Source organism: Osmerus eperlanus, chromosome 11 (assembly GCF_963692335.1).
Source record: "Osmerus eperlanus chromosome 11, fOsmEpe2.1, whole genome shotgun sequence".
NCBI classification, from domain to species: domain Eukaryota; kingdom Metazoa; phylum Chordata; class Actinopteri; order Osmeriformes; family Osmeridae; genus Osmerus; species Osmerus eperlanus.
In genome coordinates, this window is record NC_085028.1 from 13,415,172 (window position 1) to 13,889,175 (window position 474,004).

General features: G+C 43.4%; 45 protein-coding genes, 2 non-coding genes and 1 pseudogene across 104 annotated transcripts; 22 read left to right on the plus strand and 26 right to left on the minus strand.

The window, feature by feature from the left end:
• Positions 1-55,558: 55,558 nt before the first annotated feature.
• Positions 55,559-62,784, minus strand: LOC134028850 (amyloid beta precursor protein binding family B member 1-like). 4 transcript variants are annotated; one of them, XM_062472715.1, is made up of 14 exons: positions 62,627-62,784; positions 61,407-62,044; positions 61,110-61,306; positions 60,930-60,989; positions 60,686-60,765; positions 60,527-60,593; positions 60,152-60,298; positions 59,804-59,931; positions 59,007-59,121; positions 58,828-58,912; positions 58,637-58,717; positions 58,310-58,425; positions 58,004-58,180; positions 55,559-57,803 (listed from the first exon to the last, which is right to left on the minus strand). In XM_062472715.1, exons 2-14 carry the CDS (start codon positions 62,026-62,028, stop codon positions 57,648-57,650), a joined length of 2,031 nt encoding a protein of 676 aa, XP_062328699.1. In that variant the 5' UTR covers positions 62,029-62,044; positions 62,627-62,784; the 3' UTR covers positions 55,559-57,647. The 4 variants fall into 4 exon arrangements, with proteins under 4 accessions (XP_062328699.1, XP_062328697.1, XP_062328698.1 ...); XM_062472713.1 differs by having other exon boundaries at positions 58,622-58,717; XM_062472714.1 differs by having other exon boundaries at positions 59,798-59,931.
• A 707-nt stretch (positions 62,785-63,491) lies between these two features.
• On the minus strand, positions 63,492-73,941 carry LOC134029684 (integrin-linked protein kinase). 4 transcript variants are annotated; one of them, XM_062473950.1, is made up of 13 exons: positions 73,781-73,941; positions 72,703-72,908; positions 67,959-68,124; positions 67,158-67,253; positions 66,978-67,074; positions 66,758-66,841; positions 66,470-66,555; positions 66,261-66,370; positions 65,899-66,026; positions 65,665-65,786; positions 65,359-65,458; positions 65,104-65,234; positions 63,492-65,021 (listed from the first exon to the last, which is right to left on the minus strand). In XM_062473950.1, exons 2-13 carry the CDS (start codon positions 72,789-72,791, stop codon positions 64,872-64,874), a joined length of 1,359 nt encoding a protein of 452 aa, XP_062329934.1. In that variant the 5' UTR covers positions 72,792-72,908; positions 73,781-73,941; the 3' UTR covers positions 63,492-64,871. The 4 variants fall into 4 exon arrangements, with proteins under 4 accessions (XP_062329934.1, XP_062329937.1, XP_062329936.1 ...); XM_062473953.1 differs by having other exon boundaries at positions 72,703-72,940; XM_062473952.1 differs by having other exon boundaries at positions 72,703-72,973.
• A 521-nt stretch (positions 73,942-74,462) lies between these two features.
• Positions 74,463-77,536, plus strand: rrp8 (ribosomal RNA processing 8). 3 transcript variants are annotated; one of them, XM_062473947.1, is made up of 8 exons: positions 74,463-74,620; positions 74,775-74,924; positions 75,033-75,303; positions 75,426-76,299; positions 76,434-76,563; positions 76,704-76,810; positions 76,915-77,011; positions 77,112-77,536. In XM_062473947.1, exons 2-8 carry the CDS (start codon positions 74,826-74,828, stop codon positions 77,220-77,222), a joined length of 1,689 nt encoding a protein of 562 aa, XP_062329931.1. In that variant the 5' UTR covers positions 74,463-74,620; positions 74,775-74,825; the 3' UTR covers positions 77,223-77,536. The 3 variants fall into 3 exon arrangements, with proteins under 3 accessions (XP_062329931.1, XP_062329933.1, XP_062329932.1); XM_062473949.1 differs by having other exon boundaries at positions 74,478-74,620; positions 74,825-74,924; XM_062473948.1 differs by having other exon boundaries at positions 74,488-74,620; positions 74,778-74,924.
• LOC134029391 (dynein heavy chain domain-containing protein 1) lies at positions 77,306-97,382 on the minus strand. Its single transcript, XM_062473488.1, has 42 exons — positions 96,885-97,382; positions 96,593-96,787; positions 96,273-96,476; positions 96,068-96,178; positions 95,806-95,962; positions 95,416-95,667; positions 95,120-95,296; positions 94,478-94,610; positions 94,134-94,360; positions 93,702-93,945; positions 93,442-93,599; positions 93,189-93,302; positions 92,617-92,893; positions 92,402-92,529; positions 92,083-92,281; positions 91,892-91,983; positions 91,560-91,788; positions 91,312-91,437; positions 90,981-91,078; positions 87,566-90,866; positions 87,342-87,471; positions 87,074-87,266; positions 86,670-86,952; positions 84,703-86,539; positions 84,377-84,588; positions 84,104-84,293; positions 83,918-84,020; positions 83,605-83,754; positions 83,315-83,506; positions 82,804-83,235; positions 82,197-82,620; positions 82,008-82,118; positions 81,744-81,920; positions 81,277-81,455; positions 80,131-81,174; positions 79,865-80,042; positions 79,600-79,725; positions 79,244-79,469; positions 79,042-79,133; positions 78,779-78,928; positions 78,045-78,658; positions 77,306-77,967 (listed from the first exon to the last, which is right to left on the minus strand). Exons 1-42 carry the CDS (start codon positions 97,262-97,264, stop codon positions 77,593-77,595), a joined length of 14,220 nt encoding a protein of 4,739 aa, XP_062329472.1. The 5' UTR covers positions 97,265-97,382; the 3' UTR covers positions 77,306-77,592.
• Positions 97,383-97,977: 595 nt separating this feature from the next.
• si:ch211-149e23.4 (uncharacterized) lies at positions 97,978-107,303 on the minus strand. Of its 2 annotated transcripts, none has more exons than XM_062472791.1 (14): positions 107,183-107,303; positions 104,652-104,975; positions 104,261-104,548; positions 103,758-104,051; positions 103,381-103,537; positions 102,865-103,034; positions 102,035-102,322; positions 101,624-101,929; positions 101,191-101,478; positions 100,875-101,037; positions 100,053-100,213; positions 99,858-99,933; positions 98,559-98,592; positions 97,978-98,377 (listed from the first exon to the last, which is right to left on the minus strand). In XM_062472791.1, exons 1-14 carry the CDS (start codon positions 107,289-107,291, stop codon positions 98,228-98,230), a joined length of 2,808 nt encoding a protein of 935 aa, XP_062328775.1. In that variant the 5' UTR covers positions 107,292-107,303; the 3' UTR covers positions 97,978-98,227. The 2 variants fall into 2 exon arrangements, with proteins under 2 accessions (XP_062328775.1, XP_062328773.1); XM_062472789.1 differs by having other exon boundaries at positions 101,191-101,481.
• A 13,204-nt stretch (positions 107,304-120,507) lies between these two features.
• On the minus strand, positions 120,508-144,437 carry nectin3a (nectin cell adhesion molecule 3a). Its single transcript, XM_062473157.1, has 6 exons — positions 144,035-144,437; positions 130,718-131,065; positions 127,346-127,645; positions 126,016-126,133; positions 125,752-125,903; positions 120,508-123,615 (listed from the first exon to the last, which is right to left on the minus strand). Exons 1-6 carry the CDS (start codon positions 144,123-144,125, stop codon positions 122,966-122,968), a joined length of 1,659 nt encoding a protein of 552 aa, XP_062329141.1. The 5' UTR covers positions 144,126-144,437; the 3' UTR covers positions 120,508-122,965.
• Positions 144,438-148,080: 3,643 nt separating this feature from the next.
• Positions 148,081-150,743, minus strand: diabloa (diablo, IAP-binding mitochondrial protein a). Of its 2 annotated transcripts, none has more exons than XM_062473580.1 (6): positions 150,376-150,743; positions 150,128-150,257; positions 149,862-149,984; positions 149,641-149,751; positions 149,330-149,426; positions 148,081-148,806 (listed from the first exon to the last, which is right to left on the minus strand). In XM_062473580.1, the coding sequence occupies exons 1-6, from the start codon at positions 150,501-150,503 to the stop codon at positions 148,604-148,606; spliced, it is 792 nt and encodes a 263-aa protein (XP_062329564.1). In that variant the 5' UTR covers positions 150,504-150,743; the 3' UTR covers positions 148,081-148,603. The 2 variants fall into 2 exon arrangements, with proteins under 2 accessions (XP_062329564.1, XP_062329563.1); XM_062473579.1 differs by having other exon boundaries at positions 148,082-148,806; positions 149,862-149,987; positions 150,376-150,742.
• A 2,740-nt stretch (positions 150,744-153,483) lies between these two features.
• Positions 153,484-154,425, plus strand: LOC134029392 (odorant receptor 131-2-like). Its single transcript, XM_062473489.1, has one exon. The coding sequence runs from the start codon at positions 153,484-153,486 to the stop codon at positions 154,423-154,425; it is 942 nt and encodes a 313-aa protein (XP_062329473.1).
• Positions 154,426-155,337: 912 nt separating this feature from the next.
• Positions 155,338-156,276, plus strand: LOC134029393 (odorant receptor 131-2-like). The gene has a single exon (XM_062473490.1). It carries the CDS (start codon positions 155,338-155,340, stop codon positions 156,274-156,276), a length of 939 nt encoding a protein of 312 aa, XP_062329474.1.
• A 1,147-nt stretch (positions 156,277-157,423) lies between these two features.
• LOC134029394 (odorant receptor 131-2-like) lies at positions 157,424-158,372 on the plus strand (annotated as a pseudogene).
• Positions 158,373-167,011: 8,639 nt separating this feature from the next.
• Positions 167,012-168,053, plus strand: LOC134028901 (odorant receptor 131-2-like). The gene has a single exon (XM_062472796.1). The coding sequence runs from the start codon at positions 167,075-167,077 to the stop codon at positions 168,017-168,019; it is 945 nt and encodes a 314-aa protein (XP_062328780.1). The 5' UTR covers positions 167,012-167,074; the 3' UTR covers positions 168,020-168,053.
• Positions 168,054-171,483: 3,430 nt separating this feature from the next.
• On the plus strand, positions 171,484-172,552 carry or95a1 (odorant receptor, family 95, subfamily A, member 1). Its single transcript, XM_062472795.1, has one exon. It carries the CDS (start codon positions 171,516-171,518, stop codon positions 172,461-172,463), a length of 948 nt encoding a protein of 315 aa, XP_062328779.1. The 5' UTR covers positions 171,484-171,515; the 3' UTR covers positions 172,464-172,552.
• An 830-nt stretch (positions 172,553-173,382) lies between these two features.
• p4ha3 (prolyl 4-hydroxylase, alpha polypeptide III) lies at positions 173,383-181,205 on the plus strand. Of its 6 annotated transcripts, XR_009931585.1 has the most exons (15): positions 173,383-173,878; positions 174,197-174,351; positions 174,499-174,722; positions 176,096-176,245; positions 176,349-176,400; positions 176,793-176,956; positions 177,113-177,175; positions 177,256-177,432; positions 178,714-178,778; positions 179,149-179,308; positions 179,479-179,541; positions 179,775-179,843; positions 179,994-180,116; positions 180,284-180,380; positions 180,942-180,973. XR_009931585.1 is itself a non-coding variant. In XM_062472792.1 (14 exons), exons 1-14 carry the CDS (start codon positions 173,658-173,660, stop codon positions 181,010-181,012), a joined length of 1,731 nt encoding a protein of 576 aa, XP_062328776.1. In that variant the 5' UTR covers positions 173,385-173,657; the 3' UTR covers positions 181,013-181,204. The 6 variants fall into 6 exon arrangements, 3 of the variants coding, with proteins under 3 accessions (XP_062328776.1, XP_062328777.1, XP_062328778.1); XM_062472792.1 differs by lacking the exon at positions 179,994-180,116 and having other exon boundaries at positions 173,385-173,878; positions 180,942-181,204; XM_062472794.1 differs by lacking the exons at positions 173,383-173,878; positions 179,994-180,116 and adding an exon at positions 173,905-173,967 and having other exon boundaries at positions 180,942-181,205.
• Positions 181,206-182,707: 1,502 nt separating this feature from the next.
• On the plus strand, positions 182,708-196,205 carry c2cd3 (C2 domain containing 3 centriole elongation regulator). Its single transcript, XM_062473119.1, has 32 exons — positions 182,708-182,991; positions 183,511-183,780; positions 183,925-184,082; positions 184,167-184,372; positions 184,561-184,727; positions 184,831-184,963; positions 185,048-185,206; positions 185,332-185,479; positions 185,578-185,687; positions 185,796-185,987; positions 186,108-186,217; positions 186,299-186,417; positions 186,525-186,656; positions 186,838-187,469; positions 187,590-187,833; positions 187,917-188,100; positions 188,258-188,441; positions 188,602-188,774; positions 189,602-189,737; positions 190,073-190,341; positions 190,507-190,593; positions 190,689-191,315; positions 191,451-191,792; positions 191,884-192,022; positions 192,115-192,179; positions 192,283-192,488; positions 192,715-192,848; positions 192,948-193,091; positions 193,227-193,420; positions 193,801-194,704; positions 194,838-194,928; positions 195,908-196,205. The coding sequence occupies exons 1-32, from the start codon at positions 182,940-182,942 to the stop codon at positions 196,046-196,048; spliced, it is 6,852 nt and encodes a 2,283-aa protein (XP_062329103.1). The 5' UTR covers positions 182,708-182,939; the 3' UTR covers positions 196,049-196,205.
• Positions 196,206-196,819: 614 nt separating this feature from the next.
• Positions 196,820-199,638, plus strand: LOC134029512 (mitochondrial uncoupling protein 2-like). Of its 2 annotated transcripts, none has more exons than XM_062473643.1 (8): positions 196,820-196,921; positions 197,072-197,148; positions 197,256-197,477; positions 197,622-197,829; positions 197,931-198,134; positions 198,225-198,326; positions 198,416-198,596; positions 198,718-199,638. In XM_062473643.1, exons 3-8 carry the CDS (start codon positions 197,352-197,354, stop codon positions 198,830-198,832), a joined length of 936 nt encoding a protein of 311 aa, XP_062329627.1. In that variant the 5' UTR covers positions 196,820-196,921; positions 197,072-197,148; positions 197,256-197,351; the 3' UTR covers positions 198,833-199,638. The 2 variants fall into 2 exon arrangements, with proteins under 2 accessions (XP_062329627.1, XP_062329628.1); XM_062473644.1 differs by having other exon boundaries at positions 196,854-196,921; positions 197,076-197,148.
• Positions 199,639-200,766: 1,128 nt separating this feature from the next.
• Positions 200,767-201,793, minus strand: LOC134028629 (uncharacterized). The gene is made up of 3 exons (XM_062472269.1): positions 201,669-201,793; positions 201,433-201,515; positions 200,767-201,262 (listed from the first exon to the last, which is right to left on the minus strand). Exons 1-3 carry the CDS (start codon positions 201,712-201,714, stop codon positions 200,777-200,779), a joined length of 615 nt encoding a protein of 204 aa, XP_062328253.1. The 5' UTR covers positions 201,715-201,793; the 3' UTR covers positions 200,767-200,776.
• A 988-nt stretch (positions 201,794-202,781) lies between these two features.
• camkk1b (calcium/calmodulin-dependent protein kinase kinase 1, alpha b) lies at positions 202,782-209,058 on the plus strand. Its single transcript, XM_062472782.1, has 18 exons — positions 202,782-203,221; positions 203,315-203,374; positions 203,705-204,037; positions 204,172-204,219; positions 204,313-204,366; positions 204,529-204,580; positions 204,686-204,819; positions 204,954-204,990; positions 205,109-205,130; positions 205,277-205,365; positions 205,573-205,772; positions 205,967-206,020; positions 206,208-206,281; positions 206,423-206,510; positions 206,643-206,771; positions 206,937-207,037; positions 208,044-208,091; positions 208,881-209,058. The coding sequence occupies exons 3-18, from the start codon at positions 203,789-203,791 to the stop codon at positions 208,963-208,965; spliced, it is 1,464 nt and encodes a 487-aa protein (XP_062328766.1). The 5' UTR covers positions 202,782-203,221; positions 203,315-203,374; positions 203,705-203,788; the 3' UTR covers positions 208,966-209,058.
• A 4,057-nt stretch (positions 209,059-213,115) lies between these two features.
• LOC134028868 (heat shock protein beta-1-like) lies at positions 213,116-214,528 on the plus strand. Its single transcript, XM_062472747.1, has 3 exons — positions 213,116-213,541; positions 213,651-213,714; positions 213,927-214,528. The coding sequence occupies exons 1-3, from the start codon at positions 213,172-213,174 to the stop codon at positions 214,054-214,056; spliced, it is 564 nt and encodes a 187-aa protein (XP_062328731.1). The 5' UTR covers positions 213,116-213,171; the 3' UTR covers positions 214,057-214,528.
• A 3,567-nt stretch (positions 214,529-218,095) lies between these two features.
• On the minus strand, positions 218,096-223,161 carry ywhag2 (3-monooxygenase/tryptophan 5-monooxygenase activation protein, gamma polypeptide 2). The gene is made up of 2 exons (XM_062472804.1): positions 222,914-223,161; positions 218,096-220,176 (listed from the first exon to the last, which is right to left on the minus strand). Exons 1-2 carry the CDS (start codon positions 222,998-223,000, stop codon positions 219,520-219,522), a joined length of 744 nt encoding a protein of 247 aa, XP_062328788.1. The 5' UTR covers positions 223,001-223,161; the 3' UTR covers positions 218,096-219,519.
• A 1,553-nt stretch (positions 223,162-224,714) lies between these two features.
• Positions 224,715-227,089, plus strand: si:ch211-105f12.2 (RIMS-binding protein 2-like). 2 transcript variants are annotated; one of them, XM_062472806.1, is made up of 5 exons: positions 224,715-225,022; positions 225,627-225,783; positions 226,009-226,112; positions 226,242-226,313; positions 226,400-227,089. In XM_062472806.1, exons 1-5 carry the CDS (start codon positions 224,801-224,803, stop codon positions 226,463-226,465), a joined length of 621 nt encoding a protein of 206 aa, XP_062328790.1. In that variant the 5' UTR covers positions 224,715-224,800; the 3' UTR covers positions 226,466-227,089. The 2 variants fall into 2 exon arrangements, with proteins under 2 accessions (XP_062328790.1, XP_062328789.1); XM_062472805.1 differs by having other exon boundaries at positions 224,716-225,022; positions 225,991-226,112.
• Positions 227,090-229,918: 2,829 nt separating this feature from the next.
• On the minus strand, positions 229,919-232,115 carry ca4b (carbonic anhydrase IV b). Its single transcript, XM_062473088.1, has 8 exons — positions 232,030-232,115; positions 231,712-231,756; positions 231,429-231,593; positions 231,159-231,304; positions 230,964-231,056; positions 230,780-230,846; positions 230,365-230,528; positions 229,919-230,222 (listed from the first exon to the last, which is right to left on the minus strand). Exons 1-8 carry the CDS (start codon positions 232,112-232,114, stop codon positions 230,040-230,042), a joined length of 948 nt encoding a protein of 315 aa, XP_062329072.1. The 5' UTR covers position 232,115; the 3' UTR covers positions 229,919-230,039.
• A 657-nt stretch (positions 232,116-232,772) lies between these two features.
• LOC134028985 (dehydrogenase/reductase SDR family member 11-like) lies at positions 232,773-234,938 on the plus strand. The gene is made up of 7 exons (XM_062472930.1): positions 232,773-233,063; positions 233,461-233,670; positions 233,744-233,838; positions 234,027-234,156; positions 234,350-234,442; positions 234,549-234,614; positions 234,766-234,938. Exons 1-7 carry the CDS (start codon positions 232,872-232,874, stop codon positions 234,805-234,807), a joined length of 828 nt encoding a protein of 275 aa, XP_062328914.1. The 5' UTR covers positions 232,773-232,871; the 3' UTR covers positions 234,808-234,938.
• A 160-nt stretch (positions 234,939-235,098) lies between these two features.
• Positions 235,099-247,444, plus strand: LOC134028984 (transcription elongation factor SPT6-like). Its single transcript, XM_062472929.1, has 37 exons — positions 235,099-235,274; positions 235,868-235,983; positions 236,119-236,283; positions 236,390-236,460; positions 236,581-236,773; positions 236,874-236,958; positions 237,109-237,364; positions 237,504-237,605; positions 237,835-237,948; positions 238,128-238,217; positions 238,307-238,449; positions 238,651-238,796; positions 238,892-239,008; positions 239,130-239,259; positions 239,380-239,530; positions 239,709-239,863; positions 239,951-240,143; positions 240,363-240,505; positions 240,597-240,714; positions 240,818-240,894; positions 240,998-241,133; positions 241,236-241,373; positions 241,534-241,701; positions 241,872-241,999; positions 242,174-242,381; positions 242,487-242,634; positions 242,748-242,890; positions 243,072-243,212; positions 243,339-243,534; positions 243,720-243,958; positions 244,056-244,169; positions 244,339-244,463; positions 245,186-245,298; positions 245,409-245,486; positions 245,606-245,787; positions 245,872-246,068; positions 246,184-247,444. The coding sequence occupies exons 2-37, from the start codon at positions 235,878-235,880 to the stop codon at positions 246,368-246,370; spliced, it is 5,196 nt and encodes a 1,731-aa protein (XP_062328913.1). The 5' UTR covers positions 235,099-235,274; positions 235,868-235,877; the 3' UTR covers positions 246,371-247,444.
• Positions 247,445-248,119: 675 nt separating this feature from the next.
• On the minus strand, positions 248,120-251,529 carry proca1 (protein interacting with cyclin A1). The gene is made up of 4 exons (XM_062472663.1): positions 250,898-251,529; positions 250,645-250,777; positions 250,372-250,506; positions 248,120-250,242 (listed from the first exon to the last, which is right to left on the minus strand). The coding sequence occupies exons 1-4, from the start codon at positions 251,436-251,438 to the stop codon at positions 248,358-248,360; spliced, it is 2,694 nt and encodes an 897-aa protein (XP_062328647.1). The 5' UTR covers positions 251,439-251,529; the 3' UTR covers positions 248,120-248,357.
• Positions 251,530-252,855: 1,326 nt separating this feature from the next.
• Positions 252,856-255,265, plus strand: zgc:174895 (uncharacterized protein LOC100126024 homolog). Of its 2 annotated transcripts, XM_062472668.1 has the most exons (5): positions 252,869-253,576; positions 253,793-253,886; positions 254,131-254,277; positions 254,799-254,894; positions 255,071-255,265. In XM_062472668.1, exons 1-5 carry the CDS (start codon positions 253,454-253,456, stop codon positions 255,211-255,213), a joined length of 603 nt encoding a protein of 200 aa, XP_062328652.1. In that variant the 5' UTR covers positions 252,869-253,453; the 3' UTR covers positions 255,214-255,265. The 2 variants fall into 2 exon arrangements, with proteins under 2 accessions (XP_062328653.1, XP_062328652.1); XM_062472669.1 differs by lacking the exon at positions 254,799-254,894 and having other exon boundaries at positions 252,856-253,576.
• Positions 255,266-255,530: 265 nt separating this feature from the next.
• On the minus strand, positions 255,531-258,976 carry rab34a (RAB34, member RAS oncogene family a). Of its 4 annotated transcripts, none has more exons than XM_062472665.1 (11): positions 258,869-258,976; positions 258,104-258,235; positions 257,888-257,979; positions 257,579-257,671; positions 257,350-257,451; positions 257,173-257,237; positions 257,012-257,063; positions 256,783-256,864; positions 256,601-256,691; positions 256,374-256,481; positions 255,531-256,259 (listed from the first exon to the last, which is right to left on the minus strand). In XM_062472665.1, exons 2-11 carry the CDS (start codon positions 258,176-258,178, stop codon positions 256,192-256,194), a joined length of 828 nt encoding a protein of 275 aa, XP_062328649.1. In that variant the 5' UTR covers positions 258,179-258,235; positions 258,869-258,976; the 3' UTR covers positions 255,531-256,191. The 4 variants fall into 4 exon arrangements, with proteins under 4 accessions (XP_062328649.1, XP_062328648.1, XP_062328651.1 ...); XM_062472664.1 differs by having other exon boundaries at positions 258,615-258,952; XM_062472667.1 differs by having other exon boundaries at positions 257,579-257,644; positions 258,615-258,951.
• A 741-nt stretch (positions 258,977-259,717) lies between these two features.
• tlcd1 (TLC domain containing 1) lies at positions 259,718-264,619 on the minus strand. The gene is made up of 4 exons (XM_062473102.1): positions 263,991-264,619; positions 262,950-263,032; positions 261,478-261,560; positions 259,718-261,361 (listed from the first exon to the last, which is right to left on the minus strand). Exons 1-4 carry the CDS (start codon positions 264,194-264,196, stop codon positions 260,957-260,959), a joined length of 777 nt encoding a protein of 258 aa, XP_062329086.1. The 5' UTR covers positions 264,197-264,619; the 3' UTR covers positions 259,718-260,956.
• Positions 264,620-265,306: 687 nt separating this feature from the next.
• On the plus strand, positions 265,307-272,003 carry LOC134029118 (autism susceptibility gene 2 protein homolog). Of its 8 annotated transcripts, none has more exons than XM_062473109.1 (11): positions 265,307-265,521; positions 265,659-265,739; positions 265,881-266,031; positions 269,098-269,174; positions 269,268-269,461; positions 269,567-269,611; positions 269,711-269,809; positions 270,002-270,037; positions 270,146-270,217; positions 270,384-270,486; positions 270,594-272,003. In XM_062473109.1, exons 2-11 carry the CDS (start codon positions 265,733-265,735, stop codon positions 271,688-271,690), a joined length of 1,881 nt encoding a protein of 626 aa, XP_062329093.1. In that variant the 5' UTR covers positions 265,307-265,521; positions 265,659-265,732; the 3' UTR covers positions 271,691-272,003. The 8 variants fall into 8 exon arrangements, with proteins under 8 accessions (XP_062329093.1, XP_062329099.1, XP_062329095.1 ...); XM_062473115.1 differs by lacking the exon at positions 265,659-265,739 and adding an exon at positions 268,745-268,900 and having other exon boundaries at positions 265,309-265,521; positions 265,969-266,031; XM_062473111.1 differs by lacking the exon at positions 265,659-265,739 and having other exon boundaries at positions 265,309-265,521; positions 265,969-266,031.
• On the minus strand, positions 271,734-275,893 carry zgc:112083 (uncharacterized protein LOC550461 homolog). The gene is made up of 10 exons (XM_062473118.1): positions 275,796-275,893; positions 275,113-275,307; positions 274,727-274,953; positions 274,498-274,609; positions 274,185-274,337; positions 273,979-274,053; positions 273,750-273,870; positions 273,270-273,408; positions 273,053-273,177; positions 271,734-272,954 (listed from the first exon to the last, which is right to left on the minus strand). Exons 2-10 carry the CDS (start codon positions 275,264-275,266, stop codon positions 272,528-272,530), a joined length of 1,533 nt encoding a protein of 510 aa, XP_062329102.1. The 5' UTR covers positions 275,267-275,307; positions 275,796-275,893; the 3' UTR covers positions 271,734-272,527.
• A 1,363-nt stretch (positions 275,894-277,256) lies between these two features.
• map6b (microtubule-associated protein 6b) lies at positions 277,257-283,110 on the minus strand. Of its 2 annotated transcripts, XM_062472736.1 has the most exons (4): positions 281,458-283,110; positions 280,442-280,658; positions 279,984-280,032; positions 279,001-279,041 (listed from the first exon to the last, which is right to left on the minus strand). In XM_062472736.1, exons 1-3 carry the CDS (start codon positions 282,183-282,185, stop codon positions 279,988-279,990), a joined length of 990 nt encoding a protein of 329 aa, XP_062328720.1. In that variant the 5' UTR covers positions 282,186-283,110; the 3' UTR covers positions 279,001-279,041; positions 279,984-279,987. The 2 variants fall into 2 exon arrangements, with proteins under 2 accessions (XP_062328719.1, XP_062328720.1); XM_062472735.1 differs by lacking the exon at positions 279,984-280,032 and having other exon boundaries at positions 277,257-279,041; positions 281,458-283,102.
• Positions 283,111-283,615: 505 nt separating this feature from the next.
• thap12b (THAP domain containing 12b) lies at positions 283,616-287,083 on the minus strand. Its single transcript, XM_062472734.1, has 5 exons — positions 286,866-287,083; positions 286,316-286,436; positions 286,118-286,225; positions 285,928-285,964; positions 283,616-285,820 (listed from the first exon to the last, which is right to left on the minus strand). Exons 1-5 carry the CDS (start codon positions 286,952-286,954, stop codon positions 283,863-283,865), a joined length of 2,313 nt encoding a protein of 770 aa, XP_062328718.1. The 5' UTR covers positions 286,955-287,083; the 3' UTR covers positions 283,616-283,862.
• A 219-nt stretch (positions 287,084-287,302) lies between these two features.
• Positions 287,303-287,374, plus strand: trnap-agg (transfer RNA proline (anticodon AGG)). Its single transcript has one exon. It is a non-coding gene; the product is annotated as a tRNA-Pro (tRNA).
• A 239-nt stretch (positions 287,375-287,613) lies between these two features.
• On the minus strand, positions 287,614-287,685 carry trnap-cgg (transfer RNA proline (anticodon CGG)). Its single transcript has one exon. It is a non-coding gene; the product is annotated as a tRNA-Pro (tRNA).
• Positions 287,686-287,952: 267 nt separating this feature from the next.
• Positions 287,953-299,263, minus strand: dyrk1ab (dual-specificity tyrosine-(Y)-phosphorylation regulated kinase 1A, b). Of its 6 annotated transcripts, none has more exons than XM_062472256.1 (12): positions 299,001-299,263; positions 296,597-296,666; positions 294,750-294,946; positions 294,470-294,562; positions 294,156-294,344; positions 293,767-293,914; positions 293,208-293,494; positions 292,877-293,023; positions 292,631-292,771; positions 292,089-292,392; positions 291,792-291,916; positions 287,953-291,610 (listed from the first exon to the last, which is right to left on the minus strand). In XM_062472256.1, exons 2-12 carry the CDS (start codon positions 296,604-296,606, stop codon positions 291,023-291,025), a joined length of 2,229 nt encoding a protein of 742 aa, XP_062328240.1. In that variant the 5' UTR covers positions 296,607-296,666; positions 299,001-299,263; the 3' UTR covers positions 287,953-291,022. The 6 variants fall into 6 exon arrangements, with proteins under 6 accessions (XP_062328240.1, XP_062328239.1, XP_062328241.1 ...); XM_062472255.1 differs by having other exon boundaries at positions 298,350-299,263; XM_062472257.1 differs by lacking the exon at positions 299,001-299,263 and adding an exon at positions 297,642-298,120.
• A 1,356-nt stretch (positions 299,264-300,619) lies between these two features.
• Positions 300,620-323,512, minus strand: LOC134029192 (CD166 antigen homolog). Of its 3 annotated transcripts, none has more exons than XM_062473220.1 (16): positions 323,252-323,512; positions 309,002-309,108; positions 308,425-308,641; positions 308,211-308,275; positions 307,553-307,640; positions 307,100-307,273; positions 306,354-306,478; positions 306,001-306,133; positions 305,460-305,572; positions 305,242-305,368; positions 305,008-305,129; positions 303,550-303,682; positions 302,981-303,010; positions 302,324-302,435; positions 302,103-302,199; positions 300,620-301,925 (listed from the first exon to the last, which is right to left on the minus strand). In XM_062473220.1, exons 1-16 carry the CDS (start codon positions 323,400-323,402, stop codon positions 301,923-301,925), a joined length of 1,797 nt encoding a protein of 598 aa, XP_062329204.1. In that variant the 5' UTR covers positions 323,403-323,512; the 3' UTR covers positions 300,620-301,922. The 3 variants fall into 3 exon arrangements, with proteins under 3 accessions (XP_062329204.1, XP_062329203.1, XP_062329205.1); XM_062473219.1 differs by having other exon boundaries at positions 302,081-302,199; XM_062473221.1 differs by lacking the exon at positions 302,981-303,010 and having other exon boundaries at positions 302,081-302,199.
• Positions 323,513-339,045: 15,533 nt separating this feature from the next.
• On the minus strand, positions 339,046-343,133 carry si:ch211-229d2.5 (zona pellucida-like domain-containing protein 1). The gene is made up of 10 exons (XM_062473125.1): positions 343,002-343,133; positions 342,516-342,736; positions 342,021-342,205; positions 341,767-341,839; positions 341,456-341,553; positions 341,032-341,112; positions 340,543-340,711; positions 340,249-340,348; positions 340,055-340,075; positions 339,046-339,925 (listed from the first exon to the last, which is right to left on the minus strand). The coding sequence occupies exons 1-10, from the start codon at positions 343,096-343,098 to the stop codon at positions 339,789-339,791; spliced, it is 1,182 nt and encodes a 393-aa protein (XP_062329109.1). The 5' UTR covers positions 343,099-343,133; the 3' UTR covers positions 339,046-339,788.
• A 2,159-nt stretch (positions 343,134-345,292) lies between these two features.
• Positions 345,293-350,878, minus strand: zpld1b (zona pellucida-like domain containing 1b). The gene is made up of 10 exons (XM_062472899.1): positions 349,632-350,878; positions 349,208-349,428; positions 348,881-349,062; positions 348,693-348,765; positions 348,457-348,554; positions 348,054-348,134; positions 347,655-347,826; positions 346,639-346,741; positions 346,501-346,530; positions 345,293-346,402 (listed from the first exon to the last, which is right to left on the minus strand). The coding sequence occupies exons 1-10, from the start codon at positions 349,735-349,737 to the stop codon at positions 346,227-346,229; spliced, it is 1,242 nt and encodes a 413-aa protein (XP_062328883.1). The 5' UTR covers positions 349,738-350,878; the 3' UTR covers positions 345,293-346,226.
• A 3,717-nt stretch (positions 350,879-354,595) lies between these two features.
• picalmb (phosphatidylinositol binding clathrin assembly protein b) lies at positions 354,596-368,135 on the plus strand. Of its 15 annotated transcripts, none has more exons than XM_062472479.1 (24): positions 354,597-355,189; positions 358,217-358,359; positions 358,552-358,627; positions 358,780-358,882; positions 359,154-359,247; positions 359,478-359,589; positions 359,745-359,851; positions 359,999-360,040; positions 360,709-360,720; positions 361,321-361,406; positions 361,546-361,669; positions 361,866-361,999; positions 362,136-362,236; positions 362,433-362,585; positions 363,126-363,209; positions 363,566-363,658; positions 363,839-363,949; positions 364,062-364,184; positions 364,414-364,444; positions 364,580-364,679; positions 364,854-364,913; positions 365,066-365,170; positions 366,043-366,148; positions 366,674-368,135. In XM_062472479.1, the coding sequence occupies exons 1-23, from the start codon at positions 355,060-355,062 to the stop codon at positions 366,133-366,135; spliced, it is 2,217 nt and encodes a 738-aa protein (XP_062328463.1). In that variant the 5' UTR covers positions 354,597-355,059; the 3' UTR covers positions 366,136-366,148; positions 366,674-368,135. The 15 variants fall into 15 exon arrangements, with proteins under 15 accessions (XP_062328474.1, XP_062328463.1, XP_062328459.1 ...); XM_062472475.1 differs by having other exon boundaries at positions 354,598-355,189; positions 364,062-364,202; XM_062472476.1 differs by lacking the exon at positions 360,709-360,720 and having other exon boundaries at positions 354,598-355,189; positions 359,999-360,047; positions 361,316-361,406; positions 364,062-364,202.
• Positions 368,136-368,738: 603 nt separating this feature from the next.
• On the plus strand, positions 368,739-380,912 carry sytl2b (synaptotagmin-like 2b). The gene is made up of 19 exons (XM_062472891.1): positions 368,739-368,817; positions 369,929-370,107; positions 371,646-371,800; positions 371,956-372,064; positions 372,834-372,900; positions 373,062-373,170; positions 373,385-374,224; positions 374,370-377,126; positions 377,769-377,882; positions 378,002-378,052; positions 378,228-378,322; positions 378,407-378,523; positions 378,744-378,913; positions 379,087-379,189; positions 379,308-379,469; positions 379,675-379,753; positions 379,879-379,984; positions 380,099-380,304; positions 380,593-380,912. Exons 2-19 carry the CDS (start codon positions 370,007-370,009, stop codon positions 380,739-380,741), a joined length of 5,490 nt encoding a protein of 1,829 aa, XP_062328875.1. The 5' UTR covers positions 368,739-368,817; positions 369,929-370,006; the 3' UTR covers positions 380,742-380,912.
• A 382-nt stretch (positions 380,913-381,294) lies between these two features.
• Positions 381,295-384,704, minus strand: si:dkey-4p15.5 (zona pellucida-like domain-containing protein 1). The gene is made up of 10 exons (XM_062472892.1): positions 384,676-384,704; positions 383,977-384,080; positions 383,606-383,832; positions 383,320-383,504; positions 383,141-383,213; positions 382,922-383,019; positions 382,704-382,787; positions 382,397-382,568; positions 382,113-382,243; positions 381,295-381,826 (listed from the first exon to the last, which is right to left on the minus strand). Exons 1-10 carry the CDS (start codon positions 384,687-384,689, stop codon positions 381,685-381,687), a joined length of 1,230 nt encoding a protein of 409 aa, XP_062328876.1. The 5' UTR covers positions 384,690-384,704; the 3' UTR covers positions 381,295-381,684.
• A 1,725-nt stretch (positions 384,705-386,429) lies between these two features.
• On the plus strand, positions 386,430-390,828 carry hspa8b (heat shock protein family A (Hsp70) member 8b). Of its 3 annotated transcripts, none has more exons than XM_062473754.1 (9): positions 386,430-386,583; positions 387,671-387,893; positions 387,982-388,187; positions 388,327-388,479; positions 388,596-389,151; positions 389,277-389,479; positions 389,621-389,819; positions 389,959-390,191; positions 390,301-390,828. In XM_062473754.1, exons 2-9 carry the CDS (start codon positions 387,689-387,691, stop codon positions 390,532-390,534), a joined length of 1,989 nt encoding a protein of 662 aa, XP_062329738.1. In that variant the 5' UTR covers positions 386,430-386,583; positions 387,671-387,688; the 3' UTR covers positions 390,535-390,828. The 3 variants fall into 3 exon arrangements, with proteins under 3 accessions (XP_062329738.1, XP_062329736.1, XP_062329739.1); XM_062473752.1 differs by having other exon boundaries at positions 386,432-386,571; positions 387,659-387,893; XM_062473755.1 differs by having other exon boundaries at positions 386,441-386,584; positions 387,684-387,893.
• Positions 390,829-390,898: 70 nt separating this feature from the next.
• On the minus strand, positions 390,899-392,460 carry lim2.3 (lens intrinsic membrane protein 2.3). Its single transcript, XM_062473756.1, has 5 exons — positions 392,305-392,460; positions 391,930-392,117; positions 391,468-391,617; positions 391,243-391,377; positions 390,899-391,096 (listed from the first exon to the last, which is right to left on the minus strand). The coding sequence occupies exons 2-5, from the start codon at positions 392,102-392,104 to the stop codon at positions 391,035-391,037; spliced, it is 522 nt and encodes a 173-aa protein (XP_062329740.1). The 5' UTR covers positions 392,105-392,117; positions 392,305-392,460; the 3' UTR covers positions 390,899-391,034.
• A 1,846-nt stretch (positions 392,461-394,306) lies between these two features.
• LOC134029264 (roundabout homolog 2-like) lies at positions 394,307-422,793 on the minus strand. 3 transcript variants are annotated; one of them, XM_062473332.1, is made up of 26 exons: positions 422,278-422,793; positions 416,650-416,976; positions 409,876-410,033; positions 409,446-409,566; positions 409,175-409,313; positions 408,721-408,848; positions 406,752-406,876; positions 405,557-405,728; positions 405,240-405,445; positions 403,811-403,892; positions 403,451-403,619; positions 402,436-402,602; positions 402,212-402,333; positions 401,691-401,907; positions 401,419-401,537; positions 400,727-400,904; positions 400,309-400,527; positions 399,462-399,504; positions 399,220-399,359; positions 398,724-399,011; positions 398,400-398,532; positions 397,128-397,492; positions 396,744-396,851; positions 396,465-396,647; positions 395,683-395,822; positions 394,307-394,973 (listed from the first exon to the last, which is right to left on the minus strand). In XM_062473332.1, the coding sequence occupies exons 1-26, from the start codon at positions 422,333-422,335 to the stop codon at positions 394,962-394,964; spliced, it is 4,119 nt and encodes a 1,372-aa protein (XP_062329316.1). In that variant the 5' UTR covers positions 422,336-422,793; the 3' UTR covers positions 394,307-394,961. The 3 variants fall into 3 exon arrangements, with proteins under 3 accessions (XP_062329316.1, XP_062329315.1, XP_062329314.1); XM_062473331.1 differs by having other exon boundaries at positions 398,724-399,014; XM_062473330.1 differs by having other exon boundaries at positions 398,724-399,014; positions 399,208-399,359.
• Positions 422,794-429,844: 7,051 nt separating this feature from the next.
• esamb (endothelial cell adhesion molecule b) lies at positions 429,845-456,402 on the plus strand. Of its 2 annotated transcripts, XM_062473914.1 has the most exons (8): positions 429,845-430,298; positions 449,834-449,979; positions 451,016-451,217; positions 451,638-451,793; positions 452,683-452,727; positions 455,106-455,228; positions 455,329-455,458; positions 455,874-456,402. In XM_062473914.1, the coding sequence occupies exons 1-8, from the start codon at positions 430,244-430,246 to the stop codon at positions 456,346-456,348; spliced, it is 1,332 nt and encodes a 443-aa protein (XP_062329898.1). In that variant the 5' UTR covers positions 429,845-430,243; the 3' UTR covers positions 456,349-456,402. The 2 variants fall into 2 exon arrangements, with proteins under 2 accessions (XP_062329898.1, XP_062329899.1); XM_062473915.1 differs by lacking the exon at positions 452,683-452,727 and having other exon boundaries at positions 455,874-456,401.
• A 1,820-nt stretch (positions 456,403-458,222) lies between these two features.
• Positions 458,223-462,241, minus strand: acad8 (acyl-CoA dehydrogenase family, member 8). 2 transcript variants are annotated; one of them, XM_062473917.1, is made up of 11 exons: positions 461,896-462,240; positions 461,328-461,428; positions 461,027-461,196; positions 460,732-460,841; positions 460,524-460,600; positions 460,272-460,409; positions 460,005-460,140; positions 459,774-459,871; positions 459,531-459,683; positions 459,064-459,166; positions 458,223-458,908 (listed from the first exon to the last, which is right to left on the minus strand). In XM_062473917.1, exons 1-11 carry the CDS (start codon positions 462,008-462,010, stop codon positions 458,853-458,855), a joined length of 1,257 nt encoding a protein of 418 aa, XP_062329901.1. In that variant the 5' UTR covers positions 462,011-462,240; the 3' UTR covers positions 458,223-458,852. The 2 variants fall into 2 exon arrangements, with proteins under 2 accessions (XP_062329901.1, XP_062329900.1); XM_062473916.1 differs by lacking the exon at positions 458,223-458,908 and having other exon boundaries at positions 458,966-459,166; positions 461,896-462,241.
• Positions 462,242-462,318: 77 nt separating this feature from the next.
• Positions 462,319-464,030, plus strand: thyn1 (thymocyte nuclear protein 1). Of its 2 annotated transcripts, none has more exons than XM_062473921.1 (7): positions 462,319-462,510; positions 462,610-462,821; positions 462,903-462,971; positions 463,124-463,216; positions 463,298-463,393; positions 463,487-463,637; positions 463,714-464,030. In XM_062473921.1, the coding sequence occupies exons 1-7, from the start codon at positions 462,456-462,458 to the stop codon at positions 463,758-463,760; spliced, it is 723 nt and encodes a 240-aa protein (XP_062329905.1). In that variant the 5' UTR covers positions 462,319-462,455; the 3' UTR covers positions 463,761-464,030. The 2 variants fall into 2 exon arrangements, with proteins under 2 accessions (XP_062329905.1, XP_062329906.1); XM_062473922.1 differs by having other exon boundaries at positions 462,346-462,510; positions 462,591-462,821.
• Positions 463,969-467,425, minus strand: vps26b (VPS26, retromer complex component B). The gene is made up of 6 exons (XM_062473918.1): positions 466,654-467,425; positions 466,320-466,476; positions 465,876-466,040; positions 465,582-465,757; positions 465,339-465,481; positions 463,969-465,161 (listed from the first exon to the last, which is right to left on the minus strand). The coding sequence occupies exons 1-6, from the start codon at positions 466,874-466,876 to the stop codon at positions 465,024-465,026; spliced, it is 1,002 nt and encodes a 333-aa protein (XP_062329902.1). The 5' UTR covers positions 466,877-467,425; the 3' UTR covers positions 463,969-465,023.
• A 63-nt stretch (positions 467,426-467,488) lies between these two features.
• Positions 467,489-473,275, minus strand: jam3a (junctional adhesion molecule 3a). Its single transcript, XM_062473919.1, has 9 exons — positions 473,110-473,275; positions 470,393-470,461; positions 470,194-470,307; positions 469,958-470,110; positions 469,634-469,836; positions 469,373-469,472; positions 468,999-469,128; positions 468,781-468,832; positions 467,489-468,665 (listed from the first exon to the last, which is right to left on the minus strand). Exons 1-9 carry the CDS (start codon positions 473,156-473,158, stop codon positions 468,630-468,632), a joined length of 906 nt encoding a protein of 301 aa, XP_062329903.1. The 5' UTR covers positions 473,159-473,275; the 3' UTR covers positions 467,489-468,629.
• Between the last annotated feature and the right edge of the window lie 729 nt (positions 473,276-474,004).

A 474,004-nucleotide genomic window follows, 5' to 3' on the forward strand; every position in this document is an offset into this window, starting at 1 on the left:
AGAGTTAGAGAGTGAGTGAGTGAGTGAGAGAGAGAGAGAGAGAGAGTGAGTGAGTGAGAGAGTTAGAGAGTGAGTGAGAGAGTGAGAGAGTGAGTGAGAGAGAGTGAGAGAGTGAGTGAGAGAGTGAGTCAGGGACTGAGTCAGAGAGAGAGAGTGAGAGAGAGTGAGAGAGACAGGGCTGGGTTCCTTCACACCCCCCAAGCTGAAGATATGATCAAGTACATCTCACAGGACGGGTTAGCTGTTAAAACATTTATTCTCACTTTCAATTAAGTCTTTTTTTTCCTTAGAGAGAAAAACATCCATGTTTCATAGCACTGAGAGATATGGAGATAAATAGAGCAATGTGATATTTCTGGGGAAATAATCCACATTTGACATTGGAAGATGTTTTTCCTACACAAGTTATATCACATGTCAGGAGCCAAATGATGGAATGTGGGACCACAGGTATGGTCTCCATATACCTGAGGAGGGGGGAGGGGGATGAGTGTGTCAGAATAGTATCACTATTGTAATTGCAACATACTGTATAAAAGTTTGCCTCTGTCACTGCCTGGTATGTTTAGAAATTATGTTCTCATTTGTTAAATATTTCTCATGTTGCTTTGGCAATGTTTACAAGAGAAATTCAATAAAGCTATTTGAATTTGAAAGATAGAGGGGGAGATGGTCCCTGGGACTGGTCCTTGGGGAGTTCAGTCCCCAGACATCTCCAGATATCGATCTGTCAGAGGACAAGCAGGAGAATATAAGTGTTTAACTGATTGTCAATAAGCCTCTGTGGGACTGCTATCCCAGGTGCTAGAAGGAGATGTTTCAATCAAAGTCTCACACTTGGCCACAGGTTGCACAAACACAACATATAAGCCTGCCTGCTTATGCTTGACTACAGGGGTTTCTGAGCATACATCATAAACAGAGTATTCTGATGATGATCAGTGATAAGCTACCTTCTCAAGAGCAGCTTTGAGGGGATCTGACCACGGCTGTCCCTCAGCTCACTTCACTATCCATGCATCACTTGCATCATGAGAAGACATTTCTCTAAGACGGGCCCATTATGAAACCTGATCACAAACAGCCCCCCTGAGCAAACCCAACCTTGAGTTCAACAGCAGTGCCATGTCAACTCCACTGTGAAGGTCACCAGCCCTCCTTCTTTTCTCCCGCCTCCACACATATCCCTCACTTAAAACAGAGAGGGGAGGGGTGCAGGCAGTCTCACGCATACTAACAGGAGCCCCGGTGGAGAAGGTGGGGGCAAGGGGGGGTGGAGAGGGTGGGAGGTGGGTGGGGGGGTTTAGGGGGATAAAGAGGAAGGTGTGGGGGTGTGTGGGGGTGTGTGGGGGGGGGGGTTCATTATGGCAACCGAAAAATGCACAGCTTGTTAAGTAAATACGACCTAATGAACATGGCAACAGGAGAGTTTGCTACCAGCACTCTTGTCCTAATGGAGGTTGTTTCTCCCAGCTCTTTCGGGAGTTTAAACATTAAAACGGGCTAATGAGGCCATTTGGTTAGACTTTTAAACAAGAATACATTAGCAATCAATGGTTCTGCAAACATTCCATCTGTCCTTAACACTCCCTCTCTCTATATCTCTCCCTTTATCTGGGATGTCTCTGACTCTGCTTATTCCTCTGTCTTTTCCAATAAGAAACCAATGTTGATTCTATCTCCCCCTGATCCTCTACGTAAATAACCAGGGTACTTTCAGCTGCCTCCCATTTGCATTCTCACAACCTTTCCTTGCTCAGGGCAACACAACCACACAGCGTGGTGTTGAAGGCTCGTCAGGTGAAGTGAATCCTGAGGACCAGGGGTGGACAGCAGACAGGGGGATGAAATGGGACTTGGCAGGGGCTGAACAGGTGGTTATCTGTGGCAGAATCACACACGAAAAGAAGCTTTTGCCCTTTGATAAAGAGCAGATAAAGGGTGAGGATAAGAACCCGTTATTGATCGGCGCTCACTTTATCTTCTGCGACCCTGACGAACAGACGACGCAATCAAGCTTGTTTGAAAGGGCCAAGGGTGCAAACGGCTTTTTAGAGCACTCTCATTTTTTTTCTTCTTTCATTTATACATCTTACATAATCCCTACTTTGTTATCCTCGGTTTCTAAATCCTCGGTAGGTCTGTCTGCTCCTACCCTTCCTTCCCATGTGCTGAGTGTTGCCTTTGAGGGTTCCTGCACTCGAAAGTAGCTCTCCATCAAAAATCCATCCTCCCAAATCTGGTGAAGCGCAGCAGACTGGACAAGCCCCCCAGATATTGATGGTCATTGATGAGTCCCAAATCAATGTTACAGGTCTTTTGTTATATATTTGGATTGCACTGGATCAATGCATTTTAAATCACATGTCCTGGGTTCCGAGACTAGAACAAAACCATTCCACATGTTATCAGGCGAAACCAAAAGCCAGTTAAATGAGTTGTTTTATATCAATGTTACACATGGGGGATGTACGATTTCATGTCTGCAGCATAAGACTGCAACCAAACACGTGCAGTATATAGCCTCCACTCATCTATGGCATGTAAATGTGCTTCCATGAAGAGGATTCCATATGCATCCCATAATATTCCACTAATATTCCATATTCAGTCAACAGAGAGAACAACCATCAGGGGAGAGGTGCTGCTCATGTAATGAAGAGTCACACCACTGTTCCTCTACAGTCCCCAAGCTCACATGAAATAACACACACACAAACACACAAATGATTCCATGCATGCTCGCATGCACACACACCCCAATAGTCTCTAGCCCACACATACATGTACATGCACACAAACCCAAACCACCTTGTATGTAAACTCATTCTGTCACTCATACACAACAGCGCAACACACATACACGCACATAAATCGATAAGAGAGTTTCGTATAAAATGGCATTACCCCAGTCTCCCAGCTCTGGCAGCAAAGATCATTTTGGGAATACTGATGGTGTATGGACCCCATGTGTCCTGAGGTGGATATCAATTAAAATGATGTATGGGCCCAGCGGTTTCTAATTGGGACATGGCAATGTATTTAATAACACACATTAAAACCCTAATTAGAAGTAAATTGAGCTGCACACTATTGTCTTCGAATCAACAGTCGATAAATACCCTGAGCAGGAAAGGCACAAAGGGTTCTAAAAACATTTTACTTTAATAGAAAGATGTTTGTTTTCGCTCTCCTAGCTCAGAGTTATTGTAATTATTATGGTAAATCTACTGGGTGTTGAAGCTAAATTAAATGCAGCACTGCTGATAACATTCAATGAAGCGTACCGAGGATCTCCTCATACCCAGTATGACTGACTTTTCCAACCTCATGATGGTCATCACAATGTTTTTAACCCTTGTGCTGCCTTCGGGTCACATGACCCAAAGGTTCATAACGAACCATCGTTGTGTTTACCCAATTTTACCCAATACAAAAACAAATAAAAATCTTTTTCTTTTAACCTTCGCAATGTGGAGGGTCTGAGACAGCCTGACGGTTAAAAGAAAATGCTTCACTTTGTTTTTGTATGCGGTAAAGTTGTCACAATACAACGGTGGGTAACAATGACTGATGGGTCAGAATGACCCGAAGAGAACACAAGGGTTAAGGAGCATGCCTTTAAAAACGTCCCCCAAACATCATAATCCTATCCCTAATCCTCTCTGTTTGTATTTTAAGTGTTAAGCAGTCTCTTCACCAGGAAGGGAGAGGAATATTTAATCACACCAGTGGGACTAATTGGATAGTTTGTGAGAATGGATGTCCAGTAGAAAAAAAGAGACCTTCATCCCTGTTTTACTCAACAAAAATGGAAATGTATTGCCTTGTTGTCAGAGAAGCACAAAGAACATGCATACCATGTGACATGACATAGCATTGTCACTCCTACTATAGCTGAACAAGCAAAAACTATTCAAACTGGGCGACAGTATTTCCAACATTAAATATGCATCCAATGCTTTACTATGAAATGTATATGCTATTATATACCATCAGAAAATTATAATATCTGCAATATGTTTCCCAACTCATATTGAGAGGTCTGTTTATTTTAACGCAAATTAACCTCTTTGTTCATATTTAATGGGTCAGTGTAACATTTGACAAGCTCCAAGAAATCATTCCTGTGTATATAAAGAATTAGGTGTTCTACAGAGCCCAGCAGTGGATCAGTCCCTATAAACACGCACTACGTTTTTACCCAAAGGCAGCAAAAGAAAGGTTATCCAATCACACTGTAGAAAGTGCCTCTCAAGATGACAAACAGCACCAGCCAATCCAGCGAAGTCACAGATCACACAGAAAGATGACAGTTACTGCAGTACTTCTTTGGCCTCTGTTGTTTTTACGCTAAAAAGACACACACAACCTGCTTCACCCTACTGTTTAGGGATACAAACAAACACACAAAAAAAATGCCTGTGCTCTTCCATACCAGCGTACAGAATATCTCTGCTTGTTTCAGTCTTCTTATCAACACATGATCACACACACACACATATTGATCATGTATTCCCCTAGTATATTGCTAGTCATTTATATGGTAATATCGGAATGCATGTCTCTTTTTCGTGTTTCATCATTCTCTGTCTTCTCATTACAGCAGACCTGGAAATATACGTTGGTTACATAAAAAATAAATAAAAAGGCTGTCTAAATGTATTCTCCAGAACCTGCTGGGGGCTTATCTGAAAACGCACCTGCTTCAAAGTAACACATCATATCAGCTCTTCAGTCACAATCTTGATTATGACTAATCACACCCAGCCTAAAGTCAAAATCCTTTAAATGTTTTCTGTGGTCATTTGATTGCACTTGCCTTTCCAACTAGACTCAAAACACATTACAAGTACAATACAATTGTCAAAGTCGAATTTTAATTTGGTCAAAATAAGATAATTTAGTCATTCCAGTTCTGACAAAACTCTTCCATGCTGAGTGTCAGAGCAGTGGGTCTTTGTGCTGCGTACACCGTGCTGCTCCTGCAGGGAAGCCTGGTCTTTGTGCTGGACATCATGGCAGCCTCCAGAGAGCAGGCTTCTGAAGGAGCCCCCCTGCAAACTGCAGTCTAATCACAGCTGGGGCGTTTCCTGACCGCTGCCACATTGATCCCTGTTCAGACGGTGCTCGATCTCTCCCCCTCTCCCCCTCCCCCCCCCCCTCTCTCTCTTTCTTTCTCTCCCTCTCCGTTTCTCTCTCTCTCTCTTTTGCTTCTTTCTCCCTGGCTGGATTCAATAACTCCTCATGCCACCAAATCCCCACTGGTACCTTCTGAATGGGCTGGAGGCTCACCTCGTCACCTTGTGATTAGTCAGAGTATTTACACAAAACACTTGTTCAGAGTATTATCACAGTATTTATACAAAACACATTTTCATGAAAGGGCAGATCGATTTTTTAAATACCCCGTCAAATCCCAAACCCCTTCCCCAAAAGGCAAAGAGATCAGTTATGTGTATTCTGGTCGTTTATACTGTAGGGAGTCAGGTGGCTGAGCGGTGAGGGAATTGGGCTAGTAATCCGAAGGTTGCCAATTCGATTCCCGGTCATGCCAACTGACATTGTGTCCTTGGGCAAGGCACTTCACCCTGCTTGCCTCGGGGGAATGTCCCTGTACTTACTGTAAGTCGCTCTGGATAAGAGCGTCTGCTAAATGACTAAATGTTATACTAAACGTATAATAAAAAACAATTGTGGATGTAGTACAACATCCTTAATCCAACACTGCACATGTAACTGTCTTCATATCACACTCATACAGTCACACACACAATCCCTCACATATTCAGGTGGACACTCACACACTGCAGAGAAGACGATGTAAAAGCAATGCCACGACTGAGGTGTGAAACCGCCATACAATGCTGCAGGTCCAGCACTAGCAGCAGTAAATACAGCTGATTCCATCCTCTGCTCCACGGCCTCTCTATGTAAAGTTAGCCAGTCACAGACACAGCCACGTTGCACCCAGCCAGGGGGTAAAGCAGCTAGCTTGAGCAGAATCACTCTCAGCACACCGGATTGCAGCAGAGAGGGGGAATTCATTCCACGAGTGTCTCAAACCATTGTCCCGATAGGCAGTGTGAATTTAAGTCCAGAATTTTTTTTGAAACCTTTTTCGGTAAGCGATCGAGGGCACCGCCAGATTATGTGTAGAGTTGGATGCAGCTGGAGTGCCATCTCTGGAAGGAGTTAGAGGAAGGTGTTATCTAACTGGAGCTCCTCCGAACGTCACACCACAAACTGAGCTTCTCTCTTAATCGTTCCTTCTAGGAGCAACGAAGGCTTTGGCAGCTCTGACGAGAAGTCTCTTCACGAAACACCGCAGCAACTTCTAGATATATTCGAATGAAACTCTAATGAAGGTATTGCTGACACTCATCATAGGACAGTGGCATGAAAAAAGGTCAGGTGGATCTTAGTTACAGATTATGTTCTGTGTCTGAAATCCACAGATTCACTTTCCACTGGAATGAACCCAACACAGATCACACCTGGCTTTGCAGCAAACCTATGGTCTACCCACTAGCCAAGCCAACAATCTATACAGAATGTAAGCATTTGTAAGAGTGCATGTTCAAATGATTCCTACAAATCTGAAACATATTATTTTTCATCCTTCATGAGTTGACATTAACCCATTAATCACATTACAAGAGTGATCTAATTATATTTGGCGGAGGGACTAGAAATCTATAATGCCTGTGGCCTGGAGCTGTGTGTATGTAAAGGTCAGTTGTAAGCCCACTGCCTCCAGACATAGAACACTGTATGCTGACACAGATGCCTATTAGAGGCAATGAGAGCTGTCTGGCCACTCATAGTCCACAGCCTGTTAATACCAATACGTTTGACAAGACAGAACGTATGGGCTCAAAGTGTCATCGATTGAAACAAGAACACACGCAGACAGAGACGAGCCCACAGTTGAAAAAGGCACAGGAGAGACACAGGAGCCTGACTGACGGACGCGAACGCCAGGGTTTAATGAGCAAATAAAGCCAGTAAAAAATAATTAACGGGCACATTTGCACTCATTGTGAGAAAACATCTCCAACTCAGCCACCCTCCGACACCTTCACCCACCCCTCCTCCAACAGCCGATTCACATTCCAGACACACGCACACGGCTCCCAGCTCTACGTATCCCTCCCATTCTTTCTTCTCATTTTCCCCCTCAGTCGGCTGCGCTCCCTATGGAAAGTGGAGGTCACGGGAGGCAGGGGAGGCAGGGGAGGCAGGGGAGGCAGGGGAGGCAGGGGAGGCAGGGGAGGGAGGGGAGGCAGGGGCCGGATGGCAGAGAGAGAGAGAGCTGGATGTGAATACACCCGGGGAGAGAATGTGGGGAGGCAGGTTGTGACCCCTGTGAATCTCATCTCGACTCCTATTTCACTCGTTCCTCCACTCCTCGCCCCCTTTCACGTCGTCCCACACGCCCCAAAGAAGACCACTGAAGTATCCACACCTCTCATTTAGGTGTCTCTCTGCCTCTCTCTCTTTCTCTTTTCCTTCCGTATATTCTTCGCTTCTTGCATTCCATATCCGAATGCTGCATTCAATCCTTCACTGTAGAGGTATAATATTGTTCATTCAGATTGCAAAGGAAGTACGTAATGAACCTCATCAGAGCTGCGTGTCTGTGTCATGCAGCATTCCCATCATGAAGCTTACTGTTTACGTTAAGCTTCAGCAAATCCAAACCTGGCTCCCCTGCTATGTGTACACCTCCCCTGTTCCCTTCTTCACTCTATCACGCTCATCTCTCCAAACAGCCACGGTGGACCCGGCCTCATCTTCACTGGGATCGTCTTGGCAGAGAGAGAAATCACATTCATAGAACACCTGAGTGAAGGGTGGACTGGGGTCCCAGGTGGACCAATTCCAATAGCATTCAATTCTGGCACGGCGAACACACACACACACACACACACACACAAACAACACAAAGGTTGGGCTCAAACAATCCCTGCGCTCACGGGTCACACATACAAACACACGGCGCTACATGCCAGAGCCCTGCCCCCTATCCATATCCCCTCTGCTGCACCTTCCATCCATTCCCTCTATCTCTCTATCTATCTTCCTTTCCACGCTATTGAGGGGCAGTGATTGACAGCTCGGTACTCTCCCCAGTGGAATCACACCGAAGCAGAGGATTTGCATTTGTATTTCCCGCATGTTTCCTTCAGACAGGAGATCATTGGCTTTACATGGGGGGGAGGAAATAACAATGGCCGAGAGTAGAGCGCTGGACTCACGCATGTTTAAGACATTCATCGCTCATCGCCTTGGTTTTTTTTTCATTTAGAAGATGCCTTCTACCTGTATCTCTCCAGGGAAGGTGTGGGGACGACTCAGACGTGCGTACACACATTATTGGATTTATAATAAGCACCCCCCTAGCACCCTACACCAATCTCATCATGACCTTACACACTGCCAGGTTACACACACAAGGTCACACTAACTATTCACAGTCAGCTGGGACTGGTATTAAAAAACAAACATTAGACGCACACGTTGTGGACACACATAGACACACTCACAAAAACATGAATAAAACACGGCCGACGGGATCAACAATGTAAATGTGAACAATGCCTTGTCCTACGTTATTGGAGATCTTTTCTTACGTAGCAAAAAGTTGTTGGGAGCGGTTCCTGGCGGATCGATGAGGAGGAGAAGGTGTGGCACATTGGCTGAATGTATGTGAGACTGAAGGAAGGGTGGGGGGGTGTGCAGGCAGGTAGACAGACAGACAGACAGACAGACAGGCAGGCAGGCAGGCAGGCAGGCAGGCAGACACTCCAAAAAGAACCAGTCAGAGAAGCAGCTGAGGAGGTGCAGGATGCTCACAGTGCTGCCTGCTCTTTAATGTCTTCACTTGGCTCCTATCTTTCAATCTAACTCCTCTTCTCGTCTTCTCTTACCCTCTGCCTATTTCTCCCTCCCTCCTTCTCTCTGATTATCTCTTCATGAACATATCTCCCTTACTGAATATATCACACATTCCTTCTAAAATATCTTGATCTATAAACAGTACTATGTTTTTGTAAGTGTGAGTGGCCGATTTTCAGGTTCTCCTGATACAGTCGGAGTGCATGTAGTAGTTTTTCTCTGGTTACTGTGGCAACAGCAGTACGACGATTAAAGCCCAGCTGGCTACTACTGGAGAGTTTCACAGGAAATAATGTTACTCCAACGTAATACTATCACTTCATCTGGTTTGGGACAGGCTCCCCAGCTGTCCAAGTGTCAATTTAAATTCATATCCATTGTAACAAGAAAAACAATTTACCCATTTCATAGACTTGTCAGAATGAACTGAACAGTTCATTATGTTCTTATCTGAATAACTATGCTCATGTTCTAGGCAAAAAGCCAAATTAGTTCACTTCAGAACATTTTACTGGAACACTGCAGGTGCTTGTAGAAGCGAAAAGGCTACATTCCATGTCGAAATGTTCATTCATGGCTTAGAAACCCAGTGTTGATAGCGCACAATTAGACCATAACCTAAGCTAATGGCTTTGAAGAGCCCAATCAGACACTGGGGCCTCTCCACACCCTTGCAACCGAAGGTCAAAGTTGACAGCATAAAAACACAGTCTGCACATAGTGCACTTGTTTGTAATTGGTAACATGTTTGCCATTTCAGTTGATATATGAAGTTCTGATTTAGAGAACATCGCACCATCTTTGAGCCTGGGAAATATTCAATTCTAAGGGAAATGATTGGTGAGACTCCATAAATAAATACATGTTTTCCTTTTTATTTGTTTGTGCTGAACTGTATACGACATAAATCATTTTTGATTCAATAGAGAAGTTATTTATCTCAGTAAGTGTTACTAAACAGAGACTAGAAAGTGTTTAAGATTAAAAGAAAATCTGCCATCTGTTGAGAGAGCGCCACATTGCCAGAGGGTCTAAACTTGAAATAGCTTATAAACTTTACGCTCCTTTGAATAAACACAGAACAGATTGCTCTTTCCTGCTACTGTGAAACAAGCATTCCCTATCTATTTCTGCAGATTAGCAGTGTAATACATTCGGTGGAGAGAAGCTGTGATTCAGTCCACAGTCTGAAACGCATCCTTTTGTAATCACCCTTCATACTGAGACAAGTCTCAATAAACAGCAAATCTATATCACGGCAACGCATAATTGCAGAAAGCAAAGGCGTGAGGAATCAATTGTGTGGCACGACCACAGAGCAAAAGATTAAGTCTGCTTGTTAATGAAAGAAACTCATGTTAATCCTAGATCACTTTTGTTTGAATTCCTGTGTACTAATTGGATTGGTTAAATAAATAGCATACAGTCTTGGAGGCCACCAGACTATTCTTTCACAGCTCCAGTGGAACATTATTGACCGACTCATCACATACCTGTGATTCAGCAGTCTTAGAATGTTTTATACAAGCACAGTGGATTACACAGTTTTTTTTCCCCACCAAAAATGTTGTTAAACATAATAATTCAGGACAATTGAAGCTGACAGTGTTCTATAATGTCAACAGAGGACATGAGGCAATGTTAAACAGAAACAGGCAGAACATCTACTGTGACATCATCACAAGATGGTATAACTTCTTAACATCTCCAACAAGACTCACACACGCACAACAAAAGGTCTCACTAAGCAACCTCTCGTCATCAAGATAATATTGTTGACTGAAGGAAACGTCTGAGTGTGATAGTATGTGTGTTTTCTGTAATGAGACTGTAGACTGGGGTCTTGGAGCATGCTGAATTGCTTGCTGTCAGGTTGGAGCCACAGTGGGTCCACCCACTGACCTGTTGGGTTAGCTGTAATTACCAGCTGAAGCTCTGCTATGTTAGAGGTAATTGATGCTTATTTCCAAAGGAAGGGTTGAAATCTGTATTGATTGTCAACTTAAGCAGGCCAAGTTTATCACCAGACAGCCCCCCCCCCCCCCTTTACCCCTCTTCCCCCCTTCAGAATCAATATTAATTTCACCAAACAACCTCCAGCCCACCGCCAGCTTTTCTAGGAACTAAGGCGTCCTTTGTGCCTATCAGCTCTCAAAGGCACAATGCCTTCACCATGCTACCGTGGCTAAAGCCAGGTTTAGATTCTCTCACAGGGAAATCTAATTACAGCTCCACACTCTAATCTGGAAATGAATTAACCTTTGATTGAAGTTGGTTGGTTGATCAAGGCTGGGAGATGAGAACAGCACCTCAACACCATTGTCCTCTGGCATGTTGGAGTTGTGTGCTATATCTGAAAGGTTAAAGCTTGTGAGTTGCCTTAGTTACATACAGTGCGGGAGGTAAACCCTGTATCTCAAGAATACATCTGGCAGAATGTTCTCTTGCACCAGACGCCTCTTAACTCCATCTAAAGAGGTTCACCCGGTGTCACCGTCTCTTCTGCAGCTAAACAGCTTGTTTCTGTCCTCTAAGTGACTGATAGTGACAGAGATACAGTCTAGCACGTGGAGAATGAGGCCGGCCACATCCCCCCCCCCCCCCCCCCCCACTGTGCTGCTCCTCCTGTAACCACCGCTGACACCACTATCTGCCTCTGCCTCCAGGGAGCACAGCTGGCGCTGGACTGTAATGGTGTCCGCTGAGGCACAACACCAGGCGTCCCTCTTTGTCTTGGGAATGCAGGGGGGCTAAATGACATGACCAGGAGGTCAGGCTATAAAAGGTGACAGTCACCTGGTTGGTGCTGTAAGTGAACAACACGAGATGTTTAGGCCTCCTGTTCCGAGGCGGCATCTCTCACTGTTTAAGGGTCTGTTCAGGGTGCCGGCCTGTTTTCAATCCAATGCATGGGTTTTAGGAAGCACACTGTGTAGAATGCATAACATAGTGATATACATATCACAGAGACAGGTCTTTCCCATGAGGTATACAGGCAGTGGCAGAGATATTGAATCTGGAAATGTGGTGGAAGACAATCCATTACCTCGGTGAACAAGGCAGGCTTCGTCAGCTTTATATAGTAACAAGGTGTTGTGTTCAAATCACTAAATAGTTGAATGTGCAGTGTATACAATAAATATTCTGTTTTATACATAATGATAGATAAATTACTGTGGGGTAGGAACAGGAGATTCAAAGTCAATGGGTGTTCGGAAAAACATTGAACCACTTTAGATGTAATGGACGTTAATGACTCCATTCAGCCTGAATATTTTTGCCAGCCACTAAATAAAACACAAACTATAGGTCAGAGATTTGAGTAAAGGAGAAATGGCCATATTACTAGCCAAGAGACAATGACAAAGTCACACTCTCGAGAAGAATGGTTGAGGACAATAAATAAGACATTAAGCAATTGTGAAATACAGTATGTATGCTAAATACTATTACTAAATTCTGATATGAAATAATATGGTTCATATGGAGAAGAATGATGAAAGCATTTTGAAACACAGCATAGAGTAGCAATCTCACAGTCGTTGGTGTGTGGGGCTGGGAAGAGAATGGATGTTTCAGCACAGCGTTTCAGGAGGAAGATGAAAGCGTGGATGCAAGCTCACGTAGGTCACACCATTCCTATTTGGCCTGAAGTGCATTTCTATTTTTCATCCCCCCAAACAAAGACAAAAATGTGAAACCCTCCTTCTCACATGTCCTGAGTAAGAGAGTCAGAGGGAAAGACAAAAACACTTCCTGTCTGCTTTCTAGCAGAGGTAGCATGACCAGGGGAGGGAACAAAGAAAGGGTCAGAGTTCACGTTTAGAGTAGTGGTAGAGTTTCTAGACCTTAACAAGAAAGCAGCAGGAATCCAAGAATAACTGTTGGGGTGTAGAATGACTGAGCCGACTGCAATGTCTGATGTGATGTATTAGTTTGGCTGAAAACAGCCAAAGAAACACATACTGAAAACTGATACTGTACGTGGGCCAAGGTTTGGTACAACAGAAAATCTTTGGGATTTTCTCATAAAGATGCTAAGCCAGTAAGAAGTCAAACCTTCCACCTACACAAGGGATTTCAACAAGGTTGAGTGCTTGAGTACTTTTTACACCCAGTGACAGATCCTTGAATCAGGGTAACCTCACAACTTAACTCCCCTCCTGGTGATTAAACACAAGGAAAGGAAGAGACTGTCGGAGACTGAGCTGTGCAGACACCCTCTGCATCCTAATGACTTAGCAGAGACAGTGAAACTACACACCTGTCTTTGCCTGCACTTTTCTCAGCTCCAGATATCGATCTCCCTCTATAGCAGCTGTAGAGCTGCAGCATTGTCTATACTGAGATTTCACCCATGCTTATTCAAAATGTTTGTATTCAGTAAATGTGAAATAAACATTTGAGTCTTGGTGGAGGCTGAGTGGATGAGGGGCTCTCTGGCTGTGTCTCTCTTTGTCGGTAATGAGGCTGGGGGACCAGGGACCGGGAGCTGGGAGAAGGGGCGGCCCGCTGTGCAGGGGAGGGATGGTGGGCAGGCACCCTTTGATGGCTGCTGATGAGTGGGGAGCATCTCCAGCCACTGGGGTGAGAGTTGGCTGGATTCGGGTCTGTCCAGATGGGGCATCATCTGGCCCTGCCCCCCCCCCCCCCCCCAGCACACCCACCCTCTACTCCTCAGACACTTCTCTGCTACACACTAGAGGACAGAGCTGCTCTGGTAAACCATGCCCAAATTGCCCCAAATGAAGATGAGAGGTGTCTGGTACATCAAAAGCTGACAGGATTGTCAAGCGTCGCAGAGAGAGAGATCCAACACTGACATTTAAGGGCTGAAGTGCCGGCCAGATGGTGGAAAGGTTATATTATATGTAGGGGGGTTTGGACAAAGTACAGAACCTTTTCAGAGGGGAATATCAGAGTTAAAGGAGAGAGGAAGAGAGATGAGGAACGAAAAAGATACAACTGAACAAAAGAATACAAGGTGGTTCAGATGTGTTGTTTAGTGTTGTGCAGTGTTAAAGGACTAGAGCTAGTCTCTCCTACCTGAAATGCTAATAGTTACCTCTCTTGCCTGTGAGCTGAACATTTCAAACCCTCTTCTTTATCGATGCTGTTTAAATCCCCTAGCAGGGGGAGGGGCTTAGGGGCTAGGGCTCCTTAAATTCCATAACCACTTAGCCAGAGGCAACCTATTCTCACAAGCTGATTGGAGAACAATAACCTCTAAATGGAAAAACACCTTACTGTTCGCTTTCTCCTCCTTTCTAAACCTCTACTCAGATTTATTTTCCATTTCTCTGAGATAGCAATCACAAAGCTACAGACCACGCAGACGGCTCATCAAATCGTGTTTTATGAAAAACCTGCCCCTGGACAATTTCATCGAGTTTAAATAGATAGAGAAAAAAGCAATTATTGATATTACTAGGCTCGGTAATTTAAATCTCATTCCTCAACATCCAGCTACATTGTTCTGTTTCTTAATGTACAGTATTACATAGATTAATGTAAAAAGGTTTGAAATGAAAATGACCGGTGTGGCAGGCAAAAGCCTCTTTCTAATAGACAGAATGAGCAGTATGACATTTGGTAAGGGGCCACTGCAATCTTCTTAATAGGGATTGTCCTTTCCAGCTCCATGCTTGGTAATTGTCCTGATGAAAGGAAAGGCATCTGTCCAAGAATGAAACCTTATTTAAAGAGCAGAATGTTGGGGGATCAGTATCGTACATCACCCTTGCTAGAATAACAAAGTATGTCAACACAGGGATGGGGATTAGAACACAAAGGACTGTTTACATTAGTAAAGTATAGTCTAGTATTACCAATAATAAATAAAGACCCACGCACACAGTGAGATCGAACACACTGCACAATGATAGTGCAGTGGTAGGACACAGGGCACTACAAGAGCTCAATACAGCTGTACTCAGCTAGGATCTTCTCCAAAGGGAGATCCAGACAGCAAAGATTTCCGATGCATGGCCGATTTCTGCGTCGGAGCTCCTTTGAAATCTCTCCCTGATTGGCCCTCCCAGTGCAGGCTCAGCTAAGCCGGGCTCCCCCTGGGCCTGGTCCAGCAGCAGGGAGGTTACGGCTGTGCTCCCTGGCCCAGAGGTGGGAGTCAATCGATGCAAATCACTTTGAACCTCAGAGGAGAGCTGGAACAATGTCCTCAGCAAGGTGACCAGCACACCACATCCACCTCCATAGACATCCCATAATCGTCATGCTACAACCTGCCGGATCACCGCGCCATCACAGAGAGAAAAACTATTAAAATATCAATAATGCTGCAATTCATGTCAACAAGGCAGAAGTGCCACATCCGATGCAGAAGTAAAAAAAAAAAAAAAAAAGCATTGAATAAAATCTCAAATGTGCCAAAACAAGCATACAAAAGCACAGCAGCGTTCACATGAAACATTCTCTAGTCGTGACACATAATACACATCATAACAGCATAGAGCTTCCATTATTGAAATAGCCAGAAACAAGAAGTCATCAATTAATAAAAAATGCATTATGTTGCCTCAGGGCCTTTCCAACTCAAAATTGGTCATATTATAAAACATAACATCATAATAAAACAACAGCATCATGAAAAGTAACATCATCAATGCGGCAAGTATTAAAAGTTCTAAAAGCTTCCAGTACTGGCATATGGATTACTGTTAAGTACACAATCAACGACATATATATATATATAAATAACTTAATTACAACAATAAAGTGTGTGTGTGTGTTGGGAGGACAGGAGCCAAAATGATGGCAATCACGGGGAAGTAAATATGCTAGATTAGAACAAAGCCTCTGTATCAGTGTAATGATGCCATAAAGCCGACCATGGTGAAAGGACTACCCCCTGCAAAATGTGGGAGACAAATTGACTGCTCATCACCCATAGCATTGATCATTCCACGCTTTAGTCTACCCACATAATGAAAACTAAACAGCATATTAAGCCTGTGGTTGGCCTCCCAGCCATCTGGTAATGTTGCTGCTGGTGAGGTTGTGATTTAAACAGAGCTGCGTGGAAGACTGCTTGTGTGTGTTTGTGTGTGTGTGTGGGGGGGGGGGTGTTTGTGTGTGTGTGTGTGTGTCTGTTGTCTCATCTTCTTGTCATGAGGATGGGGGAGGGTCACAGTCTCTCGTCTCATCACTGTCATCATGGCATTTAAATGAAGCGTGTCTGTTTGTAAGTGTGTTTGTATGAGTGTGAGTTGTTTGTTTTTTGTTTTTCGAGGAGGGGGGGGGGGGGGGGAGTTGCTTAGCAGAGGGGGTGTAGAGGTATTTTGAAGAGTGATGACGGGAGTGGGCGGATCACTAAGATGTGAAGTGGTTCATCTTTGCCTCAGTGAGTTATGGAGAGAGTTCAGCCTAACAGGTGGACTGGCTCTGCATCTTACCACCACCACAGTGGACATGACACTACAGGGGTGGGCATGCTCTGGGAGAACATCGCCTCTCTCCAGCTTCTTATGCTTGTTAGTTGGTAGTAATCTCCTTAAAACCACAGAGGACCAGCATAATAATATTATATACATTATATATATATTATTATTTTTTTGCATCCCATCAGTGCTGTACTGGACATGTACAGAGGATCTTCACAGACAAACAATGGAATGTTCAGTGTTGCAGGTCTGCATGCTATTGGTTGAAGGTGAGATTTGAGTCAGATGTGCTGTAACTGTTATAACCACAAAGTCACAGTGAGGTTTTCTACATGAGAGAGATGTGTTTTCTCTCACACACACAGTAATCTCCTGCCCTCTTTAATTAGCAGCCAGTCAGACACTGCTACCCCCTGAAGCATTTCTCATGTCAATCATGATTTCCTTTTAAATCCACAGGCAATTTGAAGTGGCAGCAATAATTGGGAAGACAGCTCTTGAAAATAAATGAATATATATAGTTATGAACTGTCTTTTTTAAATCTGTGGGTGACACTGTTAGGAAAAGTCAAAGAGGCTTGCCTATTATCACTATGAAAACATTCTGGTCCATCACCCATACTTTCCTATAGGTCAAAGCCAATCTTGGAGTGCCCATGTAACCGTTAAATCTTCTGCCAAAGTTAAATTCTAATAAGGCAACAAAAATTCCTTTTACATGAACTTCAATATATTGACATATGCATTGGCTTCAAAACAGTATGTTTATCATCAATGGTACCGTAGTGTTAAGAACTTATTCTAAAGACGTTTTTTTTTTATCAGTATTAAAACTAGTGACAGTCACATATTGTGATGGTGTCACTGCCTGGCATCTCTCTAGAAGGTAAGGACCACATGTCTCAGAAGGATAAAGGTCCCTAAAATATCAATACCTCCTTCAGACACTCCAGTCAGTATTAAGCTGATGTTATCTGCGTGAAGTCTAGACAGGTGACAAGTGAAGACAAGCTCTACCTGTGGTGTCTGGAGGACAAAGAACCTGCAGCACAGCAGCCACGATGCATACACACACTAACACCAAGACGCATACACACACTAACACCAAGACGCATACACACACTAACACCAAGACGCATACACACACTAACACCAAGACGCATACACACACTAACACCAAGACGCATACACACACTAACACCAAGACGCATACACACAGTAACACCAAGACGCATACACACACTAACACCAAGACGCATACACACACTAACACCAAGACGCATACACACACTAACACCAAGACGCATACACACACTAACACCAAGACGCATACACACACTAACACCAAGACGCATACACACACTAACACCAAGACGCATACACACACTAACACCAAGACGCATACACACACTAACACCAAGACGCATACACACACTAACACCAAGACGCATACACACACTAACACCAAGACGCATACACACACTAACACCAAGACGCATACACACACTAACACCAAGACGCATACACACACTAACACCAAGACGCATACACACACTAACACCAAGACGCATACACACACTAACACCAAGACGCATACACACACTAACACCAAGACGCATACACACATAAACACCAAGTCAGCAGCACTCCCTGAGGGCAAAGATGCAGATGACACACACACACACATACACAGTCAAGCCGACCCGGTCAAGGTCACTGGCCTTATCTTTTCTGAGTCGCGGCTGTTCGTCGAAGCCCAGCTGTGACTCTGTTTGTCAATCGCTTACTGCTCTTTATGTAACACTGATCTCATGTATTTATTTTTCACCCCCAGCCCCCTGTTCCCCTGCCCCTTCCACACTCACACATTGCCCCAGGGATCCTGAAGATCTCAGCCTTCTGCTGCTCACTGTTAAAAGGATTCAGAATCCACGGGGCCATTTCAGGCTATTGATGGGCTACTCAGAATGCTTGGCTGACGGCTCAAGACATTTGTAGAATTTAAGACGCAGTCCTCAGAACAGCCTTCTTTGTTTTGAGAACTGAGACATTTTTGACCTGAGTTCTGCTTTGTATTCAAAGCTCCTCCACGCTTCTGACACTTGTGTTTGCCCATGTCTCTACAAACTCCTAAAAAAGAAAATGTAATTGCCCCCTCTCAAAAATAATGTGGAAAAACAAATGAATGGGCTCAGGAGGGACATGAGGAGAATGGAGGTGTGACAATCCGGCAGGGCAGAGCAGGACCTCTGACAGGGGAATTAATTCAGGTGATCTGTCAGACAGACCAGACCCATTCGGGGGCCCAGGCAGGGGCCCAGGCAGGGGGCCAGGCAGGGGGCCAGGCAGGGGGCCAGGCAGGTGGCCAGGCAGGGGGCCAGCAGAGAGTGCAGATCATGTCTAAGTCCACCAAGGGATTTTCACAAATAGAAAAGTGCTGTCAGCGCTGACATGAGGAGGCTGCTGGGCAGGCCTGGAACCATAGGGACCTCGTTACACACAAGACTCATTAGGGCTGGGGTTGGGGGGGGGGGGCTGGGGTTGAGGGGGGGGCTGGGGTTGAGGGGGGGAGCGTCCTGACGAAGGGCAGGGGGACAGGACAGCCAGACCTCCTGGACTCACAGGCCGACAGCAGCTCTACAGCACGCTGAGATGGAAGCAGCCGTCATCAGAACTGCGATAGCACTCCAGTAATATAGGAACAATAACCAAAAACACGCTCTTATTTGCAGGCATTTAATGATTTCTACATGCCTCTGACTTTTATTAATGCACATCCATGCTTGTGTGCTTCCTGCGATGACAAAGCCATCAGAACAGCCTAGGTTGGATGATATGCTAACATGGATACAGATATCTGCTATTTGTCAAATCTTAATAACCTCCTCACTGACCTTTTCAATGCAGCTCTCCACTCCTCTCTGCTGCAATTGATCAATAAAGTGTCATATTGCTTATTCTAAAAGCAGTTGAAACACCTTTTCATTTACACACAGTGAAAAACTCACAAGACACTGAATATATGTGAGTGGAGTAAGTCTTGAAAGATTTAAAACCAGGAGTTTATTTATTCTTTTTGAGTTTGGGAAGGCAGATTAGATTAGAGATTCTGGAGTATAGAACTAAATAAATGATGGATCTCTGCATTGTACATATTTCATAAAACAAGTGATAATCAATCATGGACGACTCCAGTGGGTTGAGTTATACAAAGTCAGTTTTCCCCTAAAAGAAGATATCAAATCCCACTCTTCTACATCAAAACAGAGGGAGAGCAGAGCATCTTGAAACTGTAACATGAAAGCACAACCTCCGAACCTCAAACAAGCTTTTATTTCATACATACTGCTGGTTTACAGCTTCAGTCTTCCTTCAGATCAGGATCAACATAGAACATCTGAATCATTTAGTCATTTAGCAGACGCTCTTATCCAGAGGGACTTACAGTAAGTCGCTAAGCAGAATCGCAAGCTTTGACAAAAAAAATCCACTGTAACCAAAACAAAGCATGTAAATATTAATGTCACCTTCACCATTAACAGAATACCACATATCTGATTAAAGACTCACTACATATTACTGAGAGCTAATGAACAGATTAGACCTCATAAACTAAAAGCTATCGTTATAATCGAAGGTTTTATGAGCTAATTGGTATCAAGTTGGGTGAAGTGACTTTATAAAGTTGTGGGGGTGTGGTAATGTGAGGATGTTTCTCTTTACAAGGTTAATTTAACTCCCTTAAAACTACGAGGGATCATTAAGTCTGAGTTCAGGGCCGTAGCCATTAAGCCAATGAGAGCCATTAAAGTGGAGCGAGGCCCTTTTTCAGGCCCTCCTCCACGTCCTGGTCTCCTCCCCCTGCAGCACGACCAGCTCTGCATGAAGGGAGAACTTAGCTTCATCAAGGCAGCAAGTGCAGCACCATGCATCCTCGCCTCCTACAGAGCGTCCATGGGAAACCACCTCGATTAACTTTAATAGCCAATCATATCAGTTAATGCTTTTCACTCTATTCTCTGTATCCAGTCGTCTGCATCCTCCATCCATATGGCCATCCGCACCCCGGCCTCATATCCAGAACACCCATGGCCACACCCTGTCTTATTCCCTGCCCTCTCCATTCTTTAGGACTGGCGTGGCGATGATTTAAACGGATTGCTCGTCCAGCCAGTTAACCTTCCCATCCCATAAAAAGTGTAATTGGTTTACTCTAGAAAGGGACGGATTCCATGTTGGGGATAATCCTTTGGCTTGATTATTGCTTCTCTAATCAATTGGTGTCTGGAAGTCCCGCCTCTTCAGACACATCCTGTGAAAGGGAACAGCTGGCCTTTTCAAAGGTCACAGAGAGGGGGGGCACCCGAGGTCAGGGAGGGTGATGGATCAACCAGGGGGTGTCAAACCACTTAAACATATTAGCAAAAACCCCTGACCAGTCTCAACGAGTGGCCAACAGGATCTGAAACCCTGGTCGCTTTGTCTACATGTTTGAAAGTGTGTGTTTGTCTATGTGTGGGTGTGTGTGAGGTGGGGGGGATAGAGAAAGAAAGAAACAAAGAATCAAAGAGAAGGTGATTGGAAAAAAAAAAACTTTCTTTTTAAGACAAACAAATACCAGCACAGACACATTCAATCACATTGCCTTCGGTATAGGACAGGTGACTCACTCAGTGGCACCACTAAGAATATATAAATATATCTATTTCACTAGGTAGAGATCCCCAGGTGTCTAGCTGTAGTCATTACTTCCTCTAACAGGAGGGTTATCAGCCTCCCAGCTAGAGGTGTGCGTGGTGCTGTGCTTTGCTCAGGACACATTTAAATAAGATGGAGAATAGAGAAACATCATGCTGGGTGTATGAATACCAATGGCACCAGGGATTTAGCTGGATGACAGACACGAATACAGACAAATATCAATTCATGGTAAGTTCAGGCTATGGCCAAGATATAATACACCAGGGCACCCACCAATGTTATGAAAGCAAAAGAAAATGTTTATCAAGGCTTCCAACCATATACAGGACAGTACGTTTCTGATCTCAGAGATGTCTGGGGAAAAGGAAGGATAGTTCTCTGCTCTAAAAGCTATGTATAATCAATGTGTTCTTCAGATGCACATCAATAGACAGCCATCTTAAGAGAGATGTTTCCACTGGGGTGCCAAACAGTCATGATGAATTCCAATGTGGAGGCCATACATCAGTATTCAAAGTGGACATTCAAATGAGCCACAATCTATAAATGTCACAAGTCACACAGACCGAAGATGTGCATGTTGCTGCTCCATCAGTGGTTGCATTGACTCCACCACACCTCGACGGTGTCTAAGGAGCAGCACAAGCTCTCTGAGTCAGTTCAGACGCGTATGTAAAACGGGCGAAGGAACATTAATCTCAGTGCAGTGTTGATCCTCGCGCTAATGACCCCCGACTGCAGATATGATCTACGGGGGCAGTGATGAACGACCTTACTACGCGTTTATTACAGACGCCTCGCAAGTATCCGTTACCCGGCCCTTCTCTCTCTCGCTCAACTTTGTTCAGGGTGTCATGGCTGATGGGCTCGTGATTTAGCTGAACTTGTAAACAACAGCAGCCATCTGTCTCCTTCGCCTTTAATATCACCCCAATGCTGACTTGGTTATTTATAACAATGGGATGGGAAGGTAGGCAGATGCTGGTGTTGGCTTAGGGGGGGAGGGGGAGACCACCTGTGTTAGTATGCACATACATGAATGTCCTACACACGGATCCCTGCTACAACCCCGCAGTCAGAGGGGAGGGGGGGAGGTGACGGGGTTAGAGAGGAAGAAAGAGTCAGAGAGAGAGAGACAGAGGGGGAAATGGAGGGGAGCGGGTGGGCCAGAAATCTGAAATAAACGATTCAGAGTACGCTTTCTCCGACATCCGTGATTTGGACCTCTCCCGCCAAATGCACACAAACAAGCCCTGCCACACAGGGCCTGTGTAATTAGAGCTCGGCACAGTTGGCAGAATGCATATTTCACACACCCTCACACGAGTAAGGAGCTGCAATTGATTTGTAATGGATCTGGAGCGGCCAGCGATCCCTTCCTTCGCTGTGTTGTTTTATTATTAATGCTGCTCAGCCGGTCGAGCTGCTGAATATGCACCGAGTGACCTGCCCTTCTCTCTTCTCATTCTAATCGTCATTGACATTTCCTACACACAGCACACCCTTCCTGCGCATCAAGAAGGCCGCGCTGCAATGGACCAGAAAACTGCAGCACATTAACGACAGTAATGGCCTCACATCCTGCAATAACCCACCTGCAGTCAAGGCAGTGCTGACAAACCCCTGACTGAGGTTCTATCCTGACCATACAGCAGGCTTTGTTGGGACGTCGACATCTCTCATCTATCCTTCGGTCCCACCACATCCATCCATCCGACGACAGCCAGAAACCAGAGATCTGTGATTTCAGCTGGAAACTACCATCCACTAAGAGCAACCGTCCACAACACACACCTCTGCTTCTTATCTCTGGACATACAACTTAGTACAGCACATAAACCATAGATGCTGATAGTAGACAGTGTATTCCCTGACCTACCTTGTAAAAACTGTTTAATTCACAATCCAAACAGTGGGATCAATAACTGGACTGAGATAGAATAACAGCCAAGCTAATTGGATTTCCAGGCTCCAATACAAGCCAATTAACCTTACAATGAAACAATTAAAAGTGAATTGAGTGGTTCAATATCACAGGAGGGAGCATCCAGAAGTTGTTCCTGGACTAGTCCATCTCTGTCAGGAGGGCCCAGAGAAAAAGACAAGTGGTCTGAGCTGATCTCCTACAGACACCACCAGTAAGTACAACCGTTTCAGGGCCCCAGAGTTATCCTTCTTGCAGGGGTGAGACACGGGTGAGAGGCATCTTTTAATGACGATTCATTCACGACATTACTGTGAATGTCAATGCTGGTTTTCTCCTGGAGAGTGGGTGTCTTCGGGAGCGGTGAGGGGGTGGTTTTCTCCTGGAGAGTGGGTGTCTTCGGGAGCGGTGAGGGGGTGGTTTTCTCCTGGAGAGTGGGTGTCTTCGGGAGCGGTGAGGGGGTGGTTTTCTCCTGGAGAGTGGGTGTCTTCGGGAGCGGTGAGGGGGTGGTTTTCTCCTGGAGAGTGGGTGTCTTCGGGAGCGGTGAGGGGGTGAGGACAGAGACCAGCGCAGGTTTTAAAGAGCCTTCCCCGGGGAGGCCCAGCAGTGATAAACACATGATTAGAAAGACAAATGATATTAGGACCCGCCATTTCCTGCCCACTGCAGTCATTAAAAGACCACACAGCAACAATAGATCAGTACTAATTGGATGCGGAATATGACCATTACAACACATCACAGCCACAGAGAAGTCGTCTTTGAGGAGCACTTGAGCTGACCCCCGTGATTCATTCCGGTGTTTACTTGGACGCAGTTTTTTTTGCAAGATGTTTTGCTAAAGTGTAGACTCTCTGAGCTGCTTCCTAAGCAACATACTACTGACCTGTGACCTCCGCCTGACCCCAAGATCTGTTAAAATGTAGGAGGGCAATGGTCTTGGAGCAGAGTCTTGGTCGATGTCTTTATCAGTTACGGGTAGGCCCCATTCACATATCAGCCAGCTTTGTACACTATTGACATACAGGAGTTCAATAGAAACACTATGATGATGATGCTGGAGGGTCTCTGCCATAAAAGTGACAGCCAGTAGAGGAAAATCCTATATAGGTTGCATCAAAGACTGAACTGTTGTAATGGTATAACAATACAAGTTCAGAGGTTACAGAACAAGCCACATTGCCAGGATAGAGTTATTAGAAACAAGTCAAGACAAGACAGCTTCGGGTGATTGATTAAGCTGACCACAGACCAACACTATGATTGTAATGAGGTGGATATATTGATCACAGACAATGTTCCCCATTCAGCCTAAATAACCAAATTTAAAGAATGATGTCAAATCAAACACTGCATAGAGAGGCAAAGAAGAAAAGAAAAAAGGTGATTATCCAGCAATGAAAATAACAAATAGCAAACAAGTAAATCAACAATATTAACAATCATTCATACAGTGGAGATAATGATCTAGCGGGAATTAATCTTAGAGGTGAGGAACTCGGTGAGCATTAACACTGATTTCCATGGTGCATTATAGTTTTGCACCTAAGACAATAAATGCAGGACCCAAATCAAAGTTCAAACTTTCTGAACATTTCTAGAGGAGATCGAAGGTGTTTGGACTGCCAGAAACTAAGATCAGACTGACTGAAAGGACAAGTAAAGGTAAAGAGAGGAATTTGAGTGGAAGAGCCTGCCGTGGAAGCAGTGTCCGAAGGTCTTCTGCATCCCCAGCTTGATCTTAGTCTATTAGAGGAGAAACCTCCTGACACAGACTGACACAGACACACTGACTGACAATCTCCTTGGTTACCAGTTGAGAGGGAAATGTTCACATGCCTTTCTGGGGGCGCGATCCAGGTAAAGGTATAGGACTTTAAAGCAGATTTACATGCCCAGTTAAACTGATAGTACACCAGGGGAACTGTACCACATGCTTTATGACCCTGTCAAAAAGGCAGAGCCGGGGGGATACCAAGAGCAGATGAAGGACAGTCCAGACGTTTCTGATGTTTTCTGAATTTAGTCAAAACAGAGTCCAACGACCATGACACCTTTAGTGTCACTGTGAAGGTTTGTAACCCGTCATTGAAAAACTAGTATGTCCTTTAAAAACTACAGCCAACCATCCAAAGGTAAAGCAAACACTGCAGTCCAATGATATACAATGCTTTAGTGCCCTTCATAAAACAGTACTTTCTCCTCTGTGCCTCTTTTTGAAACCTCTCTGTTTCTCTGGGACATAATGGGCCTCGTTGGAGCTTCTAATTGGCAGTCACTGTGCCCACTGTCCTTTGAGCCACGGTTGCTATGGGGGACTGGAACATTCAAACAGGCTTTGAAGTCCTTGGAAGAGAGAGTTCTCTTTGCTGCTGTGGCAGGGAAAGGCCCCACCATGTCCAGGAAAGCTGGATTGTAATTGAATGGTAGAGGTAGAAAAGGAGCCCCCACCCACCCACCTGCCCACCCATTCCTCCCCCTAACATTGGAAGCACTTCAGTAACTCATTGAGCGAACTGCGCCATGGGTCCATAGGAGCTCTCATTATTGACAGAGCAAACAGAGGCTAACTACCTCGCAATTATATGCAGGTGGACCAGCCCCCACATTCCTCCCATCCTCTGGTCCTCCCGGACCTTCGTGTCTTTGTGTGTTGAAGAGACAGCACTCGTAACATAAGAAACTATTCATATCCTCCTCCCCCTCCTTCTCCTCCGTCTCCTTCTACCTCACTCAAGCCTCGACTAATGACTTCTTTTTCCATCTCCACCAGACCACCTTCATATCATACTCTCCTTGACCCCGGACTCAGCTGTGTCACACAGCTGCCTGTCTCTCCACAGACCCACACACACACAGAGGAGACCGCTGAAACGTGACAAAACACGGCTCCGCATGACTGTAAACACTGACACTGCTGCTATGGTTCACACAGGTCCTTCCTCTGTTTTTAGTCTTCTTTTGCCATTTCCTTTTACCCATGTGTCTTATTGTGTTCCGACAGACGTGACCATGCAGATGAGCATTGCTGTAATGGAGCATGTATGATGAGTAATTAGATTCTTGGACCCACACCAGAACTCATGATGCTGTACAAAATGGTGCTCTTCATGTGGTACGTGTCCAGCAGAGTCTTGCATCTGTTTGGATATCTCTCCTCAAACTGACTGCTTCTGCTGCCAGATTACCCCTAACATCACAGAGAAACAGCTTCTATAACTGTGCAGTCTAGGAAAATGCATCACTATATTTGAAATGTAAATAAGTGCAATGTAGAATACATCTTACCTCAGGAACGGCAACAAATATTAATAGATATAATAGATATGATTATTAATAGATGAATATATGTTAAAGTATTAATAACAGATCACATTGTGTCAGGAACGTTCCATTCTGGTTTGTGACTAACTAATGATTTTATCAGCTGGACAAGAGGTTCAGTATGAAAACAAAGGAGGCAATGAAAAATCTTGATTGTTATTGCGCGAGTAGTGAATTGCACAGTACATTGGAATTTGGATTGTTCTGAAGGATATTAAATGACTTAGTATTGGTACTGTAGAGAAGTACAAAACACAGTATCCAAATACTCAATATACCCACCTCAATGCAGACACAGCTCTCATCCTCCCCTACAGTATTCTTTGTATTGACCTTTCTCCCAAGGCTTCGGCAGAAGAAGGGCTTAGAGTCTGGGAACACAAGCTGAGCCAGAGGCTGGGGGTGCAGCCGGCAGGATTAGGGTGTAAGTCTTCAAAGAGCTTCCCTCATCTGACAGTATTCAGCTCATAATGCTGTCTGTAGCCCTTTTCTTCTACTCGCAGAGAACGTTGTTGAGTTACGACATCATCCTTTATATACACACTGTGCTGGCCGTGAACAGGCTGCTACATATGAGATGGTAGTTGAAGGTAGCTCGTATGAGATGAAGGCTATGTAGTAGGTAGCTCACATGAGTAGATAAGGAGAGATGTGGTTGGAGGTATCTCATCGGAGATGAAGGAGAGATGTGGTGGAGGTAACTCTTTACAGTGGGTGTTTGGACAGGCCGATCTAAAGCAGCATCTCAGCCTAGGGCAAGGCCAAAGGACCACCCCACTTCAGCTATTGAACTGCTCTTTTCAGAATGTAATCAACACTCCCTTTTTCTTCTACGGTAATGCGTGGACACACACAGACACATGCACACACAAACACACACATGCTCCTGAGGCAAACGTTTAATCAAAACTGTCTGTACTGTCATTGTCTGTCCAGCCCATTACAGTGTGTTTGGGGAGTCTGTCGTTTACTAATTTACTGTGCCCTCTATTCCAGAAAGTCATTTAATGAACTGCTGCTAAAATATCATTAAAAGGCTTGCAGGTTTGCTAGTGAGTTTTACTTACAGTAGGTATCATACAAAGTGTGTATTCTGTCAGTCAGGCATTCAGCCAGTCAGTCAGTCAGTCAGGAGGCAGGCAGGCAGGTACTATAAAGTAGAGGAACAGCCTTTTAAAGTGAGTTCATAGAGTTTTCAAGCATAAAATGTTTTATCGCCAGTGGAGTGACAAGCAATTAATATCAATTACAGCTGATCTGTGTGTGAATGTGACTTCACCACTGGGGTGACTACACTGTCCCATTTGACTGTGTGCAGCCCTGAACGCCACACGGCCAACCAGCAAATGGAATCCATATATAATCAAGTGTGGGGCTGTGTATTTCACACTCCACTAAAGGTGCTTAACAGCAGGATTTAGAGTCCTATAGCCAAGGGTGCCATGCAGCACACAAAGCCATCACATAGTACTCGTGGCCTGGGCTCCAGTCATAATTGCGGTGGTGGACTCTCCTTCTCCAAGGCCATGGTGAATGGTGAACCCATTGGCTGTGTGCTCACAATCTGATGAAGGCAACAAAGAGGTGCACTGGAGTGAGCAGGGCAGCGTTGTGTAATCAATATGTCCACTCTCTCAGAACAGAGAGGCGTGCCAAGCTGTTGACGGAAGAATTGTTTACATAGACCTTTTTTCTCTTTTCTTTCTCTGTTTCGAAGAAATAGAGGGGTCATAAAGTAAAACGAAGAAAAGCACTTCCTCCCCATATCTGAGTGGGAAGTATAAGCTATAGAAAGCCCAAGCTGATTGAAGGCATCTTAGACAGTGGTAAGGGCAGTGACCCTCGTCCCAACTGAACAAGGTCAACGCAAAGTTGCTTATCTCTGTAAATTAAACCTGTCGGACCGAACAATGGATGGATGGTTTCAATTAAACTGTGTTGTGTTTGTACAACGTTTCTAGAACATAGATAACTGCTTCGTTGCTTCAAAATAATTCCACAGAGTGACTAAAAAGCCTTGTCGTGGTCGAGGGGTGGCCTGATGTCTTCTGGGTAAAAACAAAAGCTGAGTCATTGGGGTTGTCCCTCTTTGATCATCTTTCTAATTAATTTGAATCAAAACAGGTTCTGCATATGAATATGTATCCAGAAGCAATTGTTTTTTGTATAGAAGAGGGAATGACACTGATAAAAACCAACCCAGGCCAGGAAACAATAAGATCTTTGTTGTATAACAGCTATAACAGCTAGTGATTTCACTTGCAGAACAGAAGTGAAAACGTCTGCTGTAATAGAGCTGGTGGAGGGCTTGTCTTTGTCTTCAGCAGTGGAAGCACTTACACTCGTTACATTCCAGTGAATGGGAGAGAGAAGAAAGCATGTTTAACAGGTGTGTAGAATAGAAATAGGAAGTATGGTTGTTCTTTGAGACTCTTTCCTATGTCTCATAGATACTTTGAAATGTACCATGCAGGCCAGGTAACCCTGTGTAGGTAAAGGCTTGGATTATTGCTGCTGATTTAACTTTGCTGAGATCTAATGCTATGGTCTGATTGATTGACCTTTCTTCAGAAAGCAGCAGCTGTCATTCTGTCCATCCGTCACCAACGCTGTGACCTTCAAAACCAGCCTTTACTCTTTTAACATGACCTCTCCTTAGTATTCTACCGCCCTGTGAAATCAATGTTGCAAATGCATGACATGTATATATAAGTTATTCACTTCCTCAAAAAATTCCCCCATCGTTGGGTCTCAGAATCCTGAAGAAAGAACCTGCATACACGCACACGACCGTGTCAAGGTTTTTGTCATCGCCATAAGGGTCCAGTGTATTGGGAGACCCCAGTGGATTGTCAGCTAGTCTAATTAAAGTGATTTCATGGCTGCCGCACATTTCAGGATTTTAATCTGAAATGCACCACTGTGTTTATGCAAAAACTCAAAATTAAAAGCATATCCCTTAAAATTAGCTTCATTTGATTTTCCCTCCAAAGTTTGAAAGCCTTGCCTTAGGTAAACCGATGTGTCACCCTCTAGTGAAGCCGAACTTCAGCATTTATTCTTCATAATCACGTTTGAGTAAAACCTAATTGGCAGAAAGACAAGGAGGAATAAATTGAGAGGTTAGCCTACATACTGAATAGGAAACAGCAAACATAAACAAGCAGAGCACATATGGAATAGTAATCCTTATGTCGCTGTAAAACATAGCTACTACTGATGAGCAGAACGTGGGAGAGCGACAAAAACCCAGAGCATCAGTCTGAGGATGGAGATAGAGAAGCTCCGGGGGAGGAGGAGCAGCCGGAGCTTCTCTTGTTATGAGGGCCCAAAGTAATTAAAGAAGAGAACTCACTGTGGGAACAAATGCAATGTTCTGTCAAGACACAATTCCTGTGAGCCACTGTGCCCGAGCCCCTGTCTCCCTCATCGTAATTAGAGAGCAGTGCATCAGTTAACCTCCATGCATATTCATGCAGCGTCATGTGGCACATCCTTGTCTTGCTGCCGCACTCTGCAGTCCTGGTGCATCATGGGTAATGGGAGGATGAGTGGTAGAGGGAGGAGAGAGGAAATCGGACATAACACCCCTAAGCCCTGCTCTCAAAGGCCTCATACTATGGGGGGGGGGGGGGGAAGGGAGAAGGGGAAAAGGGGTGGTTGGGTTAGTGCAGGCCAAGTCCATTAGAGATGGCACAGCCCTCTGATGAATGTCATCCTCCTCTACCTCCAACACAGCCACAACCCATGCTAATGAAACAGGACCAGCTACTCTGCTCAGCAAGGCCTTTGATATGATCCAGAGAAGCCTTTTACAATGGCTTGATGGTAATAGTGCCTAACAAATCCACCTGGTCCCCCCCCCCCCTCCTCCCCTCTCTTTCCCCCCCCCCTCCTCCCCTCTCTTTCCCCCCCCCCTCCTCCCCTCTCTTTCGCAGAGGGCTGATCAGTGCCTCAAACCTCTTGGACGATAGCCAGCGAGGTGGAATGCAGCATAATGAAAAGGCAGTGTGGAGGGCAGACACACACACACACACACACTCACTTTAATTATTTGCTTTATAAATATGCAATAACTTCACTTCCTGGAGCAAATACAGATCCGTCTTACTGCAAGCTTTCATGGTAACTTCTTTTACACTGTGTCTTTTTAGAAACCTTTAATTCTAATTCTGCTGGGGTGGATTTCTATCCAGAAGGCTAGACGATCAGTTGGAACAATCCTTGAGTTTGTCTGAGGGTGTGTGTAATCCAGATCATCCATGTCTAAGCTGCGGGGGAAAGGGAGACAAGTCACAAGCCCTCTCTCCCCCAATCTGTCTGATCCATAAATAACTCAGGGGCCTTTGTGTCTTCAACTTTCTCCTCCCTGTCTAATCACCCGGCGAGAGTCTACGCTGCATGATCCTTCTACATGGGAGATTAAGACAACCAGAGAGCACATGAGCACAGAAGATGACAAGGACTCGCAGCGATTAGGAAACATTGTCCTTCCTTTATGTGACTGAGAATCGGGCAACTAAAGAGATGACACAGTCTTCTCTGTGGTTATGTCATTCACTCTCACTCTGTCTTCATTTAGTAAAGCAACCATCTTTTTGTTAGTTAATAGCTTCTTCCTTGTTAGTTTTTACTTTGCTGTGTGAACTTAATAATGTATATTCAGCTGAGAGGCTGAATATACATTAGGCTAGCTGTCACACATTAGGCTAGAGGCTAGCTGTCCCTTGAGCCAATACAGCACAATATACGTGTGAGACAGATGGCCACACTATAGATCACGGTTTTACAGTTGCTATATTAAACTGTGTAACCATCAATAAATTAGTGTTCAACCCATTTTACAAAGCAATAGTAGGAAAAAGTCCTCTCAGGTTGTTATGAATAAACCTTCCTCATTCCCCAAAACTACTGTATATGCACAGGTTCTTCAAGGCAAACAGACAGAACCTAGATGGAACATCAATGTGTTCTCACCATTTTGTACAACACATTGTAGAAATTAATAATATTAGGGGATCAATAATCTGGGAGAGTAAAATATTCACAGATGGAATTTTTATTTTCACATCATAGCATTGTCTGCCTCTCTATCCTCTCTCCAGTACGAATCCCTGAGTGAGTCGTAAAGTGTGATGTCAGGTCCTGACTCATGAAGACAAGAGGGAAGGGAAACAGAGGTATAAAAATAAAAGATCCTCCCAACCAACAAAAACACTCTCTCTCCCTCCCTCCCTCTCCCTCCCTCCCTTCTTCTCCCTCCCTCTCCCTCCCTCTCTCTCCCTCTCTCTCCCTCTCTCTCCCTCTCTCTCCCTCTCTCTCCCTCTCTCTCCCTCTCGCTCCCTCTCGCTCCCTCCAGCCTGGCACCAGATGAGCCAGCAAACGCCTCAGGCAACCTGTCTTTGTTGTTGTGTCTGATAGAGAGAAGAGGGCAGACGGAGAGAAAGAGATATGGGGTCAGGGTGAGTGGGAGAGATCCTAATATCCTTTCACATCACGCTGTGACACAGAACTCGCTGCAGACCCATGGAGGTTTTGAGGCAGAGGGCAAACATCTACTCAGAGTCTCCTCAGGCAGTGCCTGGTCCCTGAGTCAGAGAGACTACAAAACCACAGGGTGGGCCTCTGGGCCAGGTGAGCATGAGCTTGAATACATTGAAAGTGTTGCAGATAGGTGGTGTGACGCGGTTTGTATTGGTTACCTTGACAAACACTCACCATGAGAAGGAGATTGGAAGAGGCGTTTGATTTGCCTTGAATTGAAAGTCATCTTAAGTTAGCCATAGGACAAATGATTGGCATAGGTTGTGTGTCCTCCTCCTGGACTCTCCTCTGGGTTTGTGAAGGATGCAGTGATGTATGGAGAGACTCTGTTTCCCAATCGACTGCTATTGAAAGTCAACAGGAGACTGTGGTGTTTATGAGCTGGTGTATTTGCTGAGGCAGTGGGTGTTTATCAGCATCTCTCTCCATCTCTTTCCATCTCTGTCAATGATTCTCAGTTGCTGGCAACTTTTAAATATCATTAAACTGTACAACATCCTGAGATACATCTCTTTCCGACTTCGAAACTTGAATTGAAGTACATTGAGATATGCATCTCCGTCGTAATAGTGGAGCTGTACATTCTAATAATTGTGCCGTACAAGAGCAGCTGCATCATTTGGATCACCATCCTTCATCTAATTTACTGTCTATTTTCCTTCTCCTGACAGTCATGCACCCAACAGATACCGGCGGAGATGGTCCAACCCACAGAGCAAAAGTCCTTAATATCCTGCTGATTCTATCAATTCACTGTCTGACTGGAAAATGAAGTTTCTTGGGAAAAGGGCATGCACAGCTACCAACAGTTAGTAGGATGGGCGAAGAGAAGATGAGAATTTATGGCTGTGACATTATGTACAATAGTTTGCATTTTGTAGAGTTAAATAATAACCAAGTGGTTTCAAATGGAGAAACAGTATTGTGTACTCCCATGTCATGAACCAATGTACAGTGTTAACGTTTTGAAGTCAACCCTTTCAGTTTGCAGTGCTGTCAGGACTCCCACAGGACGCTATGCATTCATTAGGGGTTTAATCAGTGGCTTGTATTTCATACAAATGTCATGGGATGAGGGCAAAGTAACATACTGTGCACAAAACTAGCAGTGCATCATTGTAATTAAGCCAGAGCAATTATTTCATTAATTTGATTGGCAACCGCTCATTAAAGCCCACTTAAAACTATCCATTTCATTTGTACCAGAAGGAGCTTCCTGCTCACCACAGCTCTTTCTTATTCCAGTAAGTGATCACGGCGTGCAGTCATTCACTGACACCAGCCACATAGATGCTATCACAGAGAGCTGCTCTCTCATGAACTACTACACCACCTTATAACTCGACAGCGTAGTTATGGCTCTAGGCACATGCAGCATGGTCACTTTACCAAATTAAAGCATCAATATATAAACCACCTTCAGGTGGTTGAAGTCAGAGACCAGAGTTGATGTTAGGGACTGTCAAAGGTATTCAAATAGGATAATCAACTGTGTTAATACCGATACAAAGAGAAAAAGGAAAATGTTAATGTACTTACAATGTTGATCTACACGTCTTTCATTCTGATAGCAGTTCCACCACCCAGACACAGGGGGCAGCCTGATAATCAAAGGAACGTTATAGTCATCTCCAAAGGCTGTGGATTACAGCAAGAAGAAGATTACACTGAGCAAACAAACAAAACTGACAAAGCCTCTCAATGTGTGGCGATGATGATAATGTCCCCTGGCTATTACTCTCATAAGTCAAATGAGACATAACACCCTTCTGTTTACAGCCTAAAGTAACAACATGGCCATATTGAGCTGACAAAGGCCCAGCTCAGAGCTGCATGTTCATTCCGAATTTAGAAAAGAGTTTCCAGTTAATCATTCGTTTCGTTTTTATCTCATCTGTCTGTTTGGGATATTGACAGCTTACGAAAGCAAATGTGCCTTTGACATTTGACACTACCGTTCAAAAGTTTGGGGTCACTTAGAAATGTCCTTATTTTTCCAAGAAAAGCACTTTTTTCAATGAAGATAACATTAAATTAATCAGAAAAACACTATACATTGTTAATGTGGTAAATGACTATTCTAGGTGGAAACGTCTATTTTTTTATGAAATATCTACATAGGTGTATAGAGGCCCATTTCAAGCAACTCTCACTACAGTGTTCAAATGGTACATTGTGTTTGCTAATTACCTTAGAAGACTAATGGATGATTAGAAGAATTAAAATTACAATGCCAAAGGTCTCCAATGCTGTAATTGCTGCAAATGGAGCATTCTTTGACGAAAGCAAAGTTTGAAGAACAAAATTAATATTTCAAATAAAAATAATTATTTCTAACCTTGTAAATGTCTTGACTATATGTTCTATTCATTTTGCAACTTATTTGATAAATAAAAGTGTGAGTTTTCATGGAAAACTGTCTGAATTGTCTGGGTGACCCCAAACTTTTGAACGGTAGTGTATATGTGGTGCCAGTGTTTCTCGAGGGTTGGGCTGGGGGCTGAGAGCACTAGAAGGAGCCTGCATCTGTCCAACAAAGCCCTCGGAGGTAAAGGGAATGATAGACTGCGTTCCTCCTCCAGCCATTCATAAATCAAATCATTACTGTGGGCTCTTCAGGGGGAGAGGAAACTTTTTCCATTAACCAGGATTCATTAACCTACTTCCGAAAATGTGCAAATGACTAACTTCAGGGGGCTTGGGCTATTTCCATATCCACGCTGCCATATCAAGCGAGTGCATATTTACCAGGGCCGCAGTTGACATGCTGCTCACGGAGGTGCTGCTCACTGTGTCACAGTGGCTGTAAGTGATCATTTTGGTGTCAATATTTTATGATGTACATCAATTAACCTTGAACTGTCTGGGAGTTGCAGACAAACGTTCCCCAGTGAGGCTGCTGGGGGATCTCTGCCAAGTCCAGTGTACCCAGCAGTAGTGACTGACAGCTCTTTAAAACAGGCTTTTTTTTGACAGATGCCGTCTCATTCTCTCTCTGGAGGGAAGCCAAACTAAACGCTACTCACGCCAAAGTTGATGGATATCATCTGTGATCAAATTTACACTCTGAAGTGGAGAAGGCAGATATATAACCGACAGATCCAGTCACTGCTTACTTCACCCACCGGTCAATCCAGTTTAAATCTCCCACAAGCAGCAGAAAGTTACTTAGTGGTAACTTTCCCTTTCAAAAAGAATCAGACGATTTTTTGTTTGCTTTGAACATATCCTACGTGATTGGCATGACATTTTCAGATCAAGTTGGACTATCCTTGCCGAAATAAAAGGACAGCTCATCCATCTTTTTTCACATTTAGAAGATAATAAATATTTCAACCTCTACACTTGACAGAGGGTTGTAAGAGCACCAGCGGGTATGTGACACATGTAGGTCTAGCTCTGTGCCAACATTTCAAAGAGGACGATCAAGTAAGGATAACAGCCCCTCTCTCTGCTCTGCCGATGCTGTCAGAAACAGACTGAGGGAATATTTAAGTCCAGCATGATGTTCGGGTGGGAGGTTTGGAAGGGCACCTCTGATCAACCCTACCGCCTGATTGGTTAGGGAGGTCACAAATCAACCAGATGCATTATGGTCTGGTTGAGTGAGTAGGTAGCGCAAACTGGCCTCATACATCTTTAAAAAACAGCAATGGCTCGTTTTCAAAATTGTAACATAATTGCCTTTTTAACACTTTTCTGCAACACCCATAAACCAAACACAAACACAAGGTTTATGTTCTGATTGGGAATCCTTCTCTGCTCATCTCCAATTCGACTGGCAGGTTCAATCACATTGTTTGGCTAGACCTTCATAATTTCCCAAAGACCATGGCTCTATCACAGGTCAATGAGCCCAGGAGGGAGGAATATAATACTTCTGTCCTATAGAAATAAACAGGGAAGAAGTGCAAATGAGTGAAGTGATATTTCTTAAGGCTTTGAACCCCTTTCCAATAACATTGGATTGAGGTGACCTTTCCTAGCTGGGGAACCGCTCACTGAAGCTCTCCTGGATTAAGCTCTCCATCATTAAGAATGACCCTGCTGGCCGATAGACTGTGGCTGGCCACATCAAAATGAGATCCAAATGTTAAAGCACCTTATGGAGTGTGAAAGGTTAACCTTGTCAGAGTGAAAAGAGAACTACTGGGAAGGAAATAGGATGCATTGAGCTAATACAAGACTTTAATACAGCATACTTCACAGACATTGCAGCCATTACTTTTAGTAAGAAACATTTTTTTTCTCTCCTTGATGACTGGTTCAAATCTAAAACTCGCAGGGTTCTCATTTCCTTCCGTCTCCACCTGTCTGGCCCGGAGTGTGGATTTCCGGATGCCAGTGGGTCTGAAGGCCTGTTTTTTCTTGCTGGGAGCTGAGGGACCAGCTCCAGATGGTTGCAGCATTAGTCAGAGCACTGGAGCCACTCTGAAAATGTAAATAGCCATGTCACAGGCCCAATAATTGATATGGATGATTACAGGCCTCTTGCCGGCTCCAAGGAATAAGGACCCAGGAATATCCCGCTAATTGTCAGTGAAGGATTCAAACTGGCGGTAGGTCATCATTTTTCCACAAGCAGTGCTCAGTATTCCCAGTAGCCTCTTGCATTTCAAATCACACTCCTTAGACCTGGAACCAGAGGTTAATATCACCTCAACCTTATTTCAGACGCTGAAAAGAGAGGGGAGGTCAGTGTTTTTTGCAAGGTTTTTGAAAGGAGACATGTCATAATGGACTGACTAAGCTGTTGTTAATAAAGTCAGGTCAGGCCAGCTTTATTCTTAAGAATAACCCTAGTCAAGAACAGAGCTTCTGACACACCAAGTCTGAAGGAGCTGCTAAGCAATACAACGCTTCAAGCATCAGCTTCTGTCCTTACTGCTTCTTTACAGTTTCAACTCTCCCTGTATAGATGTGGTCTGGCAGACTACATGGGCAACAACAGCATCATAAAACAGAGGATAACGAGCAGAGCCTTTTGTTTCTGCTGTTAGCTATCGATCAGGAACTTCTCCCAAAAGAAATGAAATTCTCCAGTAGTATATTACTGTAATTGTGGCAGTGAACAATCATGTACAAAAGTTTCAATAAATCCTGCTGAACCAAATTAATGGTTTTAGATGATGATATTATTTGTCAGCCCACTGTTTGGTTAAAAATCATTTAACCAAACATTCCTGCACGGCACTTGAACTCTGGCAACATGGGACTACTGCAGCTACTGTAGGAGTGGCCAATCAAGACACAGTAAACTACCGCACTTCCTTGTCTGTACAATTCTGCCATATTAGGACACCTTTGTCAGCATGCCTCTGGATTGGCTGTACATATTGCAATAGGATAGTTTAAAATGCACTAGTGAATGTTTGCTCACTGACTACCACCTACAAGATCCACTACAACTGCCTCCTACTCTTACGGCAATCAATGAAAGATTCCCTTCTTTCCCTCAAAGTCCATAAACAAATATGTGATGTCAAGACCATGCATCTTTTAAAGGTCAGACCAGCACTGAGAGACTGCAGAAGAGAGACGGGAGAGAGAAGGCCTCTGCTGAAGACAGTGTAGCGGCCTGACTTTGTCTGACATGCCCTTTTCAGGGATCTGTGTGGCTATCCCTCTCCATGACCCTGTGCTGGGGGCCGTCCAGGGATCTGTTACCGTGGATACATGGGCCTCAGATTGGATTCCATAGTTCATTTAGTCTCCTGCTGTATCTGTATGTATCAGTACATGTTGGAGCACTACTAGTCCTCCTAATACTTTTCCATCAATATTTCAGTAGAATGCAGATAATAAAAAAAGCTATATAGAAGGTCAGCAGTATAAATAAGTCTTGCCATGCCAACTCAGAGACTTCAGTTAAACCGTACTGAACAATGCATAATGGATGGTTCTCAGTTAACAGGCAGCCTTTAGTCAAGGCCCTGACTGATGTAAAACAAAATGGTCTGTTAAACATTCAACAAACGGGCTATCATAACATAATGGCTGCTGCTCCTGTAGTAAGAGCTGTCATCTAAATACTGACGCTGCTTCTCCCATTTCTCCCTCACAGTCGATGACTCCATCTGAAGCTGACAGGGACAAAGTGCAAGGGTGTCTCACTCCATCACTCCCTGTGACTGAATGAACTCTAGCAGAGGTCTCATAGGCTGGTGTGGAGGGGCCTGGCCAGGGGTTGGAGTCTACAGAGTCTCTAAAGCTGAACCTGTCTGCTGAAACGAATGACTGTCACCTCGTCTCTGAGTTTTTTCTAGTTTGATGTCTCACGGGTATAAATCATTCTGACAATAGCCAAACTTGTTGTAAAGTATCTAGACCTACAGTATAATGATTAAAATTGTTGTTTTATCAGATTCTTTCACCTTAATCACATTATCACATTAATAATGGACTGTACCACACATTATTTATTACAGACCCTGCACATGTAGTTGGCAAACAGAAAGTGAACACTATGATAATTCATCCCTTCAAAATCCCTTAAATGAAACCATATCTCACCTTAACAACCAGAAGCGAATAGAATGACTTTAGTACTGAAGCTGCAGATGCCTCCTTCGTTGTGACTGGTGTCCAGCAGTCCTATTGGATGATCACAATACAAACTCTGTAAACATGAAACATAATCTATGGGTCAATGCTCTAAATTTCTGCACAAAAAACATAGATCAAACTTTCACTATATCAATGGTTTGCCATGGCAGACATAAGTTGTTGACAACCTTCAAAGTATCACCAAGGAGAGTCACTTGAATTCTAAATGCAAGTGGTAATTGCCTCCTGTTTCTAAGTTTTGACTATCTGGACTGATTGTTATTCTCTTCTGACACCTTGAAGGAGAAGCGGGCTTAGGTGATGCAAAGACAGAGAGGACACAGTTAGCTTCCTGATCAATATGCCGGGAAGAGGAGCAAAAAACATCAATGGTCTGATTACGCATGAGAATGTCATCTGCATACAATGAGATCAAAGCCTCTGTGAGCACAGTCTAGGCATGCATGGGGGATCCACGCAGCTTGTGTGGGAGGAAGGAGAGGAGGGCCAGGCAGACACATGTACAGACCAGTAACAGGAAGCAGTGAATGGAGATTCATTCATCTTTACCCAAGAGTCCATGAAATCATGTTGCTTTTTATCATCCCATTTGAAATCAATAACGTTGAAATTCTCAGTGTAAGCACATAGTGCTACTTCTAGGGGGTTTTGTGTTTACATTTACATTTAGTCATTTAGCAGAAGCTTTTATCCAGAGCGACTTACAGTAAGTACAGGGACATTCCCCCGAGGCAAGTAGGGTGAAGTGCCTTGCCCAAGGACACAATTTCATTTTGCGCAGCCGGGAATTGAACCAGCAACCTTCTGATTACTAGCCTGATTCCCTAACCACTCAGCCACCTGACTCTCTGTTTAAATACCAAATGACGAGTGACAGGTTGAGTTAATTCTTGCAACTTCAGAAATCCAATTAAATCATAAATCATAAGGCTACCGCCATTCTTGTCTGATATTGGATATGATGCTTGTCTCCTCACCATATTACATCACAAAGCTTAGCACACCAGCATCCTCCCAAGCCAGACAGGTATTTCCACTTGGATGTTGACTGAAGAGCTCACAATCACAGACAAGGAAACAGACATTCATGAGGTACCAGTAGCGGTAGTAGTGTTCTTTCTTCCTATCTCCACGTAGGCCAGAGGATTAAGCCAAATCCTTTTCACACAGACTTATTATTTTATAATGTTGTTCTCCTAGATAAGGGCATAAATAAGGGCTTATAAGACTAATCATGGCATTTTGGGGGGTCCGTTACTGTTTGTACATAACATCCCCACATCTGATCAGCACAAGGTCCAGAGATATGTTTGAATAAACGATGAACTAGGATTGAGAAGGAGGCATTGTCCTTCCTAAGAGTGGAGAGCTCCAGTGGAGAGACTGGGCCAGATTCTTCAGTGAGATGAAAGAGCAGTGCACCTGGTGGACTGGTGCTCCGCAACATGTTTGATCCACTGTGGCAGACATCAAAGACTGTTGGGGGCTTTGTGTGGAAACCAGCCTGTGAAACACTCCAGCACCAAGTGCCAATCTACTGTATAAAGAGTCCCTCTCAGCAGAGGATAAAGCAAAGCTTGGCCAGAGTCCAGGGACTGAAATTATAGCAATTCCACCATATCTAAAGGCAATATAACTCCGTCAATAATGATAGCAGGAAAACTCACTGCAATTACCAAGATTGAAATGATGCTGTGTTTATGGCAGGCTGGAACCAGACAACTAAAGAACTCTTATACTGAGGTCATTACTGCACATAAACGTCCATATGTATTGTTAATGTATATGTGTATGTATTGTTAACACCCAACTATACACACAGAGCGTTATTGTGCATTTGTATGCTGCTCTGTACATACTCCACTTGAAAAGGACACCACACACACAATACCTTTTTTGTTAAAAGAGTTGTGTATTTTAATTCCAGAGATGATGTACCATATAAATTGTCTGTCACTCTCCTCTCATTGTGTGTCCTGTAGTGATTCCTTAGACGTCACCCTGAACTCAACTGTCTCTATTTTATGCTAAAGGTGACAGTCTGCAGAACAGATTTATATTTCATTTATATCTTCGTTCACCACTTTGACACCTGTACTTTATAACTAATGTTTCAGTTTCCTCCATTTCAACGCTCCAGCTTAAGCAGAAGAATCACATCAATGAGAGACAAGTCTGGAATTGACATTGTTATTCCTGAGTCCTAGCATGCGACCCATGGCCACTGAACTGTAAAATAAAACTACTGACGACCGACTCAAGTATAATTGGCCCCTGACAATTTAATCAATTGCATCAATAGCAAATTACAACATTCATAATTGATCTCTGGATGGCTGTAGTATAGATCATTCCAGTCGTCATTCCATGCTTACAGATATTCATGTTGTTCTGAGGACATTCAGAAACTAATTAAATCTCCAAGGAGTGGATCAATGTTTAAGTAGCATGAGAGCATTATTGATTGGGCATATAATGTATATGCCGTACCAGGGATACAATCAGGCAGACATGAGGATACCAACATCTCATTTAATGAATTATTTATAAACTGTACAAAAACCGAGCGTGCTTGTACATGTGAGAGTCGAGGGTCTAAACGAGGCAGGCAGCAGAGGCCACCATCTCTGCTTCAGCACCATGGACAGATCCCACGCAGTCTATGCTGACCAGAAAGAAGTCAATTCTATTGAATTTGCTCACAGCCGTAAAGTGAATTGCTTATAGCTGGCTATATTGAAATTGAGTGATAATCTTCCCTTCCTGTTTTTGGCAATCATTGTGGGGTGAAATGTTTTTGTTTTTTCTGCGTAAATAATCACAAGCACAGAAATAGTGTGATGGTGATCCAAATGTGTTTTTCTAATATAATGCCAGAGCCTCTTATACAGTGTGCCACATGCAGTGATGTAATTTCCGAGTGGCAAACAAACCAGTGCTCCTCTGCAGCAAATTGTTGTTGCTATCTGGAAGCTCCAACGTTCAATCATCATCTAAATTCAAAGCATAAGACGGAGGAGGGATTCAGAAAGACAGGTTTGAAAACTAGAGGCAAACCTTCTGCTGTTTCAAACAAAAGTGTTGATTTATTTCTGATCTTTCACAACCCACGGTTACTGCTGTGTCTTCTTCACACGCACTTCTCTCCCCTCGACCAGTCCCCCATTCTGGAACCCCCTCTCCTTCTGCTGTTTATCCATCATCCTCTGGCCTCTGAGAGTCAGGGGGCTGTGAGATCAGAATCAGACACACACATGCAAACAGGGAGATGAGCTGGGTGGGGCTGAGCAGGGCTCAGGGAGGTTTGTTAACCAAACAAGCAAGGTGCGAGGCGCTGAAATCTCTCTGTCAGTCAAACTAATTTATGCATGTCACCAAAACGACTAATTGTTTTAATTATGGACAGGGAGACCATAGAAGTGTGTGTGTGTGTGTGTGCATGTGTATGTGTGTGCCAAGAACACATCCATGTTCAAGAGAACCCCCATTCATGACCTTCAATTGTAAACAAAGAATATTAAACACATCGTATAACTCAGAGAAACAAAGACCTCTCCCCCACTGTCATCAAATATGTTTTTACAATGAACAATGAACAATGAAGCATACATCATATTATAACCGTGACTGAGTCTAACTGCAATACACTGTGTTGGTATAATACATTCAAGTCGCACAATATTTGAGTAGAGGCCTTCATCCATCATAACATTATGTACATCTTGATGCATCACTACTTGCCAAATTGAAATAACCTATCTTTACATCAAGTTAGTCTTATTTAGGTAAACAACTTCAATGTCAACATCTCCAAACCATCCGTCACGATGAACTTGGGAGCTCATTAATCGTGAGGCGGTGGCGTGTAGTGAGCAGGACTGGAGCTTTATGCAGGAGTTCCACATGATGATGCACGGCTTAATGCAGCCAAGGACACCAGCGTGGCGTGACGGTATTGTGAGGTAACTAACGCTGAGACGCTTATGAGCACCGCAGTCATGGAAACGCTCTGGGACCCCCTGAGACTTCCCCTTCTGGGGGCCTCTATTACCCAAGGCCCATTCAAACAGCTGACAGCCCCCCCCGCCCCCAACCAAACACACACACCACCCCTGGCTATGCAAGCATGCTGTCTGGGAGAAGCTGCCTAAAAAGTCCTTGAAGCGGACGGGTGATGAGGAACCACAGCAGCCCATGTGCCAAGCCAGACCCCTCCCCTGCTCCCCTCCCTTCCTCCTGTCTCACTGGGCATCTGCTGAGACAGCTGTCCACATCAGAACCCCCGTGTTCTCCTCGGCAGTCTCCTTACTTCGCGAATACCCAACTACAAGCCCCTTACACACAATCTATGAAACAAATAGCCGAGCTTCTAACACACACAGCATGAAACACTCAGAAGTCTAGATCGGTTTAGAGCCTGTGTTGCTTCCCTTTAAAGCCAATCAGCAGCTACTCTAATGGGAGCAGACCGTCAGAAAAAATGTAAAAACCGACATGACTATAGCTCTGGAAGATGATGCCTGTGTTGATAAGCTCTGTGTTGTGTGTCCATTGAGCTGTTGTGCATGATGAGTGGGTCCTGCCCTTGGCCTTAGTCAGAGAGGGATGAGCCATCTGTGGAGAGATGGCTGTTGGGCTCCCTCTATTGGTTCACCTCCATCTGTTTCTCAGGAGCCTGGCAGGCTGAGGGTCAAAGGTAAGTGACTGGGCTTGTTGATCTGTTACGCTTTCCATAACTGATTGATTCTAAGAGATAACATTTATTAGAAGTTAAATGCAACACCTGGTGACAGAAACTAGTGGCTATAAAAGTGTAATGTTGCCGGTTATTAGGAAAATAATTGTTTGTGTTTGAAATGCTTTCAGACGCTACAAAGACTTTATTGTGTTGGCTCACACAAATAATTCTAGTAGCCTGGTTTGATTGGATATGACTAATTATAACAATTTCCTAATCATGTTGCCAGTCAAGAAGCCTACTTCCCAAACACAATTCACGGTGATGAATTATGTATGAATCAAAGTGGCAAAACCCCAACTCATCCATCAGTTTCAGAAATAAATAAACAGAAATGGAATGCATTGAATTCCAGTTCAATCATTGACTGTGCATAAGTGATTCACAGTGCCATTCGGTTTGTATCGAAATGTGGTTTGATTCAATTTTTCTCATCAAATGGAAATGTTTATCTGCCTAGTTGGATTTGAACCAATATTGGCTATGAAACTCTAGAAAAACAAAAGCAATATCCACAGTGATTACAATTGTGGTAAATAACTTTATGTTCAAACAAACAATGTGTTCCATGAATGGTGTTTTTTACTGAAACGTAATGGTTGATCCAATCTTTATTTCAAAAAGAAGACAAGTCCGTCCCAACGGAAGACTTGCTGTTTTTTTAGCTCAAATCTCAACTACATATTGCTGCAATGACTCTGCCAAAAACAGTACTCAAGAGATATGGATAAAATATTTCCCACCTTAATGTTGATTTCTTTCTCTGATCACAACTACACAAGCTGTGTACGGCTGTCAATTTACTGAACATATTATGTCAGTATTCTGAATATGTTGTTTACAATGGTCCATAACTGTAGGATTGCCTATATACCCTCAGGACCAAAGTCATTTCAAATGATTCCTTTGAGTTGACACATAATCTATAGCTACCACTACCAGTTAGTAAGTGGATGGGCTAGTTCTTCATTTGATGTCTGGTGTGCCATGTATTGCAATGAAGCTGCAACTCCCAGCCTACACAACCGGCATTATTTCACGTAACATTTTTTCCTATGAACGTCAAAGTCAGACAGACACCAGGCCGAGCAGCCCTGCTCCTGGGTGAGTACATACCCAGAGCAGCCCTGCTCCTGGGTGAGTACATACCCAGAGCAGCCCTGCTCCTGAGTGAGTACATACCCAGAGCAGCCCTGCTCCTGAGTGAGTACATACCCAGAGCAGCCCTGCTCCTGAGTGAGTACATACCCAGAGCAGCCCTGCTCCTGAGTGAGTACATACCCAGAGCAGCCCTGCTCCTGGGTGAGTACATACCCAGAGCAGCCCTGCTCCTGAGTGAGTACATACCCAGAGCAGCCCTGCTCCTGGGTGAGTACATACCCAGAGCAGCCCTGCTCCTGGGTGAGTACATACCCAGAGCAGCCCTGCTCCTGAGTGAGTACATAGCTAGCAGATTAAGTTACAGAATGTAATGTCTCACATAACAAACAGAGCAGTTTTGGATTCTGTCAGCATGTTGGACACGGGCCTGACATTTCAGAAGGAACTCATGTTAACCCCTTGTCTTTGACAGAAAGCCAGCCATCTGCTGAAATATGTACGTGGCTGTGTGGGTGTGGGAGCATGTTTATCTTAAAGTAGATGAGCAAGCCTGGAAATATAGCCCCAAAGATTCAGAAATCTATAGCAGTCCTACCTCCTACTGTATTAAAGCATAGGATAGCTACGCTTGAAGAGAAATGAGGGGAACAGCAGCGTCTCCCAGAAGCCCCCAGTCTCAGTGTGACCTTTCCTGCCAGGATGGGGGGGGGGTGGAGGGGGTTAGAGGAACTGGTGGGGAAGGATCTGATGGAGCGATGTCTGTAATGAGCTACGCCAGGGCCATTGTCTCTCCATTTAATTAGCCAATTATGCACACTCCTGTGGGAGAGGAAGCATCTGGGGTCAGGGGGGGGGGGGGGGGGGCGGGGGGGCTGCCACCATGCCATCCTGTCACACATGGAAGTGGGGGGGGAGGTAAATCACAGGTGAGTTCCTCTGGGGGTGAAGGGGAGGGGGCCAGAGCAGACACTGTCCTATTGGGACCCATTACGGGTCAAACCTATTTCAAATATATTCAAAAATCTCTTACAGACTCCGTCTGTAAATTGTATACATCAAATCAGGGAAGGGAAAGCTGGTCCAATTTGCTGCTGGGAGTAATCATTTAGACGCAACATACTGTAGCACCGGCCTACATGGGGGTCCTGACTAAGAAACCGCAATGTCCCCATAGAAACAGGACAATAGCTCAACCTTTTTGCCAAAACAAAAAAGAAAAAAAGAATGTTGAAAAGACGCCATTTGAATCTGAGACCAGTCCACATTCCACTAGTCCTCCATTTTTCACCAGAGACTTCTGATTACAGATTCACTGCCATCTGGTGTGTTTGCTTGTCTCTGCCCATTTCTCACAGGTGCCAGAGCATGGTCCCGTCACCACCACATTACTGCAACCCCCAAGGATCTGTAGCTACATCTCGGTACATGCTCACAGAAGCTAACCCATGAGAACAGGGCAGTCTATGAGGTGTATATTCAAGCTGTTTCTCTTGTATGAGGACCAGAGAATCTTGGGGGATACATTTTATACTCTCCACACAAAGCTCTCGAGAAAGACTCCCCCCTCCAGTTGACCATAAATCACGATGCCATTTGACCATCCCTATCCACATACTCATATGCATTCTGGAACAGACTTAGTCCCAGGCAAGGAGTGTGCCAGCACACAGCTCTGCTGAAGCTTATTCTTCACTGCTGCCTGTGGGTCCGGGAGAGGGAGGTCCCCACAGCCAGGATAACTCTCATGCTTAATCTCTCAACGTGGAAACACAGTCAGACTGCACTGAGTGAGGGACACGTCAAGTTCAGCGCCCCGAATAATCCATCATTACTTCTTGTTCACTAGCAAGACTGGCACCAGGGTAGAATCCAGACACGTCCTCTTCCAGGAGTGTGCACACACACGCTTCTGCAGAAACAGAACTGGGTTCTCGGGGGAACAGTAGAGCTCTTCCTGGGGTGCTCAAGGACAGCTGCAAGGAACGATACACAGTTACATTGACACTGTAGTGGTGTCACTCAGGTAGGAACGTGGTGGCTGAGGGGGATCGATTCAGACTCTTAGAGCACTACAGAGGTCTGGCAACCACATGCCTCCTCCAGCTCCACCACAGATGCATTAAGGCTTCACCAAAGCTCTTAGTCTACCTACTGTAACTTGCAGTCTGCTCGGACAAGAAGGCATGCTGAACTAAAAATGCAGAGGGACCATTGAATTAAACATGAGTAGCCTCTGTTATAATATGCTAAACACTATAGGAATGTGGTGTTGGTTGTGAGCTGTTTTGTTGTAATGTTATAATGCAATTTGAGCTGTGATTTTTGAATAATACAGTTTTATTGTAGTAACTAAAAATGTGTTCATAGTGAACCTGTCTAGGAAAATGACCCTCAACACAAATCTTCACTGCATAGTCTAAGAGCAGCCTGTTGGACACAGCATTCTGTCTGCGTAAATGAAGGCAAAGGGTTCTTTTATGTACAGATGGTTGAAATAAATAAAAAAACACACAACAGGGGCAGCGCCTCGCCCTGCGTGCCTCCAGACAGGCTCTTTAATCTGAGACAGGGAGCATTGCCTCATTATTTGGTTTACCATAGCCTCCATGGCTTCCATTTTCCAAGAGCCCCACAGACACCCTCCAGTGCACAGATAGCACTGGCTGCAGGGGAAAAACTACCGTTAGAAAAATCAAATGTGGTCAAATCGAGATATCCCTTTAGTCCAAACCATAATTGCTTTAAACTTAAACAAATTAAATTTGGCATTTTACCAAACCTTTTGTGGCATATCAAGTCCTGCATTCATAAATATACATTTTCACCTTAAATTTTGCATTTTACCAAACCTTTTGTGGCATATCAATTCCTGTATTCATGAATATCAATCTGTAAAGGATAGAATGAAAAAAACTCTTGTTTATTTAACGCTTCTCTCGGTGCTGCAGTCGTCTGTCTTGGGCATTCATAATGATTCATAATAATTCATGAGGGGCTGGATTTAATCTAGTTCAAGAAAACAACATATGCCAATCAGCACACAGTCAGAACCAAAGTGCCCCGGACAGAGGGGCTTGAGAACCCAGCTCAACGGTGGAGAGATCAGCCTGTACTTTCCTGCTCACGGCTCAAGGTCAGTCTTCTCTCTGGCTCTACCCTGGACTGGGTATTCACACTGTGCTCCCAGACACAGTGTGCTTGCTGTCTCAGCATTCTGTCCCCGCCTCCCTCCCCCTTGGTCTGCAAATGCCGCCCTCGCCCTCCTGACCTCCCGAAACTCAGCCTGTCAACCACAACACCCCCAAGCCCTGTAGCAAGGCCCCAGGGAAGCATGAATGGAGAGAAACTGAAGATAGAAAGATGAGAAAAACAGGGGACACTGAGGAAGTACTTGCAAGAAAACAAGAGCAAAAACAAATGGAGGAGTGGGAGGTGGTGGAAAGGTGAAGAGAGAGATTGAAAGGCCTGCTCTCCCCATTTTCAGCGTATACATCACCTCACAGGGCAGACGGCCTTACATCCCTTTCCATTCACTTCTACACCCGTGGCTACGAGGGAAAGGGAAAGGCAATTTCCCTGTAGCCCCCAAACACGCCGTTCCCATTCCCAATTGATAAACCGTACTTTTAAAAGGTGTGGAAGTGAGGGCATTTATCACCAAGGACCAGCACTCGTCTACATCCTCCCCCCCCTCCCCCTCTGTGGAACAGTAAAAGCCAGGAGATGCAAGCACCTCTGATTAATGGCTTTCTCCTTGTGCAGTTAAAGACCAAGCGGTGAGGCTACTGTCTGTCAGAGGGGGGCAGCGATGGGCATCGTGCCCACCTAATTCGCTTACTGAGCACTAGGCAGCTTGCCCACCCATTGAAGACACAGAGCAGACTGTCTCAAGCTGTCCGACTTTTATCTGTGAGATCCACCATGACGGGCATGCCAATGAAGACACCGGGTTTCAGTTCCAGCCCACTAGCCAGAACTCTCCCTGAGTAGTTAGGTTACAGACCAATGGGGGGACTGAAAGTCATGGAGACTGGCCATCCAGAACTTTGCTCACATAAAATACGCATGCTCTAGCTCTAGTTCTCTCACACACACTTTATCTTTCTCATTGTTGCTCTCTCTCTCTCTCTCTCTCTCTGTCTCTCTCTCTCTCTCTCTCTCTCTCTGTCTCTCTCTCTCTCTCTGAATTCCATTCTCAAACACTCCTATTCTACTTCAAAAGGAGATGGAGAGAAAAGGGAGCACATATATTAGGACTATTCACACTCTCTCTCTTCTCTCCATTGATCCCATCCCATTAGAGCTGCTATAAATATTAATAGGGGGCTTTGTTTTAGGAACCTGTGTGAAGATCAGAGAGCAAAACTACAGAAGTATCTGGACATTTATTTTTTGTAGACAACCTGCAGCATATTCCTGGGGGAGGGGAGAAGGGGGGGGGGCAGAGAGGAAAAAGGGGAGGAGAGGAGCAGGGGTGGGGGGTAGTAAAGAGGAAAGAAAAAGGGGAGGAGAGGGGAGAGGAGCAGGGAGGGAGGCAGAGCGGGAGCCTCAACTAGCATCGGCCCTGCATATAGGCTCCATGTGCTCACAGTGAAGGACACCTCAAGGGGAGCAGCTTATGCGAGAGGCCCTCACAGTCAGACAGACGTGATAGCGCCACCATCACGAGCAAATCGACTCACTGTACACATCCGGGCTCCAGTTCAAACACATGAGAACCAAAATACATGCACACCACACAAGACAGATGTTTTCTATCTGGTGACAAACACTTAAATCAATTTGAAATTGCCACTCCAGTTCTCAAATAACAATGAGCCTCCATGCACTTATCGGGCGGACTCTGGGAGAAACGAAGCCTCCAGAGGAGACAGGGGTCTGAGGTGAGTCCCCGTGGACGTGACCCCCTCGTTCATCCTGGTGGCGTTTAGTCTGCTGGAGTAATGCGAGTGTGGCCTCTATTTTCTCCCTGTGACCTACCTGGTAATACCAGCCTAGACGAAGAGGGGGGGTGAAAGCTCCTAAGGCTTTAATGTAGCATCTGAGACTGCGTTAACACACCAATCATCTAGCCTAATGTGGAGAGTGCTGAGTGGGACATTCACTCAGATGATCGTCCGGCTCTGACTAGTCAGTCCCCAGTCTGGTTCTGAGATCTAAAGACTGGGAGGGTTTCTGTTGTTGATGGGGGAACTGGCGAGAGGGGAGGGGGCAGGTGATTTATTGCTTGCGTGTCCCCAATCCCTTTTCGACCCAGAAGCAATGTGTATGACATTGGAGACATCTCCAGACTTGGGCCGATCAATTCTGCAGGTTGTGTTTTTATGGGAAGTGATGCTTGGCCTGTTGCAGAGACTTCCTGGTCCCTGCCAGGTACTGTCACAGCAGCGGGTGATTTCTAAGCTAAATCTCTTGCCAGGCATGTGTTGCATGTAGAGACGTCTACTTTGCCCTCTTTTGTATGCGCTACATCTCCAGGCCAAGTGCTTGCACGTACACACAGCCTTGTCTTCAAGGATCAGACCCAACGAGAGAGCCAGTGCAGTGTGTCCTCTTGCATTTCCATTCTCCGCGTGATTGTGTGTGTGATTGCATGTGTGACAGTGACCCAGTTGAGAACCCTTCCAAAAGGACCTGTAAACAAGTTTCCCAGCAGCCACCAGCCCGGGGGCGTGCCTCTGCTGCCCGCCACAGCGCCGAGCCCAGCGCCACCCGTGTCACGCTCCGATAGCTCAATTTAAATGGAAATTGGATGAACTGCTTGGAAGTGATCCAGCCATCCAGAACAATTAACCCAAATTACAGGCAGGGCCTTGAAGGTGTCATTTTACTTTGAATAAGCACAGAGGAAAAGATAGTGGTATTAAATACTAGTGGAAACAACAGCCTGCAGAATGGAGACGATCCTGTTTTATGATGGTGATTTTTGACATATCCTTTCTACATATCCTAAACCTAACTAACACATAAAGACACAAGTCCATTGTCAAACAGAGTTCATTAAGAAAACTGCTAGGTGTGTTCTACTGTATATGATTACCCACATCAAACACAGAATAGGCTGTGTGGATTTCCTCTATTATTAAATAGTAGAGTGGATAGATAGTGACAGGGAGGCTCCTAGGCTGACTATCTCATGCATGCTCATTGTACAGTGATGCTCCACAGACACTAGCTCAGGATGGATAACCAGAGCAGCGGGGAGGTGGGGACTGCAGCAATGCACAGAGGGAGACAGCTAGTGCATAATGCACCTGTCTCAGGGAAGCTTCTCTCAGCTCTGATTTATAAAAAGCACAGCAGGGTATGTCAAGAGAAGTCACCAGTGAACCAGCAAGCTCCATCTTGGTTTCAGAATCGATACACATGGCAAAGAACTCTCGACAGGCCCCAATTCAGGGAGAAGTGTCATGTCAAAGAGGGTGCAGCCAGGGGCATCTAGTGAGACTGCTGTAATATCTTAGATGGGTAAAACGAGACATGACTGGAGTTTCATATCCACTCTCTCAATCCAAACTAAATAACAGACAGAGGTTGTATGGAATGGAACAGGCTCACTTCTCTCTCCTTCTTTACACAGGCAAGTTGCTCAAAAAAGAAAAAAAATACAAAAAAAAATCATTTAGGAACCTGTGAATGTTGTTCTATTAATTATGAACACTCTCCATCCTCCTTTCTCTGTGACTCACGATTATTATACACACAAATATTCACCAAACATTCTCTCCATCACATCCAAAATACATCATGCACTGTGCTCACACACACAGGTATTTGAGCATAAAATGAGAGCAGGACTGAACTCGTCGGGAGGCTGGAGATGTGTGGTGGACAATGAACATGGAGGAGAGGGAGGGGAAGGGGCACTCTGAAAGCAGCAGTCTGAATACAAGGGACAGACCTCTCTGGCTCTTGTGAGTCAGTCAGGTAATGGGTGAAATTGTGTCTGCTGCAGAGCTTACAAATGGCAGTGCTGGCTGTATTTATCTTTGTCTCAGACTATCCCACTGGGAGATGGGAATGGCAAAATGAGAATCAACAGCTCCCCAGCCCACGTCTCCTCATCTCCCCTCCCCCTGTGCACCCTCATCTCACCTCCAGTCTGGTCATTTCATCTCCTTCCTCTCCACAGCAACATGTGAGAGAAACTGATGAATATAGAGTGAGGTGAGCAGGCAGGCTCTGCCCCTGTATGTCAGACACTCCTCTGGTCATTTCAAAAGGGCTTGTGCAAACCCAAATAAACCTTTAAAAAACATTTCTCCAGTTGCATTTACATACTAAGATATGATACTCCAGGAACGTACTGTGAGTTTTGAGAACGATTATCTTTAATCTTTAAGAACTGCACACTTCACTTTAGATACTGACTATTCCATGTCCACCAAAACTGGGGATTTTCCACTCAGCCAATGGCAGGGTTTCTTTTTAAGTACTGCTGTTATTTTTAACACTCAGACCCTACCATGGTTCTACACCTCAGACAATGGAATCTCTGGTGTGTTAAAACTGTGATGGGGAATACATATGGAGGAGAGGGACAATAATACAAGTATTTCAAGCTTTATTGTAATTCATCTCTTATCCCTGTCCCCCATGACTGCCAGTGAGCCAACCAGGATTGCAATCATGGCTGTACCCCATGTGAGATGGAGTTGATTGCTTGGACAAATTTGCTAAGTGACAAGGCAATTTACTTCTGTGTGCCACAAGCAGATTGGGTTGAGTTAGGTTGAGGTTTGTGTGAGGTTGGAAGGCTCTTCACAGTTACTCTCCAGTGACAAGGACAGCAATGCCAGTGGCTTGCCAGACGGTCTGGTCTACAACTGAAGTAATCTCTCTGTTAGCAATTACACCTGTAAACCAATCAGCAGGTTCATCAAGGCGTAGATTTAGCACTTTCCTAATGCAACAAACATCTGCAATGAATCATGGTTTAGATTAAATGTATGATTGATTTCCAATCTTTTAGCACCAAACAACAAAGATGTTTTGCTATTTGCTATTTGCTTAAGGATTGTTCAAAACCAGAGTCTCTCGTCTCATTAGTTAATGAGAAATGTCATTACCATATACTATAATCACAGACCATAACAGACTGGCAGTGACCTATGAACTGGTGAGGCATGAAAATAAAAATGTGTTACCATCTTTCATTTTAAACTTAATGATCAAAGATTATTGTGACAATGCTGAACACCAGAGAAATGGCCACTCAGTTCCTATTCACTGCATTTTGTTCATAATGTGCTTTGATCTGTCTTAATACAAAAGCAGGGAAAGAAAATTGGGGAGGGTCAGGGTAAAGAAGAGGAATTTGTCTAGGAACAAAAGGACATTCTAAAGTGACAAGTCAATGACTCTTATGAAAGACTAGTGACAGGTTCAGCGAGGGGGCTGCGTCTATCTTGGCAGCGGAAGGAATTGCATTCTATAGCCAAGACGGTTCACAAACCCGAGGTGCAGACATTACGTCTGAGCCAATATAGACTGAGATCTAAGGTAAGTGGCAGTCAAATAAAAACTCAAAAGGGTGCATGAGTGTCAATTTGGGCTGTGCTTTTAAAAACACACCCTGATTTTCTAGCTTGTCTTCCATTGCCGCTTGGACGAGCACTCCATGGTTGATTAAATACGATATATTGCCAACCATGCTGTTCAATAGGGCTTTTGTGGCGATGTGGCGTTGTACATACCTTTCTAATTTACCTGTGGCCAAAATGGGTACCCAGTTCGATGAAAACATTCAACATCCCAACTAGTGACACCTTATTCCGAAAACAAACGGAATATCGCTTCTGTCAGAGCACAAGGAAGCAGCAGGTACCATAGTCAACGAACAGAGGAATCGCTGCTTTCTTAATACGTCTACTTAATGATAGATCACGCCCACTAAAGTGAGAGCGGGGAGAGAGGGTTGTTGAAGAGGCCTTTGAACCTTCCTAAAAGCACATGGGGCAAGCAACAGAAAACCGAATCCACAGGAGGAAGCTGCTACTAATAGGAGCAGACACTTTTATTTGCATACGTATTCCCCATGAACATCACTAAAATCAAATTGAATCAATCAGCCATTTTAATCACAACTGCATGTTATGTGCAGCACATGCTTGAACCAAAAAACGAATTGTCACCCACAACCACTCTTTATATATGGACCCTCTGGATGGATGTCTCTTTAAGGCTGAGGATGAATTACAATTTGGAATGTAAAGGCTTTTGCTTTGATGCAAGTTATCTAAAAACCAAGATGGCATTCTCATTTTGCCACGGTGAGCAAGAGATGTAACCCAAACAACTGAAAACAAAGATGAAGAAAACACCCACATAGATTCCTGCGTGATGCACATCACCTGCCCGTCCTCCCACTCTGCATATCTCTCCAGTGCATCCCAGATGTGTGAACACAGCAGGATGCCTGGCGTGGTCCATCCTTTGTTTCTCTCTCTCTCTCTCTCTCTCTCTCTCTCTCTCTCTCTCTCTCTCTCTCTCTCTCTCTCTCTCTCTCTCTCTCTCTCTCTCTCTCTCTCTCTCTCTCTCTCTCTCTCTCTCTCTCTCTCTCTCTCTCTCCGTCTCTCTCTCTGTATCTCTCTCTGTCTCTTTCTGTATCTCTCCCTTTCTCTCTCTCTGTATCTCTCTCTGTCTCTCTGTATCTCTCTCTCTGTCTCTCTCTCCGTCTCTCTCTTTCTCTGTATCTCTCTCTGTCTCTCTCTGTATCTCTCTCTCTTTCTGTCTGTCTCTCTCTTTATCTCTCTCTCTGTCACTCCTCCACCCTCTGATTTTTCTGAAGTGAATCCTCTCTGAGTCTACCTTTATCTCCTGTGGCTGTTTTAGATTTGCTGTGACTTGACAACCTCTTACAGCTCAGTACTGTCTTGTCTACCTGATGACAACACCTGAAGTGAGCATTTTGATTATGTACACTGTATTGAAACAGAGGTTTTGAGGGATGTGTATCAGAAGTATTCTCTGCTGTATATTCCAGCCGTGTGAAGCCGATAGAGAAGGCGATGTCTTTAAAGGGATTTCTATCATCTCTCCCAGACCTTGATACCAGCTTTAAAATGAAGCCTGTTCGTCTTCTTTATCCAGCCTGCTATACTGGGGACGGGTGATTAGATTGAAGGGCCCAGCACAGGGGATATGGGCCCACTCCACGGCTCTGAGACGAAAAGCAATGTTCCACAAGACTACACATTCATTACTCAAAATAAATCTCCATTACACAAATGCTGCATGCATAATTATAGGCATAATTATAATTGTGATTATTTTCTCCTCCAGCCAAACTACCCAAAGTGTGATTGACACCAAGAAACTGTGGAAGACTACCACAGACACGTTAAAATGAATAAAAAGTCACATGCACTCACACACTGGAAATCCTTTACATGTGTGTCTCAAACAAGCATTGTAACAGAGGAAGAAAACTATTAGATTTGGGGCACAGATGGCTACTAACCAGATGCCCGACAGGACTAAGCGAATCCAAAACCATGTCTTGTTGACTGTAATCTACAAAAAACATCCTAATGTTTCAGAGAACTCTAAAGATACAGACTCCAGCACCTGTGAATTCCGAGTGGATGATGGCTTGGGAAGGAGATGGAAGGGGAGGCTTTGATATGGGTCAGCTGCTTCCAGGAGACTGAACTCAGACTGTCACCCGCTGGGAGCCAACAGGCTTCAAATTAACAAGACTGAATTGTAAAAATGAGGGATAGAACAGCAGCTATAAACCATCACAAACACACACAAACACACACACAGTTGCTGAGTGAGTAAGGGTCTTGGCCTATCCCTTCAAAAGGACCCGATTATCACCAAACCCTTGATGTGTCCAACAGCGGGCCATCCTGCTGGCAGGGCAGAATGTCTGTTGAGATGGAGAGAGAATTATTACCAGGCTGGCTCTGGGTCTGGACACCACTTGATGTGTACCTTTCATCTCCAAAGCCATCTCCCAGGGAAACAATAACCATCCTCTCTCTTTTGAACACTCCAGGTGGGGCAGTAGAGCTGATATGAATTGAGCAGGTGACACATGGTCTTACACATTTTATTCATGTACCAGTCTTTGCTCAATATGTGTGGCAAAACCAATGTCAGCAGGTTTGATACATATGCTAACAACCAGTTTGCATGGCTTCTTTTACATTTTAATGGGATTGCTGAGAATGATAGATAAGACCATAGACAGGCAGTAGAGGATTTCTATAGTTGTGTCTTGGGTTACCAATGGCAACATTTCCAGGCTGATGTAATCTAGAACTGCCCTTTGGGATCCAATCTATCAGATCCACATGGCTTCACTCACAAAAAGTTCTGTCACATGACCAATGAAGACAAGACCAAGAATCTAGATATGTTTACATTTATTGTGCAGTGACTTTTATATACATATACATTTTATACACACCTAATTTACATTTAAACTGAAATAAATTAATCTGCTACGGTTCAAATATTAATCTTTCATGTCAACTTTAGTGCTAATATGTGAGTAGAGTGAGAAAAGGAGCACAATGAATAGTGATCAGGAGATAAATACAGCATGTACGACACAGTTAAAGCCATAATCCACCGTTAGTAAATCAGTGCCACGCAGCTCGAGCTTGCAAGCTAGCTCCAATTTATCTGATTGATGTTCTACCTAACACAGCTAGCTAGCTCTGAGTTCTTTGAGCGATCGTCTTACTAACACAGCTAGCTTTGTCGAGGAGGAGCACTGTCATCTTGGCCAGTTTGGCTAACAGTGGATGTTTAAATTTAAATGTAAAACTACAAAGTGTTTCAATATTTCACGCAGTATTTCATTTGTTAAAAGGTCAAACAACTATTGCACTAAATACTTCTGACAAATTGACACAATTTTAAACAAAAAATATAACAGAAAACACCAAATCTCTATTAAAAAAATTACTTTTATAATGAGCAAAGGTGCAATTCATCAGTAGCGTACATTTTGTGTTTGCAAACAATATAAAGAATACAAAATACATTACTATAGGGTCTGTGGCCCTGACAGAGCAGTAAACCACTGGAGATATGCTCTCTCAGGGCCCCTCCCATCCAAGGGCTAGCACACACACTGACCGGCCTGATGCCAGCTACTCAGTGGACTGTAACTGACAGTGAAAACTAATCTACCGCTAGGCTAGCTTATAATAGATACACACCAACACAGACTGGTGTGACATGCCTTACAAACACGTAACAACAAGTAGAGATTTTAGCCTTCCTCACACCATACAGCATAAGCACGTATCTACTATGAGACGATAATAGAGTTCAGTACTAACCACTGCAGGCAGTAATGACTCTACGCTATTAAAGCATGCAGCGTGTTTGAGGATCTACAGTACTCGTCAGTGGTGGTCACTGTGGAGGTAACCGTGGTAACGGTGGATTCCATCTGGACTGTGTCTAGACTGTCTGAGATGGTAAAATCCAGGGCTAAGATTCTTTAGGTCACAATCTCCATGACCAGAGGTCTATTTTCTCCAGGGCTCTTTTCATAATTTTTTTTTGTTTGTTCAGGAGTTGCTGGACCGTATTTAGCCAACCTCCTACATTCAGAGAAACCACCCTGCCCTGAGCCTGTGTGCTGCACAGCCATCATGCCACCAGCACAAACAGGAGAGTCTGATTATTGCACACAAGCTCTGAACTTGCAGTTGTTCATGCAGATATATGAGAAATAGCACTACACTCCAGGACCGGTGGTCACTCACTATGTGACATGAATCAGACGCTTCTTTGGAAGACTGTCTACAATACGTTGTTCAGTGGTTGGGAACACACAACTATGTGACACACTCCTTAGGCTCCTACATGGTTAGTATTACACACAGGCTGAGGTTTAGTCTATGGTACTGACAGTTTAGAAAAACCACATGGGAGACTTGACACTAAACTATTGACAGTGATTACATTGCTTTGTTGTGACATCAGTAGAAAAAGAGGTGTGGTCTAGTCTCTAACAGGAAGTGATTATGGCACCGTTGATTTAACCATAATTGCACTGAGGATGAAATAAGACGTGATTCTGTGGGAATCTTGACTAACGCTCTCTTCCTAACGCTTTTAAGACCAAACATCTGGTTACATCCAATCCGTATCCAACATTCCAGACATGGTTTCTGTTAAAACACAAAAACGACACGCACAAATAAAATCCCTGCGCCAACGTAAAGAAGGGGCCCTGGATCTCCAGCGTTCTGCTGGGGGAGCAGAGGAGAACCGTGAAGGGAAACTAGCAACACGTTAAACCTACTCTGCACTCCGCAGTGAGCACAGCAAGCATTTTCCTCAGTAAGTTCATGCACAAATGAACAGGTGAGTGGATAGTAAGGCCCGAAAAACAGTGGATGGGAGGGGTGGGGGGGAGGGGAGGGGGGGGGGGTTAGGTGTCTGACAGGGTGCGGATCCTGGTCCCTCTCCCTGCTCAGGGGGACTGGGATCCAGACCTGTAGCTCTTGAAGCTTCCCAGCAGACTCTGGACCCCCTTCCTGACCCGGCGGGCCACCGAGTCAGTGGGGGGTGTGGGCAGGCAGGAGCCCAGGCTGGGGGGCCGTGCATCCAGACACTTCTGGTAGCGCAGCTGTGGAACACAGGATCAGTGTCTTAACACATGCAGCTCATATAAAGAACATGGTGGTCAGAACCAGTTAACCACCTTCGTCATTGTAACCACAATACTTCATACCAATTAGCTGTTCCACTGATTCATTAAGCTACCTCCTGTGAAACTGCTCAAGTCTAGACAAGTGTGTGTGTGTGTGTGTGTGTGTGAGTGCTCACCATGCAGGCTGCCTGGACGGCCTCACTCAGACTGGCAGCGTTGGGCTCGCACCAGAACATGTGACAGATGAAGTCCCCCGGGCCCTCGGCCATGATGAAGGCGAAGGTGTGGACGTCCTTCCCCACGCCCATGAAGGACAGGAAACGCACCCTGCACTCCGACAGCACTTCCTGCGTCTGGGGAACACACGGGACAGACACGGCCATGAGGGAAACACGCATGCTCCACTGGCCCTTTGATGAATGACAAAGCTTGGCTGTATTTCCTGAGGTCATCCCTCCGCGGTTCATTCGAGAGTGGTGTACCTCTCTGGTGAGTATGGTGAGAGTGGCAGGAGCCACGTTGACAGACACGGGGGTCCAGTCCTGCTTCCCTTTGCCGTTCATTGCAACCGCCAAAGCCTCGTTGACTGTGTCCATGCCTGAAACCACAGACCAGAGCAGAAAAACATGACTGCCTAGTCTCCAGACAGACAGATAAATGGTATAGGAAGACACACAGCAAAGCAAAGCCACACACTATCACATATACAAAGAGCCTGCCAACTTGTTGGACTGGAGCCCCAGTCAAAGCCACATAGCTCACCAAACTGATATGTGAAGAAGAGCTTTCCTTACCCATGCTTCCCTTACCTACTGGCTTTGCCACAGGTACGTTACCAAGGTAATAGACCAGGAAGCGCTGGAAAAGCTCATTCTTGGGAACAGGGAACTCTGTTGAGAAGAAAAAAAAAAAGGATGAACACGACTTTGTGATTGAGGAAAGAGTCATTTGGAGCAGTGCTGCAGTATGAGCAAAACGTGAGCGAGAAGCAGTATTGTACCTTGAACAGGGATGTCCATGGGTTTGCATGTGTCAGAGTTCAGTCTGCTCAGCCCAGGCTTGGTTGATTTCCTCTCTGTCATTATCTAAGGACACAAGGCCAGAGACAGGAGTCAAAGCTCTGTATGGAGAGGTTTAAAGGGACAGGTCAGATGAGAATGTGATTGGGGGGAAACTCACCTTGGAGCACATCTCATGAAGGCTTGTAGCGATGTTCTTGGCCGGGGAGTCACAGCGGAAGACGTGACACTTCAGGACTTGGGTTAGGTTGTCTCTTGCCACATAAGCAAAATCTCTGTACATACAAAAATACATAGTTCATATACAGATGTATGAATGCACATATCACATTACGAAACACATAAGAAGGATGGTACAATACTGCACAGTGCTACTAAAAGAAGCCAAAAATTACTGTACTATACCTTTCCCTGCACACGGCATCAAAATGCAGCAAGAAAGAAAATATAGGTATGTTAAAACAGAGTACGTTCACTATTGCCTGGGGAGAGAACGTCCACAAGGGATTTCCAAAGACCCATAACGGCTGTACCACACACACACCACCAGGGGGCAGTGGTGAATCACAGCTTTTTTTTATTACCGAATGCAAGAGTTTCTGTGGGATGCAGTGCCTCTCTGCCATGACTCATGACCCAACCAGCTGGATGTGTATTACTTTTAATGGCCCAATTACAACAGTGCAAATACCACCACATACAGCAGTCTACGATGAGGAAACTCCACTGCATTGCTAATTGGGAGAAGTAAAAACTACCAGCATAATAACAGACTAATCATATGTAATATTTCTAAAGTAGGTGTAAATGTAAGATGAAGTGACTGTTGCATTACTGTTAATACTATAATGCCATATAATATGGCTGTGTAGTCCATAACGGGCTGAGACTGAAACTGGGAATGAACACTGATCTGGTGCAGTGCTGGTAGCGTGACAGGGGAGGTGGCACACTGACCTGCCATTGTCTCTGCCGACGCCCCACACACGGATGCTGTGGATGGGCTGGGAGTGCAGCAGGGTCTGGCCCAGGGGGTCGATCAGGTTCATGGTGTCATTCTCCAGGACCATCAGCATGTCCTTACCCTGGGAAAACAAACAAACAAACACTCCTCATAACACCATCCTCCTGATCCACAAGCCTGTCTGTATCTCACAAGTAAACGTGTGATCGTGATACAGGCCTAGCACTCGATAATATTGGTCAAACTCCCAAGTCTCAAGACAGGCTGGGAGAGCTATTAAAGCTTCAGAGCCTCAGACAGGAAGTCTGGAGTCCCGCCTCTTCCTGTGTGCTCCTCCTCACCTCCCCCCAGATGCCTGCTGTGTCGTGGAGATTGTGTTTGTGGTAAGACAGCTGTCTGATGCAGTTGTTCACGGCAACGCTGCTCTTTCCTGGCGCCATATCCTCTTCGGACATCTCCACCCAGCCCAGGGAGCGCACAGCGAAACACTGGCACGATGCACACACATGCACACACACACACACACACACACACAAACACACACACAAAGGCAAGCATAGACAGCAGGCGCAGGAGAGAGGACAGAAAGAGGGGAGGGAAACAGTCCAGTTAGGAAAGGGAGGAGTTGTGTTGACATCCATGATCAGACTGAAGACCCTTCCTTCTGGATTATCGTGGTGACAGATGTGTTTCTGAGAGAGACGAAGTCCATGTACTTTAGCCTCCAGATCAGTGCAGAGAGGACCAAGCTTCTCCTCCTCCTCGGAGTGGGAACAGTTATAGCTACACAGAAAAATACAGAGGTAACAGTAAGATTTACAATTGTCGAATGTTACAGCCAACACCATCACTGGTTTGATCTGTTGTCAATTTACTTGAGGTTGATGGAGGCATAGCGCAGAGTTGCTCCCTCAAACTCCTTCAGGCTCTGGTCAGACGCCACCTCTCCCTCCTCCTAAGGAAAACAACAACACTAAGGTTAGATGTGTAAACAACTCTTTCTCCGGGCTCACACATCAACAACTGCTGCCCAAGTTTGGCTAAATCCTAGATGCATCCAAATGGTACGTGTGACCTGATGAAGTACCAATATTGGAAACATTGTCCACGTTGAGTTACCTTCCACGGTTCTTCCTCTACAGCTCCTTCATCCGGGTTAGACATATCCCCCCATGTCTCCTAAGGAGAAGCAAGAATGGTTTCAAATATACATAACAGCAAAGCACAACATGCTAAAGGACAAGCTCACAACCCATGTCTGTGTAGTGCTTTACAGCCTCGGTACGTGTAGAACCTCACCTCTGGTTCGGTCTCCAGGGACATGCTGGAGGACATGATGGAGTCCCCCCCTGGCTTATCCAGGGGGGATGGAGGATCCCACTGGGTGGTTCCTGTGGGGATGTGCCAGTAATACGTGCCTGAGGTGTCTCGGACACGCATCCAGCCTGATGGCAGGTCTGTGTCCGTCTCAAACGCATTGGAATCCCAGAAGGACTCTGGGGAAAGAGGAGAGAGGAAAAAGGGGTTATAGAGAAGATATAAAGATAAGTGACAAATCATTTAAATAATTCAAACGATCCCTGGATCCTCACTGACCTCTGTTTCCATTGGGCGAGCCTTCAGCAGGGCCATCTTGAGACAGTGCAGTCCAGTTGGATTCCTCATCACTCGACGGGCCGTTCTCATTGGAGAACAGCAGACAAGCACTTCTACCCGTCACGCATCCCTCTTTATCCAACTCCACGTGGCTCTGCTCGGACTCTTTCTTTCCGCTGGTACGGGTCAAGCTCTCTTCGTCTCCCTCAGACTTCTCCTTTTCTTTGTCGTCCTCACCCCCCTCCTTATCCTCGGAGGATTCCAGAGAGTCGATGAGTATTGGATCGTTGAGGAGGGTCTTGGACTCCTCTTCGGTCAGGCCCAGGGCATGGATGGTCTTGGGGGACACGGTGTGTTCCTCGTTCCCCTGTTGCTCTTCCTGAGTGGTGTTCTGCGGTGGGTGATCGTCCTCGTTTCCATTGAGGTTGATGTTGCAGTTGTGGTCCTGGTCCTTCTCTGCTACCTTGCGCAGCTGGTTCTGGCCATCTTTGACCCACTTGGCATTGCTACCAGTTGACTCCTGGTCACCCCAATTGCTGCTGTCATTCAGCTTGTTCTTCAACTCTTCATCCTGTCGCTGGTTGTTGACTACGTATGACACCTCATCATCATGACCACCCATGGTACCATGCAGCAGCCTGGAGAACATGGTGAAAATAGCTTACTGATAACGAAGTAAATAACCTACCTTTTATACTATTCAACGGCACCGCTTTATCTGTTTGAGTGTCGAGCGCTCAACGTTGTGCGAGGTGTAACATATCTTGTCCATTCAATAACTTTGACATTGACACGTATAGAAAGCTACACTGTATGTGACCCAAAGATAGTTAGCAACCATTAGCTCGCTAGCGCATTTTGGCCTTGACTAGACCCTAACGTATTTGCAATGGAACATCATGTAAGCCATGGAGGGAAGTACAAAAATGTGCAAGCTTTCTACCATTCGAAGGAAACAATGTGTTTTGTGTCCGGTTTTCTTTAGCTTGCATCTGATCAGTCATGGCCCTTGACAGCCATTACCAGCTTGAATTAGCTACTCGTAGCGCACCATCCGCCATCATCAGCAGCACTGCAGCACCTTTGGCACTGGCTAGCATGGCTGAGCTAACGGGCTAGATAGCAAGCAAGCTAGCTACAGTAACGTTAGATCGGAGACAAAAATACTATCACAAAGCGAGATATCTTAAATCTCACCATTGATAATACATTTTACTTACTTGCGATGTTTGTGTCCTTTTTCCAATATATTATCGTTATGGTTACATATTTCCACAAATTGCGGGAATTTTCTGCGATGGCTTGTCTGTGTTGTGGAGTCAAGTGATGGAGATGGAGGCTGGGTCCTGCGTCACTGACTTGTCACGCAGTTGCCACAGTAAGAAAAAAAGAAAAAAACTTATTTGTAACTGCGTTTAGATTTTACATTGCATAGCCGTGCGTGTGAAAATCCACCTACACATATAACAAATAATCGGACATTATATTAATATTCATAAATCACTTATCAACTTTTTTCCTCACTGCCCAAGTACCGTCCCGAAGTGCAAAATGAATCGTCCCAAACTGAACTTGACTTGTCCAAAATGTAAATCCTTGTGTTTTTGCATTTTAACATTCTGACATTGGTCTCTACGTTATTTGCAACATTAAGTAATCCATACAGTCGTGGGGCTCAAATCAATATCTGCATTTCAATGTGAATACACAATAGAGCACACAATTTTTATTGTGGGGCTGTAGTAAAAGTTTCTAAAGGTTTGAAAAAAGTTTCTAAAAGGTCTAAATATTTTCTACAAAAAGTTATTAAAGTTTGAAAACATATTTGCATCATTGATGAGTACTCAATGAGGACTTTACTAAAATCTGCTCTGCTTTAGGCTTCTCTGTTCTCTCATCTCCTTTCACTGTGTGTTTCGAAAAAACTTTTGAAAGGTTGAAAAAATATTTTCGGAAAGGTTGAAAAAGTTTTCGAAATTTACTTTGTAAAAACTTAAATAATCGTTGTCACCATTGAACAGTTATGAAAACTACAAGCCCCTTTGTGTACAGGGATAAACAAGAAGCAAAATATTTTTAGAGAGATGCAGATTTCTCTTTTTAATATACTTTTATATAAATTACATACATTTGTATGGTATAAGACATGCTTGTTTTTGGCTTTTACCCCTGTGATTCAGCACAAACAAGCAAGCTAGTGGAGGTACAGAAAGAATGCATGTTATGAAATAAAAAACAAAGCAGTTTAACTTGATGAGCCAAAGATGGAAATAACCCAGGGGGGTTGCAACAATGTATTAAAGTAAAAAAAGCAAGCGGAAACAAAGTGACAGATGGCCAAATGTAAATGTTATCTCCTTATTGTCCGTTGCATCTTCATCCTTCTGTGAAATGCTGGAAGTTGCCTGAGGCATAAACACAATGGTGGAACACAAGCAAGCTGGTAAAAGAACAACACGAAGAAGAAGACATGAACACAATGGATTATTCCTTTATGAAATACAAGTGCAACAGCAACCACCAAAGTGAGAATTTCTGATGTAGCAAATAAAGTCACATTTGGCCGGACTTACAGTTCAGCTCCAGGTGATTGCAGAGACAAGTCTAGACGAGGCTGTGGTTTAGGAGGACAACCTCCTAGATTACACATCCCTACAACTCCATGAATGGAGTAACACTGTCGAAGTACACATGTAGACAAGTGAATTCCTTTCTTCATCCTAACTCCCTGGAGAACACTGTTGAAACATTTGGTCTGACAGAGGCTTACAGCAGAGGCAGTAGTCATACAACCCAATTGCATACATATAACTTGCCCTTAATACGACAAACAAGAAACAAAACAACCAGTTTTTTTCAAGACGAGATTCAGGATCATATAACATGTAATGTTTTCATAAGAGCTTCCATTATCAGATATAGGTATGAGGGCGCAGGCCGCGTTACAGTGTCTGACCTTAGATAGTGAGCCCCCTCCAGAGGTAAAGAAAGGTTCAACATTAAAGGAAGCAGTGGAACACTGACCTCCACAGGTTAAACAGTCACACAGACAGACAGAGGCTGCTATTTAGTCCACATGATTGAGAAACGAACAGTCTGGACAGTCAATTCATGATTCCTGCAAGGATGTGATGATGCAACGTAATTCCTGCAAGGACGTGACGATGCAACAATGTCATAGATGTTGAGAATACGAATAAAAATAAGTCTTGGTAAGTCGAGAGGGGGGAGTGAGAGAAATAAAGCTAAATTAAAATCAAACCCAAGAATAAAATAAGTGACTGTTGCGGTTTTCATTTCAGAGAAGTGACAGTGGCGTTGAGAGCAGCAGTAAGTAGTGACAGTAGGAGTTTAAGGCAATACTGGTAAGCACCACATCTCTGGGTGATATTCCCGAAGATATCTGGGGCTTCGTGGTCGGGGTGGTGGTGGTGGTGGTGGGGCATTCAAGGTGAAAAGGCTGTTTCACTTGTCCTGCATCTTTTCTAGGATGGGCACGATCATGTCAAACTTAGGTCTTTTGGCCGGATCTTCATTCATGCAGATCTTCATGAGCTTGCAGATGTGGGGCGAGATGCCAGGCGGGATGGTGGGCCTGAGGCCTTCCAGGGCCACCTTAGGGCAGAAGACCAGACGAGAACATCAGAGGAACTCAGAGAGCAACAAGAACTAACACCAACCCGACCGGTGCCCTCACCTTCATGCCGATTTCCATGTTGGAGAGGTCAGCAAAGGGCACTTCTCTGGTGACCAGCTCCCAAAGCAACACGGCGAAGCTCCACATGTCAGATGACCTTCTGTTGATCTCCTCAGGCTTCTTCTGCAGGGCTGAACATGACGGGGACAGGCGAAAGGATCATTCAAAAGCAACAACCTTTCACAAAGAAATACAAAAATCAGTCCATCTAAACGGAGACCCCCCCCCCCAGCTACGACATGTTGGGAGGCGTACCTTCAGGAGCGACCCAGGCTGGAGAGTACATCCTACCAGGACACTGGAAGGAGAACTTAACGTCTGACATGCTAATTCTGGCTGTCATGTCTTCGTCAATCTGTCAACATATTTCAGGGACACAAAGGATTGGTGTGTTACTCACAGAACGCTCTCTGAAACACAATACAATAGGCCACCGACGAACAGATTTGACAAGCCACTGACAGATAACAAAGGCAGAAACAAAGCATTCTGTCATTGGTGGTGAGCTGTTCCAACAATCGCCCTTAGTGAAGCTTCAGGAAGTGTGCGAGCATTTCTCACCATGACACTCTTGCTGTTAAGATAGTGGCGAGGGATCATTGGCTCCAGGGTGTGCAGGAAGGCCATCCCACAGGCGATGTCCAGAGCAAACTTCACCGCTTGTGTCTGGTCAACAACAAAGTCTGGCAGGAGGAGGACACAAACATGTCATCTCGGTCATGCTGGACAGCGTGACCAGGCCAGACCTCTAGAGTGCTGCGCTCTACAGAGCTGTGCGAGGGGGCTGGTACTCACTGGTGCCCTCGTGCAGCACGTTGTAGAGGGAGCCATAGGGCATCCAGTGTGTGATAATGATGGGGTGGGGGGCGGGAGGAGCCTGACAACCCCCCAACATGGGCAGCACGTTTGGATGGGAGAATATCCTGGGATGAGCCCAAGGAGGACAGACAAACACAGTGGGAAGGAGGCAGACAGGAACAGGATCGGGACATGAATAGGATTGCATGGGGGACAATCCAAAATTAAACCAATAGACGTACATACGCGTAAGATTAAATCAATGAAAAGGAAAACGTAACGAAAGGATGGCAGACATTTTACTTGGAACATCACATGACAAACATCTTGTCACACAACAATGTCAAAACACTGACTACCTGAGTTTGGGGTACTCTTCGTTGAAGTCTCTGCTCTTCCTGGTGGTCCAGTCTCGAACCTTCAACACTTTCACTACTACCTCGTTTCCCTGCCAACGGCCTTGCCACAACTAAGGAACAATAAGACTGCCTCAGCTCCCAAGGGAACACTCCACATAATGACAAAAGGGCCTTGTACATTTGAGATATTTAATACAAAAGATGTTTACCTCTCCAGACTGGTTCTCATTGATTTTCGCCAGGAGGGAGAGCTGTTTGAAGTCAATGCCAGCATGTTTGTTCAGAGTGCCATTACCTGCATGCCCACAAACACAAGACATGAGTAAGGAGACAAGCTCGAAAGAACTGCTTTTGAAACGTAGAAAACTGGCGTGGGAAAGTTTGCTGCCACAGTCGAGTGCAAGCGAGGCCGACATGGAAAATGTCTTTGTTCATCCATTCTTTCACACAGAGCTTTATATTTCAACCAGTCCTGCTATGGATCCATTGTGACTCACGTGGTCGAGTCCTGGTGGTGCCTTTCCAGAAGGAGTCCTTGAAGGGAACCTTGCTCAGGCTCTGCCCCATCTTCTCTGCCTTCTCTGAGAGAACCAGACAGACCGCACAGTGAACACCACCAAACGACACGGCGGATGCATAAGAAATGAGAAACCAAGGATCTGTTTCTATGAGCTGAAGGTGTGTGGCGATGTGCAGTATGTGTCTAGGAAACACCACCTTTGAGAAGGTCACGCAGGTGCGGTTTTGCTTTGTCCAGAGGAGTTTCTCCATACTTGTTACAGATGCTAACCTGGGCCCCGTTAGTCACCAGGTCCTGAGGCACACAGAGATCTCGGTTAGGACAGCAAAGTCACGGAAACCCAGACTCCGCAATGGCCACCAGGGGGCGCTACTGACCTCAGCCACCAGGTCCTGACCCCAGAAGCAGGCGTAATGCAGAGGCGTGTTGCCATGCTCGTTTGCAGTGTTGGTGTCTGCTTTGCACTGGATCAACTGAGGGGAGACAGAAAACAGGAAGAAATCACTCGATTACATCCCAAACAAGGTAGTCCTGTTTGGGTTATACACAGAGGTGTTAAGCCATGTACGACTGGCCTGGTGAGCACCCCTGTCTGCTGACACATACCAAAGGTATTGTAGCAGGTCTAATATTAAACCTCATCACAGCTGTGGCCTGCAGCTCTGAAACAGACAACCTGCTGTAGTAGCCGCAAGAGTATAGGGATACCAGTTCTGAAGAGGCTCACACCATGAACCAGGGCTTTACCCTGTATGGATAAGGTATACCTATGTAAACACTAGTGTGGAGCTGATATAAAAGAGGTCAAATTCAAGACTTCTAGTTCATACTTGGAGTGTAACAGTTGATAGGGTGCTAGTATGGGCATGCATTGAGAGGCACTGGTCGCAACTAGTGGAGTTTTAAAGCCAAGATTACATAGCACATTACCAAACAGCATACACCCATCATTATAAAAAATAAATAAAATAAAGGCTCCCAGTGTTTGCCTCCTTATTGACATGATGGACCTTAGCAGCTCTGATTGCCGTTCAGCCAATTCAGGTTCCTGGGTTTCCCCAGTGAAACACACAGATTCTTTATTTGATACCGACAGAGCTAAGAATACCAGGGACAGAGCAGAGACGGATGAGAGAGCACACATCCCCCTGGTGTCGGCCTTCACACTGAGCCCCCACCTTCCCCACAATGTCCCTGTGTCCGTGGCTGGCGGCCAGGTGCAGGGGCGTGTCGTCTCCGCGGTTCATGACGTTGATGCGAGCCCCTCTCATGATGAGCATGTCCACCACGCTGGAGCGCCCCTCCCGGCACGCCCAGTGCAGGGGGCTGAAGCCATGGTCGTCCCTGCGGAAAGAGCAGCACAACTTAGATAACAGCATCCCCCCCCCCCCCTTCACGTGCGGTTAGCCTTATCTGCGCACAAGGAGGAAATCGAAACGTGAACTTCTCTCTCTTTGTAGGACAAGAAGCTACACAGAAGCCCCTGGACTCACTAAGGCTGTTCTATGTGAAGAGCATTGGAGATTGAATACTGTTGTATTTCTAACAGTCTAATAAAACCTATTTATGCAACGGTCTACGGCCATCTAACCATCTGGAGCCTCAGTTATAAATTATGAGAAATTGCCCCCTACAGCATATCCATAAATGCACGATAAGCAAGTACTTCCTGAGCCTGCTAATGGCTCTGTGCCGGTGTCCAGGCCTGCTGGAATAGTTACAGCCATTGAGTGCCTAAAACGATCAAAAAGCCGATGAGAAAAAGAACAGAGCAGTAAAGGCAGCAGTGAGGGGATTTGGGTACTGTGCTGTACTTCTGCCCAGCCGCAAAAGCAAAATGAAGAAGCGGAGGCAACTGACTCACTAGAATTCTGCTCGTCAATGTCTGCAAGCCTGAAAACTGGTGGAGGGCCAGACCAGCCAGTACTGAGTGTGTGTGTGTGAGAGAGAGAGAGTGAGAGAGAGAGATCCTAGCCTCTCCAGCTCAGATGCAGTGACAGGGACATGTCTCAGACAGGAACCTCGGTGACAGGAAAGTGACTGGCACCTTAATACAGCGTCTCAGACATCTCCCTGAATGACAACCATGGCAATGACTACTACTACAACTCGTAGCAAGACAGATAGGCCAGAGGACAAGGTCAAAATGTGTGTGAAAACAGAGCTATGCTGTAGTAGAAAGGCAGTCAGGAAGGGGAGGGATGCAATTGTGCAATTCACAGCTGTCCTTATAAGGATTTGGAAGACTTCCTTCACCACTTTGCACAGTCAAATCTGCACAACACACACACAACTACACATGGAGCATGACTACAGCTGCTGTGTGTCATTATTTCATCATGCATTTGTCTGGGTCCCTCCCCCCTCCGTCTTCTGTTTCTTCTCACTGGCCTTCGTCCCCTCTTCCTTCTCCAGAAGCTCTCTGATCAGAAGCCTTCCAGCTGCCCCTCCAGCTCTCTCTGTCTGTGGACGGCTGGGGAGGAAAAACAGAGACTCTTCTCTGTTTCCTTAACTCATTTCAATATAACTCGGATGTCGGGCTAAAAGTTACATGCGCCAACCAAGTGATCCTCAGAAATAAAAGTCCTGCACTTGTTCTGCAGTTGAGGGAGGGAAACAATGTTTGGAGCACTGAGGGAGTATTGTGATGGAAGCAGCACACACACACACAGGCGGTCTGTGTTGAAGAAAACCCAGCATCAATGAGGCCCTCAGAGACCCTCCATGAGGGCTTATGGGAGACCTGCTGTAGCTAGCCTGGATCTCATCAGAGCACACCGCACCCCCCCGTGATGGGTCAGGATGCCTAGCTCTGCCCGGGGAGCCGGTGGAGACGGGAGGTTGGGGGGGAAGGGGGTCTCGTCATACTGTTGAGGTGCATAGGGGGACTCTCCAGCCCTGCCCCCCCCCTTCCTCTCTCTCTGAGTGGGGTTATTTCAGGCAGATCCACCTGCCAACAGGGCTCAGACAGTCTGACGGTGGACACCAGGGATGAGTCTCCTGTACTGTATATCTCAGCACTGACATCACCGTGAACTCAAAAGACGGCCACAAATTTCGACAGATACAAATTCGCTTCATGTAGCCTAAACACCCACCCACACAGGCCATACACACATCTAGCCTATTAAATGAGGAATCAAGTCACCACTTAAGACAGGCATTCACATCAGGTGACTTACTACAGAGAGATTTACATTTAGCAGACGCTCTTATCCAGAGCGACTTACAGTAAGTACAGGGACATTCCCCCGAGGCAAGTAGGGTGAAGTGCCTTGCCCAAGGACACAACGTCAGTTGGCATGACCGGGAATCGAACTGGCAACCTTCGGATTACTAGCCCGATTCCCTCACCGCTCAGCCACCTGACTCCCTCAGAGATCATGCAGTAGAACTGGACTTCAATGTGACCTGCAGCTGGCTACAGTGGACTCCAGCTGTCTTCACACCCCAGTCCAAACCAGTTCCTCTCATTTAGACCAACATGGTGACCCTCCCTCCCAGATCGAGGGGGCTGTCTGTTTGTCTGCTCCCTGCCAAATAGTCAGCGCCGGGGGGGGGGGGGGGGGGCAGCTTTCTTCCTGTATACAATTCCAATGGTCCTAACCCAACAAGGAGCCTCAAAGCAAACAAAATGGCAAACAGAACAGATTTTTATGTCTACAGATTATCTTGTGGGTTTGCTTATACTATAAATAGGCTACTGCTACCATGGTCTTTCACGCCACTCTGGTATACGACACACAGTAGAACTGTCCACGGCAGAACACACACACACACAGAATACAAACAGGGTATTATATGGAGAGGGGGTTGGGCAGACGGACTAATGGTTTGCCATTTTCACAGCAATTCACCCAAAGAGACAAAGGAAACGTTTTGATCAAACTCCACCTCTAAAGGAAAAGAGGCAACAAGAAAATAAACTAGTACAAGTCATTAGTGGACCAACCAAGCGACCAACCAGCAGCTGAAAAGAAAAGTAATCAAGTGTACATGTTTCTTTTTACTGCACCCTCATTGGGCTATTTTCACTATAATTGACCTTTCCATCTAGGAGGAAACATATAGGAGACATTAGCGACACTATCTAATACCACAGGGAGAGCAGCACAGGAAACAGAAGAATGTAGAAGAGGAAGGTGATATTCTCTGCTACTGCCGCAGAGCATTCCTCGGTGGAAAGCTCCGACACACATACCAGCCCTCGCTCTCACCCACACAGGAGAACTCTCCCTCCTCCTCACACTGGGTCTTGCCCACAACAATACTCCTCCCCTTCTTCCCTGCTCATTTTGGGTGGGTTGTAGACAGTTCCCTGGAGGCTTGCGTGTTATTCCTTGTAAGGAGATTCAGCATACCACTACTACGCTCTGCACAGCATGCACGTGAGCACAGTGAGGCTACCATTAGCGAGCACACAAAGGCCCATACTGCCGTGACTTGGGAAGAGATGAGGGAGACATGTGTTCAGTGCAACTGGTTGTGACCATTTGAATTGTGGGCTTTAAAATCCATGCAATCTCAGTTAATGCAGGGCCTGAACCCCCCAGTGTAGCGTCTCCTACTAGGATGACATATATCAGCCAGTCAGGAAGGCCTCACTCACACACAATCAACTAATGGAGATGTTTGGCAGATGTAAGGGCGGATACTGTATTGCTGTGGTCATTCTCATTCACACAGCCTATCTCTTATACATGGTCAAACAGCAGCATACGGGCTACATGAAAGTGACATGTGCAATGCTTTTAAAAAAATACAGATTTATTACATGGATGAGCGTGAAAGAGTTTGGCCACAGTACTGAAATCTCCAACTGTGTGCAGTAGTAAACAAACTAAGTCTAGGCCTACATATTAACACCTGACACAACTGCCTCAGAGATAATGCCTTTAAGGTTAGTTATTACGGGCCTCTGCGAATTTTCCAATGCTGAGACACATCTGAACCAAAGACCAAAAAAGCAACATCCTCTTCTAAGGTCAGTCTGGGAGACCCATCAGGTCTGTTGTGCTTCCCCTACATCACCTGAGGATCCAGAAGAGGATGTCCTCTCATACTGATGAGCCTATAGGCCTATAGGTCTGGAGGCTTGACACACAGTCACACAGGCCTGCCAGATGTCTCTGTCAAGAGGCAATTAAGAAAGACCGAAAGCACAAGACCCCCTTCTCATCCCTGCCAACCTCCAATACCCTGATCACACATACAAGTCAACGAACTAAGAAACTAAAGAAAGTGTTCACGAGAAAAACAAGCAAACAGCAGGCATTCCATTTGAAGATGTTTGCCAGATTATTATTTTTTGTGCTTTATTTTAAGATCACATTCCAGGCCAAGTCATGTGTCCGGAAGGAAGTGGGTTCAAATCGCAGGTCATGACCACACAGATGTGGACAGACAAGCTGAGAGCCCAGCCCCAGTGTGGGGTGGTGCCCTTAGCGTCAAAGAGATAACGACAGAGTAATTAGCCTTTGATATTACTTATCTGTTCTCTGTAATGTGAGTGTAAATCAAAAAGACCTTTCCAGGTTGTTGTGCATATATGAACCGTGTGTGGGTCCCTCTGGGATGTTTTCCCATTCCATCAGTGTGGAACTAATTATGTGCTGATAACTCAAGGCACTAACAGAACTGGATCAGGGGGTAACAGATAGAAATAACCTTCCCTAGAGTTGCTCAAATGGTTTATGGGATGAGTAGCGTGTCATGACCCAGAGAAATGAGTGATCAGGCTACTAGGGTGGGATCCCTACTGTTAGGCGTGTCCATGTGATGGTAACATGTGATTTATCTTTTGTGATACAACACCCATAGTGTGTATTACACAGTGTATATTACACATACGGATATGCATTTCACAACCTCTACCAGTGCTGCTGTGCTTTCTTGTTAAGATGACTGATGACTTGGACTCACCCTTGGTTGAGGTCGTTCTCTGTGTTGTCTAACCATAGACGAACCGCCACTGCATTGCCTTCCCGGCACTGGGTGAAGATATCATCCATGTTTCACTCTTCTGCTAGCTCACACTCACAGGGGCAGCTATAAGACTGAGGAGGACCGGGACCAACTAGAGAGGCTACCAGAAGAATTCAGGGCTAGCCTGGAGAGCATTCGTCCCTCTGCAGACAGAGAACAGCTACAGTCACTGATACTGACCGAGTGGCTCAGCTACACTTCGAAGATCCTAGAAAACAAACGGGAGCATAGATAAATATTATTACATTATGAAAACCGGCCATGTACACTCTTGTGACTCAGTCCTAGATTTGCAACATTAATGTGAAACAAAAAGTGTCCTTCGACACACGGGGAGAAAACACTGCAGTCCAGATGCAAAGAAAATGCTGGGCCTGAAGCTGTCACCTGTTGGGTGGGTGTGAAACGGAGCCAACCTTGATTAATCGACACGAACTTCAAACTTCTTATGACTCACATCCCTTCTTCTAAAACAGGCAGATGACTAATTGCTTAGCTGGAATTTTAACTTAACATTACAAATAACATAATTAACTAACGTCAAAGATTTCATGAGCAAATACAGAATAACACTACTGTGCTCTATAACAGTTAACTATCCTAACATAACGTATTGAGCCATTCATTGTAGCTAGCTGCAGCAACGCTCCTTAGCTTGCAAGCTAGCTGGCCTCTGCTTCTATAGGACTGCCCGAAGCAAAGTTTTGAATCACTGTACTGGGTTAGCTAGTTCGGATAACAAACAGGTTCTCTTTTAGCAACATATAACTTTTTTTTAAACTGAATAAGTCTCTTTCTACGACAGCTAACGTTAAAGGCTGTCTAACTTTAGGTCTGATCGATAGCTACGTTAGCTCGCTTGACGCTAGAGACCATGGTTAATTTTTTCTGCCTCCAGGCTACAGTCCAGACTGTCTTTGACGAAACCGGACGCAAGAAGCACTTCTTTGCCTGACTAGCCAACATCAACCGGGAAATATAAAGACATTTGATAGCCTACGGCAACATAACTTACCCAATAAGTTCTGACAGACAGTGCAACTTATAATGTAAGTATAATGTTGAACAGAAGTGAGGAATCACGCAAATCTCCAAAATTGAAGCATAGAATGTCTTGCTACGTACCCAGTGTCCACACCCTCGCTCGTCATGAGAAAATAGTGCCTGGTCCACAAATCCTAGCGATGTAGCACCCTCTATCGGATAACATTGCCGCAAAAATAATGTTACCGGGCTGTCCAGAGGTGGACCCCCTACTGGTTTGTTAGTCTCAAAGCGGGCGTTGACGAAGAGAAAGTCCCCGTCCGTATGGCTTGACTTAGCCACGTGACACAACAGCTTTAAATTTCATTCAAATCAATACACCTTACCTTGCCCAACGCTCATTCCTTCGGGGCATGTTTTTATAAACGCTGACCAAATTGATGCATTTAGGCAAGAGCGTATCTCTATAAAGACACTATATCCTGTGATGTGTTTGAATTTTTTTGAATTTTTGTGATTTGGGCAAAAAAGTTAATTAATCCAACTATGTGTTTGATAATAAAATGCATTCGATATAAATGTGAAAGTTTGTCATTAACTGTTTTGTAGTTGTGGACTTGTGGTCAAAACGGATCTATTTTGCATAATGAAGTTTGGACTTTGGTAACGAGGAATTGTAGTTGAAGTATTGGGAAACTCATATCCCATCGTCTTTGCGGTAGAGGCAGCGTCATTTTCCTGCGCCAAGTTTAGCTCCTGCTCACATGCGCTGTTTGTGAGGGTAATCAAACGTGGTTTTATCAAACATTATAGATTTTTTTTACCGCTTTTATCCGGTAGATACACGTTGTATTGCGTTGCCATTTGACAGGTAAGTCATTTTACAACTTAGTATTTGAGATCCATCGCAAAACATTGAAAGCTAAACATCTTAACTTCAAAACTGATAACATTTTTACTCGAAGCTATGTCAATTTCATATTTCTTCTACTACCACTTAATTTTAACTTGTGTATGGCTCACAGCAGCGGATTTCTGATTTATTCCCCCGTCACGGCTTAAATTTCGATTCAAGCATGTTCGCTGAGGAAGACGAGTGGAACGATGAGCCGGAAGCCAAAAATCTAACCACAACACTCTTCAGCAATCCCAAAACCGATAGCGCCAATGCAAAGGTCAGTTTATACCTGAATTCAGGATAATTCACCTCAACTAGGTAAACATCTCACCTAAACTAGGACAAGTTGGTAGTTGATACTGACTCTGCTCATCCCACACTGAAGTTACAGAGCGTGGGAAAGAAGAGTCTGTTACGAACTCTCCAGAAGCTTGGATCTGTACCGGACTGGACCAAGACAGGGGTCACGAGGGAGGGCAGTGACAGCGAACCAGAAGCTGTCCCTTCACAACCCAAAAGGAAGAAACGAATTAAAAAACGCAAGAGAGGAGCAGCCAAAAGAGAAGAAGCTGAGAAGGACAGTGGAGAGACCAGTGTCAAAGAGGAATCAGTTGTGATAGCAGCTAAGAAACTTAGGAAGACACCAAAAATATCAGGTCAGTTAAGAAAAATATATTTTTATGGAGTTTAAGTTCCTCTGAACTGCTGGATTCATGATTGGATTAATGATTCATGATGTGTTGTTGCTATTATGGTGCTATGTTCTGTCTGCCTTCAGGACCCACAGAGGTAAAGAGTTCAGGGGACGAGGTCAAAAAAACTGAATTAAATACAGGCACACTAACCAGAAAGCAATGGAGAAACAAAATGAAGAACCAGAAGAAAAAAATAGGTAAAAATAAATACCTTCCAAATGGACAACGTAAGCAGGAAGCTGTCAAACCAGCCAACCAGAACCCCAAGGTAGGACAAGAAGTGAACTCTGATGTTAAAGATGAAAAACAGCCTGCCAAGATCAAACCTCCAACACAAAAACCCAACCAACAGACAGTGGGCAGCAGGGAAACATCAAAAAGGAAAAAAGTCCAAGAAGGTAATAAGATCACTCCCATAGTAGACAAAGAAACACTCACATATTGTAAAAATGACAATAACCTTAAAAAGGCAGCAAAAAAGACTAAAGGAGGCCATGTTAGTGGAGTTGCACTAGAACGCTCAGACCAACTGAAACAGGAAGTGGGAACAGCTCCCTATGGGAACAGGGTGGAAGAGCAACCAGGACCCAGTAAGAGGAGGAGCCAGATAGAAATCAGAGCGCATGGGCGCAAGGTGGAGAAGCTACGGAGACTGCTGCAGGTCCAGGGTTCAGACCGCAAGGACGAGCCCACGGAAAAGGAACAGGAAGAGGTGATGGCGCCGCAGGTTCCTGCTGATCGCTCGTCTGTTCTGAGGTCCCGCATGCAGCAGCGCCTGGAGGCTGCTCAGTTCCGCTATATCAACGAGGTGCTGTACACCACGTCCAGCGGCGAGGCCAAGCGCATGTTCAGACAGGATCCCGAGGCCTTTGGGATCTACCACAAGGGGTTCACTGCACAGGTCAAGAGATGGCCTGCTAACCCCGTGGACAGCATCATCTCATCCATACGGCACAAGTTAGTCACCATGGCAAAATACTTGACTCATGTATTTTCAGCACATTGTTTAGTTTGTATTCAAATTTGGTACCTTTGATCTATATTGGTTATCTCATTCTTTGTTTTGTACTCATGTATTTCCTTGGTTCCAGACCTTCGTCTCTGGTAGTCGCCGACTTTGGGTGTGGGGACTGCAAGATCGCCAGCAGTGTGAAGAACAAAGTGCACAGCTTTGACTTGGCACCCGTCTGTGACCAAGTTACAGTCTGTGACATGGCCAATGTGAGTTTGACCTCAGAATGCAGTAATGGCAAAGTCGATATACAGTTATGTTTACAATTTATGTTTCAGGTACTGTTCACATTTTCAACTTAGTGATTATATTTAATGTTCTATGCTATCCGTTGTTCACCTGTCAACAGGTACCTCTTGACGATGCTACTGTAGATATAGCTGTGTTCTGTCTGTCCCTGATGGGGACCAACCTGGGAGACTTCCTTGTTGAAGCTAACCGTGTGCTGGTGATGGGGTAAGGGGTAATGCTTTGCAAGAAAAGTTATGCGCAGATGTGTAATTTTCACATTTCATTGCAATCCAGCCGTCATTAAAGAAAGTTTCTACGTCCTTTTCCAGGGGAATGCTTCAAATTGCTGAAGTGGCGAGCAGATTTGAAAATGTGCGAAGCTTTATGGGTGCAATGGCCAGTTTAGGATTCAAGTTGGTTTCCAAGGTACTTATTATCTTTCATATACCTGTGTAAGTGTATGGTATGTTCTGGAAGAAAAATACATCACCGTTATAACTTTGTATTCTGCTTTCATCTTCCTCAGGACACAGAGAACAGTCACTTCTACTTGTTTGAGTTTGTGAAGACAGCAGAAGCACCAGAGAATGTCAAGGCAGGATTAGAGCTGAGGCCCTGTCTGTACAAGAAACGATGAGAGCAGTGGGAAAAGGCACCAGCTGGTGAATAAGCAAATGGTCATTTGGTTTTTCCATGATTGTATAGATTGTTCTGACCACCAGGTTTTGACCACCAGAAAATGTTATAACATGATTCCTTTCTTACATTTTAGAGTTTTGCATTGTATTCTTCAAAAAAATGTTGACTGGAAACATTGTTTATTATATAAAATGTATTTTGTTGTCATACATTTGTAAAGGGTAATGTATGATTGTTTAACTTATAAGAATTAAAACCCAGGACAAAGCATTCTTATAAGAGTTTCCTCGATAAAGTCTTCTGAAACCTCGAGTCTTTCTTTAATGTCTATAATCTAGAAAGAAGTGCTATGAGTCTTGGATCAGATCTCAGAGTGTACTGACTAGCCTGACTCTTCTTAAAGAGCATAGCACTGGGTCTAGCTTGGCCACAAGGGGTACATGAGTAATGATGTTGTTCTCAGTCAGACCCCAGTCTTCATTATGTAGCGCTCCATCCAGATATAGAGGACAGTGGTACAGGGGCAGGGAGGAGGTGTCGCAGGGGGGGCTATCTGGTGCCCTGACGTCCGTATTCCTCGCCCTTGCCCTGACCCAAAGGAGTGGGAGGAGACAGGGTTTTGGCGAGAGCGTGTCCTGCAGGGCTCCCAGGCGTGTATCCCAAAGTGCCCCTCTCAACTCCAGCCCACACAAATACACCCCACTTAGAGGTGGAGCTGATGGGCAGCTTGCAGCACTCAGCACCTACACACAGAAAAGACATGGATTGTCTGTAACACCGTACGTAAATGTCCCTGGTGGCACGGCGAGAGTGATCTTACCTGGAAATGCAGGGAGAAGTTAATGATTTCCCTCTGTTTAGCCTTAGCTGCCTCCCTTATTAATGCAGCCAGGAAGCCTCTAGCGTTGCTGAAGGCAGACAGACAGTAGGCACTGGTTGGAGCGCTGGTGGTGTCGTTCCACAGGTAGGTACTGAGCAGCTCGGCCCTCTTCTCCAGGTGGGACAGGGTTGTAAGGGTGGGGAAGGAGGAGGGAGTCCATCTGCTACTGAGGTGCTGGCTGAGCTCTGACAGGAGCGAGGACACCAGGTCCCCCAGATCATCCCACTCTGCCTGGAGGAAGCTGTGCAGAGGGCCCGGGGACACGCCCACAACCCAGCTCTCCTCTTTATGCCCCAGACTATCCTTCAGGGCCTGCAGTCTGTCCCGGGCCTGACTGAGGTCTGGGAGCGGGGCAGGGTGAGGAGAGTCTCTGGTGATGCTCCTCATCCTGCCAGTGGGCCTCTGGGAGTCTGACAGCAGCAGGTTTAGGGTGCGGCTGTGGAGCTTGACCAGCTCCACAGAGAGACCCGTGCTGAAGCCCAGCACCATAGGGTCGCTGGTGTTTGCCAGGGCTCGGACACGGTGCTCCAGTCCCCTCAGGAGGCCTGCAACATCTGTGGTCACGGTAGGAAACAAGTCACGGAAATGACTCATGAGACATCCAACACATACTGTATACAGCAACCTGCAAATAAAATACATTTCTACAATGCTCAGGGAACATTTCACAGTACCAAAGCGTCCATGAATGTGGATGATATCAGAGAGTGTGTGTGGCCCACAGCCCCAGAGAGGAGATGCTGGCTGGAAACAGGCTCTGGCTATACTCTCCACTGCCTCCAAGTCTGTTGAGTCTGCCACATGGCCACCATAGACCAGTTGGGCTGTCAACACAACAGGACACAAAGGTGAGGTCAAGACAGGGCTGTGGAGTAAGAGTGTATTACAAGCACTTGTTTAGAGACAGTATGATATATTGTATTCTATACACCCCTACCTGCTATGTATTCTAATGCCCCGGCCTTGTCATCACAGTGTTTGGCAATCCGAGCATAGGCATCCACCAGTGCCTGCAGGTCATCCTGAGTCCTGGAACAGAAATACATCTGATCCAGCCATGCTACAGAGGGATAGTCACAGTAGTGGTGAAGGTCAGCTTAATGTGCTTGTCATCCCAGGTGCTAGCTGCAGGTTCTCACCAGTGGTAGACGTATCCCTGGCCCAGGTGTCTGTAGGCCTGTCTCTGCAGTAGGACTGAGTGCAGGATGGCACAGCGCAGCAGGGGCTCCAGGCTGGAGGCTGAGATACCAGAAGCCGAGGCAGGCAGAGCAGCAGATACCACCTGGTGCAGGGAAGAGCACAGCTCCTCCTTTACGTCACATGGAGAGTCACAGACCAGGCGAAGAGCACACACGCGGACTGCAGCTACAGGACACGGAGGACAACATTTCACATGATTACATGAGTTACATGAATTTTACATCCAACTTGAAACTTAAAATGGACTGTACATGAGTCAGTAAATGATCTCACTGTGCCACTATAGTGAACATACATGGAATGGAGAGTGGTCTGTATCCTCGTGTGATGAACCACAGTCTGAAGCGAGGGTGCACCTGAGAGGCGGAACTGGGCCCTGCGGATAGGGGGCCCTCCCCAGGCTCCACGTCTGTCTGGTGCACTGAGGGATACAGGAGAGAGAGCCTGTCAATGCCTGCATCACTACTTCTCTAGCTTACATAAGGAAAGCCAGGTATAGGTATGTGAAGATGGTTAATACAGCCATAGCAGATCTTTCTAACCCACCACAGGCTACTCACTTTTGGCTGCAACAGATATCAGCTGATTGAACTGAGTCACTACTTCAGCATCCCATTGCTCTAGGAGATGACAGTTGTTGAAGACCAACCAATGGCCATCGCGAACAGCCAAAGCAAGAGATGAGAGGATGGTCTCTTTTTGACATATAGCTCCAACTGAAATTATTTTCACTTTCACCTGACAAACAAATAAAAATGTTCATTGCATATATCAGGTTGATTAAGTTAACAACAGCAATGAGGCTGGTCATATGAATACACATTACCCCTTTCCTGTCTGTTTGGTACTGGGCCACTTGTTTGAGCCAGTGGAGCGGCTGGATGCTCGCCGGTCCCTCTCTATCCGGACTGGGGAGGGTGACGATCACAGGCCCTTCGTGTCTGGACAGGAAGCGTGAGAGGGCCTCTGGGGAGCCGGTGTGGGGGGCGTCGGGCACCGCTGAGCGGACGGGCTGGCCCAGGTGGCAGGCAGCCAGGTCCTCCGCCACGGCCGCCAGCCAATGGGGGAGCAGGGTCTTCCAGAGCAGAGCCCGCTGCAGGGTGGACAGGTGGGAGTGAGAGCGACAGGGCACGGGCCCCACAAGGGTGGAGGAGGGGAATCGAAGGTACTCTTTCCACTGCTCGGGGGAGGTGGCCAAGGAGGCGATCAAGCCTCTGAAGGGTGGGATGTTCTCCAGCCGTAGAACCCCTGTGTGCGTGTGAGAGGGGAGCCAGCAGGGGAGCTCAGGCTGGGGCGTGGATGGAGATGAGCGGGAGGGTGGAGCTGTGGTTTGAGTGGACGAATCGACAGGGACGTCCATGTCTCCCAGGCCCTTGAGGAAGGCTACCCTCTCCACCTCAGAGCAGGGCTCACTGTGGAGGAAGAGGGCCAGAGATACCAGCAGTCTGAGCAGGGAGGCATGGCTCTGGAACAGACAGGGCCGGTACTGGGCCAGGAAGTGAGAGACTATCCTGTAGGTGATCTCTGCCATGACTGCTCCAGCCAGCACCTCCCCGGTGAAGACCACATCAGGTCTTCCTTTCAGCGCTAGAGCCCCCCTCACATTCAACAGGAAGGTTTTCAGGGGGAAGTAGTAGGTAGGGGAGAGACAGGAAACCTCCTGCAGGGCCTGGTAGAGGCCGGTGGCCAGCGCTGCCACCCTTTGGAAGTCTGCCAGGAGAGGCTTGTGGCGCACCAGCTCCTGGCTCAGATCCGCTAGCTCAGCCTGGAGCCTGTGCGAGGCCAGCTGACAGGCCGACACGCGAGGCAGGAACTGGGGGTCCTGCAGCAGAGGGGTGAACGACTGGAGGATGTACTCGATCAGAGACACCTGAGAACACAGACCAGGGATGGGAAGCATTCAAGATAGCACTCGACTGCTCGTAAAATGAACATCGCACGATACATCTGAAGGAGATTTCTGTCCGGTCACCTCCTCCTGGCTGAGTTTGTCGCGCAGGGTCTGTCTGTCTTGTATGAGCACACAGTGTTGAACCCCCAACTCTGGACACTCCAGCTGCACCAGCTCAGTCAACAGGAGTTCCTGGACCTCCGTGGTGCTCAGAGAGAGGTCGATGACCCGCACCTCCGACAGGACGGACGGGTGTATCTCTAAAGAGGGCGGAGAACAGAGGAGAACTGATATTGACATTTTTTTTACATTTAGTCATTTAGCAGACGCTCTTATCCAGAGCGAATTACAGCAAGTACAGGGACATTCCCCCCGAGGCAAGTAGGGTGAAGTGCCTTGCCCAAGGACACAACGTCATTTTGCACGAGGACCGGCAGCCTCCTGATTAATAGCCCGATTCCCTAACCGCTCAGCTATCTGACCCACTGAAGCGCTACGTTCACACTTAGGACTGACAAAGTTCATCTGTCAAGCGCACAGCTCTTCACCGTTGAGCAGCAGTCGGACTGGCAGACAGGTGCTGAGGAAGAGACAGTACTCTGGGTGGGCCTGTTGGACGGGGCGCCTCAGGCCAGGGGCGCAGTTGCCAGCCGGCCTCACCAACATCTCCAGGAAGTCTGGAGCGTGAGCTGCTCGCTCGATGTGTGTCACCAACACTCTCAGACCTAGTGAACGGAACAAAGCTGCTCGTCATCTACAACCATTCATCAAGCTGATACACGTTATCATGTCCTCTTTGTTCTCCAGCTGACCTTTCTCTGCCCCCTGGCGGACCTTATCCAGCAGGTGTGGGTCATCAGCGCTCACCACCAGCCCGTACTCCCTCTCCTCCTGAGCTGTGCTGTCCTCCACTGGCAGATGGCCTGACAGACAGGGGAAAACTAGAGTTACATTTGAACCATGATATGGTTAAAGGGATTTGGATGGATATTATTCCTCACCAGTGAACAGCATGGTCTGAGAGCTGATCTCCTCGCGCTGCGATGCGTCAGCCAGCAGGGGCCAGCGTTGAGCCCAGGGGCCTCTGTTGCCCCACGTCAGCAGTTTGAGCAACAGCCCGGGAGGCACCCCCTGTACCACGTAGCGGTCCACCCCCAAAGCCCGCACCAGGGCCATCTGCAGCTCTGCAGCCATGGGGAGGGGCACATGATCCAGGGGCGGAGGAGGGGCCTCTGGGCTGGACTGGGGAAGCAGAGAGGTCCTGGGGTCATCGGGGGTACTGCTGATGTTCCCAGTCAGACTCAGCTCCCTCCACTTCCTCAGCAGCTCCATACGGGTGTCTGGTCTGAAGGGACCCAGGTAGGTGATGGCAGCAGCCAGCAGCAGAGCATCACCTGATATGGTCTGGTTATTCATCTCTGTTTCCTGGGAGAGGAACACCAAATATGAACAAAATCCACCTAGGAAAGAATGTATGTGTGCAAATCGAACAAGTCAGTAATGTAAATGGCGGCTGAAGAGAAAGGGATGGAAGGGTGAAGAAAAGAGAGGGATAGAAGGGTAGAGAGATGAGAAGAGAGAGGGATAAATGGATGGAGAGAGGATTACCTCAGCAGCAGCCTTCCAGTCGGTGATGTGGCACACCACCTGCTGGACAGCACTGGAAGCTTCCCTCTCCAGGGCCTCGGCCTTACGAAGCAGGCCAGCCAGCTCCTCCTGCTCACCTCTGAGGACCAGCAGCTCCTTTTCTATGTCGTCGATGTGCTCCCGGGTCTCCTCCTCTTGCAGCCTGGCCACGCTCAGCCGAGAGCGGCTCTCCGCGATACGAAGGTCCAGCTGGATCTTCTTGACCTCCTGGGGGGCCATGTGGCGCTGGACGCAGGCGTATTGGTAGACAGCCCGGACCCAGCGGCACAGGGACTCACAGGCCCGGCTCACGCTTTTCACCGCCTGAGGAGAAAACTCCTTCCTCTGTATGATGTGACTGAGCTGCTCAAACATCTCGCCGTTCAACCTGGAGCGGTCGTAGAACTCCAACTCCTGAAGAGAAGACAGGAGGGTCAGTATGAGGTAACTAACAGAAATAGGTTCCGGTTTTCTGTTTGATATACTCACTGACCTGGCAGAAGTTGGACTGCCCTAGCAAATGCTTGGAGCTATCCCAGGTACATGGATAGTTGAACAGCATGCAGATGGCGTCCATGACGATCACCACACCTGCAGGAGGAACTCTGTAGTGGCGCACCTCGTCCAGGTCATTCTGGCTCAGAGACTTGAGAGCGACCAAGGCAGTCTGGTACAAGGGACTCACCTGGGGACAAGAGTTGAATCATACTGGTGAACAGGACTATGTCCCATACAGGCAGGTTAAGTCCTAGTTATATCCATGGATCTGGAGGTGAGGTGGACCTCCTTGAAGGCGTCGTCTGCCTGCTGCTGGGCCTGCTGAAACTGCTCCTCCAGGTGGGACAGTCTGTTCTCCTCCAGGAGGCAGTTCTGCCGGCTACGGTCACACAGAACCTGCTCCATTTTGATCTTGTGCTGCAGCTGGTATTGACACTGACACGCAGACAGGTGGGTGGACACAGACGGGCAAACAGACAAACATACAGACGAGACGTCATGTTAGACAAGCACTGCTCGCACCGACATTTACACAATTCTAATCATACATGGATGCATTTTCACTAAACGGTGCTCTTCTACAAGCTAGTAACATTACCTGTTGTGTTTCTGCCACTTTGTTCTTGAGTTTAATAACTTCCTGTCTGTACTCCTCAGCCGTGTCTGTCATGTCTCTTACCCTGGCCAGGACTGTTGCCACTCTAATGAAAACAAAAGCTTCATTGTACCGTAGCTCACAGTCGCAGCAGCGTGTGGACATGAACACATGGACTGTGGTGCTCACCTGTTGGCCTGACCAAGGCCCTGCTCATACAGGTGGCTGCAGAGGTGGAAGAAGTGGGCAATGAGCTCCACGTAGGTCTGGGGGCTGAACGGCTGAAGGTTTGGTAGCAGGACGGATGCATATTTCCATGCTGACTGATGTATTTCTGCCATGACTTTGGAGATACTGGCCACCAGGCTGTCCCTGTCTACTACACAGCCAAAGAAACATGTCAACATTTTTAATCCATTCAAATTGTAGGTACTTCATAGGTACTACACCAAAGATCTTTACTTGCTGGGTCGGGGATCTGCAGGTTCTCTTTAAGGTGCCGTGAGGCTGCCTCGACCAGGGTCTGGCTGGACCAGGGCTGGTACACCTCCACACAGCAGCACAGGCACACAGCCCGGGTCACCGAGGCAGTGTCAGCCTCCATTTTACTGATGTCTAGCGAGAGAGGCAGCAGCAGGAACACATGCATGTTCTTCTGGACCTGTTTGAAGTACCTATAGATGAGAACACCACGTTGAAATAGATCATTAGCTACTTCTACTGCAGTAAACACTGGCCATAGCTTGTCAACAGTAATAATCAAGTCTAGCCTGATTAGTGTTTCCTACTTGTCCAGGGCCTGGTCGTCCCTGAGGCGGCTGCGGGAGTTTTTGACGAGAGCGTTGACCTTCAGCACCAGATTCTTCAGCTCCTCATCAGAGTAGAGACCAGGGAAGGTCCCACTGGCCATGACCTCTAGCAACTCCTCTCTGTGCTCCAGGCTGGTCTCCTCGTGAACCAGTATCATCACATGATTTCCCTGCACCCCCGCCTGACTGCCGGCCTCCTTCAGCATGTCCCGTAACGTCCTCTCATTCCCTGGATGGACCTCCATCAGCTGGTAGCCGGTGAGATAGGCAGCCAGACGCACCGTGGTCCTTCGCCCTGTGCCTTTCACCACGCTGAAGAGCACTCCGTGTCCACCGGGGAGGAACAAAGCCCTGAGGGTGTGCAGCAGCTGCCGGAGCCTCTGTCTGTGCACCACGTAGCTGGACGTGCAGCTGTATTTATCCTCCAAATCCCCATCTTCCCCCTCCTCTTTGCTCTTGACTGTGAGGGCCAGCTGTTGGAGGAGCAGGCCCGGGTCTCTCTCCTGATAGGACACGTTGCGTTTGAAGTTGTGCTGCTGAGCCATGGAGGCGAGAGGCTCAAACAGCTCGGGACCGTAGACCAGGTTACACATCGAGGCCTTTAAGTCCTGCAGAAGCTGCAATGGAACGAGCCTGGCTGAACCTGGCCCGGGCCAATGGATGCTGTCATCCTGTGAGGATGGTTCAGACAGCCTAAGGCTCCTCTTCCAGTCCGACTGACTGGCCGGTTTAGGACCTTTTGGTGGCGAGGGAGACAGACATTGTAGAGAGCTTGAAGCTGGGTCTGGCAACGGTAGACTGAGATGCTTATCTTTCTTGGAAATCTCTTGATTTTTGTTTTTATCAAACAGATCCTCTTTCCCATTGGCTGATAAACTAAAACCAGAGTAGCTCAGCCTGAGCTGCTGGATCTCCTCCTCCTCCTGTTCATCTGCTGCCCCAGGCAGGGGAGACTTTGTAGGCTGCGTGAAGGCCAAGGCCTCAGTATCCCTCTCCGTCTGACTGGGTGAGGCTGGGAGCTGATGGGGGGACGTAGGTGGGTCTTCTGTTATAGAAGAGGATGTGCACGTGGGGGGAGTTGTAGAGGACATGGTTTCTTCTCCTCCGACAGCTTGGGCCTTGACTGTCATCCAGCCACTGTAACTGTTGTCTGACACCTGGGCTATGAGTGACACCAGGGTTTGGCTCTCGTCTTCTGAGCACAGCCGGTCTCCAAAGGTACGCAGACACTCGTGCATCCAGAGGCGAACTATGTTGAGCACGTTGGCCGCTGGGCCGAGCGTGGTGGGAGAAAAGCAGGGGAGGGCGGAGGAAGAGAGCACGGCCCTGAGGCTGACCTTCTTCTGGGGTGGATGTCTGCCGGAGGCGCGCGGTGCCCACAAGCACATCCCCTGAAACACCTTCTGCAGGTCATGCTGGGAGAACAGGAAGTGAGGCCTCAGTGGAGTCGGCAGGAAGTGCTCGCACACAGACTGGTACAGGTCTAGAGTAGCGGCGATGATACAGCGGGTCATGTCTGCGTACCTCGGCATGCCCTTGAACTCTTTCAGCCAGGTCTGAATCAGTGGGGAGTGGACAGAGAATAGAACATCTACAGATATACTGGGCAGCACTAAGACGGAGAAGAGACGCAAGAGGCGGGAAGAGATGCTGTTGCAGCTTGGTTTGGTCACTGCGGACGTGCTGCAGGTACCCAGGTAGCGGATAGCTCCAGAACCGAACAGCTTGAAGTGGTAACCATCAGACGTCAAAACGCCTCCCCTCGATATGCACTGTCGCAGAGTCTCCAGAGCCATGGACGTCTTTCCAAATACATCTACAAGCATATGATAGTTATTAACAAATGAATGGAAGAATTTCCGCAAATAAACAATACGCTAGATACCTTAGTTAACTCATAGTTTGTGTAACTGTAACTTTATAATAATGACAGGTTTTCTATTCACCACAGGCGGCCTTGTGTAAATCATCCACAAACAGCAGGTGTCTGGCCTGTTTGTTTTGGCTGCCCATGGTACCCATCGGTGTCTTCTGTTTGCCCATGCTCTCCAGGACACCACGCAGGTCAGAGGCGCGCAGGCGTGGGCCGGCAATGAGACGGATGTGAGGCCTGTCCTCGTTCATCAGGGACTGACACAGCATGGTCTTCCCTGAGCCAACCTCTCCCACCAACAACACTGGCTGGTGAGCCTCCAGCATGAGGTCCAGTAGACACGCATATTTTTGATACTGTGTCAGTGGACAAAGAACACTAACATTACTGTTATTTTATAAGAACAATGAAACCAAAATACAGTTGATACTGTAGTATACTGTTGATGTGGGACAGTTATTGATTGAGGGGGCGTACCTGTGGGATAGTGATGTAGGCCATCAGTGGACTCTTGTTTCTGGAGCAGCTGATTGGGGTACTCATGTCTCCCATTGCGCCCTCGGTTATATTAAAGAAGTACTCGAATACTGTTCCCTCAGCAGGAACCTCCACTCTATACCGGCTCTCAAACAGAGCTTCCCGCACCAGCACATCAAACTGAGGCCAGTGTCTGCAGGAAAAGAAAAACATTATCAATGACTGCACCTCTATGTGAGAACTGACTTCCAGGGGTACCGGTCTCGACCTGGGGTGGAGGTGACCACCGAATCCCCAGATGTAGGCCACCAGGAAGATGTTCCTGGCCTGCAGCTCCGGCTGAGTGGAAGGGGTCAAGATATTGACAGACGAAGGTTGGGTTACCACTGGAGCCATATCTGGAAGAGGACACAAATAATTCAAGGGCATTTGTTGAGTAAATACGTTTTTCATCATTCCTACTACAGTCTTTTTTTGTTGTTAAGTTTTTACCTCTTTTATCTGTCTGCCTTGATGCTTTTAGTCCACGTCCCTTCCCACATTGCTCCAGAAGGGCATGTAGAATCCTAATGAATGACATCACTTCCTGTAGACCATAGGCGATGCCTTTACTGACCTTATTGTCATTGTCTGCCTCACTGTGCATCACGGGTGTCAAGGCCTTGTGCCTCAGGAAAGTGAGCGTACAGGAAAACAGATCTTCGGCTAAACGGACCCACATGTTGATGGTCCCCTGATCCAGAGTGTGGTCTCTGGAGAGAGCGTCCAACTCCACCTTCCACACCGATTTCCACAGATCCTTCCCACCGAGATGGACCAGATTGCAGCGGGTGACTGTGGAAGGGGCAGCATCTGACAGGTCTGTGACCTCAGCCAGCAACTTGAGCTCCTCAAGGGACGGCCGGACCTTCTCTGCCGATGGCAGGCACAGGAAGGGGTCGTCGGGGTCACAGAGGGTGCTTAGGTGATCTAACCAGCCAGGCTGACCCAAAGGCTCCCCGTCCATCACAAGCCACTTCACCTTGCGAGTCTGACTCTTCCTCTTCTTCCTCTTGGAGGGGGTGCTGTCTAAGAGGTCATGTCTCTCAGAGTCCTTCAGCACTTTGGTGAATACCCCATCTGACCAGTATCCCTCCTGTTGCTGGAAGCAGCCTCCAAACAGCTCCTCATTTGACAGGGCATTGGGGAATATCACCACAGTGTCAACAGAGGACCAGTTTGAGGTAGTCGGGGAATAATCTATATCTGAGCACCTTCCTTCAGGGCTGACATCATCATCCAAATCCACCTCCTCAGCCCTGGCGGCCAGCTTCCGTAGCGCCCCCGCTAGTGCATGGTAGCATGTGGTCTTCCCACTCCCAGGGGGCCCCACCATGAGCACCGCCCTGGACAGTTTTATAGCCTGGTAGAGGCTGAGAACCTCCTTCAGCACTCTAGGGTCAGCATGGAGGCCAGCCTGCTGTAGTTCCTCCATAACTGCAGCCTTCAGGAGGTTCCGATCGCCCTCCTCAATGTCCAACTCGAGAACCGGGTAAGAACGTAACGTGGGGAAGATTTCTTCAAAAATGGCACGGAACTGTGAGGCTTTCTTTTGCTCGTGAATGGCTGACACCAGGACAGATGAAACTCCTTTGACTATGGCCTGTTCCTCCACCACACCTTGTATAAGGGCTGATGACTGATTAGTCCGCTTGAAGTGAAAGCTGTCTCCTTCCCTGGCTCTTTCCTCTGTCTCGGTTATCTTAGGAACCACATCCAGTGAATGTCTCTGAACATCCGTCTCATCTTCTAACTCCTTTTCTTTGAGCAGCACCTCTTGTCGTCTGGTGTTTTGGAAGTGTGTCCCAGCAACTGTGATGACGTTCATGAGGAGAACTAGCCAGCAGGTCTGCTTCCCACTGATGGAGTCAGGCAGACAGAGAGAGTTGCCGGCCAGGGTAAACAGTGAGAGAAGACATCGGCTGAGTGTCACTGCCTCTGAGAAACCGAGGGAGGTTAGCATCACCTCAGCAATGACTCGGTAGTCTGGGTGGGCCAATGCTACAGGTCGGGTTGCAGCACGCAGGTTTTCTGGGACATCGGTACTGTACCCCCTGGATGAGATGATCACACAGCCGTAACTCGGTTTGACAAAAATGCTCTTCCCTGCAAAACACATCTCAAGTTCATCCAATGTTTCACAGCCTCTCCCCAGGTCTCCACTCTCCTGTGGTGAAGATGTCTGCTCTCTGTTTGGGACAGAAGATGGGAATGAAGGCTCCGAGCAGGATTCAAACCCCTTTGGCTGGGTGTTCCTCTGTAGACAAGAGAGAGATTGGTGGATGTCTGATAAATGCTGCCCCAGAAGAGACAGTGCCCCCTGGGTCATTAAGTCCACAGAGTCCAACACCAACCAGGCCCCGGTCTGGAGGGCACCAAACAGCAACTGCTGGACAATAGAAAGTCTTGTGTTTACACAGCAGTGGAAGGAGATGACCTGCCTTCCCAAGGCTTTCCCCAACTGAACCACAGTCTTCTTCTTGCCTGACATCTGTGGTCCGCTCACAAAGCCACACCTGTAGCCGGTGAGAGCCAGGAGAATACCCAGGATGGCTTTGTCTGTGGAGGGGCTGTTCACCGTCATCCAGTGGTCTGGACCCAGGTACTCATATCCGTAGGGCAGCTGAACTCCCAGTACTTCAACATAGCACCAGCAGTCCTTGGTCTCTTGGCTCTGTTGTGTTGTCTCATCCCCACAGTCTAAAACAACATGGTATTTCATCAAACTCTGCCATTCAAAAGATGACTCGAGATCACCCTTCACCTCCACGAGTTTGGAGATGTTCTGGGCGTGGTTCATTGTCAGCAGCACCAGAGAACGCAACACTGTCGTTGCACGCTGAGAGGTCAGTGATCTGTCAGAGGCACCTGACAAACCGTCCCTTACAGTTTGGCACAAGCTGTGAAGTTTGGAGGTGTTTCTTGCTTTTAGGCAATTCCATTTGACCGGGGCTGCAGCCTGGCCGGCCTTTCTGACCTCACTGCACCAGAGGGCTTCCTCAACCACCAACAGACACTGCAGGGGGTAGTCTGGCAGGATGCTCCACTGAGATGGCAGGTCATTCTCTCTCACTTTGGCTTCCATCTCCTCCTTCTTTCTAAGGAAGTCTGATTGTCTGGAGAAGTGTGAGGTGTCCCCAATCTTCCTGTCTGTCTCTAGGTCCTTGTCTGAAGGCTCCACCTGTTGACGTGCCACAGCACACTGCTTGACCAGCTCCCTCGTGGCTTGGTACAGCTGCTGTTCCAGCAGACCCAGCCAAGCCAGGGAGTTGAGGTTTGGCTCCAAGGGGCACAGGAAGGACACGTGCTCTCTGAGGCTCCCATACACTCCCTGCACCAACATCTGGCTGCCAGAAAGATCCAGCCCCCTGCTCAGTTCTGTCACATCCCGAGACGAGTCACTGTTGCTGACAACCTCCAGCCAGCGCACACCTCTGAAGCACTTACGCACCAAGGGGAGTAGGGTGGAGGGGGTAGGGTGCAGGGAGAGCAGTCGGATTACCTCCCCATCGCTGAGGAAGCACAGCCTGGGGAACTGGCCCCTGGGAGAGTCTAGAAGGTAGAGCAGCTGGTTGGAGATGCCCTCCATGGTGCTCAGACCTGCCATGAGAAGACGGCGGAGACTGTCACCGTGGAAAAGAACGTTTGACTCAGTCACTTTCTTCAGACGGACTATGTTCAGCACATGGGGGTCACCAGAGGTGGTTTGAATCAACTCTCTGAATGTCTTATCTACTGGTTGGAACGTTTCAAACTATATGGAAGAAAGAAACAAAGAGAGGGAAGAACACAAGTTCAGTATCCTGTATTTAAGCTATGTGGTCAATAAATGCATTTATTATCTGATTAAAGTTCTGATGAAATATACCAGCTCTGCCTTCTGTACACAAACAGTGGTCTCGTAGAACATTTTGCTTAGGAAGACCCACTTCTGCTGGTACCTTTCACAAAAGTCCAGGAGTTCCTCTACAATGTATATAAAACAATTCATTAAAAAAACAGATGTGTGCACTCAAACAGATGCACTCGGACCAAATCAACAACAGAAACCCTACATTATTTGTTGATAAAGTTCCATGATAAAATTGAGTGCTGAAATGGATCAGTGAAGAACGAGGTACAAAATAGTGTGTACTTTTCAACATGGAATCTCACAGAATCAACACATTTTCTTTTGACATGAAGCAGCTGGGCATTACCAAGCTCCTGAAGCATCTGCACCCAGTGTTCCACCTCCTGTCTGAACTCAGCAACATGCGGAGACAGCAGCATGTTGGACAGAGTCATCACACTGTCTTCAGTCTGGGCTAGGAGTGTCTCCAGACCTGAGGAGACAACCACAGCTTCTCACAACCTCTGTCACAATCATAACTTGACAGATTGATAAATATCATTTTTCGTTTTCCTTTGACACACAATCCGTTTTTGCTCCTTTCTCCAGTCTCACCGATAATGGTGAATGTGCCACAGTCTTTGGAGAGCTGTTGAGGTGACGCGTGGTTAGACTCCAGGTCAGTTGAAGGCTTCTTTCTGCGTGTTGCTCCATCCTGAGGCTTGTCCTCCTGCCACACAGTTACTATGAACTTTGCCAGTCTGAACTGAGCCCCCTCCCAGCTGCGTTGAAGCTTCCGGAAGGCTTGCTCCATGTCAGCCTCCGCCTTGGCCTCCCGGCAGATCTGTGGAGGATGGAGATGTGTTTGAGTACATTTTGTAAAATGTAGGATGGGAGAAGATAGGAATGTGTGCTTCAGTTCCTCTGTCTAAAATAGCAGTCCTTACCTTGCTGATTTTATTTTGATGCTCTACCAGCATTTTGGACATCAGGTCTGCTACAGTCAGGCTCCATTGTGGAGAGTACAGCTGGCCCATGCCTGCAGGAAGAGAAAGCACAATTACAGTCACTGTAGATTTGAAGAAAAAAAACGATCAAACTGTCTCACATACACACACACACGCAGTGTTCTCCACACCTTTAAAGATGTTCCTCCAGTGTTTGTGCTTGAGTGTAGGGCTGCTGAGTTGAGCCAGCACTGGGAGCTGCAGGTGGAAATGTTCCAAGGTCTGCAGGATCTTCTGCAGCACGGCATCCTGGGATGGGATCAACCTGGCCAGGGACATCGCCTGCTGCAGCCACTCATCTACCTTCCCCTGCGCCCGCGACACCAAAAACTAGCACAGAAAAACACACTTTCCAGTCAGCTGTTCCAAACCTTAAATACTTAAATAATTCCTTCTGATGATTGAAGGCTCTCTCAGGTCCATGTGGAAAACGTCTGTTCAGTTTCTCACCTTGCTGAAGGGCAGCAGCTTCCACTCCCGGATCTGAGCCGTGGAGAAGCTCAGCAGCTCCCAAAGCCCTTTACGGGTCTGAATCTTCTGCTGGCCTGTCGTCACAAACGTCAGATCCAGAGGATGTCCTATGGAGACGAAACGCAGTTAGCACAAAGGTCGAGAAACACATACCACACACACCCCCTCTGCAGAAACCTCTCTCCCTCTCCCACCTCGGAGACTTCTACTGGTCCTGCTGAGTTCTTGGAGGCGTGCCGAGACAGCGTACACGTGTCTGCTCACTGTCTTCAGCTGGGTCAACATCTGACCAGCATTCTGGGTAGGGTCCAGGAAAGGGCCGGAGGTGGTTTTGGAGATCGTGTCCTCCAGGTCTTGGGCCAGAGAGGTGAAGGTGCTATCCAGGGTGTCGGCCATGGAGGGGAGGCGCTGACGCACAGTCTCAGCTGCACGCTTCAGGAGAGGTACGAAGCAGTCCCACAGGTCCAAGATCTAGACGCACACACACACAAACACACATATACTAGGATCGCTGCTCCAAGCTTTAGTTCTCCCCGTGTCTGAGGACACCTGTTTGGAGCAGGATGAATGCATGGATGATGTGTCTGAGGACACCTGTTTGGAGCAGGATGAATGCATGGATGATGTGTCTGAGGACACCTGTTTGGAGCAGGATGAATGCATGGATGACACCTGTTTGGAGCAGGATGAATGCATGGATGACACCTGTTTGGAGCAGGATGAATGCATGGATGATGTGTCTGCTGACCTGTTCTTCCAATGCCACCAATGCCTCCAATGCCACCTCCTGTCTGTAGTTCATACGGATGGTCTCCTGGAGGGAGTGCATGTACTCCAGCTGCTGCTGCATGTCATTGGACATTTTCTCACAGCGTGTGACCTGCCGTGAAGGAATCCCATGAAAGTCAATGGACGCATTTGATTTCAAATCAGACGACACGAATCGAATGTGCAGCGTTCTGCAATCCACCCCTTTCAGTGACAGAACCGTGGCTACAGAGCGTGGTTACGATACTCACCATGCTGGCGTACTGTGTGAAGTCGTTGAAGTCGGTGGGCTCTACCCTGAGGCCGTCCACAGTCTTCTTTAGTTCCTGTATCAGGTTCTGTGAGCGGAGCTTCAACTCCCCCACCAGGAAAGTCAGCACGTCCTCCTCTATGGAGGTCAACAGAGGCCCTGAAAAAAAAAGAAGACACACACACATCCCAGAAACAATACTATTGAGACAGCAGTACACCTGGTAGACACACACAAACGCACGCACGCACACACACACACCTAGCTTCTCCTGGATGTGTGCACAGTGGACGATAAGCAGCTTGTTGGAGGTGGTGAAGGAGCGGGGCACGGTGCTGACCCTGTCCGTCCAGAAGCGCACCTTCTGGATGTGCTCCTCGTAGAGCAGGGCTGGCAGGCCCCTCATGGCCTCAAGGGAGGCAGGGCTCCACTGGCTGGTGAACAGATGGATGTCCACCAACCAGGCATGTTCATCACACAGCCTCTGGAGCTCCCTCTGGGCCTCCTGTGCAGGAGGGAAACACAACAACGACACAATCAGGAAACAACAGGAAAGGAAGAGAAATGTGTTGACAAAGAGGGGGAAATCACATTTACATTTATTCATTTAGCAGACGCTTTTATCCAAAGCAAAATCACAGCTATATAGTTATATAGAATAGTAAAGGTTTTGTGTGAGAAAGAAAGGATGACCTGTGTGATCCTGTCTTGCTCTTCCTGCACTTCTGTGGCTCCAGAATGCAGCTTGAGCTGCCACTCCAGGTGCCTCTTACAGAGGGGGTAGTACTGCCCTCGCAGCCTCTTGCCCTGCACCCTCAGGGGGTTCAGCCTGGGCAGCACCAGCCTGGGGGTTAACTCTACAGGAGGCTCCCATCTGGTTGACAAACTGCTGATCTCAGTCTTCTCTCTGTCCTTTGGCCCTGACACAGTTTTAAAAACACGTAAATATGCTGAATCAGAGACAACAGAAACAGGTCAGAGCTGGATTGTGATACACTGTGCAGAAAAGCCCTGTAACAGAACCAACTTTCAGGTACCTGTCTGACCAGGTTTGCCAAAGGAGCAGGGCAGGCTGAGGTCAGGGCTCAGCTCAGGAGCAGCCCTGACGGGGGAGTTGCATGCAGTCACACAGTCCTTGGACTCCGAAGAGTAACTGCATGCGTCAAATACCTGACACAGGGAGTACAACCAGATAGTCCAGTCATTTTAAGCCAAAATGGGGGTCAACCTAGGACAAATTGCAACAGAAGCAATATTCTCTCTAATAGAAGGCTATATTTTGGTCTTTTTCTAAACTTACCCCTGATGGGATTCTTTGGGGCTTTTTTTTCCTTACTCAGTACATATTGAGGATACAAAATGAGTTGAGTTTGCTTCTGTTGCAATTTGTCCTACCTTTTTTCATAAAATGACTGGACTAAGAGCGATATTCATACTGAAACTAGGTTTTATAGAATTTAACAGTACATACAAAATGGTACAAGATACAAAATTATAATACAAACATCACAACAACAAATACCACCACAACAAATGCATGTGTTTAAAATGTCCATCTAAAGTTCAAAACAGAACTGGAAAGTGTGATACATGGTAAACAGTACATAGTCTAAAGTGCATATCACTTTAAGGACTCAACTCTAGACTCCTGTTTACAGTTGTTTTTTGTTATATGAAACTTCATGCCAAGTTTTTTTCCAGTGTGGCAATCTTCCCCTCACCTGGAGGGCAGAGTCTGCCACAGACAGCAGGGCTCCACACACAACCTCCCGGAACAAGTGCATAGGGGGGAATAGGGTCAGTTGTCCATCTGCTCCAAATATCAACTCTGCCTCAAAAAGACATCCCTGCTGGGGCTGCACAGGGTCACAGAGACACAAGACAACATCAACATCTCTTACAACATTCAACCTCACACCAAAATCCCCCATAAACATTCAACCTTAAACCATAGTGCTCGCTGCTCTCTCTCTACCTTCAAGACGTTGTTCAGAAAAGACAGGACCTCCCGTTGAGTGATAGTGACCAGACTCTGGACTATCATCTGGTCCACCAGGGCGGCCATGTTGCCCAGCTGCTGCAGGACGTCCTCAGCCCGGCGCAGCTTCTTCTTCAGGTCCCGCACGTGAGCCAGCTGCAGGTGCAAGGGCTGAGAGTGCTGGTTCACCTGGGCAAGCTCAACACGCAGCTGCAGCTCCTGCTGGCCTTTGTAGCTGTCCTCCTGAACCTGGGAAGAGATGGAGAGAGAGGACGTGCTTACAGTAATGCTACCATATCAGTACAAAGTTACATCATTCATTCACTCATTGGTTCATCATTTGAATGTTTGTTAAAATGTGTTTGGAGGTGAAGTAGTCTGAGATACCATATTCAGGATGAGAGCTCGATACTGTAAGAACTTCTCCAGCAAAACCCGACACTCCTGGTTCTTCTTCAGAAGTGTATTTTGGAAGTCCAGAAGGGTGTAGGTTTTAGAGTCATCCTGAGGCAGCCAGTGAACCCCTTTCAATTCCTCAATTAGTCTGACAATGACAAACAAGGTGTTCAGTCAAATCCATCAATAATGGATGTTTGGATTATAATACTGAAATGGTGATTGTGACCTCGTTAAGCATTCTCCTCCCCACCTGCAGAAATGAAACAGAGCTTCTCTGAACTGTGGCACGGTCGTCAGCAGCTGGCCCTGCAGTACCTCACACCTGCGCTGGAGGGCGATCTTCCTCACGTTTCTCTGCCACCTGGACAGAGACATAGCAGGAGACATGCAGAAACCATCCAAGTCCCAAGCTAAAAGTCAATACCAACATCTCTGAAAGGAGGGACGGCTTCTACCTAGTGAAAGCTTTTTTCAGTAGATAGTCTCTGAAGAGGGGTATGTCTTGCAGGGCGTTCCAGAGCACGGCCTCGTGGATCCACTCGGCTAGAGAGAGCAGCCCTGCGCTGCAGCCGTCCCTCACGTGTAGGACGGAGGTCGGGGAGAAGACGTAGTACTCCATGCCCGCCTTACTCTGGGGGACCACACGAAGGTCGTATGGCCTACAGGAGATGGAAATATTCAGATATGTATGTAGAATTAACATGATCTCAAAATCCTTAAGAGTGGGACTAAGGGGCGGTAAGTACAGATGTTCTGCTGCTGTGGTATTTACTACCTGTAACGGCCACTGTCCACAGGCTGCAAATGAAAAAAATGAAGTTTTCCCAGGTGTTTTTGCTTCGCAAAGATCTCCACTACATCTGTGCCTGTCAGAGGCTCCTTGTGCTTGGAAATCGTCTTAGCTCTTCTTTTTTGCTCCTTGTCTTGTCTATCAGCGGTCTTTTTCACGGACACAACATTGTCTTTGGCACTAAGGAGGGACAAGAATATCATGTTGAGGGGGAATGTAAGAATAACATGTTCAGTACTGTTATAACATTGTACACTCAATCTGCTCAGCTACTCACGTGTCCACAGTTAGTTCCTCAACATCTACCTCAGCCAGGCTGACAGGGATATTAGTAGCCAACACAGAGGCCATCAGACCAGGTCCGTCCGTCCATAATGAGTCCTCCATGGCTGTCTCATGACCCACCTCTGCCACTAAACGGGGAAGCTCCACCCCAGTTAGAGGTCTTGGCATGGGGCTGAGGTTCTCCGTGCTGAGGGCACGTCCAGTTGGGGGGTCCTTCATGAAGGCTAGTCTTGAGGAGATACCTTCCTGGGACTCCAGTGGTGGTAGTGAGGGTGCAGAAGCACCACGTCCCTGGTGGCCGAGGGAGCCATTCCTGCTAGCGCTTTTTGCATGGGCCCCAGTTTGTTGACTGTCTCTTTTTGGAGCTGGCATGTTGCAGGACGTTTCTAATCAATATTAATTAATTTTGGAACAGCGTCATCAGTTGGAACATATTTTGTCGAAACAGGTGTTCAGCCCATCTCTGACAAACTCCCAGTAATTCCGTAGTCAAAACCCCAAAACTTTTACTTAGCTACAGCTGGTAGAATATTTGACAGGTTCACAAAGTTCAGCAACTTTAGACTAACGTTAGTTAGCTCGACTTAGACGAATTACTGGGGCCCATAACCTAGCTCTACAGTAGCGTGTTTAGGTACACCTCTAACGTTAGTACGTTCAGTTTGATTAGTGCCAATTACTGTACTAGTTAGTAGTTTACATTCTCTACACTACAAAATCAAATCAATAGTGTTTACTTTAGTTAGCACGCTAGCTACCTGTATATTTTCATATGGGCAATTTGGGAATAAAACACCAAATCGTAAACACATTTTAAATAGCTGTAGTTGGTAAAAAAAAAAAAAAAGAAAGAAAAGTTTTTAGAGCTTGTCTACCTGTGTTCTGACGTTTGTACACAGCAGTCATTGTCTAGTTCCCATAGTTACATGGGGACGCTACGCTCGTACAATCCACAAGGGTGCGCATGCACACAATATTAAAGCTCACAACCAAATAAATGTTCAAACTAGAGTTTTCCATAACATCTAAGACAGAAACTTTGCAGATAAAAAAAATCATATAAATACCATATATTTTAGGACATCTGTGTGCATAGTTTTTATTTTATGTTGTTCATCCAACAAACAAAACAATTGTGAAGTAAGACAAGATTGCCATTTTACACAACAAGACATTTTAATGCAAGTTAATTAACCAAAAATATTGCTTGGTATATAATTGTGGTACACAACTTTATGTACTGTGCATATTGCAACTCTGAAGAAAAAGCAAGCAAGGCAGTAATACTACAACACAGCCAGGCCAGCTTAAAGGTCTTTGAGCAAGGCAGTTTTCTTAGACAGTGGACTTAACATCAAGGATGATATTATAGCTCAAAAAGTGGACATATTCCTGGCCTTCCTCTGAGCCCACGGCAGGCTTCCTCAGGTCAGGAGAGCAGGGACCCTGCATCAGGCTGGTCAGGGCGGCCAGAGACTCACGCTTCTACAGAAGGGCCACCAGATTCAGAGAGAAGTGGAAGACCGAAGGAGAGAGGTTGAGCTTTGTTTAATAGATTGAAGTTATCAATCGATGAACAAGGGTATGTAAAGTTACAATTCTAAGATGTGACAATGAGCATATTAAAATCCAGGTAATTCTGTCGACATGAGGAAATGACACATACCTTTGGTGATGGCTGGTGTGCTTCACTGCTTTTGCTGCAACACAAAATAAGTTATCAGACAGTGAAATATAATAAACAGGGTGCTGAAGATTAGAGTCATCACACTCAAGTACATTTAGAGCCTAAATCCACCTGATGGGGGCAGTGTTGTATGACTAAATCTCTATTCTGAGACAAATGCATATTGCGAGGGGAATATCAATAGAGAGCTGTGCTGACCCCAAACATCATCATTGATCTCTCTCATGTCAGAAACAAAGCCTCACCCCATTCATCATGACCCCCCCCCCCCATGACACCTACCACGCCAGTGAAGACCTGTCAAAAAGTGTTCCTAGTGCTGCCCTGGTGACACACTCCCCAAAATAGATATCCTCTAGGGGAGTCCTGTTTTCTCTGTGTATGCTGTCTGAATGACCTTCCCAAATTAACCTGACAGGACCCTCCCACAGGATCAAGCGATAATGGGACAGAAGGACTCACTGGACCAATGGCACCTTGACCAAGTGTGCTGCACTGACCAGAGAGACAGGCCTCCTATGTAAACAGCCTCTGCACCTATACTGAAGTACACCGAGTCTGTGTAGATACCATTCCCCCACACAAGAGAGCAGACATACATGGGGGAGGTTATGGGTATTATGGGATGTTTGCAGAAATGTGGAAAAACTTTGGGATACCACTGAGGAGCAGTCTGGGATGACAGCAGTCATGAAAAAATGGTTGTTATGAGACACTTGGCTCTACATTCACTTCCAATCACAACAAGACAAATTTGCAGTGTCTGCATTTTGTCATTTGAATATGTTAGCCTACATTTGATGAGTATATCACTGCACCAGATGTGAACTTTCTTGAAAGGTTTATTTCACAGTGTGCTTCTTACAAAGCATAATTGCACAGTAGTGTCGGTGATGGCAGTTTTACTTTGTTTAACTCTCATGGTTTTACTCTCCAAACTTTTACCATTTATGGATGGAAAATAAATCAATTGCCGACACCACAGTCAACAAAACCGTTGGTCTCTTGCCAGCAGAGCTGTGGTGGCAGAGACACCTGTCTGTTCTTGCCACACTTCCTGTTTGTGAATAGTAGAGAGCTACTTTGGTCATGAAGGTGAGAGAAAAGAGTCCTTTCACGTCCTGGTTCTGTGGCAGAAGAACCGTCAGACTGAACCACCATACTTCCTGTTTGTCTCACTCCTTTGTTGGCAGGCAGTCTGCATCTTGCTGTGATGTTACCAGTCAGCAAGTCACAATCCTAGCTACTACCTGTCTCCTGCAGAGATTTCAGACTCACCAGAACACACAGAGAGTGACGATGACGAGGAGTGTGACCGCCATGGCCGTAGAGAAGCAAACAATGACAAGGTACACTGCAACAAGAGACAAAGTCAACAGATTTGATAAAGCACAGCAATTAGAAAAAAGGCACAACAATACTTTGGTTGTCTATCTTTATACAGGAGATCTACCGTTGAATAAAAACACTCACTAAGCTCTTGGTCTTCACTGTTGACCTCCAGCTGAATAAGTGTTGTGGCCTTGTGGTGGTAGAAGGACGCCTGGCAGGTGTACAGGCCTGTTTCTCTCTCTGTCACCGCAGAAGGAAACACCAGGGCTGAACCCTCCACCAGGGCCACTGAGCCATCACTCCTGCCAAACACGGGACACATCACACAAGTTAGTTTGGCTTGTTCGCCCATTGAGTGAGCTGGAGGCAATTCCCATCAGTCTGTCATTTCAAGAGAATAATACATAACGTGTAGCAGCAATCATCATTTCACAGGATAACTAAATCTGTCTATGAATGAGGAGAATGTGTTTCATAACCAGTGTTGCAGATGATTTATGAGAGGCTGTGGGGAGGATGTGAGAGTGTCAGGACCTCTCAAGATCTAGCGCTTTATGAGTCACTCAGTCTCTCTGAGGAAAGGCTACTTTAGTGCCACCTCGTTCCTGCCAGTCAGAAACCCTTTCCCCCCAGCAGCAACACCAGGCCTGATGATATCCTAATTATGCATAAAGACAGCTTTATGGTCACACGCTTATTTCATTATCTTGCTAAAAGCTCTCATAAAGCAATAAAAAGAGAAAGCTTCAGTCTGGTCCAGAACAATGTTCTCATAATAATTACCACAGTAATTACCACAGTGTTAATAATATTAGCAAATGTGTCTCTGCCTTGTGCTTTATTCAAAGTTACAGCACACCTACACACTCTTCAGGGATCAAAGAGGCCCAAAGCACTTCAGTGTTGAACAGCCCTCTGTGTCATGTTTGCAAGGGTAATCTCAGAGCGTAGAGAGTGGATTACCTATGACAGGTGAGGTTGTAGGTGGGAACACTGCCAATGACTCTGAACAGGACTCTCTGGCCGTGGACATTCTCCTGCAAAGCTAGTCTGTGTATGATGAAATCCCTTCCGTGAGGTCTGTTAAGTGGAGTGGTCTGATTCAGTACTCTGATAAATGAGATGTCTGTATGAAGAAAAAAGACATCAACAAAATTTTTTTTTAAAAAAAATCTTTAGACAGAGAACAAAGTAAATGGGCATGTTTGAATCTCTTATAAGTGCCTCCATGGCAAAATGTATGAATAGTCCAGCTCTGAGACCAACCCACTGAATTTACCATATATGGGAACATGTGCTGTCCTTCTCGCTTTCAGCCCATGTTCATTTTGAATGAGACAGGTTAGGTCCTGTCCCTCATACAGAGCCAACGGGAACTCATAGGTCAGTCTTGTGTGCAGTTGTAGGCCCTCATAGTACGAGTGGAGGGAGGATGAGGTTTGGCATGTGGTGTTCTTTGCTAGGACCCAGGAGAGGTGTACCCCAACACCCTCCCCCCTGTACTCACATTCTGCTAGCCAGAGAGAGGACTGTGTCTGCTTCCTCACAGACACACTCATCACTGGGCCTTCTGGGGGGAGAGAGAGAGAGAGATACAGAGCAAGAGAGACAGAAAGAGACAGAGAGAATTAAGCATGTCATTTTGGAGACAGAGAGCATACTGAAACACAGAGAGACCTGACAGACCAGTCGCATGGATTAGCCTTCCTTACCCAGCTCCGGCACCAGTATGTGTCTCCTCTCAGTTCTCTCCAGACTAGCATGCTCCACCGCACAAGTTACATTCTGACCAGAGAACATGGCGGTAGGGAATCTCACCCTACTCTGGACAGACACACGACCACTCGCATGCACCTCAGGCAGGATCTGGACCCCATGCAGGGCCCTGGTCTCACTGCTCCCGACACTCCAAGACACTGTGGCCAAAGGGTGAGGACTGTCCACACTGCACTGCACTTGTGTGTATGCTGTGCTGTCCTCCCATTCTGAACTGGACTCTATGGTGATGTTAGCAGGGGCTGTATGGAAGCAGATCAGAGGGTAGCCAGTGGAATGAATAATACAATATTTATAGGACCATTACTCAGACAGGATTGTCTTTGTGTTGGGTTTGTTGAACGTACCACACACAGGGAGTGTTATGCGTCTGCTTTTTGGCTTCTCGAAGGCTGGATGATCTATCATGCACTTCACACTGAGCTCCTGTTGTAGGCAGACAGGCAAGACTAACACAGCCCTGACTGAGTGTGTTCCATTATGGGACGTGAAATTGGACCAGTGGAGCCCGGACACACCCTCAGGAAGTAGCCAGGACAGGTTGGCGGCAGGGACGGCCTCGGCAGCCAGACACTCAATGAGTCTGTCTTCAAGTCTTTCCTGTGTATCAATCCTTATTCTGGGAGTAACAAGCACTGAGACAGAGAGAACACCAACATCAATATTCCATCTACTCACAGTTTCCATAGTTGTGGGGCTCAAATCAATGTCTGAATTGTGAGAGAATGTCTGAGAAAAATACATATCACTGTTGGATTTTAAGGCCGGAATGTTTTAATATAGGTGTGTATCTCAGACATCCCAACCTGCAGAGACGCATTCAAAACGCGCGATTTGCACTTGTCTCTACCAGAAATGACCATTGGACAGTCTCTCGCTCGCTATAAATACAAAATCGCCGATTTCTGGGAGATTGTATAGAATTTGCGGGCGTCAGGGAGCCGCTATTAAAATGCGGGAGTCTCCCGGAACTTCCGGGAGACTTGGGATGTCTGGTATGCATTTTATATTCGTCCCGCAGTCGTCCCAAACTGTCCCTAACAACTTTTTCATCGTCCCCGGGACGCCGTTAATTTCTGGCCGTGCTATAAGGTGAACAATGCATGCATGCTGAAAAGAACCATGCAGTGTTATGGATATGTTTAAACCGTCTGTGCTAGAACTCAGAACTTCCTACCAGGTTGCTTTTCATGTGCGCTGACAGTGACGTTCAGTTTGACAGAGGCCTTTAGGTGTTGGTAGGAGGCCTCACACTCGTACAGGCCTGCATGGGTCAGCTCTACTGGGCCCTGAACCCTGAGGACACTGCCAGTTACCTCCATACCCTCTGGTAAGGGCCCGTCATCTCTGGAGGGGGAAGATATAAACACACATTGTAACAATCTTCAGTGGTGGACAAACAGCAGTTCCTTTGGTTGATCTCAAGTTGTCCATTGGCTCGTTTAAGTTGCTTTATGACTAATACTTCTATCTGAATGAGAAAAAAACGTCTGTAATGTGGTTTTCATCTTAACCTCTCACCACAGCCAACGTGATAAATAGGTTAAGTTAACGACTCTGTACTCAAATGAATAGTAACAGTTAAAGTAGTTGAAGTGGAGTTTGAGACTTTGGCACATTCAAAGTCAAGCAATTGTTCCTTAATTGTTCCTTCCAAAATAATAGAAAACAATTATATGTGTTAAAATCTTACTTTATGCAGATCACAGTGTAACGTGGAACATCTCCGATGACCTGAAGGGTGATGGTGCTGTTACCATGCCCCTCCTTTAACACCACTGCTTTCATGGCCTGGTTTTTGTTGTAATTTCCTGTAGACTCTGAGTTAACCAACTGCACAGCTGACAAATCTGACCACAGTGGCAGGGAGAAATATGTCAGATCTGAGAGCTTGTGTTTGTCTTTTAGAATAGCATTGCTTTTAAAGTATAGTATATTGTAAAAGCTGAAAGTTACAGTGCTGAATATAACAATGCTGAAGATGACAGTGCTGCAGGTAACCATGCTGAAGATAACAGTGCTGAAGATATCAGTGCTGAAGAAAACAGTGCTGAAGGTAATGATTCTTACAGAAAGCTGGCAGAGTGACAGTCCGTAGCTCCCTGTGGGTGAACATGGGGTGGTCAAACACACAGGTTATATTCTGTCCCTCATACAGCCTTGCTGGGAGGTGGTATGAGCTGGCCTGGGTATCGGAAATGGTGCCCCACTCCCTCCACGGACCACGCTCATCCTCCTGGTGGATGGGCAATGCCAGGGAGATGCCAGCCTTGGGTCTTCCACCATACACCCTGCATGTGATCTTCCAGATATCCACACCCTCCTCCATCACCAAGTCTGCCTCTATGGTCACATTTGGAGCCACTGCAAAGGAAAGGAGCGTAATTTTCCACAAAACAATGTCAGTTAGAATTAAACATGTGAACAAAGAGATCCTAATTTAGTCTATAAACTAAGCTTAGACCAGGTATTTGCGTACTTGCATACTACCGAAAGACAGTGATCATTCAGAAAGCTGTTCCTGCACGGCTGGATAATCCCATAAATTGAATAGATCCAGAGAACTCTCATACCGAAGGTCTCCACATTCACAGTGACGAAGGCCGGTTCTGGCAGGGTAGGGTGCTGGACCTCACATGTCACCCTGTCCTGGTCCTGCAGGTGAGTGGGGAAGCGGAGCACACTGCGCACTGTGACAGTGCCATTGGTGTGGCTGGTGTTTGTCATCTCCACAGGAGTCCCCCGGATCATCCACCTGACCTCAGGCCTGGGTTTACCATTGACAGCAGAGCAGGTGACAGACTGGTAGTGGGTGCCGTTGGCTGTCTCTTCCGTCACTGATGTTTGGATTACTGGCCGAGCTTAGAAATGGGAATATGGAACACATGTGGTCAGCATGTGGTTTCCCTCAATTATCCTATCATTGTTCTGCCCAGTTGCTATCATTTCCTGCTACAGCCTTACCTAAGACATTGAGGACCATGGTGTCGGTGAACTCCTCTTCGTCAGAAACAAACACACAGATGTACTCTCCCTCAGCTTCGAGGCTGGACACGCTCATCCTTACAGTCAGGTTGGTGGCTGATGCAGGGGCAGAGAAGTCGGGGTCTTTGGTGAAGGCCTTGTTGTTGTGATAACCTGTCAGCCGCTTCAGCTTGGAGTCAATCTGGCGTTTCCACAGGGCATAGATGATGTTATTCTGCCCCAAGTATTGACAGTGCAGGTACACGTCCTCTCCCAGGACTCCGGTTACATTATGAGTCATCTCAATGTCTGGCTTCGTTGCTCCTGAGGCAGAGCAAAAAGCAAAACACAACTTTCTTGAGTGGATAGTGTTACACAAAACACAGTAATGTTCATATAAAGAGTTCAGTGATTTCTGGCATGCTGCTGAAACCACCAATAGTAGCAAAACAGCACATTTCCTTTGAGGGTGACAACATTTCTATCGTTCTCGGCAAGAGGGAGGGTGGTGAAGTGATGTCTGTTGATGTGACATACATAAATGGGCTATCTGTCCATCTCAGTGGTCTATGTGTGTGTGTGCATATATGTGTCTGTGTGGAGTGTGGAGCTGAGCTGTGATAGATGAGCTCCTTCCAGGTAGTAGTGTATGCGAGCGTGTGTGTTCCTCTACCAATACTTTGATTGACTTCCTCCTGTTAGTTGAAGTACATAATTGTGTTATCTTTAACAGTTTTAAAGATGTGGGACAGATAAGGATTGTTGTAATCTGATATACAGGAGTTATGATGTAGACGTTTTCAACAGGGGGTGGCCTGTGTCTTAATCTCAGTCTAAAGACAGGGGATGAACTTGAAACACAATGTGACACTTGACAAATGTGGCCTTGTCCCACCAGTGGTGAATTAATAGAGAATTCCATTATGCTAATGAAATGAAAACAGTCCAGAAAGCGACACTCAGGCTTGCCCAGACACCCTCTAACCTGCTGTCTTGCCGCTGTCTCAGACTCTCAAGCACGGCTAGGGGAGGTTTCATAGGAAAGGACATTTAATAAATCCTGACGGTTTTTAAAGCGTGGAGGAGGACAGTGCATACCAACTCACTCGCATCAGTCTTTGTTCTCTTGATTAAGATGTGTTTAAGGGCACAGTTTATCAGATCAGCAAATTGAACCAAATGTAAACATTATCACTATGTCTGGACTACATTAAGTGGTAAATGATGGCATCTTAGTACCCTTATGGCCTTTATTAGGTGCAGCAGTGGACAATTATTCATTCAAACTTTTTTTGTAGCCAATGAAGGCAACAGCCATGGTGCAATCAACAACAACTAGTATTTAGGTGTTCGTAATATTTCTACATCTCTAATATCTGTACTTTCATACAGTTGGCAATCATCACAGTACTGACCTAGAAGATTAAGTGATGTGTTATATTGCACTTCACCACACATGGAAAAAATGTTGAGTATTTCCTAAGCCACAAGAGAGCCTAAGCACAGTGGGAGGGGTTGGACATATCCAGCAGTAAATTGTATATCATGTTTTGTGAGTTTATTAGCCATACAAATGAATCTGCCCTTGCAAATAATAGCTCAAAATGAAAGTCATCCAAGCGTTGCTGGAGCACACTTACAGGATACATGGCAAGTGATCACCAAGAAACCGTCTGAAATCATACAATCATTTGGCTCTACAGATTTAATGTGCCTCTAAGGCTCTGTCTCACACAAAGCAACAACTCACCAATGACATACAGTTAAACTATTTCTGTAAATGTCTTAGTTTAACTACCATACAGGGGCAGCACACTGTACATGCTGATAAAATAGTCACTCACTGCAGGCCTCATCTTCTGGCTTCAGTCCAAGAGGACTTACAGCTATGTGGGTGCTGCACTCCACAGTGACTCTGCTAACCAGAGAGCACTTCAGAGTCAGATCATTGAAAGAATGAGTAATGGGTTTTCTGCTGCAAAGCAAAATGTCTAAACTGTCATTTTCAGTGGGTAGACACCTCTGCATGAGTGTGAGCTTTCACATCACGCAGGTTCCTCTTTTCAGATCAAACACAGAACAACGAGGGATCTCTCTCAGAAAACAACAAAACACAGGGTTTTTCCCTCAGTGAAATACACAACAGTACTCAGTGGAGACATTGCAAAAAACTTAATGGGATCCTAAAAGGCAGTTTATAAAATGTTAATGGTCATAAAACCAAAAAAATGGTTTACATGATGACACTACTGGACAATGCACTTTCAAACATGTCAGTAAAAGGTCCATCGAGGATGTTGTCATGTTCATACAAAGTTGATGTCTCTTGACGAGTCAAGATGCACTAAAAATGTCATGTAATGTGATTGTTTTAATGCTTGTAAAGCAAGTCACAATTAGACTAACAAGCCAAGGAAGCTGTTGCAGCCCTGCTCAGTATAAATGTAACAGGTTAAACACATCTTTAAGGGGTAATAAACTAAACACATAAACATTGCTCAGTCACAGATGGATTGTAACTGCACACTTACCCAGCATTTCCAAGCAGTGAGTAACATATAGGACAAAGCCCAAGATGAACAGCCCTGAGCCTTCCATGTTGCTGTCATTGAAAGAAAGAAAGATGAATCTCACTACCATATGTCTACCTGGGAGGGTATTTAACAGTGTGTGTGTGTGTGTGTGTGTCTGTGTGTGTGTGTGTGTGTGTGTGTGTGTGTGTGTGTGTGTGTGAGTGAAGGTAGAGAGAAAAGTGGTCAGAATCAGCTGTAGAGGGTGTGTGCAACTAACCCCAAACCTCAATGCAAAAAATTGTTATTTGTACAGGCACATATGTATGTACATGCGCACACACACATTAACACACTCACTAACTTATATATACATGTAAATACAGTCTGTTTGCCATTCTATTAAGGACATTTCAGAGTTAGATTCTAGAAGTCTGTTCATTTAATGAGCTGAGTGCTATCTTTGTAGGATGTCAGTTCCTCTATCACCACATTTAAAACTGTGTCTCTGTGACTCCAGTCAGACTCACTTTTTCTCACGCCCTTCTTGTCTGGAAATTACTCATTTTTAGGCAGTGTTTTACAACACAGTATTTCCCTCTAATTCATTTTATTGGCTGTGTTTTTTCTTACGGTCAGACTTGGCCAATTTACTTAACACTAATTTGTCAATGCAGTACCCTGCAGGGAACAGCACAATGGGAAACAAATGTGGATGAGGAGAAAACAAATGGAAAAACAACTTTTCAGCCCTACAAATAACTACTGTTCTCTGTAGACCAGGTCTTTTTGGATTTATGGTTGAGGTAGATTCACTTTTGTGTTTTTGGTGATGACATGTCACAAGGCAATGACAGTAAGCCTTGAGTCATTTGATGCCGTGTGGTTTAAAACTACACTTTGGTACAAATCATTCAATGACATATGAAACCCCTATGACTGCAAGTTTGAGGTTTTCCATTCAGTGACAGGGTTGCTTTACAGCATATTGTCTTAAACCCTAACCCTTTTTGCTACATCATCATTTTCTATAACAAAAGTATCTATGAAAGCAAATTTTGTCTCTTCCCTTTCAATGTGTGTGCAAAAATGACCCACAACTCACACACACGCACACACACACAAAGACCACAGCACAATCTTTAGCATAAACAGGAAACCTTCACATCAAGTAATAAGCTCCCTTGGAGTCATTCAGGTCCCCCGCTAAGATTGACACAAAGCAAGAGCCCAGCACCAGAACATTCGCTAGATCAGCCATTCCCGACCTTTTCCACTTTGCGGCCCAGTTGCATAGCTCAAATATTTTAGCGCCCACCCAACACATCCGTTCACTTAATTCGCGCTAATCACGCATGTTTAACAACACCACGGGAGACAAACAGTTCGCTTTCACGGCAAAATGTATTTCAGAGATCAAAGAAGATAAAGTGTTATGGAAGCAAATCAGTGACATAATGTTTTACATTTTTAAAGGCATTGAATTCTTAATTGAACCATCTCACTTCTCTGAGAAGGGTCCAACTGCAGACCTCTCTCTTAGGCCCCTCTCATGCAGCTGTAGCTGCAGGCAGTCATAAAATCACTGCCTGGGGTCTGATTAGAGAGGTCCGGTGGGTCTGAGTCAAGCAATCCTTTGGTATTCCGGCTGTTGCAATATTAGGTTTTTGGATCAAAATTTCACCATTCCAATTTGAGCAGCCTGAATTTTGTTCTATTTGAATTTCTGAAGCTTGAATCTTTTTTTATTGAATTTTCATTTTAAAATTAGTAAGAATTTTAATAATCATTTACCAATAGTATATATACATATTCTTATATTTATTTATTTTTAATACTTTAGTTTTCATTGGTTTGGCAGCCCACCTGTATCACCCTAGCGGACCACAGGTTGGGAATCGCTGCTAGATGATCTTACAGTGTCCCTCAGATCACTTATGAACCATTTTTGCTTTACTTGATAAAAACGATATAGGCCTACAGGCCTGACCATTTCTAGTCTACTTGTTATCAAAGATACAACATATCTGATTCTGTAATTACAGTTACTTGTGTTAAATCAATCATGATTTACCGACAGGGATAGATAATTATACATTCCAAATGACATATTTAGAAAAATAACTGATGAAATTACATGGAACATTTGCTTTCGATGTTAAACTCTTGACTTTTGTTGTATCTTACAACCCTGACTAAATGTGCATAATTATATGAGCATAACGCCTGCAAGCTGTTTAGCAAGCAAATTAGATTACCTTTGGTATTTCAGTTAAACAGGGCTAAAGATCAATAGTTATGGAGAATGCAGGAGGGAAACTTATCCTCTCCGTTTCAGTTTATGGTATGCATACAGTCTGCAACCTTAAGCATATCACTAGTGATACAACATTGACATTTGGGAACCTCTCAGGTTTATGAATTTCACAGATATGTAGCTGGCAATGACTGGTGCACAACTCTCTCTCTGTCACATACACACACATACACAAAGTTGGATGAAAACATGGAAAAGGGTGGGTGATGACTAGACCAGTTGGATGTACAGGCCAGATAATTTAGATGGGTCTCTCACGGGTTGTGTCAAACCACTTTACCTGGAATGAATTATGTCATCATTCTTTCCAGAAAGGAACAAAAATCACTTGATTTTCTTCTTCATTCTTTTCCCCTCCCCTGTTCCTCATTGTATCCAGGTCCCACCACACATCACTACACACTGACTTCAGACTTGATTAATATTCTTCTAGCTGTCTGAAGCATAGTGAGTAATAATATTCTCATGAGCGTCCAGCGCTGCTTTGGTGGGCGTCAGGCTTAACACATTAACACTGAAGGGCTGAAGGCTTAATGGTTGTTTAGTAGTTTCTCTCGCTGTGCAGTAGCTGAATCTGCGACCAATATACCATTACAGGGAGATGCACATGCATCAGTGATGAGTGTTGATGGTAAATAGCCCTGCCTAATGTTGGCTTCCTAATACATAATATACTTACTGCAGCAGGGTGCTTCAGATGCACTGCACAGAAGTTGTACTTGGAAAGGCTGCACAGGGGTATGCAGGCGGTATTTCTAATATAATTTACAGTTATCCATTCAAGCGACATGATTCAAAATGACAGTAATCTTTATGGTCCATGCATGTGAAAATAGAGACCTTATGGATTGGGTGTGAGAAGAACTAGGTACAAAAAAGCAGAGAATGTACAAACTTGAAAAATGTGACAAAAATAACAAATAAGCACGAGTTGCAGAAGCACCTTTAGGGGTCAGTCAGGGACAGAGTGTTGGGTGGGGATGTCCCCCTGCTGATACTGGAGGGCCTCAGCGAAGGCTCAGGTGGCTGGTGCATGGGTAGAGGATCACACCCTTGGTGAAATACTGGGGTCTCCTGGCAGAGAGGGCATTGTGGCATCAGGGCATCAAGAGCATGGCAGTGGAAATGGGCGGCAGATGGTTCTGATTTGGGTACAGGCAGCAGGCGCCTGGTGAGGCAAGTCAGATCCAGGGTGTTGCCTACCAAGCCTGGCACCACTCCCGGCATCCCCCACACTCTGCAGGGCTCTCTCCAGAGCAGGCTGGTTGCTGCTGCCTGCGCCAACCCTACATGTCCCCTAAGCATGGGGCAGGTGACTCACCAACACTCATCCAAAAACTGATGTAAAATGGCCAGGGTTTTTGTTTGCAATCTAGAGAGGATATGATGAAATAATGCTGTTTGGTTAAACTATTTGTGACATCAGAACAGTTTCTACAACAACTTGATGCCTACACTGAGGTCCCTTCTCAGTCAGAGAACCACTGCCATATCATGACCATACAAGGTGCTGTTTGAATACAGCTCTGTAGCAGTAGTGAACTTCTGAACCACGCTTTGCTGCAGTAACAGAAAAGATGGACCACACCTTAGGAACTGAAAGGTGAAAAGGTTAATTTCCTGTGACACAAGAGTTCTATGTGCAGGAAGAAGCTAGGATGCAAGAATTGAAATAGCAAACAAAGATTAAATTAGTTTGAATGTTACTGTAACTAAGTTTCAATATCATTGAAATGATGCTAAAAAGTCAGCAGCAAAAATTATTTACTGCTCCTGATGAATGCACCCATTGCTATTTATGGATGTCCACTGCTAAAGGCAGGAAAGGAGTTAAAGATGTTGCTCTGCTCGACAGAGAATTTAATTAAAGCCAGTCTAATTAGAGTTCCAACTCATCTGGAGCGAGCACTGTGCTGCTGCATTGAGCTCAGCTGACGCGACAGAAAAATTCACACTCACCCTTAGACCTGGGGGACATATTACTCCCGCTCTGGCCTGGACCGCCGGGGGGGATGTGGCATGGAGGGAGGCAAGCAGCAAATCAATAGAGTTTTATGGGCCTGAATCACACATAAACGTTCCCTTTTAGCAGAGCTACTTTGAGTCATTTTTGTTCTGGTCCCTCTAGGGGGAAGAGGTTTCCACTGCAAGGCTGCTGTAATGGAGAGCTGTTAGAGTTCCTTCCATCATCCATAAACCTGCCTTGAGTGCTCATCTACAGAGAGATCTGACACCAGAGCAAAACACCACACACTATCTATTATCTACTGCCTATCTATCTCTCTACATATGTAGGTACATATCAAGCCCTGAGGTCAAGCCCTGAGGTAATATGAAATAGGACAGCAGAAGATAATCTTTCTTTCAGCTAGTGACAGCAAATGCATCTGAATGTTTCTGTTTGTTGGAGAATTATACAAATGCAACCATTATACAAGTCAACAGTAACAGACACATGCTGCTTATCATTATTTCTGTGTCGATTTAAGGTTTTTCATCTAAAAAATCAGTTAAACTCAACTCGTGCCTGCCATCTATAGGCTTTTACAGTAGTCACTGCTGGTTATTTCTGACATAATGAACCAAGCAAATAAAACTTTCACAAAATGCTCATCCCTTCATGAGTGTGTCTCCGTCTTATTCAGACTATGGCCAAATTATTCCCTGAAAGCCCCACGGATGAAGGGGTGTGAGGGGGAGGGGTGGATAGACTTCCTGAAGTGCTGTGTCAACCCTACTTTCTCCACATCCTCGCTCCAGAGCTCCCTGGTCATTAGCATTATTGATCAGATAAAAATGAAGCTAAAGTTAGCCTTGAATCAGCCTAGCATGCAAAGCGGATAAATAATGTCAGAGCACTCGCTTATGATAATGTCATCGAGGTCCGACCTGTTAGCCAGGATGACCGGCCATGAACCAGATGTCGGGCCAGGAGAATTTAGGGATGGCCTGGCCGGGCTGAAATCCCCCATGGTGCACCTGTGTAATTACAGATCGCTCAACCAAAGCATTCCTTACAAACACACTCCAGTAGGTCTGCCTGTGTTGATGTAGGAATTACCACAACGACAACTGAGTCTGGTGCACAACTTTTTCCAATTAACCTTTAACCTTACTGGGGTAATAGAGCTGATCACTACTGTCATGTCTGATCAATATACAACCTTTAAAACAATGGTATTCACAGTCACTCAGTCAATGAGATGTCTTGCTGACCCCAAATGACTTTTCACCAAACAGTAAATGCTTATATAAGGACTTTAACCTCCGTTCCACCAGCTGAATGCTGAGTTAGCCTTCATGCCACACACATCACAGTTTACCTGAGGGTGATCTCATTGTTAGTGATGATAGCTCAACTGTTTTAAAGGCAGTGGTTCATGAACATGAACACTTCTCTTCCTGATTCTGGCACCAGGCCTCAGCCTATTGGCCCTCCATCCTAGATCGTTGTTGATAGATCCGCCATTGATTTATGTGATGTCCCACGTTAATTACAAGCAATTAGTCATGTTCAGCTCTTCCACTGTAGGACATTTAGATAGCTCCTATCTCCAAGGCTTTGATCTTGAACAGTCAAGTACCAGTGTACTGTGTTCTAACAACGGCACAATGAAATGACAAACGATGCACCATTGCCAAAATACTGACCCGCAGAATCAGACATTCTCATAGGGATACTAACTTAGATGTTTTATTATAGCCTACAGTACGTACAGTATGTATATACAGACATACAGTACCTGCATCATACAGATGATATAACTGCTCATATTCTGGGTTAGACTGAGTCGAAAGTCTTTTCATATCCCTGTAATGAAAGGAGCTGTAGTCTGGATACTGTGGATGGACTCACCTGAATGTCAAGCAAAATGTCACAGACTGGGGAGGCTTGGCGTCACATCAGAGACAGACAGACACTCCCTCTCAATTCATACCACCTACATAAACTCCATTATTACACAGGCCTAACTCATCATCAAAGATGAGGAGAAAGAAAACAAAGTTAAAAAAAAACATCTCTGCACCTGGAAAGGGCAGGTTAGCTGTACCTCAGCTGACCATCTTTACTCACCTTATAGTTAAATTTAGATTACTGCATGATGACAAGTCTGGGGGGGTTCTTAAAACAGAAATGTAGATGAAGTTTAAGAAACAAGGTTAGGAAGAAAGACTTCAATGACTCAGTCATTGGCGATGGAAAGAGTCCTGGCTATCTCCTTTAACCTCAATTTTCGGTTAGTCACAAAGTATACCACAACTGGCTCTGTGAGGCTACACTTAGACAGTAGCTCAAAAACAACAGTAGATGGAAAACGTTACGCAAACTCTAAAGGGATAAACATGCACTCAGAGTCTACCCAGAGTAAAGACTCTGCTTGCCAACATTAATGTATGTGGCCTGAAACTGACCATACTAAAATGACCTCCTTCCCTTGTGAAGACTCCAGCAAGAAGCTGCTGGAGTCTTGGTTTTAGTAGTCGTTCCTCATTAAAACACATGGGTCTCTCTTCTATGTAATTAACAACTCGCTCCTGTCCAAAGTCTGCTTAATGGCATCCAATACTTCCAACAAAAAAAAGAAAGGGCACCCAAGTGCTATATTCAGCCATATACTCCCCGTAATAATCTTTGGGGTCTACATTTTTTCTGTCAATAAAAACGGTGTGACTGGAGCCAGACATGGGGCCAGACAGTTTTATTGCATTCTAGGATTATACTAGTGGCCTGAAATGAAAGTGCATTGTCACGGCTACCAGAAGCCTCATCCTAATGCTGGAGTGAACACAAACCCATGACCCCCCCCAGGTAGCACAGCCAGGGGGGGATTTAATAATGGAGACTCCGGTCCAGACACTGGTACAGTCAAAGAGAACTGCCATGAAGCATTTCTTCCAACGTCTTGAGAGGACAGTTCTTGGAAAACTGCGCTAATTGAGGGGAAACATTCTGAAATGATTTGAATGTTTTGAAGTTTACGAGTACAAATAAGTTTAGGAATATTGTACACTTGTGATTTGTTTTCCAGATTTACATTATATTCATGTTGCTATTCCCTTTTAGTACATGGTGCCATAAGAATGAACATATTTTGTCTATGTTAAATTACCTCAGAGGGTCATGAGGATGTGTCTGAAGCTGTGAGGTAAAACTTTGGCTTGTGGGGTCAGGAATATGCAGAGGTCAAAGGTCAAATCGTCAACCTGATTCACTTTGTCCATCGTCAAACCCTCTCGCATTGTTTAGTCTCATAAAGTAAAGTTTTGACCTGCTCTTCCTCCTTCCTGGCCCTCTTCCAAGTCATTTTTCTTTGAACTCTGAACAGCAGGCATCATGTGATCGGTCAGCAGGGAGTAAATTGGGATCATTGTTGCCAATAAACTCAAGTGTTCATTACCCTGACAGGAGTGCTGCTGTGAAAAACGACACAATTGGATGGAATATTCCTCTCTGAGACAGGCCCTCATCAAGGTCAGGCCGTTGCCTAACCTGATTTCGTAAAACAATTCTGGATAATGGAACCTACCTGCAGCATGCACCTCTATTTCCCCTCCATTAGTAGACAAAATGGAAGACAAACTCTCAGAGCTGAGCGTGTCCGTGCTGACAGAGGTAGGGTCTGAGCGTGTCTGTCCTGACAGAGGTAGGGTCTGAGCGTGTCTGTCCTGACAGAGGTAGGGTCTGAGCGTGTCTGTCCTGACAGAGGTAGGGTCTGAGCGTGTCTGTCCTGACAGAGGTAGGGTCTGAGCGTGTCTGTCCTGACAGAAGTAGGGTCTGAGCGTGTCTGTCCTGACAGAAGTAGGGTCTGAGCGTGTCTGTCCTGACAGAGGTAGAGTCTGAGTGTGTCTGTCCTGACAGAGGTAGGGTCTGAGCGTGTCTGTCCTGACAGAGGTAGGGTCTGAGCGTGTCTGTCCTGACAGAAGTAGGGTCTGAGCGTGTCTGTCCTGACATAAGTAGGACTGAATGTGTCTGTCCTGACAGAGGTAGGGTCTGAGTGTGTCTGTCCTGACAGAGGTAGGGTCTGAGCGTGTCTGTCCTGACAGAAGTAGGGTCTGAGCGTGTCTGTCCTGACAGAAGTAGGACTGAATGTGTCTGTCCTGACAGATGTAGGGTCTGAGCATGTCTGTCCTGACAGAGGTAGGGTCTGAGCGTGTCTGTCCTGACAGATGTAGGGTCTGAGCGTGTCTGTCCTGACAGATGTAGGGTCTGAGCGTGTCTGTCCTGACAGAGGTAGAGTCTGAGTGTGTCTGTCCTGACAGATGTAGGGTCTGAGCGTGTCTGTCCTGACAGATGTAGGGTCTGAGCGTGTCTGTCCTGACAGAGGTAGAGTCTGAGTGTGTCTGTCCTGACAGAGGTAGGGTCTGAGCGTGTCTGTCCTGACAGAGGTAGGGTCTGAGCGTGTCCGTCCTGACAGAAGTAGGGTCTGAGCGTGTCCGTCCTGACAGAGGTAGGGTCTGAGCGTGTCTGTCCTGACAGAGGTAGGGTCAGTCTGCTCTCCTTCCTGCCAGCAGCAGGAGCAGGGGGAGCAGGGGAGGGGGCAGCCGGCTCCAACTCCTGACCGTCACAGCGGGACAGCAGCTCAGGCCAGTGTTAAGTCCCTGTAATTAGGACTTCACGCTGTTCGACTTTAAAGGCTTCTAAACGGGCCTCCTACATCCCCTGCCTTTCTGTCTAATGCAGTTTATTGGGTTTGACATCGGCTGTGCTTCACCTCCGTCTCTCCTCTCCTGTAACACACGTCCTGGATGTTTTGGAACAATGGTGCTGCTCTGCTCCTTTGTATGAAGTTACCTATTGTACACGACCATGGTTGTGTTTAATGAAGTCAAAAGGCCCTCCGTCTTACAACGGCCCGGCAACCATGAGGTATTGGCTTGCCTCTAAATCAAGTGGATGTTATTCTAAAATCCAAAAAGGTACTTCAAGAGCATAACATGGATTTGCTTGGAGGGATGTGGATGGAAGGATCTAGAGGTGAAAAGCTGATTGGACATCTTGCCGGTGCTGCAGCCTGTGCTCTCTGTCCAACAGCAGTACAGTAGATGCCAGAGGATGTCACGATCTGTCATCTGGTAAGTCATGCAGCACTAATACTGTTGTAACATTGAAACAGATGTCCTCAATGGAAATAGGAGACACAATGATTTATCATCAGACCAAACAGCTGAGGCTGACTTGGAGACAGAGTTAGAGACAGGCTTGTCAACGAGGCCCCATCTCCTAAAGGGGTACAACAGTACATGAACATCAATCAGTGATTAAATCATGATGATGGATGACAGCAGCAAACATCCGTGTCCTCACACAGTAACAGTTACACTCTCGTTACTATGTCATCTCATAATCACTCCATGAACACAATAACTTGATCATTTCGAACAACGAGCAGCAGTTCACCGCACTGTGGGACACAGACAGTGTGACTAAAGGGAAGCGGGTTGCACGTTAGGCTCTTGAGCCGCTCTCTGAGACGGTCTCCCCAGGTTGAGGTCTCCTGGCTCTGAGCCTCAACAACACTGGAGCAGCAGTCATATGAGGAGCTGTGTCACATGCACAAACACACCGAGAGGTAGAGCAGGGCCAGGGGAGGGAGGCCGGGCTGATCCTGCTGGTGGTGGGGGGTGGTGCCTCAGGGTTTGGGGAGGGGGGTGAGGTGAGGTGGGAGAGGGGCAGGGGCAGGGGGATATGTCTGGTCCAGAGGTCCCTGCTCCTCTCAACTCAGTCAGCTGTCTCAGAGGGTCTGTTCAGAAATGACAGCCACAAGCCAGGTGAAGCAAACACAGTTGGAGCACCAGGGATACCAGGACGGCTCTAATAACAACATGTGTCTGTGAGACAGCCTGAGAAGCATAGGTAAACAGTAACTGTAACGTAATAATGATGATTATTATTAACTCATTATAGTGGGGTTTATTCCTGGGCATTTTCTAAAACAGTGCCTTTACAGATCCAATCCTTGAATCCATCCAAAAGTGACAGATATTCCCCTCTGCAGTCTTCATATGGTTCTACATCCATAAAGCGTATCAACATATGGCATATAACCTAGTACTAGGTTATATTGCTATTGCTGCTGTTGTTGTTGCGTATTTTAATGTTTCAATTCATGTGCACGTCCGTGGGAACATTGCATTGTTTGGGTGGAATTTAAATTCATTGAGGATTATATCTGCTCCAGCACTGGAGAACAATGCTGAGGTCCTGCTGTCAGGGCCTGGTGACGGCTGCCCACCCAATCTGATGAGAGACCCTCACATGCCATGAACCCAATTAGACTCTGATCCATAAGAGAGGCATGGATTAGACCCTCATTTGCACTAGCATACAGCTCCTTGCCTCTCTGTTCCAGGATATGTGTATGTTTTTTTTTTTTTTTTGAAAAACATGTCACTTATAAGAGGACAGGGAGGGAGGACTGGGGATTCTCAGATATGAGTCTGTGTGTTCATTTGCCCTCTGCTGATAGGAAACTGAGGAGTACAAGTCCACAAGCTCAGCTTTATTAGAATCTGGCCTGTTGTTACCTCCGAGTTATGGGAGCGTTATAGTTGTCATGCAGTTTACTTTCACACTGTGCATTAAGGGCCGCTTCAAGATAGCCGTGCTTTACAGCTATCTGACTCAGCTGGTGCAAAGCAGCTGACTCATAGGCTATGCCACAAGCAGATTCTCATCTATCTAGTGAGCTGGGAACAGAGCTCAGAGAATCTGTGAATGGCCATGGGAGTAGATCTCTGGGAACAATGTTGCTCATCAATGAAAACCTTCCTTGTCTTTGCTTTCAGTCTCAGGGGAAGTGCAAAGGGTACAAAGAGTCTTTTGTCCTGGGGTTCTAACCCCATCTCCCTTTCAATAACCAAACCATTTATCTGGATGCAAACCGTCGGAACTAAGTAATTTTAAAACGCACCAATCAGATCTTTACGAAACAGCTGTGTTCCCCTCTGCAGGGAAATGAATGCAAGAAGTTGCAGGTGAGGAAAGGCATCCACTTTTAACCAAATCTCTGATTTCAAAAGGGCAGTGTGATACTGAGAGCAATAACTTACAGGCTAGAATTCCCAAAATGTTTCCAGGATGATGTGAAGCCCGCCAACCACTTCAAGAAGAAGCGATGGCAGTTTTACAGAGGAAAGAAGAGAAAAACTCAACTTGGCCTCAGTCTAAACCCTCTGGGCTGCCTGGCCTGCTTTATGGAGTGCACTGAGCCGTGTCGCCGTGGTGACATTACTCCTCTGCTGATGTAAGGGGAACCTCCTCTCCTCTCCCTCCCCCGTCCCTGTGTCTCTCTCCCACGGCCAGGGGGGTAGCACTGACCCATGAGTTAATCTGGGAGGGGCTCCGCTTTCCCAAATGTTGGGTCTGCAGCCATGACACAGCTCTGGCAACCAAGTGTCCCCTCTCTCTGCCCTGCCCAAGTCCACTACTGTCCTCCCCCCGACACCACAGAGAAACCAACAGTGGCCATGTGACAACGTTTTTGTTGTAACTGCGCTGCACTCTCCCACCCTCTGCAACATTTCGTTATTTCCAAAGCCGTGAGCTCAAACAATTTGTCTGTTCAGCTATGTCAGCTGTGGCCTTTGATGTCAGCTCCCTACTGCTCTGTTCGTGTTCATTAGCTAACAATCGCAGAGGTTTTGGGGGGGGCTGGAAGTGAAGGCAGCAAGTGGCCTTCTCCCTCACTCGACTCCTCTACAAGGCAAAATCAAAACGAAAACACACATGTACCTGAGCTTTGAACCCCCCTTTAAAAGCTGCTGGTGAATTTCAAGATATACATGGCATTTTCAAATTTGCAAGTCTAAGCAAACCTCCCGTTTTACAAGCATATTTGTTTAAGGCTATACCCAGATGCAGTACCCTATCTTGGGTGGGGTCGCCCAAGAATGTTGAAAGCGCCTGCTGCTGTTTCACAAGGTAACAAAGCGAAACACATTTGCTGACAGACTCATTAAGTGTGAAAAAATCCCAACAAGAACAATCCTCTCACAGACAGACAGCTGCGTAAGGAAGGACGGGGGTGAAGGAGCAGAATGAGCCCACCAACAGTTATTTACCCACACAGCCTGCACAAACATGCAGATGGGAACTGTGATGGATTAGGCTGGGCCCAGTCAGACAACAGGCTGCTGATACACAGACTGTGTTTGGGCTCAGACCACGGTGGCTGCTGAAGTGATGAAAGCAAACGGAGAGAAAGGAGGTTCCTGGTTGACATGCCAGAGGAGATTACAGGAGATCTGGTTTCTGCATTCACTCTGAAGCTGGCCTGGAGGGAAACAATTGTCAGTCTCTGAGATGTAGACAATGTTACTGGTCGTGCCACCTCATCAAGCAGGTTAACACCAAGGACTAAACATCAGCACTTACAGGATGGCTAGAGGCATGGGATGTGAGAATTACACACGCATTATGTCATTCAGTATTAACTGAGCTTAGAATGTTTCAGATGAGTTCATTTCCATACTCAAAGTGTAACTGATTGGATGAAAGAACACCACTCTAGACAATCACTCAATACCTCATTAATGCCTTGCTAATGGGGCTTGTGTCAGAGGGCTGAAAGATAAGAAATGTCCTGGAGGCTGGTGGGTGGTCAACCTTCAGACCCACCCCAGCACAGGTGTGATGGTCCCCCTGCCCCCCACAAAGGGCCTCTCTTTCTTGGTTCCTTGGGGCCAGTGACAGAGAGGGTGGCGACTGGGATAAAGTGGTGTAGGGGTTAAATGGGTCAGTTAGTCCAGAACACAGGTGTGGACAGTGGAGACTGTGTCTGTGGCAGTGACTGATGGGTTAACGGGCAGGACCTGACCTTCTGGGGTAGACGTCTCTGCCAGAGAGGGGCTTCAGAGGGATCGCATGAGCCCTAAAGATACTCCGGAAAATGATTCTTTTTTGGGGAGGAATTTGGTATATTATATATAATGTGTATTTTTATTCAAATCTATATATCCGCAAGAGAAGACATTATCTAACTGGAAGCTGACAAAGTTGTCTGGGCGTACAGAACACAGACCTGTTAGACAGAGTGAAGGATGCTGTTTTATTACAAACCAAGACAAACGGAAATCTGTCTCTTCTTTCCAAAGTCATTCATGAGCAATCAATCATTTGCAAAATGGCAATGTATAAAATAAACCTCTTGAGAACTCATAAAATATGCAGCTGAAGAGAACAACTTCAAGCTCTCATCAGGCAGGTGCTCTTTAATGCTTTTCATCAACTAATGCTCTGTGCCCGTTATGGGCACTAAAAGACTTTATACAAAAAATATGTTTTTTTTTTTTAATAAACAATAATAATACAAAAAGAAGCAGCCAGAATATTTACAGAACAGTATTATTTTCTATGGCTCTTGCCTGCTTTGTAATTTTTATCTAAAATTTCCAGTGAAATATTAATAATTACACTTTTTCGGTACATACTTTGTAACTGAGTTGCTACAGGAGTCTTCACTGGTTTAAGGCATACACATTTACCTTCAGTCAACTGCACTGGTTGAAAACAAAGAACTAACAGTAAACATCCAAAAGGAAGACATCAGGAGGATCAGTCAGTCTTGTCAACAGTGATGAAAGCCACAACCTTCCACCTGTACGAGCTTGTATCAGCTGATGAGCCCATCTAAGGCGTCTTCGGGGTGTAAATTAACCATGAGAATGTAAGCTGACATTCTGCCATCACAGTTAACTTAACATAATGTACAAAAACAGACTATGGATGCTTCCAGAGAGAAGAAGATATGAGAATAACTCAAACAGGGGACAGATGACAACACAAACAAACAGTCAGAAGCATCCCATCACCTCCGCTCCTAATCAAGCCCAATGCCAAAGACCAGCCACTTAAAACAGGAAGTATGACTGAGACAGAGCAGCAGTCAGAGAAAAACTATAATATATTATCCCTGGACAACATTTGGCCTCTTTGTGCCAGTGTTTTTTAACAGTAGCTAAGAAAAGCCATTTTCACTGGGTGTCTTTGCTGTGACAGGACTAGTCTGACAGCTATGAATCCACCAAATAAGAAACATGCGTGCGCATGCAGACACAGACGCTCAACATATCACTGAGGTTAAACACACGCCAAGTCCATCCAGCAAAATAAAGTTAATTAAAAAGCTTCAGCTTTGAGGTGAGGCCTGTGCTTTGAGTGTGGGTTGGAGTGACCTAGCCTGCAGATGTGGCGTGTGTGTGTGTGTGTGATATGAAAGTGGTTTATTCTAAGACATCTGAACCCTCTACCAAATAGCTGGGAGTGTCATAGCTGGGAGGGAAACCGTATGAAATAAAAGGAGTGTGGCCTCAATCTGTAGAACCCCCCCCCCCATCAGATACAAAGAAACCTCAGGCTGTAGCCACCATCTTGATCTACCACAGGAAGATCCAGCCCCCCTCCCCCAGCCAGCGTGTGGTTATAGGCTCTTCACTGACTGGGAGCAGGGATCAGGTTTCGTGGATTAGCTTTAGCCCAGGCCTCTTTGATCCTTCACCCGCTCCTCAGGTACAGTAAAGGTCCAGGGGCAAGGGTGACTAGACAGAGCAGGAAGTGCCAGGTCAAACAAAGGACAGGTGGTTGATGTCACAGGTCAACCAATGTGGTTGTCAACCACAACCACATTGTATCATAGTATCTTCAGCTACATAACCACCCAAAGCAACCATTATCCATCATGGCCGGCAAATAAACTTGTTCTTCGTGGCTAATAAAAACAAACTTATTCCACGGTTACTTTAGAAGTATTTATACATGGGATTCAGAAAACTGGAGAATAATTTTGCTCAATAAATTTGAACTCAGTAGGCCTACAGTTTAGGATCACTGACAGACTCATGTGAATTGATTTCACGTGGCAGTGGTAATGACAGATATCTCCCTTTAGTATAATAATGTTGCTTCATTTCCCTTTCTGAATGTCAGTTAGAAAATTTGTTTCAGCGTAATTTGATTCAAATGCTCTTAGAGAAAGCAATCAGAATGTAGCCTGTCCTTTGTGAAAAAGTAATTTGATCGCATGCAAGCAATTAAGTGTGTAGTTACAAAATACCATGGATTATTAGAGGGGTGGAAAATAACCCAACATATTGGCCACCTGGTTAAAAGGATACAGTGTTTTCCAAATGAGGGCTGTAGAGCCGGAGCCATGATGTACGAAAGGTGTTTACAGACAAGACACGCCATGAAACTATCACATCCCTTCAAACTCACACACTGAAGCTCCTCCAATGTGAAGCAGAGGCAATTTCAAGAACACTGATCATGTTTTCAGACAAAAAAAAAAAAAAGGTTGCAACACTCTTTGTAACACGTCCTACGAGTCTTTAAGATCAGAGGTTACAATCAAAGCAGAGATGACTCCCAAACGGGCCGGAGGCTGGAACTCTCCCCACTGTCCACAACAGTCCTTTAAATTGAGCTGATGGACGTGTTCTGATATCTCAACAGGTTACAGTCTGTGTCTCTGTGTTCCCTGCTCCTCCTCTCAGACGTACCACTCCCTGCGAGAGATCACAGATCCGTCCATATGGGAAACATAGTCGCTGTCTGTGCCGTTGTCATAGCAGTCCTCCGGGATGTAGGGGGAGCCGTTGGATACCGGGGGGCTGTGAACAGGAAGTCCACCGTGGTGCATGTTGTTGGTGTTGTTGTGATACTCAGGATAGTATCCCCCCTCCCTGAGGGCTCTTGGCCCATTGCCCCAGTCCTCCGTGTCCTTGCGGTCGTCGGTGTAGTCGGGGTAAATGAGTTCTCCCCCGGGCTTGGGTTTCAGGTCCTGACTGCCCTTTCCCGAGCCGTCCCCGGACACCTCCTGCAGCTCGTGGGGCTGGAGCACGTCCAGCTGGGACTCCTTCTGCATGTCGGATGGGCCCAGGTACTGCTTGGTGTAGTAGTCTCCTCTGAAGGTCCTCCTCTGGCGCATGAAGCAGGCTCCGCCCAGAACCAGCAGCAGCACCAGGAAGAGGACCCCGCCCACCGCGCCGCCCACTATGGTGCCCAGGCTGCTGTCGGGCAGGGACGCCAGCGTGGGCGAGGTGAAGAGGGAGCTGTGCCTGTCGGCGGCCGTGCTGGTTTCACGGGTCTCCATGACGGTGGAGGCCGAGGTGAGGGGGGCAGCTGTCGTTGGCGGAGGGTCTGGGGGTGTGGAGAAGGGAGGGAGGAGAGTCAGGAGGAAAAATTATTACAAGCCATAAAAAATAAATCACATTTTATTAAATAGTACAATCCTACCTCAGAAACCTCGCTACTAAACCCTGTCTACAAATCTCAACCAGTCCAAGTGAGGCAGAACATTACAGCATCTCTACAAAAAACTAAGAATTTGAGAGGTTGCTCTGTTGAAGAGCCGTTATAAGTGAGACTGAACAAGGTATAGGTTAAACGTCCCAATCAATTTAGCTATTGCGTGTGAGAGTGAGAGAGAGCGAGCGAGAGAGAGGGGGGGGGTGAGTGTGAGAGAGAGAGAGAGAGAGAGAGAGAGAGAGAGGGGCAGGGTGAGAGAGAGAGTAAGAGAGAGGCGCAGAGTGAGTGTGAGAGAGGGAGAGAGAGAGGGGCAGAGTGAGAGAGGCACAGAGTGAGAGCGTGCATCTGCTTAGTTCGTCCTCTCTCTCTCTCTTCCAAAGCCACGGGAGGTCATGTGAGGAGATGAATCTGCTTGGTCCATCAGCATTGACCAGCAGTGATGTCAGCAATAGCACCCTCCAGCTTTACACAGCCCAAGGTCAGCAGCATTGTTCCATCGCCACACAGCCAAAGGTCAGCAGCATTATCTCCCTATTGTAGCCCAGCCTCCGGGACTAAGAAAACAGTCTGACACAAGAGTCTCTGGAGACAGACATCAAAGAGCCTAACTACAAAGCAATATGACCTGCAACAGCACAGGCTTGGAGGCCTCCAGTGGGCATGAGGGTTGACAATACAACTGATTAAACACAGCCCAGTCCCAGTACAGCTTCTAATGACTTCCTCTGATTTACCTGAGAGAGAATCCAACTAACCTGCAATTACATGCCAGTGGCCCTGGGGATGGAGATAATGTAAAGCAAGGAGGGGGAGAAGGGGCAGCTCAAGGTCAGTGAAGAGATAAAAAACACTGTCCTGTCACCCATCAACCCTCAACCCCCCCCCCCCCCCCCCCCAACCCCACCCTGGTGTCTTGCTAGGGAGGGGCAGAAGGACACCACACAAGGGGGCTAAGCTGAGCTGCTACAGCTGGTCAGGAGGAGAGTCCACAAGGGCACAGAGACCACTGGGCATGTGAAGCAGCCACATGAGGGGGGAGGGTGGGTGGAGGGTGCACCCATGCTGGCTCACGTAGTCTCGGCTCTCCACAGGGGGCGGGGCTGAGATGCAGCATATGCCCGCCTCCTCGTGCTGGCCTGATAGAAGCACGATAATTGTCCTTCCTGGACAGGATGTCAGCCATGGTGTAGTTTTTAGAGGAGCCTCCTCCAAAACTTGGCCTCAGCACAGATGGCGCATGACAGGCAGTGCTGGGCCCGCTCCAGACTTCTCCTCTCAGAGAGCGAGGAGAGGAATCGGGCGTCGGGGGAAAGCTGGGTCCAAAAACAGCAGTCAGTATGTTTGGATGTGGATTAAAAGAAAGAGGGGAGGGAAAAGAGAACGAGTTCTCATGCTTCACGTCTAGCTCCAGAAGAATGGGGCGGCCAAAGATGTTAAGACATGAGAGAGAGAGGGGGGCGTGGGCCCCATCAGGTACTGTGCAGCAGGCCTCAGGCCAAATAAAGCTAAAACCTGGTAACAGACCTCGGAGGAAGGTTTCCCTCCATTTAGCTAGTCTCAATTCTAAACACGAGTGATCAATTCTAATCATCAGTCTTTATAAATACCTCTTCTGAGTCAAGATGAATAAATTACGGTCAGATATGCGTTTGTTATGTGAAACACATTTGTCTGTGATTATTGTGTTTTAAATTTAATTCATTGTTTCCAACCCAGACACCCGACCTTGAATAAAAAAGAAACTAAAAGGGTCCCATTGTAGCACGCTGTGCTCCCAGTAAAAAGCTGAAAAACCATCCACCTAGCAAAATAAATCTGCCGCAGCCAAAACCACAACAGTGTCCTTTGTTATTGAAACTGTCTGTTTTCTGTGCTCCTCTTGTTTCTGGAAATGTGGAGCAAGTCGAACTGGGCGCTGTCAGCTCGTATGAGGAAATAGATAGCTACTGTACCCCAAATTACACCACAAAGTTAAAAAACTAAAGCTGGTGATGTTGGAAGATGAGTGATGAGGGGGAGGCAGCTCACCCTGTACCCAGAAGTGAACGTCTTGACTCCGGAGCCCGATGTCGTTCATCACCTCGCAGCGGTACACGCCTGAGTCATTCCTCTCCAGGGGCCGGGTGAAGCTGAAGGTGCTGTTTGCCACAGCCACACCGTCAGGCATGGGGGCATCCATCCTGGGGGAGGAGGGGAACAACACACGGCTTGTGAGCAGAGAACCAGACAGTTGGGCTGGACGTGTCCATGGGCTGCAGAGGTCGAGTCCGGTGCAGATTAGAGGAGACTCACCTGGTCCAGGAGAAGTGGTGGGCTGGAGGGTTAGCTCTGGCAGAGCAGTCCAGCTTCACGTCAGCCTGGCCCACAAACCAGCTCCTGTCCCTGCCCTCCACAGACACCTCTGGAGCGACTGTAGCAGACACAGGACGACACACACACACAACATAGCCAGGTCAACAGTTAAAAGATGAAAACAAAAGGTCACCTTGTTCTCTTTAATAAACCTGTTAAGCTATGATCTTATGCAATAACTGCCAGAACAGCGTCTACTTCAAATTCATTTCAAATGGACGGAGCAGTGAGCATGTGCGTTACACGAAGTGACCCCTAGCAATCTGCAACATGACAAATGGGGGTTTCCAGAGGGAACAAAGCAAGCAATATAAGCAGAAAAGTGATACTAGAAATGAAAAAGGGAGCCACAAATTACTCTGGGAGCGCACAGGTACTGTTGCCGAAATAAAGGCAAGACAACTAACAAATGGCGAGGCGGGGGGGTGGGGATGGGGGGGGTTTGGGGGAATGCACTGCTGGGGGAGGTAGGCTCTAACACCCTCTCCGGCCCAATACCAGTCAGAGATAACACAATTTCATCCCAACAGAAGAAAAGCCGCTGTACATGTTGTAAACAAACAATGACTCCTGTCTCCAATTTTCCCATGTTTGATTTCCCTTAGGAGCTGAAAGCACATGATTACAGGGGGAGCACCTGACTATGTCCCTTGACCTCTGCACACAGGTCAGTGTCGAAATTGTGCTTCTTTCGCAAGTTAGAAATCCCCCGTCTCTGCATTAGACACAATGTATTGAGCCTTGAAGCTGCTTATTTCCTGTATTAACCACGACCCCCCTCCTCCACTGCTGCTGATGATGCTGCTGGGGGCCTGATCAATATTTCATAAAATGGCTTCATTAGCCTGCACTCATGCCGTCTAAATGAGATACTAGCCAACAGCCCAGCTTGCCAAGGAAGCAGGCATCAACAACTCTCACATTAAGATGAATCTCTTAATGGTCCTTTTATGGGTGAAAGAAGTGGGTCAGGTAGCAGGGTGGTCTCTGTGTACTCATACTCTAACCCATTAACGCAAGTTAAAGGTCAGTAATTGCCTGCTTCTGATAAACGTGGTAACTGGAATCGGAAAGCAGAGCACCCAGACAGAAAAACACGCCAGCTGTCTTTGACAGGCCGGTGATTGACATCAAGTGCTGTACAGTACGCAAAAAAAACTGCAGAACTTTGAGTGACTTGGACTCTAGGCTCCACTCTGGTGCTTACTAAGCTCTTAAGCCAAAGTTCCCAGCAAGCTAACCCCTTGTTGCCTGGTCCCTGCACACTTACACTGCACGTTGAGCGTGTAGGGGATGCGGAACTCTGTCTGCAGGGCCGGGTGGCGCACCACGCAGGTGAGGGTCTGGCCCTGGTCCGCCCTGCTGGGCCTCCAGATGTAGCCCACCTGGGTGGTGGTGGTGCCGTTGGGCTCGTCCTGCGCCCGCGTCTCCAGGCTGCCGTGCAGCCCCGTTTCCCAGAGGACCTCGGCGGCGGGGCGGCCGCGCTCCGCGATGCAGGTGGCCACCACCGTGTGGTTCCCCCCGTCCAGCAGGGGGGCAGAGCCGGCCGACACGTACACCTTGGGCTCCACTAGGGAGGGGAGGGGGGGAGGGAGGAGAGAGGGGAGGACAGGGGAGGGAGGAGGGAGGGGAGGAAGGAAGGAGACAGGATTGGAGAGGGGAGAGACGGGAAATAAATTACAAAATGAATATTGATCTTTTTTTATATATGAAGATTAATAAATAATGGGCATCATAAAACAAGGGATATGGGCAGCAGGAAGTGGCCACAGCACACAGAGCTGCAGACAGGATTGATGTCTTGCATTTCGCAGATATCTATAAAATAAATTGATGAGCTGAGCAATTTGATAAGAGGAGCACTTCTCAAGGTAAACAAGCTCTCCACTGTTGTACCAGAGACGCAAATATGTTTGTGTGTTTGTGAGAGGTTGATATTGTGCTGTATCGACCCTCCCAGTTCTCGAATACTTACAAAGCATTTCCATGAAACGTTCCATAAAAAGTTTCAGTTCCCGCTCTCTTTCTGCTCAACCCTTACGGCGTGTTGGGTAACATGAGTTTGACCTACATTTCAAACGTCTCACTACTAATGGTTCTCTGGAAAGTTAGAGGATCTGTGGACCTGTTATTAGTCCTGTGTCAGTCGCAGCACTCAGTGCAGTTGTGTTTCTGTGTTTGCTTTCAAGGAGATCCCAACAGTCGAGTAGGGTTGCTGTGTGTCGTTCGGTACTTTGGAGCCAGGCTTATGTTACATTGGCTTCCTGTGAATAACTGGGGCTTGAGACGTGACACAGATTTCCTCAATAGGGATGTAAAACAGATCCATGTGAGGGAGGGGACTGGGGTAATGGAGGCTTCTACTTGCCCCAGCAGGCAATGAAGCAGGAGGGTCAGTGTTCTGCTACGCTGACGTAAACACAGACGGAGACCGGTTCATTCGTCGTGAGCACACAGGCAGGATGTCCACCCGTTCAGATCAGGTGGGACACAGAGGGGAAGAAAGGGCTTTTATGTAGATGAGGATGGAAAGCAACTTGGCAACAAGGCTTACATTCATGATCCAGGGAGGGAGCGATCTTGATTTTCCATCGCTACCTCTCTCTCTGGGTTTCCCCCTGCCCTGCTCTGTTTCCCAGGTCCATTTCTCATCCCCAGTGTCTCCGGTGCTCTATCTAACCCTCCCCCATCTCCCACTCTCAGCTCTTTCCCGGTCTCTCCTCTCCCTCCTCCACGGTAGAGACTCCATCTCTCCTCCCCCATCTCCTCCTGTCTCTCTCTCTCTCCTTCCTTCTCTGTGGTGGGCATTACCAGCTGCTCCACTTCCTGTCACAGTGATGGTCACAGCATGTGGGGCACATGCATACCCCTAACCTCAAAGACGAGGCCACCACCCCCGGACATCTGCCGCCCCCCCTCCCCACCCGTGGGGGCAACGGTGGAACGACAACTCTTAGTAACCCCTGGCCCCCCCGAGACCTCTGCTTCCCAAAATAGCTCCAATACCTTCTGCAGCCCGGCTCGCGCTCCCCACCCCTCAGACCACAGCCTCTTTACAGCCCCCTCCACAGACTTTTCCAGCCATTCCCGACCCCCCCCCCCCCCCCCCCCCGCCCCGACTACAACCGTCCACCATGGCGCTGTTGTGTTAGGCGGCTGCCTGGTAACCACCCCTCTCTCCTTACACCCCAACGGTAACCCCCTCTACGCAGGGTGCTCATGTCAGGGCGGGGGAGAGGGTGGGTTCTGTCTGGATGAATGGAGAGAGGATAACAATTCCCTGTCGGCCAGTGGAGGGCCTGTCTGTGATCCACCTACTGTATGATCTGCTCTGCTCTGCTCAGCTGAGCACTGACATAGCCAGACTGGCTGGCTGGACAGATTGAACCTTGCAGACTAAACACCAACTGAATGTTTGCAGGCCGTGCTGCAGAAACACAGACTACCGCCTGTCAGTTGGTCACATTAACAATACAGATATGACCACTAATAATAATAATTGGTTTCGGTATTCAGGACATTGAGAAATACGGGTTTGCATTATCTAACAGCTTCAATCAATAAAACATCAGTAAAATGGCATGCTCAACAAGCCATGTAGGTAGGTCTTTGTTATACTGCTGTTCTGATGTTCTCTTCCGTTTCAGGATTCTGCTGAATACAGGAGGGAGACGCCGTTATTGCTCACATCAAGTGCTTGTCACGGGCCGTAAAACGGCCATGAGTGGGGCAGTCAAGTCTGGGGCTGAGGAGAAAGCAGTTTATGGTTGGAGGATATAATAACTTAAACTGAGCAGGACGCTTTGCCGCAATGTCAGTCCCACTGACGTCTTCATTCGGGTACTTTCATGGATTCTTAAGTTTCCCTGAGGACACTCCCGAGCCGTGGGGCAGCGTTCCAACTCATCTTATCAGCAATTTGAAACGAAAGGTCATTCTCCTTCTCTCAGTATCGGAGGAGTGTTCCTCTACCTCAGGTTTTATTTGTTTCCAGGCTGGGCGTTCCGCAGAGCTCCCCCCCACCACCACCACACTACTGGTGCTGTAACAGTCTGGGCCTTTTGTGAGAGCTCAGGACTGAACAAGGAAGACGAGTACTGAAAGGAGATCCCATTACATGGAAGTGCTGTTCACCCTCTTAGATTCCCCCTGCACCACTTATTATGGGTAATCTGCAGTTAAATGTACCCTTTTTCTTGGCAAATGTACAACTCCTCACTTCACGTTCTACAGTACAGGTCCTGCTCAAGTGGATGAAATTGTGTACAGAATGTCAACACGTGTTTGCCGCTTCAGTTCAAATGAATAACGAAATGTCAATGAGCACTTGAATATTTATCAAGGGTTCCTGAGGCTGGGTTGGGAACGAGAGAGAGGTGAGCCTGGGAAAACTCGCAGCACAGCTGTGTACTGTGACTAGGAGCTGGGATCTCAATGTGAATGGCTGCCATCCAGGTGGTGATTTAGAGCCATTGGGCCACTAGGGTGAGGTCCTTCAGAGAGTAACTGATCCTTCCGGGTCAAACACTTAGCTACTGGTGACCCGAGAAGCACCTCATCACAACCAGCCATGTAAGGGGGAGACTTACAGGCACCGTATAACACAGAGACGACAGTAGACAAGTTGGCCTGTCCTACATACCCAATATGTTGACTGTGGTTGAGGCTTGCGTGTTGCCCAGAGGGAAGGTGGCCACTTTGCAGGTGTACGAGCCGACGTCGGCAAAGCCCACCCCTTCCAGGACAATCGTGGCGTCCTGGATGGAGGGGGACAGGAAGGAGACGCGGCGGGCGTACTCTGGGGAGATGGAGATGCCGAACTCGGGGTTAAACACCGCCAGGGTGATGGTGCCAGAGGGCAGGCGGCGCTCCCAGGAGCTCTGGGTCAGGCTGAGGTTGGAGCCCACCTCGATCCGGCAGCCCAGGGTGATGTTCTTGCCCAGCACCGCGCTCACCTTTTCGGGGACCACCACCTGGTTACTGCTCACACCTGCACAGGGAAGGAGGAGAGGAGATGCAGTCAGATGGACAGTCACAAAGAAGGTCCATGCTGCTGGTAGGAGATCACAAACATGACATTCAGACAACATGAACCAGGACTAAAAGACAACACCATCCCCCTCAGGGATTAGCAGAAAGGTGGTAACTGAAACTTAGGTGCTAACAGGGGTGTTATCCACCACGGCTACAGACTGACGGCCCACCGAATTTAAAATTGCATTGAAACCCTTTCCACACAAACCAAAACATGATGTTGAATGGCAACATCTACATACAGTCTGGAGAAAGGAAGGGAAGTGAGGATGGGGGAGAGGTGATACAGGATAGGAGGATGAAAGAGGTGTGAGAAGGTGGGAGGGTCTACACACCCACAATACACAACCCACAGCTTTCTCTTTGCTCCGTGAGGGATTGTTTGACCTCATAAAGGGAAACAAACTACAAGGTGTGTGGCTGTCCTGGAGGCTGGTTTAGTCATCCCAGATCCTGGTAATTCCTTCCTGCTCCATTTCAAAGTCAGAAAATCAGCCCAAAAAAATCTTGACTCTTTAATGTCATCATCTACAGAGCGCAGCCCAGTTCCAGACACAAGATTAACCTGGAAGCTCTATATATTTCCCCCTGGCGTTAGAATGTCCCCGTGTCCACATGGCTGAGGAACAGGGACCACATGAACCCCGGACCTGCTTGGGACCCGGGGGAGGAACCTCCTCCAGGTCTGGGGTTAGCAGACAGATTCGTCTCTGTCTGGGACCCTTGTCAGAGAGCGTTCCTCTGTCTCCTCCATAATGAGCAGCACACACACAGCCTTTCTGCTCTCCACAGGGTGCACAGACTGGCCCTGCAGCTAACTGGCTCAGCTTCTTGCCATATAAAGCAACAACAACCAAACTTTTCTGGAACAAGATTAAACATAAAAGTAATTTGATGAGAGATAGGGGGTTTCTCTATAAAATAAAATAAACCTTTAATCAAAATATATGGCCACTGCAAGTTAATGTGAACATGCTTGATTCATTTTCAGAGTAACTACAACTTTGCGTTCATGTTGATGGCCAGTAAGATGCTGTAAGCAAGCACAGAGCCAGGTAAGGTTAAGCATAATGAGCCTGACACAGATGCTTTGGCTACTAGTACTGTACATTTACATTTAGTCATTTAGCAGACGCTCTTATCCAGAGCGACTTACAGTAAGTACAGGGACATTCCCCCGAGGCAAGTAGGGTGGAGTGCCTTGCCCAAGGACACAACGTCACTGCTGAGAATCAAACGGGCAACCTTCTGATTAATAGCCCGATTCCCTAACCACTCAACCATCTGACCCCACTGCAACGCTCCTTCAGTCATATGCATGATAAAATGCTCTGATCCCGTTCAAATGACTTAAAACTATCTTTGGGCCTTCTACTAGCTCACAGCCACTTTGATTTGTTTTTAACTAGACAAACCTTTTGAGAACCAAATTTTAACAGCTGCCTAAAAAGAGCCCATTCAGCTCTATAGGAATAAGTACTTCAGGAGGGAAACGAACGTGAAACTGAAATAAATCCTAAATTGCAGGTTTCACATGCAGTCTCGTGAAATATATTCCTATCAAGACTGAGGATTTTTTTCTCCAAACATAATAACACAAATGAGTCATTGATGCCCACATACACATTAAAAACTTTAACAAGAGGCTCCTATGAACTTTACAATGCCTTGGTCAAGATGGAACTGTTAGGGGAGATCCTCGTAAAAAATATCCCAAATATTGTTTCTAGTCAAATATATTTTTGAATTGTGATCAGTACATTCATAAGGCATAGGCCTAAAACTTTTTTTTTTTTTTTTACAAATTTGGGAGACATACATTTTTATTTAGCCTACCTAGGATGTGTTTGTAAAAGTAGTCAAATGACTGGTATTTTCGGCCCTTGGCTTGAATTTGAGTGGTAAGCCACAGCTATGTTATCTTGGCTAGAAGGGTATATAGGCTCTCCCAGCCTCCCCTGTAATTTTAGTGAACACACACACACACACACACACACACACACATACACACACAGACACACAGACACAGGGAGAAGGCAATTCTCCTCTGACTAAAACATTTAGTGAGTGTTTCACCATGTGTATGATTCATGCATTTGTTTTCCTATCACATGAATCATAAGGTCTGTGTTTTCGCAGGACAGTTTTAGAAGCATTTATAGCACGGAGTTCTGTTACATAGGCTACATGTTGCACTGCATCAAGTCCTGTTCTGTTGTCCTTGTGGTAGTATGTTTGTGTTGAGCCAGGGTGCAGTTTGAGTGCTGTGTGAGCTTAGGTGTAGCTGGGGGTCAGGGTCACAAAGTGTACAGGCTCTACTCCACAGCTGAGGCAACAGCCGAGTTTGGCCCCTGTTCACAAGCCTACCTACTGTACCACAATAACTTCACACAAACATACCTTTAGAAACTTTGAGGCCACGGTACAGTAGTAAAGGAAACATCACTCATTACGGTTGCCAAAGTCAAAATCAGGCTATAAATTGTCCACAAGGTGTTCATTCAATTACAAATCTAATCTTTCACCGCTAAGATAAGAAATATTTGGAATCGTTGACCATTGTTTTTCGATGCAATCTATGAACCACTCATTTCTGTATCTGCATTGTATCAAATGCTGAAATGTGCCAACTCTTCCAAACAGTGCTCAACCATAACACAGTGCCAGGCATGTGTGTCAGCTATCCAAGCACGAAGTCTCAGAGTGAAGTCTCAGCAACATGCCCAACATAGTCTGTCACAACACACACACACACACACACAACCAACCACCCCCCCCCCCCAGCACACTTTAGCCTAGGAGTGCGTGTCTCTGTGTCAGCTTCTAAGGCCTGTCAAAGCACACACAGTAACAGGACTCCATCACTGCTATTCTCTGTTTGTTTAGCAGACAGTATTTGGGAGGGTGGGGAGTTTGAGACTGCCCCCCCCAACCTCGCAGGGGGAGAAGGGGGCACAGATGGTCTCTGCGTGGGACACCTACACCCCTAGGAGCACAGAAAGGGGCTGCTTGGCGACACTTGGACCTACCATCCAAACAAACAAGAGTTGTTTAAACACACCCAGTACTGGAGGTAAGAGGCACCAGTTCAGATCCAGGGTTCAACATGAACTCTTGTCAGGTTGTCCCAGGGCTACAGTCTGTCTGCTGGAACCCTACATTCAGACAGACCACAACAATCCCAGCGCATCGTACAGGCTTTAATTCTGTTTCATACTGGGCATTTGCTTGTCTTCTAGTAGTGGTGATGAAAAGCAAACAGTCATGAGTCGACATCTGTTACAGATAGTACACTTTAGTAAAAATAAAAAATGAATGTTATAAAACAGAGAAACAATACCAAAGTGTGGAGCACAATGGATCTCTGAAACGTTATTATTTTAAATTGATTTGAGTTCCCGACTTAAAGTTGCATCTTTGATGGAAGGGTCATGTTTAAGGGGGAAAGCCCCACAGAGGAAATGTTGAGTCTCATCTTTGGCCATCTAACTCAACACAGGAAACGCAGTATTTGCCAAACAAGAGATTAGTAAAGAAACTTTCCATCCAAGAAAGGCAAAAACAACCCCCAAAAACCTGAGGCAAGAATGAAATCATGAAAAGAAGACGTAGTTCTTTGTCTTGGGAGCATGCTTTGTGTTTGTTCCTCTCCCTCCTGACATCTCTAATTGCGACAAGCTGTTCAGAATACGCAGAGATGAATCAGAATCTTCGCCTAGCAACCGGTGTAAACATTCCACACCGGCCGCTTGACGAGCCAAAGATCCCCTCCCACCCAGACCTGACCCGGCATGACAGACCCTGGTCTTTCCCGAAGAACCTGGTCCAGCCCAGCCCAAAGACCTCCTCTTTGTGGTCTTAGGAAGCAGACATGACACATCTAGCGGAGCGTGCCATGGATGCTGAAAGGATTAGGAATGTAAAAAAAAAAAAAAAAAAATCAAGAAATTCCACCACCACAGACCCCTGACATGGAATAAGAGCCAGGTAAAGTAGTGAGAGATTGCCTAGTTGCTTAACTTTAAAAGGGTGATTTACTGTCTGACATCAGCTTTCTTTGTTGGCCATGGCTCTTAAAACACTGCACTCTTAAAAGGTTTCAATAGGCATTTGAGAGCCATTTGTCTGCCTCTATCATCCTTTTAGGAGTCCTCTTTAAAGGAATAAGGAGAGATAGAAAAAGCACAGACAATACCCATTGTATGGGCTGGTTTTATGGTGCTTAATCAGAGAAGTGCCTAGGGGTGGTGAACTGTTGGTTTACCGCAGGTCCTTTATCGCAAGGAATATTTGTGCAGTGTGAAAAAGCCATTAGTGCCCACACCGACTGTAATCTAGCCTACCCCCGCCCTTCCTAGCATTGTGACTTGTGAGGGTGTTTCAGCTGGATAATATATGGCAAACACACACTGACAGGGGCCTTTCAGAGGGGCAGGCTGTTGCCTTTTCAGACCTCTTCAAGACCCCTTCTGTCCCCCACACAGCACCATGGCTGTACACACGCACGCACACACACAGGGCTGTGCCCTGCCCATCCCGTCACACTTGATTGAAGACCCACCCGCAACAGAAAAAGACAAAATCAATAGTGTTAGCCTACAGAGCAAAAGGATGGACTGCAGGGCCATGCCGACACACTAACTGCAGGACCTGTGCAGGACGTTCTTAAGCAGCACAAACATTTTCAGGACTTTGATGGCTTTGCTTTAAATCTAGGCCTAGTTCTGGAAAGCAGAGCATTAACCTAATTACATACAGAAATGTGCACAGTTTTGCGGTGTATTGAAAGGCCAGGCTTCAAAGCAGAGTGGGGGCAGTATGAGAGAGTAGGATCTAGGAGGCGACTGTAACACTCTAGTGTTTCTTAACCGGCAGTGTGAATGAGATGGGCTAATTTAGGAGGCGTTTTGTTAGGGGTCAAGCCAGGACCAGGCCCAAGCTCTATTAGAGCACAAGTGTATGACACTTGAAATGCTGGTGACAACAAGACAGCCATCCCTACTGTTAATGTTATCGCTCCTCTGTGTTACTAACAAACAGGTGCATTTACACTAAGAAAACCCTGTTGGCTGAAGCTTAGGCCGAACACATAAAACCTACAGTATTGGTAGACAGGACACTTTTCTGTCTCATGCAACTATGAAGTATGATGAAAGAATATTCAACATCGTATCTAATAAGATATGGGAATTGGGATATTTTGTAACATCAATCTGACAACTATTTCAAAAATGTATTTGGAAGCTAGGGCTTTATGCTGTATTATCTCAGTTGAAACTATCATACAGTCATTGTACCCAAACAACATCGTACAAAGTGTGGAAAGAATATAATTTCCAGCACAGCATCGTCAGGTCGTCGGCAGCCAGGAGGGTGGATCCTATACCGCGCATCTGCCACCCTGCTGGGCCCTGTCTAAACAGGCGGTTGGAGAAGGAGAGCGGAGAAGTATGCTATTCCTCACAGTAGTCTGACAAAGCTCATGTGTAAATCCAGCAGTGGACCATGCCTAAAGCAACGCCCTGCCATGGAGTGAGGAGACTCTGAGGGCCTGTATACTATGTGAACCAAGAAGGGTTGGGCCCTTCGACATCCTTCCTACGGGCCGACGGCTACAATCTCCTTGAAAGACTACTGTATTCTCAGCTTTGACAACCTCACGAAGGCAGACTCGTGTATTCCCATACTGTACATTGACACAGAAATACAGCGACATACCGTAAGCCCTCGGGGGAGCAGGCCCCCGCCACTTACTGACCAGACTGACCCTTGCTAAATGGCCTACTGTAGATACATAATGTGTCACGTGGTTTCAACATGTCACAAAGACCCTGGAGGACATGAGATCGTTGTGGTCCAGGATTCAAAATGATTCCCATGGTTTTGTTCTCTATTTATATTTCTAAAACAGCAGGGCTCCAGACTGCAACCAAATGGTCGTATTTTGCGACCAGTTTGAGACAATACGAGCATTTTGTACAAGCACTCGCGCATGTGCGACCTACACATTTGGAATTTATTGGGTGTGCACAACGTCAGCACACGTTAGCAACGACACATAGATACGATGTTCTAGTAAGACAGCGATATCAGCGAGTCCTCAGCATTAGTATCGTAGCTAGTCTTAATCTGCCAGACAAGTGGGTTCCCTTCGTTCTTTTGGTGAGCAGTTTCACAAGCCCTTCTTACCCGGCGTCATGGAGCTGAGCAGCTAAATACTTATTAGTACTAGCGTTGCGACTGTATCCCTGCCTGTGTTTGCGCTGTTTCCCTGTTATACTCAGCAAGTATCGTGTCGTGGTGTCGGAGGACTGATCGAAAAGCGCATCATACATTTAAGTCATTTAGCTAAGACTTGCAGTACGTAACGTCACATTAAATCATGTATTTAAACTCAAACTTATGGGGTGTGTCGCTGTATATCAGTTGTAAAAATGTCTGTAAAAAAACGGACCCATCTGCAACCGACGCAAGCACACCCCACAATTTCCCAAGAAATTGTACCAGGGGCGATTCTAGGATCAGACCTTTAGGGGTGCTCAGACCCCAATGACAATGTGACATGAATACAGTGCCTTGCAAAAGTGCTTAACCCCTTTGCTAATATAAATCCCTAATTTCACTGGATACAAATTCATACATTTATGTATCATTATGCAAAATATTGAATGAATGAAAAAACTAAGGATGTCCCTTTCTTCATGAACTACCAGCATCAAATGATAATTAACAATATATATATATATATATATATATATATGTATTATTATTTTTAGGGGTGCTGAGATGAAATTTAGGGGTGCTTGGGACCCCTAAAAAGGTCTAAAATTGCCACTGAATTGTACCCTGTCTAGTGACATTAATAATTGCATTGCAGGCTAATATAAGGTGTGCCCCTAAATGTTCTGCTTGTGCTCCTAAAACATTCAGTCAGGGGCTACTGTGCTACTAGTACATTTACATTTAACATTTTAGTCATTTAGCAGACGCTCTTATCCAGAGCGACTTACAGTAAGTACAGGGACATTCTCCCCGAGGCAAGTAGGGTGAAGTGCCTTGCCCAAGGACACAACGTTATTTGGCACTGCCCGGGAATCGAACCAACAACCTTCTGATTAATAGCCCGACTCCCTAACCGCTCAGCCATCTGACTCCCAAAAAAAGTTAATCTGGAGCCCTGAACAGTCATTGCTTATAGTGGTAATTCATAAACTCTTTCGACAACTAGGTCTAAGCTGTCCAAGGGGAATGCAGCATGGTGATGGAGGCTGTCACTAAACAACAACAGTCGTGAGGAAGAGACTGGAGTGGAGGGGGCTAGGGTATCGGATGGAAAAAATGATGACTCAATCTTGGAGGAAGCTAGCGTTACGTTAATGAGAGTGGCATTTGTATTTGAGAGAGACGTTTCCTGTGACACTGTGAATACTGATTTTCTTTCAAATATGTATGAGCCTGGAGAATTTCATGGACAAGCACTGTGTGACTCCTCAGTACAGTGTTGAACAAACCTGCTGGATACTTGTTTTTAAGTGCTAAGCTACTACACCCTGTATCTACCTTCTATATTTAGCCTTGTAGAGTAGGTCATACGTTATATGCAATATACAAATTGTAACTTAACCTACCACTGCAAAGGAGGGAACTTGGAAAACTAAAAGGATTGCCGTTAAGTGAGCTTCACTATCCCTCCCAGGCGTATCTCATCTGTCCTTGTAACGTGCTATAATTAGAAAATGGTATTAAGGAATCTTGGCAATGGAGAGGATGGATGAGCAAGCGAAATGTGCAACTGTTCCCATGCCTGCCTTTTCTGTTTGGCAAGAGACAGGTTTGTTGAGCAGGCAAACAAACAGCCTAAATTTGTGTCTCAACTACTTTGGGTACTCAAGGTATGGTGGTTCCAAGTCATGATTGGGTCACTTCGATCAGCCTTCGTTCATTGAAGAAGATGATATTTGTGAACTTTGAGAGAAATACTAATTTTGTTTAACACAGGGAAGTAAAACTATGAAGTGAAACATTACGGTTAACTAGGGTTTACTTTATTGATGGTCTCATCTCATTTCAACATTTCAGGAACTACAGGCAGGTTCAACGGTCAGCTGGCTGCCGTTGAGTCAGATGCTCTGGGCATTCTCTCCAGCCTGCCTCGCTGCTTGTGTCACTGCGTACCACTGCAAACAATCTAGCAGAAAGGGAAGGCAGCAAAACAAAAACACAGCTCTGTACTGCGTGGACTTTTGTTGTTAATAAAAGCAGTAGTTTGGTCAGTGAGGAATTTCACTGGTCAGAGGGAGAATACTTTCCCGCCACTCCCCCTTCCCTCTCTGTTTCTAACCTTCTCCCTTTCTCCCTCTCTCACCCTCTCCTTCTCTGTCTCTAACCTCCCTTTCTCCCTCTCTCACCCTCTCCTTCTCTGTCTCTAACCCTCTCCCCTTCTCCCTCTCTCACCCTGTCTCTAACCTTCTCCCTTTCTCCCTATCTCACCCTCTCCTATTCACTTACCCTCTCCCTTTGGAAGATTAGCGCCCTAATCCTGTCTCGATGCATCGTACCACCCACTTTGAACAGTGGGCTAGGACATAGGCTAGGTTAATAGTTTAAATGTATCTCAAGAACAAACCATCTTTTGGGAATCATAAAAAACAAATCACTCTGTCTGAAGAAGGTAGACTACACTGGAAGACACATCCTGCCTGTCCAAACCCTCAGTCCAAACCCCCTTCCCTGGCATAAACCTTACCCGTTTGTCCAGAATTACCCCAGGAAACACAATAAAGAAAGACCCACCCAGCAGACACAGTCAGAATAAGAGAAGAGGGAGGTGATGGAGGTGAATAGCCACCTCCACCTTCAAGAAAAGGCTCAAGACGCACTTGTTCCGGGAGTACAACGGTACTTAGGAATGGTTCGCTTGACCCGATGTTAGTTTCCTCAAGGATCACAATGACTCTTGCTTAGAGACTTGTTGCTCTTGTGGTTAGTGGTAACTGACTTAAATTTTTGTACTCGCTGTGATATATTGTTTTATTATTGTTGCTTGCTTTTTTTCCACAGGTACACTTGCACTTATAGCAGCTCATGTTGTTTAATTGTAACTTGTTTAACTACATGCTCTTATGGTTCTTCCCTTTGGCACTTATTTTGGTTGTTCACAATGTGTGCTTCATGTTTTGGCTACTCGCAATGTTTTGTGGCTATCTCGTTGTTATGATCAGTGACCTATGCACTTTGTAAAGCTCTCTCTTGGAAGTCGCTTTGGATAAAAGCGTCTGCTAAATGAATAAATGTAATGTAATGTAAATGAATAGACCCTGTATGAATAGAGGGCCATGGTGGGTCTGGGAGGCATAGGCTAAGCTGTAGGAAGTAGGAAGGGTTTGGCCAGTTAAATCCTGGTCTGAAATCCAGGAGTCATAGCTGCTACACTAAAACAAGTGGCTGGTTTGCTCTGCTAGCCAAATCAAGTTCTCCCTGTTTGGGGACAGGCCTGGCTGTAGGTTTGTGCGTCTGGTATAGCTTGATTTGAAAGGACTATGGCTTGGGGGGTGGAGGAGGACTTAAGCCACGTGCTATTCTTATGATCCCCTTTCTTGTCATACTAGTCGATGACACTGAATCAAGGCCACTTGAAAGATTTGACTTGAGAAATTCCTCTCTGCTAGTAACGCAATGGAAAACATTTTGTTTATTGCAGCCAGAAGTAACAGGCCTTTCTATAAAGTGTAGAGGATCTGTATCAAAGTAGTACACCTAAGGTAGTAGGTTCAGGACCAATATAGCACAAAAGAAAATAGCCTAATAAAAATCTATATTGGTTAACTGTAATCAGAGATCGAGATGTCAAAAGGAGCAATTGCCTCAGAAAGAGCATGTCCCAAAAACTAAGTCACAGTCCATGGCATAAAGGGGGATAAAGATTCAACCTTGAAGGTTAAAGTCCGGTCGGTATCATAGTTGATGCCATACTGCACCGTTAGACATGACTCATGAGGAACAAGTCAGATTGCACTGTGGACCTAGCCTGAAAGAGCTCTGTCTTACAATTGTTCTTTGTGCCAATGGAAAACCCTCGTTAAAAACTTACAGAGCAGCTAACAACTACAATGAGACCAAGATAGAGCACCACTGACAGCAGACCGGCTCTTTGTGCAGTGTCCTGTATGACATCCAGTATCTCACGAGTCATTACTTTTTCTAGCAGTACCTGTGTGACAGCATGTTTCAAATAATTACAGCTTTCGATTAAGACCATTTAAAAACAAGTGTGTGTGTGTACCTGATAGTATGACAGAGCTGGAAAACTGAAAAGTAGCCGCACCTGTTTCCCATAACCCTGGAGCTTGTCTCTTAAGGGGAACACACTGCTGACAAAGCACATCCTGCTCTGTGCCACTCTTAAATACTGCACTGTTAAACCACAATGCCCCCTTGCATAGGTGCATGCTGAGATCTGCTCTCCCAGTGGAAAAATTGAAATTCCTGACAACAGTAGATAAAAGGAGGTTTAGAAGGCTGCCTCTATTCATTCACAGTTGGTCATTAACCATCATGATATCTTAAAGATATTTACCAGCCAGTTGTAGCTCTGAAAAACTCAAGTTCACAAGTCGGCTATATATAAGAAATACTAGGACGCTGAAAATTAGGGCTCAAGCTTCCACTGTGGGCTAGATGGTCAACAAATTACAGCGACTGAAAATCTATGACATTTGCTTTAAATTGGTATTAGGTGCGGGCTAGTTCCATAAAATAAGACCTTGTGCACAACGTAGATGTGGAAGGGCTGCATCACAGGTAGCCCATCTTAATTTAATCCAAGTTAAAGGCATGTTCCCAGGCTCTATCCCAGGCCAGGAGGTCACTCTTTGTCCTTTACATCCACTAATGGACTACTGAGGGGTATCGTGCTGCCTCTACATCTGTCAGAGGAGGGATGCATTGAAAACACTAAGCGAGTGACGGTGGCCACAGTCTCTCTCCACACATACACCACTTCCCACAATAAAGCACTCATCTGCTCATGGCTCTCAATCAAAAGAGCCTTTTAATGTGATTGGCAGCATTCAGACTGCTGCCTCAACCAATAGGAAGATCAATTAAGAAGATCAGAAGAATACCAGCTGTGACTCCTCATAGATGTTAAAGTTCCTCATAGATGTTAAAGCCATTTTCAGATTTCAAATTCAAATGACTATAGTATGGGTGGATTACTTTGGAAACTAAATGATGATCATAAAAGATTACCACTAGGCAGTCACTTATACTGAACGTCAGAGAAGCCAAGATACCTTATTAATGTTCTGTTTTTTATATAAAACCTTTATATAGTAACTTATATAGAACTGTTTTGCTTGTTCAAATGTATTTTTGAGTTGAGTCTGTAATTTAGGTGGTTCCATTATGTTATTTATATATATTGGGAATCACACAGCCCCAAGAGAAGAAACCACAAAACTATGTTCTTCAATTACAGACCTTGCAGCCACGCCTAAAACTATCCCTTCCTCACTCGGCTGTCTGACCTACACTCCTGCTATGCTGAAAATGACAGTCAAGAAAATTACACAATCTCCATAAAAACAGCTTGGCGACAAATTACACTCTCCTCATTCAAAGTGTTCCCTTGTTGAGTTTCAGCAACTAGGTGGAAGCAATGCTTTTCGTCTGTTTATGAATTAAATAGATCAATAATTAATCAAAGGGAAGAAGGGTAAGAGACCTTCCAACTATCACAACAACAATACTTAAATAAGGGACTTATTATTTGCAACAGTCTATCCTTGACAGTCCATCCTTAACAACTGCGTCCTCTGCTGTGTCCTCCGATAGCTGTGTGGTAAAGCAAACCTCCCCAGCTGTACCATATGTGACAGCAAGACTGGAAGGTGCTTTGGCATGGAGCCTAACTGCAGGTCAATACTTCCAGACTCTGCGGCTACTGTGCTTTCCTCTCAGTCACTGAAATATGTCTTCATTTCCCCTGCCACACACCCAGCCCTCAGAGGCTCGTGGCATATCACCTATACTGTTCTCACCTGACACGTTCACCTTTTCTCCCATATCCTATTCTATTCACCAATACTTACTCAATTAGACTTTTATATAGCTACAAGCCTTCTCTTGGCAAATTCCCAGTGCTCACCAGAGCGTTACAATACCTTGCAGAATCTTTATTTTATTTTTTTCTTCCTTAGAGTTTACATGAAGTGAAGCCGACAGGTAGAAGAGCATCTTAAAATTGTGAGGGAAAAGTCAGGTTTCGAACAGGTTGCAACAAATCCAGGTCTGTCTACTACAGGAAAGTCCATTGTCACTGTTCGACAAGGGAAAATGCCACTAGGAAGCCCTCCTTCAGAGGTTCCGCTATTTACCAAAAAGGGGCAATTGTCTGCCTTTAACAAATGCTATGACTCCAGGCAGAGCGCAAACCCCAGTTAGCGAGCAAAAGACACCCACAGTTCGAGCAGCTAGGCATTAAATATTGAGACTGTAGTTACCTAGTTAACAAATACAGTAGACGTATTGTTTGGTTAACTTGTTGGTTGAATTCCTAGGAAAATAGGTACTCTAACAGCGGTAAGTATGACATTCGTAAGTTGCCTGGCATGGACAAGGTAAACTTCACTGAAACTAGTTGTCAGTGGACCTGATCTTGTTAACTTGTCATATTTCAAGGAGAGTTAACTGACTAACTAACTTTAAGTTACTAATATATACAAAACTTCTAGACTATTCATAAGAAACCGTTAGCTCAGTCGCAGTGAGCACAGACGCACTTCTATACAGTACTTGTCTTGCTGGCTAGCTACCTTGCTAGCTACAGTGCAGCTAATTAGCAAGCTCGCTAGCAATCAACTTTGTATTTCATCAACTTACAAAATACCACCATTGAAGATGTGTAAATAAAAAAGTTACTTACAGATTAATCCATGCATGACGATAAATAACAATGCGGCTCGCAGTCCATTTAATGGCACAGTACTCTTGGGGAGTAGCAATCTTTTCGCCATGATTTCTCCCTGCACTTTCGCTCCCTGTCTTTTCACTCCGTGCGATTTCTCCTCTGTTCAAATGCTGCTGCTCGGGAATCCTTTTCTCACCATAGCGACCAGTCTGCGCGTGGGCTGTACCAATACTCAGTTTTGAGTGTTGAGATTTGTCACAATCGTACCTGCACCTGCCATGATTTCAGTTGCAAATTCCACCAAGCAATTTGATCCCTTTCATATTTTAAATTACAATTGAGTTCTGGCACTTCTGAAATCAGCAAGGTTACTGTCCTGCCTGTCCAATCTTACACCATAGACAGACTTTTCTCAATCGCCATAAATGGTATCTGCATTCAGCATGAGTCAAAAAGTCGCATTTAACAGGTCATTCGGTGCAGAGAAGTAATCGAGTTTTTTTTACTTGATGACTAGAGATAAAAAGTGATCTATCACCTACAGAAGAGTTGAAAGTTTTAGATCTACACCGAAGTCTAACGTTTTTTTTATTTTTTATAAAGTCTAAACACCAAGGTTGTAATGGTCAGGTAAACACAAAATGTGCAACGGGGGTCACGTTTGGATTTTAGCAATCCATACGGCTCATACTCAACAGGATATTTTTATATGGCAAAAGAATATCACGTACAAATACTGTTCCATTGTATAATGTATGAAAACATTTACTGTAAGATTTACATCTTAAAAACAGTTTCATGGACGAACATTGGATTACACTTTGATTGATTTGAGATTTCCAACCTACTACAGTTGCCAAAGTGAAGTTAGAGCTGTAAATGGGTATGGTGTTTCAAGCAAAAAAAGCAGAGTAGTCACATGATGTCAAAAGGGCATTCCTCACATTGATGTAAACAAAACTATAATAAATGGATTGTATGACAGCAAATCTGTGCACAGCCAAGTAATACTGTCTTCCTTATTTACAGATATCACTCAACTGTGGCCTGTGTTGATATCTTCATCCATCGCCTGTGCTAGTTCCAGTTCCCTGTGTCTCCTTAGGGAAGCATTAACTGTAGGGATCCCTCCTGCAATATTTAACCCTGTCACACTCCTCTCTCCACCATAGGGCCACAACTCAGCCTTGCTGTGATTAAAGCATGACCCATGCTGTGTTGCCACTCAGCCCCATCCCTCCCTCTCTCCCTACACCTCTTAGGTGTTATTTATATCTTCAATCTCTAAGTAAAAGAGGTGCCATTTTCTACAATCAATCACCTGCCCTGGACCACTTTGGTTGTGTTCAATTCATATGATGTTATGTGGTCTCAGTGCAGTTGACAGCCTCAGGGGGATACGTTAATGAGATGATCAATCACATTTGTTAATTTAATTTAATGCATTGTAGTCAGTAGTTTATTTAAATACTTACAAATTATTTAAAATACCATGGGCTTGTGAGTAGCACAATGCTAAAATGTGGCTTCAGAGTCCAATTATAGCTTTAATAGTAGAAATGTATAACCTTGGTTGTTATGTGACAACCTCGCTGGAATATTGCTCAGTGGAATGTTCCTCTGATTGCGTTACTACAATTCTTGCCTGTCAGGAGAAAAATGTTGGCACCACCTCTCCTGTGACTTGTAGGTGAACATCCACACAGCCTGTCTGGAGCATTTGGTTTTACAGACTGTGAAAACAGTCTTTTGTTAAACTCAACATTCCTCCCCCCCAACATTGGTGAACCAACTCGGTACACCTCATCCCCCTACATCCCACCCCCTGTGGTCTTTTATCCCTGCCAAGGCTTGGTCATCTACGAGCAGGGGGAGGTCATCCCTCTGCTGACGCTACACACTTTTGTTTACAGCTTGAATAGGGTTTCCTTATTGAACTCTCTATAAACCGTCCCTATGCAGACTGACTTGACATTAGAAGACATACAGTATGTGAAACCAAAATATGAAGGAAATGAAAAAACGAAACACTCCAATACCACAACATGTCATCAATATAATCTCATGTCGTATGCACATTGTTACATTATCTAACAGTACAGTGTGTGTGTACTATTTGGTGTTTGTTTGTTTGTTTGTTTGATATGACTGTAAGCAGACAGCATCAATGCACAGACTTGCCTTTTTGTAATGGATTTAGATCGCCATCTGCAGGTACAGTGGAGAATAACATTTCTTTCAACCCTAATGTGTTAAATTATTTTTGGCTTTTAAATATAATTTGAGAGTAAATAAGCACAGATAAAACCCAACCCAGTGTTGTCTGTTTTCCTGATTTCATTATGTCCTATGTCCCACTTTAAAATAACTAATAGCATTATTTAAAGGTAATAACTAATAATGTCAACAATCAAATACAAATAGAGAAAACATGTAATTGACTAAACACAACCACTCAAAATTGATTTCACTTGTTTCAAATGATGTGACACAACCAACATAAGCCATTTCAGAGAGCAAACAGGTGGTTGAAGGTGGGAAAATATTGCTTGTGATGTCGACAAAGTGCTCTGGCCTAACCTAGCCCAAAGACAAGAAGAAGCACATTGATCACGTGTTTACTCCTTTGATTTTTGTCCCTTTCAGTATTGTATACTGTAGTATAGTGCATTGTAGGCTGTATACTGTACAATGAACAAATTGTATGGCCCTGAACATTGTGCTTTCCATTTGTTATAGTAACAGTACTGACTGCTCAATAGATTTTGACTGGTTGCAGGTTCATATCAACAAAGTACAAGAGTGAGTTGTGAGTAGTGAGATGCAGGGTACAGTACTGTATAGGGGTGGAGAGGAGGAGAAAGAACAAAACAATTGCAAAGAGCAAAGCAGAGTAGTAATTTCGGATCAATTTTGAGCTACTATGATAGAACATGTTTTTGTTCATCAAAAGACAATGACGGATAAATATGAAATTTGTTTTGAGATTACGTAAAAATGTTATAGTTCTCCCTGAGAACTATGTTTTGAACAATGTGTTTTCAATTTTTTGGTGTATTGTTTACTACACTTTGTTTATGATTTGAGAGCAGTGTTTGATTTTGAGCACAGGTAAATCTGTTTTGAGGCGAAAGTTTCATTTTGCAAGAGGATTCATAGGTTTTGTAAATAGTGCTTGAAGATGAGGTTTTGTGTTTACAGTTTTGAGAAAATGGGTGACTGTTTCAAGAACTGTGTTTTAGCAATTGTGAAAAACTGTAATACTCTAGAGCAGCGATTCCTAACCTTTGGGCCGTGCCCACTAGTGGTCTACTAGGGTAATGTAGGTAGGCCGCCAACCAAAGAAAACTAAAATATGAAAACTAAATGTGTTGGTAAATGATTGAAATACTGGTGGTATCAATTATATTTTGCCTTTAATTCATCATGACCGAAACGCCAATAGTTAAGCTCCTCTCTCCTCTACTTTCACTGTGTAGCCTATGTAAAAAGTATCGAAAGGTTGAACAAATTATTTCGAAAAAAAAGGTTTTAAGAGGATGAAACAATATTTTCACATGTAAAATGTGTTGTTGGGTGAGCGAAAAAATATTTGAGCTATGCAATTGGGCCGCAAAGTGGAAAGGGTTGGGAATGGCTGCTCTACAGAATCAAGAACAGAAAAATCTGGCACCTCCTTTTGATTGACCAATGAATATCCCAAAAGACGCAAGGGAGGTGCGTCACAGGTTTTAATGCTGAGTTTACATAGGGACAAACAACATGCTATCTACTTTTGCAAACAGAATGTTTCCCAAGAGAACCACAGTGGTATTTTGTTATCCTAGTTGGCAGAGACTCAAGTCCTCAATAAAAAACTTGCCAAATGCCACATTTTCGCTGAACCCACTCTCAGGCCATTCATAAAAGACAGATTAACATGCACTCTCAACTTTTTCATTATTGAATCTTTGCCCATGTGCTTTTGCTGAGTTTGCTTTTCTTGACAGATCAGTATATTATGTAAATAAAACTAAATAATCTATGAAAAGTGTTTGACAATTATAAACCATTTAAAAAGTATATATATATAAAATGTTTTTTATTATAAGTGCACCCATGTTTCATCAATTGAAACAAAATACATAAGTAATGTAGAATTCAGTTTATAGTTTGAATTTTTATTTCAAATGCAATTAAATAAATAGTTGAATAGTGGAATTTAACTAATCGGACAACATAAAACAGGTAAGTTAAAAAAAATGTTGAGAGCTTTACATACAGGGAATCAATACTCATTAAAACCAGCTTTCACTATTACAATCCATGAACATATTTGTATATGCAGATGTAAATACAATACCAACTATATCCTTTATGAATCAACTCCATGATACGATACAGCTACAGTATAGTTTCATTCTTGAGTAAGTCGAGCACTCCTGTTTCACACTTGAATAAGTAAAGCACACTTGTTGTAGGTGTGAAACACTGCACAGAGGCTGTACTGCAGTGTGCAGAGTATCACCTCTTACTGAGGTGAAACAACTGACTCACTCCCCTCAGACTCTATAAAGTGAATGTTCACATCAGCTGGCCCTTCGCTCAGTCCTCTCGCAGGTAGGCCTCAGGCACCTCCTCATATCCCCTTTCCAAGTAGGAAGCATACTCTGCCATCCTCTGGATCTCATCGGCCTTGGTCTCAGCCAGCTTCTTCTCGGCGTCCTGCGACAGCTTCCGTATGTCCTCCACCTGGGACTGTGCTATCTGCAGGTTGGTCTTAGCCGTGATGGACGCATGTTCAGATCCTGGAGATGAAGATAAGCACAATAACTCCTTTAGTCTTACTGCACCATCCCAATGACAGGGGTGAGAGTTGACACAATCTATATCCATGAAGAGAAAAGCCTACAGACAGATGCTCCTGTCCATCATCTCTCTCATCCATCAAATGGGAAATTGAGACATCTTCAGTGCCAGCTCCATCCTGTCACAAAGGCTCATGGGCTAAAACCTAATGATCCACACAATGCTCTGACAGCTCTACAAAGACTGAGCAGCACACTAAGTAAACTACAAAGCAGTGAGAAGATGACAACAAACATGTCAGGTGTGGGTCTTTCTAACAAGGCATTTCAGCTTATTGCTTCAATGACAGGTTAACGTCTGTGTTAGGGACACAGCGCTGACAGAAGACTGCTGCCCGTGGGAAACAGGTAGGAATAAGACTCCACACAACCAGACTGGGTATCACGTCTGAACACTAGTCATAATGCGGCTCAGGTGGTATGATGGCAGCAACCTCACAGCTTGTTTAAAAGTTATACACACCTGTGCTGTATGCTGCCTCTGCAGCCAGTTTACACAGGTTGACGGCATTCATCCAGTTTGATTCGAAACGGTTGCATTCTTCTAGTCTGTCAGAAACCTGCCAGACAGAGATCCATCACAACTTAGTAAATGTTTATTTGGGACTAGAAGAGTGGTCAATAATGCCACTTTTTCACTTTCCGGTTCTATTACATGACTGAAACACTTATTTACAGTACACCACAAATGACTTGAGATGGTGGTTTAAGAGAATATCTTGAAAAGGACGTTTACTTTGCCACAATTTCAGTCTTTAACAAAAGTACACATACCTCCCCACGCTGGCCAATGATCACTTGCCAAATGGAGTCCTCCTGTGCTGCATTCAGTTTTCCCAAAGAAGCCAAGTACCGTCTCTGAAGGGCAATAAGTGTATGTAGAGCCTGTGAATACAATAAAAACGGAACAAACAGTCAAAATAAATAGTGTGTAGATTAAATGATGCCATAAGCTTGATAGTCTCTGAGTGATGCGATTCTTCAAGGTTGCTTACTTTAGCATATTGTGTTAGGGAGTCAACAAGGGCCAGAGTGGTCTGGGAAAGGTAGGTGTTCGCACTGTCAAAAACCACCAAAGACGCTTTCCGAACAAGAGATTCATTAGACAGGTTTTCGACCTGCTGTAGAGAAAGATAAGAGTACATGAGGTTTGGTGCTTTGGTGTGGGTGGTGTTTGATGAACATGGGGGAGTATGGGTATGTTTAGGCTATTTACTCCGGTCATTTCTCTTGATTTTCATTGAAGAAGGTCAAGTCCTACCTGCGTGAAGGGAACTGCGCACAGTCCACTCCCAACGCTCAGGGACACCATGCTCGTGCGGGTGACATCTGTGAGTCGAACCAATCCATGGCTCGAAGGCTTTCTACTGCTAAGAACGCTGGCTGTGTTCCTACAGTGACAGAAATTGAAATCAGAGCGGAAGATATGTTTGGATTTTGTTTAACAATTCTGTCAATTGACTTGAAGCTGTCAATACACTCAAAAACACTCAAAGAAACGGTATTTACCTGAACAAATTGACACATACGACTCCCCTCTTGAGAGTGGCCATGTTAGTCCGTTGCAATAGGAAGTCCGTCCGACTCTGCAGAACTCCCCCATTAGCACAAATCGAGCAATGACGAAAAGCTTGCATTTCTTTTAAATTTGGTGGACCCTTTATAACTAAGTCAATGTAAACGTAACGTAAACAATTAAGTCCAACCTCCTCTATAACTGGTCTTTACCGAATAGTATTATTTAAAATTGTCACTGAATATATTTTCACCGCAAATAAGTAGGCCCTATCTGTCGCCACCTGCTGGGGAAATAAAAAAACAAGAAGCTACTCCGAAAGTTTATTCCTTTACTCCAACTTGCTCTCTTCTGGACTGCTGAGTCCGTAAGGTCCCTGGACTATTTATAAGGCTGCCGTTATAGCCCCCTACAACGCTACACAAACATATTGATCCATTTACTGTCCCTGTAAAACTGCCCACTGATATCCAGAAAGACATCCATTACGCACATGAAACGTCAGTCTTGCACAAGAAGTCAGGTTATGTAAATGTTAGTGCCAATAATTGTGTGTGTGTCAAAATCTGGTCAAAATGTACCCCCCAATATATTGATATAAAAATAGAAATGTGCATGAAATGACATGTTTTTCCCGATCATGATGAAATTCCTCATTAGGTATTACCAGATAAGGTTCATGTCTTAATTAACCCCTCCATGTCAATCACCATATGATATTATCAGTTTTTTATTCATGTCCCATGTTTACCAATTAAAACATAAATATTTTTGGAACACAAATGACAAAACAAATAAAATAATATATATATGGATTTGTTTCCACAAGATAGCTCAAACAGCCTCTACGGCCTCATTAGGACATATTTGGTCCCTCTCGTACCATAATCCTAATTAGAAACAACATTAGAAAAACAAACAACGATCCCCAGCTTTCTCCAAAAACAAGAGAGGTTCTTCATTAGGTAACCAACATGACACGCTTTTAATAATTAATGAGCTTTTCATTATATTGAGAAGAAAATAAGCTTAATGAATTCTAGCTAATGACTCATAAACATTATTATTATCAGGGGTCCTCATTAAGAAAAACACATCAAGACTGTAGGGCACAAAGATCAAAATGAAAAGTTCAATAGCCTAAAAATGGCTGTTTTGTATTTTATTACATAATGCATGTCACTCATAACATTGTCAGGATTGCCTTTTTTGTCACATGAATGGGTTTATGCAAATTATTTCACTAGGGCTGCAACCTCAAGTAAAAATACAATCTACATTTTTTTACTCACATATAATCTTTTCGGTGAACATCTGTCCACCTTTCAGATATGATAAAGTGAAACTAGACTAAAGACTGCTATAATACAGATTGATTTGAGATTGTATATTGATGTCAGGTACTTTAATTACATTGTTTTTATTCTGGCCCCAAGGTGTCTGAGTCCACTGATGTATGGCCTGAGGGATGAAAAGTTTTACCATGCACTGAAAAAGATGATATTTGTGGGTTCAGAAGAAAAAAAGTATTTGTACGATAGAAGCCATTTGCACATATTCACATCATATTTCCTCAGTTATTGAGAAGACACACTAAACATGTTTACATGCACTGCAGTCTGGCTGGGGCAGTGGCATCCTCAAAAGTTCAAGTTCAGACAACGCAAGCACCTGGCATAACATAACAAGTGTAGGCTATAACATAACAAGTGTAGGCTATAACATAACAAGTGTAGTAACATGTGTAGGCTATAACATTGTAAACAACAAACAATTGTGAGTTACGTTTTAACACACAATTCTGCTTTTATTATCTGTACTTTTTTATTAATATACATAAACTACTAATGTAACATACTAGACAATGCATATGATTTGCATTTATGTCCCTGCATTTGGACAAACATAAAATATAAATATAGCTGCAAGCAGCAATGGCGGGTTCCTCCTTCAAAATGGCAAAATGTTGTAAAATTGACATAATAGATAGTTACAATGGGATTAACCAGAAGACTTGAAACTGTAATTTCTTTCATAAAAAATAAAAAAAGTGTATACCTTTTCCTGGATTAGAATCCACCACCCTTCGCTCACCAGCACTGTGTCTCATCCTACTAAGACATTCACAGACTTAGACATTTGATTGTTCAGTTTTTCTAACAGGAAATAATATATTTCTCCAATGGCAAGCATTGTCAGATTTGGTTAAAGTTCAAACAGCTGTAATTTAGTCCTATTTGAATATGGGACATAAAAATGGGACAACAGGATGACTGGGTTGCTGCTGTAAAGAATAACTTACTCATAGTATTTTTAAAAGATTGTTTGGAGTGCCATAACTTGTCATGGAAGGGAATTTCAAATCATGCCTAGCATCAGTGGGGATGTGTCCTGGCTTAGGTTACTGAAATGAATTTGTGCAACAGGCAAGGGTTCCACCTGAACAATCAATTTACTTCATTAGAGATAACCATTAGAGTTATCTCTACCATGCGTAGACTACAAGTAGCTAGCTACTGTGGTGAACCTGGCTTGTTTTGCAGTGGTTTACAAAGTCTCGCTAAACAGATGATCGGAGTGTTGTGATGGGCTCAAATAAACACGCATTGCTATGTTTTACAACCGGAGGATTGATCGGAAGACTAGAAACTGTTTTGTCAGAATAAAAACTTGACTTGAAATTGTATCAAACACCTCCATTGTCCACCTTTTGTATATGATCAAATAGAGCTACACTAGAGGCTAACCCCCCCCCCCCCCCCAATAACACTGTTGAATTGTCTTTCAGACAAGCATAGTTTGTGGTTACGCCCAGTAATGGGCATTCACTGTTGACAGTATGAGAGAAACCCCTTGGTGATTATAAGACATCCCTGCCTCACTTTGAAAGATGTGTCAGTGTCCTATAAAAACCATTGAGCAGAGCAGATCTCAGAAGGAAATTGTCACTGGGATTATTAGAGAATTGACTTTAGCACTTATTTCTTTAAGTTGTGTTGCTGCTATGGGATGAGTCTTTAGGTTACAGGAAAGCTACCGGATCCCTTTATCTTGTGACATAGTGTTTTAATGCATTATTGTGGATAATAGCAACAAGAGATATGATTGAAAACAACACAACTGCTGCGAGCAATGCTAGCACATCCTTACAGAAAGCAATCAATGTGAATATCATGGTAGTGCAGGTGCTAATTGGAATCTTCCTGTCTATCAATTTCTTGCTCATCTTAACTTTCTTCAGAAGAGAAATCTTTTACACAAATGCACGCTATATCTTATTTGCTCATACACTGCTGGCTGACAGTCTGTACCTGATTCTGACTAACTTCCTTCTGAACCTGATCTATTTCAGAATCACTCTGCCAGCTTGGTTGTGTCTAATAATTTGTACTGTATTACTTGTGTTGACCTTTGTCACTCCACTAACCCTGACAGCCATGAGTCTGGAGCGCTATGTGGCTATCTGCATGCCCCTGCGACATGGAGAGCTTTCTACTCCTCGCAGAGCTATACACTGTATCTTCATCATCCACAGCCTCAGCTCCATACAGGCCATCATAACAGATTCTATATTCTTTGCCTCTGTTCCTCTTGCCTTCTATGTGCAATACAGGTTGTGTACTGTGGAGATGCTTGTGATCCATCCGTGGCAGGGTCACCTCACATCTGCTATCAGCCAGTTCTACTTCCTAGTCATGTCTGTCACAATTGTGTTCATTTATGTTAAAATCATGTCTGTTGCCAAAGAAGTGTCGGTAGAGAATAACACATCCACCTCCAAGGGTCTCAGGACTGTGATCCTACATGGTTTCCAGCTGATCCTCTGTCTGATACAGTTATGGTGCCCCTTTGTTGAGACTGCTATAATACAGATTGATTTGAGATTGTATGTTGATGTCAGGTACTCTAATTACATTGCTTTTATTCTGGCCCCAAGGTGTCTGAGTCCACTGGTTTATGGCCTGAGGGATGACAAGTTTTACCATGCACTGAAAGAGATTATATTTTGTGGGTTCAGAAGAATACATTTATTTGTACGATAGAAGCCATTTTCACATATTCACATCATATTTCCTCAGTTATTGAAAAGACACACTGAACATGTTTACATGCACTGTATTCTGGCTGGGGCAGTGGCATCCTCAAAAGTGTAGGCTGTAACATTGCAAACAACAAACAATTGTGATTTAATGTCACGTTTTAACAGACAATTCTGCTTTTATGATCTGTACTTTTTATTAATATAAAGAAACTACTAAACTACTACTAGACATTGCATATGATTTGCATTTATTTCCCTGCATTTGGATAAACATAAAATATAATATGTCTTGCATTTCTGAATCATAATAGATTCCAATCAGTTTCTGTTTTCATGATACTCATGGTGCTTGCAAACATTGTGGAAACATATAGCAAGGAGGTTCACAAATGTGAGGCCAGTCAGTAGTATTATGTTGTGAATCATGTTCTAATGAGACATACAGCAGCCCACTAATTTGATCACAATTGACTTGGAATTGTATCAAACACCTCCATTGTCCACCTTTTGGATATGATCAAATAGAGCTACACTAGAGGCTAACCCGAGGTGACAATTCCCCCCCCCCCCCCCCCCATCACACTGTTGAATTGTCTCTCAGACAAGCATAGTTTGTGGTTAGGCCCAGTAATGGGCATTCACTGTTGACAATATGAGAGAAAACCCCTTGGTGATTATGAGAAATCCCTGCCTCACTTTGAAAGATGTGTCAGTGTCCTATAAAAACCATGGAGCAGAGCAGATCTCAGAAGAAAATTGTCTCTGGGCTCAGTAGAGTATGGACTTTAGTGCTTATTTCTTGCAGTCGTGTTGCTGCTATGGGATGAGTCTTTAGGTTACAGGAAGGCTAAAGGATCCCTTTATCTTGTAACATAGCGTTTTAATGCATTATTGTGGATTATAGCAAAGAGATATGGTTGAAAACAACACAACTGCTGCGAGCAATGCTAGCACATCCTTACAGAAAGCAATCAATGTGAATGTCATGGTAGTGCAGGTGCTAATTGGAATCTTCCTGTCTATCAATTTCTTGCTCATCTTAACTTTCTTCAGAAGAGAAATCTTTTACACAAATGCACGCTATATCTTATTTGCTCATACACTGCTGGCTGACAGTCTTTTCCTGATTCTGACTAACGTCCTTCTGAACCTGATCTATTTCAGAATCACTATGCCAGCTTGGTTGTGTCTAATAATTTGTACTGTATTGATTGTGTTGACCTTTGTCACTCCACTAACCCTGACAGCCATGAGTCTGGAGCGCTACGTGGCTATCTGCATGCCCCTGCGACATGGAGAGCTTTCTACTCCTCGCGGAGCTATACACTGTATCTTCATCATCCACAGCCTCAGCTCCATACAGGCCATCATAACAGATTCTATGTTCTTTGCCTCTGTTCCTCTTGTCTTCTATGTGCAATACAGGTTGTGTACTTTGGAGATGCTTGTGATCCATCCGTGGCAGGGTCACCTCACATCTGCTGTCAGCCAATTCTACTTCCTAGTCATGTCTGTCACAATTGTGTTCATTTATGTTAAAATCATGTCTGTTGCCAAGGAAGCGTCGGTAGAGAATAAGACATCCACCTCCAAGGGTCTCAGAACTGTGATCCTACATGGTGTACAGCTGATCCTCTGTCTGATACAGTTATGGTGCCCCTTCGTTGAGACTGCTATAATACAGATTGATTTGAGATTGTATATCGATGTCAGGTACTTTAATTACATTGTTTTTTTTTTGGCCCCAAGGTGTCTGAGTCCACTGGTTTATGGCCTGAGGGATGAAAAGTTTTACCATGCACTGAAAGAGATTATATTTTGTGGGTTCAGAAGAAAAAAAGTATTTGTATAATAGGAACCATGTTCACATATTCACATCATACTTCCTCACAGTTATTAATAAGACACACTGAACATGTGTACATGCACTGTAGTCTGGCTGGGGCAGTGGCATCTTCAACAGTGTAGGCTATAACATAGCAAAGAACAATTTAATCTGCTTTAATGATTTGTATTTGTTTTATTGGTACAAATAAACTACTAGACATTGCATATGATTTGCATGTATTATATTATTGTATCCATTCCATTCATGTATTCATGATAATCATGGTAGAAGATGCAAAAGCAGAGGTTTTGCAATATTTGTAGACACACATTGAAGGTGTGTACTCAACATAAATAGAAAGAAATACAGTGGAAATAAAAAATACAAAACTTAAATAACAAACAAATAAGTGCACACAGAGGGAGGGGCAACACAACACGTGTGGAATCAGCTGGTTTTGGCGTCAACATATAGACCTTCTGTTGAATGTGTTTAATGCAATTCTAAATTCTTGTTTCTAAATAATGTTTCTATAACCAAACATTCAAAAACCAGAATTCTGGCACAGGCTGCTTCACGGACAGGTGGTTGGCAAGGTTTTCATTCCATTCCCTCCACTAAAGTGACCTGGTGGGCACACTGCTGTACCCTGTCAGCTAATCAGACACAACTCCCCTGTGAAAAGGGGACAACTCACCAAAGAGAGGGAGTCATATACGTATATGGGATTAACTTTTATCCCATATATATGTCTATAGAAAAAGAAATATAAGGTTTTAATTGTGATTCCTGATATACCTCAACATTTAAAAAACATTGGTGATGTAGGTCTGGGCCATAAAAATTCCTTCCTTCTCTTTTTCTCTCCTTTTTTCTCTTTTTTCCTTTTCTCCCCTCTTTTTTCCTCCTTTTTCTTCTTTCCCCTTCTCCCCTCTTACAACTGTATTGCTGCCATGGGATGAGTCGTTTGGTTGTAGGAAATCTAAACTTATCCCTCATCTCATAGCTGAAGAGCAGAGCATTTTTATTTACTCACTTAGCTTTTCTACCCTCTAGGAGGGTTTGTTATTTCTGAATGTATAATTTTAGATTTATAGATTTTGTGCTTGTTAAAATGTTATGAAACACAGGTTCTGGCAGCTTCGAATGAGAGGTTTTAACAGCTAGAGACATGGATAAAAACAACACAACTGTGGCAGGTGGTACTGGCACAAACTCACTCCAATTTATGACTGACAGCGTCATAGTAGTACAGATTTTGATTGGAATCTTCCTGTCTGTCAACTTCCTGCTCATCTTCAATTTCTTCAAAAGAGGCATCTTTTACAGAAATGCACGTTATATCTTATTTGCTCACATACTGCTGGTTGACAGTCTGTATCTGATTATGACTAACATCCTTCTTCTCTCATACATATTCACAATCACTATGCCAGCTTGGTTGTGTCTAGTTATTTGTTTTCCAGTGTCTATGCTGAACTTTCTCACTCCACTAACCCTGACAGCCATGAGTCTGGAACGCTACGTGGCCCTACATGCCCCTGCGACATGGAGAGCTTTCTACTCCTCGCAGAGCTATACACTGTATCTTCATCATCCATAGCCTCAGTTCCATACATGCCATCATTACCACTTCTATCTTTATTGCCTCTGTTCCTCCTGGCTTCTATGTACAATACAGGTTGTGTTCTGTTGATATGCTCATTATCCTCTACAAATGGCAAAGTCACATCAGGTCTGCCATAAGCCAGCTTTATTTCCTTGTAATGTCTTTAACGATTGTGTTCACCTATGTTAAAATCATGTCTGTTGCCAAAGAAGTGTCGGTAGATAATAAGACATCCACCTCCAAGGGTCTCAGGACTGTGATCCTACATGGTGTACAGCTGATCCTCTGTCTGATACAGTTCTGGTGCCCCTTTGTCGAAGCTGCTATTCGGCAGCTTGATTTGACATGGTATCGTTATGTCACTTACATTGATTATATATTTTTTTTCCTGGCTCCAAGGTGTCTGAGTTCACTTGTTTATGGTTTAAGGGATGAAAAGTTTTACCATGCACTGAGATATGTAGTATTTTATGACCTGAACAAGAAAATTAACCCTAAGTTTGATCCATAAATCTTAATATTTTCATCAGCATTAGCAGAATTGAGCTGTTCTCACAAGGATGGTACTAGGCAAACTGTATATAATTTGTGGATGACTACTGCTTATTTCTATGTGGCCCACTGTATTTACCTAATCATTATGAATTACAATAGTCTTTCTAAGTCAGTTTAATGTGATATCTTAAGGGAATAAATAAAACAAGCATTTCAGTATACTGTAATTATTTTATGTAGCCTATCTAACAATAGGACCACAGTATGAATCACTCTTCTCATACATGAATAAATGAGTTAATTAATCGCTTGTACTCTTCCATGATACATTAGTTACTATGTATATTGTTAATATATAATTGTGATCAACAGTTAAAAAGCAAAATTCTTGGTAGAATAAATTGCAAAAAGGTTTTGCTGATGTGCATGGCACAAACCTTTTGTCTGAAATTTGAAATTACCCCTTTGAAAAAAATCCCTCTTTGGTCAAGCCCTGGTCTAGCCCCAGCTGACTTCATTACTGACGCATAAAGAAGGCTCCACCGTGCTGCTGTCCACTGAGTCAAACTGTTTGTCAAACAAAATTAAACACAAGGTTGCACAATTAGACTAGACTCTGGAGCGCTGTGGTAATTATCTACTAGTCTGGTTAATTCCTAATCAGGGAACATGGGGCCAGCTCCCTAACTGTCCTCCGGGGACATCCTGGGACTCCTTTCTCCTCATCCAATATGATCCATCCCCATCAAGAGTAAACAAACCGTGATGACATAAGGTTTCATCATGCTCTCTACAACAACAAAAACAGTCCCAGTTCAGGGGGTTGGCCTTTCATTTTTAGGGCCTTCTGTATATGAACCATTTTGATTAAAAAAATTAAGAAAACTATAAAATAATTAGATTATAAATCATATATTATTTGATCCATAATACAGTATTCACTTCAAAGCATGGATGCCATTGAACAGATGAAAAACTTTCTTACGGTAAACTATTGATGTAGGCCTTCTGTATGTTGATAGGTAAACAGCGTCAAGCAAAAGTGAAGGCAACTAGAGAGGGTACAATTTCTGGGGAAATTGTAGGGTGTGCTCGCTTGCGTCGGTTGCAGGTGGGTCCGTCCCCTTAACTTTTTCCCTTCTAGTGATATTTTCAAGCATTTAGTCTAGCTACTCATAATTCATTAAGAAATGCCTTTTGAAACAAGCGAACCCCCTTTGAAACAAGCTAACGTACTGTAACAACGTTGTCACCCGGCAGTATTTCAGGATGGAATCGCGATTCAAACAGTACCGTCTGCTAACTGAAAATATGCCCCCAAATACGTAAATAAGTTTGACATTAATTTAGGGGGAAATGGCTAATTCAAAAGAAGTTTGCTACGAGCAAGCTGCTGTTGCTAACCAAACGTCACTGAGGGGATTGTTTGAAAGCGCCAGAAATGAGAATGTTTCTTTTGACATAAAGTTTAGGCTGTGGCATTGAAGACAGCGACAAACCACACAAGCTTGAGTTTAAATACATTATTTAATGTGACATTACTTACTGTACATGCAAGTCTTGATTTGCTTAAATGTACATGCTGCTAGTAGCTACTCCGCGGCACGAAACTCGCTGTGCAACAGCACATCTACGCACGTTGTATCCAGGCGTCGTTGCTAAAGTGTTCTGACGTGGTGACGTATCTAGCACTGAGTACCTTTCGTTGACTAAAAGCACTTTTTGCCACAAAAACGTTGTAACCTCCTAAACCGTGCAACGGAACGTAAATCCTAATAGAAGCAACGCAATCGTGACCAAGACGTACATTTTGACACCGACGTTGTCTATGTAGTCCAAATATTGACGGATCCTTAGGGGGGGCAAAAATAATAAATAATATATATGTGAGATAACTAGAGAGGGTACAATTTCTGGGGAAATTGTAGGGTGTGCTTGCTTGCGTCGGTTGCACAGGGGTCTGTATATTTTATATAAAAATGCATAGGGCCTACTTATTATTTATAAAGATTACATAGATTTAAAAGCATCTTTTTTTTGCTGCTTATTTACAACTCAAAATACGAGTGAAGTGTAGAATGAAATATGATGTCTTCTCATTTCAAGAGGCAGCCTCATAGCTGAATCAAAACGAATACATTTGGCAGACCGGTGTAAAAATGGACCTAATCTCTATGACTTAAACGTCCTTTTAAGTTTTCCCTTCTCGTGATATTTTCAGGCATTTAGCCTACTCATATTGCATTCATTCATTAATAAAGAACCCCCTTTGAAGATTATTCTACGACGTTACCGGCAGAAGATAGACTCGCGATTCAAACAGTACCATCTGCTAACTGAAAATATGCCCCCAAAAACGTAAATAAGATTGACATTTATTTAGTGGAAAATCGCTCCTTCATAAAAAGCTCACTGGTAGCGATCATTGTCAGTAACAACGCAAAATGCGATATAGCCCTGTGTGGAGAAGCTGCCCCTGTAAATTCTACTACAGTACAGTACTAGACTACTGCTGTGTTCGTCTTGGTAGCGATTGCGTTGGTTGAATTCGATTTAACGTTCCGTTGTACGGTTTAGGCTGAAATGAATTATTTTCATGAACAGATTGACAAAGTTTAGGCTGTGGCAATGAAGTTCAGGTTAGTAGTCAGATAGTTTCACCTATTGAAAGACTTTTGGTTTAAGTAAGGGGAGTGCCGAACATGTTCTGTCGCCGTTTGACTTCCTACAGCTGTGTCGATGTTTTTGTAGTGTCTCGCGTAGGCTACAGCGTTGCAGTGAGCAACACTGGTTTGAAACCACAGGTAATGATAATTTCACCCACAAATCGTTTACTTGTAATGTAATGTCATAATAAATCCTACAACGAAAATGTATTTGTGAGGAATGTTTATTTTAATGATTGAAAACAGATGCATCATAGACCACTGTAGTATGTGTTGCCCGGGTAACAGAGGCTAATGTCATGCTAATGCCTCACTACCGTTTCCGAAAGTAGATGTGGGCCTACTTCCTTAATAATATCAGCTAATATTGTACATTACATTTTACAATTGTGTTTCACATCACAAAGTAAAATAAGTAAATAGTTATCACCCTGGCCTCTTTGCTTGTGGCGTTTCTGCAGCTGCCTTGCAGTAAAGCTATAGTTAGCCTAGCTATCCCCCAAGTTAGGGAGTCAGGTGGCTGAGCGGTGAGGGAAGTAATCCGAAGGTTGCCAGTTCGATTCCCGGTCATGCCAACTGACGTTGTGTCCTTGGGCAAGGCACTTCACCCTACTTGCCTCGGGGGAATGTCCCTGTACTTACTGTAAGTCGCTCTGGATAAGAGCGTCTGCTAAATGACTAAATGTAATGTAAATGTAAGTTAACAGATGCGAAACGAATGTTCTGCTACAGGTAGTCACGCGTGTTTTCGTGACGTTAGTGACGTAAGTAACGTCAGTGACTGTGGCTAGCAAATTAGCCACCGTTAGCTTCACTTTTTGCCACAAAAACTTAATTTCCACTTAAACCATGCAACGGAACGTAAATAAAAATACAAGCAACTCAATCGCTACCAAGACGAAACTTTTGACACCTAGGTTGTCTATGTAGGCCAAATATTGACAAAGATTTAGGGGGGCAAAAATAAATATTAACTAGAAAAGGCTGTTCCTGCGAAACAGCAGTGAGAATGCTGAAAACCTGAATGGGGATAGCTGACCATGCTAAAAAAGCTGAAAATAGTGAAAATTTAGTAGAAAGTTATAAGCTGAAGCTTCAAAGCAACCGAAAGGTATTTTTGAAAGGGGCTGGAGCAGCATTCTAACAATGATTTGAAAGGATTTACCATTACTTTTAAAGGGAGAATAATTTGCACAAAAACCTTTATATTTTAAAAAGTATAAAAGTAAGAAATGAGAAAATACCCGCAAGCTGAAATGAATTTCAAAAATGTGTGAGTGACACAAAAGAGGCAGTGTGGAAGCTGAACTGCATCATCTGCATCATCTTAACAAAGCTAAGAGCTAAAATAGCCTACAATGCGGGAGAAGCTGAAAGCTGAACTGTTAAACAGAAGAAGTAGGCTAGCTAGTCGGAACAATAATATTATCGTTTTAACAGCTGAAATTATAGTTGGGATAGTAATAGCAGTAGCAGATGTAGCCTACCATTGAGTGCGTTTACTCGGCTTTCTTAGTAGGATTCAATGTGTTGATGGAATGAAACATACAGCAGTGGAGCCGATACAGGAAGACACGGCGACACTTTGTTGCAGAAGGATGATGGTGCAAGTTTTGTCCGTGGAGCATACAACGATTAATAAAAAAGAATCATGTAGACGCGTTTATTGAGTAATCGCATAACTAATTACACATGTAAACGGAGTAATCGTATTATTGGCATAAACCGACAATTGCTAGTAATCGTGTTTCTCATGGTCAAGTAAACGTACCAATCACCTGTGTGAGAGACTGAGTGGTGCGTGTCTGTCGTTACGGTGATGGTGCAGCTATGATTGCTAACGCGGTGAGGGCACAGAATAAGAGAAATGTAGCTAGAATCCACACCTCAAACAAGATAACCTAGACGCAAAACTGTACGTCCAATCCAAAATCTAATGATATTTTCCGAGACCCAAGACTCTGCCGAAACCAGAGATATTCTTTATATGTATGTGTAGTCAGAAATACGACTCTACCTGCAGTTTCAAAAACGTGTTCCTTCTGCTTTCCTGGTGCGTGTTTGTTTGGTTGCCACGGCGATGGAGCAGCTGTGATCGCTAACGAGCTGGGCAGAGAGAATAACTAATGTAGCTAGAATCCACACCTCAAACAAGTTAACCTAGACGCAAAACTGTACGTCCAATCCAAAATCTAATGATATTTTCCGAGACCCAAGACTCTGCCGAAACCAGAGATATTCTTTATATGTATGTGCAGTCAGAAATACGACTCTACCTGCAGTTTCAAAAACGTGTTCCTTTTGCTTTCCTGGTGCTTGTTTGTTTGGTTGCCACGGTGATGGCGCAGCTGTGATAGCTAACGAGCTAGGCAGAGAGAAAAACGAACATTTACCTAGAATCCACACCTCAAACAAGTTGACCTAGACGCAAAACTATACGTCCAATCCAAAATATAAGGATATTTTCCGAGACCCAAGACTCTGCCGAAACCAGAGATGTCCTTTATATGTCTGTGCGGTCAGAAATACGACTCTATCGGCAGTTTCAAAATCTTGTTCCTTCTTGCTTTCTCTGACTGATTTTACTCACCTCTCCATTGAAGTTAGTGAGAGAATTTGAAAGGCTGCTCTCGCTTCAAGGCTCATAGCTGAAAATCTGTAAATGTGAGCTCTTTAGTAGTTACATTGGCTGAAAGAGGACAATTTTTCCTACATTTTAAGGTATAACTTGTTTCTGTAAGTTAAACTATATGAACGTTAGAGGAATTTGTTTGACAAATTAGTTGAATATCAGAAAAAGAGCAGCAAGCAGTGTGCCACTCTGCTTGCTGCTCATTCATAAAAATCAAGAAGGAGCAAACATTTTTATGTATTTCAAACTGTCATAATTCAAAATTGGCTGAACATTTGAAAAAGCTGAATCATTTGGGAATAGCTGAATGTCTTGTGAACATTTTAAAGGTTGAATGGTGTCTCTAGCTGAAAGTAAGCTGAAGTAGTTACGTTTGAAAGAGGAGGAAGCTTTTTAATGATTTGAAAGGATTTACCATTACTTTTAATGGGAGAATAATTTGCACAAAAACCTTAATGTCTTAAAAAGTATAAAAGTGAGAAATACCAAAAGTCATAGCCATCATCTCCTGAAGGAGCTGAACGTTTTGATACAAAAGTTGTAGGAATCGGTTAAAGTATGCAGAACGAGTTAAAGGCCAAAAAATGGCGGAAGAACTAAGAAGTTGAAAAACAATAGTGAGAATGCTGAGAATGCTGAACAGCATTCTCACAACTAGAAACGGCTGTTCCTGCGAAACAGCAGTGAGAATGCTGAAAACCTGAATGGGGATAGCTGACCATGCTAAAAAAGCTGAAAATAGTGAAAATTTTGTAGAAAGTTATAAGCTGAAGCTTCAAAGCAACCGAAAGGTATTTTTGAAAGGGACTGGAGCAGCATTCCAACAATGATTTGAAAGGATTTACCATTACTTTTAATGGGAGAATAATTTGCACAAAAACCTTAATATTTTAAAAAGTATAAAAGTGAGAAATGAGAAAATACCCGCAAGCTGAAATGAATTTCAAAAATGTGTGAGTCACACAAAAGAGGCAGTGTGGAAGCTGAACTGCATCATCTTAACAAAGCTAAGAGCTAAAATATCCTACAATGTGGGAGAAGCTGAAAGCTGAACTGTTAAACAGAAGAAGAAGTAGGCTAGCTAGTCGTAACAAGAATATTATCGTTTTAACAGATGAAATTATAGTTGGGATAGTATTAGCAGTAGCAGATGTAGCCTATGCGTTTACTCGGCTTTCTTAGTTGGATTCAATGTGTTGATGGAATGAAACATACAGCAGTAGGGCCGATGCAGGAAGACACGGCGACACTTTGTTGCAGAAGGATGATGGTGCAAGTTTTGTCCGTGGAGCATACAACGATTAATAAAAAAGAATCATGTAGACGCGTTTTTTGAGTAATCGCATAACTAATTACACATGTAAACGGAGTAATCGTATTATTGGCATAAACCGACAATTGCTAGTAATCGTGTTTCTCATGGTCAAGTAAACGTACCAATCACCTGTGTGAGAGACTGAGTGGTGCGTGTCTGTCGTTACGGTGATGGTGCAGCTATGATTGCTAATGCGCTGAGGGCAGAGAATAAGAGAAATGTAGCTAGAATCCACACCTCAAACAAGATAACCTAGACGCAAAACTGTACGTCCAATCCAAAATATAAGGATATTTTCCGAGACCCAAGACTCTGCCGAAACCAGAGATATTCTTTATATATCTGTGCAGTCAGAAATACGACTCTACCTGCAGTTTCAAAAACGTGTTCCTTTTGCTTTCCTGGTGCTTGTTTGTTTGGTTGCCACGGTGATGGCGCAGCTGTGATAGCTAACGAGCTAGGCAGAGAGAAAAACGAACATTTACCTAGCATCCACACCTCAAACAAGTTGACCTAGACGCAAAACTATACGTCCAATCCAAAATATAAGGATATTTTCCGAGACCCAAGACTCTGCCGAAACCAGAGATGTCCTTTATATGTCTGTGCGGTCAGAAATACGACTCTATCGGCAGTTTCAAAATCTTGTTCCTTCTTGCTTTCTCTGACTGATTTTACTCACCTCTCCATTGAAGTTAGTGAGAGAATTTGAAAGGCTGCTCTCGCTTCAAGGCTCATAGCTGAAAATCTGTAAACGTGAGCTCTTTAGTAGTTACATTGGCTGAAAGAGGACAATGTTTCCTACATTTTAAGGTATAACTTGTTTCTGTTAGTTAAAGTATATGAACGTTAGAGGAATTTGTTTGACAAATTAGTTGAATATCAGAAAAAGAGCAGCAAGCAGAGTGTGCCACTCTGCTTGCTGCTCATTCATAAAAATCAAGAAGGAGCAATCATTTTAATGTATTTCAAACTGTCATAATTCAAAATTGGCTGAACATTTGAAAAAGCTGAATCATTTGGGAATAGCTGAATGTCTTGTGAACATTTTAAAGGTTGAATGGTGTCTCTAGCTGAAAGTAAGCTGAAGTAGTTACGTTTGAAAGAGGAGGAAGCTTTTTAATGATTTGAAAGGATTTACCATTACTTTTAATGGGAGAATAATTTGCACAAAAACCTTAATGTCTTAAAAAGTATAAAAGTGAGAAATACCAAAAGTCATAGCCATCATCTCCTGAAGGAGCTGAACGTTTTGATACAAAAGTTGTAGGAATCGGTTAAAGTATGCAGAACGAGTTAAAGGCCAAAAAACGGCGGAAGAACTGAGAAGTTGAAAAGCAATAGTGAGAATGCTTAACAGCATTCTCACAATAAAGAGAAACAGGAAAACAATAGTGAGAATGCTTAACAGCATTCTCACAATAATAAAGAGAAACAGGAAAACAATAGTGAGAATGCTTAACAGCATTCTCACAATAATAATAATAATAAAGAGAAACAGGAAAACAATAGTGAGAATGCTTAACAGCATTCTCACAAATATATATGTGAGAGAACAAAGGTTGTGCTCTCGCCGAAGGCTTGAGCACACCCAATAAATAATATATATGTGAGAGAACAAAGGTTGTGCTCGCCGAAGGCGTGAACACACCCAATTACAATAGTAGTTAATCAAACAGCAAAATAATAGATATTAACTATTGCTTTTTTACTTTGTCACATGGATAATTCAATGTATCAGTCTTTAGTAAATCAAGGTTGAAATTGGTTAATTAAACCCCTGAAAAGTATTTTGTCATCCTTCATTGAGCAATTTCCCTGCTCATGAAGTTCAGCTTTAATTACAAACTTGATGCACAATGACAATGGCATGAAATTAATCTGTCCCGGGAGAAATCAAGAGACTGTCATATTGGAGGGAGGGTAGGAAAATTAAAGAACCGAATAGGAGCAATATGCAGGAATGAATGTATAAAATCTACATTAAGTCCAAACGCTGTCTGGAGAGGACGTTTTCAGGTAGGCTTGATAAAAAGATCCATAGCTTTGACTTGTTTTTCATTTTTCCAGATTTCCATTGTGGGCTCTTTGGGTCTCGGTGAAAAATGCAGAATCTGAACGAGACGTCAGGCAGTTCCAACCTGTCTGTGATCGTCAAGGTGTGTGTGGTCATCCCATTCTTCTGCATCTTCCTCTACTGCATTGTGATCATGCTACACATCTTCGCATCTCACAGACAGTTCCTGGAGAGTTCACGTTACATCCTGTTCGCCTACATGTTGATCAATGACACCCTGCAGCTCCTTACCTCCGTGCTACTCTTCCTCTTCGTCATGGGCCAGGTACGCATCGCCAGTGTCTACTGCATGCCTCTGCTCTTCTTCTCCACCGCCACCTTCCAGAACACACCTTTGATCCTGGCCACAATGTCACTGGAGCGCTACGTGGCCATCTTCTACCCCCTGCAGTGCCCACCTGCCTGGCGTTCCGATCGCATATGGATCATCATCCTGGTCCTGTGGCTGGTCAGCAGCATGCTGCCCATAGTAGACTACTCCTTGGGCAAGGTCCAGCCTGGCGTTGACTTCCTGTCAACCCCCGTGCTGTGTAACCCTGTCCTCACCACCTTGCCGATACAGACTCTGTTCAAGGTCACCCTCAACGGGTTGTTCTTTGTCGGGGTGGCGGCCATCATCCTGTTCACCTACATGAGGATCCTGCTGGAGACCAGGAAGCTGCGACAGGACAGGGCGTCGGTGGGAAAGGCCATGCACACAGTGCTGCTCCACGGTTTCCAGTTGCTGCTCTGCATGATGGCCTTCACACACCCGATCACAGAAAGCGTGATTGTGCTGCAGGTTGGCTGGCTGAGGGAGCACATCTCCTTCTTTAATTACTTCTGCTTCATCCTGCTGCCTCGCTTCCTCAGCCCGCTCATCTACGGCCTGCGGGACGAGAATATCAGAGTCTACATAAGGAGAGCTGTCCCCTGCTGGTCATACACGGTTGCACACAGAACCAGGGCCTTGGCCAAGCACAGGGGTAGATGACTGTGTCCTAGCCTACCCTCCCTGGGCTTGGTCTAAGTTCTGGATGGCAATTGTTAGAAAACAACAATGGAATGTGAAAAGAATGATGATACAAGGATATAGTAGTTGGTACTTTATAAATACCCAAAGGGTAAATTGCAGCATTGTAGCAGGCATGAGTGTCACATGTATATTAACAAAATCTGTACCAACAAAAAACTCTGGGCATTTGCACAGTTTTCAACTATATAGAAACTTTCCTCAGCATGATATTGTAACTAAAGTAGATGTCGGCTTCTGCTGTAATTGTGTGCTGAAATTGTGTAGCTACAAACCATACATTTGTAATCAGCTTGTCTGATAAATTTCATGGGTGTAGTGCCCCTTATATGAGTCTACAATGTACAGTCCAGCCTACATGTTACAGTCCTTAGCTGTGTGCCATCTTTCTGTCTTGGAATAATGCATCTTTGATTGAGGTAATTTAATAGCCTAACTATTTCCTGATGGTTTAAATGCAGTTGTCCTAACATTAATTGTTTAATCCCTGCCTGGAAAATGCTAATAAAATGTCCCTGATAGTAATGAAGTAATACCAAGACTTTATTATGCAATGAATGTCATTTTTAGATGATTAATATAAAAATACTACAAAAGGTTCATTATTTTGCTTTTACTATACGTTATTTGGCTATGTCGTACAGGGGGGAACCGTCAGGGCCCTCTAGGCCCTCAGAGAGGGCCTAATATATTTTAAAAATATATTATATAAAATATAGATTATAAAAGTAATCTGTTATTATTTTATTTTATCAATTCATAATTTGACAATCTAAAGACAATGTTTCTGAAATAAACCCTTCAATCCCGCCTATTCAGTTTGTGTTGGAATGTGAAGAGTTAAATGAAAAAATCCCCTTTTGTCACCCTTTCAGAATTTTGCAGCCTCCGTTGTTGGGAGGAAAATGCTATGCAGCTCTGTGATTGGTGGTCCAGCTATGAATTTACACATGGCCAATTAATAGTAATTCCATGAAAGACTCATTTCCATTGACAGTAAAATTGAACAATCATATCTTCCCTCTAAATGGGTGGGCTTTGTTATCGCTAACTTTATGGCAAGTTCCGCCCGCTGTGGAGAACGCAATCACAAACTAATAAATCAGCTAACGTCAGCTTGTTCGTTCACTTCACAAGTAAAGCCGTTAGTAAATTTCCCGCAACTGAGGAGGACATTGATTAACATTTATTATGCGCCTTTGTCATGGTAAACGGTTAATGAGAAGTCGGAGATAATCGGCAAAGAAAGACCTACACCAGAACTTAATTTTGTGCAGAAAACCAAAGCTTTTGAGAGCCTATATGTTATAGTGTTGTGCAGAATGACCGGTCAATCTGTAGCCTAATGCCTTTACTTTATATATATATCTATGCGCTAAATGTACCAACGCAACGTCATTAAGCACAATTACCGCGAATAGTGCCGTAAGAGCTGGCTCAAATAGTGCCTAATGACCAACACAAATTCATGTAGGCCTTAATGCTGTGTGCGCGCTGTATCGTGTTTTTTTCCGACGAGTAATTGGGGTCAGGGCCAAGGTTTAAGAGTCACGGTTCGCTACTCTTGTCGTGACCTGAACAAGAAAATTAACCCTAGATTTGATCCAGAAATCTAATATTTTCATCAGCATTAACAGGATTGAGCTGTGCTCACAATGATGGTACTAGGCAAACTGTATTTGCAGGGCTGCCAACTTTTCCAAAAACCTTGGCGTGAGATTTGTCGTCGTCCCCTTAGGCGAGCTTTCGCGAGCTTCACTCCCCCCCCCCCCCCCCCCCCCCCAGGCGAGTTTGAACGGCTGTTTGCGCGTCAATGATGCTTCACTCCGTTAACCTGCGCCTCGTCCGTTACTGTTTACAACGTTAGCTTGGCTACTTGTTTGGCGTTGCCTTTTCAGCATGAGATATACAATGTGTGGCGTGAGAGCGTGAGAAATGGTTGAAATGCGTGTGTCACACGACGAAACCGTGAGAGTTGGCAGCTTTGTATTTGTGGATGTCTACTGCTTATTTCTATGTGGCCCACTGTATTTACCTAATCATTATGAATTACAATAGTCTTTCTAAGTCAGTTTAATGTGATAGCTTAAGGGAATAAATAAAACAAGCATTTCAGTATACTGTATTTATTTTATTTTATGTAGGCTATCTAACAATAGGACCACAGTATGAATCCCTCTTCTCTTCTCATACATGAATAAATGAGTTAATTAATCGCTTGTACTCTTTCATGATACATTAGTTACTGTGTTTATTGTTAATATATAATTGTGATCAACAGTTAAAAAGCAGAATTCTTAGTAGAATAAATTGCAAAAAGGTTTTGCTGATGTGCATGGGGGGGGGGGGGGGGGGGGGGGGGGTCAAGAAGTGTAAGGTTTGAATTTACCCCTTTGAAAAATATCCCTCTTTGGTCAATCCCTGGTCTAGCCCCAGCTGACTTCATTACTGATGCATAAAGAAGGCTCCAACGTGCTGCTGTCCACAGAGTCAAACTGTTTGTCAAACAAAATTAAACATAAGGTTGCACAATTAGACTAGACTCTGGAGCTCTCTGTTAATTATCTTCTAGTCTGGTTAATTCCTAATCAGGGAACATGGGGCCAGCTCCCTAACTGTCCTCCGGGGACATCCTGGGACTCCTTTCTCCTCATCCAATACGATCCATCCCCATCACGAGTAAACAAACCGTGATGACATAAGGTTTCATCATGCTCTCTACAACAACAAAAACAGTCCCAGTTCAGGGGATTGGCCTTTCATTTTAGGGCCTTCTGTATATGAACCCTTTTGATAAAAAATTTAAGAAAACAATATATATGATAATAAATCATATATATTATTTGATCCATAATACAGTATTCACTTCAAAGCATAGATGCCATTGAACAGATAAAAACATTTTTTTAGGTAAATTATTGATGTAGGCATTCTGTATGTTGAAAGGTAAAAAGCGGCAAGCAAAAGTGAAGGCAATTACAACAGTAGTTAATCAAACAGCAAAATAATAGATATTAACTATTGCTTTTTTACTTTGTCAAATGGATAATTCAATGTATCAGTCTTTACTAAATCAACGTTGAAATTGGTTGATTAAACCCCTGAAAAGTATTTTGTCATACCATTGAGCAATTTCCCTGCTCAGGAAGTTCTGCTTTAATTACAAACTTGATGCACAATGACAATGGCATGAAATTAATCTGTCCCAGGAGAAATCAAAAGACTGTCATATTGGAGGGAGGGTTGGAAAATTAAAGAACGGAATAGGAGCAATATGCAGGAATGAATGTATAAAATCTACATCAAGTCCAAACGCTGTCTGGAGAGGACGTTCTCAGGTAGGCTTAAAGTAATTTTGGATATCATGCAGAAAACAATATCTTCAATTTTTTTTAATCCATAGTTTCGACGTGTTGTTCCAGATTTCCATTGTGGCATCTTTGGGTCTCAGTGAAAAATGCAGAATCTGAACGAGACGTCAGGCAGTGCCAACCTGTCTGTGATCGTCAAGGTGTGTGTGGTCATCCCATTCTTCTGCATCTTCCTCTACTGCATTGTGATCATGCTACACATCTTCGCATCTCACAGACAGTTCCTGGAGAGTTCACGTTACATCCTGTTCGCCTACATGTTGATCAATGACACCCTGCAGCTCCTTACCTCCGTGCTACTCTTCCTCCTCGTCATGGGCCAGGTACGCATCGCCAGTGTCTACTGCATGCCTCTGCTCTTTTTCTCCACCGCCACCTTCCAGAACACACCTTTGATCCTGGCCACAATGTCACTGGAGCGCTACGTGGCCATCTTCTACCCCCTGCAGTGCCCACCTGCCTGGCGTTCCGACCGCATATGGATCATCATCCTGGTCCTGTTGCTGGTCAGCAGCATCCTGCCCATAGTAGACTACTCCTTGGGCAAGGTCCAGCCTGGCGTTGACTTCCTGTCCACCCCCGTGCTGTGTAAAACTGTGGTCCTGAGCACCTCGCCAATACAGACTCTGTTCAAGGTCACCCTCAACGGGTTGTTCTTTGCCGGGGTGGCGGCCATCATCCTGTTCACCTACATGAGGATCCTGCTGGAGACCAGGAAGTTGCGACAGGACAGGGCGTCGGTGGGAAAGGCCATGCACACAGTGCTGCTCCACGGTTTCCAGTTGCTGCTCTGCATGATGGCCTTCACACACCCGATCACAGAAAGCGTGATTGTGCTGCAGGTTGGCTGGCTGAGGGAGCACATCTCCTTCTTTAATTACTTCTGCTTCATCCTGCTGCCTCGCTTCCTCAGCCCACTCATCTACGGCCTGCGGGACGAGAATATCAGAGTCTACATGAGGAGAGCTGTCCCCTGCTGGTCATACACGGTTGCACACAGAACCAGGGCCTTGGCCAAGCACAGGGGTAGATGACTGTGTCCTAGCCTACCCTCCCTGGGCTTGGTCTAAGTTCTGGATGGCAATTGTTAGAAAACAACAATGAAATGTGAGCAGAATGATGATACAAGGATATAGTAGTTGGTACTTTATAAATACCCAAAGGGAAATTGCAGCATTGAAGTGTCACATATATATTAACAAAATCTGTACCAACAAAAAAACTCTGGGCAATTGTCAACTATATAGAAACCTTCCTCAGCATGATATTGTAACAAAAGTAGATGTCGGCTTCTGCTGTGCTGTAATTGTGTGCTGAAATTGTGTAGCTACAAACCATACATTTGTAATCAGCTAGTCTGATCACTTTCATGGGTGTAGTGCCCCTTATATGAGTCTACAATGTACAGTCCAGCCTACATGTTACAGTCCTTAGCTGTGTGCCATCTTTCTGTCTTGGAATAATGCATCTTTGATTGAGGTAATTTAATAACTATTTCCTGATGGTTTAAATGCAGTTGTCCTAACATGAATTGTTTAATCCCTGCCTGTAAAATGCTAATAAAATATCCCTGATAGTGATGAAGTAATACCATGACTTTATTATGCAATGAATGTAATTATTCGATGATTGACATAAAAATACTACAAAAAGTTCATCATTTTGTACGTTATTTGGCTTTGTCGTACAGTCCATGTAGGCTGCCTTGGTCGAAATGTTATCCTTGAATACCCATAGGTGTCACTGTAATCCCAATTTTAAAATGATCGCAACAAATTAATTTACGTCTACGTGATAACAATTGAAGGATGCTCTTGGTATAATAATTTGGTCAACTAATTCAGTAACGAGTTGCGCGTTCAGTTACGTGAACCTCATGACGGTCTTTAAATGACTGAGTCGCTTAATTCGATAGGAAAGGAAGTTAGGAAACCATGGTCTGGTAAATTTGACAAAAATGACCTTTTAAAGTAAAAAAAATTCTGAGTCAGTAGACGACTTTATTTGATTATTATATTATAAGTTTGTGTTATATTGGTGATAGTGAAAACTGACCTAATTTGTCAGGGACAGCGATGCGCTTTGCTGGTAACGAATGTTTGATTTTTGCAAGGCGGAGGGACAGAGCGCAATGTTCAGTCAACAATCCTGAAAAAGAATAGCGACTAGCCCTCAGCACTATATGGAAATCATAGTTGTTAATAACTGGGAACCTGGAGTCTGTTGTGATGAAGCCTTGTAGCTACCGAACAAAAATGCCTTTTTTCCAACCAATCAATTTTTACTATATTTGGGGATTGATCAGTGTGATTGCAATTCCATTGTCTTTTGGTGAGATGTACACGTCGTTACTGAACATTAAGCAAGCCATTAATGTTGAAAGAGAACTTATCAGTCATTTACAAACGTACATCGAGCACGAGTCAGAGAGACTCGACGACATCAAAAGGTGAGTGACAGGTGAGATGCAGGGGCATGTTTGTCTAATATCTAGGGACTGTCTTACCAAGAAGCCGCGTATCTCATAGCATTGGCAATGTAGTTATGATTTTCTTAAACCTTTATTCGCCAATGCTTCAGTCTTATTGTTTAAACTTTGCAATGTGTGTATGTTTATCCTACCATTACCATTACGTCAATGGGCTACTATACTTACTGTAAACGTTGTAGCCTACCTTCGTAGCCTATCAGTAGCAAACCAATTGCTTCAACGAGTAGGCTACGTTTTCGTATCTCGACTCATTTATAAAAGTAATTATTTTCCCAGGTTCTATTCAAAAGTGTCTGACGTGCATAAAGAAGTGTACAGTGGAGCAGCAGCATCGATGTCAAACCCACTGGTGGCGTTTACTCTGATCAAGCGCTTACAGTCAGAGTGGCAGAACGTGGTTTACAGTGAAGAGGCCGTTGAGAACACCCAAGGTTTTACTGCTCTCCTAAAAGAACATCTGGTCCTGTTAACTGAGATGACCTAGGACACAGGTTTTACAGGGGTCTGTCCCCCTCCTTTGCCTTGACCTGTCAGCACCCCACCTCCACATGCTTTGTGATCTTCTGCTGGTGTTTCAGCCCTCAGGTCAGGTTACGAGGAAGAAGAGGCCATCTTACCCAAACTGGAGGACTTGTATGGGGCAGCTAGAGGTCTGATGAGGCTGCAGGATGTGTATGATCTTCAGGTGGGGGGGCTGGTGAGGGGCCACTTCCAGAGGGGGACGAATGACAACCCTATTAACATCTACAGTCCACCAGTTTCCATCCCACTTTCTGGAGATGACTGCTTTCTGGTCGGAAAGGTAACCTAACCTCAGTGTGTGTGTGTGTGTGTGTGTGTGTGTGTGTGTGTTCTCCTCTGACCTCTCAGTTGGATATACAGAGTAGGGGAATGAGATCTGCAACATGAGGAGTACAAGACCAAGGGAGCTCAGTGAGAATAGCTCTAATTAGTATTCCATCCAGAGAAGACTATAAAAGTTAAGTTCCCATCTGCCTTTCTCAGTCGCCACTGAATTCCTCCTTTATGTGTCAGGGGAATCTTGTTGGGATGACCAGAGTGTTCCCTCATACAGAAAGGGTAAAAAACACTCCAGCTTTGAGTCACTTCCCACAACAAACTCAGCTGTCTCACTACAGTGATGATGCACAGTAGAGACACTGTGGGAGGGATATAAATGTAAGGGAAAAGACATCATCCTTCTCTAAGGAAGTCACAATGAGAGTGTGAGAATATCCTCTTCACTTCACCATGATAATCTACAAGAGTTCCTTAACAGATGCTTTTTTAAGGGAGTAGTCATCTAAACGTGCAGTTACAGCTTGCTATGGCAATTTTATAGTTGTTTAAAACCAGCAGTTCAAGATCCATGTGCTGTCATTATCCAAGTTTTGGAGAGTTAGGGTTAGGGCAAGTCCAAAACTACAGCCTTGAGAATCAAATCCTTGCAACATTTTTTTAAGTGACTCAGCCTGACATATGACTCACTTATACTCTAACAAAGCTCTCAAGGTCCCTTCACAGTTTTGGAAGGTTTAAGCAAGATTTGTTTTGTAAATGTAAACAAAAAATCTCTTGCACAATGTTTTGTCCAAACCCAGTTTCCATGCTTATTTTTGAGGTGGGAAATCCAAGTAACTCTGAAAGGCAGGGCCGGTAATGTTATTGAGATGCACTTTTTGTCATATTAGCTAAATAAACTTAACATCGAGATAGCAACTAAGAAATCTAAAGGTTTGACAGTAACATTAAATACATCTGATATCTGTAGGCTCACAGGACTGTAATAAACACGACCAATCATTTAGTTTGGACTGAACTTGATGATTGTCATTAATTGGACAGGCTACTTGTCTGTCTACCTACCTCCCGGCAGTAGTGAGTCAATGAGTTCATGTGTGGGGAGTGGCTTTGAAGGGAGGGGGTGGGATATTTTGGTTTGAATCCTTTCAAACTCAAGCCGAAATGACTAGGTTGGCAAAACGTACCAATCCTGCCTTTAAGCAGTAAGAAGTATCCAATGAGAAATACCTTGGATTAGAAATGCCCAAAGAAATTGTTGACACTTGATCATCTGTACTGAAGTAAGCAGACACATACAGCAGCCGTCGGCCTTGGCTGCCCAGGATAGTCTGTGGAAAGATACCCATGTGTCATAGGCTGATGTGATTTCAGGTAGCCTATGAGCAGGAGGATTACTACCACTCTGTCCAATGGCTGGAGGAGTCTGTCCGCCTGTTCCGTGGGTCAGGAGGGGAGTGGAGCCCAGAGAACGAGGGCACTCTGGAAGATGCTCTGGACCACCTGGCTTTCTCACACTTTAAGGTGGGTTTCATACCCTGTAGTGACAGGGTATCATATTATAATACCGGAGACACCACAGATAGTTTGTAGTCATGAGAACACTTCTTTCTCTTTGTTTTCTCAGACAGGAAACGTGACCTATGCACTCAGTCTCTCCCAGGAGTTGCTTCACCACGGTAATACTTTCCAGTCAAAATATCCTACCATTAAACCATAGCATGGAATTCCACCAACTGGACTTAGTTTGGACATCTGCTTCACACATCAATCCAAGAAATACATCATTTTTAATCTAGATAGTACTCACTGCCTCTCCGCCCACTCCCTCAGCCAGCTTCTTGTTGCCTATATTCTGAATATGTGTAATGTAATGTAGACACAGAATGCAATGTGTTTGTGTTTACTGTGAAGAAAGAAACTGGGAACACATCTGTGCTGCTTCAACATGCAGTATATATATATATATATATATATACTGCATATATATACTGCATGTTGAAGCAGCATTGTACAGATGGAGCATGTGATGACTGTGTGAATAATATTGACATATTCCTTGGCCATTCAGATCCCATGAACGGCAGAGTTCTACAGAACGTGGAGAAGTACGAGAGGCTGCTTGTTGAAAGTCCACAGTTACAGGATTCTGATGGCGTGTTGAAGAGGCCCAACACCACTTATCTCAGGACAAGGAACGCATATGAGAGACTGTGCCAGACACAAGGTCATCAGGTAGAGTTTTTATCAGCAGTCATAATATTACGCTACTGCTAATCATGTCTTTAACTCAATGCCAAAGAAGCTTGATGTTCAAAGTGACAATCGCTGGCTTCAGATCATATGTTGATCGAAATGTCATGCACAACTGTTGTGATTTTTCAAAACAAGCTGAGAGTTGGCTTCATTCTCATACTAGCTAGCAAGGAGGGAAGAACATTCAAAACGAGTTCTGTGAGTGAAAAGAAAATTACCAATGCTTTCTCGCTGTTCTGGCTTCAATAAATGACTTCAAATGCACTTTTCTCTCACAGCCAAAGCACTATGAGAACCCTGACCTCTTCTGTGACTACTTCACCAATGGCAGTCCGGGCCTGTTGCTGAAGCCAGTCAGACGAGAGGTTCTCAGCCTGCAGCCGTTCGTGGTCCTCTACCACAGCTTCATCACTGACGCTGAGGGTAACAACATCAAGTTCCATGCCCATCCTGGGGTCAGTAACTGAAACCATGATAAGAACAATGTAACCTATTGTAGCAAGTTTTATTTTGTAAACTATTTGGATTATATTGAGACTGAGGATACCTCTTCTATTTGGTAAGTGTTAATTACATCTGCAAAGGTTTAGCTGGAGAGTGAGTGTGCATACTGACTGGCTGGCAGTCATGGCTCTGTTGGAGTTAGTTATTTTCGGAAGTTTCCCATCATAGTGTTCTCCAGTGGTCTGGCACCTTACACTACCCTGCTCAAAGTCATGATGGAAGGTTTTGGTGAAAGGTTGCCAGGTTGTCTCTGCTCTGCATGATTTAACAAGATGTTAAGTCTGTCTCTCTCTCTTTGTCTCTTACATTGAAATGCCCAACAAAAGCTTATATCAACCAATATTAGTTTCATTATGTCTACATCCCATCTGCATTGCTCTGATTTCTGTCTGGATACAGTGGAACAATACTGAAGGAATTGAGACATCTCCAACATCAAAAAACCTTTGAAGAAATAGTTGACACGGTTCCAATAATTTAACACACAGCTTAATGCTACGCATCTACTGTACTATAGAGTCCTTGGCGTAGCTTCTAAGACTGCTCAATTAGCAGGGCTCCAAGGCAAGAAACAAAATTCTCTCCTTCACAACTGACAGATAATATTATATGTATGTTGTATCCTGGCAGCATTGAAAGGAGAATTGTATTTGCAGTGGAGACACTTTGTGCTGACTCAATTAGTCTGGCGAGCTGCGGTAACTCAAATAATGTCTTATAGCTTATGTGAGGTTTTGGCACCGACCAATAGGTTTTCCACCATTTCTTTAGATAGAAATCCCACCACTTATTTCATAATTATGTTGACATTTGATGGTGTTCTGGTGCGTTGATTAGAAACAGGCCCGGACTGTTAGTCATGTGGTTTGCTGTGGAGGCTCTCTGTGCCTTGAACTTGGTATTTCATCCTGCTGTCAGTTCCAAGGCCTAGCTGTATTAGTTGTCTAGTCTCAGGGCTGTATTGGCTGTCTAATCTCTGGGGAATTCAAGATGGGGTTTGTAAATAGATAGGCCAGAAAAGTATTTCCATCATGGCTCTGGTGACTAAAGGCTTTGTTTCGCCAACATTTTAAAAACTCGACAAGTTGTCCCACTTTTTCTGTTGCGTTTGAATTTTGTTTTTAATATTAACTTAATTGCTTGCATCTGGATCCTAGAAGTTTACTATTCATGTGAAATTACTAACATGCAAGTAAAAATGACGATTTTCTTCTGTCATTTTATGACACAAGTTAAGGAGGTCTGTGGTGGCATCAGGAGAGAAGCAGGCAACAGCTGAGTATCGAATCAGCAAGAGGTATGATGAGCAAACACTACAGTATTTGAGCACGTCCTACAGTACGATCCTAAAGGGACGCATAGTTAATAATAAGAGCTACAACTTAATTTACTGCGACATCTCTGGCTTGTTGCTGCAGCTTTATTACAAACTGAAATTGCTATTTTTTATTGTTCCCTCTCATAACAGTCAAAAGCAGCAATAAAATCTCACCTGCTGAACAAAGCTGCCATACTGTAGCAACTCAATATACTCACTGCCTGAGTTAATTTTATGGTGTATAACATTTACTACAATGCAAATTTACATCCACCCTTATGTAACAACTATGTAATCTCTCTAGAGATTTGAATAGAAATATGAGGGGAATTTTTACTTTGTCTTTCAGTGCATGGTTGAAGGACACAGTCCACCCTATTGTGAAGCAACTGGACCAGCGCATCTCTATGCTCACAGGGCTGAACGTCCAGCCTCCACACGGAGAGTACCTCCAGGTGGTCAACTATGGTATCGGAGGTCACTATGAACCTCACTTTGATCATGCTACAGTAAGTACATCTGAAAGCTGCTTTATCCTCACAAGAGTCTACTCTGACACATTCATTCTGGCTGCTCTGACTGTACTCTCACCCGTGTTACTTATGGGTGATGAGAATATTGAGGGGTGTGTTTGAACCACATGCTCTGACGATGGCCTTGCTTCCCTCCATGTCTCAAGTCAGCATCAAGTCCCCTGTTTAAGCTTAAAACCGGGAATCGAGTGGCAACGTTTATGATATATGTAAGGAAACCTCTTTTTCTGGCATGTAAAAATGAATTGTCTTTGCTGTGTGACAGAATTTTACTCTAACTGAAGTTATTCTGTAGTCCAAGTTCAACATTCCAGAGTGAAGTAGTATAGATTAGAATGTTAGCTTCTAAGCTGTGGACAAATTCCGCCAGTACACCAGATGGCTTTTAAAGGAGTGCACACATGGCTAGACAAACCTTTGAGAGACTGTTGTCATCACCCAGCTCAGCTCTGTTGACGCAGGCGGGTCCACAGTCTTCATCCACGCCAACTTCAGTGTTCCTGTTGTGCAGGTAAATATATCAAACATTTCATCGTCTTTTGTTTTCATATAGAAACGGCTAGAAAGGGCTTCTAACATTTTAACTGTCAAACTGTCTTAATCCATAATAAGAATTCCTCCTGAAAGGTGAAGTTATTCTTTAACATTATGTTGTTTTTAGAATCTCTTGTGGCCTCTGCTGACAGTAATACAGTTCTGTCAAGAGAAAGGGGAGTAAGAGAGTTTGGATTAAGAAATGTTGAAATTGGCCAGATCCTCACCTGGGTTCAACTTTCAAATCTTGGTTTGTGAAGTTTCACTTTCTGCCCAAGTATTAGAAAAACAAGAAAGATCTCACTCTTTCTCAGTGGATTCAGGTCTGCATTAGAGGATAGGACCACACACAATCTAGGCAAGATATTTGTTGTTATTTTTTGTGGGCAACAAACGCGCCTATGTCTGGTGTTTCAGAATGCTGCCCTCTTCTGGTGGAATCTCCATAGAAACGGTCAAGGTGACGGGGACACCCTGCATGCTGGTTGTCCTGTCCTTATTGGAGACAAATGGGGTAAGACTGCTAAATATTTACCATGGAGACGAACAATGATTGGTGTGCATGTTACAGTGCAGGTACTCATGTAAACATTAATAATATACACAGTTTGGCTTAGAATTCACAGTTTGTGTGACATCATGTGTAATGTATACATTATGACCATATATGGCCATATCTTATTTGTATGAGCATTTATGATACATTTTTAAAGAAGCTGTAGTCTCCAGTACACTAGAGGCTGACCTGACTGTGGGTTAGGGCCACATCTGTGTCACATTAGAGAGATGCAGGAGGGATGATAGAGAGCTGGTGATACACTGTGTGCTGTGGAGGGATGTCAAACATGTGCGGTTGGCCCCCATTCCACATCACTTAACTCCCTCCTGGATGCTACTGTCAAGGACACTATACTTACAGAAACATAGAAAGATGCAGTATATAAGTCATTACTATGGCCGTTTAAGTAGAAACATTTGCTTCAAGTCTTGCATATGAGTTCTTAATGCTTCTTAGAAGAAGAAAAACATTTTGGGGGCTTAGATCATGACACAATATACTAAATGTATGTTCCAGTGGCTAACAAATGGATCCATGAGTATGGCCAGGAGTTCCAGCGTCGCTGCAGCACTAACCCTGAAGAGTGAAGACACTGGAAGCAGCAGCTGGGACCGCTTGGAGTACAAGAGACAGACTCCACAATGGAGTGGTGCAATCGCAGGCTTAAAGGAGGGGGGGCGCCAAATCCAGAGAAAGTGAAGGAAAGGAAAGAGGGAAGGGGAGAGAGGCGGGAGGCTGCAGGTCTGTGATTGGAGCTCCAGGCCCAGGGGAGCATGGGGTGGGGGTGGGGAGGGTGGGGGGTAGGGGGCTGGAATGGCAGGAGGTTGAGTTGACTTTGGGATGGGGGGCGAGGGTGGGGTGGGAAGGCAGGGGGGCATTTGGCAATCAGCCCCAGAGGCAGTGAGCACGGCTCCCGCTACCCCGTCCCTGCAGAGGGAGGGAGGCCTCTGCTCTCGCACACTGGACTGGTTTCAGTTAACTCTGCAAGGCTGTTTGCCTCCGGTGTCAGTTTGTAAAAAAAAAAAAAGTAAAAAAAAAAAAAAGATATAATGCAGCCCCTTGAAAACGAATGCACTGAAACGGCAGGACACTCTTTGCGTTTGCACAGTGAGCTGATTGGAACACCACTGATCGTAATCAGAGATTTTCTTTGGGAACTCAGCAAATGTCTCACAATTAAAGTATATGGAAGTACATTCAGAGTTACATTTGTATCCCCCCCACATTGATAAAGACAGTATACCATGTGTTAGCCGCTATCTTGTATCTAATGGGTCAGTGATGAGTCAGATGTGTTATTACTATATCTGAGGTGTGACTAATCATGCACGGTACCCCAGATGATTTTGAACATGTCTTCAATGCTGCTGCTGTCTGTGGACCTCATACTACAAACGCTGATTGTCTGTATGCATACCACTCAAAGATGCCTCAAAGTAGGTCAAAAGTATAGACGGTGCCAGTTTTCACAGTATGTCTTTGAGGAGCGAGGGGAGTGAGGAGTACTGACACATACTGTGGGAACTGGAGGCTCCAAGGGGCTTCCCTGTGTGTGTGTGAATGTTTGGACGGGCTGTGACTTGATTGACAATGAAGGCTGAGGGAGGGTTAAAGAGATAACGTCTCCTCGCTTGTAGGGATGTATTTCCATGAGCTCCTGTGTGTGTACACACACACACACACACTTGGAAAAACAGAAGAGCCATACTGCAGAAATGCTACAGCTCCTGGCTGCATCTGAAGAGTAGGCTGATAGTTTTTTTTTGCAGTTAATGAATGTTAATGGTCCCCACTTGGACTCACACAGTGAAGACAATATTGGAAATCTGTTTTGTCTCTGAAAGTTGACCCTTCTGACTTTAGACTGCTGTAAGAAACTAGAAGTTGTCAGTTCCAGAGGCATTTGGTTAAATTTGCACAGTAGGGATCGGTATCCACCCTTGGAACTCCTTCTGTTAGCCAAAACATACATGGCTGCTGAGGTCCCTGTAGCTAGGCAATAATCACTTAACTGTCATACAAACTGCCTCCATTTGAAGGACAAGACACCAAATGTTTAAAAATTACAAGCTATAATGAAGTCAAAAGTTACTGTCATTAAAATTGTCTTCAAGATGGGGATATTAATTTATGGAAAAATGTGACAAATAAAATTATGTTTAAAAACAACCCTTCTTAGTATTCTTAAAAGTTGAACTTCTATGACAGTTATGGTAAAATTATGCAACGACAGTGGGGAAAGTAGGTGAGCTTATTAGCTAAATAAGACCGATGCTACCCTCTGCTGGTGGAAAGGAAGCGGAGAACATTCGTTATACAGCATATTAAGGAAGTCGTTTGTTTAGAGGCGGGATACAAAGGAAAGCATAGCGTTGTTGCTTTGGAGACCGTTTTGCGCGTTGTCTTCGCAATATTAAGCGGATAGCTTGCAGATACACAGTGAATGACAACCATGTAGTTAGCTAGTTACCAGGGCTAGTCTAGATAACCGCACACTCTCTAACTTAAAAAGGAATGAAGAACAGAAAAGTGAAATCTACCAAAGCTGGAAGCAACAGGCGGAAAGGTAATAAAGTCGACTTAGTTTTCATCATCATTGCACTTGTCAATTTCAGCTGTACTAGCTAGTACATTACAGTACTTAATGCTACTACTAGTACTGAAGCTAGGCTAGCTGTACAGTACTGTAGTTTACTTGTTGCTTGGTTAGCTGACCACCATCTAGGTAATAACTTAATGACTTTGTCCACATTGTATTTAGGCTAGCTAACTGCTATTGTTAGTCGTTAGTCATTTGTTGATAAATACAACAATTTGCTAGTAAGCTAAAGTTAGCTTTGTTTTGCTACATATGCTTAGGGAAGTAATTAACTTAGCTAGGTCTAGCCATATCAGCTACTAACTAGCTAGTTGCCTGCTGAGAAGTCGAACTGCAGTGTATGCTAGCTTGATAGTGAGACCTCTTTATGCTTGTGAAAGTGAGTATCATGCTATGGTAATTCATCGCTGACCTTAGTGTGTGCATATATTGTTTGTCTGTGTATATGGAGTATGGCTTCCTACTATTGATCCGTCTGTTCTCAAGTCCCCAGTGACGTGTCGCCATCCACCAGCCTCCCTCCCCTGGTCGAGGGTCAGCTCAGATGTTTTTTGAGGGTGACAGTGAGCAGAATTCTATGGACAATCCCGAAGCCTCCAGCCGAAACATTCGTGAGATTGCGCTGGTGGGGAGAGTCGTCAAATGGGACACACTTCCGTCCGAGGAATGGATCACAAACATCTCAGACGACGGTCAAGTCCACCGCTCGCTTTCCCATACGCTGTGGGCCAAAACAGTTTACGTCCTACATGACTGGTAATACATCTTTATAGGCTATATGACAGACACACACTCATCACATTTTAGACTGACAAACTGTGTTTTACTGAAACAATTGCTAGGACATATTGGCTTTATATGCAGCTGCATTTTGTTTTCTGTCAATGTTGGACCCTGCAGATATGGGTTCGCTGGTGCTGGAGGTGGTGACCAAGCCAGACCATTTGCCAATAGCACGTGCTCAGGTCACAGGGATTTCTCAGCTTTCTCTGTCACACGCTATCAGTGGTTTCTATACCTTAGTGTCCCCAACATCTGAGAAATTAGGCGAGTTACAGGTAAGAGTGCATTAATAAAACGTATGCAATTGAACATCAGTAAGATTTTTGCTTTTGGTCATGGATGAAACTCCTTTTTTCTAGGTGTCAATAGCTCTGGAGCCCCTGACAGAATCCTATGACAGCAGCAGCTCGGTTCCTACCACAGATATGAGCGTTGAAAAAGCTGTGAATGGTTTGACAGCCAGGGCAGCCCAGCACCACACGTTAGTGGTGCCCTCTCTGTCCAGGCCTCTCTCTGCCAGCACGGGAAAAGGTTCAGTGGGAAGCTGCTCTGTCAACACACCTCGGTGGGACAATCAACTATTCTCTGATTTATACAGGCTGACCTTTCTCTGATGCTTGTTTTTGTTGGCTAAATGTTCATCTCTAACATATATATATATATTTTTCTGTATTGATACCTGTGAACTACATATGCAGCTGGTGTTTCTACGTTCAGATGATCAATACTGAACTGTTTGCAACTCAATTTCAGAGGGAGAGACCACTTGTTCTTCCAGAGTGCCCAGGGGGACAGAAGAACTGAGGTTTCTTTGGAGAACCAGAATCCCACGTCAGCTAGGTCTCAGCAGGGTCACAGAGATGGGAATCCCACAGTACTGGAACCGCACAACAACCAGACCTCGAATGACATCCTTTCTGGTTGGTCCAGAGAAGTCATGCTCACCTGAAAAGGACAAACATGTTATAAATCTTTGTTTGTTAATGTGAGAATGTATGTTTTTTATTATCGATAATTTCCCAGTTCTTTTGGAGCGTGGAAGCAAGCTCAGAAATGCGATGGTGGTCTCAGCATTGAAAACGGACTTGGACTCTGAAATGGCTTTGAAAGACACTCCCCTGCCTCTCCCCAAGGACAATGTAATATCTCCACGAATGTGAGTAATCGATTTTTAGCAGAACATATATCCTATATTTACACTTTAGTGGTAACCTAAAAAGTTTTTATAAAATGTCTCCAGGCCATCTCTTCAGCCCTGTGGAAACTTGCTTCAAAACATCCTCCACACTGACTCCAGTCTCCTGCAGTCTGCCCCTCTCCCTGTGTCCCCTGACTGTCTGATCTCAGACCGTGCTCATGCTGACTCCGAGAACAAAGCTGTGGACCTGCTACTCGGCAGGTAGCACACTCCTTTTAAACCACACCGGGCTTATAGGCTACGTAGCATTTTGAGCTGAATTTGAGCCAAATGTTTAATATTGTTGCGTATGTTGGGTTTCATCTTCTGTTTCCCCCCGTGTTCAGTTTGGATGGCTCCAGCCTTCCTCTGTGGGATGGAGAAGGCTCTCCCCCATCCTCTCTGTCAGGCCACAGCAGTGTGTGTGGAGACAGTGAGCTCAATGACCCGCAGTATGACCACAGCCTCCTGGAGAACTTGTTCTACAAGGCCCTTGTGAGTAACTAGGACTCACACACAGTTTAGCCAAGATCACCTTTGGAGAAGGCATCTGCTATATGAGGGGATGGTGTGACCTTCTGTCTGTCCTTTAGTGTCCTGACAGCTTCCTAAGGGAGTCCCCAGGGGATCCATCCCTGAGGAGGAGTCAAGGCCCGCTGGGAGGAGCTGAGGAGAGGCCTCCTTGTCCCAGGACTACCACAGGGTCGGTTCTCCTCATATTCTGTATTGATTTATATCTATTCATGTCATAAAAATGTCTCTTCAGTGGAGTTTTTGAACAGGATTCACTTTTTAAACTTTCTTTCTTCAGCTTGGATTCTGAACCGGAGCAGAGACCAGGAACCAGTGACCCAGGGCTGAGCATGGATCAGCTGACTGTTTTGGGTGGGATTCGATTGGCCAGAGTGGTCATCCACTCTCTGACTGTCCCTATAGACAGCACAACCGTCACACCAAAGAAGAGCAAGGGCAAACCCCCTAGACCCCCGACCAATAAGAAATGGTATGAAATGATTTCCAAACTGTGCTGATCACATCCTCTCACTCTACTGTTTATGTCTAACAATTACAATGATGTATGTTGACGTGCTGCTGTTGTTTTCCATCTTTTTGGATGTCTCAGCTCCTACTTTGTGGAGTACCTGTTCCCTGTGACCCCCACCAGACATGAGCACAGCCAGCAGATGGCAGCAGAAGTGAACAGACTCGTCTCCAACAAAGTGTCAGGAGGAGGTGAGCCAGGGTCAAACCATCTCAGCTCAGTGTGAGGGGAGCAGGGTGTTGAGGTTGAAACCATCTCATCTGTGTTTACAGTGGTGAAGTTCGAGCAGCGCTCTGTGTTTCCTGTCCAGTTCAACGGGGCGACCGTGGAGCGGTGGTGGGAAACTGACCTCACGTTCAACATCTACTCAAGGAAGATTTCCCAAAAGAAGGTAGGTGGAACGGTTCAGTCATCGAAGTCTGCTCGTTGCTGGTACTCGTTGCGTACTGACTGAGTGGCATGTTTTTGGGAAGCTCACCGTGTTTTGTGTCGTGTTAGCCTGAACCCGTCGGAATGGCTGTGTTCCCTCTGCGCCGTCTGCTGCAGAGCGACAAGCTGAACCAGACTGTGGTTCTGCCTGTCCAGAGCCTGGGCGGGCCGGCTCATGCCCGGGAGATCGGCCCACTCAAGGTGAGATGACGTCTTGCCCAGAAGGGCACTGTGTAATGCTACATGAATACAAAAATTAATATACTATTACATTATATCTCTGTTTGTTACCAATAGGAAGGAGGGTCTTTTACTAGATGGTCTGCTCATGTGTGCCCATGTATCTTCTTCATATTTTGTGTCACTTTCATATGTTCCTCAGGTGTCACTTGAACTGGCTGCAGACAGCAAAGATTTCTCTTCAGCCAAAATCAGGTCGGCTGCTAGTTCCAGAGCCCCTCCGGCTGTCATTCCCAGTCCTCAGAGAGTTCCCAGTCCATCTAAGACCGACACCACAGCCAGGCCTCAGGGTGCTGACACTGGCAGGTGGGAGGACGGTTGCCAAGGCCCACGAGGAGACTCCAGGATCGGTGTGAGGACTGTCCAGCTGGCCTCCTCCCTCGGCCCCTCCCCACTGCCCAGCCTGCAAACGTCTCCCTCCAGACCAGGCTTACAGCAGTTCGAGGAGGACTACGAGGTGCTCCTGCACGCCCTGCTCATGGTGCCTGATGGGAAGGACTTCAACTGTGGTCCCCTGCAGGCCCCCAACATCTACTTGAACTGTAAACTGTTTGGTTCAGATGAGACCACTAGATCGGTAATGAGTTGGGGACAGACCAACCCTTCATTCAACCTCAGTCAGGTGACTCCTGTGGCATTGACCTCCAGACTGCTGGACAGGATGAGGAACAATGTGATGGTGATTGAGGTTTGGCAGAGAGCTGCGAGCTCTGGCCAGGAGCGTCTGCTAGGCCTGGTTAAACTACCTCTCCACCAGTTCTACATGTCCTTCAGGTGAGGCCAGATCCTGTGCTTGATAACATAAATGCATATTGTACATAACACTGTATAGTAAAGTCACATTCTTCAAATATAATGACAATCACTTGATGACCTGTCTTTTTTTTCTTTCAGAGATCCCAAAATCTCCCACCTTCTTCTCCAGGCACAGTACCCTGTTTTAGGGGTAGACAGCTATATGCCAGTCATTGATGTTTTCTCAGGCAGCTGCAAGGGCAACCTCAGGGTCCTCTTAGCCATGGGCTCTTCCGGGCAGATCATAGCTCTCCAGCGCACAAGGGATGAAGAACATGTCTCTGTATTTAATATCCCAAGACCAGCCCATTTGCTGGACCACCACCCACAAACAGAAGCCAAGGTTGGTATACTTTCTGTATGAGTATATATGGGTCTGGAGGTGTACCGCCCGAGGTGTTGATGTCACCTGGTCTCCCTTCCCAGGTGAAGGCTGCTCCTGACAAGGCTATGAGAGAGCACGTGTTCGTGGTGAGGGTGGAGAAAGTGAATGGACTGGCTCCGTTACAGTCCACTGTGTGGGGGGAGGCAGACTGTTATGTCCAGTACTCCTTCCCCTCCCAGGAAGAAGACACAGCTCAGATTCTGGAACCAGACGTCATAGAGAGCAGTAAGCCACGAACCCCCAATCACTGAAATAAACGGATGATTGATAGGGTTTTGAAGTTCCAGAAATACCCCTTTAAAAAAATAAGCAGATGAGGTTAAAAAGGTGGGTTTGAAAACAGAACCACCCTGGTTTGTTCTAATTGGTTGTTTCCCTCCAGGCGTGAGCTTGAAGCAGTTCCGGACCAGCACCACGCTGTGCGTCCCTGACCCGGTGTTCGGCCACAGCGAGACCCACGTGCTGCTCAGTCCCGAGGCGGTCCCGGTCCAGAGACTGCTCCTCGGCTCCTTCTCCAGCCAGCTGCCGACCCACAGGGGCGGAATCCAGTTTGAAGTCTGGTGCAGGTGTGTGTCTCGTCTCTCCTCTGACCACGAGAGAGCGGGTCACCCTCTGGAACCTAAAAGTATCAAAGCTATTTACTGATCACTTCTGGAATAAGAAGTATTAAATGATTTGACCATGATGAAGCAGAGCTTTCATTAAAACACGAGACATGCTCTACAGGTATTACTATCCCAACGTGCGAGACCAGATGGTGGCCAGAGGGATGCTGCCGCTGTCTAAGTTGTGTGCCATGGTGACCATGCAGATGCAGAAACCTGCTGAAGCTCAGCTCTTCTCTCTCCCCCTGGTCCCCAGGACTAGCCACCCATCAGGACATCAGCCTCAGCCCTCTGGTAGCACACCCTACACACACACCCTACACACACACCCTACACACACACCCTACACACACACAATACACACACACCCTACACACACACCCTACACACACACCCTACACACACACCCTACACACACACAATACACACACACCCTACACACACACCCTACACACACACCCTACACACACACCCTACACACACACCCTACACACACACAATACACACACACCCTACACACACACCCTACACACACACCCTACACACACACAATACACACACACAATACACACACACCCTACACACACACAATACACACACACCCTACACACACACCCTACACACACACCCTACACACACACCCTACACACACACCCTACACACACACCCTACACACACACCCTACACACACACCCTACACACACACAATACACACACACCCTACACACACACAATACACACACACAATACACACACACCCTACACACACACCCTACACACACACCCTACACACACACCCTACACACACACCCTACACACACACAATACACACACACCCTACACACACACAATACACACACACAATACACACACACCCTACACACACACAATACACACACACCCTACACACACACAATACACACACACAATACACACACACCCTACACACACACAATACACACACACCCTACACACACACCCTACACACACACCCTACACACACACAATACACACACACCCTACACACACACCCTACACACACACAATACACACACACACTACACATGCTTAAGCTCCAAAAGCAGTGGTATTACTTGTCCCCCTCTGCACTTGTCTCTCAGGGCTGCTTGATGTATGTGTCCAGTACAAACACCGACCACTGAGATCTGGTGACCAAAGGAGTGGTGCGGTGGCCTCTCGCATTGTCACAATGGTGGTCAAGGTGCACAGAGCCTCAGGGTTAAAGGCAGCAGCAAGGTACTCGGCTCTTTCTCGCCTCCTCTCTCTGTAATACCCTAACAAGGTCTCTCTCTCCGATGTCTGACTCTCCTTTCTCTGTAATACACTTCCAAGGTCTCTCTTTCTCCGATGTCTGAATCTCTCCTTTCTCTGTAATACACTTACAAGGTCTCTCTCTCCAATGTCTGACTCTTTCTCTGTAATACCCTTACAAGGTCTCTCTCCGATGGCTGACTCTCTCCTTTCTCTGTAATACACTTACAAGGTCTCTCTTTCTCCGAAGTCTGAATCTCTCCTTTCTCTGTAATACAGTTACAAGGTCTCTCTCTCTCTGACGGCTCTCTCTCCCTCAGGGCTGTGACGGAGCGGGATGAAGCGTTCCAGTACTATGCTGATGTCGGGGTGAACGCCTACGTCACCACCCAGCTGTCCTTCCTGCCCGAAGGAGAGCGACGGAGCACGCGTGTCGTGGCCAGGACCTTCTGTCCAGAGTTTGACCACCACTCGGAGTTCCCCTGCCTGCTGCAGGTCCTGAGAAGCTCCGGGGAGAGCGGTAGCCTGGCCGAGATCCTGCATGAGGCCAGCGCCGAGATCAGCATCTGGAACAGAGACAGCCGCAGAGGTCGGGAAACCAGGCAGCCAATCGCTCCTACAATAAGATTGTTTTGAATCGTTTTTTGATCATTTGAAGTATTTTCGCTGAAATATTGCGAATATCATTTGCATAAATGTAAATCATTAATCATGATATGATAACTGTTTGTCTCTTTCTCTCCCATATTTATAGTGACAGTCATGGGCAGCCCCAAGTCAAATGACACTCTGCTGGGCACAGTGAGAATACAGCTGGCTGATATGATCCATAAAAGAACAGGTACAATGCTTGTTTCAGTTATCACAACTACCTACTGGATCACAGGATGAGATCTGAGGTATTCCTTACCAGTCTACTGCCTCTTCGTTCCCCAGGGATCTGTGGCTGGTTTGGGCTGTCGTTACCTCAGGACCAGGGTCCATTTCCTGCCCATCACATTTTAGTGGGAGGCCTGGAGATATCCATCAACTTTGCCCACCACGCAGACAGAGAGAGGGTCATCACTGCTGCCCAGGGCCTGGGCTGGGAGGTGGGCATGACAGGGGAGAAGGAGGACCAGGAGGCGGACAGCGATGGAGAGGCCTGGGTGGAGAATAGGAGGACGGTGCACCTGACGTTGGCCATGCCCAGAGCATGGCTGCCTGTCCACAGCTTGCTTCTGCCTGGCCACAGTGAACTCCAGCGCTCAACGTACTGCTACTTCAGGTACAAGCTGTACGACCGCGAGGCCTTCTGTTCCCTGCTGAGACACCCGTGTGTGGAGGACGAGGCTGAGGATGGCCTGGCCAGTGTGGCCTTCCCAGGAGGCAGCAGCTTGGAGTTGAAGAGCAGCCTGCCCCTGGTGTGGTACCTCCGGGAGGAGAGGCTGGAGGTGCAGGTGTGGGTGGCCTTTGGGAAGGAGAGGACAAGCAGGCCTCACGACACAGACCGGCTGGTGGGCTCGGCCTTTGTGGACCTCTCTTCTTTCGCCAAGAAATCCAGACATAAGCTCACTATCAGTGGTAGGGAACTATCTGGAAATATATGAGTTACTCTGGTTTTTGTTATAGTCTTCTTACTGTAAAGGAACAACTATTTATTTTTCATTAACTAATAGCTAATGAGTAGCAGGACTGACAGCCCTGTTGTTTTTCCAGGAGTGTACCCTCTGTTCCGACGGTCAGCCCCAGACCTGAGTGGAGCTGCTCTCAGGGTCCATGTCACCTTGACCCCCGGCCCTGTCCCTCTCAATCCCCCCCCAGCAGGGGCTGACCTGGAGGACAGTGACAGCCAGGGGGCGCACTCTCCTGCAGAGGAGGTAGAAGGAGAGGGGCGTCTGCCAGCCGTTGTGTCTGGGCAATCTGGTCCACACAGCGGACGCCAGCCTAAGTCCTCTGTAAGCGCAGGCCTCCCAGTCTCCCAGCAGACAGACGCCAGCATGGACGACGCTTTCTCTGTCTCTGTCACTGTGGACAGAGCCATGCGTCTCAGCCTGAAAGGTAAGATGTCGGTCAGACAGAATGTTTATTGTGTGTGTAGTGTTTACTCCCTGCACTGTCCTGGCTCAGTCAGAGTGTGTGTGTCTGGCAGGCTGTCCTCTGGCTGAGGGCAGTGGAGCGAAGCCCTGCTGCTGTGTGTCGTACGTCACTGCTGATTCTGCACAGCCAATCACCACAGAGCTGATAGCAGACTCTGACTGCCCTGTGTGGGGTCACCAACTAGAGTGCAGGTACAGCTCTCTATCACAGAGAAAATAAATAAAAATTTGATGACAGGATTTGTAGTCGAATGATGTAATAAACTATTGTTGGTACAACCTAGGCTTTCGAAGCAGTTGCTGGTGGATCCACAAGAGTCCCTGGTCTTCAAAGTCTGGCACAGAGGAGGTCAGAAACAATGCTTTACATAACCCTGACAATTTAACCTGATGACCTCATAAGTCAGAACAAGCTCCACAGCTTTCATTGGTCCTGTCATTTGTCTTTCTAGATCTGGAGCGTGTGATTGGCTTTGCCTCTGTGGACCTGTCTCCTCTGCTGTCCGGGTTCCAGTCTGTGTGTGGCTGGTACAACATCACTGACTTCAGCGGCCAGTGTCAGGGCCAGCTCAAAGTCTCCATCTCTCCCCTGAAGGGGGTGCAGGACCTGAAGGGGCAGAGACAAGCCCTGAATGAAGACGTCTCTAAAGAGTCCTCAGTGAGTACACTGTGATCTACTGACGCATTCTGTTCACACTGTTTTCCTTGTCGGTTGAACCTTGATATCAATCTGTGGGTAAATGTAAAGCTCTTTGTAACAGTGATTGATTGTAGAAACGGCCAAAGTTTGATCTGATTTTAATCCCCACCACTGTGTGATTTTAATCCCCACAACACTTACATTTCCAATCTGCATCTTCTGAGGTTTGTGTTTGTGTTCCCAGGCTCTGTTCCGTGCCCTGCCTCTGTACTACCACACAGCTGCCAGCTACAGCAGCTTCCCTTCCCACATCAGCCGCTACCCAGAGCAGAGGGTCATCTCCTCCCCTGACCGCCTGGACCAGCTGCATCCAGAACGGTACGCCAGCTCCCCCCCCCCCCCCCCCGGAGTGTCCAGGTAACAGCCTCTTCCTTCTCCCCAGAATAACGTCAGTAATGGCCGGTTTCCTCCTATAAGGTTCAGCGAGGGTGATCGTCACAACGAGCACATGGACAACGTGAGACTGTACCACCAGAGTCTACAGGAGGGGGCGGCGGCACAGTCCACTGGAGCCGCGGCGGACTCCCATCCGTCCAGCTCGATGCTCTTCTCTGCGCTCAGGTACTGAGACTCCCTCGCGGTGTACACGCCTCAAGTTAGGCTGACTTGGACGGTGCTCAACAGTGTTAAACTATGAACATGTTGCTGTTCACGTAACATAAATAAACCAATACTGTATACATGTGCGTTTCCTAGGAAGAACCTGAGTGAGTTGGATGACATGCAGAGGTATTTCAACCACAAGCTGTCCACGCCCACGTTCCCCTCCCGAAGTGAGCCAGGACGTCTGTCCAGCAGGCTGGAGGAGCACAGAGACTCAGAGACAGACACCAGGCAGCTCCTCCTCAAGTCCAGCAGGCTGGTGGGGGAAGTCAACAGCCTTGTCAGTGGTGAGCTGCTACCTTTTCGGTGGCGTAGTTGGCTAAAGCTGTGTTTATAAGAGGTGGTCGTTGCGTGCGTGAGTCAGGATTACCCCGAGTTTGAACCCCAGTGTGTGTGTGTGTGAGAGAGAGAGAGAGAGAGAGAGAGAGAGAGAGAGAGAGAGAGAGAGAGAGAGAGAGAGAGAGAGAGAGAGAGAGAGAGTGCAACACGACACCTGTGACACAAGCATACTTTGCAAGGCTTTACTTTAAATAGGACTTTTTGTTCTTTAAACATTCTTTTTCATTCATTTCAAGGATTACCGTTTATTGTTGTAAATGAATAGCTCGGTGTGACTTGCTTTTGTGCATGCAACTCAAACCCACCCCACCCTGTTCCCCATATCTAGGTCTACAGAGCAGTCACATGGAGACAGCATTCGCCGTCCCCCAGTGCTTCCCTGCAACCCCTCCAGTTCCTGACGACCAGTCCTTCACCTTTGAACCCTTACCTAACGGTCTTCCATGTTTACGCAAAACCACCCACTCTCCCCTGGTGGAGGAGTCTCCTCTCCCCTCCCCCCCGCCTGGTCCATCTGAGCAGCACAGTGAATCCCAGGGTGAGGACCAGGAAGAGGAGGACTACAACCTCCAGAAGGCTCCCTCCTCTGAGGATGAAAGTGATGATGATGATGGAGGAGGTTGTGGACAGGAGATGGGAGAGGAGGATGAGGAGGATGGAGATTATGAGGAGACGGTAGTAGAACCTCGGCCTCTAAATGAAGTGACCTCGTTAACCGACAGGACCAGTCCCTGGACCAGCCTGCTGTCGGACCCTGACCTGGGCTCTCTGGAGAGTTTAGAGGCCCCCGAGGAGCAGCCTTCCAGAGACAGAGCCTCTCAGCACTCAGACTTGTCCCCAGAGGGAGAGGGGGGGGTGGGGACCCAGATGACCACCCTGCAGTCCTGGAGCTCAGGTGGTTCTCAAGCAGCCATAGTGAAGGACAGTGAACGTTTTCACTCTGATCGCTCGGACGGTTCGGAAACGGACGACTCTGACACAGAAAGAGGCAGCGCAAGGGCACATCAAGCTCCTGATGAGATAGGACGTCTGGAGCCCCAGGATTCTGGTGCGGCTCCTCTTTCTGTCCCCTCGGTGTGCTCTGAGGACACACCCAACAGGGCTCGTGGGGACAGAGGCGGCAGCTCAGAAGATGAGGACCACACGATGTCCCTCAACCCAGAATACACCACGAGGACATCTGATACCCGCTCAGTGAGATCCCCTGAGGAGGGAGATGGAAAGCTACAGCAGTATCCTTTGTCTAGCGCAAGGGTTATTTACTGGACATATCCTAGATAATGTTTTGACCTTTTTTTAAGATGTATTTATTGAAACACTGTGGGAGCTTGTTATTTCCTGTTTTCCTCAACTGTTTTCCTCCAGTACTGACCCTGTAGAAATCCCAAATTTCTTTCTCCCACCTCATCACCTTGAGGCTTCCATGAGAGCCTTACGTCTAGCCCCGGCCTTCCCTGTGAGTCCAAAAAACATCCACACAGATCTACACTTTTCAGTTGCCACGGTAGCAACCCTCTGCTCTCATTCAACCCTCTTTTCTCCTCTACAGTAAGACTATAGCCTAGGCCTGCCAGTTCTAGGACATGGATGGTGCAGTATGGTTGAATGGCAGAGCTATTGTAGGTAGCTCAGTAGTTTGGGCAGGGTCTGGTGACTGATACAGGGGCCAGCGTCTGTGCTCTTACATTTGCAGTGTCATATCCCATCTGTCATCATGCTTCATGCTTATGGCAAAAGGGTGTATTTTATTAGCAGGTCCTCATGTCTATTTGGCTTCAGACGTGTAACAGATGTCAGTAAAAAGTAATTGAGGGCCCAACTATATTTAGTTCTCAGATTTTGTCTGCAACAGGACAAACAAATTAATGATATTTTACAACTCATACCACTTAACTTTTAAACATAATTTTATTATGATTAGTAGACTACAGTGGAGTCTTGCCAAGTTTCTAAAATCTTCATCAATGTGCCTGTAAAACTGAAAGCGAAGTAAATACTGGACAGTTTTTGTATGATAAAGTTGAACAGGATAGGGCTCAGCAGCTACTGTAGACTAGAGTACTCCTGACCACTGAGCAAGTATGGACATGGAAACGTGTGCCTGCGTCAGACATGCCAGTGTCCAGTTTCAAGGAGGGGTGTAGATATAGTTGTTTATTACGCAGTGGTACGTGGCAGAGTTCACAGGACATGTCAAGGAAACTGGTTCCAGCCAGCCACTGGTAGTGCACCACCCTCAAGTGTAACTAGCCCTTTTCAATGTGATTGATAACGTTGGTTTTACTCATTGTACCATAGTAGGTACATAGTCTGTTTTGTGCAAATGGGTTTTCTATAAGACGGGCATTCATGGGAAACAAATCCACCTGTTACTGTGTGCATTAGTGTCCAAATGGATCATTATTTTTCAGTAATTTATGTCTTCTGTTTTCCAGAAAGATAGTCTTGTTCAGCAGGGGATTCCCTACAGACGAGCACCTAGACCCAGGCCTAGCATACCGCCATCTTCCATGAAGAAAGAAGAGACCAAAAGAATAGCCAAGATATTTGCAGCTCATTTTAGTGAAAAACATTAGCACTTGTCCCAATTGCCATTTTGCATTAACATTTTTACAAGTTTACAGGTTTATGACCTGGCAGTATATAGTGCTTTGCAATTATGTAAAATGAAAATGAAAATCTGTACAGTAATTTGTATGTTTTAAGTAATAAAACTTTAATATGTATAAGTAATCTGTAGTTATTCTATATGATTTACCTGAAACCAGTGTGAACTGGACCTATCAGTTTGTTAGTGGTGCCAACGATGCACAAGTGGGTCTGTAGTGTTGTTTACAGTTAGTAGAACCTTGTCCGTTCTCAACCTTTGTGATCCTGACACGCACGATGTTCTGTAACCTAACACTGTGAATGTACCGAAATGTAAAAGAAAATATGCAGCAGCCAGACGTCACACCTGAACAAGCAAGCCTAATAGATTGGCTGAGGGGTGGTGACAAAGCCATAGGCTAGGATATGGTCTTCGCTAATTCTATAGCATTGGATTCAAGTATTTTTTTTATATATTGTGCACTACCGGTTGCCATTGTGTCCTATGTAGCTAGACTACCAATACGAACGAAGTCGTTCAACAGAAAGCATTTGGATTTCAGGAAATCTACAGTTTATTTCGGACATTTTATTTTGTGGCATATTTTTTTTAAATGACGGTTTATGTAACCATTGTTCCGTTGTCGAGTTATGTTTAGAGCTTCACAAACTGTCGTGCCACACGCACGCGCTGGCGCGTTCTTCTCAGGTCAACGTGTCAAGCAGTATGGGAGGACGGCTATAAAAAGTCAACTGGAAGCAAGCTGGTGTGAAAACAACTCTCACTGAGCAAGAAGCGGTGCACCTGGGAAAAAAACCACCCATCCTGAATGAATTCATTATTCGGATTAAAATCTCAGGTAGTGGATATAGTTGATATATACAAGGATCTGTGGAAGACTTTAAATACACTTGTTTCCATCACTTTTCAAATCATTAGGCTTATAGGCTACTATTTTCTACTTTCATGGTCAAATTTGACATGCTGTTTTGGATTTCTTTATGGCAAGACAGACCAGGACGAAATTACTTTCAAGACAGACACTTCTCATTACCTGAAACTTGAGTTTTACTTCCACCTGTTTGGGTAGGTGTGACTAATCTAGTAGCCTGACAATAGTTTTTTGCCTGTTTATTATAGAATCCATTAATTCTATACAGTACAGTATATAATACTTGTGTCATTATCTTCAGGGACTGACAGAGGGATTCAACCACAAACAGTTTGTCATACGACCAGGAAGACCTTCCATATTTCTGAAAGCATACTGTATTAACAGCAGATCAATCATGGTTGCGGTAAAACCCAAGGACTTAGCTCCTACGGCAACCGTCAAGTTCTTTGGAGCAGGAACAGCTGCCTGTGTAGCAGATCTCATCACATTTCCCTTGGACACAGCCAAAGTCAGGCTTCAGGTGAGAATGTTTAACCATGATGACGCAAACGTTTACACAGTCATTATTTGCTGAAACGTGCTTGATTGAATTGTCTTCATTTAACCACTGAAAAAAACACTAAGGAGAAGTTAACCCTTGCGCTCGTGCTTGTGTTTGCTTTAGATTCAAGGAGAATCAAAGTCCTTGGAGGGAGGGAAGGTGGTGAAGTACAGAGGGGTGTTTGGCACCATCAGCACCATGGTGAAGACCGAGGGGGCGAGGAGCCTGTACAACGGCCTGGTAGCAGGACTGCAGAGACAGATGAGCTTCGCCTCCGTCCGCATCGGCCTCTACGACTCCATGAAGCAGTTCTACACCCGGGGATCAGAAAGTACGGCCACGAATGATCCTAGGTTCAGTTTAGCTCAGTGTGTTGACATTAATGTCAGTAAAAATAGCTTTTGTTTCATGTATTTGTTTGTCGTCTTGCAGATGCAGGTATTGGCATCCGGCTGCTGGCAGGCTGTAGCACAGGGGCCATGGCTGTAGCCTTTGCTCAGCCCACAGATGTGGTAAAGGTGCGCTTTCAGGCTCAAGTCAGACTGCCAGACATGGACTCAGTGAAGAGATACAATGGCACCATGGATGCCTACAGGACTATAGCCAGGGAAGAGGGCATCAGAGGGCTCTGGAAAGGTGAAATATAACTAAGGACTTGCTTTTTGTCATTATAAAAATGTACGTGATTACTATAGAGTATTAACTGTACTGCCATTTCCCTTGTAGGCTGCATGCCAAACATAACCCGCAACGCCATTGTAAACTGTGCAGAGCTGGTGACCTATGACATCATCAAAGAACTCATCCTCAAGCATGACCTAATGACCGGTAAGTTGGAAGATGGAATCAATGCACATTTTAAACTTGATCAAAGTCAATGTTTCTAATGAGTATGTGTTGTTGGTCTTCTTTTACAGATAACCTACCCTGCCATTTCACAGCAGCCTTTGGTGCTGGATTCTTCACCACAGTTGTGGCGTCTCCTGTGGATGTGGTGAAAACTCGGTTCATGAACTCCACAACAGCACAGTACAGCAGTGCTAGTAACTGTGCGTACATCATGCTGACCAAAGAGGGGCCTAAGGCATTCTATAAAGGGTGCGTAATATTAAAATGACAGAATTCAAAATCAGAAGCACTAGCTATCTGATCGTTAGCATTTTATAATTCAGGCACATCAAAATATGAAAAGATTACTCATTTTGTTTATGTACTTTAGGTTTATGCCTTCGTTTCTTCGCCTTGGCTCCTGGAACATTGTGATGTTTGTCTCCTATGAGCAAATCAAGAGAGCAGCCATGAGAGCCCAACAGTCCTGGGAGTCCCCCATATGAGCTCATCCAGGGAAGTGGATGTAGATGTGAAGCCATCTACACGATGGAACACAGTGGAGCAAATATGAGGCTTTGACTGCCTGGGTTGGCAGAGCAGATCCAGTGGAGGAACCAGTTACAGATCACTGCTGTATGGTGTGTTTGCTCCAGCAGGGGTTGTGTCCCCTCTGTATTGTATGGACCAAGGGGGCAATAGTGCTGGCCATTAGAAAAAGCTGTCGATTCCTGTATGTTGATGGGATGAAGAGACTGATTCACGAAATCTACAGTGAAAGTTGATGTCAGGTGGAAAACCTGGACGTCCAGTAGATGTCAGTCAAGATAATGTGCAATTAAGCAAATAATGTAAAATATGTACTGTAGGTAATGGAGTTAACTTATTGCATATGATTGTTTTGTATTTATTTTTATTATAGCCAAACAAGTCAGGGAGTCAGGTGGCTGAGCGGTTAGGAAATCGGGCTAGTAATCTGAAGGTTGGCAGTTCCCCTACTTGCCTCAGGGGAATGTCCCTGTACTTACTGTAAGTCGCTCTGGATAAGAGCGTCTGCTAAATGACTAAATGTAAACAAGTATGAATTATATGAAGTTGTACATTTGCACTCTACCTTTTACAATGTGGATTACTGCTCTTAAGTGATCTGTTGGCTTTGATTACTTGAAAAATGAACCTTTCTACTGTACATAGACACACTTTCTAGAGAATAAAGTATAAATGGAACACTTTTTTCAGAATGTATCTGGATTAAATATTGTATTATTAAAGTGATGTTTCCTAATAATAGAAGGAAAAAACATCTGAATATGACATTGTCATGCAGTTTCTGCTTGGTGTTTATTAGTAGGTGCTTGCTCATGCACAGCTGCTGCCCTACATTTATTCTGACATAACTGAACATGTTAAAGTGTCACTCAATACATATTGCATCACACCAGAGACATAGACACCTCGGAATCCCTACATGGTGGTTTTAGGAAGGGAGCACACTCAAGTACTTGTCCTATTGCAGTTTGCAAAAGCCATGGTAGGCCTTTACTGCACCTGGTGTTATCATATATCTTCTGTATTCACAACTTTGACCTCAGGCACCAATAAGGGAATAGGTCGGTTGAACTCATTGCCCTTCTTTAGTAATTAGGATTATTTGTAGTTCATTAGGCATCCAGATCGAGCTCAGAGTCCTTTTTACCTCACCCAAGAAAGCAGTTATACAGAGATGTAGAGTTCGGTTGACAGGCAGGTAATGATTAGCTGACAGATTAGAAAATTGGCCACTTTGGTGTTCTTCGAACAATAGGGGCTGCTGACATAGATGTAACTTAAGTCCGCTGTCGAACAAAGGTTTTCAAATATGTTGCTTGGCTAATCACCTCCTATAAAGCAGCTAGCCTCTCTCTGAGGTCTAATTAGTGTGGTGAGGTTATCAGGGCCTGTGGCACCCTGACTAACCCAAATGGCGACCGGGTGAATCGGTGAGTTAATACATACTAGAAAGAGAAGAACCAAGACAGCTCAGTAGTCAGTTGTTAAAACGGAGGAAGTTATTCTCTGATTGTGATGATTAACTTCCTCCAGAACAGTGTGTCATAAACAGGTGTTTGGTTAAAAGACGCAAGCATTAGGCAGTCTGAGTCATGGTCCATGGTTACACTTGGCAGGAGTCTCTGTAGACAGCCGATCTGAGATATCAGGTGTAGTGTGAGGAGTTCAAGTTCACCCTGTGACCCACTGCACTTAAACACAGTTGATTCAAGACAGTTCCTCCTGACCTAAGGACACAGAATGAGGCTGCATGGAGCAAGACCACACAAAACCACACAGACCCCCCCCCCCCCCCAAAAAAAAAAAAATAGTGTACAATCATGTCAAAGGAAAAGTATTTTGCAATCTTTGCAACCATGGGATGCTATTGTTCTCAGAGAAAACCGTTCAATCCTTTCTCTCTAGTGTGGTTCCTTCTGCTGATGTCTTGTTGGTAAATTAAGTTGTTCTAGACGGGCAGGTCTCGCTGGCCACCTAGGCGTCTGTTCATGAACTCTAGGGCGTACATGTTGGGATGTTTGGTGAAAATCCAAGGCCCTAGGCTGTAGAAGATGAGCACTGTTTACATAGCCACTCAAAGGGGGTAGAAATGGAGAAGGAAATGGAATGGAGGAGTATGGGTGGTAGAAGTTTGGCAGAATAACAAAAGGCACAAGGCTGTAGTGAACACGGCAGGTGTCAGGCTGGTTATGGGGGTAGTCCAGAGGGAAACTCTCACTATTGTGAGTCTCAGTAGATATCTGGTGTTCCTTTGGTGTAGGTTCCAGGATGTCCTGGGTCTTCACTGCCTGAACCAGTCGGATGTGATACAGACATCTGGAGTTCTGAAAGCGCCCTAAGAACTTCTCCACGGACATTCTCCCCTCCACAAATTTCTGAAAGAGAACCTGTTGGTTGAAAATGACATTCATGATCTTTTAGACTATTAACATAATAATAAAAATAAAGCATTTTGAATTATAGCGGATTACTGCTACTATAAACGTAAATTCTGTATTTCCTATATACCGGTATATATATATATATTTTTTTTTTACCTCGTTTACCTGTTTCTTACCTCGCTATGTTCTTCGTTCTGCTCTATCTTTTTAAGGAGCAGCCTGTGAGCCATCTTGAACATATGACCTTCTAACAAGGCTGCTATTGACAATAACAGAACAGTAGAGTTCAACATCAAGAGGGTAACAATGGCAATTAGGGTTTTATGGCACACACGTGCCCATAAATGTGTCAAACTGTATGTACAGTAACAGTATATAGAACATGAGCATCTGTGGTTAGTGTCACTCTTACAAAGTTGGTCTTGTTTGGCTTGAACGCTGATAATCAGTTTTTCCATCTCCTGATGCTTGTTGACTAATTTAAGTTTTCCCTTTCTGAGTGTTGGCTGATGAGATAGATTAATTTCTGCCAGTCTACAGTTTGACACCAATATGTCTTCTTTTGTCGACTGAAGTCCCTGAAACTGGACAATAATTACTTTGACATTATACTTTAAGCAGTTTAAGTAACAACCAAGAAACCACAAATGGTGATATAAGACTTAGAAAACATAGCCTACCTTCTTACTTAAGCGAATTATACGGCCCATTTTCTGATCATCATTCAGAAGTTGCCGCAATTCAGAAGTCCTCAAACGACTGAAATTGCCGGACATCAATTTTGCATCCCTATTTAAATGCATTATAAGCAGGAACTTAATACCTTGCATTCACCCTACATCCGTAAGTCACGTCCAACTTTTGCACCTCAAGCAGTACCTGTACTGGGATACCTGTTTGCCGTCAACGTCACGGAGGTTTGTTACACTCATGTTGGCTAGGGTTTTTTTTATAGCCTGTTTCGCTTTCTCGACGTTAGGTGGAGCTCGCCTCTCTTCATGAATTGTGAAAGCGCAGATAAAAGCCTACACAAGCGACAAAATATAACTTAAAGTAGGTACTTGCAAAGAATTCTACAAACCTACTTATGCTACATCAAATCCTATTGAAGTTGTCAATTAGTCGAATTGTGTAGAAAAATATATATACCAAAATGTAGGCTATTTAATACATCGAAATTTGGTTTAATTAACCTCCTACTTATTGCGCTAGAGCTACAGCTAATCGTTTCCGCGAATCGAAGGAATTGAATTAGTTGATGTGATATGTTACTATAAAACAGCTATAGGCAACATTTGTACCATATAGCCTACTGTGTACAAGTTTAATAGGCTATGAAATGACCAAAAAAAATAAACGTTTAGGCTATAAGTTATTTAATATAACAGGTGTCAACGCTGTACCATATCTATTCTGTAAAATGTATGTTGTTTAAAACTATTGGTTTTATTAGAAAATACGTTTGTTTCTCTATCAGTGTTGTTATGTTGTGTGTTGCTGTGTTGCTATTATTTTATGTAAGACTTGAGCCGCTTTAAACCGAGGAGAAGGTCCTGACAGACATAACCCCGTTTAGACTGGGACATTCCATGAACTTCAACTCCTTGCCTCTCCTCCAGAGGTCTCTCCCAGCTAAATGTATTGACTGACCTGAACACTTATCCTGTGCTCATGCTCCTGGTCATGACTTCTAACGTCCAATCAATCGCTATTATCCCCTGGGCTTGGGAGGAGTCTGTTGGTGTACTGTACTGTACTGTAAACATTGATTGCCTCTCTTAGAATGAGCATCAGACGGCTAAATGTGGACTGAGTTAATCCCTAAGGCTTGGGTGATCTTGTAGTTCCTGGCTCATGAGAGAAAGTCGTGTTCTGAGACACAAAGGATTTTTCCCACCTAATGATCAGCAGGAGAGCATGCAGCATAACTGCACCAGTCACCTGAAGGAAGTCCTAAAGCTATGTGTAAGTAAAAACAAATGTACACCACTGTGTATCAATCGTTTTTTTATACGTTATTAGTTGGATATTCTACAATGCATCTTTGTTTGTGGCTAGGTTGCAGTGATGTCAGAAGGGATTTGCAGAAAGCAGTGTTGACGTGACAGAGATCTACAGGTATGATAGGAGCTCATGTCCCAGTCATTGTCACATCATGAACGGCATTTTGATATCTAAATGTTTATTTTCAAAGAAGTCAAATAGTATTGTGTTTTCAGTTGTTTTGGCATCGCACATAGTCAGCCTATCAGCCCACTAAATAAGATGTTCAAATTCTCGCTTCTTTCCCTGTTACATAAGAGGCTATTTAAATCCATGGTCTAAACACTAGTCTTATTAGCTAAACCTGATCTTACTGTATGCAGAATACTCCCACAGGTACATTTAAAGTGTGCTGTTTTTGATTCAGTAGTTAAAATGTTTTCCTCCTTCTTTCTATCCTTACAGAATGATAGTGTACCTTTTGATGCTGTCTGCACCCTTCCTTCAGTGACATCCCTCTGCTGTTGCTTACATTGATCTGGGACAACAATGAGTGCTGACAGTGACCCTGAGCTGGATGCTGTCGACCATGCCGAGCTGGCTGACATGGTTGCGGCCATCAATGTGACACCCAGCCAGTTGACCACGCATAACGGCTTCAGGTCCAACCCAGGCAGGACCCCCCCTCAGCGACTCCGCCTCTCAGACAGGAAGCTGTCATTGCAGGAGCGGGGGACCAGCCGCGTGGCACGCCAGCCCACCATCGAGTCCAAGCGTGTGTCCATCTCTGATTCAGAGGTCAAAGTCTAGATAGCATGCCCTCATATGTGTGTCTGATTCACACATATCTGGTGGAAACACATGTTGTTTTCATGAAAAGACACAGTGTATCTTTGAGTTTAATTCATTTTAACAACCTTCTTTTTTCCTAGGATTGTATCCAACTCAACCAGTATAAGCTGCAGGACGAGATTGGAAAGGTAAAATATTTGTTTTAAGTTCATCAAAGAGAATTTGTTATACTTTGTGTTGTGTCTAAGACTGTCCTTTGTAATGACTTCGTTACATTACAGGGATCTTATGGGGTGGTGAAACTAGCTTACAATGAGCATGATGAGCAGTACTACGTAAGCTGCTTTCCATCTGTCTGTTAGATCAGAAACGCATTGAAGCATCTTTATTATCTGGCTCATTCTCAATATATCTGACTGTTTCACAACTACTGGTTTTCTCCCAGTAGTTCATGTTTTGTTTAATCTTTTCTGAGTCTCTTTTGTCTTGTTCTTTAGGCGATGAAAGTAGTGTCTAAAAAGAAACTGATGAAGCAGTGCGGATTTCCTCGTAGGTGACGCTGATCTCTTGTACTGTCTCATGTTGTCTATTCTTTATCATGGAATCTCACACACTTGTGTGTGTGTGTGTGTGTGTGTGTGTGATGTCCCCTAGGCCGTCCTCCACCTCGGGGACCCAACCAGGAGCTAGGACAGTCACCGATACCGCTGGGACCTCTGGACAGAGTCTACCAGGAGATTGCTATTCTGAAGAAACTGGACCACCTTAATGTTGTCAAACTGGTAGAGGTATGTCTTTACTTTATATAATCATTTAAACTAATACGGCAGTACTGGATGAAATATTGTTTTAGCATGGTGATTTGATTTGGTTCAGCAATTGAATGTGATGTTGAAAACTGACTTGGACTGTTTTACTATAGGTGCTTGATGATCCTTTAGAAGACAAGCTCCATATGGGTAAGTCATCACTTTCATGTTTCATATACTGTAGTGTTGATATGATGCTGCTGAATAAGGTTTACGCTGAATCACTGCACTATCTCTGATCATCCTTATCTATGTGTTGCCTGTCTAGCCTTCGAGCTGATGCCAAAAGGGTAAATTTGTATTTGTTAATTAGAAGAAACAATACTGTTTTTGTGTATAACTGTTGGCTATTTGCTCTTAGGTTAAGTATTTCTTTGAGAATTGTGTTAGTATGGGACCTTTAGCCATTTTCCTCCCTGTTTGCTGTGTATCTCAGGCCAGTCATGGAGGTGCCTACAGACACTGTGTTTACAGAGGAACAGGCTCGCTTCTATTTCAGAGACATCATCCTGGGCATTGAATACTGTGAGTCTTATCGAAATGTTATTATCTACTCAAGTATACCCTCCACACACTAGCCCCCTTCCTCATCTCTGTCTTCATGCTCTTCTCATTTCTGCTCCTCCTCTCCCTGATCCTCCCCTTCCTGATCCTTCTGTCCCCGGTCCTCTCCTCCATGCTCCTCCTCTTCCTTCACCTCCTCTCCCTGCTCCTCCATGCTCTTCTCCTCAGTGCACTACCAGAAGATTATCCACAGAGATATTAAGCCCTCAAACTTGCTTCTGGGAGATGACGGGCACGTGAAGATAGCAGACTTTGGTGTGAGTAACGAGTTTGAGGGGAATGATGCCCTGCTGTCCAGCACTGCAGGGACCCCAGCGTTCATGGCCCCTGAGATGATGTCAGAGAGCGAGCAGAGCTTTACCGGCAAGGTGAGACATTGGCCTTCCTGTTTACATTTGGATGAGAAAGTATATGATGATTATTCTTATAGACTTTTTATGTTTTCATCTTATTTGATCTTATACCCAATCTGGTTCTTATGCTTCTGTATTAAAACTGAGTGTCAAAAACAAATTTCAGTGAATGATTTCTGCCTAACAAAACGAATACTTGTGCTTACCAGGCTTTAGATGTGTGGGCGATGGGAATTACGCTGTACTGCTTTGTCTTTGGCAAGGTCAGCACTCTTATGACCATCTGTGTTTTACAGAAAAATACACCAAACTCTGTACCTCTATTGGTTTCTCATTTGAATTAGTACACTTAGTTGATTAATACAGCTACGGTGTTAAACTATATTTACAGCTGCTATGCCTGTACAGGTTTGTATTCATAGATTTTTTTTCTTGGTCAAAATTTGCCAGGTCCCTTTCTTTGAGGATTACATCCTTGCTCTGCACGCCAAAATCAAGAATGCTCCTGTAGAGTTCCCAGAGACGTAAGCACCACTCAGGAAAACATCATCATATCAGCTGTCGCTGTTCACTTAACCTCAATTACCTTTGTCAGTGAATTGTAGTTTAATGTATAGAGGCTTAGCTCTGGTTGTCGTTATTAATATAAATGAATGGTGTCTAAGGCCTGTGTCAACTGAGGACCTCAAGGAGCTGATCTCCAGGATGCTCGATAAAAACGCAGAAACAAGGGTCAGCATCCCTGAAATCAAGGTGAGAGAAGGACAGACACCTAGATGGACTGTTATGTGCTACCAATGATCCAGAAATGAGTGTTGTTAGTGAGGTTGTGTTTAGGTTTCCAAGGTAGTCTGAGTTGTGTGGTGTGTATTGTGTCTCTGGCAGCTCCACAGGTGGGTGACGGAGAACGGTACTTCCCCCCTACCTCTGGAGGAGGAGCACTGCACTGTGATCGAGGTCACAGAGGAGGAGATCAAGAACTCTGTCAAACTCATCCCTAGTCTGTCTGCAGTGGTGAGCCAGCTGATAGCTTTACCAAGTGCAATACGAGCTCTGTGTTTGAGCTAGCTAAAGTTAGGTTTGTCTGCCGGGTCTGTCGGCCAGGTTTGTCGGCCTGTTATTTGAAGGTCTCGAGTCACTACAAGCCTTTACCACCTTCCCCCCCTTTTCCCACTGCAGATCCTTGTCAAGTCCATGCTTAGGAAGCGTTCCTTCGGAAACCCCTTCGAGGGGAGTAGGAGGGCGGTCAGGTCCATGTCTGCTCCTGGAGGCCTCATTACGTAAGCACTTTTCAAATCCTCTACAGGGAAACATATTCAGCTGCCAACATCAGGATTAGGTCTTAGACAAAACAAAATAATCTAAACTCACATACAGACATAGAGTCAGTCACAAACAAGTGTTTGTGTGTATATGATATCCGTGTTTGAGTATGAGGGAGGATACTGTCTATTATGTTTCATTCACCTGTTTTTTTCCATTACTGGTAAAGTACAGTAAATGTTTTAGTTAATGTTTGTTTGGCACAAACAGACAGTAAGTGCCCTTAAGATACCCAGAAAGATCTTTAACTTCAACGGAAGTGTTTAGCTCTGCTGGATAATGGCCCAGCGGAAGCTTTTCGGTCAGGGCTAATGTGGGGCCTTGAAGCTCTCCAGTACGTAATCAGAGCTGCTGAAAGTGGCATTTCATCCTTGTGGATCTGTGGGAGGTCTCTGACACAGCTAATTACTGCATATGAGGCCTGTTTTGTTCCAATCCACCCAAAGGCCTACTGTTGATCTGTTAGCATCCGTCAACCAGTATCTGTTGTGGATTCTGCTTAACCATTAGCCTGCTATCCTTGATCCCAATGGCATGCATAGAGATTCCCCCCTCAATAGCCATCTCTCTTAGTAATGTACACATACTATTTACTGGATATTAACCATGATCAGCCAAGGGGTACAGCTAGAGAACTGTGGGGAAAGTCTTCTATAAGTAAACACAAACCAACCTCTTTAGCACAGTTTGCAGTGGTCTGGGTATATAGGATGTAGAGACAAGCCCAATTATAATCTACACCATTACAATGTGGCGCAGGTGTCCTGTTATCCTCCTCCACACACAGCTGGCTGAATCACACGCTTAACTGCAAGGCAGTCAGTAACACCATGGCAATCAACAACCTTTTCATGTCTTCACAGAGCAAAGCACTAAATAATGCTTACAGAGTCTTCATTAGTCATCCTGTCCATTTAACACGAATTCATTACTGGTTTGTTGAACTTCTCTCTCATTGTTTAGGGACACTTGGATGTTGAGATCCTCTGCCAATGTTCATCCATCACTGCGGTAGGTGCATCATTTACATTTACATTTAGTCATTTAGCAGACGCTCTTATCCAGAGCGACTTACAGTAAGTACAGGGACATTCCTCCGAGGCAAGTAGGGTGAAGTGCCTTGCCCAAGGACACAACGTCATTTGGCACAGCCGGTAATTGAACCAGTGACCTTCTGATTACTAGCCCGATTCTCTAACCGCTCAGCCACCTGACTCCCTGACTCCCGCATCAACAGTTGCGAGGAAGCGTCCACACTCTGCCTTGTTACTCTCAACTGTTCAGAATCAGAATCAGAATGGGATTTATTCGCCATGTAAGTTTGCACAGACAAGGAATTTGCTTTGGCAGGAAGGTGCATACAATAAACATATAGGGACCTAAAATTTAAATATGTGGACTACCCCTAAGGGTACATAAACTAGCAGTACTAAGTGGGATTAGAATTAAATTAAATATACAATAAAATAAAATATAAGTTGCCGTAAATTACAATATAAAAAAAAATACATAAATAAATATATAAAAATACAAAAACACAAATATTACAAAAAATACAAATGTACAAGATACAATTTTGTAATGCAGTGCAAAAAGCTGTGTGTTTTAAGCAGGAGTCATTCAGGGAGTCATTTTATCAATGCTCCCTTTTCCTGTTTTTATTCTGATGTGAAATAATACGCAGCGGTCTCGAAAGAAGGATGGCGTTTAGCACAATGTTAACTATTAACCCCACCCCCTCCTTGTCCACACTGTCACATAACTTACGTAACCTACATATCCTTACATAACCTAATGGAGCTTTGTAACCTACAGCAAGGAGGAAAGCAGAGATGGAGAGCTGGAGGACTTGTATGAAGATGATGCGTTCACTGAAACTCTGTAGTTGACCTGTTACACAAACAAGAAAAACAAGCATGTTAAGATTTTCAGACCTATTTGTGTAAAATACTTGCTCAGTCAATAACAGTGTGGATGCTGTGATCCCAATTCCTGTTATTTTTGTGATGTTTTAATTGAGCAAATGAAGGAGTTTTACAGTCACAAATTGTATGTTAGCTTTTTCAATGAGATTTATTTTGTCTGTTTGTGATTTTACTGCACATTTGGTCGTGAATATTTCTGTGAATTATATTTGTGTGTTCAAATGTATCTGTTAAAATGTAAATATGTACCATTGTCAAGAACATATTTTTGCATGCTTTCATAACGTAACTACTGAAAATAATAAACCAAAGCTATAATTCTTGTTGTCAAATATTTAGTTTTTTATCTGTACACATTTCAAAACAATATAGTTGGAGTGTCTCTGTTGTCGATGTATAGAACACTAGATGGCAGCAGTGTGCCAGTAAGTGATGAAATCTGCACATAAATCTATTTGTCCATTTTGCATCTCTATATTCGAGTCTGATGCCCTGTATTTCTGCAGCAAAATTGGGCGTATGCCTCTAAAGTTCCCTTGCCCACTTCCTCTTTGTGTAATTGTGTGTGTATTTGTGTTTGTTGGACCTACAGAAAACAACACTCTTCAGTTCAAACTTTAACCTACAAACACTGTATGGCAAAAATCTGCTATCAATTTTGGGGGGGACAATTATATTACATTTTCCCAAGAGCAATTCCTGAGGGGGACACCAAAATTACTGCTGTAACACATAGCCTACATTGTAATATGTTAAATGTATATTATTAATATTATTGACATTTCCTTATGTTTACAGCGATTTATTGAGGGGGGGGCAAATCCTATTTTTCCCAGGATGGGGGGGGGGTCGTGTCCCCCCTGTCCCCCTGGGATTTTGACCTATGACTGTATACTGTGCTAACCTAAAGGTTTCTTGTCCGTTCTTACAACAGTAAACCGTTCCAGTGTCTTCCTTTTGTAGATGGTGTAACTATCCATACAGTCATACACAATCCATACACACCATCTTGAGATGAGTGGCGTGCTCACATGAAGTATGTGTCTTTCCATCACACTTTCCTCTCCAGAGGACATATAGGTTTGTACTATATAATCCTGTCTGAGCACAGTGGACCCACTATCTGAAGGGCCTGTCATATGTGGAGTCAGGTGGCTGAGCGGTTAGGGAATCGGGCTAGTAATCTGAAGGTTGCCGGTTCGATTCCCGGCCGTGTCAAATGACGTTGTGTCCTTGGGCAAGGCACTTCACCCTACTTGCCTTGGGGGGAATGTCCCTGTACTTAGTGTAAGTCGCTCTGGATAAGAGCGTCTGCTAAATGACTAAATGTAAATGTGCAGTGATTTGGACAGCCATGCAGTTCCCCTATCCTATAGAAACACCTCAGGGGTTAAGTTGTACAGTAAGTTGAGGGTGTTCATGAAACGATCTTCGCAAATGTTTAATGTTAAAATACAGGCTGTTTAAAGGCTGAGTTTATGTGCAGTACAACATGCAAACCTTTTGTAAACACAATCACAGACACTATCATCCCCCTCTGTCTAAACATTCTACACCACAGCTGCTAACGCACACGGAACACAAGAAACGTTACCATCGACGACAGGTTAACCCCTTTTAGATATACATATTTAGAACATAGGATGACAAGTACAGTAGGCTACATATTGAAAACAGGACATTTATCAATCTTGTTACATTACTCATTTAATTAGTTGGCATTTTTGCAGTCAGTTCCACTCCTTCGTATCTACTCAGAGGAGGCCATCCTGAAAACCACAGAGGAATGTTTCTAAGCAGAGGTAACTGTGGAAACAGTTGCCATGCAACAGGACAATTGTTCTACCAGTTGCTAATATGGTGTAAAAATGGACTACAGGCTGTATTGTACTTCATATATAAAATATGTTTACCTTACGATCAGGTGTCCTTGTTGTTTTTGCTCACATACGGTACCTTGATGTGTAGCCCCAACTTGCAGACCCACATCCCAAGCCAAACCTGGTTTGTCTTGTCTTAGTGAACCATGTCCTGTGTGTGAGTACCCCGAGTCTCTTAGCTATAGCACCGTTAAACCCTCCACGGTTGTGGACCTTGGAACACCAATATGGCTTAGGTTTTTGACACAGCATTTCTCAAATCCAACGCAGTCTGCACACTGTCAGTCATGACTTGTCATAATACAGAAATGGAAAGATGCATTGTTGAATGCATAAAACATGTAGGCTTTAGATGAAACATTGTTGGACAGTATCTTCATTTGCATGTTAGTGGCAATCCATACTGTACATGCCACACCTGTATGCTATATCTATCTTGGGCCTTTTAGATCCAATTAAATTTCACTCTTCCTCTTACTCTTCTGCACCAAAAACAAAAACACTATAAAAACGGAACAAAGCCATGCAAAGAAAAAAGGTTGGAATTAAAAGCATCATTATTTTCATGGTTAAACAAACATAATTACAATTTGCTATCTGAGAGCCAAAAGTTTCCTCTTGTGTTGGCAGGCTTTTACTGTGAGCTTCTGTGTGCATGTTTGTGCTACTCTTTCACCATGGGCTGGATGTATGTGTCGAATGTTCTGTGCCATGTTATTCAAGTTGCAGCTATGTGGGCACTCAGCATATCAGGACAGGGAGATTACTGCTAATGTTCGTAGTCCTGCAACTTGTCATTTTGTCCAGGGTGGGTACAGTCTATCTGCCACATGTCACTGGATTGGATATCCAACTTTAGACATAGGACACTTAAGCCATTATTTTATTATTTCCAAAGTCCCTATGTAATGGATGGTCGTGTGTGCCTAGTTCTGTACATTCTGTACTCTGACATGTGCGTGTGGACAGTTGGGTTGGCAAGGTGCCCTTAAACAGACCACAATAGCATCCATCGGCCTTCATGTCAGAACAGACAGGCCTCGATATATATTTATTTATTTACTCAGTGTCACGTAGCAACTGCTGGCTCTGCCATTTGACACATATGTTTGGAAAATCCTTCATGCTTGCCAGGAGCTTATATGTTTCTTTTTAGGAGTAACTATTCAACCGTATCACTATTACTTTTTTTAAAATCTGACTTTGGAGTGATTACTCTATGTCTCTTTGTTCACAAAGTTCTGCTGGTACTATCACAGGTTCCTTCTACTGCAATGCATGAGATAATTTTGCTTTTGCAATTTATTAATGATGGTAAGAACTGTTTAGATTGGTTGTTCATATACATTCAGTGTCAGTCCCAGGAAGAAGACTGATGCATTAATGTTTCCCCTGCCCAATACTCTAAGATGAGCTATTGTAGCCGGTGTGTATCGGTGAAACTCACTCCTCAGGTATGTAACAGGCCACCCGCATCAACGAATAGCTATCTTTTCATTGGCGTAGTTGGTAGTGGTGGCGCTTGGGAAGTCAGAGGTGGTAAGTTCGAACCCAGTGCGGGACGATTTGCCCGATACCTCTGACGGAGCTTGCAAGACCACGTCTGTTACACTGGTGCCGTGACCCGGATCGCTAGGTTAGCTGATGCTAACCTAGCAGTGTCTGTTACACTATGATCATCTTCCACACTCCACAACCAGTTCCCTATGTTTGGAAAAGCATCCCCACATGTTGCCTGATCCAAGGGTAGACTGCCACTCTACAATTCCCTCCACTTCATCAGTGGAATTCCTTCAAACTGAATAGTTACAGTAAGTAACTTCCAGGCAGGCCTCAGGTCTCATGGAGAAACCAGCTGCTCTGTGATAGGAGCTGTGCATCGTTGATCCAGGCTGTCCCCTCTTCCAGATCTGCTGAGTGCTGATGGACTGCTAGAGTCATATCTCAACAGGCGCTGATACGGATGAAGAGCAGAGCGGGGGGGGGGGGGGACAGATACCTTCACAAGCCTGTTATGTAAAGGAGAAGATTACAATTGTCCAGCAACTGTGGAAGGGTGGGGTTTTCGTTTGAATTCCTTCGCAATGGTGAGAAGGCTTTCCATGAATAGTCAACCCAGAGTCCAACAACTCTAAAAATATATCTAGTTCGGGGGGGGGGGGGGGGGGGGGGTAGGAGGGGGGCAGATGGAGAGGTTTATAAAGCCCATACCCGAGGAGCCTCACTCCACTCTCACCTTGACTTAGTGCGAGACTGAGACCTACCCTTCCACAACCCAGCGGCACGATGACTGAGCGACGCATTCCTTTCACCATGCTGCGGGAGCCCACCTTCGACCCCTTCCGCAACTGGCACCATGGTAGCAGGCTCTTCGACCAGTCCTTCGGCATGCCCACCATCCCAGATGCGTGGGCCCACTGGCCTGGCACCCACTGGCCCGGCTACCTACGTCCTCCTGGCTCCTCCGTGGATGGTGGCTTTGTCTTCCCCTCCCTAATGGGAAACCCCTACGCCCGCATGATGAGCCGGCAGTTGAGCAGTGGTCTGTCTGAGATGAGACAGACCCACGACCAGTGGAGGATCAGCCTAGACGTCAACCAGTTTGCCCCCGAGGAGCTGACAGTCAAGGCCAAGGATGGAATCGTTGAAATCTCTGGTACATGTCTGGTGTTGATGCTCCATCAGATCCTACAGGCACCGCTATCTCTTAACACAAAACTAAAATTCTAACTTCCACTCAAATAATATTTGTCTCTGCTTTTCAGGAAATCACGAAGAGAGACGTGACGAGCATGGATATGTGTCCAGGAACTTCACCAGGAAGTACACGTGAGTACACAGGCAACCAGACCTCACACAACACAGAACAAATAATTCCATGATAATGAAAGTAAACACCGAATCAGCTACTGATGGGAAAAAATGATGACAACAGATAAGACGCATTCCTTTCATGATATTGGGAACTTTGCATGCACTAATCAGCCCAGTGGATATTCTGGAGTCTCTGTGGTCTAACCTCCTGTTTCTTCCGCCTGTAGACTCCCCCCTGGTGTGGACTCTGAGAAGGTGACCTCCTCTCTGTCTCCAGAAGGTGTGCTGACTGTCGAGGCTTCTCTGCCCCTGCCAGCTCTCCAGGGAGACCTCAGCATGTCTGTCAAGAGAAAGTAACTCCTGGAAGTGCCTCTCCAGCATCGGTTGATTTTGCAGACAGCAGTTGTCGAGTGCTATTTGAAATGATCAATACTGTTACTTTAGTGCCTCCTATTTTTTACCTTGAATTGCATTGTTAGTACCATATTCTGGTAGTCCTTGTCAGTAAATGTGCTTCATGTGGCTGTTTCTGAAGTTTAAACTTTACTTGTTTAAACTACTGGTATATCATTGGTAGTTCCAACCTTTTCTCTGGTTCTTGGTTGCTTTTAAGGAAACGCAACAAGAAGGGTTAAAGAAATATTTATCTAGCAGGAATTCTCAGCCACCAATCACAGCTGGGAGAGTCAAGGATACAATACCTCTACAAAACAGTAGATGTTAGCCAGCAGTAAAGATAGGAGAGAGAGCACTGTTGAATAACTGATTGTGTTTGTTCTTGATGCTGCATGATAGTGAGATGTGAGATAATAAAGATGCAATCAGGTTACAGTGTTTGCTTTTCTTAGTCTCCTACTGTATTTAAACGTTGCCATATTAATGAATAGCATTCATTTCAACCATGCATAGCCTTCATTAACACAGAATGTGTTTTGGAAGAAGGAGAGAAGCTAAGACAAGATTATGGAATACTTAACTTAACTATGCATAGTATTTCTTTTTAATGAAGCTTAATCAGCTTATGGGTAATGGGGATGGTGGCATGTGTGATACAAAGCATACATTTGCAGAGTAAATGGCACAGCTTTGTAATACATCTGGGTCAGATTGAGGTGGTAGTGTGCTAAATTTGGCAGAGGTTCTCTTATGCAAGAAATTGTTGATCAGTCACTGAATATACTGTTAGCCTAGTCTCAGTGGTGGGCCTGTCACAGTAATGTCCCTTTCATCCTCAAACTCTTCTCCCAGGCAATACAGAGAACTATATATATATAACTGGCTGTCTGGGCACTGAGCATCTACTGTGCTTCTCTTGCTTCTAAATTACAGAATATTTCTGGAGCATCATCATCATCTTTTAACATTGTAAAAGTGAAAATCAGGTTGAAATGCCATAGAAGCCATAGACTTTCTAATGAAGCCTATAACTTTCAACATGCAGAAAGTGCATGGTGTGCCAGAATATAAGGGAGTCAGGTGGCTGAGCGGTTAGGGAATCGGGCTAGTAATCTGAAGGTTGCCAGTTTGATTCCCGGCCGTGCCAAATGACGTTGTGTCCTTGGGCAAGGCACTTCACCCTACTTGCCTCTGGGAATGTCCCTGTACTTACTGTAAGTCGCTCTGGATAAGAGCGTCTGCTAAATGACTAAATGTAATGTAAATGTAATGTAATATAAAGATCACATCTAAAGTTTCAGCACTGGTCCAGGAGATGGCTCAACACTCCCTCTATAGTCAGTCTTGGCATTTGCAGTGTGTCCATTGTCCAGTAAATCAATAATGCTCCTGGTTATCTGGGACATTACCCATCTGCAATAGATTTTACTTACTATGCAATACATGGATAGTATTCAGTTGCTGCAACCCACTGGTGTTACACAATCATTTTTTTTATTACAGACCTTCATGTCTACATGGAGTTCCAACCCCATCTACTGCTGCCCTCCAGTGTCCACCTACAGACCTGCCATTCTTGCCACCGGGTAGGCTACCTTGTTCACCTTCCAGAGGTTACATGAAGAAGAAAAAACATCGACCCTTCAGCACACTGGTCGCCCAAACTACACAATCCTCATACACAATGTATTTAATGTAAACTCTCATTTCCAAACAGCGAGAGATGCATGTTCCCATGATTTTTGTCAGCGAGGTGAGCCTCCCAGTATGAATCATCTGTGACAACTGCCATTTTAATTGACATTCAGAATTGTAATTGAGCACACCTCTAAAATGTCCCGTTTTAAAAGCCTTTATCTTTACAACGGCAGGTGTTTTTTCGATCTTCGGATACGAAAGCCGTCTGTCTGTCTGCTGTGTATCTAATTTCTCTACCAATGATTATTTTGCACGCATCGATTGGGCCGTTGTTACTGTGTGTCTGTTTATCTTGTCGCTGATGCGGGTCCTAATTAGCCTAATAACTCAATGAAACCATCTCTAAATATGATCGAGCTGTCTAGCGCAGCGCTGATGGGTAGACAGGTTGGTGCTGATTTACAGGTTGGTGCTGAATTCCAATATTTTCTGTGTTGCTCAAGCTTTTATCTTTTTTCGTGAGATGCAATAGGCGTCTAAACGGTGCAGCAAGAAGCTGAGCTAAGAGTTGGATGCTTATTATAGCCTTAGCAACAAGAATTGGATTGGTGACTGCGGAGGGAAAGCCTATCAGCTATTGGCTGTCGAGGAGGACCGTTCCAAGCCCAGAAAATCATCTCATGAAAGCTTCAGTGCAGCAAGCTTCAGCAGCAGGCTGCAGTCGACAGAGTCAGAAGCTGCCTCTTCAGATTATCAATCAGAGTGGTGCCGTTGAAAACAGTTGTGCATCAATACTTTTTAAACAAATCCACTGTAGTGGAATGCAAATAATAATGACTCAAATGAGTAATAGAGATTCAATGTCCAACAAACATTAAGCCTCAACAAACTACTCTGAGATCAAATGAGATTGCTGAACCTGTATATTTCAGAATTCCTATTCCATATTATGAATGTTTATTGATGAGCAAAGGACCTTATCAAATCTGCTTTGTCTTTTAAAACATTCTAAATATCTGGCAGCCTATACTCTGCAATGCAGCCATTTAGACATACTCTCTGTTTCAATCTCTCTCTCTCTCTCTCTTTCTCTCTCTCTCTCTCTCTCTCTCTCTCTCTCTCTCTCTCTCTCTCTCTCTCTCACACACACACACACACACACACACACACACACACACACACACACACACACACACACACTAACACACATACTTACACACACAAAGAAGATCTTTGATCTAAGTGTATGACCCAAAAACAGGTTAGCATTTACTAAGTATGCCTCTGGATGCTGGTGTCAGATGCTCGACACATCTCACCATCAATAATATTTGAACCTAAAAGAATGAAGCAGAAAATTAATTATGGAAACTGCAAAAATTAAATATGAAAATACAGATAAACAAATCACTTTAATGGGACAACAAAAGGCAATCAAATGCCAAACATTTTCCGTAAATTATGCCACAGTCAAATGTCCCCTAAAATGTGATGGATTTCTTTCTGTATTTAAAAGTTGTTTTTTATTTGTTGATGGTAAATGTTAAAGTAAATGTTTACCTACAGTTATTCATTTCACTTCAACTTATGAAGTTCAAATTAAATGAAAACGTAAATAAAAACAAGGTATAGACTTAAACAATTCAGTTAAATAAATAATGAATCATAACAAAGCATGGATTGCCAATAATGAAGGGAGATCCTGATGACACAGATGACAAAATTATCGCTTTCGATTAAAGCGTCTGCTAAATGAATAAAAATGTAATGTAAACAAAACTAATGACAAATTAATTAGCAGCGCCATTTTAAAACAACAGGTTGCACAATGGATCCACAATGGACCATATAAAGCAGCATTGGAGAAAACAGTCCACCTAGAAGAAATAAACCGTAGCCTACTTTAACTATACGTCCTCCTATTAAAAATAAATTGGGATATTTTAACTCTCAAAGGAAATGAATGATCAGAAACTGTATTGACAGTGGACAAGCCAGTGAGCCCCCATTTGTTTGTGGACCAGTTTAGACGTTTTGCATCACCACATGATCAGATATGTGCATTGGTGTGTATCTAGTTAGGGTGGATTTTGAAGTTATACGTTTTAAGTACCCACACAGTCTTAGTCATGGAGAGTGTAAGTCCCTTGTTGCATACATATTTTCATGGACATTTAAAAAGATACCTACTCCTGAACAACCGCTTCAAGTCATCATGACAGTCATACTCTATGTTGATCTTTGTTTTATCTTAGTTTTATCTCACAACGTACTAATGGCACATACCAAGGATTCATACTCCTCCATCTGTTTCCGATCAAATGTACTTCTTTACCTTACAACAATACACTGGACCACCATGGAAATGGTTTGTTTATAATTTTGTCATGTTCTTTTTTATTGTCATAGCTATTATTTCGGTTCTTGTGCAACTGCTACATAATGACTCACATTCAAGATATTTGTCACTCAGAAACAGCAAAAAGGTATAAAAACAATCCAACAAACAACAGAAAAAGTATACTGTCAGAAATAAGCTGTGGTCCATGTTTCTTTCTTAACAGAAACTCAGATTCTGATGACTTCACCATTGTTAATACTGGATAACATGACAGAAAAAGTACTAAAATATCGTTCAAAAAACATTGTCTTGTTTTATAATTCCATATTCATAGTTTTGTAGTGACAAACACCAGCTGGTAATATTAAGTGATCACTGGGTTCTTCTGCGTTTTTTTTTTTTTTAATTTTTAACTTCCATAACAAATCAAATACACATATTGCATGTCACTATAGCGACGCTATCATTACAGGTCAACTTCAACAATCACCATTTTGGTATAGCAAATCAAGACAAAACCAAGAATAAAATGAACAATTATAAATAAACATTAGACAAAGCCTATCTTTTTTTCAATCATATGAATACTTAACACCCACAGTATAAGTTAATAAAGTCAAGCTACTGTATATAAATACATCACCAGCATGCACAATATTGAATAATCGATATTATTGTTGTACTGCAACTGTAGTCATCTTACACTGAGGAAACAGTATAGTAGGCAAATGCATTTAATAAAACAAACACTGAAGTAAACCACAAACTCTGAAGCTGCTTTAGTTTTTTTCTGTTTTAAACTGTCTTCCAAAATAGTTCCAGTGCCATACTGTAAATGCCTAATATATCGTAGACAGAAATAACTTATTCATAACAGTTATTCACCTTTTTATATTGTTTTCAAAAGCATAATACTTCAATTCGACATTCAGGGGAAATCTACTATATTGTTCATTAAATTAGTTGTCGTGGCCTTTCTACACTCCCTGACAAACGTTTACTGTAGCTTTGTTCTAGTACTGGCACCAATGCAAACTATCTTTATGAGGCATTCTCCTTCAAGTATTTCTTCATCTCCCAAGTGTCTTGAACACATCTCTATCACACAAAAACCTAACCTAAGCAGCTTCCTGTGGAACGAGACTCTATGCCAGTGTGAGGCTTCCATTCCAATCGAACAATGACGTCTTCCAGCTGATTGACTGACACATCAGTGGTTTGGCAAATGTCAAAGAGAAAACCAAGAAGACGGAGGCCCTTTCAACTCTCTATATATATTTCTATATATATTAAATTAAGATTTCACCTCCCCTCTCACATCTCTGTTTGATTCTTTTCATTGAACACATGGAAAAATAAACAACAGCTGCTGTGGTAGTATCATTGGCAATAGCGGCTGCCAAAGTCCACCGGCCTTTCGTTTTTTTTCTAAGCATGGTTTCCCTTTAATTGTTGCCCTCCCCTCCCTCGTCATCCTGCTGGTCACTTGTCCACAGTGTCAAGTTGTCTCGAAGCAGCTGCATGATGAGAGTGGAGTCTTTGTAGGAGTCCTCGTTGAGGGTGTCCAACTCAGCGATGGCGTCGTCGAAGGCGGTCTTGGCCAGGTGACAGGCCTGCTCGGGGGCGTTCTGGATCTCGTAGTAGAACACGGAGTAGTTGAGAGCCAGGCCCAGGCGGATGGGGTGGGTGGGCTGCATGTGCTCCTTGCTGATCTCATGGGCCTCGTTGTAGGCCTTCTCAGAGGACTCCACCACGGTAGCCCTCTTCTCACCGGTAGCCACCTCGGCCAGGTAGCGGTAGTAGTCTCCCTTCATCTTCAGGTAGAACACCTTGCTCTCGTGCTGGGTCTCGTTGCAGTTCTTGACGAGGAAGTTGTCTAGCAGGTTGAGCACGTCCTGGCACACGGCCTCCAGCTCCTTCTCGATCTTCTCCCTGTAGGCCCTCACCATCTCTATCTTCTTCTCGTTGCCATCGGCTGAGGTTTTCTGCTCAATGGAGGAAATAACCCTCCAGGATGAGCGGCGAGCACCAACCACGTTCTTATACGCTACAGACAGGAGGTTCCTCTCCTCATTGGACAGGGCCTCGTTCAGTTCTGTTACCTTAGAGAGGGTACAGCGAGGTTGAGAGATTAGTGGTGAATATCAGAATATTATGACATGGATAATGACACATTTGTTATCACACCCATAATGCAACCATAACCTACTTCACGTGTGTGTTTCAATATGTAATATTGTATCTGAGATGATGTTATTGTTGCTATGTGGCTGGCAAAAATAAAAATCGCATTAACCACAAAAATATTGATGGAACTTTGCACTTCTGATGCTTGATTATCAACTGTATTTACTATGTACTATTTGTATGTAAAAGCATGTGCTAAATGCATGAAGTGTAAATGTTAAATCCTGCAGGTTTTATGTACAGTAGGCTGGTTATTATCACTACATTATGATATCATTCAATATCAATGCATGGCACAGCATTAGGGATGTTCAATTTTCCATTTGCAATTCCCAGTTTCCATGGCAATCACTTAATTTATTGTACCAGTATCTCCAGCTGCCTCATGGCCAGCTAATGCTAGCAAGCAAGCAACAATATTCCATATGAGAGTGGGGGTGGGGTGTAGTGGATGATGTTCCCATGAGCACTGGAGGGGCAGCTGCACTGTAAGTGAAGACGATCGCTGCACCAGGCAGTTAGTTCACGTGTTTCAGTGACCTTCTCTCTGGTTCAAACTGACCTTTCACCTGAGTGAAACACCGGCAAGAGTATCACTCTGACCACAGATTACTATTATTGAACTATTTATACGCCAATGTGGGGTAGGATTCTGTATATTGTATACAGACTGGTATTGAGATACATGTAAAAGCATGGTCTATTTACAACCATTGGGTGTATTTGATTATATTTGAACTTAAATACTGTATTTAAGACCAGTGAAATTACCTAAATCAAATAATGGTTTGCTTTTATATTGCCTAGGTGACTAAATATGTGCCTCTGAAATTAAACGGAAAAAAACTTTCAACTGCAGATAACCTAACTATCACTGAATTGAAGCTTCCATATCCCATCCCCCTTGGTCATGAGTGTCTTGTTGTGAGATCACAGTATTAAAATAAAACAGAGGCTAGCTTGTGAGTGGCCCCAACGGCTCTTATCGATGAGCCAACACTGCTCCTTTCTTATGAGCTAATGTGACATTCCCTCCCGGGGTGAACAAAGATGGCGGTTAAAAGATGACGTCATCATTTTCATGGCCAACAGCATATTACAATATAAATAGGCCAACATGTAAAGCTTATGAAATTGTTATTTGTTTTCATGTTTTTGTGAAATACTAGTGAATACCTGTTTATCTCCTATTCTTTGGCCAACGGTACAGTATGTATTAAAAGCAACTTGCTACAAATTTGTGAGAAATATTAAAGCAGCAGTTCAAATGATTTAAACAACTTAACTTTTAATGTTAGCAAGATACCCAAGTGATATGGTTATGGAGCAGGCCTAATTCATGGTAATTTGATTCCTCATTTCTATTCCCTGCCATAAAGCGAGTCCTGACATAAATACCAAGGGATTTCCCTTCGAGAAAGCACACCCCTACACTGCCAAATCAACCTATTTGGACTATCAAACTAGAAATCTACCTTTAGGCACAGTAGCATAAAGCGATATTCTCTCAACTCCAGAGAGGGCATCGTAGTGCATATCAAGTGGTACAACTTAAGAAAGAAAAAACAATTCTGGTGACAAAGCATTTTCCAACAGAATCAAACCCCAATCTGACTTTAATGTAACTAAGGCTACCGATAATGTTTCAGACGCCTAGCAGTAGGCTAATGAGACAGGCAGCCTACAGCCAGTAGTTTATTAATGGCTAAATTCGAACACTGGGCAACTATGACAGCCTACTGCAACCGCACGTCAACAAATTCACACAATTTAGGAACAATTAAAAACTATATGCTGAACAATACAACATTTTAAGCTGGTCATTTAACGTTTAACAATAGGCTAACTGAAAACACTACAGCCCAATACCCAGTCTCAACATATTGACTCACTGCAATACGACAAATAATTTTCTAGAGACTTCTGCTGCCTCCTACGTTTGTTTGGTGTAAAGAGCTGCAAATTGAGAAACCAGTCTAAGATGAAGGCATATTTCACACATTTTCTATTTGATTGCACAATTTTTTTTCATTAGGTCAACAAGACATCATAGAGGTCAACAAGACATCTACCACAAATGTTCGTAGCTGCCTACACAATTTAATTCAATGAATTGCAGATGGGTAACTTCACGCTGACAAGCTACTTTTTAATGACAATTCAGACAAATATCAACAGTGTACAAATATAAATAGCCATGTCTGTAAAATACTTTAACATGGTTTAATGTTGGTGTATCCTAAACATTGCATTGTAGTGTAGTAATTTAAAGGCATGAGAAAGGCACCGCCCAAGGAGCTGAATAGACTCATTCTTCAGTGCATATCAGCCTCTAATTAAAACACCAATCTCTCATATTCAAAAACCCGCAATGGGAATGAGCAGAGTTTGAGTTGAAACCCGTACAGTTTTGATTTATTTGGATGATTGTGCATTGCAGTGATAGGCCTATCGCTGAATGAGCGCGTAACTGCAGAATTGACAATAGACCACTATCAAAATGTTTCACTGCTGTAGACATCCGAGTAACCCAGAGTAAATGTAATGTACAAACGGAAACATTCAGCTATCATACATCATTAAAATACTTGGGAAAATGCTTTATGTCAAATATTCTCATTCCTAGGCAATGCTTTGGGTGGAGAGACTTACCGATTTCATGGCTGCTGCCATATCATCATATCTCTCCGCCTGTTCAGCCAGCCTGGCTTTCTGCACCAGCTGCTCGCGATCAACCATTTTATTATAAGGTTGGTTTTTACGTTATTCTATGTCGTGAGAATAATATGCTGATATTTTACTCGCAATGCAGTGAATATATCGCGCGAACCTAAAACTGCAGCTGTTCCCTGCTGTCTGCGCTCGTGCAGACGGGACACCCTCCTGACATTTTCTCGTGGCTTCGTCATCTCTCAGAAAGGTGGGTGTCTCGCTAATGATGTAACAACTCTTACATGGGAATACAGAGGCCCTTCACATGATTTTGGCAGAACAGATGAGAAATTAATTGATAATTAGTATCATGTGGAATGCCTGTGACATTAAAATAGCGTGTAAATCAATGTAATGTTTTTTTATTTTATTCGTGAGAGCTGAACTTGCATGGGAAGACAGACAGAACCCTAACCAAACCCTAACCCCTTGTATATTGTTATAGAGTAATAATGTTGCATAATGTATTTAAACTAAGTGAAATACTAGTTTAGCTTTATATCACAATCATATATTCAATTGTGTTATGCACATTTCACATATCACTAAATTCCTCTTAGAAGTTATGTGGTGCAACTTGGATAGCACCACACAGTGTCCCTGGCCTGAACCAACCCCTGAACAGCCTTTTGCTCACCTATCTGTCCCTTGGTTTTGCTACATAGCCTACCTTTTTATAGGTGGCACATGTAAAGTATGTCCTCTGCTGGCAAGTTGTGCTCTGTTAAATTTTCTCTGAAAAAATTAAACCAAACCACTACTTTTGGTTTGACTGTTACTACCACAGTAACCACCACATCATGCCTGTGGTGAATCATCTCCCTTCCACCTGGATACACCTCTTATAATTGTATTCCATCTAATAGACTAGCTATCCTACATGTCATAATATCCTATCTTAGGTTCTATTAAATCTGGTTCCCATGGAGATGAGGAAAGTAGATTTAACTCCCTGCTGTATGTGTCTCACTCTAATCTTAGTTGGTCCATCTGTGCAGATCTACAGACCTAGAGCGCACTCTGCTGTTAAAGAACAGTAAAGGCAAGGGTTCGCTCTAGCACAGACACATAATTAGGCAAAATGGATTATTGAATAGCAAATGCATGCCATATCCTCATTTCTGTCTACCAACCCTTAAGACTATAGATAAAGAGACACTCACTCTCCATGCCCCGACTCACTTACTCATTCACTCTTTCTCATCCATCTTGACCTCTCTCTATATGTCTTTCTCCCCTTCTCTTTCCCTCCTCATCTCTCTTTCCCACTCTTCCTCTTTTACGCACACTCCTTTGTACACGGTAGGAGATTATCGCTAGGTAACCGAGGGTCAGGAGGGGAATCCCATAAAAAGTGGGTCAAATTGTGAGAAAGAGGAAGATTGAATCAGTGATGCAACATTCAAGTAACATGAAAACTTTATCTTGAGACAGCATGTGTGGTATGTCATCCCTGTTATCAAGTCTTGCACACAGTATAGACATTTATTTTTTACTAGGCTCAAAAGCTATACTATTATCCTACATTCACATCATGTTCAGACTAATTATTCTCTATTACTTGTGTTGGGAAAGAGTCCTGATGATAATGTCCCCTTTAATAACAAAACAACCAGTAATTAATAGTCCAAGGTTGTTGCTTTCACAATAGAGTAGACTTGTCCAGCAGGTAGGGTTAGGGCTTGATAGTTATCTACTTTCCTCAAAGAGGATTAGATTCTGTGCTTGCAGCTTACCTGTTTTACCTCACATAAGGACGAGAGAGAGGCAAGCCTGTCTGCAGTTGCCATCTGGCAGAGCGTAAAGGGCTCACTCAAACTGCTGTAAATGGAGGACACGTTGGAACTGGACGTGCTTCTGTATCCAGATGGACTGAGGTTCTCTACGCCTGACGATATCGAGGAGTGGGATCTTGAGACCGCGAGTCAGCTGTCTGTGCCCACTACCCAACTCTTTGTGGCTCTTTTCCCATACAACCCTGCTGCCATGTCTCCAAACCATGAAACGGCAGGAGAGGAACTGCCCTTCGTGCCTGGACAAATAATCAAGGTAAAGCCCTGTGGAGTACTGTGTTTTTGTTGCTGCAAGCAACTTATAAAGGTACTATGGACCTTACTCTGACAGAGAGGCATCTAACTCCATAACAGATTGAGGAAAAAATTATGTACATGTTCAAATGGCAGAAAATAACAGGCAGGAATAGATCAAAGAAGACAGATAATACTGTTTCCTGTTGTTTTAGATTCAATGTCTGGCCTGCTTGATGTGAAAGAGTTATGTGGGTTTTCTCATTTCCTGCCCTCATTTGCACTTGTTTGATGCTAAACAAATAACTTTTCATGCTTGTACTTCTTAATTGGGACACAATGTTCAGCATCACTAGAAACAGAGTGCGAATTGACAAAAAAAAAAAAAGACAATCGGGGGGGTCAACTTATTCTACAGGGTGTAAAGTAATATTTATGATTACAGGTAAGAACGATATATAAATGTATCGACCCCCCCGACCTGTTGTTTTGACCTCTTTGGGGAATCCAAGTCTTAATTAGGGGGTCAAACCCCCCCGTAATTCGAACCCTGACTACAAAATATAGTCTCTGCCAATATTAACAGGTTAAGAAATAGATGACAGCTGTTTATGTGTGTTTGATAGGTGTTTGGAGATAAAGATATGGATGGGTTCTATCATGGGGAGTCTGGCGGCCTCTCTGGTTATGTGCCTGGTAACATGGTGGCTAAGATCCCAGTGGAAGATGACTACATCAAGTACCTGCTCATGCAGCAGGGTTTCCTGCCTGTGGACCATACAGGTATCTCCCTTTCTCACGCCCAGGCATGGGGATACATTGTCATTTGTACCACTTAGACATTATAGATTTCATCATGTCAATTCTATAATGAGTCATTATACAGTAGTTCACCATCAGTCATTTAGGGACTGCTAGCAAGGGACCATCCATCCTCCAAAGTCTGTCGTCAAATGCAGAATTGACAGCTGTTTTTGTCCTGAACGGCAGGGATATCTTTCCCGTCAGATGTCAACACGGTTCCCAGTATCCCAGACAACGTGACTGTCCACAGAATGGTGGCCCTCTTTGAGTATGACCCCTGGGAAAGCTCCCCCAACATGGACAGTGAAGTAATGTCCACAACACAAACTATCGTCCCCTAGATGAAGATGGCTTATTTTGTTCAGCTGACTTACTTCATCACACTTGTAATACAACAACCTGTCATTATCATTTCCTAAATCTTTTTTTCCCCATAGAATGAGCTACCCTTCCGTGCTGGCGACATCATTTATGTGATCGGTGACATGGATCAAGATGGATTCTTCTATGTGGGTGGCTACATAGTTTACGCAAAAGGAATAATCAATGAATGTGAGGCTTCTCCCTGGCTAATGACTATTCCATCACAACTCAGGGTGACCTTCATGGCCGGCGAGGTCTGGTGCCATCAAACTATCTGCAGCCGTTACCTTGGGAATAGGAATAGACACACGGTAGTCAACCGATTGTGTCACGGATTTTGCTGACGGGGTTTCAAACATGAATCAAGAGGGCCAGACAGACGACGGAAGTCGATTTACTTTTGTGATTTCAATTACATTCTAAAATCAATGATGCGACCAATTCAGTCTGTGTGGTACTGTGTTCTTCCCAGGTTTTCGTTTTTGGAACTTAGCCAATGTTGCTATGCATCCACCAGACAGTTATTAGTCTTTCACAGGCAAAGAGAGACCATAAAACAAAAATTAAGGATTTCATATAGTAAATAACTATCATTATCTATTGATTCATTTTAATAGATAATTATCATATCCTGAATGTACTTGGCATCAGCTAGGATATTGTAGCCTTAAGGGACTATGTCTCTGATTACTTGCTAAGCTGAACCTGAATGTTGTACAATAGTTAAAACATTTGCCTTATGGTTCCATTTACATATTTTGTTTGACTTATTTTAAGTTGTTTCTTTTTTTGAGTAAGCACTAAGCATGGGTGTCTGTAAGCATTGTTTTTTGTATTTTTGGAAAAGAGATCAGGTCGAAACTATTGTATACATAAAGAAGGAATACTGTGGAGTTATTTTTGTACAGTACAAGCACAATAAACTGTTCAGACTTTTGTCAAAATTATACAGTTGTTCTTTTATGGATTACAGTGACTGTCTATTATGATAGAAATTCAACATTAACTGTAAAATTATTTGCATGAAACATTTGCATGTGAGAAACGGTGGGAATAATTTCAGATGAACAAACTTGTATTTTCAGTCAGAGTTCATTCATACAATGATGATTATAGATTAAAATTTGAAACGATCAACAATAGCGAGCACAAAAACTTTCAGCACACAATTGGCAGCATATCACATCTATTTCAAAGTAGTTGAGACGTGTGAATATAGACTTCCTTGCATTGTCCTCCGTAGCCCACAGTACACTCATCCATAAAGTAGGAAACACTACACTGTGCAGAGGAGTTTAGTAGTGCTTTCTACTTTATGGGTGACTGCACTGTATATCAGGTGTTCTTGGTTGTTGTAGCGGGTCCTTGTTGACTTCTGAACTCTTTTCAATTAAAAAGTAACAACTAGGCTTGATAAAACAGTAGTAGAAAACAGTCTGACCTCTCATATTTCACATATCCTCATTCTGTCCTACAAAATTAATGATCTCTCACTGCACACCTTTACTATGTTCCAACTGTAACAATTTACACAAACAATGAATCAGTTATGACATTTTCACAGTATCTTACCAGCTTCCTCTTCTTCATCCCAGCAGAAACAGAACTGTGAAATGAATGTGATCTACTTTTTAACCCTGTCTCCACCACGTGGTCCAAACCACAGGAAGAGGTTCAACGTCAACCTAAAGAGTGCAGATTCACTCTCTCTCTCTCTCTCTCTCTCTCTCTCTCTCTCTCTCTCTCTCTCTCTCTCTCTCTCTCTCTCTCTCTCTCTCTCTCTCTCTCTGACTCGCTATCGCTCTCACTCTCTCTCTCTCTCTGACTCGCTACCGCTGTCTCTCTCTCTCTTGTTCACTAGGCCCAGAGGCCCCAGACAGTCCTTTACATGTCCTCTCTCCATTTAAGGACATTCAGACAGAATATGACACATTTACGTAATCAGTGTTACTAGAAACTACTACATACTACTGAGCAATACATGTGCTGCATTTAGATGTATGCGTATCTATACAAGGTCAGTGTTCACATTCCCTCATCCATGCAGAATCCCATTCTGTATTTCAAATTCTATTACCATCTGCTAAACCATAAAACCATGCATAGCTGTTCCAATACAGCTACAATGTTGTTTCCACAGCTACTGCTAATAATTGATAGTTGTTTGATGAGACAGGTTCTCAGAATGATCTGTCTCCATTAAGGATATTTCTTCTCAGTGCTATGTATAAGTGATGAACAGACAGTAGTCTTGAAACTTTGTCATGAACAACGTGAACACTTGTGAATCACTTATTTCGTGAAACCTTTACTGTGACTCCTCATGCAGTCCCCTGGCAGAGGAAGTCCTTCTGCACAAGGCTCTTGCCTAACCCTAAGTAAAACATGAAATGTGTAATGTGCTGGCCACAAAAGAAACTGAGATATGTCCTCTGTTGTCAAGACAACCCAAACCTCAGAGTCACACCAAGTGAGCCATGAGGAAGTGGGGGAAGGGTGGTTTGTGCAAAATGGAAAGATGTTTTTCTGTGTGAAAACTGATAGCTTCAGTCAGTATACATTAGGAGATAATCCTGATATTTTGCAGTTGACTGTATAAATTCCAAATGGATATAACATAATTAAATCATGATGGAGAGTAATGCTTAGTTTCCCATGACAAACAGTGTAGACAGCTTTGCTATATTATATAATAGTGATTGGCCTGTACAGGATTTGTCTGTGGTCTGTTCTGGGGATCTTCCTAATCATACAGATAAATACCATAATAATCTCCATGGTTTTAATATTGCATAACTGATATAAAGCGTTACACTGTTCAAAGCTCTCTGCATCTCACATCTCTACAGCAACATGACTGTGCAGCCAGAACAGTATCCCTATCTTCTCACCACGGCAGTGCTAAAGGCACTTAAAAGGCTTGGAGCTGGCATCTATTCCTGTGTTTAATGGGATTGTAGCCACATACGTAGGGATGTATAGATAGCCTATATAATACCTCAAATTAAATCAGCAGTCATTATCCACACATCGCTGACTAGAGATGATTGCTTTATTCATCATTCAGTCATTGACAACAAGGGTGGTTCTACCATTGCTTACCACTGTGTTAAAAAAAACGGTATTAGAACAAGAACAACATAAAAAATATATATTAAAAGACGGTCAATTTAAAAAAGTGTATTTAAGAGTAAAGTTTTACTGGTTAACTTATTCCCCCCGGATCATGTGTCAACAACCACTACCACTGGTGCTGACATTTACATGATGCATGATTCTTATATAATAATTGTTTTGCAACTGTAATCACTTTTTTTCAGAATTGTTTGCACAGTAAAACATATTTGCACCCTATTGAGCACTGATCATATCAAGCAAATTGATAGTGTCATGAGAAAATATACAACACTGGGCTATTGCAACGGGTTTAGGAGGGCTTAAAAAATCCAACTAAACTAGTATTCATCACTGCCCCCCGGTGGATGAATTAGGAATTAAATCACAAACATGTCGTAGTAAACTAACATTCATAGATTTACAACTTTTCATACAATATGGAACACAAACAGTCGTGGTAAACTAACATTCATAGATTTACAACTTTTCATACAATATGGAACTATTCCTTAAACATGGATACAGGTCTGGTCAGATACAGGTTTTATTCCAAGGTTCAGACTCCAGTATTATTACCCCCCGAGAAAAATGTAGCCATGCAAATTGGACAGGTAATACATTCTCACAGACATAATAAAACAACTTTTATATTGTCAGACCTATAATTTGCTATACATAAATACACAAACAAAATGACTTAGAGAACAAAGTGAATTAGAGAACAAAGTAACTTAGAGGATGCCTTAGGTTGCCTTTCAGAAGTCTGGCAGGGAAACTTCAATTGCTGACAGCAAAGAGCAGACGAGTAGTAAAGTGCTGAGCAGGACAACATGGCCGTCAGAGTAATACACCCTGCGACCATTTAGAGGCTGTACAGGTCGATACGTCCCAACCATTGGCAGTGCATCAGCAAACTGAAGCTTTGAAAAAGCAGCAAGCTGGGGAAAAGACAACCAATAAAGAAAACATACAATACAATGGTTTAATATCACATTGAGAACGACTTTACAAGGTGGCTCTTTAAGGTATTGGTATGCATGGATTTTATAGTGTTTATTGTAAAGTAGCATTGAACACTACCTGTTGCTTGCTGAGTGGAATGGTGTTTTCAAACACAGTCCACACAACAGACTCTGCACAGTTGGGTGTGGTAAGGGAGCCATTGTAGTAGTAGTAGCTTGTCATGTTACTCCTGGAGGGGATCAGCATGTCCAGGGCCATGCCATTCAGGCTAGTGTTGGTGTCTACAGAGGTCAACACAATAAAAACGTATGTTTTCATAAAGCTAGCAATTCATAAAACACCATTGCTCAAACCTTACAGTGTGGTGGTTGGGACCAATGCCTGTGTTTTATTATAGGCTATAACTCATATGTGCATTGTACTTTAGTCTTTATAATCGGCCTGTGATTTAGACGCCTCTCTTATCTATTTGGAGGCCATGGAATGAATGGCGATAAATGAACAATCCCTTTTTACAGGTTGATTGACTTACTGGGTTGTTTGATAGAATTCAGAGCCTTTATGATGGAGTCATATTTCCGGTTCGACACTGTCGACTCCTGAAATGGGAAAGGGCATCCTCGGATAAATATCAAACCAACATCAGATTACTGTTTTCCTTGCTGGAGAAATAACCGTCATTCAGGCATTGTTTAATCAATTGGATCCTAAAATACCTCATAAAAGAATCCAAGAACTGCAACGCCTGTTGGATCTTTTAAGGCTTCAGCCAAAGAGTTGTGAGTCTCTTTTATGTGAACAATATGCAGCTGAGAATGACATTACAGATTAGATAATTAGATAACAGCCCAAACAAAAGTAATCAAAATCATATTGAGAGACAGAAGCATATCTATGAAACCATACAGTACCTCCATTGGGTATCTCTCTCCATCAATTGTGTGTTCTGATCCAGGACCTCCATCCGTACCCCAGTGTAGGTGGAGCTGTACTACCTTGTATGCTGCCTTTAGATGAGCACCCAAAACTGTGGCTGTGGTCATCAAGTCCACTTGAACTAGAGATTAAGTTAAAAGAGAAAGAAAACTTAAGGTCTACAAATATTGCATCCAGTTAGGAAAGTATGTATGTTTCCAAAAGAAGTAAATAAACTAATGATATACATTGTCTGTAGGACTTACCTGTGTGACCATTATTTGTGATGAGGCTGTTAAAGGTGTCTTGGTAGCCAGTGAACTTGAATCCTGTGCGTTGCTGAACTAGTTCAGCTTTCTTAGTGACGATGTTAATGGGAGACTGGGACCTAGAGCCACACATCTCAGCCACCTTAAACCAGCCATTAGGTCCTTTAAATCAGAAGCAAAACTGCCGATAAGGTAAACATGCATTTAATCTAAGAAACCTTTGTAGTAGAATAATCTGGGTCGCCATGACCAACCCTCTGAATGTTTCTTTAAGGTTTACCTGTGCAGTTATTGTCACAACTAACTTGTGAATAGTAGCACCAATCTGAAACAAAGACAATTTAGTGGAAATGACCAGTGATGCATTGAATATTGTCACATAGTGTAATCCAATTTTCAGAGTAGTCAAATAACAACATGACAAAATAATCCCCATGAAAGTAAGTCTGAAAACAAATATGTGTTGTAAATAAAAATGTATCTATTCTAGCTCTACAAATCCGTTTTTTTTTATCTCACTTTGCAGTCAATATATTTCTGGATTCTTCCGTAATCTATTGATAAACATGGTAAAACAAATACAATCTAGAAAGCTCACCTGCACCTGAAATTACCCCCACAACTGTGGAAATTAAAAGAATATGTACACAACTGCCTGGTAAATTTGGTCTAAATTTATCCATTTTAAATAGTTTAATTCCACAGTGTTATCTTGGTGCAGAACATGTCTGTATTTATCTGCTAGGTGGCTATAATATAGGCTGCAACCACTCCCACCTGGACGTAATGTATGAACCATTATATAGATAAGAAGATAATGTGTGTCTTAAAATGATTGATAACTGTTCAATCAGTATTGGCTGAAAGCTCTGAGAAATATTGTTTGTACTGATAACAAAAAAGTATCCAGTAAATGCAGCCATTATCTTCCTCATACCTATGATATATTACCATGTTTGGAACATTTTCAGTATGACAGTAGGCCCCTATGCTACAATATTTCATATTTTGACAGTAACACCAGCTTTTATCATCCCTAGCTTCCTCTCCTTAACAAAAAATATAATGTTCCCCATGTATAATGAAACCTACGCTTACGCATCTCACCTTTTCTTACTCTGAAACCATTATAGTGTATTTGAATGAACACTCGTCGTTCTATTAAGTTAGACTGTTCGTGATGCTCATAGATAGATCGCGTGTGCCTGGATGCAATGCCGAGTTCTTTGCAGTACAGAGCAGGGCGTCCAACCTTTACTAATAATTAGTATTAGTATCAGCACTGTAAGTTGTAAAGTATAGCCATCCTCCACTCGCATTTTCTTTTATACTACACCTGTATAATAACGTAACGTTGATTGTAAACTGTCGTAAAAGCCGGTTGGCTAGAAAGTCACGTGGGCAGAAAAAAGAATGGGCGTAATTTAAAGGCATTCACTTATGATTACTGTTATATCACTGAAAACGCTGAAACTGAGGCATATTGTCATACTTTTGGCAATGGATCGCTGGAGAGGAAGAGTGGCTCTTGTTACCGGGGCATCAGTTGGAATCGGGGCGGCTATTGCAAAGGTTCTCGTCCAACATGGCATGAAAGTTATCGGTTGTGCAAGGAACGTCGAGAAATTAGAGGTAGGCAATGCGTGGGGAAGTTCAACTGATAAGCAGAAACTTATGTAACTTCTACTACCTACCTACTTTAAAGGTTCTTCATTAGCCTATCTTGTCAATATAATTGAAATGGATAACAAGACGTGTTCTAATCAAGCGCCGCTATATAGACGGCGATTGTTCTGGTAAACAGAGTAGGCTATGCCTCGCCCAAGGCTTTATTGCTGTTTACTCAAACAAATTGTACATCGGCCCTGACCATCTTTTGCAGTCAATAAACTGTGCAGTGTCCAGCACCCCTGATTTAGTTAAATGTAGCCTATTTGCCTACACATCTGAATAGTGGGAAAGTATTGAACAAAAACAGAAACATTTTCCTATGTTTGATTTTTCAAGATCTGATGTTTCTTAATTTCAGAAACTAGCTGCTGAATGTCGGAGTGCCGGGCACAATGGCACCATGATCCCCTATAGGTGTGACTTGTCCAAAGAGGGGGAAATCCTGTCCATGTTCTCTGCCATCAAAACCCTTCATCAGGGGCTGGATGTGTGCATCAACAATGCTGGCTTGGCTCATCCAGAGTCCCTACTGAATGGCAAAACGGATGGTTGGAGAGATATGATAGATGTAAGTGGTACTGTCACACCTGGGTGAATTATATTGATGGATGTACTTAAAGGAGATTCACTATGACTTCCAGGTGAATATCATTGCGCTGTCTGTCTGCACTCGTGAGGCCTATCAGTCTATGAAGGAGAGACAGGTGGATGATGGACATATAATAAACATTAACAGGTAGACATTATGACCCCCACGTTTTTCGAATACTCATCGTTAATCACAGATACATTTAGTTAAATTCACTGCAAGTTATTTGTTTTAGTTAAATATGAGTTATAATTGATTAAATTACAGCCCTCTGTGACATTCTGTGTGATTGATTTTGATTAAATATCAAACTTAATCCAGACTCTGCTTTGCAGCATGAGCGGTCATCGTGTGGTGACCAATCCAGATGTGCACTTCTACAGTGCCACTAAGTATGCTGTGACTGCCCTGACTGAGGGCCTGCGGCAGGAACTCCGAGAGGCTGGCTCTCACATCCGGGTTACAGTAAACACAACTGCTCTTCAGTTTTTCTGAGCAAACTACATTTTACTAATTTAAAGTCTGATATAACTATTCATGTTATAAGAAAATACATTCATGAATCAATATATTTAATTATTCAAAGCATTATTGGCCTAAAAAAAATTGTTACGGGAGATTTACTTAAATGTTTATCTAAGTTTATTTATTTTTGCAGAGTATATCTCCTGGATTAGTTGAAACAGAGTTTGCTTTTCGGCTCCACAGTCTAAGCCCAGAGAAAGCTGCTGCCACGTATGGAAGCTTAAAGGTAAGAAGGCATTCTCAGAATATTGATGGCCATTGAGGTGAGAGGTATGTCAGTATTGGATGATTTGGGTTGTTTAGCTTTTCTCTATTTTTCCATGTGCATACAGTGTTTGGAAGCAGTTGACATTGCCAATGCCCTTATCTATGTCTTAAGTGCACCTTCACACGTGCAGGTAAGTTGTCGTTTACGTGTATGCTAATTAGCTTTTTAAATTCGTTATAAGATTAGGCCTACTAAAATCAGACAATTTAATAGGCTACTAGTATTGTGTTGTTGCCTCAGTTGTTGATTTTTGAGCAATCAAAATCTGTTTTCTCATCCAGATTGGAGACGTCCAATTGCGACCGACTGAGCAGGTGTCATAGTGGTTTTGTGGGAGGAATATGACGCCCTTCTGAATTGTGTTTGGTCCAAACTTTGGAACGGAAATACATCAATGATGAATTTAATGAAACGTAATATTGTCTTTCAATAAATGTTGTCCAGATACATTTTATATTGATTCTGATTAAAGTCAAATGTGATGTGAATTAATGTTCTTGAGTTGGTAAACGTTAACAATTGTTTTGTAAACAAACAGATTGCAAATAAACTTTAGATCATGTTTAATAGGTAAAGCTACAATGTAATGCAGTGCTGTGCTGAGTTTTTTTGTGACGTTGATACGCCGTCGCCATTGCCTCCATTCGGAGTTCTGGATTTTTCGGGCTGGAAACATTTTATATTCCAAGCTAACCAAAAAAGCCTATCTAGCAGAATACATTTCTTGAGGTCGATATGGCTGTTCGTGTATAATTTCCCAGACAGCGCTCATAAGATGTGTCTGACTAAGGTACGTGCCATCATCCTAATGCTCCAATGTCACCCAGCTGTGCGGAGCTGTGGACATCGCCTGTTATGCAAACAAGCTAGCTAAAGCCAAAGCAGCGAGCTAGCACTGTTATTAAGCCCTAGCTCCTGCAAGAAACCGTGGGTCCAAAAGCTACAGCTACCCACAAGCAATCAGTAGCCTATTGTATACATACTTTGATTGTGTGATGCATTCGTGTGCAATACAAATATTTTGAATTTTATGACATAGCTAACCTAATACTACCACCCCCCTCCCCTCATCTACCTCATCACCTGGATCCATGGATGGAGTGTCTTGGCGACACTCGCCGAGTTTCTAATGTCATAAGACATGCCTAGCATCCTTGAACAGGGAAAGTAGGCTATAGATAATTTATTTTTTGTTATTAGTGTTGCTAACATTAATCAAATATAACATAGTTCAAGTCTGAGTAGATTGATATGAATTGATATTCAAAATGCCATCAAGTCATTATTGCAAATGAAGTTTCTCTAACATTAGCCAATGTTTCCGTGGGTAGAGATAGTTTGTAAAACACAAGTTTAGTGAAGTATTTATTTTCTCTTCAACAGTCACAGTAAAATGTCTGACTTCATTGAAAGTGAGGCAGAAGAATCTGATGAGGAGTTGTTTGAGGGGTCAGAGGAGACCCAGACAAAGGAACAAAAGCATTCTAAAGCAAATGATGGTATGTAAGATGCATGCATCAATCCATTAGGTTTTTCCTTGCAGATCATAAAAACAGACAGATTATGGGTAGATACAGCAGAAACCAGCCATGTACTAGTATCTTGGACATGATGAACTTGATTTACCACTTTAGATGAGGAAGAGGAAGAAGAGAACACTGAGGACCAGGATGAACACGGGAATCTTCGGGGTCTGATTGACGATGGCGTTGACCAGGAGGAAGAGGAGGAGGATGAAGGGAAGAGAGAAAGAGATAGTGACTCAGGGGAAGAGATTGGCCACCGTAAGAGAAAGAGAAGTAAGTGGGCATCTTGATCCCTCTTTCTACAAAACAATGCAATTTAGCAACTCATTGGCCTCTGCATCTTATTTAAGATCTCATGTCTTCTTTGATTTGTCTACAGACTATGATGACCGGTTGGATGATGATGATATTGATCTCATTGAGGAGAATTTGGGAGTCAAAGTGAAGAGGGTAAATGGGAATCGCAGTGTAATCATTACAATTTTAAGGTGCTGTCTTATCCACCTCTAATGTGGAGTAGGGAACTTTTGTTGTTTTGTAAAACATGAACTCTTGGTCTGTATATTTCAGCAAAAGTTTCGGCGTTTGCGAGACATGTCTGACGATGAGGATGAGGAGGGTGATGATGATGTCCGGGAAGCTCATGAGAAGGATATGATAGCAGATGAGATCTTCATGGGAGTGGGAGGCCTGGATGAGAGTGAAGCTGTAGATTTGCCTCTTCATCCAGGCGAAGATGACGAAGAGGATGATGAAGAGTCAGGTATGGAACTGTGAAGTAACAAAAACAAACAGTTATTATTATGCGAAGTCTTAAAACGGTGTAATTCACAGTAATACAATTCAAAACTTTAACTTTTAAGACATTGATGACTTTATCGTGGATGATGATGGACAACCTTTGAAGAAACCCAAATGGAGGAAGAAGTTGCCAGGATACACAGATGCGTAAGTAAAAACTATTACTATACATTTTATTAATTGGTAATTTAAGTCCCTTAATGCAATGCCTTCTCTATTCACAAAACCTGTGTGTGCTAGTCCTGTGCAGCATAAACTGGTATGTTTGCCTTCAGTTCCTTGCATCTCTTTCCACAGAGCTCTTCAGGAAGCGCAAGAGATCTTCGGAGGGGACTTTGACTTTGCAGAGTTTGACACAGAGGCATACGATGATGCAGAGGAGGAGGAGGAAGACGCGGAGGACGAGAGCTGGGACAGGCCCAAGAAGCAGACCAAGAAGAGGGTGGGCCGGCGCAGCATCTTCGAGATCTATGAGCCCAGCGAGCTGGAGAGCAGTCACATGACTGACCAGGACAATGAGATCCGCTCCACAGACATGCCGGAGAGATTCCAGGTGTGTGAAATCATCGGTTTCTAAAGTTTGTACACTTCAAAAGGTGGAGTTTGGTCAATGGGGAGATTGAGAGAGTCGGGAGCTATTTGGTCATTTGTTTTAACGTACAATATCATTTTGTTAATGATGTTGTCTGCAGCTGCGTTCCACTCGTGTGAAGCCGGCGGAAGATGTGGAGCTGGAGATGGAGGCTGAGTGGATCTACAGGAATGCCTTCTCCACGCCAACCATCTCCATGCAGGTGGATAACTCAACAGATAGGCATGCTGGCAGTGACTAATAAAGAAATATGTTAATTTAGCGTTTGCTTATATCCAAAGTGCCATACAGACTGATTGGAACCCTGTTGATCTGCAGTCAAATGCGCTAACTACTAAGCTATACCTATCTCCTATTTATGTAGAAACATATCCAGTGTATGTGGAAATGATGTTTCTAATGACTGACTTGCACTTGTATCCCTCTTATAGGAGAATACAGACTATTTGGATAGAGGTCCAACCACCAATTTCAGTAGAAAAGGTCCCAGCACCATTCAGAAGATTAAAGAGGCACTGAACTTCATGAGAAACCAACACTTTGAGGTACTGTTCACATACTGACCACATCTTATTTTATGTTTTGTTAAGCTTAAATATTGTATTTGTGTTCAGTGAGTGAGATAAAGCAAGTGTTTGTTTTTTACACAACCAAAAAAAACAAGTAGGGATGGAGTGTACGTCTGGGAAGAATCAAATACATTAAAACATCTGTCCTATTGTAGGTTCCATTCATAGCATTCTACAGAAAAGAATATGTGGAGCCAGAGCTCAACATTAATGATCTGTGGAAGGTCTGGTTGTGGGACGAGAAGGTAAAGGATAGAACTAGATTCATAATCTCTTCACTTCATAACTACTCATTGTCTGTAGAACTTCAGTGAGGACTCTCTTGTGTTCCCAGTGGACACAACTGAAGACTCGCAAACAGAACCTGACGCGCCTGTTCCGGAAGATGCAGGCCTATCAGTTTGAGCAGATCTCCGCAGACCCAGACAAGCCCCTGTCTGATGGCATACGCCCATTAGACACAGCAGATATAGAGAGGTGCTGTCAGAATTTTGTTGTTGCCCATTCATTAAAGCAAGATCAATTGATCACTTTTTGTATCAAGGTTCCGCTAGGATCCAATAGGTGTGGGTCAATCTTACTAATTAACCTCAAACAGTCACAGTGTCAGTGAGAGTTGCAAACCCGTTATCCTGGATCAGTTACGGGTTACATTGTAATAGCTTTTTGTCTCGCCAGACTCAAGGATGTTCAGTCCTCTGATGAACTGAGTGACGTGTACAACCACTTTCTCCTGTATTACGGCCGGGATATCCCAAAGATGCAGAATGCGGCTAAGTCCAGCAAGAAGAAGCTGAAGAAAACGAAAGAAGTGGATGAAGATGGTAGAGTTGTTTAAATGATATTAGGTCAAATTGGCAAGCAAGGCTCTGTAGAATTCAGGCCCTCGGTGAAGGCCAAATGTCATGTCTCCCTCTAGGGTTGGAACAGGAGCCGGAGGAGCAAGAGGAGGAGGTGGTGCCACAGTCAAAGGGGCCGGACCTGAAACTAGCATCTCGCAGGGACATGAACAGTATCTGTCAGAGTGCAGGACTTGGTGACTAATTCTATCACGTCCACTAGGTGTCAGTAGCAACACTTAATACAGACCTGGAGAAATATACCACATACCGGTACACAACTTGACAGATACATTTTTTGACGATCTCTCCAATTAGATGGTCTGGCAAAGAAGTTTGGTTTGACTCCGGAGCAGTTTGGTGAGAATCTCCGTGACAGTTACCAGCGTCACGAGACTGAGCAGTTTCCCGCGGAGCCCCTGGAACTGGCCAACGATTACATCTGCAGGTCAGCCCCTGGCACTGCAGTCACTGCATACACATACAGACAACCACATACACAGACATGCCTTTGCTTGATAACCTATTTCAACCATCTACTCATATCCAAATCGCTGTGTGTCTGCAGCCAGTTCAGCACAGCCGAGGCAGTACTGGAAGGCACCCGTTACATGGTTGCCATGCAGATCGCTCGTGAGCCTCTGGTCAGACATGTGCTCCGACAGACATTCCAGGAGAGGGCCAAGATCAACATCAAACCCACCAAGAAGGGCAAGAAGGTAAAAACATGTCTGCAGTTACACATTGTATCGTAGGTGTAATAACGACTCACATGTCACAGCATGCAGATATGGAGTGGACATATATTTTCATAAAAATACACAGTATAATGTTTATCATATTAGATTGCCTTTTTTTTTAGATTGTTTTAGATATTAGATTGTTTTCGTTTTGAAGGATGTGGACGAGGCCCATTATGGCTACTCTTTCAAGTACCTGAAGAACAAGCCTGTGAAAGAGTTGAATGGAGACCAGTTCCTCAGAATGTGTCAGGCAGAGGAGGAGGGGGTCCTGACCATCAACATCTGTATTGACCTATTAGGAGTGAAGGGGTAATTATAACATCTTGTACTGATGTACAAATGATTGAGTGTAAGTATAGTCCTGGGATTAGTGTCTGTCTTATCTATGCTGGGCAGATACGGAGATCAGACATACTTTGAGGAGATCAAGCAGTTTTACTACAGAGATGAGTTCAGCCACCAGGTCCAGGAGTGGAACAGGCAGCGCACGCTTGCCATTGAACGCTCCCTCAAGCAGTTCCTGTACCCTCAGATGGGAAAGGAGCTGAAGAACAAGCTGGTCGCTGAGGCCAAGGAGAGCATCACAAAGGTGGGAGCCTTCTATTGAAAACATGGAAGTTTAAACTGCGAGATCTATCACAATGAGGCGGTGGAGGCTCAAAGTCGTTTTTTACCCTTTATTTTGATGTAGTACTGATATAATGCTTGAATTGATGACTTATTTTCTTATTCTGGCACAAAGCAGGCTTTTCAGAGCATTGATTGTGTATGAGTGACAATATTATAATAGTGGTTGCCCGCCCCTCAGGCCTGCAGCAGAAAGCTGTATAACTGGCTGAAGGTGGCGCCCTACCGGCCCGACCAGCAAATGGAGGAGGATGAGGAGGAACTGATGACAGAGGCCCAGGGCAAGGGTATCCGGGTACTGGGAGTGGCCTTTTCTTCCAGCAGGTACAGTCCCTGTGTCACTACCTGAACTTAGACCCATGGAGCAATTTAACACCCATGTAGAGACTAATAACCTGAAAATGACTGTTTTCAGAGACGCCCCGGTGTTCTGTGCCCTGGTGAATGGAGATGGGGAGGTGGGAGATTTCCTGAGGCTCCCCTACTTCCTGAAGAGGAGGAATGCGTGGAGGGAGGATGAGAGGGAAAAAAAGGTAGATTTCGAAAGTCTTGTGTCAGATCACTATCCAATGATGTGAAGCAATCTGTTTCCTGACACTTGTGTCGTAACACTAATGCAAGTAGCATGATCTTTAGATACAAGATATCGACAACCTGAAGAAGTTCCTGAGCACCAAGAAGCCTCACGTCATCGCCGTGACCGGAGAAAACAGGTTCCCCTCTTCTCATATCCTCCTTGTTTCTGAATAGTATGAGGCTAACTTAAATAACTCTTCTTGATCACTTTCTTCTTTTCTTTGTCTACCGTCTCTGTAGAGATGCCCAGATGGTTATTGAGGATATCAAGCGTGCAGCCAGTGAACTGGAACAGGAGTCCTCCTTCCCTGCTATAGGCGTGGAGCTGGTGGACAACGAGCTAGCCGTGCTCTACATGAATAGCAAGAAATCTGAGGTGACATACCCAACCCAGATTAACTTTCTCTCGCCACATAAAATTAGCATTCTTACTTTGTAACCCGTTTTAAAAAAAATCTGGAAATGTGCTTGTGCGTAGGCAGATTTTCGGGACTACCCCCCTCTCCTGAGACAAGCTGTGTCTGTGGCAAGGAAGATCCAGGATCCCCTGGTGGAGTACGCCCAGGTGTGCAGTAGTGACGAGGACATCCTCTGTCTCAAACTCCATCCTCTACAGGTAATCATTACACTCTCAATAACCACATTCAGATTAGACAAACATCAAAACAAACTGGTCACGCCTCAATGACCCCTACCTCTATGAGCATGTTTATTGTACGAGTCAGACTGTCGTCTGCCCTTGCCCTCGCCCTCTCCCACCCCTCCCCTTCCTCCAGGACCATGTAGTGAAGGAGGACCTGCTGAACGCACTGTACTGTGAGTTTATTAACCGGGTCAACGAGGTGGGCGTGGACGTGAACAGGGCCATTGCCCACCCCTACACCCAGAGCTTGGTCCAGTATGTCTGTGGCCTAGGGCCCAGGAAAGGTGCCCACCTGCTCAAGGTAAACCAACACTGCATTGTACAAGTCATTGGTTGGAAGGCTAAATAGCCTCTTATGGCTACCCTCTCATCTTATGTAGGCCTTTTAAGTTCTAGTTATTTTTATGTAGTTTGACTCATTCAGGTCTTCTGACTAGCTACCGCAGCTTCCGCGCTAATCTGTGGTTGCAGATCCTGAAACAGAACAACACCCGTCTGGAGAACCGCACGCAGCTAGTTACCATGTGTCACATGGGGCCCAAAGTCTTCATCAACTGTGCCGGCTTCATCAAGATCGACACAGCGTCTCTGGGAGACAGGTCAGATTCAGTACAGGGTATTTCTACAGACAAATATGGGGATGATACCCGTCATAGCACGGGAAATATCACATCATCCATCCAACTAGAGTTAAGTTCAATGTATGAAAGAAAATTGAAGAACTAAGTAGAACTATTGACGTTAAACTAAATCATCCCACTGTCTCTCCGCAGCACCGACTCCTACATCGAGGTTCTGGATGGGTCCCGGGTGCACCCGGAGACATACGAGTGGGCGCGCAAAATGGCAGTGGACGCCTTGGAGTACGACGAGTCAGCAGAGGACGCCAACCCTGCAGGAGCCCTGGAGGAGATCCTGGAGAACCCGGAGCGCCTCAAAGACCTGGACCTGGACGCCTTCGCAGAGGAGCTGGAGAGACAGGTCAGTGTGGCGGGAGAAGGGCGGCCACATTTACATTGGGCGGCCAAGACAACGCAACACATCCTGGTGACAGTACTTCCTGTCTGAGGCTGCCCTTGTCCACAGGGCTACGGCAACAAGGGAATAACACTGTACGACATCCGTGCCGAGCTGAGCTGCAGGTACAAGGACCTGAGGTCCACCTACAGGGGCCCCAACACAGAGGAGATCTTCAACCTGCTGACCAAAGAGACCCCCGAGACCTTCTACATAGGTGAACTGCTCCCTCTCGGACTCTATTTGAGCCTCACCGCTGTGTGATGGTCTGTGTTTCATCGCGTCTCCCAGATGTTTGTTTATGCTCGGGCTGTGCTTCTCCTTCTCCAGGTAAACTGATCACCAGTGTGGTGACGGGCATCGCCCACAGACGTCCCCAGGGTGAGAGCTATGACCAGGCGATCAGGAATGACGAGACTGGTCTGTGGCAGTGTCCCTTCTGTCACCAGGACAACTTCCCTGAGCTAAGCGAGGTGAGGTGGACTCCCTCCCCTGGACCTAAGAGCACAATCTCTCTGTAAATGCTGCCTGTGCTGTGTATTTCCCAGACTTCTGCTGGGAGACCAGATTCAGTGGGCTGCACTGCAATATAGTCTCCTGTAAATGCGGGCCAATCTTTCAGCAGCCTAAAACAACTCATGTTTTCCCATGCAGGTGTGGAATCATTTTGACAGTGGCTCCTGCCCCGGGCAGGCTATTGGGGTGCGCACCCGCACGGACAATGGGGTCACTGGCTTCATCCCCACCAAGTTCCTCAGTGACAAAGTGGTGAAGCACCCTGAAGACAGAGTCAAGGTGTCTGTGTTCTTTCCCTAAAATATCGACTGAACGCAGTTTCACATTTCAATACCGCTACCTAGGTACTGAGTTGTGTAGATGTGCTTTTGACGTGTGTAGTTATCGATGTGTGCTGGTTTCCAGGTGGGTATGACAGTGCACTGCAGGATCATGAAGATCGACATAGAGAAGCTGAGTGTAGACCTGACCTGCCGCACGTCAGACCTGTCAGACAAAAACAACGAGTGGAAGCTTCCCAAAGACACCTACTATGACTTTGACCTGGAGACGGATGATGTGAAGCAAGAGGAGGAGGCCAAGAAGAAACAGCAGAGAACAAGTTTGTTTCTGCAGATTGAAAAAAAGTGTCAAGCATAGGTCTCTCAATGTTTAGGTTTTTATTGTCCAGGTTGTTGTGTGGGTCATTGATATTTGCGATCGTATTTCATCGGTTTTCATCAAGTTTTCATGCATAGTATTTCAGACTTGACTACCGCTTGAACTGTACTCTCTCCCTCCCTTTAGCCTACATCAAAAGGGTCATCGCTCACCCCTCCTTCCACAACATCAACTTCAAGCAGGCAGAGAAGATGATGGAGTCGATGGACCAGGGGGATGTCATCATTCGTCCCAGCAGCAAGGGAGAGAACCACCTGACCGTCACCTGGAAGGTGGCTGATTGTATCTACCAGCACATTGACGTGCGTGAGGAAGGGAAGGAGAACGCCTTCAGTCTCGGACACACCCTCTGGATAAACAATGAGGTGAGGTGACCCCTGGAAAACAGTTTAATCAAATGGTACATGTCTGTATAAATGTGCACATGTAATTTGGGGTATGGCTTGATTTCTTTATTCTCAGGAGTTTGAAGATCTCGATGAAATCACAGCCCGATTCGTTCAACCAATGGCTGCGTTTGCTCGTGATTTGCTTGGTCACAAGTATTTCCAAGAATGCAGTGGTGGAGACAGAAAGGTTATTAATTCCATTTTTAGGATATGTGTGTGTAAATGATTCTGTAGGTGGCTTCAGCCCATGCGTCTTCTAGAAGGTGAGTGTGACAAAATACAAATTAAACACAATAATTTTCACGCCTTGTTCAATAATCATTTGTTGCGGGACCTCCTGTTTCATTGAATTACAGAAAATGGAGGAGGTCCTCGTGAAAAGCAAGAAGGAGAAGCCTACATTCATCCCCTACTATGTGTCGGCCTGTAAAGAGTTTCCAGGAAAGTTCCTGCTCGGCTACCAGCCTCGCGGAAAGCCAAGGTTATCTAAAGACTGCCAACCACATCCCAACCTTTGTTGTGCTAATGAAGACCCATTCATTAAATGCATACATTTGCATAGATATAGAAACACAGGAGATGCACTTGGCTTCATTTTAGTTCCGTGTTTAATTGACACCCTGAAGAAGAAAAAAACCTTGTGTTAGACTAAAAGTGTCCCCCGTGCACCCAAATACAAATGTGTGTCAAGGCAGAAGGGAAGCATGAATTGCCCTTTGTCTTTGCTTCTAGCGTTTGCCAGGAGCAAGTGTGATTCTGGTGCTTGTTTAGGGACGGGAAAAGTGGTGGGCCAGTCAACATTAAGTCATATCAGGCATCATACTCACCATTAGACTGGCATCACCAGACCTATTTGCAAATGTTTACTAGTCTGAAACCTCTCAGGTCATTGTTGATTGGGGGCCTTGTCAAAGGCATTATCAATCATATTGTTTTTTTGCGAAGATGCCTCAGACTTTTTGTCTGAGTACAACCTGTCTTGATGCTGCTTTACCAGTGGCCTTTTATGGACTAAAAATTTGTGTTTTGAAGTAACAGAACGCCACTGCAGGAAGGGTGGCTAGACCCAACTACTAGGGCAAATCAAACATGAGCTTGCAGATTCATCTGGTTCCCAGGCTAACTCTCCCTCTGAGGAACATCTCCTGTTGAAAAAGAAGTCATTGTTGTGTAATGGATGAGTGTCATAACCCTGTCTTTCAGGATTGAGTTCGTCACCATCACGCCCGAGGGTTTCCGATACAGAGGCCAGATTTTTCCCACAGTTAACGGACTCTTCCGCTGGTTCAAGGATCATTACCAAGAGCCTGTGCCAGGTCAGAACACAGAGAAACCCTGTGTCCTTGTTCCACCTCACAATGAAAGATATGTCAGTGGGAGTTTGTGTCCACCAGTGTTAGTACTAAGTGTTGTATTTTTTCAACAGGAGTTACACCAGGCAGTAGCACCAGAACAAGAACCCCAGCCTCCATTAATGCCACGCCAGCCAATATCAATATTGCAGGTCTCTTCCTGTTTCCGTCTGTAAAAAAAAAAATGAGATCATTTCAGATTACAAGGCAGCTATTGTGATCTATTGTGAATAAGTCACCGTGCATTGCTTCCATGTCTTTTGTCGACCAGACCTGACTCGAGCAGTCAGTGCCCTCCCACCCAACATGACCTCTCAGATGTTCAATGCCATCGCTGCGGTAACCGGCCAGGGTGGGCAGAATTCCAACACCACCCCGGCTCAGTGGGCATCCAGCCAGTACGGCTACAGTGGGAGCAGCACCGGCGGAGGGGGCAGCAGCAGTGCCTACCACGTATGTTTGGAGTAACATAGAACTTTAGTCAAAACCCCAGGGTCTACAGAGAGACGAGTACTAACCCTAACATTCCCTTGACAGGTGTTCGCCACCCCAGCCCAGCAGCCCATAGCTACTCCACTCATGACACCCAACTACTCCTACACCACACCCAGTCAGCAGGCCAGCGTCACCACCCCCCAGTACCCCAGCAGCACCCCTCACTCCTCCCATGGACACCGCCCATCCTCCTCCACACCTTCCTCGTCCTCCTCCCGACACAGGACACCACAGGCTAAGTAAGTTACAGATTCCTACAGAGCAAATATATATATATTAGGGAAGCCTGTATGAAGTTTGAATCTCTCGTCTCGAATAGAAATGAACTTTATTCTTTTGTTTTCTCTGGTGCAGGGCGACCTCACACACAGCCGTTGACTGGGGCAAAATGGCAGAGCAATGGCTGCAGGAGAAGGAGGCAGAGCGTAAGAAGCAGAGGCCCAGAGTGACCCCACGGCCCTCCCCCAGCCCCATGATCGAGAGCACACCCATGTCCATAGCCGGAGACGCCACGCCCCTCCTGGATGAGATGGACCGCTAGACCATGAGGTGACTTTCTTCCAGTCTCGCTTCCACCTGTTTCTACTGTACATGAACTGGTTGAACTCGTATTAAATCCATTCCACTGCTACTAAGCAACCCCGAAAGATTAAAGAGCAGGATAAGCTGATGTTGACCAACATGGACATGTGAATTCATATGAGATAACTCTCATAGGAAATGGAATTAAAAACTGCACAGTCCTTCCAGGAATAGAGAATGCGTCAGGAATTTTAAAATAGGCAAGTACCATCCTCTGTGTTCCATAACTTGTCATTCTGTTCCCATGGTGGAATTTCACAGGAAACAAAGAAAGTGCATGCTTTGTTGGAATCAGACTGTAAGCTTATTAACTTCAAATGCATGCAAATACAACAATAAAAGCACTGTATGTGAATAGCACTCAGAGGTTACTATAACTTCATGATAACAATCTTACATTGAGTTCTATGACTGCAATTATTGTGCCCAAGTATATTTTTTCAGACATCTTTGCCTCATTGCTACAGTATGCTGTTGTTCGTCTGAATGACTAGCCTTTTATATATTTTAACTGTTCTGGTGCTGCTTAGTTGTGTGGGCTGTGATGTTGACACGAATACACTTTATTGCATAGTAGATGAAAAATGAAAGAAACTGTAAAGTATTAGAAAGAAATGTCAAAGAATGGATCAAATCTTTAGCACTTTCACCATTAGGTGTTTTTAACCTTTTTTGTATTTTTAAAAGCATTGCATAAGCAAACATGTTTTGGTCAATAATCTATATCAACTGTGATTTAAAAACATACAGTATTTACATTAGTTACTTTGCAATTATAAGTATTTCACTGTGATCCAGTATCAATTAGAAAAGATAATACATTTTGTTTGGCGCCTATTTAATTGAAAGATGTACTGTATTGTTTGTACTCTAAATATCTGTGTACTCATCTATCCCATCTCATCTATTTTCATTACTCATCATGTGCTGATGGAGCCCACCAATAAAAGAGTCAATGTATAACCAGACAACGGGATATGTGTTCTGCAACGCTGTTGTGTCAGGCTAGTGTGGCCCTACCTCTTACATACCCCTGACAAAGTATTGCTGCTTACTCAATATTAGTTCAATTTGTGTTACTTACCTGGCCAAGCTATTCTGAATACTTTTGTCTGCTGTGAGAATATGAAACCTGGATCTGTATCATAGTACTCTCCTCTTGAACTTAATGTAGTTATAACAAGGTAATATTATACATTATGAGAGAGATCCTTGCTAATAGTTCTCTGAATATCTCAAGGTGCCAGTCACATTTAGTTAAATTCCTCTTAGTTGCAAGCATGTGGGAATCAGCTGATAAGGGATTTGATGCTCTGCTGTGGGTGTTACAACCCCTAATTTGCTGCCTGGGGGGATAGTGTGCCAAGAGGGCCTATAATCCAGAGATAAGAATGTAACCCCTTTTTCACTCAAAACCTTTAAGTCGCATTGAAGGGGACCAGCAGGGCCAGTCTCCCAAAGAACAAAGGGCATAGTAAATAATCTTGGAATGTGCAGGTCTGTTGGTGTGTATAGTATGGCTAGCATTGTTTGCAGAAAAGTATACCTAAGCAGGTTTACTGTTAAGCAGATAAAACACAGCATTTCCCCCTCAAGATTTAACATTCCTTGCTGTGTGAATAGTGACAAAGCAATTTGCTGTCAGGCCCATGACCTTAATGTGTTACATTCACACAATCACCAATTTAAATCAATATACTAAAATATGCAGCGTTTAAATATTTTATTAATCTATTTTGTAGGCATACATATTTCTATACATAATACTGATCCCCCAATCACGTTGATATGATTACTGTGAAAAATGGCTATAATGTTGATTCGTCAAATATCACAGATAAAACAACTAGTCAGCATTGCAACTTTTCCTAGTCAATAGATTGGCTGGTCATATAAGATGGCAATGCAGTCTATCATTCTATGCTAGCAGCATGTTAAGTATAGTTTCAGGGCTGTTTGTTGGAAAGCCTTGTTTTTCTTCTTCTCTTCCAACCTAGTTGCTCTTCAGCCTTCTGTAAAATGGATTGGATAAGGCTCATGGACGGTGTGCTGGGCTGTGCAGTGTAGAGGACCTGCTCAATGCCATCTTTCAACTCTTCAATCTCAGCATCTTCAGAGGGCATAGTTTGGAGTCTCAGCCTTGCAGTCGTCTTTGTTCTAGGATCAGTTTCATTGTCATTATGAGGTGTAACGCCTACATTAAAAACAGCTGGACTGTTTTTTTTTCTTCTTTTTTTGCGCTCTCCCTCTCTTGACCCGTGTCCTCCTGCAGTGAGAACGAGAGTTCCAGCCGTGGCAGTGAGACGCCCGCGTTTACCATCGTTCTCCACGGCGACCAGCCCCATGGTGGAGGTGGGAGGAACGGTCAACACAGCAGGGCATTCAGTAGCAGACAGCACTGACATGGTTTCTTCAGAAGCGCTCTGGGGAGATGTGGTGTCAGCCAAAAGGGGGAGTACAAGTTTTTTCCTTCTTTTTCTCCCCTCTCGCTCTTTTGATCGTTGCCTTTTGTTTTGGTGGGCATTCAATGTAGAGGTTGCAGCTGTTGTGGTAGAGGAAGCAGCACTAGTTGTAGTAGCACGAGTTGTAGCAATAGTTGCAGCAGTAGAAGTACTAGCAGTAGTAGTAGCTCTAGTTGAGGTAGTTAAAGGTGACATATCACTATCATTTTCTGGTCTGTGAGAGTCAAGGTCCGTTGCCGTTTTAACAGTAGTGGGAGTTGGGCTGCCTATAATCGTTCTAAACTCATCTTTAGTGGAATGCTGAGCCGCAGCCTCCTCAATAGGAGAAGAGGAGGTGATTCTCCTTCTTTTATTTCTGTTTTTTCTCTCTTTTGACCTGTGTCTTTTTCTTTTGAGGGGAGCCACAATGGGAGCGCGGGCATGGATTGTGGTAGGTCCCAACCTTTGTTGCTCCGGCTGCTCTGAGGGGACCGTTGGAGTGCTGCTCTGTACGACTGAAGTGTCTGTGGTCTTGACCGGGAGTTCCTGGTCAACGGCATTGTGGGTTGTAGCTTGTTCTGGAGGAAAAGTTGGAGATATGTGGTTGCGGTTTTTCCTCCCTTGTCTTGGCCTCAACCTCTTCTGTTGCATAGTTGTGGGGATGCTGATTGTCACAGAGAGGAGTTCTGTTTGCTTGTTCTCTGTGTGGGCTTGGGTATCCAGCTTAAGCTCCTTCTTCACAGGACTGGTTGGGTAGATTGAGGTAGTGATTGAGGCATTTTCCTCATCTGTCATTGGTTGATCTTTCATAACATCATTGGACGGCTCCTCTTTACCCCCTAGATCTATCATACAATTTACATTCCTGTTAAACTGAACAACTTTACTTGGCTCATCAACAAAGTTACTCTTATTATCGACCTCCTCTGCCTTGCTGCTTGTAGGTGTACCTGGGGCTGCCTCCTCGGCTTTGGAGATGGATTCGACCCTCTGCTTTCTCTTTCTCCCTCGACCCTTAGTCTTCTTTTTTTTGTTTTTGTTTTTCTCTGAATTCTTCTTCTTCTTCTTCTTCTCAGAGGACTCCGCCTCTCCTTTGGCAGCTTCAGTGGTCGAACTTTGAGACGTGGACACAGTAGCGAGAACTTTGATGAAGTCCTCAGCGGCCGTGACCACGTTACTAAGGGACGGTTCCTCAGGACCCGTGGTCTGGGAGCCTGACACTGGAGGCTCTGTTGGACCCTCCGGTCCGTCCTGCTCTAGTCCTGATTTATTGGACTCTTTCTGTTGAGGAGGAGCCAAGGTCAATACGTCAATAACGTCAATGCCTCCAAAGTCGTATGGAATGGACTCTTTTGCCACTGCAACAGGCATCTTCTCGTACTTTTTACACCTTTTGAATTTGAAAGAAGAGTAAGACATAAAAGATAGTTGATTAGGCATCCGTACGTTCACCATTAGAAAGTAAAGAAATTCACTTAAAACCGTTTGAACTTGTTGTGGAATCTCCATAAATACTTACATGCCATACCAGTGCCTCTCAACACATTGCTCCTCATACATGAACTCAAAGCAGGGTACCTCCATGACATTGAAGAAAGCCTGTCCCACCACCCTGGATGAGGAGTCATTCACTTTCCTCAGACAGTCCTTCATCCTGCAGCATGTGACAGAGAAAACTACTCACTCAATGTCTCTAGCTTGTCCAGGCTGACCAGTAAGTCAAATTGTATTTTATTTCAATCTCTGTTGGGAGAACCACCCCTCTCTCTCTCACACACACACACTCACTCACGCATTATCGCAGTCACAGTGAGAAATGGAAAGCCACTTGAAATTTGTGTAGCCATATTTTGAGGAGAACGCATGGATGACATGGGGGCAATGGTCATGAACACGGCAACAACTGTCGGTCTCAGCGAATACCCCTGAGGAAGTACAAGAGCAAAGCATCTATGAGTGCACAACATGGGTGGGTAAATTAATAAAGTCTCCTTTTTTAACTCAGCAACATGATCTATACTTTTAATATAAAATGTTCTCCCTACCCAGTTGATTAACATCATCGGCGATGTTGCCTGCACCGCACCAAAGTGTCCCAGGATAAGTAAATCCTCGCTTGGATCTGCTTAACACCTTGTCTTCATCTTTTTGATCCTGTATCGGTCGTGCATTCATATTTTTGATGACTCTTTTGCGCTCCGTTTTCCTCTGAAACTCTTGACAGTTGGCTTTGGCATCCGCCAAGTGAGCAAAACTCGTTTCGAAATTTTCTAATTTGGTCGTTTGATCCTTCAGTCCCAATCTGCAAATATGCATGAAAGACTTCACCTGCATTTGGTTCACTGTCACCGAGCAGTCCACGAGTTTTCCGGCTGGGTCACGCACGGAACTCACCTCTTCAACTCCATCTGATACTTGGTAAAGGTAATTCTCTCCTATTACAGACATTTTAGCACAGAATGTGCTGTTGAGCATGAGAAACATTGCCTTTGCCTCTTTTCCTCCATCTAGAGAGTAGGTTAGGAATTCTCCTTTGACAAAGTTTCTGTCCAGGTAAGACAGGAATACAAAAAACACAGACCACATTATGGCAGGTGGCCCTTTTTTTGCACCATGCGCCCAAAGACAGTAGCCTGTTACTATTCTCCCACGCCCTTGTATCCACCGGCTTTTAAAGCGACACTTGAAGTGGTGTGATTATAAATACGATGACTGACATTGCTGGGAGGGGTTTGTCATCCACATTAACCCCTTCAGTGGACGTGTAAAATCCTTTGACGCTTTCAGTTTGACAGTAGGATCTGGAGCAATATTGGCATTAAATATAGGATAATGGGCACATCATAAAATACATGAATAGCCAACAAGTTTAATATCGATTAATATAACAGTTTATTACAAATACATATAATATGACCGGCACATCAAGATGATGGATAGGGGGGTGTAGAAAAGGTGTTGGAAAAAATGCCAAGCTGTGCATTTATTTTCTAAAACAGCTGCAAACAAAATTAGCACGGTTTAATCTACATTTATTTTGCCTAAAATTCAAGATGAATGGTGTGTGAACTAGCAACGACTTCTTCGTAAATTGACCGCAAGTTACCTCCCCACCCCCCACCCCTTTTCCCAAGAAGTCGAGATTTATTCCAGTGGAGGAGGTTCTTGTGGTGCTTTCCATGGTAACGAGGATGGGGTGATTCCTCTAAACCAAGAGATTGGACATCTTGCAAATTCCACAAAGGGTTTTGCATTGTTGATGAGTGACTGAATAAGAAAGTAGTAAAAAAAATGAAGCGGAAAGGCTCACAAGTGTGCACGCAATAATAATTGGTACCTGCTATCGGAATCAATTAAGGACGTGTTTGAAGATGCAAAGTTGTAGCTCACAAATTTTGTGCACAAAAGTAGCTAAGCAGCTAATAAGCCAAATCTGAATAGCCTTTTCCCAGTCGTCTTAACAAGAAATTCCAGTAATTAACCTTCTAAAAAACAATCTTTAGAGCTCAATTTTAGGTTAGAAATTGGTGCTATGATTTTCAATTTGCATCCCATGCAAGTGTTCACACTCCATTAGGCTTGTAGGGATCATGTGCAACGAGTCGGCAAACTATAAATCACCCCAATGTTGTCACATTGTTGGCTTGGTTGGCTTTGCAAAGCACTCTCGAGAAGCGAATGTTTGAGGGCGGAGTGAAGTGATGCAAAGTCACCAGAGGGAACATTCGACCAAACCTGGGCAGCAAAACGCGGGTTACAAATGCTCAGTGAGGATTTACCGGCAAACTCTTGTAACCTTTGTAATCCCTGGGTGCTCCAAATAAAGTGGGATTTAAATCAACTAGTGCTACATTTTTGTCGGCCATTATTGACGGCTCTGTGGAGAGCAGTTTGGCTTGCCATCAGTGATAGGCTACATGCTCTCTAAACAGAAAAGATAACCGACTCATACTACTAAAATGCTTTATGGCACAGATATGTCACAGTTGTTCACACGGACATAGCCTAGCCAACATTATTAACTTGGTGGACAGGCGGACAGCTGTGAGACCGAAAGACTATTGTAATTGTAAGAGTTTTGTAAACTTTCTTGACCATTTGTTACCATGTTGCGATGTTCTTTTAGGTGTGGTGTGATAGTGACAATTTTTGCCTCTTGGAAATACCAAGTTAAAGGACAACCTGTTTAAATGAAAGAAAGAAAAAATTGCAATGCTGACAAATTAAGTTGTAGCCTACTGTTTTGTAAAATATGAAACATAAAGAAACGAATTACATCCGGTAGCCTTGAAGGTTTTTCATAAGGTTACATAAGCTGCAATAGCCTACTTCTCATGTGGAAAAGATGCCGCCTGGAGATACCGTAAACTGAGCCATCAGAGAAAACACTGGAAATATTGATTCAGTAAATAATTCCTAGCTGTTCAATCACATGGAACTATGCTTCTCCACATGGGCAAGTACTTTTTTCATAATAAGTAAACTTATCTCCGCAGTCATGAATAGTATAGCTGTGTCATTCACGCCCCCGTGGAATCTGATCGTGGTCGTCTGCAGATTCCCAGGCAGACTAGTCCTCCCCACCCAGACTTCTCCTGAAGATGGACCCTCTGGCGCTTCCAAAAGACAGAAATAGAGGCTGGTACCTCTCATTAATGGCACCAAACACCAAAGGATCAAACTTTGCCTGGCTTGACCCATCAAGGCTTTACTGTAACGCCCAGGTAGGCTTCAATAAATGTGACCCTGTGCGTTCTGGTTTGTCACAGCAACGTGAATGAGCACAGATGCTATTGAAGGCAATAACTGTCCATACAAACCGTGGTTGAGAGTCGGTTGTAGTTGATTGTGTGCAGAAACGCTAAACTGCATTAATAGAACTTTATCTTGATACAAAACCATAAAAGTCTTGTTCATGTATTCTCTATATTTCATCCCAGGCTCTTTCAGATTGTGTGCAGGACCTTCTCTGTCCATTCCAGAATGAAACTATCGACCTAGTTGCGGGTATAGATGCAATGGGATTCATCTTAGGTAAAGATAAAGACAATATAATTATTATCTATACTTGATTTGCTGGTTCAATGCAGTCATGAAAACGTTTCCAAGCACAGGCTTGCTAAATTGAGCAGGGAACCCAACACTTTGAGAGACTAAATTTAGAGTTACAGATTTAGGCCATGCAGCTGTGTCTAAAGGAGAAGCAGAAAACACACATATTTGAAATGTTCAACAACAATGTTAATGGATCTTAAAGTGGTTTATTGGCTGTTTCCAGGGTCGGCAGTGGCCGCCACACTAGGAAAAGGCTTCCTGGCTATCCGTAAGTCAGGACACCTGTGTATAGAAACGCAGAGTCAGAAGTACAGCGACTACTCTGGCAGGGAAAAATTAATGGAAGTAAGACTGGATGTGCTAAAACCAGGTGAGCAATTTCATTTTCTTAAAATCCCCCCATTTAGTTACTTTAGTTACACTTTGTTTATTTGGTGAATATATTGTTCCTTTTTGGTGACTGTTCAAACAGCAGTGGAGCCTGTTAGGTCCAATGTTTCAGATGAGGAAAAAAAGGATGACAACAAAGTTTCTTACTTCTGCTTGACCATCAGTGTGGTAACAGATGGTATACAGTGGATTGACAAGCTTAATGAACCCTGCAACACACATCACGTGGTGCCAAGACTGTATGGGCCCAATTAGTAATTCTGTCATGGCAAAGCAATCCTAATTTCCTGTGGCACAATGCCCCCCAGTGTTGGCAAGAAGGAACCGACAAGCATAAGGAGAATATTTGTGCCTGGAACACCATGTCCTCTCCAGGGGACTTTGTATTCACTGGTTGTCAGTTTGTCCTACTCAGTTTGACTGCCTGCTGCACCATGTGACTTTAAGGCTGAACTGACATAAGTGACAACTGCACTAACAGTGGTCTTCCTGTGACAACAGGCCTTCGGGTCCTGATTGTAGACCAGTGGATAGAGACTGGAGGTACCATGAAGGCTGCCTTACAACTGGTGGAGAAGCAAGGAGCCACTGTTGTTGGTCAGTCAGTGTGTAGCCCTATCAGTACTTATGTATGCTCAATGTGGGTAGGAAAAGTCCTGTTCTCTGTAAGAATCCAAACTAAAAATATAAACTATAAACTTTTGAGTCTGCTCTTCTTAAGTAGCGTTTTGTAAATTAATGTTAGTTACTTTATATGTGTTTTGTAACTTTAGGTGTAACTGCTGTGGCTATTGAGAACAGCGAGGGAGGGAAGTGGATCAAAGACCATTACAAATACTCTCACTGCATCCCAGAGGAACTTCAGAGTCAAATTGATGAACAATATCTAGATTCTTTCAAAAGCTTCAAGAGTTAAACCCTTACACGCTTCATTTCCAAGGAAATTTATTTAACACTAATCTATACTTTTCAAAATCCAGTTTTTATATACTAGGACAGATATCCACCAACCATCTCTGGAGGCGGGGAATGACTCCTCCCAAAGTTTCTTTAACTTCTCTGGAGTTTTCTTGGGAGTATTATCTTGTCTTCCTTTATGGTTTAGGATGGTTATATGTGCCGATCTATGAAGCCCTCTATGACATTGCATGTGAAAAGGGCAATCAAATTGAATTTGATCTGAAATGTTTAATACATTTATTGATGTGATGGTACTGTTACTCCTGTATTACAAGTCTAATTAAGCAATGTTATACTGTACCTTTTATAAAAACATTACTTTGGAATAAGTTGTACTGGAACTGTATACAAGTTATTTATTGATGTATTTGGCCAGTAAAAATGTGTTGGTATAAAAGTGATTAAAACAATATGTTTGATCCGAAAATCAACTGAACTAAAAAGGTACCTTGAAGAACATTTGAAAATCTATAAATTATGCTGATCTCTCCCAGTGCCGCTATTAAAATATTGTGTCTAAGCAAAATATTACAATTGTGCAGATACTTTTCTAATACAAAGCAATGCTGTTATACATTTTAGTTTCAAAGAAATAATAATTGTCCATATGCCTTTTACGGCCATACCACAAGGAAAAGACCACTGAAATACTAGAAAGCGTAATAACACCAGGGAATGAATGGATCATAACTGGGCAAGATGAAAAAGCAGCACCACAGGAAACCACATCCAACTGAGGACTATTCTTTCCCAAGCCAGCACAAATTCAGTTTGAATGTCTGTGAAAGCAAACCCCAATGTTCTGGCTGTCAGCTCTCACTGCAGCATTCCATGTGTTTGGGAGTGGTAGAGGGGATCTCAGGTTCACGTTTGGACTTGGGAAAATGTTCCCTTTGGCTTGTGTACAGTACCATCATCTCACTGGTGCTTCTCTCTACTGACAACAGTTGGGCTGTTTCTTCTTCGATGCTGAATTCGGGTTTTTGGAATTACTGTTAATTTCTAAAACAGAATGAGAGCATACTTGCATTGTGACTATTTCAGACAGCTGAATTGATTCATTCCGGACATAGCAATAAGCTAAAAAACCAAACAATTGTAGATCTGGATACTCACCGACAATATCGCCAATCTTCCTCAATCCACTTTTCTCTAACTCTGCCAGAACATTGGCTTCAAATGCCAGCGATGCAACACGAAAGAAGAACTCCCTCACGTTCTCCCCTACATCAGTTCACATCACATTAGTTTTGCAACTACACAAGATAATAAGTGTTGTATTCATGTTTTGATTGAAGGAATAGCTCAGAGACTGTAAAAACAGGGTGAGAGAATCAGTTTACCTGTCAGTGACGATACTGCCCAGTATTCTGCACTTATTTCCTGCGACAGTTTGATTGCATCCTCCTCAATCTGAGAGTACCGTGCAGGAGACTGATGACATAAAACACATTTTCTTTTTAACTAACTGAAATCTGATAAACAATCTAGTAATGTAATCTACAAAAGCAGAAAACACACGTACGCTCAAGTCTTTCTTTGTGCCAACGAGAAAGAGCTGAACACTTGTAGGGTCGTTCTCTTTCAGAGCGTCCTCCAGCCACTGCCTGTGGAGTAACATTAGTTTGACATTTGTATTAACCATTTAACCAAACATACATTTAATGTTTTGTTATTATACGCCATAAAATTCAAATGCTCAGAGCGTGACCTATATTCCTAAGAACTATGTATAGTAATTGAATTGTGTTTACCTGGTATGGCCGAAGGAGGCGACGTCATTCACATCAAACACAATGATGACAACTGGAAGTTTAGAGATATGAAGTTAGCTTGGTACTTTACAAGGACAACAAATATTTTCCCAAAGATCTGACACTGGTTTATTTCATTCATGAGTACTATTTTCCAGTACTTTGAGCTCCTCTATAGTATGTAGAGGCGATGCACTTGAATCTCTCCTGGCCTGCAGTGTCCCACCTGTAGGTATAGGCATATTTACAATATAAAAATATGTAGAGAAATGTTTCAACAGTATACATCTAATGAAGCCAGAGCAGTGTAGCCTAAGTGCAGATCAATAAGGACTCACAGCTGTAAGCTGAATGGCACACCCAAAACCTCAAAACGCTCCATCTCAAAGTCAACACCGATCGTTGCCTTGTAGTTCTTGTCAAAAGCATCCTTGCAAAACCTGTTGATAGAGATTGCATGAATTATTAAACCAAAGCACCAACAGCAGTTCAGTTATTTATTTGCCCGAACTGCCTTTGGACTGAATCTTACTGTGACTATGGTATTCACATTGGGCATCTGCTTACCTATTAATCAGACAGGTTTTCCCCACAGCAAGGTCACCAACCACAATCACCTTGGAGATCTTAAACCTACTGGATGAACATTTTACACAGAGACTATGAAACCAACAAAGAGAAAAACATTCATTTACTTTTTATTCATTTAGCTTAAACTTTTATCCAAAGCAATATACAAACAGTGCATGACAACACTCAGCAACCGAACCCAATCAGCACTTCCCATTGCCATAGGAGTGTATAGTGTCTTAAAGGCTGCATTAGGAAAGTGTACGTATCTGCTGAAAAGTCAGCAGGGCCTCTAACCGTACCCACCCTACAGTGCCAGTGCGTTGCTCCTGGCAAGCAGTCTTCACTTTTGTGTGGAAGCCGTCTTTAGTGTGAAGAGCAGCTTCTTCACAGAAACACTAGAAAAGAAGGTCAGCTTTGTGAGGCGTCTACCAAACAATAGGAGTGGAAAAGTACAAGACAGCTACAAGTTAAAGTTAAGTTTGAGTCACAAACCACTGTTCAGCATTACTGTCAACCTACCTGAGGGAGCTGGGCGATGATGCGGTCCCTTCGAACAGGAGGAAGCACACTCATTGTCGGGATTCTGACCGACATTACTTCAAACTAAATGCTCCTCAGAGGGCCATGTACCCCACACTACCACCCTAAATTCTGCATAGAGAAGGGTTAGGATGTGATTTAGTGCTGTTGCCTACACAAACTAGAGTGGGCAAGTCACAGAACAACAAGAGCAATTTAGCATCTGTCATGGTCTGGAAGAGCTAATCTCTATTTTAATCCTATTGTCCAGAAATGTTGTGAACAAAGACTATTGACTTCCCCTAAATGTAGCTAATTACACGACTTTTACACAGCCTAAAGATAATGGGCTGTGTAGTACAAGTATTTGAATGTGCCACGAATATACGAATATAAGACAAATTTTCAAGAAACAAAACACATTTGTAAGTTATGGCACAAAAAACGAAAACGTGACCATGAAAGCAGCATTGGTTCAATGGAGGATGCATAACTTTGCCATATAGCCTACCTTAACGGGACAAGATATTTTACAACGCGTGGTAACCCACACGTCCAGTCTTCAGCAAACAAAATAAAGTCCACAATTTTCTAATTGTTTCACATAAGTCTACTGATGCGAGTGACGCCCTTTCATGTAAATACTTAAATTGAGCGCTATTTGCTCAAACTAAACATGACTCAAATCCATTCCACGAAAGTTAGGCAACAAAAGTCAGCATGATATGTACTTCAATGTATTCAAATCGGACCACTATGACTCACGTTGAGGTTTTCCCTGTGGAATGTGGGATAGCATAGAACAGGCCACAGCCTACTTTTTCCGTGTCGGAGCCGGTCTGAGCCCTCTGCTGGCAAATGCCGAGATTTGTGCGCACGTCACTCGAAACAACAGACAATACAATGCTGTTTCTCTGTTATGGAGATACTGTATGGAACAAATCAGTGACATGTTTTACATTTTAAAAGGCTTTGAATACTTAATATTTAAATATAAACACCACATAATTTGTTGGTTTTAAATTCACCACTTTAAAAATGAAATATGAATTTATTTCAATGTAAAAATAAAATTCTGATCCAATGATTAAAGGTTCAGAAATTCAGGGTGCTCAAATTCGAACAGTCAGATCCCAAAAATTCTATGAAAGAAAATTCAAGCTTCAGAAATTCAAATAAAACTAAATTCAGGCATTCGAATGGTGAAATTCAGATCCCAAAAATTCGAGCAGAAAAAATTCTGATTGCAACATCCGGGATATCAAGGTATTGCTTGCCTCAGACCGGACCTCTCCCCTCAGACCCAATAATTTATGTTTAAATAAATGAATTCATATTTCAATTTTAAAGAGGTGAATTCAAAACGAACAAATTCGGTGTGTTTAAATTTCGATATTAAGTATTCAATGCCTTTAAAAATTCAAAACATGTCACTGATTTGCTTCCATACTACCTACCGTATGTGTGTTTATCTTGAATAATACTGCTGACAATAATACTGACAGACTTTCAGCCTGACGACAGAGACTGGAGGAGAAGGGAATCATTTAAGTCAGATCAGTATGCTCTCTACTTTCACTAGTTCCTTGTTGTGATTCATAATGACTAACGCTATTCCTCGACACATAATAATTTTATTTGGTCAAACATATCAATACGCATTAAATAAACCAAAAGCTCAATTAAGGCACATCAAGGCACTAAAACATGAGTCAAAAAAGCTACTTCGAAAGAAAATTCTGACAGTCAACTACATTCTCCATATAGGCCCACTAATATTTGGTAAAAAATAAAAAATAACTAATTTGGCAATAGGCTTACCCCATATCTCACAGGGCCCTTTTTGATTCAGTTGCTCAGGAGATTTCTGGGTTCATCCCAGTCACATTTAAAGTATATTGGAAAGGCACTATGATAAGGACACTAATATAGTATATGTATGGGAGTCAGGTGGCTGAGCGGTTAGGGAATCGGGCTAGTAATCCAAAGGTTGCCAGTTGGATTCCCGGCCGTGCCAACTGACGTGGTGTCCTTGGGCAAGGCACTTCACCCTACTTGCCTCTGGGGAATGTCCCTGTACTTACTGTAAGTCGCTCTGGATAAGAGCGTCTGCTAAATGACTAAATGTAATGAAATGTAATGTTGCTGGGATCTAGTCTGTATTTTTTATGAATTTGGTGTGATGAAGTGTGATTCCCAGAAATGTTCAAGGCATTCAAGTGTGTACTTTATGATTAATCACATTACTGATCATCTATGTATTGACCAAAACAAACTATACATTTCCCTTAAACGTTCAAATTCACACCAACCAGAGCTTATTGATTGTACTGTACTGAGGAAAGTGGTTCACTTTGATGTTCTCTTCTGAGCTATTCCCCATGAAATAGCTTGGCAATATTGTTCCCCTTTTTATGGCATCACATTGTTAACGACAGGTTTATCACGTTAATGAGCATCCCACACAAAATGTATAGTCATATAGTACTGTAATGTGATAAGAGTCTTAGGTAGCATTTGGACATTCCTAGACAATGTAAGTACGTGCTTCAGTATCTGATGTTGCCATGTGACCAGCAATGTGGTTGCCGCCCAGCTTTTCTTTAGCCACAAAAGGCATCGCACAGAGAAGTGTCACGCCAAGGGATGTACCGCAGTCCCCTCCATTTCAAGGCTGCTTTTGGCAGCACCACTAGACCCCTATACAGACCCACAGTGACAAAAACAACAGTGTGTGAGGTTTCATTTGATAAACGATGTTAGTTACAGAATACACACACACACAAAACACCACCAAACCCACAACAACGGCGACACACTGGTTTGTGTGAATCAGTCACATTGCCAGCTTGGTCAGTCATTGAGAAACTTTTTAGAGTTGTTTAAATGGGTGCCATTTTGTGCCGAGAGAGCCTTATTGCGTGGGAAGAAGTCTGCTCGGATCAGACGGTAGAAGTAGATCAGGATCATGAGGTTCATCAGGATCATGGTGATAAGAAAGTAGCCACCGTGGTCCAGCCAGGAGTAATTTTTCACAATGTACCATGTGAGATAAAACTGGGCGCTAAGGCGGAAGAATACGTAGGTGAAGAGGTTTAACATCTTGTTAATGTAATAGAAATCAGAGAACTGGGCTTCGGCTAACTTCAGCATGAGCCTGAGATGCAGGGTGACACTGTTGACCTCCACAAAGAGAGCCACCACAGCACCAGCCACATACAGCTGTGTGTACAGGGCATACAGGAAACACCATAGCACCTGAGGAAAACAAAACAACAACAACTATCTATAATAATACACAAGACCTAATAAATACATTAAATGATAAGTGTGCAACATTCAGGTGCAATTTAGAAACTGTCTATTTATCTTACCAGCACATGGTGAATTAGGAATTCCCATGATCCTCTTGCATGTCCAGTTAGGATAATGTCACATGCATCTTGCACGAAGTATCCTATCAACAAAACGAAATATGGGTTACATCTCAGTCAGATGAGTAAATGAGTGGCTTCAACATTGGTTCTGCATTGGGTTTGATCATATACTGTATGGTATTGGTTATCAAGGCATACTCAGAACACCATGTTGTGATACCAAGATATTAATCAAATGTGCAGCTTACCAGATGTCTACTGCAGATCACAGCACTAATGAACTACTGTGCGTGCAGTACATATCCCTCTGCCTTCTGACCTACTTCCAACATTGCATGGCATGACTAATCAATCAATAACCTGAACCTCAGCCCCTCAAATACGAAGCTAATTGTGTTTGCCTTATGAGTCCCAGTACTAAGCACAATCTGGAGGTAATAATCTACCCTAGATGGTCTCCTGGGTGCCCCTCCAAGAGGCAATTAAGATAAAATGACAAGCACATTTGTGTTCATAAGCCAGCCACCACACTGTGAGGGTAAGTGTGACAGGTAACCGGCCATAGATGGAATTCTATAGGTATATTGTGTTCTACTCTTGTTTAGATAGTTTGTCTCAGAAGAGCTAGAGGTTGTTTGCATGCCTCTCCATGGACACACATTGTCATGGTTACGCATGCAAGATGATAGATGTAAGACGACAACAACTGCCCCCAGCAGCTAGTTCCCACCAGCCATGGCACCAGACTACGCAGTCTATTGAGGATTAGGTTGGTGTCCATAGCAATGTGGGGGTGTGGTCCATCACTTCTATGATCCAGGTAAAATGGGCGGGTCTGTTTTGTTTGTGCTCTTAATCTGCAACTGGAAAACCTGGGAATCTCACAGGTTTTCAGGTTACTTTACTGAAAAGGACATTCAATATGCCAAAAGGATATTCAGTATTTCCAGAATACTTTGTTTATATCGAACTCTAAGTGTCTGTTTTTGTCTTTTCAAGACTGTGGACAGCATGGGACATGCAAGCACGCCCTGAATTTACCAACAAGGTTAATCATGTTACTACAACCCCTTTGAATTACTTAATTTGATCAACATGAGCAAGGCCCAAGATAACAAAGTTGAACAACATTGAGAACTGCATCAAAATGTAGGTCTAATGTTAAACATTTGGAGTCAGATGGCTGAGCGGTTAGGGAATTGGGCTAGTAATCCGAAGGTTGCTGTTTCGATTCCCCGGCTCTGCCAAATGACGTTGTGTCCTTGGGCAAGGCACTTCACCCTACTTGCCTCGGGGGGAATGTCCCTGTACTTACTGTAAGTCGCTCTGGATAAGAGCGTCTGCTAAATGACTAAATGTAAACATTTACAATTTAAGACATTCCTCCCCCTTAACGAATGCCGTACAAGCAAGGGGTGTAAAAACGTAACTTTAATAACAGTATGCTTTTTATGCAGTTACTCACTGACCTGATGAAACACAGATGAGCAGGTAAGAAATTGGGGTGTAGAAGGAGTGGATGTTGTGCAGCATCTCTGGCCAAAGGAGCACACTGAAGAGGGACACATGGTCATGGACAGATGATTCAGTATTACTTTCATTCAGACATAAATGAGCTCATCCTGTAGAGATAGGACTGACAAAGTAGACATAAAGACAGTGATCCTCCCGCCAACTCTCACTGTAGCATGCCCTGTGACTTAACCAAATATATTTGACAATAGCTCACCACCACATGTTAATAAGTGTTCATCTGTGACAAGGCTGTATGGTAAAATCAAAACAAGCACAACATCTTTACCAAGCAGCTCAGAAAAAGATTTTATGATCTAACACAAAAAAGTGCATAGTTGTTGATTTATATATTGACATTTGGTGACAAGTGACAACAGATGCCGTAATAGTTATATATTTAGACTCTTATGTATGTTTATTTCCCAGGATTCACTGTTAGTGTAATCCTTGACTCAAAAACTTTCTTAACACTTTCAGAACAATTTTCTAACCAGCTGGTTTTTCCAGTTTCCCTGGTAGGTAGGCCCCTGTGAAATACTTTAACCAACCCTGTGGTTTGCTGGGCGGTTTGGCTTGTGTAAGTCTATGGTGTGACACATTATGAAGGAATTCTATTCAATCTCCTAATTCAAAATCAAATGAAAGGCTGTTCTCTTGCTTCCACAGAGCTTGATGACAACACACTCAATCAGGTGTGTTGGAGCAGGGACATATCTATAACATACAGTAGCCTACAGCAGACCTCAAGGAACAGGATTGAACACCCCTGTGGTAAAGGATATTCTGTAGATTTAACAGTGTTTACCCCCCCTCAGAAAGTCTGCTCCTCCCTAAGCCAGGCCTCCCCACCCCTGGCCCCGTCTGAACATGCTCTTCTTCTCCACTGTCTGTCCTGACGCAGACTGTTACTGCCCTGCTCCACCCCCCCTAAATAACACAACACATAATGTGGATCCACTATGAATGAACAATAGGGACCCAGTCTGGAGACTCACCAGGTCACAGCCCACGTCCCTGTGAGAGAAGAGTGAACCAACGATATTGAGAGATTCTTCCATTTCCATGAGCGGAAATCATCTTGTGCCACCACTTTGGGTACAGGCAGGTTCTGCAACAGCTTGTGGACCACCCTGAACATGAGAGAGCACATGACCACAGACAGGCCTGGGTATCTCTGCAGAACAGGAAGCAAGGCCTCCATCTTCTCCACCCCCACTATTCTCACTCTTTCTCTTGTTTCTCTCTCTGTGACTCCCTCTTCCTTGTTGTTCTGTCTGTTACTTGTTAGTTGTCTCTACGGCTTTTCTGACTGCTCCAGGGTATGTTGACAGGTCCTTGTGAAGCAGTATCTCTCTGGGCAGCAGCAGTGGGGCTTCGAAGAGAGTTGTTCCAGAGATAGTCTCCTCCCCTCTTTTGCGCCTGTTGATAATGTTCAGAATGTTCCAGACTAGGCTTTTCTTCAAATTTCCCACTTCCTGTGCAGAGAAATACAAAAGCTTGAGCTCAGAACTCTCAAAAACATGATGTTCCAATTCCACAGACTTTTTTTCTTTCTTTCTCTCTTGGACTGAGTTGCCGCTGAAACAGCCTCTGCGCGTTTGTGACTGGGGAACAGGGGGAGTGGTAAAGAGGGTGTGTTGTGGGTGGTGGCCTCCTTTGAGAAAACCACAGAATAAAGGAGCAGCATGCTGCATGCAGTTTCATTTTCAATTCAAAATCTAGCTTATTGCACAAAAGGTAAAAAATCTGAACCAAAAAATCTAAACTCTATAAAAAGTATGCCTCTATGTCAAAAACACAACTAAGGACATTACTTAATAAAAAGTTCCCATATTTGTGATGTGTGTGGATTGATACAGGGTAGAAATTTACCTTCCTTGCATATCAGTGGTGGATTGACAGAGTATACTCAATGAGTAGTATACCATTTTCTCACAAAACTGTAGTCACATTTTACAATTAATTGTATTTAACTGAAACAGCAAGCCCCTTCACTTGTTAGTAACTACATCATACGAGTCTTGCTCCACCCCCATTTGCTGGCCCTCTTTTTTCCCATAAACACAGCACACTTCCTACAGCTGGCCTCTCTATCTTAGGGGGGAAGGGAAATTTAACTTGTCATTGCAACATGGCAACATGTCGCGTTCACCTCACAAAATATTATTCCACTACCAAAATATTTTTTTACTCCGCCCACTGTCGATATCACGTCCATTCTATTTGCTAAGAAGGAGTACAAAACCTATTGTAAAATAAAATGAACAAATACACTCACTGACAAGCTGAAACCACTGATTACGGGATAATACAGAGCTGGGAAAGTTTAGACTGTAATGTGCCGATTTGGCTTATCCGTTTAACCTCGAAGCCTCATCCAATCACCACCTTATGTTCTTCCTACTGGGGATTTAATTGAAGTGTAGCATTGGTAGTATGTTTGGGGCGTTTGGGCCTAAATCCAAGTGAGACGATCAGGGAGGATTGTTGTTGTAATCTATTTAGGTATTCATTGATTAGAACACGGTATGATAACTAGGAGGAGGCAACATATAACAATATATTACTGTGTTGCAAATCATAACAATTCATTTGTGGTCGCCTACGTAATGGTAATAATTTACTAGCTAACAAGAAACTTAAACATTTGTGACGTTCCATATGGTCTAATTGTCACAGCCTGTTCGGGATCTAGGTACACAACGTTCCCTAAGGTATCCCAGAGGTAGCCTACTGAATGTCGCCTTTTCCTGGACATTGTAGGTACGCCTACATTATTAGTACATTCATAACGTGTGAATGGGGAACGTCCCAAACAGGCGATGACATTTAGGCTACCTCTGTAAGACCTAGGGTAAATGTACGTTTCATGACACTTTATGAACACGTTATTTTAGGTAATCTTCATAGTAGGGGATCAGATCGTGTGTACTTTCAGGCAACTTTTATAACGCTAATAAATAACTTCATAAGGACATTCAGAGGCCCCTCCTGCATAGACTTTGGACGTAATTTTCGTCAGCTGATAGGCTACAGGTAAGTAGCCTAACCATGACTTTGAGGAGACAAAATAACGTTGATGTCAAGTCGTGGAACATAATTTTGTTTGCGGGGTTCAAATATTTGAGCATAGAAAACGAGTTCAAGACTCAACCTCTGGTATTCTCCGATTGTGGACATCAGAGTTCTGACAGAACAGACAGGACTAAACAGGTGTGCAGTCAGGAAGCCCCTACAGATTACAGCTTTGCGTCAGACATTCATTAGGAAGGTTTAGGGTAATTTACTGTAACATTACAAGGAACCCAAACTGGCCCCACTTGAACTCGTTTGATGTGATTTAATTATTTAATTAGTTGCACTAATTTAGGTTACATTTATTTCACACAGAGCTCAGACCCTTTACAAGATACCATTCTTCAAAGGTCCACATTTACCGCTAAGAATTAAAAAAAAAACTTTTAGTACTTTAGGTAACTGCAGTTATTCATTTTTCAGGTACCTTTTGTTATCTGGTGCACCAAACCAGAAGATCTTAAGAGCCTAATAGGATTACCATTACTGAGTCATTAGTGGTTTCTCTTTGTTGGTAAGGAACTGTGACTACCGATGCAGGGAACAGTAATGGGCTTAGGGATGGTGGTTAAATTAATGCCTTGAGGGTGGATATGTTAACACTAACACTAACCCAAACCCAAGTCGATAGCTTTTCAAGGATAGAGGAAATCTTTCCGTACTAAAACAAACATACTTTGTACAATGTCTTGCTCCTGAGAGCCAAATTGTGTGCCAGGGTGGTGTGGTAGACAATGTACAAGGAGTGCAATAAATACCATTAGAAACTATCCAAGAATCCCAAAGCTGTACCAATGCAAATTATCAAGTTAACCCATTTAGTAGTCCCAGATTAAACTGCTTTAATGACTAATTCTTTGGATTTTATCCTTCTTTCCTGTAGTCATTTCTTGGGTCTGGCTCTTCCCATTGAGAAATGGGTGAAGATTTATGTCTTTTGAATAACTGTTAAAGTAGGTCATTTTATGTTGTATGTGTTGTGTCAAGTCAAGTCAATTTTATTGATCCCACTAGGGGAAATTTGTTTGAAATCAGGTATTAAAACACATTCAATCCATCATAAAATACTACATAAAACAACATACCTGACACCAGACAAGACAACACACAATACATTACAATACAGTACAAGGATCACTTAGTATTGAAAACCCAGAATAAGTTCCGTCCATAAATACTTCATGCCATTCATTTATGCACATTTAGCCTCCCAATAGCAAAACAAACAAAAGAGTCCCCAAATCGTTTGTGTGTGTGTGTGTGTGTGTGTGTGTGTGAGAGAGAGAGAGAGAGAGAGAGAGAGAGAGAGAGAGAGAGAGAGAGAGAGAGAGAGAGAGAGAGAGAGAGAGAGGCAAAGAGGGCAGGATTAGAGTAAATGAATCATTTGCTTTGGCTCTGTGTCACACTAACCCCACAGACAGACAGACAGACAACAATAGATACAAGGAGCTTGTAGTTTTGGAGCTCAGAGCTTCAGGCTGAAAACATTGGATATTCTTCACTGGGAGTGTACTAGGAGATTCATCAGAAATGTAAGTCTGTTGACAGCTATCTTCAATTACTTGGCAAAACTTACTTAACTTGGCATCAAAATGTGTATTTATTGCAGTGCAGCAAGATAGGATAATATATACTCACAAATATGTTTTGCACTCACAAATTCATGTTTTTGCAGCCTGTGAATTAACGACTATGTATGAACATGCTTCAATCCTTTAATAAGTGTATGTTTGTCCATCAAATTACAGAATTAATGTGTCACCATCTCTTTCAACGATGCCAGGTAGTCATCTTGGTTTTCTCATCCTCTGAGATGAATTTAATAAGACAATGAATGAAGCAGTGAGCAGAGTGAGAGTAGATTCGAGTTTGGGACTAGTAGGCCTGTGTTTGTACATGTGGAAACTGAAACGCAGACACCTCAGTTCTCTCTCATATTGTGTCCTTTAGTGTGTTAATTTTGTGTGCAGACAAAGCTCCGAATGAACAGCTCCTTTATGAGATTAAGAGCTTTCACTCGCACGCTGACAAGGTTGATATTTAGAGAACAGGAGTGTTCAACCTCATGCTAATCTTATCTTTATGAAAATGGAAGGTTGAGGTTATTGGCTCCCTTAGGTTAAAGGGCTCAGAGTAGGGGTCAGGATGGTACTGACCTACTGAGTTCCTGTGATGGACCTATGCACCTGGTCTCCAGGAGTGAGAATCTGACTGGCAAACCCCACTCTGGCATCAGCAAGCTCACGTTGAACCCTAGCCACGACATGCATCCAAATGAAACAAATGACTCCTCACAGGTGTGTGTGTGTGTGTGTGGGGGGGTCTCTCACCAAGGAATTTGTGCAGTAGACACTAACAGGTCGTACATATTCTGCTTGTCAAAACTGACTGGCAGACACTCAGGTGAATTCCTGCTGAGCCGTGATGAGCCTATTCAGTGTATCAGCATTCACTAACAGCATTACATTAATAATGTGTCCTTGGAACGGTTTCTTCCTAAATTAATTAAATGGATTTGTCAAAGTCCTCTATTGGATTATTCTCGATGATGTAACCTATACCAGTGTATAGTTGCTCTTAGTTGGGATGTTCGAGGCAATTTCATCTCTACAAGTACTGCTTGTGTTGGGGAGAGAATGTGTTTTCATGAAGGTCAATTTTCTTCTGAACACAGCTGACATTCCCATTCCACCATGGTATGGCCAGTGTCAGGTCAATTGGCATGCTGCGGGGCTGATTGGATTAACTAAATGACGAGGGCTTTTCAGCTGGCGTGAGAGGAAGCATGAACGTCACCACACCTCACACCATTGTGTAAAATCCCTCGAAGGTAGTTAAAATGACTCTGTAAGCTCTTCAAATATCAATGCTTAACTGGTAAAACAAAAATCAGAGCACAAGAACCCCCAAGAAAGGGACCCAAATAATATAATATTTTCTCAGGGATGAAATATGTGAGTACTGACACATGCTACTACATGTTCCGTTCAAATTTACCTCAATCTAGTATGCTCTTCTGCTCTCCAGAATGTTCTCCGCCTTGACAGTCCCCCCGCCTGCCCCTCTGGCCCCAGGAATCACTTCTGTCATTCCATCTTATTCAGGTACACATCAACCTGCTTTGTAGAAATGTATTACTAACGATTACAATTGATGACCACATTTTAACTTTGTATTTATTATGTCATGTGTGTTAGGATCCGTTCCCATGGATCACCGCGTACTACAGAAAGCCTCTCAAGGATCCAATGCCCAGCCGTGCACAGAGGTTCACCAACACCAACACACACATCAGCACACACACCAGTCTACCTTCGCTCCTCTGTTTCACCCTCCATCTGTCATCCTGCCTACTCCCATTCCGCCAATGCTGGGAACCATGGCCGGAAATGTGAGAACTATTTAAGGGCAGGCAACAGTCTTATGTTATGATTAATGTTATTTCAATCAGATATTCAGTATATGGCAATTAATCAAATACTTGCCCATTTTACAGTTCAACGAATCCCCAGCCAAGGTTGATCCATTCTTGAGACACAGTGTACGTAACCCCTCCCATCCCTGTCTCCATTCAGTCTGAATTGATCTCCTTGACACATCTATGCCAAAACGTGGTTCATCATGTTTTGCTTTGCTACAGTTGTTTCAGCCCTATGGAGAGGTGATGCCTAGGCTGGCCCCCCTGTGTGGCCCCCACACAGGCCCCTTCAGCTCCCTTGAGGGGGCCTTCCAGCCAAAGGTATGTCCAAGCCCCTCAACCCTGGGACACTGTAGACAAGTCATATTGTAAGCTGATCAGAGCCAGTGCTACGTATGTAGAAACTGAGTAAACACAGAACATTCCACTTATCGAAAATGTACATGGTCACAGTTGTCTCATTTTGATGTTCTTTATGTCAGAGTATGACCATGCTGTCCTTTTTTCCATCAGCCTCTGTCTTCAAATATACCACAGTCTCAATGGAAGGTAGGATCTATAATTCTGTGTGACAGATGTTGTTTGACATTACTGAACCATCCTCCCATAATCCTATCAGATATATTTAGATTAACAGTTCCCTTGTTCTTTCTTCAGAAACCAGGGAGATGGTGTGCAATGCATGCCCGCATTGCATGGAAAGTCCATCACCACAAAGAGTCAACTAAGGTTAGAAATCAAATCTATAGCCCTAACAAAAGACAAGAGCAACCATAGCCCCGACAAATGTATAAACACACGTCATGACTTCATGTAAATTATTTTGTATGAACTGTCACATCTTAATTTTCAACTGAAAAATAATATTTGAATTTCCTTAATATTTTATTTATAGAAGATGCAAGTAGAAGCTAAAAAAATTGACTCGAATGAGAAACCTTCCCGAGAGCTTTCTGGGAAACTTAAACATCTCGTTCAACCGTTCATCTCCAGCCCAGGTGAGGTCAAGTTCTGAACTTTAATCCTTTAAAAGGAATCACACACAGCAAGTATTTAGGCCCAGCTAAATTCGTGTTCATCTTTTGTTCTGCTTCCTCTGCTCTAGAGTCTTCCAGTGAACAGTCATCCCTGAGCGATTTCGGGAGTGAGAGTGTAATCCCTTTTGGAGCACCAACAAACACAGCCCAAAACAACAGGGATCTCCGCAATGGCCAGCCCCCTGGCATAGCAGTCCCCTCGCCTCGCTTCACACACTCAGACCCAAACAAGGACCCTAACACTATGGACAGATCTTGGGTCCCTGAATGTGGTCGTGGCTGGGACTCGAGCACAAGGAAGAGGGAGCTTGAGCGGGAGAACCAAATCAAAGTCAAGAAGGTGAAGAGGGTAGATGGAGACAGAGAGAACGTGCAAGAGGAGGATTCCAATGAGGGCGCTCGACCACAGAGACCAAGAGACACATCGTTCTCTTCTCCGGTTCGACAAATGCCATCCTTCCACGCCCCGTCCGTTCATCCAATTGCCATTAGGAGTATCAGACCAGGCTCGCACACTCTCAGTGGTGGATACAATTTGAGTAGGACTCATAACACTCCGCCTAATGAACTCGCTCCCTACCAAGGAGCAGAGAAGCCCTACAGAGCTGCTCCAGGGGCACCTCTGAGGGCGCCAGTTTGGGACATGTACCAAGGGATGGATTTCCCCCCTCATCCTGACATTGTGATGAGAGGGGAACATCTGCACTCTGGGATAGGGTCCCAGCAGCTGTCAGCAGGCTGGGCGCAGAGAAACAGTGAGACTTACCAGGGCTTCACACAGACCTCCATTCACTCCTCACTGGCCCTGATGCAGCAGGAGAGGACCTTCCTCAAAGAGCGGGAGAACCTGCACATGCTCAGAGAAAACGACTATCACCGATACAGTCCTCTTCAACCCCTCCACTCTGCTGCCGTGAACTCTCACCTGCCTTCCCCCAGTCTCCTGACCTCTCCTTATTCCGCGTCTCAGATGTGCCAGATGGGACTGCCACAGACTTACCAAGGCGGCCACATTCACCCTCTTCACCCCCCTGTGCCATTGGGTACACATTACCCCCTCGCCTCCTTCTCTGGCACCCCCCACAGAACCACATCTGTTGTTGTAGATGTTGGTAAATCCCACTCCATCATGCTAATAGACCCCAATAAGCAATGGACCCAATGAGCAATACTGTGAAGGCTACAGCAATCATAGTAAATGACTCGTGTGCTGAAAAAAACTTTATTTCCAACTGTACATTCATGACCATTTAATGTAACGTGTGTGTATACAATGAGTGTGTATACCCCTGAATGATAGATGTTTGTTCTTAGGCTTGTTGAAGTGTACAGAAACGGAATGTAAAAACATAACAGATAAATTGGTAAAGATAAAGTATACAAGCATACAACCTGAAACTCAACATTACTAGTAATGTCAGACATCTGTTATCATGAATCTAATTATGTACAACTGGCAACCAACCTAGAAATATGAATGCATGGTAACGTCACACAGACCTTAAAAAAAAGAAACCTGAGTAGATTTCTACACTGTTACATACTATACATCTGATTACAAGGTTGCATTTAACTAAAGCTGCTTAATACCTTCTGTAGGGTATCAACATGAAACGAAACCAAACACTGACATAAAAAGTAACTATTACTTTATTGCAAGACAAAAACATCATTATTTCCATCCTCACATTTAGGGTTAAGGGCTAGGCTCTGAAATCTACCCAGACACAGTCTGACATGTTCCCCAGCCAACATGCAGCACAGCACAGCTGTAACAATAGAGACCGAAAGCTACTGATCAGACTCTTTGCAATTCAATTAATCAACAAGGTTAAGTGCTTTCTCCAGAAGTGGCTCTCTACATCCATTATTTGTAATTATTAAATTTCATAGGCGTATGTAAAAACCAGAGGACGTCATCCAATACCAAGGTTGGAGGTGTATGGTATGGCGTCCTCCTTCCCCAACAAGGTTACCACATCCATCCCCAGGCCCCAGTCTCTCACACCACATCCATCCCCAGGCCCCGGGCCACTTCCGTCAAGGCCTTCACCGCCCCAGAAGGCTCACAGAAGTCTGAGTCGTCCATGGTATCGTGAGCCCCCTCCCTCAAGTCAGACACGTTGTCCAGGAGACAGTAGACCGGGGAGTCGGTGGCTCTGGGGCTGGGCTGGGCCGACATGCCCGTATCCTCATCTGCAGACAGCTCTGAGGAAGAGGAGTAGGAGGAGGAGGAGGGCGGGGAGGAACTCAGAGGGGAGCTGTAGTGTTGTTCCGCCCCGGTGGCTCTCTTTGCCAGTCGGCCGGAGGAGGGTCTCCTCCTAGGGTTGCGCTTCCTGGCCATGTTCTTCATGATCTCCTGAGTCACCTCCACGGTCTCGTAGCGCACCATGTTCAGCTTTAGGTAGCCATCCTCATCCTCTTTGTATCTGTGAAATCAGAAACATTTTATTTCTAGAACTACATAAAGGGTTGTGTTGTGTTATTCCACTGAGGTTTCGTGAGCGGCTAGGGCCCTAATACGAACCTGAATCGGGAGTGTCCTGAAGGCCATTTAAGTTGGTGTTTCTTGCGCAGGTGCAGAGTTAGAGTATAGCACCAGGAGAAGGTCTTGTCACACAGATGACACTTGTATTTGGAGATCATGCCACCCTGTAGAATAACACAGGTGTTGGCAAAACAATCTCCTCTAAACGCTGTGGTTGTATTCAGCATTGGGTATTTGTCGCCCCCTGGTGACTGACCTCATGTACTCTCTTGTAGTGCTGGTTCATTGTGTGGGCCATGCGGGAGGAGTAGTCGCATCCTTCTACAGTGCAGTGATAGGCTGCTCCCTCGTTATGGGTCTCCATGTGCTTGCGCAGGTCATGCTGGTTCTTAAAGCTGGGAGAGGAAGGACATAAAACAACACGACGCAAGCGTTATACAGTGTCGTAATATAATTCAGTGGTGCCCAACCCTGGTCCTCAGGGAACACCTGTCCTGCATGTTTTAGATGTTTCCCTGCTCCAACACACCTGATTCAAATGAATGGGTTGTTATCCAGCCTGCTTATGACCATTTGAATCAGGTGTGTTGGAGCAGGGAAACATCTAAAACATGCAGGACAGGTGTTCCCTGAGGACCAGGGTTGGGAACCACTGATATAAGTGACCGGCAACCGGTCGTCCAGGGTTAGATATGTTTTTTGTACTGTTTTGTGAGGAAGTGGAAAGCTGAAGCACCTGCTCTCACAGAAGTCACAGGGGAACGGACGCTCGTCACAATGACGGAACTTGATGTGGATCTTCAGAGTGGCAAGAGTAGTGCATGTCATGTCACACAGAGGACACTTTATATGGTTCACTAGGAGGAGGCAGAAGTGATATCACTAACATCGGTATACTGAGTCTAATAGCAAAATATATATCTGTCAACAGGAATTTTTATGGGAATGATACAGTATGTACTGACCATGTTGTCGAACATGGTCTCTCAACAATCTCTCGTTAGCAAAGCCTTTGTCACAATGCTCACACACCAGGGACTCTGTAGAAACCCAAAAACATTATGAACATCTACAAAACACACATTTGTGTGAATATTGTACATAATTATGAACCACGAGCCCATCTCTATCTGATGGTGTGGTAGTTGGCCACCAGTTTAGCTTCACTCACCCTCAGGCTCAGCTTGTCTGTGGATGTGGTCGAATAACTTAGTGTTGCTGGAGAACATGCAGCCGCAGGTGGGACAAGCCACCAGGCGCTCCTGGGTGTGGCTCCGCAGGTGCTCCCTCAGACGGTACTTGATCTTGAAAAAGGCGTCACATCCTAGGGAGACGGAGGGAAGGAGAGAACAATACAAGTCAAACAACCGAACTCCACGTGACCCATATTCCATGCAGCAACACACTGGAACAAGGTCTGGGCATTGGATGCGATCCTATCGAACTTCCTCAGACCTAGCCATGGCCTGGCTTCTTGGATGTACCTTTCCAGTTGCAGAAGATTGCTTGCTGCTGGTCAGGGAGAGGCTGGAGCTCTGTGCAATGGGCATGCATGTCCACATGCCGGTAGAACCACTCTGGGTTGTTAAATGTGCTCTGGGAAAAGGCATACAAATGTTCATGTTACATCAAAATCAAATTACATTACAAACACTGATGAAAACAGACTCCTCTATAAATGTACTGCCTTCTCTTCTTTCAGAGTGGACTTACATCGCAATGCTCCCATTGGCACACCAGTCCCTCTGACACTTCAGGGACCAGGTTGTTGCTGTGTAGGTCCTGGGTACAACTGGGGAACTCAGGGTGGGATTTCAGCAGTTGTGCCCCGATGAACTTGAGCTTGCTATGGAAGGTGTGGAAATGGGCATGGAGTTCTAGCTCCTTGGGGCTTCCCATGGCTAGAAACTCACAACCCTCCCATAGACAAGCATAGTCATCTGGAGAGTAGAACAGAGACAGAAAGCAGATGAACAAACTGTTTTAAGGCTGTTATTTAAGTTATCAGTGTTATGGACCAGATAGGCTTAGACAATCTTCCCTAATAAGCTTTCATTTCTAAAGAAGTAACAGGTGGAAAACCTGTATATCTTTCTGACCTAGTTCCTCCATGGCATCCCCCTCTCCTAGATGGTCCTTCAGGTGCACGGACATGTGATCACTCAACTCCTCCATGGAGTGTCCCTTGAAGGTACAGGAGGCCCACTCGCAAGACACCACCAAGTTAGACAGTTTTTTCTTTCTTTTTGCCATTACGGCTGGGTTTAACTCCTCTGCTGTCACACTACCACCACCTAGGGAAACACAATGAATGGTATTGCAATAGATTGAATTCAAATTACGCTTTTCTAATTTCTTGTAAATGTTTACATCTCGTGTGATTCAACTGTTTATAGCTTGCACTAACGTTATTGCTGACAAGGTTGACTACCTGGCTACTGACAGCCTCAGTTACCTACTTCTACTTTACATTGTACTGTTTACTTAAAATCGAATGATGACATCGTTAGCTAGCTGGCTAGCTACCTGATGATCGAACACGAAAGTTTGAAAGGTATTCTAGCAACGCTAGATAACATTAGCAGGTTGGCTAGCTACGCTTGCGTGCTGCCAGGCTGGATATTAAAATGACAAGCTACTAGTAGTTAGCTAGTCTAATAAAGTAAATACATCATGGCTTTGTTTTATCCATTACTTTTTCAAAGTATCCCCAGCTATTCAAAATGGCTACGGCTGTAATAAATGCATTGCGCTCCAGAGATTCTTAAAAATATCAACTTACTTGTGGGCTATATAAACACTGGACATCCTTGTTCGTGACAATAAAACACCTCTGCTTTCTCTCCCTCCAATGTGTTTGACTTCACTTCCTGCCAAAACCACATAGCGGAAGTTAGATAAAAATGCGCGTCAAACTTTTTGAGCATTGGTTCAACCACTAGAGGTCCCTGTTGCCCGTAAAATCCTTGTCCTCTGACTTTTCAAACCAGTGCAAATCCTAAAGGGACCATGTCTCCATTGTTTAGTCTAGACCTTTATCTGACCAGTGGGCTGCACTTGCCTTCAATTATAATTGTCTTCAGACAGACTCGAGACATATTCCTTGTTCTAAACAGTTCTAATTTAGCAAATCAGTGTAGATTAATATGTAATGTCATCTTAACACTCAATAAAGATCAACAGAATGAAGAGCCTGGTTTCTCGAGGGTGTAGCTAGTCTGACTGGCGTCATTGCATCAGGCTGGTTGTATGCAATCTCTGATTCAACATTGAATATTTCATATAGCCATCCTAACATAGGCCCCTATCACAACTGAATAATTCAAGCCCTTTTATGCCAGACTGACTGAAACACAGGTAATCGGCCAGCACTATGCACAAGCCTTAAGTAAATGAGATTTTTTTTTTATTGCCAGAGAAGCGTTTATTAAGGGCAAGTATTTTGGGTTGGTATTTTTGGTTGGAATCCATTTTGCACCAGTTTCACATTCAGGACCTATTCTTTGTGTTGCTTTATTTTGTCAGGTGATAGACCATCAGCCTTTCTTTAAGGTTGAGTATAGGATAAATTGATTAAATATGATAAAAACATTATACAAATAATTATACTCACTAGATTTTTTGTAGCCAGAATATATTAAAACATTATTGTGCTAGGTAGGCTACTGTAGCAGTCTTCACTAGACCTTACATAATCCCTCTGAATATTTGATGCCTGCTGAAATAAAAAATTTACGATTCCAAAATACATTTTGCCAAATAGGTTCAGCAAAATCTACAGTAAGACAAGGGAATCACAAATATCTTCCCTTTACAGTGCACCATTGAGTTACTATTTATCGTGTTCTTAATAGTTCCATGTGCATAGCTATGCTCTCTTATACCAAACAGACTGATTTTAGTACATATACTTAAAGCAAAGGAAGCTACACAAGTTTCATGTAGACAAGAAAGCAGAAGGGAAATGTATTCCTTTGTCTCGGATAGAGGTATATTGCAGGTACATTGTCGATTATCTGTATAAGAAGTGTCCAGGAAAATTAGATTAGAGGTTGGGAGCAAGGGTAGTCCTACAGATTACAATCAAAACACATCTTATTTTCAGACGTTGGTCAATAATTAATGAGCACAAATCCCTCTTCCAATCAGGTGCACTTTTAATAGCTCAGTTTATGTGTCTGTTAGTCATGCAGACTTTCTATGCCTTAATTAAATACACACAATCACACATCACACCAGAGAACCTGTTTGTTCGTATTTTAATCAGTTCATTCAGAGCAAGCTAAAAATACAAGCACACAATCACAACACATCTGCAGCAGTATGACATCATATTGCCGTCATTTCACTCGGTTTGAGCTCAGAGGCCTCAAACTTACAGCATATAGATGGGAGGTATAGCACCAGGGTGTGGTGTGCTCTATACATACAACACTGGATCAGACAAAAGACACACTCAGTGCTGGGAGGCTGCTGAGAGCTACAGTAACACTAGAGGGCTCTCACCCCTCACACACACAAAACACACACGCATGTGCAATCAGGCTGAATAGCTGACAGATGGCGTAGTTGGATACAACAATCGTGGACAGACAGCAGGAAAAGGCTGCCGCGGTGTATGCATACTGTACTCTGCCATGGTGGTGCACGGGAACCTACACTGGAAGCAACGCTCACACAGGGTGAACTAAGCAGTGTTTCAGATAACAGGAGGGTAAAAAGCCAAAAACAGATCTTCAAGTCTTTTCCCATTCCTTATCTTGAATACCGTTTGGTAATGGTTGAGCCCATAGAAGGTGAGGGGGATCGTGTAAATACAATGTTATCCTATTGTCTATAGCATAGGCCTACATATGCATTTTTTATACATTCTACATATTTTGCACACAAACAGCATCACATGTTAGTGATGGATAATGGCTTAGTATTGTCAACGTGGGGTGTACCATAATAAAAAATGCAGTTTATACTGCAGCAAAGAACTGGATATTGAACATAGTGCCTTACACATTGCATGTAGCTGTAAAACCATATTTGTATGGCCAGAACAACAGTTGATTTATAGCTATAACTATGCTAGTTGATATTGTCTGTACGTTTGCAAGTTTCCTTATTTGACTGTGTTAAAACGTATGGTGTGAGATCAGACTACATCACTACACATGCAATACTATTTGAACAACTATCCCCTCCTGGATATTCTAGTGAGTAATATCTTATGGGATTTCACTGGAGAGATGTAAACTAAAATGCTACCACTCGACCAAAAACTGGGCCTTGCATGCAAGCTGTAGCAATTATATTCCCTTCCTATTGGTTTCTAAGCAACCACACTGGTGAAACCAGATATCCTCCAGAACATTGAAACGATACCCAGGTCCTTAGAGGCACTGTATTCAGGAAATGCGAGTCATTGCGATTCATATCTACAAGAACCGAAAAATTCAATGCAGTTTAATAGATTGAAAAGAGGAACTAAGTAATATTAATAAGTAATATTCCGCAAAGTGGTCTTCAGCTTCAAGTTCTATCCCGAAAAAAACAACTATAAAATGTCTTCGGTATAGTTTTGATTAAAATAGAAATTTAACAACTGATATGCAAATAATGCGTTTAACAAAAGAGATGTATGTATCTAACGCTTGCACAGTCATGTGCGCACACACAAACACACACACATGTTCTTAGCAGCCTTCCTACCACAAAGAAAGTCTAGAAAAAGAATAAAAATACAGATTGAAAGAAAGGGATGAGAATCCTTCTCTAATTCATTAAGCAGCTTTTAATTTAGAAAGAAATAAGTGCAGAGAGGTTCTCCTCACTGTTTTGACTCAGCAAGTCTATTGCTTATCTCTTTGCTTTTCTTTGTGACCACTCCCTCTGGCTTTGACTCTGGGGTGCTCGTGGATGATTTTTTCTTGGCTGACTGTGTTCCAGCAATCTGCTTCTCTTTTGCCTTCTTCACCATTTTGCTTGTTGTTGTCGTCGGTGTCTTCTTAGGTTTGGAGCGAGACGCTGGCTTCTCCGTCTACAAAAGCAGAGAGAAGATGCAACAACAGTATGTCAACTGTGCTTCCCCAACACCATCAGCCTAGGTTGGTTTGATTTGTTCAACCATAATTTTAAACAGGTGATATTGGCATTATTATCAGCATGCAAATACAAAGCCCTACTACTAGGAACAATAAACATAAATCGGCAAATGACCATGTTGATGGTAGCATTTGCATCAAGTGGTTAGTGCAATGTAAATACACAATCACTGATTCTTGAGCCAAGGGAACATCTGTACAGATGTAAGATTTTGGTTGTGTGGATTCTTAAAAAATAATTCTGGCAAAGAAAACCTTAAAAGGTTATATCCCTTCACTCAAGAAACTGTGAAATACAGTTTACTGTATGGACTGGTGTAGCTATTCTTTAAAGAAAACCGTTACCGTTGTGGGTTAGTACATACAAACTAGCAGGTTAGTCTTTTACTAGAATATAAAATACTATTGTCCTAACAGTTATTTACAGTGATCCCATTGATTTTGTAGTTTTTTTTAGGAATCATGAAAGTAATAAAATGCCATGCAAATAAGTTTAGAAAACTACAGTTTTGACCTCACTCATGCTATCAATCCTTTCACCTCGCTTAACTTGACTAAAATCCATTTGTCAATCAACTGAACATTGCTATTCAGTCCATCCATCCATCCATCAATCAATCATGCCATCCATTCACTATCCATTCCTTAATTACATAGAACAGAACAGTTCATGAAACCACTGAGATGATCAAAATGACAGAAGAAAGGTAAGAGGTATAGGCAGACCCCTGAGGCTGTGGCTAACATGGCAGCTTGCAGAAGGATTGAATCTGGCAGCTCAGTGGCTATGTGACCCTGGTCCTCTTGGTCATGGTGCATACAATGTGAGTCAATCTAAGGTCAACCTCCATGCCTTCTAGAATAAATAGACAACACACCTGACTACAGCAGATCTAGAACAGAGCTGCTTTCAGTCTCAGAACAGTCCTACAAGAGTGAGAGAGGGAGGGGCCATATAAACATACAACATGCAGACACAAGAATATCCCATCACTAAGACACATGCACGTGGAGAGATATAAACCTCATAGCCTGTGTGCTTGGTAAATGTTGGCACACTACTTAGTAGTGACCGAACACTAATTTAATGTATTAATACTAATTGTTATCAACTGATTTTTTTTCTGTGGCTTCAGACAAAGCTACTGTAGCTATCAAAGACAACAAAAACAAAACCTGTGAAGCAACGCTTGTGTGGTCATATATATATACTTTCTGTATTAAGAGTCTCCTAGCAACTAGCACTTGGAAACTGGAAAATGAAAATAAAATGTTGACACAGTAACAGCCTGGGAAAACACAAAAGTGACATTTGAGTTTGTCCATGTAGGCTCACCTTGGTGGGTTCCTTGCCAGGTTCATTATACAGACTGCGTATCCTCCTGCGTTCCTGGACCTTGTTGTCAGTAGGCTGCGCCTTGACCTGCTCTCCCTTATAGGTGGCACTGTAGCTGGTCTCCAGACTGGCCTTCTCCTCAGTGGGGGCTTTGTACTGAGACTGGGCCTTGAAGGACTTTACTGGCTTCACATCTGTGTACGCCTTGAACTCATTCCTGAAAACAAGGACACAAACAAGCCCATCCAGAGGTCATTTTATTTTTGTTACAATACAAATGGTTCATTCATTTCCGGACGCTACATACCATGAAGACACTGACCATTTTACAGAAATGCACGCAAGTCAGTACATATCTGTGCAGCTCTCATCTAAGGAAGGCTGCTAACCCAGCTCTCTTGTATACCCAAAACCCATTCACATTTCAGCATGAAGTAAGACATAAGCCCTGTGTGGAGTGGGATAGGCTGAAAAATACATTAATCTAGATCATTTACTGTCTGCTTCATGCCATGTCACTGTATAGCTGTGTAGCTGGGAAGGAACCAATCCCGCAGGAGCTCTCTATGACAATATTGGTCTGATCATGGGCAAGATCACAAGATACTGATATCATATGGCTTACGGTGTCAAATATCTCACCATAAAACACACAAGCAATAAAAACGTCCAATATTATAGTTAATCGATAAATGGGCCATATATTTGAAGAGTATACATTTCAGGGAAAAGCTTAAGTAGTTCAGGGTTAGTCACAACAAGAAATAGTGAAAATAGGCCAAATTAAGTCATATTTTATATGGAATATTCCATAAATTAACCTCTGATTAGTCACTATATATTAAGTGTCCTTGTAATTCAGAGTTAAGGGATAAGTATTAACTAGGGTTTTTTTATGAGGCAGAATTGATGAACAGATGTTCCTAATTTATTAAGCCTTTTTTTCAACAAAATGCTCAGGAAATAAACCAAAAAGCAATGTCCCATAGCAGGGTGGTAAGTGGGCCTATATTCACCTGTAGGAGCTTCCCGTTGAAACGACCTCCTTTATCTGCCTGTTCAGTGCATCTGCTGCCGCTCTTCCTTTTCTCTCCGCAGTGACATCTGCCGGTGGTTGTTCTCCCGTTTTAGCATTTAATTTTTCCTCTATGGTCTTCTCCCTTTTCATGGATTTCTTTAACGTATCTTTAGATTCTTTCTCTTGTACTTTCTCCTCGATTTCACTCTTCTCTACCCCGCTGTCTTCCTCAGGTGCTGCCTTTGGCGGGGCACCCCCATAACCCCCTTCCTGCACAGCGGAGGTGGGGCTGGGTTTGGGTATCCAGGGGTGATCCCCCTTTTTCGGTATCGGCCAGGGTTTATAATCCTTCTGATACTGTGTTACGTTGTTGAAAGGGGTCGCCGAGGGGTGATATTCATTCCTGGGCTTGCAACTGGGCTCAGGGCGCACTTTCCAAGCCTTGAAGTCTTGGCGCATCACGGACGCACTAGAGCCATCTTTACTCAATGCGGCACCAGCGGGCGGTGCCTTGCTCGCCGTGGCCTCATCGCCCAGCGGAGGTTGGGTTTCTACGGCGATAGGACCGGTCCTCTTCTGTCTGGGTTGGGGTTGAGGATGGAGGTGGTGCACCTCAGCCACATCTGAGTATTTTGTGAAGACCAAGGGCACAGCGATGTCGCCTTTGTCTAACTCACTCCAGAAACGATTAATGCAGCAAGCCCGCGTGATGCACGGCCACGCCATGGTTAGTGATTTAGATAGAATAACGACCGTTAAGCAAAATTTAATCAGGTAGGCCTATAGGCTACAGTGGCTAGGCTATTGATGAATGAACGTCCTACTCACGAATATCAAAGACGGGGGAAATGATGCTTCTTGCGCCCACTCAAATTCTGTCCAGTCAGGGAAAAAACACCTAAATCTTCATATTTTATTTTAGAAACGTCACGATTCTTTAGAATAAAGAATGTTTAGAATAAACACGTTCCGTCCTCTGTATTCGTTATTTTCTCAAATGAGGTTCAAGCTTTTAAATTTAAGTAGCCATATGTGGAGAAAATTGCACGCTGTCGACTTGCTGGTTGCGCATCAGAGCGACCCCACCCCTCGTTTTAGAACCGTACGAAAAGATGCCCGGGTTTACACCGTGAACTGTCACCTGCATCCGTCACAAACTGACTAGGGAGGAGACGGGGGAGGTTAACCATTTGGTTTCCGGTGGCAGTGACCGACCACAAATATGCAGGGGCCTAGGCTGAAACTTAAAGGTGACCGTAGCCCATGAATAATATGATTGGTTAAGGTCCATTTAGACCAGATCCATTAGACAACTTCATTCCCTAGCTACGGTAGCAAAAATACATATGGATCCTTTTACTTTAGTAAGACTTCATAAAGATGTGGCAGTTAGTTCCTTAACCCACCACATGGTCCACTTGGTACCAGGCTATGATTATCAAGGATAAAGTAGTGTACTGTATGAGAATAATAAACTACATAATAGTAACAATGTGCTTACATCCATTTGATTCCTGAGCACTGTCTGATTAATGGAATAAGGAGAAGCAGACAGCTCAATTTCTAGATCTTCATGTTTCTTCCATTTCTGCTCAGCATCTGTGTGATAATTTTACACATCTATGGATCCCTCAGCCTCACTTCTTTTAACAGACCTAAAAAGAAACAAAAAACCTTGAGCCATTGCAAAGTGCTGGTTAGATCACATTGTACGACAGCCTGACTCATTCAGTAAACCCCAAGTCAATAATAGTTTACATACCTTAACAGTTCATATCCAATTCCACACTTGATATACAGTTGACTAATTCTGGGACAACTAAAACTTACCAAGAGTCAAGATGAATCTCCCCAGGAGCCTCACTGTGTCAGGAATGACAGAGGAGAACACTATAACACTTATATTCCCTGCCTCTGGAGTGCTGTGATGTCACAAGACACAGCTGTCAGCGGGACAACAGGAAAAAATAAAGATTCATGCACACACGTTAAGTCTTCTTCAAAAGCAGCAAATGTTTTGGGACCTTGGGGCACTGAAAAACTTGATTTATGATAAGAAATATTTTTTATTTCTTAAGGAGGCCCCCTACAATGACAGTGACGCTATAGATCACAAGGCACCTGATGGAACAGCTCCCTCTTCTGGATAGTTCAATGAAGACACCAAGAAGTCGGTGATTTTGAGAAAGAAAAAAAAAATCTGTTTTAATTAATGAACTTTTTGAAATTATAATAGTCAAGACATTACAAAATTATACAAAAAAATACTGAATGTCCTTTTTCCTTAGACTTCATTGTCCATATCTACATATTAAACAGTGGAACAGAGCTGAGAAACCACAGCCATTTTAATGTCATTGATTTAGCATGAACTGTATGTTGAACAGGCACAGTCTCAACGGCTTATGTCATTTCAGTGACTTTTTCATTCTCTCTTTCTGGCTCAGGCTCTGCTTCCCTTTCTGGCTCTCCTTCTGGCTCGGGCTCTGGGTCTGCATCAGGTTCATCCTCAGTGTACAATCTGCAGTATTTGTCCACCATGACATCCAGGTCGTGTTTAACTTGAGAGTTAATGTTGAGCACAGCCAGTCTCTTGCACTTGCGTCCGAGCGGCGTGTTGTCGAGGTAGACCTGCAGGCGTCTCCTGGCTGTGTTGGTAGAGCCCTCCTCTAGCTTCAGCACAGGCAGTGTAGACAGGACCTTCAGGAAGGAGTTGACGTTGGGAAAGAATTTGACGTCAGAGAGCTGGAGGGTCTCGTGGATGGTGGAAGGCAAACGGACCTCCTTACTTCTGTGTTTCCACTTGATTCTCCAACAGTGAAGCTCAGCAGGAAGTGTGTCGGGGTTAGGAAGGTCATTGCGGTACACATCTGCATAGTTTTCCTCAGAGGTGTTGAACTTCATCTGACCCATGATGGCAGGCACCAAGGACAGGCACTTGAGTGCTTTGAGATTGCTCTCTGAAAATATCTCCTGGACCTCCTGGATAATACCCCGAATCACTGGTACAGTTACATACTCCTTGAAGTAGGTCTCTGCCTGGATCTCACCCAGGTCTGCAGCACGTTGTTTGCGAAGGAAGAGTCTGGGCACCACCACTGAGACCTCCATTGCAGTGGCCAGGTTCACAGCCTCTTCGAACCAGAACTCATGGTATACCTCAATGTTGTCAATGACTTCATTAAGTGAATGCAAGACGGCCGTTAGACTGTTGGCGGCGAAGAACACATCAACAGTTTCCCCTTGTAGATTCCTGCCGAATGCCCGTGTGAAGGAGAGGGCATTCTTGAGGATGACCAAGGTGACAACGAATTCAAAGTCAACCAGGGTTTCTGAGAAGCAGTAGGCCTGACTGGTCACTGCATCTGTGAATTTACCACTCTCATTGTTGCGGATGCAGTCCATACACAATACCAGGGACTCCAGCATGTCCACAGTCAAGTCAAAGACGTTGTGCTGGCCGGTCCAGTTTGAGCCACTGGCCTGCTTCAGCTCTGCTCCCTTCTCGTCGCCTCCTTGGTAAAACACCGAGATGGCCTTCTCCAACTCTGCCTGCAAGGATGGCGACGCCCTGAAAAAAACTTCAATCTTCCTCAGAGTTGACATGATGACCTGGACACTGGGGAAGGGAAGGTTGTTGGCCAGGTGGATGTTGAGTGCACAGGAGGAACAGGGTGTGTACAGAGCCATGGGATACTTCTCCATCAGGGTGAGGGCCACAGCTTTCATTTTGGTGGCGGAAGTACCCGTAGCCACGTGGGCTTGTCCACGGCAGTCCTCCATGCTAAGCCCCCACCGTTCTGTTATCTGGGCCTCCAGCCTGTCCACTAAGGAGGCTTCCTCTCCTTCAAATGGCAAGAAGTCCAGGAACTCCTCCCTCAGGGCACTGGATTGATCCACAAAACGCAGAAAGAGGGGTAGATGTCTCTCGCTGGAGAACTCCACCAGGTCCCCTGTGACCACGGAGAAGAAACGACTCTCCCTCACCTCCATGAGGATCTCCTCTCTGACTGTGTTTTCACAGACTTCCAGAAGCTGGCTCTGCTGGACCGTGGTCAAGTACTCTGCGTTCACCGCGGTGGTGTCAAAGCGCTTCCTCAGAGCTTCGTCTCCAGCATTGATGCGGTACTCCAGTAGGGCTTGGAAATTACTGGGGCAATTATCTGTTTCTGCAGGGACATTGGTCTCCAGAGGGATGTTCTGCTTTCCTAGCATAACCATAACCTCAAACAGGGATCTCAGGTAACCTCGGAAGTCCTTTTCCTCTGGAGATAACTGTGGTTCATCGCCGTTGGTTCCACTACCATCCTCCGCTCCAGCATTGTCTTTCTTAGAGTGCAGTTGTTCGATAGAAGATGCCACTGGAGGAAGAAACAAAGAAATTATATTTGTAAAGTTAAGACGACTGATGGACACAATCATTCAAGCTACAAGTCTATTAAAACAATCTTGTAAATAGAGCTCTTACATCTTCTCTCTTTAATCCGCCTTATATCTTCTTCCGTCTGTGGAAAAATATGAATAATTAGAAAGTGTCTTAGAGGAAGACCCCTACAGGTACAGAGCAGGTTACAGTAATCTTAGAACTGATTTTATTAAACATTTATAATTCAACTAGCATACAAGTTACCACAACCACACATTACATAATAACATACCAGTTCTTTGATCCGTTTACGATGCCTGCAGTGCGGGTTTTTGAGGTGACTTGTCAAATCAAATATAGTTGGAATGGCAGTATCTTTGAGTACAGTCCTATAAGGGCTCTGTAAAAAAAAAAACAGCAACATACCGCTCAGTCGGTTAGCTACACATTTTGAAAGATCAAGATTTGGACATCAACTCTAATTACTTACCGTTTTGCAGACCATTGCTGGGTCAAAGTGTTTAGCACACAATCTGTAGTGCTTATTAAGTTGATCTGATGTTTTCGCCTCCAGATCTGCCCGCCGGCAGTTCTCCACCCAGATTCTACATCTAGATACAAAGTAGGTGTAGTTAGGTTAGCTAGAGATACCTAGTTAAACACTCGTGTGAATAGTTTGCTGGATAACTTTACGCTAAGCTCGAGTAGTTACGTTAACCTGACATCGATATGGGAAGTTGCTCAGACACGAAAAGGCAGTAGTGGGCTAGTTGGCTGGTTAGCTAATCTAGAGCTAACCATGTTAGCTAGCATTTGCAAAGATATACTACAGCAGCATACCGGCACTACAACGACAGAGAGCGTAACCTAGCTTGCTGACAGCTACCATTTATCACTGAACCGTTTATTGTGGACTACAGTAGCTAGCTCTAGGTTTGTTCACTTTCGTAAATCGGGACAACAAGAAATGCTTCACTACTAGGTACTACTAGCCTAGCTAACTTAACCAGCTAGCAAGCTAATTTAGCTAAACTACTTACCGTTCAGGGTCCCTTGGAAACCTGAAAAATGCCAAATCGGATTGTGTGCTCTTCCTTGTGCAGTTTGGGGCAGCGCAAAAGTTCGGCATAGTTAATATATCTTTGCAAAAATATTAGAATTTAAATCAGCTAGCTAGCACTAGCTACCTCAAAAATAAGCGCGCAACAGTGCCAAGCGAGGCTTGGAGGATTAATTGTACCGTGAGTGTATGACGATGACGGCGCGTTCAGTGCGAAAATCATGAACCAGTGCACGTCATCATAGATGTTAATATCCGTCTCTGGGCGTTTCAAGCTACACCTACAATGTTTTATCGGTACAAGTCTTAAACAACTCTAGCATGATTGATCGAAATATAAATTAAAACCAAAAAAGTATGTGAACAGTTCAATGAATAAAACCAGAAAAATTGAACTTCCCTGGGTGATATTCATCTGGCTCGTTGGTCTAGGGGTATGATTCTCGCTTAGGGTGCGAGAGGTCCCGGGTTCAAATCCCGGACGAGCCCGCCTTTTTTTATTATCGATTGCACTACACTGTGACTAAACAACCGAACTCGATAGTAAAATTGTTCTTCACCCGAATTATGAACGCTAAACTGTGTAGTGGAACACAGTGGAATCTAAAAACGACACACAAAACGCCTGTAACCTAGCTACATAAACGAAGGCATATTGATCAACCGTCAGTTGATTTTTGTGGAATATCTTATAAATTCAAAACGGTGATCGCGGGTATTAAAATATAGGGCTCGTCCGGGATTTGAACCCGGGACCTCTCGCACCCGAAGCGAGAATCATACCCCTAGACCAACGAGCCATTGCGCATCGAAGTTGTAGGATAAATGAGTTTAATAATATACTATGATTGATTGTGACTAGTTTACGTACACAAATTTAAGGTACGTTTGTGGATTACTGTAATCTAACTTTGCTCACTCCTAGAGAAATACAATAATCGGTATGTGAGCATACATCTATGTTAAATGCAAGTATGTAATCTTAGTAGCCTAAATGTAATGGAGAACAATCCTAGAGTGGTGGGGAAATATGTGTCGAAGTGGAAGAATAAAGAGACAGAGAACAATTCAATTAACTTCTTTTTATATATCATACATAAGACTGTCTTAATATAATACAAAGGGCATTGTCATATACACAGCAAAGTCTTGACTAGATCTTACAATCTGTGGATACATGGACTTATCCTTTCCCCCCCATGCTGTTCAGTTTTTTAGTGCATGTTGCATGTACAAAAAATGTGATAAAATGTGAAATCAATAATGAAGGAAAAGAAATTCAAATGAAATCAGAGGACTTGGAATTTTCTAAGGTGGAGGATATCATGTCAACAAGTACAAACGTTTGTGTGAGACCCACAAACATAACCTTATGGAAAATAGAACCACTGTTCAAACATGTGCTTCTCATAGAACCAAAAAGTAAGGTTTGTGATGTACATGCACTTACAATATACCCTGTGAAAATTAAGGTTTGAAGATCTAGCTTTCCCTGCTTGATTCAAACCCTACCTCAAAGTGTTGTCCTGATGTAGTCAAGTACCTCTGCCTCAAGGCAAGGTTACGCCACTGACATAAGAAAACAGAGGAGTTCCTGCCCACTGAATGGTCACCAAATTGACAAACATAACCAACATACCAGCAGGAGCAAGGTAGTGAGTTCTATACTTCCTTTATTAAAAAAATATAAATATATACATAAAATTCTATTTCAACTATTAAAAAGGGGCTGCATTTCATGACAACTGCTCTAGATAAGAGGTCAATCAGCATGATCTGAAACAGGCGCACACTTAAGAGTCACTCTGAAGTCAATTCTTTTCTTTTTTTTTGTCTTTATTTTGGAATGTTTTGTACCAGTATGAGTGCCAGTTAAATCACTGGCATTTTCTGAATGTCTCAAATCATGAGGGGTAGTAGAAATGATTGGGGCCGACCTTAACATCCAGCTAAATCTTAGAGCTCATTACAGGTAGCTTTACATCAGGTTTGTAGGCCTACCAAAATATGATTTGTCCATGGGATGGTTTTTCCTCTGAACTATGACAAAAGAATGTCCTACAAGTTCCTGCTGTCTGCATTTTGCTTACACAAGCAGGATTTTGGTCGAATTACTTTTCCAAAGTTGACAAAAGAGAGTAAGAAAAAATAATACGCACTTCAAAATCCCTGATATAAAATAAAACAAAACAAATTTCTGGTTATTGACAAGTTGTAATGACATGCATGTCTGCTTCGACCAAGCACATGTGATTGAGGGTGGCACCCTTTCCCTTTGAACAGGACAAAACGTTTAGGCATCTGCTCCACCAAATCACAGCATAACATTTCAAACAAACTCAAATAGATTTTCCCACAACTGTCTCACTTTACTGCAGACACAGAAGAGACTTAAGTAGTCGCGTGTTTTATGGCAGCAGATAGCATGTTGTTCAAATGATGTATGAAAGTCAGCAAAACCATTTGAAACAGTGATGTGGGGGGAGGGGCAAATGCAGACATAGAATGCAGTAGTCTCCTTTAAACCATCAGCTTCTATCCTGCTACTCTGGAGCCTGCAGAGTAACTACCAATGTCTCTAACATATCAATATTTTAAAAGACTCCTGATAAAAACCTACCAATTCATGTGGAAACAGTTCTGGTAAAACGTTGCAACCAAATCAGAATACAAGGTGGCTAACAATTAAGTTAAACATCAATCTCCAGTTTTGCTAAAGAAATATATTGCAGCTGTTAAGTATCGACAATAAAATAAGATCTTGATAAACTTTGCCTCAAGAGTGGTGAACTGCTACATTATTGGTTACAGACACCTACTGTATATGCTATAAAACAACTGCTTTGGTATAAAAAATATCCAAAGGGAAAATAAATTCATTGTAAAATTCACAGCATAATTTGAGGAGAAAGAAGGCAGTCACTTAACACGTTTGTTTTTTCTTCAGTTTCCATGTTTTAGATGGAGAGACATTTGTGCAGATGTTGTGATGAGGAACTACATGCATAAGGGAAAAAAATAAACAAAAAACAAATAAACGGGTTGACTCGATTGTTCTTTCCACTGCAAAATCCTTAATCTGAGAATAAGGAAGTAACGTTTAGGAGGTTGGTGTGTACAATAGACCCTGTTACGTGGGGCCCTGTTGAAGAAATCTTTGTAGAGAAAGGCCTCAAAAATTACCATTCTTAGTTACCTTTTTCTGTTGTTTTAACATCCTTAAAGAATCAAGGGCTGTCTAAAGATAAAAATAGAGGAAAGTCATCCAAAATCAAATGGTAATGTCCAACTCCATCCCATTCCAAGTCCATGAGTCGTAAGGCCAAAGGGTTATCTCAGAACCAGCCACTGACTGTCTCCTCCACACTGGGCCGGATCTTCCTGTCTCCGGAGCCCATCACTGTCCTTGTCTGTGCCCGGTCGGGGTCTCAGCACACTGGGCCACAGGGCTCGAAGGGTGCGGCTCCACCTCCTTCTCGAACTGCCCATGCCTCCCACCCCCCCACCCCCACGACCAGTGTTGGTACCTACCTGCGGGGCTTGCCTTCCACTTGGCCAGCGCACGCTGAAGGAACTCCACTGCCATGTGCTCCCCTCTCACAGAGTTACACAATACCGACCAACAACACGAAATATCACTGCAAACACTTCCCTCCTAGCCAAGCTACAGGTTTTACAAGCAGCTCTTATGTGAAATTTCACTTAAAAGGGTAAAACAATTAACAACCAGTGGAACATAAATGTCAAGACATTCCACAGATTGAACTTAATAGGATGTGTTAGCATTTCATAACTGAAAGGTACCTGTGAAACAGCTTCAAACTTGATTCAGAAATGCTCAGAGATTTTGCCACATAATACATAATAGGGATAACTTGTTACATGAATATAGTGATATGGCAAATGGAGTTCTCAATCTTACTCTGGTTATTTTTGTTATATTATGTGCCTAATGATTGTAAAAGAAATATGATGGAAATTACATATACTTTTAACAAAGGTTCTTCTCTGTAGTAGCGATTCAGTGATATCTCCCTTCTGACGTGAGCAGCTTTTGTTCTCAACACACCTGTAGTAAAAAAACACCACCTTAAAAATGACACACAAGGGGGAACACACAGCCAAATGTCAGTGCAGTCACGAGCTGGCCATGGAACTCTGCTGCACACATACTCCAGTCATGGGAGACTCCTCCCGGTCCATGCCCTGTCTCATGCCCAGGTGCCCCTCCGCTAGGTAGTGGGCCGGCCCCGTGTTTGTGCCCATGGGGTAAGCAGGGTGCGCTGCCATGCCAGTCTCCTGCCGCGGGTTTGAGAAGGCACCCAGCCCCATGCTCAGCCCACCGTTGCGACCAAAGTCCAGGGCACCAGCGGGCAGGTGGCGCAGCTGGTAGGCCTGGTTGCCATGGTTCCCAGTGGAAGAGGAAGATGTGGAGGAAGAGGAGGCAGAGGAAGACAGGGAGGTCATAGACAGATGGCCATGCACCACCTCCATAGAGTCCTGGGTAGAGGAGCTGTGTGTCGGGGAGGTGTAATGGCGTGGGCGAGGCCGCGTGGCCATCACCTGCCCATGGTGATGATGAGGGTGGGAGTGGGGATGGAGGGCCTTGGGGTGCTGTGGGGGTACGTGGAAGGTGGTCTCTTGAACTGGATGGGTCTCTCCCGTGACTGCCTCTGGTCCAACGCCACCTCCCCACACCAAGGGTGGTGGGTACGGCTGTCTTGCCTGTCAGTTAGTCAAGAAAGAGAGACGGATGCTCAGTTCATGCACCTTTCATTTACGTCATATTAGTACCCCGGCCAGGATCATTATACCCTATACTGTAATATATTGTTAAAATAAGATCAAATTTGGTTGCTTTGTTCAATGGCTAACAAGACAGACTGAAGTTAGGTCTGAGTGTCACCTGTGGACAGAGGGTGTCACCGTCTATGGCTGGCAAGGCCGTGCCAAAGTGCCCTCCACTGTGCAGGTGGTGGTGGGTGGGGTCTGATCTCGCTCTGCCACTGGTGCTTGTCCCAGAAGACCCCCCTAGAAGACCAGAGGTGGCACAAACACAGAGATTCAGAATAGACCTCACAAAACATATCTCTACTTAAAAAAAAAAAACTGTTTCATGGAAAAGCTACGGACATCAACACTGCATTCGATTGGACCATGAAGTGAATGGTTTGGTGGCCTAGTAATTTAGTTCCATTGTTACCTGAACTAGAGGAGGTGCTGGAGGTTGTTCCTGAAGACTGGGACTGCTCCAATGCAGGGCTGGTGGACACACTGCTGCTTGTGTTGGTCCCTTCGTCTGCAGTCTTCTTGAAGAAGCTGTGCTGCAGGGCGTAGTAGGGCTGGATGCGGCTCTTAGGGTCGTAGTCCAGCATCCGCAGGATCAGGTCCTTGAACTTCAAGTAGTCCGCGACAGCATGGCCAGATTCTCCTGCCCGCCGCCCACCTGGACCTCCGGCCTCGACACCCAGGATGGAGTGGAGCTTCCGTGAGGCTGGAGGCTTATACTGGTCAGGGGAAAAGGAGAAAGAGCATGGATCTTGTTCTGAGATCTTGTTTCATTCTTAAACATGAATTGTAAACACAGCCTCAAAAGATTAAACTCGTATGCAAAAAAAGCTGGGATTTCATCACCATGACTGGAGACAGCTGTACACCATCTTACAGTGTATGATTGTGTCTACTCTACACCAAAGGTCTATACTGTAGCGCCCCCACATGGTAAGTATGCAGAAGTGCACTTACCCTTTTGCCATCTTTGGTCTTCTTTACACTCCATGTGCCATCCGATAGCTTCTCAAAGAACTTCCTGGCTTTTGGGGCTAGGTCCATTATGTGATTGGGTGGGATACCAAGAACTTCAACTATCTTGTTCATCTGGTCCACCTAAGAATTAAATATTTTTAATAAACGATTACTTTTCATGACATCAATAAAAATCTGCAAGATGCATTACAACAGACTTTAGAAGATCAGACCAGGCTAACATACCTCATTGGCTCCACTGAAGAGGGGCTCTCCAGTATGCATTTCCACCAGGATGCAACCCAAGGACCACATGTCAATGGCCAGGTCATAGGGCATTCCCAGCAACACCTCAGGAGACCGGTAGAAGCGACTCTGGATGTACTGGTATATCTAAGAAGAGGAAGGACAATATGGGACATCTTCCATCACCACAACAGTCGCCCACCAAAGTAACACATGACAATCCACAATCAGAACAGGAGACAGAATTGAGGACTGGACAAAGTGGAAGAGGAGAGAAAAATATATATAAAAAAGTAAATGAACATAAATTCTTAGTAGTAATATTAAATACCCTCTGTCCCAGTTGGCATGAACTGCCAAAGTCGACTATTTTGATGGCGCTTCTCTTGGGGTTGCAGAGCAGGATGTTCTCGGGCTTCAGGTCACAGTGGATGATGCTGAGCTCGGGCGTGGCCAGGAACAGCAGCGCTGTGCACAGCTGCTGGGCAAACTTCCGGGTCAGGTTCAACGAGACACCACGGAAGTTAGTGTTCCGCAGCAAGTCGTACAGGTTGTAGGAAAGCATCTCAAACACCAGGCAGAGGTGGTTCCGGAACATGAAATGGCGCTTGAGGTGAACTGCATTAAAAGAGGTACAAAAGGGGTCAACTGATAACCACACTGAAAGAAAAGGGAGTGACTTACATTTTACATTTAGTCATTTAGTCATTTAGCAGACACTCTTATCCAGAGCGATTTACAGTAAGTACAGACATTCCCCCCGAGGCAAGTAGGGTGAAGTGCATTGCCCAAGGACACATCATTTTGCACGGCCAGGAATCAAACCGGCAACCTTCTGATTAATAGCCCGATTCCCTAACCTCTCAGCCATCTGACCCTCTACTACTTACCGATGTAGTACTTCATCTCTGTGTCATGCTTGTTCATGAGCTCAAGGAGACGCACTTCAATCTGAGCTTGATTGAGAAAAGCTTTTTTGTTCTTGATGATCTTGATGGCAACCCACTCCTGCTCTGCACGGTCATAGGCTTTAACAACCTATAATGCATTTAAAAAAGGAAGAAAATACATTAACACACGCTAACGGACTGTCTTTTTCACACTGACCCCAGTTCTCAACCAACAAGGCCACATTCCAGCACATGTCAACATCACTACTGCGGTTATAAAGTCTCCGACCCAATAAGAATATGCTGCAAATGGCCACATTAGAATGATGTTGTTTGTTTTCATGGAACAGGCTACAATGGTTGTTTTCTCCCCCAGAAGCATTGTATACCTGTCCAAATGACCCTTTTCCTATCAAGGAGTCAATTTCATAGCGGTCCATCCATTTCTCCCCATTCTTGACAATGTAGTCGTAGTTATCATCGTCATAGCCATCATTGAAGACCTTCCTCTCTTTCTTGTGACTGGAGTCTTCACCCTGACCCTGTTGGTGACGTCGTTTCTTCTTTGCATAATACACCTAGTGGAGAGGCATACAAGACACCAGTTACTTTTGAGAAAGAATATATGCATCAATCCAGTCTTCATAAACCTCAAATGTTAAAGCATAGGCCCAAATGTACAAACCAAAATGGCCAGTCTCACCTCATTGATGTGTTTGTATGTTTTAATAAGATCGATGGAGAGCTTCCTCAGGGGAGCCGAAGTTGGGTCACGAAAGCACTGGGGCATGTGCCTCTGGAAAAACAATGGAGCAGGAAACAGAACAGTTAGTCATTTGATTTGATTGGGGAGATACATGTAATTTATGCTGGTGGCCAAATGCTCAACTTTAAAGTGCGACTTGCAAACACACACACAAAAAAAAAATACAAATAAAAAAGATTATAATAAGTGCACAAATGCTCCTGTGTGAGTGCTGTACCGGGTTGGCAGTGAGCTGTTGATTCGGGTCGCTGTACGGTAAGACCGTAACAGATTGATCAGTACTCGGCTGGTGGCGGTCACTGTACTGCTGGTGCGTATGGGGCATTGGAGCAGCCATCTGAAGACCAGCAGCGTGGAAAGAAAAAGAGGGCGCAAGCCGGACGGACGAAGGTTTGCATGCTGAAGTCTCTCCTCCTGAAAACAATTAACAAATGTGTACTTTAGGTAAAGATGTAGCTTTACAAAATAAATTGTTAGAAGAATCAAGAGCATTACTTTCATGCCAAAATGGGAGGTACATTAGGTGCATGTACAGTAGCATGTAGTACTAGCACTCAAACAAACCTCAAACCATTGCTGAACTAAACCAGTCAATACTTGAACTGTTGTAAAATACAATCATTGATAAACACGTTTTATATAAGTATCATTCACCACAGCCTGCATAAAAAGGTATTTAGGACTCTGCACTTTCACTCAGTTCTGTAAGGCTCCAATTACGTTACTTTTACCATTTCTACCATTTTCGTGGGCTAGGCAGTATCTGTGGCAGGTGCATGTGAGGGTGGAGAAAGAAGATCCCCCCGTATTGCATCAAGTTCACAGATTATGATAGTTACCAATGTTTTTTAGTGTGTAACAATTTAAAGGAGAATGTTCCTTTTCTAACCTATAATCAAATATATTCATAAGAAATTTAATTAGGTCATTAGTTCTATTATAATTCGATGAAGAATATAGGTATAAGATTGAGTACATTTTTAGAAAACAATGAAAAAAAATAAGTGCAGTGAATCATACTGTATGTCAGTTTCAGAAAATTAATAAATAGCATATTCATCTATCAGCGGCTCTCATCAGACAACACAATTTACCAGTGCTACACAGTAACCACTATTCAGAATCCCAGCAACAGCACCTAATTAGCATAGCCTATCACCACAGAGATACAGCGTGATTTGGCAAGCCCATCAATGCACAGACCAATCACAACGCAGTATGCAAATAGCCTACTTTTGTTGCCAGGGCAGAGCTGCTCCCATTTTCCAATGAGAAAACAAGAAATAAACAAGAAATAAAATTGAACTTTGGCACACTTAGAGGCTGCTTTCAACACACTAGAGCCTGACAGAAAAATAGCAGCACAGCCCAAATTCTGCACTTCATCTGAGAGCGTTAGGAACAGAGCTGACCCAGCTGTGGGGAGAAGAAAAAAAGAAAAAGAAAAAAAAAACTGCACATTCAGTGACAAAAACAGAGAACCTGGAGACAGTATGATATACTGTACATTACAAGACAGCCAGTTATTGAAAGGCCTAGCATTTTTTTTACTATCTGGAATGCCATACAAATTGTGATTATATATTGTTTTATTATAATACAGAATATATTGACATTACTATGTATAACTGCATCCCTATTTTAGTAGTGATTACCCTAGATGACTAAATAAAACCTACACCGTTTATACCTATGACAGCTTTGTCACAAACTACTTATACTATTTTAAAATGCTTTGTTTAATGTTTATAATTATTCATATTTGTTCCTTTGCCTTTATTTACAAGATGCGCAAACATGCTGGATATCTACGGCTAAAGAAGGCAGAAATACTTTCTATTCAGGCATATGAAGGATGATTTTGTGATACAATCGAAAATCATTAAATAGATTTAGTTATTCCTGGGGTATGTCCTGCATGTTGCCTTAATCAATCAAATATGACTTCTAATTGATAAGCAATGGCTGGGCCTGTTTAAGAGGTACTGTTAGACATTTGGAAAACGAAAGAAATTGATTGCCCCTCCCCATCAAAGAATAAAGACTTAATATGTTGCAGCTAACCTGGATGCATCGTCTCCTGTAAAATGTCATATCATCCTGGGAGGAGAGTCCAGCAGCAAACCACAACCCACTACAAAGAATACAAACAGATAATTATATTTAACAGTAATGGTGGGATCTACTTATGTGATAAAAAATAAATTTAAGAACTCTTGGTAGAAAAAGGGAACTTGTGGGAGTTTAGCCTCCACAATCTAATGTGCATCTAGTCCTATGCATTGGGATATTTACAGATTTTAAAACTTTTTTTGAAGGCAGTGTTTTTCTTATGGGCAGAAAATGTTTTAAAAACAAAATACAAGCAGCATGATGCCATTAATTTTTTGGGGAACTGCTCAAGACAACGGTTCACTTATACAGATGCCACCTTGTCAAGCAGGTCAAATTGGCCCTTCTTTTGTTGTGGCTATAATGTGACTGGAAATCTCCTCTCAGAATGTCAATGCACACTGTCAAAGGCCTCTTATGAATATAATCAAAATAATATGACATATACATACACAATACATTGTAGTTGCGTTTTTTGAAGTAGTAGTAGCCTAAATAATTCACGAAAAGATTGAGATTAAGCACTGTTCAGTCATTTGTGTGTCACTGTGAGCCCCAACTATCCTAATTCACTACAATCTACACAACAAAGGCCTGTTACTTCGAGATCAACATGAACATCAGATAAACGTCAAGAGCCCAACTAATTCGTAATCTATGAACATTACAACTGACAGTTTGCTAACGTTCGGCACATTCTCCGTTTTCAGAACCAACTTGTGAACAGTTCCTTTCCTGTCTGGTTTATATTCCTCAAGACATGAGCGGGCCTACATGGGAGCAAACATGGCAGTCTGGTTATCGAGTCCTGTGACTAAAAATCTATAGCTATTCCATCTCACTACTCGCCACTTTCAAGCGAAAACATTAACGTTTAAGTAAAACCATGTCATCCTTCACGTTAAAGAACGACACTTGCTTCAGTCATTAAAAGGGAGGTCTGAAATGTCATCGTTACAGAATAACTGACGTCTGCTAGCTAGCAGCATATACTTACAATTAATGGAGTATACCTCGTCATGGTTGAAATGTAGAAAGCAAATCATCACTAGTATCTAGCTAGTAAATCCGTTTCTCGAATCATCCGTTTACAATGACCAACTAGCTAGCTAGCAACAAAGCTAGACTAGCTAACTGTTGTTAGACAAGCCAGCTAACGTTTGATTGCTGTTCTGCGATCTTAGGACAAGCAGGCTTGGCTCTCTCAAGCGAGTGTTGCTTGTGACGATGTGTTCAACGGGTTGTGGGCCCGTGATTTGGTAGCCGTGCAAGCTAGTCTAGTCTAACGTTAGCTAGCTACCTAACTACATCGCAAAATATGGCTAACACAGCCTGCACTTGCAAGCTTAGTACTAGTTATATCACTGACTATCTTGAAGACAATTGCCAATAGTACGTTTCCTACGTTTGTCACAGCTAACTTGTTGGGAACAGCACACAATACGTCCATCCAATTATTTTGAAAACCCCGTACATCCGAACTGTCGTGGTCGCTGGCAAATGTGAGCGAGCTAGCACTGGCTATCCAGCTCTTGATAACACACAAACTATCAAGTTAGCTAACGAGCTAACTTTGCTTGCCCCGTAACCTGTGAAACCAAGCAACAACAAACATATTCCACAATAACCTTAGTTAGCTAGTCATTTAGTTAGCTATACAGTATCTAGTAATACATATCTACAATTTAAGACTACATAAGCTCACCTCTGACGGCACGATCTTCATTTAAAGTCCAATAACCTGTATGATGAGACAACGTATCCAGTTTGAGCTTCTCCACTCCCTGCGTGTTTTTAGCCAGTGTAAACTCAATTCCTTCTGACTAGCCACCAAAGTCGTCAAAATCGCCAGCCAATTGAAGTCTTGCTAGTCTAACTAACTTATTATCTGTCAAACGTAGCTGGTTCCAGCAAACAGCATCAGTAACTAAGGCAACACAGACAAGCGCCAGTTGGTGATTAGCTAGCTAACGTTAGTGGCTCTAATGAAGTAAACTAGCGTCGCGAATGTCTAAACGACCGTAGCTATCTAGCAAGCGAGTTAACTAGCTAGCTGAATTCAGTTGCTAGCTAGCTAGCCAGATTAGCTTCCGAGCTAGCTAGCTAACGTTAGCAATTGTACCGCTAAATCAACGTTGCTGAATTTAGACAAATCTATCCCGTACAAAATCAGCACGGAAGATATACGTGTCGAACATGTCGACAAATAAACTGAATTAAAATCACGACAGAAAAAATCTTATCCTCCGCTTCAGCTACTGTAATTTTAGACAATAATTTTTATGTCAATTTTCACAAAATGGCGCGCGTTCCAAACCTGCGCAGTGGACCGGCCCGCTAGACCAGAGATACGTACAACTGAGTAAGTGCGGCGCCGCCTAAAACATCCAACAGCACAAAAAAATCTGCTCCTTGGTGTTCTTAACCCAATCCATTGGATGCTTCACTTTCAATAAAAAATGTCAAGGGTATATCCAGTGTCAGCCTTATTCCGAGAGGAAAGAACATTTGAGGAGAACAGCGAAAAACCCCTTCTAACAAAATGGCGATGCCAGTGCTGTTACCATGGCAACTGTCAATCAAACTATCAAATCCCCGGATGAGCCAATGACGAATAAAATCTAGCATCGCATGCTGTCTGTCATACCTTGTCAATCGGGTTTTCAGTCAAATAAATCTAATGATTGTTATAATTGTGGGGACAACTGTGTTGTTGGTATATGTCCAACATCAATCACTAACTTTTTATATAGTGCACTGCACAAATGGATTTACGTCGCTAAAACTTGTTGCCAATCAAATTCTCAATACCACAGTAGCCTTTAGCCAACGTTGTGTAAATGTAATAGTCAATTGATAGCAAACTAAAATGAAACAAGTATACATTTGCTCCGATCGTCTTTCTTCTTTCTCCTCAAAATATGGCAGTTGTTTAGGGGAAAGCAGATATTTCATTTTACTAGGTGTCATGATGGTCACTCTTCCACAAGAGCAGTGTCCATGTTTCTTGCCTTGCGGCATTTGACAAGATGATAAACTAGCTTTTGACATTTGCATCATGACTTTGCATTCCATAAAATCAATTTCAAGTCCATTTCCAAAGAATTCCATGACTAAACTGCAACACTCACAACATATGCTACAAAATATAAATAACCAGGAACACTTCAAATTAATCAAGTGTTTTGCAATTTTTTTAGCCAGAAGATGGCAGCATAACCTTTTGTTTCGTGATCTAACCACTTACCGTCACGATGAGATTGAAGATTTTGAAATAAAAACTCAAATTTGTGATAGTAGACTAACCTACTTGTGTATGCCTACATTTTAAAACGTCCAAACAAAGTGAATAAACAACTTTTAAAACACATTAGTTTAACAAATTAATTGAATTAAACTAGTCTAAAGTTCACCTGTCAAAATTCTGACACTGATTTGTTGTTTTGAAAGTGAAGTTGTGGGCTGCTTTCACTTTTATCCACCAAAAGCCAATCTGATAACTGAATAAGATAATCAGTTGGGAAAAGATGTTGAAGACTGTAGCTACACAGGCCTTTTAATAGGCTATGTTAACTGTTTGGTGGATAACACAGTGCATTGCATGGGGCATCGGTTCCCGTTTATGTGAATGTTCGGTGGTCAGCTGGGCTGGCTTTCGGGTCTTCCAGTCCTCAAACCAAAACAGGATTTTAAAAATGCAGAACAGATCCAGTGGACAGTGGTGTGTCACATTGCATGATCAAATGTTTCTTATTATCCTTAACACAGGCATACTAATCTTTTATGGCCCCATGTTCAGTTTATGTTCCATGTGGTATGAAAACCATCAATTTTTCTTATAGCATTTGTTGCTTTTGTCTCACTAAGCCATTTCCACTTGTGTTTCGTTGGGCATTTCCACTTGTGTTTCGTTGGGCTTTTACTGTTTCTCTGCTTGAATAATCGTTCAGGGTTTCCTCCCAATACACTTTCTAGAGATCTTCAAAATGTACACTTTATTTTAAACAAAAGTACAAAAACAAAACTCAGTATTTACAGTACTTGCATGGCAATGGCCTCTTTGGTCGTTTTCCAATTTGACGGTTTTACATGAAAGTTAGCAAATAACAGCGTCTCATCAGTTTGAAATACTGTATCAAGTGGTGAATCTAACATTCAACCACAAACGGAGTACCAAATTACTCTTTAGTTTTTCAAATTTCTGCAAGTAATTGCTAGCAATTGTTCAATAGCCTACCTTTTAATCTAAGATGTGAATTTAGTGATAGTAATTTATTTCTTCTAACAGAAAATAAAACCCTGAACAATAATCTTGAACAATATAAATAGCAAAAAAGGTCAAATAAAACACAATTACATCCAGCTTTGCTATATTTACATATTCAGTAAATGCTCACAGATAATAAACCTTGACCTAAATTGTGAAGTGTACAACTGATAATTCGTCTTTTTACACAAAACAGACAGAGCACAGAAATGACCTAGCACGACAAAAACACAAGACATTTTTTGATTTTTTTCAAAATCAATGTGACACCGATGTGCAGACATATGGTTTAGTGAGCTACCTAGCAGGTTCACTCAATGTCTGACAATTAGAGGGGTAAAATGTATAGGACAAAAATAAGGACCATGCACCATCTCATGAAATCATTTGTACAGTCCTCGTTTTTTGCAATCCTTTGGGACACATTGCCATATGACACTTGTCATATTACAGTCTGTAATTAAAGCAAAGTATAATTACACATCCTGAGCCCTTTCAATTTTATAAACTGTTAGTTTTTCTGTGATGACCACGATGAAAGCAACTCTATGGACTATTGAGACAAACAATAAGTTTGGAGAAGAATTTGTGATGATTTGTAAGTAAGATGGGACAACACAAGTCCCTCAGAACCTCCTATTGCATTGAGGATAAGGGAGGTAATAGGTCAATGAACACATTGTTACAGAAAAGGCAACTGGTCTAGTAGTAGTTCTACTAGTGATAACCAAAACAAAGCCAACACATTAAGTTGTCATTTTCTTCAGTTTCCCACATTCCTTTTAACTAGTACTTGGAACAAAACAAAACGTTCCTAATAGGGAAGTTTACACATTTTTATCAGTTAGTGCAGACAATATGTACACCGCATATGCATTCACACAGGCTGTTTTTAATAGCGGAAAAAAAGTTTGTGGATATTCTTTTGGTGGAGGGTCTCCCTGAATCCAAAGGCAATGCCCCTCTTCAAATCTGAGCAGAAGTGTGCAAAAGCTTCTGGTCGCTGCTTCCTCACTGAAAGAGAGCCCCAAAAAATTATTTACACTTGTAAACATGTATTTCACACACAACTAATAACTACACATCCAGCTATGAAGCACAATTGACAGCACTGTTGAAAATGAAGTGCATTTGATTTAAACGAAGTAGTCCCAAGGAAGTAACCATACCCCTCTTAAGATGACCTTAAACCTCAGCTTTTTGGCTGTTATCCTCCAGCTTCTCCTCCAGCTTCTTGCTCTCTTCAGAAGATCCATCCTCATTCTCACCAGTCTTCCAGGTTCCTTGCCTTTAAAACGTTTTTAAAATTCAGTACAACAATCTATAACAAGTAGATAATTTTTTTTTACCATAGATATGAACGACGGAAACAGGATATTCAGAAAGGTTGAGAACTGATCTGTTGCACTAACTTGGACTTTTTCATGTAGATCCAGTATGCCAAACCAACGATCAGCGTGGCCAGGAGCAGACCCACAACAATGCCCACCACCAGCTTGGTCTGGTCATTTTCATCTGACTGATCTGCCAAGCAAAAAGAGACACACTGGACACTTAGTGGAAGAACTTTCTATGGATAGTCAACAAATATTTCCCCCCAAAACAAAAGCTTGTGTACAGAATATCAAATAAATTGCGTTGCATATGAATGATGGGATGGACAGTTTACACATCTATACTGTAAAGCACTATGTAGTCAGCTTGATTGAATATCATTAGGTGTGTAAAAAAAAAGCATAATCGATACATTTATGTAAACAATGAAAGAAGAAATAACGTCAGATTTGTCATTATAATTGAGATTTTGTCAGGATGCTGGTTGCTCCTCCACGTCTGCACCACTGGACGTCATACTGTAGTTATTTACTGTTTCATCATCCATCACTGTATGGTGATGTTCAACAGTGACTCAGGGATTTTTTTATATAATGTGAGAATGTGTCATAGCTCCAGAGGAAACAAAACAAGATCTTCAAGTCTGCAAATCCTTTGTTGTCTTTCCATCCCTTCTCACCTACCTCTGAAACTCTGAAAACGGTTAAATTATGAAGAAGGCCATCACAACTTACCTTGTTTATCCATTCTCACCTCCTCAAATACTGAAATCAGATATAAAATGATATTAACATTCACCCCAGAGACCCATCAAAAATGCATACTGCAAAGTCACAGGTGAGACTTTTTTTTATCGTGTGTTATCTGCATGCAGAGGTAGAGTGTGACGCAGAGTGGGAAAGGATAGGAGTCCAGCATCCCGACAAACAGCCAAAGGTGAGGGGAAAGTAATGAGTAAAAGGAAGACGTTGTTGTCCAGACAGACAATGATGAGAGAACCAGGATTCACAGTATTGGTTAAACGGACAAAAGTCCAAGTTGCAGAAGTAATAGTGATCCATCGGTGCATGCAGAAAATGCATTGTGCGCAAAGTCCAAGGTTTAGTAGAACAGTTATATCTCCCAGTGGCTTCCCTGTGCCCAAAATTTCTATACAGTGTTGTATCGTCATGCACTACAAGCATATAAAGAGTGTGTTAAAATCGGATCCACACAGGACATTAGCAAGTTCCCCTCCAGACAGGCGGGAGAAGGGCAGAACAGGAGGGGAGGACTGAAGGCCATACCACCATTCTGTACTTACAAGTGGACACATTTATGGCCTTGGTAGCTTGGCCCAGATCATTGGACACCGTGCAAGAGACAGTGAGATTCACAGGAGGCACAATAGTGAGCTTGTGGGTAATCTTCCCATTGATGAAGGAACTCTCATAAGGCTGAAAATGATATAAAAAACAACAACTGTTAGTATGCACACAGTAACATACAAGTAAGGATTCTGCCAAAAAGAAAAACACAAGATTGTGATGAAGAAGCTTTTTGTTTAAGAGTGTCACAAGGCAGTTACATCTTGTACCACATGAGGATGCTGTTGTATTTCCGTCCAGCATTTTGATGGTGTGTACACGTAGCTAATAGATGCCGTCCTCTGAGGAAATACTTAGTGGCAACTAGCCAACACCCTTTTAAAATGAATACATTATGGTACATCCAATACATAAATGTCCCTTACCATGCTTACATTTGACTCCTATTTAGTTTTGGTGGTATTTATCACACAAAAGGACTGGATGGAATAAACTTTGAATGCATAATGCATTTGTCCGTGACTGCTGCCTCTATGGGAATACAAACCTGGGTGACTCAACCATGGAAAACTCTGTGAAAAAGGTCATGGCATCATTTGAGTGGATTTATTGCGCTGACTCACGTCAAACACAAACGTGTGCATGTCTGCTCACAATGCACACACACACAACACCTGAGCACTGCACTGACAGCTGCATATCATCTCATGCTGTCTCATTGTGTAGCCATGCTATCAGCACACACAGAGCCACCAAAACAACAAAGTGCTTCAGTCTTCATGACAGACTAATGCATAATAAACTTGGTGTGCATTTGAGAAAACAAACATATCTCTGAGCCACTCAACACTGAACCCCATTCATTTAGAAAAGTTTCAGCCAGGAACTTGAACATAGGAAATAGACGGCATCTGAGACCGAACCCTTAAAATAAGGAAGTAGCTTTCTGTCGGTAATAGACGGGGGATGATGAAATACCACCAATCACTGCCTCCCTACAAAGACATCCACAGGTTCATTGACAGTAAACCTACCAGATTTAAGACTTCTCAGTGTTACTGACAGATTCCAATAAAAGGAAGCTTAAAGGGACTCTCTTTATATAAGGTCAGGGCTCTGCTTCATATCTGCAGAAACACACCCAGAATGACTGGGGGGATTTCTGCATGGTCTTGCTCACATGGTGACATGCAACAAAATTATGGGCTGCAGTGAATACATGTTTTTGCCTTGATATTTTTCGTATGCTTGACATGAGATTCTTCGTGAATATAACCATTCATTTGAACACATGAAAACGGTTTTCGGGGGGCTCAAAACTAGACATTAAGGTTACATTTACTACCATGTAAATTACATAGCAATACTTCTTCGTGACGCTCCGAAATTCCGGCCCCTGTAGTGTGTGTGTGTGTGTGTGTGTGTGTGTGTGTGTGTATGTGTGCATTGCATACCAAGGTTCCATTGATGCTCCAGGCCACGCTGGGTTTGGGGGAACCTTCAGCCTCGCACACCAGGACCTTGTGCTGACCATCCTCGCCACGCTGTTTAATCAACCTCCGGATGACAGGGGGCCCTGTAACAAGACGCATCTCTCCAGCTAAACCAGGACAAGAGAGATATCGCATACGCAATGCAGGAGGAAATCGACAAGACAAACTGTCAAAAGAATGTAACTAAATCCTTACCTTCAACAACGACTTCAAATGAATCTTTTTTGACAAGGGTGCCAATGGCGACTTCACACTCATACAAACCAGAGTCAGAGTACGTCAGTTTGTCAAACTTGGGCTGCTTGTCCAGTTTCTTATGGTCCTAGAAACATAGACCATTTAAAATGTTTTAAAAGCCTGCTACAACTAGCTTATTTTTCAATGACCAATGCAGTACCAGCCATACACCACACCTTTGTCCAGGACACTTTAGGTTCTCCTGATGCATCGGTCTGGAGGGTCAGAGATAAACTTTCTCCAGCACTCTTCACGACTTTCCCAGAGGGGCTCAAGCTCATATCCAGGTCTGCAGGCGAGGAGAGCACACTTTAAACAGGCAGTTTAACAGCAACGAGGAGAAGTGCACCAAGCTCCTGTTGAAAACCATATCAGCTCACTGCAGAAACCCCAGCACGTCCTCATTGATCCAGCTTATTAGACGTATTAAAGGACCTGGGCTCTAACAGAACTTTCACCTCACAGTGGAAGAGACTGAGACTGAAGAGACTGAGAGAAGTGCTCAGACTAGGTAATGATAAATCTCTCTCTACTGAGAAATATGGCAACCGCTGGAAACAGACTCAAGTTCACAGAACTATTCATTAGAATAGGTTTTAAATATTGGTTTTCTAATCACTGAATCATTAAGGATATGAAAACGTGGACGATTTACAGGAAGGTGACCCACACTATTGCTTCAACAGAAATACAGCACAGCATACAAAGGTGACTTACAGTTAACAGTGATGTTTTCAGAAGCTTCCATGTTGCCGTTGTCGATGAGAGCACATTTGTATTCACCGGTGCTGTCGCGCGTGACATCAGTCAGAATGTAGGTGTCCGAGTTCTCCACCTTCACTACCGCACCCTTATAGACCATGGAAAATACTACTTTAGATTCTGGACATTCAGAAGTCAAGAGACATTTTTCAAGATCAGCTAGAATCTCAAAGAAAGGTGGGATCAGGGACCAGATGGAAATTCAGGGACTGATGCTATCCTCAACTACTACAGGAAGTTGAACTACCAATAGTGGAGAAAACAGGGTGTGACAAGAATGCAAATGACAGAAATTGGTAAAAACTCACCTGGATGTAGAAGTTGAAGCTGGTAGGAGGAGGGTTTCCATCAGCCTTGCACTTCAGAGTCACATTGTCTCCTTCCAACACAGGGCCATCAGAGATGATCTCCAGGCTGACCTTCTCTGTTGGGTCTGAGGGGAGAAGAGGAGGGAACCAGGGGGGATGATAGGATCAGTCAAGTACAGTCTCACAAACCCCTGGCAGCTGTATGTGTAAGAGAACAACCAAGCATCCAGCCTGGAAAAGTTCACAGTTATACACTGAATTTCTGAGTGTCGAGGCGCTGTCAGAGGATACAGCCAGGGAGCTCTTGAAACTACACTAGCACCCTGAGGCACAAGACAAAAAGCTCTTTTCAAACCTCAATGGTGCTGCTCCAGCTGAGCCAAATTGCCCACATTTCTTTTACGACTGAATTCCGAGACCCTTCCAGTGTTGATGAGCCCTATTCAAAATGTCTTCTCGAGCAGATAACATCAACCAAGCCGTACTCCGAATGTTACGCTCCTGACAACAGAGTCACCCTCACCTCATTTTTTAATTAACATCATTACAGCATCATTAATGTTGACTGCCTTGAATGGTGGAAAAGAGAAGTTCCAACTACAGGCGGAAAATAAAACACCCATCATCCTGGCTGTCGATACGCTTGCTGTTTACCGGCGAGGAGCACAGCAAATCGACTGTCTGGGAAGAGGAATGTACTTTCGATTGATAACGGTTGTTAGGGCAGTTTCTATCGGATTACTCACAGGTGACAGTGAAGGTCTCAGGTGCTGTCGCCAGGTCATCCCCAGCTGGGTGATGGGAGACGCAGGTGAACTGGGTGTCGGAGTCCTCCTTCTCAGCAGTGTACTGGAGAATGGAGGAGGTTGTGGAGAGCCCGGTGGTGGAGTTCACCTCGACTGAGGTCTTGACAACAATCCCTAGAAACCACGTCCGCAACGGTTAGTAACATCACAAACGGGGGACGACACATATTAACAAACTATGGGCACAATTAATAAGGCTTGACATTGTATGTCCCACAGGAAGAGATTGAGATAGGTATCACTGCTGCACTTCTGGGCATCCTGCATGCCAAGATGTTGTGACTGATTGTGAAACCAGACATGAAAGTTCCCATACTTACAAACCTTGAGATACTTATTTCTTCACTATCTTCACTATCTTTGAATAATATATCACATTTGATAGTTGCATACCTTTCCCATCAGCCACCAGAGGTCTCTTGTTCTTAAACCATGTGACGTCTGCAGCCGGATTGGCATTGTGTGCTCTGCAATTCCCCATCTGTGGTACAGAGAACAAAATGAGAAAGATGCTAAATCCTGCTTTTGATCTATTCGCATATGATACAGAGTGAATTTAATCTAATCATAGCCTTAATCAAATGTGTGCATCTTCTTCATTGATCAAATATCCCTGCAAGTTAGGTCTTATTGGGACTGCTATGGTCTTTAAGAAGTCTCTGGTTTTCTAGCTGAGGGAGTCAGGTGGCTGAGCGGTTAGGGAAGCGGGCTAGTAATCAGAAGGTTGCCAGTTCGATTCCCGGCCGTGCCAAATGACGTTGTGTCCTTGGGCAAGGTACTTCACCCTACTTGCTAAATGTAAATGTAGCTGGTGTGGCATGAAATGCCCTAAGCATTTTAAAACCCTATCTTAGACCCTTTGGGTCCTTTAATTGGAGGAGGCTCTGCTGTTTACTAATTCAGAAGCATTACTTCAAAGACCTCATCCTTCTAAAAGTATGGTCTTTCTTTAGTACGCCTCCAGATACTTCATCTCCAGTGAGGGATCTCCCTTGATAACACTACTTAAAATAATGTAGGTATAAGCAATGCGTATCATTAGAAGCCCTACCGTGGTTAGTTTGCCAATCTCTAGCTCCTCAACTTGGCCAGATATTTCCAGTTTGGAGGGAGCCTCTGTAAAACACAGAATGCAGAACTCAGCATCTCTAGTACCTAATACACCCAGGTACATTGTAGCACTTCTGTCAGTGGAAATGAAAAATAGTGTTAATCTCTATGGTTCCTCCTTTCACTTAACACCTATTTTTGATCCCTGTACTCACTCTGGACAACCACTTGCACAGGTTTTTCTGCAATGTCATTTCCTTCCACAATCATGCAAGTGAAGGTCGTCTGGTCACCCAGTGTTACATCAGAAATGAGCAGGCTGGAGTTTTCGTCCATGCTCACGCGGTCCTTGTAGTCATCTGTGGCAATGATGGAGATGTTCTGGTCTTGCTTCTTAACCAGCAGGTCTCCAGAACTTCCATCTCTCTTTTCCTAGATAGGATTAATTCAGTTAGGGAATTTGATCATTATGGTTTTGATTTATATTAATGACGAAGCCCCACTTCTACTACTATATCATCAGGATTAAAAAAGTTACTAAATGTACTTCTAAATAATTAGAAGCTTTATAACATATTGCCATACATACATTATGTAAACTATTGATGACTATTTCTTGACGAGGGAAGTTCAATCTTAAACATTTCTGTAGTATACATTTGCTAGTGTGTGTTTACTCACAGGTCAGGCTCATACATGTGGTTATCTCCAACCTAACTTCCTAAATTAGTATCAGGCCCGCTTCATCATTAAACACATTCATTTTCATAAAGAAATACAGTGTTAACTTACATATTTCCATTTAGTCATGAACAGGTCCTTTGAATTTGCACCATGGTTATTGCACGGAACGACAATGGTGGTTCCATACTGGCCAATAATTTTGCTCAGACCACTCACTGAGGGAAGACAAGAAAGACAAGAAATATATATATATTTATATTTAATACATCAGAAATGAGATCAACTACAACACAGCTTGACACAGCATGGCATTAAGAGTAAAAATGTCCTCTTAATTGTTCATTTGCAGAGACTCAATTTGTCAAATGCATTATGTCTTGTGTACGCAGCTTGTAGAATGAAAACAAATCACCAGTTCTGAACAAAACGTTTCCATGGAGATAAAGTCAAGCATGAGAGGGAGGGGCAATGCGGAAGGAGGTGAGAAAGAGAACAGGGAGCGTAGAGGAGTGGGGACAGAGGCCTGAATTGAGTGGAAGTCTCAGATAACTGGAGGGAAAGAGAGGTCGTCATGGTGCAACTGACTTGTAGGTGTTGCTCAGCTTGCCATAAAAATACCCACTTTCAGAGTTCAAGTTGAGGTTAGGGCATGAGTGGGAGGGTGGAAATGACATAGGTGGTTCTCTTTAAGCTCAGTGTTTCCCACACAGACTAATTTGTGGCAGTGCGCCATAGAATCAACACCGGCCGCCACATATTGCATTCTAATCTGTGGAAAACACTAAAGCCAACACTGCACTCAGAAACGAGTCACTGGGTAGTGAAACATAGTCATACAGCAGAACAAAGCGACAAAAAAAGGTTTACAGGAAACATACAAATGCACAAAACAGGAACTACAGGTATATCATTACATTTGTCCTGAAATTATTTTTCTTTCTCGTAGGGTAGAAATCATTTTCTGAGAAAAGGCACCACACAGCATGTATTCATTTGTTTCCTTTCCCTCAAATTTGAATCCCTCTTTGAATGGAAGTAAATGGCTTTACCATGGTCACCATCACTTTCACACAGATCAGGTCAATAGGACAACTTGCCCCCTGCATCCAGAATGTGCACATTAGTTCTAATAGTAATAAAACATTTTTAGTTGTAGTTTTCCCCCACTAGGGTTTTTAGCCCTTATTCAATTACACATAATTAACTGCGGTCTAAACTAACCACACTTAGATAGGACACACAATTTTAGATGCAACTACCAAAGTCTAGTTAGCTACGTCATGAAAGAAAAGCACATTCACATGTAATTCCATTAGCTGAAGCTTTTATTAAAAGCAACGTACAGTAGAAAGTAAAGAAACAAGCAAGTTGTAAAGCTATCCTCTGTAAAACAGACATTAAAATGCTTCATATTAAATTGCTATTTTGAATTGTTAAGCAAAGCTGTAAAAACTTTAAATGAGTTTGTATTAAAGAAAGTCTTTATCTCTTCTTACTACAATGTGACACAATGAGAACTAATCGTACATGTAGAATTACAAAGGGACAAAGCTCCTACTGCCTGCTGAGATAAGGTAATCCTCCGTCACCGACGGAGATGACCAACGTGACACAATGTGGGTCATACACTGAAGAAGCAGTCTGTTCAAACACTAACATTTACACCCCATATCTGAAGGACAAAACTGAATGGCTATATCTTATATAATATATATATATATACATATATTTATACACATACTTATAATAATTAATATCATGTAATTCAATTTAAAGTCTCACACTCAAACTCTGACCTGTTGCCTAATCGTATCAGTTCACTGAAGCCTTGAAAAGTTCAGATATCCAGGTTTGATGTAAAATAATTAGCTCTTAGAAAGTCAGATCCTTAGGTTGAAAGTAAACCCATTTTAAACAGGGTAGGATAGCAATGGAAAATCAAATAACGGACAGAGAGGGAGAGAGGGGGAGACAGCAGCACCACGGGAGATACTTTCATGTTCCTGATTAAGGTGGCTCTCTCCCTAAGGAGAGACAGCTGAGGACAGCTCAGATACACTCTCACAGGGGAAATCAGCCACCCCCCACCCCCACCACACACACACACTCTTCCATACCTCCCTCCCCACTCTCTTCAGGAGAGATCAAAAAATAAGCTCAAACTTATTAAGTGCTGAAACGGAGGCCAGTGCAGTGAATGGTGATCCCATGGTGCATGCCCACAAAGGCTACACAGTGAAGGCTTTCCACATGCAGCAAGCAGAACCACTCCAACTAGATCAATAGTGTTTTGGGGAAAGGCCAGACTCAAAGAGTGAACAGTACTGCAGACAGTACTGCAGAAATCACAGAGAACTTAACTCTGCGTGACATTTAGTTTTTCCTTGCCATCTTTTATTGAATTATTAAACAATTTCCTATTACTAATACGTTTGACTAACTGTTGTTACGCGTACTGTAGGTTTGTTGTTATGGCCCAGTCAGACAGGATGTCCACTTCCATTGTGAGATTGATTGAATATCAGTGTTTAGATGTTTCAAAGCATACCTTCCATCTCAAACTTCAGGGAAATTACAACAGGCATCTCTGTATTTCACATACTGCCCATGTCTATGCTTCAGAAATGTTCTCATGAACAAAGCAACCAGCTGAACAGGTTTGTGACCCTCGCTCTTAACCCCTGGCTCTTATTTATTCAGGTCAACGTTAATTGTGGGGTGATTGATTATATCCAAGATTTTGGGATTGGGAAGCTTCATAAATGAAGTGGGTACGTTGAAGTGCAGAGTGCAAAACTACTTTATCTACCTGGTACACTGGCTTTTACGCAAATACTGCCAGATAAATTCATCTAGAAGGGAGAGGTGAGTCAGGTGGCTGAGCGGTGAGGGAATCGGGCTAGTAATCCGAAGGTTGCCAGTTTGATTCCCGGTCATGCCAACTGACGTTGTGTCCTTGGGCAAGGCACTTCACCCTACTTGCCTCGGGGGAATGTCCCTGTACTTACTGTAAGTCGCTCTGGATAAGAGCGTCTGCTAAATGACTAAATGTAAATGTACATGTAAGGGAGCTCCTGCATGGCTGAGACAAAATGATATCCGTGACAAATGTATTTGTTCTGGATGCAACTTGTATTTATGTAGTTTCGTTGGTCCTACAGTACTATTCCTCTTGATAAAAACATTTAAGCCTCGTCTAGTTGAGTTTGTTACAACACCTATAGATCGACTGAGAAAGTCATGGGCGTGGCTCAGGGCTCAGACATTGTCTGGAGTACCACCTGTGAGGTGCCCGTCGATGTCTAACGACTAAAACGCTGTCTCCAGTCGCAGGAAGTTCCTGAATAGAGCCTTATACCTGTGTAGGCTTGCCACTAGACAGTATCAGGTGACTGATTCCCGGATTTGGGGGTTGTGAAGAAACAAAGTATAACAAAGAACAGGTAGTATGGAGCAGGCGAATAGTAATATGGTAAAATAGTTCATTCAAAAGTAAAGTTAATCTTTTGAGCAATAGTCTCACAGATAGCAATTTTATCAGCAAAGTCCAAACCAGTGGCCCATGTCATGAACAAATTTTAAAATGTTTTTACCTCCTAGTTCCTTTCAGAAAGCAAACAAACAGATGCAGACAAAATGAAAGGACCAACTCCCATCTTTTTTGAGCCCTCAGCAATCACCAGGTGAGGCAAACAAATTACCCAGTCGTCTGTGCATTGTTTGTGAACAGGTGCCTCATTTTCCTCCACCTGCTTTCCCAAGAGAGTAGTGCTCCCACACAACAAAGTTCCAGGGAATATAAATAGACCATGAATTTGCACCATGTTCCTGCTCAAAACTTCTCAAGCTCCAAAGTCAATGACAGAACATTACTGCCAACCACACATTTTCAACGAACTTCGATGTAGATTTCACAGAAAAGAAAACAGGGAACCAATATTTTCAATTAACTATATCTACTGTTTTGTAATGATCTATGTGCCATCTGGTACATAAATTGGGGTTGCTTCAAATCTCTCTAACTTTCAATTGACTGGAGATGTTTAATTAGAAATATTACGACTTGATACCAGGGGATAGTGTGTTTATTAGGAATACATTTTGTTATGAACATAAGAAACGTGAGCAATATACGTGAGTTATAGGAAAGGACAAAGCTCATTACTAGAAGTGGTGGGTGTATGAAGGCTTTCACCATGACACAAGCTGGGAATGGATCTTGAGGTCTCATTAGTCTTTCATATGTGGTCCTATGTGCACTCAAACACACAAGATCCTGCTAAAACCTTTTTAAAAACACCGTAATTTACTGCTGTGGACAGACAGCTACTGTAGGGTAACGACACAGCTTTCAGCCAGCATCCTGATGTCAGTTTAGGGTATAAGTGCACTCTAAAATCACACCCATTATGCTGTGAATTATGTATTGGAGGGGTGCAGAGGAGCCCCAAGGGGGAGGGGTTAAGGGACATCTGCTACCGGCAGACAAGAAGGAAGACCACAGGAAGACTCAGTTCTGACCCTGCAGATCCAGCAGCATCAGCCATTAATGATTGGCTATTAAACCCAACATCAGCCATTAACAAAACCCTGCCACGCCACTTCTCCTGTGGTCCATTAACTCCAAATCGAATTCACTGGTTCTGGGGTTTGGCAATGACTTCATTCGGCTGCTTCTGCAGAAGCCCAGATTACCTCACTGCCTTCTGTGGGTTATGTATATTATGGAATCACTGTGTACTGTTACCGGTATGTTGCTTTAAAAAAACATGCGCACACACAATAGTATGGGAAGACTAATGGAACTTATGGAATGGAATGACGGGAAAGCCTTTATTAGGATGCCGTCCCATTAAATGTACTTGCAGCTTTATTTTATTTGACAACAATAAATTGAATGGATCATTTGTAATGTATTGTATTCCTAGTTACATTAGCTTGTTACACTTTCTATATGCATTTACTGTGACCTTTTCTTTGAGGGTTTTATTAAATGAAATATGTGAACTGGCAGTGATATACTACAGTAAGTACAGTTTTATAGCCAAGTGTCGGTTGTACGGTCATCCCACAAATAGTTTATGCTGGAACATGGTAGCAGCTATTACCAATGTGTTTATTAAAATCAAGGGGAAGCAAAGACCCCACAACCACTGCCAGTCTATTATGGGAGACCACAATCCTAAAACCATGTCTCACTGTTGAGGATACAAAATCCCTCCCCCTTTCCTCCCCCAAACCCTACTTCCAAACCCCACAACCCCTCCCCCCCTCCCGGTACCTGTGCTTTTGAACATTCGCATTCCATAGGTGCTTGAAGGGGCCCCTGTCTTTACACCATCTGCATACGGTTGAAGGCAATACCGGCAGATACCAATCAAAGATGGTGTCATAACATACCTCTGTTGAGGGCCAAGAGCTCACCTGCAGCCAACGCCTCCGAGCAGATGAAGAGAGGAGGCGGCCTTTGTGATGAGCCCCGAGGCTCAGTGCGGCGGCTAAACAAAACAACCGCTATTGATCTCAAAGTGCTTTGTGAGACGTTGTAGGAAGCAGGAGTTGACGTTTCCTCGATGCAAAATGAATGATTAATGTGTGGATCCCCTCAGCAGAGCCATATTCTAATTTATGGGCTGAATTTAATGCAAGGACTATTTTGCAGTATCAGTAATGTTTAATCATGCTGTAAATGGGCAGAAACATTTGTTTGTCCGGTTGCATGCTATGGTTTTCATTTCCAGTAACCGCTCTGGCAGGACATGATCCTTCCCCATTACCAGTGTAAGTAGTGCCCTGTGTTGTGTATCGACTAATGACTTAGCTGGCCTTCTAACCCTTCAGTGAAACACACCAGGCCCATTCCAATAAGGCAAGCCGCCTGGTTAGTATTAAGAGTGCATCGTGGTCTGAATTTATGCCCTGCTTCACAATCTGACTGACGCTGGGGGGCCTAAGCCCCTCCAAAGGCAACACAGGCCAGACAGCTGAAGGAAAAGTAGGAATGCAGATAATGTGCACACGGAAGATTTAATGCCAGTGTGGTCATCCTGCCTGTGTGCCTTTACATGCTCTGACCAAAACAGACACATCTTATGATTGACTGCTGTGAAAGGTCAAAGATTAGAACTCACCGCCTCACCACTGTGTCTCCCGTGCAAGGGGATTTACAACAAGAGCCAATCACACTTCTAGTTAATTTTTTATTTAATACAATGAGAGCTAGGCTGCTTCCGTCCGAGTGCCTCTTGTAGACTAGTGCCGTTGCTACTGCCGTTGCCAATAATAAATGCATAGCCTAGCTAAGTGAGTAACACCAAGCATGCTCTTAAACCGATCTTTAGACACTGCTCAGAAGAAAACAACAGTTATAGGGGTTGCCTGAGTGCATGAGGTCAGAGGGGAGCGTGTTAGTCTATCAGATACTCGGTTGAAGGATGGATCCCTCTGTTCTGTGAGATCTGTGTGTGGAGGTCATTCACCTGGGGCAGGTGTGACAAACGTCCATCACTGATGACCTTTGTTGGCCCTGCCTGTCAGAGGCGTTGGGTGAGGACCTGACTTTCTCAAAGGAAAGTCTGTTGAGGCATAATCTCTTCACCCCCCCCCAAATCCCAACCAGCCATTCTGGTCTCCTGAGATGGGCTGCCACAGGTCCAATCTAAGAGCCTTGATCCAAAGACTTTAGCCCTCCAAGGGATAAACAGAGAAAACAGAGAAAGATAGATGCTACACAGAAATTAAAACTTTGTGTGATTAATAATGTGTAACCTACTAGAGTTAATAATTAGTTGTAGCCTCATCGCTTCCCTCCAAGTTTAAGAACTGCTTATTAAATTTACACTTAAAAAAGATAGAAAAACTCTCTTGGGAGTGAGCTTATAAAGCATACCTGTTGATTTCTCTCCAAGTATAATCAAAATATGCTGATGTGATTTTCAATCCAAGTAAGCTTCCACTGTCAATTATGAAATGCGAGGCTGTTTCCCTTTGGGAAACAGTAAAGAAAATTAATGTAGTGTCTACCTTAATATAATAATAACATTTGATTATTCTAAATGATTCTCCTGAAAGACCATTTAATATGTAATTTTGTATTGGGAATGTATCAAGTTGATAAACAATTAAGTTATTTTCTTACAGTAAATATCTCTTCATTGTGAAAGTTCCCTCCTGAAAGTTACATCTTAAAAAATGTTTTCTGTAAGAAAATGATACACTGTAGCTTTAAATCACAAAACAATCTGGACTTGAACTCAAGAGGGACTTTCACCTTTTCGAGAAACACTGGATTGGCATTTTCAAATATATCAGCCATTTGAATCGTCATGCCACAACAAATAAAACAATTCTTCCTTTTCATCGCTGAAAGTCGACAGCAAATCTCACTTTAATTTGTTTCTATCTGTGTCCCATTTGCCTTGGGTGGACCATTTATATCCAGGCCATAACATATTCTCATTAGCTTCTACAGATGACTCAATGGCCATTACATTTTCTCTTGCCATTGAGAGGAGCAGCCATATATCAACATAAGTGCTTGAAAGCATCTATGCTGGCGCCACGTGTCTTTCACTAGAATCCCCCTCCTGCCTGTCTGCGCTGTGTTTCCAACCACAGAGTCTTTGAACAGGGCTTTATAGATGCCACTGATAGTGAACTGCCTTGACACTGGTAGCAGAAAGACACGTTACCCAACAACTTCCAATGAATTTGTTGATAAGACAGCTTTCAGGAAAACTCATGTTTCAGCTGCTTTCCCACAGCATAAACCAGTTGTCTACAGCCTGGGGAGACATTAGTCCAGGCAAGTCGCATTTGAATAAGACAAAAAAACCTGTGGCGGAAGACTTTTTATGTAGACACAGCTAACCACATACACAGTTATGTTCTATGTGGGGAGAAACTACAAGAAACCTCATCTATGAGAAATGTATTTTGTGAAGAGAATACTGCCTTGCACCAAAGAGTGACAATGTGATCCAATTACTTGAAAAGCCATCTGGAGACATTACTGTCTGGGTACAAGTGCATTTAATGGCTGAAAGAGGCTGTGGTGCACACTAGTGTGATGCATTGCAGTGTCAAGTATGTTTATGGGAAAACAAACACAGTGGCTAGTCCTGGAGATGGGACAGGTCTTCAGATTTCTAAATGGGAGAGTGGGGATGCCTTATTCACATATTCCCAGACTACATGTACTAATCTGACTTCAGGTTTGAATCAATGCTGTGCATTCTACCTTCAAAAATGTCTTACTGAAGATTTCAACATAGCCTGTCAACATAACATGTCAATATACTAGGAAAGGACATGCCCCTTCCTAACCATTTCTGTTGTTTGTATGACAATTAGGGTTGGGTACCGAAACCAGGTGCTAATATGGCACCGGTACCTATATGACCGTTATGTACTGGACCGAATCAGAATGCAGATTTCGGTGCCACTATGTCTGAGCCGTCGATTGAAATATTTCCCATCACCGCACATGATCGCTAGTTAAATTATAGCCGACTGCATTCGTGTGGTGTCAGAATAATCTGAAAAATAATTTCCCGACTGAGAAAATTTACATGAATACAAGTCGAAGAATATGGCAGACAACAGTGATTTCATTTTATAACATATGTTGAAATTCTTAGCAGGAACACAGGCCTATTTAAAGACTTCTGACATCCCATTATAAAATATAACATTGCTTTCAACAATCACAGGAGGGGCTCTTCACATTTTGTGTACACTGAAACCCTAATGGAAGTTCTAGAGTCCTTAACTTAAAGCCTAAGTGCCTCTGCATACTTTCACAAACCACAGAACAGTATACAAAACAACTGTATATCTGCCTTGCAAAACGAGCAATTTCACTTCATTGAATACAAAAGTGCAACATGCTTTTGCTGTAACACTTCTCAATAAATAAATACTCTACCTTTAATTTGAGGATGACTGAGTTTACATTCTGTTTAGCTTGTCTGGATTGGTTCTTCTAAAGCTTAGTGCTTCAATCCCACTAATTTGTTTGGCTAGGCCAGAGCACAGCATTTTGCACACCACTCATAAACACACAAGAGATTGTCCACCTGGAACTGTAAGGTAATTCACACAGTACACCGACAAATGGACTAGCCTGCACCACTTCTGAGATGTACTGATTAAAAATTGTTCAAGGGCAAAGTGACCCTGACCGAAGACAAATAATAAATGTACTTTAATAACAATTTTTCTACCAATGCTAAATCAAACGATCTATGAATGAAAAACACACAATCTGACTATTACAGCTCTCGGCTCCACAGCACGATACCTACAATATCACAAAACATAGAAAATAGCATCTTTTGACTGAACCCTTAACCTCCCCCAAACTACAGGAACGGGAATACAAGTCATGACATAGCATGTGTTTGAAACCTATTGAGCAACATGTTTGGGGCATCCAAACTGCTTCTGAGGTGCAAAATGCATATTTGTTGTGTATGGTTGAGAGAGGGACTCAGTATTTTACAACAGCAAATACTAGGCCAGTGAAAATGACAGGCTTTTAATCTCACTCAGCAATATGCAGCGGCTGCCCTGGTGAAAATGTAAGGCTCTCCTCCATTTCTGAAAAGAGATCCTGCAGGTTCATCTGAAGCAGCATGTAATCAGGGATAGCTTCGGGCGTCACAGTGTGCAGCATTCTCCAAAGGATAGACGAGGGGCTTCACTAGCACACAGAGAACCAGCCTTTAAAATGGCCAGACTGGGGGATATAGAGGTCAAACACTGACACAAAACACTTCCGTTCAGCCCCTGGGGGCAAGGCACTTCATGCACCATATTTTCAAGGATGAAAAATTGTTACAGACTATCTGAATGAATAGAGAGTAGTCACTAGTGCAATACTGTTTCTGACCTAACAGAGACCATTTCAGTGACAAAAAAGACAATGTGGCATGTCATTCTTTCAGGGGGGCAATAAACATGTGGAATTCACTATTTAGACAAAAGGCAAGATAACGTAATGGGCCACCCTTGACCAAATTGAAAAAGTCAGATGGCACTGCTACTGATTCAGCCCCTTGCCTCATGTAAATAGCAGTTAATATGACTTTAGGGATGGTATAAATCATGAAGGTTTCATCCCTGACCCTTTGATGGGTCAGTGGGAGTTCCTGCTGTCCCCAGTAATACTGGGAACACAACAATGGCATTATTACTGCTTTGAGGCATTGTGATTTTCTAAACAACTCCCCTTCCTCCTTGTGTACACATGACCCAATGACCTGTTACTCAAAAAACCTCAGCATTTGAATTACCCCTGAACTACCACACCAACACAGTGACAGATGGCTCCAACAGACCCAATCAAATTAAGTAAAAGGTTTCCATCTTAGTCAGAATACTTCAACTAAGATGGCTGTCTCAGGGCCATGAAGGTATTGTAATCTGTCTGGGAATTTTCATTGAAGTGAGCTTCTTTCAGCTTGTAGGGACATGCACATGAGGGGTGAGAGGACATGGGGCACACAGTCAATGGCTTTCACAGAGGGGTGTATGCTGCTCTATCTTCGTGACAAAGGGAGGAGTTGGTTGGAGAAGCCCCCCTGATCATACATGCATTTGTTTTAAAAAACAGTCTGCTTCACAATGCAGCCAGCAGGAGTCCTGCCGGAATCCAGAAGACGCAGGGGGCAGCATGAATGACAAAGGAGAGAAACAACCTCACTTTTTTGTCACAAAACAAGGGTTGACCGATTTCAGGGCACTGTAAGACTTTCATGGAACCCAAAGGTACTTTCATGCATTTCTATAGACATTTCTGCATAGGGAAGAGTGTCGTGGCCATCTCTCTCCTGTTGTTAGGACTTTCTTTTTAACATTTGAAACAATACAACTGTGGCCCCTCCCACTGGATAGTAAATAGACCTTCATTTTAACTGTGACTAGCAAGAGCAGGCGACTGTGGAGAATAGATTGCTGTGAGAAAATGGAAACAGGGAGAGGACGCACCTGAAACTGGGATCTCCATTCAGTGTTAAATACCACAGGTTCTGGCTCTTGTTCTCTCAAACAAATCTACCATGTCATTCCTTAAGTAATGTCTCAAGAAAAATGTAATCTATATGGAAAACATGTCATATCTGAGTCAACTGCCTGTCCAACAGGTAAACCCCAACCTAAGCCTTCTCCAACTGTCTAAAATAATGCTAGTGACAGAAGAATTGTCAGTTTTCATGGATAAGAATGGAATTACAGTAAAATATCAATGGTTATGCTGAGACATAACATGAATCTCCTGCGCCACTCGAAAAGTGGGCAGATCCAATCACCATAGTGTAATTGAGACTCCCTTAATGCTATTTTACTCAAACGGTAAAATGCTTTTTTTCTCTAATGCAAGCTGTTGCTTGAGTCTCATTCCATTTATCACACTTATCTTTTCAGTTCATCCAAGAGAAAGCCAAATATATTCTTGCTGAGTGTCTGGTCACTTGAAATAGACAACCTCTCTTTTACATTGACAACAGAAATACACCATTATCTGTGGTGGCTTACCTTTCCTATGAGAGTAGTAGCACTGAAATGTATCTTGATGTTTTAATTTTCACACCACTACAGAAAGTACATAAAATGTTTCAGTGACTTAGCACATATCAGATAACAAAAAATCAGCAAGGGAACCACTAAAGGTAAATGTATCAGATAGAGAAACGAAGAAGAAATAAGAACATTGACAGATTAAATCAGAAATGATTCAATCTAGTTTGCTGATGTGCTGACAGTGCACATCTTACTCTTCAAGTGAATAATCTATGAAGCCATCGCCTACTGAGCTGAGTGGTCTTCCTGTTGCTCTACTATTAGCACTAATGTGGAAACATTACTGAAATGGCTCGATAAATCATGTCAGTTTCCATGATGTTATCTCTAATATGTTTCTCCTGACAACATAAAATGATTAGAGACTTCTGTCCATACAAGTTGGACCACAGAAAATACATAGAGTTGCATCTATACTGCACGAAACTAAAATGAACTTAATGTCCGGATAAAAAGACAATGCATCTCGTAGAAACAAATGAATACAATATTTGCCAATTTTATCATTGTCTTGATTAAGGGAATTCTATTAAATATCAGTTTGAATATTCAAAAGTCTGACAGTTCCATGAAGCATTAAAAAATAATATAAAAATAATGATTCTGATTGAACAATGCATCTACATAAAATAATGTATACTATTATATTCAAGACAGGTAAATAAAGCCATACTAGAAAATCACACCAACTCCTCCGGAGGCACATTCTCAATTTCTTATTATGACCTACAACTTTCAAACCTGTTTTGTAATCATTATTGAGCAACTGAATTTTTGCCTGGGGGGGCACAGGGAATAACTGTCATAGAAATACCTAGACCAAAAACATCTCTGAACAACTCTAGAAAACATGTCTCTGAACAGGATGGGGCGTGCAACCACCCAAAGCACATATGCAAACAGAGAATACAAATCAGCCCAAGTTTGCATTATTGTCTACATTTACATTTTAGTTCTTTAAGCTTTAAGCCAACGCTTATGACATTAATCTATCACGCGTGGACAAAGAAGCTGAATACATTTCAAATGGGACAGAGGTAGAACCCCACGAGAACACAGGGCAGATTAGTCCATTAGCAAATGAAGAGCCCCACTTGTCTGATGGATAATACCAGGTGTGACACTGAATGGTGTTTTTTCAAAAAAGGGAGATAAGCGGGGGAGGGGTGGAGAGAACAAAAACCAGATGCAGCCTTTCATACTGTTTGTTCAGAAAGCCTCTTTGCCAGTGCTGTTTTTCAGCACTAACTGGTCTGGCTGAGGGTCGGCCTTGGTGGCTTCAAGTGTTTTAGGAAGAGAAACAACTAAAGCAATGCAAGGACTACATTTCTTTAACAACACTGTTTCCTTCAGCAATGATAGCTATTTTGAAGCCCATTTGCACAGTGCACTGAAATTTAAATGAAATGTTTCCATGATAAATTAAAACAGTTAATAGTGGTTCTACAAAGGTACACTTAACCATTAATAAATAATCTATCCACATGCAAAAGTAATCTCCACAGTACCAGCAAACATAAACACATGGTTTCACCATCCACAGCCCTCCTGTCCAACAGCATCATGTTTGCTCATCAAATGACAGAGTAGAGGGAATGTAACATATATTACCAGTCCTCCCTGAGGCAACTGGCAATGCAACAGCATTGAAGTGTCCACATCCACATGAAAAAAAACTCCAGCTCCAACATGTGACATCCCATTATGACGTGGCTTGTCATTTTTCACACAGTTCAAATAAAAACACCCTAACCCTGAGACAGGTGAGGCATGCTGCTATTCGGCAGGACAGACATCAATGTCATGTGACCAGGTGTCAGTTTGAGGGAAGCTAAGTGAGATCAACCTCCCTTCCCTTGTCCCAAAGGACATGTCTGTGAGCTCTCAAGCAGCAGCTCTTTTCTATAGGTAGGCTGAGTGGTTTGACACATGGTGCATACCTTGTGGTTTGAAGGGGAAAAAAAGGAAATTACAGTGAATGTTGTAATATGTTTCTTGGCTTAGCTAGAATTACATGTTTTGTATATTCTTTGTTAACCATTTATACCAAAGCAGCACCCCACCTGCCCAAGCCTACCCACTGCACACTAGATATATTTGAGATGGTTTAGAATTAGAGAAAACTAGGTTGTGTCCCCAAACGTGCATCTTTCCATGTCTCAACATAAGTCAAAGGAGTAAAGTGTAGGTGCTAGTCAGGGCTATGTGACTCGTCAGCAAAATAGCGAAGCAATATAACAGCGCGTGTCATTCATTCCCTAAATAATGCACATCGGACCACGCCTTGTCGTTATTGTGCTCTTCTCGTGCACTGGGGGCAAATACTTGTACTTCATTACCTCATTTTAAAACTTTTGTTGTTACAGTAACCGTTGATGCTTCAATTAAATTGCTAGACAACCTTCTAAATTGAGGGCACATGCACCACATGGCTGACACCTGCTTAGTAGCCTATGTGCGCCAGCAGTTGGCAAGAGATTCCATGGAAATTGAGCAGTGAATGGAAAACAATAACCCAGGTAACTGAAATAATGGTTAACTTTCATGGTACGATTATTGTACCATTGGACTATTTTTTACAACGAATGGAAGATGGAACTATCTTTTGAATAACTATTTTGAATGAGGAAAGACTAAACGTGCGTCCAATGTACAATGTTCAAAACAACAGGTGATACATACCCTGAGCCAATATTCATTTGAACAATACATTATAATTAAAACAGAATTCCATTTTAAATGTTAAAGCAACTGAAACATGGCGGTATTATTTCTTACCTTGATAGATTGTCGCGACGAAAAGAGCACCGACGAAGCTGGCAGAAAAGTGCATCCTTGCGAGTGGCACGGATCCAAGTTGATTTTGCGTTGAGTTAATGATTCTCTGTAAGGTTTTATGGAATTTGACAAAGTTTACGATTATTGTCATTTAACCAGTCACTTAATGTGTTCAGATCCTGCAGTGTTTCACTTCTGAAGGCGAACAGGTGAAATGCGGGAGAGCGAATCAGTCGAGACAGCTAGGTAGGTTTGAAAAGCAACTCCGCCCAGGACCCACCCCAGTCTTTTGCCGACCCCCCTTCACCACGCTTTCTCGCTTTCTCTCGCTTTCTCTCTCTTTCTCTCTCTTTCTCTCTCTTTCTCTCTCTCTTTCTCTCTCTTTCTCTCTTTCTGTCTGTCTTTCTTTCTATATCACACACATAGACACAAAAACCAACACACACACACACACACATTGTGCCTCATGCGAACAACAATGACAACAATTTTCTTAACATTCACATGGAGCAACACTAAAATAGTAATTTACTTCACAAACATTTAGAGTTTTCTCCAACCCATAGATGCTGTTGAACGGTTAGTATGGGAGGAAGTTTGGGTGTTTTTTCTATTGGAAGGTGTTATATGTGACACTGAATAGTGATGCTAATATTTTGGTGAAGGAATTTTTTAGTGTATGCAGATAACATCCCATTTCAGCTCATGTCACAGGGTAGGTACTTGACTCAACATTCTTTTTAATGTTCTAATCTTGAGATTCACCATTGTGAAACACGTGCACATGGATGCAAACTGTTACCAATTATGTTTCATGTATGCATGTGCGAGTTGATGTTATGTTTAGTTATTTTAGACCTGGATGCAGACATTTTTTTTACGTATGTAAAAAATGTCTGTATGTCTTACTTGTAGGGAGTGTGAGAAAGTGTACAGGACAAAAAAAGATACATTGTGATCCTACTTATCTGTGCCAGAGGGTCGTGCTCAGGTAAAGGCTTGTGTGGGAGTAGGAATTTATAAACAAGGGTGAGGATTTCAAGTCGTCACAAAGTAGTGTGTGAAGGTGTATTAGTCAGTGCATAGAGTCAGGCTTAATGCACGGGCTTACCAGGGCTTAAGACCTCGGGCCAGAGCCAGCCAAGAAACCATGAGGACTTAGGTAGCTAAAATAAAGGCCCCTTTTGACCAGAGGAGGGTCATCCCTTGTCAGGGTAGCAGCTTCACAATTAGATGTACAGTATCTCCAGTTGTCATGCAAGTGAGTTAAGCACTGATATTGCTGTATACTGTGTCATTCAAATTCAAAGTTGAGTTTAGTTACTTACGTAATTAAATTGCTTTGACATAGAAAAGTACTGTATCCAATCCATAAGTCACATGTTAACGTTATTTGTCAGTGCCTGATTAAATAACAGTTTTGTCTTTAGAACTGGGGAGGTAACCATAAGAGGGCCATGGACCTGGAATCAATCAGCCAAAAACAGAAGCATTACAAGAGAAAGGTGTCCTCTCACAACTTGTTTGCAACCAAGGGGGTCAGATGGCTGAGCGGTTAGGGAATCGGGCTATTAATAAGAAGGTTGCCGGTTCGATTCCTGGCCTTGAAAAATGAAGTTGTGTCCTTGGGCAAGGCACTTCACCTTACTTGCCTCGGGGGAATGTCCCTGTACTTAAGTAGAGGGACATTACTGTCGCTCTGGATAAGAGCGTCTGCTAAATGACTAAATGTAAATGTAAGGTACCTACTGACTGAGAGCGTTTGAGAAACTAAATACATTTTGATTAGTAGTTGACCACAAAGCAACACCTTCTCTAAGTAAAATGCATGAGTGCCCAGGATGAAAACGAAGACTGTTTGCTTCCCTCTACACATGGTTGAGATTGATCAAGACTGACTCGTGACAATGGCTTGAATCTGGCTTTCATTTCCTAAACTAAAATAGGGGGTATATCGAGACTTGTTCTGGGGTTTAAGGAGAAACGGCAACTGAGAATAAAGTAAATACCTACTGAGACATGGTGTTCTCTAGTACAAATGGACAACATGCATCTGTTTTGCATTGTGTCGAGTCTCTCCAATAATGTGACATGGCAATATGGGCACAGGGCACTTAAATGTAAATATCATTTCTCATACTGTAGGAACACTCCGTGAGTTATCTGATGCTTTTTTGTATTCACTGGAGAACATTTACAATCTACAGCCATGGAATAGAATAATGATTTGGTACATCATGTCACATCCGAGGCGCTGTAGCAAAATGTACAGTCTTTCATTTGATGAGAAAAAGAGTTTTCTTCTCTTGACATCCAGTGAGACATCTAGCTGAACTGCCATTTCTATCAGGATGAATGTTTAGGCACCAAGATATACATGTATAAATTCATGGATTCCATCTCACATGCTAGGTAGAATCATTTGTTTATAGATCCAGTATGTTTTCACGTACAAGATTTTAATAGTAACTTAGTAATACTGTACACCTTTACCATCTCTCTACTAATCCAGAATTTGCCACCATTGTGGAAAAGCAGCACGTGTGGGGTACAGGGAATGCCCCTTGCAATGCCTCAGGGCAAGTATGTGTTGGGTCACAGGTCCCTCTCCCAGACAGGCTCCTTTAGAGCTGCAGATGTATGATTAGGCTGACAGAGGGGGGGGGGGGGGGGGGGGGGTTGGCCCAGACATACACGCGGTGTAACGACAAAGACAGTGACCCTAACATTTCTTCTATAGCCCAGGGAGGTGGAGATCCAAGTAATGGCAAGCCCTGTGTCAGCCAGCAGCTCCACTCTCAATCGATGATCGCTTCATTAGTTAATCTGATTGAGTGTGCGAGTGGGCATTGGTCGATGGAAGGGTTAGCCCTATAGCTCTGTGAAGAGTCTGTGTTGTATTGATTTCATTGTGTCTCTGCCGAGACCAACTTTATTCAACGCATTCTCATACATACAGAAACACAGGAGATGCGTTTCTGTATCTCATCTCATCAAACCTCCATGCCTCAATTATCTTTCAGTAATCAATAGCAATGGCTTGTTGAAATAATCTGTCAAACGAATGAGAAAGATAAATCACTAACGAGAAAGTCAAATCATTTATCATGCAGTTAGAAACATCATATAATCCCTTTTGGCTCAAGTTACTTACAATATCATGCCCAGCTTCTGTGCACAATGGTGGGGTTTCAAAATGTCTGATGCTTTCTTTGTGCAGTTTGACTGAACCTAACTGGCTGGGAGAGAAGTGGTGAAATTATTCATGAAGACATAGGCCTGTCTACTAGGAACCACTCAGCTGTCAACTGTCAGTAATGTTTATACTTCAACTAAGCCTGAAATTATTTGATGGTCTGTCAGGTAATGATGGCACAAAGCCTCTGGAATCAGTAGTATTTATGTTTGCCCTGCTGTATGCTTATACTCCCAACACAAACCCTGAATATGCACAAAATAACAGTTATCAGATTTTGTGTGTTGAATTAGAGATTATGTACTGTAGTGGCACTCCGTTAAGGATCACTTCATAAGGAAAGTATATAGAAACGTAAGGTTGTCAAACTATGTTCAAACCAGATTACAGTAACCGGATGTGCAAATTACCAAATCTTTATCCTAACAACACTGTTTTAATAAGAAATAAGTGAATTAGTTAATTTCACTATTGTTCACATCATTCACAGTCTTTCCTTGGAATAAACAGTAGTCGTTTGGGTAAAGAAATTACATTGACAATCTTTGATCTGTTTTGTCTTTAAAGCTGAGACAGGAGATACCAGCCATGGCAAGATGAAACCATTTGATCAATTTGAGTGAAAAGGGAATGTCAAGATTATCAAAGCGATGACACAGGAATAATAAATTAAAGGTAGGCTACTATTTTTCAACCACAGACCATGCCGCCGAATCATTGTGGGCCACTTATATTCTGGCTTTGAAAGAACTGTCTTTGTATCATAAAAAAGTTTCAAATATTCATTAAATAGTTTCAAAGCTATAGTTTTAAACTACTTTCTATGCCTGTTCCCTAACTTTACACATATTAGAATAATCCCTGTCATATTCTTGAGATATTTTAGATGTTGAAAAATTTCATAAATTGCGCAAAGTTAACTGATTAAGATTCTGGCAGTTATATTATAAAGATGATAACTCCGGTCATAACCCCCTCTTCTTTACTGGAATGCACAAAATATATGTGACTTTAACTGGTAATGGCAAAGTTGTTGTATTTTGACATTTTGAAGCCCTAATAAACCAGTCCTTGCAAAAGGATGTGGAAGTTGGACACGTTTTCAGGTAAAATGTGTCAACTTTCAAAGCAAGGAGACATTAGCCAGTGATTATGGGAAGGGAAGAAAAGTGTGCCCTCATGTGCGCAATGATGTCTGACACTACAGGGCCCGAGTGCTCTGGACATGGAGCCAAGTCACACTAGATCCAGCTCAGCCTTCTGTCAACAGCTCAATCAGATAGATGCAACATAAATTGTCCAAGCACAGGGAGTTGGCCTTTAGGGCGGAGAGCTGAGGAAGGGTGGGTAAGTCCTGTGACACTTGAATCTTTGGGGATTTTGTTGGCTGAAGACCCCAGGGAAGTTACTAGTGGAAATACCTGTTTTGTGTTTCTACAATGGCAAATAAGGAGACGGTTGGGTGGAAATAGCCCCTGCCATGTTGATACTATCTTTCTGTTGCCTCTGGGCCAATTGGGAACAATCCTATTTGAGTATTCAATAAACTGAACGCCCATTTACAAGAACACAATTAGGGTGTGTTCCCCTTCCGCCTTGCCTCCAAACAAACTAAAATCAGTAGCATTGGAATCAATAATGAAACAAATGCTCCCTTGGCTCATGCAGTACCCATAATAATAGGGAGTCAGGTGGCTGAGCGGTTAGGGAATTGGGCTATTAATCAGAAGGTTGCTGGTTCGATTCCTGGCCGTGCAATATATGACGTTGTGTCCTTGGGCAAGGCACTTCACCCTACTTGCCTCGGGGGCATGCCACTGTACTTATTGTAAGTCGCTCTGGTTAAGAGTGTCTGCTAAATGACTAAATGTATTAATGTAAGTCGCTCTGGTTAAGTGTCTGCTAAATGTAAATGTAATAATGCAGCACTGCGTGGTTTGCAGACCCTGGCTTAGAGTGAAGGACGAGCGATATAAGCAAGCGCCGACACTGAGAACGAGGGAATGGGAAACACGCAAAAAGAAGTCACTTCTTGGATCCCACATGTCCCTTATGTTCAGCTTGTCTTCTGTGTTGTGAACATACAGTTTGCATACATGCTGTGTTGTGAATGTCCTGTGTGCAAACCGGGTGATGTAGGATATTTATAGTCTGTACACTCAAGCCTCTGGTGACACTTAGGAAGGTGTTTGTCTTGTATATGCCTTGGGATATACTTTGAAATTCTTTGTGTTATTTTAAACTTTGTTTACATTATTCAGAGCATGTTTGAAAATATGTTTAAAGATCCAAACACTATAATCCTCATAATGGAGAGTTGTCATGTAGCAGTTGTCAAGCAGTATGACAATGATATTTACTTGAATGATTGAATTATGTTTGAATTATTTATTTGAACCTTGAGATGGTAGTAATCTTGTTTAAAACCTTTTTTTTAAGAACTTTGTGCATGAACTCAAAAGGTCTGCTAAGTGTCCCAATGCTCAAGCCTCCCTGTGCCCTCCACTGCCCCTCTGAATTGCCACTTTTGAGCAATTTAGAAGTAGCTCTAAGTAATTTTCTCCTTTTGATACATCCATTTCACATGGAAAAGATCTAGCTATGCCATTCATCCAAAATCTGCTCTAGTGAAACAGTCATGAGAACCTATACACTGAAGCTGATTTGTACTGGTTATGTGTGGAGACAGACCTACAGCAGGTTCACTAACTGCCCCTGTTATCCAGTATTCTGCTTGGGTGGAGAGACTTTACCTGTTTAACCCTCGTGTTCTCTTCGGGTCATTCTGACCCATCAGTCATTGTTACCCACCATCGTATTGCGACACCTTTACCGCATACAAAAATAAAGTAAAGCATTTTCTTTTAACCGTCGGGCTGTCTCAGACCCTCCACATTGCGAAGGTTAAAAGAAAATTATTTTTATTTGTTTTTGTATTGGGTAAAATTGGGTAAACACAACAATGGTTTGTTATGAACCTTTGGGTCACGTGACCCGAAGGCAGCACAAGGGTTAACTTTTTTGTTAGGAGTGTTTTCTTTCACCCCACACACTGGGAAAGTATTCTGTGAAAACAGTACAGAGACATGAGAAATCCAAAGCATTTTCTCCGTCTCAAGATGACATCTATGTTGTACTGTTGTTCTGAATGAAAACAGCTGGCTAGCCTTGAGAGTTTGTTGTCAAACCATCAGAAATTGGTCAAATAGGCTCAATGGATCAATAATAGAGATAGAAGGACTGAAATTAATAGTTTGAAAAACGCAGAAAGAAACATTGAAAATTTACAGGAAGAGAATGCTCAAAAAAGTTGTATTATTGGACACAGCACAGAGGTAAGAATGTAAGGTACATACATATATTTTGTGTCTGTTACTGTTTCATAACTGTCAGGTTAAAGTATATGCCTCTACTGTGTCTGCCTGTGTTTCCTGATAGTTTGACAGCAGGGACAGGCTGGGGTGAAGGTTCATTACTCATTAATGACAACCCTATTCTAAACAAGAGAATCTGTCTGGACTTGTAATGAGAGGAGCAGCCCTATTCGGAAGACAGAAACTCTTCCAATTAGGGTCTCTCTCCTGTCTCTCCCTGCTCCTCCTCTCAGCATCCCAGCTTCCCGCCACAAACATAACAAACCAAAGGTAAGAACCCATTCATCCTACGGCAGCCGTGGCAACTGTCACAAGGACAACAAACCATTAATCTGGTCCATACGTGAAAAGCATAGCAGCCTCTTCACATTCCATCGACCACCTAGCAATGCCACACTGGGTGATTTTTAATGTTTGACATTTTCAGAAATACCAGAGCTGATGTTCCCAGTGTACAGTATCTGTCTCTTTGCCCTTGTTATAGATCAGATGCAGCATTAAGATGTAAAAGATGCGTGTTCAATAAATGTTAAATATTTATCTCAGGTTTAAAGGTCTCTGTGAGCATAACGTCGAACCATTCTACCAAGTCTTGCTGAAGGCCTCCATGTTATCTCAGTACTCCAGATACTACAATACTCTTTTAGTATTGTAGTATCCTAAGACTATGTACAGTACAACTTCTGTCACTGAACGATACTGTTTACAACAGCGAGTTTCCCGGTCCCTTTCCACATCTATCAAGATGAACAATGAATTTTGGTGTTTCAAAACCCATTGACACTTCCCTGCTGTATGACTATGTTAAGCCTGTGTTCTGCTCCTCTCTTTCACCAACCGTCTCTGGAGGAGGGGATCCCTCACTAAATTGCTCCTCCCAAGGTTTCTTCAATTTTTTTCCCTCCAGTGAGTTTTTCTGGGAGTTTTTCCTTGTCTTCCTTGAGGGTTTAGGTTGGTTGAGGGGCAGTTCTATGGGCATATGGGAAGCCCTCTGTGACATGCTTGCATGTAAAAAGGGCAATACAAATACATTTTGATTTGATTTTGATTTACATGAAATCCGTTGGCTCTGCTCTCACTGTCTTACAATAGACTGCCCGTGACAGCAACATTCCACCACAGAGGTCAAAGGTCTGTCCCTTGGCCTTCCCAGAAGCCTCAGGCCTATGCCCTTTCCAATTGAAAGACTTCCATTTTGAGAGGCCTGTAAGCAACAATGGAACACTTGTGAGTCCGTAATGTTTTTCAGTGTGACTTTGTACAACATTCAAACACAAAGGTCAATGTACGTGCACACACGCATATCCAAAAAGACCTGATCAACAGAGGCGACTACATGCATTCTCTGTTTACTTAGATTGCTTTGTAACAACCTGAGTGAATGAGAAAAGACATGATCATCTGTCTGAGGTCAATTAGATCCCTTCACATTAATCTTACACAATTTATTTTCTTAATCCACCTAATTTTGTAAAAAAGATTTGATGGGCTCTTTTGTTCTCTCCCTCTTTAAAGAACATTGATGGACTAATTAAAATACAGATTATTTCTCTTTGTTCTTCATCAAAAGATTAGCTGAAGTCATTTAACGTCTAATGGAGAATTTGGGGGAATACTTCTGCACCCTACTATTTATTAATTTCCTCTTCCACCTACCAAGTAGAGAAGGGAGAGACCTAACCTGAGCTTGAAATTGACATTCTCAGTCAGAGCAGCCAATCCGACGTCCCTGCTATTGTCCTGGACTTGAGGGAGCCTACTCCCTGACGCATCTAGCAGCAAACAGTCCACTTCTGTTATTTGTGGCTAAAATTCGTCATCAATCATAGATCCATGTGTCTAACTGAACAGCTTCATGAGAGCAGTGGCTGTATGCTATTCTGTTCACATCTACAGACAAACAACAGCAAAACAAATGAGATGTGGGGCTAGCTCCCCCACCCTACACTACAGACTCCCTGAAGATAGAGGCACATGAGGCGCACCCCAAATGAGAGAAAAAATGTCTGAAAGAGCATGAATCTTTAATCAAACGTTGCTGATGTACCTTGCCTTCAGCACTTGGAGCCAAGCTGAGAACTGAAACGCAAAGAGCTCAGATGTTTTTGCTCCCTTGAAAAGACAATGAAGAATCTCTTTTCCAACACAAATGTGTCATGGGAAAAGCCTGCTTGTATTAGGTTGCTGTGTTTCAAGATCTTTCCTCTCGAGTCCCACAGGAAGAACGTCTTCCCCCATTATTCTAAACAGGGTGCTCCAAAGTGGGTGGAGAAATGCATTTTTTATCATTTTGCCCCCAAACTACCTAAGCAGAGCTCTACATCACCAAATCCTCTCATGTATGTTATAACAGTTTGAATCTTTATTCAGCGCGTTGTTGGTTTCTTTGTGGTTCCATCACAGGAGTTTCAGTTTCTAATTTGGTCCTCCCTTGAGCTAGACTGAAAATGCAAAATGAAAACATCTCATACAGGAAGAGAATGGCAAGGAATAGTTTGAGAAAGCCCCACTCACACAGTATTCTTTATCCGGATATGTGCGGTTTAGAATTCATCTGTTGAAAGTTTATGTTCAAATTACTAAATCATATCACATCATGAGAGATGAAGAATAAATATGACAAAAGGAGTCAAAAGCAGAAGATAATGTATTCCTTGCACAGACATATCACCATTGCAGACAAAATATTGAAGAAAAACAAAACAAGGAACAAGTAATAGCGCCTTTGTTTTGTTCCACCTCAAAAATCAAAGTAGAGCTCATTAAGAACCTCCATTCTTTCACACTCTGGAAGACGGATGAATGGAGGGATCGAAGAATTCAGAAACTTCACAAGCAACTGAAGGTAAGTTCTAAATAACTAGTAAATAAACAAGCAACATTGCAATTCATCATTCTCTGTTCATAGCTGAAAAAGAGAAAAAACATCAAAATAATTATGTCTTTCACTGATTTGATAATTGCTCAGCCCATATAGAACTTCTGATATTTTGTTAAAACCCATGTTTCATGGAAACCAGCTTTATTTGAGCAATGGCTCTGTAGAGTACAATTCTTATAGTTCACAGAAGGACCTTGAGTAGCCTACAGCAATTAACCACTCTAGATCCTGAGGGATAATTGTAACTTAATGGTTTGACAGACTGTGCTGCCATTAACGTTGAGCTTTTCCACCTACACTTGAATGTGCAACTCAAGGCCGTAGCCATGGAGTCAACATTGGGGGGACGAATTACATTTTTTATGATAATTTCGGACAGTGTGCGTGGTTGCCTGTCGTAGCGTAGCACATTTATATTTTTATATCAATATATTGGGGGGGGGGGGGACATTTTTACCAGATTTGAATATTGGGGGGGATGTGTGTCCCCCAATATGTATTATGATTACGGCCTCGGTGCAACTCAATGCTTGGCAGGATTTGCCTCAGAAGCCACCACTTGACAGCACTGAGGGGGATTCACGCAGGCTCTTTAGTGCCATGCTATTTTCCTCTGATGTGAACCCAATCAGTTCACCTGCCCCTGTCCCCACCTCTCATCCTAATCAGTCAGACCACAGTGTACCAGCCAGGAGGGTCCTCACTCAGGGTGGGGGGGTTGGGGTTCCGCTTGCAATTACACCAAACCTGCTATCCATTGGATGCCACTTGCCACAGAGATATGTGAAGAGTGAGGCTGGCGTTAACAGCCCCTCCATATCTGGCAGCTCGCTCTCAGTGTGACAGAGGTGGGGTCTTTAGTTAGGGTCAGAGAGAGCTATGTACCATATGCATAATGAAACAGGTTGTTTTAGCCTAGCTGGATCTCCGCCCCAGGCTGTCTGCCCCTACTTTTGGGATGTCTGATTGCCCTTATGAATTATGAAAGGAGATACCTCCCAGGGATTGGTGCACAGCATCACGTCTCAACTGAGTGTCACAGGATGTTTGCTTTGTATGAGTGCACCGGGCTGTCTCTTATGGTACCATGTGATTTGGCCCCGCACCCCTGCCCCACCCGAGCCCCTGTAGACTGCATTAGTGTTAGGTCAGCAGGGCTAAGTGGACATGCATTCCTCTGGCAAAGAGGGTGTGTGGAGTCTGTTTTCCCACCCACTCCCCATTAATCGCTTGTATCTGCTGATTAGCCAACCAACACAACATTTCCTCTTACATCCACCTCCCTCCCTACTCCTTCGTGGAGTAGAGAGAGAGAGAGAGAGAGACTGTAGACAAGATGAGTCTGAGACATCCCATATGTGAACTAAACAGAAACACTCAGCCTTTGATCTGTTTCATAGCGATACATCACTTTTTCTGATTAGGATTCCTCTTTTAGTTGTATTGAAACAAAACGTAGATTTTGTTTTGAAGGAATATCCCAAATTGTCAGTCAGTTAATCACTGGGCTGTAATCGACCTCAGGCTGTCATTCAGTGTCCTTCTCATAAGTCCTTGATCCTGCAAATCCCAATCAAACGTAGCCTCTAAACCTAAATGGAGACAGTCCTTCTCTGAGTCCCTCCAGTCCTGCCAGTGCATTATTAATGGGGTTTAAATTGAATGTGCCTTTGTCCCACCAGGGATGTACACAAGCGTGGGAGGACCCCACAAAAATGGGTTCTGCCCCTCTCTCACAGCAGGGAATCAAAGTTTCATCTATCACATTAAGAGGTGCCGCATCAATCATTTGCAAGTACCCCAGTGTTGAAGTGTGAATGGACAGCTTGACAAATATGCCAAGATAAAGTAGGACAAGGTGATGATGGTATTTTACATTTCAGGAGGTTTATTTCAAACTCAAAACAATAGTCAGCTGAAAGCTAGAGAATCAGCCTTAATATCAATATAGAAGGCTGTGATGCAGATATGAAGACAGCTGTGTATTGCGGATGTCCAACCTTAAACCATACTTACTAGAATATGTTTTACTCCCTTCTCAGGGCTATGTTGTGGTAGGAGGCTGATGTATTGTATGGCTGATACTTCTTTCCCTTTGATTGGGTGGCCCACACTCCATCTCCAAATTCCAGAGGAGCCTTCCTGCTGTAGGGGTCTACATTTTAATAGTTAGTAGTCCCCAAATGTGTTTGAGGAGTTGAAATGCTGGTCCAGAGGACAAACACTGCAGCTCAACCAGAGCAGGATTACTTGTTCTTTTGGAGGGATTTGCCATTCTCTCTCTCCCTCTCCGTCTTCCTCTCTCTCTTTCTCTCTCTCTCTCTCTCTGTCTGTTTCTCTCCCTGTCTCTCTCTCTCTTTGTCTTCACCACTGTTTGCATAAAGACAAAGCTTCAGCCCAAATCCTCTTTATCTGCTGTCCACATACCTTGCTACTGAAAACAGATCAACTTTTAGAGAGCAAGAGTTTTGAGGATCTAAACTGGGTGCTGAAGGCAGATTACAATCTGTGGTACGACAATAATCTGCTAACTGAACATATCTTCCTCCCCATATTTCTCTTGGTTTTACTATGTAGTACAAACTTAAGTTTAAAATGATTCTTTAGGGCTTTTGTGTTCATCTCTGTGTCTTACAGTTTTTCACAATTGCTAAAACACATTTCTTGAAACAGTCACCCATTTTCTCAAAACTGTAAGCACAAAACCTCATCTATTTACAAAACCTCTGACTCCTCTTGCAAAATGAAACTTTCGCCTCAAAACAGATTTACCTGTGCTCAAAATCAAACACTGCTATCAAATCATAAACAAAGTGATCAAAATTCTATACACTATCAAGCAGTCAGTAAACAATACACCAAAAAATAGAAAACACATTGTTCAAAACATATAGTTCTCAGGGAGAAGATTTTTACGTAATCTCAATTTCATATTTATCCGTCATTGTCTTTTGATGAACAAAAACATATTCTATCATAGTAGCTCAAAATTGATCAGAAATTACTACTCTGCTTTGCTCTTTACAATTGTTTTGTTCTTTCTCCTCCTTGTACCCCTATACAGTACTGTACCCTGCATCTCACTACTCACAACTCACTCTTGTTCTTTGTTGATATGAACCTGCAACCAGTCAAAATCTATTGAGCAGTCAGTACTGTTACTGTAACAAATGGAAAGTACAATGTTCAGGGCCATACAATGTGTTCATTGTACAGTATACAGAAATGCAGTATATACAATGCACTGTAGGCTACTACAGTATACAATACTACTGTAAAAGAGACAAAAATCAAAGAAGTAAACATGTGATCAATGTGCTTCTTCTTGTCTTTGGGCTGGGTTAGGCCAGTAGCTGTGTTTAGAGTTTTGCTGAAAATTCTAAGTGAGATCTGCAAATTGTGTTTTACCATGTGAAATGGTTTAAGGTATTGACAACAGACAGGCACAATTAGCTACATGAGTTCAGGCAACTGAGAACTTTGTTCAGCCAATGGGTTTTAGTGTTTTAGCAATTGAGAAAAACTGTAAATGATTTCCATGATAGGCTCCAAAGTTATCAGTCTGGTTTCCTTTAAGATCTTAATGTTGCATTAATGCACATAATGACTCCCAGCTTTTTGTTTCTCCATATGGCTGACCCACATTGCAGACCAGGTTTATACATTTTTTATAATAGTCCTGTCTGGAAATGTAAATGTACAGCTGACACGACAGCTCTGCAGTCTCTCAGAAAACCATGCAGTGGATTTTATCTATCTAAGAACAACATGACACCAAAAATGACATTTTTTTTGCAAATGTCTTTTTTTAATTTTATTTTTTACTTTTCATGACATTTATCTGCAGTGTTCTAAATAGATTTATTGTTCAAACTTCTCCTCTTTTGCAGAGTTTCATCTTACCAGGATGTTTTCTCAGTGTACACTAAAACAATGTGTGTCATATGTCTTACAGCTTTTCTATCAATGCGACTAGCACTTATTCAAACATATCAAATTATGGACTTTATTGTGTTACTGTGATGGCCATCCATTTTGCCTTCCAGCCTTCCCATTTTGGACTATAAGGTTAGTTGAAATTGATGGATCCACCAACATAGCAGCCAACAAACAGAGAGACCTCTACAACGTCTCCCCAGAACCCATCCCCCTTCAGCATTAACATTTTAGGAGGCTCACCATCTGTAGGGAAAGGTTAATACTCACACCATGAGAGAGAGCGAGAAAGAGAGAGTGACCGTCCTTATTTTAATTCACTCATATACAAAGTTAGATTTATGTCTAACCCTCTTACTCTGATCATTGTTCCTGACTACATGATCAACAAGCTGATTTATCCACTGCTGTTTTAACTGGGTCATCTTGCCAAACACTTTGAAGTGGCCTACTTAGATGTCTGCAACGTCATAATTAGATCATTTTCTACCAAGCTATTAACAATCTATTTATGTTTTAAGGTGCCATCCCAGTTAGCTTTGAGTATACAACATTTACTCCTTGTGTTTGCATTGCTCAGTGGTTAGAGCATATGACCAGATCACAAGGTCACAGGTTCAATGCCCCCTTTACTGTACATTGCATTGGATAATATTGTTAAATATCTTTTAAATAACATGCATATCATAGCTTTCCAATTAAAATATTTTGTTTTAAATCTTGATTGTAAAACATGTTACAGTTTTTCTCGATTGCTAACACACAAAAATGGTATGTGTAATCCCCACAAAACCATTTTGCCAAATCCCAGCAGAAAGACCATGTACCCCAATCTTTACACACAATTGACCCTTTTTGACACATTTCTCAGGTTCATTCACACTTCTTTGCAAAAGTCTAAACACACCTCTTACTTTAAGACACAATTATCACCATTATGTCATTCAGAAAACACTGCCATTTGATAAGTAAACCCAAAACAGCGCAATTCAAACAACCTTAACAACCAATTATCCATGTGTAAGCACTAACAAGCAAATATACTCAACAAGCAATCAGGGGTTTGGAATGAATACAAAGCTAAGCTGATCTGTACTTCGAAATCATGGATGCTAATATCAGAAGAAAAGGAAGAATTGTCCAAATGAGAGGAGGTGGACAAGGGAGAGGAAGAGGCAGAGGAAGAGGAAGAAGAACAACAATCTCAAATGAGATCCGTGCCACACTATGACAGAAATCCCTATGACAGAACAACCTTCTCCAAGCCATGGAAGAAGCTTGTGGGGACATTGCTGTGGAGTCTTGTCAGGGATGGCTCAGGCATTCAGGGGCATTTTCCCTGCTGTTTGGCTAGAGAAAACATTGCCTGTGAAGTTGAGGAAAATCTCTGGCCTGACCCTGGTCAGAGATAGGATGCTGACCCACAATGAACAGTACTGTTCTCAAGCTCTGTTACCCAGGCAACAATTATTTGTTTATTTCCTTGTTTTCTTAGCCTTTGTTCCCCAAATTACAATTTAGAGCAATATATTTGTGTTGTTGACTAAAAGTACTACTATTTGTATACTGTGACCACTACAGTAACAAGAGCTCAAAATGCAATTGCTGTATAATGTAAATAGAAAATAAACAGCCTGTAAGAAGGACAATTGCAGTAATTGTGAGTTTTATGATTTACATCATGTCAAACTCATGAGGTGGAACATATCTAGAATTCAGGGACACGTTATAGTCAATGGTTCTTGAAAACCTTTTTATAATAGTGTTTTCAATTCCTCCCAGCAGTGTCTAAAGGGTATTCAGAAGGTTGAATTTATTTGAGGGCTTTGTGTGTATTTTGAATGCAAAGTTAGGTTTATACGACAGATAATATGGTTTTGACTACAGTGTCAAGATGTGTGTATAGAGTTTGGAGAAAACACAGTACACATTCAAGAAATGTGTCTTAGCAATTGAGAAAAACTGTAAGTTTGTGTGAAGGAAATATGAAGTACCTATGTGACACTTCTTAAGCAGTTGCTTGAGTATGCTTACCTTTACTACCAGACTTGCCATTCTTTGTAAGTAGCCTCACGCATTGTCGCCAAAGAAATTCCTGGATTTTAAAAATGGTGATGAGATACCCTCTAGTGGAGAGTTACTTCAGCACTCCCAGAGTTGTTTATCTACATCTATTGTATGAAACCGCCACAGCTAAGGGCATACAATCACTTGTAATGGCCATATATTCGAGAACATAAAAAGTATTCAGTAAAATCATCATTAAACAAATTAATTGACTGCACCACTCAGAAATGGCTAAATCTGGATGTTTCTAATGTGATTTGGATATCATGACAAGTTGCACGATGTGGAAACATGGTTATGGGGTCACAATGAAAGGCATCAACATAATAATCCACAACCTGTAAGTTTTAATGATGATGCCACATAGAGACATGAAGCAAAATAATACAAATACACAACTGCTACCATTCATGTCTTCTACCATTTACAAACTTTTCACACAACACGGGTCACAGTGAACTGTAGCTGTAAAATGTTTGTGATAATATAACATGTAAGGAATTAAAGAATAAAAATACAGAATTGACCTGTACCCCCTCTGAACATGAACAAACAAAAAGTTCTATTTTTGTTCTGAAACAAAGTTTGCCATATGGCTTCAATTGGCATCATGGCTTCGGGGCCCACTGGAATTCAGGATAACTGCCCACTCATATCAACCACAGTTTAATTCTACATGCCCACCTTTTCATACATCACATGCAAAAAAAACTTAAAGACGAGAGCATCATCTAAGTGAACGACTTTAAATGCTGCTCTGGAGTGCACAAACCCTCCTGCCCCTCCTAACCAACTAAAGAGAAGGATTCTCACAGGGTCAGGAATGATGTATCTGCTTCACCCAAGCTCATGGTTTATGTACACATACAGAGATGATTGGTGCACACTATACAGTATGTAGCTACATGTTTTGTAAACCAACTTCCTCAATGTAGTTATTGATACAAGCTTAACATGTGGAGCAAAGACACATGCAGGGTCCAAAAATGAAAGATAGTCAAGAGAGTATTTCTTTCAGTATGGACATACTGTTTCATTGTCAAAAGTGTTGCTTTGTCACTTTTTCTTGTGTCCTACAAACTCTTAGCCTAGCCTGTTTAGTTTACGGTAGAAGGTGGCAGCCATCAGAATAGCAGCCACCGCAACCACAATGAGAACTGCCACAGCAATTCCCAGACCAACTGATGTCCCACTCTCAGATTTTTGATCACCGGACAGTGCTAGCAAAGGAAGAGGGTGGGACAGGGTCAGTAAAAAAACACAGTGGATGCTGCTAATGAAGTATTTGAGAACTTCAATCAAGTCCCCAGTAAAGTATGTCTTTAACGGAACTTATTAAAGAAACTTACCTGTGTTTGGGGAGGTTATGGCTAGGAGAAAGACATGTCAAAGACATCAATGTCAAAAATCTATTCTCAAACATATTTTTTTATTTGAGCATGACATTAATACTTGGAATTGCAAATTATTCCAATGTTAGTATAACTTGCAAGTGCTGCACAGGGATATTTTGAGAAGAGGAAAAGAGCCAGAGAGGACTTACTGCTCTCAGCCCTGGTCTTGATTGGCACGGTAAGGACAGTCTGCTCAGTGACACCGTCGTCGATAACGGCCTCCACACCTCTCCTCCTCCTATTGCATTGCTGCAGGAACAGACACAGAGAAAAGTTGACAAAGCACATGGTTCATACTTCTCCTTCGAGAGGAGCAGTCTAAAACTGAGACGGTCTAGGTTGGCGTTAGATTGCAAAAATGCAGTTCACCCACCAAGGGTTGCCATTTTAGAGGGAAATAAATTGAGGGGTGTTCTGTTTATTGTGTCAGTGTCATCTCATGCCTTGAAGGTGCTGCAGGTGCTGGGTTCACAAAGTCTGGTAATGCAATGGAGGTAGTAGGTGGAGACGGTCTCATTCTGCTGCTCGATGAAGCGGAATGCCGGGAAGTTGAAGCGGGCCTTCTGGCTCACCCCGTTCTCTATTATGGTGGTCTGCTGATTTACGGAGCACCTTTAAAAAAAAGGCGAACCTCAAAAGTGCCCATTTGCACATGACACCAGTAGATACACAGAGAATATTCATTATTGAATGGATGAGGATGCATTTTGAGAGCAAGGCCCCTTTGGCACTTGGCAAGATGTAATTGCTAATTCTCTATTTTAATGAAAAACACTTGAGAGGTTAGGACCTGGACAGATGTACTATGTAGCGCACAGGTAGACTGTGTCTGAATGCAGCTTAGACAGGAAGTAGAGTTTGTATGTTAGCTGCTGAGACAGATTTAAGTGTATTTTTCATATTTTTTCATAGTCTTTCTTTTATTTACTTACGAGACAAACAGATTAAAGATGGTTGAGTTGGAGGGTCTGGGTGAAATTGAGGCATAGCACCGGTCCAGAAGAACATTATACCTGAGGAGAAAGAGTGAAGTCACCAGAGCCAATCAGAACCTTCTCATCACCTTTAACCCCCATTCAGTTTCAGACAGATCATCAAGGATAAGAAGAATCCAGTTAAGGTGTTTGGGGTTTGGTGTATGGTTCTTCCCTTTGGCACTTATTTTGGTTGTTCACAATGTGTGCTTCATGTTTTGGCTACTCGCAATGTTTTGTGGCTATCTCGTTGTTATGATCAGTGACCTATGTACTTTGTAAAGCTCTCTCTTGGAAGTCGCTTTGGATAAAAGCGTCTGCTAAATGAATAAATGTAAATGTAAATGTTTCAGAGTAAAGTAATGATGTAAAATGATCTTACTGGGATGTCAGGTTGACAGCAAGAACCTGAACATTGATGTTAGTTCTTAGCTCGACCCCCTGGTACGGAATAACAAGGGGTGTGGTGTAGTTTTCATCCTGGCAGAGGAAGGAAAGGAACATTCTAAGTGCATTATAAAACATTTACACAAGATCAAACATCTAGGCTTACTGTGAACCAAATATGTGGGGTATCATTACAGCCTATTCTGCGTAGCGTGTCCCAATTTGTTCAGGGCCGGTTACTACAGCAAGGCTTTGAAATGTGTACGCTGGGGCCGTTTCAGGTGTCAGGCAGGTGTTTGTTTTTACCTTGTACAGAGCCATGCTGAGGGTGCTGATGAAGCTGCCATTGATTTCCTTCAAAGCAATGGAGGACGCAGCACTATGGAGAGACACAGCCGATAGATAGAGGCTCAATCACTGTGTGGCCACTCAATCACTCCCACGAGACCCAATCAAAGTCAAAAGATGAAAAAGTGAAGTTTCCATTGCTAAGTGAGTAGGCCAGGTCTGCAGATCAGCAGAGATGCTGAAGAGGGGTCAAGGTTTAGGTTGGCACTTACACATCTACTTGTGTGTTGTTGATGAGGTACTCCAGTGGGTAAGCGCATGAGTAGAAGTACTTGAGCTCAGCGTTGTAGGTGACGGCCCCTTCGGTAGGGTCAAAAGAGCGGACCACACCACTTACGTTGACCGTTTGAATGTTTGAAAAGTCCGAGAATATTCCTATGCCTGGTGAACTCGTGGTCTGAAAAAATATAGAACAACATCGGTTTTTCATAGGCTGGAATCAACGAACAAACGTAGAGTAGAAAGGTAAAACAGCTGGACATCCCCCCCCCCCCCATTAAATCAGACTGAAGCCTTTACTTATTCTGAATGTTTCATCCCTTCTATTCCAACATGTACAATCAGAGCTGATGAACGGAACACATTGGCTTCAATCTCAGCTTTTTCCCATAATGTGATGAGAATCACGTCTCTTCTTTCTAAATGTTACTGTGTCTCCTCGGCCATGCAGAGAGAGCTTAGACAGATTCTGTTGATGTTCCACTCACCAGGAAGGTACTTCCGCAGGCGTTACCCAGTCGTATGGGGAAGCTGAACCGGAGTACTGGCGGAGTGACTGACATGTCCAGTCTACCCTTGCAGTCTGGGTTATCCACGATCTGGTTCAGGATCAGGAGAGTCTCATTGTATCCGGTATAGACGGCGGGGCAGATGAGGATGGTCAGGTCCATAGTAGAGGTCCCGCAGACCACAGAGATGTCGGTGTACTCTGGGGGATGCAAGGCAGTGCTTTGACTTATTCAGACAGGGATGGCTTTACATGCTGTCTTTGTGTCTGACATGTTCTCAAGCACAACCTAATTCAGCTGTGATCTAAAGAATAGCCTCAAAGTCTCAAACCAGATTCAAGCACTAAACACATCCTCCTTACACCCAAATAACCAGTTTGTAATATATGCCAACCAGACTGCAGCTGACTGCCAGCAACAATCAATACTCAACTATAGATACTTTATGGGTGGGTGGATAGGTACCTGGTTTTCTGGAATATGCTCCACAGTCAGTTGTGGTCAATGCCTGAAGGATCCCAATGCTCAAGGAGGTCAGGATGAGTAAACTAAACAACGCCATCTCACCAGTTCAAAATCTAAATCTAATCACACAAGCGTCATCGTAAACATCACAGTAAGTAAAAATGAAAAAAAAAAACAATTCTAAATGTCCGAAGCATTATGTAAAATCAAAGCAAGCAAGCACAATATGTTATTTACTAATCTTACCTCTTCAATCTCTTAGCTCAGTTATGCTGGTAGGCATGAGCTTCATTTATATATGGGACTGAATGAGTTTGACATTTCACACACGCTCCTGGGATTGGTTGTAAACAGGGTCAAGGCTTCTTTCGTGTGATGTCTCAGTTAGTGTGAACAATTAACTTTTGTGGTTGATGTACCATGGTTCTTTCCTGGAGGCACATTCTGAAACCCAACACAACAACCTTCAAGGTTGCATCTTCTGGTCTCTTTGTGAGTACTTGCAAACCTTTGTGTGCTAATATGTAATTTAATAAAGGTAGTGTATGGTTCATAGTCTTCTGGGACCACACAAACTCACACACGCACATAGACGCATAGGCAATTTTACCGCAGGTGCAAGGGGTGCATTTGCACCCCCTATTGTTGGGATGAAAACACTTACATTTTCAAATTTATGTAAAAAGCGATGAAATGTTTTTAGAACATTTTTAAGTGATGTCAGAGTTGCATGTTCTATTTTTTGTATGTTCTGTTTGTTGTACTCTAATGATTAGTTTTACATTTTTAGATCTAGTATTATTTTTGAGCATGTTTTTGTAAGCAATCACTACCCTTTGCACCACCAGTTTTAAAACCTAGAATCACTTATGCATAGATGCACACACACACAGCTCCCAGTTTGTGTTGTAGTGTGTTGTCAAGTTATCTGGGAATTTTCTGTCTCAACTTATGACCAAATGAAAAGCTTATTCACATATCACATTGTTAGTTATATATATTTTTTTTACAGAAGTGGAACGAGAAAAATGAAAGAATTCTGTAAATTGATCTTGTCAGGTGAGCCACCTGGGAAGGAAACATATTTACTGTGATTAGGAACGAATCAGAGCACTGGGTTCAGCCCTCTTTTGTCAAATGCACAAAACCAAGATGAGGACACACCACTAACATGTGCCATAGCTAACTTCTCACCTGACCATGTGTTTCTATTTTTACATACTTACAGCATGTTGTCAGGTGACCCATAAAAACTTTTTTCCCATGGACCTGGAAACTGCACTTTGCTTAAGAATGGAATGTCCGCCCAATGAACACACCTCATTTGTTTAATTAGGATGGCAATGGTGATCCTCTCTCACCTCTCATTCACCAACTGTCATTGTAAGTTTAGATTGTGTAAAAGCTGTTCAACTCACGATTAGCATGACTGTAGGATCTGGTTAGGGTTATAACTACACAGAGTCACAGAATTAGGTATGTCACCCAGAACACATACTTTTATTGTTTATGGGAATTTGTCAATTTTGTGAAGATGTCTCTGATAATACCCAATTGCTCTGAAAGTACCAAGTTAATGAATGGAATAGTTTAGACAAGTTCTAGACAAAATCAACGTATTTATTACACATAGGTAAGGTGCAGGTGTCTGTTACACTCAAGAAGACTGGACAATGAATACAGGAAATCAAGGGAGTATATGGTATCACAATATGGGAGGATACAAGATGATTGGCACAGCCTTTGCAGGCACAGAAAAAGAACAATGTGTGCTAGATAGCTTTTGTTCAGGTCTAGAAATGGCCTTGTCGCTCCTTCTATTTTCCTCATTCAAAGTTGCATGGCATTATACACTTTGGAAATATTGTGACCTCTGACTTAACAGGCCTTTCCTAGTGGCAAGTTTCTTGTATCAATGATACAAGAAACATAATTAATAGATAGGCATAGTTCTCTCCTGGACATAACCAAGGCTTATGTGCTCATGAGATTCATATTGCAAGGGGAGTCAGGTGGCTGAGCGGTGTGGGAGTCGGACTAGTAATCCGAAGGTTGCCAGTTCGATTCCCGGTCATGCCAACTGAGGTTGTGTCCTTGGGCAAGGCACTTCACCCTACTTGCCTCGGGGGAATGTCCCTGTACTTACTGTAAGTCGCTCTGGATAAGAGCGTCTGCTAAATGACTAAATGTAAGGTATAGATCAAACATTGTTTATTATATTCAGAACATTTCAAACAGTATAAAAGTTATAAAGTAATCATTATCTTTAATTATTGTTAACTGTTCAGTGGTTTAAGGACAGACCTCTTCATGAGGAACAGAACAGTATTGCAAACATTTTGGAATCATTCTTTAATTGGACTTTTGAAACAACACAGCAAGGTGTTGGTCAATGTAGCATTTGCAAAAGTTAACAGAAAAAGTTTTATACAAAACTTTTATTATCTTTATATGATTCAAACATTTCTTTGAATATAAAAATACAGACTAAATTAACATGATATAAATTTAAGTAATTAAAATAAATGGACAATTTATTTATTTTGTACATTTTAACCAAACAAAATCAGTGGGTACATGTACTGATTATGTCATCCATAAACAAGATATTTAGCTACAATAGTAATAAATCTAAAGATATAAGACATAGTCTTGTGAATACATATCCTACATTAACTTGGGATAGCATGTGTAAAATACCATACATATTAAATGAATACAGCAAAAACAATTTGGTGCTGGTCTTTTGTTGTGTCCCAGTCTTTAATGGTGTCAGGGGTTGATATTACAACAACAGCCTTATTTGTTTAATGAAACCAATTCTGTGCTTCACTATGACTGACAATAAGGCAGAGGTAATTTAAGTTGAGAGGAATGCAAGATGGGCCTTCATGGTGATCTAGATCATGCAGAATGTACTGTATGGATTGTCCTTTCAAAACACTTTAAAGAACAATGGATTGGTAAAAACACAAGGGAGTACAGGACGAAACAGAACACAGCGCTACATGGCACTCCATGGACAATATGCTATTTACGTACATGATGTATTTGAGTTTGGCGGCACAAGAACATAGAAGAGAACGTAAGTGAAAACATCAAATCAGAGACTTGGTTGAAAGGAGAAAAACAAGAGAAAGAGAGAGAGAGTGAAAGATAAGGATAAAGAAAAAGGAGACAGAGATTAGAGATAATATATTACAGATAATGAGAGAGAGGGAAGGTTTATTTGAAGATGGGATTCCAAGCTCCAGAGGGTGTTGCAGATGGGGGGTTGCCTCTTCGTAGGAGGCGGAGGGAAAGTAGAAAGAAGACAACACTGGCTCCTCCCAGAATGACCACACCTGAGAGCAGCGTACTGGTCACTGGGTTCATTGGGAGCAACGAGCCTCTCGACGCAGCTGAAATAACCCGCACAAAAAGAAAAAGCGTAAGATTAAACCTTTCTTCAACATGAAACACGTGATCTAGATTGTGAGTTGTCAGGACAAGGGCTTACCAAGTTGTGAGTTATTGGTTGGAGTTTCATCTGTAAAGACAATAACGGTCATAACCAATTCCAGAATAGACTGCAGATAGTATATATTTGATGATCTGCTCTTTCAGCAGAGATAAGACAGTAGGCTTTGGCACACACCACTCCTGGTGATTATGGGCCCAGCTGTGATGATGGCATTGCCAGACGCCGGTCTAGACTCTGTGCTCTCGTCAGTGTCCCTCCTACGACGATGACCGCAGATCTAACAGCCACATCACCAGGAGATCATCACATGTCATTTTCATACGTTAGCTTACACACCGTGGTGAGCTGCACAGATGCCAGGCCGACATGGGGACATTGTATAGTTGGTATAAACAGACCTGGGTTGTATCTAGGTGATGTGTAGTTGGTATAAACAGTCCTGGGTTGTATCTAGGTGATGTATAGTTGGTATAAACAGTCCTGGGTTGTATCTAGGTGATGTATAGTTTGTATAAACAGTCCTGGGTTGTATCTAGGTGATGTATAGTTGGTATAAACAGTCCTGGGTTGTATCTAGGTGATGTATAGTTGGTATAAACAGTCCTGGGTTGTATCTAGGTGATGTATAGTTGGTATAAACAGACCTGGGTTGTATCTAGGGGATGTATAGTTGGTATAAACAGTCCTGGGTTGTATCTAGGTGATGTATAGTTGGTATAAACAGTCCTGGGTTGTATCTAGGTGATGTATAGTTGGTATAAACAGACCTGGGTTGTATCTAGGTGATGTATAGTTGGTATAAACAGTCCTGGGTTGTATCTAGGTGATGTATAGTTGGTATAAACAGTCCTGGGTTGTATCTAGGTGATGTATAGTTGGTATAAACAGACCTGGGTTGTATCTAGGTGATGTATAGTTGGTATAAACAGTCCTGGGTTGTATCTAGGTGATGTATAGTTGGTATAAACAGTCCTGGGTTGTATCTAGGTGATGTATAGTTGGTATAAACAGACCTGGGTTGTATCTAGGTGATGTATAGTTGGTATAAACAGTCCTGGGTTGTATCTAGGTGATGTATAGTTGGTATAAACAGTCCTGGGTTGTATCTAGGTGATGTATAGTTGGTATAAACAGACCTGGGTTGAGAAAAACTATTAGACTGAGCCCTGAAGAGGAACAGGAATCCTTACTGGCATGAGCATTATGCAGTCATCCACCCGACAAAGCTTGCTGACACAGTGCAGGAACACAGTGGACATCTTCTGGTGTCTGTGCTTGACGAAACGGAACACCTCAAAAGCGAAACGACCCATCTGACTCTTCCCGTTCTCGAAAACAGTTGTCTGTGGATCTTTGTGACAGCTGTTTTGAAAAAAAAGCATAGTGCAACAGGGGCCCACACAGACACACACACACACACACTGAAAGCAATGGAAATGTCTGGGTCTATGTTAAAATACTCAATGCGAAAAACATCCTGTCATTCACCCAGAAACCCCTTTATGAGGGCTTGAATGATAAGTGGATGGGTGAATGGGTAATGGGCCACTTTGGCGGTTTATCTTGGCATCATTTGCAAGTGAGATTACCCAAAGAAAAGGTCATAGCGCAGTTCATCATTTGGATTCCCTGAAGGGGTGGTGTAACAGTAGTCCATCAAGATATTCCATCTACAAAGAGACAAAACTATGAGGAGCTGGTTCAGGACAGAGATCTAGTCTGACAACAGAACAGGACTGAAGGACTAGAGCCTTCACACAGGCTATTGAGACTAATGAATGGGAAGCAATGACAGTTGGTGGAGCTGAATTATGTTGATGTCAACCGAAAGTTGAAAGAAGCCAACATAATCCAAATGAAAAAAAGCCAAATGTTATTAAAGAGAAAATCCAAGTAGGACTGAAGAAGTTCAGAATGATCATTCATATGATACAAATAATAAGGGGGAGTGTGGTGGTGTCAATTAAAGGAAAAATAAATATAGTTTCTTACCGTTTGTCTAGGTTTGTAGCTTTAACTGCAGCGAATACTCTGGTTTTCAATGCCAGCCCAGCCACTGGGATGGAGAGAGGCTGATTGTAGTTTGAGTCCTTTGGAGAAAGTAATACATTAGCAGGCTTACTCTCTGAGTCATGTGTCAATGCAACATCTTACATAAATAAAGCATTTGAACGAGGCATATGTCAGTATACAAGGTCACAGAAAAATATTTCAGTTTTGGTACTCACATTATACAGGATCATGCTCAAAGTGCTCACAAATGTGCCATTATTATCTTTCACTGATATAGCAGCAGATGATCTTAAAATAATAAGATTTTAAGATTAATAATAATAAATTATAACAATAATAACAATGATCACACTTGAACAAAATCAATCTTAGGTAGGAAACAGGAAGTGTGTGAGGAACTCACGAGGCAAGCTGGGAGTTGTTAACCAGATACTCCAAGGGATAGCTACAGCTGAATTTATACAGCAGCCCGGGCAGGTAACTGATAATGGTTGGAGGGTCGGGGGTGTCTATGTACCCTGAGACATTCCCTATCTGCACCAGGGACATGTTCCCGTAGGCATTGGCCCCGTAGGCTGTTGTCACCTGTGAGAAAAAAACATCACCTCAGCCTTAGAATACAAATAAAGACGTTTAACTGTCATTTTGTACCAAAATCAATGCCAACAGATGCTCGTTAGTTTTTCTGTGAAGGTGCCCATGTGGTTGAGCTGTTCACATGGCCCCTCACCACCAGGCTGCTGCCACAGGCCTCCAGGGCGCTGAGACTGATGCTGAACAGCACGGCTGTGGGGAAAGTGTTGTTGTTGATGAAACCCCGGCAGTGGGCCTCGCTTTGGCGACCGTTCAGAGCCAGGTCTGCGTCGGTGTAGCCGGAAAACAGCACCGGACAGAAGTTGATCTTCAAGGTTATGGTCTGAACTCCGCAGTACACACTGATGTCACGCTCCGCTGGACAGAGAGATAGACAGAGTAATAGACAGAGACAATAAAAGAGAAAAGTTGACAAGAGAAGAGACGCTGACAAAACTAAGTAAAATATATTGCCTTTGAAGGTTACAAAAAAATATATTAAAAAAGCAATATAAAAATGATATTACAACATGTGGTGGGAAAGTAACGAGGGGGCTTTACACAGAGATGACAGTCCTCACCTGGAAACCTGCTGTGGTAGTTGGCATCACAGTTGTATCCATTAAATTGCGTGGATACTGAAGACATCCTAGATATCACCAGGAGGATAACATATACTCGCTCCATCTTCACACCTGGTGAGGTTCACACACATTTTCACTTTCATTCCCTCATCACCTAAGTGGCTCAGGTGCAGCATGAAAAGTCTCCAATCACTCTGTTACTGTACCTTAAAAACAAGTTCAAAACAGTTCCTTCCAAACCCCTGTAAATCATCCGGCTTCTCAATCTGTACTCCTCTTGTCCTCCCCGTTGGCTAAGCCTCACCCCCTAGCTACCCTGTCCACTAACCTTATCACCCTCTGTCCCCGGAACACCAACACGTTGACCCCTGGGTCTTGACCTAAATACCCCACCCCCCTATACCAAGCCCTCTTCAAGTATGGGTTCCAGTTTTACTCTTCTGCCCTTTATTCAACCCCGCTGTACTCACTCTCTCTCTTCTCTCCAAACCATTCTACATTCCTTTTTTCTCCAGCCTCTTTCACCCCACTCCCCGCTTCCCGCAGCTTCCACTAACACACTTGGGTCTTTATACAACCTCTGTTGCTGTGGTTCTGAAGCCTCTTACCTGGTCTGCAGTGTACAACTCAGCACTGTTCAAAGTGGTCTCACAAAAGGAGGGATCACTAATGCCGCATGAGTGTGTATGTGTGTGGTGTGTGTGAGTGCACGTGAGTGTGTGTGTGTGTGCGTACGTGTGTCAGTGTGTGGTGCGTGTTTTTGTGAGTGTGTGCATGTGTGTGTGTGTGTGTGTGTACAGAAGCAAGGAGACACACCATCTCACTATCCAAACACTTCAACAAAAAGTACTGTCCCACAAAACATGGGAAACTCCATCAGATGTGAATGGCCTGGACAAATCTTTTCACGGCGCCCAGAAATCTGAGTGGGCTCCGAGGGTTCCCACTCATCTCCCCTCGGCCTGGTCTCCGTCTGTCATCCCACACAAACAGCGGCACTCAGCAGGGGGGCCGGGCTGGGAATTAAGCTGTCATCAGGTACTGAAGAGAGTGGACCCTGCCTACATTCACATGGACATAAAAGTCAACTCAGGCTAATGCAGAGCAGTGTGTAGGTAATTTGGATGCACAGGGCATCACTTAGAGTGAGGCTTATTCTATGGCCTATACTGTACAATGGAAATCAAGGTGGATTTCTAGTGGTATTGGCAGGTTTGTACAATTCATCTTTTGCATGAGATTACTCTGTTTCTCGTCAAAATATTCTTTCAAAATTGTTTCGTGAGTGTGGATATGACAAATTCTAGACCTGTTTTCTTTTATGAGTTCCACTATATAGATTTAGTGTACATGTATACATTGTTTTGCACTTCACAATTTCACGTATGAAATTCAAAATCAAACTTAAAAAGGCTCTATTTGTGAGAATGTGTGTGCGTGTATGTGGGTATGCATGTGTGTAGCCTTGTCACTTTCTTTTTGTGGATGGCGATTGATACTGTGCGCCAATAGTACGTAACCCTCCGGCCTGTCTGCTTGCTCTCAGGAATGAGGTTTGGGTGCTGGACACGAGGAGCCTCTCTATTCACTAACATTCGTCCTTGTAATGATGCAGGCCTGAAATCAAATATGAAGCACAAACAAACAGACAACTGCCATTCAGGGTCCATAGGATCATATGGCCACATACACATGAAATGAATACATTTACTGAAACCATTACCATCTAGTTTATTTTACAATTCCCACCCAGCAGATGACCTACTTAGCCAACATATGGCCATTTGTTCTACTTATGAGATTCTCATATAAACTCTCTTATAGACAAAGACTTTTGGGTGTGTGTGCATGACAGACAAATAGGATTATAGAGAATGAGAGATACAGAGAAAAATACAAAAAGAACAAAACTTTACATTAAGGTTACATTAACTACTATTTCACTATAATGCTATGTAGTTGCTCTTCATAATGGTGTAGCAGTACAAGTTAATACACTGGTAAAACAAGAAATTGGAGAAAGATACAATGTACAGTATTAGGCATTTGCTGCTCCTTTTGTGAAGTCAGAGATTTACCTGTAATCATAGATCTTTGGCCGCATATGTAGAACTACATGCCAGCATACAAATAGCAAAGGATGGGCTGTATACTGGACTAGATTACTGAATGAAGTCCTATAGAAAGTTTTCCATCGCTTCTCCCTACAGAGTTTGACAGGCTTTCACTGAGGATCAGTGGTCAGATCTAACAGGGGTGCGTTTCCCGAAAGCGTCGTAAGCCTAAATTGATCGTAGAATCCATCGTAGGACGAATCTTAGTTTTACTGGCCGTTCCTAAAGACATCGTAGCTAAAGTGTCTCTTGAAAATTCGTAACTCTTGAAAGTGCATAGATTAGCCTACTCCTTACGAGCATGTTTGGGAAACGCACGTAAGAAATATCGATGGTTTCATTTTTTGCTCGATCGTTGCTACGATCCATCGTTATCGGGAAACGCAGCCCAGATATGTACTGTCTCAATCTGATCACAGATTCACGCTTCAACAGAGAACCCCACAGACATGCAAATGGTAAAATCGGTGTTCCCTAGCAAAACTGAAGAGAGTTTGGATGTAATTTCAGTCATCAGATTTAACACACACATGTAAACCAAGCCCTCATCAAAGGATGTGCTATGATCTCATCTTCAGTGAGTAACGTTTCCAAAAGCCATAAACCTTGTTTATGCTATAGGAGCATGATTCATTCACATCAAAAAATACAACATTAATATTCTTTTTAGTATTACGATGAAAGATAATTTCAGATGGAAGCTACAGAAAAAGCAATTATGGAGACACAAAACAAAAAAAACATTTAACTAGAAATGTTTGTACCTGTAGCCCAAATACTGTGCCCCAAGTTATGCTGTTAATGTACAAAATAAGTTCTTCATTTATATTGTTGAAATGATGCCAATGCATGTAACACTGCATGTGGGTTTCTGTTGTGTGCAGCAATGGATGAAGGTGTGCATAGGTCTTTGATAGAGGTATTGTGTTGGGTGAGAACCCCGACAATATTACCAAGAGAGAAGCGGATGACTTATTGTTTATGTAACGTAACCCTTCATATAACTAGAGCAGCGATTCCCAACCTGTGGGCCGCGGACCACTAGTGGTCCGCTAGTGTAATACAGGTGGGCCAATAAACCAATGAAAACTCAAGTATGAAAAATGAATAAATATCAAACTATTTATATATACAGTTGGTAAATGATTATTAAAATTCTTACTATTTTTTTATTCATCATGACCCAAACGCCAATAGTTACGCTTGGCACGTTGACGAAAGACCAACTGATATGGAAGCAAATCTGTGACATAATGTTTTGAACTTTAAAAGGCATTGAATACTTAATATTGAAATTGAAATTTAACACTGTGTGTTAAATTTTGGGCTGCTCAACATTTAAGCTGCTCAAATTCAAATGGTGAAATTCAGAAGTAAAGTAAAGCTGATAAAATTTGAGCTGAAAATATTCAAGCCAAAAAGATTTGAGCCGAAAAAACTCAGATAAAAAAATTCAAGGTTCAGAAATTCAGGTTGCTCAAATTCGAACAGTACCATTCTGATTCCACTATGCATACGTCACTTCTGCAGATTTCATAAGGCAGGCCAACAACTTCCGTTAGCGAGCAGTTACTAGTTCTCAAACACAATGCAATTTTTTTATGAGGAGTTTGGGTTGTCTTCCCAAAATGACAATCAACGATGTATATAGGATTCTATGTTGCTGCCATTCAAGCAAACGGGAAAACGGGTTCAAATTGTACGTTTTCGAGCTCCATCAGCAATTACGAAGGTAAGATTTATCTTCACACAGTAAAATTAGATAGCTAGGCTAGCTATAGCTATCGACGTTTTGAGCAGTAACTTTAACTAGGCTAACTAGCTAAAGATTTTCAGCTACATTATAATGTTCTCAATTATCTGACAGCTTGCTTGCTAGACCTTGATGTCAACCCACATAAGTAATGGGTCTGTCATATTTGTTCCCTTGTCTTTCTCAGTTTCTAACAAAAATCTGGAAACAGAAGAGATGTGAGAGGGCGACCTGTTATCGTCGATGGAAAAAATGATAAGCCGAGCAATAACATTTCTCATCATGCTTAGCCTACAACGAGACGTAAGGGCATGGTTGATGCACGTCATAGCAGTTAATGAGCGTGCAAGAATCAAGGTGTTATTAAGTGTGTAATTATGATGGATACATGACAGAAACTCGTTATAATTTGCTCCATAACAGCCCCTGGGAGATTCCTTAGAATTGATCCTGCCAGTTTAACAGCCAACACTATACACATAAGGCTAATAAAAGATGGTTATCAATCAAGCGGTTTTACTTGCCTAGGAAATAGTTTCTGATTTACAGTCAGTTGTTCTTGCCAATGGAGCGTTCTGAAGTCCAATAGTGCCCCCCTGTGCTGAATGACTTCACTAGCAATCTGCTATTGAATTACGTAGCGTTATCAAAAACTCCTAAAACAAGATCATGACCTCACAGCAGTTTAAAAGGTGGGATACATGGTACCGACCAAATCTGTGGAGGAATAAACGATAGCCTATACGATTACAGTTTAACAACATACTACATTATGTCTTTGGACATGTTAAAATAAATTAATTTTAAAAAGTTACAATGAAAGCTGTTATTCTACAGCAGTAGTTTACAAGTGTATCTGTTTTTTTCAGACATAGTACCTGGAGACTCCATATTAAAAAGCCATAGGCCTACCCCTCAAAAGCTTTACTACACTTTATAAAAACAGTAATTTAGTAAGATATTTGTCCATGTCTACAGTGCGTGGTCAGCACCATAGGCCTAGGCCTGTAGCCTATTGATTATTTATACTATGCAAGAATACATAGCAGATTCTAGATTTGCGTGACACTCCGCAACGTCATACATTCTAACCTTTCTGAGAACAGAGCAGGCCCGCCATTTCCCTGAATGCTTCTAGTCCTTTAAACCCAGCAGGAGTGGCGATTCGAAGACAGGAGACACAGAGGGATCCAGTGTGTGAGATCGGGATGAGATATATAGATGAGACTGTGGGTGAATGAGTCAGCGAGTGGATCCATCATCAAATCCTCAAAAGCATCGTTATGAAATTTTATTTTAGGCGCTAGTTAAATTAATATCTGACCGAGCTTTGGATACACAGTTTACATTTTTTGTTGTAGGCTATTCATTTACATCCTTCTGCAACGCCCGGTATTCGTTTTGTTTCAGCGCCCCCTTTCTTTTGATTTCAATTGGGTGGTGGACAAGGGGGTTGCCGGCGAAGAAGATTCCAAATTTACTTTACATTTTGAACAGCTGGTGTTGTGTAGCCTATTTTCAAATTCGTCGTTATAGGCTACAGCATAGATAAACGAAGATGTCGGGGCAGAGCATTACGGACAGGATAACGGCAGCCCAGCACAGTGTAACGGGATCCGCTGTGTCTAAAACAGTATGTAAGGCAACTACACACGAAATAATGGGCCCGAAAAAGAAACATTTGGATTGTAAGTATCTATTGAAAATACTTAAAATATGATGTTTGAAAACATAGACTGGTTGCGGGGAAACCACTGAGCTGCATTGGTAGAGTTATGGCGACGGGAATGGAAGGCCCAAGCCTTTACTGAAACACTGTTTCCTAGTTTTCGTTGAGAAAACATCTATGATAGAGCATTGAAAAATCAGACATTGCAATGAAAACACACATCTGAACAGTAAACTCTTGTACATTAGCATGATACATAGCGAATAAACCTGTTTCGTTTATGATCGTTCATCTTGGCTAGTGGCTGTCAAAAGCGTTTCTAATCATATAATAATGGGTTCATTCATTCTGCATAGCTAGCTATAGCACATTTCCAGAAACTCATAGATTTAAATATACTTTATTATTATTAACAAGTTCTCTATTATAGTTTACATTAGGTAAGTCAATCATCGTAGTGGTTGTTGGGATGTATTTTTGCCATCAGGCCTAGTAGGATAACAACCCATTTTGAGCAGCATTAGCTTAGGGCAGGCCCAGAGGAGGAACCTGAAATGTTATTGATGACAAGTACCAGATGGATGCGCGAAATAATTCTGACCAGCAACCAGGTTAGTCGTTGTTGTCACAGAGGCCATACATGTACATTTACACCTCCAGGTTATTGATAGCCTACATTATCTGTCAGAAGGCCCTGTGCTCCTGTTAATGCTTTTGCATCGTAACATTCCTCAAGTAGGCTATTTGATACAGGAATTGAAAATCACTTGAGTCATTGGAAAATCTGGAATTTTCCTGTATGTGAAACCATGGAATGTCATAGATGTCAGAGATGAAATCGACATCACCTTGTAGTAAAGTGAACATGAAACGGTATGACATTTACATAATTGGATAATCCAGCAGTCAGTGTTGTATTTTAAGGTTTGTGAATAGCATGTCTTCATATCTGTACTGGTGGAGTAAGGCTGGGCTTTTGCATTGTATCTTTATATTGTGCCTGATCCTGGCAATGAGAGGAGTTTCCTCCGACAGACTGCTACACTTTTATGTCAGGCAGACCTTTAATTTGTGTGTCACCACCCTTACCACTCCAAGTTTTCAACAGAGCAGCCACTGATATGATTTTGGTTGACATCATAGAAGTGTATCTTCTCTACTGAGGAATGCAGGTGGAATAAGTATCTTAGATTACTTTCATTCAGGAGTCATCCAGACAGGTGTGTTGTGCATGCGTACTGTAGGTGCAGTATCTACTAGTTTGTGAGCGGTGCTTCCTGGTCCTTGATAGAAGTGGTTTCTTTGAATGTTATCTGTATGAAGATGCCAGTGTAAAACGGTTGGCTAGACTAGCATCTCTAAAGAAGAAGGTGACCACTTGTCAGTAGGGAGTGAGGTGGCTGAGCGGTTAGGGAATCGGGTTAGGGAATCGGGCTAGTAATCTGAAGGTTGCTGGGTCGATTCCCGGACGTGCAAAATGACGTTGTGTCCTTGGGAAAGGCACTTCACCCTACTTGCCTCGGGGGGAATGTCCCTGTACTTACTGTAAGTCGCTCTGGATAAGAGCGTCTGCTAAATGACTAAATGTAAATGTAAATGTCAGTTTTTGACACATAGCTAAAATTGCTTAAGGAATTTCTGAGTTTTCCTACCTTTTAGCTCCTTGGGGCTTTTCTCCTGAAGAAGCCCTCATCTAACAGGATGACTGAGAGTTGGCATGCACCTGAAGTGTGTTGGCTCACCCAACCTAGCCAGCTGTCCAACGTGACAGAGAGACTCCCTCCCTCAGACTCACCCCCTCAGATCTCACAACAGGAGGCCCATATTGAGATCTGTGAAAATGACTGTGACGTCACTCCTGTGTGCCCACATTGTCATGTGTACATGGAGGGTTTGTGTGTGTGTGTAGGGGGGTATTTGCGTTTGTAATGAGATGGAATGATTGAGCTATTTTTGTCAAGTTCCTTCATTCAGATAAATGTGCCACAGCCTATATGCAACAGCACTGAAGACGTGTTGCTGTTTTCAAGACAAGCTGTTATCATTGCAAGACTATACTATACTTACTATAATGTAACATTACAGCACTGTCAGTATCTCTCTCTCTCTCTCTCTCTCTCTCGCTCTCTCTCTCTCTCTATCTATCTATCTCTCTCTCTCTATCTCTATCCATACGCCCAGTCTTCCCATGGTGATTCAGCCAGCCATGCTAACTGCTGCTGCTCTGGAAGGTTACCCTGTCCTACTTAGAACCCTCTCCTTAGAAAACACAGAAATATAGGCCAGAAATCCTTCTCTGACTGCACTGTCAATCTGTTCATCACTGAATGGCAACACCATTAGAGCTGCTGGAATGGTGTGCACTGTGCAGGTTTGACCCGCATCCCTCTGCTAGCAATAGGAAACATATCAGGTACTGATGTTAAACTGATGTGGTTTAGGTCTAAGTTATAAAATGATTTAAACTGTGAGTAATTAAAACAGGCGTAGGCTTCATGTTTGCATTGTTTTTATGGTTTTAAACCTTTTTCAGGCCAAAACAGTGCTAATAGACCACAGAGAGAGAGAGAGCTGATGAAGGAAAGAGCATCCCTGTCCAAGTTATTTGGCAGTCTTTGAAACAAGTTGGCTTCAGGATTGTGAATTCTTCTTGAGTTTGTGAAACCTCAGCTCTAAACCCTCTCGAGGAAGTGCGCTGTGGAAAAAGAAAAGAGGCAGTCTGTAGTAGCATAGTAATTAAGTATCTTTATAGTAGTCACACAATTAGTCAGACCTTGAATTAAATCTAATTGAATGAGATTGCAGCCAAAGGCATATTGACTGTTTGTGGGTGTTTACACTGTGTGTGTAAACACGGAAACAGAATATGAATGTCAGAATATGAACTTGGCCTGGAATTAATCTCCTTGTCGGGAACCCAGTGTATTCTCCGTTTTCAACACCGTGTCTCTCCTCAGAACACTGCTTATGAGCCTATGAATCGTCATTCTCAGAATGAGACCATTGGAGATAATCCTCTAAATGGCCCCTTTCTCTTTCCTCTCAGACCTGATCCACTGCACCAATGAGATGAACGTCAGTATCCCTCAGCTTGCCGACTCACTATTTGAACGGACCACTAACACCAGCTGGGTGGTGGTGTTCAAGTCCCTGATCACCACACACCATCTCATGGTCTACGGGAACGAGGTGAGGGACTGGTCTATGATTGGATACTAGAACTGAACCAGAACCTTTTCTTTCTGTTAGAAGCTGTTATTTAGATCAATTATAATATGGTAACTAATAATCAAGACATTACTTTTGTATTACTGTAATATTTGAATTATATCGTCAATGTATTTAATAAGGGTGAATACCTTCTTTTTTTTCCTGATACAGCGTTTTGTCCAGTACTTGGCTTCAAGGAATACGTTATTCAATCTCAGTAATTTTTTGGACAAAAGTGGGTTACAAGGTAACTTGGAATATCTTTGTCCTTAACTGTCATGCTGAGCAAAGCTTGTAAAGAGATGTCACAACCATCATAGCAGTCATATCAGAAATATTTAAATCTTATCATGTTTGTTATCCTCCTAATGTGTGCTTTTGTTTGCCCATCTCCTCCAGGCTATGACATGTCCACATTTATCCGGAGATACAGCCGATACTTGAATGAAAAAGCGGTTTCATACAGACAGGTCGCTTTTGACTTCACTAAAGTAAAGCGAGGGTGAGGATCTGTCAATAGACGTGTTTGTGCTCGTTTCCAGACTTAAAAATAATCCAACTCACTGCTGGCGGAAAGAAACTCTTTAATATGCACTCATTCACCGTTTGTGAATCCTCAGTATTCTTTATATGTACAATATTGAAAAATTTTCATATCCCTGCAGCACTTGGAATCCTTTTACTAACATGCAGTAGAAAGTGACCAGACATTTGCATAGCCACCCTGCTTCTATCTCTGTCCTGTGTCTTCTATTAAAAACCTGTGTCTACAGGGTGGACGGGGTGATGCGAAGCATGAATACAGAAAAGCTGTTGAAGACTATCCCTATGATACAGAACCAGATGGATGCTCTCCTCGACTTCAATGTGAGTCTGAGGTCAACCTTGCTGTGCTCATGTAATATAAAGAGGCTTGCCCGGGGGTTTCAGATAGTCTGCAGATAGACAAGAACAGATATTGGAGATACATTACATGCCTTATTGTGCACGCTAGCGGTATCTTCTCTGTTATTGTTTGTCAGCAGAACTGCTGTGGTGAGTTACGGATATATCTTTTTTTTCTGGTTTTGTGAAGCACCTTGATCTATCTCCTTCAGGTCAATGCCAACGAGCTCACTAACGGAGTCATCAATGCAGCCTTCCTGCTCCTCTTCAAAGACTCCATCAGGCTTTTTGCAGCCTATAATGAAGGCATTATCAATCTGTTAGGTAAACCGTCAAGTCACCTTCTCTCACAATGGTCCGCACGATTCAGTGGCACGATTCAGTGATGAAATTAGAATAACGTTTCATCATCAGTGTCACCATTATCTGGTGATTTTAGAGGAATTGTTTTAATGAATGCCTTGTCTGTCAAACCATAGAAAAGTACTTTGACATGAAGAAGACCCAGTGTAAAGAAGGTCTGGATATCTACAAGAAGTTCCTCACACGAATGACACGCATCTCCGAGTTCCTCAAAGTAGCAGAGGTAATTTCTCTTTACCTGTTTAGAAAATTCATGAATTCATTCACTCATTCAAAGGTGCCTCGTCAAATGTGTCTGCAGATAAAGGTAAGCTAACTTTATAAAAGGAAAGACATGACTTTAACTTGGTCTTCCTTTCTTGTTCAACAGCAAGTCGGTATTGACCGTGGAGACATACCAGACCTATCCCAGGTAAGTTCTACACCTTCAACTAACCAGTACAGCTGGTGTCTACTGAGGTTCTTGTACCAAACAACTTCACTTCTTACGAAAAATGCTGGTTGGGACAGCAACTTATCTTTCTCTGATGCGCCCACACACTATCACTCAGACTCTCACACACACACACACACACACACACATACATCTCTCTCTCCGTACCTCTGTCTCTCATTTGTGCTATCAACTTCTCCCTGTCCCTCCAAGTGTCTTTATCTCTTTCGGTGTTAATTCTTATTTTCAAAATAAGCTGTTACCTTGCCCCACAAATATTTACTCCACCCTGCACAAATGCTCCTTAAGATGAGGCTCCGCTGAGTGCATGATTTCCCCCAAGCGCATGTCGCCGACTGAGGCGTGTTACTCACTTTTTTCTTCTTCTTCCTTTTTGATTAAGCTTTATCTACAGTACATAAAGGTGTTATAGGTTCAAACGGTGTGTTTTACAGTCAACTTGATTCACACTCTGTAATACAATCGTTGTGGAATATCCTTGCGATGACAATGGCCACATTAAAGTCAACCTCAGAACACTATAGTAATTGGACATTTCTATAAATACACACATAAATAAATAAATATATCTTTCTGACCATCACCACCTTTATATTCTGTATTTTCCCCTATCTTTCCACCTTTAGTTCACAGTTTGTGTAAGTATCCTCATATCACTTTTCTTCTGTGTCTGTGACTTGATTTGGTGTTGTCTTGCCTGCCTCTCTAGTGTGGTCGCTGAGTTTTGTGTCGAGCAGGTTCTGTACTAATCTGTGGTGAACCACTGTCCTCATAGTCACATGAGATGTACTTAGACCATCCAAAATGGCTGCCTGATTGTGCTTAGACATGGTCAGTTCAACACCAAACACCAGGATGTTGAAAATGCTGTGATGTGTCATCCGCAAAAATGTGATCTCCACTCATCCAAAATGGCTGTCAGCTGGAAAATGTTGTGGCGAAATTACAACATAAGTTCCAAACAATTGATATGGTTACCATGGATCAGTGGTGGGCAGGCAACGGCCCTTGGGTGCCCATAAGCAGCAAGCCACTAGCAAAGTATTAAGAAATAGTACTATAAGTACAGTATTATAGTAAACAAGCACAGAACACAAAGCTATTGCGTTTTTGTAGTATAGTCGAGAGCAGAGTGTAGAAAAAAAGCCCTAATACCCACCACTGCCCTTGATGGTGACGTCCTCTACTGTCTGTTAAGTCTTAAACACTGTGCTGACTGTGGGTATCTCTCACCCCAGGCTCCCAGTAGCCTTCTGGAAGCCCTGGAACAGCACCTCGCCTCTCTGGAAGGGAAGAAGGTGAAGGACTCCACTGCCGCCAGCAGGTAGGCTCACGCTATGGAGTTGTAATTCATTTATCTACGCAGAACTCCACACTCTCCCTTCAGTTTTTTTTGTTTCCAAAGGGCAGCAGTACCTGTGTGTTTGCCTAACAGTGTTTATTCCTGTGTTTTTTTTTTTCAGGGCTAGTACCCTGTCTAACGCGGTGTCCTCGCTGGCAAGCACGGGGATGTCCTTTACTAAAGTGGATGAGCGGGAGAAGCAGGCCGCTCTGGAGGAGGAACAGGCCCGTCTCAAAGCACTGAAGGTAATATAGCAACAACACATGATGGCGACTGGCCACTTCAACCCCAAATTCTCTCAAAGTTAAAAGAGAATCCGTCCAGTGTTGCACAAATAAATACATACAGTATTCAAGGAATTTGGTGTTGCAAAACTGTCCCCCTCAAAGAAGAAGGGTCTTTCTGTAGTGCCGATATGTGACTTGGACTGTTTCCACCCAGGAACAGAGGCTGAAGGAGCTCTCCAAGAGACCTTCCTTCGCCACCACAGACACATCACCTGTCTCTACCACAGGGGGCACTATCAGCACTGCCCCAGCAATTGACCTCTTCTCTACCCCTAGCTGTTCCAATGGGTATGCCTCCACTGGATGTCTATGTGGCCCCTGATACGAACCCCACCTGTTTGCAAATTATATAAAACTGGTAGTCCTGGAAGTGACTGACAGTGTTCAAGGTCAGGCTTGCTGACAGCTGACTTTTTCTCCCCAGCGCTCTGAAAATGGAGAGTGACCTTTTCGACCTGCAGCAAACCTTCCAGCCCTCCATGCAGGCTGGATCTACAGGTCTGCCAGTGGCTACTGCCTGGGCAGGTAGGAATCTCCAGTTACCCAGACAACACCACAAAGGGCCCTCCTGTCTGTGTGGTAGTTCACTCATGATCTGCATGCACTCCCTTTATTGTCTGACTGACGTCCTCCTTTCTTCTTCTCTTTTCCTTCGATCCCTCTCTTTCTCTCCTCTCTCTCTCTCTCTCTCTCTCTTTCGATCTCTCTCTCACCTGCCTAGATCCTTTCACCTCTGCTGAAGCTGGAGACGACTCCATGCCAAACCTTAACCCCTTCCTGTCAAAGCTCGTTGTCGATGCTGCACACTTGCCTGTCGTTTCCTCCGACGGTGTTAGCTTTTCCTCTAGGACGTCTGCTCATGAAATGTTTGGTGGTAAAGACTCATTTTGTTTCTCCTGACATGTCCTGTGTGTGCTCCACATGCCCCAGGTAGCAGAGTCCACCATGAGCATGTCTGACTCGCATGTTCAGTGAATAATAGAGATGTTGATAGCTGTAACACCTGTCCAAAATGGGAATGTAAATTGCCAACCAGGAATGTCTATTATTGCCCATTATTTGATTCTCTAAAATAACTTTCTTGTCACAACGTGGGGTTATTGATTGGTTCCTTTCCAGTTTAATCAATCATAAAGACGAGTAACAACCTTTGAGAAAGCGTCTCAGAAAGGAGGTCTAGTGCTTCATATAGCATTCTGATTGACAGACTATATCCACGTGTAGAGGCGATGTTGTCTAACTCCCGACCTGTATGTTCAGGATATACCACTCCCTTCTTCTTTGTTGTATCATATTTGATGGTAGTACTCATATCATAGTCGTTTACAATGTCAAAAGTCTCGTTTTGTTCATTCGTAGAGCAGTTTAATCTGAATTCTGTTTTCCTTCACCAATACTATGTTTGATCCTCTAGATCGTTACAATCCCTTTATTGACACAAACTCGTCCGTTTCAACCAATTACAAACGCACAGTGCGGATAGAACACTCCGTTTCAGGTACTACGATGGTTCACCATCCCAGACTATGTTTCCTTAGCCCTGGCAAACATAGACACCCAGTCCCATGTTTTCCCCATGGTCTGTCCCTATAACCAGAGGCCAGCATCTGGGAACATAGACTTTCATTACCTTCTAGTTAGGATCCTTTTTCACCACCTTTACCCCTGTCTTATATACTATTTTCTATAGTTTCATGTTTTACTTTACTGTTACATGTTATTTACACTTCGTGGAACCTTTCTTCTCTCTGTCTTTATTGTTCCTCTGTCCTGCCTGCCTGTCTGGCCTTGCCATGAACTGCGTTCCTGTGCTCTCTTTCTTTCTTCCTTTTCCTGCTTCCTGTGGGGTGTCAGACTCCTTCTGTGGTTCAGTGCCCATGGCCCAGCACCTCCCACACCAGGCCCCATACCCTCCTGAGTCCTCTGGTGTAGCAGGCCTATTCAGAGGTAGAGTACTAGACCTGGAGCCGTCCCATGGCAGGTCCATTCAGAGATACTCTAGGTCGAGAGTCCAGTCTCACTGCTAAGAGAATGAGGCCAAATTGTGTCCAGTCGGTTGTGTTGCTTCACGTATCAGCCTGTCAGTACCTGTAGTGATAGCCTCCTCTCTGACCTTTTTTTCCGAAGGATATTCAGCACAACAGGCCCCTCCCCAGCCATCTGCAGGAGGGATCCAGGTGGACTTTGAGTCAGTCTTCGGATCCAAAGCGACCGGCGCCAACAGCCTTGATTCTGACGGTGAGTATGTGTATACAACTGGGCCACACAGGGGTCGAAGACATAATTGACTCGATGATTTCTCCTGCAATAGCATGTTGTTGTTTTTTTCCTTCTTCGCCCACCCTTTCAGATATTACGGGGGGCATCCTGAAGCCCACTATGGCAGGGTCTAACCAGGCCCTTTGCTCCAGTCAGCAGCCAGAGAAGCTGGTGTCAGACGACCTTGACTCCTCTCTGGCAAACCTAGTGGGCAGTAAGTGGCACTTTATGGGTGGGTATTCTAATGAATTTTCACTGGACTGGTCAGGAGCTCATTCATCATGTTCTATATATTCAATTGAAAATTCTTTGTATTGTTGTGACAGTTGTGCCACAGTGCAAACTGGGCCAGCATTGTCATCATCATACTGACACGTGTATGTTTTTTGGACATAAAATCTCCTGATGCACCTTTTACATTTGTGCTCCTAAACTTCTTTTAGATCTCGGTATTGGAAACGGCACAGCGAAAAAGTAAGTGACCTCTGACACGGCTGCCTTTTTTTTTCTTTTCTCTGTGGAGTGGTCAAAGTGTCCTCTGTCGTGCTGTTTATCCAGCAGCAGCAGCAGCTAGCAGCCTGGGCTAATATTAGCTGTTTTAATCTGCAGTGACATACACTGGAGCCAGCCTGGGGAGAGGAGGCTGACTGGAGGAACCAACTGGCAACCCAAGGCTGCGCCGACCACTACTTGGAACCCTGTCTCCATGGTGATGCATACTGGCCTTTGACAGTGGTCATGCAGACTTTCTTCCCCGGGAAGCAGGGCTGGTTGCACTTGACTTTTGTTATGTGCAACAGAGATGTCTGTACGCCATTCAGCTGTTTGTATGCTGTTCTGAGAAGTGATGTTTGACGCTCAGTCTGTTTGTGTGTCTTCACAGCCTCCCTCTGTCATGGCCTTCCCTGCCACGACTCCCACAGGCATGATGGGATATGGAATGGTAAGGATACTTGCCTGTATAGAGCTGTCTGTGTGCATTAGCACTGAAGCTGCCGTTCCTTTTACAGAAAAGATAGAGTTGGGGCTAGGGTAGACTCTTCAGGACAGTTTGACATGGCTTATCTTCAGGCTGGTGAATGTTCTCTTCCACAGCCCCAGCAGATGGGCTCCATGGGGATGATGAACCCTCCCACTATGATGTACACACAGCCCGTCATGAGGCCACCCAACCCCTTTGGCTCTGTGTCCAGCGCTCAGGTATGTGTGAGTGCATGTGTGCGTGAGTGTCGACTGCCGTGTACGTTTGTGTGTCCAGCGCATGAGAGTATACGTGTTGTAATGTAAAAGCGTGCGAGTTTCTGCTTCTGTGACGTGTAGTTAGCTATTGTGGGTGTTAGAGCTGTGTTGTGATGACTATCCCACTGTGATGACGACAGTGTTCTACTTGACCCCTTTCCTGGGTCAAACCTGTCCGTCATCACCCTCCTTAAGAATCATTTGTATTTACCCCTCTCAGTGTAACCTCTCCTTCACTTCTCTCTCCTGTCTCTTGTTCTATCTAATCTCTCCTCCACTTCTCTCTCCTGTCTCTCGTTCTATCTCTCCTCCACTTCTCTCTCCTGTCTCTCGTTCTATCTAATCTCTCCTCCACTTCTCTCTCCTGTCTCTCGTTCTATCTAATCTCTCCGTCCTTCTCTCTCCTGTCTCTCGTTCTATCTAATCTCTCCGTCCTTCTCTCTCCTGTCTCTCGTTCTATCTAATCTCTCCTCCACTTCTCTCTCCTGTCTCTCGTTCTATCTAATCTCTCCTTCACTTCTCTCTCCTGTCTCTCGTTCTATCTAATCTCTCCTCCACTTCTCTCTCCTGTCTCTCGTTCTATTTAATCTCTCCTTCACTTCTCTCTCCTGTCTCTCGTTCTATCTAATCTCTCCTTCACTTCTCTCTCCTGTCTCTCGTTCTATCTAATCTCTCCTCCACTTCTCTCTCCTGTCTCTCGTTCTATCTAATCTCTCCTTCACTTCTCTCTCCTGTCTCTCGTTCTATCTAATCTCTCCGTCCTTCTCTCGGTTCCTGCCGTCTCTGACTTCACCCCTCCTTCTCCCTCTGTTTCTCCCTGTCCTTGAAAATAGCCCTCTGCAGCGTCTAGTCCTTCCAGCCAGAGTCCCCTCAGAGCTCCTGGACAGGACCCATTTGCACAGCTCTCTCTCAAGGATTTCTTGTAGAGCATCTCCTTAGGTACAGCATGCTCTGTGCTTGCGGATGCACATGCACGAGCGGCACTTCTAACGCTCCGATGCTTCCCTTTTCCTGTCTTCTTCTCTGCCCCTTCATTTGCAAACCACACTGCTTCTTCTCCCATCCGATCAGAGACAAGCTGTTTGATACTTCCTCGCTTTTAGATCTGCACTTTTTGTTGGCTTGCTCTATTGCACACTCACTTTAATTAGTGTATCTGGATTCATTAAAAGGTGTATTTTTCCTTTTTTTGTTTCTTTTTTTTCTTCTTTTATATATATGTTTTTTACACGTAGAAGTCTACTGAACCTTAGTCTCTAGATAGGAGTCGGCCATTTCTTAACTTAAAAGTTGTTTTATGTTCTGTTGTAATTGTGTACTGAGACAATTGTGTTCTGAGGCACATTGCTCTGAGTTGAAGTGTCTGTCTTTTCATTGTATTCATGGAGTTTCATGCAGCTTCAACCCATCAGAGGACAGTCTTCCTCTGTCTAAACACCCATTTATGTTCCTCTTGACCCACAGATGCAGTTCATGTAATATGAAAGAATCGTCTCTCAGAAGGTGAAGCACTTAGCAGCAAAGATTTGTCCTTGTTGCAGTCCTACTCTTCAGAGAAACGTTCACACACCCCAAATACAGACATGTCAAGAACACAGCCGTGCAATGACTGAAGGAAACCATGGAAACCATGTGTAAACGACTTTGGGAGAGAACTCACCCATTATTCTGTAATTTGTCTAAGACGTCAAGTGATGCTGCTGTCTAACCCCTTTATAGGGAATCCTCATCCATTTTATAATCTGTAAAGATAGTTATGGGTGCTGAGAAACTTTGATATTATGTATTTGGAGATACTGTTGTTGAATGCTAAGGATTGATGTTGGGAAGGGGGAAGAAAAAGTGGAGGTTGTCAGGATAGGAATCCTTCTCTTCTGGATCACCAGTCATCCATTTCCCACAGTTACTTAACTGTCACTGAGTAGTGATGCTAATGACGTTTACACCTGTTTTAGTTATTGTCTTTTTTACCGTGTTTACAGTAGACATTCCTTGTGTGTTGTTTGTATTTATTTATGATTATTGATTTAAGATTGGGGGGGGGAAATCTATAGTAAAACCTACATTACAATGAACACCTGTGGGAGTGCATATGCATAAACCATGGATGTTGGACTGTGTCATTGAGGTAGAGTTACAAAAGATAGATATTATATAAATTTACACCTATAAGCGGAATGATAGAGCACTAAATATTCTCAGAGTTTTGTGTGAAGAACAATTCTTAATAGATGCAAATCTCACAATCTCCATACACTTAAAGTGTGATGGGGGTTAGGGGTTAGAGTATGAGTCAGTCATCTACAGTATAGTCAATTCTGTGCCTAGGGTTTTTGCAATGGACCGTTTTATTTTATTTTATTCCTTTAATTTTTCATCTAGTTGAAACCACTTCATCCATGATCCTGAAGCATCACACAGGGGGGGGGGGGAGGGATCCATTTTGCTTTAAGCTTGGCATGCCATCAACTCACGAACCGTTTTAATGGCTGCCTTTACTCTGAATGTGAAAGAGTTGCCTTCATGTTGCACACATCTTTCCAAAGCTACCTGCCCGTTCTCAGCCCCTGTTTCGGGAGACGGGGGATAACTGTATGTGGTCGTTGTGGGTGTTGGCGATATCGAGAACGGTCACAGTTTTGATGTAAATTAGTTGTATAGAGATCCAGATGACCAGGATGGGAGTGAGGCGCTGTTGATCGGTGCTCCGTGTATATAGAACTGACTGTTCATTGTGAGGGGAAGTGAAAGATGTATGAAATATGAAAGCAATTCAATCAAATATGACTCTACCTAAGTTTGATTCAGGATATTATCTGCGTTTGTCCTACGCAGATTGTATTTTTCTTTATGTAATTAGAACGTGTAGCAGACATCGACAGATTTTGTTTTCTTTTTCAAATAAAGAGCAGCTTCCACAAAGGTGTTGGTTCGTCTTCAATTTTTTCAAAGCTAAGCTTTTGGAATAGGCCCACGTGTCAGTATAATGTATTTCCCTAGAGTTAGAGCTTCTCAGTAGAAAGGTCAGGTATTTGGTGTCTTTATACTGTGTGCCTTTTTTCTTGTCTGGTAACTAATATTTCAGCCTCTCTTTTTGTGATGTATTCTGTACAGCAGATAGAGTGCACATGCATGCATTGACACTTATGTGATAAATACTGACACCTGGTGCCCAGTATATGCATACTACTTGATATACTACTGGAAAAGAAATAACAATGTTATTTAAGTACTATTCTTTATTCGGTACTCCATTATTGCAGTGAGAAAACCAAGTCTTGATGTGTACAATTACACTAGGCTAGTAGCTACATGTATTAATGTTTACATAAAGCTGTCAAGTCTTCTGGTCAATTAACACAATTTGAATATCCAGCTTAATTGGCATAAAGGAATAAAAAACATAACAATAGATTTCCAATTACTTTTGAAGGTTAAGACACCGCATGAAGTTGGCCCCAACATCCTGGTTGATAAACTTAAACTGATTGTAAACAGGCATTAGACGCTGTCTTTATGCTCTGTGGCCGATCTCTCTGACATCGCCTCCTTCGACAAACGTAAGCGGGTGATGTCTAAAGGCTCTCTTCAGACAGCCTCTGATCAAGGTAAAATCTTTTTAATTCTTATTCATACTTCGCTGAAACCGAAATGCTCATATTACAATAATACACAAAGAGAAATTGTGTGGTTTTTATAAGGACAGGGATTTTCTGATAGACGTGTCATGTTGGAAACTAGAGAAGTGTTTCATAGGAGACAATGTCCCAAAGCAATAAGGAAGCTGACAAAGCAGACTATCCTTTTTAGGCGCAGATTTGTTTTCAAGTTTATAAAGGTAAATTATCTTATGTCCACATTAAGTTTTTAGGTTATTCAACATATCAACTAGCCTATACTACTGTATGTTACTGTAATTTCCTAAATTGAAATAATTTTGCATCACACGAAGTTCGGCTACCTGGGGGATATTTCAGGGATTAGATTTAGTGATACAATTCACACTTTTAGTCGTTTCTGTAAGGATGGCTTCAATTTGTTGAAGCTCTGAAACAATATATATATATTTATAATAAATGTACAAATAAGTAAGGGCAATGGTGTGTCAGGCAACGTGAGTAGTCAATACAATTATCCAATCACATAAACTTAGTTAACGGCAAAATATTCCGTTGTACAATTTGCCTGTGCCCTTCTATTAAACCAAAACACACATTTTTAGTTAAGAATGAACTATGGCTACATGTACGTATTTGCATGCACAGTAGTTGGTCATAACTTGTGTTTGAATTGACTCAAGGTCAACAGGTGGTTGTATGAATTGTATGAATCAACAGGAGGCTGTACCTGCTGTGGTTGTCAAGGTTTACAGAAGGTGGCACTTCAACAGATACTGGAAGATCATGTGTTTCTTACAAACATATAGACACCTAATAAATACATTTAGACTAATTTAATTTAACTTTTGGTCTGTTTCATGCTTCTGAGTTTTCTGAAAGGTCTGCACTTGATCCACTCTTAAAGCCAATATGTGCTAGACTAGCGAAGGTTGTGAACAAATGATAAGAAGAGGTAATTATGACATGCAGGATCACACACAAATATACAAATAGATATGCCCCAGCTATCAGGCTAATGTCTCAGGGTCACTGAGTGGAAAGGCAGACACAACACAACCCCAGCTGACTGACTTTCTGTATTTTATTTCCATCTCCTTAGCCTCTCAAAACACCTGTCCTGAGGAGAGAGATAGAAGTAGAAGAAGAGAGATACACTAAAGAGAGAGAGAGAGAGATCATGATAGACCTAAGCCACCTCACAGACGAGGAGCAGGAGGCCATTCTGACAGTGCTGAAGAGGGATGAAGACCTCAAAAAGGCTGAGGAGGACAGAATCAGGTGAGCTCACTGGAGATTGAACTTATGAAAGGAAGCCCTTCTCAATGAAACCTTCATTTCAGATGCCCCAGACTCTCTTTATGAGAACCAAAACACCTTCACAAGGAAGTGTGTAAGAACTGCTCCCATCTAGCTGAATGATCACATGATCATTCAAGCACGTTTTTAAGGAAACTATTATATATTCAATTGTTGTGAATGCGTCTTTCCTCCGGTTCTATGAGCTGAGACCTTTATGGGAGAGTAAACAAGCTGCTGAAGGTGATGCTTGTTTGGCCTTAATAAAATCACAACCTGGCCGGATACTTACAGAGTCTGTGCCACTGAGAGACTTCAGTGTGAGATAACTAATGAGATTATGGCTCCCAGTTCAACTGCAGAGAACCACATGATAGAGGAATATGCTGGTCTGATGTCCAGGAATAGAAATCGTTTAGAGGTGGAGAAACAAAGAGGTGCCTACGTGTTCAGCTGAGAAAACACTGTCAAGTTACGTCAAGTTTGTTGCGTGTTCATACATTGCAATAGATGTCCATCATGGTTTTTACAGGTACTTTGTCTCTATGTGGTATTCTGTGTTTTTTACCATGAGGCCCACAGTTGAAAACAAAAGGGGAGAAACAATGACCCATTCACAGATATTTTGTAATGTAATTGGCCAGCTATGTCTTTTTACAGGAGTAGTCATTCTGCAGCCTGTCTCTGTATGGTTGACTTGTTTGTGCTCAGGCCTTAGTCGCCCTGGTGTAAAAGGATTAAAGCCAGTCGTGTGTAATAATTTGCTGCCCCTTCTCACATGACCTGTGTAGTTTCCTTTCAGGAGAAAAGATGAGTCATAAAATAAAACAGAAAAATATATGATTTTCATTGAATTACTCTTTTAGCTTTTTCCCCCAAAAGCATTCCCAAACAATATTATTGCTTTTCCAAGTCTTGTAGCCAGTGTTATTCTCCTACTGGTAGGATGGTTTGACGATAGGAAAAGTCAACTGTACTATATGTCTTAACAAACTGCTAAAGTAAACACATCTAGTTCATCAGAGCCTAAGAGGTGTTCAGTTTATCATTACACATCCTATGTGTCACCTTAACCCATTACATTCGTTCACTCAATGTGATGATATAGGGGAGTTATATATTATACAGTATAGAGTTACAGAGCAAAATATGACAATAAATTGTGTCACAGTCTTGATTTAACTCCCTTTGAATAAAAAAAAACACATGTTTATTGTGGGCTTCTGGCACATATTCAGTCACAAAGGAAAGCCCCGTGCTTCCTCTCATTTGATACTATTGAATAACCGTGTTTTGTCCTCTGAGGAATGTAAGCTATTTGTTTACAAGCGTCTCATTGTGCTTCCATGTCTATTGCATTTGATTGTTACCGGTAACTTACATGGTGGAAAATTAACATGACTGTGCACACATTCAGCATGAAAGGGTAGTGTCACACACACTGTCATCAATAAATGCAATTATTGGATTTACCTGCTGTATATTCTGACCTGTGACCACCTGGGGCTTTGTCCAACCAGAACCCTGCAAAAGAAAGTTTCCCCCATGCAGAGCAAGCTGAAGTACCTGACAGGAGAGTGGTTTTATGAGGCTAAGTCTCAACGACACAACGACAAGATCCATGGCTCTGAGATCATTCTGGCTTCCATGAAGCAGAAGAGAGCAGACACCTTAGGTAGGCTGTCTTGTCTCCTGTCAATAAACAACGTATTGCTGTCACATGGGATCCACACTCAAACACTGGCATGTTACTGCAGAGGGACTGTATGTTAATATCTGAGATATGTGTTTCTGTTAGCTGATAGTATTTATTCCCTGCATTTTCTTCAGAGGGTTCTCTGTCCCGGTCCAGAGCTGTGAGTGGAAGAGGCTCAGACATAGTCGCTCCACCCAAACCTGCCAGACTCCTGGAGACCCCAATACAGCCTCAGCAGACCAGGTGATCTACCACACTCCTCCTTCACATACCCACACATTCCTAATTCATACTTCCCTCTTCTCCTCTAGCACTAGTCACTGCTCTGTAAACTACTGTTCGTCCTGGGTGAAGAACGTGTGTTTGTGTGTATGTGTGAGTTTTAGGAGTTGGTGTCTCGTTACTACTTAAATCAACATAGGCGGTGCTCACATGGAATCCATCTGTTCCGTTCTGTACCTGCTCAAATCCAGGATGTGGCCTCTTGTAGCTTAGGAGTCATTCTATTAGGAACTATTTTGATATGACAGTTTTAAGAAGTCTGACATTCAAGTAACAGTGCTTGAAAATTGCACATTTGCATTACATTTACATTCAGCAGCCGCTTTCTTCCAAAGAGACATACAGGTAATCGTCCTTTCTTTTACTTATAATGTCTCAAATCAGGTGTCTGGAAGGCAGCAGGAGTCAGGCATGCAGGAATCATGGGTTTTTGTTCTAGTCCAGCGCCCACGCCAGTCAGCTCAGGCACTTCCCTGCTTCCTTTGAAATGAGCATTAATCTCAATTGAACAGGTCCCAGTTATGCAGAACCAAATGTTGACCAACCATTTACAGGAGGTAATCAGGAATTTCAAGTGGACGTGCAAATACACTGTACTCGGGCCTTGCCTTAAATGGAGTCCTTAAAACAAGGGTCAACACGACCTGTTTGCTTTGATCACCTGTTCAGGATCCCATAGTTATAATAACCCACATTAATTTGAGTACTGATGGATTTGTCTGTTTTGCAGGGAGAGTTCCAGTGTTGCTGACACAGAGAGAGCAAGAATTGATGTAAACGTACGCTCCCCAGGAATGGTACGAAACTAAAACTAAGAAAACAAAGCAAATAAACCTACTTTCTTTTTATAAGTTTTTTTTTACACTTTAGTTTTTCAATCATATCACAATGTTGTTGAGAGCCTTTTAAAGTGTAGTGAATTGTCAAAACTTAATAATATTTTTTGTTCTTCATTAAGCCAAGGCACAACCCATTCAATCGTGCCTCTATTGTTCTTGAGGTGTCTGAAAAGACAGAAACACAGTTGGCCAATGGAAACCAAGAACCCGTGAAACCAACAGAAGCAGGTCAGATGGGAATCCATTTTACATGGAAAAGCTTGTGCTGAGAATAGTTAGCGGATCTATCCAAATGTGTTGTATTACAGTATTACACTACACGACAGTATTAAGACACACCTACGTGAATGTACTATGATAGCCGTGCCTGTGGCATTTATACTGGCTTATCTGGAAAGATAAAGCTCACCTTCTCATGTTGCTTATTTTGTTTTTTTCTCAGCACCTGTTTCTCCACTGAAGACGTCCTGCCTGTCCAGCCAGACCTCCACGGGCTCTGTCACCTCCGAGGGCTCCTCTGTGGGCTTCAGACCTGTCCCCAAGAAGAGAACATTTCTGTCTAGGCGTCCCAGCGCTCTCTCAGACAGCGACATCTCCCTCTCCGGTCCTGCTCCTCAAAGAGGGTCAGGGGTCATGACCTCCCAGGGAAGTCTCCAGCATGGCTCCACTTGCAGCTCCAGTCTGGGAGGAGGAACTATACCATCCATCTCAGAGTCACAAAACAATCCCTACAGCCACACAGGGAACTCTCTAGTTCTGGTATCCTACAAGCAACTGACAGATGCGGCTCTGGTCTCTGTAGAACCCAGCCTGGAGCGAGCAGCGAAGCCTCAGTCAAACACCTATCAGAGGGTGGTGGAGACTTCCCAAGGTGACTCCTTCAGAATGTCCCAAGGAAGGTCCCCATCTCCTGCCTTTAGAAGTGAAAATGTGTTACTTTCCCTGACTGGCCCACAAACCCCCACAAACCTCCAACCAGCCTTGCTTCCTGATAGTGACAGAAACACTGAGAGATTCATCTCAAGAGGTCAGATGACTGACGGCAGAGATGGCCTTACCCAGAGAGAGTATGTTGTGGGCCACCTCAGCGGCATGGAGACATCTGTTTTATCAGAGCACCAATCCTCATTGCTCTCCGACGTCACAAAGCCGGCCCCCATTACCATTCCTCAGCCGTCTGGCCAGCAGAACTCGACCTATAAACCTGCTGCTGTTGAGGCTGAGAAGACAGCGGTGGAGGAGGAGACACACGCTCGCAATGCAGGAACACACGTGGACCTCAGTAAGTCTAGAGACTATTTCTTACAGAATGTGGTTTAAATGCTTGAAATTCTGGATGTTGTGGTGTTGTGTGAATATATGTGCATGAAGCCTACTACTTACAGTATGTGTTTCTTTCTAACGCTTAAATTGACTCACTATTTCAGATCAACCATATAATCTCCATGTCTCAGATGATAAACCGAAGAAACAATCCCCTAAGAAGCCCAGTTGTAAAACTGCCTTCAAGTCGGCTCCACGTAGCCCCAAGAACACTGGGGAGGAGGGCAAAGCCATCGCCAAGGTTTTGGACTGGTTCAGCCGCAGCACGGACAGCAATGATTGGCTAGAGACAGAAAGTGGTCAGCCAGAAGTTCTCAGCATTGACCGGGAGGAAAACATGACCATCGAAGACTTGATAGAGCCGGTCAGAAATTATAGTGAGAACATCAGTGAGACCAAATATCAACTCAGAGAGAAAACATCTCCCAGGATGATGAGAGACCACCAGCAGGAGTACACTGGCATACATGAACCGTTTATGGGTCAAAGTGTGTATTCAAGACCTGATAAGACTTCAGAGGATGGACTGAAGTCTAAACCCACTGAGGTCCACTCTCCTGTCAACATGAACAGAACATACCAGTTCAAGAGGAGAATATCCGAGACTGAGACAGCAGGTAGGAGAGAGAGAAAGGACATGTCAGAGAAAGAAGAAGAAGAATTGGGGAAGGTCACACAACAGGTCAAACCACAGGTAACACAAGAGAAGGAGGAAGTTCAAGATGAGAACCAATCTGCAAACATATCCAACCTCAAGTCCTTCTGGGAGAAGGGCAACGTTGGGCCAAAGATTCTCATCAGTAGATCCAACACAGGAGTTGAAATAAGACCAAGACCTGGGAACCAGGAGACGGAGAAGAAGAATGACAAAGAAGAGAAGGCCGTGTTAGATAAGGTTGTGGTGCCCCCCGAAGAGAATGCCCCACACCTCAGGAGCGGAAAAGAAATCAAAAAGACAACCCAGGATATGAAACACAAAGTCCCCCCCCCTACAGTAGGGATACAAATGTCACCATCTCCTAGAGATTACCACCCAAGTGCTGGAGCTCAAAACAGAGGGGACCGCCATTTGACATCACCAACAAATCCACTGGTCTGGGACAGAAGAGGTTCTGAAACAGAAATCCTCTCTCTGAATAGACTCAGCTTTCAGCCTGAGCTCCAGGCCAGGCCCCCACCAGAGCTTCAGGCAGACCCACTCCCACAGTCTAGAGCCAGCCCTCAGCCTGGGAATCTGTCGCCAGCGGCTCAGGTTCTGTCCAGCCCTCAGCCTGAAACCCTCCAGGTCAGAGACATCCCAGAAGGTGATCAGCCCACACATAGCTCACACATGGAGTATCATTCTGGTGGAATAGGGAGAGAGCAGGTCAGCCCCCAAACTAAAACAAAGAGCAGTGCTGGTGGAAACTTCAAGGAAAAGGAGAAGGAAGAGAGAGATGTCCAGTCCCCTAGAAAACAAGATGATCTCACCTTTACTGACCGAGGTAACATCCTACACACCCCAAAGCAACCTCCTCCTCGAAACGAGAGTACAGCAGAGAAAGTAAGACAGCTCAAGTCATTCTGGGAGAAAGAAAAAACGAGGCCAGTGATTGGTAAATCTAAAGAGCTAGGGGATGTCAGGCTATATAAAGCTCCATCAAAGCTGAATAAAAGATTCACCAAATCTGAATATGATCTGCTGTCAATTGGGAATGGATCAGAGAGTGACAATGAAGGAGATTCTGTCCTCTCGTCTGACAGAATTAATTTTACCGTTCTCACAATGAATCAGAGACTAGACAAATTTTCCCCAAGCCTTGGAGGGAATCGTTCACAGTTTAAGAATCTTCGAGATTTCTGGGGTGAGGCCATCTCGAATCGCAAAGGACCAAGTGCTTTTGATAAGCCCAGAAGCCTGAAAAAGAACGAGACAGCTGATTCTCTGCATCCAATGCTGGAGTTAAAACAATGTGTTGATCCTGAATTCTATAGCACAACCAGCCCTACTCACACAGAGAAGGCCAGACCACCTGTAGATGAAAGCTGGCACTCAAAATCATCTCCATCTCCACCTCCATCTCTAGCCAGGGGAAATAAAGAGCGAGAGCATCAGTTAAGGTCACCCACTGACAGACAGATTGGGTTGGGTACAGGAGCTTTGATTGACAGTCAATCTAACCTGTCGAGTCCCATCACACTATTTTCAGAGCAGCAAAAATGCCCTTGGCCACAGCAGGGCAGAAGGGGCTCAGATCAGAAGTCTTCCAGAGAAGAAAAGCCCCCTAGACCACAAGGCACCCTGGCAAAAGAGTCTCATTCTCCAAAGACAAGGAAAGACAGTTTTGGAAACTCAAGTGGACGGTCCACGATGCGACGTGCGAGGAGTATGTTCTCCCTGGACGTGGATGATCAGCAAGACAAGCTAGACAAACCTTATCCAGGACAGGTTAGAAAGACAAGAGAGGTCAGCCCTGTACAGGGGAAGACAACACAAGCTAGGAGACAGAGTGCAGATAAAGAGGCAGGTCCCAGGAGGTCTTCACGTTCCTCTGAGGAGTCTGAATCTCTGGCTCTGCGTGCTAGATCTTTCGTTCCCAGAGACTATCGCCACTACCTGGGCATCTCAGAGAAGAGCAGCGCCCACTCTTCTATGGTCCCAGCACTGAAGGACTTTGACAGCAGGGCCGGAGTTGACCTGGACCTGAGTGGACCGGTCCAGTCCAGCACCCCTACTGGCTCAGAGGAGAGCTATGGAAGGAGAGGCAGTAAAACTGCACAGCGCCCCCCGTGGTCAAACCAAGGCAGCACAGACACTGGCCGAGAGTCATCTTTGAGCAGCACATCCGAAACATGGTCCAACTCAAGAAGCAGTTCTAAACGTGAGCAACAGCCTTATTTCTATGTCTTTTCTATGAGTTCCCTTTCTTTAAGTCTCCTCTGTTTTTATGTAGTGTACATTGCAGGGTTGGTTCCTGTATCTTGGAAACTGTGTACTGGTTATCTCAGTGGGCTGAATAATGTCTCTGTAAACAGTGTCTGTGCTAGGAATCAGCTGCCTCTGTTTAAGTTGTGGGTTGGACAGTTTGGCCTTCTGATTCTAACGACATCACGTGGTGCTCTGGCTCCAGACTGTGAACCGCATGGCCAGGATGAAAGTGGCCTCAATTCAACATGCCTTATCATTGTACACTTACCTCATACACAATCCTCTGATACTTCATCTTGAATATAGGATATATTACACAAGACATTTTCTTGTGAATATGAAAGGAAGAAAGTAATAATTGACAGAGTGATTATGGTGACCTTTCACTGCACTGTGTCACTATTTGTACTGTTGTGTCTTTCTTGTTTTGTTTTGTCATTGCTGTTACTGTTGTGGTATGTTGTTATTACTATGACTGTAGTGAAGCCCAGGAATGGCACTTACATTATTTAGTCGTGATATACCAATGATACCATATGTGAAGAGTTCATGGGGTAGTTCTACATATACAGGAGAAACATGTATACATTAACAGGAGAGAATGGTGAGGAAGACCAGAACCCAGTGAAGAGGGCGTTGAGGCGAGCAGAGGCACGTCCAAAGAACCTTGCTAAAAGTCTAGAGGACATCACAGCGTCCTTGCCACAACGTAAGTATGGATTTTACTTCTCTCCTTAATTGCATTTCCCAATGCTGATAAATGTTAAGATCTGTCTAGATGCTTAATTTAGATGTTAAAATACACCTTGTTATTTAATAACTCCAAAGGGCAGGAAAGAAGACAAGGCCCTTTTGCTGACCCGAGGCGTGGAAGTGATGGTTGACTTTTGTTTAATTATTTTCTCTATAAACAGCATCTCATTTTGGGCCTCAATGAGGCAATGCACATTATGTCATGTAAATACAGACTTTGTAAGTATTGATGAATTGTATGTATTGACAGTCTGACCTATGGGTCAGTCTCTATAAACGCTTCTCTTCTGTCCTTCCTCAGCTTCATCCTTCGCCTCACCCTCCTCTTCCACCTTCTCTGATCCTGAACATCTGAAGAAATTAAGCAAATCTGTTCCCTCATTCCTTCAGAAGGAGGTAACCACCGCTCCAGTTCTGCCCCCTATGAATATGCAATATATTTGCACCGCGGACATTCTACGTCCTCTGTCTGTGTTCTAGAACGATGGGAGAGACACTGACTCCACCTCTGAGAATAGTTACCATGGAAGCAGGCAGATGACGGGCAGATCTATGACTAACCTCAGCACCTCCTCTGGCATGGCATCTGTGTCCTCTGTATGTTCACACAAAACCAGGCATGATGTCACTAACACAGTCACTGCTGACGCCTTAACACTCTAATCACACAGCGATTTGTCCACAAGAACTCACTATAATTTAAATGCCCATCCTGATCATATTTTGGTCCTTTTAACCACTAAATGTTAAGATGTGTGTGTGTGTGTGTGTGCGTGTGTGTATGTGTGTGTGTGTGGTGACTTTGCCGTCGTGCTAGATGAGTGGCAGTGTAATGACCATGTACAGTGGGGACTTTGAGAATGTGGAAGTCCAGGGAAACATCCAGTTTTCCATCAACTATGTGCAGAAGCTCAGGGAGTTCCACATCTTTGTGGCTCAGTGTCAAGACCTGGCCGCTGTGGATCCAAAGAGAGGCCGCTCGGACCCGTGAGTACTGAACCGGGCCTTTAGGGAACTACTGTCTACTTTCCACGAGGAATTCCCAAAGGACGTGCTCATCTTGTTGTTAGGTTTTACTGTATGTTTGTGAATTTATAGAAAAGTACACTGAAGAAATATCAAACTGAGCATGTCTGTATCTTGTTTGTGTCTCTTTACAGGTATGTTAAAAGTTATTTGGTGCCTGACAAAGCCAATTTAGGGAAGAGGAAAACATCTGTGAAAAAGAAGACACAGAATCCGACTTTTAATGAGATTCTGAGAGTAAGACAACCGTTATACATAATAACATTAGAAAAGTGAGACAGATAATTGCCACTGTAAGGCTCAATGAATGATGATACACACTGTTCTTTTCTTTCCGTCTTTTCCTCTTAATCAGTATCGAGTTCGTTTGGAGAATCTGAGAACCCAGACGCTCATTCTCTCTGTCTGGCACCATGACACATTTGGGAGGAACAGTTTCCTGGGTGAGGTGGATGTGGACTTGTCCAAATGGGACTTTGACCACACCCAGATGAACTACTTAGCACTGAAAGCCAGGGTAAGACAAAACACCTACTTTGTTTGTGTCTGAACACAAGGATTGCTAGTCCAGTGTCCTTTTGAAATCCAGCCACAAACTTACATAAGCACAGTAGTCAGAGTTGTGTGAGCTTACACAAGTGATGTCATATAAGTTGAAACGTATCTCAGGGGACTTCAGAGCTATAGATTTTGGACTGTGATGATTTTGTGTCTCTTTTCAGCCCACCACCTGTCTAAAGCAGTCAGATGACAGAGGAGAAATGAGACTGGCCATTCGCTTTTTGCCCCAGATTGCCCACAGTAAGAGCTACCACAATATAATCAGATTTCTCATGGTATATTCACATTGGGTTGAATGTTTTATAGGAACAAAAGGTAATTGCCACAGGTGTGTTGAGTTGCTGGTATGCTTTTCTTCCTCCTAGGCGTAGCCAAAGAGGGCCCCATAACAGGTGAAGTTCATATTTGGGTAAAAGACTGCAAGAACCTTCCTCTCATCAGGGGAGCCTCCATTGACCCCTATGTAAAATGGTACATACTGTAATAACCTCAGCATGTAATGTGTAGGTATTACTGGATGACATTCAGAAGGGGCCCAGTGTCCTGTTAAAGGTGTGGTGTAATATAAACGGTCTCCCTTGTTAGTTTCGTGCTGCCAGACACGAGCAGAAAAAGCCGTCAAAAGACCCGCGTCCTCAGGAGGACGGTGGAGCCGGTGTTCAACCACACCATGGTGTACGACGGCTTCAGGCAGGAGGACCTGAAAGAGGCCTGCGTGGAGCTGACGGTCTGGGACAGAGACAGGCTGGCCAGCAACCTCCTTGGAGGCCTGAGGCTAGGGCCCGGCACAGGTACTGGGGATATGGGTTTGGGCTACTGGACTCTGTAATGTAAACATTGGGGTCAGATGGCTGAGCGGTTAGGGAATCGGGCTATTAATCAGAAGGGTGCCGGTTTGATTCCTGGCCGTGCAAAATGACATTGTGTCCTTGGGCAAGGCACTTCACCCTACTTGCTTCGGGGGGAATGTCCCTGTACTGACTGTAAGTCACTCTGGATAAGAGCGTCTGCTAAATGTAAAATATAAACAGCCCGTGCTTTGACAAGAGTATCTCTTCTTGGCTTTTCTCCCCCTGCAGGCAGAAGTTATGGGGCTGTGGTAGACTGGATGGACTCTACTCCCAGTGAGGTGGCTTTGTGGGAGAGGATGATGGAGTCTCCTAATGAATGGGTGGAAGGCGTGCTAGCCCTGAGGATGCTTACAACAGCAAAAACTGCCCTAAAATGATCAATGTGCAAGATGGTCTAACAGCCACCACCACCGTGTTTATAATGTTAGCTGATATAATACCTACCACATGTAATATGCAAACATTTAGATATTAAGCACTTATCATGACATTCATTTATTCATTCATTCATTTATAACATTCCACTTGAATAAAATGTTTTCCTTTAATTGATGCAATACATTTGATTTTCTTTACAGAATTTCTTATAAATTAAATGCACGCCTTAAACTGAATTAACCACAAACGGAATAAAATATTTTTCAATTATAAACAACCAGATGTATGTGTCTCATTTTGCATAACATCCGGTAGGGACCCCACAGGGCTGGACTACTTCAGATGTGATTGAGGAGTTTTGGAACGGAAGCAGTGAATCAAAGACACCATCTAGTGGAGAGATAAGATATAGCAAAGAGCGCGCTCCAATTTTTTGGTTTGTGTTGGTGAAAGACCACTTTATATAATATTTAGAAACACCTACAACAACTTCACCATTCTACATTCAAAAGTATCTGTAGTATGAAACACAACAAAGGAAAGGCAAAAATAAATTCATAAAATACTTTAATAATCTGTAACTGCAAATGATTATGTAGAAAAAGCAATGCTAGCATGGAGCAATAATCATATATAATGGGCACACTCCTTATTCTATTATGTTGAACTATATATATGAATATGATGAATATGTGCATGCATTGAGCACTGCTGCTTTGGCACATCTCTATAGCGTATACTGCATGTAAAAATTTAAGTGTATGAAGTTTAGCGTAATATCCCTCCTTCCATCCCACCACTCTCCACGTGGTGTTCATATGGTCTTAATAGCCTTTCTCTACTCATTCTGCTTATGAGCTTCCTCTACATTTTCACAACAGACGTCCTAAGCACTCCAGTGATCTCCCACTGGCTGCTGCTGACTAGAGGTCCTGCCCCTGGTCAGTGAATGTTTATCCATTTCCTCCTCTTGGCCAAGCCAATGAACACAGCCATGGCCACGCAAATGACAACAAGCACTGCTATGATGACCGCCACAGCGACCATGGAGCTGCCTTCAGACTGGGTGGAGGCAGCTGAAAGAGTCAAGTAAAAGAGAACCATACAAATATCAGCAGACACACTCAGGAGAAGCACACAGACCAACAACAAATGTGTTAGATATGACCGTATTCACGTATTTTAGGAAATGTTATCTAACACAAAGATCACAATTTTATGAATCACATGGGGTAAAAAGCCTTACAGTAAGCAGCAGCACCCTCTGGACTTCCTGTAGGGAAGGGAAACCAGAAAATGTTTAGTTATTCCTCTGAGACTGAGATCAACTCAAAACTCTCTCTTATAGATCCATCATGAAGGTCCAACAGACCACAGTATCACTATTACCGTTGTCCACTCTGGTCAAAATGGGGCCGGCGGTCACAGTGGCAACACTGTCAGCCGACCCACCCTGGCTGCCTTGAGTCTCCCTCCTTCTCCTGGCTCCGGCAGAGCAGTTCTGTGTGGTTAATTGTTAGGAACACTTCAGTTTATTCACATAAATGAAATGTAATATGGTGGCCTCAGAAATAAACCGTTCTCTATGTTTAGTATGCTACAGTTTGGGTTTATTAGACTGGTTAAGTGGATGGCGTGGTATAACTATACTTACAGGAAGTAAGGCATTGCAGGTTGACACCTCGCAGAGGCGGGTTACACAGTGGAGGTAGAAGGTGGAGACAGTCATGTTCTTGTGCTGCACAAAACGGAAGGCCTCAAAGGAGAAGTATGCTTTTTGAGACACTCCATTTACTTCAACCTTTGTCTGTCCATCACGGTTACACCTTAGAAGAAACATGAGGAACACGTCACATGCTAATTTAGAGAGGCCAGACACCAAGCTTGAATAGGAATCATCAGAGTTTAACATTTCCGAAACTACACAAAAGGTGTATAGTATGACACAATGAATGACTCACCCGACAAAGAGATCATAATAGGTGCTGTTTGTTGTGGGAATAGGACTTGTTGTGGCATAGCATCGGTCCAGCATCACATTGAACCTTTACAATTTGACAAAGGGATACTATATCACGGCAATTAGGCTGTCGATTCATATGTTTGACTCTCAATTACAAGTTTGAGTTGTCCAACAGTGGTGTACGTCTTACTGTACATGTAGTGGCATCAACCATACCTTTCAGTTAGATTTGTAGCTTTCACCCCCACAAATATCCTGGTCTTCAAATTGATCCCACTCTCAGGGACAATGAGTGCCTGAGTAAAGTTTGTATTCTGTTCCACAGAAGAAAGAAACTATTAGCAACCAATGTACATGTCTGAACTCCTATGTGTTTTGTATTCCCTTTGTCCACCATACAGTATCCTACATGCAGGAAATGTGATGTATACTTACACTGTATAGCTGCATACTCAGTGTGCTAATAAAGCTGCCGTTATTGTCTCTAACTGCAAGACTCACGCCAGATCTGTGATGAAATGAAGCCAATTAGAGTTCACATCATAGTAGGAATAGTTTGTACAGCTAAAAGTAGTTGGGAGATAGTCATAAATGTTTGTGATTAGCCTACTCACACAGCCACTTCAGTGTTGTTGACCAAGTACTGGAGAGGGTACCGACAGGAGAACAAGTACATGATCTGCTGACGGTAGGTGATGGTACCAGCACTGGGATCTAGGGAGTTGATTATACCAGATATATTGACATACTGGACACTGGAGAAGTCGGCGAAGACCCCAGTCCCAACTTCACTAGTCACCTGTTCAAGGATAAAAATGAAAATAAAAGTTTATTTTCATAGGTTTGATGCTATTCAATAATATATCAGTCAGTTTTCCTTTTATCTCTGTAAATAAATACCTTAAAATTGTTCTTGCAAACTGTCATAGCATTTGCAGTGATCGAGAGATTAAATTTCAGGATTGGTGGGTCAGCAGTCCAGTCTGGAATGCCACGACACTCCGAGTTGTAGAACATTGCATTAAGGGCCATCAGAGAGGAATTATATCCACCAAAGTAGACAGGGCAAAGAAAGATGCTCATCTCCATATAATCCGTGCCACATGTCACCTTTATGTCAGAGTTCACTGTGGATAATGAAAGTACAGAGAAATGAAAAACAAACAACAAATATAGTTAAGGACACAAACAATAAATATGACAGAACCTAATTCTAATAGTGATTAAGATTAAATATGTTTGAAGTAAAATGTATAAAGTTTTTTACTAACATGGTGCTCTGAATGTCGAATGTGTGTTGCATAAGGTCTGGGCCTCACACCACAGAATTAGGCCCAGATAGTACACAAGTACAGGACCCCACATTGTTCTTAGTCTGGAAGAAAATAGCACAGACAATTGAGACCAAGGCATTCACCCAAGCCTTTTATGAAGAGACAATCTAAAATAACATTACTCTTGGACCTAACAGTGTCCAGCAAAACTCTGCCTTAAGGGTCATACATCTAACAACATATCAATATATTTATATATTTACATTTAGTCATTTAGCAGACGCTCTTATCCAGAGCGACTTACAGTAAGTACAGGGACATTCCCCCCGAGGCAAGTAGGGTGAAGTGCCTTGCCCAAGGACACAACGTCATTTGGCACGGCCGGGAATCGAACTGGCAACCTTCTGATTACTAGCCTGATTCCCTAACCGCTCAGCCACCTGACCTCCTATTAACAGATGAACTTGGTTTGACCTATTGCTGGTGAATTTACCTCATGTCAAATAAGTTACTATGAAATGTTGTATATCGTCGGACTGCTAAAATGAGCCATTAACAAATGTATTTATATGGAAAACTTGAATGTTCTTGCCCCACACAAATATTGATGGTAATTCTGTGAAAAATACCTAAAACATAGAAAAACTTTACACAGGATAGCAATAAACTACAAGTCCACTGGTTGTATAGACTCACCTGTAGGTCTTCATCTTTCTCTGACGCTACGATACCTTTGCTTCTAGCTACCTTTATTTATACTGAGATAACATGAATTGAGGGGCGTGAGAGGGAATATCTCAAACAAAAGGGTAACATGAGATAGTGAAAACATCATGATATTGGGCTGGACTGCAAAATGGATCCTTGCTCATATTACATGACCAGAAAAGTCCATATTTAACCGATTTTTCTATTTGTATCAATGTATTTCCCAGCATAGATAAGGATTAATATTTAATCATGCACATTTTTTAAATTAAAGTACTTCAGAGAATGGGCTGTATTAAAATTAACAATATTTAAGAGACGTTGAATGCTTTACTTGAAGATAGTCTTGGGATGGCTGAAGACTGGCTGACATTAACATAGATGTTTTTCACAAATAAACATTTTCTTACTTACTGCAATCACAATTCCTTGTTGGTAAATTGCTGTTTTTTAAAGTATTTTTTCTTTTATTTAAAGTCCATATAAAGTTATCTTCGTACAAGAAACAGGAGGTGTGCAGGGTCAAATTAGGTTAGATGTAAATTGCTAGTATGTTGTGTAAAGGACTGTGTACCTTTGGTAAGCCTTTGTCTCTCATTTTTCATTTATTTCCAACAGTATACTTTGTCCTAATAGACAAAAAGATATGTGCTAGGTAATGCACGCACATATTGTACTGCCCATTTTTAGCGATAAGAAAGTTATTGTTCTTCAACACAGTATACTCATTCGGTAATGGAAACGCTTTGTGGTGGCCTCAGGCTTTAAGTCGTGTGTAGAACCCCGATTTAGTTCTCTCACAGAATAAAAGACACACCTTTCTGGGCTAAGCCCTGACTCTTTTGTACCCTAACATGAAAGGGACATTTAACTATCCTAGGTCCCTGGGAGGATGCACAATGTGAGTACAACCTAAAAAGAAGAATGCAATGTTACTGCTAAGGTATCCAGTGACAAATTAGTATTGGATATGGCTTTGTTTGTCTAAACATCCCAGGTCTGTGTTGTTGAAAATATCCCCTTAAAAAACTAAAAATACAATCCACAAACCTTACTATTTATAGTGCTATTGTTAATGTTATCTCTCACATTCTATCACACTTATGATTTGTCTCTTACACACACCTAGATCTAGAACCTTTCTGTCTGCATTTACTGAATTATACTGTCAGTACAAGTCATTCTGGCAAGCCTGAACTCCTAACAGTGTTCCACAGATACAAAAGAAATCCACAGCTCTTGACCTATGATGAGTCACCCTCTTGAGCAGATCCTTAACTGTCTTTGTTCCACCACAAAATGTACATCTTATCTCTTCTGAGATGTAGTCCATATGGGCCGTAATTGACAGGGGTGTGTTTGTTTTTCTGCTGTGATGGATCTCCATGAAAGAATGTATCACTCACAGTACAACAATAGCCGCTGTACAACAATAGCCGCAGTACAACAATAGACAATGGTGTCTATGGATATTTGCAATTGTATGAAGAATAATACTGGTGGTTACCTACTCTTTTAAGGCAACTAGAAAAATCAAGACGTCCCCTCTCACACACCAAACACACGCAAGATGTTTGCATAGGCCTACGTATGGTTGTCGTATTACTGTATTTAATTCAATTAAATCAATAATAAAAATAAACATCTAGAAACTGCTATAGCATTTTTTTATCGTCAGACATAGAGATGGTAGGGTGAAAAGGTTTAATTGGTTCCTTTGTGGTACTTACGAAGTGGTTCGCACTTGATTGGTCAGAACGCTCTCCCTTTTTCTAGAGAGTTCTTCATCTGTCAAAGAAAAGACAGGCTTGCGAAATTCAGGCTCACACGCAGTTGAAGAATCGGAGGGACGCTTTTTAATCCGCTAAACTGCGAGTTATATTGCTATACAGTACAGGTTAGTAAAATAATATTTTATTTCAAATTAGCACTAGCTCTAGTTAGCTATATGCGAACATATTTATGGATTACAGTTGTGTTATTCTTATTGTACAGCTAGCTAGAGCTTGCTCGCTTGATAAGTAGGCCCACTTGTACTGTAGCACTAGCTAGACTCGAGTATTTTGTTCAGAGAAACCTTATTTTTGAGCAACTTTATTACAGTATATGCGGCTCCTAATTTCAAAATATCTAGCTAGAAGTGAAAGGCACTGTAGCTAAGTCTAGTGAATAAATGAGTCCGTTTCTAAACTTGAGCGAGGTTCTATGATGCTGAGTGCATCTAACCCTATAGCTAGCTAAACTTGACAGCAACTGTCATCACTCCACTCACTTGTCTCGCTATATACACAGCAATCATACTAATTGTGGATCATAACTTGAATTGTAAGGTGTTATTGTGGAAATGTCCACCTATTGTTGGTGGTGCTTCAAGGAAAGGTGCACTGACAAATGGCTAAAGTCGCGTTAGCAAGCTAGCTAGAAACCGAAAGAAACGAGAATGAGGGAGAAGCAGATCGAATGTTCCAGCTGGATCTCCTGAAGACGCGCACTAGTGTAGGCCTACCGGTAATACGCTAGCTCGCTACCGATACGATAACAAGGACTTGATTTATTTATTTGTGGCACAGTGTTTACTTGTTAAGTTTACTTAGTTAAAATGTTGTATTATGATATTTGTATTTTAAATGGTCTACATTTAGTCATTTCAAGCTGCAAAAAAAAAAGCCTGATATTCCTGAGTCGACGTAAGGATGGTTTTAGCAGTGCCATTATGTCAGTTGCTGCTGTTTGCTGTGGAAACGCTCTATTGCGAAATAGACAGTTGAGAATTGAACAGGTGCTGGGGTCATTCAGTGAGACTTATGTTCTTAAAATAGCATTTACCGAGGGTAAGCAATCCAATGCTGGACAATTCTAACCACTGTGTCATTGGAATTACTACTGACAAAAACGTAACATGTTCGCTAAATGGTCAGCTCAGCAATATATAATTTGTTTTTAAACCCGTAACTAATGATTAAGAGACGACTTCTGTTGTGTGGAATCTTATTCAGCAGCCATGTCGAAAGGACCAGCCGTTGGCATTGACCTAGGCACCACCTACTCCTGTGTGGGCGTGTTCCAACATGGCAAGGTGGAGATCATTGCCAATGACCAGGGCAACAGGACCACACCCAGCTACGTGGCATTCACCGACTCAGAGAGGCTAATTGGGGATGCTGCCAAGAACCAAGTAGCCATGAACCCCACCAATACAGTCTTTGGTAAGACATTTTGTAATAGGTCAATTGATCAACTAACTTGTGGGGTATTAACAAGGGAATCATTATAGCTTTTGTCATCTCCCCTCAGATGCAAAGAGACTTATTGGAAGGCGTTTTGATGATGGCGTGGTCCAGTCAGACATGAAACATTGGCCCTTCACTGTCATAAATGACTCAACCCGACCCAAGGTCCAGGTGGAGTACAAGGGGGAAACAAAGGCCTTCTACCCTGAGGAGATCTCCTCCATGGTGCTGGTCAAGATGAAGGAGATTGCCGAGGCCTACCTGGGAAAAGTGAGGCCATAATTCAACCTACTGGTTTAACCATTCAGAATACTATTGTCATTATCTCTTTAATGTAGATCACATTATAATTTCTCAAAAGTTGATAAAGACTGATCCCATACAATATTCTTATGTTTTCGTCCTGTAGACTGTGTCCAGTGCCGTCGTAACAGTGCCAGCCTACTTCAACGACTCCCAGCGCCAGGCCACTAAAGATGCCGGGACCATCTCAGGGCTCAACGTCCTCCGCATCATCAACGAGCCCACCGCTGCTGCGATCGCCTACGGCCTCGACAAGAAGGTTAATTCGCTGACTCTACCCCTCTGTTAAATACCTGAGTATGATGCAAGACAGACCTTTTACAGTACTGTGCAGTAATAACACGATTACTTAAGTTGATATTGATTGATTTTCAGGTTGGGGCTGAGAGGAACGTCCTCATCTTTGATCTGGGTGGCGGCACTTTCGATGTGTCAATTCTGACCATTGAGGACGGCATCTTTGAGGTCAAGTCCACAGCAGGAGACACTCACCTGGGCGGGGAGGACTTTGACAGCCGCATGGTTAACCACTTCATCTCCGAGTTCAAGCGCAAGTACAAAAAGGACATCAGCGACAACAAGAGGGCTGTGCGTCGTCTGAGAACCGCATGCGAGCGCGCCAAGCGCACCCTGTCCTCCAGCACCCAGGCCAGCATCGAGATCGACTCCCTGTACGAGGGGGTTGACTTCTACACCTCCATCACCAGAGCCCGCTTTGAGGAGCTGAACGCAGACTTGTTCAGAGGCACCCTGGACCCAGTGGAGAAGTCCTTGAGGGACGCTAAGATGGACAAGGCCCAGGTCCATGACATTGTCCTGGTCGGAGGCTCCACTCGCATCCCCAAGATCCAAAAGCTGCTTCAGGACTTCTTTAATGGGAAGGAACTCAATAAGAGTATCAATCCTGATGAGGCTGTGGCATATGGTGCAGGTTAGAATCCCAAAGTTTTTACCTTTTTCCTTTTCTGCCTCTTTCCTCATCTGTTGTGCTGTTCAGACATAATTTAATGTAAATCCTGTGATATTTACCTAAGTGATTCTTTTTGTGTTAAACAGCTGTGCAGGCAGCCATCTTGTCAGGTGACAAGTCTGAGAACGTGCAGGACCTGCTTCTGCTGGACGTCACCCCCCTGTCCCTGGGCATCGAGACAGCCGGCGGGGTCATGACCGTCCTCATCAAGAGGAACACCACCATCCCCACCAAGCAGACCCAGACCTTCACCACCTACTCTGACAACCAGCCTGGCGTGCTCATCCAGGTGTGAACAGGGGGAAAAACATTTACTAACCAAAATGCTGTAGTTTGGATTTGAACAATCTCAATGGCCCAACTTAGATTTATATTCATGTATTAACTGGAATAGTAGGACTTTCTTCTAACAGGATCTTGTGTTTATCAGGTGTATGAGGGCGAGCGAGCCATGACCAAGGACAATAACCTCCTTGGGAAGTTTGAGCTAATCGGCATCCCGCCCGCGCCCAGGGGGGTCCCCCAGATCGAGGTGACCTTCGATATTGACGCCAACGGCATCATGAACGTGTCGGCCGCTGACAAGAGCACCGGCAAGGAGAACAAGATCACCATCACCAACGACAAAGGTAAACGGCTTCTCAAACATTGACCCAAACTCAGATTGGTGACAATGTTTGTGCGTCCAGTATTATACACATCTCGTAACAGATTCCTCTTCCAGAAGTCTTGTAACCATGGAGCTCTGTCTCTTGTGTCCCTGGACAGGTCGTCTGAGCAAGGAGGACATCGAGCGCATGGTCCAGGAAGCCGACAAGTACAAAGCAGAGGACGATGTCCAGAGAGACAAGGTCTCCTCCAAGAACGCCTTGGAGTCCTACGCCTTCAACATGAAGTCCACCGTGGAGGACGAGAAACTGGCAGGCAAGATCAGCGACGAGGACAAACAGAAGATCCTCGACAAGTGCAATGAGGTCATCAGCTGGCTGGACAAGAACCAGGTATGGGGTTGGACTTGTTGGATAAACACAGCAGGGACTCTTGTAGTTGAGATGGGATTGGCTCATCCATCATCTCTTTTTTACATTTCTATGTCTCTTCCTTCTGTAGTCTGCGGAGAAGGAGGAGTTTGAGGACCATCAGAAGGAGTTGGAGAAGGTGTGTAACCCCATCATCACCAAGCTGTATCAGGGCTCTGGAGGGATGCCAGAGGGCATGCCTGGAGGGATGCCAGGGGGCATGCCTGGAGGGATGCCAGGGGGCATGCCAGGGGGCTTCCCAGGGGCTGGGGGTGCCCCTGGAGGAGGTGGATCTTCTGGACCAACTATCGAGGAAGTTGATTAGTCATTCCCAGCGTTTCTGTGAAACATCCATCAAGTTTAGCTTAAGCCATGGAATGTGCTGGACCATTATTTATCTCACAGTTTGCACATCTATCACTTTGTTTTGGGTCATACATTTTTGTGTGCTGAAAACAGCAACTTGACGGTGACCTTAGGTTGACGGGTCCTTTGCTTACATGTGAATTGTTTGTGGTTTAAACTATTCACGTTTAACATTCACAGCCTGAAATGTGGCTGAATTGTATTTCCAGCTTCCTGTTTGAGCAAATATAAATAAAGGGTCTTTCAAATTCTAGGCTGGCATTCAAACTTGTGTATCATAATCCTTTTGATCTTGACACATTTTATATATGACAAACAAACACTGTGGTACACCCATTTATTATATTTTTCAGGTCAGTTAAACAGGATATTATGTCTGTGTGTAAACCCAGATAACAGTGGTGACAGAGTTCTCAAAGTCATTTGATAGAGAGCTATTCATGGGGTGGAATTGGCAGATCAGCGTGAGTTGGAGTTTCTTGGGCATTCGTGCATCCGGTAGGCACACATGTAAAATATACCTTTCAAAAGAAAAAAGTCAGATATTCAGTGAACGTGGGTATAATCAAATACATTGAAGTAATATTGTAGGCACTTGAATGGTGATCTGTTGGTCTAAGTTTGCTAAGAACCTTCCAGACTGTGACATCACAGCAGATAAACTTACCTGAGAAGAACGTCAGCACCACGGACACCCAGCCCATGATGTAAGACCAGGAGAATCTCCAGTTCCCATAGCGTTTACCGTAGTAATTCACCGTCACCCCTGTGTAGACAGCCATCGCCAGCAGCACAAAGAAACCTGCAGATGACAAAGTCCCGTCACTTCCGATGACATCACTACGAGGACCTGAGATGGAGTTGCTGACCACAGGGATTAGGAAGTACTCACAGGAGATGAAGAAGAGGATGCCGGCTGCGAAGGTCTTGTCAAACCCATCAAAAGAGGAGTAGTGGATGAAGGCCATGACTCCGATCACAATGCCAATGAAACAGGCCAGCAGGGACAGGATCATGAAGGCACGGGTGGCATCCCAGTACGCTAATGAGGGCACACAGAGAGCAAGTCTTTGTAGCTCGCCGATATCTCCAATCATCAATTATAGGATGTTCTCATTACATTATTCATCATGACCATCTGGAGACCGCTGTTTGCTGTCAGTGCTTTAGGGATACGTTCCTGTGTTAGGGCAGTGACCCTGGAGATTATACTCGAGGGTTTAGACCTTATTGAACAGTGCAACTGCAGCATCAGGACTGAGATGAGCAACCCCTCCAGATGACTCAGGTCCTCCCGTCGGCATGACGGGAGGACAGAGACCGCAGCTGTCGTGTGTAACCATGTTTTTCTTACCAATGCTGTCTGTGTGTGTCATACATTTCCCTGGCACACAGTAACGCCACAGGCCCTGGTGCATGTAGTTGTTGGAATGACGGTACTGCATCCAGTAGTCCGTTGCTGTGGAGACCACGAGGAGTATGTTTCCTATCCCAGCGCAGAACAATCCTCCTCCCATGAAGCTGTACATGCTGCCAAACACACTGGCGCACACAGATGCAGTTAGTGACACTGGCTCTGGACTAATAATAGGAGAATATTTCCCCCCTAAGCACAGCATATTATGCATAACATATTTGAGGCTGTTAATCCTACTTAACATCAACATTCCCAATACAACTTTAAATAGAATCGCACATCACATTCTTTGTTTAACCATAGATAACCTACCTTTATTGATCCTGTTTCTGGAAAAAGTGGGAGATTCCAATAATTCAGGGGATTGTTAAAGCACTCCAGAGCCCAATATTGCCCAGGCTGTCAGGAAAGTTTTGTTTGTGTGTAGGAACCCCAGTGAACAAACGGCCAAGTAGAACAATGATGCACGCTGAGCCACCACCAATCACAGAGAATGAGGTTAGTGGTTTATGGAATCTGCTGAAAAAACAAAACTATGAAAGCATTTGCAAGTCTCAGTAATACTGATGACATGGGGGTTTCAATTCACAGTGCTGCACTATCATCCACAGTGGACATCCGTTCTGCAACAGGCTCAAACTAATGCAACGTTCACATAGTTTATTCTAAATAGAAAATGTATGCTATTCAACAATATATTGTTCATGTTAGCATAATTTAGATTACAATATAGATTATATTTTCATGCATTCGGAATTTAATTGTACAGGTATGGATGTAGACACGGTGTCATGATTATGATGAATTATTTATAACATTTTCATACATAATTAATGCATTGCCCTTATTAAATGAATACCTCCATTACTGAATCTTTGACAAGAAGGATCAAAATCAATCAAAATTATTTTACTGGTGTCAGGTGTGTTGAAACATCTGTTGTCAATGAAACAAAGGTTATTTTGAGTGTAACAAGCAATGTCACAAAACCACAACCTGAGATGTTTGATTGTGGTGTGTTTGCATACACTGGTATTACCAGAGAAAGACCATGAAGTAGTAAGTTCTCAATGTCGTCACTAGATGGCGCTTTCTACCTAGCTGCTAAAATGGACGTATGGAACCTGTTCCAACATGTTCTTCAGTTGTCTAATCTGTAAACTTTCTTTAAGAATACAAATAAAAATCCATTGTAATCCACATAAGTATTTCCAATATTATTTGAGGTAAAATAAATTCAAGACTTAATTTCGGCAACAGAAGAAACTGCCTCTCTACATAGGAAGTATTTCTGGGATCTTTTGTTTATAGTGCTGTATGTACCATTACAAGAAGTTCATTAAATCACTTTCCCTAAATCTATAATCTCGTCATCCACCAATGAAACACAAAAATATGATTTTAATGATTAAGGCTGCAGTGGAAGTTCTATTCGGCCATTGCATCATATCATAATCATATCAAAAATACATCCAATCATTTTCATAATCCTGTCGTTTACCAGTAATTTTAGGGTATTAAACATCAGCATAGTAGTAACCGAACGCTTATTATACTGTCTGTATGTATTATGTATTTGATATAGTGATGACTATATACAATAACGGATCGCTCTTGCTTTTATTAAATCCCATCATCCTCCTCATCATTATCAGTTCACTACAGTAGAAATACAAACCAAACAAAAACAGGTTCTGCAGACTGAACAGAACGAGCAGAGCAAGGCCAGATTTAGTTATATTTTTATACTGCTATATCTGTTTGAGTCCGGTGCTGGGATGCTGAGTATGGTGTATGTTTAATAATATTACATTTTGGGGGGGAAGGGGCGTGTGTGAGGGGGGGGGGGGGGAACGGAATCCATGGAACAAACAGACATTGCAATATTTAAAAAACAATGAGCCTACCGCAAATTAAATGGATAATACTGTTGTTCTTGGTGGACATTAAACTAAGCAAACAGGCACAGTGCTCCTGCCCTGTTACCTCATCTAAAACCAACACTGTTTACCTGAAGCCAGCGAAAATACTATTTTTATTTGCCAAGCAGGAAGCAGTTTACCTGGGGATAGAATGTCACAGGTGGAGTGTGACATCGCACGCATGCCCTTCTCCATTCTGATGCTCCAAGCCAAACAACTGATTTTGCAGCCTGCCACAGACAGGCCCTCTCTTTCTCCCCTCACAACACAAACCAACGCTACAGTAGAGCTTACTGTTGAAAATGTGTTTTGTAAAACACGGCTCTCTGTTCTGTCTGATAAGACATTACCAAACAAAAGTCATATTTAGATAATAAATGTTTCAGACACTGTCAGAGTAACAAATGTTTTATTGATCTTTTTTCAAAATCATGGCAGAATAAATTAAAGGATGTTTAACAAGGGTACTGGTTCACACACCTTTGGTACAGAATAAGCAGGAAGCTGACTCCACAATTACAGAGAGAAACTGTAAACCAACACACACACACGTACATTATGTGCACACACACACACACACACACACACACGTCTAACTCAAAAGGTTTTGTTAACTCATCTGCTTTATATTTTCTTGTCTCGCGTAAAACAAACATCATCATGGTTTTGGGGTTAACATGTAAACATAAGGTACATTCGAATATCTTCAGAATAATACAGACTCACTGATGACATTTTTGTTTTCTCAAAATACAATATTCTCTTTCTTTAATGTAGATCATATCAATAAAAAGTTATCAAAGACGTCTATGTACATATTGACGAAGGGCGAAATGTCACATAAATAATGAATAAATAATTAAATAGAGAAAAAAAACATGAAAACAAACATTAGGCAACATTAAAACAATAATGAAAAGGCAGGTGTCAGGCCTTAATGCTTCATCTTCAGTTGTTCTTTGATACCATGGCAACAGGCTGATGATCAGTGAAGTGGGAGGAAGGAGAAGAAGAAAGAGACTGTCGTGTCACATAATCTGCCTCCATCTATATGAGGTTCTGAAAGCAAACAAACATCCAACACAATCAGCGCTGGGACTGGAGCCAAGGACTAATCCTAACACTGACAGTGTAATTTAGCGGAAGCTTAGCCACAGGAACACTGTGAGAGTTCTGGTTTGCTCCTATTATTTCCACTGACATTCCTGAGACAACTGTGAAAACATTCATTTGAATGCCTACCCTCAATTATCTATGAAAAGATGTGAAAACATCTCAAATCCTATTTAAGGTATGAATGTCAACACGTCGGATAAACTTTGCTGTTCAAGATCACAAGACTATAAGCCCAGTGACAGGTGGAAAACTTAACGATGGCCCCATGGGTTAATGTGTGTTCTGGCTCGCTGCCTGTACCAATCACACACTGATTAAGACCATGCAAGACCCACACACACACACACACACACCCGACCTGACCCTATTATCCATTTACATTTAGTCATTTAGCAGACGCTCTTATCCAGAGCGACTTACAGTAAGTAAAGGGACATTCCCCCGAGGCAAGTAGGGTGAAGTGCCTTGCCCATAGACACAACGTCATTTTGGCACGGTCGGGAATCGAACCAGCAACCTTCTGATTAATAGCCCCCTTCCCTAACCGCTCAGCCATCTGACCCCTCCAAGCAACCAGAGCACACGGCCCCTCCTGAGCTGAGACCACGTGTGTTTCCTGTGTGAGAAGAGCACATTGAGAGTCTGGACTCACCTCGTCCCTTCTCCTCCCCGCTCCAGGAGCCCTGGGCCCCGAGGAGGCCCGTGGAGAAGCCCCTCTGCCCAGGGACCCGTAGGCTGACAGCTGGCCCCTAGGGAGGAAGCTGGACTGGCAGCACTGGATTACATCCGTATCTGCAGATGACAAAAGACTCCAATCACCCAAAAGTGCAGCTGGATATATATGGGTTAAACCCTAAGTGATGGGTCAGAATGGACCCCCTCCCCAACCTCTCTGGGTTGAGATCGGCGGATTGCTGCTGGATGTGTGTGCTTAAGCTGATGGAGACTTTTAAGTCCAGGGGGGATTTGCATGAACGTGATTCAGAGACAAAATCCAGATATTGGCCTGTACACTACAATATGTGCTTTCCCTGTACATCATGCACGGTGGATAGTATATCTAATAATCAGGTTTTTGCTTTGTGTGTTATGACATGTCTTTAGTAGTCAGTAGTCTCTTTTACCGAGCCTGTTCAAGGCGAGAATGTTTTGTCATTATGCAGCCTTGCAGTTCTATGTTTGTTGTACCAGCATTAAGCCGGCAGGGGAGGTAGTTAAAGATCCCAATAACGTCTGTGTAAAAGGAGAGCCAGCATGGCAGGACTACACACACTAAACGCCGACGCCACTTCGCATACAGGGAGGCTGTGTGTGATATTCTGGGTTTGCTGCCTTTTTTGGTTCGGTGCAAACAAACACAGTTTGATAACGAGGGGGGTCTTCTTTATGGCAATATTGAGAAATCTATGTTGAAAATGAGCTTGAGACACCTACCCTGTGGCAACCACTTGGCCGCCCCTCTCTTCTGGGGCGAGGAGTACTCCCCCTTCCTCTGCATGGCGGGCAGGCCCCCCTCTCTCTTATCTCTGTCCGCAAACTTCCTGCTGTTGCCCAGTGACTCTTCCAGAAGCTGCAGCGAGCTGTCTGACGGGGGCGGGGCTGGCGGAGGAGGCAGGTCTGGCGGAATGGTGGGTTTGACAGCTCTTTGATTAGCAACATTCTACAGCCATACAGTCCATCAGGAGTATCAGTGTAGAGGGGCTGGTGTTGTACCTGCTTGGTTGTGCTGCTCTCTCCTGTGCTGACTGTCCTGAGGGGCTCTCTTCTTGATCCTGGTTCTGTGGCCGTGTGACGCCGCCGGCTCAGGGGGAGAAGATTGTTCTGACAGGAGAGAACAGGGATGTCACGCCCAAGAGGTTCAGAGGGACCGAAGCAAACCGAGGCAATTCAGAATAAATGGAATGTGATTCTAATGTACAAACACTCTCCTTATATAATCTCAGTGATTTTTAAACGATCTCCGTGAATATTCATGGGCCTACATCGCTGTGCTGTCGTAAAGGGTGGTAAGTAATATTTGGAAGTGAAGCCAAACAATGACTCTGTTTTGGTTTTAAGACACAATGTTCAGATGCACAAAACGAAAGCACAACAAACCTCTGCCACTGCTCTCTGAAGCAATGCCATGCCCTTGGAAAGCATCAGCCCATTGGTTGGTGTGGTGAGGCAGAACGCCTTCATGAGCCTCCTTATTGGCAAACAAGTTTGGGTTGGACTGGGTCACCTGGGAGGCTGACCTATAGCGTGCCAGCAGATCAAAGTGCTGCAGCCTCATGTCGGCATGGGGGCATGTCTCTTCTTGAGGTGAGGGAGGGGGGAGTGTGGCTGTGGACTGCAGGCTGTAGGGAGGGGTTTGGCTCAGTTCCTCCCCTCCAGAAGCCAGGCTGGCGAGCTCCTCCCTGGAACTTTCCATCAGGTACGTCCTGGCTGGCAGGGGGGGGCACCAGTCCTCCTCGTCAGAGCTAGAGCACAGCCAGGGAGCACAGTCACAACGTTAGACACTACTATGGGACTGGAGGATCCAGTTTAGATACCAGGGTATATGTCTGCCAGTGTTATAAAAGACAAAGGAGAGTAGTGGGAGTGGAATAAAACCTGAGATCTAAAGAATAATTACTTGGGCAACATTTCAACATCAGAACGAGTCTTTGAGACAAGTAAACACCCACATCTGGAGGTTGAAGAATAGTTCAGTTAACAAAACGCAGAGTTGGATGTAAGAAAGGACTGTAGAAGGAAAGGGTTATAGTAGATAAGACAGACCAGGGGTGCTTTATGTTGTCAGGACTAGAAGTGAGCGTCGGGTGGATTTAATGGAGGACATGTCATTGAAAACAGAGAAAGCTAATTCAGGCTGTCAGACGATGGCTAATGTCATTACCAAAGACACAGCCCAGTCAGAGCAGCTCACCCCCCCCCCCCAGTTATGTCTACAATTTAATCTGTCAGAACCAGTTAGAGGGGATGCCAGCCTCTGCGCTGCCCTCGCCCCACAGCCGCAAGACTGGTTTAACTCCCAGCTGCCATAATAAACTTCTTTACAGTTTACTCAAGAGCACTGGTTTGGTCCCTGGCGTCATTAACTTTCTGTCATGTGGTTCAGGTCCATCACCTGGTAAACAGAGCGGAAACAGTGAACCTAAACGCACCCCACTTAGGGAGGATGTCTGAGAGGACGAAAAAATGACACAGCAGGAACAGGACAGTGAGGTTCGGAGATAAAGGGGCTTTAAGTAGCATCTTCAGCACTCTTAGATCTCTGAGCGGTTAGTTCACTCAGCTGTAGTTAACAGGCTGTCCCATGGTAGGCTGTCTGTTTGTGTAAGTGTGTGTGTGTGGGAGGTGGTGGGGGGGTTGGGTCTGCATTACCTTGGCCTCCTCTCATCCATGTCTCTCTTGGTATGACTCATCTCCTTACTGGCAGGCAGTGGAAGAGACAGCACATCTTCCCAGTTGAGAGGCTTGGATGGAGGCCCAATAGATCTCTGCTGAACCAGTCTGGCTGTAGAGACACACCGTAACAAACACGCACCATCAGAACCAAGCTGAAGACAAATATAAGCAGTCAACATTTCTATAAAATATATTCATATAATAATATACTCTAAATATATACCAGAAATAGAGCAAAGGAACATAGTTATTACATTCAACCATTTCAACCTGAACAAGTGTCCATTATCATGCCGTTACCATTGCTTGTCCTTGGGTACTGGAGCTTGGCGTAGTCGGATCCAGAGTGTCCAGAGTGGAGGGTCCACTGGTCCAGGTCCTGCTCCAGACTCAGGCCTGTGTTGGCCAGGACGGGGCTGCTGGTGTAAGGGTCTGGCCCCTGGGTGTAGGGCATGCTGGAGTAGGTGTCATAGTAGGGCAGACACTGCAGGTTCTCGTCCACTGTGGTGTTGATGGTGCTGTAGATGGGGCTGTCGTTGGGTGCTGAGTTGAACTTCTCTGATTGGTTCAAGTAATTGGATATTCCAACTGCTGGACAAGTTGTATATATAATACACTATTACACAATTATTTATAACAGAATAAAAAATGTCTAATATAATACAGGCCGTAATTAAGGGAGGGCAGCCACAGCAGTCAAATAAAAACAACCAGGTTATCTAATCTTAAGAGCGTTTCTCTCATTGTGGCCACTTATAAGTAAGCTTTAGGATGCGTCACTTACTGTAAGTCTTACCATTGTAGTATCTGTCTGTGGAGTCCAGCTTTCCAGAGCAGCAGTTGACTGTGTCTTTGTTGTTGGGTGTTAAGGTGGGAGCAGGCCACGAGTCAGCCAGCCAGGGGTAATTCCCCATGTTGGAGCCCAGCATCCCAGGCCTAAGCAGGGAGGGAGACCATCAGAATCAAAAACAGGTCAGACCTTCTGGGGTGTTGGAATTATTGTAATACTTGTTGGCCAGGTGACATTTGGGTTTTTACCTTCCATTTATCAAACCAGATCCTTCACCATGAGAAAATCCCACTGCAATAACATTACTGTGTTAAAATCAGGGTTGACACAGTGGTGGCTTTCATCCCAGGACTGTTTTGTAAAGAAATGAAGATACAGTATAGGCTACCCTCAAGGCCACAAAACAGTGCATCTCACTTGAGGTTTAAGTATGCAAATTCAAATTGTCCCTTCATTAAGGCCATGCTGTCGACCTACATTTTGCTAACTAAAAGGCGTACGCTCAAAATAAGACTGGGACATTACACACTAAGACCAGGAATTTGAATTCCATATAAAAAAACTAAAGCAACTATAATCTTAAATACACTGTCTGAGGAAATAATTTAAGAACATGTTGAAAGTGGTTGTAAGATAATGTGCAGTACTGGATGAGGTTGGTGCATAATACAGGAGATATGAAATATTCAAAAACTAGGCTGTCTAGCACTGTTAACATACCAGACTTGTTATCAAGACAATGTTGTAAGAAGTAGAAATAGACTATGTTTAGCAGTGTTTAAATTCATTGGCGTTCAGTGTGTGAGACGTCCCCTACCTGTGAAATATATTTTTGTTTCTTGCTTTTTTTCCACAGGTAAACCCTTGCACTTTTGAGGTTCATGTTGTTTAATTGTAACTTGTTTAACTACATGCTGTTATGGTTCTTCCCTTTGATCTATTTGGTTTTCACAATGTATGCTTCATGTTTTGGCTACCCGCAATATTTGGGGCTATCTCGTTGTTATGATCAGTGACCTATGCACTTTTGTAAAGCTCTCTCTTGGAAGTCGCTTTGGATAAAAACATCTGCTAAATGCATAAATGTAAATGTACCTGCGGGTGTGTAAGCGAAGGAGGTGGTGTAGTGTCCTAGCTGCTTCCTCCTTCGATGACGACAGTACAGCCAACCACTGAAGCCCATGAGCACCAGCCACGACGCCACGCCCAGCCCCGCGATGAAGGCCGGCTGACTGACAACGCCCGTGATCTGCTCTGATAGGCTGGGGCTGCCGTCCTTCGGCGAGGGGCCTGAAGGGCCGTCCAATGACGGGTCTGCATGAGAGCCGGGAGAAATTCAGATAATGACACAATGAATGGACTGACATTCTGAGGTGTGTAAAGGAAACTGGTAGCAGACTGTGTTCATAATTCATCACAACTACTATATCAGATCTCTACCCCTTTCTCCCAACATGCTTTCCATGGAAGCCGGAAAAGGTGCACGGTGGTGTTGGTATGGAGTGTGACTCACTGAGAAGCAGATGGACAGGCGGGCTGTGTGTTCCCACCCCCAGGATCGTGACGGCCGCCACCACCACACTGTACTGGACGTCAGGCAACAGCCCGGTCAGCAGGATGGAAAGTACTGCTCCGTCCACTGTCCGGTTGATCTGGCTCTCCATCTCCCCTTCTCTGTTCAGACACCACACCTGACAGCATACAGCATCGGGGGGGGGGGGGGGGGGGGGATCAGGTGACTCGTACAAGGCAGACAGCAATCAGGACCAAGGGTTCTTCACACAGAGAATCAGGAGTCTTGGTTATTGAAGCTGGGGAGCTGGGTTGTTTTTCAGTTGTGGGAAGATAATCAGAGCTCAGAACAGAGAGAGGCAGGACTTGATTCTCACGGAACACATGGAACCAGCACTCAGTGTTCCATTCTCCCAGCTGACAGATGACTGCGAGGCAGTGTTCCCCTCATTACAATTCCAAAGGATGAGTTTTCTTTTGTATCAGACAAAAATGTCTAGGCTGACAACAGATGAGACTTGGTGAGTAATTACCAATGGCCGATTAAAATTGGCATGTATTCAGATGGTCCTCAGTGTTGACACAGTATCTTTGGCAACAAGAGTCACAGAGTTTGAAACCATCCCACAGACTAATTCTGCTGTTATCTATCTTCTTAAGTAAACAGGAGGAGTAACTAAATAACCGTCTCACCTTGTACTCCAGGACTGTACCACTCTGATGGTTGTGGGGGGGAGGCTCCCAGGATACACTGATGCTGGAGCTGTTTGTGAGCTGAACCACTGACACAGCTTGTGGAGGTTCACTCGGAACTGAAAACGTTTACAGTATTAACATAAATATTTCAAATATTTAATGCAAATATGTATGTAAGTATGTCTAAAAGTATACATCCGACATTTCCTACACTTACTTAAACATGTCATATTTTATTCATAATATTCATTCATTTTTTATTAACTTACCCTCTTCAGGCATATGCAGCAGTACCATAGGACTATCCAGTCCCTGCAGCTCATTGAAGAAGGGGCGGATCTTGACCTCATACTCTGTGTCTATGCGGAGATCTGATAGGACGGCGCTGAGCTCGGGTGTGGCTTCCACATCCTGGACCAACCAGGCGCTGCCAATGGTACGGTACAATATCCTGTATCCTTGGACAAACTGAGATAGACGGCCCACCTGAGGGACCACAAAGTGCTGTGGATATCTGTACGTACTGAGCTTTCCGGTATTTCCTGCATTCATGTGTTGGTTCCTTTTGGAACATAATGCAGAACATAATGCAGTACATTTAAGTAATGCAGATGTTGTTTTATTTTTTGTATACTAAGATGAGGTTACTTTGAGATGTGGCTAGTAAATACAGACGGTTCCTTGAGTCTGACCACCAAAACAATTTCCTGCTGTACTTTCTTCATGCGCAATTTGGAAGTTGCTTTGGACAAAAGCGTCTGCTAAACGAATACAAATGTTCACTACTCACAGTCCAGGAGATCCTGGCGCTGGTGGGGGACAGTACGATGGGTTTTTGCAGGTGGACGGACACCTCACCCAGTTCCCTCTGCACCTGTCTGTGGTCCATGCCCTGCTCCGTGGGGCTCCCATCTGAAACAACAGAGACAAGCGCACTCACACCAGCCCACCATCTCAGCACTAGGGGACATCTGTCACCTGACTACATGGGTTAGTCCTGTCGTCCATCCTCACCCTGCGTCCTGACAGGCTCAGAGATGGGGCTTGGGTCACTCAGTCCATAGGAGTTGACTGCTCGGACGATGAACAGGTAGACTGTGTTGGGGTACAGGCTGGTGACGGTGTGCTTCTCTTGCTTCACGTGGTCGGCCACCGTCTGCCAAACACTTCCGACCGATTGGCTAAAAGATACAGCAAAACAATCACTGCTTTTGTGCCATTCGCGCAGCCCTGAAATGTGATATCATAATAAGGAACAATACCTAAAGGACGATGTTATCGAGAAGATCACAGTACCAGTGTTAGTCACAGAGCTCACACACAAAGAACCGGAACTCTCCAGAACTTTTCAACTGGAAATGTCAGTAAGAACGATGAATGACAACTAACCCTTATCTGTTCCCATCCAGTCCCCGAGTGGCGTCGCCCTCTACTCCATACCCTCATCTTTCTATCCCCCTCTCCACCTCCAGGCCTGGTGTAGGAATAATAGGACTCCCTCCCATCCAGTTCTATTTAAAGGCTCCTCTGAAGACAACGGTGGAGGAAGCTAACAGCCACCCTTGGGAACGCGCTCTCTAAAACAGCGCTGTCAGTCTGTGTGCCAATCAGGCGCCTGCTTCCCCAGCGTCTGGTTGACTGTGTGTCTGCCTCAGGCCTCTGGCCTCCATCTGCCTCTGTAATGAGAACTCTCAGAGCGCCCGCTGCCCCCAGCACCTCAGGTCAATGCTGACTAGGCCAGCACCACTGGAGCAATTGTTCTCCACCTCCATAACTGGTCCTCTGCAGAATCATGCCGCACTGAATCGTCCGGTTTCATCTTGCGTCATTTCAAAGTTTCCCATCTCTCAAGTGTTTATGAATTTGCAGTGTAATATATCAAGCTCAGTTGACATCCCTTGACAGTTGAACACAGGACAGTCATCCAAACACAGTTTACGCAGTCAGACAGGTCAGACCGGCCCATAGAGGCAAACCCTGAGAGAGAGAGATGCTAGACTTCTGGCATCTACTCAAAGCCCTTTTGTACCTGAAGGCCTCGATGATGTAGGAGGTGACGGCATCTCCGCCCTCGTGGGGGTTGGACTGCCAGGTGAGGGTGACGGTGTTCTCAGTCACCTCCGTCACCACAGGTTTCTGGGGAGGTCCTGGTAACTGGATAGACTCAGATGCCCGAGAGACCGAAGGACCTCCATTATCTGTGAGACAGGAGAGGGAGGGGGGGGGGGGGGTTATTGTACACCATACAATAACATTTGAAATCGTTTTCCCGATAGGATATGCTATTCTAATCTGTGTATGTCATAACCTGCAAAGGGAATTCAGATTCACATACAGAGATTGCTACTAGACACTAGACTGTGTCTTGTAGTGTGTGTGTGTGCCGTACCTCTGATCGTCAGTGTCCCTCTCCAGCTTGATTCTCCAGCAGCACTGGACACCACACACGCGTAGGTCCCCGAGTCCGTATCCTAGCAACGCAGAGGGGAACGTCAGCTCCCTTTCATGACAAGGTTCAAGACTCACAAGGCGTACTTCCTGTTCCAGCCAACCCAGACAGAGTCCCTGATAATCTCTCCTCTATAACCCATCACTTACTCCCTCATTTACAGCTTTGCTGCAATCCTCATGTTCAGTCTCAGCAGTTTAGCGTTTGCCGAGTTTCAAGCGTTATCGAAAATGCCGCTTTGTGATTGAACAGTGATCCCTCCACAGCAGCAGTGAGACTGCTGAGAACAGCCTCGATCAGCTTCATATATCTCTTTACCCTTGAGGCTGTGTAGCACGCTCCACCCGTCTTCCATTTACCCTGGGTACATGCCCAAATGCCTCACTGCCACTAATGGTGTTACTAACAGTGCACTGGCAGCGTGCCAGCCTGCTGTAAACAAGCAAGAGATCAGACAGAGTGCTGACCTCTGGTTGATAAGACTGGCTACATGTGGGCATATGAACTTCCTGTGCTGGTCTGAGCAGCTCTGAAATATTAAAGATGGTAGGGGGCATGAGCAGGCTAAATATTTTTAGACCCATCTTCCATCTCTCCCTCCGCCTTTACCCCTCCGTTTCTCCCTCTCTCTTTTGCTCAATTCTCTCACCCTCCTTCTTCTCCCTCCCTTCCTTCCTTCCTCACTCTCTCTCTCCCTCTTCATCCTCTCTCTCCATTCTTCCTTTTTCTCTACCTGTCTTTCTGTGGATGCCACGCTAATGCATCTCTTCTGTTCCATCGAGTGCAGTGGCATGGCAGATTTTCCCGCATCAGCGAAGCACTGGACCTCGCCTAAATGCTGAGGACAACTTCTAAGCATGACACAGTGTGTGTGTGTGTGTGTGTGTGTGAAAGAGGCATCCAGTGCTGAGCCTGAGATTTAATTAAAAGCTGTGAGATTGTTAATCATCCATATAGCCACAGTCAATTAAACCAAACGAAGCTCCTCGCTCTGCTCTCTCCATGCTCGCTGCAGGTGAGTCGGCAACACAGGGGGGGGGTGGGGGGGGTAACTGCTCTTTCATCAGGGCAGTATGCATTTGCATTTGCATTTACAAACAAACCCCTTCATTAACAATACAATTACACAGGGCCTGGGCACATAATTGCGCTGGAGGGATCGGTTTTGAATACCGATTTCACCTTGATTTTAATAGGGCAAAGACACTTAAAATGGAAAATAAATCACCCCCTGGGAGAAGGTTTTGTAGTTGTGTGAAGGACCTCAGGCATTGCGGCGCGCCCACATATCCTCACACAAGAACAAAGAGGTCATACATCTGAGACATTTTCATACCTGTACACACACACGCACACACACGTTACACACCTTTAGCTTAGTGATCTGCAATGTGCCGTTCTCCATCACTGTCACACGGGGGTCATCTCCTATAATCCTCTGCCCGTCCTTTTCCCACGAAACCCTGAGCGAGGACCCACCTATCACATTACACTGCAGTTGTGCAACTGACCCCAGAGACAAAGTCTGATTGGTTGGGCCTTGACGGATAATAGGTGGAAGCCGCCCTGAAGGACCTATGGGTGAAAGGATAGAATGCGCAGAGCTCTGTTAATGACTGTTGTCTTGTTGTTTACAATAACACCTTATCCACTGAACTCCTGCCTCTACCCTCCCCGCAAACTCACCCCCCTCCACCTCCAGCAAGGCCTTTGTCAGCACACTTCCAGCCACACTGATGGCCTGGCAGATGTAGCGTCCTGAGTCCTCTGTATGGACATCAGTGATGGTCAGTTCCCCACTCATCGACACAGAGTAGCGGCCAGACTGGGAGGGCGGCTGTCCGGGGAACAGTAACATCTTCACACAAACACAAACAGACACGTAAATGAGAAACAAACACAAATCAGACAAACGCCACTCGTTCAAAGCGATGAATCAGACGGTCGTCACTGTGTTCATTAGCTGCTTCGTCAGTCTGACACAGAACAAGAACAGAAAGTAGTGTTGACTTTATATGGGTTGTTTGGGGTGTTTTGAAAGTTTGAAGTTATCCCTGGCAGTTTAAAAGAGGGATAGGACAGTGGACGGGGGGAAGGGAGGGACAAATATCCATCCATTTCATTCTTATAAGAAGCTTAGAGTGAGTGAGTGGAGGCCAGGGTTATAAGGACACAAGATAATCCCAAAAACTACTGCTGAATGCATCACAAACAGGCGACCAGCAACCCATCGAACCCACAGTCCCAAGTCCACGACCTGCTACCTAACTTTACCTTAACTTACCAAGCTGAGGACTTCTAGCTCAGCTTCCAAAAGATTCTCTAACGATATCTTAAGAGCAAGAGAGCAGTAAAAAAAAGAAGCAATATTTATAGTTAAATAAAGCAGGTGTTAAACATTGTGCTTCTGTGCCTCTACCCTGGGGAAGGCAGCTCCTCTCACACCTGATGTAGTCCCCTCCCCCTCCCACATTCCTTCTCCCACCCATTCTCACCCACTCCCTCGATGTTCAACTCTGTCTACCGACAACAGCAATGTTTTCGCCAACGCATACCCATAATGCCTTGCAACACGTATCTGTCTTTGCATCTCTCAGCCAAATGCAAACACGCTTCCCCCTCATTTGCTCAGCGAGCGCGTCTTTGTGGGTGCAGGCAATCAAGAGAAAAATGGAGGGAAAAAAAAGGCGCTAAACGCAACAAATGTGGCTGCTAATCAAAATAATAGGCTGTTAAGTTTGAAAAAGCCAATCCCATAGCTCACTCGCTGTCAAAATATTTGCCAGAAATTCGAATACAGTTTATTATATTGTGCTTAAACACATAGTATTGTCTGACAGCGATTCTCATCGCCTCATTATTTATAATTGATCGTTCTGACCTGGCTTCCCTCTTTCTGCCAGAAGATGGCTGGCAGAGGGTTCCCTGTAGTCCCACAGTGGAAGGTTACGCTGCGACCCTGAGCTGCAATCTGGTCCCGGGGCCGGATGGCGATCTGTGGTGGTACTAGAACCGAGAATAGAGCTTCAAATTTTATGTATCTTATTTTCTTTCTGTCCCCTGTAAAAAAATCAATACTTGCTCATGAATACTGCATTATATGAATCAAACACTGAGCAATGACACTTTGTGAATGTTGTTTGAATGCTGTCAGCTTTAGCTTTCTGGTCAGTTTATCTGTATGTTGTCTCAGCTCAAATGGTCCAGCCTCTTTTCACATTGCAGTGGGTGACATAGATTCATAGCCGCTAAAGTCAGGCAGCAAACCATGCCTTTCCAAAGGGATGTTATTGTAATTATATTTCCTGGGTTATTTTAGAGTCAAATTAGATTTGTGATGATGACCAGTCAGATTTGTGGGGTGGGCACATCTTACCTGGCCAGGCCTACAGATAGATACTGACCAGACGACTACTGCATCAGCATGAGCGGTCTGATTACTGTTGACTCTATCCCTGGCAAGGCTGCCTCCTTGATGTCTCTCATGCACATGCACACACAGCACAAACACAAACACAGAACTTAAGGAAACTGAGTCATTTGTGTCGTGTCTTCAAGTTCCCACTCCCAGTGAGAGAACGCAGCATCTTCCCACACTAGAGACAGAGCACACACACAAACGCACACTCACACACACACACACACACACACACACTGGTGCACAATTACACCAGCCAGGGAGGCGAATGAAAATCAAAGGGGTATGAGCAGAACACGAATGTTTTCTTAACATCGATCGGTTTTAGGTTAACTTAATACAATGTCCTCACCTAATCTGTATTTAGAATAGCACCTAACCGATTAAAATGCATACAAGCACGTACAAGAAAGATTTTTATCAGTTAAACAATCGTAAAATTAAAAAAAAGAACTGTGATTCACGCGCAAACAGAAGAAGTGTCACATGGATGTTTGATAAAGTCGAAACATAGTTTGATCTTTACACACTGGTTGTAATGAAAGGAAAGACACCAGATGTGTGTGTGTGATAGCAGGCTTTAATCTAGTGTCAGAGGCTTACTTGGAAGCACAGCCACGGAGAGACAAGACTCAACCACTAATGGCACCAGTCCACTGAGCATCCGACCATGATAGCTCTAAAAGCATGCCACAATCCTAATTGCATCCACATGAACCTTGAATAAATCGACTGAAATGAACGTAGGTTTAATTTAGCGCGCCTGTTAGTGAAAAAGGAGAAATTGATGAGAAGGATCTCTAGAAGGAGACAAAACGGAGAGAAAGTTTGGTGAAACGAGACGGGTTGATTTAGACGGAAATGTCAACACAAACAAGGAAACACAACACACACACATACACACAAGCACATTCTGCACAAACACCGCCATGTCTGCTTCCTGTTGTGACTGCTCTCTGGCAGTGTGTTGAAGCACACCATCTCAAACAGCTGTCTAATGGAGTAATCCATCTGGTTTAGCATAAGCTCACTTCAGCAGCATAGAGGAGAGCCACACACACACACACACACAGATATCACGCATATACACACTGACATCCCGCACACAGTGATGTCATACGCACAGTGATATCATACATACTCATACACAGTATCTCACACAGACACAGTGATATCACACACACAGTGATATCATGCACACACAATGACATTGCGCACACACAATGTTGACACGCACACACACACACACATTCTTATGTAACACACACGGACAGACACATCCTTCACGACTACTACTGAACCCGTCCGTGAACATGTTGGTGTTACCTGTGTGAACCGTGGCATCAGAGGAAAGAGATGAGAGACTGGGCAGGAGTATGTGTGTTGACATTTAAGCTATTTTTTTGATAGTACGTGTGTGTGGGTCTCTTACCATGCACCTGCAGGATGGCCGAGGCCTCGGTCTTGCCCACGCTGTTCTCAGACATGCAGGTGTAGGTGCCCTCATCCTCCTCTCTCACGCGGACCACATGCAGGCTGTTGTCGCTACGGATCTCAAATCTGACAGTCGGGAGGAATAACAGTCTGTCATTCAAAACCATAGCCGTCATAACGGTCATATTGTTTTATGCACGGTAATATATTAATTCTTTATTCGTTTACATTTAGTTGGGAAAAGGCATGCATTAATGAATAATGACTCTTTCTAGGTCACGTATGTAATCCTATACAATATTCATCTCTGTCAATCTGCCTGCATCTCAGATACCACTGTCTCACACAGTCTGTGTGAGTGTGCGAGGCTGTGCTGTCAATCCTTTACCATTGACATTCAATCAGGGAGTTTTGACGTCTGTATGGTCAGCTTATGTGTCGGTCAAACTCACCTCCCTCGGGGTAGTTCTCCCTCCTCTCTGCGCCATCTCACTGTCGGGGCGGGGTCTCCATGCACCTCACACAGGAAGTCTACGCTCTCGTCTTCCATCACAACCTGGTTCACGGGCCTACGCAGCAGCACAGGACGTTCTGCCAAGACAGGAGCGCAGTCACGCCACGAAACAGGTCATGTGATCATCCACGCACGCACACGCCGTCGTCAACGACGACACCCAAAACGACAACAAAAACACAGGAACCGTGGGGTGATTTTAAACCTACCGTACACCACAAGCTCTGCGGGATCGCTGTCTCTCTCGCCTACCATGTTGGTGCCGACACACACATACATGCCAGCGTCACTCTTCCTGGTGTGGGAGATCATCAGCTTGCCCCCACGCATCTGAGACGACACACAGGGACACGTCAGTTCAGCAGCACTCCAGAGGAAGGGCTTCCATCATAGTTAGCGCAGATCTGCATCATGCGTCACTGGTGACACTCCACTGATCTGACATCGTTTGGACCTGAGCCGCAGCGAACTGGAACTGTTGTCAGTTGGAGCTCGAGTGAGTTCCTAATATAGCTTGAACATTTGCTCCTGACTGTCGGTTTTTGCTTTGATGTGCATGCTTAAACCCCCGAGAACATTTGAACTCAGAGGGACGTGAATGGGGTTGGATAAGCTAGCATCTACAGATCCCAGACTCACGGAGACACGCTCGTCCTTGGTGCCGAGGCGGACATTGTTCCTCTTCCAGGAGACGCTGGGCTCAGGGTGTCCGCGCGGGGGGACGCACTCCAGCACGGCGGGCTCCCCGGCCGCCACAACCACGTCACTGGGGGCCTGCCTGAAGTCATCCCTCAGGACTGGGGGAAGGACGGGGAGGCAAGGGGCACGAGGAGAGTGTAAGACATGGAATAGTAAGACTAATGTTCCGTCAAGTCTATCCTATTCTGGGTTCATCTAGTCCCAAGACAACACCATAGTGTGTGGGGAGGCTGCCACTAGCATCTTTTGCACTCTGTTCACTCATTCCTGGAATGACTGAAATGTGAGTCCTTGAAAAGGTTCAATGAAAGCGAGCTGATTGGGTGGTGTTGTGCTCTGGCCATTGCATGCCTGTTCAAGCTGCTGGCTGAGTACAGTAGCTCAGCGTTTTGATGTTGCCTGGGCCCGCGTCCTAGTCTGTCGAATCTGCTGCAATGAATAATACACATCTCTCAGTCCAACACGGAGTAAACAAATCAAAACCCATTCATTATTTAACCTGGGAGAGGCAAAAGAACGGCTTGGCACATTAATGCGATGCTGTGTCTGTAATGCCTAAGAACAAGCTACTGCACAGTACCGCACATATCAGCAACATGAACTTGACAGAGAAACAGGACCGCATAAAAGTGATGTGACTTTCTGTTTGTTGTCCTTACAGTTTGTCTGGCTGACATGTTGACTTCAGCGTCAACTTCTCTGAGAGAAGAGGACAGGCTGAGAGGGAGGACCATAAGATGACCCTTATGGAGCTTTTGTTTTGTACTGACTGACAGAAGAAACATATTGGATGAACTCTGACCTCAAGCTGGTCTTTTGAGACCTCTTGAGAAACACACACACACACACTTTGGACAATGGGATCAATATTTCTTTTTTATCTTTATGAATATTTCAAGCTCATTTCATTTCAGAGAAAACAAGCAATAAAGACCATCTGCTTGCCGGGTCAGTTTACCCATCTGCTAACTGGACGTGTCTTGTCGACGACCCCTGCCAGCAGTCAATCTAATCAATTAACAAAGAATATGTTGTGAATTAACCTAGAGCAATGCCCACCATCGTGTAATATCTTATAACATCTCTTTTCCTCACACAGTACACTGAGGCCTGTCAAGCACCTAAGTCCTGTCCTTAACACATCATTAATATTCAGAGCCTGGCGCCTGCCTGCTATCTCTTTAGACCGGCTTTATCTCGCCATCCATGTGATTATCCATCTAGAACTCAAGAGAGACTTGCACACTTCTGAGTGCTGCAATTATCCTGGGTAAACGACTATGAATATTCCCGTCTCAGAGAAGCAGACAAATGGTGCTGGGACTTCTTCCTGAGCCGGCTCACATCATCCTCAGTGATGGACGTCGTCATCTGTCGATCAGTCTGCTCAGTCTCCCTCCTCCCTCCAGCTACCCCCCCCCCTCCAATATGAGTCAATCTGTCACACACTCTCTGTCCACCCACTTCCTGAAGTCGGGCTTCTTCAAATGCATCTGTATTCTATCCTTTTAATGCATCATACTGACACACGTTTTATCCCCCAGTTGAGAATTTCCGTATCTTGTCATTGAGGTGACATTCTAAACTTTAACAAAAGAGAAGTTTATAAACGTCAACATATCGAGAAGAGAAGCCTCTGTCTGAGAAATGTAACCCAGCTCCTCATATATATTCAGAAAGGGTTATCTGTTTTGGAAAGCGAAGGCTCATTCTGAAAACACGGCTCCTCATCTATATTCAAAAAGGGTTTTCATTATTTTTGATATCGTGACATCTCCAGCCCAGATTTCAATATACAGAATCCAACTGTATGCTGACGGCTGCGATGTGCAGAGAAAGTCAGTGCAGCTCCCCTGGTTGATAGCCTTATCACCACACTCTGGAGCTGGGAACGCTTTTGTTCTGGTTGGGGGAAGTTTAAGGATGCAGCTTAGACGTACGTGCTGGCTGTACATATGTACAAAAAAAGGTTTACACCCAAACCGACCCCTAACCCCCCTGTAACATAAAAAGACCCCATCACAATAAAAAAAAAAGCCCTTTTGGCTGCTTTGCAGGGACATGGATGAGCTATAATCTGTCAAGGCACACTCCCCTCCCAACAGTCTGTTCAGAGAATAACCCAGACCGTATCCACTTTGCTGTCTGTTTCAAAGGCTTCTCACAGCTAAGGGGGTAATTGAAAGCGTTGTATTATTTTTAGTGCGTCTGGTGCAGAGACGAGAGCACAGAGACCCTGTTACTCAGCCATGTCGACTGAAGTGAAGTCATGGGCATAGAGTTAATCCCAAAACCTCATAGAGGAACATACACACACACACACACCCACACACCCCTCTGCCAGGAAACCATGCCTGCGCAAGGGCGTGCAGACACACACACCCACACACACACCAAGAACATCACACCCCAGTCCCAAGACTGATTTATCTTAGATACACAGAGGCCCCAAAAGAGGGCCAAAGGAGGGCAGGATCAGTCACCAGGGAGAAAGTTGCCTTCTGATCTCCCTCCCCCAAAACTGCTCAGTGAACAAGGCCAAGTGCAACTCTTTGAAGCTGGACTCAAGTTAATTTGATCCCTCCTCAACCAGGATCTTAAGCCTACTATACAAAAAGTATTTTTCATACTGTTTATTTAAGTGTTTTGTGGTGAATTCTCAATGGAGTATAAAATTAGATTTTTTGGGGGGGATCCCCATTAGCTGAGAACATCTTAAAAACAAGTATAACTCACCATTTTCTTCGCAAACATATTACTGAACTTATTCTTATGCATATTCATATACAATTGCAAAAGCAGAGTGTATAACATACAAAGCTAAATATTCCTATACATAGATTGCACAACGGGTGGCATTAGGTGTTGCTTAACAGTTTTTTAAAAGCTTGCTTTATGGTATGCTTCAACCACCTCAGCTGGAAGTGAGTTCCATGCAACCATGGCTCATTACAATACTGGGAATTGCTTTGTGCTCTGGATTTAATAACAGTTAAGACTTCTGGTGGCATGTCTGGTGGGGTAAGTATGTGTGTTTGAGCTGAATGTGACTAGACAAATAATTAGGAATTCAGTACATGTTTCTAGCGAAAATTTGTAATGCTGCCAGCCTTGCATGTTGTTTACATTAGACCTTATTGTGCATCGAAGGGCAAGACAAGCTGCTTTGCAAGCTGCGGTTTTACTAGATCCTTCTTTGTAGCACCTGACCATATCCATCAACAATAGTCTAGATGTGATAAAACTAAATGGCAGGACTTCTTTAGTGTTAGAAGAGCAAAACACCTCTTTATTACTGATATTTTCCTCCCCATCTTTACAACAACAGAATGCCTTGTCCACCACAAGTTACAATCCAAAATAAAACCAAGAAGTTGTTTCCTCTACTTGATCAACAGCTTCGTTGTTCAGCATCAGATTCAGCCCACGTCTAGAGCTCAAGGAGTTGTTTGTCCCAAATACAATTCTTCAGCAACACTGATCTATCATATGTTTAAGACTTGTTTGTTGCTAGTAATGTATTTAATCACTGTCTGCAACTCTTTGTTGAGGGTGGCGGTGATGTGGAGTCCACATATATTCTCAGTCTGATGCACTCCTGAAGTAGTGACCTAAGCCCAGCTTCACTGGCATGTGATTCAGAATGGGATTCAGAATGGGATTGGTGAGTCATCCGCAGCACGTAAACACGAGCATGTCCCACCTAAGGTGCACTGAAGCGGTGAGCAGGCCACCACCAGTCTGACCCTCTCTCCACAGGCACAACATCGCATGTTCATATTTGTCCTGCATGCTGTTAGTGTAGCTAGATTAGCTTAAAACTTCTTTGCAATCCAAAGAAGGTGGGGCATGATTGTGTTTCTGGCCAGCTCCATCTATTTTCATAACTATATTTTTTCATGGATATACAGATTAAAAGATTAAATCTCCACAGAATATTCATCACTGCCTTTTTAAGTGATATTTATCGCTCTATATATAGCCCTTAGCAGGAGTACAGCTTTAGCAGAGTGGAGAGGCCATCTGTTGCAGTTTTTAGTGCTCATAGGGAGAGTGTGACAGTAGTCACAACAATTGTGTGCATTGTGTGGCTTTTGTCAGTGTGCTGGGAAAGGAGCCCAAGGGTTCGGGATGCAAGCAGGTTTTCATGGATAAGTGATGTTGGACAATAGAGTGGAACTAGAGTTCACAAGGGCACACCATGAGCTTATACTGCAGTTACTGTCGGAGACTGGTGTTACAGGCAAGCGATGGGGCCCTGTGTGTGACCGGGCGATGCAGGAGAATTGAACACATGGTGGAAGAGAGCCTGTTGAGACAGAGAAGTGATCTTTAAGTGAGCCGCTGGCTGGTCAGCCATTGTTCTTTTGTTCCTGAGTGCAGTAGGAGTAAACCCATTAGAGAGGTGGTCTAATCCTATCCCCTCGCTCCTGTGGTGACAGCTAATAGAGGCTTCGGCTGCACTAGGAGGGATTGCTTTAATCCAGCCATTGTCTGGCTGTGTTTACGGAGGTTAAAGAGGGACTCCTCTGTCTTCAGCCTGCAGACCACGGACAAGTACATCAACTCATCCTTAAATCTTCCCCTCAAATCGTACCGTGTTCGACCTCAGCTCTGATGTGCTCAGCAATCAACTCAGCGGCATCGAATAAATTATTCACTACCTGGCGAGTTGGAACGTCTGTGTCTAGAGAGGCGGATGTTCCTCAGGTCTGTTTTCAGAGAGCAGAAGACTGTTAGCGGAGGCCAAGAAACGAACACAAGCCCAAAACATCAGTCCTTCGTAATCCTCCATCAGCAGAGAGAAAGAGAGACATCTGGCTCTAAAGCCTTTTAAGTTTTATTTTTTATTTGTCCTAGTTTATTCTAATCCAGCTCAGAGCATGTGGCTGTTTTCTCTCTGAGACAGACATTCACATTCACGGCTTTGAAATAGATACTGCTTTTTCTATTACATAAAAGTCAACTGCCAGAACGGAACACACTTTCTGGAATAAATGAATGGATTCATAGAAAATATATATCATTATATTGGCTCCACACAGCAGCTGAGCAAGTCAATTGGTGAATTGCAGCACTCATGACAACAACAGAATCTCACAATAGGAAAACGTACTTAGAGGTGGAAGAAATCAACAATGACTACACTGAATTCTAAGTTGCGGGCCTCAAAGCAAATAAAAAGCATTTGAGCGTGAAATACATGTCAGTTCAGATACAAGTGTGCAGTGTGGGGGCTCATTGTGTGGAAGGAAGTCTATGTATCTGAATTTCAAAGCCCTAGAGAATTTGTGGCCAACCACCATACTGGTAAAGAGTCATGTGTCAGAGGTCAGCTCTAGACATGGATGTATTTCTACTCCTTGGGTCTGAGCCAAGTTGGAGCTGGTGTGTGGAAGTCAAAGTTTCTCATCAACAAAGAAGTCCTTTGTGAACAACACATCATCTCAAGGGAATAGTAACATAACAATGTTCTTATCTAACTAATGCAAAACAAACAGAGACATGGTACATCATCATAATTTATTAGCTGAACAACGAAGAGACTGCTTTACTTAACGACAGCTAGAATCTCTTTATTAATTTGGCTTAATTAGGCCAAGTGTGAGGGCCTGAGTGACTAGGTTGACATAATTGGTTATAGAACTAAACTAATTCAGCATCATTCATCAAAGCTCATAAAGGGAGGAGGAGATTTCAAAGCATTTCTTTCATCCACCTGTTGTTCTTCACACTTCCCTTTAATAAAACACAGCACCGCCATCTGTACAAGACCACCAACTCAGACCGACCTGACCCCCTACACCTCTCCCCTACTCCTGCCAGTCTAATTGGGTCACTAATCACCCAACAGTCTGCAGATTCCAAGGAGGGGAGGGGGGGGGGGGGCGAGCGGTTAAGAGCTAAGTCCACCACCATACTGTGTTAGCATATGCCCAGGCTATCCAGAAGCAGTGAGATTAAGACTCATCGCTGATGTTAGTCATATAGAGTCTGGGTGAGTCATTCCATTTCTGGTAGAACCGTATCATCTTCAGCAACACAGATCAGAACTAAATCACTGAAAATTGATCAATATAAATATATATATTACTACGGTACGGCTTTATATCTTCTGTGGCGGAAATGTTTGCTCTAGCTACAAGCGTTTATGATTCTCAAATATGAGAGTGGAGGCGGAGAGGCCAGCCCTATTTCTGAACATGGACTTGAGATGAGGTCATCCAGCCATGAGGCACTTACAGAGACCGTGGGTGAAGAGTCTTCACTCTACTGGAAGATAAGACGCAGTCAAATTGCTGTTTTGTGTTTTTAACGAGATGACTGTAAGGCGGCTAATCTGTTACGCTCCTTGCCCTAATCAACACGCTCGCTAATCCATTTTCTAATGCCAGAAAGAGCCGCCCTTCAGCTGAGGGTCATGCCACACTGGCACCAATTAGGAGACAGTGGCACGTGGGCGGCTTTGAGGGCCACAGCACTATGCACGCCTCTGCAACCACACCTCCGCAGAGATGAAAGCCCTCGTTCAGACACGCAAGCATGTCCTCACCTGATCCTCCTGTCTGACACTTCACGATACTCTAGCAGAGCTTGCCTACAACTCGAAGCTAAATACTGAAAAACAAGACACGCAGACATACATGCGCACAAACCCACACACGGAGCAAACCAAAAATCCAATAGGAGGACGAGTCAAAGACAGGGCCTTACTGGCAACTTCCAGCGAAGAGTTACGACTGACGGCTTCTCCCAGGTAGTTGCGAGCCACACAGGTGTACACGCCCTCGTCCGGTTTGCTGCGTCGTCCGTGGACGATGCGCAGGAAGAAGAGGGAGCCGCTGGGCAGCAGCATGCGGTGAGAGCGGGGGTCGTCTTTGTCCGTCTCCACGCGCTCCCCGTCCTTGTACCACTCCACCGTGGGGGTGGGCCGCCCCTCCGCCTTGCAGTTGAGGGTGGCCGGCTCCCCCTTGGACACGATCAGGTCGGAGGGATGCTCCACGATGCGGGGCGGAGAGTCTTCAAAACGAGCTCGAGACCCTGGTAGGTGGAGATAAAGATTGACAGGGTTACCTGCGGCACATGATACCTTGTAAGGGAAAGCTTAAAGAAAGATCAATATAAATCAATGTTTATTTACATTTTGGTAAGGTTATACATAATAATGTCACTCTCAACTTGGCTTCCACCATAATAACTAAAAGCAGCATGAATATGTATGCCACCCGTTGTGAAGAAGAAGGGATGTGTTTTTTTCTGTTCTTTTTTCCCCCAAAGAGGGTTACCAGCACAGGGGTTTGAACTAAATATTTGAAATGGTAATGGTCAATCTCACTGTCAGTCAGGACTCCTGTACTATGGAAACATAGCTAGTGGGGAGCTTAATGAGATTTAGAAGGGGAGATAGAGAGAGCGAGATCTAACTTGAAAGAATGAGAGAGACAGGAAAATAGAGAATTTCCCATATGTTTCTCTCTTGGGATCCATTACTGTTCCTCTCTGCGCTGCAGGGGAAGAGGACTACTACTCCCAACTACAGGCTCCAGCAAGGCTTTTAGAGCTGCTGTGCATCTACTGTAACAATATGAAGTCTAAGGTTGGAATATGAATCATTGAAATACAAAATAAATAAAGAAACATCTACGAATTCCATTAAACTGATGGATAGCCGACCTAAAAGCAGTGTCTATCCAATGGTCCCATGCCACCCTGTACTGTACAGTAACAGTAGTCCTCCCCCCTCCCTTCCGTATCTGGATAATCTCTGACAGTATGACAATCTTCCATCACCAGAATCGTATGCCGGGAGCAGAATTCTGCAACCTACTGACATACTGTGCGTGTTGCTACATTATACTTACATCTGAGGCGTCTGGATTAATCAGAGCTTTTAGCAGTAAGCAGATTTATAAACTCATTTGATCCACATCAGGCCATGCCCAACACAGGCATGAACCTGAGGTAAACATCCAAACAGCAATCCCAGAACTAAGACCTGCAGGTCACCCACCAGGAAGCTAAAGCTAATGCAGGATGTGGATGAGTGCTCGTGGTATCAGATGCCGAGGAGCCTGCAATGGGCAATACCTCTCTATCTCTTTCCCTTTCTGGAAGTGGTGATTTATATAAAACTGCATGCTCACCACAACAAACCAAGTGAAGCAAATATTGCTCATTTCATACTCATTTTAAACTATTCCCCTCTTAACTGTCAGCTCCCTGCTGATACCAGGGGTCATGTTTGCTGTTTTCACTCTCTCAAAGCCTACCCAATTCCAGCTGGAGGTTTTTATGACCTGTGTATAATTCACAGCTTGGTTTGTGATTTGAATATCTGACTGGGTTCCTCCACAGGGATTTACATACAACACTAGGGAAGAGGCTCTATGTCCCATATTGCCGTTATTGTAACTTAGAATAACGATAGTCTTCGCAGAGGAGGCAACAGGCCATGCGTCCATGTGTTTTATAATGTTGTTGGAAGCAAGAAGTCTTCCACACTGAAAAGGCACCTTTATCTGTCAGTGTGACAAACATCAACACACTCCCGTGGCAGCTGTGTAATCAGAGTAGACTCTATGGCACCTTGGGCATTCTCCCCTGATGAGGCTCTGAAGAATAATCACAGCCGTGTTCAATTCATGACAGGAAGATTGGCGTGCAGTGAGTAGAAGCCCCTTTCAAAGACAGAAACATAGCCCCTTCATATTTGTGACAAAGAGAAAAACATATCAGAGACAAAACCAGAAGCCACCTAAAAAGCTTTGCTCACCCTCAACACCCATGGCCCAATTTACTCTAGACAGCCTCTAATGGAATCCTCTGAGAGTTGAATGTTCATGGGGAATTATTGTGGTGTGTAACTTTATTTGCTCTGAAAAATATGATTCTAGGTCATTGAAATCAACGTGCAAAATTAATTGAATTCAAATGAGGAAAAAGAGAGAGTGGGAGAGGCATATTCATGGTCCCACACTTCCACATGAATGGATGAACTACACAAACACAGCCACATCTTAACCACTTTCACAAAATGATCTGTCAAGATGCATTCAGAACTGTTATGTAACGTTCATTAAGTCTTAATTTTGCACAAACTTCTAAGTAAGAAAAATGTGTGACAAAGAAAACTCCATCACTATCCAATGTCTGTAAGCATAAGGAGAGCTTGACCGTAAGATTGAATTGTAGGTAACCTTGAGGATCCTTCCAGATGAGAGGGGCCCTGTGAATGACATGGCTTCACAAAATGTGATAAAGGATTTCTCCATGAGAGAAGGTTGAGCAGGGAGAGAATCTGGTGATGGCTATCATCTCTCTAGCTAATGGAAAAACTGCTCCCGTGTTATGGTCATAACCCATTTAGTCATAGGCCCACTGTCCATGTTGGTGTCAGGAATACAACTGACTTTCAAAACCACACTTATATTTCCATTTAGTCATTTAGCAGACACTCTTATCCAGAGCGACTTACAGTAAGTACAGGGACATTCCCCCCGAGGCAAGTAGGGTGAAGTGCCTTGCCCAAGGACACAACGTCATTTGACACGGCCGGGAATCGAACTGGCAACCTTCAGATTACTAGCCTGATTCCCTAACCGCTCAGCCACCTGACTCCCACACATTAACATTATATGAACATTTTCCTCCACATAAGGCCTGCTCAAATATCACCATACAACATGATTATGTGAAATAACTGTGCGCCCATCCATTATGTATGCAAAGATGACAGCACTAGAAAAAAACATCTCACATTCGCTGACAACTTGAAAGAAAGCTATTTACTCGTGGAAATAATGAAATAACCCACACCGTGCAAGTGTAGTCGCACACAAAAGCATACACTCTGACAGAACATCTATCGAATTGTCTTAAACTGCATCAACAGACTCCCACACACATGTTGGCTCGTAGCTTCTGATACATTTCTGCCTTATTTAATACACATCGTTAGCAGTGATTGACCCATAGGGAAGATCAAGTGATATCTTTAAGGACCCGGTTGATTCAGTCTATATTTGGCCTATGGCTTCAAGCTGTAGCATTACATAATAGGAGTCCTTTCATTAATTAATATTGTTGTGGCGAAAATTCCGACAATATAAAAAAAAAAAAAAATCTATTAACCCTCGTGCTGCCTTCGGGTCACATGACCCAAAGGTTCATAACGAACCATCATTGTGTTTACCCAATTTTACCCAATACAAAACCAAATAAAAATACTTTTCTTTTAACCTTCGCAATGTGGGGGGTCTGAGACAGCCCGACGGTTAAAAGAAAATGCTTCACTTTGTTTTTGTATGCGGTAAAGTTGTCGCAATACGACGGTGGGTCACAATGACTGATGGGTCAGAACGACCCGAGGAGAACACAAGGGTTAAGCACGCGTCAGTCCCTTCCTCCTCAGGGGCATGAGTGTTCTCCTGTCATTCTAATATGGTGTGAATTAAAGTCAGGGAGATTCCTGCTTCTCTTCCAACGCTGTTGTTGTCCATGTACAGAGTGGCCCTTGAGGAACAGTTGGTTGAGAAACAGAAGTCCCCCCCCCCCCCAGGCTGTGGTATCTAAATATCTTCCTGGGCATGCAGCCGTGGGGAGACATGGGAAGACAGCAGAGTGTACCTGTTGAAAACAGCCAGACCCTGGTTGACACACCAGAGGTAAATGGGACAGCACTCTCAGCTGACAGAGGCTTGTCTCTGGGGCAGGTTACCATCCACAGAGATTTTTTTCGTGCCTTTTCTTTTTTTTTTGTTCCACCATCTACATAACGAGGTGACGTCCACCCTTGGCTGGTGGAAGTCCTAAGGCCGAGGAGCGGGTACTTCTGGAGTGCTGTCAACTCAGGACGAATTTGCATTTGCGCTAATCTCATGCGCTCTTTCTGAAAAGGACTCGCAGCCTTTGTTTTTGGCAACTGTCCTGGCCCCATGTCTAATCTCAATGATGGCATCCCTGCATCAGAAGTAGGACATCATTCAGTGTATATGACTCAGACCTGGTATGGACTGTAAACAGGCTGTGCTGTTGTTTCATCATCCACAGGCCATTTCATTAAGTTGAGCTCTGAGAGGCTTTACTGAACCCAGAGCCACGCTTTCACTTAGTAACTAGGGGGAGGAGACACCGAACACACACACATCTATGCAGGCTTCTTTTCCATTATTGGTTTTGTTGAAAGATTGTTTAGATCACTAGTGTATGACAACAAACACAGTAAGGGCTCTGAATTCTGCTGAAGTGCATAGAAAGTTCCACAATTTGTCATCACTAATTGTGCAGCAACTAGTTAGGTAATTTGGACCTGTCTATCAGAAAAAGAGTTCATGCGAGCCTCGTTATTTGCAGAGACATCACATAGACAGCATCCAATATGTTGAGGGAAGACAGCAAGCCCTGGCAATTTTGTCTATCTTAAAACCCGAGGCATGCAATTCTGCCTTTCGACTAGTTCAATCGAATGCAATTTGTGGCCCGACCTTCTTTTCTATGCAATCAAACGGGGGTTTAAGACAACACAGACAATCTACTCCCAAACAAGCTTGAAAACAACTTGGAAGGCATTGACTTATCGATGGAAGCAGTTCAGCTTCTAAGACTGAATAGGCAGGGCAAACTTAGTTTTAGATCAATCCTGCTTTCAAGATTAGACAGCATTGGTCTGTACTGAACTGTACATTACAACACAAGGACTATTTCTCCTTATTTGAATACTGAGAGAATGATCATTTACAAAAAAACACTTGGACAAATATAGTACAGATGTTGGACATCGACCAACGTGTCCAAAATGTAATGCTTTGGAAGCTGTCTTGAGGGGATTTGTGACTAACCATTAATATAGCATATTGTAAACTGGGTAACAAAACATAGATAACAGGAGTATTCAAATCAATCAAGACGTTCATAAATCTGGTCAATACATCTGGAGAAACGCGTAAGACATTTCAGGATGTGTGAATCATATCACGCAATGCACTTCACTACACACACCATATGGCACCAGTGTAAGCATGTGTGCCTGTGTGCGTATGTATATATGTGCCTGTGCGTGCCAGCGTGTGTGTGTGACCAATAGAGCCTATATTTATTTGGGGGTTTGGGGTTGAGGGGTTCAATGCAACTCTGAAACACAATACTATATTACAGAGACGATAAATGATTCCCAAACGATTTTTCCCCAAAAGAAAATTAACAAATGTGTATCACTTCCATGCAGTCCCAAGTAAAAACAAAAAAAAAGCTAAAACATTTACACATAATCACACAATTAATGCATTAAGCCGTGGTAAACAGTAGGCTGCAGTCAAGGTTTTTATCAGAGATTCAGTGTTTTACCTTGGGAGATACAGACGATTGCAAGCACCAACAGCATAACACAGTTTTGTGTCCTCATCTTCGCTGACAGGTCCAAGTACACTTGTTTATAAATATAGCCTATATATTGTGTTGCACAGGGTATCCAAATGTGTAAATAGAGTAAGCTATTACAATTTAAAGCTTTTGTTTAGCTGTAGTCTTTGAATATATCAAAATCGTTCCGCTGAACTTTATAAACTCTCCCGGACCGCATGATAATAGCCTCGAATAATCTAAAAGCGACATAGCTTCATCGTCACTTTGTCCGTAATGTGCGGCCGCAAAAACATGTTTACAATCGTTCAACGAAACTCCAAATATTTACTCAAAAAGTCATTGACAAAACCAGGAAAAACAACGTCTAAATCAAACAATGATACAACGCAATGCCGATAAAGTCAAGTTACTTTCCAGCTCCCGTGGCGCTGTGCGACTCAATGACAGACCACCAATTCACGACTGTCAATCGATGCACATGCTTAGCTACATAGCGTATACTACAAAACCCAAGGCAGACTTAGAATCTATTCTTAAAGAGACAGAGGCAGCATCTGCTCGAGCTCGACCTTTTTGCTCTGTCGCTCGACCCTCTAAACCCTCTTGCGATCATCAGCTGCTGTGATGTTGTGACGGCCGATCAGGCTTAACACAAACAAGTTATTATATTATTATAAGGTCTTTGTAAATACAGGTGTCAGTTGCATTACACATGGCCGGTTGCAACATCATTGCAAGCAATGATCAGAGCAATCAAGAAGACATTAGAGAAATCCAATAAACCTTGACCTCTTTCATTAATTATTAAGTATTGTTATATATTATAATGACATTGATAACTGGAGCTATCATAGAATAGGCTCTCCACCCTCTAAAATATCAATCTGTGGTTCTTATTATGTTATTTAGTTTGGCTTCAGTCTCCACAGATTGTCATTTCTAAAGCAGGTGCTGTTTGTTTCACACCCACTACTCCTTCTTATTGATCTGCAATCTGGCCCTGGCAGGGTCGCTGGAGCCTGGCTCCCCTCTGGGGGGACGACACACTGCTCCCCAGGGAAGGCTCTGTTTCATCCAGCCCTCTCCCGTCACAGCCCAGCCTCCCGGCATCCCTGGCCTTTGCCCTCTCACAGCATTGTCTCTGTGTCGTTCACCGAGAGCCATACATGATGGAGAGGGCCGTGGACTAGAAGGCGCCTGCCCTCCATTGTCCCACTGAAAGGGCTGAAAATTGGACAACGGAAGAGGAGTCCAGACGCCTGTCGCGGGGCAGATCACAAAGAGAGGCTAGAGCAGCATTAACCCCGGCCCCAGTGGAAGAGGGTTGTACCTTATCAAGGATCAGATCAGCTGAATGGAGCGCAGTCGTGGAGGGCTCAATTGAAATGTTGAGGGACATTGACTCCTTGGGACATGCGAGCCTTATTTAGACAGCTATATAGTTTACCAGAGGCCAGTCCTGGAGCCTCACTCCCACACAGAGTAGATTCACCCGTCTTCTTCTTTACCCACAATGCAATGGTGTCTTTGTGACTTTGAGTGACAATGATTTTGATTGTTAATGTTATGCACACATCTACAGAACATATAGTGACAAACTCAGATTTCATCAATGTAAATTTCAGTGGAAGCATTCTGGATTGTTTGTTTTTTCTTCTTCAAAGACAGTGCGGATGTGTGTGTGTCTGCGTGTGCGCATGTGTGTGTGTTCGTTATGCAGGCAATGGGAGTAAGGGATAGAGAATAGTGGGTTCAGATGGGTACAGATGGTGGGCCTAGCTGGTCTGTCTCTGGTGAAGAATGTGAGGTTCAGCTGTCTGCTATTTGCCCCAAGCCCTGACCTCATGTCTCCTTGTAAACCGTCTGGCTCCAGTTCCTCGCCTGCTCTCCGCATTGTTCTTCCCTTCCTTAAAATCCAAGGCCGTAAACTAGAGCTGCAAGTACGAATTTAGATTTACTGACCCAAACAATCACACCAAAACCAACAACCCTCAATTTGTGATATGGAGTTTCAGTCAGGTTATGACAGAACTATACACCCCCTGCTCACTCACGATGGTTTTCACTGCACTGCAGTTGTTTTCCTCTGCCCACCTACCTAACCTACCTACCGAGCTCACCTGAGGTCTGTCCTCCTCAGCACACACAAAAAGGTCCTTAGATGTTGACCTCTGTGCTATCGAGATCAGCAGCTCCCATTAGTCACTGGTACAGACCCCTTTGTCTTGCATCAGCCCCACTGTGTGAGAGACCTTCAGTCAGCTTGGAGGACTTCAGGCTTTATTTATAGTCCTGGTGTCACTGCGGCACAAGACCAGTGGCAGGTCATTTACATCCAATACAACAGAGTGCTAAGGTAAGCAACTAATATCACAGCAACATTTGGCTCCCTGCCCAGCTTTTCTCATTTCAGATCTTTTGGCAAAGCAATATATGGCAATATACACATCCTCTTGTCATACCCTCGAAACGTCGGTTAGCAAATTGTGTGAGGGCTCTATTTGTATTGAGTGCTCTGGAGAGAGGGAGAGATGCTACGCGGCTCTAATACTCAGCTTTCATCCGTCTACCTGGAGACCACTGCTGACTCCTGCTGGATCTGAGCCACAAACCGTTAATGAGGCTGTAAATGAGCCAAGGAGAAATCACACTCACTCTTTCTCTTATTTAATCTACTCTGCATTTACTCTATCTTATCAATCTGTTGCCACTTCCGGAGTACTCACCTATCACCTGTCACTGAAATAACAACTTAGCAGTACAGAAAACAAACTATCTAGTATATCACATTGAAAACGCCAACACAGTAATTAAAACACATAAAAACCAATTGTCTATCTTTCTTGTTCTTCTGGGGTAATCATCACCGCCTCTTCAGATCCCTTGTCTTGTGCCAGAGATGTTTTTATTTCTGCAGCCAAAACACTCCCGTCAGTCAGCTGAAGATTTGTGACTGAGAACAATGATGGGGTCAATGAGTTATAGTTCTCTTGATCTTCCACGCTCTGTTTTGACGGACATCTGTGCTCCATGCAACACTGTATACCGCCATATGGGGCTACTCGGGCCCAACGGTGGTGAAAGATGGAGGAAGTGATGAAAAGAGGAGGAGGAAGCAGAAAGAATGAGTAGAATCGCTAAAAGGATGAGCGATAAATATATCCAAAATCCCATATGTCAGACCATTAAAGTGCTCAGTGCACTCTCTACTGGCCACATACAATATCCCTTCACCCATTCACCTGTCTTTTTCCACACAGACTTTCATACATTATATAGATTATGTTTCACTACATAAGTGAAACATTTTTAAATACCACACTATAGTATGCTGCAAATGCACACAATTACTATGCACAATACTGCCAATCTACGTTTCTGTGATATAAAAAAACAAATCTGCAAAAGAAAAAATATTAATGAAACAGTAATACCCTGTTTAACCACTAGAGAGAGTCACAACTGAGTGTATGGAACAATTTATAAAGGTACAAGGCAAATATAAATCATCATAAGATAACAAATACCGTAATTTTAAGTGTATCAAAATAAACAACAAAATACACGAGCCACACCATGTATCAAAATTGTCCTTCATTGCTGTTTTGATCTGTTGTAAGCACTAAACTGAGGGTAAGGCTTGCACACTGCAGATGAGTGGGAAAAATGATCCCAGTGTCATTATCTTCTGAGTCTGAGTTGTCTATGGCCACAAAACTAGGCTCTTCCTCACCATTGTGTCCTATAGTAGTGCTTGGAGCAGGATCTTCCCTTAACATCTCATCTCCTAGGGTAACATCAGAGCTGGGAAATAAACAGGTGGATCCTTCACAACCTCGATATTACATGTTATGCATATAAACAACATTCTCAGTTTTACACATTCATAGAAGATGGAGACACGATAGTAATCTGAAAAAGGCAAAAAAACATATCTGAATCCGCCTCATTGCCCAGATGCAAGTATAAGGCTCAGATAAGATCATAACCCATGTACCGCCCTCCCTCCAGAACCAATCTGCTCTGTTATGTCCTACGTACAGTGAACAGTGATAAAGCTCCCCCGCTCGGAAGGCCCCCTCTCTTTGCTAACATAACGCGAACATCAAGCCTCACAAACAATCTCTGTAGCTGTCCGCCAAAGCTGCTGTCATGGCAACTACCTTATCGGCCCTCGGAATCTGAGATGCGAGTCTTTGCCTTGGGGAATGGGGAGCGTTACAGGTTGATAATAGACCACCTCATGTCACCAGTCCCTAAAGAGCAGGCGCGTGAGCCCCAATCCTAAATAGTTTATTATCAGTGACTATGTGAAGCGGGTGATGGGTGTCCTGTTGACACAGTTGTGTAAATAGTCACAAATAATGACCCGGTCAGACTAGCGAGATTGAACTCACCCTCCATGGGGATAACTGCCTTGATTGTCGAATGAACAGATAACAAACGTTTAACAGGAGAGGACTGCTTTTGACATAATTTTGCAATAATAACAAGAAAATAATTTATTTCAGTTTCTAGACAGTTCTTTCATACAGATGCTGATAGGACAAATACAATGTGTGTCTACCAATCCACTTACTCACCATTCAAGATGCTTGCACTGAGAGATGTATTCATAGAGAAGGATGAATCAGCAGTTGTATTGGTAAAATATGCTCTGTAACCAGCATCTGTGCTCTTGGAAGTCGTAAAAACATTTAACTGGAAAAGAGTCAGAATCAAGTCCAGCCACATAATGATTCCAAATTGAAAAACCTTAAATGGTTATTTCTGCTATTCCCAAAGATGCGTTCCACTTGTTCTTCCTACCATGAGAACAAACAAATTCTGGTGTTTGCCACAGACAACAGTCCAAAAGTCTCATCCCTCTTGCTAATCTTTCTTCTTTCCCTGTAATAGTCACCTAATAGCCCCTCTCTCAGTCCATCACAGCTTGTCTCTCTCTCTCGTTCGTACTTGCGTCACCTCTTACCTCTCGTCTGCCACTCTGCAGCTTGGTGACTGGTAGGGAATGTCTGCCCTTTTGGCAAACACAGGTCAATATGGAGAACATGCAGACAGCCCCACCCATGAGATTAACAGTGAATACACATATAAAAGGCAAAAACAGAAACAGAAAGGTTCCCCATTCTTGTAGTAGTGCTACCTCAGTCTCCTCTGTCACATATAGAACCTATGTGTTTGACTCTCCCTTGTACCTCTGACCTTTGACACATCTGGCCATGGATGGAGTGCTATTACTGGAGGAGCATCCTAAAACAAAAGAGAGCCAGAGAGATGGGATTGTAATCGCAGACTGATCTGTAGTTTCTGTTCTTTCTTCTTTGTTCCTCTCATTAGGTGGGCATTCACAGCTGAGGAAGAAGGAGAAAGCTCTGCTTTGTATTCATTAGTGTTGGTTCTTTACAGCCAATTAAAAGACTGCCCAGAGAGGACTATCTTTGGACATTTCTGTCTGTTCTTCGATGATTTAGGATTAGGTTGAAAGTATATATTTGAATAGGCCCGGTTGGCCTGAAGTCTACTTTGTCCAAATAAAACCATATTCTAATGAAGATAGATCGAAATCCAAAGCAGAGTTTAAGCAAGCAGGGGATTTTTTATGTGAGTTTGGGGATGTCCACATGTGCATTACATAACAGTGTGTTAAGCGCACTGTATGCAGATTTATGGCACACAAATATTCTGTCTATATCACACAAACCAAATGTGTCCTGTAAATGTCATTTGCATTCATTTGTCAGGTTATAGTCCTCCTATTTTGAGGTAAACTGATGTTCCACTCGACCACTAGATGGCAAAGGAGAATCAAAAGTCAATGTAAAACCAGAAAATCCCAGAAGCTACTTTAGATGGGCTAGAATTCACTTTTAATGTGACATTATCCTCAGCTTGTTTAAAAAGGCAGAGGTGAATAGTAGTACAAAAGAGTTCAATAGAACCATTCATTAGCGCAGGCTGACTATCAGTGAGTCATGCCTAGTCCTGTCTCCCACCAGGCATTGCGATAAGGGCTTCTAGGCTGTCAGACATGTTTAACAAAGACATTTTTCAGGAAGGTAATGCATATCCAAGAACAGAAGATACCAAGAATATAGGGAGTAGGCTACAGGCTGCATCCTTATTTTGGGATTGTGAGTAAAACTATGGCAGGCTGCGGATAGGTGATCCTAATACTAGAGTACTCCAATGGATCAAATACAATTATTATTGTGCTGATGCACTGATCAGTGTTTCCCCTACCATTAAATTAGGGGGGCGTCCCGCCCCTCCAACGGCACCCCCCCCCCCCCCCCCCCGGAAGGTCAAGTACAAAAAATGTTTTATTCTTTAATATAGCGCCAGATCACAAAATAAGTCATTTAAGGTTACCTTTCCTATAAAACAGGTCTATAGCTTGCTCTTTTATTAAACAAACTAAATGGCCTTATGTTATTTATCTTATTTACAGCTGTAAACCTAGGGGAAACACTGCTAATGTATAATCTTGTGGAGATGTATTTGAAAGAGACAGAACCCAACTATACAGGGAACACTTCTACATTTAACTTGAAAATATCGAGGTTTTGGGCTTAGAAAATGTCCACTGTGCAGTTTGAGATTAGTGCTTTTTGCCATACCCAAAATAAATAATTAACACCAGCCATCGGCATCAAGTTTCCTTGATATGTTGGTTTGCTCTCATGTCTGGAAATAGTATAAAGATGGTCGAAGGATATTCGCAATGCAGACATGTATCTTCGTCTTCAATAAATCGACACATGTAATACAAATATCCAGATGAACCCCGGGTTTAGTGTAACTACTCATATATGGTTGATGCACTAATTTTAGCTGGTGAACTGAAAATCGTCTATGACCTCAAAATTCCCTCAAATTGGCTGACAATGTTAAAATGAGGGAGATGCTGCACCCAAAATATGAGAAACATGAAAAATTCAGAGGGCTGCCAGTCAATTATTAACTCTCGCTCCTATTAACCTGGTAGGAGCATCTGCTATGATGATGTTGTGGGAATGAGATATGTGATCTGTCATGCTTTCTGCGTGTGCACTCACTGTTGTCAAGGTGGGATGGGGTCAGATCAGACAGAAAACATGTTGAATTTAATATTGTATAATGAATCCATGACATGCCACTACTAAAACAACACATGGACCCACAGCCATAAATATTTCATCTGACAACCCATTTGAGTTGAGACAGCAGGACCTCAGACTTACATTACAACTTAAAAGCCTGGCTCCTGCCCCATTACAACGTTGACTAATGCGTCTCTTGGGGGACTTCTATATCAAATGTTTTCTGTTCAATGTCATATTAACTATTCTTATCTTCATAAAAATGCAGTGCATTTAATTAATCTAACTATTGAGGTCAGTGTATGTTATAAATCCTATAAAATAAATTAATCCAAGAGTCTGCATGGTAAAGAGGTTCTGATACACGGCACCAGGGGAGAAATGTAGCGGAGGTCGGCACCTGTACGGAAAAAGGATTAGGGGGCGTTCCCGGCGCGCGCAGGTGCCAGCTATACATGGACGGCTGAAACCCTGGGAACTAGAATAGTTAACGGTTCTAACCTACGAGCGTGTTGAGAGACGCTCAGAAAGATGCAGGAGAGAGCAAAACTGGAGAGATGAGATGTATAAGTGTCATGGCGAGACAGTGAACTATTTTCTCGTGGTTTAGTGTTCGACAGTGCTTATAGAAGTGCAAACTCGCCAGTGCTCTGCAATGTCATCTATTGTTTGGGTGCCGGACGGGAAAAGGGAAATTATTCATAACCGTTAACGTGAGCTTCAACACGCTTTCTTTGTTATACGTGCTTAGCTAAACATTGTCTATTTACTCTCCAAGGACAACGCTCCACGGTAGCTTACTTGCGAATAAGTTTTAGATCTGAGGGGACTTACCTTGCACCGGAACAGACGGTTAATGTTGGGAGATGGAGATATCATGGAGAGCTCGTGCCCTGTTGACGTTGGTATGGATAGTCCAAGGTAAGATATTTAAGCCTCAAATACTTTTGTGATATTGATTGAAGTATTTTTTTGTATCTTTATTTTGGTGAGTAAAATTCTTTGCTTGGCAAATGTTCATCACGTACAAAAGTTTTCCGCATCCAAAGAAAGACGTTTTTGTGTGTAATATATAAATGTGACTAAATAACTAGAATATTGGCTAGTTAGCATAACTAGTGACGTCACACCTGTGCATTACATTTAGTCATTTATTTATTTATTGCATTAACTGTACATGCACTGCTTTTTCCAATATTTTGTATAAACTTGCTTTTATTTCTTTGGAGGCGTGTTTGATAAGGAAAAGCCTACAAAATAGGATACCCTTTCCTATTTTCTTCAAGGTATAGTTTTTTTAGTGTGTACATTAGGCTAAATGATAGGCTATTCATTTGACAAGTTGCACCTTTCATTGCACTCAGATGGACCCAAGACAGGTGCCCAAGACACTATATTTATCAACAGTGTGAAATGTGCTGGTGTGAAATTGGTAAATCCCACTTTGACACTATCAAACTTAAATCTAGACTATACCGCGTTATCTAATTTGCTGTTGGCATCATCTTTGAAACCTATAACAACCGCAGGAAGACATATAGTACGCTGGCCATTAAACCAATAAGGGCTCTGTGAGTCTTATGCACGGACACCGCAACAGGGGGGAGATTAGGATGATTCTAAGGACCCTAGTCAGACAGGGGGCCCAGCAGAACCCCACACTTTCCTGTATGATTTTGGGGCCGGGAGTAGGCCTACATTACATCAGGGGGCTCAGAAACCCTAGCGGCGCCCCTGGTCTTAGCTGTTGGGCATGTGTTTGGTTGTAATCAGCCACTCAATGACACTTACAAATGTTTAGTTAAATTAAGAGTCAATTTATATACACAATAAAGGACTGATTAAGAAAAGCTAGGTCCATTGTGGTCCCTTATCTTTCAGGCAGCAGAAATCAGATTTGTTTTGTAATCACTGACTGGCTGCAGCTTTTTAACAAGGTACTGGCAAGCAGGCTTTGCGATGAGATTAAAACATTTGGTGACTCCTGGTTTGACTGGAATTAACATGGTCAACATGAAATGTGTTTTGATGTGTCTTTATTGATGTGTCTTATTAATCCCTCTCCTGGAGAATGACAGTATGGATCAGGAGGATAGCCGTAGTTTACCATTTTTTTGTCCCCGTAGGTAAGTCTATGTGTTTGAAAAGATACTTAAGATATTTATATGTTAAGGGACAGGCTTTGATGTCATGTCAGTGTGATCACTGTGTGTCAGGGGTTAACTCTGTTTCACACTTGAAATGACAGGTTTCTGGGGCTGTGTGGAATTATTCTATAGCTCCCATCCGAAGCATAGGGGACCATAGTAACGCAAACCTTTTGTTAGACAGCTGACAGGATGAGAAAAGGCAGTTGGGTACTCAGTCTGGCCAGTCGCAGAGATGTCTCAGAAGATATGATATTGAAAGTGCTGTGTCTTAGGCCCTGTTAATTGTATAAACTACTCCCTTACTCTTTGACTGTTTCAGCTTCCCTTAGCTTTATAATAAATTGAGCTTTACAAGATAAAATGAATAAAAATCATCTGATAATAGTCAAAATAGGCGCAGCCTAACAAGCAGATTATTCCAGCGGAGGTGGATGAAGTCTCTGCTTAGAGTCGCCCATTCCTCTCAGCGTAAATCATTAGCGGGTCTAATGCCTAGCTAGCATGGTCAATTATATGTGCCCCCCGCATATCACCTAGAATGTACCAATCCCACAAAGTCAATATTTCACCTAATTAACGGCTACAGCTTGCCTTGGACTAACAGACAGTCGTTAATCAAAAGGCAACTTGCCTGGAACTAATGGCTAACACGTCACTGTGAGTTGTTTAACTAGATGGAGTTGGAGCAGGCTCTGTTCTTGAAAATCCTCCACAGTCTTTACTGTGCAGACTACTGTATGTCATTTCATCTCTACAACAACAGCGAGTGCAATGTGTACGTGTAGAAGAGGATCTGTAGCTACCATCTGCCAGAGTAATACTAATGTGCCAGAATTAAAAAATCCTTATTTTAATGAGCAGCGAGACACAAAGTTTGTTTTCAGTCTCTCAATCTATAATCAAGAATTTCTTAAATTCATCCGCGAGTGTGCCACTCTGGGAGGGACATAAACCGAATGTGTCTGACAGCCGGTGCAGTGAAGCAAAACACCCCAGACTGACTGACTGGCTGCTGTTAAGGTGCAGCCACAGCGGCGGCTTGTCATTATTCCCTCCCCACCACTGCCTCCATCCAGGGCCTGTCCTCATGTGACTAATGATGCCTGAGAGGGCAGACCTGCTCAGGCTCGGGTCGCCACGGAGATGAGTCTATCAGGGTGCTTTGCAGAGAACTCATCATCCCACCATCATCCCACTCTGCCAATTAGCGAGTCAACCTGCCTCAGCTTTACCAGAATCCCTTTTCGGTTATTTTTGTGTGTGTATGCTGTCTTAGTATCGTGGCTTTTCTTAACCTTAGACTTCTCAAATGCATCGTTTGGAATGTCCTTCTTGCTGTTCTAACTTTCTTTCAAGAAATGTCTGCACTGTACTTCTGACCTTTGGCAACATGCAAAAGAGACTGCCTGTAGGCAAAGCAGTAAGCAGAGCTCTGGAGTGTACAGCTCATAAATCATGAATCTCACAGAGAGCAGTCTTCCATTTACACCCAGGCGTGGGTGAGGACTGTGGTGATTTAGGCCAGGTGCATCATGGGAAATAGCACACACTAATGAGGTACAATCCCCCCCTCTAAATGAGGCCTTTGCCCTGATAGACACCAGAACGTGGGTGTCAGAGATCACACAAGCAGCGCACGCCCCAGTGGAACACAACTAACCGACAACAACTGGATGAATGACGGATGACGTCTGAATCCTGTTGTATACCACTTCATTTAACATTTAGATATATGGTAAATCATTCAATTTTTTGTAATTTATCACAATGTGTTTGAGCCTGCCTCTTCAAAGGTGTCTATGAGCACAGTTGTTGAGTCACATTATATAGATGGTAACGAATCCCTGTTACATCTTCTCTTTCAGCCACATCCTGACACACAGTGCAGCTTTTTAAAACTAAAATATGTGTACTGTGTTCCATTGACAGTTCTAAAAGGCTTCTTTTATCCGAGCCCACGATTGATGTCAATGGGTACAAGGCTTGAAGACGGCTGGTCTTCAACACATGCCTTTTTTCGTCCACTTCGTCATCCAGGTGGGAGGGAAAGCAAGACTTTTGTGTTTAGAGATAATGCAAGATTGGGGATGGTCAGGTGTAATTGTTAAGAGATGGGCTATCGTGGGTGTTTTTGGTGGGTGATATTGGCCAAGATGGGTTTGTAAACTAAGTGTTTTTGGAGATTGGTTAGTTTTGTAATGGTGGATGATAGGCCTGGGGAGCAAGGCTTGATGGTATTTTTGTTGTGGTGGTAAAAGGGCAGGTGATGAATCCCCAGGAAAAGAGGGGGGAGATGGATGGTTTTGTCTGTGAGGAGATGGAAGATCAGTATTCATTGAGGAGTGAGGGCACCCTTTTATCCCCTTGCTGTCTCCATGCTTCTGGGCCAGGGGGTTCAAGGTGTTGTTCTGAGCGACCGGATGGGGTTACTTGGTGTTAAAGGCTTCAGATCTGGTTATATGAGGCTAAGAACCATCCCTGCTGTCTCTATGGGATTCACCTTAAAGATTAAGTGTACACTTACCACTCTAAAGCTGATTTCTGAATTGTTTGGATACTCTCACTTTTCAGACAATTTCATGATGATATGGTCCTTATCAAAATACTGTATGTAACTTCTGTGCTTAGATAACTCATAGCCATCTTATACAGCAACAGGCCAGATGTCATGAGAGAAAAACCTACTGTAGCTGGACCCTGCGGGAGTCATTTTACCTCTAACATCAATCTACTCCAGTATCAAACGCTGCTCTGTGCTGTCCCTTCGGTAGTAAGGCAATTGCCTTTAGAATTAATGCTCCAGGGTGGTGGCAGATACCGCTTAATATAGAAACAGTCAACCAACCAAGAAGGAGAGAATGTACTGCAGTGTATTCTACAGTCATGCCTTTCCAACCCAACACTTCTTCCAATTGACTGAGGATTCAAACCAGGGAAGGTACTATAATGATTAGGGGTGTAACAATATATCGTGGAACAATATATCGCAATACAAAATGTTTACAATATGTTTCGTAGAGTTATGGTAATATTTTTACAATACGACGTCCGTTTGATCCTATTGATTGAGCTGCCAGCGCGCGACCTACTCTGCACCTGCGTCATGCATGCATTCACTGCATTCACAGAAATCGCTTGAACGGACTTAACTAAATTGTATGTACAACAAAGAAAATTATTGAAAATGTTTAATGTTTTGGAAATAAATCTGTTAAGTGAATTTCAGTTTAATTTCAAATGTTGTTCAAAATATTATGATACATATTGTATTGTACACCCAGTATCGGGTTACGTATTGAATCGTGAGCTGAGTGTATCGTTACACCCCTAATAATGATTTTACCTCAAATCAATTGACCAATCTACCTTTCACTCAAAGCTATTCATTAATGAGCCACGGTTTCAATTTACGTCTTGAGAAAGAAGGCTTATTTCCTAGTTGGACTGAGGTCTACAAGAGATGCCGTACGGAAATCAATGTCATTTGAACAAGAACATGTAAAGATCAGGGAATTGCAACTCAGGCTCTGATCTTGTATTCATGAAAAATTGATTTGAAAGCACCTGCGTTGTCACTATTTCATTTGTAATAGGTATTCTGGATAAAATGTATTTACATGTTCGACATTTCATTGAATATATAAACAAAGACACTCAGATCAAGATCACATACAGTAGGCTACATACGTCTGTATAGTAGGATGACAGGGACCTTTCTATTATGGACTGTTATAATGGGTGGTTATTAGCCTTAAATTACATATGACTCTTTTTGTTGTCTACACCAGTCTCCACTAAGCCAATGTTGCCACTTTCGACTAATATGTTTCCAACGTAATGAGGTAATGACACTCAAAATGTTGTGAAATTGGGTCTAGGTTATATACCAGCAGGTCATAAGCCTAATACATGGTCATTGCATTAGAGGCTCTCAGTCAGGGGGGAACAGTGTCGTTTCTATTTCAGACCCTGAAGTTGGCTGGCTCTCTAAATTGATCTAGTCTCAGTAAAGTGCACAGGACAGACCAGGAGAAACCTGCTCCAAGCTGATAAGACCAGTAACCCTAACTACTTTAAAGGCATGGCACAGACTCCATCTTATATTATTCCCATTTCAGTTAGTAAATGTAGGTGAAGTAATAATATGCACTCAGACATGGGCTGTAACGTTTGAAGTTCAGTCAAGAAACTTAGGCAGGTGTGGAACAGATTTTTTTTGAACATTCTCAAAAAAAATTGTATTTGATATTGCTGCTACTGGTAAAAAGGGAGGTGTTTGTTAGTAGTGGGCATCAAGTTGAGTAAAATACTATTTTGTTTGGTTGTGAATGGAGTGCTGTGTGGCCAGGCTTAATGCATTCCGTGTACATCTATCTTTTTGATCTGTGTTCACCACAGGAATGGTTCATTCATGAAAACCTGTTAGACATTGGCATTGTCAAAGTTGGGTTACCAAAAGCTAATTTTGGGGTTGAGTGGGTTCAGATCCATACAGAGGGAATCTGTGGTGTGTAAAATAAAGCATAAAGTGTTTTGGGAAATTGATTTACTGGCCGGGAATGTCTCTGGTCAGTGAAGCCTGACATTGAAAGACCAGGCTCTGTGTCAGACTCAGTGGTATTTTCAAGCAGGCAGGTTCAGTACCCAGTAGACATGAACCCATGCATCTGCATTTCTATCAGTAATATTTCAGCAAAGGAGTATTCGTAGCCAGTGCCTGTATGGTCCTCCACAGTGACAGTAAGCCTTTGTTCAGTTTGTTTTATGTGAAAAAGCTGAAAATGAATCATGACAGAGTTCTTTAGAAGTAGAGATCAGTGCACAAATTTAAATCTACCCATCAGTGCATTCATGTGCACAGTTGTATTCATATCCCTTGTGTGATGACTGAATTAGCTTCCTAGGCAGGCCACAGACAGGGACATATAATTTTTAAGGATGTTTGTGTTTTATTGGGGGGAAGCCAAGGAATATAATTTTTTTACATCAGTGATTTTTTAAGGTCAGAAGTACATGTATAATCATAACTATGTGAAAAGGAAAAGTACATAGTACATGCGAGATACTAAATTAATAACTGCCTTCGGTTCTCTATTGAGTCTTTCTGCTATGTTTACTTTTATTGGTGCAGTTTAACCACAATCCTAGAATGCGAGCAGCAATGTTAAGGCTAGTTTTCAAAATACTTTGAATGACCAAAAGGTAAGTCAAAGACAGGATGTCAGTAATGAAAGGAAATAGAGTTTTATTTGAGCCTTGAAAATTCTACATTCGAGCAGGTAATATCCATCTGGCATGTGCCGTCACTCTGTGTGTTCCTGATAGTGTTCAAACACTCTTCCGCTTGGGGAATTCAACTTTGATGGGAAAAGGTTATTGAAATTCCTAATTTCTGTTTTATTTTCACACTTGGGCGGGTTACCCATCCACAGTCCATTCCCCATTGCCTCTCTCTGTCCCATGACTATCCTTCCAAATCCCAATAACTCTGCATGGCCAGATATCGTGGGCTTTCTGAAACTATTCTCAGGAGTGACAATTGTATATCTCCTAATAAAAAATAAAAAAAGGTTTCTCTATGAGCATTAGCATCATCCGGTTTTGCTATCATATTTATTTTGTCTTTGTGGCCCAAATAACAGTAGGCCATATAGTAGGTCCACCATGCCATGTAGAGTAGCAGAGATCATGCCACTTTACATGCTGCAATATCTCATAATAGTTCAGTAAATATCATGGCTCAATGCACCAACAACCCTGTGTAGCTTACCTGCCATTATTAAACATGTATACAGCTCACTTTATCTTGTCCATGCTTTTGAAATACAGAATTGCTATGCAATTTTCAATATTCAAGAATTGTAACACAATTCTGACATTGTAAGACAATTATTGTTGTCTTTTTTTACTGATGTGTTAATCTACTGATTAATCTGAGTAATATTCTGATAAAAGGAATTTTGGCCAACTATTGTCTTGGCATAATGGTCTAGGTCAAAAAAAGTTAAATTGTGAGTAGCTTCTGTTGAGGTCATCAACATCACAATGTATTTAGACTTCTATTAATAAAAATACCCCTTCCACGCTCTTAGATGGTCTTAGAAAGAGGTATGAATCTCTTACACCAGAATTGATCCCACTTCCGAGAAAAGGTTTTTCTTTGAAGTGCGATTGGCTTCAAGCCAGAGTTAAATAGACAACTTTAATTACATTAGGTGGTGCCACAATGTCCAACATAAGTGGTGTATTCACAATATGATGTTTGATTTGAACTTTGATATTGAAGTTGATAGAGCCAGACTGACTAAAGAAATTTAAGACTTAAGAATCCCCAATAGTTTAAGAGGGAACCCATTAATATGGGTAGAAATATTTTGTAATAGCAAGTAAAGAAGTGTATACACCCTCCCCATCTGCTTCACAAACACACAGGTTCTGAGGCAATTGTGTCAAAAATGAAAACACAGTGGCCAGATTAAAGGGTGTGACCCCCCCCCCCCCAACCCCAACCCCTCCCCATGCCACTGGGATTCTGTGCGTCCCCGGGTCCCTCCCTCTTAAAGCCAGCTTGGACTGATAATAAGATTAGAATGTGGAGAGAGAGCTTAGCGAACCTGGCCGAAGAAACATCAGCCATGCTCCATCAACAGGAGTGCCATGGAAACGGAGCTTGTTGGAGAGAGGGGCGTCGCCTGGCCTGACACCTGACACTGCTGACACATAATGTAAAGCAGAGAACAGTTGTGTAAAATTATTTGATATTATGTATACTGATGAGAGTGAGAAAGGGAGAGAGAGGGGGAGTTACCAAACACACACACTTACAAGTGTGCACGCAAAGATTTACGCTAATCCCACTCAGCGCTAATCTTATGCACCACACACACACAGAACATTCCTCCCCCAAGGGACATGCGAGTGGCCTTATGACAGTGGCACCATCCAAACTAATCAATGCTCCGTTGATCTGTGTGTGAATTAAAGACTTAACCCCTTTACTGCCAACTGTCACAGAGATAGAGGCATAAACTGACATAAATGGAACAACAACACGTGGAGATAATTAATGAAGACTGTTTACTGTAAATAAGTATACTTACCGAACAGTCTAAACCCAACTCCGGAGACCGGAGTGTTCTTGATAATGGTAAGTAAGTAAGTAAGTAAGTCTTTATTTATATAGCACATTTCATACAAGAATTGTAGTTCAAGGTGCTTTACATAAAATCAATAAAATCAATAAAAACAATAATACAAGTGATAAACAATTCAAACAAAAATAAAAATCACAATAAGATCTCTGTTCAAGAGAGAAAACAACTTTAAAAAGTAGGAAAACCCTTTTGAGATAAAATTACTTAAATGCTTCGGTAAAAAGGTAGGTTTTAAGCTGTCTTTTAAAAATGTCTAGAGTGTTTGCTTCCCTAATATTTATGGGTAATTTGTTCCATAGTTTTGGGGCGTAATTGACAAAGGCCGAATCACCAATCTTCTTATGACTGCTTCTGGTGACCTCTAATAGGCCTGCATTTGATGATCGCAGTGTTCTAGCTGGTGTGTAGTTTATAAAGGAGTTAGCAATGTAGCTAGGTCCTTGTCCGTGTAGAGCTTTGTATGTGAGGAAAAGGACCTTAAAGTCAATTCTGAAGGTAACAGGGAGCCAGTGTAAAGTAGCTAGGACAGGACTAATGTGTTCTCTCCTTTTAGTTTTGGTTAATAATCTAGCTGCAGAATTTTGAATGAGCTGTAGTCTTTCAGTGGTTTTCTTGGGAAGACCAGTGAAAAGTGCGTTACAGTAGTCCAGCCGGCTGGATATAAAAGCATGAATTAACTTCTCTGCATCATTTTGGTTTATGAATGGTCGTACCTTTGCTATATTCCTCAGGTGAAAGAAAGCTGTTTTGGTCACTTTATTAATGTGAGAGTTGAAATTCAAATCTGAGTCCAGGATTACACCGAGACTCGTCACCTCTGGTTTAAGACAGGGGGTTAAGCCTCCAAGATTCTTAATAAGCATCTCTCTTTTGGATTTGGGGCCACATAGTAGGACTTCGGTTTTGTCTTCATTTAATTTAAGAAAGTTATCATTCATCCATTTGTTTATTGCCAACAGGCAGTAGTTGGTAGCTGGTCTATATTCTGTCTTTTGGTGTTGACATCTCTTTTGGCAGTTCTCTTGATGTGTGCTCCAGCCTTAGCTTTCATCTGCCTACCAGCTCAGTCTGAGATCAGGGATAACCTACAGGATGGTATCTCCCAGCGGTGTTGAGCTGATGACCTGGAAAACTGTCTCACCGACCCCGGGCCCTGATTGACAGACCAGTAAAAAAAAAACATCCTTCTATTGTCAATATTAGTGTGTCTTGCAGGTTGAGATGGAAGCATGTGAGATCTATTTTGGAAATAACACAAGATGTACAGAACTGCAGATAGCTGGATTTAGCATGCTAGCTTTCACAGTGGTTGGTCCTGTCAACAACTACAAGAAACAGCTTCTCGTATTTTTTTAAACAGCGCAGTGAAATATAGCATTTATTTTATCTATTTCTTGTGTGCAAGGAATGTTGAACAAAGTTCTGGTTGAATAAAAACGACATATGTTTATGGTAATGTAGCACACCTCAGCATGCATACCGTCTAAATAATTATTTTTGAATGTTATGTAGCTGAGGACGGCTGCACCTCTTGACGTTGCTGTGTTTTATCACCAATTCTCCGCTGACTCAGCCTCTGCCGATGCAACGCTGCTGTTGATCGATTAAAGCACTCGGAGATTTGACAGTGTTTTTCAGTCTCCAAGTTTCATATCTCATAGATTTGCATGGCCCACCTGCTGCTGCCATCTTCAGCAGTTTTATAAAAAAATAAAAAAATAAAACAGGAGCCAAAAATACAACTGGTTCTTCTTTTTCTTTGACTGCTAGGGGCTCTGTAAAGTATAATGTTCTGTTGGCGTCAAAGTTTGAGAAGATCAATCACAAGTAGCCATATTCTGTGTTATAAAGAGGAACCCTGCTATTGCTAATGGAACACACCATTCTCATTCTTGGCCTCTGGAAAATCTTGATTTAGTTCTTCATCTGTACAGCTGTCTCCTTATTTGGATTCTCATCCAATTTTTTGTAATTTATCCAAAGAATTTATGGCTCTAGAGGAGCCTACCTTGTTAAATGATCAGGAGATCAAATCCGAGAGCTGAGAACTGTCTAATTCTCTCCATCTCCCCCAGCAGATCTAGGAGTGAAGCTTAGGTAAAATGTTTATTTGGTGTCATAACCTCCATAGTCTCCATTTTCTTAACAAGCTTGTCAACCCTTCCCTCTCCACCAACTGTTTACACTTAGGGTGTTGAAGGGGGAGGATGTTACAGAAGCCAAAGAGGATTATTACAGTAAGAAACCTGAATAATCTCACTCTTGTCTTTCACTATGACACAGAAGCCCAACCAGGTCAGTCTGAAGGAGGCTGCCCCCATCTAATCTCACCATCAGCGATCCTATACTCATGCTGCTGCTACCTGTTTATCGGTTTGCCCTGTCTTGAAAGGCTAAAAGCCTGTATCTGTTAATCACTTGTAGCAGGGTGTGGGAACCATTGAATCCTTTTTTTTGGTGGCTTAATCCATGAGTATACCCCATGTCATGTCACCTCACTAAATTACACCCCGTCTAATGTGAAAAAAAGGCTTTTGGGGATTATTTTTAGACCGTCTGTTATTTACCATCCAAGGTTCAGCAATGGACTTTGTCCAGTGTGAAATTAGTTTGATCAAACACCAAGTGAGGGATTAGTTTGATGAGATGGAGAGCTGCACTGCAAATTATGACACTTGGATGATTACGGAAGAAAAATCTATTAAATGAGTTTTTTGCTTGTATAAATCTGTAATAAAAATCTGACTGTGGAACAAGTAAAAATGTGCTTGTTAAAAACATTCTGAAATAAGATGTGATATTTAGGCCTTTCAAGATCAATAAGGCAGATTAGTACCTGAAAAGGACATGATATGTCAAAAAAACGTGTTTAATCTGAGATACAACTCAAAACAAGATGTTTTCAAGACTCCTTCACTTAACAAGATATTCAAGATGCATTGTCTAAAATCACATACCTATATCTCACTGAAATGTTACTTGTTAGGTGATTGTGCCGTATTTTAAGTGTAATGAGATTTTTAGACTAGAAACTAGACACATCTTTTTCAGTGTAGAGAAATATGTGTGTCTGTTTCGTCTCTCAGCTCCCTAAAAGGAGTAGAGCAGCAGCAGTTCTGAAGCTATAAACCAACCAGGGCTCAGGTGGCGATTTGACTGACTGAAGATATCCTCTGGTCTCCAGGCTCTTTCAGTGGCAAAGCTCCACGCATCTCAATGGGTTTTGGACTAAATGTGATTGTGTTTGTGGACTGGGTCTGAGTGCTTAATCTTTTGGCTGGTCACTCTCTCTCTCCTAAGGGGCCACCTGAGCCCAGAGGCTTGGTCAGATGTTCCAGCAGGCTTCTAGCTTCATGGATTCTCCTCTAGGCACAGCACAAGCTGCCTTTCATATAGAGACCAATAAATCACTCATGCACTTTCTCACCATTCAAAACACTTCCATAGCACTCCCAGCCACATAGTCATATCTCATTCTACACACATCCCCTCACAACCTCTCTGTCTGTTCAACATGCCGGTGAATGCTCTGGAACAGAATGAGAATGACATCATTATTTATGATTGTAACTCCTTCAGACATCCACCACTCCAGTTCTCCATGCTGGTCGATTCCCCATGTCCCGTATGCATTATTGTTCAGTCAGAAATGCTGCTAACCAGAGAATATTCTCTATGTCACATTCATTTTTGACTGATTTTATCATTTTGTAACGTCAATATAGATAATCCTCCCTGCAGCACAGTGTTAATTTTTTATGATCTCATTTCCGAGAAGGCATGGAACCATGGGTTCCTGGGTAGTGAATTCATGTCCTTGCAAAAAACTGGAACAACTGTATAATCTGTGTGAATTGCCGAGACCAAGCGTCCTTCTGCAAGGAATGGATCCTTGTTGTTTTCTTAAACTGGAGGTTTACTGTTTTAGATTTATATGGCATTAGGTCAGAGGATATTCCTGAGCCTCAAGATACTGTGTGTTGTTGATGGTGATTACTAACCACCAGGCCAGTCATATGGATTAGGATTTATACAATACGAGTGTAGGTAGTACACCAATGAGATTTCTGTGTTTTGATTATTGGCAAAGATTCTGTTCCAGCCTTAGCAGCCTCTACTCTCTGTCACTGTCAAGGCTGGCTCCTCCTCAGCCGAACACATGACAGATCTGGGAGATGAAACGACATCCCCTTGCCCTCCTGCCACACTAATGGCTTATAAATATCTTCTTCAAAGCCCAAGATAGTGTTGGGGCGGTATGGTGGTTAGCTGCTGTTGTGGTGTGATACTGCAGACCTATTTAAGTCCAACGCTTCCCTTTCATTCCCTGCCACCAGTTCCTGCCACAAGGGCCTGGGGCAGTGTGGGCTGAGGCATCGGGTGATGGACAGCGAGCCTGATGAGGCCAGTGACACCCGTCAAAATCCTACATGAGAGAGAGCAGGGTGACCCAACCTCCTTCCTCTTTCCTCACACACTAACTAGAAGAGTTTCATTTTTGTAAGGTTTTGAAGGGAAACTGTTTTACACGGTTTTGACCTGTGACACGCGGACACACACACACACACACACACACTCACACATCAGCTTACTAACACACCAGCACACACACAAGCATCCACGCACACAAACGCGCACACTCACACACACAACGTGCGGCTTGCTGTAATACAGTTATTGTGAGTTACTGTAAGACTTACAATAAGGGGGCTCGCTTGCCTTAGTGTGCTGTGTGCATTGACACTGCATCAAAATGCTTTGTGCCTGGCTTATGATCAAAGCTCCCACGCATCCATTCTCTTCATGATCAGGAAGACATGCAGCTTTTCTTCCTCTCCTTCCTTCTAATGTCTTCCTCAGCTTGGGGGGTTAGCTGATGATAAATGCACTCCCTAAAAGTCAGCGCTCTAACGACAGTATGACATTTGGCAGACGCAGGCATGCCGAACCGTGCCGCTGTCGGAGCATACATATTCATGTCAACGAGCGTGTGTGGTGGAGTCACGAGCAAGAGTGTGGCAGTGGGTAGAGATCGTAGTCAGAGGTCAGATGTTGATGGGAAGCACTGGATCATAGTTCAAATAAGAATCTGCATGACCTGTTCTCCTCACAGCTTTGTGGATGAAACCACCATGGGAGCAGAACACAACACCCCCTCTGGCATCACATACATAATGAGCTCCATCACTGTCTGGCCCTATGGGTGGTCATTACGGAGACCCGCTTCCTGGATACCGTCGTTCCCCTAATCACAGTCTATACTCAAGCCCTGCGATCTGTTCGGCAGTTTGCTCAGAATTCCTAAAGCCAAGTGGGCCACGGCTGTCGTCTGTGACAGTGATCAATGGTGATGAATATTAACAGTTGTATCTCGATCGTGTCGTTAACTATGATGTAATGCTCGTGGATTAATGGTCGGTCTACCGTGCCAGCTAAAAGAAGAAACTGAGGGGAAGCTCCTTGTTAAGTTGATTGGGAACCTAACCTCTAACACTCTCTCTCTCTCTCTCTCTCTCTCTCTCTCTCTCTCTCTCTCTCTCTCTCTCTCTCTCTCTCTCTCTCTCTCTCTCTCTCTCTCTCTCTCTCTCTCTCTCTCTGTCTCTCTCTCTTATGGTGAGCTTCTTTAATGTATCACTCCAGCTCCATCCATCTGTGCTTGTGTGGGGGAGGGACACTAACCTTTAAGATTGATAAAGGGGAGAAAATATCCCTTTGCCAAATTCTGAAAGAGAAGCCATAGTCAGAAGGCTTGTTTCTGTTGCTTTGTATGGAAACAGTTTGCGCAGCAAAGGGGATGAGAGATTGATAAATCCCTTTTTTTATTTTGGCCTTCGGCGGTCTCCTACAAATACTTCACACTATTGAAATCTCAGAGGTTAGGACCTACATTAAGTATAGTGTGAAGCTGAGGCTATACCTCTGATATTGTTTATATCAAAATGACGGGAGTTTTAATGGTAGGCTTTTATACCCTCCATTGACTTGAATCTTTTGAATCTGCGTCTCCAAACTCTCTAGGTGACAAAACAGAAAAATAGCCTAGTAATCCCGAAATCAGCTACGACGCCTGGAAGTTTTTTCTCCCATGAAGTGCACTTCCTTTCGGTACAAGGAGATTCATAAATAATGTGATTTAGTTACATCTCTTGTGTGTGCTCAATTTGTGTCTGACTGTGTGAACTGTATGTGTGTGTTCACGCACATTTGTGTGTGAACGTGCTTTTGTGTAAAAGAGAGAAAGAGAGAGAGAGAGAGAGAGAGAGAGAGAGAGAGAGGGAGAGAGAGAGAGAGAGATAGAGAGAGAGGAGTGGTGTGTAGGAGTTTTAGCCCATGTGTGCATGCCGAATCAATTTGAACACAATCAAAACTTAAGAAGGATTAAAGCTCCTGTGATGAGATAGCACCCTCAAAATGGCTTAAAATAGCTGCAGAGATTACGCTAATGTAATCCAATTTAAAGGAGCCTCCTCCAAATATTTATTATTTAAACTCCATCTGTTTGAAGCCCCGAGGGTCAGTCCAATATGCAGTGTTTTATAGAGACGGGGTATCTTATTGTCCAACGTCCCTTTTTCTTGCTCGTGTACCGACTTAAATAGACTCCTGATATCCTGATATTCCATACATTATTGCATCCCTCGTATTCTGAGTCAGTCCTATATACCTCTGAAAAATTTAGAGTTTAGCAGCTGTGAAGGACTTCAGATGGACTGCCTTCTTAATGAGGCGTGATATTTACTCTGGGAATGCAACGGCAGGAGGCTGTAAGACTTGCCAATCACGCACCTGTCTGTGCTTTTCCATCAAAGACTTGGAATAAACCTGGAATTTATTGCTTCTTTTTCTAGATTAGAGCCTCATTTGGAGACAGGAGAGCCTGCTCAGCGGAGATAGGGATGGAGAGACCGAGTGAGAGAGAAAGAGAGAGAGAAAGTGGCAGAGAGCAAACTTGATTCTTAGCTCTACCTAATGATAAAGACTGTAGTGAAAAGAGAATTGAGGCTACACTGGAAGAAAGGGTGACACGTTAATGAAAGTTGGGCTATCTTCTGCCACTCTTTCAGACTACTGAATTGGTGTTCTCCCCTATGGGTCAACTGAACAGTACAAAAGAGTGGTTCTGCGTGAAATTACTGGATATCTCACCTCAAACATTAGTTATTAGCAGTAGCTGGTTCATTTTTGTTTAAAAACAATTAATGTTGGGCAATGATTTGTGCCTCTTGGCTATTTCTCCTAAAGATATACTTCCCCCTACTGGATGACTTTAGATACTACATCTGAAACAGTGACCCCTCTAATTGAGCTCCAGCATGCATGGCACCGTGTACTTTGCTTTGATATTTTTTTCCAGAACTATGTGTCTCTCAGAACTCTAGAGCCCACACCACTAGTGGCGGTCACCGACTTGTAACAGTTGAGTCACCAGCATCAGACAATTTGCATGTTTGAATAAACATGTGCAAGAAGAAAATGGCTGAATTATTGGACACAGGCGTCTAAAATCAAGACATTTGTTTGGACTGAACACAGAATCCAGCATGTTCAGTTTTCACTCCTTACAGGGGCAGTATTTCATGGGTTTAGCAGCTTGGATTTAGATGGACTTGATACAGACATCCACACCTTCCAATGTGTCTCTGTCTCTGAAGCCACACACGGCCCAGATGGAGACAGCCAGGGATTAGGGAAGATTTTCCTTCATTTGATGAACAATTCACTGACACAGATACTGAGGATAAACCTGGCCCAAGAACCACAAGAATAGTCACGGGACTGTATAGTGTTATGAGGGGTTATCATTCACACATATTGTGTTCCTCTCTCATGCCTTGTTTTATATATTTAAACTAACATATAAAACCTTTGGTTTGTATAATCACAGTTGTATCTTAATTTGATGGGTGGAAAGCCAGGTAGAACAGTCTCCCCTTCGCCTTCTCATCCTGTGCTGCATAAAAACTAGGTTCTCATCTTTATTAGCACAGATTGACACTTTAATCCTTGTAATCAGTGATGATTACACTGGTGACACCCAAGACTGAATCTGGTTTGATTTTAAATGAATATATTGTCAAACAGTTATCAGTTGGTTATCAGTTGGATTAATGTGCCTTCCAAAATTACACTTGTCTGGGTGGATATTATATAGCCTACGTGAAAAATTTGAGCTCTTTGTTAGCATAAGACTCATTTAATTCATTTAGCAGATGCTTTTATCCAAAGTGACTGTTAGAAATATTAAGCGTGTGCACGTGTGTGCGTCCTTAGCAGTGGAAACTTACAAAGTTCCTGACCCTACGCTTGACCAGATGGTTTACTTAGTACAGATATTGTTAAACATATTTATGTAATCTCTAGTAAGACAATGGTCAGCCTAGGTCAGTTTGATTACGTAAGCCTAGTGTCTTCTATAGTTCATTTGGGGAGGGGTTCCTCTGCAGACAAGGAATGCTAGCACCAGTGTTATTCAGTATAAAACGTTACATTCTTAATTTCTCCGACAGTGACTTACAGGGGTTATTAACCCCAACCTCTAGATCTGCGTTTAAATGCTTCTCCACTGAGTTATACCTATCACAAGTCCACTCTTGTCTAAGTGACAGCAAAGACTGGCAGGTTCCACAGTGTCCTGCATTACATTATCGGAGTACTCTGCTGGGCTGACGTTTTTTGAAGCGGGGGTCAGAATTGGAAGATTGAGCCAGGGATTGTTAAGGGATTAGTCTGCAGGATTTAAATGTTGTGACACCACAGTAGTGGGCTTGCTAGGGGGTCAAAATATCCCATGGGTAATAAGAAAGCATAGAGCAACTGCAACTTTAAGCCCAAAAAACAAGATGCCAGGGCTTGACGTCACACATACACCAAGTTGCACTCTCTGCCTCCTATCTCTCCCTGTCTTTCTCTCTTATCTCTCCCTCTCTCTCTCTCTCTCTCTCTCTCTCTCTCTCTCTCTCTCTCTCTCTCTATCCCTCTCTCCCTGTCTATCCCTCTCTCTCTCTTTCTCTATCCCTCTCTCTCACACACAAACACACTCTCTTATCTCTGCCTGTCACTGTCTCTCTCCCTGCCTTTCTCTCTCTTTCTCTCTGTCTTTCTCTCTCACACACACACACACACACACACACACACACACACACACACACACACACACACACACTCTCTCTCATCTCTCCCAGTCTTTTTCTTTCTCTCTCTCTCTCTCTCTCTCTCTCTCTCTCTCTCTCTCTCTCTCTCTCTCTCTCTCTCTGTCTCTCTCTCTCTCTCTCTCTCTCTCACACACACACACTCTCTCCCTCTTATCTCTCTCACTCTCTCTCTCCCACTCTCTCTGTCATCTATAATTCTCCCAGCTGAACAGAGTTAAATTCTAAAAAGAAGGAAAGCATGTCTTCAGTGCAGCTGTGGAAGCTTTGGATGTGGAACAGTCTTCGCAAACTGGATCTTGATCAAACTATCTCCTTAAATTTGTGTGTTTTTGAATACTGGGGGTTAGGACCCTCCCCCTCTTGGAAGGTGTTAGTGTTGTAGCGGTTCAGAGATTGAGAGCCGTCCGGAGCCAGGTCGTTCTCATTGAGTGTGTCTGTCGATTTGGCTCCAAGCTGGCGTATCCTGAGGACTCCGGGTGCTGGGATCAGCTGATCCACCTCCAGCTGACCAGCTCAGGGGACTGGCCACCCTGTGAGTTAACCTGCCTCTGATGACCTCCAACCCTGCTCTTCTTCCTCTCCCCTGCTTGTCTCTCATCGTGGTCCAAGACATCCACTCCTTCAGCTTTGTTTCTGATGCTACGTGCTGTACCACAACCATCCTTATCTTTAGGATGTGTACCTCATGTATTTTTTTTCCTGTCTTATCTGTTGGTCAACTGTTCTTGCTATAGATTATTGTTGTGTTTTGTGTTCAGGGAGGGATTTAAACGCTAGATAAATATATCATTACATGGCAGTTAGGATTCTGAGTTGGTTTTTCAAATCAACTAAAATGCTTGATATTAGTGTATGTTTTTTTATTCTCCCAGACCCAATATATTAAAATTACATCAAATGCTTGACATTAGCATAGGTGTTTCCCGTTCGTCCTATCAACTCAAATGCTTGATCTTGTCTTATTAGTCATGCTTGTCTGAAAGGGGTGGGTTTGAATTGTGTGATGATGCCTTTTCAAACTACAATAAGCAGTAGACTTCAATACTTTTTTCTTTGAAAATAAATTATTGAAGACCTTTCTCAGTCAATATGATAACACTAAAGGAGGGGGTGTTTTTAAATCCACTATTGGAATTCACACAGGCTGTAACCCTAGTACCTAGTCCGTCCTCACAAAAAACACACCACACACACACCCCAGGAATTCATATTTTCGCTTTGAATCACAGTGTATCACTGGTCACCATGCAGAGGAGCTATTGACAGAACTGTCAATGACCAGATTCCAACCAGATTGAAGATAGCAATAAAAATAGTGAGGAATGTTTCGAATGAGATGCTGACAGTTGGAGAGAACAGCTCAAAATTGTTATGTATAAGCCCCACAAAAGTTGTGGGCTCCACGATCTTTACAAACATTTTTCAAGGCATAATGTCTCTAATTGGATGATTTGTAATGTGCCTTCTATTCCTCATGCCATTTGGTCTTTGCATGTTTTACTGCATTACGTGGTTATCGGATTACCACAGCACATGTGTAGGATTATAATAGTGGCATGGATACAGTAAATTATCACACAGGAGACTAAGTGAGGAAAACAATATCAAGATGATCAAGGAAGGGACAGTAGGAGGTTTCCAAGGCTTTGATGAGTGATGATCCTGTATTTCAAACTGTAATGTTGGGCATTGCGACATGAATGAGCAGGGGGTGAGGGTAATGGTGATGCTTCAGAATCAGAAAGGGTTTTAATCGCCATGAAAGTTTGCACAGACAAGGAATTTACTTTGGCAGGAAGGTGCATACATTAAACATATAGGAATCTTAAAACTTAAAAACGTGGTCTAACTACACTAAAGGTACAAAGTATGACGAATACTAAGGGAATTTATAATTTAAAAAACAAAATATATATCAAATAAAATATAAAGTAGCCATAAATTCAGGAGACAGTGTGACGGTGTTGGTGTTTTCTCTCCTGCTGTGGTAACTGCTCCAGGTGACTCACAGCGGGTGGAGATCCCCAGGAGAGACATGGAGGTGGTGAAGGGCCAGATGGCTGTGTTGCAGGCCTGGTACAGCCCCAACTCTGACATCCATAAGAACACAGTCATCTGGAACTTCATGGCGAACGAGTCCAAACAAGTGAGTGAGTTAGGGGGTTCAGACTTCAAGATGTTGACTGCTTTGTATTACCTAATTTGTCTTTAAAAGTATTAGCTGAGACAAATAAATAATAAATAAATGACAAATAGAGTTGCTGATTACATTCTAATAGGTTTGTGAGACAATTGAACAGCAGCCTATCAATTCATTTGGCCTAATGCCATGTTACAAGGACACTAAAGAGCTTTCCGAATCATCCAGATGAGATTCCATAGTTTGATAAGTCAAAGTTCACCTGCTTTACTTTCATATTAAGAGTTCAGATTTTCTACTGCATCTTGAATGTCCTCAAAACTCGGTAATATTCAGTATGAATGGGTGCTGGTGATCTACCCAGATTAGGATTATTTCCAGCACCTTTTATCGTGAGTCAGTTGAAGATACATATTTACATTTACATTTATGCATTTAGCAGACGCTTTTATCCAAAGCGACTTCCAAGAGAGAGCTTTACAAAAGAGCATAGGTCACAAGAGTGTACCTGTAGGAAAAACAGTAAAATATTTCACAGCGAGTACAAGAATTTGAAATTCATATGCACAGCCATGAATTACCATGGCACTAATGGTGACCCAGCGAATGTGGTGCATGTGTGTCCTGTAGGTTAAAAACCTGCACATGTGTGTCTACATGCTCTTTGCAGTGATTACGATAATCTCAGTAGTTTCACTGTCTGCTGCCGCATAAGCTTATCTCAAACAGAAAATCAGACTAAAAAAAATCTAACTCGACCATCTGCACATATATATAAGGATTATCTTTATGAAGGGCGTTGACTTCTCATAGGCTTTAACTGAGTAGCCTGGGAAACTGCGCTGGACTAAACATTTCATCTCGATGAGTACTGGGTATTGGAAGAAGGAATGCTGCAACTTTTGTCATCTTCCCTGAAAACCTCTCTCAGTATTACAGAAATTCTGTGCATCTACATTATGGCTACCAATATCACAATTACCTAAATTGTTTCAGTGTGTTATGTCACAGCAAGCAATGTTTTCCCTCCTGTGCCTGACAGATCATCTCCTACACCCCAAACTTTATCAACGACGGAAGCCCAGAGTTCAGGAAGCGTGTGGGCTTCAGTGTGTCCATGCCCTCCGCTAACCTCTCTATCTTCATCAACAACACCCTGGAGTCGGATTCAGGGCGCTACTTCTGTAACGTCATCATCCCTGGTTCTCCAGGCCTCACCGGGGAACTGCGCCTTAATGTCAAAGGTAGCAGATCAGTCAGGATGCCAGTGCGAGCTGAAGCACTGTACCAGAAACATTACCCTATTACGAACAACGTGCAGACTTGGCAGCCTGTTTTCTGTATGATTTTCTCATTTCTGTACATGGCAAGCACTTTGGAAATGAAACTGGTCTCCACAGTTGACATGTACTGTATAGTACTGTCTAGCCATTACAGCAGATCCCACAGCCACAGCAGATGGTCACAGACCCACAGCACCTATTACCTTGTAAAATAAAGTCATCCATTCTAGGAAACAACATATTGGTATCAAATGGATTGAATCATCCTTTGGAAGGTCAATAGTACTACAAGATGTAATGCTACATGCTTTCATTTATCTCTTGTGTTTCTGTCTTGATCTGGCTCTTTAATCTATCTGCCTATCTTTCACTCCCGCTCAGTCCCTCCCTCGCCTCCAGAGTGCACCCTGACAGGAATCCCTGTGCTGAACGGAAACGTGACTCTAAGCTGTAAGTCCAGCTCAGGCAAACCTGTGCCTCAGTACAAGTGGACCAAGGCAGCCCCAGTGTCCGAGGTCTACTTTTCCCCGATGCAGAGTGAGTATTAGGGTTATGGGTAATTCTTTAACAATCACTATGGTCAATGCAGGTCCTTTCATTAATTTCCATTGCTTTCTGGGTAAAGTGATAGTACTTCCCACACCGTTTGTACTACGCTGTATGAATTCTATCAAACAAGAAGTGGAATTGTAGAGACTCATGTTTTTCCCCTGGTGAGGAAGTCATTTTTTTCATGTGTTTCCTTTGCTATGCTGGAGGCCTCAGGAGAGTTATAAAGACACAGCCATGCATCGTCTGGACAGATCCCACTGTGGGGTGTTCGATCATACCAGGCCCTTTGAAATGTCAAGATATTTATCACTAAATCTTTCAAAGAGCCAGACAACATGAGCAAAGTGCACTGCATAGACATTAGAAACACTTTACCTAACATAAAATACCTATTTTATTCCCAGCTTTTTGTTCCAGTCAATAGATAATATGCTTTGTGATGGGTTTTTTTACATCGTTTTGTAGCTGTTTTTGTTCCGAGAAATAGATGATTCTCTTGTGAAAACGCCAGCTGTCTCTGAATAATGGAGCTTAGGCTGACTAACCGTATATTGGAACAGCTTTCTTTTCTTCATCTCTTTATCTAGTTTTTTCACTCTTTTATCTAATCTGTTTTCCCAATAATGTATATTTTCCATTGGTTTCAATATGTACACGTATACAGACCCAGAGGCTTGCTTGCATGTTTGCTTGTTTGCTTGTTTGCACACTCATTCACTCACTCACTCGCTTGCATGTCTCAGTCACATATACATGAATGGTCCCTACAAAAGGACAGAATTTCAAATGTTTCAGAATCAAAGCATTCCATCAATGTGCACTACCCCCCTTCACATCCTTTCTTTCCACCACTGTCTCCTCCTGCATGATCTAGAATGGAAGTCCTGCCCCCAGCCCTTGATTGTTCTTGGGTTCATGGGTAAGGGTTTCACTCATCCACCCCACACTGACGTCCTCCTGCAGCCCTTCACAGCTCATCCCTAGCCAGCAGTAATCCTCTGTCACATAGAGCTTCACCTCAATGTCACACTGCAACCCCAACTAGAATTCCTACCTTTTAGCTGTGTGTTTGTTCCAAACCCATATATATATATTCTGATAACATAGATGACCTTATGCTCTCAGTGTGCTGTATCTACGATTAAATATACATTCTGTGACCAGGCAAGCTAGTAACAAAGTTTTTGCTGTGCCTCTGTCTCTATGGAGACGTGACCCCATGGCCATCTGGCTCTGAGAGAAATATGTGTAACTGCTGTGTTAACATCCTCTTGACATGGCTATTAAGTACACGGCAATGTGCAAAGTACTTTTTTTTCCTAATTTTTTTCTATTTTAGTCATTTAGCAGACGCTCTTATCCAGAGAGACACAGTAAGTACAGGGACATTCTCCCCGACGCAAGTAGGGTGAAGTGCCTTGCCCAAGGACACAACGTAATTTAGCACGGCCGGGATCAAACCTGCAAGCTTCTGATTAATAGCCCGATTCCCTAACCGCTCAGCCATCTGACCCCCAGTACATGACAAAACGTCATGGTAATCCCGATGCAATACAAACATGCTAATACAACTCAAAAAGGGGTTTCCGCAGAGTAACATCAGAATAGTTGCAGTGAGTGAGGAGGATGCCTTGTCGTGAACAAGTGTGGGAGTAGTTCATATACAAAGAAAGAAGAAGAAACATATGCGTGTGTATGAATATGTTTACATGATTCGGAATATGTACGTAAATAAGTTACAGCTGTTCAAAAAAGTTAGTTTTTTTTATTCCAAGTGAAGGATTTATGTATATTATCTCGCTCTACAGTTTCCATAGTCCACACTTCTTTGATGAATTGCACTGTATTACGCTGAAAATACCCACTTTCTAAGTAAAGGTCACATAAAGAGACTTAACAGATCACCTCATGGTGGGATTCTGATTGCTGTTTAAGGTTAAACATAAGCCAAGTGAGGGTTTGCTGATGCTGCTAATCTGTCCCACTCAGGTCTAGTTTCCGTCACCTTGTTTTCAACCTTGTGATTAAACCATCAATGACAGGACACCAGAGTGATGTCACAGATGGCAGCAGTTGTGTCACCTGGAACACACAGCAATATCCGGAACTGGGGCTTCAACTTGTATCAATTCATGACGTTATTGATGCAGGGTTCATTACTTTGTATTTCATGTAAATGTACTTCTTTCCAAGTTTTTAAGTAAACACAGCTGATTTCCTCAATGAGTTCCCATTTCAAGCAGTACTGCCTATGGTAGAATCTGCCCTAGACAGTTTTGGTTTACTGTGAAATGGAAACCATGAGTAGTCATCATGGAGGACCTTGTGTTGTGACAATGCAGCCCTGACCGTCCCTTTCCTGTAGCAGATGGTACGGGAGGATGTTACCAAACAGCATTTCTCTCCCATTACTACGGAACAGCTGTTTGTGAGAATGACAGTGGACACTTTAAATTGTTTAAATGCTAGTCTCCTCCCTCAAAATAAAGGCAGCTGACATCATAGTGTGAATACTACTAGTCTGCCCTGCATTAGGAATACCAGCCAGAATATAACAACTCTTCTATTACTTCCTGATATTTTTACGAAGATGTAAACTCATTTGTGTTGTCCCAGAGTGGATTGTAAAGGATTTGTTTGTTAAGGATGTCCTACTTATTTACTCTACACATGTAGAACAATGCATCTGTCAGGCAACATATAAATGGACCACAGTCACAGATTTAGGTAAAGCAACATTGTGTATTATAATACTGGACTGCATCGACTTGTCTGATGCCCCATGTGACTTTTTGATGTAAACCTCAGCATTTGAAGACCTACATGGTCTCTATTTTGTGTCGCTGTAATGTTATGAATGGATTTGTGATTATCACTTGCAGGCCTACATTAGACTATCAATCCAGTCACACTGTGTTGTAAAACAATCATTTTACTGTCCATACATTTATGGATTGGACAGAAATTCAAATTGTTCACAATGGCTGGGTGAATGACTAAATGTAAATGACTAAATGAATGATGATGGGGGATGGAAAAACCATACAAACCCTCCCTAGCAAATTTGACATGATGGCTTTCCATAACATCCCTCTCTCCAGGACCATATTGTGTAGATGGCATTCTAGTGTATGTTTACAGTGTGTGTTATTTAGAGTAGAGTACATTACCGTTACTGGTAGTGCATCTAGCTGTATGTGATCAGCGAACAGAACAATCTGGGTGTGTTTGTTTATCACAACCTACTTTAGCAGGCCTTCATCCTGAATAGTGTGCTGTGCGATGCTTCCCTTCCAGATGAGAGACAAGGCACCCTGAGGCTGAGCAATCTGACGAAAGGCATGTCAGGGAAGTATGTGTGTCGAGCCAGCAACACCGCCGGAGCAGACAGCTGCTCCATCAACCTTGAGGTCTTTACCTGTACGTACTGTATGGCACACGCCACAACACTCCCAATCCACCTGCTCCTGGTCCTCTTCGTCCTGGCTGAACTGTCCTTCTTATTTTCCCCGCCCCACAGCTTCCAACACCGGGGTGATCGCAGCCACCGCCTTGGGGTCCATAGTTGGTCTGGTAGCCATTGTGCTCTTCCTCATCTTCATATTGAGAAGGAGGGGAGACACAGAAGAGGAGATTGCCAATGAAATTAAGTTAGATTTGTTTATGTTTGCCGTCTTGTCGGTATAGACTGTATGTATGGAAGCAAATCAGTGACATAATGTTGAATACTTATTATTAAAATTTATGATCCAAAAAATCAAGGTTCAGAAATTCAGGTTGTTCAAATTTGCACTAAAAAAAATCGGATCCCAAAAATGTGCTCTTGGATTTGAGCAACCTGAATTTCTGAACCTTGAATTTTTTCACCTCAAATGTTTTCACCCAAAAATATTTCCCCCAAAATCTCTTTGCCTAAAATGTGTTTGCCGAATTTTTTTCCAATTTCACTATTAAGTATTTAATGCCTTTTAAAATTTAAAACATGATGTCACTGATTTGCTTCTATATGTATGCGGGTGCTGTCTTGTCTTTTTCATCGATTGTCTTTGTGTCTTTCCGTGGCAGGGAGGATGCTCCAGCACCCAAGCGCGTATCCTGGGCAAAGAGTGGGACAGGATCAGATAACATCTCCAAGAATGGCACACTGTCTTCCGTAGCAACGAGTCCCCAACCACGAGACCAGCCCAGTTTTCACTACCCATACCCCTCCGCGCCTGCCTCGGACACAGGCTCCTTACTCAATGCCTACCGGCTGAGGCCTGGCGAGCCCAACCCCTTACAGGGCCTCCCGGGTTACAACATCGGTGGCACCCCTCCACACAGGAACCACAGGAGCCTCCGGCCACCCAGCACTAATGGAGTCCCTCTCCATGCCCCCCACAGCCCCAAGCTCAACACCCCCAGCAGGACCGAGGGGGCCCAGCCCCAGGTGCCACACCCTCTCACGATGCTGGCCAGCATCAGCTCCTCCACCCTGACACGCATGGGGGCAGTGCCCATCATGGTTCCAGCTCAGAGCCAGGCTGGGTCCCTGGTGTAGCTGACGTTACATTACATTTCCATTTAGTCATTTAGCAGACGCTCTTATCCAGAGCGACTTACAGTAAGTACAGGGACATTCCCCCGAGGCAAGTAGGGTGAAGTGCCTTGCCCAAGGACACAACGTCATTTGGTTAGCATAGCCGGGAATTGAACTAGCAACCTTCTGATTACTATCCCGATTCCCTAACCACTCAGCCATCTGACTCCGGAAACGTTAATGTTTCCTTTGTGAAATACTAAGAACTAACTTACTGAAAAACTGTTACCATATGGAGAGAAGGGGACTTTGTAGGTGAAAAACTTTATCCATTGTTGTACTTTAACAAAGTTGAATAAGGTGCTCAGTATGTTGTATAGCTGACACAGCATACAATTGTTATTTCTATTTGGTAACTGTATCTTGTTTAATTTTTTATAAGCAAAAAGAAAATGTTAAATGAATTTTATGTACAATTTGAAGTTAAAAACTCTATTGAATTAGTACTGTATGTTTAACAGTGATATGATCTCTCTACTGATACATATGGAAATGGTCAACCTTAATGAATGTAGCTTTTGTTTGCAGATACATTTGAAGTCATGTCATATTAGATACATACAGACACAGTAAGAGATCCTCAAAGAGTTTTACTTTTTCCATTATCTACACGTGCTAAAATCTACAGTTCACCAGATTTTTGCCACATAATGAGATTACCTGGAAGTTTTCCCTAGACCAGCTAGCCTACCTGTTCAGTAACACTGGACTTGATGTGCCCTACAACCCAGGTATTTTATCTCATGTTAAGACTAAACTTTGACATTGACCGATACATGTTTGAGACAATTGAAGTATAATTTAAGTAATTCAACGGTGATGTGGTTTTATCAAATTCATGTAAACTGAGAGCATATCAATATAATTCCTGTTAGGTAGTTAATGTACATCTGCCACTTTACTAGGTACCACTTCTTGTTAACGCAAACATCTATTCAGCCAATCATGTGGCAGCACTTCAATCCATTTAAGCATGTGAACATGGTCAAGAGGGTCTGCTGAAGTTCAAACCAAGCATCAGAATGGGGTAGAAAGGTGATTTAAGTGGCGTTGAACATGACATGGATGTTGGTGCCAGACGGACTGGTTTCAGAGTTTCAGAAACTGCGAATCTACCGGGATTTTCACGCACAATCATCTATAGGATTTACAGAAAATGGTCCGAAAGAGAGAAACTGTCCAGTGAGCGGGAGTTTTCTTGGGCTAAAATGCCTTGTTGATGGGATCGGAGAATGGACAGAATGGTTCGAACCGATAAAAAAGGCAACAGTAACTCAAATACCCACTCTTTACATCTGAGGTATGTAGAAGAGCATCTCTGAATGCAAACAAAATCAAAAACTTTGAACCTTGAATACCACATCAGGGGCCTCTACTCTCCGCTTGGATCGCACGGGCTCACCAAAACTGGACCAACATTGAAAAACGTTGCCTGGTCGGATGAGTCTAATTCTTTGCTGCAACATTCAGATGGTAGGGTCAGAATTTGGCGTAAACATGAAAGTATGGATTCATAGGATTCACTAGGGTTAGGATTCTAACCCTATTGTTTAAACGCCAGAGTATTGTTGTGAATTTAGCCAATTCTATAGACAAAGAGGGTTCCAATCCTGTACAAGCAAGGAGTACCTAATAGTGGCTAGTGAGAGTATATTTAATTTATAATTGCTTGGTGTAATGTTAATGTTCACTGGCTTTGAGATTTTAGTTTTTCCATCATGGCATCATTACTTTTTCAATAAAAATGGTAGAAAGAGTAAGATTGTCTTTATTTTAAGAATGCCAATGAACATGTCCTTATGTCCTTGAACAGGGAAGACCAAACATCTAGAGAGATAGAAACAGACAAAGTTTTATTTGGGGTGTAAATGACAGTGGTACACCATTGTGTACCATACATAGTACAATACATGATATCATTTAAAATCAGTTTGCCTAACAGCCTCCTGTTGTGCATTCAGGTTACAAAAAAAATATATTAATACACAGTCTGTTGCCACTAAGACTATACAAGTCTCAAATATAAAACACAAGAAAGGCCACTGCAGGAAAGGCTAACAGCCCACGTAGTTGACTGTTAGATTTAACTATGTTGTTAGACAATACTAGACCAATCATCTAACTGCACACTGTAAATTACACATCATTACAAACATCCCCTGTCAGAGAATACAGCAGAGATGAAAGACATTGCATGTCTGGGACACATCTTTCCTTACATGAGACTAAGCAGCTTTCATTTTTAAACAAACTAAATGCATATTTATGTAACATGACTTAATACCACAAACACAGAGACCTAATGAGTGCAGTATCTTAAAGCCATCCCGCTCTCTGTCCTCAGTTACAACACTTAAGGAAATCAGTCACAGACAAACATCGGGGTATTAACCAACAGGAAGTGGTCACCACCAACCCACTGAGACCGGAAGTCCATTCATGGGAAGGCTATGGAATAACATTTATCACGACTCAGTCAACAGACTTCTGGCTATGATCATCCGCATCACTTCGTTGGTTCCTGAACAAAGAGGGAGACAGCTCAATGTACTGTGATTGGAGCTATTTGGCAAATGCAAGTCACTTAAAGTGGCTAATAATGGTAACCACATCCCTTCAAATACACAGTGTATCTTACAAGTATTGCAGACGTCAGACATGTTACTTTAAACATACCTTCTAATATCTGGTGAACTCTGATGTCCCTTACAAACTGCTGAACAGCGTAGTCTTTCAGGTAACCATACCCACCATGCATCTGGAGAGCTTGGTTGCAAATCTGCGAAGGAAGCGCAAACACCAATGAGCTCAGAGCGTGGAGCCTAAACATAAATCAAACCAAGCAACAAACCAAAACAAAACGCCCAGAATGTAACTGCCAAATGACTTCAATTGCGCAACACATTTACATTTAGTCATTTAGCAGACGCTCTTATCCAGAGCGACTTACAGTAAGTACAGGGACATTCCCCCGACGCAATGAAGTGCCTTGCCCAAGGACACAACGTCATTTTGCACGGCCGGGAATCGAACTGGCAACCTTCAGATTACTAGCCCGATTCCCTAACCGCTCAGCCACCTGACTCCCGATTTATCATCCATGGAAAACCCTATAAAAGAGACGACCGCAGGTGTGCACTCACATCGAAGCACTCATCTGTGACGAAGAGCTTGGCCATAGAGCAGAGGGCCACGGCGTCGGCCCTGTTCTCCTGCAAGGACACGGCAGCCTGACGCACCATCAGACGAGACGCTACCAGCTTGGTGGCCATCTCAGCCAGTTTGAACTGTAGGAACTACGGGAGCAAACAGAGGGTCTCTGGTCCTGGTTAAACATCGAATGGAACAACACTTAGCTCTACGTGGCGAGGCTGTGAGCCGAGTACCTGGTTGTTAGACAGAGTCTCCCCAAATTGCTTGCGTACGAGCAAGTGATCCCTCGCCAGCTGCACACATGCGTGAGCAGCCCCAAGTGAACAGGAAGCTGAATGGAGAAGGATCACAGGAACATGGATGTAAACTAAAGCAGTTATCAAGAATGTATTTCTAAACGTATTTACTTCAACAACACAAAAACGATAACATGAATCAGTATGGTATCATAAAACAAATCGTACCAATGTTGATCCTGCCCCCATTTAGGCCTTTCATGGCCATAGTAAAGCCCTGTCCCTCCTGCCCCAGTCGATTGGTTACTGGTACAGCACAGTCCTCAAATATCACTGCCCTGGTTGGCTGACAGTTCCAACCCACCTTTAGAAATAAAAATAAAACTTCTGTCAATTGCAGTCAAGCCATTCATCTTCTCTGTACCACAACTTTGGCTCAACCCTGCCCCCTTGTGGTTGTGGCGTTGTGAGTGGCATCATCAGAATTACAGTTACCTTCTTCTCCTTCTTTCCAAAGCTGAGCCCCGGAGTTCCTTTTTCCACCACGAGACAGGAAATTCCTTTAGGGCCTTTCCCTCCAGTTCGGCACATCACTATGTACACGTCTGTGTCTCCTCCTCCACTAATGAAGGCCTGTAGTAGGACACAGATGGAACAACTATTTCTAATGTGGTATTATCATTTACATGCAGGATAATGCTGGGAACATTACAACAGAAATAATGCGAACCTAAGAACATGTAGTACCTTAGAGCCGTTTAGAACATAGTGGTCTCCTTTCAGCTTTGCGTTACTGAGTAAAGACGCAGCATCACTGCCACTACCTGGAATTACACGCACGCACCAGAGTGCATCAAAGTCTCGATCTGTGACTAAAACCACACACAAATAGTCAATAGAACCACATAAGAATACTTGTACTGAAACTTGTAAACATGTATCAAGGAAGACTCACCTGGTTCAGTGAGACAGTAGGAGGCAAACTTATCCATAGTGCAGAGATCAGGGCAGTACTTCTCCCTCTGCTCTGTGTTTCCAAAGGTGTCAATCATCCAGGCACACATACTGTACAGGACAGAATGAGCATTGTGGAAAAATTTAAATATCAGCAAATAACCATTGCGTTTGTTTAGACCTTCCCCATTCACTCTGCTGTATGAGAAGGGTTTCTGGCCTTTATTTAAAATAAACAAGCAGTGTAATCCTACATGGTGCTCTCCTGTGATTGGCCGGACACGTGCCAAGCTTACTTGTGTATGCTGATATAGGCGGTGGTGCTGACACAGCCAGTGGATAAGGCCTCAAAGATGACCGACGTGTCTAGACGTGACAGCCCCGATCCTCCCACATCCGGTTGTACGTAGATGCCCCCAAACCCAAGCTGAGCTGCCTTCTGCATGGTGTCCACTGGAAAGATTTCCTGAACAATGAGAGATAACTGTCACCTCAAACTTAGAAGTAGCACCTCATGTCGGTCCACAAGTGATTATATAATGTAATGACACCCTGAGTTTGCAAACCTCGTATGTATTTCAAAAAACATAGCCACACCTTTTCGTCCCACTCGGCCATGTGGGGTGCCATCTCATTGGCAGCAAAGTCGAAGGCCACCTTTTGAAACTCCTTCTGTTCATCTGTGAGCCCGTAAGAAGCTGCAAGGTGAAGGGGGTCACACAGAACTGAGTTGAAGGAAGTTCTCCTTGGACAACTAGCTTTCTTCAGCAAAAAGTATGTCCTAACATCACATTCATTGTAACTAAACAATGGCAAATGTTACACATTATACAAATTAATCACACCTAAGAAGTCAGATGAGGTTAGTGATATTGGGTGTGTTTACCAGCCAGTCTCTGAGTGGTGGATATGGCGCCTCAATACCCAATGGGAATCAACCATGTGACTGACATAATTCGTGTACTTTTTACTTAATAGCGCTACACTATTTCTGATGTAAACATTGTTACGAATACAGTTTATATACACCATGCATGTCTCCCTAAATAATGTCAATGCTGCCAACGTTAGTCAGCTGGCTTGTCAGTATTTTCTTCCCATTAATGTCACGTGGAAATTTTGTCAATTTGGCCCATTGAAAGTTAGCTAAGAAAATTGGACTTACGATCGATGCATGAAGCTATCCTCCGTATTTGAAAGTGGTTAAATATTAAACGCCGATTTCTGGGTATGTACGAACTCAGTCTGGCAGCTCTACATAACGTCCCCACTGCAGCCATGTTGGTTGGTTATCAAACTGCAGCAGTGTCACCTTGCTTGTATGGAAATGTAGTTCTACTTTTGCAACTACAAAAAATGGAAGTCTAATGGATTAGGAACATAATCGCGGTTTACAAACAAATGCTGTAAAGTAGGACTGTATGAAAAAATATTCAAGATACAAGACACAATTCTTGTCGCATACGATATTAGATTTGTTAGCAGTCTCACCAATTTTGTAGAAATGGCTTAGCTTTGTTTTGTTACGTTACTATCACGTGATACAACGTTGAGTTCAGACACACGCTGGTTGGTCAATTCTAAGGGTTTGTTTTATGCCTTCAAATATTTTCTTGTGCATCGTGATTCATGTGTTGTTCTGTTCATGGGATTATTGAGACGCAGTTTTAAGGATCTTTGGAGTGCTTTTTAGCTACAGTGCTTTTGCTTAACATTCATTTTCAGATGCCACCTAAGAAAAGGACACGTGGGAATGGGAATGCAAGAACAACAAAGTCTCGTATGGAATTCATTTAATTTGATCTGATATGTGAAAATGGTATGCATGATATTGTTTGTTTATTTAGGAGAAAAATGTAGGTTGTTGTGTGCCACCCAGGGGACAATGAGCAGGCAGTAAATGATGGCCAGGTGGAGGACTCACCTTCGGAAGAGCCTGGCTCAAGAGTCCGAGGTAAAAGAAAGGCATCGACCTGTGAGATGCCGAAGAAGAATGTAAGCACAAAAGAACCCACTAGCCGTCCACAGTACTGCCACTGGCTGATGAAGTCAGAGCCTGACAGTCGGTTTGAAAACGGCATAGATGTGAAGGTAATCGTCACCAAACTGTGTACGTTGAATCACGGGCACTTTATTCAGCGTTGTAAGAACACTACCTGCCTCCATTTACAGTTTGGCATTGAAGATCTGAAGGCTCAACCAAACCAAACCGGGTGTTGGGACGGTGTCAGAAACTATCAAGTAATCTTACACCGAAGATCACACTGTTAACCAGCTGGAAGATGTCGGATGTAGTGTTGGAAGTGTCATGATGAGAGAACCGATGAAAAGTAGAAGGGTTGTCAAAAGTTGTTTGCAGCTTCAGAGTTAATAGTACGTTTTATTGTATGCAGGCACGCAACTTCATGAGAGACATGAAAGAAGGACAGCTTGCCTTCTTTTACCACAGCAACTGTAAAGAGCCTGGAGTAGCGGGCCTAATGAAAGTGAGGCGTGTTTATTGTACTGGTAAATGTACCTTGTGAAGATTAGTACGTAGCTCTCACATGCTGTCTGTCATACTATAGGTCGTAAAGGAAGCATACGTGGACCACACTCAGTTTGATAAGAAAGATGTCCATTATGATCCCTCCAGCACGGTAGACAATCCCAAATGGAGTATGGTAAGATGATTAATAACATTCATTGTTGGTGTTCTTAAACACAACCTTGTGCCAAAGGCTTTGCGCCATCTTGTTTTTGTGTGTGTCTGACAGGTGGATGTTCACTTTGAAAGGATGATGAAGCGTTTTGTCCCTCTGTCAGAGCTAAAGAAGTACCACCAGCAGCACAAGGCTAAAGGAGGGCCACTGAAGGACATGTCTCTGTTCACAAGAGCAAGACTTTCCGTCCAACCCCTTACTACTGGTGAGTTCACATACAGTAGTACTTTGTACATAGTACAAATCACAATTTCATAAGTTTATTTCTCTCTCCTTATCAGAGGAATTTGATTTTGTCCTGAGTTTGGAGAACCAAGAGCGGTCTTGAAATGACATGGAGATGATGACCAACTGGCATAACCTGAAAACGCTCAGAACTACTAACTCAACTCATGTGTATACTGATTGTAAACATTGTCATAAAAACCGTGAATGCTTAACCAAATTGCATTCTTATGCCAAATACTGTTAAATAAATTTTATTTTTAAAATGTCTAAATTTTGTTTCTAAAAGCAAAGACCAGACTGACACATCAAACAGAGAATTTGGCATCAATTTACTTATGTTTTAGGGACAGAGGATCATTTATTAGTTATTTTGAGCACAAAAAATAGACGATCGATCTTTCAGGTTAAAACAAGCTCAAAAGTATGTGTTAGTGGCAAGAGGATTTCATTTGCTAGATACTTATAGGCACAACATTTCAAGTCTCTAGTGTGGAATATAGAAGACTTCTCACTATCAGACCTCAAACACAAGCACAATATACCCCTGCCTCAGCTAACACTATTGGAATGCTGAAGTGAAGATAACTGATTCTATGGCACAGACTAAACTGTATTAGCAAATCACTTTGTATTAGAGCTAAAAGGGGCATGAGAATACAATAGCTGCTCTTATTTACAGGACAAACATGTGTGGAACAATACTTTAGAACTCTCATTCAACAAAGACAGCAGACTTACATGTTTGATGCAACAGAATCTCTCTGAATATTTCTTTGTGTAATCTTAACACATACAATGAATTACCAGAGAATGAGAAGCAAAGAAAACACCAGTGCAAAGTTATTCTTTAAGAGTTCTTAACCACATCAAATTGCAGGAATGCATTAGATTGGGTGTGGAATGTTAAAAATGCATTGTCGTTTCTCATGATTTAAATTCCCGTACATGGCCGTACAGCATTTTGTACAGAGAATCATTTAGAAAGCCAAAGTTAGAAATGGATTTTGTGACAAATTAGAGTTGGTCATTAGAAGATAAGAAATAAAAAGGACAGTATAATATGCTTATTTTAGTTGTCACACAGGGAAGGTTTAAACATGTAGTTGGCTTAACTTTAATTGGAGAAGTGTGTAGAGAAAGAGGTTAGTCTGCATCCTGCAGCCATCTGTGATGCCAAATGCAGACATATTTTTCATTGTTCATGTGTGTATATCCAGTTTCCCTTCATGGTCCCCCTCTCCCTTCACTCAGCAGCTGTAATAAACAGAAGGCTGCTTCAACAGTGATGATGTGAGCTGACAGGTGCCTCCACTACTCTTCCTCAGACGCCAGTCTTCCGTGAGGCTAATGAACGACTGCAGCTTTAGCCGCTGTCCTCTCTCGCCGCCTGCTCCAGCGCGCTCTCTGAACTGGCTGAGCCCTCAAACCGCTGGACACCTATGATGGCCTGGTGGGACATACTCTTCCTCACCACGTCACCTTTCCTCCAGAGTGTAATTTCCTTGAAGAGGAAGGAGTGATTGTGTTAGGTTAACTCAAGCTGGGTTTCATCACTTGTTTAGGAAAATCTGGAATTCCCTACTGTTTGTAAAGTGATCCCTATCCACCTCCAAAATCTACCCAAATGACCTTGAACGCATAACTACAACCCTTATAATCTGAAAACTCAGTGTTCTACCTGCTGTTTAAAGTAGCGCCTCTCTTCTTCGTCAATCAGCACCAGGTTTAGGTAGTAACGCACTGAGAACTTCTTGTTAATGTCTCGCATGGTAGGAGTCATCTCATAGCCAGCTAAGAACAACCTGATGGGAATAGATTCTCCTAAAATGCAAAATGCAGGTCAGAGAAAAGCAGCGGAAGGACTGACTGAGTGACTGATGACATTGCTTCATCTACTGGTAAACATCATCATGGTATTTACCTCTGACTGGTGCACCATCCATTATCTCATATTTAGCGATGGTGTCGTTTTCATGGTACACACTTGGACCAGTGCCTGTTGTCTCACGTTTGATTATGTCAATCTCCATGTGCTTAATCTTAATCCTCACCAGTAGGAAGTAGATTTTACCCACAATCACATCTTTCAGGTGGTATCTGTGGAGAGACAAATAGAGGAATTAGGCAAACAACTGTCTGGCAACTTGTGGAAGGTGGACAGAATATAAGGGTACATGCACAAGTACACAAAGACTAGGTGGGAATTGGACCTTACTTGGATTTGTTGTACTCAAACTCAATATGAAGACAGTCTTCAATGCCCACTTCCATCTTTATGGAAGAGTTGAGCTCTGGGTATGTGCTGAGTGTGTGTACCACAATATCCATCTCTTTGCTGATGTCATTCAGTCTCCTGCTCACTGTAGCCCGGAGGAAGTACCTGAAAGAGGAACCAATTGCATAAGACAACCAACTGAACTCAACATCAACACGAATATATACTGATTATATATCATAATGTGGGGACTCAGTGATTAAATTAGTTTTAATAAGTTTAATAATAGCTGTATGTGTCGCCTGTGTGGAATCATGTAGCCTAAAACATTTCTGTACACATTGAAATTATTGAAGCGTAACAGTGGGCACTGCACATGACAGGTCAAAGATGAACCTAGGTTAGTGATTCACAAATGAATGTTAAAGCTGTGCTTTCACTTACCGTAGCTTGACATTCTGGCCCGTGTAAGACTCATAGGGTTTCTCAACATGGGTGAACTCAAAGTCAAAGGTCTGTGACTGGGTGAGTTCACCCGGCCTTGCAAGATCTTTCACCAGAGAAACAAACTCATGGTGGTTTCCTCGGTCATAGTAGAGCTCTAAAAAGTAAGGACATGCATTTTACATTTGACATTCCAAATTTAAAATCGGTATTGATGAATATTTCCCCTAATGGGTCAATGCTGGGTTTAACTAGGCAGCATAGTAAATGTTATTTTGAAGTTTGTTGTATGTGCAACATGTGCATCAGTTTATCTGCAGTTATATGTACCCACCGATTTGTCCAACAAATTCTATTTTGATGCCTTGATGTTCAAGTCTTTTCCCAGGGTTCTTGAGAGTTACGTTCACCTTTCCACTCACTGTCTCCCCGTCATAAAAGAGAAAATACTTGTCTTTCTTTCCATCTTCAGTCTTATGTTCAGCTTTCTTTCGTGTCTCTGCATCATTCAGAACAACGTCAACTTCTGCACTCTGGCCAAAACTGAAAAAACTCATATTTAAAGCTTGGATGATGGGATCCAAGAACGCCTGAGATTAAGCCCTTTTCTGATACTTTTGAGGGATTGTATGAGACACTTGCAGTGTCCAATGTTCTATCAATTTGGGCTGTTCATTAGCACGAAGTGCAATACGCCAATTTGTTTGTCACCGAGGTTGGCTACGGATCAGTCCTTACGCTGCTTCTTCGCTTTGCGCATACAAACAGGAGGTCTGTGGAGATAATGATACAAATGTAATTGACGGTTTAGATTTGACTACCGTGACAGTTATCAGCCACAACCAACGATTAAGTAAATGCAACGCAGTCTATCAGAATGTGCAGAGTAATGTGTTAGGCTATCTATTTAAATTAAAAACGGACGTTTTTCCTTCGGATTTAAACTATCTACACAATACAACTCGATGCCGATTAGTAGTGTCTTGATGATTCCTTTAGAAATCAATCGGTGTTGGATTGATAGCTAAATTGTAGCTATCTTTTCTGAGACGCTTTAATGTAATGTCATATGTTGTCAAACGATCATTTCCTCTCGTCATCCACTTCCGGGTTTTCTTATGTTTCAAAATAAAAGACTTTTACTGTTACTACAAAGTAAAGGTCTCAACATCAGTTACTTGTATCTTTATTTACTAAATGAAAATGAAACATTAACAGTATTTAGTTCTTACACAACAACAATGAACGATGAACATATTTAACAGTTCCTGAGTAGTTACATGTTAGAAATTAGACCAGTGGAAAAAAACCATTGATAAATAAAACTATTTACATTTTTCAAATGATTGTTAATCCTTATTATGCAAACAGTAATAATACTGATAAGTTATACACACTGTAGTTTTGTTGTTATGAGTACATTATTGTGTACTGTGTTAATGAAAATTAATTTAAAAAAAGAAACATCAACATTATGTACATAATACTAAGTCACAATTTGTGGACAATATGTCCAATATATTTTTATTAAATGATTTGTAAGAACAGAAGGTCACTTGTACACAAAAACGGCACTCTGAAATCATACTTACATGTATACTGTAGTATATCTTGAGTTGCAGCATTTATAGGATATACTGTATAACCTGTTTCAGCAGTTATCTTGTCATAAGAGATTAATTGTCTCTATTTAGCACATTGAAGACTATACAATATTGTGCCTTTTAACTCTGAGTTTATAAGCTTTATTTTGTCTACATGTCTGTATACAATAACTATATACAAAAAGAAACTGACACAACCTTACCATAGGAACATAAACCAGGCAAACCTGCAGTCAGAGGTTTTGACAGACATTTCTAACAAAACATGTTCAGTGTACGGTGTAGAAATAGGACGTAAAAAAGGGATATTTTTCAAAAACATTGTGAGGGAATGTTCCAGCATTAGTTGAACATGAGCATATTGATCAAAGCTCAAGTGTCACAGATTTGAAATGGTACTGTTGACAGTGATGTCTGAAGAAATAAAAACCTTGTGCTGAAATATAGTTAAAAATGACATTAAATGGCAAATGTCTATCAGAAAGTAATAGCAAAATAATGGTTCACATTATTATGATAACTTTGGCAAGCTTGTTGAGCAAAAGCTAATGCACATTAGCTTGTTGGGCAAATGCTAATGCACATAATAGAGAATAATGCACAATCTTACAACTCAGATTTCTTCCACAAAGCTAGTCCGTAAGAATTTGCCTCTGTCTTCAGTGTGTCTTCTTCCGTCCTCATTCTCTGCCTTCTTGTTCTGATTTTAAATTACAAATGATGATTTGTGTCTGAAGTGACCCTGATGGATACATTACATCACAAATTGATTAATGGTGTACATTTTATATAAAAATATAGCTTAATTAATCTTCATTGAGCACTATTTTATTTAGTGCAAAGGTACATTTACTCACCTCATCTGCATCACCATAGTCCACACCGTCATCCTGTGCTGGCAGTTTATAGCTGAAAGACAAAATCAGTCCATCATTTCCAAACAACTATTAAAACATTTTAAATGTATTAATAGAACCTCAATATACCACTGAGCCTTCCCCATATACAGTTGTGTGGAATTCTTAAGGGAATGATGTCCCAAAATACTCATATTTTTTCCTATATTGCCACGTACTTGTTCCCTTCTTGATCCTTGCTGGAGAAGCAGCCATGTTTATGGGCATGACAAACTCCAACTGTCACACATATCACGGCCACTACTGCTCCAAACGACTTCAGGAATATCCCCAAAATGTCAACATCATCTGGAAAAACATGTGAACGACACAGAGATTAAACATCCCCACAAGTTAAAAAAAAACTCCATGAAAACGACCTTGGAGTGTCCCTATTAAAGAGATGACAACCGTTGTGATTTACTGTCACGGCACTACAGTGGACTCACATGACTCACTGGCGAAACCTGCAATGCACAATGGCATGTCCTGTGTGACACAGGACAGCTAAATTTAACATTACTGCATCCGCCTGTTAGGTTATGGCACTCACAGACTTCCATCTTCTGTGGGGGGCACTGGGAGTATCCTGCGTCATTCTTCGCTTGGCAATAGTACTCCCCAGCGTCCTCCTTCCGAACCCTCCGGAATTTCTGCAGACACACCCCAAAATTGATCAACTGTACCCTCTAACATCTACTTCTAAAAGTGGATTAGGAGAGAGAGTGAAGTAAAAGAGTAAAGCGAAGAAAACACAACAATAAATCCTTCTGTCATCAAGCAACATTGTTCTAACCCGTTGGCCATAACTCACCAGGCCTCCTGTGTCAGAGTTGATGGTGTAAGAGGAGTTGATGAACTTGATGCTGTTCTTAGGATCAAGAGGAAGTTCCTCGTTGTCGTGGAACCAGCTGTATTGTGGGGCAGGAAAACCCTCATTCTCCAGGCAGTGTAGCTCAGAGGACGTGCCTACTGTCACTGCCACGGGCACACTGCATCGTGGCACCACTGGCTTCACTACACACCACACAGAATCATAACACTTTACTGCAAAGTACTGTCCACAGCATCATTGACATACACAAAGGTCACAATCCAAAGACTGTTTAGTAGAAGAAATATTAAACCATGTGCTTGCCTCTGACTGCAAGACTGATGAGGATCTCATCAAAGTCCCTTTGGTCGTCGATGGCAGCGACCTCACAGCGATACTCTGCAGTGTCAGAGCGGCTTGTGTTGAGGATCAAGAGGTTGGCCGGCTCTCTGAGCTGTGCTCTGTGCTCCAAGTCCCCTGATAAAACAGTATGGTTATAAACTAGGCTTACTGTGTACCGTAACATGGCTGGCTGGTTTTGGGCTTCAAGGAATAATTACCTGAAATCCGATTCTGAAAGTATACATAACTGACAACTCCTTTTTTTATTTTCTTCCATTCAATTCTGGGATTGTTTGTTGATATGGACTCTATCAAACAGGTCAGTTCAATGGCTGAAAAGAAAACAGTCTGTGTCAGACTGCAAATTGAATATGAACTGTCTTATCCTTGGAAGGGTCCTTTTTTTACACAACTTACTCTCAAATTCATTAGCCCAGACAGTCTTGTCCGTAGTGCGCAGGATCACAGCCAGAGATGGAATGTAACCTGTCAAAGACAAACAAAGTTGCTAACACCAATGACACAGTCCAGTGTCTATGCCAATCAGACACAGATCCTGATACGAGGTTTAGAGCAATTTATAAAAATACGGGTAAAGATGGCTGCATCTGGGGTCAGCCAATAGAATGTTTGTGTGTCTTGTCCAACTAAAAGTTAAACACCACAAGAGGCAAAAAGAGCATTTCTGAAGTATTGGAGAGATCAGTATTCCTCAGTGTGTTTTAGCCTCTGTAGTCTCCAAACCAGTCTAAGACTAAATAATGAGGAGGTATAATAGCTGCTAAGAGTCTCATGCTGGGTAATGAAAACATTCACTCCCTCTGTGTGGGCGATGTGAAGGACTTCTAATGAGGGCTGAAATCAGACTGTAATGTAATGTCATCTAAGCATATTATGCACCTCAGAAGTATAATCCAGACAGATAAAAGCACTCAGCAATTGATTAAATGGTAGGCTTATTGGGTAAAAAAAAAATATGATGAACATGAAATTGTCTATTTCTTAATTCATCAGACAACACCAGAATGGCTGTAGGACAGGGAACTGTGAAGTAGACTATTTGAATGCCTCTCTCACTGTTATTTCCTTGTTGGGGGTGAGCAAGACTAGTGGGGCTGGGCAAGACTAGTTCCTAAAGTAGAAAATGCACGTACAGCCAAACTAGAGCAACCAGTCATATGAGCACAGCTGTGGATACAGTGATGAGATGTGACTCTCAGGTCTCAACAGCAAACTTTCCCAGCCCTGTATATCAAGGGCTATTTTTACCCCCAGCTGTGACTGGTCATGTTGAGAGACACAAGGAATGCTTGTCCAGCAAATCATCCTATGGCATAGCAGAGATTTGTCCCACACGTCAGCCTAACCATTGAAATAATCTTCCCAAGACTCAATCAAAACATTTCACTGAACCATTATGAGTAGCCTGGCTGCCCCAAAACAATAAACAATAAGTTGCTGTTTAAGGCATGCTGCTATCGCTTTAGAATTATCTGATTTTGACTAATTTCCTAGTAGCGTCTTCATGTCATAGTCACTACAGACTGATCCAGTTTGTACACTGGCTACATAAGGCTTTGTTTGTTTTCCCAGACAGTTTCAGGTCGTGGGAGAGAAGCCCCATGGTCAATTAAAAAGACAATGGCTGATTGCTATTGTATTCCTACAATACAAGCATTCCACATAAGCTTAACAATTAAAAACACTTCTTTACTCAATAGGCTATATAAAGAAATGATTCATTATGTGAAGAGTAGAACATCTACACATCTACACAGTACAATAGGGGGGAAATAATAGATGTTTGAGATATTCCAAAGACCATCTCAATCTAATCCCTCTGGTTATTATAATGCAGAAACAGTAAATCTATAGCCCACTCTGAGTAAAATGCTCTCTTAAGTAGCCACACTGTACAATCCTCTTAATAAACCAAATATGAAAAAAAACGTCCATTCCCATCTCCTTGCTGTTGATCCATTACTTTAAAAAAGAAACAATTCCCAGGCATTCCAGCAAATCCACTGAAACACACTGACAATTCACTCACATCATACAGTAGCCTAGCTGAAATGTACAGCAATAACGCAGATAGGACATTTTTCCATACAATTTAATTTAGTAAAGTTTCTATCGAACTGTTGGTAACAAGTCTCAGATAATGTATTGGTGCTCCGCGAATATCCAAGGGTAGGTTACTAGTAGGCAACTCATGATTTGCTTGCTCACAAGCTGGTCAGTGTTAAACCAGCCGACTACTCTTGCATTTGACTCACTGTCAGCTCGACCTACCCTACAAAATTCAACAACAAACTATCTAGCTAGCTAGCCAGCCAGCCTCCTGCTTTATCCTGCCTACATAATCTAGCTTGCCAGCTAAATAGACTACCGTATAAAGCGGGGTCCCTTTATCGTCCACCTAGCTCTCGACGCTCGTCAGAAATGTTACGAATATGTCGACATAAAAACGTTATGTCACAGCATTGTACTTTAATATATAGATACACACCTATATAATAACATTCCGGTTTTAAAATTCAATAGGGATGTGCCTAGAAATGTTATTTTCCACATTTTAGCAGTTAGCCAAGGGGCCCCATTATCGTTCGTCCAACCACTTTCAATGGAGAATTGTCAAGTTTGAAGCTGCGCAAGGCAGATGCTACACATACGGGTTGAGAGCATGTTTACACACTCAAATCTCTAAGTAAGAGGCTGTAATTTTGTGTGCAGAAATATAAGGTGTGTACATATCAGTGAGTTACTTTCTTTCATTGCTGCTGCATATCTTCTTTATGAAATTAACGGAAGAAACGGTCGTGGCCGATAATTGGGTCTGGAAATGTTGGAGAGTTTGAATGGACGATAGCTATGGGGCCGCTCACTCTACAATAGCCAAGGTATGCGGAGCAATTTCAAACCCTTTGCACGCCGGGACTATTATTATAGATAACGTTATGCTATAGTGTTAGCTAATATTATTTATTTGATGTGTAGCAAAAGTGTAATACAGGTTGCAGCGTGTAGTAGTAGCACAAGTCCACAATGTCAATATTAACAAAGCATCGGTGTGATTTAATTGCGATGCATGTTGCGTAAAGTTAAAACCGTTATAGTAAAGGGAAAGAACTTACTGATGCTAAAAAAGAGGATGAAAAAAGCCGTCCTTTGTTGTATCGCCATCTTGAAGCCCCTGATTTATCAGCAATATTTGCACATTCACAAGCTATCACACACAGCACCTCTGAGGATGGGGGATAAGGGTGAAATGACTGGTGTGGATGCTGCCATTGACGAGTTTCCATAGCTACAAGGGCGTTAGAGCGGAAGAGGGGCGTTACACCGACCGGAAATGTCCGTTTTATATTTTATATAACATTATTATATTTTATGTTATTATGTGACATAGTGAGAAAGACAGATGACTTTCCTTAGATATTAAAACTAGAATTTCTGTAGAGATACTATATAATTCATATATTTATTTATTTATTTATTTCGTGATCAATTCATTTGAAACCTATACACTCACAAATCAGTGTGAATAGCTTTTTACAAACAGAATAAAGTATACCTACGTCTATATTTTCTTTCCAACAATTGTGATTTACACAATTCAATTCCTCATGAGTACACCAGATGTCAGTGTATAACCAAATATTAACGATCATTCAGTCATGTAATCCGTCATCAGAAAAACACAATTTTAACAGCAAAATACACATGTAGCCTTGAACACAATCACCTGAGTCATCAGTAATGTCTGAATAATACAATTGCACTGCTCTCAATTACATGTGTGTTTTAGCTAATCACTTACAGATCTTGATAAATATTTCTTCATAAAACACAACTGTCAGTCACTGTTATATTCCGATCATCAACTGATTAGTCTCTTTTAGTATTTGATATACTGAACCAATGTAGCACAGTGCTCTGACTGGTCATGCACCAGATACTGCTCACCCACCTTAGAGCTGTTGCAAATGTGTTGCTAGGCAATCATCCCCAGTGGGAATCCCCCTCACA

What these genes read in the sequence shown, in the direction of transcription:
- si:ch211-149e23.4 (XM_062472789.1), bottom strand. Translation starts at nt 107,291, where the DNA reads ATGGTAGTGAGATTCATCTTTCTTTCTTTCAATGACAGCAACATGGAA. An exon ending in TGTCACTCTGCCAGCTTTCT is followed by an intron (nt 103,538 to 103,757) that starts GTAAGAATCATT and finishes CACTGTGGTCAG; the next exon opens with ATTTGTCAGCTGTGCAGTTG. An exon ending in TACACTGTGATCTGCATAAA is followed by an intron (nt 103,035 to 103,380) that starts GTAAGATTTTAA and finishes TTCCCCCTCCAG; the next exon opens with AGATGACGGGCCCTTACCAG.
- proca1 (XM_062472663.1), bottom strand. Translation starts at nt 251,438, where the DNA reads ATGTGGTCTGTGTTTTTTGTATTCCTGTCTTACCTGGACAGAAACTTT. An exon ending in CGATGATGTTAATCAACTGG is followed by an intron (nt 250,778 to 250,897) that starts GTAGGGAGAACA and finishes GTACTTCCTCAG; the next exon opens with GGGTATTCGCTGAGACCGAC. An exon ending in GAGAGGCACTGGTATGGCAT is followed by an intron (nt 250,243 to 250,371) that starts GTAAGTATTTAT and finishes CAAATTCAAAAG; the next exon opens with GTGTAAAAAGTACGAGAAGA.
- thap12b (XM_062472734.1), bottom strand. Translation starts at nt 286,954, where the DNA reads ATGCCGAACTTTTGCGCTGCCCCAAACTGCACAAGGAAGAGCACACAA. An exon ending in CAGCAATGGTCTGCAAAACG is followed by an intron (nt 286,226 to 286,315) that starts GTAAGTAATTAG and finishes TTTTTTTTACAG; the next exon opens with AGCCCTTATAGGACTGTACT. An exon ending in GTAAACGGATCAAAGAACTG is followed by an intron (nt 285,965 to 286,117) that starts GTATGTTATTAT and finishes ATTTTTCCACAG; the next exon opens with ACGGAAGAAGATATAAGGCG.
- rab34a (XM_062472665.1), bottom strand. Translation starts at nt 258,178, where the DNA reads ATGTCGGTCAGAATCCCGACAATGAGTGTGCTTCCTCCTGTTCGAAGG. An exon ending in CAACGCACTGGCACTGTAGG is followed by an intron (nt 257,672 to 257,887) that starts GTGGGTACGGTT and finishes TTGGTTTCATAG; the next exon opens with TCTCTGTGTAAAATGTTCAT. An exon ending in AAAACCTGTCTGATTAATAG is followed by an intron (nt 257,452 to 257,578) that starts GTAAGCAGATGC and finishes CTCTATCAACAG; the next exon opens with GTTTTGCAAGGATGCTTTTG.
- or95a1 (XM_062472795.1), top strand. Translation starts at nt 171,516, where the DNA reads ATGCAGAATCTGAACGAGACGTCAGGCAGTGCCAACCTGTCTGTGATC.
- diabloa (XM_062473579.1), bottom strand. Translation starts at nt 150,503, where the DNA reads ATGCAAGCTTTTCGTCATTGCTCGATTTGTGCTAATGGGGGAGTTCTG. An exon ending in GCGCAGTTCCCTTCACGCAG is followed by an intron (nt 149,988 to 150,127) that starts GTAGGACTTGAC and finishes CTTTCTCTACAG; the next exon opens with CAGGTCGAAAACCTGTCTAA. An exon ending in AGAGGCAGCATACAGCACAG is followed by an intron (nt 148,807 to 149,329) that starts GTGTGTATAACT and finishes CTTCATCTCCAG; the next exon opens with GATCTGAACATGCGTCCATC.
- p4ha3 (XM_062472792.1), top strand. Translation starts at nt 173,658, where the DNA reads ATGAAGCCTTGTAGCTACCGAACAAAAATGCCTTTTTTCCAACCAATC. An exon ending in CCAGGAGTTGCTTCACCACG is followed by an intron (nt 176,401 to 176,792) that starts GTAATACTTTCC and finishes TTGGCCATTCAG; the next exon opens with ATCCCATGAACGGCAGAGTT. An exon ending in TCAGTGTTCCTGTTGTGCAG is followed by an intron (nt 179,844 to 180,283) that starts GTAAATATATCA and finishes CTGGTGTTTCAG; the next exon opens with AATGCTGCCCTCTTCTGGTG.
- camkk1b (XM_062472782.1), top strand. Translation starts at nt 203,789, where the DNA reads ATGAGTGCTGACAGTGACCCTGAGCTGGATGCTGTCGACCATGCCGAG. An exon ending in TGCAGGACGAGATTGGAAAG is followed by an intron (nt 204,220 to 204,312) that starts GTAAAATATTTG and finishes GTTACATTACAG; the next exon opens with GGATCTTATGGGGTGGTGAA. An exon ending in TCAGCATCCCTGAAATCAAG is followed by an intron (nt 206,511 to 206,642) that starts GTGAGAGAAGGA and finishes TGTCTCTGGCAG; the next exon opens with CTCCACAGGTGGGTGACGGA.
- c2cd3 (XM_062473119.1), top strand. Translation starts at nt 182,940, where the DNA reads ATGAAGAACAGAAAAGTGAAATCTACCAAAGCTGGAAGCAACAGGCGG. An exon ending in TGGAAGCAACAGGCGGAAAG is followed by an intron (nt 182,992 to 183,510) that starts GTAATAAAGTCG and finishes TCTGTTCTCAAG; the next exon opens with TCCCCAGTGACGTGTCGCCA. An exon ending in CCCCCGACCAATAAGAAATG is followed by an intron (nt 185,988 to 186,107) that starts GTATGAAATGAT and finishes TGGATGTCTCAG; the next exon opens with CTCCTACTTTGTGGAGTACC.
- si:ch211-229d2.5 (XM_062473125.1), bottom strand. Translation starts at nt 343,098, where the DNA reads ATGGCGTTGTTTAGTTTACTCATCCTGACCTCCTTGAGCATTGGGATC. An exon ending in AGCATATTCCAGAAAACCAG is followed by an intron (nt 342,737 to 343,001) that starts GTACCTATCCAC and finishes TGCATCCCCCAG; the next exon opens with AGTACACCGACATCTCTGTG. An exon ending in CCTGCGGAAGTACCTTCCTG is followed by an intron (nt 342,206 to 342,515) that starts GTGAGTGGAACA and finishes ATATTTTTTCAG; the next exon opens with ACCACGAGTTCACCAGGCAT.
- hspa8b (XM_062473754.1), top strand. Translation starts at nt 387,689, where the DNA reads ATGTCGAAAGGACCAGCCGTTGGCATTGACCTAGGCACCACCTACTCC. An exon ending in CCGAGGCCTACCTGGGAAAA is followed by an intron (nt 388,188 to 388,326) that starts GTGAGGCCATAA and finishes TTCGTCCTGTAG; the next exon opens with ACTGTGTCCAGTGCCGTCGT. An exon ending in GCTGGCTGGACAAGAACCAG is followed by an intron (nt 390,192 to 390,300) that starts GTATGGGGTTGG and finishes TTCCTTCTGTAG; the next exon opens with TCTGCGGAGAAGGAGGAGTT.
- LOC134028629 (XM_062472269.1), bottom strand. Translation starts at nt 201,714, where the DNA reads ATGGAAAAACTGATTATCAGCGTTCAAGCCAAACAAGACCAACTTT. An exon ending in AGCCAAACAAGACCAACTTT is followed by an intron (nt 201,516 to 201,668) that starts GTAAGAGTGACA and finishes TATTGTCAATAG; the next exon opens with CAGCCTTGTTAGAAGGTCAT. An exon ending in AGAACGAAGAACATAGCGAG is followed by an intron (nt 201,263 to 201,432) that starts GTAAGAAACAGG and finishes TTCAACCAACAG; the next exon opens with GTTCTCTTTCAGAAATTTGT.
- si:dkey-4p15.5 (XM_062472892.1), bottom strand. An exon ending in CCTGCAATGCCTTACTTCCT is followed by an intron (nt 382,244 to 382,396) that starts GTAAGTATAGTT and finishes TTAACCACACAG; the next exon opens with AACTGCTCTGCCGGAGCCAG. An exon ending in GGTAATAGTGATACTGTGGT is followed by an intron (nt 381,827 to 382,112) that starts CTGTTGGACCTT and finishes CTTTTACTTGAC; the next exon opens with TCTTTCAGCTGCCTCCACCC.
- esamb (XM_062473914.1), top strand. Translation starts at nt 430,244, where the DNA reads ATGGAGATATCATGGAGAGCTCGTGCCCTGTTGACGTTGGTATGGATA. An exon ending in CTACTTTTCCCCGATGCAGA is followed by an intron (nt 451,794 to 452,682) that starts GTGAGTATTAGG and finishes TGCATGATCTAG; the next exon opens with AATGGAAGTCCTGCCCCCAG. An exon ending in GATTGTTCTTGGGTTCATGG is followed by an intron (nt 452,728 to 455,105) that starts GTAAGGGTTTCA and finishes CTTCCCTTCCAG; the next exon opens with ATGAGAGACAAGGCACCCTG.
- dyrk1ab (XM_062472256.1), bottom strand. An exon ending in CATGCCAACTGGGACAGAGG is followed by an intron (nt 293,024 to 293,207) that starts GTATTTAATATT and finishes TCCTCTTCTTAG; the next exon opens with ATATACCAGTACATCCAGAG. An exon ending in AGACCAAAGATGGCAAAAGG is followed by an intron (nt 292,393 to 292,630) that starts GTAAGTGCACTT and finishes TCCCCTGACCAG; the next exon opens with TATAAGCCTCCAGCCTCACG.
- tlcd1 (XM_062473102.1), bottom strand. Translation starts at nt 264,196, where the DNA reads ATGGAGGCCTTGCTTCCTGTTCTGCAGAGATACCCAGGCCTGTCTGTG. An exon ending in GGGACGTGGGCTGTGACCTG is followed by an intron (nt 263,033 to 263,990) that starts GTGAGTCTCCAG and finishes GTCCCTCTTCAG; the next exon opens with TGTGCTCCTTTGGCCAGAGA. An exon ending in TCCTAATTCACCATGTGCTG is followed by an intron (nt 261,362 to 261,477) that starts GTAAGATAAATA and finishes TGTTTTCCTCAG; the next exon opens with GTGCTATGGTGTTTCCTGTA.
- LOC134029392 (XM_062473489.1), top strand. Translation starts at nt 153,484, where the DNA reads ATGATTGAAAACAACACAACTGCTGCGAGCAATGCTAGCACATCCTTA.
- LOC134029118 (XM_062473109.1), top strand. An exon ending in CGTCAGCTGATAGGCTACAG is followed by an intron (nt 266,032 to 269,097) that starts GTAAGTAGCCTA and finishes TCTGCTCTCCAG; the next exon opens with AATGTTCTCCGCCTTGACAG. An exon ending in TGTCATTCCATCTTATTCAG is followed by an intron (nt 269,175 to 269,267) that starts GTACACATCAAC and finishes CATGTGTGTTAG; the next exon opens with GATCCGTTCCCATGGATCAC.
- LOC134029391 (XM_062473488.1), bottom strand. Translation starts at nt 97,264, where the DNA reads ATGCCAGCTCCAAAAAGAGACAGTCAACAAACTGGGGCCCATGCAAAA. An exon ending in TTCTGAACAACGTCTTGAAG is followed by an intron (nt 95,297 to 95,415) that starts GTAGAGAGAGAG and finishes GACCCTGTGCAG; the next exon opens with CCCCAGCAGGGATGTCTTTT. An exon ending in GGCCTTGGTCAGGCCAACAG is followed by an intron (nt 84,021 to 84,103) that starts GTGAGCACCACA and finishes TGTTTTCATTAG; the next exon opens with AGTGGCAACAGTCCTGGCCA.
- thyn1 (XM_062473921.1), top strand. Translation starts at nt 462,456, where the DNA reads ATGCCACCTAAGAAAAGGACACGTGGGAATGGGAATGCAAGAACAACA. An exon ending in ACAATCCCAAATGGAGTATG is followed by an intron (nt 463,394 to 463,486) that starts GTAAGATGATTA and finishes TGTGTCTGACAG; the next exon opens with GTGGATGTTCACTTTGAAAG. An exon ending in CGTCCAACCCCTTACTACTG is followed by an intron (nt 463,638 to 463,713) that starts GTGAGTTCACAT and finishes TCTCCTTATCAG; the next exon opens with AGGAATTTGATTTTGTCCTG.
- LOC134029684 (XM_062473950.1), bottom strand. Translation starts at nt 72,791, where the DNA reads ATGGATGATATCTTCACCCAGTGCCGGGAAGGCAATGCAGTGGCGGTT. An exon ending in GTCAGGACCTGGTGGCTGAG is followed by an intron (nt 67,075 to 67,157) that starts GTCAGTAGCGCC and finishes TGTGTGCCTCAG; the next exon opens with GACCTGGTGACTAACGGGGC. An exon ending in ATGAGAACCAGTCTGGAGAG is followed by an intron (nt 66,371 to 66,469) that starts GTAAACATCTTT and finishes ATTGTTCCTTAG; the next exon opens with TTGTGGCAAGGCCGTTGGCA.
- zgc:174895 (XM_062472668.1), top strand. Translation starts at nt 253,454, where the DNA reads ATGGACCCTCTGGCGCTTCCAAAAGACAGAAATAGAGGCTGGTACCTC. An exon ending in TGCAATGGGATTCATCTTAG is followed by an intron (nt 253,887 to 254,130) that starts GTAAAGATAAAG and finishes GGCTGTTTCCAG; the next exon opens with GGTCGGCAGTGGCCGCCACA. An exon ending in GCAAGGAGCCACTGTTGTTG is followed by an intron (nt 254,895 to 255,070) that starts GTCAGTCAGTGT and finishes TTGTAACTTTAG; the next exon opens with GTGTAACTGCTGTGGCTATT.
- ca4b (XM_062473088.1), bottom strand. Translation starts at nt 232,114, where the DNA reads ATGGATAAATTTAGACCAAATTTACCAGGCAGTTGTGTACATATTCTT. An exon ending in GAGAGAGATACCCAATGGAG is followed by an intron (nt 231,057 to 231,158) that starts GTACTGTATGGT and finishes TGTCATTCTCAG; the next exon opens with CTGCATATTGTTCACATAAA. An exon ending in TTCCACTCAGCAAGCAACAG is followed by an intron (nt 230,223 to 230,364) that starts GTAGTGTTCAAT and finishes TCTTTTCCCCAG; the next exon opens with CTTGCTGCTTTTTCAAAGCT.
- map6b (XM_062472735.1), bottom strand. Translation starts at nt 282,185, where the DNA reads ATGGCGTGGCCGTGCATCACGCGGGCTTGCTGCATTAATCGTTTCTGG. An exon ending in TCAACGGGAAGCTCCTACAG is followed by an intron (nt 280,659 to 281,457) that starts GTGAATATAGGC and finishes CCTTGTTTTCAG; the next exon opens with GAATGAGTTCAAGGCGTACA. An exon ending in CTGGCAAGGAACCCACCAAG is followed by an intron (nt 279,042 to 280,441) that starts GTGAGCCTACAT and finishes CTGCTTTTGTAG; the next exon opens with ACGGAGAAGCCAGCGTCTCG.
- picalmb (XM_062472476.1), top strand. Translation starts at nt 355,060, where the DNA reads ATGTCGGGGCAGAGCATTACGGACAGGATAACGGCAGCCCAGCACAGT. An exon ending in GACTCCACTGCCGCCAGCAG is followed by an intron (nt 361,407 to 361,545) that starts GTAGGCTCACGC and finishes TTTTTTTTTCAG; the next exon opens with GGCTAGTACCCTGTCTAACG. An exon ending in CCCGTCTCAAAGCACTGAAG is followed by an intron (nt 361,670 to 361,865) that starts GTAATATAGCAA and finishes GTTTCCACCCAG; the next exon opens with GAACAGAGGCTGAAGGAGCT.
- zgc:112083 (XM_062473118.1), bottom strand. Translation starts at nt 275,266, where the DNA reads ATGGCAAAAAGAAAGAAAAAACTGTCTAACTTGGTGGTGTCTTGCGAG. An exon ending in AATCTTCTGCAACTGGAAAG is followed by an intron (nt 274,338 to 274,497) that starts GTACATCCAAGA and finishes CCGTCTCCCTAG; the next exon opens with GATGTGACGCCTTTTTCAAG. An exon ending in AGACCATGTTCGACAACATG is followed by an intron (nt 273,871 to 273,978) that starts GTCAGTACATAC and finishes GCCTCCTCCTAG; the next exon opens with TGAACCATATAAAGTGTCCT.
- LOC134028850 (XM_062472711.1), bottom strand. Translation starts at nt 62,028, where the DNA reads ATGGGTGGTCATGATGATGAGGTGTCATACGTAGTCAACAACCAGCGA. An exon ending in AGTAGGTAAGGGAAGCATGG is followed by an intron (nt 58,426 to 58,621) that starts GTAAGGAAAGCT and finishes CTGTGGTTTCAG; the next exon opens with GCATGGACACAGTCAACGAG. An exon ending in TCACCATACTCACCAGAGAG is followed by an intron (nt 58,181 to 58,309) that starts GTACACCACTCT and finishes TGTGTTCCCCAG; the next exon opens with ACGCAGGAAGTGCTGTCGGA.
- LOC134028901 (XM_062472796.1), top strand. Translation starts at nt 167,075, where the DNA reads ATGCAGAATCTGAACGAGACGTCAGGCAGTTCCAACCTGTCTGTGATC.
- LOC134028985 (XM_062472930.1), top strand. Translation starts at nt 232,872, where the DNA reads ATGATTACTGTTATATCACTGAAAACGCTGAAACTGAGGCATATTGTC. An exon ending in CCACGTATGGAAGCTTAAAG is followed by an intron (nt 234,443 to 234,548) that starts GTAAGAAGGCAT and finishes ATGTGCATACAG; the next exon opens with TGTTTGGAAGCAGTTGACAT. An exon ending in GTGCACCTTCACACGTGCAG is followed by an intron (nt 234,615 to 234,765) that starts GTAAGTTGTCGT and finishes TTTCTCATCCAG; the next exon opens with ATTGGAGACGTCCAATTGCG.
- jam3a (XM_062473919.1), bottom strand. Translation starts at nt 473,158, where the DNA reads ATGGCGATACAACAAAGGACGGCTTTTTTCATCCTCTTTTTTAGCATC. An exon ending in ACTCTGACACAGGAGGCCTG is followed by an intron (nt 469,473 to 469,633) that starts GTGAGTTATGGC and finishes GTGTGTCTGCAG; the next exon opens with AAATTCCGGAGGGTTCGGAA. An exon ending in CCCACAGAAGATGGAAGTCT is followed by an intron (nt 469,129 to 469,372) that starts GTGAGTGCCATA and finishes ATGTTTTTCCAG; the next exon opens with ATGATGTTGACATTTTGGGG.
- acad8 (XM_062473916.1), bottom strand. Translation starts at nt 462,010, where the DNA reads ATGGCTGCAGTGGGGACGTTATGTAGAGCTGCCAGACTGAGTTCGTAC. An exon ending in GATAGCTTCATGCATCGATC is followed by an intron (nt 461,429 to 461,895) that starts GTAAGTCCAATT and finishes TTCACCTTGCAG; the next exon opens with CTTCTTACGGGCTCACAGAT. An exon ending in AGACTCTGTCTAACAACCAG is followed by an intron (nt 459,684 to 459,773) that starts GTACTCGGCTCA and finishes TTGCTCCCGTAG; the next exon opens with TTCCTACAGTTCAAACTGGC.
- rrp8 (XM_062473947.1), top strand. Translation starts at nt 74,826, where the DNA reads ATGTTCGCTGAGGAAGACGAGTGGAACGATGAGCCGGAAGCCAAAAAT. An exon ending in CCGATAGCGCCAATGCAAAG is followed by an intron (nt 74,925 to 75,032) that starts GTCAGTTTATAC and finishes CCCACACTGAAG; the next exon opens with TTACAGAGCGTGGGAAAGAA. An exon ending in ATCTCATCCATACGGCACAA is followed by an intron (nt 76,300 to 76,433) that starts GTTAGTCACCAT and finishes CCTTGGTTCCAG; the next exon opens with ACCTTCGTCTCTGGTAGTCG.
- LOC134029264 (XM_062473330.1), bottom strand. Translation starts at nt 422,335, where the DNA reads ATGAGGACACAAAACTGTGTTATGCTGTTGGTGCTTGCAATCGTCTGT. An exon ending in GGAGAACTACCCCGAGGGAG is followed by an intron (nt 408,849 to 409,174) that starts GTGAGTTTGACC and finishes CCCGACTGTCAG; the next exon opens with ATTTGAGATCCGTAGCGACA. An exon ending in GGCCAAGTGGTTGCCACAGG is followed by an intron (nt 395,823 to 396,464) that starts GTAGGTGTCTCA and finishes TGTCATCTGCAG; the next exon opens with ATACGGATGTAATCCAGTGC.
- ywhag2 (XM_062472804.1), bottom strand. Translation starts at nt 223,000, where the DNA reads ATGGTTGATCGCGAGCAGCTGGTGCAGAAAGCCAGGCTGGCTGAACAG. An exon ending in TGGCAGCAGCCATGAAATCG is followed by an intron (nt 220,177 to 222,913) that starts GTAAGTCTCTCC and finishes ACCCTCTCTAAG; the next exon opens with GTAACAGAACTGAACGAGGC.
- zpld1b (XM_062472899.1), bottom strand. Translation starts at nt 349,737, where the DNA reads ATGGAGCGAGTATATGTTATCCTCCTGGTGATATCTAGGATGTCTTCA. An exon ending in CCTGTGGCAGCAGCCTGGTG is followed by an intron (nt 349,063 to 349,207) that starts GTGAGGGGCCAT and finishes TTTTTCTCACAG; the next exon opens with GTGACAACAGCCTACGGGGC. An exon ending in AACCAATAACTCACAACTTG is followed by an intron (nt 346,403 to 346,500) that starts GTAAGCCCTTGT and finishes GGGTTATTTCAG; the next exon opens with CTGCGTCGAGAGGCTCGTTG.
- LOC134028984 (XM_062472929.1), top strand. Translation starts at nt 235,878, where the DNA reads ATGTCTGACTTCATTGAAAGTGAGGCAGAAGAATCTGATGAGGAGTTG. An exon ending in TGGGAGTCAAAGTGAAGAGG is followed by an intron (nt 236,461 to 236,580) that starts GTAAATGGGAAT and finishes TGTATATTTCAG; the next exon opens with CAAAAGTTTCGGCGTTTGCG. An exon ending in GACACAGCAGATATAGAGAG is followed by an intron (nt 238,450 to 238,650) that starts GTGCTGTCAGAA and finishes TTGTCTCGCCAG; the next exon opens with ACTCAAGGATGTTCAGTCCT.
- LOC134029393 (XM_062473490.1), top strand. Translation starts at nt 155,338, where the DNA reads ATGGTTGAAAACAACACAACTGCTGCGAGCAATGCTAGCACATCCTTA.
- LOC134029512 (XM_062473643.1), top strand. Translation starts at nt 197,352, where the DNA reads ATGGTTGCGGTAAAACCCAAGGACTTAGCTCCTACGGCAACCGTCAAG. An exon ending in CATCAGAGGGCTCTGGAAAG is followed by an intron (nt 198,135 to 198,224) that starts GTGAAATATAAC and finishes TTTCCCTTGTAG; the next exon opens with GCTGCATGCCAAACATAACC. An exon ending in CCTAAGGCATTCTATAAAGG is followed by an intron (nt 198,597 to 198,717) that starts GTGCGTAATATT and finishes TATGTACTTTAG; the next exon opens with GTTTATGCCTTCGTTTCTTC.
- lim2.3 (XM_062473756.1), bottom strand. Translation starts at nt 392,104, where the DNA reads ATGTACAGCTTCATGGGAGGAGGATTGTTCTGCGCTGGGATAGGAAAC. An exon ending in CATCCTCTTCTTCATCTCCT is followed by an intron (nt 391,378 to 391,467) that starts GTGAGTACTTCC and finishes TGTCATCTGCAG; the next exon opens with GTTTCTTTGTGCTGCTGGCG. An exon ending in GGTGCTGACGTTCTTCTCAG is followed by an intron (nt 391,097 to 391,242) that starts GTAAGTTTATCT and finishes TTCTTTTGAAAG; the next exon opens with GTATATTTTACATGTGTGCC.
- sytl2b (XM_062472891.1), top strand. Translation starts at nt 370,007, where the DNA reads ATGATAGACCTAAGCCACCTCACAGACGAGGAGCAGGAGGCCATTCTG. An exon ending in ATACAGCCTCAGCAGACCAG is followed by an intron (nt 372,065 to 372,833) that starts GTGATCTACCAC and finishes TCTGTTTTGCAG; the next exon opens with GGAGAGTTCCAGTGTTGCTG. An exon ending in CACAGCGTCCTTGCCACAAC is followed by an intron (nt 377,883 to 378,001) that starts GTAAGTATGGAT and finishes ATAACTCCAAAG; the next exon opens with GGCAGGAAAGAAGACAAGGC.
- vps26b (XM_062473918.1), bottom strand. Translation starts at nt 466,876, where the DNA reads ATGAGTTTTTTCAGTTTTGGCCAGAGTGCAGAAGTTGACGTTGTTCTG. An exon ending in GGATGGTGCACCAGTCAGAG is followed by an intron (nt 465,482 to 465,581) that starts GTAAATACCATG and finishes TTTGCATTTTAG; the next exon opens with GAGAATCTATTCCCATCAGG. An exon ending in GGCGCTACTTTAAACAGCAG is followed by an intron (nt 465,162 to 465,338) that starts GTAGAACACTGA and finishes TTCCTCTTCAAG; the next exon opens with GAAATTACACTCTGGAGGAA.
- nectin3a (XM_062473157.1), bottom strand. Translation starts at nt 144,125, where the DNA reads ATGGCGAAAAGATTGCTACTCCCCAAGAGTACTGTGCCATTAAATGGA. An exon ending in CTACACGCTCAACGTGCAGT is followed by an intron (nt 126,134 to 127,345) that starts GTAAGTGTGCAG and finishes TGTCTGCTACAG; the next exon opens with TCGCTCCAGAGGTGTCTGTG. An exon ending in CGTTCACTTCTGGGTACAGG is followed by an intron (nt 123,616 to 125,751) that starts GTGAGCTGCCTC and finishes CCACACCCCCAG; the next exon opens with ACCCTCCGCCAACGACAGCT.
- si:ch211-105f12.2 (XM_062472805.1), top strand. Translation starts at nt 224,801, where the DNA reads ATGGAGGACACGTTGGAACTGGACGTGCTTCTGTATCCAGATGGACTG. An exon ending in CCTGCCTGTGGACCATACAG is followed by an intron (nt 225,784 to 225,990) that starts GTATCTCCCTTT and finishes CCTGAACGGCAG; the next exon opens with GGATATCTTTCCCGTCAGAT. An exon ending in ATCAAGATGGATTCTTCTAT is followed by an intron (nt 226,314 to 226,399) that starts GTGGGTGGCTAC and finishes ATCACAACTCAG; the next exon opens with GGTGACCTTCATGGCCGGCG.
- LOC134028868 (XM_062472747.1), top strand. Translation starts at nt 213,172, where the DNA reads ATGACTGAGCGACGCATTCCTTTCACCATGCTGCGGGAGCCCACCTTC. An exon ending in TGGAATCGTTGAAATCTCTG is followed by an intron (nt 213,542 to 213,650) that starts GTACATGTCTGG and finishes TCTGCTTTTCAG; the next exon opens with GAAATCACGAAGAGAGACGT. An exon ending in AACTTCACCAGGAAGTACAC is followed by an intron (nt 213,715 to 213,926) that starts GTGAGTACACAG and finishes TTCCGCCTGTAG; the next exon opens with ACTCCCCCCTGGTGTGGACT.
- LOC134029192 (XM_062473219.1), bottom strand. Translation starts at nt 323,402, where the DNA reads ATGACAATAATCGTAAACTTTGTCAAATTCCATAAAACCTTACAGAGA. An exon ending in GCTTCAACTTCTACATCCAG is followed by an intron (nt 306,134 to 306,353) that starts GTGAGTTTTTAC and finishes ATGGTCTATAAG; the next exon opens with GGTGCGGTAGTGAAGGTGGA. An exon ending in TGAAAACATCACTGTTAACT is followed by an intron (nt 305,573 to 306,000) that starts GTAAGTCACCTT and finishes CCTCGCCTGCAG; the next exon opens with ACCTGGATATGAGCTTGAGC.